This window comes from Vulpes lagopus, chromosome 6, assembly GCF_018345385.1.
Source record: "Vulpes lagopus strain Blue_001 chromosome 6, ASM1834538v1, whole genome shotgun sequence".
Taxonomy (NCBI): domain Eukaryota; kingdom Metazoa; phylum Chordata; class Mammalia; order Carnivora; family Canidae; genus Vulpes; species Vulpes lagopus.
Window position 1 is genome coordinate 42,644,306 of NC_054829.1, and position 576,716 is coordinate 43,221,021.

The 576,716-nt window shown below is 40.7% G+C and overlaps 8 protein-coding genes, 1 long non-coding RNA gene, 1 other non-coding gene and 1 pseudogene across 16 annotated transcripts; 5 read left to right on the forward strand and 6 right to left on the reverse strand.

The window, feature by feature from the left end:
- Positions 1-231: 231 nt before the first annotated feature.
- Positions 232-18,015, reverse strand: SOCS4 (suppressor of cytokine signaling 4). The gene is made up of 2 exons (XM_041759640.1): positions 17,739-18,015; positions 232-6,422 (listed from the first exon to the last, which is right to left on the reverse strand). Exon 2 carries the CDS (start codon positions 6,328-6,330, stop codon positions 5,011-5,013), a length of 1,320 nt encoding a protein of 439 aa, XP_041615574.1. The 5' UTR covers positions 6,331-6,422; positions 17,739-18,015; the 3' UTR covers positions 232-5,010.
- A 102-nt stretch (positions 18,016-18,117) lies between these two features.
- Positions 18,118-77,395, forward strand: WDHD1 (WD repeat and HMG-box DNA binding protein 1). The gene is made up of 25 exons (XM_041757801.1): positions 18,118-18,314; positions 18,408-18,500; positions 28,295-28,406; positions 34,250-34,401; positions 35,883-35,994; positions 36,150-36,200; positions 37,348-37,443; positions 41,733-41,825; positions 42,634-42,740; positions 43,068-43,209; positions 46,634-46,844; positions 49,922-50,109; positions 52,068-52,252; positions 55,894-56,135; positions 59,666-59,803; positions 61,474-61,715; positions 65,277-65,408; positions 66,599-66,816; positions 66,912-67,030; positions 67,638-67,694; positions 69,584-69,627; positions 70,025-70,195; positions 70,998-71,128; positions 74,841-74,979; positions 76,735-77,395. The coding sequence occupies exons 2-25, from the start codon at positions 18,424-18,426 to the stop codon at positions 76,933-76,935; spliced, it is 3,360 nt and encodes a 1,119-aa protein (XP_041613735.1). The 5' UTR covers positions 18,118-18,314; positions 18,408-18,423; the 3' UTR covers positions 76,936-77,395.
- Positions 77,396-120,729: 43,334 nt separating this feature from the next.
- On the forward strand, positions 120,730-243,913 carry GCH1 (GTP cyclohydrolase 1). 3 transcript variants are annotated; one of them, XR_005988376.1, is made up of 10 exons: positions 120,730-121,218; positions 151,532-151,641; positions 156,296-156,351; positions 168,811-168,842; positions 170,143-170,227; positions 190,654-190,724; positions 196,514-196,684; positions 228,932-229,045; positions 232,483-232,532; positions 241,157-243,913. XR_005988376.1 is itself a non-coding variant. In XM_041758699.1 (6 exons), exons 1-6 carry the CDS (start codon positions 120,879-120,881, stop codon positions 171,297-171,299), a joined length of 750 nt encoding a protein of 249 aa, XP_041614633.1. In that variant the 5' UTR covers positions 120,730-120,878; the 3' UTR covers positions 171,300-173,527. The 3 variants fall into 3 exon arrangements, 1 of the variants encoding a protein (XP_041614633.1); XR_005988375.1 differs by lacking the exon at positions 241,157-243,913 and having other exon boundaries at positions 232,483-232,798; XM_041758699.1 differs by lacking the exons at positions 190,654-190,724; positions 196,514-196,684; positions 228,932-229,045; positions 232,483-232,532; positions 241,157-243,913 and adding an exon at positions 171,173-173,527.
- Positions 211,970-428,477, reverse strand: SAMD4A (sterile alpha motif domain containing 4A). Of its 3 annotated transcripts, none has more exons than XM_041758695.1 (13): positions 428,273-428,477; positions 426,371-427,001; positions 300,027-300,545; positions 266,054-266,317; positions 254,547-254,656; positions 252,290-252,376; positions 243,910-244,243; positions 240,961-241,046; positions 235,375-235,493; positions 230,976-231,177; positions 229,491-229,617; positions 221,873-221,956; positions 211,970-216,414 (listed from the first exon to the last, which is right to left on the reverse strand). In XM_041758695.1, the coding sequence occupies exons 2-13, from the start codon at positions 426,564-426,566 to the stop codon at positions 216,386-216,388; spliced, it is 2,157 nt and encodes a 718-aa protein (XP_041614629.1). In that variant the 5' UTR covers positions 426,567-427,001; positions 428,273-428,477; the 3' UTR covers positions 211,970-216,385. The 3 variants fall into 3 exon arrangements, with proteins under 3 accessions (XP_041614629.1, XP_041614630.1, XP_041614632.1); XM_041758696.1 differs by lacking the exon at positions 428,273-428,477 and adding an exon at positions 427,136-427,327; XM_041758698.1 differs by lacking the exons at positions 266,054-266,317; positions 428,273-428,477 and having other exon boundaries at positions 426,371-427,326.
- On the forward strand, positions 246,495-259,668 carry LOC121493102. The gene is made up of 3 exons (XR_005988377.1): positions 246,495-246,545; positions 254,335-254,445; positions 259,150-259,668. It is a non-coding gene; the product is annotated as an uncharacterized LOC121493102 (long non-coding RNA).
- LOC121493981 lies at positions 336,591-336,697 on the reverse strand. The gene has a single exon (XR_005988630.1). It is a non-coding gene; the product is annotated as a U6 spliceosomal RNA (small nuclear RNA).
- On the reverse strand, positions 338,599-341,539 carry LOC121493101 (annotated as a pseudogene).
- Positions 428,478-453,705: 25,228 nt separating the features above from the next.
- On the reverse strand, positions 453,706-483,908 carry CGRRF1 (cell growth regulator with ring finger domain 1). The gene is made up of 6 exons (XM_041760113.1): positions 483,760-483,908; positions 470,053-470,192; positions 461,803-461,980; positions 461,500-461,647; positions 455,454-455,561; positions 453,706-455,037 (listed from the first exon to the last, which is right to left on the reverse strand). Exons 1-6 carry the CDS (start codon positions 483,861-483,863, stop codon positions 454,717-454,719), a joined length of 999 nt encoding a protein of 332 aa, XP_041616047.1. The 5' UTR covers positions 483,864-483,908; the 3' UTR covers positions 453,706-454,716.
- A 12,972-nt stretch (positions 483,909-496,880) lies between these two features.
- On the forward strand, positions 496,881-511,236 carry GMFB (glia maturation factor beta). 2 transcript variants are annotated; one of them, XM_041759383.1, is made up of 7 exons: positions 496,881-497,030; positions 501,839-501,935; positions 503,323-503,372; positions 504,000-504,049; positions 504,534-504,619; positions 505,608-505,681; positions 507,518-511,236. In XM_041759383.1, exons 1-7 carry the CDS (start codon positions 497,028-497,030, stop codon positions 507,587-507,589), a joined length of 432 nt encoding a protein of 143 aa, XP_041615317.1. In that variant the 5' UTR covers positions 496,881-497,027; the 3' UTR covers positions 507,590-511,236. The 2 variants fall into 2 exon arrangements, with proteins under 2 accessions (XP_041615317.1, XP_041615318.1); XM_041759384.1 differs by having other exon boundaries at positions 496,882-497,030; positions 504,537-504,619.
- Positions 511,237-525,822: 14,586 nt separating this feature from the next.
- On the forward strand, positions 525,823-540,400 carry CNIH1 (cornichon family AMPA receptor auxiliary protein 1). The gene is made up of 5 exons (XM_041759806.1): positions 525,823-526,036; positions 531,243-531,311; positions 535,691-535,803; positions 536,834-536,977; positions 539,490-540,400. Exons 1-5 carry the CDS (start codon positions 525,956-525,958, stop codon positions 539,515-539,517), a joined length of 435 nt encoding a protein of 144 aa, XP_041615740.1. The 5' UTR covers positions 525,823-525,955; the 3' UTR covers positions 539,518-540,400.
- A 2,783-nt stretch (positions 540,401-543,183) lies between these two features.
- CDKN3 (cyclin dependent kinase inhibitor 3) lies at positions 543,184-559,868 on the reverse strand. Of its 2 annotated transcripts, XM_041759807.1 has the most exons (8): positions 559,788-559,868; positions 557,581-557,663; positions 555,534-555,589; positions 554,969-555,013; positions 552,344-552,566; positions 548,708-548,739; positions 546,769-546,872; positions 543,184-545,051 (listed from the first exon to the last, which is right to left on the reverse strand). In XM_041759807.1, exons 1-8 carry the CDS (start codon positions 559,794-559,796, stop codon positions 544,965-544,967), a joined length of 639 nt encoding a protein of 212 aa, XP_041615741.1. In that variant the 5' UTR covers positions 559,797-559,868; the 3' UTR covers positions 543,184-544,964. The 2 variants fall into 2 exon arrangements, with proteins under 2 accessions (XP_041615741.1, XP_041615742.1); XM_041759808.1 differs by lacking the exon at positions 554,969-555,013.
- Positions 559,869-576,716: the final 16,848 nt, after the last annotated feature.

The following is a 576,716-nucleotide window of genomic DNA, read 5'->3' on the forward strand; positions in this document are numbered from 1 at the left end:
CCCAGCAGCCCTAGGGCACACAATGTTTTATCTTTTTTTAAAAAATATTTTATTTATTTATTCTTGAGAGAGAGAGTTAGAGACACAGGCAGGGGGAGAAGCAGGCTCCATGCAGGGAGCCCAATGTGGGACTCAATTCTCTGGACTCCAGGATCAGGCCCTGGGCTGAAGGTGGCACTAAACCGCTGAGCCACCCGGGATGCCCATGTTTTAAAAACAATATACAAAGCCTTTGGATTTTATGTATGAAGTTTTAATTAAGAAGTGAAAATTTATTCAGATCAATTTATTTGAACTCACATCCAAGAAGAAACATTCAACTTCAGGATTAGAAATAAAAATGCAAACAGTCTACTTTTTGGGTAAGAGGAGGATTCATACAAGCCCAACTGACAAGAGTACTAACAGCTTTGTGAAATTACTACTTAAACTGTATATTCAAGTATATATCAAGTTCATACTTGGCTTACATAGAATTGAGTCACTCACTCCTAGCAAAGTCAGCATAATTTAAGTAAACCCCCGTGAGTTTTACTTTAAGTCTGAAAGCTTAGATTTGATTATAACCACAGCAAAAGTGATTATCTTTACTTCCTGCAAATGTAATCAACTTTAAAATAACAGGCAAACATCAATTTTACTAAACCTTATTGAGGGTAGGAGGAAACTACAATTGTTCATCCAATTCCAGAGTCTAAACTATAAATCCAAATTGTACTGTTATCTCTATCGTCAAATCAAGCCAAGAAAGCCTATTACAGACTATCAGAAGTGAATGTGAATTTGCAGGGTCTACTTTGAAAATCTATCATCACATTATTTTTAAGAAATTACAGAAATTACTTTAAAAGTATGCTTTAATAGTCACCTCTTAAGTGGAGAATTAGCCTTCAGGAAATCAAGTCACAAGTATTATTTATCTACATTTTATATGCTAGGAGATGAAGATCAAGATTTAGGATTATCTATTCAAAATTAAACAAAAATAGATTGCTTATATTTGAAATAGGATTCATGTACCCCAAATCCCTTTCCATTGGGCTTTATTCATTAGTCTACATTTCTACATAGAAGCCAATCCATTAAAAAGTTACCTCCATTGTGCCCAATATGTTAATGTATTAGAATGGTATAGGCAGACTCTTGTAGCATTGCTTACCTCTAGCAGGTCATTAAAAAAAAGAACTTTGTGCTTTCTGTTCATTCTTTAGAAATAAAATTTGAAACTGATTATGGTTAAAGCAAATTGTAAAGATATTTTTTTTTTTCCAAAATAGAAACAATAGTCTGCTTGACTTAAAATCTTTTATTCATTTAGGTATTACTTAACACACAGGTTTTTGTAGATTTAAACATTGTTCTCCCTGTGCTGTCTCCAGAAATAATTGTCTACTTTCCTGTGAAATTTACTAAAATTAATATATAATCTGACTCATTATAGCTAAAAGTGACAAAAGTTTTTAAATGAAAACTTAGAGTATATTTATGAATTAGGTTTCAAGGTTTTTGTTTCATAGGAAGAAACCTATTACATAGGCCTATAAAATGATCCAAACTTCAAAGAGACAGGAAGCTGGTAACTTGATTTGTCTTCTTAATGGCTTTGGCTCATGAATAAATGATAATGGTTTGTGTTTTTCTTATAAAAAGGAATGGAATTTGTATGAGTTCTATTGGCCACATTTACTCTACTTTTTAAAGGATTTCTAATTACTAAGACATTCTTTGTATTATTTATAATAAGTCACAACTTTAACTGAAAGCCATTCTTTGACCATTAGCTGAAATTCAGGAAAGAACACAGTTCTGTTCACCAAATCAATAAATCTAACCACAGGCTGACTAAAAGCTTCCTTTAATCTTCTTCCTATTAGGTCTTCCTTTAAATTAAACCATTCTCTCTATGAATTATTTAAGTGAATGGCATGGCTATAGAAAGATCACATAGGATTCTTCATACAAAAATGCTCAAGGAATCTAAAAAAAGAAATCTACTCAGCATATTTCAAGAATTGGAGTATGAATCAAGATGCTATAGCTTAAAAAAAAAAAAAAAAAAAGCATAGTGGTGGTGGTGGGGTTGTTCCAAAAAGCTTAAGAAAAAGAAAAGTCAAGTTTATTTCCTGATTAGTGCAGGATGATTCCCAAAGCGCAGTTAAGTGTCTGGTCCAGACCAGCTATTAGCAATTAAGTAGTTCCCTTTCACTGTCAAGGCTCTTCCCTGAGGTGATGCCTAAATTCTTAATTTTAATATTTTATCTTGTTTCTTTTAGCTTCATCCTCTCTCACCAATAAGCTCTACACATTTCCACCATGCTGATGCTTTCTCAACTCTGGAATTTATACTTTTCAAATGCCCACAAACATTAAGTTACAAAATTTATAGATCTATTTGAATCTTTCCTCATGTTCCTCTCAAAACTTAGTCACTTTAGTTATATATTCCAATAATTACATATTTTACATTTTTAAAATTAGTTTGTGAATTCTGGAGGCTCTTCCAAATGTGTCCTCACAAAGTCAGAGAAAGGGATTAACCTTTCTAAATTCCAATCTTTTAATGCCTTAAAAATTAATTTATTATTACTCTTCTTTTTCCTTCATGGTAAACAATTCCATTCTCAAGTCTTTATGCTTCTACTTTCAGATTTCTTTTCACTGTAGCAAATATGAAAGGAAAAATACAAACCATTTCAGAATAAACAAGTCTCTTCCCTGCTCTCATTTATTAGATCATCTACTTCAAGGATATATATGGCAGTATATTGAAAATGTTAACAGCTATTAATACCTTGAAGTTGAAAAAATAAGAAAGCCAGAGAAAATATACCACAAGCAACCAGTTTGAATATATGAAAAGCTACTTATATCTTGATTTTCATATAAACATTTTTACCATTATAAAAGACAACATAATTATATTTCATTTTTCTTTATAAAATTACTCTTTAACAGAATATTTGTTAGCTAGTCATCCCTTAGGTTTTTCTGTACTGATAAAAAGTTACTTTTAAAAGAAAAATATTTAAAACAATAATTGTTTCACAGAAACAGAAAGTCTCATTATCAAATTCTGATAAAAAACTATAATCATGGGTAGAGTCTTACTATACTATTAATGTTCTTTCACCAAAAAATGCATATTTAGGAAGTGTTTTATTGGTAAATAAGACAAGCTTCTCAGTGATCTACAAAAGTGTCACAATAAAGATGAGGTAGTATGAGACTTTTCCACTTTTGTAAAAGGGAAATATCATCTATAGAAGAGATATTTATCCTGATATCGGTGTTAGTGATATCCTGAGCCTCATTACTCCACAGATAGGTGCCATAATTAGTAGTTACCCTTCACTGGAACCAAGACAATCTTGAGATCACTGAGAAAAAAAATCCTAGAAAATGGTTAACAGATTTTCTTGGTTTAATTTTGTTGTAATTGCTAAAAATTTATTTTAAAGCTATTACTGAAAAGTTCCATCTTTATGCTACCAACAGAACTGCAGGAAAGGGAAATGCTACTTCAACATAAAAGCAATGATACTTAAGAAACATCTATTCTAACTTGGAAAGTTGAGTCAAATTTCTTTCAATCCAGGCAGAAGCAGCTTCCTACTGGACCTAAATTAGCAGCAAGAAATCAATTACTATGATATTGAAAATGCCAATTTGTACAACGGGTTAGATAGCTCACCAGAAGAAACTGTCTAGGAAATTTATTATGCACGGACCCTTTAAAAAGGCGGAGTTTGATAGGATACCACTCCATTTACCCTTATTATACAGGGATAATGACGTTTCTAAAAATGCTTCTGTGCTGGGATCGTAAATTTAAAATATTACTCCTAGTGCCCAGTATTGTTCGGTATGGCATTAAAGCATGTAGCTTTCAAAATGTTTTCCCTTTTTAGAAGCTACAGTAAAGACATGCTAATTCTGAAGATAGGAGTAATTATTTGAAACCTGAAAATCAAAACCAACATTAAGTTTTTCAGAAAACAGCTCCATGTTTACTTCTTGAATCTTTAGTGAAGCTCACTTTAAAATAATGAAGACTACTTAGGTCCTCTTTGGTTACCAATGGAAATTTGTGGCTGATTATAAAACTGTGGCATCTCCCCAAGATAACAGGCTCAGAGTTTCTATAAAAAGGCTAATTAGAAGCAACAGTTCATAAGTAAATACAGAAAAACACCATAGTTGCTTTAATACGTTAGTAACTACTAGTTACTAATAGTGTTATATTTTTAAAGCTTCCAGTGAGAAAGAACAATATTTGTTCTGAAGATAGCAATTCATCTAGGTTGAGTAAAAGACTTACTCAAAAAGAACAAGTGACCATGCTACAGTGTAGAAAATAAATTCACCTCCAAAAAGTCATGTTCTCATTTGATTCTTCCTCATCAGATTAATCAAACTGAGTAATACTGCTTTATAGTTAGTATTTAAAATGAAAACACTTCAAGTTTAGTTTCAAACCACCCTGTTACCTTTAGCATCCCTATTTGTTACAAAACTCAACTACACTGGCATGTATTGTGAATTACAACACACTCCACTTTACTGATCAGCTTCTGAAAAGGGGGATGGAGAAACTGTATTTTACGTACAGGAATGCCAATGGCAATAACGAGGATTGTACATGTAGGAAAGGACAGATTATTTTTAAAGAAAAGTATGAAATATGGATTTAACTGTGTTGGTAATGCCTACCAAATTTCAAATATCCCTGGATTTTAAGCAAATTACAGTTAAGAAAAAAAAGTAAGTATATGATCTATTTGGTAAAAACAAAAAACAAACACCTGGTCAAAAATATTCATTAACCCCTAGTATATAACTCTAAACAACTGATGTATCATAGGAAAAATAAACTGATCTAGACGTAAACTTTAGGGCAGAGATTTATTTTGGATTTCAACTGTCCTTGTAGAAAAATTCAAAGTGACATAAGAAAAATAAAATATTAAATGAAAATATGTATATAATCATTCCCATATTCCTACACTTTTCCTAGCATTGTTCTGGTGCATCAATCCTGAGTACTCTAACTTTTGATTTATAGTGATATTCCTTCAGATATAATTTCATAGAAGGAGGAATTGGAAGGGCATCAATGCCATCATAAGTTGTACAGTTACAAATAACTGTTCTGCATATATGCTGCAGGGTAAAGGGGAAAGTCCGAATTAAAGGAGTGGATAAAAGGGGTTCGAAAAACATACAGGCACTCGGGTCCTTATAATGTTCTAGGAGCCCTGTAATGTCAGGAGAATGGAAGACACAAGGATCATGTGCATCAAAGCTAAAGTTGTGATTCCACTGTTCAATTCTAGCATGAAGAGAACGACTATAGCGTCTAAAACTAACTGAGAATAAATAGTCTTCCTGTGCTGAGTCTCGAAGTAAAAAGGTACCCTCTGGTTTTCCCTCTAGTAGAGCTTCAGCTGCATATTTATCCATAACTCCCCAGTAACATGGATTATTATTGATCTGAAGGAGGTCTGGTACAAGACAGTGGACATAATCAATCTGGGTATGGTACTTAGGAGGTGTTTCCAACTGCAGGATTTCTTCATCCATTTCCCATTTGGGTTTGTTTCTTTTCCTGGAACTTGTGCAAAGTGTTATAATTTCATCATCTGAATCCATATCACTATCTTCTATACTGTTATTTGAAACCAGGTTCATCACAGAGCCAGTCACAGGACCACTTCTACATGAAGCACTGTTGGTGGTTATGACACAGGGCTGAACATTGGTATGTGTGAAGCAGTTTACCTCTTCTTCTGCATTTCTTCGTTTTAGATGACCATCCCTCAATTCATTCTGAGACAAGTCTGTGCTTACCCATTCATTGGATTTGGGATTTATAGGAGCAGTGTGTCGTTTAATAAAATGCCACCTAAAGGCTAAATCTGATCGAGGTGGGAAAGGACACTTATCTAACATGAGTTCACTGATATGAATTTTCCTTTTAGATGGAAGCCCTGAAGAGTGCCGACCACTACAATTCTTTATTGGAAAACACTGCCCCACAGCATCTTGCAGTTTCTGTTTAAGAGATCGGCCTAAAAATCTATGCCCACAGGAATGATCTAAATCCAACTCAATGGATGAACAGCTGTGCTTCCTTTCTTGGCTCCTTAAAGGAACTTCAGTTTTCTCTATAGCATTCACTGTTTCAGCATCTGAACAACTTTCACTCTTTTTTGACCAAGATAATTTCTTTCCACTCCACACATAACCGTCCTTTCTGTCAGCACTTCTACTTCGACTAGTTTTGGGCCTTACATCTACATTTTTGCTATTACTTTCACTATTTTCTGCCATTTTAACAAATTATCCGCGAATTCCAGTGTTATAAATACTGCTTTTTCAGTTTTTCCAGCAGGAAGATTCTTCTGGGCACTCTCTGGATGTATCTAAAAAAACAAAACAAAACAAAACACACTAGTCATTTGTCATTCACTTTTTTTTTTTAAAGAGAGAAGAGAAAGAGAGTGTGTGAGCAGGGGAAGGGAAGAGGAAGAGAGAAAATCCCAAGCAGACTCCGTGCCCAGTGTGGATCTGCGCTTGATCTCATGACCCTGAGACCATGTTCTGAGCCAAAAATCAAGAGTCAGATGCTTGGGATGCCTGGATGGCTCAGCAGTTGAGCATCTGCCTTTGGCTCAGGTCCTGATCCAGGGGTCCAGGATCGAGTCCCACATTGGACTCTTTTCGGGGAGCCTGCTTCTCCCTCTGCCTGTGTCTCTGCCTCTCTCTCTCTCTCTCATGAATAAATAAATAAAATATTAAAAAAAAAGTCAGATGGTTAACCAAATGAGCCACCCAGGTGTCCAACTGTCATTCATTTTGCACATATAGTTTTACATAGTAAGCCCCAATCAGACATAAGATGAAAAAGCATAATTAGCATATGAACAAGATAAGAGTATTGGATATGTTGGAAGTCAGTTCCAAGATATTTTGTTTTCACTTAAATGATCTGCTTTACTACATACTAATAATTTCATAGTACCCTGGGAGTCAAGAATCTGAATTCTTTCCCACAGTTAATTTTCAATGTAGATTAGAAAGCGAGGCCTCCTCTCTTAGCCCAACTGTATGCTCAAAATGTAAACAATTTCTAGTCTTGAGGTGTATCTTCTTACTAATCTCTCCTTTCTTTATTTTTATTTCACAGCAGACCAGTGAATTGTTGTAAGAGACAGTGAGAAATATATGACTTGGTGTTTGAGAACTACTACCCTGTAGTGGTTCCTTACTTCCCTCTCCTTGCTTTGTTTTCTATTGATTGAAAATATAAACTTTAAGTTAAAAAGCTGTTAAGAATTTATTAAATAATAAAAAAAGAGTATTTATTAAATAATCACCACTGAACAGCAGGAATGCCATGCAAAAATTCCCAATGCAGTTTTGACAACTCATTTCAGTAATTGGTCAACTTCACTATCAGTTTATGCAGTTTTTAGAAAACATGGAATTGGATAAAAATTTGTTATTTCACATACACACTCTTGTGTTTTTCTTGGTAATTTTGAGAAACAAGCAAATAAATTTCTATAGGGCAATGACTTTCCTTTGAAATTGGCTAGATATGCTAGAATTTACAATGTGAAATAGAGTTTTATTAAGACGAATAGTGATAATAGGTTGTAAATGGGATTAACTTAACTATTCTTAGGTGGAGTAAGATTTAAGCCCAGAATTGGGGGTTAGGATTTTATAACCTCAAACATTTTACAAATGAAACTTGAATTTGGAGACTGAGAAAATCAGTGTCACTCAGCATGCTGATTATGATTAAGTTTCTGATTATGTCAGAGGAACATTACAATCCTAAAAGTCAAGTAAATGTTTAGAGCCATCTGAATGCATTTTCAAAGCAACAGGATTTGAAACAAGCAACTGTAGTAGCAAATGATTGGCAAGTACTTAAAAGTGTGAACTAATTAATTAGACTTGCCAAATAAAATACTCCATTTCTAAAACTGAATAGCACCTGGCGATTATACAGATTATTTTGATTTAGTGAGCTCACTAGTATATACTCATTTAAAATCCATAGGGAAAAATAATTTTAAATCTAATTTTGGAAAACATATCATTACTTATTATACCAAAATTATATTCAACATTATGCTTTGGCTGTTTGTTGACCAAGTTCTACTGAGCAAAAATAAACAAGAAACAACAAAGTAGGCTGAAGAATACTACACTTTCTACTTTTTTTATTCAGTTGTGAAAAATATATAAGATTTGAAATGCCTGGTGATTTACTAAAAAAAAAAATAGCAAAATAACAGTTTGTTAAACTCTATGACCAACTTTACTCCACTGGATATGAGCTCCCTCATCTCGCTTATTACCTCTACATTGTATCATTTCTTCCTTCACTTCTATTATCAGAGATAAGCTCTCTCTCTCTCTCTCTGTTCCTGATGACATTCCCACCTTTAACAGGGCCTGCTTCAGTTTTTCTTTCAAATGCTCTCTGCCTTCAATAACAAATCTCCTATAAAATCCTTTAGTGCTTCTAATGCTTCCTTTAGCCACTACACCTGCTACTTCCCATTACTAAATTTCTTAGTATTATAACTTCATTTCCCCTTAAAATGAAAATAGCTTTTTTTTTGAAAGTAGTTTTATTCTGATTATAAAATAAATAATTGACTGGTTTGAAATGGCCAAGTGAAAATCTTTTTGTTCTATCCTCCCAAAAAGTCAACCCAGAACAAGGAAAAATGAGAAATAAAAACACAATCATAACATCCATGAGACTAGGAGGTGTCTATAATCTAAATCACAAAATATGAAAACAGAGTACGAATGGAGGAGCAGTAAATAACTCAGCATCAGAGAGGAGGGTAACACTAGGCACAGAGGTGACATGGATGAGAAGCAAGCCAACAGAGTATGCAAAGTCCAGGACCCAAAGGTACCAGATGATACAGAAAATGTGGGTGGAGAACAGGGTGGAAAATGGAGAAGCAGGTTGAAAATATGCATAAGTACAGCTGGATTTCTCCAGTTCTTATTCCTACACTTAGAGGAGATGGGATATTTATCAGTTGGAGAAACTAAACTGAGAGGCTAGGACTTTGAATACCAGACATAGAGAGAGGGTAGAAGAGAGATTTGGGACTAAAATCGTGAAAGTTCTTACTTCCTTCTCCCAGCCAGCTCCCAGAACTCTGGTAGCCATATTTATAGCTCTTAATAAGGGACTAAAAGATACTTTGCTGAAAAAAATAAAATGGTCAAAGAGAAAAGAACTCTAGATACTGACAGTTGGGACTCCTACAATAGAAAGCTGGGAGGGAGGGCCTGGGTGCCTCAGTTGGTTGAGTGATCCACTCTTGATTGAGCGTCTGACTCTTGATTTTGACTCAGGTCATGATCTCAGAGTTGTGAGATCAAGCCCTTCACCAGGCTCCACGCTTAGTGGGGAGTCTACTTGAGATTCTCTATCTCCCTCTGCCCCTCCCCTGCATGAGCTCTCTCTCTCAAGATAAATGAATGAATAAAAACACCAATAACCCACAAACCTGGAATAATCACCCAAGCATGCAGAAAAGCTTGCCAGCCACAAGCCCCACCTACTCACACACAGCTGTCAGGCAGCATTGTTGTGCTTTATTCACTCCAGAATATGAATGGTCATAGGTCATCAGACTTTTGAGGAAAGTGTCTAATATAAACAACAGCAGAGGCCAAAACATAAAAAAAATACTTTAGAGAAAAACAAGAACCACAAAAAGAGCAGAAAATAAACCGATTTCTTCCAAGTTAAAAGAAGATATTACACCTATGAATGAGTAAGAGGAGTTTGGGACAATCAGAGATTAAGAAAGTTTTGTAAATTAAAAATATGGGATGCTTGGGTGGTTCAGCGGTTGAGCGTCTGCCTTTGGCTCAGGGCGTGATCCTGGTATCAGGATCAAGTCCCACATCGGGCTCCCTACGGGCAGCCTGCTTCTCCCTCTGCCTATATGTCTCTTCCTCTCTCTCGGTGTGTATCTCATGAATAAATAAAACCTTAAAAAAATAAAAATATGGTCACAGAAATAAAATATTCAACAGGAAAGTTGGAGAAGAAATTGAGGAAATAACAGGAAATAGGAAAAAAATGGTTAATTAGAAAAGGTAAGAAAACTAGATGATCAATACAGACATTTCATAGAAAATAATAAAATGAAGGGGAGAAATTAAAAAAGAAACTATATTAGAAAATTTCCCAGAAAAAAGAAAAGAAAAGAAAGAAAAAAAAAGAAAAGAAAAGAAAAAAAAAAGAAAAAATTTCCTAGAACTGAAGGACATGAGCTTCTATACTGAAAGAGTCCAAGGAGTACCCAGCACAATGGGGGAAAAAATATAGTTACATTGTTCTAAAATTTTAGAACTGTAGAGATAAAGGGGAGATACTTAAGAGAGTAGATGTTGTGCTATCCAAGTCAAAAAATATGTGAAAATTAAAAAAAATCTTCCCGACGGAATAAAAGTCATAAAGGACTACAAATAAATGGCATCTGGTTTCTCAACACTAACTATGGAAGCTAGAGGCTAGTTCCAACTTTGAAGAAATAATCAGCCAAATTATCATTCAAATATGAAGATAAAGAAATTTTCACACATGCAAAGCATCAACAACTTTACCTCATACTAGAAGATATATAGTCTTCTATTTTTTTTTTTAAGATTTTATTTATTATTTATTCATGAGAGACAGAGAGAGGCAGAGACACAGGCAGAGGGAGAAGCAGGCTCCATGCAGGGAGCCCGACATGGGACCCGATCCCAGGTCTCCAGGATCACGTCCTGGGCTGAAGGCAGCACCAAACATTTAACTGGTCACTTCATGGTATAGGTAACATCTTAATTACAAGAAAGTAACTGCTTAAAAAAATCTGTGCTATGGAGAGATCTTTTTAGAAAAAGATATTCAGAATTTCCTTCACTATTACATGATTTCTTTACAAATATGATAAAAACTCATCCTGTATATAAACTCTCTCATCTTTATGGTTAAATACACAGAAAAAGAATTTTCTGATCTGTTCCACAAGTTTCATTAAATCTTAAAATTAAACAAATCTTAAAAAAAATTTTTTTTTGAGTGTGTGAAAGCAGTAAGGAATGGGGGGGGGGGGGAATCTTAGGCAAGCTTCTCGTCTGCCATGGTGCTCAATCTCACCACCCTGAGATCACGATCTGAGTTGAAATCAAGAGTTGGGTGCCTAAGCTTAACCGATAGGGCCACCAAGGTGACCCAACCTTAAAAGTCTTAGAAATAAAAAAAATCCAATCACACTATTCTCAATTAAAATAACATTTCTAGTGAATACCCAATTACTTTTATTATTATATTTTTCATGACTAAAAATGAGTTTTAGAAAAGTGCTTTAGTGTCTTGCCTATACAGGTAAAATCTCAATTAGGGCAGCCCAGGTGGCTCAGCGGTTTAGCGCCGCCTGCAGCCCAGGGCTTGATCCTGGAGTCCCGGGATTGAGTCCCACATTGGCTCCCTGCATGGATCCTGCTTCTCCCTCTGCCTGTGTCTCTCTCTCTCTCTCTCTCTCTCTCTGTCTCATGAATAAATAAATAAAATCTTTAAAATAAATAAATAAATAAATAAAATCTCAATAAAAAAAAAAGTGTTAAGTTCTGAATCTGAATGAATCCTTTCAAATAGCCTATCATTAGTTCTTGGAGTTTTACAAACTTTATAAATGAGGAAGAAAAAAATACAAAGTGATAAGAAAGTGGCTTTACTATTATTTTTATGTAGTATAGAAATCTAAGATGATACTTTAAAAGGTGCTGACAAATCAAAGATCTTTGCCAGTAACTACAAAGCTTTTTTTTTTTTTTTTTTAAAGGGGGGGAACACATCACTTGGGAGAAGGTTGCTTTGGCTCTTGATTCAATAATTAATTTTTTATGAAGGCAGCTAAATTACATTGCTCTGGGGAGTAAACAGTGACATCTTTTAAAAAAATTATTTCTTACTGAGCAAGAGGCAAATATCTCAAAAGCAAATTTATATAAAAGCTATTTTCAAGAAAGCAAGTTCCCAGATTCCCAGTAGCTATCTCATCCCGGATTCTACCACCAATTGCCAAGGACAGTGAACCGAAAATGAATATCCAACATGGCCATTCTACTAACAAAAGATTTAAATAACATTTAATTAGTTCTACTGTTTTTTTTTAAAAATATTTTACTTATTTATTCATGAGAGACACAGAGAGAGGCAGAGACATAGGCAGAGGGAGAAGCAGGCCCCATGCAGGGAGCCCAATGTGGGACTGGTTCCCAGACTCCAGGATCACTCCAGGCCGAAGGCAGGCGCTAAACCCTTGAACCACCCCGGCGTCCCTAGTTAGTTCTGTTGCATAAAGCCAGATAGGTGATGTTAATTCAAGATTCCTAGAGAAAACTATTAAAAAAGCCAATAATGAGGGATGCCCAGCTGGCTCAGTAGGTAAACATGGAACTCTCAATCTCAGAGTCATGAGTTTAAGGCCCATGTCGGGCATGGAGCCTAGGAAAAAAAAAAAAAAAAGGCCAAAAATTAAACTTCATCTATCTGGAAAATTCACTGTATTCTCTATGAGGTTGGGTAATTCTTTAGTAATTCTCTACCAGAGCATTACTGTATATATTAATTATTTATTGAATGACTACTTTATCTAAATTGCTGATGCATATCTAAGACCAGAATTCATGTAAATACCAAATTAAAATACATTTGATACATTTTAAAATAATTATTTATTACACTACATAAATAATTTATAAGTAAATTATTACTCCTAGGAATTTCCTGACCAAATCCACAATTCCAAAGTTTACCTGCTATTATGTGTCCCAAAACTCCCTGAAAGCACTCTGATCATAGTTTGTGATATATTTATTACACTACATAAATAATTTATAAGTAAATTATTACTCCTAGGAATTTCCTGACCAAATCCACAATTCCAAAGTTTACCTGCTATTATGTGTCCCAAAACTCCCTGAAAGCACTCTGATCATAGTTTGTGATATTTGAATTGGATTCTATGGGTCATAGTCCTTAACATTTGATCATAGTCTGATACTTGAGGAGAATTCTGTGGAGACATTTAGAGCCCACGAATGGAATATACTGGATATTGGCAGATGAATTCCTTGAAATGTTAAGGAAAAATATAAAACCGGGTTTGATCATATGAAAAGAACCTCTGAACTAAAAACATGTTGTTTTTTCCCCCTCATAACCAGAGCAATACAGTTTCATTTTCCAGTAAATATGTTAGTATCTCCTATTTTCACGCTACCACGTCAGGGCTCGTGGGACTTAACTGGATTAAAAAACAAACATAAAAAGGAATTACTGATTAGTACCACTACATCCTCCTTCTCCCCACACTCTCCACTTACTTTTCCAATTATAGTTTGCTTATGCCAGTGGGCACTAGTTCTAAAAGGTGTTAATACATATTCTAGAGAGATAGGGGTTTCCTTATTAAACAAATATAGGAATGGTTTCCCTCTGAAATATTACAATGCATATTTTGCAAAAGGTTCTGAGAGGTTCTTCAGTTAAGAAGCCTGCTTAAGCCATAATTTCCTGTATTTAGCTCATAGAAATCCTTTTGGAGCAAATTTTAGGGGGAATATTAACTTGGGCTAATATTTAGATGATTGTCCATTCCGTGACCATGCCAAAGAGAAATGTTCAGGAACCTATCACCAAAGAAGGTTAATCTCGAGTGAAGAGAGAACAGAAAATAGCTGGCTTTTTAAAAATGGAAGGACCTTAAAAGAATCTTAGAAACCAGAATATTTAAGATATATGATTTTAACTCTTAGGGAATAAACTAGATTAAGGAGATTAATTTTCTTTCCAGTTTGTAATTTTTTAATTATAAAAATAAAATTATATAAATATAAAAAACAATATATGCTCAGTAAAAAATATACAGAACATTTAGAAAAGTTTAAAAGGGAGGGGGGAAAACTGTAGTTCATTTACCTAAAGGCAATCAATTTAGACATTTTGGTCTATTTCCCTGTAGTCTTTTTCCTTGTAAGAGTAATTTAGTCTAAAGAGAAAATTTTAATGTTTTAAACAACTATAAAAATTAACAATCTATAGTTTTTTACTACACTATATTTAAAAATGAAGCATGGTGAAGATGAAATAGCATGAAAGGTTAAATCATCAAACATGGGCTAAAATTCAGACTTTGTCACGTACTAATCATATCACCTGATTTTAAAATCTCATTTCGCTTCAGTTTTTACATTGTAAAATCTGGATAATGCCAGCTGCCTTATGTTTTAGTTCCAGGATTAAGATGTATGAAAATAGCATATATTAATGAAAATGCATATTAGCTACTTTCTAGGAGTACCCAGAACTTTTCATGTAGAAATTTCTAAAAATGAGAGGTGGAAAGTAGCAAAAATTTTTAAAAAAGGAACAAGAGGAAACAAAGGCCACATACAAGGCTTGAAAATCTGAGGCTGAGGAGGCTTCATATCATAAAGCACTTTGTATTACTCCTGATATTAAACACTGTCTTTTTAAAAGGTTAAAAAAATTTAAATTCTTTACAATATTATGGGTGTAAATAACCAAACCTCTAATTATTAAAATATGTAGTTTCTTGCAAGCTAACTTAGTAAATACAGATTTCAACAGAAAGAGTAGGTAAAGTTTTTTTTAACTGATTATAGATTATTTTTTCTATTGCTTTATAATAATTACACATGCTTATATTTAAGCTTGGGTGACAAGTTTTACCTATTCAAGTTTTAACACACTAGTATAAGGGGATTCTAGACTTAAAAAGCTTTAATGTCCTGATGTGTTTTACTAAATTTATAGTTTTATGGCAACAGTTATGAAATGGAACAGCAGTATGGTAGACTACCTAGAATCAGATGGTAAAAGACCTGTGCTCTACTTTTCATTTTGACAGTTGGTAGGAGTGTGATCGGACAAACTACAACCTCTTTGAGTCTTGGTTTCTTTATCAGTAAAAGAGTGATTATATCTCTCTTGCTGTGTAAGGATCCACTATCTATGTAACAACACAATCAAATACTGTGGCTGTCTTTAGCCACAAGAACTGGATAACTGGGAATAGAACTTTATCGCCTTTTACACCTTGAGAAGTTTACATATATGCAAGTATTATTTACTCCAAAAATAAACAGTAATTCTCAAGACACTTTCAGAGATACACAAATTTTCAGATTTCTAAACTGCCTTCAATATTATTTTCTTCAATACTCTGTTCTCCTCAGTTATATTCTATTCTTATTTCTTTAGAGAGAGGGAGAACACACACACGCCTAAGGCAGACAAGGGTGGGGAAGGCAGTGGGAGAGAGAGAATCCTTTTTTTTTTTTTTTGGAGAGAGAGAATCTTAAGCAGGCTCCATGCCCAGAGAGGAGCTCACCTGGGGCGCAGTCTCATGACTCATGAGATCACAAACAGAGCCGAAATCAGGACACTTAACTGATAAGCCACCCAGGTGTCCCTCTCGGTCTTTTTACCTCTCTTCCACCCTTATCTTTCAGATAATTAGTGATTTTTACGTCAAGTACACATTTCATTGAAAAAGTATTTTTTAAACTCCTTCCATAGGCAATACTGATATGCCTCTTAGATAAACTGCATCTCTAAGAGTATACGATGTAGATAATACTCATCACCAAAATGGTAATCATGTTTTCTCACCCTATTGCCCTTGAGAACAGTATTTGTGAGCGTAAGCATCCTATAAATGGTTGCAACAGAGCAGAGCTAACTAATCTTCATGGCAATTTAAACTGTGACCTTGCTGTCATTTTCAGTGAGTTCATTCAACTACCCACTCCTATGAGATACACACTGTTAATGATAAAGAAATCCGTTTGGAAAATTTTGACAGCCAGAACAGTAACAGCTGCAATGGAGTTTTTTTTTTAAGGCTATGCTATTCTAAATAACCATATAATTTTGCTAATATTTAAGTTACATGCATTTCATTACCACACTATCTTGTACATGTTGTTTGAATGTCTGTTTCCATCAAGACCATGAACTCATTGACATTAAAATTTATCGGCATTTGACTGAAAGAGAAATATAATTGTGAAAACATACTAGCAAAAGTAAGAATATATCTTTTAATACTTGAAAACTTTTACAGGATAATGATAAAAAAAAAAAAACCTCTATTTTAAACAAAAGCACTAAGTATCCACCCAAAGTACCCTGTTAATAACACAGGATATTAGTAACAATCAGTTTTATACATCCATGAGTTTCTCCTATATACCATAACTAATAATTGATGGAAATAGGTATCTCCATTTAGGATGATTAAATGGGTACCTACATTTAGGAGATAAGGAATCTGATATCCAGAAAAAGTAAAGCATAGTCAAGGTCATATAATGAATAACTGTCAGAGCGAAAAATAAAACCTAGGGCTGTTCAACTCTAAGGCCCAAGCTCTTTCCATACATGTTTAATTTGTAAAGGGAATTTTTCTTTAACCTGTGGATCAAACGGCTTGATTGCTAAGGCAGAGTTAAGGGAGAGAAATATAGACACCATTCATAGTTTTAAGTCATATTGTGTTATAGATGTCACAGGGCATTTAATGTCTATAACTCTTGTTCCAATTTACAGATCCTTCTTATGCTAAGCTCTGAATAGTACTACCTTGAAATCTCATCAAGATAATAGACAAATGTTATCAGAGTTCATCTTCAATCCCATCATCTTATCCAGGGATCTTCACTCGGATTAAAAAATTACAAATCAGTCTATCTAAACATTAATGAATGATCTTCAAATAAAATTAAATCACTCAGAAAGAATCATCTCCGGTATCTTTTGCTGTTGTGGGAAATCCACAATAGGTTGGCTATTTTTCCACAAATCCCAAGCTCATTTTCAGCCAATCATTCTTCCTCTTCATTAATGTACCAAATTTAAGTATCTAGGAAGTCTAATTGGAACCCTAGTACTCAAAACAACTTTCACACAATGCCAAGACTGTAAGAACAATAGCACCGTTTGTGTAACTGTGCAACTTTTCACAATGGGAACTAGATTGAAAAACAATGGGGAAATGTTTAGGACAGAAAAACGTCCCACTTATTCATAAACTGGTGTCTGATGCAGACTAGAAGATGGGTACCACACAAATATGTCACCGTGAAGGTATTCATCAGACACCGGTCTGCCAACATGGAAGAACATGGGGACATAAACTTAATGGCCAAGACCTTCGTTGAGATTATAAGGAGCGAACGAAGCATTCAACCATATGCTTTAGTTCTGGCTCTTCTTTTAGATCTAAATACGTACTTCAGTGAATTTTAGGTGGGGTCTGAACGGGGAAATCCAAGTTACTTTCTTCTTAAGGGATATACGTCCACCCCCAACAATCATTAACGTGCAAGCCATACCTCCAGGAACTGAGAACTGAGATTAAAGTCTTCCCTCTTTTTATCTCTATAGAAACGACAAGGTGAAGGCACGAAGGATGCCAAGATTAAAGGTTTGGGAAGGGTCTCGTTCTCCTCGAGAACAAGATGCTCAAAGACTTCATTCTGTAACAGGGCCCCAGGGAGGAGCTGGACTTGGTCAGGGACTCGGATATGGCTGCGTGTTAGGGAGCCTGGAAGGTGACAGCAGACCCTAATCCGCGAGGCCAGGAAGCAACCACCCTTCCCCCACTCACCTCTCAGAGCGCAGCTTGACTGGGGCTGGCCGAGGAACTGCCGCCATCACCATCGCCGTCACTCGGGGTGCTCTCTAAGGTGGAGAAGGGAGGCCCAGCCACTCCTGCACCTCAGGTAGGTCCTAAAAGGAGGATGTCTTTCTGCAAGCCCCCACCCCTCGCCTCAGAGTTCCCGTCTCATTCGTTGCGGTCACCGCCTCCACCTGCTCCCAAGGCGCTGCCATCACTTCCGTGTTCGACACCCTCCCTTTCTTCCTCACTCCCCCAGCAACCGGCTTTTTCCCTTGCACGCGGCGCGCGGCTGACGCCACCACCCTGCGACTTCGGTCACGCCCGTCGCTGGGCGTGGGCGAGCGGGCGCAGGCGCAGTGCAGCGAGCACGTCGGAGCGCGGGAAGCGGCCCTGCGCGGGCGCTTGCAGCGCGCCTTTCCTCAGTGGTGGAGCTCGGTGGGCTCCGTGGGTCGTCCTTGCAGGTGCCGGTGTCCGCGCACTGAAGAGAAGCGTGTCCTTTTCCCGGTTTATCGTCTGACTGACCCCCTGTTGTATCTCGTTTGTGCCGCTCGGGTGGGGGAAAAGGTATCGCCGGGAGACTAACTTCCCTTCTTCCCCTTCAGCCGCCGTCTTTCCTTACCTTTTAAAGTAATGTTAGCTTTTATAAAACCTTTTTAGGTGGGTAGAAGAAAAGATGCCTGCCACACAGAAGCCGATGAGATTTGGACATACCGAAGGACACACAGATGTCTGCTTTGATGATTTGGGGAGGTAAGGTCCTTTGTGAAACGAAAAGATCGTTTCGGGTGTAAATATTAGAACTTTAGTTGTTATAGGTCAGCTAAGCAGTCAAGCTAATATGACTCACCCAGGTAGAGAGAAATAATAAGGCTGAAATCTAAAATGGCACATATATTTTCCTTAGGTTTGTTGTTCGGTTCGGACCGCCATTGTAGTCTTAGTGTATTGAAAAAGTTAACGAATGTAAAATTTTATTTCCAGAGGAGTTAGAAAGATGTGAGCTTTCTCCTGTATATTCCTTTTGTTGACTTCCTCTCTGTGTCCCGCAATATTATTTTGTCAGATCTCTAGCTACCTACTTGTAAAATTCAGTGGCCCGTTCTATTTTTGGTGTAGTATTTTTCCTTGGCTTTTGTGATGCTGTTTCGTTTGATTAATTGTTGTTTTTAACTTTTTGATGGCTTTTTTTCCAACTTAATTCCTCGCTTGATTGCTAAATTGCGATATTTCCCGGAACCCTTTTATCTTTCTAAATTCCATTCCTCTGCAGTACTATCCAGTTGTGTGGCTTCCGCTGTCACTCCTGTGTTGATTCATTCATTGAAAAAAGATTTGCGTGTCAAGTCTGGTGGAGACTACAGATACAGTAGTACAAAGCACAATCTATTTCTTCATTGACCTTAAAGTCTTTTTAGATTGACAGACCTTGAGCAAAGTAACGTATGTTTAGAAATAGTAAGTGATAGGTACACTAATAAAAGCATGTATGAAGGAAAGTTGATATGGTTTGAGAAGGCAGTTTCCCAGAGGCATTGTTTCTTGAGATGAGATCTGAAGACTGAGTAGGCATTAGGAAGTATATAGTAAGATGGGGTGGTGGTGGCATTCCAGACAGAGGGAAGACTGCAAAATTCCATTGGTGGTAGGGACCGTGGAATGCTCATAGGACTGAAGGAAAGGTAGGGATGACAAAATGTAGAGTATGGTGCAGAGGTTCATGAGAGATGAATCTGTGAAGGTAGGCAGTGGGCAGCCTACCTAGGACCTTCTGGGCTTTATTAAGGAATCTTGTTCTTATTCTAAAAGTAGTAGGAATTTATTTAAAACTTGAAGTAGAGAGATGTGATCAGACTCTTGTTTTTGAGAAGTTACACAGAGGATGAATTGGAGAAGTAGAAGTGAATGCAGAAAGACAGGAGTTCTCTGTATTAGTCTGTAGTGGAGTATGATGGAAGCTTAGACTAGAGAAGACCTGTATGGAAGAAAGGGGATACATTCAGGAAATACTTAAAAGGTAGAATCAATAGGATAGGTCAGACATTAAAGATGAAGGGGAGATGTATGGGATAACATCTATGTTTCTGGGGGATCCATGGGTGGCTCAGTGGTTTAGCGCCTGCCTTCGGCCCAGGGCATGATCCTGGAGTCCGGGATCAAGTCCCACATCAGGCTTCCTGCATGGAGCCTGCTTCTCCCTCTGCCTTTGTCTCTGCCTCTCTCTGTGTCTCTCACGAATAAATAAATAAAATCTTAAAAAAAAAAAAAATCTATGTTTCTGGATGTTACATTTGAGGAAATGATGCTTGCGAGGTGCTTATTTCAGAGGCAGAATGTGGGTGGAAATTAGGAGTTTTGGAATATTTCTTTGAGATATTCAACTAGAGATGTAGACAGTTGGATAAATGGTTCTAATGCTAAGAGAAGAAATGTGTTAGAGATAGAAATGTCTATCTTGCTGATATCACCTGGAGTTCAGGATTGAGATCCTGGCTGGAAATCTAAATGTGGAAGTTGTCAATAGATATTCAGTGCTATGAATTTAAATGAAATCACCTGTGGTGGGAGTAAATGTAGTTAAGAGGTTTAAGGGCCAAGCCCTGGGACACTGCAAAATATTTAGAGATTGAGTTAGAGAAGGAAGATCCACTAAGGAGACTAAGAAAAGGTGACTACAAAAGGCGAAAACCAAGAGACAAGAATGATGTCTATAAGGACAATGAAGTAAGCATTTTAAGAAGGAAATAATAAACTATGTGAAATGCTGGTGGGTAAAGTTAAGGACTGAGAATTCACCATTAGAGTTAGTGATGTAGAGGCATTGTGTGATCTTGGGCTTTTTTAATGGAGTGGTAAGAATGAAAGCCTTGTCACAGTGAATTCAAGAGAACAGAAAGGAAGGATAGGAGTTAGGATGACACACAATGAGTAAGGGTAATTGGATAGGAATGTGAGGTCAGGAAAGGTCTTTAAGGTGAAAGATACAGTATATATATGGGTGCGGATGATTCAGCAGAGAGGGATAAATTAATGTTAGAGTAGAAAGAGGGAGAATTGCTGGAGTGATGACCTTGAGTAGGTGAGAGGGGCTACAATATAGTGCACAAGGGGGAGAGAGTGGCTAAAGATAGGAGCATGGTCAAATTCACAACTGGAGGAAAGGAGCACCTAGAAGGGATGGGGAGAACATGTGGCCAATTTCTATAGACTGTTTATGTTTTCTGAGTAAAATAAGAAGCAAAGTCATTACGTAAGAATGGGGAGGCATGGGGCCCCTGGGTGGCTCAGTACCTTTGGCTGGGGTCGTGATCCCGGCCCCTGGGTTTGAGCCCTGCATAGGGCACCTTGCTCAACGAGGAGCCTGCTTCTCCCTCTCCGGCTCTCCCTGCTCATTCTCTCTCTCTTGCTCACTCTCTCTCTCTCCCAAATAAATAAAATCTTAAAAAAAAAAAAAAAGAGGGGAGGCAGTAGAGGTTTGAAGAAAGAGTAGATATGAGATAGGTGATTAGAAGAGTGGGAAAGCTGAATGGCCTAGGGAAATGTTAGTTGGAATACTAGGCAGCACTGAAGGCCTTCTTTAGGTTAGTGATCATGAATTTAAAGTGAGACCAGATAACCTGGTTATGTGTTTTTCTCCAGCCATGTTTAGCTCTGCAAGTGCAAACTTAGTAATAGGCAGTAGAGTTGGATTTAACCAGGGTTGGGGTTTTGCCAGGTAAGTATGACAAAGTGAAAGCGGTTTGAGAATGAGGCAAAGGAGTGCATTTAAGGACAGACTGGAACCTAAGCCAGATTAAGAAGGATGTGAGAATTTGAAGGGAGTGAGAGACAGTAAGGAGGTAGTTTCAATAGATTGTAGAAATAAAAAATAAAAAATAGTTGAAGTTAGGATATTAAGGGTATAAGGTGAAAAGGTAAGTGATTAAGGTGATTGAAATTATGAAGCAGGGAATCCCGGGTGGCTCAGCGGTTTAGCACTGCCTTCAGCCTAGGGCGTGATCCTGGAGACTGGGGATCCCTGCATGGAGCCTGCTTCTCCTTCTGCCTGTGTCTCTGCCTCTCTCTCTCTTTCTCTCTCTCTGTCTGTCTCTCTCTCTCTCTCTCTCTCTGTGCCTCTCATGAATAAATAAATCTTAAAAAAAATAAATTATGAAGCAATATTACCAATTTAAATTTACCAATATTACAATACTGGTAAAGGCAAAATCAATGCTATGACCATGGGACTCTGAGATGAAGTAGAGGACAAGATCTGATACAAGGTTTTGTCTACATGGGTACAGAAAACTCTAAGAATTCTGATAGGAATAGTGTTAGAGAATGACAATGAACCTTGTGCTAAAAATCCTTAGGGAACATGGGAGATTTTTCTTTAGGGATTTGTAGGTATTCTGGTAGCAGTTTTTTTGCCCCCCCCCCCCCGCCCCTTTTAAAGTAGGTCGTAGCAGTAGAATTGAGAGTGGTAGTGAAGTGCAAGGAAGGCCCACCAACAGGCCCCACAGAAATGTAGAAGAGAAATCAGCCACCTTTTAAGAGGACTGAAGAGGAAGCAGTGGTCTCAGAAGAAATGTTCAGAAAACTGAAGACGTAGAGATTTTTCTGGTGCCTGACCATGAATTTCATGAGGCCCAGAGGAAGGGTCAGGGAGGGATGGTGAGATAAGGGAAAGAACATTGCTCTTGAGGATGGAGAATCCAGATGGTAAGAAATGCTTTGGTAATGGTGGCTTTTTGAGTTATGTCACAAGGAGGATAAAGATATGATAGAATTAGCTCTTACAGTGATTTTCTGCTCAGAAACTTACAACGCTTTTATCATGTAAACCAGGACAACTTTGGGAGTGGGGAGAAGAATTTCAAAGAGTTAAAATTAGTTTTTAAAATTATTTATTGATTGGCAAATTATGTTGTTTTGGTCTTAGATCTATAATTTATTTATTTTTTTTTTAAGATTTTATTTATCCATTCATGAGAGAAACAGAGAGAGAGAGAGAGAGAGAGAGAGGCAGAAACACCAGCAGAGGGAGAAGCAGTCTCCACGCAGGGAGCCTGATGCAGGTCTCCTGGATCACACCCTGGGCTGAAGGTGGCGCCAAACCGCTGAGCCACCCAGGCTGCCCAGATCCATAACATTCCTATTAAAAAATTGTTTCAAGGGATCCCTGGGTGGTGCAGCGGTTTGGCGCCTGCCTTTGGTCCAGGGCGCGATCCTGGAGACCCGGGATCGAATCCAACATCAGGCTCCCGGTGCATGGAGCCTGCTTCTCCCTCTGCCTGTGTCTCTGCCTCTCTCTCTCTCTCTCTCTGTGACTATCATAAATAAATAAAAATTAAAAAAAAAATAAAAAAATATTGTTTCAAAACATTTTTTTGTAAGAACATTTATGACTTTAAAACATTAAAAAAATTTTTACGTTGATTTTCTAAACATTAAACATAATCTGTTTACATAAGTAGAATATTCTTGATACATATTCATGTACTTTTTTTTTTTTTAAGATTTTATTTATCTATTCATGAGAGACGGATAGAGAGAGGCAGAGACACAGGCAGAGGGAGGAGCAAGCTCCCCATAGGGAGCCCAACGGAGGGACCAATCCCAGGACCCCAGGATCACACCCTGGCCTGGAGACAGGCACTCAACGGCTAAGCCACCCAGGTGTCCCATATTCATGTACTTTAGTCAGTTTTTTAGCCTATCTGAAACATGGTGTTGTTGATATTTTTCTGAAAAATATATTTTTGAATACAATCTTCTTTTTATTTTTCTTATAAAATTGGCTGCAGGGCAGCCCAGGTGGCTCAGTGGTTTAGCACCGCCTTCAGCTCAGGGTGTGATCCTGGGGACCCGGGATCAAGTCCCACGTCAGGTTCTCTGCATGGAGCCTGCTGCTCCCTCTGCCTGTGTCTGTGTCCCTCTCTCTCTCTGTGTGTCTCTCATGAATAAATAAATAAAATCTTTAAAAAAATAATAAAATAAAATAAAATAAAATAAAATAAATAAAATAAAATAAAATAAAATAAAATAAAATTGGCGGTAGTCTACCTAAGAGTTACATTTATGGTAAGACCTTGAAGTGAGACCTTCAGTTAATTCTATTTTTATTTTTATTTTTTTAATTTTAATTTAATTTAATTTAATTTTTAAATTTTATTTTTATTTTTTTTTTCTTTTTTTTTTTTAAAAACTAATACAACCACCATTGCTCAAGATTCCCCAACGTGGAGTTGTCCTTGAGCTATTTTTATTTTATTTTATTTATCCATTTATGATAGTCACAGAGAGAAAGAGAGAGAGGCAGAGACACAGGCAGAGGGAGAAGCAGGCTCCATGCACCGGGAGCCCGACGTGGGACCCGATCCCGGGTCTCCAGGATCGCGCCCCGGGCCAAAGGCAGGCGCCAAACCGCTGCGCCACCCAGGGATCCCTAAATTTTATTTTTAAATCATAATATTTTTCAATAAGAAAATACTCTTTAGGGGATCCCTGGGTGGCTCAGCGGTTTAGTGCCTGCCTTTGGCCCAGGACATGATCCTGGAGTCCTGGGATCAAGTCCCACATCAGGCTCCCTGCATGGAGCCTGCTTCTCCCTCTGCCTGTATTTCTGCCCCGCCCCCATCTCTCATGAATAAATAAATAAAATCTTAAAAAAAAAAAAAGAAAAAGAAAATACTCTTTAGGTTTTCACATACCCAGTAAGCACATTCTACTAAATGGAAGAGTCTCAGTTTTTAAAAATTTATTTTGAATGGGTTGATCCTTCACCTTCAGTATTTTTATAGATTGTCTTTTTGCCTGCATTCAGACTATCCTTTTTCAATAGTAAGCTCTTCAGTATTTTTTAATTTTTAATTTATTTTATTTTTTTTTAATTCTTAACATAAGACAAAAGTTCATCAAGTAAATTGTGGTTTCTTTGAATGTTTTCAAAAATTTTAAGCCTACTCAATTTCATTTTATTCTGGCACAGAACATAAATTTATACAGTTAAGGAATTCCGGGATGCCTGGGTGGCTCAGTGTTTGAGCATCTGCCTTTGACTCAAGGTGTGATCCTGGGTCTGGGGATTGAGTCCCACATTGAGCTCCCTGCGAGGAGCCTGCTTCTTCCTCTGCCTGTGTCTCTGCTCTCTCTCTGTGTCTCTCATGAATAAATAAATAAAATCTTTAAAAAATAATAAATAAATAAATAAATAAATAAATAAATAATAAGGAATTCTCTCATAAGATTCTTCTTACAGGTCAGGTTGTTCAGGGTACAATTAGAAAATTTCAAAATTATGTCATTTACTCTTTCAGCTTTTAATATACAATTTGATCAATTCTTATTTGCTTTTTAGGGATATGTTTCAGTATCTTTCTGCATAAGCTTTGTTTTCATTAACTGCATTTTACTCAAAGCTTCAAAGGCTTAAGTTGAATGCCTAAATTGAAGATTGTTAACTGATATTGAGCAAGGTGCAAGTAAAACGTAGGGAACTTGTTTCCAGTAATAACACTGTTGTTGTAGGACACCTAGGTGTCCTATAAAGTCATTCTTCAAAGGCTCAAGTACTTAAAAAATCTTATGGATAGGCAGAAGAGAAAGCATCTCATGAAATGCTGAAGTATTTTTGTGTATTCAACATCAATTTGTTATAAAAGTTTTGTTGTCATCCTGAGTATAAATAAAATTATCTCAAACTTTGACAACTATGGCTTCCATTTTGTTTGGTTCATTATCATAGTGCATTTGGTTATGAATTAAAGTCCCAATTCCAAGTACATTTGTGTTTCATAGATTTCTTATTTCAGTAAGTACATTGTTTTTACTACAATGCTGTGCTCAACTAAAATGTGTATTACTGTAAATATTAAGAATTTTGGGTCACCTGGGTAGCTCAGTGGTTGAGTATCTGCCTTTGCCTCAGGTCTTGATTCCAGATCCTGGGATCATGTCCCACATCAGGCTCCCCAGAGGGAGCCTGCTTCTGCCTCTGCCTCTGCCTATGTCTCTGCCTCTTTCTCTCTCTCTCTCTCTCTGTCTCTCATGAATAAATAAATAAAATCTTTTTTTAAAAAAATTAAGAATTTTATCTTTACCATTGAACTTTTCAAATGAAGTTAAGTAGAATTCCCAATAACGTTAGACGTTTCACTCTCACAGTGAAAGCTTCTAAAAACTTTACTTTGTTTCCATGAACTGAAGAGAAAATTAAACCATTAATGGAAGTAATCTGACTGATTTTCTATTTAAACCCTCTGATGACATTGATGTAAAGCTAGTGTCATTTAATTGTTTGAAAAGTTATTTTACTAATGGAGACAACATATTAGCAGCGATTACTTTATACCTTGCATTAAAAAATTTAAAATGAAAACTGAACAAAATTAATTTAGAGCACTGTCATCTGTTTTAATGATGTACAGTTCAGTACAATAGCCACTAGCCACATGACTACTTCGATTTAAATTAATTAAAGTTAACTAAATTTAAAATTCAATTCCTTAGTCGTACTAGCTACATTTTATACCACATTTTAATTGCTCAGGAGCCTGACATAGACCATTTCTAGCTTCTCCAAAAGTTCTATTGAACAATATTGAATTATGAAAAGTCGTGCTTGACAAAATGCAAAGTGCTTTCTGCAGCTGCCGAAGCTTGGTTTTCTGGGAGTCACAAGATAACTACTAACCTACAAAGTAGATGTTCAGGTTTCTTCAGGAATTTTGTGTCCTCTGACTTTCCTGTGGTTAGTGTTATTACTATAGCCCCCATGGTAAATATCAACTAACATTTTGTTCACGTTACATTTCCATTATCAACTTGTTGAGAAGCAGAAATTTAGTATTTAATTTTTTGTTAAACATTTACTTGATAGGGACGCCTGGGTGGCTCAGTGGTTGAACGTGCCTTCAGCTCAGGGCATGACTCCGGAGTTTCGGGATCGAGTCCTGCATTGGATTTCCTTCAGGGAACCTGCTTCTCTCTCTGCCTGTGCCTCTGCCTCTCTCTCTTGTGTCTCATGAATAAATAAAATTTTAAAAACAAACCAACGAAAAACATGTACTTGATGTATTTTTCTTTAGTTGTTACAGAAAGGTGTTTTATAAAAGGCATAATCAATAATAAAATTAACATTCAGTTTTATTCCTACAGTAAATGAAAACACTGTCAGAAGAATGATCAGATTATTCTAAAAGCTCTTCAGAGGACTGCTTAATTATTCTTACATGTATTTCTCATTAATTCCATTATATTTCACTATAACTTTCCATTAGTACCACCAACTGACACCTGCAACTTTACATCTCCTCTGTGGGCTGGCTGGCTGCAGCAAATATTAGGGACAGTAATATGAAATACTTACTCCATCACTACTAAAGACTGAAAGACATCACTCTATAGGGCCTCTTGACTGACTTCGCTTTGGTTTTCATCCATCAACACCTGTTGTCTGTGAAAGGAGGTATTAGTTATGTTGCATCAAGAAAGGTTTGGGATGGCGGTTGTCTTTCAGATTTACCTGTGTTATAAAGTGAGAAATCTTTTTTAAAAAAAAACTTTTAAAAAATTTATTTATTCAAGAGAGACACAGAGAGAGGATGCATAAATCAGGAATGTCCTAGGCAAACAAATTAATGGTCCTCCTATTTATTTCTTAGAGAAGGGAGTCTAAGCTCCTTATTCTTGCATTGTTATTGTAAAAATAGGATGACCCCTAATCTACATTTTCTTTCTCGACTTCGTGTACTGTTTACTTCAAGTGAACTCCCCCACATTTTACTAACTTCATATTTTGATTCATGTGGTTTCATCTGGAACTGTTGTTTTCACCAGTTTCAGCATCCAGTTTTACTTGCCCTGCTTGCCCTTTGACTTCCTACTATAGATACCACTATAGATACTTATGAATGCCTCAGATCTTCCAAGTGGGAATTAATCTTTTTCTTAAGGACCTCTATAGTTCTTTATGTGGCTTCTCTTTGCCATTTGCCAAGTTATTTTTGTATTTTGTTTGCTTTTCTATGTCAGGACATATATAGTTAGGACACATACCAAGTGAATAAAATCAGCTGGAGGAAAAGAGATTTAAAACAAGATTTGAGAGATACAGTTAGCTATTTGAATAATTAGTTTTGGATAATTAAACTCTTGTATCCATCCACGTATTCATTCAGCAAACATTTATCAAGGCTTTTATATGTCAGTAATTGCTTTGTATTAGAGGCACAGTGGTGCTCTGGTGTTAATAGAGATTACATACTTGTCTTTCTTACATTATTACAAATAAAGAATTTTTGTCAAGGAGGAATTGTAGGGATCATTATAAATTTACCTTTCATTTTATAGGATAGGAGATTAGCAGTCCTCATTATTTAAGGTTTATATATGTAAAATGAGAAAACATTCACTAACATCTTGATTTTATTGAAAAAAAAAAAAGATAAAATAGTATTCCAGAAAAATTAATAGGCTTGAAACTGGGTGACTTTTTTCTTTTCTGAAACTTGGATGACTTTTTTTTTTTTTTGGATGACTTTTTAATGACTGTGTTTCCTTCACAGTTATATTGTGACTTGTGGAAGTGATGGTGATGTGAGGATTTGGGAAGACTTGGATGATGATGATCCTAAGTCCATTAACGTTGGAGAAAAGGCATATTCGTGTACTCTGAAGGTATTAAAAACAATTACAGCAACTGATGAGAAATGCTACTGCTGTGTGATTTTTTTTTTTTTATGCATGGGTGAAGAATATTTTTGTTGAAGGTTTGAATGTAGATGTGCTTTTTGTTTATTTCTCTTATGAAATAATATTCAAATATGCGTAATAATGCTGTAAATTGGGGGATCCCTGGGTGGTTCAGCGGTTTAGTGCCTGCCTTTGGCCCAGGGCGTGATCCTGGAGTCCCGGGATTGAGTCCCACATCAGGCTCCCTGCATGGAACCTGCTTCTCCCTCTGCCTGTGTCTCTGCCTCTCTCTCTCTCTCGCTCTCTTTTTGCCTCTCATGAATAAATAAATAAAATCTTTTAAAAAAATAATACTGCCATAAATTACCTGAAATTTTTACAGAGGGAGAGAGAGAAACTCAAGATCTCTCTCTTTCAGATAAATAAGTCTTAAAAAAAAGTCATATATAATGAAAAATATAGTCCCAGAAGGAAAAATTATATGATCAATATACATTAGATACAAGGTAAAACTCACTAATAAACAAATATAAATTAAACAACTAGATTTTTTTTCTATCAGATTGGTAAGGATGAAAAATGTTGCTAATTCTAGTGGTAGTGAGGGTTTGGAGGTATTTGCAAAGGAAAAACACTCTATTTTTTTCCTTTACTCTCATCCTACTACCTTGCTCATAACACTTCTAACACCAGATATGTGGGTTTTCCCCCCTATACCAAGCAATTCTCTGTAATACTGGCTTGAGTGTCCTACAGTTCAGTTCAATTCTGACACTAACAGGAGGGAACACAGACCATACAGGTTAGGGGCTCAGTCCCATAAGGCTGCCCCCCACTTTAAATATCAGTTTTAAGTCATAGGTCCCCAGGTTACCTACAACATCTGTCCTATTTGGCTTCAAATAAGAGGTTCCCTTGACCCCCTTCTTTGGATTCAGTCTTTTGTCACAGCAGCTCACAGAATTCAGGGAAACACTCTCACCAATTCATTATATAGTGAAATATATAGATAAAGGATACAGGTGAAATATATAGATAAAGGATACAGGTTTTTTTTTTTTTTTTTTTTTTTTTTACCCTAAGTTGAAAAACCATTTATTTCACTGGAAAAAAAAAAAAGTTATCCAACTCTATGTGTCTACCCGCCACAAGCCTTTGGGCCAAAAAGACTCAGGAGCAGTGACACTCTCATCAAGGTCATTCCCAAGTCCAATACCCACTGGAAGCAGGAGGCGGGGAGACAGCACAACCCCCACCAGTTTCTGCACACAATGAGGCCTGCTGGGAGAAGAGAACATAAATGGGAAACTACAGAAGTACTGAAGAACAGGAAGAACAGGAAAATGGGCAGGAGGGAGGAAAGGAAGAGGTGGTCTGAACTTAGCAAGGTAAATTAAGGTCCACGGTTCCTGAGGGACTGAATGTACAGAGCCGAGAACGTCCCGGAGACGGGGTACCACGAAGGGTGTATTCTCATGCACAACTGCAGCTGGATGAAGAGATACACAGGATGAAGTATGGAAGGCACTTTTCTCCCCATGGAGTTTGGGTCTCCCACCCTCCTTTTACAAGGATGTGTTCACCAACCCGGAAGCTCCTTGAACCCCATACCATTAGGATGGAGGCTTCGTTACATTGATATAATTGATTTTTTTAATATGATTGATTATTGATTATTAACTCCATTTCTAGCCCTTCTTCCTTTCCCAGATGATGATGGAGTAAGGCTGAAAGTTCCAAGCTTCTAATCATGGTTTGATTTTTCTGATGACTAGCTCACGTCCTGAAACTATCCAGGAGCCCACCAAGAATTGCCCTATTAAAACAAAAAACATTTCTGTCACCTAGGAAATTTAAAGGGATTTAGGAGATTTGTGTCAGGAACTGGGGTCAAAGACCAAATATTAGAACAAAAGCTGTTTCTAATAGTCTTACTTAGGAAGTTACAAGGGTTTTAGGAAATCTGTGCCAGGAATGGGAAGCAGAGACCAATATATATTTTCTATTATTTTACATTATTGTAAATAGTTGCTGGAAGTGTAACTGGGGAGTTGTTGTTTTTTGTTTTTTGTTTTTTTAGAGAGGGGAGGAGCAGAGTGAGAGGGAGAGAATCTTAAGCAGGCTCCATGTGGGACTCCCATCTCATGACCCAAGCTGAAATCAAGAATCAGACACTTAACCAACTGAGCCACCCAGGCACCCCTGGGGAGCTTTTTAAGAAGTAAGTTGAGGGGTCCCTGGGTGGCTCAGTTGTTGGGTAACTGACTCTTGATTTTGGCTTAAGTCGTGCTATCAGGGTCGTGGGATGGAGCCCCATGTCAGGTTCTGTGCTCAGCATGTGCTCCTCTTGTTCCTCTCCCTCTGCTTCTCATCCCCACTCCCCCTTTACTTGTACTCTCTCTCTCAAAAAAGAGTAAATTGATACTGTGTGTTAAACTTAGAATCTACCAGGTTAATTTCTGACTATTTACCCTGAGTAAATTCTTTTTTTTTTTTTTTTAAGATTTTATTTGTTTATTCATCAGAGACACAGAGAGAAAGGCAGAGAGAGCCAGAGGGAGAAGCAGGCTCCCCACAGGGAGCCAGATGTGGGACTCAATCCCAGGACTCCAGGATCATGACTCAAGCCAAATGCAGATACCCAACCATTGAGCAACCCAGGTGCCCCATACCCTGAGTAAATTCTTAAACACTTTCATATTTGTGTGGTCAAGGATATTAGTGAAACTCTTGTTTATAATAGCTTAACTTAGAACTAAGGTGTCCTTCAAGAGAATTTGTTTTATAAAGTTTTTTTTAAAGATTTTATTTATTTATGTGAGAGAGAGAGAGTGAGAGAAAGGTGAGCAGGGAACCTGATCCAACCTGGGGCTGGATCCCAGGACCCCAGGGATCATGACCTGAGCCCAGTGCAGATTCTTAACCGACTGAATCACCCAGGTGCCCCTGTTTTATAAATTTTGGCATACTCATGTAATGTATTACTATGCAACCACACACACACACAGAAAATGAATAAGTGCTGTGTATCTTAATCTACAGAGATAGAGTGAGTTGAAAAAAAGAGTTGCAAAGTAGTCTGTATTATGTAGTCTATGTTAAAATAAAGGATATATACGTGTGTGTGTGTGTGGTTGCATAGTTTCTATGCAACTTTAAGAAAGTTAGAAAGACTTCACCCCAAAATGTTAATGGAAATCACTTCATAAGGGCAGGGAAATTTACTTTTTGCCCAGAATAATTTCATGTTGTTGTTATTCTTCTACAGTATATATGCACTGCATTTGTGTATGAAAATACTATAAAGAAAAAAGTGGTCTTCTAGTAACTTCCTAGGGCAGCTGTAACAAATTTTCACAAACTTGGTAGCTTAAAACTGGAAAATTATTGTCTCACCATTCAGAAGGCAAGGAGCCTGAAATCAAGGTGTGAACAGGGTTAGCTCCTTTGGAGGCACTGAGGGAAAGTGCCTCTCCATGCCTCTCTCCTAGCTTCTGGTGGTTTTTGGTAATCATCAGTGTTCTTTGATTGGAAGAAACATCATCCAACCCCTTCTCCATTTTCACATTGCCTTCTTCTCTGTGTCTTTGTGTCTCAGATCTTTCTGTTTTTGTTTTTGTTTTTATTTTTATAAGGACACCAGTCACTAGATTTAGATCCTTAACTTACTACATCTGCAAAGACCCTATTTCTAAATAAGATCATATTTACAGGTACCTGGGCTAAGGACTTAGGCATGACTTTTCGGGACCATTATTCAATCCACTACAAGTCTGATAGTCTGTGCTAAAATATTTTCTTTGGCTTTAAGAATAATTTGATACTTCATTGAAATGAGATTACCAAATAGCCATGTTAAGCTGAGAATTTTACAACAGATTTCATTTAAACATAATTGCTTATAAATATACTTTCTGTTCTTGGAGTCAGTGATATATGGAAGTACGGTTAGATGTTTTGTTTGAGAACAAAGTAGAGAAAATCACTCTCCAAAATAGTGAAAATGAGATGAATCAACTGGTAGTAATAGTTAACATTTGCATGGTATTTTACATTGTCAAGGTCTTTTAACAAAGATATGGGCAAGTACTTGGAATTACCTCTGTTTTATTTTTGGGAAAGTCAAAGCTCTGAGGAAGGGCAAATGACACAGTTGGTAAGGAACACAGTGGGCTGGAGCTCAGGACAGCCTGTGCTGGGATCCATTCCTCTCAGTGCACCAGGGAGAAGAGTGATCTGACCAAATCCCTGATCCTTTGGGTGTTTTCTTTTTTTAATTTTCCTAGTTGACAAGGACCAATAGTGATTTAGTTGGAAATTAACTTCAAAGTAAGTTCTTTATTCAGGTCTTCTGGGTAAGTACAGGTACATACTTTAATATTTTCACATGAATAGAGGACCAATTAATGTGTTATTAAAGAATTACCAAAATTCTTTACTAGATCCAAACGAAGATGCTTAGATTCTACTGGGAGAGTTGTCTGCCAAGTAAAGTACAGTCAGGTTGCAAAATTCCTGTACCTGCACACAATAGTTGGTGTTTCTCCTGTTTTGCCATAGAACATGTAGCATCATCAGTGTTGTCTTGCGTTGGCTATAGTTTTTCCTTGATTCTTGTTTTCACATTTAAATTATTGTTAGTTTAGCTTACATGATAGATTTAGTGTATTGTGGATTGTTTAATTGCCTACAGTAATTACAGTAGAGGCATAAACAATTTTCCAGTAATTGAAGGTATATGTTATGGTTCAAATCTGAATCATCTATACTGTTACTTGAACTGATGTATACATCTTCCCAAATTTTTCTGTATAGTAGTAACATGTCACTGTATTACTAAGTTCTTTTTCCACTGGAGTGGGAACAGGTGCTGTAGGTAAGCAGGGAGGGTGTGTTATGTACAATATGACTGATACTGATTGCTATAGGATATTTATATATTCATTAACAAACTTGAATAATTTGGTTTTTTGGCAGGTATCATTTAATCTGAATTAATAAATTGACCATATGATTTATCAAAGCATGTATGGCATTGGTAGACTATGATTTAGTCTTTCAGGACTTAGTCCCTCCTAGAGAGGTAATAAAATTAAGGTTCTAGGATAGATACTTGACCTTTTATGTTTCTTGGCCAAAATCTATGCAAAGCAATGGTATCTGCTGATCATTTTCAGATCCTAAAACTTTGTTTGTCTAGTGTTTTTATTTTATTATTTTTTAAAAAGATTCTCTGTATTTTTAATTCCAGTATAACATACAGTGTTACATTCATTTCAGGTGTACAATAATTTGACAGTTCTACAGTGCTCATCATTAAAAGTGTACCCTTTTTGGGATCCTTCTGTTTTGCCATCTTCCTGTTTAGTGTTTTTAAAAAGAAGCCATGGATTCTGCATTTAGATTTTACCTACTCCACAAGGCATCTAATGATTTTATTGTGGAAACACAGGCTATACTATAGTGCAGCCCTGCCTTCTGATGTGCTGTTCCCTTACTGAGACTAGCTATGTTTTTTCTCTGAAAAGCTCTCTTGAGTCTCTTTGTGATACTTTGGGATGCATAAAAATACTATTTAAATAATTTTCTTGTCAGAAGTAAATGAAAATCCAGAGTCTAAAAATTTGGCTGGTGAAGGCAGAATTCTATAAAGATAGTAAATAAATTTTTCTTGCTAATAGACACTTCAGGAAACTTGTACATTGAGTGTTGATTTTTCTTTTGACATTAACTACATTTGTAAGATTTTTTTGTTTTTTTAATAGGATTGTTAAGTCTCAATTGATTTGGACTTTTTTTTTTTTTTCTTTGGCCAATGTTTCTTTTAGAATGGGAAATTGGTCACTGCAGTATCTAATAATACTGTTCAAGTCCACACATTTCCTGAAGGAGTTCCAGATGGTATATTGACTCGCTTCACCACAAATGCAAACCATGTGGTCTTTAATGGGAATGGTGCAAAAATCGCTGCTGGATCTAGGTAAGGCCCTTTGATACCAGAAAATAAAGTAATATTAGAACAGAATGGCGTCATTCATCGGTTTCAGGGTAACATTTTCAAGACTCTGTTCTCTCCTCCCTTTTTTTGTTACTTAATTTTTTGTGGTGGAGGGGAGGGGCAGAGAAAGAAGGAGAGAGGAAACCTTAAGTAGGCTGCATGCCCAGTGCAGAGCCTGATGCAGGGCTCTATCTCATGATCCCAAGATCATGACCTAAACTGAAATTAAGAGTCAGATGCTTAACCAAATGAGCCACCCAGGTGCCCCACTTGATTTTTATATTCAAGTCTTCAGTAAAGGCTTTTGAGGGCAACCTTGTGCTTTTTTGTGAATTGAGATCTATTGCTTTGCAGATAGCCTGTTCAGTAAATGCTGGAAAGGATTAAAGAAATATGATAGTTTGATATGAAATTTAAAAAATCATTTTGGTTAGAACCTGGACTGTAACCTGGACTGTCAGGATTTTTGGTGTTGCTCTTGATGCTTATTTGTCATAGGAGAAAAGGAAAGAAACTAGTGAATTGCTGTGGTGGAGTAAAAGGCATAGTACCTTATTGTTTTTTTAGGTTTATTTTAGAGAGTGTTCATGAGCAGGGGGAGAGGGAGAGAGAAAGAAAATCTTAAGCAGACTACCCGCTGAGCATGGAGCCCAATGCGGGACTCAATCCCATGATCTGAGCTGGAGTCAAGAGCTGGCTGCTTAACCAGCTGAGCCACCCAGACACCCCTGACATAATACTTTTAAAAGTGGTTGTCCAGTGTGTCTGGGTGGCTCAGTTGGTTAAGCATCTGCCTTTGGCTCAAGTTATGATCCCGAGGTCCTGGGATTGGGCCCTGCATCAGGTTCCCTGCTCAGCAGAGAGCCTGCTTCTCCCTCTCCCTATGCTCCTCCCCCTGCTTGTGTTCTCTCGTGCTTTCTCTATCAAATAAATAAGTAAAATCTTTAAAAAAAAATAAAATGTCTGACTTAAAAATGGTTGAGACATTAATTAATAAATTATAGAAACTTAAGATATGAAGCCACCTTAGAAGTGTTTGTATTTTTTTTAAGATTTTATTTATTTATTCATGAGAGACACAGAGAGAGAAAGAGAGGCAGAGACACAGGCAAAGGGAGAAGCAGGCTCCATGCAGGAAGCCCAATGTGGGTCTCAATCTCGGGACTCAGGGATCACGCCCTGAGCCAAAGGCAGACGCCCAAAAGGCAGACGCCCAACCGCTGAACCACCCAGGCATCCCGGAAGTTTTGTATTTTAATGGGAAACCCTGAGTTGTGTTTTTAGTATCTTTACAGAGCAAGATTAAAAGGTAGGTCCTTAAATTTGGATGCCAAATTTTACAAGTTGCTATAAAGAAATTATGAATTATTCTTGTGATTTTGAAATATTTAGGTCATAGATTTTAGGAGAGGCTTTTGTATGGGCATTTATTGTCTGTTATACATTACTCTTATTGTTCATAGCGATTTTCTGGTCAAAGTTGTGGATGTGATGGATTGCGGCCAACAGAAGACATTTCGAGGACATGATGCTCCTGTTTTAAGTCTTTCCTTTGATCCTAAGGACATCTTTCTGGTAAACCCTTTTTTTTTTTTTAATATGTTTAAAATTATAAGAGAATTAGCAGAAAATTTCACACAGTTGATAAAAAGGCTATCTGGTATCTCTTGAGCCAGTTTCCACATAGTATGATTCTAACTGTAGAGAAATTTATTGTTTTATTCCTGCAGGCATCAGCTAGCTGTGATGGATCTGTCAAAGTGTGGCAAATTTCAGATCAGGTAAACTTACCATTTTTATTTTTATTTTTTTTATTTTTTTTAAACTTACCATTTTTAATTTAAAACTTTATGCTCGGGACTCCTGGGTGGCTCAGCGATTGAGTGCTTACCTTTGGCCCAGGGTGTGATTCCTGGATTCGGGGGTTTGAGTCCCACATTGGGCTCCTTGCATGGAGCCTGCTTCTCCCTCTGCCTGTGTCTCTGCCTCTCTCTGTATGTGTCTCTCATGAATAAATAAAATCTTTAAAAAAATAAAATAAAACTTTATGCTCATTTCTGTCATAATTGGGGTGTTCCATAGCATTGAGCCAAATTAATAATTCTTTTTCTTTATAGTTTGAGTAGCATTGAATACTGTTTTTGTGATCAAATCCCATAATAATCTAATGCAAAAGTATGTTGAAGATTAATTGCATTTTACCCAGTCACAAGGGGAATAATGTATATTTCACTTTCAGGTTTTGTAAATTAGTAGAGTAAAATCAGTCAGCAGTATATATTTACTCTACCATGAACTACTATGTGTTGGGACCTCGATGTTAGGGATACAAAAATAAGATATTGGCCACACTTTATTTGGAGAGTCACATAAATGACTTATTCTAACCAACCTGATAAAAATTTTAAAGGAGGTATGAAGAATCTCCTTTAAGGGAGGTTGGCAGAGGGAACAATTAATTCTTCCTGAGGCATTCTAGAGATATATGACTGATGAGAAAAGTCCGCCCCACAGGTATGCCTCAGTAGCTACAGTTTGTTCCCTTCATGTTTGAACTGTTTACAAGGGTTGACTTTGATACCTTAACATTTTATAGAAGATCTCTTAACTTTATTTTTATAGATGCTTTAAGATTTTAATGTATTGTTTTTTAATGTGTGTGTATACGTTCATTCAGTGACTTTATTGTTTGCTTATTCTACATAGGAAATACACTTATTTCTTTAAAATTTGTGCTTTTTATATCTGAATTATTTTTAAAAATTTAGATAAATCAGATACTGTAATTAGATGAAAATGAATTAAGTTGCTTTTTTTCTTAGCTATATATTGGTTTGAAGAAAACACCTATTAAATATATTCCATTCTGCATATCTCTTTGGGAGAAGTTTCATAAAGGGAAATAAACTTTCTTTTTAAAAATATCAGACATGTGCTATTAGTTGGCCACTGCTACAAAAATGCAATGATGTGGTAAATGCAAAATCGATCTGCAGACTTGCTTGGCAGCCAAAAAGTGGGAAGGTAAGTGCTCTTGTTTTTCAAACTTTCAGTTATCTCTTCTAATTCTTATCAACTTTGAATGTGAGAGTATTAGATTTAGTTTTTTTAATTGTAACTGTTTCATTTAGGTTGTAAATTTTAGTGCCCTAAGCTAACTAATTAATATTGAAATGCTTTCAGAAACATTTTAACTTTGGGGGTGCCTGGGTGGATCAGTTGGTTAAAGTATCAGGCTCTTGGTCTGGGCTCAGGTCTTGATCTCTGGTGGTGTGGGTTCAAGCCCTGTGTTGAGCTCCACACTGGGCTTAGAAAAGGAAACATTTTAACTTTGTAAAGTTTCTTTCTGAAGAGTACATTTTGAATGAATTAAATTTTTATTCTCCTTTACTTTTATATTTATGTATGTATGTATTTAATTTAATTTAATTTATTTATGATAGTCACACAGAGAGAGAGACAGAGAGAGGCAGAGACATAGGCAGAGGGAGAAGCAGGCTCCATGCACCGGGAGCCTGATGTGGGATTCGATCCCGGGTCTCCAGGATCGCGTCCTGGGCCAAAGGCAGGCGCCAAACTGCTGCGCCACCCAGGGATCCCTACTTTTATATTTAATGAAACAACTCTGGAAACAGTCTTGTTATGTCTACTCTTATTAGTAGTTACTAGTAGCTTTTAACAAGTTTGCAGGTAGTAGCTAATAGATAATAGAAAGATAGGAACAGCTTGAAAAGAGGAAGGAGAATGCTCATTATTTATAAATGAAATGCTTGAATATAAGGAGATCATAAATCAATAAAGGGAAAAATATTAGTAAGAAAATTCAGTAAAGTAGTTGGAAAAAGACTAATATACAAAGCCAGTAACAATCCTATATGTAGATAATAGCCATTTAGAAAATAAGGTGGGGGAAAAATGATGCATTTACTATGAAATCAAAAAAGATGATGTAACAACGGTAAATTTACCAAAAATGATGTGAAAGAGTTATATATGAAGAAAACTTTAACATACTATCAAGAAGAGTAAAAGAAGACTTAAATAGAAAAATATGTTCCAGAGGCACCTGGATGGCTCTATTTGGGTCATAATCCTGGGGTCTTGGGATCCAGCCCCATGTTGGTCTCTCTGCTCAGCAAGGAGTCAGCCTCTCCCACTTCTCTATGCCTCCTCCCTATTTGTTCTCTCTCTCGCTCTCTTCCCTCTCTCTCAAATAAAATCTTCAAAAACATGTATATAGTTCATTCTTTGTAAGGAATTTTCAATATCAGTTCTTTCCTAAATTAACCAATAGTTTTGAGAACATTCAAATGTAAAATGTCAGCTATTTGAAGGAAACCATAGAGTTGTTATAAAATCCATGTGGAAAACATATCTTGGAAAATAAAAGTGATGGAGTCTAACCTAGTCTGATATACAGATTATGATGCTATGAGAATTGAAGTGTGCTATTGACTCACAGATAGATAGCTATCTATTAAATAGAAATAGATTTAGTATATTAAGTATATTGAAAAGGTAGAGAAAAGAGGATTGAGTAGTTATATTGGCAGAGAGCATGAATACCAGGAGCTAAGAATCTTTGAGAACCATCTTAAAGGCTTCCTACCACATGATGAATCTCTGTAGGTATTTGCTATATAATTCTTTCAACTCTTCTGTATATGTGAAATTTTTCAGAAGAGATTAATAAACTTGTCAGTATAAAAAATTTTTTTTTTTTAAAGATTTTATTTATTTATTCATGATAGAGAGAGAGAGAGAGAGGCAGAGACACAGGCAGAGGGAGAAGCAGGCTCCATGCACCGGGAGCCTGACGTGGGATTCGATCCTGGGTCTCCAGGATCGCGCCCTGGGCCAAAGGCAGGCGCCAAACGGCTGCGCCACCCAGGGATCCCTTGTCAGTATAAAAATTAAACATTTTTGTGTGGTAAATATTTCAGAGTCAAAGAACAAATGACAAACTGGGAAAAAAGTGTTTGAAACAATATGACAAAGCTGATTTTCTTAATATTCAGAAAGTTCTTATAACTCAGGGCAACTGCGTGACTCAGTTGGTTAAGTGCCTGACTTTGGCTCAGGTCATGATATTGGGGTCCTGGGATCAATCCCTGCATTGAGCTCCCTGCTTAGTGGTGAATAGGTTTGTCCCTCTGCTTTTCCCTCCACTAGTGCTCTTTCTCACATTCTTTCTCTTAAATAAATAAATAAATAGTCTTTTATAAAAATGTTTTTACAAGTCATTAAGATCTAGGGTGCCTGGCTGCCTCATTTGGAGAAGTGTTGTGTGATTCTTGATCTTGGGGTCATGAGTTTGAACCCCACGTTGGTATAGAGATTACTTAAAAATAAAATCTTTAAAAAAAACTTAAAACAAGTCAATAAGATCCTCATATAAAGATGGCCAGGGACATAAACAGAAAAGATAATACAAATGACTTTTATCATGAAAGTATATGCAGCCTTTCATACCAAAAGAAATACAAATAGAAACTATTGGGACAGCCTGTTTTTCATTTGTCCTATGGCCAGACATCAAGTTGTATATACTATGTGGAAGAGGGTGTGGCAGTTTTTATCATAATGAACAACAGTACTAGTTCTAGGCATAAATCCTATAAGCATATTTGTACAAATGTACTATAGGGTATATATAAGGAAAATGTTGCATCACTGTTTATAGTAGTAAAAGAATAAGAACATCCTAAATGTTTATTAATAGAGAACTGGTTAAATAAATCCTGGTATTCCTGGAAGTAGGGTATTCTACAACTGTTGAAATGAGGTAGATCTGTATGTCCTTATTGGGAATAGTTTTCTGATAATATTGTGGGAAAAAAAATCAAGCAATAGAGCAGTAGGCATGCTACTGCTTGAGATGCCTGGGTGGCTCAGCGGTTAAGCATCTGCCTTTGGCTCAGGGCGTGATCCCAGGTCCAGGATCAAGTCCCACATCAGGTTCCCTGTGAGGAGCCTGCTTCTCTCTCTGCCTGTGTCTCTGCCACTCTCTCTCTGTCTCATGAATAAATAAATCTTAAAAAAAAAAAAAAAAAGGAATGCTACTGCTTATTGTGTGTGTACTTGTGTATATATATATATATATATATATATATATATATATATGTACCTATGCATTCTTGTGTAGTCTGCTTATGTGTACCTTTGGGAACTAGAAATAGGATTTTAAGGGAAGAGAGGGAGACTTTCTTTCTTTCTTTTTTTTTTTTTTTGTACTTATGCCGTCTGTAGTTTATTTTTTTCTATTTTAACATTGCTTTTATTATTATAAATTTATTTCTTATTGGTGTTCAATTTGCCAACATATAGATTAACACCCAGTTCTCATTCTATCAAGTGCCCACCTCTGTGCCCATCACCCAGTCACCCCCACCTCCCCTTCCACCACCCCTTCTACCACCCCTAGTTCGTTTCCCAGAGTTGGGAGTCTTTCATGTTCTGTCTCCCTTTCTGATATTTCCCACTCATTTTTTCTCCTTTCCCCTTTATTTCCTTTCATTATTTTTTATATTCCCCAAATGAATGAGACCATATAATGTTTGTCCTTCTCCGATTGACTTATTTCACTCAGCATAATACCCTCCACTTCCATCCATGTCGAAGCAAGTGGTGGGTATTTGTCGTTTCTAACAGCTGAGTAATGAGTAATATTCCACTGTATACATGTACCACATCTTCTTTATCCATTCATCTTTCGATGGACACCAAGGCTGGAGGGAGACTTTCTTTTAATATATGCCCTTTGTATCATGTGAACTCTTACGTTTACATTCTGCATTAAAGTGAAAGTTGAGGAATTTAGTATGCATTTTTTCTTCACTCGTGAAATATTAAATCTAATTTTTAAAATCAATATAATTAGAGTTTTCCTGTTCATAAATAATATAATTCTTTTCTCTTTTGGATAAACGTGGAAAGAATATACTGTTTATCTTTTCTATTAATCTGTTTCTTTGGAAGAATGTGTAAGAAGGTAAGTTTCTGTTTCTTAAGATATTTACAGCATTCTGGATCTATTTCTTTTCTTTTGGCAAATGAGATGAATGTTTAGATCCAAAGGGCTTAAATACCTGAGAAGTAGTATCAAAAATATGTAACAAGTGCTCTGGTTTTTGGTGCAAGCAATAGAGTGATCACTCATTCTTTGCTCATCAAAATTTTAAGTAATTTTCTGAGTTTTGTTAGTTACCAATTAATTTTGCTTTTATGTTTCATAGTCTTATTTGGATGAAATTTTTTGCTTTTTTTCCTCTCTAATGTAAACTTTTGTTTAAATCATTCATCTTTCCTAATAGTTACTGGCAGTTCCTGTGGAAAAATCTGTTAAGCTATATAGAAGAGAAACTTGGAATAATCAGTATGATCTTTCAGATAATTTCATCTCTCAGGTAGGTTTTGTAAATGAAACTTTAATTAGCCCACAGGAATATTTCATAGTACATTGTCTAAATACAGTTGTAGTTAAGTGTTGGAAATGGAGAACAATTCCAGATTGTTGTGCATGTATTCATCTTTTGCTGCTCAGCCTTTCTTTATCCAGTAACTATACAGTAGATAGGTCTTTGCTGGGTCCTATTTGAATTCTCTCCTTGTGAAATTTCATAAGAAAATCTGTTAATTTATAAGAAGTCAAATTTAACCCTAACATAGTATTGGAGTGTGTTATTTTCACATTATCAGTAATTAGCCTATATAGTTAAGTGAGTTTCATTGATACTTGTGATCATAGACTCTGGAATTTTAGAGCAGGAGAGGTTGTTGCTCTATATTAAATACTCTCTCTCTCTTCTCTTCTGCATTCCCATTTGGCCCTTATGGAAACAAGAGGCCCAGTAGGTCAGCAATGGCTTAATATGGTTCACTTCACTTACTGTGGTTTTCTTCATCTTGATAGTGACAGCTGAGAGGGTACCTTGTATGATCTCTTTCAGGATAACAGTTTTTAGATTTTGCTTTTAAAATTGTGCCAGTATAATTTTCTCATGGTAAACAAAGTAATAGCTTTCTCATGGTAAACAAAGTAATAGCTCCTACTGACAGTTGAATATTATTGAAAAAGAAAGTTAAAAAATAAGCAAACTATCTTGCCATTTATGAATAGATTTAATCAGAAGTTACACAAAATATGAATTTGATAATAAAATAAGTGTTTAGTTTCAAATTGTGCAGATTGTTATTAATTGTTTTTCCTTATAGGCTCTGAATATAGTAACCTGGTCTCCCTGTGGGCAATATTTAGCTGCAGGGAGTATTAATGGTTTAATTATAGTTTGGAATGTGGAAACCAAAGATTGCATGGAAAGGTATGATTCAACTTATCTTTTTTTTTTTTCCCCAAGTAATCTCTATACCCAGTGTGGGGCTCAAACTCAACAATGACCCTGAGATCAAGAGTTGGGTGTTCTGACTGAGCCAGCCAGGCACCCCTCTTTTGTCTTTTTTTGCTTATTTCTGTTCGATTTTTGTTTTATTATGAAACATTTCAAAGTTTTGCAGTTATTAGATTGTCAGAATACAAACATAGTTATTAGTTTGTCAGAAGTCATTTAACTTTTTCTAACTAAAATTTGCCTAAAGAAATGTGTATTTTGTATTGGTAGTGTTTTAAGAACTCACTTTTTAATTTTTAGGGTGAAACATGAGAAAGGTTATGCAATTTGTGGCCTGGCATGGCATCCTACTTGCAGTCGAATAGCTTTTACTGATGCAGAAGGAAATCTAGGGCTCCTGGAGAATGTTTGTGAACCCAGTGGAAAGACATCAAGCAGTAAGGTAATAAGTAATAGATGGTAGAATAGTTTCTTCAGAGTCTTGTGGGCATATGGATTTGGAAGATATCACAAAATACATTACTTTCTTGGAAAATTATAATTCATATTAGGTACTCAGTAATGATCTATCATAAAGAAAAGTGTTTAAACTTGTTTAATGTTTCCCAAATATCTTTTACTGAGAAACTTTTCCCCTCCATATAATACCTATTACTATTCCTTGGTTTTATAAAGAATAGCATTGTGAAATACTATTTTAGTGTCCTGGCATTCTAGAGATTTAAATTTAAATAAATATAGATAAAAATTAGAGTTAATAACTATAACTTAGTTTAGCATATACACCTTTCTGCTCTGAATTAGCTTTAACTCTGAGAGCTACCTTTATATCTTTTTTTTTTTTTTTTTAAGATTTATTTCTTTATTCATGAGAGACACACAACAGAGAGAGAGGCAGAGACATAGGCAGAGGGAGAAGCAGGCTCCACGCAGGGAGCCCGATGTGGGACTTGATCCTGGATCCTGCCCTGAGCCAAAGCCAGACACTCAACCACTGAGCCATCCAGGCATCCCTACCTTTATATCTCTTAATGGTTATCTATCTGGCCTTACTGAACTGCTTTAAATAGGCCGCTTTGTTTCATACAACTCCTTGGTTTTGTTTATTATTATTCTTGCCTGGCAAATACACCTAGTCATATTTTAAATCTTGGTTTAGAGTTCCAGTTAAAGATCACACACTTCACATACTCATTTATGTCTATTCAGATGCTGATACCTGGAAACCCTGGAAAATAGAAGCATGATTGGAAACTAAGTCTAGCTTCTCAAAAAGTCGAAAAATTGAGTCCTAAGATTGCAGTTGGGGGAAAGCGGAGATGCAGTTCAGCTTGCCTGACCGAATCCCCCAATGATTCAGAATTTGGTAGTACTAGGTACCTCCAAGGAGGTACTTTTCACCCTTCTGTTTTTAGCCCCTTGGTTTAATACACAAATAGACATCTCCAGGCTCAAAGTCAGTGTGCCCAGCGAGGTAACTGCCTTCCCTCATGGCCATGTGTATTCTGGCAGATTGCTGGAGATTTGTCCTCTAGAAAAGGTAAATCAAAGAAAGTATTTGGTTGGTACATGGGGTACAGTTGAGCAGCGTTGGGTGGAAGAGAAATACTTTACTGAAAAGGATTAAATGGAAGTATGTATACTTGGATGTTAAAATTCCCAGCTTATTTTTCATACTTGGCTCCTAGAGCATTGTCAGCCAGTGCTTACTTAAGCTTCTTAGGCAAGAGACTAGAAGAATCATCTTTGAGGAATCTGTCCAAGAAAAAAGACTTAATTAGAGAGAAGATTCTTATCTCTAGGAAAAAGAGTTCTAAAAGGAAGGAAAAGTGATCATAATATACCACATTTATAAAACAATAATAGGAATAATGTCTACCACCTAGGGTTTTATTGTGAGGATTAAATGAATCACGTATAGAATCAGAATGGTCTCTAGAATTAGAATGGTCACTTTATAAGTGATAATAATAAACTTACTATTTTTATTCAACCATGAATAGCATTTATATGATTATAATAATCTAAATCTTGTATTTTGATCCAACCAAAATGAGAAAATATCTATATTGGGAGGATTGAGGTAGGAGAGTAGTGTACATACATACAGGAGAGTAGAGGTGGTTGAAAATTGCACCAGACCCTCATCTTTTTTTTTTTTTTTTTTTTTAAGATTTTATTTATTTATTCGTGAGAGACACAGGCAGAGGGAGAAGCAGGCTCCACGCAGGGAGCCTGATGTGGGACTTGATCCCCGGTCTCCAGGATCACGCCCTGGGCTGAAAGCGGTGCTAAACTGCTGAGCCACCTGGGCTGCCCAGTCCTCATCTTAATATAAGGAAGTTAATATCTATTTAATAGATAATGATTAAAACTGAAAAATAAAAAACAAAGCACTAGGATATCTTTTAATCTCGAGGGGAAGATATTAAAAGATAACAAGATATGGAGGAAGATCTCAAAAGCAACATCTAAAAGAGCAGAAAAGTTAGTTGGAGGCTGTGCAGAGGACTGTTTTCGTTATAATAAACTTTGTAACTGACCAATTTATATGTATGAATAACATTGATAAAAACAGAAAGCAAATTATGAAAGTTTTAGTTCAAAGGTTACCTCTTCTAAAACCTTAAGCCTTATATCCAAAATTGCCCACTCATTTCTTTTTGCTTTTATTCTTCACAGTACGTATTTCTGTCACAATACCTCTAACACTTTATAGCCCTCATTAGTATAAGGCAAAAATCCTCATTTTTTAATAAGAAAATCCCCCCAAATTTTGTTTTTTTGTTTTTTTTTTTTTAAAGATGATTTATTTATTTATTCATGAGAGACACAGAGAGAGAAGCAGAGACACAGGCAGAGGGAGAAGCAGGCTCCATGCAGGGAACCTGATGTGGGACTTGATCCCAGAACTCTGGGATCATGCCCTGGACTGAAGGCAGCACTAAACTGCTGACACGGGCTACCCTCAATCTCATTTTATTAAATATTACTTTTCTAGAACGTAATTTTGTGTACTTCCATCTAAAAGATTTGTGATAAAGTCCCTTTTGAATCTGTTTAATGGTGCTCTCATTAGAATTTTATACCAAACTATAAGTTTCCATTGGCTTAACATTTATGCAGTTTTTATTTATCCTGTAGGAGTTACTTGTGAACTCTACAATGTATCTGCTTACTATTCACTTTTTTAAAGTGATCTCACTGGCTGGCTGAGTCAGTAGAGCATGCAACTCTTGACCTCAGGATTGTGAGTTTGAGTCCCATGTTGAGTGTGGAGATTACCCAACAAATAAAGTGTCTCAGAAATTGTTTATAGTCATATCTGGGATCTACAATGGTATGTTCATATTCCTAGGAATCAAGGATTAATTTTGAATTTCCTTGCTTGCTTTGTCTATTGGTTCTGTCCATTTACTTTTATAAGCATAAAAATAACCTCCACAAAAACTAACTTTGATTGAGATCACTGAAAGCAAACATATCCTATCGAAGCAAAATAAAATTTAAAAATAAATGAGAGAATATCTTATATTTTACAGGGACTTTAGGTGACTTCTCTGGTGAATGACTTTTGAGGAGTAAAATCTTGCCTTGTATTTGGATATATACAGTTATTTCTATACACATCTGTCTTATACTCCTATCCCATCCATAGACTATAAATACATAGGGGCATTTAAAGTAAGGATTAGGTCTCACATAAATATAAATACAATCCTCGTAAGTACGTTTATTAATTATTCTAATCAGCATTTGCTTACTTGTTAGAATGTACAGATACATATTCTAGAATGGCCTTTTGAGTAATTGAGTTTATCTAAATAGATCACTAATACTTTGTAATTTGTGTTACTTTGTTCAAGGTATCTAACAGAGTGGAAAAGGATTACAATGATCTTTTCGATGGAGATGATACAAGTAATCCTGGTGATTTTCTAAATGACAATGCAGTTGAGACCTCCTCTTTCTCAAAAAGGATTATAAATGATGAGGAAGAGGATGATGACTTCATGCTGGCCTCAGGTCGTCCTAGACAGCGAAGTCACATCATAGAAGATGATGAAAACTCAGTTGGTATGTATTGACTTTGTGGATGTGATGATCCATCCTGTTGATCTTTTCAATTTTTAATAAAAACTATTATTTGAAGTCATTATTAAATTTGTGTGGCTAACACAGTATGCATAGAGGGAAATTATAGTATTAAATACTTAAGGTAAAAAAGGTTTTGAATCAATGATCTAAGCTTCTGCTTTAGCAAATTACAAAAAGAGGAAATTAAACTTCAAACTAGCAGAAGGAAGGAAATAACAGAATTCAATGATATTGACAACCAAAATACTGTAAAGAAAGTCAATAAAACCAAAAGCTAGTTCTTTGAAAAGATCAGTAAAATTGTTAAATCTCTATCCTGAGTGATCAGAAAGAAAGAGAGGCATGAATGACTAGTATAAGTAATGAAAGTCGTGTCATCACCGTGGATCCTATAGGCCTATACTATCCAATATGTTAGCCACTAACCACCTATTGCTAGTAAGCTCCTGAAATGTGGCTAGTTCAAAATGAGAAGTGGTGTAAGTGTAAAATGCAACCAGATTTTTTAAAGAGTGTATGAAAAGAATGTAAAATATTTTAGTCCTTTTTTTTTTTTTACCTTGAATACATGTTGAAATTACACTATTTTAATATAGAATAATATTGAAAATAATTAGGTGTGGGGTTTTATGGTTTTTTTTTTTTACTATTCAAAATATGCTACTAGAAAATTTAAAATTCTATATGCAACTTATAGTTCTGTAAGATAGAATTGCTATTAATAACAAAAGAATAAAAGAGAATGTTAGGAATAGCTTTGTGCCCATAAATATAACAACTTCGATAAAACTGATAAATTCTTTGAAAGATACAAGCTACCAAGCTAACTCAAGAAGAAGTAAGTAACCTGAATAGTATAGTATCTGTTAAAGAAATAGAGATTACCAGACACCTGGGTGGGCTCAATGGTTGAGCAGCTGCCTTCGGCTCAGGGCGTGGTCCCAAAGTTCCCAGTTCCAGTCCCACATTGGGCTCTCCTTGAGGAGCCTGCTTCTCCTTCTGCCTGTGTCTCTGCCTCTCTCATGAATAAATAAAGAATCTTAAAAAAAAATATTACAATAAAAAAAAAACCCTTTAAATAAAGTGTCTATTTGTAACAAGTTGTATGTTAAAATAGCACATTTGAAGATTATCAAAAAAAATGCCAAATACCATTTTATGGTGGTTAAATTGTGGTGTATTTAAACCATATAGGGTTTTATAGGACAGAAGTCCTCAAATGTTTTATTTCAGGAGCTCATTATATTCTTAAAAACTTTTGAGGAGGGGATCCCTGGGTGGCTTAGTGGTTTGGCGCCTGCCTTTGGCCCACGGCATGATCCTGGAGACTCAGGTTTGAGCCCCACATCGGGCTCCCTGCGTGGAGCCTGCTTCTCCCTCTGCCTGTGTCTCTGTGTGTCTTTCATGAATAAATAAATAAAATCTTAAAAAAAAAAAAGAACTTTTGAGGACCCCAAAGGAAATTATGGAGTTATATCTTCTGTTATTTAAAATGTAAGAAATTAAAAACTGAGAAATTTTAAAAATAATTACTTTAAAATAACATTAATAAACTCATTTGTGTAAACATAACATTTCAAATGAAAAATTTCGTAAGAAATGTGACAGTATTTTACCCTTTGAAAATTTCTTTAATGTCTGGCATAGAAAATAACTTGAATTCTCTCATACCTCAGAATTCAGTCTACTACCATATGTTGTTTTTACCTGATGTATGTGTAGAATATTTAGACTCACACAAACATGTAGTTTGAAAAGGCAGGATATTGTGGATATTCTTTGCTACTGTAACAAAAACTCAACTTATTTGCAGTGTAGAATCCAGAAACTCCAGTGAACATTCTAGCTGTGTTATATTAAAATCTATTGGTCTGACTTGAATGGATCTTTTAATTTACCATGTTTGATTTTGAAATATATACATTGGTAACTTGGAAAATACTGCTTCACTACAGGTCCACAGATCTTTTAACATTGACACATTATCCAGGATTATATTTGTTAGTATTATCGCTAATCTCAGCAGAAGTTTTTAAATATTGGGAAGTAGTAAAGCTCGTGGTGGCAGATACAAGCTTTCTGCTTTTTGCTTGAAAACTCAAATTTTATCATTGACAACAGATTCTGTCAGTTATTTTTCTTAAATGATCAGCTTACTTCATTTAGCTAAAAAAATGTTTACCAAATACCAAAGTCTGCATAGCCAGTTTTTTTTTTTTTTAAAGATTTTATTTATTTATTCATGAGAGATACAAGCAGAGGGAGAAGCTCCCTGCGAGGAGCCTGATGTGGGACTCAATTCCAGGACCCCAGGATCATGACCTGAGCCGAAGGCAGACGCTCAACCACAGAGCCACCCAGGTGCCCCTGTATAGCCATAGTTTATCTGGCATTCTTTCAAGTAAAAACGATGTTCTCTGAAAAAAGCAGCTAGTTAAGTTTATAACTCAGTTGCACAAATACTTTTTTTTTTCTTTGAGACAGGCATCAAACTTTATGCACAATTCCCATTTTATTTTTTATTTATTTATTTTTTAGAAGATTTTATTTATTTATTTATGAGAGGCAGAGAGAGAGAGGCAGAGACACAGGCAGAGGGAGATACAGACTCCATGCAGGAAGCCCGACGTGGGACTCAATCCCAGGTCTCCAGGATCACGACCTGGACTGAAGGTGGCACTAAACCGCTGAGCCACCCAAGCTGCCCACAATTCCATTTTAGCACAGAGAACATTTTTTGAGAAATCTATGCCAAGATCAAGATTTAACAGAATTAATATTTTATTGCAATTGAGTGGTGGTTGACAATACATTGACTACAAATACAGATTTGGTGTCACTGCCTTGATTCATATCACAACACCAACAGTTTTTTTTTTTTTTTGCCCTCCATTGTTTTCACACCATCACGGTAAATGTTGATATAGTGGAAGAGGCCAATAGCATAGTAGTACTATTAAGTATGAATGGAAAAGGTTATTTAGATTTCCTAATGCTTTCCTTTTTCCAGGTCATTGGTATTTATGATTCTCTAATTATAATTCTTTGTTTTCTAGATGTTACAATGTTAAAAACTGGTTCTAGTCTTCTCAGAGAGGAGGAGGAAGATGAGCAGACAGACAGCATGCATAATCTACCACTGGTAACATCCCAAAGGCCATCTTATGATGGGCCAATGCCAACTCCCCGGCAAAAGCCATTCCAGTCAGGTTCTACACCCATGCATCTCACTCATAGATTCATGGTAAGCCTTGGATCTACACTTAACTTTAAAATAGTTTTATCTAATTTTTTAACTTGTAAGTATTGTATCTCACTATAGTTAATTTTGTTTGGTAAAAAGTATTTTTAAAAGCCTTGATTAACTGTCCTGTAGCACTTTGGTTCATTATGATTTTATGGTTGATTTATTTTATGGTTAACTCACAGTTTTAATCTTATTTTCAACCTTATTATTGAAAATCATCTTAAATAAGATTCTGCTTTGCAAAGTGACATATAATGAACATAGTAAGTTAATGTGACTGTATAGCTTGCAATATCTCTTGACTGTACTTCCAAACTTTATTTCTCATATTTTTATATAGAGGTTTATACTGATTCCAAAACACTATTCTGTTAGAAAGTGTTTTTCAGAAGGCAGCTCCTAGTATAATTTAGTAGAAGGTGGTAAGTATTATGGAAAACAAACTATCTGGGCAGCCTGGGTAGCTCGGCGGTTTAGCACCGCCGTCAGCCCAGGATCCTGGAGACCTGGGATCGAGTCCCATGTCGGGCTCGCTGCACGGAGCCTGCTTCTCCCTCTGCCTGTTTCTCTGCCTCTCTCTCTCTCTCTCTCTCTCTGTGTGTGTCTCTCAGGAATAAATAAATAAAATCTTAAAAAAAAAAAAAAAAAAACTATCTGCCTCTCTTTTTCTACCTCACCCCACTGGACTATAAACTTCAGAAGGATAAGAGATGTTTCTGTTTTGTTTACTGATAGCACTCAGAACAAGGTATGGTACAGTAGGCATTAAGAATATATATCCTGGGGTGCCTGGGTAGCTCAGTCAGTTAAGCATATGCCTTCAGCTCAGGTTATGATCCCAGGTCCTGGGTTTGAGTTCCACATCGGGTTCCCTGCTCAGCGGGGAGTCTGCTTCTCCTTCTCCCTTTGCCCCTCCTCTCTGCTCATGCTCTCTGTCTCTCTCAAGTAAATAATTAAAATCTTTAAAAATATATATATATATATATTTCCTGAATGAGTGAATGAATATATTAGCTTTTTTGGCTTGATAACTAAAAAGTTTAATATTTTTATTTGTTGGTTATTTGAGATTTTCCATTGAGGACTTTGCTTCTTGTCTTTTTTTTTTTTTTTTTTTAAGATTTTATTTATTTATTCATGAGACACAGAGAGAGAGAGAGAGGCACAGACACAGGCAGAGGGAGAAGTAGGCTCCATGCAGGGAGCCCGACGTGGGACTTGATCCGGGTCTCTAGGATCACACCCTGGGCTGAAGGCGGTGGTGCTAAACCGCTGAGCCACCCGGGCTGCCCGCTTCTTGTCCTTTTTGAAAGGCATAGACTGCATAAATTTGTATGTAAACATTAAAAGTGATGTTTTATTTTAATAAAACTTTTTATTGCTGTTCATAATCATCAAGTAATAGGTCTTAAGTTTTTATTGTCAACTATTTATAGTTATTGTGGTTGAGGAAAGGAAACAGTAGGGCCTAGTGTGAGCCTGTAGTATACATGGGTGTAAGGTAAGTTTTTCTAAATGGTATTGATTTATGTTTCTTTAAAATGTATGTATTTATTCCTACAATATGAACTAGTTAATTGAAACCGGAAATATGTTGTCACTTATATCTATATTTCTGAGTAAACAAATTTTTGATATATTTCCTTTGGGGAATATAATGGCTTGGTTGTTCAAAATGATGATGTTTTTTAATGGTAGTAATGTAATTATTAAATATTAAATGAAATATTCCATTTGCTAATAAATATGTGCCTTTTCATGAAGAGTAGATAGTAATTGTAGTTCTGATGTCACTACTCATACTTGAAACTATTTAAAGGTAGATGAGCTATGGTTGCTCCCATAACGTCAATTTTGATACAGACTGAATTATAATATTTATTAATTTGTACCACTTTAGTCTACTGATTCTAGGACCTTTAATTTTTCTCAGACTTGTACTTTAATGTTTATAGGTGTGGAACTCTATTGGAATTATTCGCTGCTATAATGATGAGCAAGACAATGCCATAGATGTGGAGTTCCACGATACCTCCATACACCATGCAACACACTTATCAAACACTTTGAATTATACAATAGCAGATCTTTCTCATGAAGCTGTTTTGTTGGCATGTGAAAGCACTGATGAACTAGCAAGGTAAATTCAAGATTGTTAGGAAGAATTTGTCACTGCTGAATTGTTTAGATATGGCAGTTTCATACATAATATCTCAGAACATGTCTGTTTTTGCCTAATTGTCCTCTCCTTTACATTCTCTAAGTACAAATTTGGGTGACCTGGGGCATTTGGGTGACTCAGTCATTTAGGCATCTGACTCTTGATCTCAGCTCAGGTCTTAATCTCAGGGTTGTGAATTCAAGCCCTGCATTTAAAAAAAAAAAAAATGATGACATGACATGACATAGTTCACAATTGTAAATGCCAGAGAAAGGCTATTCTTTACCTTTTTACTCTGTTTCATTAGTTTTGTAAGAAATGTATATATAGATGCAGATATATATAAATTGTAAACTAACACAAGCAGTACAGAATTTTTAGGAAATAAGAATTCTCCCCCAGAATTCTACTCTTAGATATAACCACTGTTAACAATTTGGTATGTATCCTTCTAGATTTCTTTTTGTATAAGCCTCTGACCCCTTTTTAAATTTACTTTATTAGTGTAATTCATGTACACTAAAATGTACCTTGGTTTTACAGTTTGGTGAGTTTAACAAATGTGTGTATATTCAGGTAACCACTGTCACAATAAAAAAAATCTAAGTAATCCCTACACCCAAAGTAGAGCTTGAACCCACGACCTTGAGACCAAGAGTCACACACTCTACTGACTGAGCCAATGAGGCGCCCCTCAAAATATTTTTTATCATTTAAAAATATTCCCTTGTGGCAGCCTGGGTGGCTCAGCGGTTTAGCGCCACCTTCAGCCCAGGACCTCATCCTGGAGACCCGGGATCCAGTCCCATGCATGGATCCAGTCTCCCTGCATGGAGCCTGCTTCTCCCTCTGCCTGTGTCTCTCTGCCTCTCTCTCTCTCTCTCTCTCTCATGAGTAAATAAATAAAATCTTAAAAAAATAATAAAATAAAAATGTTCCCTTGCATCCCTTTGCAGTTAATATCAGCCTTGGACAACTACTGACCTAGGCTGGGTTTCTTTGTATTTTTGTTTTTGTTGGGTTTTTTCGTTGTTTTGTTTTTTGTTTTGGGTGTTTTTTTTTTTTTTTTTTTTTCTTACTGTAGATTAGAATTGAAACTTCTTTTAAAAAAGGGAGGGGGAAGGGGTCGCCTGGGTGGCTCAGTGGTTGAGCATCTGCCTTCAGCTCAGGTCGTGATCCCAGGGTCCTGGGATCAAGTCCCGCGGTGGGGTCCCTGTGGGGAGCCTGCTTCTCCCTCTGCCTAGGTCTCTGCCTCTCTCTCTGTCTCTCATGGATGAATGGATGAAGTCTTTTAAAAAAGGCGGGGGGAGAACAATATTTGGTATGTAGATAGATAGACCAAAAAATTATGATGGAAAAGCAGTATAATGCTGAATCCATATTTTTTTAAAGAAGAAAAAATATTTTTATTCAACTTTTTGTTAGTTCCGCTAGATTGCCTTCTCTTGATCTCTATTCTTCAGCTGATTTTACTGCTTATACACTTGATCATGGATTTTACCAACTTTGAGGTGATTTGAAATTAAAATCCTTCGGTTTAGATACATTGGCTTCTTAAAGTATGGTCCACAAACTAAGGGCATGGGTCAGTCACCTGGAAGCTTTTTTTTTTTTTTTGGTCCTGGAAGCTTTTTGAAAACAGAATCTCAGACCCCACTACAGAACTAAATCAAAATCTGCATTTTAATGAGATCCGCAAGTGATTGAGTATGCATTAGAGTCTGAGAAACACATTTTAACATTTTAATTGGTTTTCTAACTTACACATTGTAAAATCCACTTAATACTTCATTATTGAATTAAATTAGTTCACTAAAATAAACCATTGTTGCCTCAATGTCTCCAACTCAGAATCTTACATAATTAGAACATTTGTTTCCTTACGCAATTTTGATTTCAGATATCTTTCTCTTTGTTTTCCTGGATATGTTATTTCACAGCTATATACAATGTTACTTTTTATTTTAAAATTGAATTTAGGAGCGCCTCGGTGGCTCAATTGGTTAAGCATCTCCTTTGGCTCCAGTTGTGATCTCAGGACCCTGGGATGGAGCCTGGAGTCAGGTTCCCTTCTCAGCAGGGCAGTCTGTTTCTCCATCTCCCTCTCTGCCCTTCACTCCCACTCATTCATGCTTTCTCTTTCTCTCTCTCTCACACACAAATAAATAAATCTTAAAACATAAAATAAAATTGAATTTAAAATTACTCTTCAGGGGCTCCTGGGTGGCTCAGTTGCCTTTGGCTCAGGTCAGGATCCTAAGGTCCTGAGATACAGTCCCGCATCGGGCTCCCTGCTCAGCCGGAAGTGTGCTCCCTCTACCTGCCACTCCTTCTGCTTGTGTGCGCTTGCTCACTCTCTCTCTCTCAAATAAATTTTTTTTTTTTTATTTATTTTTTTTTAAAGCTTCTTTTTTTTTAAATTTTTTTTAATTTTTATTTATTTATGATAGTCATACAGAGAGAGAGAGAGAGGCAGAGACACAGGCAGAGGGAGAAGCAGGCTCCATGCACCGGGAGCCTGATGTGGGATTCGATCCCGGGTCTCCAGGATCGCGCCCTGGGCCAAAGGCAGGCGCCAAACCGCTGCGCCACCCAGGGATCCCCTCTCTCAAATAAATAAATAAAATGTTAAAAAATAAAATAAAATTACTCTTCAGAAAATCAGAACTACCTCTGGTTCCAAATTCTATAGTATCTGCATTCCCAGGTTTATCTTTAATAACTTACATGTATGTATATGCAAATAAGACTGGAAACATACCAAATTGGTGATCCACTGGTGGGATTATGTGTGATTGTTTTTCCTTTTTTCTTTTGTTTTCCTGTATTATATTTTTTTGGTAGTGAAAGAACTCATTTAACCTTTTTTTTTAAATTTTTTAATTTATGGTAGTCACAGAGAGAGAGAGAGAGGCAGAGACACAGGCAGAGGGAGAAGCAGACTCCATGCACCAGGAGCCTGACGCGGGATTCGATCCCGGGTCTCCAGGATCGCGCCCTGGGCCAAAGGCAGGCGCCAAACCGCTGCGCCACCCAGGGATCCCTCGTTTAACATTTTGATGCTTCTTCCCTTTTTAAAAATTTGGTTGTGATTATTCTGTATATGTGCAACCTAGGATTGTATGCTGCAGATTTTAGTCTGCCTGCTTTTTTTTTTTTTTTTAAGATTTTATTTATTTATTCATGAGAGACACAGAAAGAGAGAGGCAGAGACATAGGCAGAGGGAGAAGCGGACTCCACGCAAGGAGCCTGATGTGGGATTCAATCCCAGAATTCCCGGATCACACCCTGAGCCGAAGGCAGCCATTCAACTACTGAGCCACCCAGGCATCCCAAGTCTGTCTGTTTTCGTTTAACATTAAATTATGAGTATTTTCCTGTATTGTTGAATATTCTTCAGTAACATGACTATTAATGGTTTTAATATAGTCCATTTAAAGGATGTTTCATAATTACTTTCTTAAAGCTATTTTTGTACTATTTATGTTTAATGGAAAAATTAACTTTGGTTTTGTCACTGGGTATCATGATTAGTTTTATATGTGTAAGATATCAAATATGAAAGTTTTATTGTTTCTGTCTTGTTTTAATTTTTTTTTTTTTTTGTTTTAATTTTTAGCAAGCTTCACTGCCTGCATTTTAGTTCTTGGGATTCAAGCAAAGAGTGGATAGTAGACATGCCTCAGAATGAAGATATTGAAGCCGTATGTCTTGGTCTGGGGTGGGCAGCTGCTGCCACCAGTGCAATGCTCCTTCGATTGTTCACTATTGGAGGTGTTCAGAAAGAGGTCTTCTGTCTTCCTGGGCCTATAGTATCAATGGCAGGACATGGAGAACAGCTTTTCATTATTTATCATAGAGGTAGATTTTTTCCTAGTCTTTTATAATTTTACCATGATCTGAAGTAAAATGAAAATTACTTGAGTTGTTTTTTTTTTTTTTTCTCTTTCCCTTATTTTGTTTTGGGTTGTATACCTCCTTTTTCATTCCTTTTAGTATTTGAATCAGTGTAATCTTTGTACAGAATTTTGTTGTATTCACTAATAGCAATGAAAATGAAAATATTTTATTTGTAGGAAAGTTGTATTCTAGAAAGAATTCCAAGATTAGTTACTTCTATGTCTATATCTTATAAAATTTTCAGAGTTTAAATGCCTCAAAAAATAAACTAACTTCTAGTGTGCAGGACCAAGACAGTTTGAATATGACTTAAAAAGTTGCTGCTTCCTTTTCATCTCATTGTATCAAGACTGATTTAATCGGGATCCCTGGGTGGCTCAGCAGTGTAGCACCTGCCTTTGGCCCAGGGCATGATCCTGAGGTCCCAGGATCGAGTTCTGCATCAGGCTCCCTGCATGGTGCCTGCTTCTACCTCTGCCTGTGTCTCTGCCTCTCTCTCTCTGTGTCTTTCATTAATACATAAATAAAATCTTGGAAAAAAAAAAAAGACTGATTTTATCAAGATTTTTGATATGGGGCAGGCAACCTTCATCTTAGGGCTATGAATTCAAGCCCCATGTTGGCGTTAGAGCTTACTTTAAAAAAAAAATTACTAAAAAAAAAAAAAAAGAAAAATTACTGATAATCTTTTTATCTTTATTTTTTTGGTAATTCCATTAAAAACTCTCTGTTTTTTAAAAAATTTTATTTAAAATTCAAGTTAGTTAATATAGAGTATAGTATTGGTTTCCGGAGTAGAATATAGTGATTCATCACTTACATATAACACCCAGTGCTCATCCCAATAAGTGCCCTCTTTAATACCCATCACTCACTTAACCCATCCCTTCCTACCTCCCTTCCATCAACCCTCACTTTGTTCTCTTAACTATAGAGTTTCTTAAGGTTTGCCTCCCTCTCTGTTTTAATCTTACTTTATTTTTCCTTCCCTCCTCCTATGTTCATCTGTTTCTTAAATTCCACGTAGGGATGAAACTATATGGTATTTGTCTTTCTCTGATTGATTTATTTCACTTAGCATAATACACTCTAGTTCCATCTTTCTCTTTTCTTAAATTTTAATTCCAGCATAGTTATATTAGTTTCAGGTATACAATATAGTTAGTAATTCAGCAGTTCCTTATATCACCCAGTGCTCATCACAAGTACACTTCTTCTTTTTTTTTTTTTTTTTTTTTAAATTTTTTTTTTTTTATTATTTATTTATGATAGTCATACAGAGAGAGAGAGAGAAGCAGAGACACAGGCAGAGGGAGAAGCAGGCTCCATGCACCGGGAGCCTGACGTGGGATTCGATCCCGGGTCTCCAGGATCGCGCCCTGGGCCAAAGGCAGGCGCCAAACCGCTGCGCCACCCAGGGATCCCCACAAGTACACTTCTTAATCCTTAATCCCCATCACATATTTTACCTATCCCCCTGCCAGCACTTTTCTTGGATTCTGTGGCATCTCTCCCAGTGTTTTTCTTACTGATAACCTCCTTCAGCTCTTCTGCTGGATGCTCTTCTTATACCAGCCTCTTAGCTGGATTGCTCCAGGACTCTGTCACAGCCCCTTTACTCTATTAGCCTCTCTAGTTGACGAACTTCCAGTCTTTTGACTGCTTAGCCCTAGTAAGAAGTACATTCTATATTGCTATTCTATGTCTATCTGTAATGGAACTGAAAAGTCTCATGGACAATATTTACTCTCTTATTTCAGTTTTCTTTAAATGCTGTTTACAACTTTTTAAAAAATATTTTATTTATTTATTCATGAGAGACACGGAGAGAGAGGCAGAGACACAGGCAGAGGGAGAAGCAGGCTCCATGCAGGGAGCCTGATGTGGGACTCAATCCCAGGACTCCAGGATCACGCCCTGGGCCAAAGGCAGGTGCTAAACCGCTGAGCCACCCAGGGATCCCTTGCTGTTTACAACTTTAAATTGGTTTCATGACTCATAGTTTAAAAATACAGTTTGAGAAACTTCCTGGGATATCTCCTCAAGGCCTATGGCTTTAAATACATTTGTGTGTCCATGACTTATAAATTAGTATCACCAGTCCCTCTCTTTGTATCTACAGATTTATATATCCAGTGGTTACTTGAAATCTTTCTATAGTTTTGATACTCATTTCAAACTTGAGTAGGTCATAATAAATAAAACCTTTTATTTTTTTTTACCTTCCACCTTTTTTTTTTTTTTTTTTTTTAAGATTTTGTTTATTCATGAGAGACACAGAAAGGCAGAGACATAGGCAGAGGGAGAAGCAGGTTCCCTGTGGAGAGCCCCATGCAGCACTCTATCCCAGGGTCCTGGGATCACACCCTGAGCCGAAGGCAGGCGTTCAACCACTGAGCCACTCAGGTGTCCCTTGCCTTTTACTTAGTTTTCCCCATCTGAGTAAATGGCATACTATTAACCCAGCCACTCAGGGTCAGAAATGTAAGAATTATTATGAATTTGTTTTCCCTCCCTTCCTCCCCCATCAACCCTATCAGTGAAGTTGTATCATCATATCAGTTCTTTTGAATAACATATTCCAAACCATCTCTTTTCATCTCCTCCACTAAAACTCCAGTCCAACCTAGATGTCTTTTCTTAGACTACTAGTAGCCCTGTAACTGGCTTGTCAGCCTCAGTACTTGCTTCCACAGTCCATTCTCCACATAGCAGCCTGAGTGATCTTTTAAAAACATAAATCAGAACACGTCCATCTTCTGCTCAAATTCCTCTAATGACTTCCCATTGCTTTAGAATAAAAATCAAACTTTTTATCACAGCTATCAAGGTCCTACATGATCTGACCTTTGCCTGCCTCTTCAGCCTCATCTCTTGCCATTTTTGCTTGTTACTCATTCTAGCCTTACTAGCTTTTTTGTGTTCTTCAAATTTACCAAGCTTGTTCCCATCTTAGGACCTTTTCATTAGCTGTTCCTTTTGTTTACTATATTATACCTCTTTCTCCTAAGTTGCAGTTTGTATCTCAGCTAAATTTCACTTTCTCAAAGACGCCACCTCTGACTGTCCAATCTGAGGTGACCATATAGTCTGACACTCTCTATCATGTAATTATTTTAACTCTTAATAACATTTTGCATTTTTTTCTTTTTAAAAATTAGTCTTTTCCTACTTGAATATAAATGTCTTGAGAACAGTGACTTTTTCTTCTTTACCGTTATAGCCCTGTTACCTGGCACATATTAATCTCTTTGTAAATATTTCTTGAGTGAATGAATTACCACTTAATACCACTTCATATAAATAGTCCCTGTAACAGAGTATTCTGCTTCTAATACCTGGCTGGTACCTCAATCAGGTGGGTTATCCATAAAAAGTACTGCTACTTTATATAAGAATTTGTCACAAAATCAATTCACAGAAAGTACTCTAGACTGCATTATAGCTAAATAGCCTTTGATACCTGATTTCTATTTATATTTTCTCACTAGGTACAGGATTTGATGGTGATCAGTGCCTTGGAGTTCAACTGTTAGAGTTGGGGAAGAAGAAAAAACAAATTTTACATGGTGATCCTCTTCCTCTTACAAGGAAATCCTACCTAGTGTGGGTTGGATTTTCAGCTGAAGGCAAGATAAACTCATTTGTTTATATTAAAGACATTTTTCAAGTAGAAATTATTCCATTGTTTTATTCCTAATTAATTTTATAAGATAAGTTGTCTATATGTATGCTTAAATTACTACATTGGCAGTGGGAAACTGGAATTGTTAGGCAAGGTAGCCATTGTTTCATGTATGACATCTGTTGTTCATGTGAATTCTGGTTAGAAAACATACAAAGAGAGAAATACATTTCCTTAAAAGTTTGTTATAGATACCAAGGAGATACAAATAGTGGTGAAGTTGTGGCTTTTCCAGCAGATTCTGTACAAAAAATAGGAAATTTCAATAGCTGCACTGTCTACTACAGTCACCACTTAGTCACATGTGGCTATTGAGCACTTGAAATGTGGCTAATCTGAATTGAGATGTACTATAAGTAAAAATACTCTGAATTTTGAAGGCTTTATAAAAAAAAAATCTCAATAATTCTTTTATGTTGATTACATGTTAAAATGATAATATTTTAGATATATTGGATTTAATAAAATCTATTGTTAAAATTAACTTCACTTTCCCCCCCTTTCCTCATATGGCATTAAGAAAAATTAGATTTATGGGCACATTTAATAGTGGCTTATGACTAATGATGATTTGAAGTACCTCATTTTAAGGTACCTGTTGGCCCTATTTCCTAATTCAAATGTTTCCATTGGAGATTCATGCCCTTCAGGTATCTTACTGGAAACTCCAGATTGTCTTTTAAAAAGTCAGCCATTTCTAGATGTGTTTTCTAGTTGGGTATTATTGGCCATTTATGTTCTTTTTTTTTTATTTTAAAGATTTTTATTTATTTATTCATGAGAGACAGAGAGAGAGGCATAGACACAGGCAAAGAGAGAAGTAGCATCTCCACAGGGAGCCCAATGCAGGACTTGATCCCAGGACCCTGGAATCACAACCCGAGCGAAAGGCAGAACACTCAACCACCGAGCCACCCAGGCATCCTGTCATTTATGTTCTAATAATGTGACCATCAATAACTTCCATTCAAATAGCTTGATTTTATCCCCAGTTACCACTCAGATCTAGACTTGAGGAAAATACAGTGTGAGAGGTGTGTAAAGTCACAGATAAAGGGAATCTGTTAGGGAATCAGTTAGGGAATATGCTATGTACTTCCTGAGATGAGAACAGAATAAGTGGGAAACAGGGAGGCTTGTTTTCTAGTTAAGAGTTGCTTACCTCAGAGTTGGGGAACACAAGGGACAAGGCCAAGAAGGCAAAGGAAGAAGAATAGTAAAGACAGATTTCTCTAGATCATCACTATGCATCTGGTTCTGGCCATTTTTCCAAGTCTTTCTTAACTAGTGAAACTTCGGGTTCAGGTTTAACTTTTTTACTGAAATTGGCTTTTAAAAATACTGCTGTATTCCAGCAGGTGGCATAGTTCTCACTGAAACTATCAGCTTTCCTCTTGGGTAAATTTTGGTCATATCACATGCAAATTTTTTTTTCTTTTATTCAGTTAGATCTTACTCTGTGGTTAATGAAATTTTGTGGGAAATAATCTTGAATTATTCACCTTTTTGCTTTTGAATTGACAGTTGAATCAATGGTATATATTTTTGAAATAGGATTTATTTCACAAATATGTAGCTTTTCTCCAAGTGATTTCTTTTTCAATTGGTGTGTAGGTACCCCCTGTTATGTGGATTCAGAAGGCATTGTTCGAATGCTTAACAGAAGGCTTGGTAATACATGGACTCCTGTATGTAACACAAGAGAACACTGCAAAGGAAAATCTGATCACTACTGGGTGGTTGGTATCCATGAAAATCCCCAGCAACTGAGGTGGGCTATTAGAAAGTGCTTAGTTAAAAAAAAAAAAAAAAAAAAATTAAAAAAAAAAAAAAGAAAGTGCTTAGTTGATTCTTTCTAAAATGCACTTTGAAATTTCTCATTTTGTACTCTAAAGGTATTTTTAAAAATTTCTTTTTGTCCTTCATCTTCATTCATTTATTTGCCTTCCATATTCAATAACTTAGAAATTTGTTTATATTCATTTGGAAGTTTTCAACTGATTGTTTGACTTAGAACTAACTTACTTAACAAAATAGAAATTAAGTTTATTAGTGTAATTATAGTATTGTTTCAGCCAGACAGGGAAGGGATTTCTGGTTAAGTATGGCATTTCATCTTTTATTACAGCCTTTTATTTTAAGCTATGATTTAGAATGGAATAATTTAGTGGCTTTTGAGATTTTTAGAAGGCTCAATAATTGTAACAAGGGAGAGGACTAGTAGAAATTTAGTAGTTGACTCCAAGTATAAAACTCTGAATTCATTTAGTCTATATTCAATATTGTATTAAATATTTAACTCTTTTTCTTGACACTTGAAATCTTGATCTAAACAACTGGCAGTGACATTGTGTTGGTGAACAAAGAGGTCTCTGCTTTCATGGAGCTAATAGACTGATTCAGGGGACAGATAACAGAAATAAGTAAATGATATAATTACTACTTGGGATAGGGATCCCTGGGTGGCGCAGCGGTTTAGCGCCTGCCTTTGGCCCAGGGCGCAATCCTGGAGGCCCGGGATCGAATCCCACATCGGGCTCCCGCTGCATGGAGCCTGCTCCTCCCTCTGCCTGTGTCTCTGCCTCTCTCTCTCTCTCTCTCTCTGTGACTATCATAAAAAAAAAAAAAAACTTAGGAGTTTAAAAAAAAAAAATTACTACTTGGGATAAATGCCAGAAAGTAATCTGAAGAGACCCATGATGGAGAATAATAGAAGGGCACATTCTAGGTAGCATGGTCACATAAGACTCTTAATAGAGATAGTATTAAAATGAGACCCAAGGCCAAGAAGTCTGTTAGGCAAAAATGGAGTGAAAAATGATTCATGAAGAATAGACAGCATGTATAAAGGTCCTCAGGTCAGAAAGAGCTAGATATGTTTAAAGAATTGAAAGGATGTAAATGTGGCTGGCATACCAGAAGCGAGAGTTGGTGGAAGGCATAAGTCCATGATGAAATCAGAAAGACCCACAGGCTGCATTATAGACCATATAGAGAAGTTAATATTTCATTTAGTTATATCATGAAGCCATTCAACAGTTCTATCTAGGGAATGATGTAATCTGATTTATGCTATAAAAAAATACATGTGGTAAATGGATTTGCAGAGATAAGGCTGAAAGAAGGAGCCCAGTTTTCAGTCAGGGGATTTTTCCTGCTTTCTGGGGATGTTTGGAGATGCGGGATAGAATCTTTAGCTATCACAATGATTAGGAGTTATCCTGGAATTTAGAGAGCTATAGCCAGTTAGCTGTGGAATTTAGAGAGCTGTTGAACATCTTTAGTGTGCAGGATGGTCCTGTTCAACTACAGATTGTCCTTCACCAAGTGCCTTCAGTGCTTCCATTGAGAAGCACTGAGGAGGATTTTGGAGTCACCTAGCTGAGCTATAAGTATGACAGAACAAGTGTGGGGGCAGTAGAAATTAAAGGAACCATATTTTGAGACAGAAACAGTAGGATTTACTGATAGATTGGGAGTTGGGAGTGAGAAGACTCAATAATGACACCCATATTTTCAATTTAAGAAACTAGATGGATAGTTGTACAATTTATAGAAATAAGAGATGAAAATGAATTCTCACTTGGGTGTGTTAAGTTTGAAATGACTCCAAAATATCCAAATAGAGATATTAAGAAGGTGTTGTAATACATGATTGTAAGATAAATTTGGGAATCACCAAAATATAGGAGGTACTTAAAGTCATAGTAATAAATGAGATCCCTTAGAAGAAAGAAACAAGAAAGGTCACAGAATGCAACCATTAAAATTCCAACATTTAGAGATCAGATTTTGGGAGATGGAGCTTTTGAATAAGGAAAAGGAATATTAGCTAAGCAAATAGAAAAAAAAAAAAATCACTTGAAGAGGGTCATATCACAAAAGCTGTAAGTAGAGACTATTTCAAGAAAGACCATAGTTAGGTAAATAAAAAGTCTCTTGAATATATGAAAAGATGATTGATATCAAAATAAGATAAATACAATCAAGAATTTTCATTTTACTTATCGAATGAAGAAAATCTGAAAATTTGAAAACACTCTTAGTTGGTGAGGCTGGAGGGAAAGAATCAAGCTTATAATTGCTGATAGTATAAATTGGTTACAATCCCTATGGAAGGCAATTTGTCAAGAACTTCCAGAATTAGAAATCATGTGCTCTTTTATCTGCCTTAGGATCTGTCCTCCAGATACATTACTTCCTGTTTACTTTTTTTTTTTTAATTTATTTATCCATGAGAGACACAGACAGAGGCAGGGACATAGGCAGAGAGAGAAGCAGGCTCCATGCAGGGAGCCCAATGTGGGACTTGATCCCAGGACTCCAGGATCATGCCCTGAGCCAAAGGCAGAATGCTTTAACCACCAAATCACCCAGGCGTCTCAGTTACTTGTTGTTTAAAGTACGTTCTATGGACCATAGTTCTATGTTCTATGGACCAGCAGCATCAGCATCACCAGGGCCTTATTAGAAATGCCGAATCTCAGGTGGCTCAGTCAATTAAACATCTGCCTTCAGCTCACGTCATGAACCCAGGATCCTGGGATCAATCCCCACATCAGGCTCCCTGTTCAGTGGGAAGTCTGCTTCTCCCTTTACCTTTGTCCGCCTGCTTCACTCATGCATGCACACGCGTTCTTTCTCTCAAATAAAATCTTAAAAAAAAAAATGCCGAATCTCAGGCATCACTTCAGACCTGAATCAGAACCTGCATTTTAACAAGATCTTCAGGTGGTTTTTGTGCACATTAAACTTTAGGAAGTACTACTGCTAGCACATGTGGGAATGATACACGTAAAATATATCCTACCTTGTAGGATTGTTGATACTATCAAAAGATTGTAACCCTAAATTTCCATTAGTAGAAGAATAGGGTAATAATGTATGTACAAGTGTACACTAGAATACTATGTAGACTTTTTAAAAGGTAAAGCACCATCATTTATGTGATAAGAGATGTGTATCAATATATAAAGAAGTCTTGTAACTCAAAAAATATATAAATCAGGGATCCCTGGGTGGCGCAGCGGTTTGGCGCCTGCCTTTGGCCCAGGGCATGATCCTGGAGTCCCAGGATCGAGTCCCACATCAGGCTTCCTGCAGGGAGCCTGCTTCTCCCTCTGCCTGTGTCTCTGCCTCTCTCTCTCTCTCTCTCTCTCTCTCTCTCCCTGCGTGTCTCTCCTGAATAAATAAAGTCTTAAAAAATAATAAAAAGAAAATGCTAAATTTCCTTTTCTTTGAGGACAAAAAATGAAGTTAAGCTTTGGTATCATATTAAAATTTGAATTATAAAATAAGCTATAGAAAGTATTTCAAAAATTATTTTATTCAGAATCTGTTATCTTAAGATAAATATTTAACACTTGCCTGGTATTAAGCTGATTGTTTTCTCTAAGCAGTTTTTTCCACTTTTGTAGGAACAATTTTGGCGTTCCGTTGTGTTTCATAATCACCTTGATTATTTAGCTAAAAATGGTTATGAATATGAAGAAAGCACTAAAAATCAAGCAGTAAAAGAACAACAGGAGCTTTTAATGAAAATGCTTGCGGTGAGTAAAATAAATATGCTAGAAAAATTGAAGTTACACTTTTCTATAGATTGGATTTCTTAAAAGTGTGCATTAGTACCAAGTTCCACAACCTCAAAATCTTTTTTTTTTTAATTTTTAAAATTTTAAATCCAGTATAATCAACAGTGTTATATTAGTTTCAGGTGTTACAGTACAGTGATTCAACAATTCTCTATATTACTCAGCTCTGTTTCCCATTGATGTTGCAGTTGAAATATTTAAGACATTAACCTTGTAACTAACATCATAGGGAGATAACACCTTAACCTATTTCACCTATCTCCCTACTCACATCTCCTCTGGTAACTATCAGTTCTCTATACTTAAGAGGCTGTTTTTTTTTGTTTGTCTCTTTTTCCTTTGTTTGCTTTGTTTTTTAAATTATATATATGAGTGAAATCGTATGGTATTTGTGTTTCTCTGATTTTACTTAGCATTATACTTTCTAGATCCATCATGTTGCAAAAGGTGGTCTTCACTGTTGTCACCACTATGCAACACTGCCTTGAGTTTAGTATTAATTAAAGGAATTTAATTAGTTTATTGTAGAATAAGTTGTGTTCTTTTATAAAATGTCATATGTGGTCTAGGAACTAGGAGCCTTTTTACTTCCCACAGCACATCTAAGAAAATCTGGTTTGTTTACAAAGTAGCATTATAGGAACTGTTCCTCTGGAACAGTGTTTCTCAGCAGGGAATCATATCAGTAGCTTGAGGACTGGTCAGTTCTTTAGTATTCCTGTCTCCCTGGCAAATGCCGGAAGTTCAACCTAATTGAACTCCTTCATTGAATCTAAGCTACTATTGATTGTAAAATGCACCATTACTTTACCTAAGCCAAAAAAATACTGAAAATTAAACTCTGACCCACCATCAATTGTGAGATGCTTCCCACTTTTAGAGATGTTAAAATGTGTAAAAGTAGGCATCTTAGAGTCAGATACGTTATCTAGAAAAGTGCTTTCTCGGTTTTACTACTAGTTATCATTCTTTTATTTTTAAAAAGTTTCACCTGAGGGATGCCTGGGTAGCTCAGCAGTTGAGTGTCTGTCTGTGTCTCTGCTTCTCTCTCTGTGTCTCCCATGAATGAATAAATGAATAAATAAATATCTTTTTAAAAAATTAAAATTTTCACTTGACATGATTTTTTTTTCCCATTTTTGGGTTAGCTTTCTTGTAAACTGGATCGGGAATTCCGTTGTGTGGAACTAGCTGATTTAATGACTCAAAATGCTGTGAACTTAGCCATTAAGTATGCTTCTCGTTCCCGGAGATTAATGTTGGCCCAAAGACTTAGTGAACTGGCTGTAGAGAAGGCAGCAGAATTGGCAGCAACTCAGGTAGAAGAAAAAGAAGAGGAAGATTTCAGAAAAGAGCTGAATGCTGGGTAAGAAATAATTAGTTGCTAAATTTTTCTTTACCATTCTGAATATTAAATTGGTCTTTGCATAGCCCTTTATTGAATAATATATTGTCTTTTAGTTACAGTAATATTGCTGCAGAGTGGAGCCAGTCAAGGCTCAAAAACCAAGTTGAAGAAGATACAGAGGACAGTGGAGAAGCTGATGATAAAGAAGAAAAAACAGAAATACATAAGCATGGCAAGATATATTTTTTTAAAAAGATTTATTTATTTATTTTGGAGAGGGAGCATGTTTGTGAGTGGGGGGAGGGGCAGAGGGAAAGGGAGAGAGAGAGAAGCAGACTCCTTACTGAGTGTAGAGCCCAACTGGTCCAGGGGCTCGATCTCACAACCCAAGAGATTTTTACCTGACCTGAAAATCAAGAGTTGGGTGCTTAACTGACCAAGCCACCCAGGTGCCCCGTAAGATACATACTTAGGGCAATTTTTTTTTCTTTTTAAGATTTCATTTATTTTATTTATTCATAAGAGACACACACAAAGAGAGAGAGGCAGAGACACCGGCAGAAGGAGAAGCAGGCTCCATGCAGGGAGCCCAATGCGGGACTCAATCCCGGGACTCCAGGATCACGCCCTGGGCTGAAGATGGTGCTAAACCGCTGAGCCACCTGGGCTGTAGGCAATTTAAAGATGAGAAATGTTATTATATGACTTTCCCCATTTTACTTAGCTGTGGAAAATTGAATACTTGTACTTTGTCAAGGCATCTTTGTTGATTGTTAATTATAGAGAGTAACTTTATCTCCACATCTACATTAAATTGTTTTATCTTAATTATTTTATAGGACAGAATCCATTCTCCAAAAATGCAGATTCCTCTGATGTGCCAGCTATTAAGTCAGGTAAGAAATGTGATTTTGTAATATCAAGAAAATTGTGCCAGTACTCTTTAAAATGATCTATCTATTCAAATAGACCCCATACCCCCCACCCCCACCCCCACCCCCACCCCTCTGCCCTTGGTTTGTTTTTATTAGAAATGTTTGTGAAACTGCTAATTTTACAAATATTTATTAAATGCCTATTGTATTTCAGGTATTTGACTAGGTGGGAGATACAAAAGTCCATGTAGACATGCATGGTTGATTCCTGCATAACTCTTATATAGTACCAACTGACTTTAAGCCATGTGTATATATCCCTTTGATTTTTAAAAATTACCTATAAATACATGTATAGAGTATTACAAAAGCATATAACCATGTGCTGTAATCTAGTTAGAGGTAAGAGATTGGTTGGAACCCCAAGGGAGGTGTCATGGAATGTTTAAAGCACAGACCTGCAGCTAGGCAAAGGTGGGTGAGAGCAGAAGCAAGGGAAATGTGACTTAAGGAACAGCATGTATGAAGCTATAAGAGTTGTGTGAACAGCACAGAGGCAGAGAAAAGTGGTGTTGAGTGGTTTTAGAGTGATGGGTGGGAGCTAAATCATGCAGATCCATATAGGCCACAGTAAGGATTTTGATCTTTATTCTGAGGTGCTGGCAGGCTGTTGTAGGTTTCAAGCAGAGGCATATTATGCACATTGGCAGAGGAGGAATGCACATAAGGAAACTACTGAGGCAGTCCAAATGACATTGAATAGTGGCTTAGACTAGTGTGGTGGTGACTAATGGGAGAAAGAATGAGAAGAATTGATGAGGTATTTTTGAAGAAAAGGTAGAATATGGAAGTTCAGGGTGTAAAGAATGATTCAGTTTTGAATATTTGAATGATTGATGGTACTGTTTACTGAGAAAACACTTGAGAAACTCAGGTTTAGATAGAAGGGTGGACAAACTACTACTGAATATCTGGGTTAGGAGCTCAGTAAAGTAGTCTGGGAGGGAGATATAAAGTGAAAATTGTTGGCATAACCATAGCAGTTTAAATCATGGGCATGGGTGAGTGAGCATTGGAGAGGAATATAAAGGGAGAGGAAAAGTGAGCTGAGGGATAGGGAATCCCCAGCATTTAAACGTTAGGCAGAAGAGGTTAAGGAGGAGAACCATCAAAAGAGAATGAAATAAGAGAGGAAGGAGGTAGGAATGTGGAATCTCAGAAGTCAAGAGGATGAGACCATATCAAGAAGAAAAGAAAATTCATCTATATTACATGCTGTTAAGGGGGTCAAATGAGATGATGACTGAAAACTATCCACCAGATTTGGCCAAATGGAGTCTCTTGGGTCCTTAGCAAGAGCAGATTCTATAGGGTTGTAGGGCTGGAAGCCCATATTATTTTGGATGTTGGAATGTATGAACAGCAAGGAACTGGGAATAGCTGTGTAGACAACTCTTGAGAATTTGGTTGTATAAGGGAATTAAAAATGATGACCAGAGGGCATGTGGGGTTGAGCGGGTTTGTTGTTTGTTTAAGTTGAGAGAAAAGATGGTGTATCCATTGATGGGACAAATGTCCTGACAAAGCAAGAGGGGATGAGATATAGAGCACAAATAGAGGAGTTATTAACCTTAGCTACAAGACACCATTCTTCCATGGTAATAGGAGAAAAGGCTAGGTCTATACATATTGGGTTGGTAAATTTCATAGTGATAAGTTGGGATAGTTCCCATGTAATAGCTTTTATTTTGTCTTAGAAATAGGTCATATATAGTTGTTAATAATTTTAAAGTTGCAAAAGTACATTTGTTTTTGTGTAATACAGATTGAAATATTCCATCTGTTATTACAGATGTCAGAAGTCTTCTATGTTTTACCACTATTAAGTGAGGGTTTCTTTCTTATGAAAGGTGCAGTTACCTCTAGCAACCAAGGACGAGTAAACCCCTTCAAGGTAAACTCTTTGCAGTGATATTTAAAATGTATTTCAATACATTTTTATACAGAGAAGTATTTCCAAACCACCAGATTACCCTCCCTAGACTTGGAGGCATTAAACACTAAAGCAGATTTTATGAAAACAGATGAAAACAGCACTAACTAGTTCACTTGGCTAAGACTTATATGTTCTACTTATCTTCTAAATACCGATGGTTTTGAAAGATATTCCGTTTTCTTTGGGGATGTGGTATATTTAATATATGTATTAGTCTTAATTTGGATTATACAAAATGTATTCAATTCCCAAGTGAGACTACAGTATAGACTTAACAGAAATTTAAAGGAAAAATGAATCTCTTGGTATTTTATTTTCTTTAAACATAAAATGCTAATAGTAGTTTGCTCTTTAGGTATCAGCCAGTTCCAAAGAGCCAGCCACTTCAGTGAATTCAGCACGTTCAACTAATATTTTAGACAGTATGAACAAATCGTCCAAGAAATCTATTGCACTTAATCGAGCTACAAATAATGAAAAGTCTCCAGTTATAAAGCCTCTAGTTCCAAAGCCAAAGTCTAAGCAGGTACTATTTCAACTAACCACATCAGTAATAAGCAGTGTATGATCTGTTTTTGTTTACTCTTTGAGATATGGAACAAAGAGGCTCCATTTGTGTATCATTGATTGTCTAATGAGGGTAGTGGTTCTCAAATCTGATTTTGCTTCTGAATCACTTTTTGAGGGGTGCCCGAGTGGCTCAGTGGTTGAGCATCTGCCTTTGGCTCAGGTCGTGAATCCTGGGGTCCTGGGATCAAGTCCCTCATCGGGCTTCTTGTGAGGAACCTGCTTCTCCTTCTGCCTGTGTCTCTACCTCTCTGTCTGTGTCTCTCATAAATAAATAAATAAAATCTTAAAAATAAAAAAAGAATCACTTTTTGAAACATAAATGTACTCAGGGCCCAGGGACTCAGACATCCATCTGTTTTGAAAAAATTTTCCAGATGATTCTGATGTATATCTTTGTTTAATGATGATGCTATGGTACTTGGCCCTGATCTTTCTTTGTTCTTTATTCTGATTTTGCCTTCTAGTTTCATCTCAGATTTGGTATTTCATCCCAGATTTGTCATTAGTACAGTAGATCTTTTATCTTTTCCATTTCGTGTAATAAAATGCAGCATTTAGAAAATGTGGAATTTAAAGTACAGTCTTTGTGGATTTTGTGTCTATAGTCATGTTTATGTTCAGCTGAGAACCTCAGGACTTCAGATGTTGGCATAAGAATTCTAAATATAAATATTTTTCCATATTTTTCAAAAGTTAATTGTAGTATATAAAATTGTACTAGATTTTGTTGCAGTTATTCATTATATTTGTTTTTACAGGCATCTGCAGCATCCTATTTCCAAAAAAGAACCTCCCAAGTTGATAAGACTGAGGATGTAAAAGAAGAAAATCCTCAAAATTCGTCATCTGAAACCCCAGCTATGTGTCCTCAGAACACTGAAAACCAAAGGTCAGTACATAGACAAATTTATTATTCTTAAGATGTAATATCCCAATAAAACTCATAGAGAAACAGCAATGCAGAATTATGCAACTCTCTTGTTCATTATTACAAATAATACATTGGCACTGGTGGTGGGCATTCTGAACACGTGACTTTAACGAAGCCATAAATATTGATTAATGTCTATTTATATTACTAAGGTATGCTCTGGTAAATTGTATGTTTTAAATTATACATATTTTATATTTTATAATTCTTTTTTTATAAATTTATTTTTTATTGGTGTTCAATTTGATATAATTCTTTTTTTGTCTTAAAATAGATACAGTTATGTGAGAAAAACAGTGAAAAGATACCCAAAAAAGTGTGATAAGGAGTAAATATCTTTCCTATCCACTCAGTTCTCCTCTTCACTAGCAGTCACTACAACAGATTTCTAACATAGCCCTCCAGAATTACTTGTACATGTTCAAACACTTAGATTTGTCTATTTTTTAATTTTTAAAATTAATTAATTTTTTTAAAGACTTTTATTTTTTTATTCATGAGAGACACACACAGAGAAAGAGGCAGAGACACAGACAGAGGGAGAAGCAGGCTCTGTGCAGGGAGTCTGACATGGGACTTGATCCCAGGTCTCCACGATCACGCCCTGGGCTGAAGGCGGCGCTAAACCGCTGAGCCACCCAGGCTGCCCTATTGTTTTATTTTTACAGAAATGATAGCATACACATTATTCTGTACCTTCCTTTTTTTTTTTTTTTTCCACTTTAGCAGCTTTTGTAGATAATTTCATATTACTACATAAAGAGTTTTTTTATCTTTTCACATCCACTGAATGGATATGCCGTAATTTATTCAATTCTCCTCTGGTGGACAGAAGGTGGTTGTTAGTCTTTCGCCAGTACAAACAGTACTGCAATGAATAACATGTAATCAATGAATGTCATTTCTCACATATACATATAGTTATAAGATGGATTCCTGTTCAAGTTAATGTGCACTTGTAATTCCAATAGATACTAACAAATTTTTCTCCATTGGTATTATATCATTTTCTATACCTCCAGCAATATGAGCACTCCTATTTGCCCCTATCCTATTTGTCTGTCATTACAATATGTTACCACATTTCTTGAGCTTTTTTTTTTTTTTTTTTTTTTAAGATTTTATTTATTCATGAGAGACACACACAGAGAGAGGCAGAGACACAGGCAGAGGGAGAAGCAGGCCCCATGCAAGGAGCCGACATGGGACTCGATCCCGGGTCTCCAGGATCACGCCCTGGGCTGAAAGCGGCGCTAAACCGCTGAGCCACCCAGACTGCCTGAGCTCTCTTTTTAAAAAAATTTTTTTAAAGATTTTATTTGAGGGATCCCTGGGTGGTGCAGCGGTTTGGCGCCTGCCTTTGGCCTAGGGCACGATCCTGGAGACCCGGGATCGAATCCCACGTCAGGCTCCCGGTGCATGGAACCTGCTTCTCCCTCTGCTTGTGTCTCTGCCTCTCTCTCACTCTGTGTGACTATCATAAATAAAAAAAAATAAAAAGAAAGTTTAAAAAAAAAATAATAAAGATTTTATTTGAGAGAGAGCTCAAGCACGAACAGGGAGGAGGGGCAGAAGGAGAGGGAAAAGCAGACTCCCTGCTGAGCAGGGAGCCTGATGTGGGGCTCAGTCCCAGGACCCCTGAGATCATGACCTGAGCCCAAGGCAGACACTTAACGGACTGAGCCCTTTAAGCACCCCAAAATGTTTTATTTTTAAGTGATCTCTATACCCTACATTGGGTTCAAGATCAGGACCTCAAGATCAAGCACTGTATCCTCTACCAACTGAGCCAGCCAGGCTCCCCTCATGTTAATTAATTTAAGAGGTAGCTATGGTGTTTTTTTCCTATTTTGTCCTGAATTCAAATTAGAGATTAAATAGTGAAGATTATATTTAAGAAGATTCAGTTTTTTTACTATCAACAACTGGCTATACAGAAAACTTACTTAAGGGGCACCTAGGTGGTTAAGTCGGTTAAGCATCTGCCCTCCGCTCAGGTCATGATCCTGGGATCCAGCCTCGCATTGGGCTCTCTGCTCAACAGGGAGTCTGCTTCTCCCTCTGCCCCTCCCCCAGCTTATGCTCTTACTTGCTCACTCTCAAATAAATAAAATCTTTTTAAAAATTAAAAAAAAGAAAACTTACTTACATGATAGTTCATTAAAAATTAAGGCAGCCTGGGTAGCTCAGCAGTTTAGTGGCACCTTTAGCCCAGGGTGATCCTGGAGACCCAAGATCAAGTCCCACATCAGCCTCCCTGCATGGAGCCTGCTTCTCCCTCTGCCTGTGTCTGTGCCTCTCTTTCTCTCTGTGTCTCTCATGAATAAATAAATAAAAATATTTTTAAAAAATTATCACCACTTAACCAAGTATTTTGTCACAAATGTTGATATACTAAATCAGAAGAGAAATGTTTAATTTTTTCTTTTCAAAAACAACTGTTTAGGGCCAGGGAGATTACATGCTATTAGCTAGACTTGTGACGTTGCCCCAAGTTTGAGTAAAATGAATATATATTAATTTCTGGAGATTCATGAACTTTTGTTTAGTATTGCTATTTGTTTTGATTTGTTCTATTATTTTTCTGGAAGTAGAATTATATTCTATGTCTAGCTATACTAGTAATATTTTTTGAAAAGCTTGTTTTTCTAAAAATTAAAAAGTTAAGTAAAATCCCTGAATTACTCATAAAGGTAATTCTTTCCTTCTAATCTTTTTTTAGTAAGGTAAGATTAAGATGTTATATTTAATGAGATTTGTATCAGATGTTATGTTATATCCTTTTTGTTTCCATTTAAAATTTTATCATAAACATTTTTCTCTGGTATTTTTGCCTCTATTTTTTGCTATGTCCTTAAGTTTTTATTCAGGTTCCATTTGGTTACAGAGTAGTGAGGGGCAGTATAGCTGGTGTGTTAAGTGTGGGGACTCTGTAGTCAAATTGCCAATCTGTTGAATCCCAGATCTGACTGGTGCTATCTGTGTAACCTGGAATAAGTTAATTCACATTTCTGAGCCTCAATTTCTTCATCTGTGGAATGGAGATAGCAATTGTACCTACCTCATTAGGGTTATTAAAGATGAGATGAGGTAATAAATACATAGCATTTAATACAATGCCTAGCAGATAGTGTGTGCTCAGTAAATATTATTTATGTTAAACCTTTGTGACCTAAAGACAATCTAAGTGTAGAGTCTAATAAAATTGACAAGTGTGCTGTGTTTATGCTTTACATAATAATTACACAAGAAAGGACCCACATTCTAGGTTAGCTGTGAGAGCAAGGATGAGGGGATGTAAGGATCTTGAGAGAAATAAAAATTTCAAATAGCTGGTTTGGAAAATGGAGAAAGAACCCACCAAGGCTACTTGGAAAAATTTTCCTGGCCCAGAGTGGCTGAGTGAAAATAGAGACCTTGAGCCTGTCAGCATTCTAAAAAGAGCTGAAAATACAAATGTGAGTAAAATTGGGATTTTTTCAGTTCATTATTCCTGTGGTCTTCAGGCAGTTTTAAGTGATATGTAGTATGAATATTAACAAGTATAATGAATTGTGTCTCTCTTACTTTATATAGGTTTGCAAAGACTAATAGTTAATTACTAATCTGAAAAATCATAAAGTACTTTACATTTTAAGCATAAATTTTTTTCACATAATTGCTATTTTAGGCCAAAGACTGGGTTCCAGATGTGGCTGGAAGAAAACAGAAGTAGCATTTTGTCTGACAATCCTGACTTTTCAGATGAAGCAGACATAATAAAAGAAGGAATGATTCGATTTAGAGTATTGTCAGCTGAAGAAAGGAAGGTAAGAATAATTTTGCTGAGATTGAGATCTTAGTAAATTCCCAGGTTTTAAAAATTCTTACAGGGCAGCCCCAGTGCTCCTCTGCCTGTGTCTCTGCCTCTCTCTCTCTCTCTCTCTCTCTCTCTCGCGCGCGCGCTCTGTCTCTGGATAAATAAAATAAAATCTTAAAAAAAAAATTAAAAAAAAAATTAAAATTAACAGAAACTCTTGCTGGAGAGGAAATTAAATAACTGAAATGTCAGCTTTGAACATATAGATGTGTAATGATTACTATTTAGTGCCGATGGTTAAATTTTGGGCAGATACTACTGTTTATAGCTGTATATAAGTTCCTATATAAGTTGGAGGGGATACCCCAAGAAAAAGTATTACTTCTAAATCAAAAGCAAATAAAGTTAATAAGTAAAAATGAAATTAACTTACATATTTGGACTACTACTTTAGAGTTCTTACAAGCAGAGTTTTCTAAAATGCTGTGTACTTCCACAGTGAATACAAAATGAGAATACTGCGCTGCCTGGCTGGTTCAGTCGGTAGAGCATGTGACTCTTGATCTCAGGGTCCTGAGTTTAAGTCCCAAGGTGGCTGTAGAGCTTATTTAAAAACAAAAACAAAAACACCAAAATGAGAATACTACTTTTAAGTAAATAAAAAAAAAAGGTGGTATTCTGTTATAACCATTCAGTTGGGAATTAGGACAGGTGATTAGTACCTATTGTTCCTCATGTAAATTTCTTCCATGTGAGGGAGGGCTGGGAGCAGCTTTCTGTTGAAAGGGGAAGGAATGTGTTTGGTATATCAATTAAATCATCAGATTTCACTTCTCCAGGGATGATCATATGCAGCATGGGCACCTGGGCACCTGGTGAAATAGATACTTGCCTTGATAAACTGGGTTTTAAGAGTAAAGGTGTTACAAAATGAGGAAGCTAGGAACTGGTTTAACCACCTCTAGCCTCATTTAGAATTTCACTGGCAACTTTGTGCTTCTCATTTTTTATAAGAATTTATAAGAGCATACAAATTCTAAAGAATTAGATAAAATGGCATCTGAATGGTCTTATGCAGCAAAAGAGGAAGAGACTTGTTAAAAGTTGTGATTGTGTTTTTGAATACTGAAAAATATAATCAGTATTTTTAAGGTAAACCTTAAACATTTGCTTAAATCCAGTCTGTTAATATGAGAAATTTTGCAGCTCCAAAGGATTCCTTTCTACAGTAAAGAAATGGGAAAGGAAATAAAGTGGAAGGAGCTATTACATATTAAAATAGATTTAAAAGACTGATGCATGGGCACTTGGGTGGCTTAGTCAGTTAAGCATCTAACTCAATCTCAGCTCAGGTCTTGATCTCAGGGTTGAGTTCAAGCCCCACATTGTGCTCCACAGTCCATATGGAGCGTACTTAATAAAATGAATGAATGATCTCAAAATAAAAGGTTTCATTTTTTAAAAATTACCTACAGTTATAGTATTTTGCACTTAATATGGTTAAATACTAGCAGAGTTTAGGTTGAAATATTAGAGGTAGAATATAGATTTGTTAATATTGCTCTGAAATTGAGTATTGAGAGATTTGTTAACAATGAGAACCCTTAATGATTAGATTAACAATTCAGGTGCTAATTATGCTGCTTTTTTTTTTAATGCTAGTTTTTATATATGGGATTGTTACCTGGAAAAGTAAGGAAATCATTTCCTTTCTATTTCTTAGTTATTGTCTATAAATCTTTTCTCTTCCCATATTTTTATAAAGGCATGGGCTTCTAAGGCCAAAGGAGGAACTACAAGTGATGGAGCTGAAGCAAAGAAGCGAAAACGTGTGGTTGATGAAAGTCATCAAACTGAAAATCAGAAAGAAAAAGCAAAAGAGAATCTGAATTTGCCTAAAAAACAAAAACCTTTAGATCTTTCTACCAATCAGAAACTGTCAGCTTTTGCATTTAAACAGGAATAGAGTTAAGAAAAGTAGGAAAGGTAATGGATTTTTTACTCATCGTTAATGAACCTGGACTTAAAATCCTTAGAAAACTCATTATGTATTTTTAAGTGTTTAATGCCAACTATTTGTCTTTATAAGATAACATAGTAATTATATTGGTGTAGGTAACGGCATATGTAGAAACCATCATCTCTGCAGATTGCTCTGCCTCCCAAATGGAGGGCCATTCAGAAACATTGTGATTACAGTCACTGACTTGAAGCCCCTGGCATGTTCCAATGGAAGCCAGTTTGATTTTGTTTCTTGCCTTCAAAATCATCAAAGCAAAGGTCTTCAAACCTCTGAGCATTGAAGTATCTTCAATGGGTTTCCTTGTTTGATTTATGTCATGTACTGGGAAGTACTACAGAAGTTCTCTTCCAAGTTTGTTCCTGTAGACTCTTCTCTGTGTCTGTACTGGACTAGGGGCCATGTTTTTTAATATGGGGCCTAAACATGTAAATTTTGTAGATGAGATTTTTTTCTGTTGTTTTGGAAATTTTTTCGTATGTGTCTTTCAATTGTCTTTTGTATTACCGGGTTTTTAAAAAATAAATAAGACTTTCACATTTCCATATTTAGCTTACTATGGCCTTAACATTATATTTCTATGAAATGAAAATGTTTCTAGAAAATATATTTTATATATATTGCCGTAATTTCACCACCACCCCTATCCTGTTACACATCATACACATGGAAAAGAAGATTGAGAATACTGTTTTTATAGTATTTCAGCCTAGGGCATAACGTGTTCCTGGTAAGATACTCTGGTTATCATCATCAGCAGTACTTTCCTGAGCAAGTCTTTGAAGCTGTGATAAGAGAGTAAAGAGTTAGGGAAAGTGTTTAATTCCTCTTTAATTTTGAACAAACAAGATTTAATTGTTTCATATATATATTTGGTTATATATGTATATTTGGTTAGAATAAGCAGAGCTTAATACAAATGCAACCACTTACTGAGAGCAGAGTACACAGGGGTGGGCATGGAGAGGGGGTTGTAGTAAAATAAAATCAGGTGGCTCAGAATTGAGGATGCTTTTGTATGTTGGAAGGAACATAATTGTTGAAAATTCAATGTGTAAAAGCCAGAGATATTCCTTATCTCGTGACTAAGGTTAGGAACAAATACATTTCTGATTTTTTTAATTAATAGCTGCTTAGAGAGACACAGTGCAGTGGTTAGGAGTACAGATTTCAAAGCCAAACAGCCTGGGTCCATAGACTTACTCTAGTACCCACCAGCTGAATAAATCTTGGACAAGTTTCTAGTCTTTGACCACTTATCTGTAAAACGGGAATAATAATAGTACCTACTTAAGGGTTGGTATGAGAATTAAATGAGATAGCACTTAGTTCCTGGTACATAGTAATGCTTTTTACAAATGTTAGCTATTATTAGTTATGCTGTTGGTTATTTCATCTTGCTTCATCACTAGGTTTCATTCTGAATACTGTATGAATTTTTATTTCAAGATTCTGAGATAAAAGTTTATTTATAATGGGGCACATGGGTGGCTCATTTGGTTAAGTGTCTGCCTTCAGCTCAGGTCATGATCTCAGTGTCCTGGGATTGAGCCCTTCGTTGGGCTCCCTGCTCAGTGGGAAGTCTGCTTCTCCCTCTCCCTCTCATGATCCTCCACACTTGTGCTCTTTGTCTCAAAAAAATAAAGAAAACCTTGGGGGAAAAGTTTATTTATAATGCTAAGGAAAATATGTTTGTAGACAGACATGTATTTGTTTTTATGTCCTCAACTTACTGTACATAGGATCTAATCCTTCAGTGTTATATTACAGTTCCATAGGAACCTGATAGTACCAAGGATTTGCAAAAAAAGAAAAAAAAGGCGTTTCTAATCCCTTTTAATTGATTTAAGGAACATTTTTATATTGACTTGGTTTAAATTATAAATCAGAACTTGGAAACCAAGAAACCTTATCTTTATTCCTTTGCTATATAAGATTAAACCCTTAAAAAGAATTTTTTTTTCCAGAGAATTGGGACTTAAGGGTGGGAAAATGGAAATGGAAATAAATGAATGTATTAACCATCATAATGACATCAATAATATTGTCTATTCGGGGGATCCCTGGGTGGCGCAGCGGTTTGGCGCCTGCCTTTGGCCCAGGGCGCGATCCTGGAGACCTGGGATCGAATCCCACGTCAGGCTCCCGGTGCATGGAGCCTGCTTCTCCCTCTGCCTGTGTCTCTGCCTCTCTCTCTCTCTCTGTGACTATCATAAATAAATAAAAATTTAAAAAAATAATATTGTCTATTCTGAGCTTCTTATGTGCTGTAGAATATAGCCATTTGCTTAATTTCATTCTCTAGTAGTAAAACGTCTCAAAGAAGTTATTTTAATACTTTATATTCATCAAAAGAGCATCATCTGATTATTTCAGAGAGCAAGTGAGTGAGCACTGAGTTAGTGCCTGAGAACTCTGGAGGCTGTGGTAATCTGTAGCCTGTGGTGAACCATGGCTGCTAACATGGAACAGATCTTCTAGACAAAAGGATGAGACCAATCCATGTAGAAATTAAAAAGTATCTTAATCAGTGACTGGTTGTCTAATGTGTCTTTTTGTTTTCCAATTGCTTTATTATAGAAGTATGTAATTTTCTGCCAGGTTTTATTTTGAAAATTTTCAGACCTACAGAAAATTTCAAGTAGTACAGTGAACATACATATACCCTTTATCTAGATTGACTTACTGTTGACATTTTGCAATATATGCTTTATAAATAGGGTTTTTCCAAGCCAACTGAAATATGCATCATGATATTTCACTCCTTAATACCTCAACAGGTGTCCCCTAAGAACAAAGACATTCTTCTACATAATCACAATATCATTATTATACCAAAGAAATTTAACAGGAGACTATTATTGCCTAACATGCATTTCATATTATATTTTCCCCCAAAGTACACTTTAGCCTCCCCCTGCCCCCGACCCAATCTAGGGTCAAACAAGAATCCTGCATTGAAAAAATTTAAATCCTACATTGCATTGAATTAGAAGTACATACCACTTTTATAGTTGAAGAATAGTTGACATGCAGTATTATATTAGTTTCAGGTGTATAACAGTGATTATGTGTATACACATTATGATAGAAGTACATACTTTTTATTTTTAAGATTTTATTTATTAGAAAGACAACTCTAGCATGGAGAGAGGCAGAGGGAGAGAGAGAAGCAGGCTCTCTGATGAGCAGGGAGCCCAACATGGGGCTCAATCCCAAGACCCTGGGATCGTGACCTGAGCCAAAGTCAAAGGCTTAACCAACTGAGCTACCCTCAGAAGTACATACTTTTTAATACAGGAAGAATGAGGGCAGCCCTGGTGGCACAGCGGTTTAGCGCCGCCTGCAGCCCAGGGCGTGATCCTGGAGACCCTGGATAGAGTCTTGTGTCGGGCTCCCTGCATGGAGCCTGCTTCTCCCTCTGCCTGTGTCTCTGCCTCTCTCTCTCTCTGTGTCTCTATGAATAAATAAATAAAATCTTAAAAAAAAAAAAAAAGGAAGAATGAAGAGGAACATCACCTCCAATCCTAATACCCAAAGATAACCCACTGTTAACATTTTGGTTTATGCCATTAGGCTTCTTTCTGTGCATGTGTTTTTTCTTCCATATTGATACGCTATCCACATTCATGGTCCCAAGAGCTGTAGGAAAAAAAAAAAAAAAAAAAAACTTCCCCCAAATCCAAAAGAAAATAAAACAATTTAAACCTAAAATTTAAAGTGTTGCCTTTTGCTGGTAATGGTCCTGTGGTTAATACTAATTTCTATCTTCTCTGGAACTGTATCATAAAGGGTAAAACCATAGAACTGAAAATAAACATAATGGAATCAAAAAGTCAAAAGTTGGTTCTTCGAAAGACATAAATTAGAGAATTATCTGGCTAGATTAATCATAAGAGGAAAAGGGTGATAAGTGACACTAGGAATAAAAAGAAATGTATAACTACAAATGATACAGATTTTTGAAAGAGGCGTGTCATGATCTGTTTTATGTGTCAGTTGGCTAGGCCACCATTGCCAGTTATTCAGTGAAACGCTAATCTGTGTATTGCTATGAAGGTATTTTATAGATTCTATTAAAGTCCATAACCCAGTGACTTTTAAGTAAATGAGGTAATCCTAGATAATCTGGGTGGGTCTGTTTCAATCAGTTGAAAGACTTTAAAGAGCAGAACTGGGGCTTTCTGAGGGAGGAGAAATTATACTTGTAGACAGGTTCAGCTCAAGCCAAATTGCCCGCCTACCCTTCCTGGAGGTCTACCCTGTGGATCTAGGATTTCAGACTTGCCTTCCAGCCTCTATTGTGTGAATGAATTCCTTGCAATAAATCTTTTAATATATTTCTCCTACTGGGTTTGTTTCGCTGGTTGAACACTGATTAATTCAGGACTGTTATAAATAGTCCATCATGTGATGCACGGATAAACCAAAGTGATGTATCTATACAATGGAATATTTGGCAATAAAAAGAAACGGAGTACTGGTACATGTTACATCATGGATAAAATATGAAAACGTGATAAGTGAAGAAACCATTCACAAATACCACGTACTATATGATTCCGTTTATATAAAATGTCCAGAATAGTCAAATCTGTAGAGACCATGTTTTAGTGGTTGCCTAGAGGTACGGGTTAAGAGGAAAGAGTGAGTGAGTGACTGCTTTAGGTACAGGGTTTCTTTTTGGAGTGATGAAAATGTCCTGGGTAGTGTTGCACAACTGATTTACTAAAAACCACTGAATTGTATACTTTAAGTGGGTGACTGTATGGGATGTCTTCTCTGAGGCTTAAAAAACTGATTTGAAGAAAGGAATATCTGAATAGTCTGTAACCAATTTTAGAAATTTAGTCTATATTTTAAATTCTCAAAAAGAAAATACCAGGCTAGATGAATTTTTTTTTAAAAGATATATTTACTTAGTGATTGGGGGTGGAGTAGGGGTACTGTGCTGAGCATAGTCTATTTCACGACTCTGAGATCATGACCCTGAGATTATGCCCTGGGTCAAAATCAAGAGTCCAATGCTTAGCAAACTGAGCCATCAAGCTCATCAAGGTGTCCCAGGCTTAGAATTAGAAACAAGTTCTATCAAATCAAGTAAAAATTCCAATCTTACCAAATTATTGAGTATAGCAACTGTCATAATTTTAATACTGAAACCTGACAAAGTTCTAGAAGGAAGAATAAAGATTTTACTTGAGAGAGAACGAGTGGGAGGAGGGGCAGAGGGAGAAACAGACTCTCTGTGGAGCAGGGAGCCCAACTTGGGACTTGATTCCAGGACCTTGGGATCATGACCTGAGCTGAAGGCAGACGCTTAGAGCCCATCTAGAAGGAAAATTATAAACCAAAACTCACTGGTGAAAATAGATGAAAACTAAAAATTTAGTAGGCCAGATCCTATAATGTGTGGGGGAAAAGAAAGATAACAATTAATTTTCCCATTGACAATTCTAAGAATATACCATTGATCTAACATTGGAAAGTTAGTTAATGCTGATTATGGGACAAAAATTGCATAGAAGGACATCTCTTTAGAGGGATTTGTGCCATTCTGGGTTTTTTTGTCACTTTATGGAATTCACTGTATGTTAGCAAACTAAGTCATCCGAGGACTAAAATATGTTGATGAGGAGGATAATAAAATAAGCATAGATTTAAACTACTGGAACACTTTTCTTTTTTTTTAAGATTTTATTTATTCATGAGAGACAGAGAGAGAGAGGCAGAGACACAGGCAGAGGGAGACACAGGCTCCATGCAAGAAGCTCAATGTGGGACTCGATCCCAGGACTCCAGGATCACACCCTGGGCCGAAGGCAGGCACTAAACCACTGAGCCACCCAGGGATCCCCTAGAACACTTATTTTAAAAGGAATGATGCTGTTGTTCTTTTAATTATAAATTGTATTTCATTTAATAGATCTTTGTCTTCTGTTTTCTCCTGGTATATTTCTCTATTGGAATTCATGTTTCTGTTGTAATTGTGGATACATGTTAATCTCACCAAGAGACCCAGGTTTTTGAGGGCAGGAACCATACTGGTAGATGGTTGGCAGAGTCGACACAGTGAAAGCTTTGGAAATTACCAAATTATTGAGTATAGCACCTGACAGGTGTAGGGTTTATACCCTGCCTCTACTTCCTCTACTACTGGAGCTATATGCTCTGGGAACCACTTAACCTCTCTGATTTTCTTTGCTCTCTGGTCTTTGTAATAAAGATGACAATAATTTTCTGCTCAGACCTCAGTCTCAGAGGACCTATTCAGGCCGCATCCTCGGAAGGATAGCTGCATATCACTTGCCATTTGACTTTACTTCCCCAGGCCAGCGCTGCCTTGAAAGTGCACAACTAACCTCAATATTCAGGGGCCCAGTCTCTCTCCCAGAAACCTGGAATTTGGATACAGGAGCAGAATCAGTTAAGCTGAGGAACTGAGCTTGATAGGCATGTAGAAGCGAGTGCCATAGCCATAGCAGGGGAAAACTAAAGTTGTGGAGAAGCAGGGAAATGAATGGACAGAAGAAACCCATCTAGTGAAAATGGAAAAATGGGGGGGAGAGGAATTAAAAACAAACAAAATTGCCATGTCAGCATTATCTTAGCTGCTTTGGGGCTCTAATAACAAAAACCCTACAGAAAGAAGGATGAAGAGCCAGCACTCTATAATTTTTACAGAAGAGTGTGGAGCAGATTAATGGCAAATGAAATGTTTTGCCTTGGGTTGGAACCTGCCCTCAACCCCTAAGAGTGTTCCTTGATGAAGACAGCTGGATTGGAATTGATATAGATTGGTTTTTCTAAAGAGGGAGGAGTATTAGTGTGGTTCAATGAGATAGAGACTCTTCATGACATCATTTCTCCCTCAAATTAAATGCTATAGCAGCTGATTAAAAATAGTAGCTGGGTATATCTGAAATATATAAAGAACTCTTAAATTCAGCATTAAAAACAAAACATATAGTCCAATTAGAAAATGAGTAAAAGGGATCTCTGGGTGGCGCAGCGGTTTGGTGCCTGCCTTTGGCCCAGGGTGCGATCCTGGAGACCATGGATCGAATCCCACGTCGGGCTCCCGGTATATGGAGCCTGCTTCTCCCTCTGCCTGTGTCTCTGCCTCTCTCTCTGTGTGACTATCATAAATAAATAAAAATTTATATAAAAAAAATATCATTGCTGGAACAGCCTGGGGTGCTCAGTGGTTTTAGCGCATGAGTTGTGATCCTGGAGTCCCGGACCGATCCCATGTCAGGCTTCCCTGCATACCATCTTCATCGCCTGGCATCTTCTGCCTTATTTCAGAGAGCAACAGAGCTGACATGAGATATTAGTGCCTGAGAACTCTGGAGGCTGTGGTAATCTGTAGCCTGTGGTGAACCACGGCTGCTAACATGGAACAGATCTTCTAGACAAAAGGATGAGACCAATCCATGTAGAAATTAAAAAGTATCTTAATCAGTGACTGGTTGTCTAATGTGTCTTTTTGTTTTCCAATTGCTTTATTATAGAAGTATGTAATTTTCTGCCAGGTTTTATTTTGAAAATTTTCAGACCTACAGAAAATTTCAAGTAGTACAGTGAACATACATATACCCTTTATCTAGATTGACTTACTGTTGACATTTTGCAATATATGCTTTATAAATAGGGTTTTTCCAAGCCAACTGAAATATGCATCATGATATTTCACTCCTTAATACCTCAACAGGTGTCCCCTAAGAACAAAGACATTCTTCTACATAATCACAATATCATTATTATACCAAAGAAATTTAACAGGAGACTATTATTGCCTAACATGCATTTCATATTATATTTTCCCCCAAAGTACACTTTAGCCTCCCCCCGCCCCCGACCCAATCTAGGGTCAAACAAGAATCCTGCATTGAAAAAATTTAAATCCTACATTGCATTGAATTAGAAGTACATACCACTTTTATAGTTGAAGAATAGTTGACATGCAGTATTATATTAGTTTCAGGTGTATAACAGTGATTATGTGTATACACATTATGATAGAAGTACATACTTTTTATTTTTAAGATTTTATTTATTAGAAAGACAACTCTAGCATGGAGAGAGGCAGAGGGAGAGAGAGAAGCAGGCTCTCTGATGAGCAGGGAGCCCAACATGGGGCTCAATCCCAAGACCCTGGGATCGTGACCTGAGCCAAAGTCAAAGGCTTAACTAACTGAGCTACCCTCAGAAGTACATACTTTTTAATACAGGAAGAATGAGGGCAGCCCTGGTGGCACAGCGGTTTAGCGCCGCCTGCAGCCCAGGGCGTGATCCTGGAGACCCTGGATAGAGTCTTGTGTCGGGCTCCCTGCATGGAGCCTGCTTCTCCCTCTGCCTGTGTCTCTGCCTCTCTCTCTCTCTGTGTCTCTATGAATAAATAAATAAAATCTTAAAAAAAAAAAAAAAAGGAAGAATGAAGAGGAACATCACCTCCAATCCTAATACCCAAAGATAACCCACTGTTAACATTTTGGTTTATGCCATTAGGCTTCTTTCTGTGCATGTGTTTTTTCTTCCATATTGATACGCTATCCACATTCATGGTCCCAAGAGCTGTAGGAAAAAAAAAAAAAAAAACAAAACTTCCCCCAAATCCAAAAGAAAATAAAACAATTTAAACCTAAAATTTAAAGTGTTGCCTTTTGCTGGTAATGGTCCTGTGGTTAATACTAATTTCTATCTTCTCTGGAACTGTATCATAAAGGGTAAAACCATAGAACTGAAAATAAACATAATGGAATCAAAAAGTCAAAAGTTGGTTCTTCGAAAGACATAAATTAGAGAATTATCTGGCTAGATTAATCATAAGAGGAAAAGGGTGATAAGTGACACTAGGAATAAAAAGAAATGTATAACTACAAATGATACAGATTTTTGAAAGAGGCGTGTCATGATCTGTTTTATGTGTCAGTTGGCTAGGCCACCATTGCCAGTTATTCAGTGAAACGCTAATCTGTGTATTGCTATGAAGGTATTTTATAGATTCTATTAAAGTCCATAACCCAGTGACTTTTAAGTAAATGAGGTAATCCTAGATAATCTGGGTGGGTCTGTTTCAATCAGTTGAAAGACTTTAAAGAGCAGAACTGGGGCTTTCTGAGGGAGGAGAAATTATACTTGTAGACAGGTTCAGCTCAAGCCAAATTGCCCGCCTACCCTTCCTGGAGGTCTACCCTGTGGATCTAGGATTTCAGACTTGCCTTCCAGCCTCTATTGTGTGAATGAATTCCTTGCAATAAATCTTTTAATATATTTCTCCTACTGGGTTTGTTTCGCTGGTTGAACACTGATTAATTCAGGACTGTTATAAATAGTCCATCATGTGATGCACGGATAAACCAAAGTGATGTATCTATACAATGGAATATTTGGCAATAAAAAGAAACGGAGTACTGGTACATGTTACATCATGGATAAAATATGAAAACGTGATAAGTGAAGAAACCATTCACAAATACCACGTACTATATGATTCCGTTTATATAAAATGTCCAGAATAGTCAAATCTGTAGAGACCATGTTTTAGTGGTTGCCTAGAGGTACGGGTTAAGAGGAAAGAGTGAGTGAGTGACTGCTTTAGGTACAGGGTTTCTTTTTGGAGTGATGAAAATGTCCTGGGTAGTGTTGCACAACTGATTTACTAAAAACCACTGAATTGTATACTTTAAGTGGGTGACTGTATGGGATGTCTTCTCTGAGGCTTAAAAAACTGATTTGAAGAAAGGAATATCTGAATAGTCTGTAACCAATTTTAGAAATTTAGTCTATATTTTAAATTCTCAAAAAGAAAATACCAGGCTAGATGAATTTTTTTTTTAAAAGATATATTTACTTAGTGATTGGGGGTGGAGTAGGGGTACTGTGCTGAGCATAGTCTATTTCACGACTCTGAGATCATGACCCTGAGATTATGCCCTGGGTCAAAATCAAGAGTCCAATGCTTAGCCAACTGAGCCATCAAGCTCATCAAGGTGTCCCAGGCTTAGAATTAGAAACAAGTTCTATCAAATCAAGTAAAAATTCCAATCTTACCAAATTATTGAGTATAGCAACTGTCATAATTTTAATACTGAAACCTGACAAAGTTCTAGAAGGAAGAATAAAGATTTTACTTGAGAGAGAACGAGTGGGAGGAGGGGCAGAGGGAGAAACAGACTCTCTGTGGAGCAGGGAGCCCAACTTGGGACTTGATTCCAGGACCTTGGGATCATGACCTGAGCTGAAGGCAGACGCTTAGAGCCCATCTAGAAGGAAAATTATAAACCAAAACTCACTGGTGAAAATAGATGAAAACTAAAAATTTAGTAGGCCAGATCCTATAATGTGTGGGGGAAAAGAAAGATAACAATTAATTTTCCCATTGACAATTCTAAGAATATACCATTGATCTAACATTGGAAAGTTAGTTAATGCTGATTATGGGACAAAAATTGCATAGAAGGACATCTCTTTAGAGGGATTTGTGCCATTCTGGTTTTTTTTGTCACTTTATGGAATTCACTGTATGTTAGCAAACTAAGTCATCCGAGGACTAAAATATGTTGATGAGGAGGATAATAAAATAAGCATAGATTTAAACTACTGGAACACTTTTCTTTTTTTTTAAGATTTTATTTATTCATGAGAGACAGAGAGAGAGAGAGGCAGAGACACAGGCAGAGGGAGACACAGGCTCCATGCAAGAAGCCCAATGTGGGACTCGATCCCAGGACTCCAGGATCACACCCTGGGCCGAAGGCAGGCACTAAACCACTGAGCCACCCAGGGATCCCCTAGAACACTTATTTTAAAAGGAATGATGCTGTTGTTCTTTTAATTATAAATTGTATTTCATTTAATAGATCTTTGTCTTCTGTTTTCTCCTGGTATATTTCTCTATTGGAATTCATGTTTCTGTTGTAATTGTGGATACATGTTAATCTCACCAAGAGACCCAGGTTTTTGAGGGCAGGAACCATACTGGTAGATGGTTGGCAGAGTCGACACAGTGAAAGCTTTGGAAATTACCAAATTATTGAGTATAGCACCTGACAGGTGTAGGGTTTATACCCTGCCTCTACTTCCTCTACTACTGGAGCTATATGCTCTGGGAACCACTTAACCTCTCTGATTTTCTTTGCTCTCTGGTCTTTGTAATAAAGATGACAATAATTTTCTGCTCAGACCTCAGTCTCAGAGGACCTATTCAGGCCGCATCCTCGGAAGGATAGCTGCATATCACTTGCCATTTGACTTTACTTCCCCAGGCCAGCGCTGCCTTGAAAGTGCACAACTAACCTCAATATTCAGGGGCCCAGTCTCTCTCCCAGAAACCTGGAATTTGGATACAGGAGCAGAATCAGTTAAGCTGAGGAACTGAGCTTGATAGGCATGTAGAAGCGAGTGCCATAGCCATAGCAGGGGAAAACTAAAGTTGTGGAGAAGCAGGGAAATGAATGGACAGAAGAAACCCATCTAGTGAAAATGGAAAAATGGGGGGGAGAGGAATTAAAAACAAACAAAATTGCCATGTCAGCATTATCTTAGCTGCTTTGGGGCTCTAATAACAAAAACCCTACAGAAAGAAGGATGAAGAGCCAGCACTCTATAATTTTTACAGAAGAGTGTGGAGCAGATTAATGGCAAATGAAATGTTTTGCCTTGGGTTGGAACCTGCCCTCAACCCCTAAGAGTGTTCCTTGATGAAGACAGCTGGATTGGAATTGATATAGATTGGTTTTTCTAAAGAGGGAGGAGTATTAGTGTGGTTCAATGAGATAGAGACTCTTCATGACATCATTTCTCCCTCAAATTAAATGCTATAGCAGCTGATTAAAAATAGTAGCTGGGTATATCTGAAATATATAAAGAACTCTTAAATTCAGCATTAAAAACAAAACATATAGTCCAATTAGAAAATGAGTAAAAGGGATCTCTGGGTGGCGCAGCGGTTTGGTGCCTGCCTTTGGCCCAGGGTGCGATCCTGGAGACCATGGATCGAATCCCACGTCGGGCTCCCGGTATATGGAGCCTGCTTCTCCCTCTGCCTGTGTCTCTGCCTCTCTCTCTGTGTGACTATCATAAATAAATAAAAATTTATATAAAAAAAATATCATTGCTGGGACAGCCTGGGTGGCTCAGTGGTTTAGCGCTGAGGTGTGATCCTGGAGTCCCGGAACCGAGTCCCATGTCAGGCTCCCTGCATGGAGCCTGCTTCTCCCTCTGCCTGTGTCTCTGCCTCTCTCTCTCTCTCTGTGTCTGACTATCATAAATTAAAAAAAAAAAAAAACTATGACGAGACACCGTTACACACATGTCAAAGCAGCTAAAATGAAAAATAGTGACAATACCAAATGCGAGTGAGGATGTAGAGAAACTGGATCACTCATACATTGCTTGTGGGAATATAAAATGGTATCACCACTCTAGGAAATAATTAGGCAACTTCTTTCAAAAACTAAAATGGACTTACTATATGACCAGCAGCTGCCCTCTTAGACACTTATCCCAGAGAAATGGAAACTTACTTCACACAGGAATATCTGTTCACAGCAGCTTTATTCTTAATAGCCTCACAATCGAAACTATCCAAATGTCCCTCAATGGCTAAATGGTAAAACAAACGATGGTATGTTCAGACCATGGTACACTACTCAGCAACAAAATATTAACACATACAACAATTTGGATTAATTGCAAGGAAATTATACTGACTGAAAAGAGCCAATCTCAAAGGATATTTTGTTTTCCATCCCACTGTATGATTCTATTTATATACTATTCATAAAATAATATAATTGTGGAGTTAAGGAACAGATTAGTGATTGCCAGAGTTGAAGATGGAAAGGAGAGAGATACAGCGATAAAGCAAGTCTTGTGATGGTAGAGTTGAGTATCTTCATCTTGGCGATGGTTTCACAAGGCTTTATATGTGTTAAAATTGCATAGAGCTATTACACAAATAAATCTGTACTGGTAAAATCTGAATAAGTTGTATGGATTGCTCCATGTTGATTTTTTGGCTTTGATATTCTACTATATAGTTGGTTAAGGTGTTAAAATTGGAGGAAGATGGGGGGAGGTGGGCAATAGCTGAGAATATCCTACCAATTGACTGAAAAACCCTGTGGCATTTCTAGCTAATGGCAGAGAATTTATATTCTTGACTCTCAACAGGGTTATAAACTCTTTAAGACCAGATTTTTTTTAAAAAAAATTATTTATTTGACACAGAGAGAGAGAAAGCACAAGCAGGCAGAGCCGCAGCCAGAGGGAGAAGAAAGCTCCCCACAGAGCAGGGAGCCCAATGGGGAACTCAATCCTAGGACCCTGGGATCACGCCCTGAGCCAAAGGCAGATGCTCAACCACTGAGCCACCCAGGTGCCCCAGAGCAGATCTATTTTTTGTATCTTCTGAGCCTGGCCCAGTGCCTCTCCTAAACAATGTTTTCCTCATTAACACTGATAAAGAATTCTGAGCCCACAATTGGGTAATCTGAATGATCTTTATCAATAAACCAAGAATAATACTCCTTATGCATTTTAAAGTCATGATTAATTTGTAGAAAAATAAAGGGATAGTAAGTAAAAAAAAAACTTTATTAGGAAAGTTAACAATTTATATATAACAAACTTCTTCACTTCAAATGAATATTGGTGCACAAACTAGAAAAATATAAAGAATACCATCATACGACCTTTTAGCAAAACAAGATCTTCTAGATTTTTGTCACAAAATATTGTGTAATAATAACAAGTTTCCTGTCAAATGAATGACTAGCTGGATGAAAATGCCACATGTCCTTTTTGTCCTAAGAAATATACAGGTCACCTATTGATTTTTGAGTTTGAGAAAATTCATCGGTAACACCATCATCTGAAAACTCATCATCTGAGATTTCATTTATATGATCAATTCCAACATCATTAGAGTCTAGAGTGCTATCTGTGTCTTTGCATTTATCTTCTGATTCATCGAATAATTTTGAAACATCTCCCCTTGTCAATTCCTTTTAGTTTGCTACTGTGGATGGAAAATGAGAAATTCTGAAATCTCAACTTCTGTGAAATCTTCAGGCAAACTTTAAAATAGTTCCTCCAGTTTCTTTTATTCCTTCTTAAAAATGAATGCAATACTTTGGGCAATAAGAAAACTATACGTAACCCTTTTTTTTTTTTTAAGATTTTATTTATTTATTCATGAGAGACACAGAGAGAGAGACAGAGACATAGGCAGAGGGAGAAGCAGGCTCCCTGCGGGGAGCCCAATGTAGGACTAGATCCCAGGACCCCAGGATCACGCCCTGAGCCAAAGGCAGATGCTCAGCCACTGAGCAGGCATCCCTCTTTTAAAAAAACAACAACAACAACAAACCATTGATTTGCACCATCCTTTTAGGTGATTCCATCCTTTTCCCATATTTTTAAAAATAATTTAATTGCTTCTTATAATATAGCTAGGAAAAATTGAAGAGTATGATAAAAAGAATTCCCTAAAGGATTAAATGGCAAAACCTGAGGTAAGAAAAATAAAATCAATAAGATCCCATAGTGTATCTTAAATTTATAAAAGTGTCAATGAGTCCATATGGTAATCACTGAGATGGAATGAGTTTTATTCTATTTCTTCTTACATTAAATTTCCCTTCATTCCTTGGAAGATCTCTAAGAAAGAATTTAAGTCATGGAATATTACTTCTTACAAATACCTAGAACTCTCAAAAGAAAATAAAAATATAGGTTCCAACAGAGGCTGATGGCATCCACAGGTTAATGATGAGTTATTGCTAACTTGTTTGGGATAACAAGATTACAGAGACAAATACTGTCAGTTGCCCATCTAACAGTCATCCCCCCTTTTACTTAGTTTAATGGAACCCTCTTTTTGTTTTGTAACAGCAACAGGGTCATTGATATAAGCCATTCCTCTTTATTGGCAGTTGTTGGTCTAGGGGTGTTCTAGCCAATAAAATAAGGAGAAATCTCCTTAGGTGGAAGTGGGGTGGGATCTTCCTAGAAAATTTTCCTTGCCAACACAGGAAGACAAGTGAGATGGAAGTGGTTTTGACCTCCACTTTCCTGTGGTGTTTGAACACTTTATGTTTGGAGCTACAGCAGCCATCTGTATCAGGGTGGAGACACTAATAGCATGCTGAGAATGACTAAGGAGAAAGTTGGGAAAAACCTGGGTCCTTGTTGACATTACTGAGTTCCCAAGTCATGCCTACAGAGCCATCTCCAGACTTCTGGTTAAGTGAAACTATAAGTGTCTGCATCTAGTTTAAGCTGTGGTTCTCAACCTTGGCTGCATGTGAGAATCATTCTCAATGCCTAGGTCACACTCCAGATCAATGAGATCAGACCTCACCAGGTGGGAGGCAGGTTTCCTAGGTAATTCTAATGTGCAGCCAATTTTGAGAGACACAAGTTCAAACCACTTTTATTTTTATTTTATTTTATTTTATTATTATTTTTTTATTTATGATAGTCACACAGACAGACAGAGAGAGAGAGGCAGAGACATAGGCAGAGGGAGAAGCAGGCTCCATTCACCGGGAGCCCGACGTGGGTCTGGATCCCGGGTCTCCAGGATCGCGCCCTGGGCCAAAGGCAGGCGCCAAACCGCTGCGCCCCCCAGGGATCCCTCAAACCACTTTTAGTAGGGTATTCAGTTTCTGGCAGGAAAAAAAAATCTGCATGATACAGTCTCTTTTCTCTCTCTCATTTTACGATTTATTATTTATTTTAGAGAGAGAGACAGAGTGCACAGGGTGGGGAGGGGCAGAGGGAGAGGGAGAGAGAAAAATGCAAGCCGAATCCACTGAGTACGGAACCCGATGCGAGGTTCAACATGTGGCTGGACCCCACTATCCTGAGATCAGACCTGAGCGGAAACTGAGAGTCCGAGGCTTAATTGACTGTGCCACTCAGGCACCCCCGTACAGTTTCTGATTGAAAACATTTATTTTCAGCCAGATAAAACTCAGATCCCCAAAATTGTGAAAAGATCAGAACCAGTTTGTTTTCTCATCAGCTTTGGTTCATCCATCTGTGAAACATTCATAACATTGCAGTTAATTTCCACAAATACTTGGATGACTGGCTGGGACAAATGTACAGTAGCAGTTGTGATACTAAAAATAAAAATACACCCAGAACAACAAAGAAACATGGTTTTGCACGTCTCTGCTAAGCTGTTCCATTCCTTTTGTCTTTATTATAATTTCCATTTTGCTTTTTTTAATGCCAGGATTTCTGGCAGAATGGTGGCCACCAGTCTTACGGGCAGGAGCGTCTCTGAGTTTTCCAGGTGTAAAGTAATTAACCAGAGGGTATCAGGAAACTCCTGCATGAGGAATTGTTCCATCAAGATCATAAACATCTGTCATCCCTGCTCACATCTGTGCTCTTGTTGAGAGGATAACTGAAAAAACATAAGCAAGCAAAGAAAAATAGAAACAGGGCATGGCAAAATTTTCTATTGCTCTAGTGTTTTAAGAGCTATTAAATTGCTGAATTTCTGACCACACAATTTTTTTCTTTTGTCTCTATAGATCCTATTAAATAATGGCAAATAAATGAAAATAAAAAGTAAATCTACAAAATTGATGATGAAGTGAAATGGGTGTGGAACATCCATGTATGAGATAATTGAATAAATTTAGGAAGACAAAAAAAAATAGGTGATGACCAATGAAGTAAGGGCAGGGAAACTATAGTCTAGACCAGTTCTTTTCTTAATTTGCCTAGAAGTCACCAAGGGAACGTACCTTAAACTGCAGATTATGATTCAATAGGTATAGGATGCAGCATGAAGTTCTGCATTTCTAACAAGCTCCCAGGATATGCCACTGAAACTATTCTGGTTTGTGGACCACACATGAAGTAGACGAGAATACATAAGGAGGGGTTATGGTCCCCAAGAGGCACACCTGCCCTAAGGACCTGAGAGAAGCTGGAGTGAGATGTGGGGCTGGAGCCAAGGAGATTAAGTGCAAATCTGTATTCTGTATTTCAAGGGTTGAAAGCCCATTACCTCAGGGGCCAGACAAGTAAAGGGAAGACAACTGTTGCACGTTGCTATAGCATCCGAATCCACTTACTCAATCTTATAATTTTTCAGTAGATGAGAGAAATCTAGAATTTATATGAAATCTCCTGAATGTGTTTCATTCTTGGCAATCAATTAAAATGGAAGGCTGCTTTCTAAAGAAAGTAAGCAAATATTCCTATGGAGAACCAGAACAGCACTTTCTGGCATTTGGGGGGTTTCCTGTATGCTCACAAAACCTGAGAAAGAAGGGGTAAGCCTAAGATGCCCAGACAATGTCTGGTCAGGTAGTAGTGAGAAGTTGGAAAACCATGAAGATTCCATTAATGGATTTAGTGGAGATGAAAGGTAGAATGCCCATTTCAGTATGACATGGGGAACATTCTCCACTAAATGACAGGTGGTCATGAACTTGGCCTTGTGGAAGAGGGCTCCTAGCATGCCGCTTGCTCTGCAATGACTCATGTTTACATCATCATGGAAGTGTAAATTCAATTCTTACTAGTTTTCCATTTTGTAAGATGAACTTAGATAAACCATGGACATTTGAATGGTGGTTATAAAACAGGATGAAAGTGTTATAAATGGACAATGTACAAGTAAAGAGGGGGGTGCCTGCGTGGCCAGTCAGTTAAGCATCTGACTTTGACTCAGGTCATGACTCAGGGTCCTGGCATTGAGCCCTGAGTCGGGCTTCCTGCTCAGTGGCTTGTCTGCTTCTCCCTCTCCCCTGCCCCTCCCCCCTGCTCGTGCTCACTCTCTCTCTCTCTCAAAGAAATAAGTAAGTAAAAAAAAATTTTTTTTAAGATTTTATTTATTCATTCATGAGAGACACAGAGAGGAGAGAGGCAGAGACACAGGCAGAGGGAGAGGCAGGCTCCATGCAGGGAGCCCGACGTGGGACTCGATCCTGGGACTCCAGGATCACCCCCTGGGCCCAAGGCAGGCGCTAAACCACTGAGCCACCCAGGGATCCCTAAACCTTTTAAAAAATAAACAAGTAAAGGGGTAGCCTTCAGATGAAAAGGAGAGGATAAAGAATTAGAATACTAACATCCTCTGCTTACAAAGTGGCAGAGCAGTCGTGTATCTTTGGAACAAAAGTAGAGACTGGAGTAGGTTTCTTGAGGACACAGAGATGATCAGCAGAAGAACAAGAATAGTGATATCACCACAGAAGAGAGGGGGTAAATGGGTTAGATTCTTGTTTTTCATAGTAGGACATTAAAGTGACATGTCTAGAGTTGAGTAGTAAGAAATAGCAATAGAAGCATATTACTTAGAGATGTATAGGTTTGGGAAGAACCCAAAGCAGAAAGGGTTGGTTAAAATATTTATTGCCTCTGAGGAGCAGAGCTAAGCGTAGAACTATAGCTTCCTATTATAAAGTCATCTTTTCTATTTGATTGTTTGACCATATGTGTTGATCATTTTGATAACATATAAATGTATGTGTCTCTGTGTGTATGCTCATATATGTGTGTATATATATATATATATATATATATATATATACACATACATACACTGAGTTGTAAATTATAGGAAACAAGTACCAGTTCACAGGAAGGCAGTGATTGTAAAGAAAGCACATTGAGGGCACCTGGCTGGCACAGTTGGTAGAGCATGTGATTCTTGATCTCAAGGTCATGAGTTTGAGCCCCACGTTGAGCATACAGCTTACATAAAAAGAAAGAAAGCACAGTGAACTCACACACAGTATTCCGTGACTTAAAGCAGTGAGACAGATAGGATGAAGCAAGCACAGTAAAATGTTAACATTTAGGAGAGCTCATAGAAGGGTATATGAGAATTCTTTGTGCTGTTTTTGCAAATTTTTTTTAAAATTACTTCCAAATAAATGTTTTTCTTAAATCCAAAAAACCTAGTAGTTTTTCTTCCTCTTTCCCATACATGGCATTTTAGAATCTTCAGGAAATACCTATAGTCAATTCCAAGTGTGGGCTCCATTATAAAATTTTGTTTGGAATAACATCTAGGCATTTGAGGGCTAAAGAAAAATAACGTGTCCCACTCTTTGCAGGAAAGCATTCTGTGTTGTCTGGTAGAGCTTCAAGATTTGCTTGACAATTGAGAGGAGCTTGCCTTAGCTTGCCTGGGGGCACTGAGCTGACCAGTGCAAAGAGCCACAGTGTCACTGTGATGTGGTCTGTGACTACCAAAGAGACAGTCTTGCACAGCCTGACAAAGGCAAGCTTGACACTGCTAGATCAGGAGTTAACATTTTCCGTTTATTGTATGACTTACATTTCTTTAAGCTGTGCCCTACACTTTGGGCAAGATTATAACCTAATTTAATATCTGTTAATAAAAGTCCAACAGTTCCTTCTCCATTTGTTTTGACAGCAAATGATTCTTGTTTAAAACACACCCTTCATTTATCAGTAGCATTTATTAATTGCTTAGCATATGAGAGGAATTGACCTCATATCTTCTGGAACAGGGTCCTATTATCATCCCCATTTTACAGATAAAGGGGCTGAGTTTAGAGGATAAAGAACTTATGCAAGGTCATATCACTTGTAATATAGCTGTACTTTAGATTTTTCTAAGTGCAGAATAAGGAAAGGCACCTTAAAAATAAAGAGTCATTTACTTAGCTATACCTGGTACAAATTTAAGATCCTGGCAGAGGTGAGAGACAATCTGAGAGTGATTGTCCTTGAGTGACAATTGATAACGATGTACTCTATTGTTAATAAGATATTTATCAAATTAACTGGCGAGTAAGCAACTTTTTAAAAATGGTTACAAAGATTTTGTTGTAACACAGACAAATTCATATCATGTAGAGGTGAAAGAAAAAAGCAGGTTGCCAATGGAGTATAACAATGTGGGGCAGCCCCGGTGGCACAGCGGTTTAGTGCTGCCTGCAGCCTGGGGCGTGATTCTGGAGACCCTGGATCGAGTCCCACGTCAGGCTCTCTGCATGGAGTCTGCTTCTCCCTCTGCCTGTGTCTGCCTCTCATTCTCCCTCTGTGTCTCTATGAATAAATAAATAAAATCTTTAAAAAACAAAACAAAACAATGTGAAATAAAAATAATCATCTGTATACAGGAAATGAAAAAAAGATTAAAAAGAAATACAGCAAATTGATTACAAGTGTGGTGAAGTTATGGGAAATTTTAACCTTACCAAAAATAACTGTCGTTATTTTTCAAATAAAAAAACTGCGCTTCATTATTTAAAAACATGATTAGTTTGCTTAGTGATCACACACACACAAAAACAAAAACAAACAAACAAAAAAAGCCCACTTTAGTGAATACCAGAGTAAACGTCTTGCCTACAAGAATTCAAACAACATAAAGTTGAAAAAATTTGATTTGGAAGGATAAAGGGAATTTAAACTGAAGAATATTTACACTTGAAACATGGAAAATTTATATACTATTTGCTAAATGGCTTGGCAATAACTTTACTGTTGTTTTGCCTTAAAGGTACTTGCCAGCCAGTTCCCAGTGGAAAGAAAGAGAAAATGTCAGGGTAGACTCTTGTGCAGGAAAATCAGATTATTTCTTGGGTCTCTCTTGATCATCAATAGTTGTTGAAACTCCTGCCTTTCCTTCTGGTCAGAAAGCCCTGGGAGTAAAACCGTTCTGCTCGGTTTGCATGGCACAAAGATACCTACCCAACTGCCTTCAAAGAGATCATGGTGGCTTTGCCTATGACTCTTTGCTCAGTATCATAAAATCCCAAGAGAAAGACCGTGTATAAATATAATATTTACTCATTTCCCTTAAGTAGGTATAATCCTAATATTTATGGAAGGTTGCAAAGAATCACTTGATGCAGGAGCCAGGTGACCATAAATGACAAAGGAAATTCACCTGAATTGGTTCAAGATGTGTGTTGCTGGGAAACTATGTCTAGGGGCAAATAATTGTATTGATTCCTGGAAAATGGTAACACTATGTAAGTGAACAGACAGGTGCAGCCACAGAAACACCAGTTAGGCTTTTTGTTTTTAAAAAGATGAAGGGCTTGTTCTTATTTTGTTTAAAGCTGATGGAAGATTTTAAGGAAAAAACGAATTATTTGCTACAATCATAATAATTATTAACAACGTCTTTTGCATTCATCATTATTATTTTTTTTTGCATTCATTATTTTCAAAACAACTTTTCCCTTTTTGCAAGTGAGGAAAATGCAGCCTAGAGAGGTTAAGTATTTTCCCAAGGTCACACAGTATACAGAAGAATTGGAAGATTTGGAATCTAGGTCTGTCAGACTTTGGCCTGGACTTTTTTCACAAGATCTGCCAAATGATCATTTCCTTGTAGTGAGAGGAAAATATTAAAATAAAATAAACAATAACAAACTTCTCTGTGGGCTCAGAGGATGTTGGACACAGTTTTAGATTCCATTTGTGGGAATTGGATGTATGTTTGCCAGTGAAAAATGTTTCCGGTGTTTTCCTAATCTAAACTAGGGGAAAACAAATAATTGAGAGCCACTTAACTTGCACGTCATTAGAGTTACTCATTCTCACCATATAGATGCTAGAATTCTTAATTGCCTCTTCACAGGGTGTCATAGAAAGATATGGAGATGCCTGAGGTGGGTTACATTCTTTTGATAAAGTCAGACAGGGGACGTGAAGGGGAGGTGAAACAAAAAAACTGCCGCAAGCAGTCGTTATGCCAATATCTAAATACTGGTGGACATTAACAATATGGAAATTGCTAAGCATCCCACTGGAATTTGGTTTTAGGGCAAGGCAACAGGTGGAAGGCAAATGATGTGTGAAAGTGTCTCAATGACAACCTAGGCTCTTGGTTGTCAATCCTGGGTCTTCCAAAAGCCATCAGCGTCAGGAGTGGGGGGGGGCCCTCCATTCTCCTTCCCCTGAGACAGGTGCTATATCTGGAAGAGAAACTGCCCATAACTTGGCCTTATTTTATTCTCCACAGGGGCTAAATGGTGGGTTGGTCCAGTTGGGGCTTCATGCTATTTACTAGCTGAACAAATTATTCTGCAAATAAAAACCAGTTTCTTTCTCTATTAAACGGGAATAACAATTCATACCTCTGATGTGCTGCTTCCTGCTAAAGTTCTCTGGCCTCTTTGCCCACTAATCACTTCTGTTCATTTATTTAAACTTGGCAATTTCATAAACACTATATATGCACAACTCAATCTAACTATTGATCTATTGATCTATCATATTATCGACCTGTTAATCTATTTAGCTATCTATGTATATAACTATTAACCTACTTACCTATGTATGTATATATATACTTTTGTTTTACATTAAAGCATTTTATTGCACAGGTAAAAAAATAAAATAAAAAAATAAACTTGGCAACTCACGTTGATCTGTTCTTTTCAGCTGATAACAGAGATCAGATCCTAATTTTCCCTGGGGTTTGGGCCAAGTCAAATGAAGTAAACTTTTAGATCTTGTTTAAAGGTATGTTGGCTCCTCTATAGCTGTCTTTTTTTTTTTTTTTTTTTGTCAATAGTTAATGTTTTAGTTTAATTTTGATACATTAAAAGGTCTAAATCTGGGAAATTTGGATTGTGGGGTAGGGCAAAGAAAACATTAAGAGTCAAAGGGAAGTGTATTTGGGGGTATTATTCCTCAGCCCATTTTATGGAATTCTCCAACTGCTGACATCCAAATAAATGCAGACTCAAGTCCATAAGATCCTGCATCCAAACTGATTGGAAAATTGTGATAGTGAAAGAAAATGAGGAAAACCAGGATTTAGTTTTATTTTATTTTTTATTTTATTTTTAGGATTTCGTTTTAAATGTCTTCTTCTGTTAGTGTTGCAAGAAGGGCTACCAATCAAGGCTTGATTAGATCAACTGCTTTGATTAGATCAGAGCCTGTCCCAGTTTTTAGATGGAAAAATTTGTGTGTTTAACTAGCAGAAACTGAATTTTCATTTAAAATGGACTTGAGCAGGCCTAAGTGGTGGATGGATCAGACTAAAGGGAGAGATTTCAGGGTATCTAGTAGGATATAGGAACTAGGGGAACAGTAGCAGTAAAATTGATCCTCTTCAATTATATGAAATATAGTTTTCCACACCTTCCAATGACTTCCTCCTCTGATGCTAATAACAGTATTTCTCAAATTCCCATGTGGGCTGTTAATGACATGTTGTGCTTTTGCACAAACTATTGGAACCTTTAAAATCCAGCTTTGTTCTTATTGATTTCTCAATTGCATATCTTTCAACAGGCTTTAACATCTAAAATGGACAACAAATAACAACTGTCATTCACTGAGTGCCTAGAATCTCTCAGGCACAGTACTAGGCTCTTACAGATGTCATTTTTTTTCAACTTTAACAAAAGTCGAATATACTTACATACAGAAAAGTGCCCAAAACATAAATGGAAACCTCAGTTAATTATCACTGTGTTGTCTCTCAACTAAGACCCTCCCCTCTCTCAAAAATAGCCAGTACCCTAACTTCTAACATCTCAGATGAGCTCTCCTTGTTTATAGAATTTATATCAATGGGATCATATCATATATGTTATATTTTAAAAAGTCATTTCAGTAACTTTGCAAGGAGGATATTGTTAGTCCCATTTTCCAGAAGATGAAATTGAAGTAGAGTGGTTAAGGGATCTGCCCAAGGTACAGAGCTTCTAATAAGTGGCTAAATTGGAATTCAACAGGCCAGTCTGAATGCCAAACTATGTTCTCTCTCTACATCATTGCCAAAATCAGAACCTGTGGCTTTCGGAGGCTCTTCCTTTCAATCTCTGCCACTGCTCACAGATTTCCATGTAAAGACTATATTTGCCTAGAGCTCAGCTGTGGCTTTCTCTTTTGGCTTGAAGGAGTGTTGTGAGGGGACATAACATGGAGTGAGGGTTGAGTTTCTCTTCCTACTGGTCATTTCTTGATTTCTGTTTGATCCTTATTTAGTTAGATACCATTCTTGGCCTGGCCACAAGAGGGTCTGTTCTCTTTCATGGTTTGAATCATATTTAAATAGGTGATTACAACATACAAGGTTGAGAATATTTTTGTACACTCCTCCAAGTTTGGGGGGGTATGGAGTGACTCCTGGAGCTTTTAAAATATCCTCAGAAGGGATCCCTGGGTGGCGCAGCGGTTTGGCGCCTGCCTTTGGCCCAGGGCGCGATCCTGGAGACCCGGGATCGAATCCCACGTCGGGCTCCTGGTGCATGGAGCCTGCTTCTCCCTCTGCCTGTGTCTCTGCCTGTCTCTCTCTCTCTCTGTGTGTGACTATCATAAATAAAAAAATAAAAAATAAAAAAAAACATTTCAAAAAAATAAAAATAAAAATAAAATAAAATATCCTCAGAAATAAGGACAATCAATGAGAGCCAGATGGTACTTGAATGACTGAAGCTTGAATATACTGTTTAATTTTTTTAATTAATTAATTTATTTATGATAGTCACGGGGGGCGACAGAGCAGAGACACAGGCAGAGGGAGAAGCAGGCTCCATGCACCGGGAGCCCGACGTGGGACTCGATCCCGGGTCTCCAGGATCACGCCCTGGGCCAAAGGCAGATGCCAGACCACTGGGCCACCCAGGGATCCCTTGAATATACTGTTTAAACACATGTTCCTACCATGTTAGCATTCGGAAAAGTCTCATTGTTCTTCTAAGTAAACTATATCTCCCAAACTCATTCACAAATTTTACAACTGCTTACTCCCATATAATACTGTGTAGATTTCAGTAAGAAGATACACACACACACACACACACACACACACACACACACACTCAGTTTGGAAATGCATTCATTTCTTTAAATAATCATTAATATTAGGTATAAACAAAAGCGAGAAGGGCAGATTTTGGCAGGTGTGGAAGAAGCCAAAAGAAGAGGAAAGAAGGACAGCTTGAGAGGCTCAGCGGTTTAGCGCTGCCTTCGGCCCAGGGCGTGATCCTGGAGTCCCGGAATTGAGTCCCGCATCAGGTTCCCTGCATGGAGCCTGCTTCTCCCTCTGCCTGTGCCTGTGCCTCTCTCTCTCTCTGTGTGTCATGAATAAATAAATAAAATCTTAAAAAAAAAAAAAAAAAAAGAAGAGGAAAGAAAGTCAAGTAAAACCAGGGAATTCAGAGAAGGAAATTGGCTTAGCCTCGGAGAGGAAAGTTTATACAACTTTCCTTTCATTTTTTTAATAATAAATTTATTTTTTATTGATGTTCAATTTACCAACATACAGAATAACACCCAGTGCTCATCCCGTCAAGTGCCCCCCTCAGTGCCCGTCACCCATTCACCCCCACCCCCCCGCCCTCCTCCCCTTCCACCACCCCTAGTTCGTTTCCCAGAGTTAGGAGTCTTTATGTTCTGTCTCCCTTTCTGATATTTCCCACACATTTCTTCTCCCTTCCCTTATATTCCCTTTCACTATTATTTATATTCCCCAAATGAATGAGAACATACAATGTTTGTCCTTCTCCGATTGACTTACTTCACTCAGCATAATACCTTCCAGTTCCATCCACGGTGAAGCAAATGGTGGGTATTTGTTGTTTCTAATGGCTGAGTAATATTCCATTGTGTACATAAACCACATCTTCTTGGGGATCCCTGGGTGGCGCAGCGGTTTGGCGCCTGCCTTTGGCCCAGGGTGTGATCCTGGAGACCCAGGATCGAATCCCACATCAGGCTCCCGGTGCATGGAGCCTGCTTCTCCCTCTGCCTATGTCTCTGCCTCTCTCTCTCTCTCTCTGTGACTATCATAAAATAAAAAAACAAAAAACAAAACAAAACAAAAAAACTCCCCACATCTTCTTTATCCATTCATCTTTCAATGGACACCGAGGCTCCTTCCACAGTTTGGCTATTGTGGACATTGCTGCTGTAAACATCGGGGTGCAGGTGTCCTGGCATTTCATTGCATCTGAATCTTTGAGGTAAATCCCCAACAGTGCAATTGCTGGGTCATAGGGCAGGTCTATTTTTAACTCTTTGAGGAACCTCCACACAGTTTTCCAGAGTGGCTGCACCAGTTCACACTCCCACCAACAGTGTAAGAGGCTTCCCTTTTCTCCGCATCCTCTACAACTTTCCTTTCAGATTCTTCACAACTTTGCAGATATTCAGACCCACTTGATGCTATTTTCCAAGACCCAGGACTTACTGTTTTTGTGGGGATATATCCCTCTTTCCAATTCCATCTAAGCCTCTTTCATTGCCCCTACACCTCCTACTACATGGAAGCCAAAGACAGCTCTGTGTAGAGGCTGAAAGTTGGGAGTGGGAGCCTCTGATTCATTGGACACTGAGGGGCACTGAGGCTTTCCTGCTCAAGAATACCTCCCTACCAGCCTAAAATTCTAATATTTTTTGTCTCTTTCTTTCCTCACGAAAATGTAAGTCTGATACCTGAACAGGACTGCACATTAACTCAGAATTTTATTCTGAGACCTGATTGATGAGTATAAACAAACACACACATATGACATTAGTCTTAATGATCACATTCCTTAGATTTAGAAAGGCAATTTTTAAAAAAGATTTTATTTATTCATTCGAGAGAGAGAGAGAGAGAGAAAGAGAGAGGCAGAGACGCAGGCAAGGGAAAAGCAGGCTCCATGCAGGGAGCTTGATGCAGGACTCGATCCCAGGACACCAGGATCACGCCCTGGGCCAAAGACAGGGGCCATTCCTCTGAGCCACCCAGGGATCCCCTAGAAAAGCAACTTGTACTATGCAGATGGACTATGAAGAAACTGTTAGGGCTTTAGACTGTTAAATTCATTAAACAAGGAGGCCATTAGACTGAGTTAGCTTTAATGCCTTAGTGGCCTGAGTAAGCAAACCAAAAAGTAAGCCTGAAAACGACTCAAGGTAAAGAAATCAAAACCTAAGGACAACCACTCATAAACAGCCAACTAGGCTTCCCCAAATAAGGCACCTGCTTAAGCTACAGACAATCCAAAAATTTCCTTGCTTTGCTTCCACATCTTCTCTATGTCTTTTCCCTGGCTCCTTCTTGTGGAACATTCCTTTTTTTTTTTTTTTTTTTAAGATTTTATTCATTTATTTGACAGAGAGTGAGGGAGAACACAGCAGGACAGGCAGAGGGAGAGGGAGAAGCAGGTTCCCTGCTAAGCAGGGAGCCCAGTGCTCCAAGGGCTCCCCCTCAGGACCCTAGGATCATGACCTGAGCTGAAGGCAGGTGCTTAACTGACTGCACCACCCAGGTGCTCCTTGGTGGAGCATTCCTAACCACTTCCAGCTTAGTAGTGTCTGATTGGAATAAATTTTTGCTCAAATAAACTTAAAATTTTAATATGCTTCAGTTTCTCGTTCAACAGTATAAACTCAATCCATACATCTTCCGTTAGGAGTTTCCTTTGTAGACCAAGCTTTTCCATGGATATTAAATGATACAGAACTGCAACAAATAGCTACAAGCTGGTTGACGAAATGTTGGGATTTTGAGATTATATATATATATATATATATATATATACATATATATATAATCTGTATATTTATATTTATATATATAGAAAGAGGGGAAAATGTTAGTTTGAGTTAATACAGGACTCTTTAGGGACAAAAGTTGTCTATAATAAGCAAAATATAGATTGGGAGTAGAAAGTGCATGATCATAAGGGCTTAGCTAGGCTGAGATCTAGAGTATAGATAACTAATTAACAAAATAAATGGAAAAGAATGTCATGGTTGACATGGTGGGCAAATAGAGCCAATCCTGAAAAGAGGGGAAATGGTAGGAGAGGGACCTAGCATGGGAAGGGAGATGGGAGGAGCTTAGGTGGGGATGAAATGGGATATGGCCAAAAGTTGTCTGATATTTTTCTATTATCTACAATGGTGCCTGTATTTTTTTTACTATGTCAAGAGAATTCTTACTCAAACTGTCATAGTAGTGGTGGGTGTCTGACTAAAAATTTGACTTGTTACTTATATCCATTGTGATTAGGCTTAACTTCATATAATCCAACCCCCTAAATAGCAATGGTATGAATATGCAAAAAATTAGTTTTCTCTTTATAAAAGTCCTGAAGTGGATAGTTCAGGACTCCTATGATTGCTCCATGGTTATTGGGGGCCAGATACCTCCCATTTTTCCAATCTGTTATCATTAGTACACTCATTCTGAAAGTTGCCTCATGGTCCAAGATGGCTGTCAGAGTGCCAGTCATCACCTCTGAACCCAGGAAGGGAAAGGGGAAATGGTAAAAGGGCTTACATCATATCTCTTTTAGTTTTCCCATCTATCCAACAACTTGTTTGCATTTCTTTAATTAGAGCTACTACAACATGTTTCTGGGTGGTGGAAAGATTCAGATAAAAATTTCACAAAAAGAAATCATGAATAATGAGCATCCATTTCCAGGGTTTTTGTTTTGTTTTGTATTGAACTTCTGTTCAGATTAAAGTTCCATTAAATAGAAAGGACTAAGTGGTGAGAAGCAACTTCTTAGTAACTTCCCTGCTTAACAAATGCCTAACCATCTTTAAGATGTGTATCAAATGCCCCTTTCTCTATGAAGCCCTTTCTTAACCAGTATTTCAAATTACTGCATCCTCTGTACTCCCCAAATATTTCACATTTATCTCTTTAATTGTATTTATTTTTAAAAAAGATTTATTTATTTATTTTTATTTATGATAGACACAGAGAGAGAGAGAGAAAGAGGCAGAGACATAGGAGGAGGGAGAAGCAGGCTCCATGCTGGGAGCCCGATGTGGGACTCGATCCCGGGACTCCAGGATCGCGCCCTGGGCCAAAGGCAGGCGCCAAACCGCTGAGCCACCCAGGGATCCCCTTTAATTGTATTTATTACATTGTATTGTAATTAGATTTACACATCTGTTTCCTTCAGTGGATGAAAAGTTCTTTTTCCTATTATCCTTTTTTTTTTAAAGATTTTATTTATTTATTCATGAGAGACAGAGAGAGAGGCAGAGACGCAGGCAGAGGGAGAAGCAGGCTCCATGCAGGGAGCCTGATGTGGGACTCCATCTGGGGACTCCAGGATCACGCATGCCCTGGGCCCAAGGCAGGTGCTAAACCGCTGAGCCACCCACGGATCCCCCCTCTTCCTATTATTCTTTGTACTTCTCCAACACCTAACATTATACTTGGCGTATAATGAACAATTAACAAATGTTAGCTGAGAATGAAAGAAAGAAAGAAAGTAGAAAGGTAGTTGTAGGTAAAAACTCAGAAGCTCTGAGAAAATTAACAGAGTAACATATTTTAAATATAACTAATGTAACCAACCATCCTGGTTTGCTCAAGAATGAGGGGTTTTCTGTGCTTTTGATGCTAAAACTAGGGAGGTCCCAGGCAAACTGGAATGGTTGTCACCTTACATTAGACCCTAGTTGTCTAGGCATTCAAACACTGAATCAAACAAGAAAAAAAAACTAGAAAATCAAAGGAAATGGCAAGATAATTTCTCTAATAGTGGTAAACAGTCCTTGACAGCTACAAAAAGAATCTAGAGGTTGTAAGACTAGAAGTCATAAGAGAGGGGATTAATTCCAGGAAAGATTCAGAGTTGTTTTTATTAAAATGTGGGATTTTCTCAATTCAATACAGAGTCCTACAACAATGATGTCAGTTAAAGATTGGTGAGTCAGATAAATCATACATGATATGATTGACATTAGCATCTCTATAGGTCTGGCTCTGAATTCTAAATTATATATCCCCGTTGTATTTTTTAGGACATAGGTTCTGCTTCCAATAATGGAGGTCCAAAATCAGTGGCTTAAACAACAGAGGAATCTATTTTTCTCTCAAGTATATGATTGGGCTAATATAGTGACTCTGCTCTATAAAGTCACTAAGGCTTGGGCAGCCCGGGTGGCTCAGCGGTTTAGCACTGCCTTCAGCCCAGGGTGTGATCCTGGAGACCCGCAATCGAGTCCCACGTTGGGCTCCCTGCATGGAGCCTGCTTCTCCCTCTGCCTGTGTCTCTGCCTCACTCTCTCTCTCTGTGTGTCTCTCATGAATAAATAAATAAAATCTTTTTTTAAAAAAGTCACTAAGGCTCCAGGCTCCATCTATCTGGTTGTTCCACAATCTATAGGGGATTGCTTTATCTACTTAATCCTTAAGCCTCTATGCTCCCATTCCAGGCTACAAGTGAGATGCAACCTGAAAGTTGCATACATTCCTTTTCTTAACATCCCATTAACCAGAAATCAGTGTTCTTATATAAGTGTGAGGGTGTTTGGAAAGTGTCTCCATTCAGGGTGGCCATGTACTCAAAATAATATCAGGATTCTATTACTTTAGAAGAAGGGGAGAATGGAGACAGAAACATCTAGAATTCTCCACTACACTAGTCAATATAATAGCCAGCAAATGTTTATGCCTTACTGTTATAATAAAACAAATTTACAATTTTGTTTTTTTTAAGCATCAGGTATAAATATTAATCATTCCTACAGAGAGCTTGCCTCCATGGGGTCATGATGCCTAAACGCAGGAACCACCTTCTTACAGGTGGGTAGAAGAAGAAATACACAGCATTGTCAAACAAAGACTTTAAAAACCCAAACTCACAAGGCAATAGCCAACTATCACAGGGATCAAGGTCAAAATGAGAACGATGATGAAGAATGAAGAAAAATAATACTAAAGTAACATTAAAGTGTGGTAGTCAAGAATTAGAACACTTGGATTAATCCTGGCTCTGCTATTCACTCATTCCAATTGTCTGATTTCAGATAAGATGCCTGACTTAACTGTGCCCTCTGCACCTACAAAACTATTATACTAATAGTTTCCCACTTCCAGAACTAATATAATAATATTATTATGCTATGGTATTATAGTGGAGAATAAATCAATTAATAAAGTTCTTAGAACAGTGGCTGGCACATGACAGCATTCAAAAAGTGTTAGGTAACATTATTGTCTTAGGGTTTTGGCTAGAAGTGGTTATTAGAAAGTCCCACATGTATGTATTTATGCATGCATGTATTTTTTAATACATGTGTATTATATGTGTGTATAAACTCCATGTCTAATGTGGGGCTCAAACTCGTGACCCTGAGATCAAGAGTCATATGCTCTACCAAATGAACCAACCAGGTTATTTAACCTCCAACCTAGTTATTTAATCAATCTGTAAATTGTTCACTTTCCTGAAGGAAGGATAATAACCTAGCAGATAATGGTAAAATCAACAAAAGCAAGGTTCTTATTTATGCAAATTCTGAAGTGAGACAAAAATAGGATAAGAGTGTCCCATTTAGTAATTCAACAAATTCCTCCTAAATAGTTTTCATATGCCAGGCATGATGCAAAATACTTGGAGTCATTCCTCTCATTTATGTGGTTAACTAGAATGGATTCTAAAATGTAAAATGGGGATCCCTGGGTGGCACAGCGGTTTGGCGCCTGCCTTTGGCCCAGGGCGCGATCCTGGGGACCCGGGATCGAATCCCACGTCTGGCTCCCGGTGCATGGAGCCTGCTTCTCCCTCTGCCTGTGTCTCTGCCTCTCTCTCTCTCTCTCTGTGTGTGTGTGACTATCATAAATAAATAAACATTAAAAAAAATAAAATGTAAAATGTATAGTTAAAATAAAGGATCATTCTTCTTATGTAATAAGAAGTCTGAGGGTGGTAGAGTTGGTCTAGAATGACTTGGCACTCCTCTCTATGGACCAGATTCCATCTCTCTTCCTAATCTGCCATCATAGGGCTGACTGAGGTACAGCAGATATAATTTTATTAAATGCCTTGCTAAAACAGGGACCACTCACTTTCCGCCTCCAACAGATGGCCCCTTAAAGCCCTCTATCCAAACACTTATTACCTGCAGCATTCCATTTACAGGTAACAAGTTCTGTACTAAGTTAGGAGTTGTGTTTGGCTTTTAATGACAGAGACTCACTAGTGGGTTCAGATTGTTTCACTTTTTTCAAGTGTTGGGAAGCCTGGAGGGAGGTGGTCTGGGGCTAGAATGGAGGCTTTGCTGGGCTATCAGGGACTTAGGATCTTCCTATTCTTCTGTTGAGCCATCTCATCCCAAGCATGGACTTGTGGCCTCCTGGGCACAAGATGACTAATCCACTTCAAGCATGGCTTCAGCACTCCTGATAAGAGAAAGAATGTGAAGGGTTTAAAGTGCCTATCAGCTGAAAACCTATCCATACCCTGTCAAAGGTCTTTCCCAGAAGTGCCACCCAGTGACTGATAACTGTTTGGACAGAATTATGTCATAAGACAATTGCAGCTGCAAAAAGCTTGGAAAATATGTGTTTTTAGCCAAGTCCAGGCACACTGCATCTCTGAACTAAGCTGGAGATCTTTCAGTAAAAAAAGAAAGGGAGAAAGAATATTGGGTAGGCATCTAGCAGTGACTACCAGAAACCAAGGTCTACCCAGTGCTGGGATTCATCCTACCATAAGGCACCTCTCTGATAAGAGATCATGGCTGCCCTCTACATGTGATTCTGTAAAGGGCCAACCACAGTCTTGAAAGCATCAGATCATTATAAATTTGAATTTATCTTCCCAGACACCTCTTAGGGTAATAAAGATATTTTCAATTATATAGGATTCTTTCTCTGGTTACTTAACAAGTTAGTGGGATTTAAAAATGTATTAAAATTGCTTCAGATCCATCACTGTCATGAATGATGTTAGGAAATATTTGCCAGAAGCCAAACATTTGAACAGCTTTAACCATGGCATCAGAAAAACTACAATTACGTTCAGGAAAGAGCTGCTTGATGTGTGACATTAAAATGCAGTTCCCCAGGCAACTAAGAGGAAGATACATTCAGTAACAACAGAGCTTCCATGAATGGCTAAGCTCTTACAGAATTTGCAACACCTTTTATTATTTTTCATTGACAGTTAAATTACCACTTGAAAGCATCTGCTGACTGGAAAACAAATCCTTACTCTGGATAAACTAGACATCCTCCAGAAAGAAGTACCACACTAATTGATAGAGGAGGAGGGGAAAAGTGGAAATTCTAGGATGGGATGTGCAGCCTTGCCATCAGACATGGCTGTGTTGGGGAGGGCACTCTTTGTAGATATATATGGGTCAGCGTCCAGATCACCTTTGTCTCAGATGACAGAGCACTGCCTCATTCTTTCCATCTTACATGAGTTTGCCAGCCTTTCTTGTTGAACCATGCCGTTTCACAATGCCTGGTTGGAAGCTCAATGTATGGGCATTTAATAGGAAATGTTATTCAGTGAATAGGCATAATTCTGTACTTGCACGATCAAGAGTTGTACAAAGTGCAAAGAGATACCAAACTCACAGTATTTACACAATTTTACCTCACAATCTATTACTGAAAGACTTGAAACAAATATTCTTATTGATTTATGTTATTTTAACTTCTGATTAATTTCCAGTTAATCATAAGAGAGCATTCATAATCACAAGATAACTTTTCTGGTCTGAACTTAGATTCTCTTGAGTAAATTGGCACTTAAGTACTTCTTTTCCAAGGGAGCTTTCAATAATGAAAATATTCTTTTTGTACTTTAAACACTAACAACGGCTAACATTTATCACTTAATTATTATGTGTCTAGTGCTACTGCTAAACTGTACATGGATTGTCTCACGCCCTCACAACAAGCCTATGAAGAAGGTCTATTATAATACCACCCATTTTCCAGATGAGGAAACTGAGGCTTTAAGAACTTAGGGGACTTGCTCAGGGTCACCAAGTTAATAACTGACGGAGCCAAGACATGAACCCAAAGAATGTGACACTACAGGTTTTTTCCTTAACCACTATATGACATGAGCTTACATAGTTTTACCTTTTTTTTTAAAAAAAAAGATTTATTTATTTTTGAGAGAGAGAGAGAGAGAGAGAGAGAGAGAGGGAGGGAGAGAGATGGTGCATGCGAACAGAAGAAAAGGCAGAGAGAGAGAGAGAGAGAATCTCAAGCAGACTCCATGATGGGTGCAGAGCCCAAGGCAGGGCTTGATCCTAGAACCCCAAACTCCAGGACCATGACCTGATCTGAAATCAAAGTGGGCCACTTAACTAACTGAACCACCCGGACATGCCATACATACTTTTACTTTATAAGTCTCTAGAATTTTTCTGAAATAAATAATAAAAAAAGCAGGTATGTTGTAGAGGTAGCAACTTCAAAGAACTTTTTGAATAAATGAATGTACGCTCCTTGAGGACAGAGAATTTTGTTTCTTTGTATTTTAAAGATTTATTTATTAATTCATGAGAGTCAGAGAGAGAGAGAGAGGCAGAGACATAGGGAGAGGGAGAAGCAGGAAGCTCCATGAGAGGCTCCATCCCAGGATCCCGGGATCACACCCTGAGCCGAAGGCAGATCCTTAACCGCTGAGCCACCCAGGCATCCCATTTGTTGTTTACTGCTGCATTCCCTGTGCCTCACACAGAGCCTGACATACAGTAGAGGTTCATTAATGCTAGTTGAATGAATGAATGACACCTGATCTTGATGGCATCATGGAGCAATGGGGCTATGACAATGGAACTCTTCTCTGAAGTTTGTTGACTCAGCTAGAGCAGATTACAAACTTAATTTTTGTTAATCTCTAAAACCACAAATATTTTGCACATTGTAGGTTATAGACCAAGAAGGGCCCCCTAAACATACCCAGCAATTGACTAAAATCCTGAGAGACTCAACTCAAAGTGAAAGCATTTGGACTATTTCATGAAACTTTAAATTTCTCCTTCTTGGCTTGGGATTCTCAACTTTAAGGTCCACATCTGGTTTTGGATCTAATACAGAATAGAGAAAATTGGGACACCTGGGTGGTTCAGTGGTTGAGCGTCTGCCTTTGGCTCAGAGTGTGATCTGGGAGTTCCGGGATCGAGTCCCACATCAGGCTCCCTGCATGGGGACTGCTTCTCCCTCTGCCTGTGTCTCTGCCTCGTTCTCTCTGTGTCTCTCGTGAATAAATAAATAAAATCTTAAAAAAAAATAATAGAGGAAATTGTTTCTAGGGGTCTTCTATTGGTGCCTACTGACGTAGACAAGGTTAAATGGAACATGGATGGCAAGAGGTTTGTTGCATTTTAGAGTGGTTGTGCAGATGGTCCTGAGCCAGGGCAGTAACTGAAAGAAGGGATCCCAGGACTGAAGTCCCACTCTCACCTCCATCATCAAGCAGATAGAAAATGCTTCACATCTAGCTCTCCTTGTGAATTCTGTAATCTTAGCACAACTTAGGGTAGTGACAGCATGTGTTGTTTTACTTTTTCATAGCCACCCAGGAAACAGGAACTTGGGTTTTGCTTTTGCTAACCATGTTTCCTGTGCTACAGTTAACATGTAGCACACACAGAGAAGAAACATGGCTACAACAGCCTTTCCAGAGTTGCCCACTCTGCGCATTGGGATCCAATCATCAGTTGGGATTCTATGTGGCTTATTCCATACTTGGGATTTTAATGGAATTTATAATTGAGCCTACCCTATAGAATGAGAACCACATACAGTTTATTGGAGTGGTAACTATGAATACCATGTAGTGGCATTCTAATATGAATTTCCAGTTCTTCATTAAAAGTTGGTTCAAAGCCTTTGCCAAATGGCATCCTATCAGAAATTTTATTTTTAATAGATACATTCATTTTGTTTGAACTTAATAGAAGAAAAGGGATCTGAAGCAAATTTGAGGGAAGATATTTTGAAAAATCAGTATTAGGTTTCTCCAGAGAAACAGAACCAATAAAAAATATATACAGATATATATATAAAAGAATATAGGAATTGGCTCACGTGGATACGGTGGCCAAAAAAGTCCCACAATCTGCCTTCAGCAAGCTGGCGGGCCAGGAAAGCCAGTGCTATACTTACAGTCTGAGTCTGTAGGGCCTGAGAACAGGGGTGGGATGAGGTGGGCTCGTGATGTAAGTCCTGATCTAAGTCAGAAAGCTTGAGAACCAGGAGCACTGATATCCAATGTCTGAGGGTAGAAGAAGATGGATGTCTCATCCCAAGAAGAGAGAATGAATTTGTCCTACCTCCACCTTTTTGTTCTATTCAGGCTTTCCAGAGATTGGATGATCCCACCCATTTTGGGAGGGCAATCTTCTTGATTTAGTTCACCGATTCAAATGCTACTTTCTTTTGGAAACACCTCACAGATGCACCCAGAAATACCAAATATCTGGGTAACTCTTAACTCAGTCAAGTTAATACATAAAATTCTTTGTGGTATTTAACAATCCCTCTAAAGTTAAAAAAAGAAATTATAAAAATCATGAAGCTTTTTTGATTTTTTACTATTATGCTTCAGTTTAAATAATATTATTGACTTTTTTTTTGAAGGGTGAAGACTGTGCCCACCACCCTTTTTCCAATTATTGGTTTTGGTTACTTGTATTATTATATTGTCCAGGTTCATATTGTTCATGTTTGGTCCTATAACAATGATTTCAAAGTGATTTAGTATTGGCTTTGTACTTAGAATTGTTTTTGTATTTAGAAAATTTAAATTGATTTTATATTTAAATATAAAGGTGTTATCCTTCATTCTTGAGTTCTTTGACTATCTCTTAATCAGCAGGTTTTCTTTTTTACTTTTTTAATTTTTAAATTTTAATTTTTAAAAAGATTTTATTTATTTATTCATAAGAGACACAGAGAGAGAGGCAGAGACACAGGCAGATAGAAAAGCAGGCTCCATGCAGGGAGCCCGATGCGGGACTTGATTCCAGGACTCCAAGATCCCAGGACTTCAAGATCACATCCTGGGCCAAAGGCAGGTGTTAAACTGCTGAGCCACCCAGGGATTCCCCCCTCAGCAGGTTTTCTGTGGTTAATTAGTGGTTTTCTCAGTGGGGAACTTAGAGTTGTGTTTTCTGAGTTCATACATTTTGAGACAGTGTACCCTTGTACTTGAATGCTCTCTTGAATAGGTATAACTTATTTTCCTTAAAGCTATAAAACTGTCTCCTCCAAAAAATTTTTATTTTATTTTTTGGCAATGATTGTTGCTGTGGAAAAAATAGAGGATAGCCTGTATCCTTACTCCCAAATCTTTTTAGGCAATTTGTTGCTTTGTTTTATTTTATTTTTCCAGGGATGCTTGAAAAACTCTATCCTTGAAACTGTCTTTATCCTTGAAGTTTATCCAGTTTGGCATTAAGAATTTTGTCTCAAATTTTTCTAGAACATATTGTTCTAGAAAATGATATATTTTGCAAATTATATTTTTAGTTTTTAAGAGAAATATCTTTTTATTGAGATATAATTCATATATCATAAAATTCATCCTTTTAAACTGTACAGTTTAATAGTTAATATATTCACAAAGTTGTACAAATATCACCATTAATTCCAGAGAATTTTCAGTACTGCCCCCCCAAGAAAAACCTAGTCTATTAGTGGTCACTCCATGGCAACCACTAATTTACTTTGTCTTGATGTTTGCTTATTCTAGGCATTTCATATAATAGAATCACACAATATGTGGCCTTTTGCATCTGGCTTTTTTCACTTAGTATAATGTTTTCAAGGTTCATTCATGCTACTGGATAGATCAGTACTTCATTTTTATGGCTGAATAATATTCCAGTGTACTTGTATTTTACACTAAATTTATCCACTCATCAATTGATGGACATTTGGATTGTTTCCACTTTTTTGGCAATTGTGAATAATGATGCTAAGAACAAGTTTTGTGTAGGCATGTTTTTGTTACTTCTAGGTTTCTACTTACTGTAGAATTGCTGGATCATATGGGAATTCTTTTTTTTAATACAGTCTTTAGCACTGCAGCTTCCCTGTGCCACTTTTTTTTTTTAAGATTTTATTTATTTATTCATGAGAGACACACACACACAGAGGCAGAGACATAGGCAGAGGGAGAAGCAGGCTCCACGCAGGGAGCCTGATGTGGGACTTGATCCCGGGTCTCCAGGATCGCGCCCTGGTCTGAAGGTGGTGCTAAACCGCTGAGCCACCAGGGCTGCCCTCATATGGGAATTCTATATTTAAACTTTTGAGGAACTACCAGACCATTTTCTAATGCAGTTGTACTATTTCATATTCCTACTAGCAGTGTATTAGAATTTCAATTTCTCCACATCCTCAGAAACACTTGCTATCATCTTTTTTTAACATAGCTATCCTAGGGGTTGTGAGGTAGTATTTGCTCACACACTAATTTGAAATTCTATGAAGGCTAATAGTGTTGAGCATCTTTTCATGTGTTTCTTGACTGTGTGTATAGTTACTTTGGAGAAATGTGCATTCAAATCCTTTGTCCATTGAATTATTGCTCATAGGTTGTTGGTCTTTTTATTGAGTTGTTAGAGTTCTTTATATATTCTAGATACTAGTCCTTTATCAGATGCATGAGTTCCAAATATTTTCTTCCATTCTGTGGGTTACATTTTCCCTTTTTTGATAGTGTCCTTTTAAGCACAAAATTTTAAATTTTGGTGAAGTGTAATTTATCTTTTTTTTCCTTTGTTACTTCCATTTAGGGTGTCATATCTAAAAAATCTAATTGGCTGGTCCAAGGACATGAAGATTTATGCCTATGTTTTTTTCTAAGAGTTTTATAATTTTTGTTCTTACATTTAGGACTTTGATCTATTTTGAATTAACTTTTGTATATGATGTGAGATAGTGATCCAACTTCTTTATTTTTTTAAATTTAAGGATAGTTGACATATGTTATATTAGTTTCAGGTGTATAAAATAGTAAATTGACAATTCTATTCAATATACAGAGCTCACCATAAAAAGTGTAGTCACATTTGTCACCATATGCTATTAGAGTATTACTGACCATATTCCCTATGCTATATTTTTTGTCCCTGTGACTTATTTATTTTATAATTGGTAGTTTATACCTCTTAATAACCTTCACCTATTTCACCAACCCCTCACCCCAAGTTTTTTTGCTACCTACAAGAGGATGTCCACTTATCATAGTATCATTTGTTGAAAAGACTCTTTACCCCATTTAATTGTCTTGGCAATCTCACTGAAAATCAACTGCATATAAATATAGGGATTTCTTTCTGGTAGAGAAATAAGCTTGTATTATATCTTTGCCTACATTCTCTCCTATTTGTTGAGTTCTCTATATTGGGAACCCTAATTATTCTTATGCAGGATCATCTTTGTCTTCTCTAAAAGCTTTCATCTTTGTCTCTTATAGGGTATTCATTTATGTGCCTTTATTCATGTCAGTAATTACATTTTCAGCAGTGTCTATTTTACACATGGCTCTTTTGAATAAATTCCGTAATAGTGATTGTTCTTAATTAATTTCCTTAGATCTATAACTCCTTTTTCAATTTTATTATTCTATTATCTTTGTTTTTTAAATTGTATTGAACTGGGGCGCCTGGGTAGGCTCAGTCAGTTAACCATCTGCCTTCTGCTCAGGTGTGATCCTAGGGTCCTGGGATCTAACTCCATGTCTGGCTCACTGCTCAGCAGGGAGTTTGCTTCTCCTGCTCACTCTGCCACTTCCCCTTGCTTGTGCTCTCTCTCTCTCAAATAAATAAATAAAATCTTTAAAAAGAAGTAAAAAAAATTGTATTGAACTCATGCTTTTAATAAGTTGTTTTGTAGCATAAAACATCTGTGAGAATTTTCTTCTGTTCTATGAGCTTTATTTTCTTACTCAGCTACATTCTCTGTCTTTGTGTCTTCTATATGGTATATAATTTCCGTCTTAGTTTAGTTTTGTTTCCCTGTTGTATGTTTGCATGGCTGCCATGTCATTTCTCTGTTCCAACCATGCCTGATATTATTGGGGTGACTTCTTTGTGTTCCCATTACTGTGGAAGCTCATTTGTTTTCCTGACTCTGCTACAATTTGGGGTTTAAGGTGACTGATATTATCCTTTCTTCTTTAAGGGACCATGAATGTTGAGACAGTGTTCATCTGTGGTAGAATGCACTCTTAATTAGTATCCCTTTTTTTAGTGCATGCTAGTTCTTTTGAGGTATTATTTAAGATCCTCTGCCAGGGACATGTGACATTAGGTGTATGTCTACCCATCCCTTGTGAGGTAATTTGGGCTGTGGATACCTTTTTCAACTCCGATTAGAGCCCTTGATTATTCCCTTCCATCTCAGAGAGTCAGCTCAGTGTCCATTTTTCTCTCCAAAAGTTGTTCCATTTTTCCTCAGTCAGGGGAGAAGAAAGGTAGGGGCCTTAATTGAATTTGCTTCCTCTGACATTTGGGGGATTTAGTGAGACATCTCAGGATTGCACTGACTCCACAGTCCTACGTCTAGAAGTTAGGAGTGGAATAAGAACACATTTCTTGTGTATCTTTCCACCTTAATCAAGAATATCCTCTGAAGTTTAAATCTCAAATATACAATCTTCAGCAAGTGCATTTAAAGAAATTCACCTTTTTCTAGTTACCATTGCCAAATGCCTAAGGTTAGTTTACCTATTATCCTTGGCAAATGACTATATAGTTCTATAGCACTGCAGTATTCAGTCTCTGTATCTCATGCATCTGCTTCTCTGTACTGCTACTGCCCTAAAAATGGGAGAATTTGTAAAAAATTCCTTGTTTTTTTGAAGGAAAGCAATTCCCAGGTTGGGTCCAAGGTAAAAATGGGTCCTTACTAGGTTAGAAACATAGATATCATTACAATTCCTGGCTGTGAATGCTCATAGTTTTACTGTTGAAATATTTTGTGCTAATAAATTTTGTGGAATATGTGCCTCCTATTTTAGTTTATTACTTCTTCTTCTCTAATTTTACTTATAACCATCCCTGCCAACAACCTACATTTCACTGTTAAGCTGTTTATATAATGGGGATTGTAAAGCTTCCTGGTGTTACCTCTGGGCATTTGGCTGAAAGGCATTGCCTCCATTTAACAAGTAAATATATATTATAGAAGAAATCCAGAGATTTTTTACTACTTGGCACCAAAAGTACTGATGCCTCAGTAATAGTGTTCATAAGAAAATATAATTTTTAGGGTAAAAATTTAATTAGAAATTGTCTTTGGAGGGACGCCTGGGTGGCTCAGCAGTTGGGCCCCTGTCTTCGGTTCAGGTCGTGATCCCGGAATCCGGGATCGAGTCCCACATCGGGCTCCCTGCATGGAGCCTGCTTCTCCCTCTGCCTATGTCTCTGCCTCTGTCTCTTACTCTGTGTCTTTCATGAATAAATAAATAAAATCTTAAAAAAAATGAATTGTCTTTGGATAATATGATATTAATGTTTACAAATGCTTTTAAAAAAAAGATTATTTATTTATTCATGAGACAGAGAGAGAGAGAGAGAGAGAGAGAGAGAGAGAGTCAGAGACATAGGAGAAGCATCACTGCATGGAGCCTGACGTGGGACTCGATCCTCGGTCTCCAGGATCAGGCCCTGGGCTGAAGGCGGCGCTAAACCGCTGAGCCACCCGGGCTGCCCCCTACAAGTGCTTTTATTATTTTTACTTTTTATTTTTTTTAAAGATTTTATGTATTTATTTATTCATGAAAGACACACACAGGGATTCCCCCTACAAGTGCTTTTTAAAAAAAGCATAAGATTCACACTAAAAATACATCTCATTGAAAGTGTCTCCATTGAATCCTTCCATTTTAAAAAGTACCTCACTTAGTATCTTTGTTTTCATTTGCTAAATACAAAGCTATTCTTTAATGTTGTCTCCAACTATGCTGACACAGTTTGAGACCCAATGGATAATTCTGACCAGGAAATATCAGTGGGCAGTGGGCAATGCAGTTACAGGGAAAAAAATATTGCAGGACCTTGCCAATGGGGGGGGGGGAAACTTACAAGAATATTAGCAGACTGATAAAGAGCCCAAGGGCCAGTCATGTTTCTTGATTTATATAGTTTGGTATTTATAGACATTCAATAATTATCTTTAAAAACCACATTGGCATGGGATGCCTGGGTGTTCAGTGGTTGAGCATCTGCCTTCAGATCAGGGGGTAATCCCGGGGGTCCTGGATCTGGGGACTGCTTCTCCCTCTGCCTATATCTCTTCCTCTCTCCCCATCTTTCTCATGGATAAATAAAATCTTAAAAAAAACCCCACATAGGCACGAATACTTATATATACTAAAGGTATATATAGGGCAGCCCCGGTGGCACAGCGGTTTAGCGCCGCCTGCAGCCTAGGGTATGATGCTGGAGACCCTGAATCGAGTCCCATGTCAGGCTCTCTGTGTGGAGCCTGCTTCTCCCTCTGCCTGTCTCTGCCTCTCTCTCTCTCTGTGTCTCTATGAATAAATAGATAAAATCTTTAAAAAATTTAAATAAATATATATATACATATATATATATACACACACATACACACTAAAGGTATATATATACTTCTAATGCTAAAGGTGCTGAGGAGGCCAAGTAATTTCCATATTTCTTTCTTTGATGTTTAGAACAGAGCTATGCCTGGAGCAGATATCCAATAAATACTAATTAATAATTATAATGACTGAGCTACTGTATTAGTATAGAATAACTTCAGGGGCTTCCCTCCTGGTTTGTCCGATCCTAAGCTTTTTAAACTTGTATATATGTCACAAGTCAGCATTAGAAACTCTCTGAAGCAAATCATAAGTTATTAATTTGATACATGTTTTAAAACTTACCGTTGGCATCATGAAATAATTCTTCAAGTGTGGGAGGGAAAGCCTATTTTTTTTAAAACCCATTTTTTAATCTTAAAACGGTCAAAGCAGGGCAGCCTGGGTGGCTCAGCGGTTTAGCGTCGCCTTCGGCCCGGGGCCTGATCCTGGGGTCCTGGGATCGAGTCCCACGTCTGGCTCCCTGCATGGAGCCTGCTTCTCCCTCTGCCTGTGTCTCTGCCTCTCTTTCTCTGTGTCTTTCGTGAATAAATAAATAAAATAAAAAACAAACAAACAAAAAAAGTCAAAGCAGATGTCACCGGTTAGGAGTCCAGCTGATCAATAACGTTTCACAATTTGTACAAATACAGGGGAAAGGAGCTTACTTAGCACATCACTCAAACGATCAGTACCAAATTTCCACAGAGCTCAAATGGGTTTTTAATGAAAAAATCTAGAAAACTAACTTTTCTTCTTTTGTGAATCAATTTTTCTCCAGGGTCAAAGTTTTGGCCATCACAAATAGCATCCTCCTGGATACAGGGACTCACACGAGGGCCACTTGGTGGGACACTCTCCCTTAGAGTGGTGAGAGGGTTCTCGTGGGTGGCAGGTGCGTTGGGCAATTTCTAAGTAACGAACGCTAGAGTTTCGTGTCATATTATTCTCTTGCCCTAAAAGCATAGAGTTGGTTTCCTTACCCAAGGTCTTTTCCGCTCGGGGCCACCTGTTTGGTCATCTTTCACTAAGCGAGCGTTTTCCTCGCCTAGGAGGAGAGGGCTGAGCGTGCGCCCTGGGCGCGCATCTCCACGACAGGGTTCCAGCCCCGACACCTGCCTGCTTTCGGATTCCGAGGACGCTGCAACAACCCGAGGGGTCCAACCCCTCCGCCCCGCTGGCGGGGAAGGGCCCGGCGCGCGTCGGTTTCACCCCACCCTGCAGCGGCCCTCCCGGAGCTCGCGAGGCCGCCCCCCGCCCCCCGCGCCCCTCCGGTGGGGCCGCCCCCTCCCCCGCGCCCGGCGGAGGCCAGGCGAGGGGGCGGGGCGAGCGCCGTGACGCGCGGAGGCTCCGGCCAATGGGAACGCCCCGCGGCGCCGGCCGAGCCGCCAGCCTATAAAAGGGGAGGCACTGCCGCGCTCTCCAGCCTTCCGCGGTCCCTGGCTGGGAGGGTGTCCGTGGCCGGTCGCCTACTTTCCCCAGGTGATCGTGGTCTCAGCCTATTGCCTGCAGCCGCCGGGGCAGTTTTGTTGCAGCTCCTGAAGCGTCCCAGAGTCCCTCCGGAGGGGCAGCGGCAGGTCCATGGAGAAGGGTCCGGTGCGGGCGCCGGCGAAGCCGCGGGGCGCCAGGTGCAGTAATGGGTTCCCCGAGGGGGAGCCGCCGCGACCCGGGCCGAGCGGGCCGGCCGACAAGCCGCCGCGGCCGGAGACCAAGAGCGCGCAGCCGGCGGACGGCTGGAAGGGCGAGCGGCCCCGCAGCGAGGAGGATAATGAGCTGAACCTCCCCAACCTGGCGGCCGCCTACTCGTCGATCCTGCGCTCGCTGGGCGAGGACCCCCAGCGGCAGGGACTGCTCAAGACGCCCTGGAGGGCGGCTACGGCCATGCAGTTCTTCACCAAGGGCTACCAGGAGACCATCTCAGGTCGGTGCTCCCGCCGCCGCGTGGGCGCGGGCCGCTCCGGCGCGCGGGGCCCTGGGTCGGTGGCCGCGGGGGGCGCGCCCCGGCTCCGGGAAGTTTCCGGAGTTGCCTCACTCTTGGCGCAGCTCGGAGCGCTGTCGCCTCCCGGACCCCGCCTTCGGCCCTGGCCCTGGCCCCGCGGTCCCGCCCAGGCGAGGGTCCCGCGCGGGGCGCGTTTCGGGCGTCCGCGGAGGCAGCAGCGGCCTCTCCCCCCGGGGCCCGGGGCCTGCGCGCAGCCCTCCGCGGAGCCCCGGGTCGCCGGGACCAGGGGCACGGAGCCACCTGCCGGGGGGAGGCCGGAGCCCCTTCCGCCTGGGCTTGCAGCGTGAGCCAAACCCAGACTTGCCCCTGGCGCCTGTGGATGAGAGGGCTTCCTAGGGTCGTTCTTTTTCTTGAGGCCTCATTTTTCGGTAGGTGTGTGTGTGTGTGTGTGTGTGTGTGTGTGTGACGCTTTGGCTCCGTCTGCTTGGAGCGCTGGGGGTGATGCTTTGTAGCAAGCCCGGGAGACCCGCACACTCACACTGACCTTCCAGGACACCCGGGTCTTTGGAAAGTTGTCATTCTCTTTTGTCCACTTCAGGTGAACTCCAGCTCGGGACTTTCCCAGGATTTGGCGCTGCTCTAGGCATGGACTTGCCCGGAGTTTGAGGCGTGAGGTTCCTCTGGGTAGTTTGCGGTCTCAAGTCCCCGCCCCCATTCTAAAAGCCCAAAAGCCCTAAAGTGACTCGCTGGGAGTCGGGGAGGTTCGCTGGGCTCCAACCGGGGTTGGCCGGATGCTATCCGTGCCCGAGGCGGGTCAGGCGTTCACCCAGAAGCCTGGAGAGCTGTAGGGACGCGGGAGGGAGGATAGGAAATGAAGACTTCGCTGCCTGCTGCGTGAACGGTGCTGGTCTTTACAAACCAGAGGGGGGTGGGGGAGAAAAAAAAAAAAAGGCAAGCTTCTGACTTCTGCAACTGGGACCGAGGACGTAGTTTTCTCGCTTAAGTCTTCCGTGCCTCTTGGTGACATTTATTTATTTGGCCCAAGAAGCCTCTGCCTTCATCATTTCTCAAGGAATAGCAGTGCTGCTTTGAGAGGTAACATCCCTGCCCCTGTTATTTTCTTGATGGAGTATGCGGCGACTCCCCCAATAGATCCTGGGAAGAACAAAGTTATTTTTGCCCAGTCTTCCACACCCGAAAGGAAGGGTGGGAAATCAGTGCGAGAGGGGTGGGGCCCCAAAAGGAAACGATACTACATACTAACGCCGAGAAATGGACCTTCAGCTCAGTGTCCAAAGTTCACTTTCTTAACCTCTTGATGGTAAAAAAATTCAGAGACTGAAAAGCAGAATTTCAAAATGCAAAGACTAAACTGTCTTCATTCATTTGGTGAATATTCTATCATTTGGTCATATTCCACGATGTAATGAAGAAACCTCTTTTAGGGCTTTACTCATCCTGCCTCTTGTGGACACTGAAAACAGTCTCCTTTGTAACATTGGTCAGACTTTGGAAATTTTGCCAAAATCACAGAAGAGAGGGATTTCTGACTCCCAGACAGGTCACAAAATTACCTAAAGTGGCTCACGAAGTTTAAGTAAGCAAATTGTTTTTTTATTTTATTTATTTATGATAGTCATACAGAGAGAAAGAGAGAGAGGCAGAGACACAGGCAGAGGGAGAAGCAGGCTCCATGCACCGGGAGCCTGATGTGGGATTCAATCCCGGGTCTCCAGGATCGCGCCCTGGGCCAAAGGCAGGCGCCAAACCGCTGCGCCACCCAGGGATCCCTAAGTAAGCAAATTGTGAGCAGGAGTTTGTCTCATGAGCTATAGGACTAATGAATACGAAGAACACTTCAGTCTACCTTAGAAACAGTTTTGGTAAAATGTTAATTTATTACTTAAAAAGTCCCTGCACCAGAGACAGAAAGCAGATTTAGGGGTTGCCAGGGCCTGGGGAGGAGGACAGAATGGAGGAGAGTGGCTGCTTATTTGGTTTCCTTTTGGAGTGATGAAAATGTTCTGAAACTAGAGGGTGATGGTTGCACAACATTGTGAATGTACTAAATGTCACTGAATTGTACACTTCAAAATGGTTAAAATTTGAATTTTTTAAGTGATGACTTTTATGTATATTTTGCCACAGTATAAAAGCCCACAGACCATTTAAGAATTATTACTAGCTATTAATTGAATACTTTTTATGCCTTAATTGCTTTATGTGGATCGTCTTGGTTTAACCCTTATTTTGAGATAAACACTGTTTTTTTTTTAATCCCCATGACAAGGAAACTGAGGCAGAGAGGTTGACAGCTTCAAGTGATAGGGTTGGTGTTTGAATTCAGACAGCCTGAGAGCAGAACTCTTACCTACTTTCTTATGTTGCTATTTTGATATGTCAGTGTATCTTATCTCTAGGTATTTCAAACTATGAGCTATGATCTAACAGTTGGGTTACCAGCATTAAAAAAAAAGAGAAGAAGATGGAGTAGAATGGAGAAGATCAGTTTATGACATGCAATAAGGGTACAAGTTATGAGCTTCTGTGTAGGTTTTTAGGTATGGCTTTTTGTGTGTACTGGCTCCAGATGTAAATATATTTTTTAGCTGTAGATTGTCATCAAAAGTTTGAAAACCTCTATCTAGGGACTCACAGTTAAGGACTTAATACCTATGAATTAGAAGTACATAGTTAGGAGAAGACAAGGAGGATGGTACTGAGTTTAAAGGAATTAACCTCAAATGGTAGTGGTCTACACTTTGGGCCAGTCTGGGTGGGAGAAAGAAGGAAGGATATTTTAAATCTGTAGAAAATATGGCAGAGAATAATAAAACAATCCTTCATAATCCCTAATTTTTATTTCTTTAGATAGCATAAGTCAGTGACCACTATAAATTGTTTTGGAAAGAAACAAACTTCTTTGAAACTCTCTCTTTTCTTTTCTTTTCTTTTTTTTTTTTGTTTTAAAGGTAAGTACAATTCCTTTTTTTTAAAAAAAATTTTATTTTATTTATTTATGATAGGCACACAGTGAGAGAGAGAGAAAGGCAGAGACACAGGCAGAGGGAGAAGCAGGCTCCATGCACCGGGAGCCTGATGTGGGATTCGATCCCGAGTCTCCAGGATCGCGCCTTGGGCCAAAGGCAGGCGCCAAACTGCTGCGCCACCCAGGGATCCCGAAACTCTCTCTTTTCTATGCTTATAACCAAGATACTCTGTATCTTTCACGTCTCAGTATATTAATTCCTGGTTAATGGTGTTAACCATTCAGGGTTGTGAAATGGAATATAAGTTGGTGCTTTATATTACCCAAATAATTTTTTGTTAATTCTTCCTGAGTGGATTGATGCTCACTTCTGGTATTCTGGGGAATTTGTCGTTTCTCACTTTACTGCCTCTTCTCTCCATGACCCTTGTCTAGTAGTGTACTTTCCAGTGTGTACCTTACCATGGGTACATCTGTGATCACCGCTGATGGGGCTATGTCAGGGTTGTGCAAGTCTCCTGGTTACTGTTCACCACTGGGCTGGGAGGGAATCCTGAAAGAGACACTACCCCCTCTCCCAGGAACTGGCTCTCCTTTGAATCTGGCATCACATCATGATCTTTGGAGCAGGTCATCTTTCTCTGTTGCTGTCCCATTTCCATTTAAGCACACCCTACATCTCTTATAGATTCTAAGTTGTACCTTGATGAGGTCTTTCTTCTTTTCTTTTCTCTTCTCTCCTCTCCTCTTCTTCTCTTCTCTTCTCTTCTCTTCTCTTCTCTTCTCTTCTCTCTTCTCTTCTCTTCTCTTCTCTTCTCTCCTTCTCTTCTCTTCTCTTCTTTCTCTTCTCTTTTCTTTTCTTTTTCTTTTTTTCTTTCTTTCCTGATTGATTTTAGAGAGGAGGGTGGAGAGGGACAGCGGGAGGAGAGAAGTAGACTCCCACTGAATGTGGAGCCCAACACAGTATGAGATCTCACGATCCTGAAATCATGACCTGAGCCAAATCAAGAGTCAGACACTTAACTGTCTGAGCCACCAGGCACCCCAATGAGGTCTCCTTTCTAAGTAAAGCATCTTTCCTATATTTCCAATATTTTATTCAGAACCTTAATTAAATTGGAAGGTCTACTGTACCCTGAGGTTCTTGGTCTTCTTGTCCCTGTGTCTGACCCTTCCCATTCCCCATCTCCTCCTGGGTATAAATGGGAATAACCTCTTCATTACCATTATCTATCAAAGGTTAAGTGCATATACCTTGTTTCATTAATTGTCCTCTTTATGAGTTTATGGGAACACACAGAGTCCTGACTTTTCTGTCATATCTCTAGTTAAAGTAGGTTTTAGCTTGTCTTATCCAGGATGCATAAAGAATTTTCATAAATCAAGTTGACAATATCCCACATTTTAGGAAATATGTGAGCATGTATATAATGCAGCATGAGGAGATGGTACCACAGGTGATGGACTTCCCTTTTTTTTTTTCCCCCAAGATTTTATTTATTTATTCATGAGAGAGGCAGAGACATAGGCAGAGGGAGGAACAGGCTCCCTGTGGGGAACCACGATCCTAGGACTCCAGGATCATGCCCTGAGCCAAAGGCAGATGCTCAACCACTGAGCCAACTAGGGGTCCCAGTGATGGACTTCTTGACTGTCTTCTCACAACAGTTGGGGAGTTTTGTCCCTGCCTCAATCATTTTCATTGCAAGATGATATCTATCCTTTAAAGATAACACAAGATACCACACCTGGGTGGCTCAGTTGGTTAAGACTCCAACCCTTGGCTTTTGGCTCAGGTCATGAGATCACCTGTGTGGGGCTCTGCACTGGGCGTGGAGCCTGCTTAAGATTCTCTCCCTCTGCAACCTCCCCCCTCCCCTCCATGCAGGCACTGTCTCAGTCAGTCAATCAATCAATCAATCAATCACAAGGTTATTAGATACTTTGTTATACAGAAGTGAGTCTTAGCCACTTCATACTGAAAGGTGCTAGCACTCACAAAAGGTTTTTTTTTCCTCTTTGAATCACAAATCTTTGTGATTTGCCAAATGAATACTTTTTAGAACTTGGTTCTGCTTATTGTTAGAAAGAGTACTATGAATAAAGAAGAAAAAATAATGAGGCTGTTGAAGTATATGACTGGAATCTGGGAATAGTCAAAGCTGACTAAAGTTGTTAATAAGTCATGAGAATGGAGGAGAAAAGCTTGTCCTAATGGTTTCTCTTATTTTTTAAATGATTTTTAAAAGACTTATTTATTTGAGAGAGTGTGAATGAGGGGAAGGGGCAGAGGGAGAGAATCTCAAGCAGACTCCCTACTGAATGTGGAGCCCATCTTGGGACTCCATCTCAGGATGCTTGAGATCAAGCATCAGACACTTAACCTGAGTGGAAACCAAGAGTCAGACACTTAACCAACTGAGGCACCCAGGCATCCTCTAATGTTTTCTTTTAAAACTATTATCTATAAATAGTTTTCCTGGCCTGGGAGGAAAAAAATTACTACACATAACTTTGAAATACCAAACAAAGCCATCATGGTACCAAGTATCATTAGGCTGGTACTTGTTTTAGTTTCATTGTGCTGATATAAAGTATCACAAACTGGGCTGTTTAAGCAACAGATATCTATTGTCTCACAGGTCAAGAGGCTAGAAGTCTAAAATCAAGCTATGGGTAGAACCATTCTCCCTCAGAAAATTGTAGTGGGAAGATCTTTTTTGCCTCTTCCCTGTATCTGGTGGTAGCTGTCAATCCTCAGTATTCATTTGCTTGCATTATTCAGATCTCTGCCTTTATTGGTGTCCAAGTTTTCTTTTCTTTTCTTTTCTTTTCTTTTCTTTTCTTTTCTTTTCTTTTCTTTTCTTTTCTTTTCTTTCTTTTCTTTTTTTTTCTTTTTTCTTTTCTTTCTTTTCTTTTCTTTTTTCTTCCTCTTTCTTTCTTTCTTTCTTTCTTTCTTTCCTTTCTTTCCTTTCTTTCCTTTCTTTCACTTAATTTATTTTTCCATGAGAGACACTCAGAGAGGCAGAGACATAGACAGAGGGAGAAGCAGGCTCCCTGTGGGAGCCTAATGCAGGACTCTATACCAAGACCCCAGGATCATGACCGAGCTGAAGGCAGACGCTCAACCACTGAGCCACCCAGGTGCCCCCAAATTTTCCTCTTTTAAAAACACCAGTCACATAGGACTGAGTCTACTGTACTTACACTATGCCTCATCTTACTTTAGCAATTACTCATTTTCCAAATAAGTTATATTCTGAAGTATTTGGATTTTGGGCTTCTACATGTCTTTTTGAAGAGGGAACACAAGTCAACCTATACCTATACCGGTGCTCAATGCTATCATTCTTAAGACTGATTGGAAACTTTACAGTTTTATTTAACAGATTTATTGAGTGCCAGGCTCTGCACTGAATGTTGGGAACACAGGATGAGTAAAACCAGATATGGTTTCTGCCCTTATGGAATCTAGTCTTTTGGATAAAGACAGATAATCATCAGAATCACGTGAGTGAGTGTGTGATTGCAGTTTGAGAAAGGTAAGGATAAAAAGGACACAGCTCAATGAGAGCACTTAGCAAAGGAATTTATCTGTGTTGGGAGATAGGAGCGTGGTGGATGTCTGAGCTGACATCTGAATAGCAACAGACATTACTGATGACTTACTAGGTGCTGAACAGTAATCTATGCTCTTTACATATATTGCCTCCATTGCCCTCACAATAGTCCTAGTTGGTGTTATTCCCATTTTATAGATAAGAAAACTGAGGCACACAGAGGACCTGCCCAAGATCATATCTTGAAAATAGCAATGTTGGGAGGATGATAGAGCATGAGAGACATTCTGTTTGATTTTAATCATAATACTGTACTGATTTATTTAAATTCCCTCTTTTTTTCTTTTTTGTATTTTCTCTGCTGTTTTCTTTGTTCAGCTCTTGAAACTCTTCTATGACTGGGTATTCTCCCACTGACTCATTTGCAGTATATGCCTATAATTTGAGTCCAGTATTAGGTTGAGTCAGGCTGCAGTAATAAAACTTGCCACGAGAGGGCAACTATTTAATCTTTGATGAATCTTAGATTATGAATCCTGGATTATATGAACCATTGCTAATTCCAGTTTACATAAATGAATATATTCCCTATGGTTCTACATTCTCTATTGAGTCTATGGCAATTAGATTTCGGGATAATTTGGGTTGTGTTAATCAAAGATTGTCTAAACTGAGGTAAATTTGTTATACTCAAGGTTGAGAGGACATTTACTCACTGGAATTTTGTCCAATTATAAGCCTCAATTGCACTTCTTAAGGCCCTTTTAGAAAAGAGGGACTGTTTGTACTTGTTCTTGAGTCCCTAGCAAACTGCCCAGCACTTGTTTGAATTAATTTCATAAAGACAAAGACTGACCCCTTCTTAACTCTTATCTTCTACCACAATGTCCTGTGCATAGGTGCTTAATAAATGCTACTTGTTTTGTACACTAAAGAAAAATTCAGCGGACTTGTCTTTATGAAAAATGAAAAAAACCATAAGTTATTCCAGCTGGATCTCCTGAATACTTTTAGGTCAGAGGTCATCCTTTAGACATGTTTGTAGTGTCAAAGAGTCCTGCACCTGCAGAAACTCGCCTGTTTGGTGATATAGCTCCTATACTCAGTCAATATATTATTTCAAGGTATCAGTTGAAGTGACTGGCCTGTTTCCCTGGCACATAAAAAATTATCATGGGAAGAGTCCCTAGATTCAGTTTTTAAACTATCATGGAAGTGTTCACATGTACAGAGAATTAGAATAGTATGATAAGCTGCTATGTGCCTATTAACTACCTTCAACTGTTAACATAAACATACGTCTCTCTTGTTTCATTCCCTTCGCCTCACGTTCCCTCACTGAATTATTTTAAAGCTATCCCAGATATTCATTTCATTGATAAATACTTCACTATATCTAAAATATGAAGACCTAAAAATATTATGCTTGAAATTAATAATTTCTTACTTCCAAATATCTAACCAGTATTTACATTTCTCTGATTTTCCCACAGGTGTCTCTTTGCAAATTGGTTTCTTTGAATAAGGATTCAAACAAGATTCATACATTATATTTGATTAATATCCTTTCTATGAATGAATAGTTTCTATTCATTTGTTACAGTTTGCTATTCCTTTTTATCCCCTAATAATTTGTTGAGGAAACAGGGTCATTTTTCCTATAGAATTTCCCACATTCTAGGTTTTGCTTGTTAATTTCTCTTGATTTAGGTTAAAATGTTCCCTTAGATTTATAGGTGTGCCTACCTGTTCCCACCCAGAAAATAACTCTTAAATATAGCAAGAATAATTCATAGGTGGTGACATGTGCTTCTATCAGGAAGCAGCTAAATATCTAGCTGTCTATCTTTTTGTGATGTTAAAATCGATCAGCTTTAGGTGTTATCAGCCCAATTTATCCATTACAAAGTTCCTCACCAGTCTTTTACCTACTGCTTTTAATAGCCATTGGTGATTGCCTAGATCTAGTAATTATAAGTTGCAAAGTAATAATGTTTGGTTCCTTCCTTTTTAAAAAAGACTTTATTTATTTATTCATGAGAGACACAGAGAGAGAGGCAAGGACAGAGGCAGAGGGAGAAGCAGGCTGAAGGCAGGGAGCCCGATGCGGGACTCAATCCTAGATCCCAGATCATGCCCTGAGCCAAAGGCAGATGCTCAACTGCTGAGCCACCCAGGTGTTCCAATTCCTTTTGATTTTATTTACTGGTGTTCTATTCAGAAGGTGTAGAATAATGCCTTAGGCTATCTTTCCAACTATTTGGTAAGTTTTAAATTATTTAAAATAAAGCTTAAAAATACAGGAGTGTTAATTTCTTTAATTCTGCAGTGGAGATCTATCTCACTGTGACTTAATCTAGAAGCCATAAAAGAACATAATTTACATTAAAGACTGAATTTTCATATGTGAAATACCAACAGAAATGAAGTCAAATGACAAAATGGGAAGAAATATTTACAACTCCTATAAGAGATGACAGTTTAATCATACTAATGTAAAAAGAGATGCTAGAAATTAACGTGAAAGGCCAAAACACAATTGAAAAATTGGGAAGACCTGTAAGCAGACAGTTTATGGGGCAGGAGGTACAAATGACTTTTAAACACTTGGAAAGATGTTTGGCTTCACCCTTAATAGGAGAAATGCACATAGACCACCTAAAATACTTTTTTACCTTGTTAGATTGGCCAGAAATTTGATATTACATTATGTTATTGAAGTGATAGGGAAACAAATATTATGCTGAAAGAGTATCCTTATGGGGGATAATTTAGCACATCTCTCTTATACAAAGTTATATATGCTACTTGAAAATCCTGCCTCTGGGGATTTCTCTTAGATAGATACTTGGACACACGAAATATATATGCTCAAGGTTAGTCACTGTAGCCTTGAATGTGGAAGTAACCTCAATGTCTAGGCCCTTAGAATAGCTAAATTACTCAGAGGAGTTATATTTTGTAGGAAAAATGGGGTAGAGGGGACAATAAAATGTTTATGTTGGTATTAAGAGTTAGAGGATACACAGTGCTTACATGTTAATCAGGAATATGAACTGGGCAGATAGCAGATAAATGTAGAGGCAAGACTTTTTACTATTTTCAGTTTTTAATTTTTGAGGTATGTGCATGTATTCTCAAATAAATAAATTTAAAATATTGTGGCAAAGTTGTTTCAAATCTAGGAGTAAAAGAAATACAACTTTCCCTAAGGGATAGCTAATAAGAAAAATCTGGTAACTGAAAAACATTTACCCTGAAATTAGAGAAAAAATAGTTAGATATATATATTTGTGAGCTTGATTTTCATTGTGATTTTTTTTAAGGATTTATTTATTCATGAGAGATACAGAGGCAGAGACATAGGCAAAGGGAGAATCAGGCTCCCTGTGGGGAGCCCGTCATGGGACTCAATTCCAGGACCCCAGGATTACGACCTGAGCCAAAGGCAGACACTCAACCACTGAGCCACCCAGGCATCCCCATTGTATCTTTACTGCATGTAGAAAGAGTCTACATTTGAATGTGACCTTCTCTTTTAACAATCTGTATAATTACTGGCATGTCTCTAAACTTAATTGTCATTTTTTCCCTTTTTGTGATGGTGGTGTGGTAATACCTGCTTTGCTTGGGCTCTTCTAAGAATTAAGATGATATATAAAAAGCATATGATATTTAATCTGTTCCTTCTTTATGGTGAGGAAGAACTGTGAGATTGGATTCATTGAGAAGTGTTTTAAGACTATGGAATACTTTGGAGTCCTAAGGCACCAGGTAAAAAGTCCAGTTACTCTGAGACTGCCATGCTGTGAGGAAGCTCTGCCACATGGAAAGGACACATGTGGATGTTCTGGCTGATGGCTCCACCTAAGGCCCCACACAACAGCTAGCACTGAACAATAGACATGTGAGGAGATTCCCCCAGCTGACTAGCTAACTCCACGGACACCTCAGGTATTAAGGCATAGAAGCCAGTTGACTTCTCTGTGCCCTACCTGGATTCCTGACCCACAGAATCCAGGGACATAACAAAGTAGTTGTATACCACTAAATTCTGGGGTATCTTGTTATGGACTTAAAACAACTGGAACAAATTTTTAGATGAGGGTGGTTAGATTTGCATTTGTACAGAGGAAAAGGGAGTGACTTAAATAGGCCAAGGGAGGGCAGCCCTGGTGGCCCAGCGGTTTAGTGCAGCCTTCAGCCCAGGGCGTGATGCTGGAGACCCAGGATTGAGTCCCACGTCGGGCTCCCTGTATGGAGCCTGCTTCTTCCTCTGCCTGTGTCTCTGCCTCTCTCTCTCTGTGTCTCTCATGAATAAATAAAATCTTAAAAAAAAAAATAGGCCAAGGGATGGCATAATGGTTTAAGGCCAGAGATTTTAAATTTGTGAATTAACAATATAAAGCTGACAGTTGAAACTGGGAAAGTGCCAGAGCTCCTCAAAGGAGTGAGAGAAGGAGATGAGTGGCCTAAAACTTTAGAAGATATCTGCATTTAGATAGTGAGAAGAGTGAGAAAAAAACCAGCAGAGACAGTCCTAAAAGGAAGTCTGAGAGGCAGGAGATCCAAGAGTGTGAGTGTTGGCAGAAGGAAGAAGTCAAACTAATTATTTGCAAATTACGGGATACTCTGTAGAAAACCCAAAAGACTCTACCAAAAAATTGCTAGAACTAATACATGAATTCAGCAAAGTTGCAGGATATAAAGTCAGTGTGCAGAAATACGTTGCATTTCTATACACCAATAACAAAGCAGCAGAAAAAGAAAGCAAGGAATTGATCCCATTTGCAATTGTACTAAAAAGAATAACATACCTAAGAATAAGCCTAATTAAAAAGGTAAAAGATCTATATTCTGAAAGCCATAAAACATGAAAGAAAATGAAGAAGACACTAAGAAATGGAATAGCATTCCATGCTCATGGAATGGAAGAATGAACGTTGTTTAAGTGTCTATACTACCCAAAGCAATCTACACATTTAATGTAATCCCTATCAAAAATACTACTGGCATTTTTCACAGAGCTTGAACAAACAACCCTAAAATTTGTATGGATGAATTAAAGACCCCAAATAGCCAAAACAATTCTGAAAAAGAAAAACAAAACTGGAGGCATCATGATTCCAGATTTCAAGTTATATTACAAAACTGTAGTTATCACAACAGTATGGTACTGGCCCAGAAATGGACACATAGCTCAATAGAATAGATTACTCAGAAATGGACCCACATCTATATGGTTAACTAATCTTTGACAAAGCAGGAAAGAATATCCAATGGAAAAAAGACAGTCTCTTCAACAAATGCTATTGGGAAAACTATAGCAGCATGCAGAAGAATGAAACTGAACCACTTTCTTACACCATACACAGAAATAAATTCAAAACTGATGAAAGACCTAAATGTGAGACAGGAAACCATTAAAGTCCTAGAGAAGAACACAGGCAGAAACCTCTTGGACCTAAGCTGTAGCAACTTCTTACTAGACACATCACTGGAGGCAAGGGAAATCAAAGCAAAAATGAACTATTTGGGCTTCATCAAGATAAAAACCTTCTGCACAGCAAAGGGAACAACAAAACTAAAAGGCTACAGAATGGGAGAAGATATTTGCAAATGACATATCTAATAAAGGGTTAGTGTCTAAAATCTATAAAGAATTTATCAAACTGAACACCGAAAAAACAACCCAGTTAAGAAATGGGCAGAAGACATGAATAGACTTTTCCAAAGAAGACATCCAGATGGCTAACAAACACATGAAAAAATGCTCGACATCTCTCATCATCAGGAAATATAAATCAAAACCACAATGAGATACTACCTCATACCTGTCAGAATGGCTAAAAATAACAATACAAGAAACAACAGATGTTGGTGAGGATGCTGAGAAAGGTGAGCCCTTTTGCACTGTTCGTGAGAATGCAAACTAGTACAGCTATTTTGGAGAATAGTTTGGAAGTCCCTCAAAAAGTTAAAAATAGAACTACTCTACAATCCAGCAATTGCACTACTAGGTATTTACCTAAAGGGTTCAAAAATACAGATTCAAAGGGGTTCATGCACCCCAATGTTTATAGCAGCATTATCAACAATAGCCAAACTATGGAGAGAGCCCAAATGTCCATTGACTGAAGAATGGATAAGGAAGATGTGTATTTATATACACAATGGAATATTACTTAGCCATCAAAAAAGAAACCTCGCCATTTACAATGATGTGGATGGAACTGGAGTGTATTATGCTAGTGAAACAAGTCAGAGAAAGACAGATATCACATGATCTCACTCATGTGGAATTTAGGGAAAAAAAACCATGAATATGTGGAAAGTGGGAAAAGAAAAAAAAGGAGAGAGGGAAACAAGTCACAAGAGACCCTTAATGATAGAAAACAAACTGAGGGTTAATGGAGGGAGGTGGGGAGGATGGGTTAGATGGGCATTTGGTATTAAAGAGGGCATTTGTTGTGATGAGCATTGGATGTTGTATGTAAGTGATGGATCACTGAATTCTCCTCCAGAAACCAGTATTGCACTGTATGTTAACTAAAATTTAAATTAAAAAGATAATAAGGATACTTTCTAAAAAGAGACAGACATACAGACAAGGAACAAAAGGAAGAAGTCATGAGGCTAGTAGACTAACTACATGAGCCAGATTGCCTAACTTCAAATGTTGTTACTTATCAATAGTGCCTCCATTGCCTCATCTGTAAAATGGGCTTGTAATAGTACTTATCTATCTAATAGGGTTATTGTGAGGATGGAATGAGTATGCACAAAGTACTAAGAGAAATGCCTGCCATCTAGGAAATTCTATAGATATTTTGTACATTAGCCATGAGTACTGAGATTTGATTTGAAGGAGATATTAGTTTCAGAAGCCAGATTCTAGGACTTTAGGGAGTAATTTGACAAATTACAGAAAGCAAGAAAATTTTTGAGGTTTCTTTTCCTGGCTGGCAGGAGCAAGTGAGTTTCCCCTTGGAAAGGCATCGAGATACTGGGTGCTGGATGTTGGTAAATGAAAGCCTTAGGTGTCAGAGAAGAGCATGGGATTCAAAACTCTGGGAAGGTGGGCCAGGTTGTGTATGTATGATTTCATATGATATTCCTGTCAACTTAGAGATCATACCCATTCTAAAGAGGTGGAAACTGAAGAGAGGTTAAGTCACTTGCCAGAGGTCACAAAGCAGAAACCAGGTGTTTGTGACTACAACACTCATGTTCTAATTGACATCATGCCCTCTCAGTTTTTAAGTGCCTGTGTTACAATTTCATATGATGATCCATTTAATATGTGAGGATCATAATATGTAGGAATTCTGCTTTTCTTCCTGAACTCTAGCAAAGAGAAAGCCAAGTAGATTTAGTTTTGAGGCATTTTTTACTACCCTGACTGAAAGATACTTCATGAAGTTTTTGATCTGGGGAGTTCATAAATAATTGCAAAAATTTTAGCTAAATTGCAGTCAGTTCTAAGGTGGATTAATAACAGACTTTTCTCCATTTAATCCTTTGTGTGATATCTGAAGATCAAAATTTTATAAATTTTGTTTAAAACACATTTTAATTGTGTTGTCATTTTATATTTTATAAATGTCTTTTAATGGTTCTATTTGGAAACTTTCCTGTTTTATTTATTTTTTATTTTTAAAAGATTTTATTTATTTATTCATGAGAGACAGAGAGAGAGAGAGAGACAGGCAGAGGGAGAAGCAGGCTTCATGCAGGGAGCCTGACGTGGGACTCAATCTGGGGTCTCCAGGATCATGCCCTGATCTGAAGGTGGCGTTAAACCACTGACCCACCTGGGCTGCCCTCCTATTTTAAATACTAGTTTTTAGGGCTGTACTTTTTATTAAATGCAGTTATAAATGCTTAATATTTTAAAGTAATTTTATCTATAATTGCAATGGTATATAAGTTTCAGAGATACAAACTTTAACTCCTTTTTGAACAATTAGGCAAATATAATACAACATAATTATGTTCCATCTGTTAATTTATCTAAATTGTGTTCCCTACTGTATACTTGTTACTGTGTCAAAATGGATACACTTGCATGTTGTATATATTTTTTTGAGTTGATTCTTTTTAAAAAATATTTGACAGAGAGAGCACAAGTAGGGAGAACTGTAGAGGGGGAGGAGAAGCAGACTCTCCACTGAGCAGGGAGCCCGATGCAGGGCTCAATCCCAAGACCCCGGGATCATGACCTGAGCTGAAGGCAGAAGCTTAGACAACTGAGCCACCCTAGGTACCCCGAGTTGTTTGATTCTTATTGTAAAATATATATAACATTAAACTTACCACTTTAACAATTTTTAAGTGTATGGTTCAGTGGCATTGAGTTCATTCACATTGTTGTGCAACCATCACCACTATTCATCTCTTGAACTTTCTCATTCTCTCAAACTGAAACTCTGCTTATTAACCAGTTTACTCCCTATTGACCTTCCCTCCCAGCCCTTGGTAACCACTACTTTCTTTATGCATTTAGCTCTTCTAGGTATCTCATATGAGTGGAATCATAGCATATTTGTCCTTTGTGTCTGGCTTATTTCACTTAGCAAAATGTCTTTAAGTTTCATCCATGTTAAGAACATTTTAAAGTTAGAAAAGATCCATTTGGTCCTTGTTTAAAACCAGTAATTCATTCTGTAGAATGTTGTATGTTCTTAAATTTATAAATGTTGCAGCGCCTGGGTGATGCAGTTGGTTAAATGTCTGACTCTTGGTTTCGGCTCAGGTCTTGATCTCAGGGTCATGAGATCAAGCCCCATGTCAGGCTTTATGCTCAGGGCAGTGTCTGCTTAAGACTCTTTCCCTCTCCCTACCGCTTACTCTCTTTCTCTCTCTCTTTCAGATAAATAAATAAATCTTCAAAATTACAAGTGTCATATTTTTATTTCCTTATTTTAGGAAATCCTTAGAATTGAAGATATATTAAAAGTCCGTATTTTTATATATCCAGTATCAGCTCTATGAATGACCCTGTACTGTTAAAGGGAAAGCAAAAATGATTGGTCTGGTATTGGCCTTGAAGGAACCTGTGGTCTGTCCTAGCAGGGACCAGACACTAAGTTCCTGTGGAGAGGAGCATATGGAGTTTTGTGTGGTCAGAAGGAAGGCAGATGCTTCTGGTAGAGAGACTTGATAACTATGGAGGAGGTAGCTTTTGAGCTGAACCTAGAAGGAAATTCATTTTGAGGATTTAAAAAATATTTTTTAAATTTTCTATTTTTAAAAATAATCTCTACATACAACTCAGAGCTTGAACTCTCAACCCTGAGATCAAGAGACCTATGCTTCATTGACTTAGCCAGCCAGGCATCCCAAGTTTTTTTTTTTGTTGTTGTTGTTGTTGTTGTTTTTTTTTTTTTGTCACTTCAATAGAAAGTGTCCATGCTAGTTTAGAGAAGACTATGGTCTAAATGTTCTGGATTAAAAAGAATACGGTTATATTCATAGTTGTTGGTACCATAGAGTTAAAATTAAATGAAACTTGCAAAGCAATTTGTCAATTTTTTAAAGGTTAGCATGGAAGGCATTAGGGTTGGCTTCTTTCCCTGATGTTTTAAAAGTCCAATTTGGCCAGACAGTCCTTCTTGAGCTTTACCTGAATGTATGTTGCTAGATGATGTATTTGGTCTAGTCTAGTATTTATAATCTGGTTGTTCATTTTATCTGTGATTCTTTCTTCTGATTAATCTCCTTGGTTACCTGTGCTCCAAGTCCTGACTCTAGTATCTCTAGACTCTGTCTCTCTTCCCTTATCTGCTCTGACTCTTCATCATCATCTCTCACCAGAAATACAGTGACTTCTTAACTGTTGTCTTGCTGCCTAGCTTGTCCCGTTCCAGTCTATTACTGCTGTGATACTATTAAAATTGAATAGGTCTCTTCCTTCTGAAAATACTTGACTGAGTTTTTCATGTTTTTCCTCATGGAAAACATGAGGTGGTTGAGAGATTTTGTTGTATTGCATTCTTTTCCCTGCATTTTCTTTTCCTTCTGTTCCATCACTGTCCCCTCATGAGGGGCAGTGGAGTATTTTCATTTTAGTGCACAGTCTATCTTGAAAAACCACTCTGCCTCATTCTCTCTTCTTCCTGAGGCTCATTTTTCTGAAATATTTGGTCATTATTATATCTCTTCGCTTCTTCTAATTTTTTTCACTACCCTTTTTTAAAAAAAGATTTTATTTATTCATGACAGAGAGAGAGAGAGAGAGAGAGAGAGAGAGAAAGGCAGAGGAAGAAGCAGGCTCCATGCAGGGAGCCCGACGTGGGACTTGATGCCGGGTCTCCAGGATCACGCCCTGGGCTGAAGGTGGCGCTAAACCGCTGAGCCACCTGGGCTGCCCCTTCACTACCTTTTTTGATTTTGGTTGCTAATCATGAGAATCCCCACCCACTACCCATTTATCAACAGCTATTGCTTCTCTAGAGTTCTGTGAACAAGAAACCAGTTTTAAATGAGGAAGTTGGCTGTCCTGACTTCTGCATTGAATTTTTTTGAGTCTAGTTGGTTCAAATACTGTTTCAGTGAAGAGCTTTGCCAAGAACATACAGCTCTTGCTATGAGGTATGTTTTATGTACACAGATGAGTGTTTATTTTTATAAGTAGGAATCAGAACCCATTTCAACAGAGACCACTGACAAATGTCCAAACAAGGAAACTCTCACTAAGGTAGCTTAAAATGCAATTATATCTATTGTATGGTAAGCTGTTCATGAGCAGCAATGAAGGTGTTAGGCGCTGGAATTCAACTGAGAGTGAGGACTCTGCCAAAGTGCTAAATGATTACCCCTTCAAAATAGGTTAATTTCTGCTAAGAAATTAACAGAAGTTAATGCACACGCAATCATAGAGGTGTGCCACTGATCACCATCATACATAATTTCGGTGTGTCAACAATCTCATCCTGCTAAAATGGGAAGAAAAACTAGTCTGGATTAGTCACAGCATCCCTACTATTTTATGACCCTAGACAAGTCCTTTTCAAGGCTTTCTGGATCTGGTCTACAGGAGGGGCAGTTGGACTAGGAGTGGGACTGTCACACCTAGGTTTCTGGCACATTTGTCAGATTTGTTTCATCACTCTGGTAACTTCCAGCAGCTGACAGGTGAGGTCTATCAAGGACCTCAGGCTTCTTTCATTACTAGTGGTGCTGTTTTCCTTTGAAACAGTCAACGACACAGATAGTTTCTATGGTAACACGTCTCTTTTTTTCTTCTGATGCAGATTTTTGAAAAGGTTCTTCATCTATATGCTCTTTAGAGCCTAAGGTCTTCTTTTCTTTTTAAGATTTTATTTATTTATTCATGAGAGACACACACACACACACACACACACACAGAGAGAGAGAGAGAGAGAGAGAGGCAGAGACACAGGCAGAGGGAGAAGCAGGCTCCATGCAGGGAGCCTGATGTGGGACTCGATTCCAGGACTCTGGGATCACGCCCTGAGCCAAAGGCAGGTACTCAACCGCTGAGCCACCCAGGCTTCCCAGCCTGTGGTCTTCTAACCTATAGTTCCTTTGATTAGACAAAGCCTTAATTTAAAGACTTTTTCCTCAGGAGTATTGTAGACACTTGTAGAAAAATAAACAGTAGCTAGTCATATTAGAACTTGAGGTTTAGTCTGTTAATAAGATTTCCTATAAATTAGAAGTGAAATTGTTGGATTTCTCGGTAGCATAGTAATAACAGAAAACCAGTGTTCTCTGTTAGGATTATAGCATTTTATTTAAAAAAAATTTTAGGGACCCTGGGTGACTCAGTGGTTGAGCATCTGTCTTTGGCTTGGGGCATGATCCCAGGGTCCTAGGATAGAGTCCCACGTTGGACTCCCTGCAGGGAGCCTCCTTCTCCCTCTGCCTGTGTCTCTGCCTCTCTCTGTGTGTCTCTCATGAATAGATAAAATCTTTTAATAAAATAAAATAAAAATTTTTAAAGATTTTATTTATTTATTTTTAGAGAGAGAATGCACTTGTGCAAGTGGGGAAAGGGCAGAGAGAGGGGGAGGGAATTTCACATAGACTCCTAGTTGAGCATGGAACCCAACACGGGGCTGGATCTCTCTACCCTGAGATCATGACCTGAGCTGAAACCAAGTGTTGGATGCTTAACCGATGCCTAACCAGTGCCACCCAGGCACCCATGACATTTTATTTTACTTTTAATTTTTTTATATAAAATTTTCAAACTCAAAAATAGATAAAATTGTATATGGACAGCTAACATACTTACTACCTAGATTCAAAATTAATGTTTTGCTATATTGGCATGGTCTACTTTACTGAGAACAAATCAGAGACCTGTATTTAGAGGTGAAATGTCACCCTAGAAAGCGTTTTTCTTCTTAACCACTTATACTATCCTTAGTAAAATTAACTATTAATTTCTTCCTATCATTTAATACCTAATCTACGTTCATAATAGTAAAATTTATACCTAATTCTACACCCCGAATTGTCCCAAATGTCTTTTACTCATGATTTGTTTAAACCAGGACCCCCTCAAGATCTACATATTTGCATTTGATTGTTAGGTTTTAATCTAGAAAATTTCTTGCTACCTCCACCCTCCACCCTGTGACACTGATTTATCAGTGATTGTGAATTGTCCTATAAGATACTTCACCTTTGGGATTTGTGAGTGTTTTCTTCTTGTTTTCATTTAACTTGTTTCTCTACCTCTTGTATTCCTGGAACTGGAAGTTAGGTCTAAGGACTTGATTAAATTCAGGGAAAACATTTTTACCAAGAATACTGTTTTCTTTATACTGTATCACATCAGGAGACATAAAATATTTGGATCTTGAAGATTTAAAGACTGTAGTTTGTTTGAAAAGTGTTTCTTTACTGGTTTCCTAGGATAAACTTCTATAGAGATGTTCCTTTTTTTTTTTTTTTAAGCCATTTTATTAGTTTGAAGGTTTAATGGGATTCTCCTTTCCCCTGAAACTGTTCCAGTTTCATTTCAAAAAGGTCAAAGTAGCATTAAATTACTGAATTTTCCCTCATATAAACCAAATAAATAGTTGGTAAAACAGTCTTTTGCAAACAGTGTGCACCAGTTCTGGTAGCCTCTGGGGATCAGGCCACTCTTTATGTCTGCTCTCTTGGGCTGGTAGGTGGCTTCTTTCCTTCATCCATGTGTATCACTAATACGACTTTTATTTTAAAACATCAAATTTGTTCTCTTTGTTTCTTTTGCTGTCATTGCCTTTAAGCTTGTCACCTCATGGCTGACTATGAACTCCAACAACTTCTGATTCTGGTTTCTTGCCTCTGGGCTTTCTCTCTTGAGCCCATTGCTCTGCCAGGTTCAGATTTGTGATGGCTAGTAATTAGGCTCTCCTGTGGATGTCAGAAGACAAGGATCAAAATCCAGCTCTCATACTAATGGGTGTGTTCTTTTTTAGCAGGCACTTAATGTTTTCAAATAGAACATCAGTTTGCTCATCTGTAAATTGGGGATAATAACTGTCGCAGAGTAGAGAAGGGCTTGGAAGAAGTTGTGAGCAAAATGTAAAATTTAATTAGAAAAATGCTCTAAAATAGAAGGGCATTTGGTTTCTGTCCAATGCATAGATCACTCAGGCAGTCCACATTACTTTTTTGTTCCCTGTATTTCTGTAATTTATTTCCTATAGTATTTCTCTTCCTTATCTTGTCTAGAAAAACCCTTCCTTCCTTTCTTTCCATCCATTCTTAAGGCCTGGATCAAATCTTCCTTTCTTTCTTTCTTTTTTTTTTTTTTTTAAGATTTTATTGTTTTTTATTTATTCGTGAGAGAACAAGAGAAAGACAGAGACATAGGCAGAGGGAGAAGCAGGCTCCCTGCAGGGAGCCTGATGCAGGACTCAATCCCAGGACCCCAGGATCAACCACTGAGACACCTAGGCACCCCTCAAATCTTCATGGTCAATATAGTCACATGTTTTTTACCAGCCCATAAATTTTCCTTTATGTAAAACTATTGCTTCTGTAGTTTAGCTTCTAGGTACTCTCTCCATTTGGGGGGGCTGATTTAAAAAAATTAATCCTAGGGGCACCTGGATGGTTTAGTGGTTGAGTGCATGCCTTCGGCCTAGGGTGTGATCCTGAAGCCCCGGGATTGAGTCCCACATTGGGCTTCCTGCATGGAGCCTGCTTCTCTCTCTGCCTATGTCTCTGCCTCTCTCTCTGTCTCTCATGAATAAATACAATCTTTAAATTTTTTTTAAAAAAAATTAAAAAAATTAATTCTAACATAATAGTGTTATATCAGTTTCAGGAGTACAATATAGTGATTCAACAATTTTATACATTACTCAGGGCTCATCACAATGAGTGTCCTCTTAGTCCCCCTCACTTATTTTTTATTTCCCCAGATCTTAAGTTTCTTGAGGTCATGATTTGATATATTTGTGTCTAACTCAGAAACGTGTTTAGAACTTCCTATGAAAACTTAAAAAAAAAAGATTTATTTATTCATAAGAGATACAGAGAGAGAGACAGAGACATAGGAAGAGGGAGGAGAAGCAGGCTCCATGCAGAGAGCTCCATGCCGGACTCGATCCCCGGATCCTGTGGTCATGCCCTGAGGCAAAGGCTGACGCTCAACCACTGAGCCACCCAGACCTACCTTCCTTTTTTTTTTTTTTTTTTTAATTTTTTTTTTTATTTATTTATGATAGTCACAGAGAGAGAGAGAGGCAGAGACACAGGCAGAGGAAGAAGCAGGCTCCATGCACCGGGAGCCCGATGTGGGACCCGATCCCGGGTCTCCAGGATCTCGTCCTGGGCCAAAGGCAGGCGCCAAACCGCTGCACCACCCAGGGATCCCCAGACCTACCTTCCTATGAAAACGATCATGCTACCCTTGAAACTGATTTCTGCTGAGTTGACTGTAGGACCCAACTGGTTAAATGGCTGATATTTTTCTAGGATGTGGGTACAGTTTTCTTTTTTTCTTTTTTTTGGGGGGGAGGGGGAGGTACAGTTTTCTTATGTGTGGTCCCCTTTCCTTTCCTTTTCACTGAACCTCTTGGGTCTTCTGTCCCTGCTCTGGAAAGTTGGCTCCAGCTTCTTTGCCTTATCTCCTCCTCCTGTTACCCACCCCACCCGCCAATTTCAGTCTCTGTTCCAAGCCTCCTTTCCTAGATGTTACGGTGTTCTGCAGGAATTGTCACCCTCTGGCTTCATGACTATAGTGAAAGCTTATGGTGGGGAATTACATTGCCTACTGTTCAGTCTTGCTAAACAGCAAATTAGGGCCAGAAGTGTGTCCATTTTTAACCTTCAACTTCTCTTGCCCCTCAAAACCCTATGCTCCCAGCCCATCTGGTCATCAGAATTGCTTGAATTTTTAAAAGATATAATCTCGGGTTCACCCCCACAGCTAGTGAATCAGACTTTCTCAGGGTGACTTGAGAAGCTGTATTTTCCAAAGCTCCCTATGATTGGCCATATATGGGAGCCACTGTTCTAAAACATGATCCCTTCTCCCTTAATCATTTGTCACTGATGATGGTGGCTTGCACACCCTGCTGGTACTTATTTGTCAGATAGGATTACAGATGGTTCCATAACATCTGTCTGTATGATATCTCATGGCATAAGTGAATGTAGGATGATAAGCGATGAGCCTATTAAAGGCTTCTGAAGCAAATGGATAGTTTATCAGATTGGTGTGTTCTTTATTTAGAACGGCTGTGAACCAGACCTTGTTACCACCATCTGTTTTGTAAATTCCATTTACAGTTTAACAGCTGGATTGTGAAAGATATACAAAATTATCCAATTAAAAAACTAAATTTGGGAAGTGTGCATCTTTTTTTTTTTAAATGACTCTTTGAATACATTCTTATTTATTTCCTTAGATAGCCTTTTAAGGCTCTGATTTTTGTCTCCCACAAATTTTCGGAGTATGAACTGAGACCAGATTGGGAGTTTTTAGGCTTGGAGGCTTGGATAATTTTGAGAGTTAATAATGTATAGGATTCACAGCCTTCAGTTTTATCTATAAAAAAAATCTGAGTGTTTAAAACAGGTGCTTTTCCCTACCTCAGTACAGAAAGCTGCTAGTCACTGCCGTGGCACATCTCAAAAGGTGACTGACCAGTGAGGTTGGGAGGAGAACTGTGTTGTAATTTGGCTTTGATCTCCATACCCCTAGAGTGGGTGCAAGCCAGGTACCTGGGAGTCCTGTTAAATTCCTTCTCTAAAACCATTCTCTTACCTGTGAGGACCCTGTAGCTCAGGTCATAGTTGGTACAAAGTTCAAATGAGAGCTCGGGTCTTTGGACTTTTAAAATTCATTTCTTCTAATTTACCAGTCTACTTTTTGAACCACTGTGTGTGTGGATTTCTAAGAGTTAAGTAATGATGTCTGGGTAGAGAAGTTGTATGCACTTCCATTTTCTCATTTCAGTATTTCAGTATCTTGTAAGTAAACCACGGCAAACATTACTGTTGTAATGAGGAAGAAGTTTTGGCTAATAAAGATAGCTTCGTATGTGAAAAACTATCCCTCAACAACAGACACTGTGTTCATGGCAAGCCCAGCCAAGAGGATGGGAATAGCTCTCCAGGATTTTATTTGCTGAACAAAACATGCATATCAGTAATATTTTGAGGGCAGTCAGTACATTTATTTATTTCAGTAGCCTTGGCTACATTTCTTTTTACAGTTTTATTGAGATATAATTGACATGCAACATGGTGTAAGTTTAAGGTGTACAACATGTTGATTTGATGCACTTACATATCGCCGTTAATTACCACTGTAGATTAGCTAACACCCATCACATTACAAAATTACTGTTTCTTTTCTTGTGGTGAAAACATTTAAGATCGACTTTCTTAGCAACTTTCAAGTATGTAGTACAATATTGTTCATTATATTAAAAAAGGCGCTCATTAGAAAAAACTGTTCATCAAATCCCCAGAATTTATTCATCTTTACTAGAAGTATATTTTCTTTGACCAACATCTCCCCGTATTTCCCTTTCCCATCCCTTTGTAACCAACTCTTTTTCTAAGAGTTTAGTTTTTTTTTTAGATTCTACATGTAACTGAGATCATACAGTATTTGTTTATCTCTGACTTGTTTTACTTAGCATAATGCCATCAAGATCTATCCATGTTGTCTTCTCTATATTTTATTTTTTAATTTTTCTTTAAGATTAAGTGATTTCTGTACCCAGTGTGGGGCTTGAACTTACAACCCCAGATCGAGAGTCTCATGCTCTACTGACTGAACCAGCCAGGTGCCCCCTTGGCTATATTTTAATTGCTTACAAGCAACATGGGAATTTATCTCTGCCAGGGGTGACATGAATGAAAATTTCCAAAATAACCGAACTTTTACTTTTCTCTGCAATGCAATGGATCTTTCCTGCTGACAGACTTGCAGTTTATGAAGTAAGTTCATGGAACATATCAGAACTGTGCCACAGCTAGCTCTGCTTCCTCCAGCAGATAGTATCAATGGTTGTCCAAAGTCATCTTAGTTTCCACCGTTATGTCAGTCTGTGGAATGTTTGATTCATGCTTTTTGGCTAAGTTTTACAAATGTTAGTTCTATCTTGTTAAGTGCAAGAAGCCATGAGTGTTGGAAGTGCTAATAAGAGGTGTACCATCATGATGGAAATGAAAGCAGAGATAGTTATTTTCTTCCTTTTAATTTGTTTTAACATTGCCCTTACTTGTAGGACAAATTTTTCAAAAAAGGGGTAGAATGCAAAATGTTTTAATGTCACACTGAGGGCTGAAGAAGCCTTTATTTTTATTGCAGAGAGTGATCTAGGGAAGTTTCTGGAGGAGTTTGCAGCATTGAATGAAGCAGGCTCTATCTTTCCTGTGTAATTGGCCTCTAGCATTAGACCTTCTATGCGAAAGTAACCTCAGTTTCTTGATTTTCTTTTTCATGAAAAAAGAACAAAACACCAGCATGTGCATGAACAACTAAATAACATTTTTTTAAAAATATTTTTTTTATTCATGAGAAACACACAGAGAGAGGCAGAGACTCAGGCAGAGGGAGAAGCAGGCTCTGTACAGGGAGCCCAATGTGGGACTTGATCCCAGGGCCCCAGGATCACACCCTGAGCCAAAGGCAGACATCAACCACTGAGCCATTCAGGCATCCCACATTTTTAAAAAAGATTTTATTTATTCTTGAGACACACACACACACACACACACACAGACACACAGGCAAAGACACAGGCAGAGGGAGAAGCAGGCCCCCTGCAAGGAGCCCAGTGTGAGACTCCATCCCAGATCCTAGGATTGCGCCTTGAGCCAAAGGCAGACGTACATCCGCTGAGCCACCCAGGCGTCCTCCACATTTTTTTTATTAATATCTCAAATATACAAGGAAAAGTACAAAGAATTAGTTTAACCAACATTCATCCAGTTTTAACAAATCTTAATATTTTTTATAATTGCTTTTGAAAACACAGATGAAGTTTCATAGATACTTCTTTCTGATCCTGTTACCCTTTCTCCACAGAGCTGACTACTATCCTGAATTTGACCTCTACTCTTATGCCTATTTTTATACTTTTATTTCATGTGAATGTCCATAAAAATGTAATTTTGCTTCTACTTCATTTACAGGATCATACTATAGTTATCTGCTATTGCTTCTAATACTTGATTTTTTTCATTGGATGTTATTGCAAGAAATAATAAATTCGGCTTAGATTCACCCACTTTCACTGCTAGGTCATATTTTATTGTATGACTCTACCCAAATTGTGTAATTGCTCTTCTGATGCACTTTTAAATTTCCTAATGTTGCTATTATCAGTGATGCTGCAGTAACAATTCTTCTGTTCCTTTGGCCATGTGAGTTTCTTTGGGGTCCTTTCTTTGAAATCTATCTTTTTTTTTTAAAGATTTTATTTATTTATTCATGAGAGAGAGAGAGAGAGAGGCAGAGGGACAAGCAGGCTTCATGCAGGGAGCCTGACATAGGACTCGATTCTGGGTCTCCAGGATCAGGCCCTGGACTGAAGGCAGCGCTAAACCACTGAGCCACCCGGGCTGCCCTGAAATCTATCTTAAGGAAATAAAATCACAGGGGTAAATAAATTAAAATGTATTAATTAGATAAAATGGAAGCTGTAGGTTTAATTCTGTGTCTGAGCATGGCATATAGGGCACTGTGTGGAAACTTAAAGCCTTAAGCTACAATGCCTGCCTCCAAGGTTGGGAGAAATTAAATACATAACAGTAGTACCGGGAGGTGTGATGAAATAAGTGCTGTATGCTGGTAGAGGCAGCTCTGATGTTGGAGGGTTTGGGTTAATGATACAGACCTTTCTCCACTAAGTCAGAGTAAGCTTGACTTTGTTAGTCCTTTGGGTTGATTTAACTCCAGCCAAGAGCAAAGAGACTTTTCACACCTTTTTAGCTCTCACTGACTGTGTTTTGCTCTCTTAGTTCTAAAATCAGGAGGCAGGCCTCATTCTCTTTCCTATCCCTTAGGATGGATGCACCTTCAATGTTCCCAGTCTTTTATCATTGTCTATTAATGCTGTTCTCCAGGAAGGTGCATGGGGTGTGAAATTCTGGCTTCCTCAGAGATCTCTTGTTTTTAGTGCTGATCACCAAACATCCTAGATGATGCTAATTATATTACTATTCATTCAAAAGCAAATTTATTTAGATGGAATTTTTCTTTTGTCTCCCAGGAGAGAGATTTTTATTCTTGCCCCCTTTTACTCTTGCAGAAGCAAGCTCATATTTCTTATATTACTGTGTTCGAGTAGCAGCATTTTGAAGGTGTGAAGATTCTGTGTAGCAGCATAGAACATGGACTACAACTTTAATACAGGGGTTCTCAAAGTATGGTTCCCAGACCAGGGGCATTAGCATCTTCCAGGAACCTGTTAGAAATGCCAATTCTCAGTCCCACCTAGACTTACTGAATCAGAAACTCTGGGACTGGGGTCCAGTGATTGGTATTTTAACAAGCCCCTGCTGGGGGAGTCTAAGAAGCACCCTGCTTCAGAGGGAGCTTAAATAGGAACTTGGGTTCCTGTTATGGACCTGACGTACTGTACTTTGAGGAAGGGACTGAACACTTAAGAGATGGCTGTCCAGCAGGGTTATTTGTTGTCATTGTTTAATCATTAATGACACAAGAAAGGTATACTTTTACATTTCTCTTTGGGTGGAATTGTAATAGACAAACCTTTAACTTTTGGAGGCCCCTTCGGTTTCCTTTGTTGGTTATGACCACCAGTAGGAAATAGAATGCCATAAATCCTTGTTTCCAGGGTTACCTTCTTGCTGCTGATAACAGGCAGGAAATTAAAACAATCTGTGATAGTGTTTTGTTCTTATTAGCCACAGATGGTAGCTTTCAGATATGTTGGAGCAAAACATAAATAAATATAGCAGGGAAACTTCATTATTGAAGAAAAATGATTTGGCTAGGTCAAGTTTATAGTCTGGGTTCACTTTCATGAAATGGGATATAGGCAACATAATATTGTTCCATTACCACCAAGCATTAAAACTTGTGGGGATCACTAGTTTTTTTCTTTTTGGTTTGATTTTCAGTATGTAAAAACATTTACAGGAGTTCAAAATCGACTGTGTGACAAATTATATTTAAAGATGTTTCACTTCTATCAATATCCCTTCTCTCCTGCTTTCCTAGTCCTTTGTGGGTAATCATTTTTATTAGCTTTTTGATTTATTCGTCTAGTGTTTCTTTGTGAAGATAAGTATATATATGTATATATACACATATGTGTATATATGTTCATATCTCCCCTCGTCCACTTTCTTTACACAGAAGGTTGCATGTTATTCTACAGTCTTTGAGATTATTTTTAAAAGTTTGCTCCATTAAGGGATACTTTAAATTCGATAAAATACACCAATTTTATGTGTGCAATTTGAATTTTGATAAATACATGCGGTTGCACAGCCCCCAGTATAGTGAAGGTATAGACTCTTAACATTACTCTCAAAAATTTCGAAAGTTCCACCTTTTTGCAGCCAATCTTGTCTCCCACCCCTCTGGTCCCTGGTAAGCCATCTGTCTGTTCTCTCTGTTTATACTTCTCTTTCCTAGAATTTCACGTATAGTTTTTTGTATGTATGTATATGACTTCTTTCATGTTGTATGATCCTTTGGAGTTTCAGCCATATTAGTACCTGGATCAGTAGCTATTCTCCTTTAATGCTGAGTAGTGCTCTATTGTTTATATATTCCGGTTGATAGACGTTGTCCTGTTTTGTTTCTTTTTATGTTTTTATTTTGAAATCATATTAGACTTACAGAATACTTACAAAGACAGAATAGAGAGTATCTACATACCCCTGCCCCAGCTTCCTTGCATGTTAACATCTCATACAGCCCATGGTACAGTTATCATTACTTAAGAAATTACTGTTGGGGGCACCTGGGTGGCTCAGTGGCTGAGCGTCTCAGGTCATGATCCCGGGGTCCTGGTATTGAGTCCTATGTTGGGCTCCCTGCAGGAGCCTGCTTCTCCCTCTGTCTATGTCTCTGCTTCGGTCTCTCTGTCTCTCATGAATAAATAAATAAAATCTTAAAAACAAAAAATTACTATTGGTACAATACTATTAACTAAACTACAGACTTTACATCAATTTTGGTTTTTCCATTGCATTTAATTTTCAGGTTTCTTTAGTCTCCTCAAATCCATGAGAATTCTTCAGTCTTTTCATGTCTTTTTAAAAGAGTGCTTATTGAGGTATTTTGGAGAATGTCTCTCAATTCGTCTAGTGATTAGACTACAGTTATACACTTTGGGGAAGGACACTGCAGAGATGATATGCCCTTCTCATCATATTATACCAGGAACTATATGATATCAATATGTCTTATTACTGGTAAAGTTAATCTGGATCACTTGGTTAAAATAGTATTTACCAGGTTTCCTCACTGCAAGGTTACAATTTTTCCTTTTTTGTAATCTGTCTCTTAGAAGCAAATTATTGCTTTTTAAATTCTGATGTGTATTTATTTGCATGGAACACATAGTTTAGCACTCTCTCAACATTACTTACAGTTATAGTAATAACAACAGCTACCACTTAGCCCATCTTCATACTTCTAAACACAAATGGGTTATCTCATTTAATCCTCAGGATAACCCCAGAAAAATATAGACATTTTTTCATGCTCATTTTACAGCTTAGAAGATTGAGGCTCACAGAGTACTTTGCTGAAGGTCCAACAGCTAGTTCATGATGCACCCAGATGCTAACTTAGCCTAACTTGAGGATCAGCTTTTAACATGAGCCATATGGTTGTTGTCAGAGTTTAGAATGGGGATGCTCTCATTCTTTGCCAGATAAAACACATGAATGCTTCTTTTAGATAATTCTCTTTTGTTCTTTAAGAAGTAATTTTGTTTGTTTTATGTTCAGGAAGTTTTCTTATGTGCCTAAAGATTTTGATAAACTATGCATACGGTAATCTTACTTTAAAATCTTGGAGAAATCCAAGATACTTTGGGGAGCACTAAGGGTCTATTTTTGGACTTCTTTCAGAAATATGACTAAAGGTTAGGACAGAGTATTCAAAATAGAATGCTGATTTTGGAAAAGTATTTACTTCAAGAATGACACCAAGCCTTTTCTTCTCTGAATTTTATCAGCCTTTCCTACTGGGAGCATTGTGTTTGTCTGTGTGTCTAAACCCTGCATGTTCACTTTTGTTGACCACACTAATGACTTTTCCACTATACAATCAAATGTGTCTCTGAATAGCCTGACTCACGGGATGATAACAGTGGTTAAATGATGACTCAATATCTGTGAGCCTCTATTCTAGTAGCAACGGAGCCACTGAAGGTCAGGCTGTGTGGGTGGACGTTTGCAGTTCTTCCCTGTGACTCACTCCGCAGCCTGCCTTTCTGAGGGGAAATAACTGTAGGTGGCTGCAAATCTCTATTCACCTCCTCCCTGCTCTGTCTCATCGTACTATGTAGATGGGTATCCCCAAATCCTTGAAATCACACAGCTTGGAGTCTTAAACATGTGCAGGCTGCCAAGATGTCCAGATAGCCATGCACTTTTTAAAAATAAAGCTTTTTTTGTTTCTAAATGTCTGCTGTATGTCTAGCCATATGTATCAGAGCCCAGAGGTCAAAAGCCAATGTGGACAGGCATATACATAAAAATTGGAGCATCTATTTCCTTAGGGAAGAGGCAACTGTTGAAGTCTGATGCTTGCATACAGTAACTACAAAATTTTATGAGTACACAGTTATTTGGGGGAAAGATAACATATCAAGTTTACAAGTGTCTAGATCTGGCCTGAGATGTCAGATATGGTTTTCTACACATCCATTATAGAGAAAGTGTTAGGTACAAGAAAATGTAAGGAGAAAGTGAAAGCAACTCATTTCCATCACCAGAAATAGCCATTCTTTTGTTTTGCATAATTTCTCTCTTTCTCCTTCTGTCATGCAGCAGACACATTTGTTTGTAATCCTGCATTTGTTATGTAATACTATATCATCAGGGTTTTTTCATCATTTAAAGAAGAAAGCTTTGCTAGTTTGGTAGGAGAAAAATAATGTGTTTTAATTTGCATTCCCTTATATTTTAGTTAGCATTAATGTTTTGTCTTTGTTGACTATCTCTAACCATGAAGATTGTTAGTGTTTCTTTTTTTTTTTTTTTGATTGTTAGTGTTTCTACTCTATCTTTCTATAAAATTGTTACTAAAGCAAACCTCTGATTTCAGATGTCTTAAATGATGCTATATTTGATGAAGATCATGATGAGATGGTGATTGTGAAGGACATAGATATGTTTTCCATGTGTGAACATCATCTAGTTCCATTTGTTGGAAAGGTAAGGTTTTCCCTGTTTCCTAGTAATGTTAAAAAGCACAATAAAAGTTCTAAAATTAGGATTATTATATTTAAAATCATCACCTGCTAATTCCTAATATCCCAGATATATAGAATTACACATAAACATTTACTCTTTATCAATCTGACTAATCTAATAGCTCAAAACTAACAAAACAAAAACAAAGTAGCAGAAGGTCCTCAGGGCAAACATTTCAGAGTAAATAGCATCTTAATAGGTTAAAATAATGAGATTAAAGTTTCTTTTTTTTTTTTTCTACGAAGTTGCTGCAGGCTCTGAAAACCTTTGCTCTTTATTTTGACTAAATAATGTTTGATCCCAGATACACTTTGGTATCATATGGCATGAGCAGCGATGATTGCAGAATTTATTGTGGCAGAGGTCATGGTATTAGTGGATTTAATTTATTTCCAACCTTTTCTGTATTAGGAAAAATGAGTCTAATGCAAGCTAGATAATGTTATCTAGCTTGTTTGACTTAAATGTGCCTTTGAAAACATGTGGATTCAGGACCAGGAGTAGTCCTGTCTTTCCCCTCCCCCTCATTATAATTTTATTCTATTTTGATTTTTCATTAATAGTGTTTAAACAGAAGACTTATAAGAAATAGTATTATGAATACCTATATACCCATCAGCTAAATTTAATGTGTTGACATTTGCTTCACATTTTTTTGTTAAAGTATTTTATTTTTTCACATTTTTATAAAGTGAAATAGGGAAAATGCACAAATTATAAAGGTATTCCATACTATCTCACAGATCAAGAATTAGAACATTATTTCTATCCTGCAAGCTCACCTTGTACCCCTTTTTAATCACTAACCTGTCCTTTGTCCCCAAAGGTAACCAGTACGTCAATTTCAAGCACTAAGATTATTTCTGCTTGTTTTTCAATTTATAAATGGAAAGAATCTACAGCATGAAATCTTTTGTGTCTGGCTTTTTTTGTTCCACATTGTAAAAGTCATTGATGTTATTGTCTGTCACTGTAGCTTATTTTCATTGCTGTCTATTATTTCATTGTACAAACATATCAGTTTATTCTGTTCTTGGTAGATATTTACAATGTCCTCTTTCTCACTCTCTTCTTTTCCTATTACAAATGATACTGCTGTCAGCATTGTTTGGTACATATATGGATGCATTTCTATTAGGAATATACCTAGGAGTGGATCATAGGGTATATGCATGTCCAATTTAATAGATACTGATCTTTAGTTTTCCAGAGTGGTTGTACCACTTTACACTTCATATACTCTTAGGTGAGTCTCAGTCACTTTACAGCCTTGCCAACACTTGACACTTTCAATCTTTTTAAGCTTACTACTCTAATGTGTATGTAGTGGTCTCTCTCTTTTTTAAACCTTTTATTTTTTATTTTTTTTTAATTTTTATTTATTAATGAGAGATATAGAGAAGCAGAGACATAGGCAGAGGAAGAAGCAGGCTCCTTGCTGGCAGCCTGCAGGAGGCCTGATGTGGGACTCGACCCCAGAACCCCGGGATCACGACCTGAGCTGAAGGCAGACACTCAACCACTCAGCAATCTAGGCACCCAAACTTTTTATTATAGAAAATTTCAAACATATGTAAGAATAGAAAGACTAGTATGATAAAGTTCTATGTTTCCTAAAACCAACTCCAACAGTTACTGATAAAAGACCAATCTTTTTTTTTTTTTTTTTTAAATGATAGTCACAGAGAGAGAGAGAGAGAGAGAGAGAGAGAGAGGCAGAGACATAGGCAGAGGGAGAAGCAGGCTCCATGCACCGGGAGCCCGACGTGGGACTTGATCCCGGGTCTCCAGGATTGAGCCCTGGGCCAAAGGCAGGCGCCAAACCGCTGCGCCACCCAGGGATCCCAAGACCAATCTTTTTATATATAAGTTCCCACTAGACTATTTTGGAGCAAATCCTAGTTATCATTTTATTTTTTCCATAATTTCTTTCAATATGTATATCTAAAAGATAAAGATTTTTAAAGAAATGTAACTCCGATTTGATTATCAGCATAAAAAGTTAGCAGTAAATTCTTCAATACATTAAAGAATATAAAGTATGTTATAAACAGCATGACTCTTAATCACTAATTATTAATACACCAATCTAAAATATTTTCTATAGGAAAATCTATAGGAGCACTACCATGAACAAAATTATCTATAGGAGCACTACCATGAACAAAATTAATAGTAATTCCTAAATAGTATCTAATAACTAACCCATATTTACATTTCTGCAGTTGCCTCAATTGTCTTACTCTTGGTTTTTAAATTTTTTTAATTTAAATTTCATTTAATTAGCCAACATATAGTAGTACATCATTAGTTTCAGATGTACAGTTCAGTAAATCATCAGTTGCACATAACACCCCATGTTCATTGCATTACATGCCCTCCTTTATGCCCATTACCCAGTTACCCCATCCCCTCACCCACCTCGGTTTTTTAAAATCATAATCCAAGGACACTTAGCTGGCTCAGTCAGCAGAGCATGTGACTCTTGATCTTGGAGTTGTAAGTTCAAGTTCCATGTTGGGTGTAGAGATTTCTTAAAAATTAAATCTTTAAAAAAGCAGACAACCCAGAATCCAAATAAGAGTCACACATTTGGGGTAGCCCGGGTAGCTCAGCGGTTTAGTGCCACCTCCAGCCCAGGGCCTGATCCTGGAGACTCGGGGTCAAGTCCCACGTCAGGCTCCCTACATGGAGCCTGCTTCTCCCTCTGCCTGTGTCTCTGCCTCTCTCTGTGTGTCTCTCATGAATAAATAAATAAAATCTTAAAAAAAAATGCTAGTTCATGGTGGTACTAAAGACTCCGTATTCCATCTCATTGGGAGGTGTGCACTGACTGGCAGTCCCACAATTAGTGATGCTGGCCACATGACATTGGGCTGAGGTTTTTCAAGGAGGGAACCTTTGTGCTTATCTTATTACCTTTCATTGTAAGTGAGGAATTTAGGTCCGGAAAGCCTATGACTTGTCCAGGAGGACAGAGGGAGTTAGTGATTTGGCTGGAAATAGACCTAGGAACTTAATTGTGCTCACCCTCTCACCACTATATCCTATTACCTTCTGATGTGATTATCTCTGTGTTTGTGTTCTTGCTAACTTTTTAAAAACTACATTATTCAGTGATAATTTTCTAAAACCAACATTGAAATGACTTAAGACCTTCAGAAAGATAAAAAATAGTACAAACAATAAAAACGTTGTAGCTCTGCATATAAATATAAAATTTCAAGTGGTACAGAAAATCTTAGTTCATAGGAAAGTTTTAAATTCTATTTTTCTTTGAAATACCCAGTATTTTTATTTATTTATTTATTTATTTATTTATTTATTTATTTATTTATTTATTTATATTTTTATTTTTATTTTATTTTATTTTATTTTTTTATTTTATTTTATTTTTTTATTTTATTTTATTTTATTTTTTTGAAATACCCAGTATTTAGGTGCTACTTTACTTTCTCCTTCTGCTGACCAGGAAGGTGATGAATTGGTATTCTCAAACTCTCAAAGCATAGTGTTAAGAGATGAAAAATCACTAATTACTACTAGATCAGTTATTTACATGTATAGTAAATATTAATTAGGTGAACAAATGCAACAAATGCTGGCAAACCATGATGCAAATGAAATGTATCATTTCATATTAGGTTAATTGATTGCCTACACATGACCATTCACTTTATTAGCCTTTTTGTAGAACTAATGTTTTCTCATAATTAACACATGGTTCAGAGAGAGGTAACATGGACCTGGGAGATATTAGTGACTTTTAAGATTATAGAATTAGCTTGGCTTTATAGTAGGTTTATAAGAACTTAGGTGTAAAGGTCCAGGTCTTGACAACTCACATTTGTAGTTGTGTCCTTTATCTCCCATCAAGAAGGTAGTATTCTCCAGCAGCTTAGAAAGGAGACCACCATGCATGACAAAGAGACCCTCTTTCTGTGCAGTGAGGTGGGATTTTTTAAGGTGGAGTGACAATATTTATAGTTACAGTTTCAGCCATTTAAAGGAAGCTTTCCTGGGGTTCCTGAGTGGCTCAGTCAATTGAGCGTCCAACTCTTGATTTTGGCTCAGGTCATGATCTCATGGTTGCGGAGTCAAGCCCTGTGTTGGGCTCCATGCTCAGCATGGAGTCTCCTTAAGTTTCTCTCTCACCTTCTTCCATGCACCCCACCCCCATTCATTCACACACTCTTCTCTCTCTCAAAATACATAAATAAAAATCTTAAAAAAAATAAAGGAAGCTTTCCTGGTTACATTTTAATGTTGCTACAGGATAATTTTCACTGTCTAGAGAGTATGTTCCCTCAATAGAAGAAAGACTTTAAGAATTGTATCAAGAGTTTAACTTTACTAGGAAATACCATGACTGTATTTCAAATTTGTCATTTCATTAATAGTCATTCATATATATTTTCCTTTTACTGCACATATGTATTTTCTAAATGCTTTTGTAATTGCTTCATTTTCTAAGTCTTAAAGCTTCTAGATCTCTTAAAGACATGTTTCATTGTGTTGAATTACATAATACATATCCTATATTACATTTCCTTATTTTGTTACAAAGAAGCATTGGATTTTCACTTACCTCATGACTTCTGTCTCTTCTTTGAAGGTCCATATTGGTTATCTTCCTAACAAGCAAGTCCTTGGCCTCAGCAAACTTGCAAGGTAAGTATGACTGTGTGGTGAATAGGAAAACAGATTTGTAGGACCAGCCCCTATATGGCAAGAATCTCACAGGGCTGTTTTGATTGGTGTGGATCTAACTTGGAAGTCACATTGCAACTTAAAATTTATAGTTGCAGAGACAAATATATTTGGAGGAACAGAAACATAAATCCCTATCTTCTCACCCCTCACTGCCTTCCTCCCCTACCGTGCACACTTTTTCCACTGGCACATCCTTGAAGTCTTAGTGCATCACTTTCCTGTAAAGTCTTCCGTGACTGGAAAGGATTTGAGGATGTATTCAGTCCAGCCCCCATATTTAAGAGTGGTGTACCTAACAGGGGTAGGAAGAGGAAGCCTGCACAGAGATCTAATTACACTACACTGTTTTCAGACTTTAATCAAGCCACTGTTTAAGGTGTCAACCCTGTCTTCCACTGTACCTGGGTATTCCCAGGCATCTCTCTGGGATCCTGCAGGGCCATTCATTCACTTCTGATTTCTTTACCTCTGTAGACACAAGACTGTGTTGTACCTTTCTTGGCTTTCTCAGCGATATTCCAAAAATAATACTTGCTTTCCTATTTCTGTCTTTCTTTCCTACTACAGTCTTCTTTTCCATTCTTTATCCTGCAGGGTCATGCCTTTTAAAAAATTCCCTTGCTACTATTTTGATTTGGGCTTTAGGAAGGAGAAGTAATATACAAGTATAGTCATCTGTGTTTAACTGGAAATCAACTTAAGGATCAGTGTTCATAAATCCCTGATAGGCTAAACCAGCAATATTATATCACCTCTTCCTAAATATTCTTTTTGTAATTTCTTTTTATGGGGTTTCCCTGGGTATGGGGAAATGCTAGGAGGTGTGTGTGTATGTGCATGTGTGTATGGGCATGTGTGTGCTGAGGGAGAATTAAGAACAAAATGAGGGAATAGGTGATGAACACACAGTCAAGAGCCCCTCCCCTCTTAAAATAAATCAAGCTAAATTTGGATAATTTGAGGTTATAGTGACTGTATCAAAATTGGAATAACTGAATCTTGTGACCCAAGTATCTATACTATGGCCCTGATGTGTTCCTGCTTCTTCTCCACTTAGACACTGGGATTCACCACAATCCTGAAATGTGGTCCATATCTTTTTCAATTTGGTGTTCAAATCTGTAAAAACCACCTTACCAATCTGACAGCTGCTCTCCACAGCTGTTCTTTTTACTTTGTTTTCACTTCTACTTTCTAACTCATTTCCTCTGGGGATTAAGGAGAAAGTAGGTGGAAGAGAGAAATTTAACTTTCTTAGTTTCTGACCTCATTCCTGCTCAGCACTTTGTCCACTAGACAGGGCTACCTGGTCCGTGAAAATATGTTTTTATATCATAGCTGTAATTGCTTCACTGCTGTAAGGCTCTTAACACAAATCCAGAGATTCTTGCCACTTTCTAGTGATCTGTACCCAGTGGCAGTGCCAAGTGTGGCTGAAAAAGGGTATTGGTGGTGACGGGATTAAATAATCCTACTATACTTTCTATTAGCAACCCCCCTCCCTAATAACTTACTCCTAAACAATAAAGTCATATCAACTGTGAATGAAAGTGTCTTTACTAAAATTGGTTATTTTTACTGTTTTATAGATACAGTCTAAGTAAAATCAATGTGATTGCTGTGCAAACCTAGGTGCAGGCCCAGTCCCCTGGCATACTTCCTTCTGCAAGGTTGCCAACCTTATGCCTTTCCTATATAGAAATTCTGGCACTGCGGAGCTTTTAATAAACTGTCCATATGTGAAAGGTATGAAGTGGATAGTTTTCACATGATAAGCTTGGTAGGCCACATTAGGCCTTGGTCTTAATGTAAGTAGCCTTCTCTAGAAGACCACACTGTGTAGATCATGGGTAATACTTTATGGAAATGGATCCATCTTGAGTAATCCCATGAGATTTTGGAATAAATGGTAATTTAGGAGTAGAAAGGAATAATCTTTGTAACTTCCTTTCCTAGGGAAATAGAAAGGTCTCCAATAATTAAGCTTTTATGAAACAATACAAAGGAGTTGATTATTAGCATGGGGATTTGTCCTTATGCTAATAGGATTAAAGTTTAAAAATTGGAACACTAAACCAAAGAACAGTGTTTGTTACTTTCAGATATTTATAGGGAATTTGATTGAAGGATCTATTAAACAGAAAAGAAGGCTAAAATTTTACCCAACTGCTTATTTCTTATAAGAAATAGGAATATTTAGGGAATGAAGAGTAATAAAGAAAGCTGAATGTCTTAGCAAAACTTCACTGCTCATATTAATCTTGTATGTGAAGTCTGTTATATGCTTGCCTTTAAATGAATGACCTTTCAGTGCCAGGGAAGTCAAATATCAAACAGTAAAGCCTTAAGTAATAAGAAAATGCCAGAAGTGAGTTGATATGGTTTAACTCTAGTAGAATTCTAGAGTAAATGTAGTTTGAATAGCAATTCCTTTTGTTGGGGTGCCTGGCTGGCTCAGTCAGAGGAACATGTGACTCTTGATCTCAGGGTCATGAGTTCAAGCCCCATGTTGGGTGTAGAGGTTACTTAAATAAATCTTTTTTAAAATTTTTTTAAAATATTTTATTTATTTATTCATGATAGACATAGAGAGAGAGAGGCAGAGACACAAGCAGAGGGAGAAGCAGGCTCCATGCTGGGAGCCCAACGCGGGACTTGATTCCGGGACTCCAGGGTCACGCCCTGGGCCAAAGGCAGGCGCTAAACTGCTGTGCCACCTAGGGATCCCCTACTTAAATAAATCTTAATAAAACAAAATAAAGTCGTAAAAGTCCTTTTGTTGCTGAAAATATATTTGAACACGTATTTATTTTCTTGCCTTAGAATAACTGAATGAACGTAATTAAATCTTGAGTGTAGAATTGAACTACCTTAGGGTAGCCATGGTCAATCTATTTATTGAGCATCTACTATGAAAGGGTACTGTGTCAGCTGTGATGGCTGCTAGAGAGTAGTAGGACATAGCCACTGCCTTCAAAGAGGATGGACAGTTTGAAGCATCAGGGACCACAGAAATGCCAGGTTTGGAGCTCTGAGTTCAGAGGAGCCAAGGTGACTGAACTTGGGAGGGTTGAAGAGACCCAGAGGTGGAAGACTGAGCAGAATTCAAAGTGGAAGAGAAATTCCTTTAGGTATAGTTAATGCGTAAACAAAGGTAAAAGGAGGGTAGGCACAAGGCATATTCCAGTGCATAGGGAGGAGATTAAATTGATAGAAATAAGAGATTTAGGCAGAGATGACTGCAAGATAGTTGGAAAGATAAGGTGGGCATTAGATAGATAGATATCTATCTATATCTATATATCTATATATCTATCTATATAGATATCTATATCTAATCACTAGGATTACATTGATAGATAGATATAGATAGATAGATAGATATAGCTCTTTAAAAATAGCAAAAAAAGCAAAAAAGGGATTTCATAGCCCATGTTCTGTACTACAACTTGTGTTTTTTGTTTTTCATTTTTAATTTTTTTTGACATTTTTAATTTTTTTAAAGTAATTCCAACATGGGGCTTGAATTTACATTGAGATGAGTTGCACGCTCTACAGACTGAGCCAGACAGGCACCCCTTGTTTATTTGTTTGTTTTTTTAAGTTAAAAAACTTTGAAATCCCTTGGACATCTTTTGGCCCTAAAAGTCTTAGTCCATTTTAATGGCTACATAGTATTTCTTTAATTGTTTAGTATAATTCATGAAGTCACTCTTTGATAGAAGTATAGTTTACAATTTGAGACTATTGTAAAAAAAATGATTTTGTGAGCATGTATATTGTAAATCACTAGGATTACATTGCTGGGTTCAGGGTAGCTGAATTTTTGATATTACTAAATTGCTGTCCAAAAACAAGGCATATCAATATATACTCTAATAACAAATCAAAGGGTGTGTGTTTCTGCACTTTTGCTGACACTGATTTCATCACACTCTTCAATCTCTGCCAAACCGATAAATGGAAAAAGATACCTAATTGTTTTAATGTACATTTTTAAAACTTGCATTTCTTTAGTAGAATTTGAATCTTTATAGAAACTTCCTGCTTTTAGTTAGCTTTTGCTAATTTTTCCGTTGGATTGCATGTCTTTTTATTACTGATTTGTATAAGCTCTTTGAATATTAAACCAGTTAGATCAGGTGCTGCAAATAATTTTTCCAGGTTTGTCATTTGTCTTCTGATTTTGTTTTATAAAATAATATTCCACAAAGAAGCTTTAAAACTTTTATGTAGTCATAAATTCATGTTTTGGGGTTATTTTGATGGCCTTATTTTTGTATTTAATCTTTGGTCCATCTGGAATGTATTTTGGTGTAAGGAGTGAGGAGGAGTCCATCCATTGCTTTTGTATTTTCATTGACATCCTGCAGCATCCCCACTTCCCTCCTGTTACCATGCTGCCTTCTTGCTATCCTTGCTGCCACTGTCTGTTGGGCTTTTCTTATGTTCTTTATGAATTATAAAACTCTGAACTCCCTGCCTTTAATCTCATAGCATCTTTAAATCTGCTCTCATACACTGCTAGGATGTACTTTCTAAAGTGTGGATTGGTGATGCTGCTCTTTCATAGCTCCCCATAGCTTTTAGATAAAGTTCAAACTCCTTACTTTAGCTGACAAATCCCAGTGTTATCCACCTCAACCTCCTTCTGCTTTTTGCTCTTTGCTCTAGCTGTAGTTGAGGATTTGCAGCCTGGTGACAAGTCTAGTTATATGAAGGCATCAAAATTACTGTTAAGATTTGCTATGGTTAAATTATTACCATTCACCTGCAAAGGATTCACTAGATTACTTTCCAAGTTGCCAGAGGAGGAAGAAGAGGAGAGAAAGCATAATGCAACACAGGAAACAGGACCTAGCACAGATTTTCTAAGACCAGTAAGTGGGCAATTCAGATAAGACGTTCACTGGGTTAAATCCAGTACTTAATCATGTCTCCTTTATTTAAAAAAAAATTACAAAAGTTAAAAATAGGAAAATTTATCAAAGGAGACAGGCTGGGCCTTATATTGAGGAAGTTTGTATAATAAAAATGATCAAAAATAAATAAAAGTGATCATGAATTTTTTTTTTTTGTCAAATGTATTCAAAACAGAAAACAGGAATTGGAATAAATGCATAGAGAAACTGACAGGTCTGAAAGAAGTGAGTAGAACACTAATTACCTCTCAGTCTTTGATTGAGATGGACCAAAAGGTTATACAAAGTAGAGTGAAAGGATTTTGGTCAAAAGGCAAGCTTTAACTTAAAAAAAAAAATGAACAGGCTATTGTGTAAAAAAGAAAACTAGAAATTAATACAAAATTATTTTTAAAAATCAGTTTTTTAGAAGTTTAAGTTCTTTTAAGTTCCTTTGATATGATAGAAAATCATAATGATGCAAACACTGTATGTCAGTGTATGCAATTTGTATTTAAAAACTGCACTTTGAAATTAATATCAATCCTCTTCAAACTCCTCTAAAGAATAGAAGATGAGGGAGTACTTTCAAACTCATTTCTTGAGGCCAGCATTAAACCTGATATCAAAACAGAAAGAAAACTACAAGAAAGTTATAAGTCAGTATCCTTTTTGAACATAAATGCAGAAATTCTCAAAAAAATATTAGCAAACTGAATTCAACAGTGCATTAAAACGATCATACACTATGATCCAATGGAAATTATTCCAGGGATGCAAGGATGTTTCAACATATGCAAATCAATCAGTGATAAACCACATTAACAAAATGAAGGATAAAAATCACATGGTAGTCTCAACAGATGTAGAAAAACTTTTGGCAAAATTCCTATTCATGAGGAAAACTCTCAACAAACTGGATATAAAGGCAGTGTGCCTCAATATAATAAAAGCCATATGTGAAAAGCCCACAGCTAACATCATGTGATGAAAAGCTTTCAGCTAATATCAGGAGCAAGACAAGGACATCCTCTTTCACCACTTTTATTCAATGTAGCATCAGAAATATAGCCAGAGGGGATCCCTTGGTGGCTCAGCAGTTTGGCGCCTACCTTTGGCCCAGGGCGCCATCCTGGAGCCCCAGGATGGAGTCCCGCGTCGGGCTCCCAGCGTGGAGCCTGCTTCTCCCTTCCTCTTGTGTCTCTGCCTCTCTCTTTCTCTCTCTATATCTATCATGAATAAATAAATAAATAAATCTTAAAAAAAAAAAAAAGAAATATAGCCAGAGCAGTTAGACAAGAAAAAGAAATGAGGCACTCAGATCAGAAAGGAAGAAGTAAATCTCTATGTATTTACAGATAATATGATATTATCTGTAGAAAACCCTAGGTGTGCCTGGGTGGCTCAGTCAGTCAAGTGTCTGCCTTTGGCTCAGGTCATGATCCCAGAGTCCTGGGATTGAGCCCCATGTTGGGCTCTCTGCTCAGTGGGGAGCCTGCTTCTCCTTCTCCCCTCCGTTCCCCCGGCTACTGTTCTCTCTCTCAAATAAATAAATATAATATTTTTTAAAACTCCTAAAGACTCCATCAAAAACCCATTAGAACTAATAAACAAATTCAGTTAAGGGATACAAATTAATATGCAAAAATTAGTTGTGTTTCCATATATTAACAACAAACTGTTAGAGAAATTAAGAAAACAATCCTATTTACAGTTACACCAATACCTAGGAATAAATTTTACCAAAGAGGTTGAAAGATCTGTACACTGAAAACTACAAGACATTAATGAGAGAAACTGAAGATGTAAATTGATAGATATCTGATGCTCTTAGATTAGAAGAATTAGTATTGTTTAAATGTCCATACTAAAGAAATCTATAGATTCGTTGTAATCCCTCTCAAAATTCCAATGGTATTTTTCACAGAAATAGAAAAAAAAATCCTAAAATTTGTATGTAACCACAAAGGACCCCAAATAGTCAAAGCCATATTGAGAAAAAACAAAAAAGCTGGAGACTTCATACTTTCTGATTTCAAACTAAATTACAAAGCTATAATAAGAAAAACAGAATGGCATTGGCATGTAAACAGATACATAGACCAATGAAACAAAATAGATACCTCAGAAATAAACCCATGCATATATGGCCAATTAATTTATGACAAAGGAACAAAGGATAGGGAAAGAATAGTCTCTTCAATAAATGGTGTTGGGGGGTCACCTGGCTGGCTCAGTCAGTAGAGTGTGTGACTAAGCTGATATCATCAATGCTGAGGTTCAGGAGTTCAGGCCCCACATTAGGTATAGAGACTACTAAAATATATGTATAAACTTAGGGCACCTCAGTGACTCAGCTGGTTAAGCATCTGCTGTTGTTTCAGGTCATGATCCCAGGGTCCTGGGATCAAGCTCCACACTGGGCACCTGGCTCAGTGGGAAATCTACTCTCTCCCTCTCCCTCTGCCCCTACCCATTTGTATACTCTCTCTCTCTCTCTCTCTCTCTCTCTCTATCTCTATCTCAAATTTAAAAATAAATAAACTTAAAAAATGGTATTGGGAAAACCGGATTCCCTTCTTATACTAGACACAAAAATCCACTCAAAAGGGATTGAACCTAAGGTCTAAAACCATAAAACTAGAAGGAAACATAAGGGGTAAGCTCCTTGACGTTGATCTTGGTGATAAATTTTTGGATTTGACACCAAACGTAAAAGAAACAAAATAAAAAACAAATGGAACTACATCAAACTAAAAAGCTTCTTCATAGCAAAGGAAACCATCAACAAAATGAAAAGGCAGCCTACAGAATGAGAAAAAATATTTGCAAATCACATATCTGGTAAGGGGTTAATGTGCAAAAAATACAAGAAACTCATACAACTCAATAGCAAAGAAACAATCCAATTAAAAAATGGGCAGAGGGACTGAATAGACATTTTTTCCAAAGATCTACAGATAGCCAACAGGTCCATGAAAGGGTGTTCAATTTCGCTAATCATTAGGGAAATGCAAGTCAAAACCACAGTGAGAATGTCTGTCACCTCACACTTATTAGAATGACTACAGTACTATAAAAAGGCAAGATACAAGTGCTGGCGAGGCTCTGAAAAAAAGGGAACTCTTGTACCCTGTTGGTGGAAATGTAAATTGGTGCAGCCCTATGGAAAACAGTATGGAGATTCCTCAAAAAATTAAAAATAGAATTGGTATATGATTCAGCAATCCTAATTCTGGGTATATATCTAAAGGAAGTGAAGACAGGATATTGAAGAGATATCTGTACCCCAATGTTCATTGTTCTTACTTGGTGGGGGGAGATAAAAAGATAAGTATGGAAGGTAATGGGTGTATTAATTAACCAAATGGGGGATTTTTTTTCACAATGTATATATATATATTAGATCACAATGTACACTTTAAATATCTTTACAATCTTTATGTCAATTAAACCTTAGTAAAGTTGAAATTTTAAAAAACACGTGCTTTGGAGATAAATATATAGCCACAGATGCTTTCATTATTAAATAAGAAGGCCAACAAATAAACTAAGCATTCAATTTTTTTTAAAGAAAAAGAGTTATCAATCTTAATAGAAGAAATTGTAAAGAAGTAAGAAAAATAAAGTGATTAAATTAGAAAATTTTGAAAAGGACAGAAAACATAAATCCAAAAGATCATATATCATAGATTGCTTAGCAGTCTGATTGAGAGGAGAAATACACCTGGGAATGAGAGGTAATGAAAAATATGCTTTAGAAACTTTAAATCCTTATGAATAAGTTTAAAAAAAGATGGAGAGGAAAAAGAATGAACCAAGAGTTGGAAAGCCTGGCTAAATTAGTAACAATTGGAAAAAGTCAAATTAACATTGGAGTGGGGTGGGAGGGAAAGGGGTGGATGGTCAATTTAATAGACAACTTTCAAGTAACCACTAATGACAGGGTTGTATAAATTTTTCAAGAGAATGAAAAACCTGAAAAGCTACACAATTAATTTGATGAGGCTGCCTATCCCTGATAAAAGTCTAATAAAACTAGCATTTAAAGAGATGATAGATGAATCTCACATATGAATATAGTTGTAAAAATCCTAAATATAAAAAAACCTCCTATTTTAACAGGCACAAGTACTGTTTCCATTATGACCCAGGGAGATTTGCTCCAAGAATATAGAAATGGTTTAGATTAAAATTAAGAACTACTGATTCTGGGAGTACGGTAAAGTAGATGGTAATGATATCCCTCCCAGTATAGCATACTAAGGTATGATGTGTATGTACATTTCAGACATTGGGAGAAATGTAAGGCAATTCCAGTGAGAATCCACAAGAACTAGCCAGCCCTGGAGTCAAAGCCAGGATTCTTTCCTCCCTATGCTACCCCAAATTGGGAGAGATACTACCTTTTAGTTTTGTTCTGGGGAGAGCAGGAAAAAGAATCCTAGCCATGTATTCACAGGGATTTGGGCTCAGAATTCACATCACATGTGGTCCTCAGAAAACCCAAGGCAATAATTTAATTAAAATGTTGCCAAGAAAAAAAAAAAAAATGTTGCCAAGGAGGTAGTCTTTCAGCAAGTAACCAGTGCTCATTCTCTGATGCATTTTTATTTCAGCCTCATAGAATTCCCACAAATGATATTCCAAGCAGCATGAGTTCACCGAAAGTAAAAGAAAAGCCACCACGAGTCAGAGTCAGCTGAGACAAATGGTCAAAGGGGGCAGAGGCCAGAGCTAACAGATACAGAATATGCAATAAATATGTTAGAAAATAAGAATCCTGAGGGATGCCTGGGTGGCTCAGTCAGTTAATGTCCGACTTTTGATTTTGGCTCAGATCCTGATCTCAGAATCCTGGGATTGAGCCCCATGGTGAGCTCCATACCCAGGAGGGAGTCTGCTTGAGACTCTCCCTCCTCCCATAATTGCACACATGCTCGTGCTCTCTAAAAATAATTAAAAAAAAAAAAAAGAATACTGAAGGTTTGGCAAAGGAGTACACTTTCAGAATTAAATTGGAAACGGGGGGGGGGCAAATAAAACTTCTAGGAAAAAAATGATATTTGCATTTGAAGCCCAATACACTCACATTAAATACGTTATAGGACACCTGGGTGGCTCAGGCAGTTGAGCATGGTTTCAGCTGAGGTCAGATCTCAGGGTCCTGGGATCAAGCCCTGCATCCAGCTCCACACAAAGTGGGGAGTCTGCTTGAGGATTCTCTCTCTCCCTTCGCCCCTCTCCCTACTCGTGCTCTCTCTCTCTCTCAAATAAATAAATAAATAAATAAATAAATAAATACATAAATACATAAATAGCAACTTAGACACAGCTAAAAGTAGTGAACTGGAAGAAAGTTCTGAAGAAATTACAGAACGTAACACAGAGACCTAGGTGGAAAATACAGGTGAGAATATGAGATGTGGAAGACTGAGGAGGTCTAATATGTCCTTAATTGAAATTCTTGGAGGTAACAGAGGCCATGGGGTAGATGCAGTATTAGAGAAGGTGATGGCTGAAGACATTTCTGGAGCACATGCAAAAAAAAAAAAAAAAAAAATCAGTCTTCAGATTTAGGAACCTTAATGAATCCCAAATAGGACAAAAAATTTAAATCTCCACCTAGACACAACATAGAAAACCTCAGAGTACACATAGTGAAATATCATAAAAAACTGCTGTAGATAAAACATTACCTACAAGGTAATAGCAGTTAGATTGTCAATTGATTGTCAATGGCAATATTAAGATGCAGATGAATATTAACATCATATTAGAATTCTGTTTTTGACGAATACCTCTTAACAAATTATGTTCAACAAAGAGGGCAAAATAAAGTTTTTTTTTTTAATTCGGGGAAGCTATATGATTATCTTTAGTGCTGAGAAGACTAATTCAATGCCTACTACTTACTTAAAAATGAAAACCAAATAAACCAGAAATAAATTATAAACTCTTTGAGCATAGGGACCTGTTCATCACATAATCATATACATAGAAGGCACTCAATAACAATTTGCATAAATGGCCTTCCTTTGGTGCAAGAGTGGCTATCTACCAGATAGGCAGGTATCATGGATGATAGTAAAATGTTATAGGGATTCCCTATTAAAGTGTAGAGGAAAAAGTGGGTACCCAATATTGCCACTGTTGTCTAATGTTGTACCTAAAATTCTATTCGAGAGAAAGAAATGATGACTATAGAAGGAAAACATTACTAATTTTTAAATCAATGCCATTTCCTATTCATACAACAGAAATTAATCACCTGGAAAACTATGAGAAGTAATATAAAGAGATTTGACCCAGAAGAAATAAGACATATTTCCTATCCACGAGCTTGAGCAGCATCTTTCCTTAGGTTTTTGTTCAAAATTAAAAATATGTAATTATGTTGGTTCAGTGTTGTAAATATACTAGATACATGAAGAAGAATCTGAGTGGTTCCTTCCTTCATGTTAAGTGGTAAACAAGGTGGTGTACCTGTTACTGACTGTTAGCTATAATGGGTATAAAGGAATGGCTTTTCAATTTTATCTGAGCATCATAGTAGGGGGTGAGAAAGAGCCATAAAATGCCTCCTAGGTGAAGTGATCCTTAAATTCAGTCCAAATTCACGACTAAAGGCCAAATTTTAAAGAAAAGATCCTTAATGTGAATTGTTCTCCTCAAATAGGTAATTCATGTGGCCATCTTTATATTTCACAACTAGATTGAAAGATGGTCAAAGCAGAAAATCCATCACTTGACAGATTGTGTTATAAACCAAGATCAGGAAGCTTTTATTTTTGAGAGTTAATCATACTGAGTGCTTATATAGACCTAATTTATAAAGAGATGTCTGAAGAAGTCTGTTCAGTTCTAATCCGATTTTCCTAATAGGTTTAGTGTGTACAGTAGTTGACAATGGCCTGCTATTAATTAACAAATAGTCTTTTTATTTTTAACTTGAACTTTAAGCTCTGATTAAACAATATGATTAATTAGAACACTTGACACTTGGCCTAAAATTGATGACTTGGGAGCTCTAAAATCATTTGTGTTTTTCCTAAGAGAATATTCATATAATTCTCTATGTCTTTGGGGACATGGAAAGTACCATTTTGTGTCATGTTTGGTGGTGTCCTCGAGACCCTCCCTTCTTCTTTTTTTTTTTTTTTTAATTTTTATTTATTTATGATAGTCACACAGAGAGAGAGAGAGGCAGAGATACAGGCAGAGGGAGAAGCAGGCTCCATTCAGGGAGCCTGACGTGGGATTTGATCCCGGGTCTCCAGGATCGCGCCCTGGGCCAAAGGCAGGTGCCAAACCGCTGCGCCACCCAGGGATCCCAAGACCCTCCCTTCTTATTATTTCCATGTAGTTTTTGTATCTTTCCTCCTCTTAGAAGCATTAATCTCTTGCCCATACTCTATAATTGCTTCATTAGAGTCTTTTTGGTCTTTTGAGGAAGTCTTACCAATTCCACTTCAAACAAATTTATGTTTAACTAAAACAATTCTTTCTTTTCTAGGATTGTAGAAATCTATAGTAGACGATTACAAGGTAAGCTTTTAAACAGTTATTTACAGAAAAACTTTTTTTTTCTTAAGGAAAAAGTACTTTTTGTTTGTTTGTTTTTTAAAGATTTTATTTATTCATGAGAGACACACACACAGAGAGAGGCAGAGACATAGGCAGAGGGAGAAGCAGGTCCCATGCAGGGAGCCCGACGCGGGACTCTATCCCAGGTCTCCAGGATCACACCCCAGGCTGCAGGCAGCGCTAAACTGCTGTGCCACTGGGGCTGCCCACTTTTTGGTTGTTCTTATCACAAGTGTAATACATATGACTTACCAGTCAAAACCTCATAGGAATATAACACAGAAAGGGGAAGTCTGCAGTGTTTCCAGCCTCCAGAAAAATCATTGTTGTATTTGCACATTCCTTCATATTTTGTGCATCTATCAACATTTTAAGATAAATTTATTATATTTTTTAAATGGACTCATATTGTATGTAATGGGCTTCACTTTTCCCCCCTATATTTTTCTTTCACTCAACAGATCAAACATTTTTTCCCACATGCATGTAACTACTTCATTCATTTTGCTGGCTCTTTAGCATTCCGTTACATGGCTGTGCTGTGGCTTGATTTAACCAATCCCTGCTCTAATAGATATTTGAAGATTTTGCCAGTTTTCAAATAGATGCAATGCTGCAGTGAACACTCAATATGTTTTCAAAGATGAGTTGTTTATTCAGCACAGAGACTGCATTGTTTAGATAGTTGATTTTCAGCTTTACATACAATTCAACAATTGGATCATAGTGCCTTTGTTAATCCTGTTGCGAACAACTTATTCATTTGCATAGAGGTGCTTGTTACCAGCATTCTTTTGATCTTATTGCACACCTGAGAGACAGTGTCTTTTTTTTTTTTTTAAGATTTTATTTATTCATGAGAGACAGACAGGCAGAGACACAGACAGAGGGAGAAGCAGGCTCCATGCAGGGAGCCTGGTGTGGGACTCGATCCCGGGACTCCAGGATCACACCCTGGGCTGAAGGCAGGTGCTAACCTGCTGAGCCACCCAGGGATCTCCCGACAGTTGTCATTCTTATCCATTCCCTGCACTGGTGCTGGACGCTCTTCAGTACTTGTTCTGCAGGTGAGGGCATTGAACAGCAGCCTCCTGTGGCCCAGGCAGCAGACAAAGCAAACCAGTAAAAGCTGGTGTGTCTTGGTTCTGAAGCCTCACGGAAGTCTGCCTTTTAAGATTTCAAATGTTCTAAAGACAACAAATATTCTAAACACAGTTGTTTGTGTCAGACTCTTAAATTGAGCTTCTCGTCACCCCCACAGTTCAAGAGCGCCTTACGAAACAGATTGCCGTAGCAATCACAGAAGCCTTGCGGCCTGCTGGAGTCGGGGTGGTGGTTGAAGCAACGTAAGTCCATATTTGCCTTAATAATGTCATTGTACACTGGAATGCTATCTATTTAGTGCTGCTCTGTTTTTATAGCACCAGGTGATGCCACATAATTGATACTGTCATGTTTTCTGTCTCTGACCTGAAGCTTTTTTACCTCTTTCATTTACTGTGTTGCTGATATAGGAACCAGAGTATGTATGGAGATTGGTTTTGTTTTGGTTTGGGTGGGTATTGTGGAGGTGTAAGGTGTCATCAGATTATAGGTAGTGGTTTGTGCAACCAGTAACATTTTATGTCTTCTCTTGAAATCTTCTTTAGCTCTTTGTTACTCCAAGCAGTCTTTTCCTAGTATTTTGTCACCTGTTTTAAAAAATGGTGCTAAAACTGGCTATTAAGGGCACTTGAAGACACTTCTTTAATTCTCATAATGAATTATGAGAATTGCACACATCTCATCTATTCTTCTGACATGGCCTGGGCTCTGTGCTGTGCATGCTGTCCAGCTTCACCAGTTGCTTAAGCTCACTGTGGTCACTGTTCTCTAGATTCTACATAGTAAGTCCAGCATACTTCAGTATTTCTCCAAATCCCAAAGCTAACGTTGTGTTGCTTTAATCTTAAAGATGGAGCAAATGAAAATTCTGAATTTCCTTTTATCCAGAAGCTGTTTTATCTCTGTGGACCCCTTGTATTATTTTCACATAGGAAGAAAATTTCCTTTTTTTCCTCTTCTGCTAGGTGCATCAAAGATTCAAACATTGTTAAAAATAAGAGCTATATGACTAAGAAATGTAAATAAAAGTTCTAAGTCACTTTTGTCTAAGAAGTGATATTTTGGATCCAGTTGGTAGCTGTAAACTCAGTATAATCAGATTTAGTTTTTTGGCCTGCTTTTTCCTTTAAAAACCAAACCAGCAACTGTCTATTCCTTTAAGCCATCTTTGTTGTCTTGTTTTGTAGACACATGTGTATGGTAATGCGAGGGGTACAGAAAATGAACAGCAAAACTGTGACCAGCACGATGTTGGGTGTGTTCCGGGAAGATCCAAAGACTCGGGAAGAGTTTCTAACTCTGATTAAGAGCTGAACTTCTGCATGTGTCATGTGGTTTGCAGGTTATACCACTAAGTAGCATTGTTTGTCTGGTCTTAATTGTACATTCCATTTTCAATTGTTACAGATGTGAACTTTATTCCTTGTTACTAGTTGTGTTTAATAATTATTTATAGCATATCAAATAAAAATAATTAATAAAGGGGTGAGCCCTCTACTTTCTTCTTGCCACCTTTTAGTGGTAACTTTCAAAGAAACTGCCCGTAGTGTAAGTTACATGCACAAAACCACTGCCATTCACATAACCTTGAGGGTGCTGGAATAGAAGAAAAACTCAAGTATTTTGCTCAAATACTATGGTAATTGGGTTCATAAGCATAGGAATGGGAATGGGGGGAAAAGCTATGGCCAATATACTGTTTTTTCCCCTCCCCAAACAAACATGGTATAGTGCTTAAAATATTTTTGTACAGTATGCAGGATTGCTCTGCAAACTCAAAGTCCAATAGGCTCCACTTTAATCACATTTATTAAACTGCCAGGGCACTTTATTTTTTATATATTTATTTTTTAACTATCCAATTGTAATAGTCACCAAAAGAAGGTGGTGGAATATCTATGTTTTTGATTTTGTGAGTTAAAAAGGCACATTTCTACTTTCTATTCTTTTTAAAATTCAAGTACGGGGACTTAGTTCCTATTGTGTATTCTCATGTCAACATACAGAGACTTAGACACTTAACTCTCTGTGCCTTGATGAGAATATTACGCTACTACTTATAGATACCTTTGCCTTTTTTTAAAAGCCATTATTTTATGAGACTTAAGTATTGACCCTGCAAATAAGTCATCCTCACAGTTTTGTCTTAGAAGTTTCTTACAAGCTTACTTTGTGTATTCCTTTTAGATGCCTCAAAAATTTTTTTAAATCTTACCAAATGTTTTTCTAAGTAGTATTTCCAGAAACTTTTAAGAATGTCCATCATTTTCAGGTCTGCAGAACCATATCTTCTGTGAAAATGAAAGCATGCAGAATGAACTAACTGTTGCATTGTGAGTGATATCCAGTGTTTCATGAAAGCTGCATTGTTGGTGTCTGTGAAAATGCACTGTGATTTTCTGGTATTACTGGAAAATATTGGAAGTCCCCATACTGGTTCCTTTTGTGGTCCGTGTGGGTCTTGTCTTCAGTGTAACTGTTCAAATGGTATATAGGTCTTTTTGTCCAGGAAGCTGTTGCCTTATTAATGACTACTTAAAATTTCCTCCATTGGGGCAGTGTGGGCCAAATTAAAACAACAAACAAAAACACCCAACTCCCGAGCAAAAGCAAAACCACAGTCATTCCATGGGAAAGTCTCTTATCTGATTGACATTGTGGTCTTCAAATTTATCCCATTACCTTAAGTAGAACTAACTACAGTGATTACTTTAACCTTGGTAGTCTTGTCTCTGCCACTTTGATGTCATTTGACTTACGATGGGACAAGGTGGCAGAAGTGCTGTTTTTTTTTTTTTAATCTTCTTTACTTCTATTTCCTATATTTTTCTATATTTGGAGCTTCTAAAGTACAGTGGTAATTCATTTTGAGTTCCTTTTAAAAATCTAATCTGACATAAACATTATCCTGCTTAATAGTTAGACATTTAGAAGTAGAATTAAACACTCAGCTAATGTTTGGTATTTTAAAGTAAAAACAGGGCAACCCGGGCAGCCCGGGTGGCTCAGCGGTTTAGCGCCGCCTTCAGCCCAGGGTGTGATCCTGGAGACCCGGGATCGAGTCCCATATCGGGCTCCCTGCATGGAGCCTGCTTCTCCCTCTGCTTGTGTCTCTGCCTCTCTCTCTGTGTGTCTGTCATGAATAAATAAATAAAATCTTAAAAAAAAAAAAAAGTAAAAACAGATGTGACTTGGAGGACCAAAGAAATTGTTAGCTATAAATTCATCTTTTTGAGGTCAATTGTATTTCCTTTTTAATGAGTCTGTGTTCTAACATTGTCTGGAAATGTTCTCATAAAAGTCTAATGTATCTACAGACTGTTGTCTTATTGGTAAATGTGAAGTAATAACTGTGTCTGTTTTACTCTAGTCTGTAGTACTTCAAAATTACCTTTTCATATCCACAGCCTTGAGTCCATTTGGGGGATTTTTAAGAATTTGATGCATTTAAGTATACTATTTAATAATTAAATTGTTTGAATTTTATGTGTGTATCTGTTCCTGAAGTTGGCTCTATTGAAGTTATTAAAGTGTTAAACTTAGTTTCTTGTGAAAGTAGTTTCTTTTTGAACCACTTGTGTAAATATACCAAAAAATTAGATTATTTTATTTGTATTTTCTTTTACCAAAGATACCCATCATAAGGGCTTCCCTCAGTCATCAAACTATTAGACTATAAATTCCAGTGGCAGTACAAATTAACCTTGGGGTCCTCCATCTTCCTTTGGTATTTGGTTTGGGTGTTACTGTCTTCACCTTCTGGCTGGTAAGGGAAGGGGAGGTTTGGGGTAAGAGTAAGGAATCTGAGTGCCGCTCATGTCTCTGTTGTTCTAAATCTAAGTTTAGGAAGCTGCAGCCTCCTGAGAGCTGGCACTGTTTCCATGTAGGAGCTATTGGAGAAGGAAGAGCAGGCTGGGGAAGAGAGCTGGGTGGTACAGGGAGTGGAAGGGTGTTTCCCTTCTTCTAGGGAAGAGCCCTGGACAAAATTCTGAGTCCATGCAAAGGTTTTGCTGCCTCTTTTCTTCTTGCCTGGTGACCTCATCATTCCTCCTTTGGGGTGTTCTTCTCCCCATTCTCTGCTCTACCTAGGCAGAGGCCCCTGCTCTCACTGTGTCAGTGTGCCCAGGTTTTGGGTCTCTGGAGTTGCCTGATGCTCCTTGAAGGACTTTGTAGACTGTTAGATAGTGAATCTAGTCACTCAAACTAGGAATGCCTGTCGAATACAACATTCCTAAAACCAAACTCCTGGGTGTCAGTAAAGCAATGAGCTGCTCAACGAAGCCCAAGTTGCTGCTCCTGAGTTTTTTCACTAAAGATTGGACAAGTTCCTTGTTTTGTCACTTAGTGGAAGAGCAGTTGCAAACACTAAAGGTTTTAGAGAATGTAATCCACGGAGAACATCTAAATTCACCATGAGAGGTCTGGGTCCTCTTGCTGATGGTGGGAAGAAGCAGTCTCATTAGATGAGTTCAAGGCCAAATATAGACACCCAATAGCCCTAACCCTCCCAGAGTCACTTGCTTTATTTTAGTCTTTATTATGGGAAAAAAACATATACAACAGTAGACAGTACATAATTAGCTGACCCCCCATGTACCTATCACCCAGCTTTAATAAGTCTCAATTCATGGCCATCTTTATTCCCTCATATCTCCCATCCCCACTGGATTATTACAAAGCAAATTCCAGATGATTTCATCCATAAAATATTTCAGGTTATCTAAATGGAGAGGAATCACATAAAAAAACCCATTCACTATCACACAAAAAATTAATGCTTTATTTATCAGATACCCAGTCAGCATTCAGTTTTTCCCTAACTGACTCTTGGTTTCGGTTCAGGTTGTGATCTTAGGGTCATGAGATTGAGTCCCATGTTGGGTTCCACACTCAGTGGGGACTCTGCCTGAGATTTTCTTTCTCCTTCTCCTTCTGCCCTTCCCCCACTCACACTCTCTCTAAAATAAATATATAAATCTTTTAAAAATCCACATAAAATTTACTATCCTAACCATTTTTAAGTGTACAGTTAAACTATAGATTGTCACCTCACAGATCAAATTTTTTCATCTTATGAAACTAAAACCTTATATCCATTGAACCCTTTTCCCCCTCTCCCTCCAGCACCCAGAAGGTAATCACCATTCTACCTTCTATTTCTGAGTTTGATAACTTTAGAGTTCTCCTATAAGTAGAATCATGCAGTATTTATCTTTTTGTGACTGGCTTATTTTCACTTAGCATAATGTTCTCAAGACTCATTCATGTTGTAGCATATGACAGGATCTTCTTCTGTTTAAAGGTTGAATAATATTCCACTATATGTATATACTACATTTTAAAAATTTATTAATCTATTGATGGGCATTTAGATTGCTTCCACCTCTTGGGTATTGTGAATAATACTGCAATGAATATAGGTGTGCAAATTATCTCCTTGAGACCTGTTTTCAATTCTTTTGGATATAAACCCAGAAGTGGGATTACAGAATTTCTATATTCTCTATATATGATAATTCCTTACAATTTTTTGAGGAACCTCCATTCTGTTTTCCACAGTGGCTGTACCATTTTACATTCCTACCAACAGTGCACCAAGTATTCCAATTTTTTCACATTCTTGCCAAAACTTGTTATTTTCCAACTTTTTAAAATCATGGCCAACCTAAGGGGCATGCAGTAATAGTTCATTGTGGTTTGGATTTGCATTTCCCTGATAATTACTGATGTTGAGCATCTTTTCATATGCATATAGACCATTTGTATATCTTCTTTAGAGAAAAGTCTATTTAAGTCCTTTGCCCATTTTTAAATCAGATTATGTATTTTTTGTTGTTGAGTTGTGGGAGCTCTTTTTAACCCTTTATCAGATAAATAGTTTGCAAGTATTTTCTCCCATCTTATAGGTTGCCTTTTTACTCTCTTGATTGTTTCCTTTGCTGCACGCAAGTTTGATGTAGTCCCATTTGTCTACTTTTGCTTTTGTTGCCTATGCCTTTGGTATCATATCCAAGAAATCACTGTCCATTCCAGTGTTGTGGAGATTTCCCTCTATGTTTTTCTCTAGAGTTTTAAAGTTTTAGTTCTTACATTTAGATCTTTAATCCATTTTTAGTTAATTTTTGTGTATGGTGTAAGGTAAGTGTCCAACTTCATTCTTTTGCATGTGGATGTCCAGTTTTCCCAACACCATCTGCTGAAGAGATTCTCTTTCCCTATTGCGTAGCGTTGGTACCTTTGTCAAAAATATTTGATCATATACATTCAGATTTATTTCTGGGCTGTCTATTCTGTTTCATTGGTCTACACGTCTTTATACTAGAACTACATTATTTTGATTGTTGTAGCTTTGTAATATGTTTTGAAATCAGAAAGTGTGAGGCCTCCAGCTTTGTTTTCCTTTCTCAAAATTGTTTTGGCTGTTCAGAGTCCTTTGAGATTCCATATGAATCTATTTCTGCAAAAAAAAAAAAAGGCTGTTGGGATTGCATTGAATGCAGATTGTTTTGGGTAGTATGAATATTTTAATAATATTCAGTCTTATAATTAATGAACATATTTTTCCATTTATTTATATTTTTAATTTCTTTAATTTTGGTTTTATAGTTTTCACTGGATGGGTCTTTCCCTACCTTGGTTAAGTTTATTCCTAAATATTTTATTTTATTTTATTTATTTATTTTATTTTATTTTATTTTATTTTATTTTATTTTATTTATTTATTATTTTTTTAACAGACTTTATTAGAACGATATTAGGTTCACAGTAAAATTGAGTGCATGATACAGAGATTTCTCATATACTTCTTGCCCCACACATTTGTAGACCCCCCAGTTATCATCACCCCCCACCAGAGTGATGCATTTGGTACAATTGATGAGCCTACATTGACACATTGTAGCCATCCAAAGTCCATAGTTTACATTAGGTTTCATTCTTGGTGTTGTACCTTCTGTTGGTTTGGACAATATAATAATACAGTACAATAATGTGTATCCACCATTACATTGTCATATAGAGTAGTTTTGCTGCCCTAAATATCATCTGTGCTCCATCTATTCATCAGCTATTTTATTCTTTTTGATGCAATTGTAAATAGAATTTTCTTAATTTCTTTGTTTATTGGTTGACATGTTTCTTAGACTGTTTAAAGTTGTAGATTCACCTCTTTCTCCCTTTCTTTCATACTTTCCTTACAATTTATGTGGTCATTTGCTTTCGGAGAAGCCCTTTTGTGCACCCCACGAAATGTCAACTTTTGGGATGTCTTTGGCTGTCCAAATGAAGAGACACTTCAGCTGAGCAGAGGAAAAAGGGCTGCTCTTTTCTACAACATTCCTTCATGCCCTTAAACTCCTATTCCTAAGACAGCCCAGGTCAGCCTGCACTGCTCAGCCTTCAACTTGGACATGGCTCTTTTTAGTTTTATATCCTCCCAGGTATGGAACAGAGTTTATTCCTTTTTGGGGGTGGGTTGGGGTGGAGTGTCTTTCCTTTCTGGATAGGCTTCAGTTTTAAAACATCTACCTCATGACTTCCTTGGCTTCAGTGTTGTGGGTTCCTTGGCAACCAAGATTTTGGTTAAGGTGGAAGGGTTGTTATAGGGCTGGAAATAGTGAAGTCTCCCAAGCCTTGGCATCTCCTTGAGGGCTGATCCCTGGGAAATTCTGAGGTTTGGGTTGGATGGTAGGTGTATTTGCTTGCCTGACTGCAGTTACATTTCTATGGCCCTCTGAGTAAGGATACCAGGCAGGTTCTGGCTGACTGGGGTGGAGAAGGAAGTGACACATCAGGTCTCATATGTAAGCAGCTTCTTTTATTCTCTCCCTAATGATGTAGTTAGGACTTGCTTGCAATTCTTGTTGGGAGAACTGCTAGCACATGCTTTACACAGCCCTAATACACTCATCTGCTTTTCCTCTTATTTCTACATTCTCCTGTTTGGTTTGAGCAATGTGTCCACAACTCTGACCTTTTGAGAAATCCTTTAACTTCTGGAACTGACTGTGCTGCCCAGAAAGACGTGGTTTGGCTGTTAGTACAGAGAAGGTTGTGTTAAGGGAGTCCTGTGATGAAATGCCTGGGCATGTATGAAAACTTCCTCTGAGGCCGTCACACTTAGGCTTTGTTTATTTTCTCCTGATTTTAGGATGAGTATCTTCTCCCTCTTTTTTTCTGGACTTTTTCTTATTTGAAAATGTGCTGAATGGCTAGATAAATGGGATATTTTTCTTTCTAATTTGTCTTCTTGTGGGTTTCCCATTATATGTAATGATACTAATTTTTTACAGTCCTATCTTGACTGGTAAATTTCTTATGGGGATTTTTCTCTTTGCAGAGCTGTTCACTTCTAAAACCTAGGGATAAACTGAGAAGCCAGTAAATTAAAAAATTAAAACGACTAGCAGGGACCACAGGGTTATTTCATATTGGTCATTTGGAAAGTCATGTTAACCAAGGACGACTAGGGCACCTAGGTGGCTCAGTGGTTGAGGGTCTGCCTTTGGCTCAGGGATGTGATCCCAGGGTCCTGGGATCGAGTGCCACATCGGGCTCCATGCAGGGAGCTTCTCTCTCTACCTATGTCTCTGCCTCTCATGAGTAAATAAAATCTTTAAAAATGTATACAACAACAAACAAGAAAACCAAGGACAACTAATCACAGAGCAAAATTTCTCATTTCTGAGTTGTAAGTTGATTCTTCTAAAAGTTGGTTCACCTGTGAGCTAAGAGCATTTGAACTTGAAGTCCTTATTCAAATCTTATTTGACCTTCTCCTGCTTAGCAGTTGTCAAAATCACTTCATAATGAAGGGGTAGGAGGAGAGTGACTTCCTATGTCAGTGCTTGGATATTTGTTAGCAATTTCCATATAAACTTGATATTTAGAAAATAATTATAAAATAAAAGGGTCTTATACATTTTAAGGTATAGATAGGTTAACAAATTCTCATGGCCTTTTAAAATAGAACGCTATATAAAAATTAAAATTGAGGTTAAATACTGAGTCCTGGGAACTGATCATTTATGTTTCTTGCCTTTTAGTTTTTTGGAGATGGAAGATAAATTTTCCAGATTTAACATTGTGTGTGTATGTGCACATGTGCATGTGTGCCCAATGTTAAATCTGGAAAAGTTGTTATAAGGTGCTTTTTTAAAATGGGGTATAGTAAACTTTCAATACTACTTCCCACAATATTATTTTCTCAATAGTTTTTTGAGTAAAGAAGATTTCTCTTTTATCAGTGAGCGAATTTGGGCTCCAGGAGTCTTAAATATCTTGCATCGTTGCCACTGGATTAAAGAGCAGAGGTTCCTATCCTGACTCTCCATCTGTTGGTCTTTCTTTTCTTTAAGATTTTTTTTTTTAATTTATTCATGAGAGACACAGACTGAGAGAGAGGCAGAGACATAGGCAGAGGGAGAAGCAGGCTTCCCGCAGCGAGCCTGATGTGGGACTCAATCCAGGATCCCGGGATGAAGTCCCACATCGGGCTCTCCTGCTTCTCCCTCTGCCTGTGTCTCTGCCTCTCTTTCTCTGTGTCTCTCATGAATAAATAAGTAAAATCTTTGAAAAAAAATGGATGACTTCACTTGAGCTACTCAAGATGCCTCCCAACTCCTGCAATGTATAGATATCCTCTTATATAACTGTCTTACAGCTAAAATTTTTATAACATACACATTAATTTCATCTTTTTCCTAGGGGCACCCTTGCATCTCATTTATCTTGACAGGTTCACATTTTTTTTAAAGATTTTATTTATTTATTCATTCATGAGAGAGAGAGAGAGAGAGAGAGAGAGAGGCAGAGACACAGGCAGAGGGAGAAGCAGGCTCCATGCAGGGAGCAGATTCACATTTTTAAACAGAATATTTTCTTGAGACAATTGTAGGTCTACAGGCTGTTGTAAGAAACATCACCCAGAGATCCCTTTATACTCTGCAATGGTTCCCAGTGCTAAATTTAACAAAACCATCATATAACATCACAACTAGGATATTGACATTGCTATAATTTACTGAGCTTATTCAGATTTTCCTAGTTTTACTTGTATGTGTGTATTAAGTTTTAATAATAAACATGTGGTTTGGTGTATAAACCACCACAGTCAGGATAACTCAGCAGTTCTAACATCATAAGGATTCATTGTATTGCTTTATTATAATCTCACATCCCTCTTCACATTAAAAAAAAAAAAACCTCTTGAGATCTGAGTTCTGCATTTTGATATTACTGGGGTCTTTAAGTCCTTTTTAATGACAGTATAAGAAATCACAGGTTGGGACGCCTGGGTGGCTCAGCAGTTGAGCCTCTGCCTTTGGCTCAGGGAGTGATCCTGGGATCTGGGATCAGAGTCCTGCATCGGGCTCCCCGTGGTTAGCCTGCTTCTCCCTGTGCCTATGTCTCTGCTTCTCTCTCTTTCTGTGTCTCTCATGAATAAACAAATAAATCTTTTTTAAAAAAATCACAGGTCGGGATCCCTGGGTGGCGCAGCGGTTTGGCGCCTGCCTTTGGCCCAGGGCGCGATCCTGGAGACCCGGGATCGAATCCCACATCAGGCTCCCGGTGCATGGAGCCTGCTTCTCCCTCCGCCTGTGTCTCTGCCTCTCTCTCTCTCTCTGTGACTATAATAAATAAATAAAAAATTAAAAAAAAAATCACAGGTCATCCAATAAAATAATGATAAAAAGCCACTGGGCATGTAAGGAAGACCTTGAATTATGTGTGGCTTTACACTAGCTGATAAATAGATGAGAATGATTTGTGATTAGTATATCAATTGTTTGTAAATGAAAGGGTGTGTTTTCAGGTTATTTGAAAACTGTTCTCAAGAGAAACTTTAAGTGCACACGAACACACACACACACGCACACACAAAGACTCTTTTTTTTTTTTTTTGATTTTATTTATTTATTCATGAGAGACACAGAGAGAGAGGCAGAGACATAGACAGAGAAGCAGGCTCCCTGTGGGGAGCCCGATGCAGGAAGGCAGATGCTCAACCACTCAGCCATGCAGGGGACCCAGACACACAAAAACTCTTGATAAATATTCCAAATTGCTTCCAGACAAAGTATTACCAACATTGAATATCATTTTTAAAATGTAATATATTACTAAATGGACAATATTTTCATTGTTCTACCTTTATGTCTTTTAATACATTTATTATCAAATTTAGTCTCAATGAATATTGCTAATATTCTCCTGAAGGATATGGGGCAGACATTTCTTTCATTTCTCTGGTTGTCCAATACTTCAAAATGTTATTTTCAGCAAAAATCAAATCACTAAGCTGCCAAACATAATAAGCATTCAGACTTCTATCTTTAACAAAGCTGTTACTAACTACTCTGCTCGTGTGGTTTGGGCAATCATATTTTGCCTAATGGAGTTTTCTACCTAAAGGCAGACTGGAAGACTTTTGCTAAAATTATTTCTAAAAGGGATTTAATCTAGATCAAATGATACTTACCTTTCCTAAGTACTGTTTAATGAAAAATAATTTTATTTTCCTCAACAGTTGGTAATCTCAGAGAGGAGGGCTATCCTAGTCTCTCTGTGAAAAATGATCATATTCTTTCTCCATGTTACTGGTCAGGGTACTCCAAGTCATCATGGCATGCATCATGGCATGATGTCTCCTCATGTGGATTCAGAATTACTAGTCTACAGTGAATTAGTGTAGATCTACCTTTACTATACCGCCATTGTTTCTGCTAAAGGCAGAGCATTGCTGAACATGGAATTGAGGAGATTATAAACAACACTATATGGGTGAACTTGGAAATAAGAGGATAATAAAGAACAGTAGTAGAGGGTAGGTAATAAACAAGTGGCATTAGAAGGGACTGTCCTCAGGCAAATAAAGCATGGGGAAGTGCTGGAGTTAGAAATGCAATTTATGATAAATCATTCCCTAATTAGCCTGGGAAAATGAATATATATGGTGTATAGAAAAATGCAATTTAACTTTAACCATGTCGTCATGCACAATTTAGGTCTAGAAATCATGTATGGAGTATTAAGCAAAAAAGATCAAATTCTGAAAGACCCTGTATATATTTGTCAGTAAAAATAGTAATAAATGCATTTATCATTTACCCCAACAATTCTACTTCTGAGAATTTATCCTTTACATGTATTTGTATATGTGTGAAAGTGACATTTGTGTACAAGGTTATTCATTGCAGCATTTTTTGTAAGAATAAAGCTATTGTTTATAAGTCAGCTCTAAACCCAAAGTATGTGGAATTATCATTTGAGGTTTGGGTTATGATTTTTAGAGCCCTTTCACCTGGAGGTAGATCAGATTCTGATCCCGGTCCACTTTTATCTCTTGGTCTCACATGGAATAAACTTCTGAGATTAGGCAGGTAACTAGGGTGGTTCTTTTCTTTTCTTTTTTCTTTTTTTGTATATTTTTTTTATTGGAGTTTGATTTGCCAACATATAGTATAACACCCAGTGCTCTTCCCGTCAAGTGCCCCCTCTCAGTGCCTGTCACCCAGTCACCCCATCCCCCGGCCCACCTCCCCTTCCACTACCCCTTCTTTGTTTCCCAGAGTTAGGGGTCTTTCATTTTCTATCACCCTCTCTGATATTTGCTACTCATTTTCTCTCCTTTCCCCTTTAATCCCTTTCACTATTTTTTATATTCCCCGAATGAATGAAACCATATAATGTTTGTCCTTCTCCAATTGACTTACTTCACTCAGCATAATATCCTCCAATTCCATCCACATTGAAGCAAATTGTGAATCATTTCTAATGGCTGAGTAATATTCCGTTGTATATATAGATCACATCTTTATCCATTCATCTTTCGATGGATGCCACGGCTCCTTCCACAATTTGGCTACTGTGGACATCGCTGCTATAAACATTGGGGTGCAGGTGTCCTGATGTTTCACTGCATCTGTATCTTTGGGGTAAATCCCCAGCAGTGCATTGCTGGGTCATAGGGCAGGTCTATTTTTAACTCTTTGAGGAACCTCCACACAGTTTTCCACAGTGGCTGCACCAGTTCACATTCCCACCAACAGGGCAAGAGGACTCCCCTTTCTCCACATCCTCTCCAACATTTGTTGTTTCCTGTCTTGTTCATTTTCACCATTCTCACTGGTGTGAGGTGGTATCTCATTGTGGTTTTGAATTGTATTTCCCTGATGGCAAGTGCTGCGGAACATTTTCTCATGTGCTTATTGGCCACGTGTATGTCTTCTTCGGTGAAATTTCTGTTCATATCTTTTGCAACTAGGGTGGTTCTTGTGGAGAATCTTTAAAGGTGTTAGCATCTCATTCTAAGAATAGCAAGGATCAGGAGTTGTGGCCTTCTTGATTTGCTTTCAGTTTTAGAGGCTGGAACAGGAAGGTCTGGGGGCATTGGTTCTTTGACAACATATTCTATAAGTGAATGAAGTGAGCAATGCAGACCTGTCCTCTTCACTCTTCTTACTCTTTTCCTTTAGGATTGAAAGCAAAAGGCCCAAACTCTTTCTTATGTAAAAGCCATATGAGGTACTGTAACATGGAAGGGAAGTCAGATCTGAGTGCCTGTGATTCTGAACAGATTGTTTACTTTTCAAGCAACATCTGTGTTTCATAATATGTTTTATAGATATGTAATTGCTCTGATAATTTGCAGTGTACTGAGGGGAAGATCATTATTGGAGACTTAGAATTTCTGACAGTATTGGGACAGAGTTCCCCCTCTTAGCTTTTAAAGACATGGAACAAAATAAAAAGAAGAATGTGAGAAATAAAACCATGGAATGCTATTTGTCTCTGTGGTGAGAAATAGTTACATAGTCATTGGAGTGCCTGCATGGCTCAATTGGTTAAGCATCTGCCTTTGGCTTAGGTCATGATCTTGGAGTCCAGGGATAGAGCCCCTCTTTGAGTTTGCTTCTCCCTCTCACTCTGGTCTACACCTCTGCTTGTGTGTGTGCGTGGCACTCTCTCTCAAATAAATAAATAAATAAAATCTTTTTAAAAGAAGATATAGTTACATGATCATAATGTAAACACTGATTACTGAGTTACCTAAAAGTTGTGAGATAACCTCTATCTTCATCTGTGATAATGCAGTTTAGATAACATCTAACTTGAACAATCAAGAAAGAGCAATTAAGTACAATTTTTAGTTCAGTAACTACAAGGAGATACAGCTAAACCACTTTTAAGAAGTTGTCTCTAAGTGGGGAGGTGGGGAGGACTCTTGCTTAAATTATAAACCGTCTGCCACAATTTAACTTTTTAAAAAATCATGTGCCTGTACTTCTATCGTTAAAAGCTAAAAATATATATCTTTATCTACATATTTGGAGCTAAGAGAATGAAGTGTAGTGTGTAAGTGAAGTATATACAATTCTCATCTATTTATTTACTGTAACAGAAGTATAGTGTTTATAATGACTATTTGAAATATCCTTGAATGTTACAGCTAAAGCAATATTTGGGGGGAAAAGGATAGAAGTAAAATATGTGAATTCTTGGGTAAAATAAAGAAAGCATTGCTTTTATCTAAACTTATCAGGCTTGAATTTATGCATCTTTATTTCTCTGTGATTCATAGTCCTTTTGGTACACTAGATCAAGCTAGTTGGCAAATTTTTTCTGCAAAGTGGCTGATAGTAAATATTTAAGACTTGGCAGATCACGTGGTTTCTGTTGCAACTGCTCAACTTTGCCATTGTAGTGTGAAAGCTGCCATAGGCAATATGTAAATGAATAAGTATGGCTATGTTCCAATTTAACTGTATTTATGGACACTGAAATTTGAATCTCATATAATTTTTATGTGTCACAAAATAGTATTTTGATTTTTTTTCAAACATTAAAAAATATAAAAACCATTTGTACCCCGTGGACCTTACAAAAGCAGGTGTGGGCAGGATTTGGCTAGCTGGCCATAATTTGCAGAGCTTGGCTCTAGATCTAACACATTTGTGTGACTCTCTCCTGTGCATAACAAAGAGCTGCAAGCCCTGTGGGCTGCAAAGAGAAATTTAACCTGAAGTAGATGAGCATCAGTTTCCCAGCATTTAACAACTAGGGAAATGATCTCGTGGAAGGCTTTAAAGTCCTTTTGGCCTTCTTTTTTCCTCTCCCCCTTCCCTATTCTCATTTATTTTCACTGTTTAGATTATAGAAACATCCCTGTGAATGAAACTATATTTCAGGGAATACTTCACTGTTGGAAATTTCATTACCAGAGATAGAAATAATACAGGAGGTCATGATGTAGAGACATGGATTCTCTTTGTTCCAGGAGAGCTGGAATGAGGCACCCTGGCCCCAGCAGCTTTGGAAGAGTTGGGTATAAAGGAGGCTTCATGGGTATAAAGGAGGTCTTCATTCACAGGTGACCAGACCAGGTGAGTCCTGGGAGTGAGGTCCTCCCTGCCCTGAGAAGCAGTCCTGGAGGTAGCACCATAGCCCCCTTCCTTGTCACCAATAGTTGCTGTTGATGGAGAGGACACAGATCTTCTCATACATGACTTTGTTCCCTTCAATTTAATTGTGTGTTGCAATATGAAGATGAGTAACACTGCCCTGTCCTTAAGTCTAGTGAGAGATAATATGCAGAGAAATATACAAAACACTTGGATAAAGGGTGCTAATATAGGTAGAGCCCACAATGGAGAGGGGGATAATGGAGAAAGGAGGTCAAAGAGGTTGACAAGGGCTAGGCTACAGAAGTCCCTGCCTATGCTTTGCCCAGGACCTGATCCCAAAGCTCTGGAAAGCTGGAGAAGGATTTCAAGCAGAGAAGTATGGGCTGTAATCAGAGTTGGAGTATGGACAGTTCAGGGGGCTATTGCATTAACTCAGGGAGGATAATAAAGCCCAAACTAGATAAGTGACAATGAAAGCTGAGAAGAGGAGACAGCAGAGGGATTTAGGAGGTAGAACCTCAAGAGCTTGTCTGCAAATGGCTGAAGACAATTAATACCAGACAACCCCCAGTTTGGGGTCTTGGGTGTCTAGGATCTGGGAATCACAGCAGCATTGATCACTGAGGTAATGGTGATAAGAGAAATGGACGTTTCGGGCTACTCGGGGTGGGAGAAGAGTTAGATATGATCATTGAGGTCCTTGTGGGAAACTCAATGGCAGATGTCTAGAAATGAAAGTTTACAAGTGAGGTCTTGACTGGAGGCAGAGAAGGGAAAGTCAGCTGCACACCAGCTGCTGTTGGAGTAGTGCCTGGAGCCGAGGTCAGCCAGAAGAGGGCACAGAGTGAGGAGACTGGAGAAACGAGAATGCCCCAGAGACTGTCCACAGTTAGGATTCAGAGAGATGGGTGTGTTCAGTGTCCAGATTGGGTTTCCAGAAAGAGAGAATATGAGGAAATCAAGGTAGATGTGTGTACAAGGTGAATGTATCTATGAGGGTGTTTATCCCTTTTGTTCATATTTAAAAGTTGGAATAGCTTAAATATCCAGCAACAGGGATTAAATCATGGCACGACCATATGATAGAATTCCATGCAGCTGTTAAATATGAAAAATGCATATATATATATATATATATATATATATATATATATATATACATCTCAACACCAGGGGTGCCTGGGTGCTCAGTTGGTTAGGCACTGGACTCTTGATTTCAAAACATGCAATAAAAAGTCAATGGGCCTGTGTGTTCCCCAGCCCCCCACAGGTATTACGTTGTCGAGAGGTTCTGTGGGCTGAAGTGTCTCTAGTTCTGAACTTACTGTGGAACAATAATTGGGAAAGAATGATCACTTTATGCTTTGCTCAGTTGTCCCATTTCCAACCCTAGGAGCTGGGGCATCACTGAGAGGCTTTCATCTTCTGATGAATTATGGTATCCAGAATAAAAACTACAGGACTTTATTCTTGAGATGGTGCTTTTAAAGATTTTGACACATAATGAATGTTCAGCAAATGCCAGGTCATCATCATCGTCATCATCATGCTTAGAGTAGAACTTTCAAACATCGTAATGTTTTTAGGCTAATAAGATCTCAGAGTTCATTCCTTTTTAAGTCTCTCATTTTATAGACAAGAAACTGGGGGAGCTCAAGTGACTAGTCCCAGGTCACACAGCTGTTAGTGGCGGGGCAGATGATAAACCTTTCTCCTTGAACATCCCAGAGTGACGATCTAAATCTATTTGCAACCCTTTCAAGCCTGGGCCCAAGTGGAGGGAGATGTAAAAGAAATATGTCCAGGAAGCCAAAAGAAACTCCAAAGCAGCTGAAGCCCATTCCTTGGCCTTCTTTAAAACTGTCAAGAGGATCCCATTCCATTAACCACAGTAAAAAATGATAAAACCTCTTGCCTTCATCTACCACATCCATCATACCTCCAGCAGACCCAGAACGCCATCCTCCATAATTCAAGGTCTTTCCCAGCACTGCCTCTCTTCCTCCCCTCACCTATTGCTCCAGAAGAAAGGATCCTCCCTCTTTGGGAGGAGGAAGCAGAGGGGAAGTCGCTGACTAGTGCAGGCTTGATTTTGACAGGATGACAGACAAGGCTACAGACAACTCCCATGATAATATTCTCACACAGGTAGCTGGGTGTGAGAAGGCAGTGATGACAGGTAGGGCATATATGCCAAAAATGGGACCTTTTTAATACACATTCAAGAACACCTCAAAAAGTTGAACATAGAGCTACACTACAACCCAGCAATTGCACTACTGGGTATTTACCCCAAACATACAAATGTAGTGATCCGAAGGAGCACGTGCACCCCAATGTTTATAGCAGCAATGTCCACAATAGCCAAACTGCGCAAAGAGCCCAGATGTCCATTGACAGGTGAATGGATAAAGAAGATGTGGGGTATATATATATATATATATACAATAGAATAGGACTCAACCATCAGAAAAAGAAAAGAAAAGAAATCTTGCCATTTGCAACAACGTGGATGGAACTAGAGGATATTTTGCTAAGTGAAATAAGTCAGTCAGAGAAAGATAATTATCATATGATCTTACTTATACGTGGAATTTAATGAACAAAACAGAGGATTGTAGGAGAAGAGAGGAAAAAATAAAACAAGACAAAATCAGAGGGGAGACAAACCATAAGATATTCTTAATCATAAGAAACAAACTGAGGGTCGCTGGAGGGGAGGGGAGTGGGGGGATGGGGTAGCTGGGTGATGGACATTAAGGTGGGCACGAGATGTAATGAGCACTGAGTATTACATAAGGCTGATGAATCACTGACTTCTACCTCTGAAACCAGTATATATGTTAATTAATTGAATTTAAATTAACATTTTTTAAAAAAACATACATTGAATTGAGAGTTCTGAGACATAATAAAAAGATGTGGAGAGAGCAAGACTAGGAGATACAGAGAAAGTAGTCAAGTGGGGATGCCTTTCCACATGCCATGCCTCAGCAAAGAGGAGGAGTTGCATCCTCTACCCACAGCATAGAACTGGGTGATGCCTCTGTACACCCTCCTAGATCCTCTCCCATCAACTTTAGTGTCAGAACTACTAGGTGAAGCTTTTCTCTCCCATGCATGTGTATGTCTTATCTTCTTGGCTGTGCTTCCTTCCCAGGTAAGCTTCAGATTCGGGGAGGGTCATCCTGGCATCCTGGCTTACTCTCTTTGTTGAGTTGGGCTGTTTGTTGAGCCACATCACCTGTGGCTAATCATGGTGGGCCCTGCCCTAGAGAGAGGTGCATCTAGATCTTATTGAGGGCTGACCATGCTATGTTGGGTGCAGGAAAGCCACAGAGGTCTATGGGGGGAATTTGTGCCAATCATTGCAGCAGCTCTGTCCAGATTTTCCAGAGGATCTAGGTGGAGTGGGAACCACTCAGCCTATATTTCTCTCTTTCTATTTATGTGAAGGAAATATTAAGGACTGAACCATATTTACCTTCCAAGATATATGAGCTTTCAAATAAATACAGAAATAAATAAGGAAAACAAGTTCTGTAGATAAATGGGCAAAACACTTTTATCCTGTTTTGTAATTAAGGATTAAAATGCTCCACCCTCACACAAAACATGCCATGTTTCATCAAGATTAATTATAGAATTCATCACTGCCATGGCTGATTTGTTCCTTCCATCCAGGGCAAGATGCTCACAAATCACAAGTTTCTATTCCACATGGCAGGTAGGTGACAGCAATGACTGTCTCTGTGTATTTTCAGCTAATAATCAATCCAACATCTTACTGAGCTCATATTGTCAAGAAGTGGCCATGGGGGAGGTGGGGAGACTTAGCTAGTGTGGAGACTTCCTGTCCCCCAGGTGCATACAGAGTAAAGAGAAGACAAGGCTAAGTCATGTGCAGCCATCAGAGAATGGAGCAGTCTATCACTAGGGCCTGTTATATGGACCGTTCATGTCTTCATTTATTTAATAAATATTTAATGAATTTTGGGTATGTGCTAGGCACAGTTGTGGACACCAGGGATAGAGTTGAGAAGAAAACAAATCCCCTACTTTTATGGAGGGTGCATCCTAGGGGGAAAATACATGGCATATAGTAATAATAAATGATGAGGGAAAGGAATGGAGACACTGCTCTTTAGAATAAATGGTCCAGGAAGATCTTTCTAATTAGCTGGCAATTGAATAGAGTGGAGAGGGGGTGAGAGCCTAGAGGATACCTGTGTGGAGAGACTCTGAGGAAGCAGTGATCACCCAGGGCCCAGATGGGAGTGCATTAAGGAAGCAGTGTGCCTACAGGGAAGGGAGTGCAGGATAGTGGGGCTAAGTGGGTTTGGGTCAGAAGGGCCTTGTGGGCTATTTAGGACATTCACTACCACTGAACGACTTTCACTGAACCATTGGGGGTGTTGAGAAATGGCAGGATCTGACTTAGGTTTTACAGGGCTATTCTAGTAAGCATGGAGTAGGTGGGAAAAGCTGGATGTAACCAGTGGCTCATGAAATCCAGGGAAGAGCTGATAGTGGCTTGTACCAGGGCAGTCATGGTAGGGTTGAGAGGTGGAGGGATTATGGATGCATTTTAAAGTAGAGTTGGTGGGACCTGTTGAGAGATTGCATGGGAGGTGTGGGAGAAGGGAAGCAGGCAAGGATGACTCTACAACTGAGCATGAGCAACTGGAAGAATGGAGCTCCCACTGAGGCTCTAGAAGGGATACAGCCAAAGAGAGGGTGACCAAAGAGCTGGGACACTAATAGCTCATGGAATCAAAGATTAAAAAACGGAGTGTATTTATTGAATAATATGTCTACTTGTTGTAATGAGGAAGAGGTTGAAAATTGGTGGTCCCCAGGCTGAATCTGGCCAGCAGATGTGTTTGGTTTGGTTCTCGCAGTATTTATTAAGGAACTGAATTAGTTGATGTTTAAAACCAATGGGATTTTATATGAAACTCTGAAAATCCTGCTTCTTTTAGGAACATGGAAGATCTGGCAACCCGGATGAGGACTGGCCCTGAATGACAATTTGTCCCTTTGGCAGGGGCACCCCTACTCTATTGTCTTATAGCTGCTGTTACCCTCTCTCAACCCCCATATCCTCATTTGAAAAGAGGAATAACAGTGTTACTTACCTGCTGATGTTGTTAAGAAAATTAGCAGAGATACCTCATGTATAGCAACTAGAATACACGGTGTCTACTAAGTGTTCAAAAATGTTTGTTATTATTGTTGGTATTATTATCTGTCTGGCCTTGCAGGACCGTGAGTTTGCAACACTTGCCATGAGGATTTTAGAAAGTTGGAAGATGATTCTAACAAAGGTTGAGAGGTGAGTGAAGCTTCCCTTAATAAATAATGGCACCAAACCAGAGAGTAGGAGGGAAGGAAGCACAGCTCCGAGACACTTAGAAAATTGTGTCCGCCTGAGTGCTATCAGCCCCACAGATCAGGGTTCATTTCTCTTCTTCCGCAGAGCTCAGCATAGTGGCCTGGATCACCCAGTGACTCATCTAATAGCCTGGTGAGTTTGCCCAGCTTACAGCATCACAAATTACATTTGCAGCCTCCTTATCAGGCAAGCTAGGAAATTAAACCTAAACGGCTATGGTGTTGCTACGTAATATGGCTGCGTACACAGACACCCGAGGCCGAGACCATCACAGCCCCGTTCAAGCATCATTTCCCTCTGTGGCTATTAAGGCTTGAGACCTTAAAAAAAAAAACCTGTTCTTTTTAAGGTCAGGAAACAGGGTGACCTGGTTATAAGCAAGAGAGTTTCCCTTCTAGATGCTAGGTGTGTGCATGTGTGTGCACATGAATGTGTGTGTGAGTGTGTATGTGTTTGTATATGGGTCTATGTTCGAAATCTATAGTCTCATGGCTATAAATGTGAGGGCAGGGGTAGATCAGAGATAGCCATCTCGACATCCTGGATGCCTTTATCCTGGGCCATCTATGTCCATTTCAGGGCTTGTCTCCTCATGGACCCATGAAGTGTAGAGCTTGAGGGCACAGATCCAGGCAGTGGGGCAGAAGCTCCATGGCCCCCTTAGTTCACGTGGGTGGGGATGTCGCGTGTGTATCATCACCCTAGTGTGGCTCTTCTGTAACGCGGTAGGTGTGTTGAGTGGGGAAGTATGGTCAAGGGGTTGAGGCATCTGGAGCCAGCCCACGGGCCCTCCACAGCTCCCTCTCTCTGAAAGGACTCCCTCCATCTTCTCTCATGTGGGCTCCTGGGAAGAGGTGAGGGAGTGAATTCCTCTTTAATTAGTATCTTCAATCCCATCTTCTTCACAATGCTGCGGATTATTTTTCAAGACTCATTCAGATAGGTCGGGCTTCACAGATTTCTGGTTGGTGAGAAGAGCTTATAAGCCACTGGAGGGAGATGCCTTCACCACAGTGGATGTGTTTGACCTGGCCATGTTGAGGGAAGACCTCAGCTCCACCCTCTGGTAGCTCTTGATAATCTGACCTAGCCAGTCTTGATCTTCTCTAAGCAAAGGAATGTGGAGAATTTCTTCTGACACTTGTTGGATGGTATGAGACATGGCTGTGCCTAGATAAAACAAGGACTTTCAGATGAGGGATATCTCCAAATCAAACTTTCCATATTCCATTCTTTCCATTTTGTTGGCAGGCATGGGCCTGTCTTTCTGGGGAAGAGCTGTACTCTGATAGAAATAGACCAACCTGTGGGACTCTACCAGCTGGCCATTGGGATATTCCTGTACACCACCTTCACATATCACACAGAAAACACGTGACCCAGCAAGGGTCAAATTTCAGTCCAGTCTTTTGTTTTAACAAATAGTCGAGTGTAGATATTGCTCTTCAATCATTAAACCACCAACACATCCCATTTTTTAGTGCTTTGCAAACCTTGTGTGGCTGTGAGCTGTGACTTGTTTCACATGAATGTGCCATAGTGCTTGGATCTTACTGGTTAGTTTTTATATAACCATTTTTGCCAAATGTTTTCACTACCAATCAGTTGTTTAGTAAGTTAAATCAAGAGCTGCATGATTTGTATCCCTTCCACTTGAAGGCTTTATTTATTTATTTATTTATTTATTTTTAATAAATTCATTTTTTATTGGTGTTCAATTTACCAACATACAGAATAACACCCAGTGCTCATCCCGTCAAGTGCCCCCCTCAGTGCCCGTCACCCATTCACCACCCCCCCGCCCTCCTCCCCTTCCACCACCCCTAGTTCGTTTCCCAGAGTTAGGAGTCTTTATGTTCTATCTCCCTTTCTGATATTTCCTACACATTTCTTCTCCCTTCCCTTATATTCCCTTTCACTATTATTTATATTCCCCAGATGAATGAGAACATACACTGTTTGTCCTTCTCCGATTGACTTACTTCACTCAGCATAATACCCTCCAGTTCCATCCACGTTGAAGCAAATGGTGGGTATTTGTCGTTTCTAATTGCTGAGTAATATTCCATTGTATACATAGACCACAGCTTCTTTATCCTTTCATCTTTCGATGGACACCGAGGCTCCTTCCACAGTTTGGCTATTGTGGACATTGCTGCTATAAACATCGGGGTGCAGGTGTCCCGGCGTTTCATTGCATCTGAATCTTTGGGGTAAATTCCCAACAGTGCAATTGCTGGGTCGTAGGGCAGGTCTATTTTTAACTCTTTGAGGACCCTCCACACAGTTTTCCAGAGTGGCTGCACCAGTTCACATTCCCACCAACAGTGTAAGAGGCTTCCCTTTTCTCCGCATCCTCTCCAACATTTGTGGTTTCCTGTCTTGTTAATTTTCCCCATTCTCACTGGTGTGAGGTGGTATCTCATTGTGGTTTTGATTTGTATTTCCCTGATGGCAAGTGATGCAGAGCATTTTCTCATGTGCATGTTGGCCATGTCCATGTCTTCCTCTGTGAGATTTCTCTTCATGTCTTTTGCCCATATCATGATTGGATTGTTTGTTTCTTTGGTGTTGAGTTTAAGAAGTTCTTTATAGATCTTGGAAACTAGCCCTTTATCTGATACGTCATTTGCAAATATCTTCTCCCATTCTGTAGGTTGTCTTTGAGTTTTGTTGACTGTATCCTTTGCTGTGCAAAAGCTTCTTATCTTGATGAAGTCCCAATAGTTCATTTTTGTTTTTGTTTCTTTTGCCTTCGTGGATGTATCTTGCAAGAAGTTACTGTGGCTGAGTTCAAAAAGGGTGTTGCCTGTGTTCTCCTCTAGGATTTTGATGGAATCTTGTCTCACATTTAGATCTTTCATCCATTTTGAGTTTATCTTTGTGTATGAAGGCCGTATTTAAACAGTGTCCCTTTCATTTCTCAGGAGGACCACCACTTGGTTGATTATATGCGTTTCTTTGGATGGTTCTTCTATGATTCGTATTGGTGGTTCTGCTGCCAGAAAGACTTCCAGAGGGTGATTGGCCCGTAGCTGAGTGCCTCTCTAGCTCTACTTACCTTCTTCTAGATGACTGGTGAGTTACTAAGCACATGTCTGCATGTCTATGCATGTGGCCATTTTTGAGACCATCAACTTTATCTGAATTCTCTGAGCTAATGTAGAAACACCCTGGGTTAGGCTCTTCTAAGAAGAAGGGAGACCACTGCCCTCACTGGCAGGTTCCCAGGGCAGGATAAGAACAGCTGCAGGACATCCTGATTCTCCAGGGACCTCAGAAGTTACCATTCCCACCTAAGATAATGGCCCATCAGTGGAGAGGCTGTGTGTTTTGGGGACAGTCTCGCCTCATTCAGAATTGTTTCTCTGCCTACCTCTGTTGAGATGCCCTGGCCAACTCTAGGGTCCCCACTCTTTCTTTTTTTCCTTCAAAGCAACAGAACTTCAGAGATGTCATGATGCACCTTTTACAGTAATAGCCTTTTACAAAATTCTGATGATCAACTATTGCAGAGTAATGGTGTAAAATGCTGAAAATACAGAAAAGCACCATAAAGAAGATAAAAACCAACCATAACCCATCATTAACCCACAGCATACCACTACAAACCTTTTGAAACATCTAGTTCAGATTTTTTTCTACTCATGTAGACATACTTCTAACCAGCTGTGTGTGGATGCCTCTTAATGCAATTTAAAACATATTTGCCAATTTTGCAGGTGAAAAATGAGCATCTCCTTATTAATGTTAATATCTTGGATTATTCGAGGTTAAACATTCTCCTTGCAGCTAATTAGCTGGCCGGGATATTTTGCGTTCCCCTGCTTCCAGAGATAGAGTTTAAGTGTTGTTAGTTATCACTTAGGAAGATGAAATTGGGGCATGTTGCCAGGGAGCTGAGGGCAGTTAAAGTAGTCATTATTAGAATTCAGAGTCTAATACCAATCTTCCTAAGTGTCTGTTTTCAATCATCCCTCAATGGGCCTTCTACTTTGAGAGAATCTTCTCCTCTAGGCCTCCTGTAGGGCAGAACTGGATGGAGCATGACTTGGGACACAAACGGCTTGGGGTGGCTTCAGGATGCAGACAGGGTGCCTGGCTCACTAGTGGGTTGATATTCTATACCTCCAGTCATCCTCCCCTTTCTTCCCTGCATTCAGGCAGATAATCACATATTGAATATCTTTCATTTTGTTTTATGTGTGTCTGTTCCCTTGAGTGATGGAGTATTTGGTGCCATTGTTGATATTTTGTGTCTGATTTGGGTGGATAATCTGCCCAAGAGGCGATTTAGGACCAGCTGTGTGTGAATGCCAGGCTTCTTTGTTTCTAGATATGCAAACTCGTAGGACTAGGTGAGGAGAGAGGTCACAGTAGGGCAGCCGGATTTGGGAGGTGCATTATAGGCATGGGGTACACTCTGGATCAGATCTGTAATCTGTAATTGGTAATATGCAATGTGCTGGGTGGGCCAGCAGTCCTTGGGTGGGGTGGAGGACATATTGATGTGCCGTGCTACTTTCATGTTACAAAAATGACTTTAGTGTAATTCATTCTAGTAAGAAGGTCCAGGGGTGGATCGAGAAGGTGAAATCATGAGGTATTTTGCCAGTTTTGATAACCAAGTTAATGGGGAGAGAAGCAATGGCTATGGGGAAGGCCTGAGAGGCAGTGAAGTCTGAGGGGATGCTGGCTTCCCTCCAGCTGAGGCAGGTGGTGTAAGTAGCTCTTCTGAAGGCTGGGCTGCAATGGCCCCTCCATCATCTCAAACTGGCAGGTGCTCCCAGAAGAGCCGCTGAGGTGTGAGAGAAACTGCCTCGTTACCTGGAATGTGGGAAAGAGAGTGGAGGTTTTATGTATAATTTCCTTTCCTCAGAATCCAAAATAGTCATAAATAAGCCCAAAGACGCAATAGGCAGGAGAATTAAACATGAATACCTATCATTTCCGAGGAGCTGGAAGCTGAGAGGAATTCAAATAGCATCTTCCACTGTGGGTTTTGACTCTAAAGTAACTTGACCAAAGCTAACTGTAGTCTGTTTATGAAAAGGGCTCTGCAAGGTGACATAATGCCACAGAGATGAGGATTTTCGCAATGGAAAAAAACAGGTTTGGCATAAGGGAGCTCTACACTCTGTGGAAGTCATAACCCTGGACCCTCCACAGATCCTTGAGAGTTAGAAGCTAAGCCTGACTATTAGAACATCATGACCAGGATTTATATTAGTTCTCCCTGCTGGGAGGGAACTTGGGATCTTTTGGTGTTGAGTGCACACAGGAGAGGATTTGGGAGGGGCTGGTGGCACATGCATTTGGTTGCCCTGAAGAAGAGAACTGCCTCTTGGAAGAATCTGGAGGCATTTAGTTGAATCTAGTGGTGTGCCAGTATTTATTAATAATCACAGCGAAACTGCTTTTTTCTTTCTTGTGTTTTTGTGTAAATCTGACTTGATCTTTAATAATATAAAATATTTTCCACAGGTTTATTGAATTTCAGTTTTTCAGTCAGGATTTGAACAACTGCTGAGGCTCATGGGAGGCAGTTTTATAACAGGGAAGAAGGGATGTGTTTTATAAGCCATGGTAGCACATGTATAAGAAGTCGGGCATGGACCCTCAGGCCTAATGGGGGTGCTGTGGAACAATGATGGACAGAGTGAAGATCACAGACTTAGACCACAAGATAGAAACCCCCTTATCTGTGGTTCCATTTTCTGTGATTTCAGGTACCCACGGGTCAACTGTGGTCTGAAAGTGGATGATCCTCCTTCTAAAATATCGTCAGGTCACTTGTAGCCTAACAATGCCTATGTCACAATGCCTATGTCATTCATCTCACTTCATCTCATCACATAGATATTTTATCATCTTATATCATCACAAGAGGGAAAAGAAGGGTGAGTAGTATGGTGCTCCTTTTCATGATACAAAAATGGATTTTCGTGTAATTCATTCCAGTTAGAAGGTCCAGGAATGGATTTGGAAGACGAAAATGACAAGATATGTTAAGGGAGAGAGAGAGATTACATGCATATAACCTTTTATTACAGTATATTGTTATAATTCTATTTTATTGTTAGTTGTGAATCTCTTACTGTGCCTAATTTATAAATTAAACTTTATCGTAGGTGTGTATGTATAAAAATCATAGCATATATAGAGTTTGGTACTATCTGTGCTTCCAGTCATTCCCTGGAGGTCTTGGAACATGTCCCCTGAAGATAAGAGTGGGGGAGGCCACTATAGATGCCATTGGAACTTAACCTTCTACTTCACCTGGAGGCATCACAGCCTTGTTTTCTGTCCCAGGATCTGTGTGTAACTGGAATGGGAGAACCTTTTACCTTTGCTGCATGATTTAAACTCCCCTGACCTTAGTTCTTACTTGTAAAATAAGATAATAATAATAGTATCCATCTCTAGGAATTGTGTGATTAACTGAGTTAATACCTTAAAAAAAAAGAGCACTTAGAGCACAGAGTGAGCACTCCATACATGTTAAGTATGAGGATGACAGTAGCAGTAATGACCATGAATATTGGATGTCCCAGATAGAGGCAGCCTCAGATGGTTACATAATATCCCTATCTTCCGGCAAAGTTCCAATGAATTCCCACTTTACACCTTTTTGGCTTTGCTGAGAGCATGGTAAAGACTATGAGGGCTATTGTTCTATCTACTTCTGGAAAGGGCTGATGGAAAAATAACCAGGCCTGTGTGTTTATACAATAATAGGCCAAAATGGAAAAGTTGACCTTGAGAATTTCATTAATCTCTTCAACTACATTGAAGACAGCAGGGAAGTGACTTCTCACATGGGTCCCCAAGATTTGAAAGAGTGAATGCTGTCTTCTAACTCTTGGCCTTGCCTCTAATCAGCTGTGTAATCTTGGGCTAGTTGCTTAACCTCTCTGAATTGTGGTTTCCTCATTTGTAAAACGGAAAGAATATAGCATTGTTGGAATTACTGATTCAGAGGTTATCTGTAGAATTGATAGCAAATTAAGTTCTTAGAACCTGATGAGGACTCAAAAAAAGCCTATTATCATGCCTATTATTATGTTTATTATGAATGCTTATAATTATAAGCTACCTTTATAGTTTACAACTTACTATAATGCAGGGAACAGGTTACTTTCGAAGCAGGGCTTGTCCTGTGATGATCTTCTTCCTCTCCTTAAAAGATGTTAACATTCATAGGAATTCCCTCACTTTGGCTGAGCCTGACCCTCGGAGCTCAGTGGTTGTCTATGTGAAGATGAGGGTTGTCCATGGAAAGATTTCCATGTGAAGGTGTCCTGGTTGCACAAGGGCTAGATCCAAGGCATCCTTGGACCCATCCACCTCAGCCTCTGCATGTGTCTACAGCCCCAGGGAATGGCTCAGGATCATCCTATTGGATGATCAGGACTTTTGAGGCTTTCTGAGGTTTCTAGACTCAGACCCTCCTCACCACTGGCTCTTTCGTTGGGCAAATTCCTATGAGTAAAATGGCAGGATTATATGGTAAGTGTATGTTGAACATTTTAAGAAACTGCTGACTGTTTTCCAATGTGGTTGTACCTTTTTATAGCTCCGATTGTATAATCTCCCCAGTCACACATTGTCCATGCTTCCCCTTACAGCAAAGTCGGTGCATTTCCAACTATAATATATATATATATGTCTAAAAAAATTTTTTAAAGAAGTAGAACCTTGAAAATTAAAAAGGCTACATCTAGACCCCCAGTAAGAAACAGGGACATAGATGCTTGGGTTAAGGATTGGGGAGGTGCATGGAGCTCAAGCTCTGAGATACGAATGCCCACCATGGGCCAAGGGCAACACAGAGGGCACCTTCCTTCTAGGTTGCAAGCATGAGTGAGGTTCAGTTGGATTTAGCTTCCCATTGAATGCTGGGCCTGCCAGAAAAGCCTGATGTGGTCCGGGCTTGGGCTGCCCCCACCTGTGCCAGCCGTGCTGGGAACCTTCCGTGAGGTCCTCCCAGCCTATGGCAGACGGTGAGCCGCTCACAGGCCTACTGGACCCGCAGCCTCGCTCCAGGGCTGGTGCTTCTTGCTGGATGGAACAGGTTTGCAGGCTCTGAAGGCTACTTTTCCACCAGCACAGCGTGTCAGCCAATCGTACTCCATCTGCAGGACGAATATCAGAAGCTGTGGGACTCCAGATGCGGGCAACAAAGAAACAAATTGGGAACATTGTGCACAAAAAAGATTTTAATAAAGATTGAGCTGGCTCGGAGCTAGGTTCTGCCACTCTTCTTATTGTGATCTTGACAGTGACGCAGGGCAGGACCAAAAGGCCGAGCCTGAGGCGATTCACATTCCTGGCACTGACGGTGGCTGACAACAGAGGTGCCTTTGCAGGGCGCTCCAGGGGCGCCTTCCACCCTCGGCAGGTCTCCCCTCCCTGCCCTCACCACCCGGCCCCACCCGGCTCAGGGCCCCACCGCTGAGGCCTCAGTGTGCCCTCCGGGGCTTGATGGAAGCAGGTACCTGGGCCCTTGGCCTTCATTCTGCTGCGGAGGGCAGAGACCTGAGGAAGCTGTCTTCACCAAGCCCTCTGTATGCGCCTCCCTTCTCTACCTTTTACCTTGTATTATGGAAACATTTAAACATATATAAAAGGGGGATCCCCAGGTGGCTCAGCGGTTTAGCGCCACCTTTGGCCCAGGGCCTGATCCTGGAGTCCTGGGATTGAGTCCCATGTTGAGCTCCCTGCATGGAGCCTGCTTCTCCCTCTGCCTGTGTCTCTGTCTCTCTCTCTCTCTCTCTGTGTCTCTCATGAATAAATAAATAAATAAAATCTTAAAAAAAAATGTATATAAAAGTAGATAGAATCACGTCACAAACCCCCATGTCTCTAACCATCTCCTTCCTTTGCTCTTGTATTAATTTTGAATCAAATCCCAGACATCACGTTATTTCATCCATATACAGGTCAGTGCATGTGGCTAAGAGATCAGGGTTTCTCTTTTTTTTTTTAAAGACATATCCACAGTATCAAATCCCACCTAAAAAAAATGAGCAGTAATTTCTGGGCCTGTCTTATACAAAGTAAAGTGTAAGGGCCACGGTCCTAAGCTCTCTTGTCCAATTGGAAAGTCACTCTGCTAGCAGGAGCCACCCTGACATGTGTTGGAGGAGGATGTGCATTTTTAAAGCTGGCAGGAGCTCTACTTCTGGAATCCACACTCACAAGAGGAAAACAGCACAAAGTCAAGCTGATGACTTGTACTGCAAAAAGGGTTCCTGACTCTTAGGCCTAGGAATCTGGGAAGTAGAAGCCTTCTGTTTATTTTTCAAACAAACTTTGTATTTTAACCTCAAGGGGAGAAGGAAACACCATTGGGTTTCCTAGGAATGGTCTTTAGGGCTACTAGTATGATGGTACTCCGTGGGCTCCCTGAAATGACGCTAGCTTTCACATGTCCAGTTAGGAAACCTGGATTTGATTTATGGCTCTGCAGTTTATGTGCATTATAAAGATGATGTCCTTTGGCCCAGGTAGCTCACATGGATGTTTGCCTGAAATAATGACAGTAGGTACCGTGCCTGGTATACATACCTGCTGGAGTCCAGGGAGAGTATGGTGATGCTGGTCATGTGCCTTCTTCCCTGGCTGTGCTCCCTGCCCCCCAACCCCGCCCCGGAGCCCATGCCCACAGCTTTATAGGCCCACCTTCATTCCTGGATGTCTACTCATGGTTTCTTTCAGGTGCTCAGCAGGAGGCGGCTGGGCTTCCTTAACACCCAGGGCTCCCAAAGCCAGTGGACAGAGCAGACTCCACTGGGACTCTTGCTTTTCTTGCACCCTTCAGGAACCCTCTGTAGCGTGTGGTGTGAACCTCCCTGGCTAACTGTCTTGTTTCTTGCTGGTGAAAGCACCATTGCCCATACATGACAGTCTCCTCAGAAGTAAAACTGGTTTGGCCTTGGCTAAGCAGGTGTCCCTTGATTCCAGCAGGGGACAGGGAATGAAGAGAACCTTGCATGAGTGGGTAGAGAGATGCCAGAGTCTTCTTTTGCTATCTCTCCTCAGAGGCAAGTGGTGTTCAGTAGTAAGTGACTAGGAAGATGGCCTCACCTGTGTGGAACCCAGTGCAGTGGGGTCAAAGTCTTAAAGGTCCCTGATAACTGTTTCTTCCTCTCAGCAGAGGCCTGGTTGTGTCTGGAGAGTGGCCAAAGGAGTAGCTGTGGACAAAGGTCTCTTTTCTGCCTCCTTTTTAATGTCTGGAGAGGCCACGGTGTGTCCCCCAAGAGCCTAGTCTGTCCAGAAGCTAATGCTTGCTGACTGGCTGGACATTCTATCCCTAGAGCCAAGCAGATCCCCTTACCCAAAAACCTGGTGCTTCTTAGGAGGTTCAGAAGAGCCTGTTGGCACAGCTCAGGTAAAAAGATGTCTGGTGTCTACCTGGTGAATCCTAGTCATGATTTTAGGGGGTTGTCACAGAGGAGGCAGGGCATGGGGGAGACGATCCTGGCTTTGGAACCAGTAGGTCCCAGGGTCCATTCCTGACAGTGGAGTAGAGGGAAAGGGGTGTCAGTTGGTACAATCATAATAGAGGGAAGTTTGGTGACATCACTCAAAATCACAAATGCACTATCCTTTGATTCAGCAATTCCACTTGTGCAAAAGGACATATGTACCCCTTTCCTGCAGTGTGTTTGTAGTAGCTGGAGCTTGGCAACATCTGAATGCCCATCAGTAGTGGGCAAGTTAAATAACCTGTGGTTCTTCCATATGACACCATTTAAAAGATTGAGGCAGCACTAAGCATATATTGCTACAGAAGGATCTTTAGAGATATTATTGGGTGAAAAAAGCGAAGTTGAAAATAGCATATAGTATGCTACCTTGTGCACTTTGTAAAAAAAAAAAAAAATTCCTTTTATATGCATAGGATATGTATGGACAAGTAGCCAGAGACTGCAAACCCAGTTTATCCCTGAGGCGGTGACCTGAAGGGATAGTGATGGGAGGGAGAGGTGTTTTTGCTGTAAACTCCTTTGTAAAACTTGAGTTTTGTACTATTCGTATGTATTTAAAATAAAGTCTCTGACATTTATGGGCTGTGTGACTTTGGGCAAGTCACTTACCTCTTCGGGCCTCATCTGTAAAATCAGATGAGCTGTGCGTCTCGGTGCTGCAATAGTGATGGGAACGGACGCGCGCGGGATGGGCACATGCGGGGGATTCAGCAATTGGAGCTCACGTGCTGGTTCATGATGATGTGTACGTTGTTACCATCTGGATGCCAGGGTGGGAGGAACAAGCCCAGGCTGGGAGAGACGGTGAGTGTGGAGACCGTAGACGCTTCAAGCGCAGGATGGCCTCCTCCGTCCGCTCCGCCTTGGTCATCCTTGGTCATCGCGGACCCGGCCTGTCCCGGCAGGCGCGTGAGTAGCTGAGACCACTCTGTCCGCTAGAGGGCGACCGCTGCTGCGTTGGCTCCCCTCTCGGTTCGGGAATCTCTTCTGGGGCCGCCAGAACGTGACAGGAGATTTACCAGGGAAAATGTCTAAGGTGACCTTTTCCTCCTGACGGTGGCCGTGAATGCATTGCTTATTGGTTCTTGTTAGGCCTGGGGAATTCCTAATCACCAGCGGTGCTGCAGGAACTGGCTGGCATAACAACCCCGGGGATGAGTGTGTGTGCACATACCTGTGTTGTACGTGTGGGCTGGCATGGTGTACGTGTGCACATGTGTGCACACACGTGCGGGAGTGTGTGTGGGTTATGCGTGTGTACATTAGGCTGTGTGGTGTGTGTCTGCGTGCATGAGCATGCAGGGTACACATATACATGTGTGAGCGCAGGGCCCTGGGTTGTGAGTTGCCGGTGGGTTAGCCTCTGCCTGGAGGGTCCTCTGCCCCGAAATGGACTGAGCTACTCTAGGCTTCTCTACATTTGGAGAATTTTTTATATTCCCAGATCCCTCCCTCCTACCTTGGATCACTACTTCTTGCTGGTCTTATCATTTCTCACCTCCCCGTATCTTCCTTAATAACCTTTCCCCCAAATGGGAGAAGGAAGGAAGGAATCCGCAAGAGAATTCCATGCTCCAAATGCTCTTCTCTGCAGGATGGTGTCCCCCGGCCGTTGCTGGTGCTGGTGCTGGTGCTGGCGAGGGCACCTGATAGGCTGCTTCCCCACTCACAGCAGAGGCAGAGGGCCTAGAGGACATTTTCTCTCAGCTGCTTCTCGGAGGCCTCATCATGGAAGCTCACAGCTCCTAAGATCAAGTCTCCAAGGCTAGGCAATGGCTGTGGATTCCAAGGGGAATGAAGAGAGATGGTCATGGCCTTTGCGGGCACTTCTAGGTGGGAGAGCATGCCAGGAACATCCCCAGGTTGTGACTTGTGGCAACCTATGACTCCTGCCGTCGGCTGCAGAGTTGTGGACGGGCCGGCACTTGCGGTTTGCAATAATGATGAGAAGAATATCAGCCACTAACACTCAAGAGCACAGGCCTGTGTGTCAGGCACTGTTCTAGGTGCTTTGCATATATCACCTCATTTAATCTTCTGAATACAGTGGATTCAATACCTTGCAGGCTGTTTAAGGCCTCACTGCGGATTACCTCTATTTCACAGATAGGAAAATGGAGGCACAGACATGTGTTGTGATTTACCCAAGGACATGTGGCATGGCTAGGAACTGAACTCAGGAAATCAAGCTCCAAAGCCCCAGTGATTTGAAGCTAGTCTATTCAGGCTAGTAGCCCTTCTCCAAGGCACCCAGGTGGGGCAAAATCTCATTTGCAAGGTGAAGGAAGCTAGCTAGGATTTTTTTTTTAAAAAGATTTTATTTATTTATTTATTCATGAGAGACATAGAGAGAGGCAGAGACATAGGCAGAGGGAGAAGCAGGCTCTGTGTGGGGAGCCTGATGCGGGACTTGATCCCAGGACCCTGGGATCAAGACCTGAGCTGAAGGCAGATGCTCAACCACTGAGCCACCCAGGCGTCCCCTTTTTCCCCCCTTCGATCTTCTCCACATGGTCAAGGAATACCCCATTCATGAATATGAAAAGCAAAGCACTTTGAATATGTGCCCCAATTGGGGTTGGGGGTGCTTGCTGGGAGCAGAGATCCTTTCCTGCTCAGGAGCCAGAGTCCCATGGGCAGTTTCTCTAAAGGAACAGCTGAGACCATGGGAGGCTGCAGGGGCCCTCCTCACCTCCTCCAGCAGGAGAGGGCAAATGGCTCTTCCTTCCTTCCGAGGTCCCCACTGGCTGCAGAGGGGGGCGGGGTAGAGCTGAAGCTGCTTCACTCCCAGTGCGTGTAGTGGAAGTGGGTGAGAAGCCGCTGCAGGCACTTTGGCTGCTGTATTGGCGGTTCCTTTTAATTTAATTTTATTTTTTGAGTCAGTCCCTTAAACGACCAGGTTTGCTGGCATCCTGCTGGCTCTGCACTGAACCCAGCCTTTGAATGGGAGACTGAGTCCAAGCAGCCTCAAATGTGCCCTGGAGGTGAGAACTGCTGCTCATGAAAGCACCTTTCATAGCATTAAATTCCTCTGCTTCAGAGTCTTTGAACCTGGAGTGATCCACAGGTTGCAGCCCAGCTGGAGATGCGTGATAAAAGAAATTGGCCTGCTTAGAGTCCAGTGGGAGCTGACAGAGGAGGAGAGTCTGATAGTGTGAAGCTGAGCCTGCATCTGAAACCCTGGAGACTCCACAGCGTGGGGGGACAGGAGGTCACCAAGCCATTCAGGATACCACATACTCCAGTGACACTGCTTCAAGCTCCTCCAGACTTTGAGGGCCTGAAGAGAGTCCCAGATAAAATGACCAGAGCGTGTCCATGTAATGGACCCAGGTTCCCCAACAGTGGGGATGCACACTGTGTAGACAGGGATCCTAGAGGCTTATCCATCTGGGCATAGGGTAGGACTGCACTTCCCAGATACCTTCAAGTCAGATGTGGCCCAGTGAGTTTCTCTGGTGGATGAAAAGTGAGCTTTTCCACTGCTGGGGCAAACGTTAATGCTGTGCCAGCCTGGATTCCAGAGTGTGCTGTATGGCACAGAGGCCCCAACTGACCTATGACGGTCATACAGCTAAGGGGTAGTTTTAAGCCACTGAGATTTTGGGGGGTGTCTGTTAATGCAGCGTAATCTAACTAATACATCCATGGATAAACAGAAAGATGAACTCTATGGATCACTTGACTAGTGTGTTATATATCCCAAGCAACAAATTTATTAACCTAATTAAAGTACACATAATTTCCAAAATTGAGCCTTTGTGGTTAGGCACTGCATGCATCACTGCAAGCCAGTGGGGAGGAAATTTGGGAAGTGGCCCTGAGCCTGCTAAACTCCACGGCTAATTCTGTCTGGCTTAGAGACGCCCAGTAGGTAGGACAACCAAGGACTGTGATGGGTCAGGTGCTTATTTTTAGTTCTTTTATGTATGAGTCAATGGAAACAACTACCTTTTACCCTCATCTATTAAGGCTGCAGAAGCATATCATAGGCCACTTGAATAAAAAAGGAGAAGCAGGTCCTCTTAATATGTGGGGTCTCACCTTTGCTACCCATTAGAATCACTTGGGGCTTAAAAGCCTCAAGCCCAGGCCATACCCCAGACCAACCCAGTTAGAAACTCTGAGGGTACGCCAGCCTCAGTTGCTGGCAAAGCTCCCCGTGTGATCAATATGCGACCAGCTGAGAACCACAGCCAGGGGGGCTCCTCTTCTTTTGCTAGGACCATATATTCACCAATGTCCTGAGGTGGTCAATTTGCTGAACTCTATTGCCTACATATAACCTTGTGTCGCAGGCTGCAACAGTTGTTAGAAAGAAAAGGCCTGGAGATTCACTGAGGTCTCCTTAGTGTGAGCTCATAGCTCAAAGGGACTCCTGGAACCTGAGACAGCCAGCCATGGGCCCTCCTAGCAGGAGTTGGTGGTAGACAGACCCGGATTTGAGGTCCTACCCCACCCTTCCCTGTAGCAATTCTGCGATCTGCAACAATTTGCTTGACATCTTTGAGTTTGCAGTTTCCCCATCTGCAAAGTGGAGGTAATCTAATGTTGGCCTTATTGGCTTAGCACAATAGTCTCTGCATAACTGCTAGCTTTTATTATTTCTCCCAGGTGACTCGTCTTGAGTGTTGAGGTAGGTGAAGTGACAACAGATTCCATCTGCTGCCTTTACCCCAGTCCCCTCCTTCCCTGGGGCATGAGACCCCCAACTCTCCAGCTGCCTAAGCTGGAAACTTGGGAGGCATTCTAAACTCTTCAGTCTTTTCCTTAATTCCCACACCCAGCCCATCATTAACCATGATGACTCTACCCTGTAAGAATCTCATAGATCTGCCCAGTTCTCCCTATTCCTACAGTCACTGCCTTTCACCCCCTGTGGGTTGTCTACAGTAATGTAATAGCCCCTGGAGGGTCTCCCCAGATCCCCACTTTGACGCTCCTCTAATACACTTCCCAAAATGTAGTCAGAATGATCTCTCTAAAATACAAATCTCCCTATCAGGTATGAAAGCAAATTTTAAGGTTGTCATAAATTAAAACAGTGGGAGTGCTGGTGCATGAAAATAGACAAACATTATCAATGGAAATAAAAATAGCAAGTCCAGAAATAGACCTCAATATATAGAGGAAGCTTATATATTTAAAAAGTAGCATTTCACATTAATGGAGGAAAGATAGATTATTCAATAAATAGCATAAGCACAACTGGGTAGTCATCTTTGCATAGAAATAAAATTGCATCCATACCTCATACTTCATACAAGAAATGGATCAAAGATATAAATGTAAAAAAATGAATCAGTAAAGGTACTGGAGGAAAACATAGTATATCTCAAAATGGAGAGGGCCTTTTAAAATATGATTTAAAATCCAGAAGCCAAAAAGGAAAAGATCAAAGAATTCAACCTAAGTTAAAAAAAAATTCTCGATGGTAACAGTTACCATAGGCAAAATCAAAAGACAAATAAACTGGGAAAAATATTGTAAATCATATCAAAGACCAAAGGTTAATTTCCACAATATGCAAAGAGCTTCTACAAATTAATTAGAAAAAGATCAACAACTCAATGGTGAAATGGGTGAATATATGGAGTGTTGAAAGGAAAATATAAATGAATATTAAGCATATAAAAATCTGCTCAACCTTACCCAACTAAAAGAAATGCAAATGAAAAGGACACTGATACTAATTTTCACATATTATATTGGAAACTATAAAAAAATGATGATACAGGAATTGCTGAGAGTATCAGGAAAAAAGCATCATTATTCGGTGCTGCTGGAAGTATAACTCTGTGGAAGGCACCTTGGGGAAAAAGTGGCAAAATGACAATGATGCCTGTGATGGTTAGTGTCATTTGTCAACATGGAAAGGCTATCGTCCCCAGTTATTTAATCCAACACTAATTTAGAGGTTGCTGTGAAGGTATTTTGAGGATGTGGTTAACATCTACAATCAATTGACATTAAGCAAAGGAGATTAGTCTTAATGATGTAGGTGGGCCTCATCCAATCAGTTAAAGGTCTTAAGAGCAAATACTGAGGTTTCTGGCAGAAGGAGAAATTCTGCCTCGAGACTGAAGCATCAGCCCCCATCTAAGTCTCCAGGCTGCTGGCCTGCCCTGCACACTGCAGACTTGCCAGCCCTCACACCCAATTCCTTAAAATAAGTCTCTTTCTCTTCTGTAATCTCCTACTGGTTCTGTTTCTCTGGAGAATCTGACTGATGTGACATCCTTTAATCCAGGTTCCTACTTGTGGGAACCCTTGCACATGAGGGAAATGACCCATGTGCAATTTATTTCATCACAGCACTGTTGTAACAGAAAGAGTAAAGGCAACCCGAGTGTCCCTCAGTTCGGGACTGCTTAAGAAGTCATGTTAATCCTCAGACGTGGAGCACTGTGTAGCCATCAAAGGGTATGAGGCAATGATAAAGAATGGTTTCCAAAACCGATTTAAGAGAAAAAAGAAAAACGCCACACAGTGATGAGCAGTGTGCACAGTAAAACAGGGGTGGGGGGCAGATATTTAAGTGTTTGTAAACGAATAAAAGATCTTTTGGTGAGCACACAAGAAACTATGACCAAATGCCTGCAGGGCAGGGAACTGGTGGCTGCGGAACAGGACAGGAGGGAGACATTCCACTTAGGCCCCTCACGTCTGCTCATATCACTCCCGGACAAAGGCATCGATGGGCCTGAAGGTGGAGTCCACATTTTTCACCACGGTTTATAAGGCCCTTTACCTCCATCCTGTCCCTGTCCCTCCCCCCATGGCTCCCTGTGCTCTGCATTCTCCATACCAGTCCCATAGTTACTCAATCTGTTCCTTAAACTCACATGCTCTCTCTTGCCTCAAACCGGGAATACACGGAGACTGTCTCCCACAGTTCCTATTTTTTTGTCCTGGTATGGTGCCCTTTCTTCCTAGGGACCTGGATGGCATGGCTGGTGTTTGATGTCCCTCTGCTGTGGGCTTGGCTTCCTCAGGGAACCCAAGGATGAGTACAGAGCTCTGCCACTGGCTTCCTCTGAGCTCTGGACTCATGGCAGTCCTTATTGTCCCTCTTGCCCTCTTGGGAACCCCTGGTCCCTGTGCTCCTGTCACTCAGGCCAAGAGACTGACAAGACCCCCACCCCCCCCAGAGGGCCTGCTAGAGCATCTCTATTTATCTCAAATGGGTAGAGAGAGGAGGCCTCACTCTAACTGAACTTTACCTATCTGTTCCAGAAAGAACTTGGCACTTGTGTCTTGCAAGGTATCCTCTGTCTTCAGACAGCCAACTGGCTAGCAGCCAGTCTTTAGGAAGTCCTGTTGTAGGAGGAAGACCTCAAACCTGGGGCCTGCCCCTTAAATCATTTTGGGGGGGACGGGTTAGACACAGACACTTTAGAAGCACACCTGGATAAACACAGTAAACTGTGTGTGACTGAGGGCTTAGATTCTGTATCTTAGGAGAGGACAGTGGAGTAGGTTAGCAGATGCAGCAATATGGACCCCAGAGCACAGCGATGGGAGAAGACACGTAGGGTATATGCTCTCCGCCCACGGGCTGGATATATGCATTTTGGTGATGGGTGGGGGCACTGATTTGTCACGTATACATTTTATTTTTCTCATTCACAAGTTGCTGACTTTGTACATATTCCATCTTGGAATAAAGTGGTGAGTTCTGATTGGACAGATTTGATTTTGAGGTTTTGTAGATTCATGTGGCTTCACCCTGGAGCCTGTTAGAATTTTATGCCGTAGAAAACTGGAACTGTCTCCTAAGGATGTTGGTGCAAACAGGGACACCTAGTCCTAGGTGTGGTCCCCACCGGAAGATTTAACTGGAACCTCTGCCGTCTCCAGATCCAGCAGCTCTGATGGGACTACTTCACTCACCAAAGCTCTGATTGTTTTTCTTCTGGATAGGACTTAAAAAAAAATAAAACTTCAAAAAGCTGTGGAACACACTATTTAAAAACATGCATTCTGAGTCAAGCGTAAACACAAAGCTGTCTTTTTATAAAGTCTGAGCTTTATAAGGTTGCCAAAATGTTTCTCTGTCAGTTTTAAAAACTGAAGTAGAAACCACTTAAGAGTGAAAAACATTCCATGGAGGAAATTCTCAGATGTTGAATTCCCAGGTTCACATCACAGAGAAGTCAGTATCTGTGTGCAAGAGCCCCGTGGGCAAAGCTGGTTAGATGGAGTGTCCGGGCCAAGTTGTTACCTGAGAGGATACTGGGAAAGACCACTGACTCCAGTGGAGCTCCTTCTCAATAATAATTGAAATGTCACGCTTGAGTTTGCCAAAGCTCCCCAATTTCCAAGTCCCCCACATTTCCTACTTCAGGTATGTATCCTAAATGTGTAGACTGACACACACACAGAGGAGCCATCCACCATTTCAATCCATCTGGGCCAGAAACTGAGCGTGGGGAGTGGGAAGACACATCTCAGGGTTGCTCTGGAAACAGTGCTCTATTGCTTGATCCATTTCCAGAGACTCCAGGTTCAGGCTCTCACCTCCCACCACCAGGCCCATTACCTTCTGGATTTTCCTCTGCCTTCCCTTCCAACATGTCCCCTTTCTCAACTATTTTATTTTCAGCTGTTAGAGACTAGGAAACAAAGCCATTGCTGTTCTTAGGCCCACTCCCAGGTATTCCTCAGACCCAATGGGCACTCTAAAGAAGTATCATGGGTGTTGTTGACTTGACATTAGGGATGTCCATCATTTCAATCTGAGGGCAATATTTGCTGATTTGGCAGACTGACCCTAGAGCTTAGGGAACCAGAACAGTGCTACTTTTTATAGCAATTTGACAGATAATTTTGTCGAATCTAGTACAATAAGGGGGCTTGTAATTTTAAAAAATTTATTGTATTTTACAAAAGAATTGAGCTATGTGGATTAGAAATAAATAGCCACCACTACAACTGTAATTCATAGATGATTTGAAAAACAGTGAGCTAGGACATCCTAGAGCTACTGTGGACAATCCAGAGGCTGAAGTGCTCAAGTGTTGTGATGTGTGGCCGGAAGCTGGGAAACAGAAGTGTTTGTGGAAGACTGTGGAGTAACATCTGTGAGATAGTGCTGGAGTGTGATGTGCTAGCATTGCCCACAGGGGAACGGGGACATGGATGACGTACATGCCGCTACATGGTGCCTCTGGGTGGCCCAGGTCCTCACTGACCACTCCATATCTTTGTAGAGAAGCATTAGGTTCTAGTTAGGAGATTTTTGCTATCCTCAGCCCTCCTCTCAACTTCCACAAGCCTCGGGCTGACAGGGAGTCAGGGCCATGGATAGATTGTTGAAGGGACCAAACCAAGGTGCGTTCACAGGAGTTTGGATTCTCCTTATATCGCCCTCTTGGCAGCCTCATGAGCACAGAAAGCCTGAGTGGACAGTGCCCACCTGTGCTGCTTCTGTACTCCTCGCACAAGCTCACTGCAGCCTCTTCCCATCCAGGAGGCTCTAGAGGTGTTCACTCATCCCCCTTTAATAGTGGAATTAAATCTTTTCGGCAGAAAGGACTATTTAGGGGAAGTCCTAAATGCTTTGCTATATGAATAACCTCCCCAGGATTGAACATTCCATTAGTAGGGTCAATGGCAAAGAGCTGCAGCTTTGCTGATAAAAATCACTACCCAACTCCTTTCAGGCACCAAGCTGAGCCCTGCTTCTCTTCATCTTATGCCTTTCACATTTACCCTCATTTCACACATTGCAAAAGTGAGGCTCGACTTTTCTCTCGCACATTATCCCCTTCCCTTTAGAATACTCTGGTCATAACACTGAGCTATATCTCATTTGAGTTATGAGAATTTAACTTTTGGAGGAGTTTCATTTAATATTTCAGCTTATGAGGCATTTCTCCATGTTTCCAGGGACCGTTTTGGATTTTGCGTGTCACTTGAGCAGCCTGAGCCTGGTGAAAAGGGAGTTGCTGTGTGGTCACTGTTACAAGGTCAAGCTGTGGTTGCCTCAGAGAAATCTTGGATTGTTAGATTTTGGTGGCAATGACTTCTATATCCTATGTTTCTTTTGTCTTTACTTTCTTCTTTTTTTGGATTACAGGTTTAATTCTAAAAAACTGAGTATCTTAGGCCAAAAACCAAACCAAACCAAACCAAGGCTCAGAGAGGTTAACTTGTTGCATATCACACAGCCAGAGATTTCAAAACCACTTTAGTCTCTTCAACCATATGCTTAATTGACATTATTTAGAGTTTATATCAAATATCATACTGGAATTAGAAGTATTACAATGAGATTCAAGCCATATGTAGTTAAGACCCCAAGGCTCCATGGAGGCTGCTGTTTCTTTATGCCATGGTTACGGGGTGAAATATGATTTCAATGGCACTGAGGATGGACAGCAAGCTATAAACAATATCATCTGCAAGGATAGAGTTTGTATTTAGGAACATGCCTTCAAGTCAGATGATGCATTTATTAACTACTCTGGGCACATATCAAGCTGCATAAATTTTTATACCTCATCCTATTCTTTTGTTAAAAAAAAGGAACTCCTATTTGAAGGCATAGTTTGCATAGAATGGTCAGGTGGTAATAGTTTACAGCGATGTCATGCTCACTGTTCCTTGCTGGCTTATTTCTAAGATTCAGTTCTTGCTTCCTAATCAATCCTGTCAACAAAAAGGAAAAAAAAAAGACACACACACCAGTGTTACAAAACCTTGTATTAATCATTTCCCTTCACTTTCAATATAACGTTGATATGAAATATAGCCATGATTCTTAGTTACATGGGAGGAAATGAGTAATAAATACATTGTAGCAAGTTTAAACCACAAGGGTGTTTCACTGGTAACAACATTTGAAAACTGTACACTTGCAAAGAACAGCATCTTCAAACATTAGTATATCTGTATATCAGTAAAGCTTTACATGTAACAAACATGCTATTTCCATATATGACAAATTTAAAAAATATGCATTGCTTGGCAACATGAACTAGGCAAAAATAGTTCTTTGTTCACTAACTTTATACAGGAAAACAGGACGAGAGGCATGCATGTACAATAGGGATGCCTGCACAGGGCATGCAACCAAAGAAAATTCTTTAAAAGTCAGCTTACATTAGGCATAAATACATGAGGGTTATATATTAATAAGGGAGGAAGTCTTCTGTTTGACATTATTAACATTCCTGTTTTCTTCCTATTCCTCCCAGAGGAATACACATTCACCTTTAAGTAAAGATAAAGGAATTACAAAAAAATAAAACTCACTTTGCAAACAACTCTGATGACTTGTAAAAAAAAAAAAAAAATCAACATTAGTGTTATCACAGCCCCATGTGCAAATTATCCTTCCGCAGGTCCTTCCTGTAATAGGCACATCCGAGTGCCTTGGTCAGGCTGCTTCCTGGCACCCAAGCTGGACCGCCTGCTACAGACACCTCCAGAGGGCCAACGAGACTGGGGCCTGCTTTTCCTCCCACTCGCTGCCCTTCTGGTTGCATGCCTATGCATTCAGCCCAGCTCGGCCCCCCAGCCCAGGCTTTTGGGGAGATCCTGGTTCTAGCCGGGGAATGCACATATCCAGACCTTGCACCGGCAGTCGCTACAAGAGGTGCAGAAGAACACAAGACCTGGAGAAGGCTCCCACTCTGTAAAAGGCAGCCAATGACACCTCAAAAGAAAACCTTGTTTCCCTCAGTGTCTCTTCAAAGGAATGGGAGGTGGGGGCCCAGCTGTCATTCCAATCCTGAGTACCAAAAAGGGACCATCAATACACAGGATTTGAGAGCTTGGTGCAAACAGCCGCCCTCTGCAGGCAGACCCAGCAACGTCTATTTTGCTTGCTGGCCCTCATTTAAAAAGTGAAACTCAAAAAGCATGTGGAAAAAGACACGTTATCAGCAGCAATGTTTCAATTCTTGTACACAGTTCATATGTGTCTTCCTACTGTTTCTGATAAGAAACCACTATGAATAAAAAGCACCAATAAAACATCATACATGGTAACAATATCGTAGACCGCCACTGCCCTTAGGACAGTGTAGAGATGCCAAATACATACTGCTTAAATCAGAAAAAGGGGGGGGGGGGGAACATGTAGTGAAATAGATTTTACTCTAAGATTTTTAATGTTTACTATTAATATAAAACAGTTGCATTGGGGGGGTCAATGGGTAAATACAAAAAAAGGCACTGCCGCTTTATTACTAAATATCCGACTTCACAGCCTTACGCATGCAACTGTTTTGATTCTTTTATAAATAAAGTTCTTTTGCTTTAGGATTTTAAAATTGAGCTGTATACCTGCAGTCAACACAGGACTCAAAACAAGGTGGGGACAGGCTCCTAAAATTTATCAGAACATTCAACTTAAAAAAAAAAATTAAAACACTAATAGCAAAACACAACTATGTAGATAAATCTATACACAGTCAATGAAAAATAAGCTTTTCTTTTTTTTAAAAAAAGAATTATGTTGTTATTAATAACAGACTTTATCATGGTTACCAGCCATAGCAAGTTAATAAGTAACATATCCAAAATAATATCTCTAATAATCAGATAACCATTGTTTCTATATTCAGTGAAGGAATAAATAGAAATCCAGATTTGCAAATACTGTAAGGTCTTCTTCCTTTTAAAGGATTCATGCTAATGTGATTGTGTTCACAATCTGTTTTCTGAACAACCCAAGTCTTTATGGATATGTGTGTTTTGCAGCAGATCTGAATGCTTTCTCATTTCTCTCTGAGATGTGTAAAACCCTTCTTTTTTCTTCCCTTTATTAACTTTCTTAGCATCTGAAAAACACCTTCACAAACCCTCTGGTCTTACCTTTGGCCTTCAACATTTTTGATCTATTCTTCCTGCCTTACATGTGATCGTCCATCCCAACACATTCCCCAAGTAACACTAAGCTTGTTTAGAAAAGGGGTGTGGAGGATGAATGTTAATGGCACTTGGTTTAAAAAAAAAAAAAATCAACTAAAAAAAAATGCTGTCTCTTTCTGCACATGGATTTGCATGTTTAAAATGTAGTCACCCAAGGGAAGGTCTATTTTCTTAATGTAACACATGATACTGTGGGTTTAAGCCTCCCTTGCTTGCAAAAGCCTCTCTACAGTTAAGATGCTCCATCTTTTTAAACCTTAAAAGACTTCAAAAAGCAAGGCTGAATTGGGTGCACATTTTTAATCCTGAAGGTAAAATAAAGTTGTTTAGATTTCATTAAGGCCTTTTAAATCTATTTACTTCGTTAACTTTTTTTTTTCTTTTTTTTAAATAACCATAAGCGAGTGCGGTGATTTTCATGGTCTGATCTCTTCAATTTCGACTCCGACTTCGCTAAAAGAAATGGCACCAGACTCACCCATTTAATAAACAGACCTTATACCAACTCCCTGATCTCGCCTCTGGCTGAGCATTCATACCATCATTTACACAACCCAATTTTCCAGTGCAGAGCACAACTCCTCTTTGATTTCCTTTAATACCCTCCATTGCATCGCATCCCAAACGTAGTCTTTCTTGCCCTTAAGAAACAGAGCTATTACTTTGTGGTAGCATAGTCTGCTCATCTCCCACCAGGTCAGGACTGGTTTCCTCTCTCCTGCGCGGCTGCATAGACACACCGGCCCACGACCCCGCAAAGCCCTGACGTACACGTGGAGAGAACCACGTTTCCTCCCGAAGCCGCCCCTTCCCGCCTGGCCTGTCGCTGCCCACGTGGGACGCGGGGCCCCGCCACGTGGCCTGCACGTCCCCCCCCACCCCCCACTGCACGCTCTCTCTGCCACTTGCCCACTGACCAGCCACACACTAGCTTAAGCCTTGCTCTTCTTCCTCTTCCTCAGCGGTGAGCGAGCCAGGGGCACGCAAGACCCCAGGCTCAGGTTCCTCCTGCGTGCAACCGCAGTGGAAACGGGCCTTTGAGCTCATTCTCAAAGGTATGAAGGCCTTTTGCAAGGGGAAAATGTCAGTCCTTGCCATTTTTCCTCCAGTGGAATTGCACCCACGTGTGTGTGTGTGTGTGTGTGTGTGTGTGTGTGTGAAGCGAAGCAGGGGGGCAACAGGATGAAACCCCACAGGAGTGTAGGAGCAGAAGCGAGGTGACTGGGTGAGTAGCAAATGCAGACGAGAGCGGGGCCCGCAGGATTCTCCAAGAACCTCTCGGTGACCCGCCCACAAACCCTGACCTATCACGCGGTGCGTCCTCCTCGGCACTTCCGCCTCCGGCCACGTGCTCGTCCCGCCCACCCACCTGCGCGCGCCGCCCAGCTGCGGCCGGAAGACGGACGCCTCCGCTGACGCGGCCACATCCGCCTTCGCGTGGCAAGCTCGGCTCGGCAGCCATTTTGAGAGACAACCCTGCTGCTTTTATAAAAATAGAGGAAAAAAAATGAATCCGTATCAACAAATCCTTTACAAAAACCATAGTATGAAGAGAAGTTCTATCCAAACTCTTTACACATTATGTATGTACCCTTTAAAATTGTTATGTAAACAATACACAAATCAAAGTTTCTCTGAAATTTTGTTGGAGGGCACTTTCCCCCCTCTGCCGCCAGTGCCGCGCGGCCCTCTCCTGCGCCTCGACTCCCAAGCCGGGTCCTCAGGGGAAGCCGATCCGGGCGGCAGAGAGGGCCGGCCGCCATCTTGCTTTGGTCGCACGCTGCCACGACTGCGTCCTGGGGCCTGACTGTGGAGGCGGGCTGTGAGGGGCGCCCAGGCCCAGGGTTCGGCCTGCCGCCCGCGCCTCTCCCCCAGCTCTTTCAGGCGGTACTTTTAGTTCTTTTCTCTCCCTCTCTCCATCCAGGAAGCCACTTGCATGCCCTCTCCATCCCTTCCCAGTCCCACGTTTCCCTAGAGACCCCCTCCCCCACCCCACACACCAAGCCATCCCGTGACAGAAACAAATGACAAAATAACCAATCCCCGGTCTACTGATATGTTTACAAGGACGACCTACGCTCTCACAAAATCAAAATGGGAGAGGGACCAGGGGGAAAAAAAGGCTGCAAAGTATCTCGGAGGATTCTGTGCAACCCTGAAGATGGCTGACACTGGACCCGCAGCAGTCGATTTCACGGCCAGCGCGGTCACTCTCATCTTCAGCTTCTAGATTGTGGAGGTCCGGTCAACCCCGTCTGCGAGAGAAAGAACACAAGATGGGCTCAGCTGAGCAAAAGCCATTCCCTTCGTGTCCACCTAGCCCCACAGCTTCCGGTCTCTGAAGACCGGCGAAGGCCAACCTTACCCATTCATCCACTCATCATTCCCACACCCGCCCACCCAACATCTGGGGCAATAGCCGTTTTTCCAGGAGCCCTAATGAGGCTGGGAGACAAGACGGGAGCCTTGTCCTCACTCTGGAAGTACACACATCCTAGTCGGGACAGAGAATGTAAAGCCATAGTGATGTAGGAGTGATCTTTGCTATGATGGGGGTAGGTACCAGGCTCAGCAGGAGGGACGGAGGAAGGAATATTTACGTTGCCCCCGGAAGTCAAGGGCAGTTTCACAGGGAAAGAAAGTGACTTTTGTAAGATGGTGGTGGTGGGAGAAGAGAGGAGGAGGCAGGAAAGGAAGATGTGTGTGTGTGTGGGGGGGGGGCACCTGGAGCTCATGTACAGGTGTAATGCTGGTCATCAAATGGTGGGGCTGGGGGCTAGAGGTTTAGGATGAGGGATGGGCGAATGGAGGGGTGGCAGGAGATACACTGAAGGGCTGGCGGGAGTGCTGGAGTGCTGTGACAGACATGCAGGTGGACTTGTCTAGCTCACGCCGCTTTCTTTGGCAGCATCTCTCTCTCACCTGCATGAGGTGGCTGTGACTCTGAGCCCTGGTCACAACTGAGCAGACCAGGAGGATGCAGCTGACCCTGATGTAGCTTTTCTGTCTCAAGAATCTGATTAGGGGCAGACGCTATAGTCAGAAGTTGTGGGCCCTAGGAACTGAAAGATCTTGTGGAATTGGGTGAATGCTGAGGCCACGCGGCAGAGGCTGTGTCTACGTTATGGAGAGTCGGTGAAACCAGGCGATAAAGTGGAGGACGCGCCCATCAGACACAGAAGCCATGAATGAAACAAACTGCTGAGAAAGCTGATGGCTGCCCAGCTCCTTTATGCTTGTCTGCTTACACATGGGACTATAGAAGAGTCCCCAGAATGAGGCCATAAGAATCTTGTGTACTATGAACAGGAGCTTGGACTTGGTAATTGGGGCATTATAAGCCGTAGAGTAATTAGATCTGATTTTAGAATACTTTCTCTGGCAGCTGTGTCAGATGACCTAAAAAAGGACAAGGCTGGTGGCAGGAGGGCCCCTACAATGGTCCATGCTAAGGCTAGTCTGACAGAGGCTTTTCCAGTGAGCACAGGAAAGCATGGACTAACCACGGTAGGAGGTAGAAATGACTGTGTTCAGTGACTGGTAAATGATGGCCAGGGAGGATTGCAGGATGCCTCCCTGGTTTTGCTGATATCTAAATATCAGCAGGTATGTCCTGGTCTAAGCCTGAGGTCACAAACCTGGTCTACCAGGAGAAGCATCTAGACTCAGCAAGCAGAACTCAGGTGTGAGATGGGAGTGGCAGAGTGTGTTCAGGGCAAGCTGGGGGGCCTAAGCAATAGAGAGGAGTCCACTGAGTCCACTGCAGAGGCCTCCTGGCCTCCTCAAGGGTGGTGCCAGCCTGATGTCTTGCCAGCAGGGACTTGAAGGAGAAGTGTTTCTTTAATTGAAATTTTTACTAATATCGTCTAGGTTCACATGCAGGTATAAAAGACAGTACCAGGTTTCTGGGTTTGCTAGGTTTCTCTCCATGGTAACATTTTGCAGAACTATAACATTACCACCAAGATACTGATGTTGACACAGTTCACTGATCTTACTAAGGTTTTCTCAGTTGTACTTGTATCCGTGTGGGTCTATAATTTTCCATATGGTTTTTGGAGAGATTTTAAAGAAGAAAACCAAATGACTTCTCGGGAGGTTTGTGATAATCAGGCCATCAGTCCTAGAGGCCCCCAGATGTGAACTTTTCCCTGACTTCTGCAGGTGCTAACCTGCAGCCTCTTATGGTGGCTCTGCAGTGGTAATGGGTCATGGGAAACGGTGCGTGCAGGTATACACATGCACGTGTGAGTATGTAGAGGTCACTCCCTTGTCTGTAGAAGTGGAGTGCACACTCTTGCAAGGGCCTACTCATTAATGCCAGTCCTTCATAGCTATGTACCATGAAAAGCTAGAACCGTGAAAATCTCAGCTAACCCAACCCCAAGCTGCATTTTCACTGAATTCCAATTGTATGCCTCATCCTCCAAGGGTGATGGTATTCATCTGTAGGTAAATAATGGATAGGTAAGTCCAGATTCGCCATTTACAGTTGTGCAATTTGTGTACTCTACAACTCCAGGGAGCACCATTTTCATGTATTCGTTATAGGTTTTATAGTTATTATGACGAATATCAAATCAATGGCAGAACAGCATCTTAAGTGGATCCTTTTTCTAATTTGCACAAAGTCTCCATATCAGCTAGAAGTGAGACTGTTAAGGCCAAAGAAGGAATAAGGAAAGAAGGTGAGAAGGAATGGCAAGGGGATCATGTGAAAACACGAATCCTAGAGCATCAGAAGAGTTGACTGGACATTCCTCTTTATGGTAGGATTCATTGCAGACTCTGGCCTGCTTGGAGGAGGCTTGCTTTTGTAGCTGTGGGTATTCTCACCCATATAACCCCTGTTATAGGAGTTATAGCAGGAGGAAGACAGCAGCCAGGCTTGGTGTTGAGTTCCTTTATACCTGGAGCCACCAATCAGGAGCAGGCCCAATAGAGCCAGATGAAGTCCTTAAATAAAGATTCACAAAGCAAGATGGTAGAGGCAACCTACCTCCTGGGCTTCCTCGTGAGTTCTGTTGGAGGGGCCAGGGGGAGGGCAAAGAAGGCAGAAAGGGAAAGCCAAAGAGAAAAATGGCTTAGACTGGCACCAGGAGGGTTGCAGTTAGTGGAGGACACTGGGAGTAGTCCTGGGGCCCATGGACCAGCCCCATTAGAAAGACCATCATAGGATGTGGTGTCCCAGGAACTTGGACACCCTACCATCCTGTCCTGCGACACAGGCCGAGGAACTTTTTACTTTGCTTTCCTCTCCCTAACTATTTGTCCTCTTGTAAGATGATTTCATTCATTGGCATTCTGCCTCCAGCAAGGTCATCTTCCCAGCCAGCCCATGGAAGAGGTGGGCCGGGCCAGCAGAGGTACAGTCATGGTGGGAGGGCTCACTGCCACTCTGTCCAGCTGGGCCACCCTGAACTTGATGTGCATTTTCTGCTCAGGAAACTGCTTCACAGGCTTCCCACCAGAGAGGATTATTGAGGGAAAAAAACACAGCAATAAAAAGGCTGAGGAGATTAACAAGATGAAAACATTAGCAAAAAAACATCAGTTCAGCAAGGTTTTCTGTAAAAACAGAAGAATGGGCTAAAAAAATGAAGCCTTTTCAATGAAAACCTCCCTTTAATAAAGAGCATTTGGCATTCTTGCTACTAATGATGGTAACATTAGCACTTAGCAGTTTGATAAGGGCTTCCAACATGCCAATTATCCGAGATATATCAAGCCCCAGGAGAAGAAGGTCAGTTCTCCTTGCTGACGCTCAAAGGCAGAGGGAGTTCCTCACACCCACCAGCCACAGTTGGGTGGGAGGGAGCCTGGGCTGCCTGCAGTGGGCTGAGGTTGGCCTGAATTCTCAGGGCCTGGGAGGCTTCCCTTTTTGAAAAAATTAAGATATAATTTATATACTACAAATTTCACCCTTTTAAAGCATGCAATTCGAAGGTTTTCATATTTTCACAGAGTTGTTAAGCCATCACCACTATCTGATTCCATAACATTTTCAGCTGATACCTGTCAAGCAGTCACTCTCCACTTCCAGTTCCCTCTGGCCCCTGACAACCACTAATCTATACTGTCTGTCTCTAAAGATTTGCCTCTTCTGGATATTTCATAAATTCCTAAATGGAATTATACACTGTGTGGCCTTCTGTGTCTGGCGTCTTTCATTCAGTGTAATGTTTTCAAGGTTCATCCATGTTGTAGCATAGATCAGTACTTCATTCCTTCTAAGCTGAATGATATTCCACTGTCAGGCTATACAACATTTTGCTCATCCGTTTCCATCCGTTGGTGGACCTTTGGGTTGTTTCCTATTACTCATTGGGGCTATCAGTGCCCAATCTTCCTGGTGAGTTAGCTGGAGAAGAGAAGCTGGTGGCACCTCCCCACAGAAGTGCCAGGGATGGACCAATGATGCTGTGAAGCTTCAAGGATAGGAGTGGCTAAGGGAGAGAGCAGTGTTTGCAAATGGGGTTCCTGGAACCCCGGGGAGATCACATTAGGAGCTACGCCTTCCCACCATCTGTTCAGTCAGAGGCCCTGGGAGGCCTTGAACTAGCTCCCTTCTGGTACTGAGTGGAGGCTTTCTTTGGGCTATAGAGAGACTTGCACAGGTGAGGTCAGGTGAGTGCAGTCCTTGCTTTCCAATCTGTTTTGTGCAGAGCATTTACTGGTCTCATATTTGGTGTCAGGCTAAGATTGTGTTTACAGGGACTAAAAATCTAAAAATCCCTGGTCAGGAGGACAAAGGTCTCTGGAAGCAGCAGCTGATAGCAGCCGTTCTCCCCACCAGTGCCAGTTAGCACAAATTTTGGCTGTAGGTGTGCCGACTGCCTATCTCCAGGGTGAGTGAGCACATCCCGACCGGAGAGGACTACTGGGAAGGGTCACAGGAGGCCTCTCTGACTCAGAGCCTCCTAGAGGTTGGCAGGGAGGGGCTGACATCTCTCCTCTGCCTGCCAAACATCCCCAGGGCTGGCGCAGAGTCCAGGCTGGAGAAAAGCACTTGGTGAGTACTAGGAGGGCACTGGAGGCCTCCTGGGGCTTTTGTAATGACATAGGGCTTCAGACCAAACAGACAGTGGGACAATCCAGCTGCTTCTGGAGCTCCTCATGGGGTTGCAAGTCCATACGCACATCAACTAGACCACGCCTGTCACACTGTGAAGGACATCTCAGACTGCTCGGGGCTCCAGGCATCGTGGAAGCCATTTGGAACAGGGAGATATAAAAACAAGCAGGGATTTTTGTTTCAAAAATTCTATTTTTAGAACAAGCTGGGATATGCTTGGACCCGACTGGGAGATCTAGTGCCGAGAAGGAAAGAATCCAATTCTGTGGGGGGATGTTGCCACTAAAAGCCATGTCTTGTGTTTCTAACTCCTCCAGCTCCCAGCATTTGGCTGGGACAGCTGCTGTGTAGAACCTCAGTGTGCACCGGGTGGGTGGCTCTGAGGAAAAAGGGACAGCCTTGGTCTCCAGGTTCCTGACTCACCTCCCAGAAAAGGAGGAGCAGGGCATTGTGGGCTATTTGGTGTGGTGTGTCTTGATGAGGATCCAGCAGTACCCTGAGGCCATTCTCTTTCTCTGTCCCCTGCCTACCTCTCCTGGTGCCTTTCCCGTTACCCCTGAACTACTGCCAGAGTGTAGACAGCAGATGGCTGGTAGTTCTCCCAGGCGTGCGGTAAAAAGCAGGGAGCACCCACTTACCTCCCAGGGCGTGCTCGGTCATACTGAGGCACAAGGACTCCAGCCTGTTGTTGATGTCAGGTTCAGTCACAGGAAGCTGGAATTCTGCAGGAGGCAAAGGGTGATGTTGGTGACAGACTCTGAGAACCAGGAGAAGGTATGCACAGCTCCACCCACCCCACCCTGGGAGGATTCTGGAGACTGTAAGGGTCGGTGTGGAGGTTAAGTCACACTCTGGTTTCAACCAATCGATGAGTCTGTTAGATGCACAGAGTCCATTGTGAACATGGGCGGCTGGAAGAAGAGTGCTAACTAAAAATAGCCGGTCAGAGTCAGTCTGTTAGGCCTCTGCTCAGAACCCTCCAGCAGCTTCCCATCAGGGTAACAGCCAACACCCTGCCATGGCCTGCCAGGCCCATGTGATCTGGCCCTTATTAACCCCTGCCCGTGTGCAGCTCTCCCCTCCCTTCATTCCATCTCCGGCCCTCTTCTACCCCAGGGTTCTTGCACTGCTGTTCTGCCCAGGATGGCGGTCCCTGAAAAGACCATGACTTTCTCTCTCCCTGCCTTCACATCTCTGGTTCTACTATCTCTCTAGAAAGGACTTTGTATGTGAGCAGAACTTTCCCAGCCCTATCCCTTTTCTCTGCTTTTTCTCCACAGCTGTCACCAACATCTGGCACATTATTTGCTGCCTGCCCTCAGTTGCATGCTCACTTCATTAGAGCAGGACTTGGCTCTGCTGCTCCCAGTGCCTAGAAGCAGGCTTAGTACATTTCTGCTCTGTTACAAGGAAATGGAAACCACAGTATGGCAAGTGCTTCTTCTGAGTCCACGACTGTGCCCAAGTGGCCAATTCTCACGCGGGACACAGAGTGACTGGCGAGGTTAGCTGGCTAACACAAGAACCCACAGAGGTCTGACTCCAGAGCTGGTACTCTCCTGCATGTGGCAGCGACTCTGGGTGCTGGTCAGGACTCTCAGCCTTCAGCCACTTAGAAGGTCTGAGATGTCTTCTGTGCAGGTTCTCGCTGTCCAGGACAATGCCATGTACATTCTGACCACTAAGCCCCCTCTACCATCTGGACCCTCCCTATCTCTCCAGGCTCCAGTCTCTCCTCCACTGGAGTGGGAGGCAGCCCATTCTGCTGGGGACCTCACGGTCAGTACCTCCCAGATCTCGCAATCCTGGGAAGCTTTTGAGTGTCTTTCACTGGCTTGGAAGCACCTTGCAGACAGCAACAGCACTTTTATATCGCTCTGAATCTCCCATAATACTCAGCCATGGCCTTCTGGCACACTTCACACATGTCTGTTGAGTGATGAAAAAGAAGGAAACTCTGACAGCTAAGAATTGCGAAATCCTATGGTGGGGGCTGGGGAGCAGACACAGTAGCGTGTGTTCTGAGGGCCTGGGAATCTCAACATTGCCACTGTCCTCATATGCGACTTGGGGAAACTTCTCTTTATTGGGCCATAGCTCTTCAGTCTGTAAGTGGGAGAAAGGATCCTGGTGGCCCAAGCTTGGGCCATTTCCTTGCTCCTTCGAATCTCCACCAGGGGGCACTTGGGGTGGAGGGCAGGATTACAAATGAGGTTAGGTTGGTGGTTTAGTGGGATAGGAAGTTGAAACCAGTGGCTAAACCAAAGTATTTGTTTTCCTTGATGAGCTATACATTTAGGTTTTCTCTGCAATCTGTGTTCCCTATTACTGGCTAATTCAGAGGCAGATGTCATTTCTGTTGTTTAAAATTCTTAGAGTAGATGGGCAAAATGGATCAATATGAAAAGCACTAGGGAGCAGATAGGGTTCTTTCTGACACAAGTTCCAGCATCAATGGGTTTGAAAGGCAACTGTGCCAATTCATGAACAGAGGACTATTGGGCTTTCCGGGGGAGCCAGGGAAAATGGAAGGGTCTCTCCCACCCCCACCTGCTGTTGCTCTCAGAGTAGGAACGGGGCAATTAGACAACCCAAAGGGAAGAGTATTTTAGTATTTTCATCCATTCATGTGAAAATCATATGCATGCAAAATTAGCAGCCTTCAGGGTGTGAAATCTATAAAATAGAAACACAGTTTTATATATAGCCAGTTAGCAAATATGAAAAAAAAAAAACCCTCAGCAATTATAACCATCCATATGCTCATTGTAAAATTTAGTTTACTCTCTAGCACTCCCCTTTAAACAAACACTGTGGAGAGATTTGGATAAATAAAGATGCTCGACATTTGGAGAGAAGTGTTTCAGCTGCAGGATTTCTTGCCAACACACAGCAAAATGCCATTTCCCAAGCCTAGGACTGCATGTTCAAAAAAGGGGGCTGAGAAATGCGGGGCTCTCCGCTCTAGAATCTCCAAACCTTAGTGGCTGCTCTTTTAGGTTGAAAGTTGGCATGGTTGCTTTTTCTCCCTCAGCTCTTCCCTCTGGTGCGCTAGGGTGTCATGACCCCCACCACTCTCAGTGGCTCTGAAAAATTCTAAGTCTTGGGAGAAGCCCATATGTTCACACTCCAGAGTTTCCTAATAGTGTGACTTTTTAATTGTGTATTTGATAAAAACAGATCCGTGGCATCTCCCCACACATACAAGACAGAGGGAGACCAGCTGGGTGGATAACAGCTTCCATCTCAGGCTAGAAGCCCTCAGCCAAGTGTGGCTTGGGTGGGCGGAACTCTCAAAGCCCCAGAGAAGTATTTGGGCAGCTCCTGCCACCCAGGCATGCACAAACCACCAGGATAGCTCTTGCTATGGCTTCTGCTACCCCCCCCCCAAGGGCTCATTGCATTTAGCTTGGGCCCCCCAGCAGTAATGGACCAGGCAGACATAGTTTTATGTCTTCAGTAAGGCAAGAAGGAAAGACTGAGCCTTCTCAGCTGTTGTGTAAAGCAGGCCTGTTTCCTTAACTCAGATGACATCTCTGAGAACCAGGAATTTTTCCCCTGACCATCAGACCATTCTAGTATTTAGTGAGGATCCCCAGTTCTAGGATGCCCAGGGTCTAGGCTGACCTGGGACTTTATAATTGTGCCCTTTCAGAAGTCCCACAAGTACAGATCTTTGCGCTCAGGCCCAGGGTCAAGATTCTGGAAGGGAGTAGCCATCCATTTCTAATGAAATGCTTCTGTAGGATCCACCTGGGGAGGGTGGGGGTGGGGGGAAAGCCCTTGTGACTTTTTCTTGGCAGAAACCAGCCATCCTAGCTGAGTCTCACACGTGTGGCACCTGTGGTGCAATTCTGCAGCTCTCTCCCAGTCCATGAGGCTGAGGTAAAGAGGCCAGGGTCTCTAGTACTTTAGAATAAGAAATGGGGTATTCCAAGAAAAAACCTCTAAAATTCTACTTTGCCAATAACAGCTGAGGCTACTTGTTGAACAACTAGGAAGGTCTTTAGGTTAAGTGATAACTGGGGTTGCCGGGAGGAGAGAAATCACGAAACAGAGGCTGAGGAGTATAGGACAGAATTCCTAAACCTGTAGAAGTTTGTGCTGTGAAAATCCTCTGGGACCCATACTTTCACAAAAAAATGATGAGAATATGGTATTAGACAGCATTGTCCCATCTTGCTCTAGCTTGGTCTCTCCGAATTTGATTTTCAGAGGCAGGGGAGCACAGGCCCAGCTCAGTTCTTGGCTGTGATACAACTGATTCATTCACCAACCTCCCTACCTATTATCTGCCAGTCCTGATCAGGATTGTTTGCCTTGGCTTACTAGAAGGCAGAGAGCAAATGCATATTAGGTACTTAAGTGGGTCCCGGTTCTGGTCTTTTCCTGGCAAAGCAGCCCCTTCCATTCCCCTAATGGACCCAGTGCATAGATGGTACTCTCCCTCTCCCCACTCTTTCAAAAGGCAATTCTCCAGAAGGAATCTGAAACACCAAGGAGACCATGAATGGTAACAGCTTGGGGCACTATGCTATCATGTATGCAGCATTCAAATGATGGAAGAAATAGTTATGAGCTCGTACATAGGGGAGGTTTGCTATGGTGAACGGATATGTCACAACATGAAATGTTGCCATGTAAAGCCCCTTATCCATCTCACATCTGGGCAGTGTAGCATCAAGGGTAGTTTGCAGATGGTTTTGTGAGAGGGAAGGAAGAGATGTAGTGTTGTGAGGCTGCCCAGCCTACCCTTTCCCATGTTTTTTTTTTTTTTTTAAAGATTTTATTTATTTACTCATATGAGAGAGAGAGAGAGAGAAGCAGTTTCCATGCTGGGAGCCCGACGTGGGACTCGATTCCGGGACTCCAGGATCGTGCCCTGGGCCAAAGGCAGGCGACAAACCGCTGAGCCACCCAGGGATCCCATGCTTTTCTTTCTTTTTTTTTTTTTTTAATTTTTTAAATTTATTTATGATAGTCACACAGAGAGAGAGAGAGGCAGAGACACAGGCAGAGGGAGAAGCAAGCTCCATGCACCGGGAGCCCGACATGGGATTCGATCCCGGGTCTCCAGGATCGCGCCCTGGGCCAAAGGCAGGCGCCAAACCGCTGCGCCACCCAGGGATCCCCGCCATGCTTTTCTTTTCTTTCTTTTTTTTTTTTTTTTCATGCTTTTCTTTTAAAGTCAGCCTCTGGTCCCTCGGCCCTTTCCTGTCAGGCCCTCTAGGTGGTGAGGAGCCTCCGTGGCCTCCCAGTGTTACACCAGAGCTGTTTTGAGATTCTCTCTGACTGGATCCCAAGGGTGGCTGAGCATGGGTCAGCAGGAACAGATCTGCTTCCAAGATGACGTAGTCATTCTGCAAGCAATTTCCAAACTAATTTTCCAGTTGGGAAAACACCATGCCTTTTGGGGGAATGTGACCACACCAGGCACCACACTTGTTCTGAGCTAAAGTCACTCCACTGGTGAGTGTTATCAGACCCTCTCTCCCTTGCTTTGGGAGGACCAGGTTAGTGTTTCTTACTCATGCCAGAGGCCAGTGAGAGGCAGCAATCTAAACTTAGTAGCTCTCTTGGTTTGTTCTGGGAAACATCTAAAATCTGTCCCTCTGGGAATGAATTAAAAAACTACCCCAAACATGTCCTCCTAGGGGGTCCACAAACCCTATAGATCCATGAAAGATTAGATCATCTTGCAAACTCAAGCCAGGTGACTGATCAGCTGATGCACAACTTGGGGGCTTGTTCTAGCTCCTAACTTGGGGGCTTGTTCTAGCTCCCAGACTTTTCTATGTATTCTGGAGACATTTAATGTTTTCCATCATTTTAATGGAAGTATTTTAAGTTTACAGAATCAAAACTTTCTTAGAATGAATTTTAGTCTTCAGGATTTACCCATGTGTTTTAACATGGATGTTCTGAAAACATTTAATGGCCAGGAGGAAGCCACTATACTGTACTGTAACACAGTTTTCTGAGGATTTAATTTAGGGTTTATATATCTCTATTCGATTTTGTGTTACTATTACTGCTGCTTGGGTAAAGATGAAAGCCACTTGGTACCTTCCTAATTTTGACTCCCTGATCTGATATGTAGAATTTGGTCCTGCCCCCTGGCCACCAGCCCCTAGACGCCTGCTGAACTAATAAGGATGTGCTGCTTTGAGGGTCAAGGCCCATCCCTGAGAAACTTTGTCTGGGCCTGGCTGAGGAAGTTAGATGGGCCTACTTGTGAATGAGGCTGCTTCCTCAGGGAGAAGGAAAACTGAAAATCATTATTAAGTGGCTGTCTCTGGGAGATGAGATTGGGCGGAGATGGGGAGAGGAAGGGGACAGTCACTTTTCCTTAAAAGCCCTTCTGTATTATTTGATTTTTTAACTCTGGGAACAAGAGGCTTCCTGGGCAGAGGGTAGAAATAATCTTAGGGTCCTAGTAGCCCTGAGCATGAGCAAGCAACAAAGGTGCAGATGAAGTATCTGTGTCTACAAATTCAAATAGTCCTCCTAGGGATGGCCCACCTCTTCCTGGTGGGTCTGCTCTTCCCATTTAAGATGGGCGAATGTGGGAAAGGTATGGTGAGAACAGAGGACTGAGGACTTGGAAGAAGCCAAAAGAAGGTACAAGAGGTTAAAAAGGAGCAAGAAGGCTCCAAGTGTATAGGGCCTGAAGGAGAAAGAGAGTGCTTGGCTATGCTAGGGCTCTGCAAGGTGGCTGGGCTGCAGTCTCAAGACTGAGGTCAGGGTGAAATATTTGTTCAAGGTGAAAGATCTCCTCGTGCCCAGAATGTCTTCAAATCTTGTCTAGATTCTCTTTTATTGGGAATGGATGATACATAATTCTGCATGAAAACAAAGGCTGGGACTGCATGACCCAGGGAGAAGACCTTCACAATCCCCAACTTTTATCAAATATTTCTTTCCAGGAAGCTACAAGTATCAGAACAGAGAAAAGGAGCTTTAAAACAAAAGGGTGCAAACAGGAAAGGCTCTAGAAGTCAAGAAGCAAGTTTAAACAGGCATCTGGACCATCTTCCTTTCTTGACACACCTTACTTTGTGGTGGCTCCTCACCTCCCCTTCCTCCTCTGCATCTCCCCACCTCTACTGCTGCCTTTCTCTCACTCCTTTATGCACACTCCTACCCAAAATCTTCCATACATTCCCCATGGAGAGTGGCTGGTGTCGGAGCTCCTCAGCCTTGAGTTCAGAGCCCACCTCATCAGCCACAATCTTTCTGGCTCCTTGGTCTACTCGGGGCTACTGCAGCCTGACCCTTTGGCTCAGCCACAGCTTCTGGAACTCACTGAGGCACTTCGTATGATTGCAGTCGTGTTCCCTTGTCTCCTTCTGCTTGTAACTCCACCCTCCTCCTTCCACCTCTTCATTCTCTGTCCCCTGAAGCTCAGCTCCAATTCAAAGAAATTTTCTTGCCCACCCCGGCCATAGTGACATTTCCTCTCCTGGAACTCCTATAGACTTATTGTACAGAGCATGTCTCTTGCCTAGGGTGGGTCTTTTCTTACAGGTACAGCACCTGTACCTGTCTGATTTTTCCCACTTAGAGAGTCATCAATATTGATGTAGTAATTGTTTGCATGGCTTTATATTACTCATGGATCCTTGAGGTCACTGTCTGCATAGATGAAGTGTGCAAGCAGTTGTTAACTGTGCATAACTCTGGTTACTCTGTTTCAGGAGGCATGGGGAGAGGTGCAGCTGACTTGAAGTGCACCAAGTTGCTCTTGAGCCAAGTAAAGGGAAGATGGCTGGTCCGATAAGTCACATTTGCAAGGTACTCCCAAACCAGAGGTAAGTCTCTTAGCTGTCAGTGCCATCAAAGTTTTCTCTTCTTCTGTTTCACTTTCTGCACATCCTCCCACATACACACAAAGCACACACACACACAGACACACATGCGCACGACACATGGAACCCCTCCCAACTCCCCCAGATACCCTCCAGTGATATCTCTGGTTTAATCAATCTAGAAATATGACTAGTATCAAAAATATCCCCGTCAGATTGCAACCGGCTCTGGGGCTCCATGTGCTGGCTCCCAGCCAACCAGCCGCTATTCATGCTGGCAAGGCACAGTTTAAAAAAGGAAAGGCTTCTATAAGCTCAAAAGAATGCGTGGTGACAGTCGAGGCTAAGCACTTTCCGGCTGGGTTCACAGGGGCATCTATTTTGGCATCCTGGCCTCCCCTCCATGTCAAGGGGAGGAGAGGGGGAGAGATCAAGGACAGGGCCTTACCTGGCTGCTGGAACATCAGCATATTCTGCGGAGAAGTGTGCACGGGCAACGAGCGGGTCCTTTGGACTGAGCTGTGGGTGCGGCTTGGCATGCTGTTGCTGCCCCCAGGATTGGCGAACCAGAGGTTCTAGTGAGAAATGCAAACGGAGAGCCATTAGTCCAGACGCCTTGGGGTCAGGGGAGGAGGGGGTGTGGAGCAGGGCAGCCAGCCAGAATTCAAGAGGCAAATACCCCTGGAGAACCCTTTGCTAACTTCTGGAAGAGGCCTGGCAAGCTCATGCTACACATCTACATATTTATAGAGAAGGGGTTTAGAGTCCATTCATTTTCTCCCCCTCTCCAAGCCCCAGGCCTTGCTCAACCCTAGCTTAATCTGGACAGCTCTCTTCCTCACTATCTCCGAAACTCTTTTTATTCCTTTTGTTGCCTTTGCTTTTCCTATCACTTTTTTTCAGATGGGAAGAGTTCTATAAATGTTTGCAACGAAGAGCACAAACTATTTCAGGGCTCTCAGTTGATTTTCTTTTTGAGAGTCTTACAACTTACTACAAAGCGAGGGGGAGAAAAAAGAATCTTTCAGCTGGCAATGAGCTGGCACACTTAGCTTGCGTTTATTATTATGCGGGTGTCCTAGTGGTGACTTCCTCTTGAACTGATTTGGGGCTTCCCACAACGGTCAGAAAGTGGGGCTTTCTCCTACGCTGTTGTATATGCCCTGGAAAATAAATCCTGCTCATTTTACCTGGAGCTGTTTTTCCTGTTTTTAAACCAATCTATCATCCCTTAGGTTTCTCATGACAACCCAGACCAACTTGTATCCCTCCGGTCCCAGCCCCAACCTGCAGAGCCCCACAAAGCTGGACACACTGATGGAAGGCATCGGGCAGGGTAGGGAGAACAGGACTGGTGGGTGAGAAGCCTTTGGATAGAAGTCAGCTCTAAATCCCACAGTAAAGACCTCTGGGCAGCCTGGCCTTGAATAGGCAGAGAATATTCCAATTCTCTCTCTGATAGCCTCTCAGGCTCCTCTTTGGATTTTCTACCACAGTTGGGACCATGACAAAGGAGCTATTTGCTGTGAATAAAAAGGCTAAGAAAGCTCCTTAGCTGCTCGTCTCTGGAACCCACATCTGGGAGGTGGTGAAGTCTGCTGGGGCAGGTCAAGCAAGGCAAATCCAAGATAGGTCTTGTATTTCCTCCTTAAGGCTCGAATGCACAGAGCCCCCAAGGTTAAAGGTTAAAGTGGTCATAGGGCATCTAATTAAATCCCCATGAAGCCAAGTGCAGCCAGGGCATTGCTCCGTCTCCCAGGGAAGACGTGATGGCACGTTGGTTACCTGGTTACCTCTGAGCACAAGGACAACTGTATCTCAGTGCAGCCCTCCTCCGCTCCTCTGCTCACCTTGGGGTCATGTAGGGATATAGACCCTGAAGCCTCAAGCCGAGCTTCAGGCTGCCCACCCTCCTCCCTGGGGCAGAACACACCTGTCTTCCTTGTTTCATGATGGTGGGGTTGGCTGTGGTGTTGCGCTGGGTGGAGCTGACAAATCCACTGGTGCCCAAGAGGCCAAGGCGGGCAGAAGGGACGTTCCGGGAGGGGATCTGGTACTGGCGTGGGTTCCGTCGGCCCATACCGCCACCCACAGAGCCGGCTGTCGGGAGGGAGTTGGACTGCCCAAAGCCGCGGCTGTGAGAGAGAATGGACAAGTGAAACCCTGTCAGTCACCCGCAGCCCTTCCCAAACCCCTGGCTGCCGGCAGGATGCCTCCTGGGAATCTGCATATGTGTAGACAGTTCGCAGGTCTCTCAGGGGCACAGGGTAGTTCTGTATCAGGAAAGGGCTATGATTAAAATGACAGCTAAGAGACATCTGAGAGTGACCACTCTGTGCACCATCCTGGGCTTTTTACATTGATTCTTCAGTCCTCATGAGACAACCTGTGAAGCAGGTACTCTCTCCCGTTTTACAGCTGGGGAAAGAAAACAGAGGGCTTTGCAATTTTGTAAAGGTCCCACAAGCAGTGGGGGATGGTGCTAAAATACGAGCCTAGGAGGTTGACCAATGTGCTTTTCAGCTATCTCCCATGCTGGGTCCCAGGGCCCTGAGCACTTATGTGCCTGGCACGAAGCCACACAGCACAAAAGCCGCAGAGCCAGGATCAGTGCTCCTTCTGTCACCCCACAGTCTATTTCTGATGTTGCATAGCACACTTGCAGAGAGTAGCCTGGGAGCCCCACTAGGATGTGAGCTCCAAGAGAGAAAAGATGGTGACTGTCCTCACCAATCCTGCATGTCCCATGCCTGAATCAGCTCCCAGCACAGTGAATGCAGGCTGAATGTACGAATGGGTCTCTGCCATCATGATGCTTTTCCCTGTGGAAGACTTGACCCCATGTCTGGGGTTCTGATTCCCAGGTTGAGAGTAGGGAAGGAGAACGGAGATGATGTTTGCAAGTGCTCTGGACCTAGGACATCGACAGCTCCCTGCTCCACAGAGCCTCCCTGAAGAAAGCCAAAGAGGTCCTGTGTTCTCGGAGGCCGCCAGGGACCCTTGGCTTCGCATTCGGACACTGTGCTCCCACTGCTCCAGTGACCTCAGCGCCCAAGAACTCATCCTTCTCTAACATGCCTCAGGTTCTGGGACAGTACACAGCAGCCAGTAGGGTTTCAGGAACCAGCACATTCCTTCCAAGAAGAGTCAGCTTTAGTCATTTGCTGATCTTTAACTCGAAATGCTTTACCTCCAATGGCCACAAGATGGAACAGACTTGCTTTCCCAGCCACACAAGGGAGGCCTATACTAAGCCTGTGAGGAGACAAGGCTGACGTAGTTCAAGCAGTTGAAAATGATGGGGGTTGGTGGGGGGGGTGGTGGTGGTGCTGCAAAATGGTCATTTCTTGAGGAAGAGGTGTGTGTGTGTGTGTGTGTGTGTGTGTGTTATCTAAGCCATTAGCACAGTTGATCTCAGATAATGTTTCTCTTCTCCCCAGAATGCCTATATTTCCTGGCGGGGGAGGAGGCAGAGAAGAGAATTCCACAGGTGAGCTGGCTGCAACTCATTTCTGGGCTTGTGTCATTCCACTTCCAGGTTTTTGTGACCAAGAAAAAGATTCCTGATTCCTGTCAGGGACTCACCTACATGTGGTGAGGACACTTATGGGTTCTAGATCTCTAGCTCATCCTTTTTCCCACACCTTCTTTTGGTTTGAAAGAAGAAACTTGGGCCAGGAGAGGGTAAAAGTAATTTCACATGATCTATGAGACCTCTTTTGGAGGAAGGACAGTCTGAGATCTAAGACAGGTGGAAACAAGGATGAAAACTTGTCCTTTGGTTTTTTGGAGTTGGAATATTGGCCACCTGGCAGATGATTCAGTATTCTAAGACTTTATTTAGTGCAGATAGCTTTTTTGCTCATTTTCCTTTTTGGTCGGATTTTTAAAAAGTTATTTCATATGCAAAGTACAGTAGTCAATGAGTGATGCTAAAATGATCTGTGCTTCCAGGAAGGCAAGATTATATTCTTGAGCAATATGATGTGGGCAGAGGATTCTGGTATGGGACACTTAGTCACTGAAGAAATGATGGCTCTAGAGACTCCTATAGTTAGGATGCATGAGCTGGGCGGCACGTGGCACATAGAGCCCAGCACATTTTGGGGTAGGGATAGGGGATAGAATTTGGCTAAGTCATCTTTCTAATGACTGTGGGGCCCTACTGTGACATCCTTAGTTGGTTATTACAAAGCCAGAGTTGAGGGTTACCACTGCTGGCAACCTTAGGTTACTTCAGACCACTAGGCTTAATGACCTAATCATTCTTTCTGGGGAGAGAACAAAGTGACAATTCAATGTTCATTTCTCATTCTTTTGCTCTGTCCATCTGTGTCTTTCTCTGCTTGCCGAAATCTAGCCAACTGATTTCATTACCTTGAAATGCATGAAAAGGCTGATAAAATAACATTAATAAGAATCACTTAATTTGGGATTTGTGATCATTCAGGCAGGGGCTGGGCTGCAGTTACCTTTGTATTATGGGAGAAACAGATTTTCAAAGCAGATTAATAGCACAAAAAGATCCCAGAAGTAATAGCTAATGAGAACAAATTATTTTTCTAGCACTTTAGCAACTTCCAATTGAACATCCACAATTGATGATTGAATTCATCCTTATCAAATCAATAACAACAGGTCCCTTAAGATTCCAATACGGCAAACCTTGGGTAGCCCAATACAAACGTTAGTTAATAACACTCCAGAGAGGTCAAGGTTAATGAGAACTCTGATATGGACCAAGGACAAAACAGAGCAGACAGAGGCAGGGGATGACACTTTGGGGAGAAGCAAAGCTTAAAAAGCTGTCTTCCTCTTTATCCTCTAAATTCCTTCTTCCTCTTGGAACTTGTGTCCTGAGGGCCTGGTTTTGCAAGAGGGGTCTGGAATCTTGTCCTCTCACTTGAGAGATATATTGCTGCCCTTATAAGAAGAGAGAGAGAGAGCCTGGGAAGGCAACGGTTCCCAGGGTAGCAGGCCTGGCCTTTCACCTGGGTCCCTGGGAATCCTCAGGGTGCACAGGTGGTCCAGTTCATCTACCCAGGGAACTTGAGGGAGGGAGCTGCCATACAGCATGCCACTCTGCCTGACTACTTTTTCGGCCTGGCATTTGTAGCGGTTAGAAGAGCAGACTCTGCAGCTGGTGCTGGCCTGCCTGGTCCAAATCCTAGATACCCCTGCCTACCGATTCCTCTGTAAATTGGAGTTAATAATAGCAACTCTACCTCATATAGTTGTTGCAAGGATTCAATGTATTAATATTCCTAAAATGCTTGGATACCACTTGGCACACGGTAAGTGCTAAATGTTCGTTTAAAAAATAACAGTGTTATATATGCTGGAATGTGATAACACTTTAATTTTTACATTAGTCTTTAATGAAAACTTTTCATAAATCCCAACTGTCCTTATCTCCCTTAAATAATATAAAGCAGTGATGTTTTAAGGCACACTTATGCAAATAAATGCCAGAAATTTTAACAACACAGAGCTTCTACATATGCACTGAGAAATTAATTCAGAACTTTTTAGGTGCAAACGAAAAGATTATTTATCTGCTAATGTTTAAAAATGTAAAACAGAAAGTTGATTTTTCAGGATGTTTATACCATCATTCTTTTGTCTCCCCCCCCCGCCAAACTGTCTGTCACTGTTGAAGGCTTCAGGAACCTACATCTCCCCCCTTGACGCCTCCCCCAGATTGTCACATTGTAATTCACCTGTAATATGCAATTGGATTCCTCAATTTAAAACCAGATTAAGGTAATGGGTTCTAAAGTACAACAAGGCTTATTTTTAACTGCATCCAAGAAGCTGAAGTACTATGAAAAATCAAGAATGGTACTGCTCCACTCTTAGATTGCAGCTCAGACCAAAATAGACCAGCATTGGGCTCTTCACCCTGCCACCAACTATAATTAGCTAGTCTGCAGCGAGAAGAGAGAAAAAAATGACACTACCTCGTAAGGTGCTGATAGAACAACCCATTTTTGTCCTCTCAGGGCCCCCCTTTGTGGATAAGTCACAAAGTGTTTTGTGGGCATTCACTCAATCATACCCATCTCCCCTTGATGCCCATCTGGACTATTATCGTCATTTTGATCACGTAAAATGCGTTACAGAAGATCACGTTCAGTTTTCTTTCTGGGAACACGTTCTCTCTGTAGCCTTCTCCCAACCCCATCTGTTTAAGAAATGTGATCTGGAACTCCCCACGGGGCATCTTTGTGGACAAGGAATGATGCCCTGCCATTGTCCTGCCCAGGGACCCAGGCAGGCAAGGGTGCACCAGGGAACCACCAGGCATTGAAAAGAATGAAATCCCAACATACTTTCTTTGCTGTCGATATCCTGATATGTCTAGAAGGGTTTTCCGAGGGAAAGACCGAAAGAGCTTCTGCACCTGCTGTTTCCATGACAACAATCTTTTTTTCTGAGTCTCTGTAAATGCCTGCAAAAACAAACAGGACTTTTTAATGGGTGGCGCAGCCTGGCATTAGGGGGAGGAACACACAATTAATAGGCGGGAGGACATCAGAGTCTCTGCAGCTGTCTTTTCTTCACCTGTTTCCCACCTGGTCCAAACAGCAGTCAGTTTCACTTGGGAGCCATCTGTACTGACAATGCAAGTTATTTGACATTGGAGGTACCTGGTAAAGTATATGCATTAAGCTTTTACAACGCTTGTTTTGGTTGCATTTCTGGCAGATCCACACTCACCTTCCTCTTCCTGACTCTATTCTGGATTAACCAGGAATGAATTGCAAAATGGATTGTTAAATACTCTAGCTTTTGCAGGCCCCCTTTATTTTCATAATCAATGGAAATGCTAAACCATTCCAAAAATCAATCTGCTTGATGGTGTGTGGTTAGCCTAGAGTGGTCTGTAGGTTTTCAAACAATGGAGTATAGTCTCTGCTATCCTATCCTATCCTATCCTATCCTATCCTATCCTATCCTATCCTATCTTATATACTATAGATCAGGTTTGGTGCGCTGGGGTTTTTGTAGGGCACAGGGCTTTGCTGAGAAATCTCAAGGGGCCCCATACCCTACAAAAATCCCAGTGCACCAATCCTGACCTAAACTTTGCCTAAAGTCTAGGAAAATGGGTAGATCTGATGCCTTCTCAAATATTTTTAGTAAAATTGGCATTGAGGGGGAGTTTTGCCTGCTTTGTAACACACTGTCATCTATATCTTTTTTTTTTTTTTTGTACGCTAAAGCCTGGGGGAATGACTTTACAGGGGTAATGAGTCCCTAAGGCAGAGACTCTCAAATCTGTCATATAAAATCCCTCAAGACTATTAAATGCAGTTTCCTAGGCCCCTTCCTACACACCTAGAGCCTGATTTAATAGATGCAGACAGGAGTCCAGAAGATGTTTGCAGCAAGTGCCCTGGTAATTCTGTTGCAAATGGAACATGGACATGCAGCATTCTAGATGGTTTGAGGATCCTACATGCAATATAGGAATGCCCTGTCAGGTGCCTAGAACTGTGGCCCACAAGTTGTGAGAGATCCATCAGATTTGATTGATTAGCAGTAACAGTGATGGAGATAACATACCCATATAGTTTTGTCAATAAAACGTGAATTCCTTTAAGTAGCAATAAACTATTACTTAGAGTAGCAGACTATATGACTCTTTCCCATAAAGGAAACAGATTCCTTAAATAGAGAAAACATGACAGCTTAATTTTCTCCTGATGACATTTAATCTTTAAGGTTCTAAACATAGGAGAGCTATGTGAACAAAAGCAAAAAGATGTTAGTTATATTGTGAAAAAATTATTGTCTTGCAAACCCCTTCCTCCTGGATGACCTTAGCCAGGTGCCTTTAAGCATATTCATCCAGGAGGGCTACCCAATCAAGGGACTCCAGGCCTCCCTAAAGAGGTGGACACCACATAAGGTACATGGTGGGATGGTCTCATGGGTACGAGGTGAGGACATGGTTCTACTTTGTGGTCCCTTCTCATTTGTTGGCAATGCTTGGCGAATGTCCAACTATACACGGATGCCTCTAAAAACCTGAAAGGCAAGCATTTCTGCTGGACGAATAAAGAAAGAGATGGATAGATTCTGCTTTTGACTGGCTTATTCTGCCAAAGTTTGAGTGAGAACACAGGATGCAGGGTTACTAATCTAGATGACTCGGGAGAAGAGAGTCCAGTGCAGGTGGTCAAAGGAAGGCTCGGGATGTATGATATGGGCAGGGCTCAGATCCCTGCACACCCTTAAGCAAGTTCCTTTACCTGACACTGTTCCTTCTAAAAACCCAGGATAACATCTCCCTCAAAGAGATGTTGTAAGGGTTAAATGAGATAACACATGAAATGCACTTAGACTACGTAGGACATGCCTGGCTCTTAGTTAATGGTTCAATAACTGTGGCTCGTAGATAATCTAACCAGGTTTTTGTGGTTGCACAGACCAGCCCTTTATAGTGGTGGTATATGCCATATTTGGCATTCGACAATCACCTTTAGTCCCAACAAATGACTTCAAGTTCTTAAAACTATAATACCGGGCTGGGTCTGGAGCCCAGCCTGAAGGACAGCTGGCCTGAGTTTCCAATTGACAAAAGAGGAAATGGCTCACTTTATAGACAGGCATTCAAAGTGCCTCCAAGGACACCACTTCATACATGACATGTCCGGTGGTGGCAAAGAACATCCAAGAAGATGGAAATATTTATACCCTGCCACCACCCAGGGAGGTGAGCTCATTCACTCAGAACTGGGTATCAGGCTTATTTAGTTCCAGGCTGCAGATAGGATTAAGCCCCTCAGCCATGGTTGGTAAGTGTGATGGCCACTTCTTGGTCCTGGAGATTGGTCCTGGAGACTGCATCTGAGAGGCATGGAGAGGAGCTAGATCATGGCTGGCAATGAGGGATTTCCAAAAGCTGGTCTCTGTGTGTGCCTGCAAAGTAGCCCTCCATTGTGAGAGCTCTGCTACCAGCCAGGATGGCTAACCCCTCACCTCAGCCATTCTACTGGCAACTCTAGATTGGGCTGGTAGCAGCGTCCTCAGGGACTGGAGGGGATGGAAGCTTCTATTATACAGATTGACATAGCCAGTCAGCCACTTCTGAGTCTTCTTTTCCTGTCAGGGCCAAACCAATGAGTCTGTCTAGAGGAAGATGTATAGGATATGCCCTATAGATTTTGTGGCTGCATCAAAAGGCTCATAATGGGTCAAGATCCCATCTCTATAGAAACTTCTCGAGATGGCGAGGAGGCAAGAAGCCAGGGATTATAATCCAGGAGACAAAGTGATTGATCTCAGAAATGAAATTCAGAACTTTCCTTTCCTCCCTTTTGCTGCTCTAGGGAATTGGTCCCTTTGATCCTGGGGAGGAAGGAAGGTGTCTAGGTTTGGTCAACACCCTCCCGTCCAGTTAGCTAAGGAATGGCATATTCAGACTGTGAAAGGGAGTCCTGTTTCATGGAGCTCAGGTGAAATTCAGCCAGGGATGGAGACTGCGTGCTTCAATGGGGCCTCAGAGGGAGAGTGTGTTCTGCCCACATAGAATAACCTGAGCCTGTGGAAAATTATGCAGACACGTTTCCTCTTTCTTGAACTAAAATAATAAGTCTTGCACAACATTTTCCCTTCCAAAGCAGAGTGCAGGCCCCTCCATCCTGACATAAATTCAGGCAAGCAGACATGGCATGAGCTCCTTTCTGCTCATGACTCCCATCAGCCAGAGGCTCCTCTACTGCAATTGGGGCCGCCTGCCAGCAGATGAGTCCATGCGGTGCCATCTTTGCATTTAATCACTTGGGCAGGCAGGGAGAAAAAAAACCCAGGCATTTCCTAAATATTCTAAGGAAATGGAAAGGAGAGCCAGGCTGCCCAGGGAGGGCATGCATGATGGCAGGAAGGTGAGAAGCATCAGGCTACAGCTTCAGGGCTGGCGGAGGCCAATTAGGAAGTGTGTGCACCGTCCAACAGAGGCAGCTGGAGGGCTCATTATTTTGTCTTGTGGGCTCAGCAGACTTGAGGCAAGATGGAAAGTAACTTATAATGCGTCCTCCAGTATCTTGAAGGCTAAGTGTGAGCATGGGCATGGGAGAGGAAGCAAGGCTCTAGTTTGCTTTACAGAAGTTTAAATCCTCCCCTGCTCAGGCCCCTCAAAGCCCACTCCAAATGTTCCTAGTAAGACAGAGCCCTCCAAAGGCTGTTCTCTCTGCCTGCGGCATTCCTACCTCCTTACATATTGAGTCTTTACCACCACAACTGCAGCTTGCCTTTCGGGCCCAGCTTGGAAGCAATTCCTCTGAGGAAAAGCCATTTCCGGTTCTGGGTTTGGTGGCCTTGCTCCTCATCTGGGCTCCATGGGATGCCCGAACAGCCTTATCTTCATGTGTGTGATCACCTGGTTTTCTTTTACCTTTCACTACCCTCACACCATAAGCTAGCTACCTAGCCAGGGACAGGGCCTAGGCATTTAATCTAGATCCACGGAATGAAGGAGTTCTAAAATCCTTTAACACATCCTTGCCTTCTCTTCTTCCTGTCGCTTTTTGCTGGCCAAAACACTTGCGGTATCAGGATTAAAAATACCAAAGGGTGAGTTAGGGGCTGGAGAGAAGGCCACACAAGAATTTGCACTGTTGAGAAAGAAAATAGCAAAAAAGGGAGAGTTCAGGGGATTGTGGGGCAGTGGCTGGGAAGGAAACCCAGAAGGAGACCATAACCTGTTTGTGAGGGTACTGGGTAGTCAGATTGTGGACAGGTGGAGGGCCTAGCGAACTGGCCTTAGACAGATGTGCCTGTGTGGCAGCTGGCAGGGTGGGGACAGTGTGAGCGGTGTGGTGAGGAAGGGGGACAGACCTCTGTGCTGGGTGTTTCCCTTCACTGCACTTCTGGGGCTCTGAATGCCAACTCAGCAAATGTGAGCAGAGTTAGGGGCCTTTACCATCTTTTTTTTTTTTTTTAAAGATTTTATTTATTTATTCATGAGACATACCCAGAGAGACAGAGAGAGAGAGAGACAGAGAGAGAGAGAGAGAGACAGAGAGACAGAGAGGCAGAGGGAGAAGCAGGCTCCATGCAGGAAGCCTGATGTGGGACTCAATCCTGTGTCTCCAGGATCATGCCCTGGGCCAAAGACAGCGCTAAACCACTGAGCCACCCGGGCTGCCTGGCCTTTACCATCTTATTCTAACATTAAAATTCCACAAAAGACTTCAGTGCTGTGAAGTTTATCCAAAGCCTACACTGTGACTCTTATCTCTGTGACTCTTTGGAGGGGGTGCTCCCAAAGTCTTGGGTCTGAGGCACAAGCCCCTGTCTCCACATGTGCTTCAGGGCAGCTTCCAGGGAAGGTGGCTGCCCTAGCCAGCAGCACCCAGGATCCACCTGGCTCCATCAGGGAGATTGTGCTAGTACTAAGTCTAATGGGGCACAGCTCCAGCCTGCCTCAGTCCTTCTTCAAAGGGACATGTTCCTATAAAAATCCCGAATCGAACCACACAGAACATAACACAAACACATCATTTCTTTTGCACACTCTCCAACCTTCTCCCAAGTTGCCCTGAGCCAAATGGCAAAATATCTCAACACAAAATTTTAAAGACTGTTAAACACCAAGGCTAGGTGGCAGGGCTGTGTGATAACTACCTGCCAGGCTTAGTCACTCAGGGATTCTTCTGGCACCAGAAGTTTCTCTCAGGCATTCACCCTCACATCAGAGCTTAGTCTGGATGACTCTCTAGATACCCAAGTATCACAAGCTGTTGCTTAGGTTTGAAGCCACCATAGCCGAGTTCTGCCCAGAGTATTATTAATGCCTCTCTACCCTTCAGAAACAAGTTGTTGGAGACCCAAATGATCACATCACAGAAATGCTGAGAACCCTTTCTAAACAATGAGACAACAATTTTGTGAAACCCATTACTACTCACCTCATGAATTAGACACTTGTCTATGAGCTGTAAATAGGAACTTATATTTTCCTCATCAGGTCTGGAGACCAAGAGCTGTGTGCACACTGTGAATTAAAAAACAAAAACAAAACAAAAAAACAGAAAAAAGAAAAGAAGAGTTAGAAACATGTATACCCATTCTAATCTCTGAGATCCGCCCCCGATTTCCTTTCAGGACTAATATTTTGAGAAGTATGTGTGCCTGTGGCTTTACGTAAGGTTCACAAAAAAGGCCAGAAGACTCCTCATTCCATTGAAGTCAAAGGCTTGGTCACCACAGGAGCCCTCGCCTCGAGAAGCCCCTTTGGTTAATTCCAGGCATACCATTCTATATTAAGCCTTCTGCAATCCGGCCTCAGACAGACACTCTGGGAGAAGAAGAATGTGGCCATGTCCTGAGCTCCATCTCTGAAAGAGGCTCCTTTTGAGAAGGTAGTTCAAAGGCATCAAAGACCATCGACCTTATCAGAGAGCAATCTCCATAACTTGCCGGATGAACTGTGCGCCTCATCTGGAGGATTCAGGCTCTTGCACATCTTTGAGGCTGTGAGATGTGTGGGCACACACAGGAGCAGGATGCCTGCTCAGTCACTGGAGAGTTATTTTTTCAAAGTGATAACACACATTTAGACACCCACAGGTTCACTTACACACTCAAGTAACTGAAGGAATAAAGACAGAGCAGTACTCTCTGTGGGTAGAGTACACACACCCCCTGGGCTCTCCCCGGGCCCACTAGCGTGGCCTATTCTAATCTCACCCTGGAGGCTTTGATGCTCTGATTTTGACAGAGGTGTTTAGAAGGCCATGGTAGAGGTGGCTGGACAAAAGATGTCAATTAAAAGTGGAAATGTCGGGGGATCCCTGGGTGGCGCAGTGGTTTGGCGCCTGCCTTTGGCCCAGGGCGCGATCCTGGAGACCCGGGATCGAGTCCCATGTCGGGCTCCCGGTGCATGGAGCCTGCTTCTCCCTCTGCCTGTGTCTCTGCCTCTCTCTCTGTGACTATCATAAATAAATAAAAAATTAAATATATATATATATAAGTATATATATAAATATATATATATATATAAAGTGGAAATGTCTTGCACTTAAGCTCGAAACCTGAGCATCATGATTCCTTCCTCTCCCTAATCCCGCCTAACCAGTCTGTCACAATTCCATTTATATCGTATCTTTGCACAGAGATTCCCAGTATATAGCATTGTTTGTAATAACAAAAACTTGAAAACTACACATACGTCAACGTCCATTAATTGGAGCCCTGTTAAATTATGCCTTATGCATACCGTGGAACAGTATGGAACCTTGAAAAAAGAATCCGGGGGCGCCTGGGAGGCTCAGTCAGTTAAGCATCTGCCTTCAGCTCAGGTCATGATCTCAGGGTCCTGGGATCAAGTCCTGCGGCAGGCTCCCTGCTCAGCAGAGTCAGCTTCTCCTTCTCCCTCTGCCCCTCCCCCTGCTCATGTGTTCTCTCTCAAATAAATGAATAAATAAAATCTTAAAAAGAATCAGTATGATATTGATAGAAATATTAAAAAATATAATGTAGAAAAACAAGGTGCATAAAGACATGTAAACAACACCTGTTTGTGTGTAAAAAGGACACTCGTGCTTGTATATGAATATTATAAAGTTTCTGAAGGAAGAAGCCAAGCCTGTTTAGAACACGCACCTCATGGGAGGAAGATGGCAGGGCCTGGGGGACCGGTTATTCTTCACTTTCCATCATTTTGTTTAGTTTTGATTTTATGCTGAACATGAATTTATTGTGTAATTAATTTGAAAGTAGCTCAACTTTAAAAAGAAGCCATGCCAAAGGAGTTTGGATCCTCTGAGGACAGAACCCACCATGGATTACACTCAGGTTTCCACCCTCTACATGTAGCTTCATCCATGAGGTCATCTGTTCTAATCCCACCAGCAAAGAACCCACTCAGAGGTAGGAGGTCAGGAGGTTAAGAGGGCTCAGAGGTGAGTCGGGGGAGACCAGGGACTCACCCTGGCCATCAAGCTGACTGGCCTCTCAGCTCAAAGGGATGCTACAAGTTGTCTCCTCTGAACCAGATTTCTATGGATCTAAGTCTTTTTTAGGGCATGTATACACAGGGAGTTTCTCACTGCACCTGTAAGACTCAGGTGTCCATTTCTTTTGGTAAGAACTCGATTCTTTAAAATGATTGGGCAATAAAGAAAAAATTGTTTCTCCTTCCCAAAGGAGAAGTAACTGGTATTCACTACATTTTAAAAATAATCACACTTTCTTGTGAAACATTCAAGTACAAATTATTCTAGTATTGGACTTTTCAAGGACTATAATCAGGGCAGCCCGGGTGTGATCCTGGAGACCCAGGATCGAGTTCCACATTGGGCTCCCCGCAGGGAGCCTGCTTCTCTCTCTGCCTCTCTCTGTGTCTCACGAATGAATGAATAAAATCTTAAAAAAAAAAAAAAAAAGGACTATAATCACATAATCACTGTGCCATGCACAGGGGAGGCACAGGGCGGTCCAGGTAGAAAGAGTGCTCTTACCCAAAGGACCACATGAGAATTCTATCCTTCTCTCCAGACAGGCACAGGGCATGGCTGTGGTGCCTTCCAGGCCTGGTCTGTAGTAAGGGCTGACTTCTGCCCGCAGGCCCAAAGGCCCAATGAGCACTCACTCTACTAGGAGGGCCCAGCAAGCCCTGGTCTGAAGGAGTGGAAGAGAAAGGAGACAGGGTTGAGGAAGAGGCCTTTAGGGGTCAGAGGGATCAGAGTTCAGATCCAAATGATGACCTCTGAGCCTCACTCCGATCATCTGTAAATGGGCTAATGACATCAACCCTGACAGGTTGATCCAGCATCCGGGGAGCCCCTCAGGAACCAGGAGCTCTGGTTAGTGGTGGTGAGTGAAGAAAAGGGGGAGGCGTGAGAATCAGGCTCTACCTTTCCCCATGACTCGTGTGAACTGCCCAGGGAGATCCCCCTCCGGCAGGGGGGCGACAGCCATCTCCCCATCACAGCTACTCAGCTGGTGTGGCTGCAGCCCACCACTGGCCCCAGCGGAGGCGTTGGCCGTGGCACTGCTGGCCGAGGCACTGTCTTTGCAGTCGGGGCTCTGGCCCTCAGGGCCCATCAGTGAGGGTGGGTGTGGAGCCTGGGGCTCCCGGTGGCGAGCCTCGGGGGTGGTACTTGGGGAGCTGTAGGCCTTGATAGGAGTCAGGATCATCTGGTGCAGTTCCTGGAGTGGGATGCGCAGGTTGCCCCCCTCGATGATGTCCTGGATGGTCAGAGGGAGAAGACCTCTGTTAGCATCAGCAATGGGGGTGGCCTCCCCCTTAGTGCCTCCCCTCCCCCGCCCCGAGTGGTTCCCAGACAGGACTCCCAGCTGCTGGCCCCTTCATCACAACATTCTTTGGAAATGCAATCACCTTAGTTTTATCATTCTATTAGACCAGGTAGAACACTTGGAAAATACAAATAGGCACAATGAGGAAAATGTACATCACCTGAAAATCCTACCATCTAGAGGTGATCACTAAAATGATTTTCAGATAAAGGGCTAGTTTCCAAGATCTATAAAGAACTTATTAAACTCAACACCAAAGAAACAAATAATCCAATCATGATATGGGCAAAAGACATGAACAGAAATCTCACAGAGGAAGACATAGACATAGCCAACATGCACATGAGAAAATGCTCCGCATCACTTGCCATCAGGGAAATACAAATCAAAACCACAATGAGATACCACCTCACACCAGTGAGAATGGGGAAAATTAACAAGGCAGGAAACAACAAATGTTGGAGAGGATATGGAGAAAAGGGAAGCCTCTTACACTGTTGGTGGGAATGTGAACTGGTGCAGCCACTCTGGAAAACTGTGTGGAGGTTCCTCAAAGAGTTAAAAATAGATCTGCCCTACGACCCAGCAATTGCACTGTTGGGGATTTACCCCAAAGATACAGATGCAATGAAACACCGGGACACCTGTACCCCGATGTTTCTAGCAGCAATGTCCACAATAGCCAAACTGTGGAAGGAGCCTCGGTGTCCATCGAAAGATGAATGGATAAAGAAGATGTGGTCTATGTATACAATGGAATATTACTCAGCCATTAGAAATGACAAATACCCACCATTTGCTTCAACGTGGATGGAACTGGAGGGTATTATGCTGAGTGAAGTAAGTCAATCGGAGAAGGACAAACATTATATGTTCTCATTCATTTGGGGAATATAAATAATAGTGAGGGCACTGAGGGGGGGCACTTGACGGGATGAGCACTGGGTGTTATTCTGTATGTTGGCATATTGAACACCAATAAAAAATAAATTTATTTAAAAAAATAAAAATAAAATGATTTTTGTACATTTCCACCCCTGGCTTCTTCAGTGAGTTTCTATAAAAAAAAAAACATTTGGATAGTGTACATGCATACCCCTAAGAAGCTGTATAATAAAGTTGGGTCATACGTAAATTTCTGTCCTGTGTAGGATTTATTTGTTTTGGATGAAGGAACCTGCTCATTCAAACCACCCACCCATTTGGGGTAGTGGTGAAGAATACAGACTTAAGGACAGATGCTGGGGTTCAAATTCAGACACTGCTGTAAGACCTTGGGCAAATGACTTAAACTCTCTGTGCCTCAGTTTCTCTATGCTGAAAATAAGGATAATAACTTTATTTGCCTCAATGGGTGTTTGTAAGGATGTTAAAACTTGTAAAGCTGCAGGTCAGTGTCAGGCTACTACTGGGTCGTGCGCTTCTTTGTTAAATTACTAGGTATGTCTAGGGCTCTGATGAACTGGGCACTGTGCTAGGCAAGGGGATATAGTGGGAACTGCCCTCCTTTACAGTTTCTTTGGAGAGTTTACATCCCACCCTGAGATGAACATACTGTGTTTGGGACTGAAGTGCAGGCCAGGATGGCTGTGAGGGAAGGCTCTCTGAAGGGTGATGTTAGAACGGGAACCCAAATGAAGGTGGGCACGAGGATTCTGAGAAAGTGTGCTCCATGCAAAGCGCATGGAGAGGGCAGAGGCTATGAGGTAGGAGCATACCTGGAGTGTGTGAGGAAGAGCAAGGAGTCCTGACATGGAGCAGAATGGTGAGAGGAGAGTGTGAGAAATTAGGTCCAAGTTGCTACCAGCACCTGAGCATGGAGACATGGATGCTGGAATTTTTTCTCAATGAGCTGGGACATCAGGGAAGGGTTTGAGCAAGGGAGTGACATGTTTTCGAAGAATCATTTCCGGAGAGAAATATGTGTGTATAATCTATATGTATATGATACCACTGACCCTTGGACAACATGGGTTTGAACTGTGTGTCCACTGACCTGCAGAGTTTTTCAATAAATATGGTATATATTATAAATTTATTCTCTTATGATTTTCTTTCTTTTTTTAAAAAAATCATTTATTTGAGAGAGAGACAGCAAGAGAGAGCATGAGCCAGGAGGAGAGGAAGAAGCAGACTCTGCACTGAGCAGGGAGCCGGACACAGGGCTCGATGCCAGGACCCTGGGATCATGACCTGAACAGAAGGCAGACGCTTAACCAACTGAGCCACCCAGGTGTGCCATGTCTTATGATTTTCTTAGTATTTTCTATTCTCTAGCTTATTTTAAGAATACAGAATATAACACATATAACATATAATATGTGTTAATCCACTGTTCATGTATCAGTAAGGCTTCCAATCAACAGTAGGCTATTAGTAGTTAGGTTTTGGGGGAGTCAAAAGTTATACATGGATTTTTGACTGCACAGGGTAGGGGTGCTCCTCTACCCCAAGTTGTTCAAGGAATAACTCAACTGAAGTTGTATATAATATAAATGGCTTTATATGTTGTTTAATAAAATTGGGTCCCCCTGCACATATAGTTTGATATACTAGCTATTATCTATTAGAAAAAGAGTGAAGTTGATTCTGATTGACATTTATCTGTATGCCAGATGCTCATGGAGGCACAGAACAGGCTTTGATGCTTGTGGTGAGGGGTCAGGGCCTGGCAGTCTTTTTGGCATGGTGAGGAGCCCGGCCTTCTGCCACAGGGCTGCCCAGTCCTTCTGCAGTGAACCTCTCCCTGGAACCCAGGAAGGACGCTGACAATCAAAGCCCTGATTACTAATGAAGTATTTAATCTTCTGAGAGCCCAGAATAGCAAGGACATAATTTTAAAAGCCTGAAGCATGAGTACCAATCCATTCCTGGGATCCTTTCTTATCAAGAAAAATTGCTTGATGATGTCAAGGAACACAAGTCCATGGAACACGATCACTTGTACACCCAGGCTTTTCAATCAATCAATTAGAAAAAAGGAAACCTGAGGATGCCAGTCTTGGACAGGCACATTTCAATTCTGGGCAGCAAAACACCAATAGCCTGGCCCTGTCATTGGCTGGAACCTGCTTTACTCAGTAGGTTGGAAGCAGAATCTTAGCCGAGTAGGTACCCAGGGTTACGGAGGAAATTGAAATGCTAAGTAGCCATCAGAATTGTCTCCATCCTGCTCGGGGCTACTGTCCAGCCTGTTTTAGATGGGGGGGGGGGGGAGTCTTTCCCTTTTCTTTTCTTTCTTTCTTTTTTAAAGAGGAGGGCTTTAAAGTCTACTGCCTTCCTTTTAAATCTGGTGGATAGGGCAGAGGTAAGACTAGCCTGATACCTGTGCTGGAAAGCCTGATATGTGAGTCAGGAGGTGCTCTTGATCATTCCCAGTTCTCCTGCTGTCTAGACTGGACCAGCCTTTTCCAGAGTCTAGATGGCATCGTGTGAATGGTTCCTCCACTTTGGACCTGGTGTTTTATCAGGGCAGGGCATATGGAGGTAAGCTAGATGACTCATGCCAGGAAGCACGTGTTGTCTTTACCAACTCAACTATGTGTCAACTGGGGGACCCCTGCCTTGAGGTCCTCCACTTCTAGCCAATTGCCTAAAGGGCACTTGGGATGTGAGAGGTTCTGATCTTGTCCAGCCCTTGACTGAGGTGGGAGGGAGGGGGGTTGGGAAAGGAGAGTGAAGGGATGAAGCTTCCTCACAGAGTGGGGCTGAGGAGACAGAGCCAACCGGCCTCTTTGGGGGATCACATGCATCTCTGCCATGTCATTCCATGTGACAGCTACCGCTGAGGTGAGCAAAGGCATGCTTGTGACATTTTGTCAGCTGCCACCAAACAACCCTCGCCTGTTCTTGTCACATGCAGAAAAGCTTCTGTAGTTACTCAGTGACGGAAGAAAGAGATTTTGGTTATGCCAAGAGCTGAACTCCTTGAAACGGGAAACATACTTGCTCCAAGTTCAAAGCTTATTTTTTTCCACAGGAGAGAAGCACCCCAAAAAGGAAACCACAAACCTAATGACTAATGACGGATACTTTCTCTGCAGAAATCATGCAGAGTTTTGTATTGTTCTCCCCCACAGCCTCCAAGCCAGTGTCTCAAAGAAAACGCTTGGCTACCAACAAGTTAACAATGCCCTTTATGCCAGCTTCCATGGGGTTAGGTACCTGACTCTTCAAAATCAATTCTAGAACTCGCCCAGGGTGAGAAGGAAGCTAGGAAATGGCTGAAGGGGGACCCACTCCAGCATCGTCAACTGGCTGTGGGGATTAATTCTCCATGGTGACAAAAGTAGAGAACCAACCCAAGTCTCTATTGATCCTTCAGACCATAAATATCATCCTACATTATAAACACAGAGAGGCAAAACGAAGCTGGCTGTTCACTCATGGGCCGAGCCGAGGAGCTCATGGCAGAGCAGGAACCATAAAGGCTGGCCCGCCACCACCCACACTCAGCTCTGGCAGCACAACTCAGGGCACACTTGGAGCGATGGAAGCTCCTTGCCCACCGACCCCTTGCCTGGCTTTCTTAGGTCTTAGAGGAAGACTGGTTTGGAACCTTTCACAGGGCACGTGAGGGCAGCAAGGGGCAAATCATCTGGAAGACAGAACTCGGGCAGCCAGCGTCCCAGCATTTATGCACTGTCTGTGGCCCCATCCTTCCCCCTGTGTGGGAAGAACTGGACTTCTCTTGCTGTAGACAGCACGCCTGCATCTACTTAAATCTGCCCCCCTCGCCACCTTTCGTTTACCAGCTGAGCCCTACCAGGAGCCAGACACTGTGAAGCATGGAGGATACAGCAGAATCCTCACCCTAAGATGCCTACACCAGTTCCTGGGACCCAGAGAGAGTGTGTGTGTGTGTGTGTGTGTGTGTGTGTGTGTGTGTGTGTGTTGGGGCGGGGAGAAGGTGACTATGTGTGTCTCGGTGTCTATGTGTCTCCTTTCCCCATGCCAGGTTCCCAGGGAATAGTTCAGCTTCACAGTTTGGGAGTTAGGTGAAAAAAGGCCAGTGAATAAAAGGATGTAGAAACATTTTCAGTATTTCAGATACATGTTGAGAAGTCTGCCCCAGTGTCCATTCTCATCTTCCCTTTTCCTTCTCCACCAAACATCTTGAGAAGTCTAGGCTTCCCTACTCAGTGGCCTTATTGCCCATTCACACTCCCTGGTTCATGGGTTTTAGCTCCATCCCTCCATTCTCCTTGTGACTCTCTCATTGTAGCTACCAGTGACATGTTGGTGGCCAATTCCAGGGGACAGTGTTCAGTACTCATTGTATGTGACACATCCACAGACATTGTGACATCCAGTGACATTGTGTGTGACACATCCACAACCCCATCAGATTCGCTCCTTCACTCTCTCTCTGACCCTCTGGGCAGCTCAGCCTCTGTCATTGTTTGGTCTCTCCACATCTTCTGGTGCTCCTTGGGGTCTGTCCTCAGTTCTTACCCCTTAACACACACTTCTGGGGGAACCAATTGCCACTTACACACATATAATCCACAAGGAGTCTTTGAAACCCTTGTGGACTCTAGCATCATTCTTCTGGCCAATAACTTGCTTTTGCTGCCTGGGTGTTCCGCAGGCACCTCAGACTCAATTTGTCCAATTGAACTCCACTTCTGCCAACCTGGAAACTCCTCCTATATTTTCTGTTCCCAAATGGCATGGAACCCGAACCAATGCCTGTACTTCTGCTAAACGACCTCTCTTATCCCTTTCCACCTTCATGGCTCCTGCCTTAGCTCAAGAGCCCTCCGTGGCTGGTTCTAGGCTCCTAAAGATTTGCTAGTCAATGCTGACCCCTCCAAGGTCTCCCTCCTCCTCATCACTACAGAGTGCTGTGTTTCATCCCAGGAAGATCGACCCCTACCTGCCTCAGTGGTGGCACTGATCACAAGGGATTGTGAGAGCAGTGGCTATGTCTGTGTTGCAAATGCACTACTTGAGTTCTGCAAAGGCAGCAACCATGTATTTCTGTACTACTCACGGTTAGCCTCCAGTGGATGGGGTAAATCTAGTCCAAGGCAGCTGCTTAGTACGTATTCAGTGAGTGAGTGGAAGAGCTCTGGATGTAGCACTTATCTGGAGCAACTACTGATTATGAACTAGCAATGGGCGGGGTCCCAGCTATCTCCTTAGAAATCTCTGGGTTCTATGTGAGGTAAGAATGCTGTAGGCAGGCAAGGGCCTGATGACAGCATTTCCAACAGCATAATCAGCTTGGGACATCTGGGAATGCCAAAGAAAGGGCTGATGTGAGTCTGTTGCTGTTGCTGGTGGCCTAAGTGGTAACACAGGAGAGACAACTCCCTCCCTCAAAGAGTAGAAGAGCCTTGGGTCCCAGAGGAGGGAAAACAGAGCCCAGAGCTTGAGTCCTGAGTAGAGGCTGAGGATCCCCACCCACAGGCCGTCAGCTCCTGAAGGGATAAGCACACAGATGTCTGAGCTCAGATGTTCTGAAGCAAGATCAATGTGCTAGAGACACAGGTTTTTATCCCCAGAAATGTCAAAATAAACTCATTACTGCTTTTCTCTTGGCCATTAGCTGCCCTCAGACTTTATTACTTTTGTCATCTTTTTAACACCTCACATTCCAGGCAGAAAACATTTTTGTGGAATTAATATTATTCTAGGTGTGAAATGGCATGGATTTCTCAAAGGCCAGACAAAGTCAGTGGCATGTCAAGGCCACCTGTGCCACCTTGCTGCCCTTGTGTTTCCACACTAATTTGGCCCCAGGCCATAGGGAGTGGACCAAACAGCAGCTCCACCTCTTTCAGGTGGGTGCGTTTCCTTAGTGACAGAGTTCCTGTGAGTTCCTGAAGGATGCTCCAAAGATAAAGGGGGATGATCACTCTCTCACCATAATCCTTGGCAATCTAGATTGTCCTTAGGCAGAACACATCCTGGGCCTTTCTAACAGATAAGGAGAAAACTGTCCTCTTGAATGGTCCCCAAAAGAGAATAGTTTCTTATATTAAATATGGCAATAATCACTCAATTAGACAAATTACTTGGTAAATAAAAATTAAGAACAATGACAATAACCTCGGGTTCAGTTGGATAGGTCATTTGTCATTTGTGATTCACTTTAATTAAGGGCAAGCCTTTGAGCACATATGTAGATGTGAGTGGCCTCTATTCATCTGTCTATACCAAGGTTTTCAAAGCCACCTTCTTTATAAAGTTATACATGCATATTCTATAAGTATGTATTACTCTATATTTTATGTACTATGCATTAAACGTAGCTGTATGTCCTATGTAAAATTATAGATACACTTTTATAAATAAGTTTTAAAAAACCCCTCTCATTGCATTAAAATGTTTACATGCTCACAGAACTTATATAACCTCTATCTAGCTCAATACTTTGTTCCCTTACAAAGGCACCCCCAGCCCCTGTGATTGCTAGAGGACGTGTCACAGCTCAGACTCTGCAGGCAGTGCACGCCAACAGAACTTCCCGCCCGCCCATCTCAACTCTCCCCGCTACAGCAGCGCTTCCATAAGAATCCCACCCTGGGGAAGAGGCAGCACTGGGACAAGGCCTGCTCTCCTTTGCACCTTAGATGACATCATAAAGTCACCAGGTCCTAAAAATGATATCATAATGGGGATTATGTCTGGATGCAAAGATAAGAAGAGGACCTGTTCGGGCAGCCAAGAGAAAGGGACAGTAGCAACTGTGAAGTGTTCCTCAGCCAAATGGTTTTGATTCCCTCTGCTGAAGTGAGTCCACTGGGATGGCTAGGCATAGGCTGCTGGGACCCAAGAAATACATTTCAGTGGTCAGGTTACACAGAAGTATGGATAACCAGGGAAATTTACTTCAAAATCATTTCATTTTTTTCTGCCTTTGATAAGGAAACAAGGTGAAACACTCTATCAGGCCCACTGATGACATCTTCAGGCAAGATGTCCTCCATCAAGGTGACAGGGACCAGCCTTCACCTGGTGATAACTCACCCTTTCCAAAGACTTCAGGAGATTTTGTCTTTCTTTGAGCTTCTGAATACTGATGACAATTTTGTGTCTTGCACCTTTGGTAACATTCTGTAATTAAATAAAAGTTACATTTAAAAACATATTTTTAAGAATCCATTTAGAGTTTCCTGAAGGCTTTTCTGTACTCTACTGTTCTCTTGGTTCTGACGTTGGTGGACTAGCAAATACCCACTTGTCTCTCTCTTCAGTCCCCACTGTCATTAACCTCTCCTTACTACATGTTCTAACTACATCTGACCATACAATTTGTCTGTGTCCTTTGGCTGTGACCTTTAGGAGAGAAGAGGGAGAAAGTGAGCTAGAAGGCCAATTATCCACCCAGCACAAAATTTCTTCACAGTCTTAAAAGATCATTTTAAAGTCATACACTCCTCTTCTCCATATTTTGTCATTTCAGTCTCTCCCAGGTTGCTTGAAGCTTCCAACCCCATACAGGGCTTCCTTGTCTTCTTAAACCTTTCCTAGGTTTTCCCATCTCGAGGACATGGGAAGTCTTGTATGGTTCTCTCTAGATGCCATACAACACAGGGCAATTTTGGGCAGTTTGCAGGTCATCTTGGGTCTCCATAAGGAAACCCAGAATAGAAAAGAAGATAAAACCCTACTTCAGTCATCACTTCAGCTAAATGATGAGGATTCCCAGTTTGTCTTAATTGTGCAATGGTGAGCCTCAAGATTTAGTTCAATGCTTGTTGACCACCGCTACTGCAAAGTTCCAAAGAGAAGGCCCTTTCTTAAATCAGGTCTCTAAGACAAACTTTGGTGACTTCTTATAGCTCCTCATAGAATTTCTCTTAAAAAAGGAAAAGATGGGAACATCAGAGACATCTCCCTCAGAGATACTAACACTCAAGTGACAACTGAACTCACTTTCTAAGATAAAGTGCTGGGGGCAGATTTCTGGTTAGCTCTGACTTTGGGTTCAAGTGAATTAAATTACTCTGAAAAGTTTGTGCTGGCCTCTGGCTTTGCCCTCTCTGTCAATTATTTCTTGTTTTTTCTCAAGCCAAATAACTGAGGACTTAGATTTTTTTTCCTTAAACTCTGACCCAAATACAAAAAAATGCCCTTAGAAGTACTTCTCATCAATCCCTGGGATCTCAAGGCTCAACTGAGGTCCAAAAAGCAGTGGGAGAAGTGTTAGGAGGTTGAAATTAGTGCTTTTCATTCTCTGAGAATGTGCAGTGACTTTGGGCTTTGTGTTGCATCTCAATACTGGTATTCAGCCGGGCCTGCAGAGGTTAACTGAGGGTACTGAAGGTGCAATGAGAAACCAGCATCTGCTGGGAGGTATGCCCCAAGTGGTACAACCTCCTCTTCCTGCAAGGGAAATCCTACTAGCCTGCTCAGACCTTAATGCTTTTAAATCACTGCTCAAAGGAAACTGAGGTCAATATGAAACATGCCAATGGCATTTTAAACAAGGGAAAAAAAGACATCGGTCAGATCTATTTACTCGAGCACAGCATGGTAGGAAACATGCTTAGCTTGGGGGTGGAGGGGGTCTGTTGACTGGCCTAGCCTTTGGCATCCGCACTTGGGGAAAGATGCCCAAGAAAGGAGGAGGAACTCTGCTCTTTTACAGCACACAGAAGGGAAATGAAACCTGAGACCTGGGGTAATCCCATTCTCTATGACAGTCCCATGTTACGCAAGGTAGTTAGAAGAGAAAAATATTTTGTACAACTTACTCTAATCTCCACTAAGTTCAATCTGAACATGTCTTTGGGGAAAAGTCTGAGGCATGACCCAGTGCTTCTACTCACTAACTACTACAAGTTAGCTGATTTGTAACCAGACTGGACAACAGACAAACCAATCTGTCATTGTCCAAACAAGCCCTCATCGGACAGATGGAGGGAGAGGGTGGGAAAGCAAAAGCAGGGACATAGACTCTCTGAGGCCTTGGTCAAGTGTTACTTCCAGGCCATTCCACCTTACGCTTAGAGTGTGCACCTAGGCATCACCTTTTCTGTAATATTCACTGAATCCTATTTGCCTTGCAGTGATCTGCTGGTCACCTACCTCCTAATGGACACTGAGGACAAGAACCCAGCCTTACTCACCAGTAATGCTGGCCAGCACATGGCAGTTCCTAGGACAAGGCAAGCTACTGGGTGGGTAGAGGTAGGGGTCCAAACAAGGTCTGTCTTGGGCTGGAACTTCAGGTTCCACCTGGGGCTCTCTTCTCACGGAAGGGTCACCTGCAACAACATACCTGAGCCTCCAGCTGGCACTCAGTGAGAGCCATCATCTCCTCATAGGTCATCTGGGAGAAAAGCGCAGCGTACTTGTGCAGGCGGAGGCTTTTTAACCAGGCTGGAACATCTGTGGTGCAAGATGTGCAAGAGATGGGGAGAGAAATTGAAAGGGAACAAGAAGAGATGACAAAAGATGTGGGAATAGAGGAAAGAAAGGAGGGTGATGGTCAGAGGGGAAAAAAGAAAAAAAAAACCCTTTATGTTACTCCTTGTTCAATTCCATTTTGGCAGCAAATTATGGACTTCAAAGTCTTGGCCTAGCTCTGACATTCCCACTGTCAGGCTCCCTTATTCTACTTTAGACTAGGGGTTTCTAACTTGGGGTCCACGGGATTCCGGGCATATAGGAATTCCCTAAAATGATATCCCAATTTGTGAATATATGGGTAGTTTTCTGGACGGAAGTCATTCATAGCTTTCATAAGATTCTCAAAGGGGTTCATGACCAAAAACATGGCAAAGAACCATTGCTTTGGCCAGACACTTCATTACTGATTTGGAAAGAACAGACTTAAGTTAAAACTACTTATGATGAGTCCACCTCCAAGAAAATTTCTTTCTAGCTTCAGTGTAGTTCTCCACATGCTGTTTCTGCCACTTCCACAGTAATAGGTCACCCAGGCAACTGTACTACTCTATGGGTGGAGTTGCTGTCATTCTTAGCCTGATCTTTCTCTTGCCTTCCTATGCCCCAGAGGAATAAGGGCATCCTAGACTCCAAAACTATCACTCTAAAGTGATATAACTCATATCACTTTATATGTATATATAAAGTGTGTGTGTGTGTGTGTGTGTGTATGTGTGTGTGTCCCTGATGACCAAATGTCCAAGCTATGGAATGTGTCTGGATGTGTCTCAGACCTTTTCCTTGAATATCGACCAAAAACATACCAGGACTGGAAAGGTCCAATGATTGGCTAGATCATAGGCTAATATAAATTCCAGAGCATATCTGAAATAAACCCAAATACTAGATTCTAGAGTTGGGAAAATTAAATAGTCACCGTATCAAAATCCATGAGAATTATCACCTTCCTAAGTTCAGCCAAAACAAAGCACTTGCCCATGCTCCTTTAATTCAGAGTTTTTCAGCTGATAGGATCTTTGAGAATCCTCTAGAATTACTTTCCCCCCATCCTTAGCTCATTTTACAGATGGCAAAGTTAAGTCATTGTCTAGGTTAGGAGCAAGTATGTGGTGAAATAAGGACTAGAACCAGGCCTCCCAATTCCTGGCTTTTTCCTGCATTGTATCAACTTCTTGTGAGATGAGTTCAAAGAGCTCATCAATGGTAGGGCTGGATAAACAATGACTGCAAAGTGCTTTGAGATGTTGAAGCACTGGGTAAATGTTATTCATGTTTCCTATAAAGTGTTATCTATTACTAACCATATTGATTACAAGATACTGCCTATTGCACCAAGTGCTTTATTCTGAGGCACTGACAAACACTTCAGAGTAAGTGGGAAATTTCCAATTTCTAATTTTTAAAGTAGTTAACTGGGATTGGTTAAAGAAACCTGGCCTATCCTGAAATCAGGCTCTGTCTCCCCAGGAAATGAAACCTAGGCTTATGAAGTGTAGGCATGGGATGATCTCCTGAAACTCAAAGATTACAAGGGGGAGAGTGGGCCTATTGAGGTTACCTCTTGATCTGCAGTAATGTGAAGGCTAAAGAAGGGGGATCTCTAGAGAAACAGAATTGGATATCCAATGCCACTTGAAGAACAAACTCAGTCATCTCAGGCAAGAAATCACCTGATTCTGTGCTTCGAAGCCCTTCATTCTACCATGACAAGCAGAGTCCCTCTGGGACCATCAGCAACCACAAAGAGACCAGGCTTCCCCAGGCACATAGTACCAACCCCTTGCATTCTCCTTTACACAAACTGTGGTTGCATAGAATCCAGGCCCTGCCAGCTCAGGCTGTGGTGCTTTCCCGCCTGAGACATCCTGGAACCTTTTTACCAGACTTTATTCTCCACCACATTTTGTTGTTGTTGAAACAATGCTAATACTTCTGCAGAGTGAGCAGCAAATAACTACAGCTCCGGCTTTGGGGCCAATGACTTGTCAACACTTTGGCACCAGGTTTCACGTTGGCTACTTACATCTTTGAAAAGCCCCAGGCTGCTGCTCAGAAAACTCAGAGATCGTGATTCAGAAAAGTCTAGGTAACCCCATGGCACACTTGGGTACAATATGCCACAGAGACTGTGGAGTATCTCATGGGCCATATTTTCACCGGCTGCCCTACAGTTTAATCATCCAAAATCCACTAATGATAAAACAGAATTGTGAGCTACTAAATCCTGTTATAAACTGGGTATTTTATAAGCCAAGAGGACAATATGGTGTTTTAAGAGTTGAGGGTAGAGTGGGGTGCAAATCTTGGCTCAGCAAGACGAGTACTCCAATCAGTACTAGTTCCTTTCTAGAAAAGGTTTGGACAACTAGAATTCCTGTTGGAGGGATGGAAGAGCCTGCCTCACTCATTTGGTGAAAATGTGGCCCCACTGGTAGTTGCTTTCCTACACAGCAAAGGCTCCTACACAGCTTCACAACATGGCAAGTTAGGCCTTCCTGAGAAGTTATTTCTGGATATGTTCCTGGGCAATGTAAGCTCCTCTTGGCCATATGCTCCTTGAGGCAGGCACATGTTGACTCTGCTTGCATAGCAGGTATCTCAGTGCCTAGCTGGGTGCTGTGTGCTTAAAGAGCTCTACTTCCTGAAACATGAACTAAATGAACAAAGAAGAGGAAATCCCAGTTCTTAAGAACATAGCCTACTAATCTTTCACCCCCTGGTTAGAGACAAGGCACCTTTTACTGCCAGGGATTAAAAGAGAACACCATTAAAAGGGCAACAAACCAGAGAAGTGAGCGCCTGCACCATTTCGACTCCTCCCAAGCCAGGAATTCCAATGACTTGGATGCTAGATTCTGTTAAGATGTTACCCAGAAACAAAGTCTAACCAAAAGTTTAGATTCTTTCCCCTGGTCCAGGTGCCACAGGGGAGGGTGCAAAGCTGAGAACCACCTCACATAACCTCAGACATTGTTCTTTCATTTTGCAAGAGCTGTAGCCAGCTGTGGTTGAAAGACACAGACAAGCAGAGTGTTTCTTATAGGAGCTGATACATGATTGACATCATGCATGTCTCCTGGGCTCTCACCTCCAGCTGGCACACAGCCATTTAGCCTCAACTGGGCTGCTTCTGATGGACTTGCCAATGGAGGTCCTAGACTAGAAAGTCACTCTCTTATGCAGTGTGAGAAAGATTAAGATGCTTTTGCTATTTGCCAGGTTGACTTCCTTGCCAAATGTGGGCATCCTGATATTTGTCTGCTCAATACTTATTGAACGTTTACTATGGGGACCAGGCCCATCCCTGCTATCAAGGAACTTCTAATCCAGAGAGAATGGCTGATTCGCACAATACATTTGTAGTAGTTGCAGGACAAGTGCTTGGTCAACTCAAAGTTCTAGGCAGACACAGAACAATGAGATTTTGTTTTCCCTTGAGGAGTGAGGGATAGCTTCACAGTAGCAGACCACTGAGGAAGCCATTTCTGGAAGTAGGAACAGCATATTAGCAAAGCAATAGTAGAGTCAAGAGAGCATTTGAGGCTAAGCAAACACTTGGGTGAATGATAGACATTGGCTACTAACAAGGTGGGGCACATAGGCAGGGGTCTGATGACTGAGATCTGTAATGCTGAAACAAGGAGGGTAGACCTCATCTTTGGGTGATGAGGAGCTGTTGAAATCTGAGCAGCAGAGGCACAATCAAAGGAGTATGTTAGAAAGATGATGGCTGTCAGTGTAAAGGCTGGATTGGAGGATGTGGGAGTGGAGGCCAGGAGAATGAACTGAAGCCCTTGGAGATGGCTTGGAAAGGCAGTGGCAAGGAGAAGGATATAAATGGATAGTACTTCAAGATCAAGATCAAGGAAGAATAGAGGGTTAAGAGTGACACCAGTAGTTCTTCTGATTCAAGCTTGGCAAGACAAAATGTATAGGGGAGCAGCAGTTTTGGGATGACAAGAGATGGTGAGCTCCACTTCATGTCAGCTGAGTATCACTGCCTTTGAGCCATCAAGGTGGACAAGTTAACTGGACAAGATCCCTGAAGAGAGGTCTGAGAGGGAGAACCTGTCAACAGCACACAGGAGTGGCTTAGATCACTGAGGGAAAGAGCATGGAGTGAGAACAGGGGGGAGCCAAGAAAGAGCCTTGGCAGCATGAGGCGTTTAGAGGAAGGGGTGGGGAAAGAAGCCCATGAAGAAAACTGGGAGGAGAGAGCCGAAGGGTTGTAAGTTTCTGGGAGAAAGCACCACCACCATGTGCAGATGGGGGGAGGTCCCCAGGTAGATGGGGGGAGGTCCCCACCCTTCATAAAGCTCCTTCTAGATCTTGCTGCCGTCCAGAGTGGCCATCTTCACATGGCCTTTTTTGAGAGTAGTGCTACACTCATCTTTTATATGCTCTATGTTTACCTGCTAGTCATTACCAATGGGATCAATTTCCACTTATATTGATTTCTATTTCCCTTTTAGAGTTTTTGAACAAACCAGTCACAGAGAGGCTGGAATGGCTACAAGTACATTCAATAGGCCTTGGAGCACATGCCTCACAAACAAAAAGAGCCTCCACAAGACTGAAATATAGACCAATGCGGCAGAAGGGCCCAATATGGGAAGCATTGTTAGGGCAGGGAGTAAGGTGAGAAAGAAATGTGAGCAGCCTCGGTTTCCACAAGAAGCCTCACCTGTGGTGGTCCTGGTACCTACCTGCAGACAGAAGAGCAACTTCCATTCACCACAGAGACCCCGGCTAATCTCAGACAACTCTCCCTCTCTCCCCAAGATACAACTGTCTCCTTGGTCTTCAAGGAAGAGAAGAGGAAACCAAGTGAGGGGTAGAAAGAGACTAACCCTTTCAGTGTTGAAGTGAGAGGGAAAAGATTCCTTTCAAAAAGGAAGCAGAAGGGGATCCCTGGGTGGCTCAGCGGTTGAGCGTCTGCCTTTGACTTGGGGTGTGATCCTGGAGTCCTGGGATCAAGTCCCACGTCGGGCTCCCTGCATGGAGCCTGCTTCTCCCTCTGCCTGTGTCTCTCCCTCTCTCTGTGTGTGTCTCTCATGAATAAATAAATAAAATCTTAAAAAAAAAAAAAAAAAAAGGAAGCAGAAGTCTAGGGATAGTGTCAATATTACTGAAGCCTGTTGATTTCTGGCCAGAGCAGAACAAGCTGCCCAATCCTGCTCCAGCCTCTGAGCAAGAGAAAGACGCACCTTGGTCTTCGGTTCCTGTGAACTAGAGTGTGTGCGCTCCTCAGTCCTGGGAAGTGTCCATGGTGGTCTCCACAAGGGGTTCCCCCACTGATGGGGAGCATGTGTGGGTCTCAGAAGGAACAGTTGAGGAGAACACACATTTGGATGGTTTGAGTACAAACACAGGGACTATGTTGCTCAAAGTTCCCATCAGCTATGACACTCCTAAGTGGTGTTCTACATGCAGCTTGCTTTGCGTCACTGAATCATGCTGAGCTCCACATGGAAAGCTGCCCTATGCATGCCTGCACAGTTTTTCCAGCACTGCAGCTAAAGACACATGCTTGCTAAGGAATGGCAGTTAGACTCCTGACCTTTAGGTTTGGGGGGAGTCCTGGAAACTTGTTTTTCAAAGACAATGGGCTTCCGGCCTACCTGAGAAGAGGGGGCGCCATCTGAGCCCATGAAGACCTACCTATGTAGGTTTTATGCTGGCATTTGGGAATAAAGAAAGTATAGTGAATTTACTAAGTCCTGGCCTTTAATTTAGATGAATTCAAGACAGTACCTAGAAAGTCAACATTCAGAAAATGGTGGCTTATCTCCATGACAGCCGTGCTGAGAAGTGTCCCAGCCACCGTCCGACTCCATCACTTACACCCTCATGACCCTCAGAAATGCTGGGCTGATGACCTTTCTCATAAAGGTTTCTCATGGGCTTCTTCATCTGAAAAAGGATCACACTCCCCAGTAATTTTTCTAATTGCATTCTAAGACAGGCAGCAGTTCCAAGGTTTATATTGCAAAAACAACTCAAAACCCCAAAGTGGCTACTTCAGAATGGGCAATTGTATTTCCTTTGCTGTGGAGGGGAAAAAGGCAACCAAGCCTATTTTTTTCGGTCCCTGGTCCCCTCTACTCCCAGTTGTTATGTTTCTATCAAGGTTACTAGAGCCACAGATTACTTTTTAACCTGTATGATGTCTATATACAAACAATGTAACAGTTTCAATTACTTCCATGTTTTTTTTCTTTTTTTTTTTACTTCCATGTTTTGTGCTAACATAATGCCATACATCATAAGCCAACCTAGTTAATGTTAACCCATAATGAAGCTTGTATCAAGAGAAACAGATCCCGACCTCTACCCCTCTCACACTGACAACTGCAACAAGAAAGTCATGGAGCTTCTTACTCTTAGGAGCCCAAATCTATGGGCCTTACTAGCCAGAAATCTGGAAGAGATGCTCCCGCAGGAGTTTCCCCACAGGTAGGCAGAATGCTAACCTGTGCAGGTGGGGAGGGGAGCCGGGACGTAGGGAGGCTGGGCCAGGGGCGAACCTGGTGCACTGCGGTGTTGGTGCAGCTCTACTGGAGTGTTCTACGGGTTCCCAGACTCACCATGCCCCACACTGGCCCCAGATCTGTTTCTTCTCCTATATGTGGCTAGAGATGACACCAGAGGCTATTCAGCTGTCCCCAGCAGAAACCTGGGCATCATCCTAAATTCCTCCCACTCCTGCACTGTCTACATTCAGCTAGGGCACACTCAATCCTGGGCTCACTCAACTCTAGCTCAGCAACACCACATTCACCAAGATCACGCCCATTTCAATCCATTCTTGCTGCTGCTTGCCTTGGGCCCACCTCATTTTCCTCCTCAGTTACTAAACAGCCCCCACTTGTCAGCTGGCTTCCCAATCCAGAATCCCCTGCCCCTCCTGCCCTTCTACATGCCCCCCTGCCCCCAACACTTTGGCTAAGGTCTGATTTCTAATGAGCAAATGTAAGCAGGTCATTCTGCTGCTAAATGCCCTCAACAGCTTCTATCAACGTCAAATCTTTCACAAACCCTAGCATCTGGCTTTTCCCTCTGCAGACTCCTTTTCTTTGTGCTTTTGACCAGTCAAGCTCTCATGTACTCGGTCAATCTGTCTCATCATCATCCTTTCACGCATCCTTTCTTCTCTGCACAGAATGCCCTTCCCTCACTTTATATATTTGGCTAACTTGTAATCATGCTCGAGAACTCAGCACCAGGCCTCTCCTCCTCAGGAACTTTCCTTGACTTCTCTCTACTTTGCATTAGGGCCCTCCTTGGTGCCTACCCTGACCCAGAGCAAGACTCCAAAGACAAGACATTTTCACAGCTGTGCACCTGCCTCAGGTACCTGTTTGTTGCTCTTATGATGGTGACTCCCTTGAGGCAGGTACAATCTCCTTCTTCTCTGTCTCCCCAGTCACTAGTCCAAAGCTTCTTTCGGCAGGTGCTTAAAAGCCAACTGACTTGATAAGGACTAAAGTAAAACCTACTAAACAGTCTTTGTTCCCTTCTCCCTGCTCCCATAGAACACAGCCACACTCTTGTCACAGCCCTGGCCTTTTGAGAAGTCTTTGGGTGTTGTGCCTATATTATTTCTGAGGACATGATGCTAATAATATGAAGGGAAGATGTGCTTCCTCCACCAATGGACTTCTGCTCTCCTATATTTTCTCTTCCTTCCAGGAAATTATGGGAATGTCTTTTTTTTTTTTTTTTCCCTCTCTTGGCCACTTGAAGGCGTTGCAAGAGAGAAAAGGTATGGAAGTGCATTCATGCAATACCAAGGGAAAGGAGGTTATTATAATTGAGGACCAACCTGGGAGCCATGAACATTTCCCCTAGGATAAGTCACAGTGAAATTTTTGCAAACAACGAGGACAACTGAATTTAGGAACCACAATCAGCATGTCTGGTCCAAAGATGTATAACCAGTAGCTTCCACAGGGCATGTTGGGGGGGGGGATCTCATATTCCTGTTGTTTCCCACTTCTGTTCATTAATTTCTAGTTGAGTAGCTGATCCCATTCTTGCTTTAGCCTGAGATTAATCTGAGATCCCTACCCTGAGGGCCATCCAATCTGTGCTTTGGAGCTGACGTACATCTTCAGGATGGGTGTTTACTATAAAAGGAAAACAAAGCAAAGCAGGCAGATGATGTTAATCCTCTGAGAGCACCAGTTGGTCTACTCGGGAGAGAACTTTGTGACCATCCCTGGCCGGGTGTGCTGACACTAAGACAAAAAGAGGGTGAGATCGATGTTGGTGAAAAATTTAAGAAGGAGAATGCGGGGCTGTGAGCTTTATTTCATGCTCTTGACCCAAGAGGCACATTCCTAAGGGACAATTCGTAGCCAAACCTGGCTAGCTTGTCCAGATGAAAAGGAAGGAATAGATGAACACAGTGTTTCAGCGAGGTATGCACAGCTGTTGGCAGGAAAGATGAATTCACACTAAATTAAGCTCAATTATGGTGACTTTTTAGTCTTTCCCCAAGGTGCAGGGAGAGGGCTGACACGCATCCTCTGGAGATTTGGAACTCCTCCAAATTCAACTACAGATTCCTTGTTGTTTTTGTAAACTAGGCGTTTAAAAAAAACTTTAGAAAAAGAGCAATTCACTGATGGCATCATGAAGTGGACCAGAAAGTAGCCTACAAGGGCTGATACTCCTGCCCAAGCACCTCGTCACATGAAAGAAAGAGATGTGGACCCGAGTGAAAGAGTGGGCTCTTTTTAGAAGCACTTCATTTGATTTCCTATTTCATTTCTCAGAAAGTATGAATTAATTGGGAAAATTAAACCAGTGTCTGCTCTTGGACCTGGGAATCAAATGAGAAACTCTGGGGCTGGGTGTGGTGAGGGCTGCTTCTTGGGTGCTGGCCTGGGAGGCCACCCTGCCTAGTCTTTGCTGATAGAGTTGAGCAGTGGCCTTCTCAAGAAGACATCTCCAGGTACGGCTAGGGGGTGGCATTTGGCCCTCGACATTCTGGGATGCCACTGTTTTTGGCTGCAGATGTTTCTACAGCTTGACCTATCAGGTGAACTGCAAATATACTTTTCCGACAAACAGAATCCTTCATTGCTTCTCATGCCTTCTTTCAAATATACTTTGCCCTTTAATTTGCTAAGGACTTTATATTTTGAACCCCAAATTCAATTCTTTGGGAGCAGGGCAGTTGGATGGGTCACAGAAGGTGGGTGTATATAGGAAAGAGTCCTGTTTTGTCCAGTCACCAAAGAGCCTGCTTTCTGACCATACTCCTTGGGCCTATGAAGAAAATCTTGGATATAAGAGCTTATCTGCATCACTTTCTAACTGAAGAATCTCTGAGGAGACAATTCTTATCAATTCTGAAGAAAAGAATAGAAGAAGCTTATATATGGGATATTCCCTGAACCTGGAATATTTGGGCTTTTATTCTACAACAGCAATAAGAAATTTATTCAATTTTTCCATCATTTGTTCCACTTTAAAAAACATGCTCTCATTATTCTCTTCTCACCTCAAAATGACAGCACATAATGAGCACATGTTTACCTACTTTGGGAGGATGTAGAAGGTATACATTAAAGCTGAAAGAAAGAACGAAGGAACAAATGGAAGGAAAGAAGAAAGGATGAAAGAAAAGAAGTAAAAGGAAGAAAAGAAAGCAAACCTCTTATAACCAGACAGGACCAGCATTCCTGGAAAAGGCCTTCCCTCAGGACCCACCTTGCCCTTTGAACACAAAAGCCAAGGCCTCCTTCCCACAGTTACCAATTAGAACCACATATACGCTTTCTTGGAAACATGCCGCCCAGACACTCCACTTGGCCTGGGAAGAAGTCAGTCCAGAGCAATGGCTGTCCCTGTCTCCCTTGGTCCCTCAGGTACTTGAGTGCCCCAGTGACAGATGTCCTGCAGGCTTACCTAAAGCATGGCTGAGGCTCATCTGCTACCCATCACCTGGGGCTGCTTGAGCACATAATCATGTAGCATGAACTCAGAAATGAGTTTTGCTAGGTCTCCAAAATTATGACACGTTTCCTCAAAAACTGTGAAAGAGAAAGAGGACACATATCCCCTCCATGCCAAAATGAGCCATTGTTTGTGCTGTCTGTTAAACACCTTTAAAGACCCACTTGTATCAGCAGAAGAAAGCATCAAGACACATCCCACTCATTCTGGGCACTCACCATGGGAAGGGGGTGGCATGGGGAGCATACGGGCCTGCCGCCGCTGAGGGACAGGAATAGTCAAGGAATGCACCAGGGAAGCCACTTCCTGACAGCCTTGTTCCCCTAACGGATAGGCTCCATGTGTCAGCCTGGTGCTCTCTCACAACTGGCACCTGGATGGTCATGGGCATCTTTCTGTGCCATGCTGCCATGGCAGGGAGGGGACTTGGGATACAGCCTCCTATGTCAACACTGATCTTTCTTGAGGGAAAGATAGAAACAGCAAAAACCTTGGGACTATGCATGCCAGCAAGGAGGGTGCTCTCAGAGCCCCCTCAGTACTGTACACTCAGAAGCATGGCTAATTAGTGTTTCTCCATCTAAAATTGTTATCACTGTATCTCTGATGAGCATCCTTCCCTGTGGACTTCCCAGACTTTGAACAACTTGGTGTCTAAAAATACGAAATGCACATATCCTCTTTGAACCTGTCACGGGTAATTTGGAAATCTCTGTCTCCCGATGAATATCTTAAGAGGAGGATAGATTTACAGGGCAATGTACATTTATTTATGCTGCACAAGAAGGCCTTTATCACCTGTATGCGAATCTGTTATCAGACTTAAAACACTGTCAGAGATTCTCAGTGGTATTTTTGTCCATATCCCTTAAAGAGATGCAGAGGAAAGGGTTTAAAAGTTTCTTTGGATATCAAAGAAAAGGGGGGAGAGAAAGGAAGCACTACTACAATTCTGCATCAAGAGACTTAAAAGAAAGATCCTGTGGTTTGTTTTGCTAAATTATTGACGGTTCCCTGGCCACAGCCAACGAGGTAGAAGGCTGGAGTAGCTCAGCGCCTTTACAAACAGGGCAGGCTGAGCAATGTACGTGCACAGTAGATACTATCACTGTTAGCTGTGACTCATTTAATTGCCTGCAAGTCACCGCATTAAAAAAAAAAAAGAGTCTTGACCTCTCTTGCTCTGGTTCCTGCTTCCGAGGTTTTGGCACGAAGCCCTGGGAGGGGAATTAGAGCCCTTTCCACCATGGTCAACCCCAGAGCTCTGCAAAGGAGGGGTCAATTGCACAAGCTTGTGGGAGAGGGGGCTGGGCTCCATTCTTGCTGACTTCCTATCTCTCTTTTTACCCCTTCTGACTCCAAATAAAGGGACAGACTCTGTTCCCAGTGGTTTCTTGTTCAGTCACTCACCTTTCATACCACTACCTTCTTCTTGGAATGTGTTACGAGCAGTGTTCTGATCTTCTAAGTGTTCACTCCCACCACTTCCTGAAGAGGCTACACTGCTTTGTGGAGACAGGGGGGCATGATCGGATGGGAGGCACTGGGGTCCTCTAGCTCGTAAGTCCTCATGAGACATCCATCCATGTCCTAGAGGCTGGTTTGGCACATTCATGGGTGGGGTAAGGGACACAGATCGTTTCAAAGGGCTGTGGTGTGCCTGGCCTGAGAGAACTGGAAAAAAAAAATAAAATGAAATAGGTTATTCCCCCCCCTTTAGCCTGGGCCACAGAGAACCCACAATACCTTTTGACCCTGAGAGGTGACGCTAACTATCTGACGATTCTATCAGTGGTCCCCACAGGCTGAATATAGGCCTGGCAGGGCCCTCCCCTGCAGGGGGTTAAAAAAGATGCTGTGTGGTCCTCTTGGTGGGTTGGGTTTCCCCAAGGAGGCTATACCTACAGTGCCCATGCATCTGGCCTTAGCCTTTGTGGGTCAGGATCTGGTTTCCGTTCTAACTCTAGAAATCAAGATTTGTGGCAGTAGGACTATAAATCAGGTGAGACTTGACAGCCTGGCAAAGTGGCCATCTGCCAAGAGTGAAAAGAACAAGTGCTGGACATTTTTTTTTTTTTTTTTTGGAAACACACAAAACCCGACATTACCCATGTCACAGGGTGGACTCCTTGAAGGGCATGCAGGCTGGTCACCGTTTGGGATCTTTGCTGGGCTCAACTACATGGTGGACTAGTCCTTCCAACCAGGAGGCAGGGGAGCTATCACCTCTGAAGGGGTGCAGGCTCCGCGAGGGCCGGAGTCCGAACACAGACCTCAGGGTCTGCACAGGACACGGGCAGCTGTGTGTGAAAGGGCCGATTCTTTCCCTCGGCTTCACAGGTTAATGCCAGACTTCAGACTGAAAACACCTCCAGGTAACAAGGCTTTCATTCAGAAGCCAGTGGGGTGCTCTCAGTGAGCTGAGAATGGTTTTTACCAGCACGCTCAGCTCTTCCGTACAGTGGGCAACATCTGCGTGGCCCCCATGTTAAATTTCTTTTCCAGAAAACTAGGAAAAAGCAACAAAACTCCCATAACTAGCCAAATTAAATTGAGGTCATTTGAGGGAGGGATTTAACCAAAATCAACGCCGGGGGAGCCGACGTTACCCTTGGTTGGTTTTTCTGGGCGTGTAAAGTGACAACTTTACAAAATAAGTCTATTCATAACATTCTCTCAGCGCTGCCTCCTGACAGGTCTGGTTTATTTTGACTGCGGCCGCGCTAACGTGGAAGTGAGCCACATGCATTTTTAAACATTTTTCAGGGAAGCCATTAAGTTCCATCTCAGGCTGTATCCCCTACAGTGAGGTATTTGCTCTCCCAGGTCCAGACAAGCACTTCTTTGCTGGTGTTAATCTATGTTTTTTATTAAGCAGACCTGACACCCCAATATAAGAAGTTCTGCTCTGTGTAGACTGTATCTCCGGTGGGGCAGCACCCACCCCACCAGGACCTGAGCAGCAGGCTACCTTGCCCCCACTTAAAAAAGATAAAGACCAGAGCTAAAAGGCTGGGTGTTTCCAGAAACTGTATTTGGGGCAGTGGTGGTGTGGGAAGGTAGCTTGTGGTAGGCTGGCATCAACCAGGCCCTGAGAGCAATGGGGCTCACATCTTTGTTGTCAATGTTCCCATGTGGCTTTATGTGGCCAGAAGGGCATCTTGTGTGGAAGGGGGGACAACCGGAAGGGCTAGAAATTTCTTTATTAACAAAAGAGAGAGGGAGCTGCCGAGTTTACCATTTGTAACCTGAGAGATTTCCACCTTAGGTAGATTCTATCAAAGGCAGGGAATTATCACTGAACTTAAACGCAAAGGGAACATTGTTTTAAAATTTTTTGACCCTAAGAGGCTGAAATAGCTTGCCTTTCCACTAAATAGACTACGGAAGAAACTATTTAAAAAGGCTCCCTGGAAAACACATTGCTACCTGGTTGGATCAGGATCAGCAAGAGAAAAAGAAAAAAAAAAAAAAGCAGAAAGAAAAAAATAAATAAAAAGGAAGCAGCAGCAAAAATGAAGAGAGAAGCCAATAGGAAGAAAAGCCAAACATCCAGAAAATCCATTTCATGCCTGTCTAAGTATTTATATAAAATTGGGCAGACTTGTTTAGGGCTGCACTGAGTGCTGGGATGGTCCAGCTTAGACATCTTTGCTTTCTGATACCTTGGCAACCATTTCAGGATATCTGGTAGATGCTCTGAATGGTGCCAGCCAGGCGTGCCTCAAGTGGAAATGGGGACTCCTCTTCACAGCCAGGATTAGAGTAAGCCCAAAACCATAAAAGCAGACCTTGCTAAAGAGAGACACACAGCTTTGAACAGGCAGGGCCCTTAGTACCTCGCTTGTTTTGAGGTGACAAGTGAATCTATAATCATGGGTGGTAATACCACGAAGAGGGCCCCCACCTTTGGATGCTGAGAACAATACCCCAAATATGTAGCAGCTGAATTCCATTTTTGAATGGAGTCCATTTGCTTCTTTCCACCTAAAGTCATCTTAAAAGCTATACTACCTCCCCATTGATGGGCATCCTTGGGGAGGCTTGTCGATATCCAAGGAATCCACCAGTTATTGAGAATGGAACAAGACCATTCCCTAACTTAATGGGACTTACAGGGATTTATTCCTAGACAACCACATCCATGTCTTCATATATTCCTGAGCTCGACTGATGTTACAAGGATATGGCATAAACTTGGCCTCTGGCTCTAATAAAGAAATCAATTATACCTCAGGTGCCAGGGCCTTTTCCCAGTAACTTTCTACTAAAGGCCCCAACCCTTGTCTGTATCATAAAGACTCCCAAGTTGGCACCAAAAGAGAAAGGTCTCTTTAAGAGTCAACCTGCTGCAGTAACTGAGCAAAATGCCTCACACTAAGCTTCCAATTTGCAGAGAGGGCCATGAATTTAGCCCCAGGCTGGATGCCACATCTAAATAAGAGCAAAGTCATGCTGGACAAATGCCTCATTTCTCCAAAGAGAACCAAGGCTCCGAGACAATACAGGTTTGTCTTCCTGTGGGAAAGGAGACAAAAGCAGGTGGCAAGTGACTTGCCAACCATGCCATTTTGTGGTGAAGACAATTCTTCAGGTAGAGATACTAGGTAGAGGCTTTGACCACAAAGCCAATTTCGGTGTTACTCTGTGTGCTGGAATACCTTGTTCGGTACAAAGTGGCAGAGGAAATAACAAATGCCATTTAGGCCGAGTGCAGGAAAATAGACTGTACCACTGTGGCATTAATGAGGTGGCCAGGGGCAGAGCATTGATCGTTGTCCCATCACTCCATTTTTTTTTTAACCAAAAGAACTCATTTGAAGTGGTGATAAATAGAGGGAAAATGGATATTCAAGCAAAAAAAAAAAAAAACCAAACCAAAAAACCCCAAAACCCAAAAAACCCAAAAAGCCCATAAATAAAACTCCTTTTCCTGTGAGTAGGGAGGGAGAGCAGTGAATACAGTCTTCTGTGTTAGCTGTCCCAGAATGGCTCTAGCTAGAGGCAGACCTTTAGAATGTTCCCACTTGCTGACTGCTATGCAGTAGTCAACAGCCAATGCTTCATTCAGATGTAAGCTGCCCCCGGGTATATTTGAACACTGCAGAATTAAGTACACCTTGGGAAAAAAAAAAAAAATCTCAATATAGATTAGAAATTGGCAGGTTCCAGCAGAATTGAAGTCCTGAATTTATATTGCATTTGTGACTTTATAATAGTGAGAGTGGAGGATCGGCATGTTTCAGGGTGGATTCATTATATTGAAAATCCTACTAAAAATCACCCAGGGGAGCAAGGTTGTGCCTCTTTGCTCTTGAAAAACTAAAGCTATAACTTAATACTGTGTACAGTATAGATTCAATATTGCTTATGTTTTATTACAGAAATTTCAGGTATGTATATGTACCCATGTATGTATGTGTACATATGTTAATAGAATACTGTATTTGGGGAACGTTTATAAATTCAAGTGAACCAAAAATAAATAACAAATACCGAATAAGTCTCGTTGAAATATGGAAAAAACAGCTAAAAATAATCTTGCTACAGCAGTGGAGCTCTCTGATGCGAGTACAAAGGGTCTTATAATCTGGCAATAAACTCTATCATATCATTCTTGGCTGGCCAACTTCTCTGACCTCATTTAACCTTATGATTTCTTTTTCATCTCGAAATATCTTTAATGAGACTCCTTTCAATGCCTTTTTTAGAGGAAAATATGATACCTGGCTCTGGGATCTGTTCTTTTAAGTATTTTCTTGAAAGCCTGGAAATCAGATTTCTTACCCTTTTCCTTTGACCAAACTGGACTTCATCTCAATTCTTAGTTACTGAAGTAAAATTCAGTAAAAGTTTTTTTGGAAAAGACTCTTGTAAGAAAATTAGGTATATAACTACTTTTTCTGCTTTCTAATGTGACAAATGATAAGGTTTGTAGAAAGAAGAAGTTTTTGGGATACTGGCCCAACTACCGCTTTGGTTCACTGTCAGGTTAAGCATCATACCTCACCGTCGAGGAGAGACGTGATCCCTACAGGCAGAACAGTCCAGATAATTGAAGCTCCGCTGTCACTGAAACGTTATCCTAACAAACTTTAATGGAGATCTTTCAAAGATACGTTGCATACTTCCCTGTTCTGCTGAAACTTATCCACTGAATGCAATTTCTGCTTTAAAAATTATTGTTAGGAGCAGAGTTTCATAACATTTCAGAGCTGGAAGCCCCCTGAAAGGTAATTCAAGAATTCCTAAGTTATGAGCTGTGGGCCACTGGGTAGTAAATCCCTATGTGCACTGCACTTTGTTCACAGATGAAATGCTGTATTGCAAATCAGTTTTAGATATATGCAGAGTATTAAAACTAATAAAAAATAAATTAATTTACATGTTGCTGAATTCATAGCTCTTTTGCCACTGTTTTTTCTATCAGGAGATTCAAAGTACAATTCTTGTTTCATGGGCACCCCAATTTTTTATATGTTAAAAACCAAGGCCTAAACTCAGTGATAGAGCTGATTGTTATTCTCTGCTTTGCTGAGTGAGGTTTTCATGGGCAGGATAGTAGATAGCCTCAGGAACTGTCATGCTCAAAGTCCTCTGCACGCCTCTCATGGTTAGAGTATTTCTGCCAATCCCATCAACCAGCACTTTGACTTGCTACCACTGTGTGTTTTCACCTACTTACAGGCTTAACATTCTGTTCTAGAGTTTAGAATCTAGAAGCTTTTTTTTTTTTTTTTAAATAAGGGCAGTTCAGTGTTCCCATATTCCTAATAGCACCCTCTTTCCTCAAACCAAATAGCTTGTCTTCTCAACCTAAAGTGAATTCTGTATCCTCATTATGCCCTTATGAGTTCAGCCACAAAGGGGTTTTGAAATTTTAATCCTTTTTTACTCATAAGCCAGTATCTCCACTTTTAATTCAACAAGCTGTCTTTCTCAAGAAAAACTCATGCTTCATTAAAATTTGTAAATTCTAGATGCTCATGTGATAAAATTCAGTCCAACTGCAAGTAAACTTTATAAAAGTAACTCATCCTAATTTAGGGATTTTAAAAAGTAGAACGAGGAAGCCACATATCTGTATATTATGTTAAAATATTAATTTCAAATTTCTTTCCAAATTAAAAGGTCCTAGACAATACCCTACTCTTGCATACATGCTGTGCATGTCAACATACTATGACAAAGCCTAGAGAATATATTCTAGTTATAGGTTAAAAATGGTGTAACTTTAACAATATTTTCTAGACCTACTCCCAAAAGAAATTCAGAGTATCAGTAGAATCTTTGCTGAATACACCAATTTGAGGGCTCACATCATATAATTCTTAAATTTTGCTGTAGGAGATGGTTTGATACTTGTCAACTTTGATGGAGAAAAAACTCAACCTTCTGTCAGCTACAAAATAGCTACAGCTATTGTCTCAAAGTTACGGGGCAGGTAGGGGGTGTTTCTGTTCATTCCTTTAGATTTAAGGCCTGCTTATCAGGCATCTTTCAGGTGCCATCCAAGAATTTCTTGAGAGTACTTTCAGAGCATCTAAGGAACTGCTACTAAGGGCTTTCCATTTTCAAAGAGTAGAGTTCTGTTAACACCACTTGTATGAATGATTCCACGCATTTGCTTAAGAAAAAAAAAAAGCCAACATTTTAGAGGCTCAGTGGTGAAATGATCTTAGACCCTGGATTCCTCTTCTTTAGTTGGTTTTGTGGTGTCACAACCAGTAATCTGAGGCCCTGTAGTGGGAATCTTTGGGGGGAAGAAAAGATTAATAGTACTGCAAGAATACATTAAAAAAAAAAACACAAAAAAACAAAACCAGAGTGTTTGATCAGAGACATCATGCAAAAAAAGACAACACCAGTCACATTTATGGCCAAGTACAGATTTGTGTAAAGGGGAGGGGGAGGAGTTATTAATTACTAAGGTTAAAATTAACATGCTCTGCCATCATTGCTTCAGGGAATAGATTAAAAGCAAATCTAGAAGGTTATATGCCTCAACTCTGCATGCTTGCTCTCTGCTTCTTGTTCAAAGGTTTGGAAAACCAGTGCTTACAACATCTGGACACCAGAAGATGACTCCCCCAAACAGCTTCAGACTCCACCTCATTCTGGGGGAAGAAGAGAGAACATGCTACAAAGCAAAGATGTGGTTGTTGGATGGGGTGTTCCCGACAAGCCCAAAGAGGAAGCCACACACTCTCAGGAAAAGAGAAAATGTACACTTGCCTAAGCAACAAAACAAAACAAATGGAGACTCTGGAAGAAGATAAAGCCGCAAAGAACATCACAACAAGGTTGACAAATACACACTGTTAAATCTCTTTTTCCCTATTAAATCTCATTTTTATACAGTATTGAAATGAAAGCATTCTGATGCAGGGAAAGCACCTGGAGAGGCTTTTTCAATAATGCAAGTCCTTGTCACTGATGTCAGCTCTTATTACTCTACAGACGGCTCAGCCTTTGGGCAGAGCAAAGATGTATGTTTCTGCCTTCACATTATCACTTAAACATTTGGGCTTTTAAGAAGTAAATTAGGATGTTTTTGGCAGACTTTTATTGCTGCATTAATCATTGGTACATTTCATTTGTCCTCTTTTGTCAGTTTCTATAATGGCAAAACTGGGTGTCATCCAGTAGAAAATCTATTTTAGATAACTGCTATTTGACTTTATATTGTCATTATTTATGAAATAAGTTAGACAAGAAGCCAATATATACATTTTATAGAAATTGGTTAACTCTTACTCACAAGTTTAACTTCGAATCAAGCAGTCCTAAAAGGAAACTGTCCAAATCCTCTCATTCCATTCTATCAAAACCAATGACATCAACTATGGAAGTAATTTGACACCACTGAAGCAGATGCTTAAGCCAATTCAAGGGACTGTGGGATCAACCCAACCACTTCTAAAGTTTCTGTATACTGGGTTAACTTCTACTTTCCTACATTTTGTTTCTCCTCCTGTCTATATTTATACCTACATGTACTCAACCCTGAGGCTTGTCCGTGGAATTTCTACCCACATAGAGACTGAAGAGATGAAATCCAGAAATGAATTTAGACGGAGATTCAGAATTTGAATCATTTTTATGACACCAAGTAGGGTAAATCATTGAGTCCAGCAAGTGGCCAGGAGGGGATTTAAGAGGGTACAGATCCTTTTTCATTTTCCAATATATCCATAAAAATGTCCCAGTCGTTGTATTTAAGGAAGAAAGTGGAGAAACTCAGAAAAGTAGATGTTTGATGACAAAACTTTTCTCCTATCCCTTTCTTAAAAGACAACCATCAAATTGTCAACTGCTCGCATGCTTACCTTTGCTCACATGCCTATTCAGGAGGTGCTTCTTAAATTTACAAAATGCGATCTGCATCCTGTGTTTAACAATGGCAGGGCTGCTAACTGAGCATGGGTACCAGAAAAGCAATCCTAGTATGGAATTGCAAACAGCCAGGGTTTCATGACTGAGCAACTGAGCCCCACTCAGAGCATCGGTCCCAAAGCCACAGCAGTCACTGAACAAATCGTCAGGGTATCCTTTTACATCTTGACACTGCTAGCAACACTTGTCCAGAGGAGAAACAGGTCAATCTCCTGAAAGGGACTAACAAAAGATATTTTAAAACCTTGTCTACGAACTCCTGCCTTGAGCTGAACCACAGGCAAAGCCTGCTGCTGGAATTTAAAGGCTCCCAGATAAGAGGGCAATGTGGCTCTTAAATGTCATGGCACTCATTAGGCAAGGACTGGCATCATTAGATGCATAAATCCTTTCCATCGGGGCCTCAACTCAGCCCCAGCCAAATGCGTGACTGGTGCCAGGATTTCTCTGGGCGTGAAACTCTGAACTTTGCCTTGATCAAGCAAAATCTTTTTTCTTTTCTTTCTAGTGTTAGGAGAAGGGTGATAAATAATTAGGAATGTATTATGTGGTCCTAATTCTTAACTTAGTTACTTGATAGAAGAATGAGAACTGGAGTTTCTCAGCATTGTGACTCGCGGGGCAATTTACTGATTAGGGAATTGGTTCTTGTTTTCATTAAAGCATTCAATCTAAATGTCAAATGTAATAATACACACAAATGACCATTCAAAAAGCCCACAATTTGAGCTTACATTGCTAATTAGATGATTTTTTTTTTTGTTAATTAGAAATTGGATGGTTTAGGCTCTCCTGGCTTATTAATTATATTTGATTGAATCACCATGTGATTCAAGACAAGCTATTGAGGTTTCACCCATCCCAATTCCTGCTTTGCTTCACCTTCAGTATCTTCTTGGATTCCAAACTGTCACAGCCAGCCCCTGTGGGTGTTGGAACGTGGTGATATTGGTACTGTGTTTGTAAAACTGATTTACTGTGGTCTGTAATTACACATACCGATTTGAATTTTTGCCTCGGTACTGCATTTTTCACTTAAACTGTACTGTTCTTCTCTGCCCCAGAGAAACAGTATTTACGTAATTGTACTCAACTCATCTATTTGGGTATTATAAATCAGTCCTGCAATAAAAGACTTTCAGAGACACTGCAGGCACAAGGTTCGTGGCATTATTCAGTCCCTGGGACTGTTTTAGTTTACGGACAGGAATCAAACTGCATTAATTTCTTATTGGAGATGAGATGGGAAGGGCTGTCTGGAGACTGGATCCGGCAGTAAAGAGAAAGGGGCCATAGGGCGATCAGGAGGGCTGGGCAGCACCCAGAGGGCCAGCTCAGATCCACAGGTCAGCTCCCTTTGCTCCTTGTCAACTTCTGGGTCCCCTTCCACCTGTCACAACAACTGTATAGTGTGTCCTGTGTTCTCCTATTACATGTTTTATATACCGTTGATCCTCTGTATTCACTGATTCCATATTTGTGAATTCACCGATTTGCTAAACTTTATCTGTAGGCCTCAAATTGATACTTGTAGCATTTTCATGGTCATTCATGGATGTTCTCAGAGTGGCAAAAAATTTGAGTCCCTTATACATATGTTTCCAACTGAGGTTGAACAGCCACCCCTCTGCCTTCCTGTGTCATTGACTCTTGTCCCGTAAATGAGTGTCCTTTTTGAGACATGTTTAGCACCATGTTTTTCTCACGTTGATGTTTTTCTTTGGTGATTTTGCTACGTAAAAGGGCAGATGTGCTGCCCTTGCAGTACATGCAGTACTGCAGTACTGGGGTGCAGTAGTGCTGGGGTGCTGTCTGGTGTTCCTAAGTGCAAGAAGGCTGTCGTGTGCCTTACAGAGAAAACATGTGTATTAGATAAGCTTCATTCCGGACTGAGTTATAATGCTGTTGGCCTTGAGTTTGAGATTAATGCATCAACAATATATATGACATAAGATGTCTTTAAACACATATGAGGGATCCCTGGGTGGCGCAGCGGTTTGGCGCCTGCCTTTGGCCCAGGGCGCGATCCTGGAGACCCGGGATCGAATCCCACGTCAGGCTTCCGGTGCATGGAGCCTGCTTCTCCCTCTGCCTGTGTCTCTGCCTCTCTCTCTCTCTCTCTGTGACTATCATAAATAAATAAAAATTAAAAAAAAATAAACACATATGAAGCAAAGTTATGTATCAATTGGTCAATGAAAATGTTGCGAGGCTTGCAGGAACCTAATCCTGGATCTCCCTCAGAAGCAATGATTCAGGATTTGCTGATTCAGTGTTAACAATGATTTTATAGAACATAACTATTGTGAATAATAAGAACTCACTGTGTGCATATACTGATACAAACTCTTCACTCCACTTCCCATCCTGGGACATTTCTGTCACATTTACCACATTTTTGCCTTAGGCTAGTGGTTCTTAACCTTGGCTACACAGTCAACCCTGCTGGAGCCTTTAAAAAAATCCTGATGTCCAGGTCCCCTTCCAATCCCTATAGTGGGGTCAGAGCATTCATACTTTTTAATGCACCAGAGTACTTCTAGTGGCTACCCAGGCTGAGAACTACTGTCTTGGGCTATCTTTTTGCCCGAGGGTTCCCTGTCCCACATTCTGGACATTGCAAACTTCCTAAGGTTGGATGCCGTTTCTGCCTGGTCTTAATAAGATGCCCACAAAGAATGGGCATCTTGTTTCCTTTTCAAGTGGCTTTTAAAAGACAACATACAGACCATTGCTTCTCCTACCAAACAAGTCTTATTTGCTTTGGATTCACATGTAGAATTCTGCTCCAGCTCTTCAGCTCTGGATTTTATCACTCTTGCCCTGCCCTCCAGGTAAAATAAATGACATTTTCCTTCCAGAATTCCAACCTGAATGATACCTGGGCAGAAATTTCTGAAGACTCCTTAGACACACACACACATTTTCACTCCTGAATAATAGTGCCTGCTTCTTACTGTGGCCATTTCATTCTTGCAGGTTAGGAAGAGAAGGTCAGGGGTCAGCTGGAGGCCCTCTCTTAACATGAATAAGCTGCAGAAAAAGCTTTAAACACATTTTTTCTAAGTCTGGAAATTCTGCTGGTGAAAGCATAACTGATTCACAAACAGCAAAAACTGTGCTTTAGATCCATGGACCAGCACCACTGGCATCACCTGGGAATTTTTCCCCCCTCTCAGAAAGGCTGGACTCTCCCACCTTACCTCAGACCTACAGAACCAGGATCTGATTTTAAGAAGACAGGTGATTTGTGTGCATATCCAAGGTTAAGATACACTGCCTATATATATAGCCAGCTCTGACCTGCTGGCTTGACACCTGTTCTACTGATGTTGGGATAGGCATCAACCGCACAAAAAAGCAGCCTGCTAGAGTGAGAAGAATTTGGGATTTGGGTAGTAAGTCATATAAATTTCCTGCGCCTCAGTTTCCCCCAATGTTAGATATCAAAGGATGTATCATGGGATTGATGGACAAAGTCAAATCATTTAATGCACATAAAAGGGTTTTGCAAACTAATATTAGTTTTTAGTTTTCTGAGTAGGAATACCTCAAATGTAAGCCAACACCGCTAATGGAAGTACTCAAGTACTAGCCTATCTGATGACATTCATGGATAATTTTCAGCATTTTTATGTATAGTATGAAAAATACTCTGATTACTTGCTGGTGTTTCACAGATTTTCAAGAGAAATTTCCACCATGGTCTATCATAACAAAAAGTATCTTCCTTGCTCTTTCAGAATCCTTACACTGACAAACTTTTCTCTGCCCTAATCAGAATCCTCTTCCTTTGATTCAGACTCAAATTGGTTTTTCCTTTCCTCTCACACATTTTTTTTTAATTTTTTAAATTTATTTATAATAGTCAGAGAGAGAGAGAGAGAGAGAGAGAGAGAGAGGCAGAGACACAGGCAGAGGGAGAAGCAGGCTCCATGCACCGGGAGCCCGACGTGGGATTTGATCCCGGGTCTCCAGGATCGCGCCCTGGGCCAAAGGCAGGCGCTAAACCGCTGCGCCACCCAGGGTTCCCCTCTCACACATTTTTAAAAAAGATTTATTTATTTTTGAGATAGAGAGAGGAGTGAGTGAGAGCATTCACGTGGGGGAAGGGCAGAGGGAGAGAATCTCAAGCAGAGCCCAATGCAGGGCTTGATCTCGTGACCCTGTGATCATGACCTGAGCCAAAATCAAGAGTCAGATGCCTAACTCACTGAGCCACCCAAGCCCCCCTCCTCTTACACATTTTAGCGTTCACATTTCATTTCTATTTTCTGGAGGGTCAGGGCATGTGAATCATCGTCATTATCATTAGATTTCAGTGCCCAGAACTCCTCATGAGACACTCTCTTTCTTTGTCCTGACATTAGTAAGCAACACTGATTGCCTAACATCCTTATTGAAAATTCTAAGTACCTCTATTATATTTAGAAATTCAAGCTAAGAACCTATTATGTGGCTGGATAACACTGGGTTCTTCATATGCAAAACAAGGGGATGGACTAGGTGAATTAATTAATTCATTCATCAGATATGTGTTTAAATGCCCACCATGTTCCATGCTCTAAAAGCTGAGGGTACAACATTTGAAAAAGCCATTACAGCTCTGTGGATGATCTTTCAGCCCCTCCCTGAGTCAACCTTCTATAATGCTATTAGCATATTTATGCAGTGCCTTTCTTGGACAAGGTATTTTCCCCACATTATTCATTTCTGCATAGTTTTTAAAAGTCTGTCTTGTAATACCAATTGAACAGCCAGCCAAGGGTGTCAGGGTAAAGCATCTGCCAGCTGCTTACCACAGGCGAGGTTTTGGTAAAGGGAAGGCACTAAATTATATCATCCTCCCCTCTCCTGGCTCATCCCAATGCTCTCACCCCCTCACCCCCCGCCCCGCACATTTTAGGATCTCATGAAAGGGCGACTGGATGAATGAAAGCCCTGTTCCCTTACTCTGCTTCTTTCTCACCTGCCCCAGGCCTCATGCTGGGGGTACTATACTGTCGTTTCCCCAAATGCAATCTTTAAAAGACCCATCCTTAAGAACCACCTTCATTCTCTGAAGAAGAGGCCACATGGCAATGAGCACAGCAGCAGCACCAGCTACCATTTGCCAACACTAAGTGTCAGGTACAGATAGAAATACGTTGTTTCATGTAGTCTTCATTTAATGCCTTTGGAGGTAGGTTCTATCATTACTCCACTCTCTCCATCCCGTCCCAAGACAAATTTTACAGACAGGAAGCTGAGGTGCAGAACTTGTCAAAGATCAGACAACTAGGAAGGGGCAAGAGCTGGGGTTCAAAATCTAGGTTCTCTGACTTGCAAGCCTGCCTTCTTATGACCAACATTCCACTGCTTCTTGTGGCAGAAAAAACTTGTAGCCTTAGTCTCTCTCATTCTTAACGCTGAACATTTAATATCCAAAATCCTTACCAAGTCCATTGGCTCTTCAGTGTCTCAGGATCTTATGTGGAATATAGTTCTAACAATGGTAATACCTCTTCTACCTACTTTTCCAGGGTTGCTGTGGGATCTCATTCATGCTGCCTGTCTCATCCTCATCCATCCATCCATCCATCCATCCATCCATCCAATATTTGCTAAGCATCTGCCCTGTGTGCTGAGCATATGCTGGGCACTAGAAAGGATGATCAAGAAAGACCCACTGTGATGATATGTGGAAAACTGCTTTTGAAATGAAAGAAAAGTGAGTTGTTCCTTTCCTGGGAAAAGAGTTTAAGCTAACCTCCTCATTCAACAAACACTGAGTATCTCTATGCGCAGGGCACTGTACTAGCCACTAGGGCTACAGATGTTGAGGAGAGTATAACAGGAGACAGGGCTGCACAGATACAATCAGTACCTCCTACTCTGTATTAAGCCGCCACCTGCTATGGTGAGAAGCACACAGCAGCTAGGAGCTGTAAGGCAGTGCTAATATTCTAAGTAATACTTTGCATGAAGGTGAAGAAGCACAGAAAAAAGTAAACATTTTAGATGATTTCAATTTCAATTAATTCACCACAGTATCTCAAGGACTAATGAGAGTTTTTGAGGAGGCGGTAATATACCAGGACCAAGCTGCCTCTCTGAATCCCGGCCCTCCATTTTAGAATGACAGTAGCAGGATATTTATGAAAGTCAAAAAAGCTCTTCTCTCTTGCTTCCATGGTAAATAAATGTGCATGTTGTTTCCTTGGATATAAGTTAGTTATTCCATACAATCATTTAAAATCCATGAATCTGAGAGGCATGAAGATTCCCTATAACTGAATTAGAAATCACCTGCTCAACAACACAGAAAGTATCTTTTTTTCCATTTGGGCTTTCCCCAAATGACTCACAAAGCTTATGGTTTTGGTCTTGTGTGGGTGGTCTGAGGGCAGAGTCAGGCAATCATCTGCATAAAAAAGCCAAACCAGGATCTTTTCATTTTAAATTAAATGCTGGAGGAGCCCCAGACTTAAGAGAAACAACCTAGTTCTTTTTTTTTTTTTTCCTTCAGAGAAGTAAGATAACCACAATGTTTCCCTAAAGGAAAAGCTATGCTTCAAAAATGATTCCCCTGAAGTGAACACTGCCTCACCAGGTGCCTGAAGGGATAGATATAGAACTTTTCATTCCTGAGGCAAGACCTCAGGAGAACTGGTCGAGAGCAATGCCAACGTTTTATTGAAAAGAAGATGTTGCTCTTGTTTAGGTGCCCAGTGGAGTTGGTCCTGATGGAATTTTAATGGTGGTGCGACATTTCTTGGGATCTTCCTCCAAAAATATTTTCAGGAGATAAGAAGGTATGATACTGCAATTTGTTTCCCTCATTTATTTACTCCCTAATTATCTCAGAATTCCAAAACTTTAAACCAGGAAGGGAATTTAAAAATATGATTTAGGAATCATCTAATGCGCACCCTACTCTCCTCTCCTTGCACCCCTCCCCGCCACATTTTATCAGTTACAGAATCAGAAGCTTAGAGAGATAGAGCAACCGTCCAAGGCCACTCAACAAAGTTGATACTGAAGCTAAGACTACACAGTCTTGATGTTTTTGGTCTTCGTCATTCATATTATATCAACGGTTAGTCTTCATATCAATGTCATTGATAAAGAAGAATTGAATAATAGATCTGTGATGGAAAACAGATAATCCCTCTTTTAGCACCAGACTAATACACTGCAGAACCCAGCTGTCAAGAACTACAGATTTTGCAACAGCATGAACAGTATAACCCAAACACAGAAAGAACTGGGACCTCCAAAAATCGATCATATGCATCGGGATTTTTCCAGAACCAGGGCTGTTGCATCTTCACACTGGATCAGCATTTTCCAGGTCTGGGCACTCTGCATCTGTTCTTCTCCTACTAGCTGTCTACACTGTTTAGCCATCCACCATGCCAGACGTGCCACAGGGCCCTCTCATTTTTGCCTAACTGGTCAGAAAGATTGCCACCACTGATGTGAAATCAAATATCGTTTGTGGACTAGAAAAAGCAACACCTTCTTTAATCAAAGTCTTCACCTGTGGAAGACTTCTGTCCCTACCACAATTAATCCCGTTCATCAGTTTGAGTAGTATTTCTTTAATTTCATGGTTTTAATTACGACAATAAATTTATGGAGAGGTTTGCAGCTGGGATATCTATATGTAGGCAGACCTAGAAGCCATCATTTATATACCTAATTATCTAATGAATCAACTGATTTGTCATTTGAAAAGATTGCGCATTTTCCCTGAGATGCCTCTATTGTCTGACCTGGGCCTTAGAGCTGGTTATTTATTATTCATTGACACTTCATAATTAGTAGATCTGCAGAAACTCATTTTAGAGCCTGAAAAAAACCGTTAGGGATCATTTAATCAATATTTCTGTCTCCATGGTCTAGTCCCCAAGTAAGACAGTGGAAACTGAGGGAAGATGGTTGACCGGCTGAAGGTTTCATCGTAAATGAGAAACACTGAGCTCAAGTTCCAGGAATCCTTTTACCCTGGCTCTTAGCATCCAAATAAATGCAGCCCTTGCTTTAACAGAAACAGCCAATATCCTATTAGTTATCCCGAGTTATGGTAGGAAGATCACTATTAGGAAAAGTTCAAGTTTGAAGAGGAAGTTCTAGGCCAAGGAAAATATATTTTAGACGGTCCCCATTAAAGATTTTAATTTAAAAGAAGCAGATTTGGGGTGCGTGGCTGGCTCAGTCAGAAAAGCATGCAACTCTAGATCTTGGGGTGGCGAGTTCAAGCCCCACTTTGGGCATAGAGATTACTTTTATTTATTTATTTATTTTTTTTTAATTTTTTTATTTATTTATGATAGTCACAGAGAGAGAGAGGCAGAGACACAGGCAGAGGGAGAAGCAGGCTCCATGCACCGGGAACCCGATGTGGGATTCGATCCCGGGTCTCCAGGATCGCGCCCTGGGCCAAAGGCAGGCGCCAAACCGCTGCGCCACCCAGGGATCCCCTAGAGATTACTTTTAAAAAGTAAATAAAGAACTTAAGAAAAAAAAAAGCAGATTTATCTCCATTTAAAATCAATGGCTAGGGATCCCTGGGTGGCGCAGCGGTTTGGCGCCTGCCTTTGGCCCAGGGCGTGATCCTGGAGACCCGGGATCGAATCCCATATCAGGCTCCGGGTGCATGGAGCCTGCTTCTCCCTCCGCCTGTGTCTCTGCCTCTCTCTCTCTCTCTGTGACTATCATAAATAAATAAAAATTAAAAAAAAAAAAAAATCAATGGCTATGAGTAGCATAAAGTTTTATTTCACTGCCTAATTCTCACAGATAGAAATAGTTATGGGTAAGATATTATTTTTTTAGTGGGAAATAGGCACTGTACAAAGAGATCTACATTACATGTCATTCATTCATGCATACATTAATTCAATAAGTATTTATTCAACATCTGTGATATGCCAGGCAGCACTGCAGACAATAGGAATACTGCAGTGAACAAGACCAGGCCCCTGACTTCCTGGGATTTATATTCAAGTATAGGAGACTGATCATAAACAAGTAAACAAATTAAAATCGACTTCCAATTGATGCAGATGTTCTTCTGTTCTTTCTGGAAACGCACTAAAATGACAGCAAATGCATAAACCCATAAGGAAAAGAATTCAGGAGAGATGACAGGAGAAGACAGTGAGTCGATATTTGGAAGCTGGAAACAGAAGGACATGGGATAACTGACTTGGGAGACCAAAGAAAGGTGACGTGTATGTCCACAGGGAGGGGAAGCATGACCATTCATGCTACAGAAGTCCCAAGAAGTTCTGGACTCAGAGACCAGGTACCTTTAAAGGCAGGGATGCAGGGAGGGGCCAAAATAGGAGGTTTGGTACAAAGTATATCCTTTTTTTTTTTTTTTTAAAAAAAGACTTTATTTCTTTATTCATGAGAGACAGATAGAGAGAGAGAGAGAGAGAGAGAGGCAGAGACACAGGCAGACGGAGAAGCAGGCTCCATGCAGGGAGCCCGATGCAGGACTCAATCCGAGGACGCTGGGATCATGATCTGAGCCAAAGGCAGATGCTCAACCACTAAGCAACCCAGGTGTCCTGGTAGGAAGTATATCTAAGACACAAGAAGACCCTTAGATTCTTTCCGCCACCCCATAAAACCAAGTGACTATCATCTTAGCATCTTTTTCCTAAAAGCACTTAGAACCCTGGCAGCCAGGCCTAAATCTTCCAGGAAGAGACAAAGGATTTCTCTAGGGGAAATGGACTGGTCCTTGAGAAAATAATTATAACTGGTATTTTGTATGAACCCCCAACAAAAGCAGCCAGGCCACATGCCTACCTGATCTCTCTGTGGTAAAATGCACACATATAAGTTTCTACTGCCTTCCCATTCAATGAAAAGACTCACCTGAGAGGGTCCAAAACAAAGAGAAAAAGAAACTATAAGGAAGCAGTGTTGGGAGGACAAAAAGACTCCAACACTCAACACTCATTGTCACATCTTCAGAGCTTTTAGCAAAGATTTTGTACCCATGAAACAAGAACAGAATGCAGTAAGAAAAGGAACATGCAAAGAACAAGAAAGGAACTCTTATAATTTGAAAATGTGATAGCAGAGATTAAACCTTATATAATAGGTTTGGAAGATAAAGTTTTAGAAATCGTCCAGCAAGCAGAACAAAAAGATGGAAATAGGACAAGAAAAGCTAAGGAGATCACAGGATCATTAGAGAGGAGCTATTATGTGATTAAAAGGAATTCCTAAAAAAGAGAATGCAGAGAATGAATGAGAAGAAAATATTTTTAAAATTCAAAAAAAATTCCTAGAACTGAAGGTGAACAAGTTTTAGGGGCACCTGGTGGCTCAGTCAGTATAACATACGACTCTTAGTCTCAGGGTTGTGAGCTCAAGGTATACATTGGTCGTGGAGCCTACTTAAATTTTTTTTTAACTTAAAAAAAAAATGAAGAACAAGATTTTAGACTGGGGCTGAAGTAGGATGCTAGAAGTCTCCAGGAGGGATATCTTCAAGAAAAAAAACACTCAGACGGCTTTCACAATCACTCATGGATGACGATTAGTCCCCTCTTTGTAATATGAGGAAATCGAGGCCAAGAGAGGTTAAGGCATTTCTCCAAGGCCACAAAGCTAGTAGTCAGTGGAATTGGGACTGAAACCCAGGTTGGTCTGACTCCAAAGCATGTGCTCTGAACCATAACTGATATTGCCTGAGATCTTTCTGGACTCTGATTCGGTAACCTAGTATATTAGCGACCTTGCCAGATCTGTGCAACCAGTGCCAGTTCCTGAATTCCCCAGAGTATAACAAAGGAGGGAATGTTGAGAAGTGTTGGGTCATTTGCCCCAATTCTCCCTTCAATCCTAGAAACAAATTTCTCCAGCACAAAAGGAAGATCTCCCAATGCTGCTCTGTGACAGGCCTAGAACTTCTAGGGATTCCTCACAATCATCATGAACTGGTTTGAGGTGGAAATTCCACCAAAGTTTCAACGGGGCAGGCTTGGCATTGGGATTCTATAGATTCATTAAGTTGAAGAGAAATATGGGTATCAAGCAGGTTTTTTTCTAGAGTTTCAATGGCTCAGCCAAGGGCCCATTCAAATCTTTGCCAATCTGGATGATTCCACGGGGCTGAGTTTAAGCTGATCTAAAAGAGGGAGGCAAAAAAGGCGTTCCTCTGCATCCTTCTTTCCCAAAGTCAGGATTCTTTTTTTTTTCCCTCCAAAATCAGGATTCTTAATAAACTACCCTTTCAAGTGCTTTGTTTCTCTCAGTCCATACCATTTAGGGTGGCAGAGTGGTCACAGGGTAGGAAGATTTCTGGAAGTAAACCATTTACTTAATATGATGAAGTGCAGTTGAATAAACAGCGACCTGCAACCAAAAGCAATCTCCTGGGTCAAGGAATTTTAGCAGCCCCTTTGCTTGGAGTCACACCAGTTTGAGAGTTTGACCCCTGAGTGGATAAAGCATCTTGCTCCTAAGTCACTGCAAGGGCAGCCAAAAATCCAACTCCTTGGTTAAAGAAAGAAACTTCTCTTTTCTCTTGGCCACTTTGTGGCCATCTTTCCAGAGTGAAGACTCAGGAGGTAAACATGAAATCTTCTGCTCGCTCTGCCATTTCAGAGCAAGCACTTATTTCTTGTGTTGACCTTTCTAAAAAGTTTGTTCTTGCAATTGCACAAGGATGGAAGGCAGTTCCCATGCAGACGCGTGGACGTGAATGAAGAGAGGGTCACGAGTGTGACCTCGGCATCAAGCCGTCCCAGTTGAATGCTCAAAGATAGCTTTTTCTCTGAGCAACTGCTTCTCCAGTACCCCATAATTAGCCTGCTCTCGGAACTGCATACAGATTGAGTGGGGGGAAGAGGAGCAAGAGAATAACTCTAAAAGCAGATAAAAATTATGCAGCTGTCTCTAGCAAGAGAGAGAGAGAGAGAGAGAGAGAGAGAGATCACCCACAGAAAATTAGGGAAAGGACTGTGACCATACAAAGCTTCCAATTCTTTTTCACAAATCTCATAGATTGAAAAGAAAACCTTCAAGCAACACATCATTTGCTTCCAAGGCTTCTACCCTCTCTGAGTATTGACAACTCTTATTCCTTAACAACAGTGAGCTGTGCACCCGATCTACCTTGAATTTAGGATCTGCAGCTCAGATCCAGCCTTAGGGACTGGCTAGCCTTAATCACATTCTCAGCTCACACCCCAAGTAGAGACACTTTGAGGAACCCAAACCCTGACTTTGAAGTTGAGCACACAGCACTTTGGGATTTGGAGCTACGATGCCAAAAGTCAACAAATGCACACATGTGGTCATTTTTACCCAAAGATGCCATTATTATATTTACAGTGAGCTCTGGCTTTTAGAGTAATACTTATATAGAACATTCAGTTGGGATATTTAAATTATCTGGCTAAACCTAGCAGTTAAAAACAATATCACAGGCACAGAATAATTTCTTGGATAATGACGAACATATGTGAATAATTCCCTTCCTCACAGCCTAGTTCCCTGAGGCCTAATGAGTATCCCCAACTCTTCCAACTTCCCAGGCATGCCGCAGTCTTGAATGTACTCCCACTGCACCCAGTGGATACAGACTCAGGCGTTATTCTAGCCAAGCCCTCCTGTCAACATCACTCCTCAGCAAGCTCTCTCTCTCTCTAGTTCCTTAAAGAATTGGGGAAGACTGCACTCTCCACATTTAGAAATGCAGCCCAGGTGGGATTTAGCCCAGGTGGGCACCCCTTGCCCCCCATCCAACACCATACAAATGTGACTTGTTAGAGACAGCAAACCAAAACAAAAAAAAAAGTCACCTAAAGAATTCCAGTTGACTAGAGAACTATTATACACAATGCCAAAAAAATAAAAAAAATCACCCCATAAAATCCTTTCAGTAATTTGTTATCTTAAAATACTTATAGATTATTAACTTTGATAGAAAAATCACAGGAACTGAGGACTTTAACCTGATCTTAAGAGTTCCTGCCAATTAAGATTAATTAGAAACCAAGATAATGTATACCCCAAATCATGGTTTTAGTCGATGGAAAAATGATTTGATTCAAATAAAGGTCATTCCAGGCAACTTTTGAAGAATATACCCACCTTGTAAATGAGACTTGTCTATATGGTATGTTCTCTCCCTTATGCTTCACTCTGATACTAGTGATAGATTACAAGAGTATGCTCAGTGTCTTAATCCTTGCCACCACTATCCCTCTTCTGCTGAGAAGCTAAACTTCTGGGCTCTGTGAGATAGTGTCAGGTGCTGTCGCCATCCACTGATGTCACACAGAGACTGCTCCTCAAGAACTGGCACTGAGAGAGACATGTTTAATTTTATTTTGACTTAGGTATTGCAAAAGTTGTTGGTGTGTGTGTGTGTGTGTGTGTGTGTGTGTGTGAATACAAAATGGGTAATAGCTTTGGATGCAGAGCCCCAAAGTGTAACATGCCCACTTCCATTGTGGAAATATTTGACTTAACGGCACAGGAATAAGACTGGTAATATGCCAAATGTTTACCAGATCTCTGAAAACAAAGAATCTTCAAACAGTCCACTTTTCTCCCCCAAAGAATCTCATCAAGACGATGCCACAATCACAAAGCAAGAGTGGCTCTCAGGTGGCCTGTGATGCAGGTGCCATGCAACTGAACCTGTCGATCCTCTAATGTGTTCTCTCTAACCCAGAAAGGATAGCAAACCCACATTTGTAATCGTCATGTGCTCTGGGGTCTCATCATCACCAAGATCTTTAGCTAGAATTGTTGCCGATCGTCTTTTCCTTCTATATGGCAGAGACCAAGGAACTCATGATAGTGCCTTTCCTATTAACACACTTTAATATCCTTCTAAATGATCAACTCACTCCCTATCTAGCCTTACAACTCCAGGCTAAATTACCCTGCCTTTTCTTTTAGATCTTTTTTCCCTTTTTCTTCACCAACATCTTCATTATCCTTTTCATTTTATATCTTTTTCTATTTTTAATAGGTGATACATGGCACGAATAGGATACTCACTTCAAAAGGTAAAGTAAAAAGTAGTTCTCCTGCACCCCCTGTCTGCCAGACTTTTCAGTTCCACACTCCAGGTAGCAGTTACTGGTGTTCACATTCTTTCAACAATGACGGGAACTGAAATCGTATCAGGTTCTCACCAAGCGTGTAGTTAATGCCGAGTATAGCGGGGGAGCCTCCCCCTGGCTTTGGCAGGCCCCGATGCTCTTATACCAGCCCAGCACATTAGGTGGCTTAGTATCCTCTTTCTCTTGCTCACCTCAATGTAACAGCAACGTGTACTCATCAGCTTCTACCTTAGAAGCATAGGATGAAAGCACTAACAAGGGTTCTTAGGGGTCATCCAACCTGGTGTCTTTGTGAAGATATGGGAGTCCCCAACAGTGCGAGATCACACACTCTTAAGTGAGGTGACTTCCCTAACCTGCTGCTCTTTTCACTATGGCACATTCTTTTTCTTCCAGATGGTTTAAACTCTTGGGACTGGCCATACTTTCCTGGCTTGTATCTGTGTGTGTGGCCTCATGTGTCTCTCACAAATCCAATTCTTTTCCTTAAGGATCATTTTTATAAATTTGAATAATAGTCTTACACTTATCACTGATTAAAAAAATTATTCCTGTTAGCAATGGATCCCAAGGAAGCAACAACCAATTTTTTTTACCTTACTCTTTACTTTTTCTTTTTTCTGGTCCATTTTAAGTCAGTAAGATACATCACTGGAACAATTCTTATGGGAATACTGATATTTGTGGAAGGCCAGCTCTTTATGGAGCTGAGTCAAAGCATCTTGATTTCAATTTAGCATATAGGAAGAGCTTTGTCATTGGACTGCCCTAGGGAGCCTATTCCATCCTCATTTACTGCAAAGCCTAGCCTGGAGAAAAGTAGCAACCCTTACTGTATCCACATTAGCAACCAGGGCAGAAATAATAATAATAATAAGGGCTATTTTTTTTGTTGAGCATCTCCTACTGGCAATCACTTTACATACATTTCTCATTAAATCCTCACAACAACCCTAAGTAGCTCTCAACTCATTTTCATTTAACCAACTTGCTAGACCAATCAGTATTTTCCCTTTAGCCTACTTCCTGATGACCCCATACATCAACTCCTCAAATCTTAAATTGTGCACTTCTGCTCCCACCCTCGAACCTGCAGGTGTACCAAGAATCCACTGAACCTTGTTCCTAAACCTGTTTATGGCAGTTGTACTTATTGTAATGTCGTTTAAAAAGTATACAAATGATGACATATGAATTATAAGAGTTAATTGCACAAAACTTTGTTACATGCTTTAGAAATAGTCATTGTTTTGCTTAAAAATCTACTGTTGAGTTCACCGAGAAAACTGTAAGCTAAATGATAAAAAAAAAAATAAAAAAACCCACCATTCAGAAACAACTGATTGTTTTTTCGCAAATGTCTTCAAATTCTTGCTTCATTTTGAAGATATCACAGACAATAATGCATCAAGGGTGTGAATTATGCAGGAAAGACAAAGAGCAGCCACAGTCAGGAACCTATCCTCAAAGAAAGGTCCGTTACTCTATACAAAAACAGCAGATGAATGTATGTATCCACACTTCAAGTTAATATTTACAGTCTTATTCCTTTTTTAAAAAATGATTCCCTGTTTTAAACAGCTATTACAATCAACACATCAACTACCAATCCTGATCAATTCATTTAAGAGGTCTCTTACTGAAATTTATTCCCATTTCACAGATGAAGACAGGAGCTTTCAAGGCCAAATAACTTGGCCATCACCACATACCTAGTCATTGGAGGAGCTGCAAGTGAAAACCAAACATCTGACTTTGAAGCCCCATTCTTGATCTTGACAGACACTGCCTTATCATTTATACCCTAAACTTGAATATCTAACATGCTGCTTAGCCTTATAATTCCCTTTGCACAGCAACATTTTCCTGTGCAGAGAAGACTGAAGTATAAAATAATCTGTTATGAATCTTTTAGCTCCATATGGATTTGCTGGGCCTTTCTGAAAGGATGCATCTCAGCAAGGTTGGCTGTGAAACAAATCTCTAAAGCAAACCCTGTGCTCTCATTGGCTCCTCTAATTCTAGCCATGGAACTCGTCTATGGAAATGGTCCAGACTTTTGGCAAAGAATGATTACTCCAGGGTATGTTAGGAGTTTCGGCCTTTCTCCAATCCACAAAAACTCTATATAGCATTTTCCAGATTTTGGAACTCCCTGTCTTCCTTGCATCTCCATCTCCTTCTCTTAACTGACTTATACCTGAGATTTCCTGTACTCAGATACCATTTTTTTTTTTTTACCTAGTAGAATACTGAGAATGGGGATGGCAGGATGATATGCACAGTGTTTACGAGTCAGAAAATATACCCCAAATTGCCAGTAGGCACTGCCACTGAGATTTACCCTCACTTAAAACCATGAAATTAAAGGGTTTAATTTGCTTGATATTAAAGATGTCAAAGATGTGTGTGTATGTGTGTGTGTGTGTGTCTGTGTGTATTTAAGCAACATTCATGGTACATCTTTCTTCAGTGTAAACTGAGTTTGTCCCTGGAAATCTTAAAAGTGAGAAAAGAAAAAAAAAGTAAGTGCAAGATTAAAAGTTTTCTTCTCCAATTTTTTTTTTTTGATGGAGCAGCCACTGTTAGACTATGACTTTAAATCTTGTGAAATAATAGAAATCATAAGACTACAGGCTTCAAGAAAGTCTTAAAGAAGCCATGCTGTTCATCTCTTCCTCCTTCCCTCCCTCTTGCAGGCTAGTCCAGTCTCAGTCATTTATTCCAACCAGAATCCAGCCTATTTTTGAATTACAGTAGAGAATTAGAACACAACTGCCTCCTTCTGTAGTTCACCTAGCACTTGATAACCCTCACTGTAATTAGAGTCTAAGGAAAATCCTCCTGGATAGGAGGCGGATGGCCCAGCCTCATGACCCAAGGCATATGGAGTCCATGAAAACCTTTGACTTTTCCCAAGCAGTGGGATCTCTGCTGACTCACAATAAACTAGCAGACTTCTTGCTTACTGTAGTGTTTTTCTGACTATTGCCCCAGAAAATAAACATGAAGCATGGTAAGGAAGAGCAGTCCTGTAAAACCTCTGGACTCGTCAAAGGGGATGATTAGGTAGTGACAATACCAGGTCCTCTGAGATCTCACCAAGCCACCTTCACACTGTAGTATCAGGAAGGCCAGTGTCATGCTTAAAAAAGTTTCCTCTGAAGGGAAAGGAAGCTGAAGCTAAAAATATATCATGCCAGCTGTTATAAATGCTTCTCCAAGGAAGCACAGCAAATAGAGTTACCTCTTTGAAGAGCAAATGAGGGGTTAAGGAAATAATGGAATTTTTCAGTTACATGCCAGGTTGGCTAGGTTTGGGGGAGGAAGAAATTTTCCAACCAGAAAGTATGTTGGTAAAAGACAAAATAATTCCATGAAGATTTATTTATATGACATTAGTGGTTTAGGACGGGGAAGACCTGTAGCCTGTGAAAAAGAATCCGGATCTGTAGGCCATGTCCTTTCTTTCTTTTGAAAGATTTCTTTATTATTTATTCACGAGAGACACAGACACACACACACAGAGAGGCAGAGACACAGGCAGAGGGAGAAGCAGGCTCCCCTTGGGGAGCCTGATGTGGGATTCGATCACAGGACCCCAGGATCACGACTTGAGCCAAAGGCAGATGCTCAACCACTGAGCCACCCAGGCATCCCTTGCCCTTTTCAGTTTCCAAGAGGCCACACGCAAGACATCTCTTCTTGTCAGGCCTACCTAAAGCTGTGTGGTGTCTCTCCTTCCCTTGAATATCTGGGTTCTGATCATTTTTTGCAAGCTGACTAGAATAGCTTAAAGTGGCTGCTGGTCTTGTAAGAAAATGTGAAGGGCAAAGGGCAAAGCATTCCTCGAACCAAACAGGTATCTCTGAAGCAGCTGACCCTGGCAGAAGCAGTCAATCAATGGACTTGGAGGGGTTTTTCCCAGTGGCTGATGAGGGGTTCCCAAAGGAATCACTTTCCCTGAGATCTACATCACCCTCACTCCTCACCTTGCCTGCTGGAGTAGTTTTTTTTCCCAGGTGTTGGCTTTATGGGGCCTAGCAACCATCGTTCCCAAAAATGGACAGACCCTTCATGCTCCTGGAAGGCCAAAGCCCAAGCAACATCCAGGCACTGGGTGCCTCAGTAGTTTTTTTAACTTTTAATTTTGAAATAACTATAGATTTAACAAGAAATTGCAAAAATACTACAGAGAGAGGTCTCATGCACCCATCTCTCCTGACTCCCCACAAGGTGACATTTTATCCAACTATAGTGTATTATCAAAACCAGGAAATCAACATTAACGAGACTCAGCATATAGACCTGACTCAGCAGCTTTGTACACAGATTTTTGGGGTGGTACGGAGGGGTACCATTACAAATTTGTGTGCAATCTTAGTGCATTTTTTCACAGGAATAAATTCATATAACCACCTCCACAATCACAATCACAGTGTGTTATTAAAAGTCTGTTAGTATTGGGACCTAGTTGGTAAAATAAGCCACGCAAAAAAAGAGTAACGATAAATGTCACTATGAGGATAATGACAGAAGGCTAAATGATCAATATTATCACCAAATAGTTAGTGAATTCCCAAGGACGTTTTCTCGTTTATTTTGGAAATTCATTAACTTCATGAACATCTGCCTAGTGAGCCCAGAAATTTATTAAGTTCCTACTGTTCAGCAAACATTTATGGCAGGGTGGGCAGACAGGCTTCAGCTCACATGCCATCTCTTATTGAATTATAGCGGCTGCCTTGAGGGGTATATTGAGGAGGATTTGGAGGCCACATCTGGCCTTAGCAAGAGACAGCCAGTATCTAACAGAGACTCTCTGCCACAGGAGAATGGCAGGTGAACACGTGCCAGGAAATTGCCATCTCCACAGTTTCTGTGACTTTTCGAGCCATGTGGTGTTCTAGGTGCTGGGAAAGAGGGAGAAAGACACAACCCTTGTCCTCAAGGAGTTTGTGATTGGGCGGGAGAGGCAAACATGTCAACCAAGAATTGTGACACAGAATGCTAAGAGGTGACATTGAAATATATATATATACACACACATACACACATGGGTCAGTGCAAAGTGAGCACAGCTGGGGTGCAATTTGGGCAGGGGTTTAGATCTGTGTGCTGTGGAGAACTCTTGATGCTATGGTGGCTGTTCCATATGGGGACAAATGCAGAGTCAGAGTAAACAAGGGTCTGCTAGCTAGTAATTGAGTCAATGCCTGAGGATAGGATAAAGAGGGACAGGTATGTCTCCTCAGGGACATACCAGGGACTGCCTGGGTTCAAACCCCAGTTCATCCAAACTTTTTTGGTCTGTGACACGGGTCAAGTTACTGAGCCTCTCTGCGCCTCAGATTTCCTCATCTATCAAGTGGGGATAACCATAAGACCCACATCATAGAGTCTGAGGATTAAATGAGTTAATATTTATGTAAAGAGATTTGAACAGTACTCAGCATGTAGCAAATAATACGCAGTTGTGTGCTATCACTGTTCATTTACTTTTAATGATCTGTGGTACCAACATTTTGTAAGGTATTGCTTTTATTATCAGAAGAATCAACGGAGGCTAATAAAAGAAATACTAAGGTTCCAAAGTGTACCATGAGACTGTAGAAGTGAGCTGTTTCAATGGAACGTTTTGGAATAATTTTTGTAACCCAAAGTTTCTGAGTTCTTGCCTCATACTAAGCTAGCAAAGGGCAGCATGTTTTCAAATTCAAATGTAAAAAATGTGAAGAAAAATCAGGTATTGCAATGATTTGAATAGAAACAAATTTCTTTGATCCGTAACTGCAGCAACATAGTTTTCTTCCAGGTCCGAGTCTGCCAGCAAAGAGTAGAAAATGGTTCGAAAGGTGGTCTGAGGTAACAGAGATGGCACTGATCTCCACACAAGGGAAATCTGTGGGATCTCAAGAAAACGGGGAGGTATTTTTCCTGAATGGTTTACTTTTTCTATAGCCGACTTCAGACAGGAAGCAAACGCAGAGTTGCTCAGCCAAGTTCCATGCACCTTACATTTGGAATTGCTTATAATGGCCAAAGCAAAGTTGACTAAGACTTGTGTGAATGGTCAGTGGCAGCCAATACCTTGGTTCTTTCTGATCCTATGAGCTCATGAGGAAGAATCTGCACACTCTTGCTTTTAGTGACCAGACCCCTGAGGAGCCTTACAAGGAGAGTGAGGTTCTGAAAAATACATTCTTCCCTTTCTTCTCAAACACCTTGATGCTAACTCAAATGTTTGATTGATTTCTCAGCTGTCCCAACCCATTCTTCTCCTTCTCATGGAAGAAAAGGTCCTGCTCAAAGGTTCTGTGTGATCTTACGTGATTTAACATCTGCAACCAAAAAAAGGTACTCTTGCCTCTGTTTAAGTAGATGAAAATAGGTTGATTCTTGTTATCTTAGGGTTTTGTTTTTACCTCCTAATCTTAGTCTCATCCAAATCCCTTCCTTCTGAAACTGCATGGCACCATCATGCACATTTTGAATGCCCTCTAAACATCATTTTTCTCCATCTCAGTGTTCCAGCACCTTCTCAAAGTCAACATACATCCAAAATTGAGCTTGTAGCTAGTTTCTCTCCCTATCTTGCCTTTTATCTTTTTGAATCACTAACACAACTTTCTTCATCCCTTAAATGCCTACCATGGGTTACATGGGATGCCTGGGTGGCTCAGTGGTTGAACATCTGCCTTTGGCTCAGGGCGGTATCCCAGGATCGAGTTCCACATCGGGCTCCCTGTGTGGAGTCTGCTTCTCCCTCTGCCTGTGTCTCTGCCTCTCTCTCTCTCTCTCATGAATAAATAAATAAAATCTTAAAAAAAATGCCTACCATGTGTGAAGTGCTCCCAGTTTATCTCTATTATTCCTTTTTGATAAATCCAGTGGTTAATTTTTGGTCTTCATTTTATTAGAGGTATCAGTAGAATTTTACTGAATCACTTTTTCCCCTTGAAACATGTTCTTCATTCACCCTGCAAGATACACACATTTAAATTTTTCCTGACTTCGGGGCAGCCCCGGTGGTGCAGCGGTTAAGCGCTGCCTGCAGCCTGGGGTGTGATCCTGGAGACCCGGGATCGAGTCCCATGTCGGGCTTCCTGTATGGAGCCTGCTTCTCCCTCTGCCTGTGTCTCTGCCTCTCCCTCTCTCTCTGTGTCTGCCTCTATGAATAAATAAACAAAATCTTAAAAAAAAAAACCAATAAATTTTTTCCTGACTTCAGTGGTTTCTCCTGTGTTTCTTATGCTTTATCCTCTTCTTCAGTCTTCATGTTGAAGTACCCAGCCTCAGTCTTTGGTCTTCCTTTCTATCTACACATAACTTTAAATACTACCTATGTGCTGGTAACTCCCAAATGTCTACCTTGTCATACTCATACATCCAAATGCCTATGAGACATCTCATTGTCTAATGGGCACAAAGATTCATCATAGGAGACACCACTCCCAATCTTACTTTCAAACTCAACAGAAACTTTCGCCATCCTTCTAGTTGCATAATCAAAAACTCTGGAGTCATTCTCGAATTCTTTCCCTCATACTCTTCATTTATTTTGCCAGGAAATCCCATTGGCTGTACTTTCAAAATATATCTAGACTCTAACCATTTTTCTCTCTTCTACCTCAGCCATCCTGGTCAGAATCAGCAATGTCTTGCCTGGATTACTGCAATAGCCTCTTAACCGGTCTTTGTTGTTTCTATCCTTGCCCTGGTACAGTCTATTCTTAATACAGCAGCCAAAGTGATCCTTTTAAAATGTAAGTCAGGTCACATCACTCGTCTGCCAAAAACCCTCCAATGGCTTCCTGGCTTACTGAGAGCAAAAGTCAAAGTCCTTGCAATGCCCTGCAGTGCCCTGTAGGATCTATCCTTCCCTGTTACCTCTGCAACTCCCACTCTCTACTTCACTCACTCCTTTTTAGCCACTGGCCTTCTTGCTTTTCCCCAATAAGCTGGGAAAAGATCTTGGGGATCTTTGCTTAAGCTTTTTCTCTGGTTGGACTCTCCTTCCCCCAGACATCCACTTGGCTAACCCCCTTACCTCCTTCAAGTCTTTGTTCACGTTACCTTCTCAACAAGATCTATCCTGATCACCCTATTTATTACTATAATCACCTCACCACCTAGGCCTGATCCTCCTGACCCTACTCTTCTTATTTTTGTGCCACTTATCAATCTCTAACATACTATATAATTTCCATATGCTAGACTGTTAGCTCCACAAGGGAGAGCATCTTTGGCTTGGTCACTGACGCACTCTGAGTGCCTTAGGTAGGTTAAGCATATAGTAGGTGCTCAATAAAATTTTTCCAAGTGAATGAATGAATAAATAAATGAATCAATAATGTATGTCCAATTCTAATTATTAGAACATTTCTAGCATCTCTTTCATCTGTTCCATGCCTGTTCCTATCCTCCTGATACTTTCACTACTTCACAACTGAGGTTTTGAAACTCACTGATGCTGTACTCAGCACTGTCATTCATCTGGTTTGCACACAGCAGACTATTCCCTCTACAGCATTGTTCATATCACTGCCATGCCCACAGTGTGATGCTTGGCCTCTTTAGAGCTCTCAGATACCCTCCCTCACTTTATTGCCTTCTCTTACTACTCTTTTAACTTCGCAAACCTCTCCTTCCTCACTGTTTTCCAACCCTGCCTGCATACTCCACCCCATTGCTCACAATGCATGTCCCTACCCTTGGTCCCCCTGCCATCTGCTTCCTAGCTTACATCCCCTATTACCTGCAAATGCTTTCCTGAGCCTCTGGTTCATAAGGATCTTTTCATTTCACACATTCACAGTGCTTGCAGTCCAGACCCTCCGTTCAGCTGACACAATCCTATATTGCCCGACAGCTGCTATTGGAGTTATTTTTTAACTGCACTTTTATGTAATGCATGGGTTATTACGTAAAGTTTTTGCAGATTAGTCTGCCTGAAGGGAGATATTTCATTTTTACTTGTGAGACTGACTGATATATCTTCTCTCTCCACTTATAAGTTTCCTGAAATTGAATCACTTTCCTTAAGCTTACTTATATTTTTCATAGCCTCAAACACAGTGCTGGGCACTCAGGAAGTGGGTAGTGTCTGCAGTGTCTTTGGATGATGCAAAATCCACAGATGGAGGAGGCCATGAATGCTAAGGCACCAAGATTAAAACATAAAAACTGTGTAAGGAAGTCATCTTCTAGTTAGTTTCTTTTCATTAACTGTCATTAATGTGGTGGATAATTTGAAAATGATCTCAGTTCTCTTACTGTGATTTATAATCTTGTTGTTTTATGTGAATATTTTTTCCATTTGGAAAGAAGACAGGTAGCTAGCTCTTCAGTGCAGTAGAAGAGGTCCTGAAGCTTTTAGTCCAACACATTTTCCATTGCAGTGAAATGGTCAAAAGTTACAGCATAGTCAAGGACCCCTCGTCTACTCTGCATGGCCAGGGCTCAGGAAAGGGGCTTTCATCAGCTGACAATCAGAGATGCAGGTGAGGGCACAGACTGTGGGTGTCAGTGTTAGCACTTTGCTCTCCGATGTCCTTCCTACTGTCTCTCATGTATTCATTCACTTAGCAGACACTGTTGCCAGCTCTGGCCGGGGCTGGGCATCTACATATATAATTTCATGTGCCTTCACCACAGCCCTCAGAGATGGATATCATGGATATTCTCATTTTACAAATGAAGACCTTGCTCAGAGAGGTTAAGTAACTTGGCCAAGCTGTAGTTAGCAAATTGTAGATCTGTGATTTGGACTCAGCAGGGCATTGACGCCAAAGTCCTTGTTCTTTCCACTCTGTCAAACTGCCTCCCAGGTGCTCAGGATATATTTGATAGAGGTACAAGTGAATGAATGACCCAAAAGTTTGCAGTTTTGACAAACACAATTTAACCACCATAGACAATGCAGAAGACTAAAACGACGACATTAATGTTCTGTCAAAGAGATATTGAAATGTAAGTGTTGACATGGCCTAAGTGTTTGCATGAAACTTTCTGGAAGAGAGACCTGAGCTTTCTTTGTCAATATTCTGAAACAGGGCTTCAACTCCTTTCGTCTTTCCTAGTTATCTTGTTAAACCTTCAAGTCTTTTTCTACTCGATACCACAGAGGGACCCAAAGATCTGGGAGTCCATGACATGACACTCATCTCTGCATTTCTTCCCCTCTGCAGACCTGGGTGGCCGCGGTGAAAAATGAAAGCCTCCACTGACTACAACTTGCTAACCACCTTGAACATACTAATCTTGCCAAGACTTACAGGCCTGAATGTGCAAATCAGTAGAGACAGAAATATGATGACCCAAGACTAATGACATAAAATTCAACCCTTAAAATAGAAAAGGCCAAGTTTTGAGAGGGCAGGCAGCTTGAAGCTTACATCTCTCCCAACTATCAAAGAGTTTTGTAACAATTACTAGATTCCGTCCCTGACCAGGAAACTTAGGCCAAAAAGCTCTGTCATCCAGCATGTGTCTGCTTTAATAATTGTCCCAGCCACCAATCTCTGTCACACAGAGGCTAGTGAAACTGTTCCCTAGATTACTAGTCAGTGAAAGAGACTGTCCCCAGAATCTCTTAACATAATAAAGTAATGATGCAATAATCACTTAACCCCCCAAATGTACTAGTTATTGAAATCTTGATGTAAAAATAAAAAAAAAGAATTAAAAATCTCATGTTGCAGCATTATGAATGCAGTATCTTAAGCATTGCCTTGGTTATTTCAATTAATGTAGTTATAATCTGACACTCCCATGTATTTGAGAAAGCCATTTAAAAGGGCCCATTAGCTGAAAGATCTGAGCAGAGGGAGAGGCCAAGAAGCCGTCACTGTTAATTCTTAATACCCTCAGATCTTTTAATTGGGGGTTCCTGCATGTTGATAGGCATGTAAGGTCTGACCACAAAAGCTTTCCCCCGAGAAAGTTATCTCAGTGCTGACATTGTATTCACAGACACATGCAACTAGCATCAAGGATTTCTGTTTCACGATGGGGCCCTCGCCCGTGTTGCCACTTATAGAAGCGCCCATGGCATGTTTGTCACTTTGCTCAGCCTAAGCGGGGAGCCACAGGGAGGACTCCCGGCCCTAGTCTCAGCTGTGCGCAGGGTACTTTGCTTTAGTGGTCAAAAGAGCAGAAAGCCGTCCTCCGCTCTCCCCTTCCACAAAGCTGTTCCTGACATGCCTCTCCTGAGTTAGACTGAGCAAGAAAAGGGCATAGCATTCACACCAGGCCACAGCACAGAGCGGCATTCTCAGTTAGCCAAACCTGTTTTCCTGGTCAGGAGGAAAAGTGCCCCCAACAAACGGGATAAAAACCAGAAAATGCAAGGGAGGGAACATTCCAGGGGTAAATATATTTAAAAACAAAACAAAACAAAACAAAAAAGGAAGAAAGAAAGAAAAAGGAAAAAAAAAAAGGAAAAAAAAAGAAAGAAAATGCACAAATCCCACAAGGGCATCTGGTTAACCAGGGGTTAGAATCAGGTTTAGAGAATCACACATAACTCAGTGTCTTGGCAAATCCAAAAACCCCAGGGCAAAAGGCATGTGGGTAAGAGGTATTTCTACTTGTGGAAACAGGAAGTTTCCTCCTTTTACCGTTTATTCTCTCTCTTATTTATTGTTTTAAGGTTTTAGTCCAGTTTACAAGCCAAATTTGGACCATCAGTCATGTTTAACCTGCCCAGCATTTTTATCTTTCCAGAGTCAAAAAGAGCGACAAAGGTGGGATCCAAAGATCCCCTTCCCACAGCCAACTGCGATGAGCCTGTCTCTCCCAGGGTTACGGGGTGCTCAGAGCAGACATTCTCAGCGGGACATGCCACACGCAGCAAGTCACCACACCAGACTGCGCTAAGGGGCTTCCGGGGAACTTACTTGTACTTGTGCTGGTTCCAATCGTATTGATTGTGGTGGGGACAGAGGAGGAGGAGTAGAGGGGCACATGGCCGTTCTCACACCCCAGGCTTTTGTCCTGCCAGTTGGAGGCGTTGATGCAAATCCCAGAATCCCGAGAGTTCTGCCACCCATTGAGCTTGTCATCGGAGTTCTGTCTTTGGTGATAGTAGTGTGTCTGCCCATAATCCACAGAGTCCGAGCGGCTTCGGTTCTGGCCGCCAAAGCCAGTGGCCGTGCGGTCCTCCAAGTGATTCAGCCACATGGCTAAGGCGCTGCGGTCCTCCAGCGAAGTGGCCGGGTGTATGAGAGCATAGGACAGCAGCTGTCTGCTCTCCTCGATGTGCTGGTTGTGTTCAATAGAGTGCGCCAGGATTTTGGGCAGCAGTTTCATATACTCGACTTTTGCATCAAGGTTTCCTGGCTTCAGCAAAGGCAGATGAGTTAACAGGAGGGAAATCACTTTATCCTTGGATTCCTGCTGCCATTGGTTAATGATTCCTGGAAAGGAAAATATACGGGGCAAATAAGCAAATACACCCACAATGGCATCAAACGCCACCCTGTAAAAAAAGAAGTCCTCCGGGTTGGAGTCTCCATCTATGCATCCCGCCTGTCTTTTCCTCAAAGCGGCCCATGTATCAGATTGGATAACTGACTCCAGGTTGTCAGGGGGCAGTGACATAAACGAAGCACAGAGCAAATGTTCTTGGATGTTTGGGACCTCAATCTAATTCCTGCTCAGGTCTCCAAAGAGCCTATAACTACTTTGGTACAACCAAACAGAATTTACAGCTTTGTGTTCTTTCTTGGAAAAATCCAGTCACGCCTTCAGATGGACAGGGGGATAAGGAATAAGAACATTTCCATAGAGAAGCGAGTGGTGTCAAAGGTTCATTGGCTCCTTGGGGGTAAGGCTGCTTTCCCTCCTCTAGACATCTGTGGGAAAGTGGTTCACACCCTAGCAAAGGCATTTGTGTGAATATGGTTAAAACTTCCTAGACAGAGAAATTGGTCAGGCAAAGAAAGGACTCCCCTCGTCTCGGTGAAGGAAGCCTGTACCTTTCTCATGAGAAGCTACCTCAGAAATCCATTGTGACCCCAAAGTTAGATCTCAGAGCTAGATTTAGCTCTAGTGGCAGCTCTGATCACATGTGATAAGAAAGCTATTTTTCTTTATGTAGAGAAGATGTGTTTAGTTATCTTTTTTATGGTAAAGTATATATAACACCATATTTACGATTTTTGCCATTTTTAAGTGTACAGTTGTGTGACACGGAGGACGTTCACCATATTATGCAGCCACCCTGACCATCCATTTCCGGATCTTTTTCACCTTTTCAAACTGAGACTCTGTACTCGTTGAATAATAACTGGGTGTTATATTATATGTTGGCAAATTGAATTTAAATATTTTTTTACAGCTGCCAACAAGAAGCATTAGAACAAATGCTGGGTTAATAAATTGCCTCATTCATAAAAATAAATAAATAAATAAATAAATAAATAAATAAATAAATAAATATTTTTTTAAAATACTAACTCCCTATTTCTCCCCTCCCCCAGCTCCTGGCACCCACTGTTGTATTTTCTGTTTTTATCTATTTGACTACTCTAGTTACCTCATCTAAGTGAGATCATATAGTATTTGTCCTTTTGTGACTTCACATCTTCAAGGTTCATTCGTGAGAAGATTCGTTTGTGACACACTCTCAAGGATCCCCTCCGGTCCCCTTCTACTCAAAACACACACTTGTTGCCTTTAGTTAAACAAGGATAAACAATGTACTCTGCCTCTGACTGGCCTTTGAGAAGCAGCTTATTCCGGAAACTGGTAGTTGTCCTCAGAACCTGGGGCCACAGGAAAGAAAGGTCTCTTCCGGAAAAGTCACTCCTGACACCAGAAGACATTGTCTCTGGCCTATTGCTTACCCTACATACACTAGGGCAGGGCAGTCCCTACTGGCTTTCATGCAATATCCACTGGGTTGAAAAGGGGTCCCTGGAATTTGGCAGAGGGGCTTCACAGTTCTAGTGAGGCACAAGCATAACAGGACAAGCTCGAGTCATTGTTGACCAGAAGCTACAAATGCATCAGCTAAGTACTAAAAGGCCCCTCAAGACTGAGGTTGTATTCAAAGTTATCAGGCAAGGAAGGCATGATATATAATGAAAGAACATGGGCTCTGGAATCAGGCAAACGTGGGCATGGATCCCAGATCTGCCACTTCATTTGCAGTGGCACCTTGGTAGGTTACTTGGCCTGTATAAGCCTCAACTGCCTCATCAGTTATGAGTGTTACCAATAGCCTCTGTCCCTTTTTGTGTGGTAATGTATCAAAAGGACGGGCTAAGTACTCAATGGTGGAAATAATGCCTTCTACTTGTCTCTGTATTAGTTGGGCTCACATTAGAGCCATGTTGGTTGGTTTTGGACACATAATTTTTTTCTTTTTAAAATTTATTTATGAGAGACACAGAGAGAGTGAGAGGCAGAGACACAGGCAGAGGGAGAAGCAGGCTCCATGCAAGGAGCCTGACATGGGACTCGATCCCGGGTCTCCAGGATCAGGCGCTGGGCTGAAGGCGCTGAGCCACCCAGGCTGCCCTGGACACAGAATTTTAAAAATAAATGTAGAGTCTAAAGATGGCCCAGGGAAGGTCATTTAAAAATATCAGAGTTGGAAGAGATGGAAAATCAAAGGGTGAAAGAAAATGGGGCTGAGTTTATAATTGAACAATAATAAAGAGATGCTCAACCTGAGGATTTCATAAGAAGATGAACGAACAGTCAACTATTTGAAGTACACGTCTTCAAATTGAAACAGCAGAGATTAAGACGAGATGTGGAGAAGAAAGGAAGTGCCAGGATGACAAAAGACCTAAAGGAGTCGCCAAAGAAGGCTTTATAATCTCTGTCCTGGGGGCCTGAAGAATAGAGATAGATGGTCTAGGGAAGCACTGTTGGATAGGAATGTAATGTGAGCCACATATGGTCTTGAAAATTTTATAGTATTAGAAGAAGAGTGAAATGAGAGGGGTGAAACTGATTTCAATGATATATTTTCTTTAATCCAATATAACAAAATATCATTATCTAACTTATAATCAATATAAATTATCAATGAAACATCTTACATTCTTTTCTTTGCATCAAGTCTTCAAAATCCAGGGTGTACATTACTGCTGATATCACATCTCAACTTGGACTACTCAGTCACAACTGAAGTGCTCAGAAGCCATGTGTGGCTGGAGGCTGCAGAACTGGCTAGGCACGGGGCGGGAGATATTCAGATGGGGAAAGTGGATGGCAGGAGGGCACGAATGACCTCAGCAGGTCCCTCCTGGCTCTCTGACTCTATATTTAGCTAACTGCCACCTGACAAAAGATAGCCCTTGCATTCCATTAGGTATGGCCTGCCTTCCAAGTAGTTTTGGGAGATGGAGGAAGCGCCAGTTCTAACTTCCCATCAGTATATTTTCAGTAAACACCCAGCATGTTTTTAATTATGCATATGCTTAGGATAAAGATAAAATCTATTCATCAAGCCCGAGGAATTAAAGAGGCCCTGGCAAGAAGCAAAAGGTCCTGAGAGGAAGATATATCTGTGTGTGATGCCAATCCAATAAGCAGACGTAACTATTGTACACCTGGAAAATGTATGTTTAGAAATAAAATTTAGGAACAACTTTTAATAAAAATTCATAAGGTTGAGGAACTCCCGAGCTTTCTGCGAGGTCACTTCCCTGTTTGGGTTGCCTACCCTTCTGCAAAAGGTCAGCCACCCCCCCACCCAAAAAAGGAACAAAAAACATAAATAGGACTCGGACTGCAAACTAAACATGTTATCTCCATGTAAGCACTCTCTGCCAGGGATTAACCTGGGACCCAGAGGACAAAACAAGCACAGCACGGCAAAGAGGAGAAGAGGAGAAGAAAACAATGTGCCCTGGCCCCTCCAACCTCGGGACAGGGCTTGGATGGTGTGTGACTAGGGGGTGGCCAGGAAGACAATGATGACTTTTATTCACTACTACCAGGAATGTGGAAGTGAGGCTGAGGCTGCCTCCTGAGGGCAGCCTTTGGAGGTGTACTACTGGGTCGAGGTATTCCTGCAGCAGTTACAGCTGCCACACTGACAGCTAATGGCACTGAATGTTTTCTATGTGCCAGGTACTCCTGTAAGCACTGTGCATGCTTGATCCTCCTAAGAAACTGAAAAGGTAGGTCCTCTTACAGCCTTATTTTACAGATGAGGGCGGAGAAGCACAGAGGGGTCAAGCCATTTGCCTCAGGTCCCCCTGACTAGTGCAGAATGGGGGGGATGCAGATTAGCACAAAGGTACACAAAGATTATCATGCTAGAAGAGTTGGGCCATAAGTTAAATACATTAATATTTATAATATAGATAATATGTAATTATATAATACATAAGATATAAAATCTATACCTCTATATAGAATGCATATATGTGTATTATATTTACAAAGAGAATAATATGAATATATTAATAGAGGACATGGATCAGCAGATTTGCCAGCTTTTTTTCCGTGCAGGAAAAAAAGTAGTCACAGAGGTGTTACCTCCTGTGGTTTTAAAACATGTCTACAACTTCTTTGACATTCCTCTCTAAAAGATGGAGCCTAATTAATTCCTTTCCCATTCAGGGCAGGGCTAGACTTAGTGAGTCACTTCTAGCAAACTGAATGTGCCAGAAGGGACAGTGTGTGAGTTCATGGATTAGGTTATAAAAGGCACTAAAGGGGCACTGAGTGGCTCAGTCACTTAAGTGTCCAACTCTTGATTTTGACTCAGGTCATTACCTCAGGGTCGTGGGATCAAACCCCGGGTTGGGCTCTGCTTAGCACGGACTCTGCTTGTCCCTCTCTCTCAAATATATAAATTAATTTAAAAAATAAATACGAGGCACTGAAGCTTTTACCTTGTTTTCTCTTAGGTTACTGACTTTGGGGGAAGACAGCCGTCATGCTGTGACAATACTCAACCCAGTAGGGAGAAGGGTCTTGATAGTGAGGAACTGAGTCTTCCTGCCAACAGGCAGCACTAACTTGCTAGCCCTTTGAGGGAACCATCTTGGAAGCAGAACTCCCAGCCTATTAAGCCTTCAGATGACTGTACTCCAGACAACACTCAGGAGACCCTGAGCCAGAATCACTCATATTCCTGATCCATAGAAAGTGCATGTGGTAACATGTTTATTGTTGTTTTAGCTGCTAAGTTTTGGGCAATTTGTCATGTGACCAAAAAAACCCCAATATACCTCTTTAAGAGTTTTCCTCTAGAAAAATGGAAGTGTTAGCCTTTGGCACTGAGCAATTCAGTCCTTCAGGCAAAATCATTCCCATTCTGAGATCAACTCATGAAACTAACCTGTTGCCACTAAACATTCACCTCAGCCTCCCTCATCCTGATCATCCACTTGCCAAACAACTTTTGGACTATGATTTAACTCTTAGTATCTTTAGGGAAAGAATAAACTGATCATACAGACTTGAGATATTTCTAGATTCTGTGATAATGATTTTTGGGAGTGATTTAATGGTTTCTGATTGTGATTTGGTTTCCTGTGGAGGTCACCTTCCTGTACTCAGTATATGGACTCTGAGTACATCTGGTCTCTCGGATGATGGCTCCTCATGGCAAATTAATAAGCCAGCACTGCAGGGTCGACTCTCCTGCTTTCCAGTTAGAACTGAGTCAATCTCTCGGGGTGAACATCCCCAGGACACTGATGAGAGTAAGCATCTCCACCTTCAAACAGAAGCCAGGTCTTATAGGTGGGGACTTGGTACATGAATGCTAGGTCCTGTCCAGCTGCCTACTGATCATCTTTGTAGCATCCATACCATCTTCCTGAGGGCAAGGAGCTTTTACTGAGATGTGGACTCAATGGACTCTCCTTACTAGGGAAGACTTAGGAATCTTGAAATTTTCATAGTCAATCACTTCCGTGATGTGGTTTCTATTACCATACACACCAATATCACTCTCTTTAGTAGACACAGAGGTCCAAGAATGGCAAGGTTAAATGTTCCCAACTCACCTCTATTAATTTCCCTGAATATTTTCTCGAGATAAGGAGAAAGATAGTATTTGCTGGATGTTTTATGTGGATAAAAGTTGATGATTATAATTTATAAACCAGTGACATAAGAGTAGCAAAAAAAAAAAAAAATCCTAAAAGAGCTATAATAAAAGACCATGAGGGTTAGGAAACTGTCCCAATGATTCTTAGAGTGACAAAGATTGTGTTTAAATACCAAGTCTGGTATTATTACTACACAATTGTATATCAATGTTTAAGGGCTCCAGTTGTTAGTAAATTACCCTCAAATTGTTATTTTATTATACCCTTGTTTTCAGTTTAATAACATTTACTATAAAAGGGTTTTTCACAAGTGTATTTAGGCAATTTGCTCATGCAAGAAATGGTTGGAAAATAAGTGAGCACATACAAGAAATACTGTTTAAATAAATGCACTAAAAGGCAGGAATACTAGTGGATTTTAAATGGTCAATTCTCTTTGCAAGGATTTATATTACAAACTCAATTTTAGACACATCATACAATAAATCCTTCTAAATGTGGTGCAGTTTTGCACAACTCAGGGACAGTCAGCCAGTGGAAACAACACACACTCTGTATTTGGTAGGGATGTGAGCTGACAGGGCCTCTAAAAAGTTAGCGAGGAGAATGGCAAATGCCAACATAGTAAACAGTGGGATTCTTGTATTGGCACCTGCACTTGCTTATTGTCTTCCAAGGTACCTTATTTTTTATTTTTTTTAAAGATTTTATTTATTTATTCATGAGAGACACAGAGAGAGGCAGAGACAGAGGCAGAGGGAGAAGCAGGCTCCCCGCAGGGAACCTGATGTGGGACTCGATCCCAGAACCCCAGGATCATGACCTGAGCCAAAGGCAGAAGCACACTCAAACACTGAGCCACCCAGGTGCCCTCCAAGGTACTTCTTGAGCTAGAAATGACTGGTGAAACATCCCCATGATTTGGTGGAGCTCCACAAGACATGTAGATTAGACTATTATGGGGGACCCAGACAGTATGCAGTTACTGAGCTCCTATCACTGCAAGTAGTGCTTCAAGCAGATACATAGGACTGAGTAGATAGAAACCTTCTTTGTTTCCAAGAAGGGTGATTGGCAGCTTCCCAGGTGGCTCCCATGGATCCTTGCCTCTTGGTATTCACACCCTTGTGTACTCTCCTCCCACAGTGAATCCAAACAGGTCTATGTGACCAATAGAGTGGAGTAAGGTGTTCTGAGATTAGGTCATAAAAGGCATTGTAGCTCCAACCTCCCTCTCTTGGCTCACTCTGCAGGAATGGAGCCACTTCAATTCTGAAGACGTTCAAGCAACCCTGGGAGAGACCTATGTGGGGAAGAAATCAGGCCTCCTGCTCACAGCCAGCACTGACTTGCTAGCCATGTGAGTGAGCTACCTTGGAAGTGGATTCTCCAGCTCTAGTCAATATCTTGACTGGAATCTTGCAAGAGATTTTAAGCCAGAACTACTCAGTGAGGTTGTTTTCCCAAATTTCTGACCCTCAGAAAACTGTGAGGGAAATATCATGTGAAGCTCTTAAATTTGGGCGTCATTTGTTACACAGCAATAGTTAACTAATACAGCTTCTTAGTGAGCTAATTAGAGCTTTGTGTTATTTGATAAAAAGAAAAAAAAAATCAAGCCAAAATGCTACTGCCCCTTGAACTCTTTAGAAAAGAAAGGGATCTATGTAGTAGATTTCATAGCTTATTATAACCATTAGAGCTTTCTCTGAAACCATGAAGGTCATTAGCTGCTGGACATTCATAGACACCTGATGATCCTCAAAGAGTACCCCTGACCTTAACAGATACCTACAATGACCGATTTACCACTACAGAGTGGCCTGGTGATCTCTTCAATGGAGACTTCCCATCTTAGTCACTTTTCTTCCTGGGTGCTGGCATGACTGGGTACTCCTGGAGAGCTCTTTTGCTCCTGAAGGACCCAGGCCAGTAGTAAACTAGTTCTGAGATTTCAGCCAAAAGCTCAAGTTGGGATTCACATTTAGGTTTCTGACCTCTTCCTGGCTATGGCCAACTTTTGTAGGTCTGAAGCTGCCCGTTCCCAGAGGGCGCATTAAAGCTGGCCAGCTCCCCTGACCACTTGCCTCAGTTCTGACCTCACATCTATATACATTTGTATTGCCAGCCCAGGTCTCACCCTGTGAGTCAGACTCACATGTCCAGTTGCATCCTCTACATCTCCACTCAGTTGATCTCAAAGTTACTCTCTTCAAAACTGAGCTTCCACTCTCACTCTACTCCTGTGGTCCTCTTCTCTGTCTCAGCAATGGCTCTTCCATCTTTCTAGTGGTTCAGGTTGAAGCCTTCAAGTATCCTTGACTACTCTCTCTCTTACATCCCATATTTAATCTGTTAGCAAAAACATACCCAGATTCTGACTACCTCTCACCACCCACCTCCTGCCCCATAAACAACCTAACAACCAGAATGATCTTTTTATATGACTTATCTCTCAAAGTCATATCACTTCTCTGATTAAACATTCCAATGGTTTCTCACCTCACTCTGAGTAAAAGCCAAACAGCCTATTGGGCCCTCTATGATAGAGCCCCATCCCCTACTACTGGTCCCTCGTTCTTCTCAGTCCATTCTCGCTTCCTTGCTGTTTCTTTAACATGCCAGATATGTTCCTCCCCCGCCAATCTTTGCACTTGCCCTTTTCCATATGGAACGCTCCCCCCACCACCCAAATCCACATCTAGCCCCGCCCAGTTCTGTATTTGCTTAAATGATGCCACAATATTTTAATTGCCCACATCATTCCCTCACCCTATACTTCTTTATGCCCCACACCCTACTTTATTTCTCCCCATGGCATTTATCACGCCGTCTGGTGTATAATGATACCTATTTCCTGTCTTTCTCACACTAGACAAAAGCTCTGTGGAGGGCAGTGATGATGTCCCCATGTTCTCATGCATTATCATTTCCTTATTAATTATACTTTTAATGGCTATATAAAGTTGTGCCCAGGCATTTTGTTTGATAGTGACTTATTAGACTTTGGATTTCTTACTCAAAATCTTAAGCATTTCCTAGAAATTTCTTTGAAATGAAGACTGACAGAGTGGGTGACCTACAAACTATAAGAGGCACTAAATGTCACCTCAAAACTCTCCAGTCACCTCTCCCTATTTGATTCTGCAGAATTCTGATTACTTCTAGCTTTCACATCCAATAAAAACAGGAACATGTCAAAGAGAAAAATAAAATGATTAACTTAATTTTCAAAATCTTTACTATGTCCTCCTGTTAGTATTCTGTTAGGATGGAAAATTTCCCTACGTGCTAGAAAACAAAAGCATAACGGGTACTTTTCTTGATTGTAACTGACACCAATTAAAGTAATCTTCATGATAAAGATTCGTTAGGCTGAGACAGCAGAATTAAATGTATTTAATATGACTCTTTTGCAAACATCTGTTGAAGAAAGAAAGAAAACCAATGCCATTGTATATCCAAATTCTGGGCCACAAATAATTATCTTCTAATAAAACCTCACAGGAATGGGTCTCCTAAGAGTCATATAAATTAGAGACGAAGAAAATGTTACCTTACTCTTGACAAATGCAAGACAAATCCTTATAAACTACATTCAGCTAGTTTTTAATACCAGAAACCCCTCAGAGGAGAGGCTATAAATGTTCCAAAAGCAGGAAGCTTTCCCACTCACTAATCTTCAATGCCATTCTCTTGCTCCCAGACCACCACTGACAAAACCCCACATATCACAAAATGACTCTCCAATAGTATTTCAAAATAATGAATTAGCAATCCTTATGCTGACCTTGCAGAGGAGAAAAACATGCTTTGTACCACAATCCTTAGATGCGGGCCTTATTCCGTGAGAAGCACCAGAAGTAAGAACCTTGAAGGAAGCACACTGTTGTCCAGATGGCCTAAAGGCAATCATATCTGTTAATGAAGAACTTCAAGACCAAAATCCTTGCCAATGGCCAGACGGAGTCAATAAGGAGTGTCTTGGGAGAAATATAAACAGGTCAAGTCCCAAAGGAATAGTTCGTGCTTGATCCGACAGACCAAACTGAGCCACTGCTTCCCATAATAGGTTTACAAACCTCACTAAGTTGGGGAAGGGCCATTTCACCTGTAACAACAGGGAGTCATTCTATGTCTTTTTTAATTTATATATTTAAAGTATACAACATGATATTTTGATATACACATACATATTAAAATGATTATTATTACAGTCAAGCTAATTAACATTTTCTTTTTTTATCAATCTTATATAATATCCAGTGCTCATTACATCATGTGCCCTCCTTAACATCCATCATCCAATTATGCCATCCCCTCACCCCCTTCCCCTCTAGCAACCCACAGTTTGTTTTCTATGATTAAGAGTCTCTTATGGTTTGTCATTTTATGTCTTTAAATGAGTCTGGATTGTAAAGTCACTGGGTCCTACGCTTTCTAAAATGTGGAATTCACTCAACAACTTATACACAAAATTTCCCATCTTGAGAGATGGGAATCCAAAGTGTAAGTGTGAATGTAGGAGCCCTGTGATGTGTGTAAATACTGTCACCAAGGAACAGCACACATACATCCCCAGAATAGACGTGCCAGAAAAGTTAATAGTAAAATTTATGTATCACTAACTTAGGTATGAAATCTGAAATACATGTATAAGTTATTCTATGGAAGAGAGAATGGACAATTTTGTGGAGGGAAGGTATTCGAATCCATGGTCACAAATGAACTGTTACTGTATTTATAAAGAAGGGCCTAGGCGACTGTACAAGGATGTGAGCAACCCTAGAACATTTCCAATCCTATTCCCTTGTCCTCATTAAGTATAGCCCTGTAGAGGGAGTGGGAGGCAAACCTCCCTTTCTGGGGTTCTCTTTAGCTATTAGCCAACTCCAAGAATTTATGCAAAGATAAGCAGCTTATTTTCACTTGTTATTTGTGTACCAAACTCATTTTCAGGCTAGCAGGTCTGTCGATGAAATCAGAATAAGCCTTTTCAGATTTTTTGAAAAGGGGAGGTACTTTGTAATTACTAAAGTCCTCTGAGGCAGTGGGGTAGGAAAGAAGAGAGGCAGGATGGACAATGGCAAAGGATGAGGTTGTGCAATTAGAAATGAGAATGGCCAAGGCCGTTTCCCTCCTTCTGGGCATCCCACCATGAAGTTAAATAGGACCAGAGGTGAGTATCTGGACAAGAATCAGGAGCACTGACCAGCTGAGGACCCTATGCTTTAGTAGACTTTGTGAAAATGATGCAGGGGGAGACAAGAGCTCTGTGCCCACAGTTATAAAGACTATGGACAAAGGTCTCTTGCTTTTCCTTCCTGAGCCTCAAACACAATCTGGAATTCTCAACCAAAGGAAGACCTGAAAACAGCAAAAGGACTTAGGCAACACTGGTCCAGAGCCAGAAGCAACAGCAATGGCCGAGCTTCACATCACCACCCTTAAGGGTAGATGTATTTATTAAGCCATTGGGTCTTTATCTTTGGTCTCTTATCAATGTAGGTGGCCTACTATTAGGACCTATCCTCTTCAACAGGGTGTGCAGGGTCAGAGATAGTCATGGGAAAGCTTTCATACCCCAATAGAAATGTCTGCAATACAGAGAATTTGGATAGAATCAGACCAGAGAGGTAGATAAAATACTTTAAGGTCTCCATTAATAGAACCAACTGCTAACTCTGTAAGGAATGTAATTCATTTTCTAAAATAACCCCAGAACCTCCAGCAGACCTCCAACCAGCATCCAAACACTATTTATTGGAAAAACACAAAAAGCTTAATTGATTATCACTACACCAATGGAGACAACCCTTGGCTATTCAAATCTTAAAAGAGATCGATATTATTAAATACTCTCTTCTTAGAAATGCCCTGAATCTATGGGGATCCCTGGGTGGCGCAGTGGTTTAGCGCCTGCCTTTGGCTCAGGGCGCGATCCTGGAGACCCGGGATCGAATCCCATGTCGGGCTCCCAGCATGGAGCCTACTTCTCCCTCTGCCTGTGTCTCTGCCTCTCTCTCTCTCTCTCTCTCTCTCTCTCTCTCTGTTTCTCATGAATAAATACATAAATTCTTAAAAAAAAAAGAAAAAAAGATACATGTACTCTTTCGGCAGAGACAATCTGTTGCTTCTCAGTTCAGTCTGTCTCCAGTTAGAGTGCTAAGTGTCAACAGTGGAAACTTTGGGACCAGAGCAGAATAGTGGGGGACCCTGGGCCTCCATTGAAGGGGAGCTCTGGCCTCCTTTCAGGGGTGGATTCCCCCAGTGTCTTCACTTCAGCTCCTCTCGAGGTCCTCCTGAGGCTCAGTCGGCTCTCAAACAGCCACCTCCCACCGATCTACACACATACACATACACACACAGAAAACACAGACAGAGGTGGGAGCCCAGCTGTTTGGAAACTCAGATCCCAAAACACAGGTTACAAGTACCTATGATGGGCTTGGTTTGTCTTGGGGTTCCCTTCTGAGGTATTCACTTACAAGAATGGTAGGAGCATCAGGCCCTCTAAGTGACTTGAGGGAAAGGAAAAGAAAGATAATAAAATGTACTGATTAAGAGCATAGATTCTAGCTGTATTGTCTTGGGTTTAAATCTTGAATCCAGATCTTCCATTTGAGTAGCTGTGTGACCTTGGGCAATTCACTCAACCGCTCTCTACACTTCAGTTTCCTCACTTGAAAAATGGGGTTCCCTCATAGAATTGTTATGATGTTTGAATTATTTAATCTGCGTAAAGCAAGGGAGCACTATCTGGCCCATAGTGAATGCTGTGCAATTGTTAGGGACAGTCACCGTCATCTAAGGGACCAGGACAATGCTCCATGGGCCCTTTCCTACAGACTGGGGAAGGGGAAGAAGAGAAGATAGGAGAGCCAAAAGGCCTAAGACATTGGTTCTCAAAGTGTAGCACCCCCACCTCACCACACACACATACCTGGGAACCCGTTAGAAATGCAAATTCTGGGACCCCATCCTAGATCTACTAAATCAGGAACTGTTGAAAAACCCCTTCAGGTGATCTGGATCCAGGCTTAGGTTTGAGAACCACTGGTAGAAGGAACTAAGAAAAACCAAGGCCTCTGATTCCCAGCTTCGGAATGATCAGCAGGTCAGGGCTGGTATATAACCAGGTAGGAAAAATTATTTCCTGCCAGGAGAAGGACTAGGAGGAATCATTTCAAAAGGTGGCAAGGACCTATTTTTAAGAGGAAGTGGTTGAATTTTTAAAAGGCAATCAATAAATAAGCAAGTAAAATGTCATAATATTTCTAGGACAGGGATGACCTCTCTGGTTTTCCATTCCTAAGCAACCTAGTGAAAAAGAGTGAAGGCTAAATAGGGAAGCCATGACCCAGCCCGCCTAAGTTTTCTGGGTGCCATCAAGAACAGTAAACAAACTCTGACCAGGCCTGGGGTGGCTCTGATAAGATGAAGGTGAGAATTTCCATTTTAAAGTATCTCTGCCGCAGAACCACCCCCTCACAAACCACTCCTGCATCAACACCATCCCCGCCACCAGAGTTCTGTGTGCTCCCAGAAGGCTGGAGGTGGGCCTGTCAGAGTCCTGGGAAGAGCCTGGGGCGCACAGCCAGAGCATTACCTCTAGACCGTTGCTCCGGAGAGCCCTTTGGTGAAGAAGTATCAACTCACAGGTCTAACGGTGAACCACAAGACATGCAGCAACAGGAACAAAATTCTCTTGATTAGAGGACCGTAAGATTTTGCTGAGTTTGGGGGAGAGGGCACAGACGCTGTACAGGTTATATGGAGCTGAACACATTACAGTTGAACCAGATGTTAGGTGAAAAGTTGTGAGTTGATGGAATTATCACATAAGGGATCGCTCCATCTCTTCCCTCTCCACTTTGTCCTCCTCCTTTTCTCCCCTCCTCTGGTGTCTGCTAGGCATAGCTCCTCATTATTGAGTGTCCAGCTGGGTATTGTGATGTCAGAGGCATCACCCACTGTGGACGATGCTGGAGGAGAGACCAGCAGCCCTGATGGACACATGGCCCTGATTTGAGCTCCTGTGACACCATGTGACCCCACGCTCCCTCCATCTACTGGTAACATCTCACATCTCATACATCTCTGGAAGCCCTAAGGTTCTCCTCCCAAAACCAGTATGGTGCTTCAGGGAAACTGAGGCACGGAGACGCTCATCCGAGGTCATGCAGCCATACTCTGGTTTGACTGTGAACAGTGCCAGAGTTTCCTGACCATTCATCCACACCCGTCCAGGGGCTCCGGCTGCCTTTTATAGAAAGTTTCCACACACCTTCTATTCCTAACCTTGATCACAAGCATCGCCGGTCCACATGCTTTGGAAGCACCAGCAGACACTCTGTGTCACAGACTTAGTAACGCGCCCCATTTAGGACCATGAGCACAACTTGTTTGCACCGGACGCTCAATGCTAGATATCCTTCTAGGGCCATATTTTTGGTTTTATCTCAAACACAGCTAACTAATCAGGGCTTTCTACATAAAAAAAAAAAAAAAAGCCAACTTTGGTTCTCCAAGAAAAATTAGCAGCTTACCACACACACCCTTTCCAGATCATCTCCGAGATGCCAAGGACATCAAAAGTCTGCAGTTTGGGGAAGAAGAATACTTTGTTCCTAACTGCCCCTGGTGGAGCAGGACCCATTTTTTTTTGTTTGTTTTTTTCTTTTGCCATCTGATGGTAATAGTAACAGAATATGAAAGATAATCTAATAAATAGAGATCATTACTTCTCTCTATATAGTTATATATATGTTTAAATATATATATATAAAATATATAAAGTTATCAGAATGTTTTGACCTTGAGATCTAAAATGAGAAGGGCCTTTGGAAGGGAAGGATGTAAGCCTCTCAGAATAAGATCTGTAAGTGAAGGTGAAGAGCAGATATATAACCTTTAGCACATGACTTGCTCCACTAATCACTGAACAGATTCCAGTACCTAAATAAAGTCGCAGAAAACATACACATCAGAAGAACTGGCTCACTAATAAAACAAAGGATGTGCCAAGAGAGGGAGTGCTCACCAGACAATAAGGTGACTTGGTTTCTCAATATGACACAGGTACATTTTGACTGTGTAGTAAATAAAATAAAAGTTCATTGTAAAAGAGCCCCGACCGTCCCCCATGTGATCCGCCTTTGCTGCCTCCTCATGTGACTGGCCTCCCAATTTAGAGCGTAACCAACTCCCAGTGACCTGTAATAACACCATTCCCAAATTAGAGCTCTCAATTTGACTTGGCCTTGGTTCCTCCCTCCAAGCAAAATAAAGCATCCGTTTTCTTTTTTTTCACATTCATAATACTCTCCTTTTTGAGTTGCCAACTCAAACCCTGCTCCAGTCAGATTGAGCCCTTCCTCTATTTTTTTTTTCTGGTTAGCCAAAGAGCCCGATGGAAAAACACCAAGAGACAAAAACAAAAACAAAATCAGACAAAAATTCCAAGTAAGTGACATTCAGCTGGAAAAGCTATGATTCACATGCAAATAAAAATCTCCCTGAATTCACTGTTACATGACGCAAGCCTCTGGCTTCAACATAAAAAGGGCAGAATGAAATCACCCACAATTAAACTCACTCTGGAATACTGGAATTCTCTGGCAAGGCCTACCCAACTAATGATAAGAAAACCCCCAACTGTGACAGAACGAAGCTAATTGTGTTGGATCCCAGGGCATCCCCACCTCAGCAGACATTCACTCCTGAACACTCTCCAACCCAGCATACTCCACCTTCCCTCACTCCCTGTCCTGGACTCAGCATAACCTCCAGGGAGACAGGGCTCAGATGGGTCTCCCAGGAGCAGCCCTCCTTTCTGGGCACACAGGAGGGAACTGTGCTGAGACCCTGGACCTCACTTTCCACCCCCAAGTCTAGGATGCTACTGTGCAAGAAAACTTTCTAAGGAGCTCTGGGAAGATCTCCCCAAGAGTCTTTGCTTGAGCTTTACAGCATCATCAGCCTCTGATCTCAAGTCCAAGCCAGAGACAGTTCCACAAGTCACCTCTCTTGACTGGTAGATAATTTTCCATCCCATTTCCCCTTTTTCTCCTTTTCGGGGTGGGGGGAGAGTTGATCAAATACTACCTTTTTTCTTCCCCCAGATGGTTCAGTTAGGATGCACACTACACCTGCCCGAGAATCACAGAATTCTGGAGATGGAAGGGCCCTCAGAGAAATTCCCTGGCCCTTCCTTTACTAGTTGGGGTGGGGGGGGTGTCTCACCTCATGATTCTTCCTTGATGGTCACCAGGGTCAAGCTCCTTCCTGGCTACTGGGAGCCCACTTCTACCATCAAAGGGAGTTAGGATTATTAAAGCCCTAATCGGACTCTCTATGACTTCTTTCCATGCAACAAAGGTCAGTTTTTCTGAAACCACGAAGAATAAATCTAGAGATTCTTATACACCCATGTTCCTACAGCCTTATTCGCAATAACCAAAATCAGCCCAAATGTCCATCAACAGAAGAATGGATAAACAAAGTATAGTATGTACAGACCATGGAATACTATTCAGCCTTTAAAAGGAATGAAATTCTGACACATGCTACAACATGGATAAAAATGGAAAGCCTTATGCTAAAAAAAGGACAAATATCACATGCTTCCTTTATATGAGTACCTAGAGACAGAAAGTAGAATGGTAGTGACTAGGGGTTGATAGGAGGGGGAACATTACTGCTTAATGTGTGAAGAGTTCTGTTTGGGATGATGAAAACATTTTGCAAATGGATAGCAGTGAAAATAGCGCAACACTGGGAATATAACTTAACAGAACTGTACACTAAAGAATTCTCAAAATGGCAAATTTCATGTACATTTCATTACAGTCAAAAAATACCACCCCCCCCCAAAAAAAAACTTTCCCCTTTCACAAGATAGCTATCTCCCTAAATTTTCTTTTTCAGGCTCAAAATCCCTAGTTCCTTCTAAGAATCTTTAGGTAATATGATTTCTAGACCCTCCCAGTTTCCTGGCCACACCCCTCTGGGTCTACTCAGTGTCTCTTTGAAAACCTGGCCCTCAGAACTGAACTCAGACTGTGCTCAGCCACCTCCTGCCTGGGGTCTCCCTGGGAGGTATCTCGCTTAACCTCCAGACAGAAGCTATGCAGAGTGAGCCTACTAACTGGCTGTTTGGGCTGCTGGAGCAAAAAGGGCCAGGTTCAAACACATGCCATATTCCACCCCTACCCCTACTGCTGCTTCCCCAGGCCCGATCCATCTCCCAGACAGCTGTGGGCAGCTGCAGCTGAGAAGTGAAACCAGCAGAGGCCACAGGAGTGGGGGGCAGAGGTGGGGGCAGCATCTCAGCTGAGCACACTCCGGGCTTTCCACAGATTTCCCTCCTTTCTCGTGGGTGTTTGGCAAATGGAAACAGGGCGGGCCGGGAGGCATCTCTCTCCGGGCTCTCGGAAGGTCTCTTAGCAGCCACCCACCACTTGCCTGTAGCCACCATGTTCCACCATGCAAGCTGAACCTGCATCACTGGGCTCGACACACTTGCCCCTCTCAATCCCTTCTGGAAACACTTTGAAAGTTTGAGGTAGGAAAGTTCCCTTTTGCATTTTAAAGTGTGTTGAAACTGAGCAGCCTGGGTGTTGGTCTGATTCCACAAGTGAGTAATCCATTTCCTGAAAGTAAACTGCTCACCCTTTGGAAGTGGACCAGTGATTTTGGGGTGCCATTTGAAGTGTCGCTAACTGGGTAAATATTTACAGGCACAAGCCATGGAGCTTTTCTAGGAATGTCAGTTAATTTGCTAAATTAATGACCCTTAAGGTGGAACCCTTTAAAAAGTTCAATCATCTCTAACGGGTAAGTAATTTACGCCTGGGACAAGGTACTGGGTTGGTGCAGGGGGAGGGTATGCTTGTCTGACTAGTTAGAATAACCACATATAAATTAAAACCAGGCCTGACTTAAAATCCTATCTTCTAAAATTTTTTTGACTCCTGATTTTCTACTAATATCTAAGCCAATGATGGGTCGACTTTGGAAAACTCTTTTCTATGCCAATATTTAGCCTAGAGTTTGAAATGACTAGATTTAAAAAAAAAAAACAAAAAAAAAAACCAAAACCCTTCTTGGTGAGTCTGTTGGCCTCAGGGATTCCATACAGAAGATCTCATGTATCTGCCATTCACTAAAAAATTGTGCCCACCTGGCTGTACCTAGAGACTTGCCTCCTCTTCTCCTGCGTGGAAAAATTTACACTTCAATCAGCTGGCTTGAAAGAGCCTTTTGCCTTGAATAATAAAAAGGTGATTTCTTTCTGCCTCCAATGATCACTTAAACAATCCTTTCAAAAAGACTCCTGTGCCATCTTCTCTTCCTCCTCCATGAAAGAGGCAATCTGCAAGACGTAATCTAAATTTTCTGATTAAAAGTGTGCAGCTAGACGGATGTTTTTGGAGCTCTGTTGGGAAGCTGAGTTTCTGTGTGGTGTGCTCTGAGGTACGAACAGATCGGCTGAGAAGTGATTCTCAAACCCAGAATCATGGAAGTTCCTGAATCCGATAGAGAAGAGGTCAATCTGGATCTCTAATCAGCCTCCCTCCAGCACTCTTCTGTCTCTGAACAAGCCCATTTAGTAAATAACTTAGGAATCACATGGGCTCAGGCATCACCACCTCCCTTGGGGGGGGGGGGTCTTCCCAGACAGGAATGGGGGTTTCCCTGACTCTCTCTGAACCCCGACATGGTCCTGTGCCTCAGACTCTGTCCTATCTTATAACCACTGGTGCCCGGCTTTTAGGCCAACCCTACAAGACTCCCTGGAATTAGATGCCATCTCCCTGCTATTCCATCCCCATTCGGGGTACTCGGGAAGGAAATGACCACGTGTCCGAGAGATGACAGCTCTCCCTTAGTGTCCTGGAGCCTAAACCCACGAAGACCAGAGCATTAGTGCACGCTTCCATCCCTTGAGAACCAAGCAGAGTGCTGGCTGGGTACCCAGCTTCCCTGAAAGGGCCCACCTCTAACAGCACTGTAGGGAAGAAAGTAGTGTGCCAGGGTTGGTTTTCCAGGTAGCCAGCAATGCTGAAAACAGTGTTTTTCCTTATTTGTTCATTTCCTTAGTTCATTTCCTTCCTACATGAGATAGCAGAGCTTCACACAAGTCACTGGATGCCTGAAAAACAAGGCTGGCCTATATCGTCAGTAGAGTGGGGATTTGGTCTTAATTTATTTCCTTTTATGCTTTAATTTGGCACATGTTCATTCTCCATTGCATTATCTTTTTTATTTTTTAAGAATGTAGCCACAGCCAGAATATAGATCCAGCCTGGGAACTTGATTATGTGCTGAGAAACTCCATCTTAAATACTTGTGGGAACAAAGTAAATGCTTAAAATATAACTGATGATTAATAAGTATTAATGCCAACAGGGTTACCAGGAATTGGGGAATGTCCGACTCACAAGTTGGGCCTTCAATGGGATATGTGCTGGTTAAGTCAGGGACCCAGATATGATGTGTGTTTGTCACTTGGCTACTGTTGCTATCAGCACTCAACTGGCCCCCAGAAACGACCTCATTTTATTTTTCTTTAACTCCCTACTATACAGACCTGGTCTGGGGAGATGGAGAGAGCCCAGAAAAGAGTAAATAGAATGAAACAGTAGAGACAGCGGGCAGACATGGAACCGAGAAAGCCCCAACTACGTCTGCTGGCTTCTGAGTCCTGGGAATAAGCACAACTTCTGGATTTCTCCCAATGTTAAGGTGAACTCACACCTTAACATTCTTCCATGTGTGCAACAGACACCCCATGATCCTGAACATTAGGCCATATTGTGGGATGAGAATAAGCCTTCTTCTTCATCCATGGATCCCTGAAACATACACCACCCCCCCCTTGGGGAAGATTTTATTTATTTATTCATGAGACACAGAGAAAGGCAAAGACATAGGCAGAGGGAGAAGCAGGCTCCCTGCAGGGAGCCCAATGCAGGATTCGATCCCAGGATCCCAGGATCCCAGGATCCTGACCTGAGCCAAAGGCATACACTCAACCACTGAGCCACCCAGGTACCCATCACACATCCCTTTAACAGAATCCCCACCTCACATGTGTTCATAATATTCACCCCTATACCCTCTAGAAGGCCAATCCTGTAACCAAACATTGTATATTATAGTAGCTCTCTTCAAGAGCTCTGTTTCTTCTTAAGCAGGATATTGTGTCAGCCATAAGTCTTTCCATCATTGGGACCAGTGGTCTGTCACAGCTTACTTCTACCGCTCACCTTTTGGGAAATGTCCAATTCTCATTTTGGTTAAACTTAAAGAAACTGCTGAACTGGTCTCCTTGCCAATTTTTCACTTGAGGCCTCATGAAGAAGTGACTAAAAACATTTCCAAAATTACCAGTGTCCCCTCACATATGATGGTCAATGCACACATAGGATGACGCTTACCTATTTGGCCTCTGGTTTAGTTCCTAACTTAAGATCTAACATCTGTAGAGTACTTTTTCAAAAACTTCGCAAATCTTTTTAAACATCATCACATCTAATTTTCAAACAAGCACGAACGGGCAGGTAGTGGGGAACCTGAGGCTGGTGGAGGTGAGTGCCATGCCCGGGGGGCTCCCCTGCCGCCCTGACTCTGCTCCCCAGCCTGGGGAGTCCCTGGTCCTCTCACTGGAAGGCTGAGCTAAGGCTCGCTGGGAGAAGGGTCAGCCCAGTGCAGCCTGACTACTTCATTTGTTTTCCTGGTTCTTACAAATGAATCTAAACCTAGATGGACATGAGGAAAATAAGAGTAGTTGAAGAGCAAATCCCAGCATGTCTCCAAAACAATAGAGACTCAAATTCTGACAGCAAAGAAGATGTTGCTTTATTCTTCTTTCTCTGGCTCTGCTGGCTGGGTGTGAGTAAACTGGGCGTGTCAGGTAAGAGGAAAAGAGCCTCTAGGACATACCATTATGATTATCTAACAATAACAACACTCTAACTGGCAATGTCAACTGAAAAGATGAAAAGCATGAGGTTTCTTTTACTCTACATGGTAACTAGCTTCTGAAATAAAAAAAAAAAAAGTAAAAATATTAACTGCTTCATTACATCTCTGTGATACTGGTTACTTTTTTTTCTTTTTTAAGATTTTTATTTATTTATTTGAGAGAACACAAATGAGGTGAGGAGCAGAGGAGAAGCAGACTTCCCACCAAGCAGGGAGCCCTGACACGGAGCTCAATATCAGGACTCTAGGACCATGACCCAGGCGAGGGCAGATGCCCAACCAACTGAGCCACCCAGGTTACTTTAAGTATTCTCCAGCTGGTTACTGCTTACTTTAAGTATTCTCCAATCCTTAGCATTATAAACTAAAGAACGTGCTGGAACAGAGACTTCTGGATCTTATTTTAACTAAATTACTTTTCAAAATTTAGGAAAGGATAGTTAACAAATGTGGCTATATTTAAATAATTTTAGTTTAGCTTTCTCTTAAAATAACCATGTCATAAAGTAATCATACATTAAAAAGACTTCAGTCCCCACATCACAACCCTAAACATTCTCTCTGTTCACAATCTAGAAATGTACACAATCTAAGTTTCAGCCACAGACCTGAAAATTATGCTACATTGCCAAGAAGCAACTCTATGGCAGATGCATTTAAACAAACAAACAAAAAAAAGAGTGGCAGCTGACTAAGGCCCAATTTGCCATGCATTGTCTTATTAATTTTATTTTCTGAGAAGTAACTTTTTTACTAACAGAAATTGTGGCAGTTGTATTAAGATCAACGTTGTGACTTTTCACTTGAGTAGATAGTTCTTATCTTACAACCACATGAAGCCTAAGAAAAAATTGCTGTGTGAAGAAAGACATAGTGACCTCAGACACGCTTGTGAGATTTCCCAGCAGATGCAACACAGGAATCAATGGTGGTGGACAACCAGGAATGTGCCATCTGGGATTGGAAGACTGAAAGTGTGGTCCCAATGGGACTTTGAATACACATGTTCCATCTTCTCTAGACACACATGCACCTGTCCCACCACCACCACCACCACCACCACTGTTTTGCCTCCAAATCAGAAGATCATTATCTCCTCCTGTTCTCTCCATCTCAGGTCCCAGACAAGATCCCCTCACCAAATCTTGAAGACTATCACACAGAAGTATTTCCTTTTGCACATTCTGAGAGATCGATCTGGTAAGGATAAGCAGATGGAAGAGGTACCATGTAAGACCCAGCAATGCAAAAACAGTTTCCCAACTATAGACAAGACCTCAGAGATGTAGCACTAGGTTCTAAGTCTGGGGAGGCAATCTCTTGTATTTCAGTTTCCTCACAAGAAAAAATAAACATAATACCCTTCCATCAGGAGCCACTTTCTAAGGAGGACCAGGAAAACAATGGTTTGTGCATCCAAAGACTCAGGACTAGTGTAGTGATAAGACATCCACTCTGAATATCCTTGTCTAAAGATCTTTAGATCCTATAAACTACAATCCCCACTCCTACCCATGCCTCAGGGCATCCTCTGAAATCCAGTCTTTGCCTAGAATCCTGAATCACCTGGAAAGGGGGGAGAGTTTAAATTACATTCTTGGTTGCAGATTTGCATTTTTAGCACTTTTAGAAAAGATTAGACTGTTTTTTTCATGTAACTCATTTCTCATAGTATTAACACTTGTGTTTTAAGAGCATGGAGCAAAGAGCTATTGTTAGAGAAGACAGGATCAGAATCAAGTGGCTGAGTTATAAGCTACATTGCTCATTCCTTTGCTGAAAATATCTCTTCAATGTCTACCTTCCCATTAGCAGCTCCCAAATATTCCTGGTCCAAAGGACTGTAGATATATAAGAATCACCAAAAAACATCTTTAAATATTTGACCTTCCATCTCAGTCTCCAAGAATGATGAGAAACTGGCTCATCGGTATTTCCAGAAAGTCCCACCAGTCTGTCAGACACAAAATTCAAACCCGAGTCAATAAAAAATAAGCCATATCTAAAATATGTCTTCTTTGTTTCCCCCACTTCCTCCTGCTATCTACTTTTTGGCTATTTTACTACTTTTAAATCTTACATAGCATGAAGAAAGGGGGAATGTTACTTGAAAGAGGCTTGGGGACAAGGTTGGGTCAAGCAGAAGGTAAAATAAAATGTTGGGATTATTTAGGGTTTCATTTTTCTATGATCTCCCAATAGACTGTATGTGTGTCTTATATGCACACACACGTGTGTGTGTGTATGTTATATATAACCTATACACCACATGCACACACATACACAATTACAGAAGAGTAGGTTGATAGAATGAATGAGACAGAACTGGCTGCAGGTCATTGGAGACTATTTTAAAAGCCTTCAGACACTAGTATAAACCCCAGGAGACTAATTCAGTAGACAAAAATGCCCTTTTAATCAAACAGTTCCAACATAGAAGAGAATTTCCTCCTTCCACCCAAGCCAAATATTTTACTGTGCATTAAAAGACTAATTAAAACAATATTGTGGTATTCAAGCATGCGTAGGTTATGAAGAGAAACCTTCATTTCATGAGCAAACACTGAATCTCTGGTGAGGGTTATACAAGAGTTGTGCGGAGACTTGCTTTGTTTCATTAATATTCACATATCCACTTGGTAAGAACGGTAGCTTGGAACTATGATTTCCATTACAAAGCCCCTGAAATGCCAGGAATGAGTCATGGCATTGTGCCTGGGCATTGCACTGATTTTCTCCATTAACCAGGCATACATACTGACAACTTCCAGGAGAAAAGCTGAATGAGTCAGTTTCAGGAATAAACCACATTAGAATACTATGTGTGAGGAGGACTCAGGGTAATGGGAATTGGAGGCATTTTGTTTGTTTGTTTGTTATTGTTTTGTTCTCCTTAAATAGAAATATTCATAAAATCCATTTCTCCAAAAGGCAACAAGAATAAATCCATGCAATTACAAGGATTCTTACACCATGACCAAATGGGTTACCCAGCACAGTGTGGTAAAACTGCTACAATCAATAATAGCTTTTCAAGGACAATTCCATAGTCACTTGAACACACGGAATACTACCTCTGGACCATTTCCAAATATCTTCTCTTGTCCTGGCTCTCTTCTTCAGGTGTCTTCCACTGGCTGACTTTCACACAGGAAGGGGAGTCACCAGTAGACAACAAATCAGCTAACAAAGGGAGGGAAAGGTGTGGCCAGAATTGGGGCAGAGCATGTATAGTGTCTTGGCAGCAGCAATAACCCTAACTGTACAGACGGATCTTGCTCTAGTGGGAAGCAGAATGCATTCTGTGGGGCTCTGGACAGTGGGGATTTTTACATTCTCTCCCTTGTGCCCTAGTTATAGAAACCAGACTCCAAATCTCTTTAGCCGTCCTCTTCCTTGAGAGCTGCTCCCCTATTCAAAAGATGAAGGCCTAAGACACTATCATCCTGGCCATCTATTAAAAAAAATATCTGGGATCCCTGGGTGGCGCAGCGGTTTGGCGCCTGCCTTTGGCCCAGGGCGCGATCCTGGAGACCCGGGATCGAATCCCACGTCGGGCTCCCGGTGCGTGGAGCCTGCTTCTCCCTCTGCCTGTGTCTCTGCCTGTCTCTCTCTCTCTCTCTGTGTGACTATCATAAATAAAAATTAAAAAAAATCTTATTTGAGCATATTCAGGGAAGTCTGGCCACAGTAAGATATTCAAAGTACTGAAAGCATTAGTGGCTAACATCTTCTCAGAACTTCTGATCTTATCTGAAGCTTGAAACCTGGATCGTGAAATGATTTGAGGACAGCAGAATCACGACAAATGGAGAAACCTGAATATGCCAAAGGCACTTGAAAAGCCACACTGTGAAGTTCATTAATGAGAGTGATTACGAGGAGCTGGCACTCCTCTTTCCAGCACGGGCCTGCTATGGTTCTCATTGGCTCGTCTGTCAAGGATTTTACTCAGTTGTTCTACATCTTTCCTAGGACTGAGCCACAGACTTGCTTTTTCTTTTTTTGGATTTGGCCTCCAATGTTTAGGCACGAGTCAGCACACACAGATGAGTAGATAAACTGTGCTAATTTAAGGGAGCCCTCCCGTGGAAGGATTCTCTTTTAGCCCTCTATATTTAGTTAAGGTTTGTGCCTGTGTAAGACACTTGCTGAAGGACTGAATTTTCTAAACCTTTCGAGCAAGGAATTTCTGCCATGAGATCTTGCTTCCTAAAAGGCTACTCGATTGTTCACTGGGGCTCTTAGGTCCCCGTAGCCACAGATCATTGAAACAGGCCAATTAAAGTGACCTCATTTAGATGACAAGGTGACTAGCCTCACTTGCATAAATGCAGCAAGCACCTACCGTGTAGAGATCCAGACTGGTGAATATCCCTATCAGACAAAACTTGCTAAAATTTAATTTGATATGACAACTCTATTCAATTGCGACCAGAAGCAATCATTTTGATTAAATCACAGGGTTCCTAAATTTTACGTTTAGTAACAAATAAAGACTTTGAAGCTTTCTGCTGCTGAAGCACGGATTCTCATGTTCTTACGCTGTTGCTTAGTCAGACCCAATATGTGGTTAAGGAATAAGATTCACGTCTAGCTCTCAAGCAAAAATTTCAGAAAGATTCTGTAGCTTCCTGGCTATAAAATAAGCTGCTTTCCATGATAAGGGATTCTCTGCCTTCTTTTAAAATCTCTCCCCATTCCACTGATTTGAGTGTCATTTGGGGCATGGCTACATCAAAGTTAAGGGATATATTGCATTGTCACAATGACAAAAGTGTCAATGGATTTCCTCTTCGTGTTTTTGACATTTAAAGACATCTGCAGAAAGGTAGACTCCATCTGTGTCCTCCTGCTGGCAGAGACTAGATACCTGTATGGTAGAAAACAAGCCAATCCCATTCAGTGTCAGGATGGGCCTTTGGAGAACTGAATCAATTATCCTTTGCCTTCTCTTCTGTTTCTCAAATCTTGGGCTGGCTGAAGAGGTCAAGTTTCACATGAGCTGCTGTTGGGTTCTTATTTTATTAGAGAACCTCATGCAGAAATTTATATCCAAAAGCAACATAAAGGAGCAGCAAAACTCCTGTCCTTCTCTCCCTAAAAATGGAATAAATTTACTTGGCAGCATCTTTTGCTTCCACTGAATATATTTACTTCTTAAATGAGACAAACCTCTTGCCAGGCTTCTCTCGCCCACTATGCAGGGACATAGGCCTCCTTTGCATAACCTCTTCTTCCCATGGAAAAGAATGAGAATGATATGCTTTAATCTTTTGGTATTTCTTGTTGGACGCAAGTAGGATACTAAAATGGATTTAGGTCCCAGGAAGGAGAAGTGAATGAATTTTTTCATTCCCTTCCCCTTTTAATTATGTGTGCCCCAGCACGTGTTTTTTTTTTTTTTTTTTTTTTCCTGACTCACAGAGTAGGCTGCATACTCAGAGGCATCAGAGACTTCAGAAAGAGAAGAGTGGCCTCCAAAGTTAAGGTCTGAAAAAGAAACCAATCCAGATCCATGGGCTGAGGTTTGAAGTTTAAGACTAACGGCCGTGACTGTTTACACAGACAGAAGACAGTTATTTAAGGGTGAAATTTGATCTACCTTTAGCTCAGCCAAAATGATGATCCAAGAGAAGTGTAATGCTATGTCTTCTTACACTCTGCTGCCGAAGGGTCCTGCAGAGCAGCAGGGCTGCCAGGCTGGGACCTTCTGCTCCCTCCCAGGACCCAAGGCCCAGGGCCCCATGACAAAGCTTCCCCCTAGGGATGCTGGGCATTCTGACAGCAGGTGGGGATTCAGTGGACTTCCAGAATGTTCCTTCTAAGCAGACTGAGGGGGTAAATGAAACCAGTCCAAACCTCAAATGCTAAAAGCAGCAGGGAGCCTGCTTTGCTGACACTGTCACAAAACCCATGGTCTAGAACAAGGCAACCATTATTTCTTTCCTGGTCCCGAGAGAGGTTGTTGCCTGTATGTATTGTTTTCTAGCTTCATAAGTACCAAATAAGGACGACTTTTGGTTCAAGGTAGGAGCCATGACTGTTTATATGACCTCACTCTTTCTTACATAATATATTAAACAGGCCCCTTAGGCCAAAGTTTGAAAGCTAAATTCTGCCTCTGGACAAATATGTGCCATTCCCATTGAAGTTGGTGTGACTTGGCTATCAGACTGCTGGGGGCAAACTTCACTCTTAAGCAAGGATACAATGGATAAGTAATAGTTTCCAAGACTGGAATTAATGCTCTAATAAAGAGACACTGGAGGACTATGGAAAAAATGCTTTTAAAACCCAAATCAACAAATTCTTCCCATCATTTATGAATGTGCTTGTGGACCTTCCTAGCTTACAAGGTAATCCTTGAGAAAGGGCCCAGGCACCTCTCTGAAGATAGTTCAAAGATCTCTTTAAGCAAGCTTCTACTAGGGGAAATGTGGCCTGGACCAGAAGATCACACTTCCAACTATTGACATGGTGGTATCTTCCTCCCTGTCACTTGTTGGGAAGATGAACAGTGGGTTCCAGAGCAACAGATTACATTATAGTTGCACTTTATCACTCCTCTGTTCCCACGCAGACATTTTATGGTAATTAATCTTGATTTGGTACATATATAGATTTATTGTACACTACCTTGTTCCACAATTCATTTTCTTTTTTAAAAGATTTTATTTATTTATTTGAGACAGAGAGAGAGACAGAACGAGTGGGGGAGGGGCTGACAGAGAGGTAGAAGCAGACTTCTCACTGAGCACGGAGCCCAATGCGGGGCTCAATCCTAGGACCCTGATAACATGTCCTGAGCTAAAGTCAGACACTTAACCAACTGAGCTACCCAGGCACCCCTGTTCCACAATGAATTTTAAATGACTTCCATGTGGTCTTTGGAACTGCCCCACATCCCCATACACTTAAAAACAATAAACCTAACTTAAAAACTTAAAAGCAATATCACTCTCATAATAACGTGGACGATTATTTTAGAAATTAAAGATAGCCTTCACACAGCTAAAGTTGAAAGTAAATCAAACCCGAAGCATTCTAACCCTCCAATTTTCATTTAAAGACAAATTCCAAGAGAAGAGGTCATCTCAGGGGCCCTGTGAACACTGTGAAACATGTTCCAAAATCCTACAGAATCCTGTTACAAGTGCATAGAAGGAGGCCTGACAAAGGCCCCTGAGAGGATGACCTAGGATGGAGCCCCTCATTGGGCTCCCTGCTCAGTGAGGAGTCTGCTTCTCCCTCTGTCAGCCCCTCCCCCACTCTCTCTCTCTTTCTCTCTAATAAATAAAATCTTTAAAAAAGATCACTGAAAACAAAGTCTCTGAAGTCAGCTTTAATCACACCCACCTCCCCATCATACTAACCCAGGAAGTAAAGATGACTGCATGTAACCCAAGGCTCAAAAGAAATAAAACAACACACATAAACAAAAACAAAATGGCTGACTATACCCTCAAGAAAAAAAAAAATCTGTAATCTAAAAAGGAAGCAGTGGATGGGGGTAGTGGTGTGACATTTCCTGCCCCCCCCCTTCCCCCATGCCTCTGCACCTCCCCTCCCTTCCCCTGTGGTTTCACTTCCTGCTAGGGCTCCACCTCACATCTTCCCTGAGGTATCAATTCAGGCCCATGTGTTGAGCCCTGTTAATCCAAGCTTCGACTTCATGCCCACTGGCATCTGGTTCATTGCCATGTTCACTGCAACTGAAATGTAGAGACCTACCCCGAGACACGTTCAGATTCTGGCTTCACACACACTGACTATGGAACTCTAGAAGACTGATTTCATTTCACATTTTCAGGAAAGTCCAAGGTTCCTAGCCTACCACTCAAGAGCATCCATAATCTCATCTCAAGCTGTCTTTCCCTGCCTCTCACCTTCTCCAACCCCATACCTCAGAGTAGACTTGGCCTTGGCTCATGTTACTTCTTCGTCTACAAAGAACATTTTTTGCTCACCTTTCCTTGGAGAGTAAGTCCATACCTCTTCTAAGCACTTCACACATCTCACTTAATCCTTACAACCCTGAGAGAGAGATACTATTATTATACCCATTTTAAAGATGAAGAAGCAGAAGCACAGAGATGTGACCCAGCCTGCTCAAGTAGCCCAAAAAAGGAAGTATCAAGGCCAAGGTTTGAACCTAATGACCCAACCCTCAAATTTGTGTTCCTAATGATGCTAAGTTGTCTCTTTTATAAAACCGGCATGTCCCAACTCCAGCTAAAATTACTCTCTCCTCCCAAACTCCATAGCCCTTTAGTAGTGTCTCTCCTATGGTCCTACCATTTTCCACCTAACTTCCTGATTGTTTATGGGCATCTCCTCTTCCCTGGGAGATGGTAAGCTTCTTGTGTGTGTGATTCAACTTTGGCCTCTAGGGCTCACCTCGGAGCCCTGCATATGTGCAGTGGGTACCCATCGATAGGAAGGAAGGAAGGAAGGAAGGAAGGAAGGAAGGAAGGAAGGAAGGAAGGAAGAAGGTACTCAGCAAGGAATCCCTGCTGGAGTGAGGAAGCACTTCATTCTTTGTCTTCATCCCTATGTAGTTGCATTTTTTATATTTACTTTTATTGTTTTTAGAGCAAGCATTGCTGCTCTGGTAAGGAGAGAAGGTAGCCTGGAAGGTTAAAGCTGTGTCTTATGTGCATGGGAAGCAAAAGGCATCAAGTTCCCCTTGGTTCTTCCCATACACAAGAGATACTTGGAGAGGCAGTAGTAATAGCAGTGAGGACAACAGCAGAAATAACAAAAAAAAGCCACTAGCGAAGATTGCACACCAGTGTAGGGCACTTCACAACCAGTGGCTGCAATCATTTCAATAACCCTGCAAGCTAAGGGTTCAATAACCCTTATCATCCACATTCCACAGATGGGAACTGAGATTTGGAAAAGCGAATTCATCTGATCAGGGTCACAAGCTGGTAAAACACAGCACAGAAGTGTGAACCCAGATCTGTTTCATTCAGGGTCAGTCTGGGCTCTGTCCACTACAGCAGTAATGCTTATGGTCCCCCAGGAGCTAAGAAAAGCAAGCTACCTGGTCCATTCATTCTTTACTTCCTGGACTCTCTCTGGTTTCATCTTTTAGGTGAAAAATTACCCTCGCACACACACAGTGCGTCCAAGAAACCAGATGAACAGTAACCTACTTTCACATTGCTCGGAGAGTTCTTAATTACCAGGAACAGACAGAACCATGGTCATAAAAATGTACCATGAGCTACCCAAGAGGGTGGTGCAGATGCAGGAGTGGGGCAAGGGGATGGAACCAGACAGATTTGCTCGGAGTCAAATAGGGAGAGAGAGAACTAAATGTTCTGCTTAAGGAGAAAGATAAATCACTTTTCATTAACCTATAAAGTTGTCTCAGCTGGACCACAACAAACACTTGATGTGTTCCCAACATCGCCACAAAAACATTTTAGTGGTCTTGGGTGTAAACAATGGTTTTACACAGGAAGAGCAATGCTTTTCACCCCCCAGGGGCCAGGAGAGGGGGAAGAAGGGAATCCCTCAAAATGCAGCACACACTTAAACATGATTCAGCTGTGATTCATCAAAGCTGGAGTAGTATTCTGTTCACTCTAGGATTCTGGGTGCAAAGTGTTCTCTCAATGCTGGCAAAATCATCTTTCCATGCTCCTGAATGATAGGCCACTTCCGCTAACATGCTCTAAAGTTCACAATACGTTTAAGACAGATTCTTCTAAAAAAAAAAAAAATAAAAAAAAAAAATAAAAAAAAAAAAAAAAGACAGATTCTTCTGCGTGTGAGGCAGGGTGGTGCTATCGTGAGCAGAAAAATACTAATAGCAGCTGGGAGCCTAGTTAAAAACCAACCACATTAACAGTCACGCTTCTGAAGATAAAAGCCCCCATTCAATATTCTTTATCAGCTTGATTCAGCCAAACTTGACACATTTGCTACTCCTTTCTAGTGGTTGAGATTTCAAGTCTGTGACTGTTCCCTTGAAGGCAGCGTTCCATGGAAAGAACACGTTCTGGAGGGAGCGTCTGGGGAGAAAGCGGCAACCTTGCCCTTACTAAGGGACTCCAGGTCGGGGATATGCAAGCTATTTAACAGTTTCTCCGCTAAGCCTCCTATAGTGACTAGAATATAAGGCAGGTAATCTGGGTGCCACATGGTCAGCAGTTCCACAGCAATCAATTTCTACCAGCTCCAGGGAGTAGTGACAAACTCCACAGTCTGGCCATTGCTCTGATGTCTAAGTGGTGCTTCTTCTCAATGGAAATTAAAAGAAGACAAAACATGGCAGCCTAATCTAAATGTCTTTTGCTCTGTTGTCTCGGGCATTGATGTGAGGCTCATCCTTCTTTCTGTATCCTTCCCTGTCTGTCTGTCCTTCATAATCCTGCAGCAGAACACGATGGAAAAAGAGCACAGGCTCAGGAGCCAGATTCCTTGGGTTCAGGTCCTGACTCTGTCACTTACCAGCTCTATGATCTTGGGCAAGTTACTTAGCCTCTCTTGCCTCGGTCTCCTCACCTGTAAAATGGGGCTGAGAATAACAGCACAGAGCCCAGCACAAGACTTGAACTCACGACCCTGAGATCAGGACCTGAGCTGAGATGAAGAGTTGGACACTTAACCAACCCTCTAGGGATTTTTTTTTTAAGATTTTATTTATTTATTCATGAGAGACACAGAGTGAGAGAAAGAGAGAGAGAGAGGCAGAGACAGGCAGAGGGAGAAGCAGGCTCCATGCAGGGAGACCAACGCGGAACTGGATTCCAGGTCTCCAGGATCACAACCTGGGCCAAAGGCGGCACTAAACTGCTTAGCCACCGGGTCTGCCCCTCCCTCTAGGGATTTTTAAGGGATTAAACTAGAAAGGGAATTAAGCTCAAACAAAAGGACCATATAAGGGTAAGCTATTACTTTTTTTTTTTCTTTCCTATCTTCTTCCCCTTGCTTTCTTTCAATAAATACTTACTGAATATCCCCTAGATACAAGACTCTACACATGATGCCATATAAAGTTCAAATACAGACAGGGCAGAGTCCTTGTTCTCCAAGGAAGGACAGAAGGTAAAAAGTTATAGTAGAAAAAGATCACCAGTCTGGGATTTGGGGAAATGGGGCTCTGACTCCAGCACCATCACTAACTTCTTTGTGGCTTCCTCACCTCACAGAAGCCCAAGAGCCTTCTAGGGATCCTGACAATAGAGTGCAATAGCACCCAGCCAAGCACCACACACCATGCCACCTGACTGATGGTATCATCAGTACCACAACTCCAAGGGGAGAGAAATGCTCTCTAGTCCAGCCAGTCACGGAGGGCATCATGGGCTCTGGATTTATGTGAGGCTGAAGGGAAGCTGAGAGGTTGGGAGATGGAACAGGGAGATGGAACAGACGGATGGAAGGAGAACGTGCAGAGGCACAAGTGTATTTGGGAATCTAGTAAATAGCACATTTTGGTGGCAGCTGAGAAATGGTTTGGGGACAGCAAGAGGGCTGTTGTGCACACAACAATGGGAAGGTTATGAGGAAGAAATCATGCCAGGATGGTGGTACGGGGGACATATCTGGTGGTGGCCTGTAGGATGAACCAGGAGGAGAGACCAGGTGAAGACAACTGTACGAGGCGGCCATGAAGACTCAGAGGGGGATCCCTGGGTGGCGCAGCGGTTTGGTGCCTGCCTTTGGCCCAGGGCGCGATCCTGGAGACCCGGGATCGAATCCCACGTCGGGCTCCCGGTGAATGGAGCCTGCTTCTCCCTCTGCCTGTGTCTCTGCCTATCTCTCTCTCTCTGTGACTATCATAAATAAATAAAAATTAAAAAAAAAAAAAAAGACTCAGAGGTTGTGGGGAGGCGGTCCTGCAGGCTTGGAGCGAGGGCCCCCCACAGGACAGCTGCCCAGTCGGGGGGTACTCCTGTCACCTCTCTTCTCCACGGGTCTCTCAAGTTAACAAGAAGATGATGGCAAAGTGTAAGCACGGTGCCTGCACATGGTAAGAACTTAGTAAATATTCTTGAGAAAGCAAAATAACATGTGTGAGAACAGCTGCGAACGAAGAAATTACTATTCACCTGGAAGTCAGTTATTGGTGAAACACATAGCAGGTGACAGCAAAAGGAAGGGCCCCATGGAGACTTCGCCCAGGTCACCGGCCCTGTGAGCAGGGAAAATATGACCGAGAGAGAACTGGGAATCCAGGAGAGTGTCAGGATGTGGAGGAGTGGCGAGCACCCGTCCTTGACTCTGCAATCAGAATGAGCCAGCATAACAGGACACTGTAACTGCTGTGTAGACTAGGGCGAGAATAAAGCCATTGCCCTCCCTGGGCCTGGATCTCTGACCTATACTTGTGGTCCCAGAGGAAGAGAGAAGAGTTATAACCCCAAACTCTCTGCCCAAAGCCACCAATGGTGCCAGTCATAGATATCACTGCATCCCATAAAAAGACGGTATGCATAATTGTTCCTGTCTTCAAGGTGAGGAAATTGGACTGGGGTTACTTGGTGAATTCAGCTGAACCCAGAGCCCAGGACTTTGTCATGGACTTGAAAGCCTGTTCCCTTCCCAGCTGTCTCTCAGGGCTGTTTTTACCCCAATCAGCTTTCACAAACAGATCTAAAACCATAGAGCAAAATATGAGAGCATGAAATTGGAAATAAAATAGGTGCTTCTACATCTATTTAAATCCCATTTATTTTTAATAACTACTGAGGTTAGGTTTTGCATGAAAGGTGAGAAGTTGGTTTAAATCTTGATTTATGTCTTGGTTGACTAGTAAAATACTGTCATTCTGCTCAAGTGAAGAAAAGGCCCATTGAAAATGTCACACTTATTTAGCTTTTCTTAAAATTAAGTGCATATCTCCTGAGCATTTTCTTCTTTGGTCTTAAGCACCTATGATTTCCCAGATTTTGTTTGCTGGTATGTTCCTTTCCTCCAACATGTGGGGATACGTATATGTATGTAGGCCTATGGCAACCAAAGGGCTAATGCTTACCTTGTCAGTCACACATAAATTCTCATCCTAGGGATGCCTGGGTGGCTCAGCAGTTGAGCGTCTGCCTTTGGCTCAGGGCATGATCCCAGAATCCCAGGATCAAGTCCCTCATCAGGCTTCCTGCATGGAGCCTGCTTCTCCCTCTTCCTGTGTCTCTGCCTCTCTCTGCCTCTCTCTCTCTCTCTCTCTCTCTCTCTGTCTCTCATGAATAAATAAATAAAATCTTAAAAAAAATTCTCATCCTAAATGAGGATCGTTTGTCCTCTTAGTTAAGTGTCTTTCACAATGTTTATAAACCAAAGGCATCTGGCTCAGAATGGGGACTAATATAATTGCAATAAAAAAATTGGAATACAAATTGGTTAGCAGGAGAGTCTTCAGTAATGAGCAAAAACAATTATGTCAATAAGCCCAACCTAATGTGGAAATAAATGAGAATATCAGGCCATTGATCAAGAAGCTCACATAGGCATTGTTTTAATTAAATCTACGAAGTATTGCTGTTTCTAGTACTTCCCATGGGTCCCTCCTTCCATTGACCTTGGGGGTCCCCTCTTTACCTCCATGGCCTGGAACAATACTTCTGTGGTTTTCCCACAATCATCTGCTTCTCTTTATATATCATTCCATAGCTAGGGTGACCCATCAGTCTTGCTTCATGATGGATGGTTAGTCTCATCAGACTTAATTTAAGAATCCAAGTCTCTCCTTTACCTGAACAACAGTGGAAGAAATTTGTCTCTTAAACTTACTCCCTGAGCTTTTGAATTCATACCCTGCCAAGTTGTGTCCCATTACCAGAAAAGAATATCCACTATTGCTCAAAGTAAGAACAGCAAGATTTCAGATTGAAACAGCCCCTTTCTTCCAACAGCCTGAAATAGCAGGTGAGTGCTTCTTTCAAACTGTTCAGATTTTAGTCAGCACGTTTTGGTCATTCTAGACCCAGAAAATCCTCAGAAATCAGAATTCATTATGTAGGGTCAGAGAGATGGAGATGGATGATGGTCAACCAGGAATTAATGAGGATTGAAGAAATCTGACCAATTTTGCCTGGAGATCTCTGTGGCCATCCATCTTTTTCCACCATCTGCTCCAAATTTGGACCTATGCCCTGAGAGGCAAAAGACAAATGCATCCATCTTAAAAGTCCACCCAGGTAAAATGCCATTAAGTTGCATTATTATCCAGAACTGTAGAGAGAAACATTTCTTTTCTAGTTAATCTGGCAGCCATCAGTTGTTCCCCATTAACTTGAGAGAAGCATCTGGTTTATGTGCTAGGATAAAATACCTCACAATCTATCAAAATTAAACCCCTAAGAGTTATTACTGAAATTAAGGACGGTCTCTTATTTGTTGGAGGTGGGTAGATTCATGCTTTCCCACGAAGTTCATGTTCTGGCATACTTATCTGTGGGATCTGCATTCCCTGGGTGAATAGGAACCTAATGATCATACCTGTTTTATGATTTTAAGCATTCCATGTTAGCATAAATTAAAGCACATTCATACGGCTGTTGTTGTTAAAGACAACAATCACCTCATGGTAAAATATTATTTTTCCTGAGGGTTCTCAGATACCTCTGTTAGCATGTCCAGTATCTACAGGCATTCTCACGTTTTTCTGCAGTTGTTTGTGCTCTGATATAGAGTCTAGACAGAGCACAGAGACACAGGAAGGTCTTTCTGAAATGTTTTTAGACTAAGGAGGATAGAAAATGACCTAAAACACACTGGATTTTAGGACACCTAAAATAAGATTTCTCTTATCATATCCTGTCTCACTTCATGAGAAATAGGTATATTCCTGAGCCATCTAACATATGTCACATATTACTAAATCAAATCTCATTATCTCATTATTGAAAGGAATTCCCTCTCCCTCCTTCTTTCTCTTTCTGTGTTGGGTTTACATAAACAAATATTTCAAATCTTTTTAAGCCAAATACTCTCTTTCTTGAAACAAGTACTCTGAAATACACTGTTGTTCAACTCTAAATGCTCTCTCCCTTATTTATTTCAGAGTTCTTTGAACTAAACTACATTGGTTGGAGAGGTAGAGAAAGAGGAGGTGGGAGAGAAGGTGGGAGAAAGAGAGTATAGTCAGAGAGCTTGCGTAGACAGGTCTGCCCCCAGGGTTCCCCCCGCCCCCCCCCCCCCCCCCCCCCCCCCCCCCCCCCCCCCGCCCTTAAGTGGATCCTTGATGAGCATGATAAGGGAGATGTGTGAGTGTCTGCTCTCTCCCCAGTCTGGCTCAGCTCTCTTGTAACCTGTATAGCGTAAGCATTTTGACATGTTCAGTGGACATGTGTATTTTACACAACATGCCACAGCTGCAAAAGAAATTCTCCAAACTAATGTGACTGGATTGATAGTCTAAAAAAACTGGTTAGAGCATGGAATCATAAAAATTATACTCTCATTACATATATGTATTCATTGATATTTATCATATACATTCACGGATATTTATGTGTCATCCTTGTGCAGGGGCCATGCTCATCTTCTCTGTTTCGTTCCAGTTTTAGTATATGTGCTGCCAAAGTGAGCACTATGTTCACAGGTATTTAAATATATGGGTGTACACTCATTCACAAATTTGGTATAGGAACAATGCCTTGCCTTTGAATATGGGTTCACTGTCTCAAAGTCCCAATTTCCTGTCTAAACCAGAAATCGGTTATGATTTTCAGGTTCCAGTTTCTTTAAAGAAGATAAAAAAAAAAATCCAAAGACAGCTGAAAAGCAGTTGGACTTTGGAATCTGCTTAATTTTTATGATTTTCCCCACAGTCTTTTAGACTTATTTCGTTTATACTTCATGTGCCCACAATTTTTGTTCATCCTTGACAAGTCTTTCCAAGACAACGGTGTAGGCTTCATAGAAACATGTCTCCTTTTCACACTCATATATCATGTGTTCACATAACATTTCGTTACATGTCTTAAATGGAAAAAGTACAACTGGCGTAAACAGGTTTGGGAACAAACAAGTCTCAGTTGTCTTCCAATTGCCTTGATGGGGAAGTGGGAGGAGCCCTCAGAGAGCAGCTGCCTCACCAGGCATCTGGAGTGCCTGCCTGGCGGCTGGGGGCACAGCCTGGCTGGAGGTAGACCCACTGAGCTTCTCTGACTCTCAGCTGAGGCTCAACCAAAGAAACAGCTAATGATCTAGTCCCATGCTGGAGGGGAAAAAACTGACCAGGTGAGCCCTAGGGAGAAACTGTAGGATGGTCTCTAACCTGATGCCTTTCTAAGGCTTGAAGGGTCACTCTGCTCAATTTTTATCTTACATGCTATTGGATAAACTTCCTCATAACATGCAATAACACTGCTGTAAACAGAACAAAAAGAAAAAGCAGTCATGCTTTGGGCCAGAGAAAAACTAAGAGGTAGAATATATATTATATAAATATATACTACATAAGTATGTAGAAGTAGGGCAGCCAGCGGTTTGGCACCGCCTTCAGCCCAGGGTGTGATCCTGGAGACCCAGGGTCGAGTCTCACATCAGGCTCCCTGCATGGAGCCTACTTCTCCCTCTGCCTGTGTCTCTGATTCTCTCTCCCTGTGCCGGTCATGAATAAATAAATAAAATCTTTAAAAAAAAAAAAAAGTATGTATAAGTAAATGCTATAAAAGTATATATACTTTTTTTTTGTATATTACTTTAAAACATATATTATAGGGGTGCCTGGGTGGCTCAGTTGGTTAAGCACCTGCCTTCAGCTCAGGTCATGATTCCTGGGTCCTGGGATGGAGCCCCACATCGGGCTCTCTGCTCATCGGGAGCCTGCTTCTCCCTCTCCCTCTCCCTCTGCCTGCTACTCCCCTGGCTTATACTCTGTCAAATAAATAAATAAAATCTTAAGATAAAAACCTCTTTTTTAAAAAAACATATATAGGGGCAGCCCCAGTGGCCCAGCAGTTTAGCGCCACCTTCGACCCAGGGCCTGATCCTGGAGACCTGGGATCAAGTCCCACGTCGGGTTTCCTGCACGGAGCCTGCTCCTCCCTCTGCCTGTGTCCCTGCCTCTCTCTCTCTCCCTGTGTCTCTCATGAATAAATAAATAAAATATTTAAAAAACCATATATATAAAGCTATATTTTATATTTAGATCCATATATAACATTATATAAAATCTTTATCACATAATAAATGTATATTATCTTACATTTACATTATATATAAAGTATATTTTTATATTATATATATTCTGCCTTTTAATTACATCTATTCTGCCTTTCAGTTATATATATATATATATATGTGCAGATGTCTATAAGAGTATATAGACATGTCTATGGTGTGTGTGTGTGTGTGTGTGTGTGTGTGTGTGAACACTTATCTCATGGTGCTTCATGAGGTGTGGAGGTTCACACTGTATCTTAAAATAATTTGACTGAAATCTTTAATCCCTAAAATTCCAGCTGGATTGAGAAATTGTCTTAGTTGTCTTGGTTCATTACTTTGGACTACAGGCCATCATTTTACTCATCATTGCTGCTATACAGGGTTTGGATAAACATATTGTGGATGAAAAGGATCTGAAGCTGGATCCAGTCTCAGTGTCAAGGAGTGCCAGCCCATAATCATCCATACTGGCCAATTCTGCTTCGTTGCTACTTTGCAACACTTGCAGCTGTGAGGGATGGTGTATTTAAAGGGCCTTTCTTTAGCTCCTGCATTTTATTTATTTATGATTGATTATTTACGTTCTACTTCCACAAAGGATTCAAGGGCAGCTGAGTTCTTCAGTTAAACCCATTCTTTATCAGTTCAGCCACTTCTTCATCCTGCTACATCCAACTTCAATGGAGTAGTTTCCTCAGTGTGATCAATTAACTCGGACCCCTGTGGCCTGGGCCCTCCACTGAGCAACAAAGGCGGTCCATTTGCAGAGTCTGTGACCTTTGGATTACTGCCCCAGCAGTACAGGAAATTCTGGCAGCCCTTCCCAGGGCATCCCCTTTGGTGTCAAGACCTCTCAGGGGTGGCGTGGAGTGTGGAGACCAACAAGGCCGTCAGCAGCTCCATACGTCAGCGTGGAGGTAGCTGAAGAGTGACTTTGAGGACCTTGCCTGGTGATGACGTAGGCCATCAATAAGTGTCCCATCTTGTAGGGGTCTCCATCCACACGTTCAATAACCATGCACCCTTTTGTGAGAAGCACGAGAAAGAGCTAAGCTTCAATCTCAGCTACAATGGATCTCCACTCCTCCATCTTTACCCCGTCAAGTCTCTAACTAAATGGAGCAAAGTATCTACAGGTGTTATTTCAATTTCCATGCTCTTTTTGAGCTGAAGAAATCACCTAACTTCACTATGCTTGATTTTTGTATCTACATCTTGGTGATGAAAGCACTGGTCCCTGGCATGTTGAAAGAACCTCAGGGCAAGAACCACCACATGTGGCTGTGGCAAAAGCCCCTGAGTGTTGCTGTGCCTGAGAGCCACTTCTACCTGACGACCTTCTCAAACACCAATCCCTTGCTTTTGGCTTGTCTTTGTAAGAATGGCAGCTGCTGATCTCAATGCCTACTACTTTTCCCAGATAGTGAATAAAGCACTGCATTCAATCATTTACTCTTGTTAACTAGCCTGCACTCCCAGTAATTCTGCTCTCTGAGAAGATGAATAGCACTGGGCACCCAGTTGCCAATGTAAGGTCTGTCCTCAGACAGAACAAAGATGCCTCACACCATCTAAATATATTTTTCCATTAGTGGGGACAGCTTTGCATGCACCATACACTCTCCCACCAACTTTTCCCCAACCAATAGCAGACATGTGAAAACAGTTGGTAGAATCTTTGGGAATGACCTGTGGCCATGGAATAGTATGATGCTAATTTGCATGCACCAGGAATGAATCTATGACCTACACTAATAGATTCACTAAGGATTGAGCTTAGTGAATAGATAATCCAAATGCTGGCCTTGATTGGAGTAGAAGCTATCTTCACAGAATAGGAAACTCTGGGCTAGATTCCCCAAGGTTCTAGGTCAGTGGTCCGCTTTTAACTACTAATCAGCGCTTTGTCCTAACCACTTGACTAGCCAATTACAGACTTAAAATATGAATAGATACACCAGGGGCAAGGCTTTGAACTCATCAGGAATAAAATGACAACAAAGAAATCTCTAGACTCTATTTTATGTATCTGAAGTATAGTTATGAAAAATTTTTATTCTATATTAGTTTAGTCTCATAAGAGAAGTAAATGTAGGTCCTTGTCCTGGGTATAAAAATGCATACAGACCAGAAGAGAATCACAATTCACTATCTATAAAGCACTTCTAAATGCTACCCTTGTGTGATTACAACCTTGACAGATGAAGAAACTGAGGCTCAGAAAAAAAAGTGATTAGCCTGGGGTCTAGAATCCTGGTGTTTGACTCAGAGTTGGTTGTGCCTCTTGGTTTTTCATGTTCCCACCATTCAGGAGATAAGGGCTTGCTGATCAAGTCCAAGAGGGAAAAGACCCTTCATAGGACAAAGAAGAGATTATAAATAGTGTGTTATTAGTTGGCTTTACTTGGGCTTTCAATGTCTGCCCACAGAAATGCATATTTTATTTATTTATTTTATGGTGAAAAAATTTATATTTAGATTTATAGCCTGGGATCATCAGTTTAGATGATCCCAGTTTTGTTGGCAACATCCAAAGCATCATATTCAGGAGCCAGTTGAACATATCCTTTCTTCTCTCCATCAGGCCTGATCAAGTTATTGATCTTGGCCACATCAGTGTCATAGAGCTTCTTCATAGCCTGTTTGATCTCGTGCTTATTGGCCTTGACATCCACAATGAACACCAGTGTGTTGTTGTCTTCTATTTTCTTCATGGCTGACTCAGAGGTCAGGGGGAACTTGATGATGGCATAGTGATCAAGCTTGTTTCTCCTGAGGGTACTCTTTCGAGGATATTTGGGCTGCCTTCAGAGATGCAGGGTCTTGGGTCGCCAGAATGTAGGTGACGTATGGATCTTCTTTTTTTTTTGTGACTGTGCACGCCTTTCAGCCCCGCTTTCTTAGCTTTCAAAGCCTTTGCTTTGGCTTCGGCTTTGGGAGGGGCAGGAGCTTCCTTCTTCACCTTCGGTGCCATCTTCGTGAAAGGGCAGAAATGCATATTTTAATAGGCAAACAATTCTGTAGCTAAAAGGACTGGACATGTATGCTTGGATTTCAAGTTTGATATGAGCCATTCAAAGTCACTGGTGAAAAATTATGCATGTATCTCACTTTATAAAATGGCTCACTGTATAAATGTGGTTCAAAAGGTGTGCTGTTAAAAGACATCATGAGATTCTAACTTAAAAAAAAAACTTTTGAAAAAAAAAAAACTCTTAAGTTGGGGTGCCCGGGTGGCTCAGTCAGGTAAGCCTTAGCCTTTGGCTAAGGTCATGATCCTGGGGTCCTGGGATTGAGCCCTGCATCGGGCTCCCTGCTTAGTTGGAGCCTGCTTCTACCTTGCCCTCTGCCTTTCTCTCTCTTTCTCAAATAAATAAATAAAATCCTTTTTTTTTAAATCCTGTTAAATTTATGTTTTATCCAGTCATTCCATCCAGAGCACACTGAGTGTCTAAGTTAGCCAAACTGGACAATGAATTGCGGTGAATGGCATATTCTCTCCATCATTGGCAGATCAAGATGTCCCCTCACTTTGCTGAGCTGCTGTCCTCCTGGGCAGTGCTGCTGCTGTCCTGGAGAATTACAGCCCCCTGGGCTCCTGCTCCCACAAACTCTCTAGGAACACTCCTCAGCAGTAGAAGGAATTTTCTCCTGTTATTTGCAAATAGAAGACACTTGTGGCAAAACTTGTGCTGGGGTAAATGTCCTGAGAGAGAAGTGGATGCCAGTGTGATGAGTGCCTGGGCATATGTCCGCAGTCTATCACTTTCCAGAACAAGTTATCCAGTTTCTCAGAGGCCTCTTAGTTCCCTCCATTAATTACGAAGAAAATAAAAATAATATCTACATCCAATGTTCCTACAAGGATAAAAGGAGGTAAGGTGATTTGAAAACAATATGGCACCATCCAAAGAAGAGTTTAGGTATCATTGAATCCTGGCAAATTAGACTGGCCAAGACCCTGAGACCAGGGGAGAGAGACTAACAAAGAACTCGGCCAAGACCCTGAGACCAGGGGAGAGAGACTAACAAAGAACTCTATAGTAGGCCTGGCTCACTTCTCTACTTCCTCTTCCCAGCCCCAACCACACCCCCAGTGATGACACTCGGCCACCTAAACTGTCCCAATGTGTAACAACACATTCTGACATTCCCAAAAGCTTGTTTGACATCCTACTCTGGGTGGGTAGCTGTCTGGCTCTCCTATAGTCAACGCCCCACCAAAAGTCTCTTCCTCATCTAGCCATTTGTGATGACCTATCCAGGCCATTTGTGATATTTCCATAGTGGTATCCAGTTGACCTCCAAGTGAGGTTGATTCCCTTAGCATTCCCCCTAAGCCACTCTACCCTTTTTTCATTGTAATGTCCTTACTTTTCACTCTTGGTTTCCACTCTCACATCTTCTAAGATTACACTCATTAGAAGAGTAGTCAGATTGAGGAATTAGGTACACCCCCTGGCTGGCTACGTTTTACACTCTGTGCAGGAGGCAGAGAATGAACAAAGTTGGGGCCAGACCGGCTTAGAAGAGGATGACACTGGGCAAGTCACTTGGCTTCTTTGAGGCCCCATTTATGCACCTGTTAATTATGGCTGTCTCGTTCACAGGCTGCTTGTGAGGGCCTGATGTTATAAGTGAGGAATCAGGCAAGGAAATAAATGAAACTGGGGAACTAAGCATCCAATTTATCTCTGGCTCTTTGTATTATAAAGGGGATATTTAGGATTGCAATTCCACATTGCTATGGCTGTTTTGGGGTCCCTTACATGACCAGGAATGTGGAGGATACTCACATTTGTTCAGCACACTAGAGTCACCCAGCTACTTTGGGCTGTGCTGGGCTGCTTGAGGTTGAGGGATCAGTGTCTCAATGGGCCTGTGAGGCATTTGAGATGCATCATGGTCAGGAACTCAGTCTCACAGTTCCTGAGAAATCTGCCATCCTCCCTGGTGGTATCCATTTTTATCAGGACTATTAACAAATTTTTTTGTGCGGAGGAGTTTTTGGTGGTGGCATTTGGTTCTTTTATGGCCCTTCCTTTATCTGGACCACGAATAATCAACTGACGAATCTCTCTCCCTGTTCTCATTTTTCAGCGGATATTTCCTGGGGATGTTCTACTTGGTGCTTTAGGGAAAGATGGGTGGATGGAAGCTAGTGGTCATGAGATAGAATATAGTACCTGAAAACAAACAGACAGACAGACATATTCACAGAGTCCAACTGTCAGAGTGCTGGCTGACTTTGGACTCTGAAAATTTCCTTTGGAAACTACCTGTGCTGAGTCACTATCTGGGACTATGCTTGAGACAACCTCAGCACCTTGTATGACACTTGGATGCTTAGTTCCCCAGGAGCCTGGCTCTGCACTGGCTGATTTCAATAATCCTCATACAAAGTTTCCTGAAATTGTCACTTACTTTGCAATGCTGACTGTCCTCCTGGTGCAACTGGACCCCCAAAGTGGACAGACAGTGCCTATGCCTTAGCAGAGGACCCAGCACAACTTTGACAGCAAGGTTGCAACACTCTCAGCAAAAAAACCTTGACTCCAAAGCTAGAAATAGTGCTTCCAGCTGACCTCTCTCCTCTTCCCCTCCCCAAACCTGGCATCTCCCTGAACCTTTGACTGGCAGTGAAAGAGCAAGACCAGCAGCCCAATCACACAGTTCATTCTAGCTGCTTTGGAAAGTGAGAGAGGAGTCAAGGAGGAAAGCTGTATTTACACGGACAGGAGTGCAAGACGCAGCGAGGAAAAGTCTTTCTACAAAAACATCATGATAGGGTGACTTACCTAAACAAAACTGTAGCTAATTATCAGTTTCAGTTTCTCATTATACCACAGATAGGTGGTGGGTGGACTAATCTGTTTCAGAGGCCAATGTACCTGCATTATTTTATAGAAAAATATTTTAATGGCCCATATGTGTCACTGTAAGTTTAGAGAGGAACCTGAAAACTGGTCGTACTACAGGTATTAGTTGTGTATATAGAGTATGTGGCACACATGCATTCCTATAAAAGGCACCCTAAATACTCATCAATCTGTCATTGACTTCCACTGGAAAACAGATGTTAAGTTTCTTCAGGGAATGGAGAAATGGCAAAAAAAAAAAAAAAAAAAAAAATCACGTTAAAAAACCCTAACCCTTGACCGGTAGGCTTGGCAAAATGGGAGAAGGCACATAAAAAGCTACCCCCAGAATCAGCTTCACTATAATCCTTGCTACTTATTTTAGAGGAGATCTGTGCAAGTAGCTCAGCATCTCCTAGTCTCTTAGCAGAGAAGTTCGTGCTTGATTCATCATGAGTTGGGGAGTTGCTTCTCCAGGGGGAAAAGCCAGGAAGGGGTGACCTAGAGAAGACCCACTGGAAAGGATCCACCACAACCAAGAACAGAAGCTTCTCCAAACAAGCATCCTGGGAAGAAAAGCCTTTGACAATTTCCAACTCAACACAAAATAGACAACCCAAAATGTGATCAATGAAAAAGAGTCTTGAGAGAGTGCTGTGATATGAAAATCTACTGAAACAATGAAGGGTAAAAACAGAAACCAAAGATTATTGGAGAGCTGAATTCTATACGAAGGGAAGTTACGGATAAGAATCTAACCCTTAAGAATCTATAATCCTGTCCATATGATTTTTTATTCATTTTTCCATGTCCACCACAAAACTAGCACCCTCAATAATATAAATAATAAATATTTGTTGATCATTTATATTATATGCCAAGCACTCTAAGCCCTTTACATATCTCAACTCCTTTCCTTATCAAAACAAACCTATGTGGCAAATTCTATAATAATTATCCTCATTTTACAGAAGATAACATTAAAGCACAAAGAGGTCAGGGGCACCTGGGTGGCTCAATCAGTTGGGTGGCCGGCTCTTGATTTCAGCTCAAGTCATAATCTTGGGGTCCTGGGATCGAGCCCATGTCAGGCCCCATGCTCAGCGGGGAGTTTGCTTGAGGATTTTTTCTCTCCCTCTCCATTTGCTCCTCTCTGTTCACATGCACTTGCACGTACTCTCTCAAACAAATAAATAAATCTTAAAAAGAAAAGGCACAAAGAGGTCAAATAAATTGCCTAATGTCACACACCTAGTAGACAATGCCTGGACTCACACCTGGCCATTGACTCCAGAGTCTCTGCTCCTTTTGTTTTTTGTTTTTTTTTTTAAATTAGAGAGTCTTGTTTACTGTTTTGTTTTTTTTTTAAGATTTTATTTATTTATTCATGAGAAACACGGAGATAGAGGCAGAAACATAGGCAGAGGGAGAAGCAGGCTCCCTGCAATGAGCCTGATGTGGCTCTCGATTCCAGAACTGCAGGATCACGCCCTGAGCTGAAGGCAGACACACTCAACCACTGAGCCACCCAGGTGTCCCCAGAGCCTCTGCTTTTAACCATTATACTTTACTGTCTTTCAATGAAGAGGAACATTCAAAGGAAAGAGAGAAAACAGAGCCAGTGAAATAAAATGGGTTATGTCATACGCTTGCTGGAATACACTCAGTGAATCAATTCCCATTGCTTTGATTCTACATTTTCCAAGGAAAGTGAACACCATGATGGTCACCACAGCATCTGCCCTCTCCCTCCCCCACTGTGGACATGGGATTCAGGCAGACCAATCTATTGGTGTAGTCCCTGAAAAAGCGTATCTTCTATTTGCAAAACAATGAACTACATTTTTACTTATGGATTAGCCTCCTGTGAACTCAGAAAATGCAAGTCTGTCCTGACCATCCACAAGGTAACTTATGAAATCACGTGAAAGATCTATAAAGCTGAAGATCAGAGCCTAGTCTACAACGAAAACAAGCCAAAAGAGCAGTGTCCCTCGAAGAACAAAGTAAAATAGTCATCTAGTGTAATTTGCTTCTCTAAGAAAGAATAAAAACAAACATCATTTACTGAGCACAAACTATGTATGTGCCAGACACTGACGGGCTGCTCTCTGTGCTGTGTTCTTCGTGCATTCTTCTGTATTCTCCCTGGAGAGAGGGGCCGGGGCTTACCAACCCCAGAGTGAAGGCTGTGGTTCCCATGTATCACAGACCATCGCTGCTTCTGGGACAAAATTTATGCTGGCCTGTGGCTAAGTAGGACCAATCTGGACAATAGGGGTTTTTCCAGAAGCTACAGAGGGCTGTCCTTTATTCTGAGATTATATTCTTCCTATGTGTTAGAATAACTTTTCTTTTTTGAAAAGATTGTAACATTATATGACAATTTTGCTCTTGCTGTTTCTAACATCCTGACTTCTCAAGATAAACTCTAACAACCCTATGTTAAGCCTCTTCAATTGGAAAAAAAAAAAATTGTTAGATCACAAAATTCCAAAACGTGGGGTCACCGGCCCAGGGGGCTGAGAGCCTGGACTTTGTCCAACCTCAACCACAGGGGGATTTCAGAAACAAAGAGACAATCCCAGTGGCTGAAAAGTACCCTATGTTGTCAATGTCTTCCTTGCTAAGCTCCTATCTGACCTCTAGTTACTCCCTTAGTCCTCAGTGGCTGCTACCAGTAGGAATTCCCTATCCTTCCTGGCCAAGCTGACATGCTGGGCAGAGTTCAGGACACAGCTTTAAATGTGGTTTCCTGATTAACAGAGAGACTCCAGGCAGGCAGGAAAGAGTTCAAGCTCGAATATTATATGTCATAGTCATCTACCGGTTCTTAGGAATGAATCCATCAACAGAAATGACCTGGAGCAAAATACCATTCCTGAGAAAATCCCTAACAACTCAGGGAGGGACTCCTGTGGCTGCACTCCACCTTTTGTGTCTTCTTTTCACAAGAAGTTCCCCTAAAATACATTTACACAGGAAGATACTTGAGAAGGCTGATGGTGATGGAGAGAAATGAGTGCTAAAAGGAACCACGCACCACATCTATATGGCTTTCTGGCTAAAGGGGATAAGAGAGAACCCTCAAACAGGAGACGGGGTCTTTGACTTGGCTCTGCCATTAAATTGCCCTTGAACCTTAGGAGAAATCATTCTCTGGCCTTCTCCTTCCTCAGTCACAAAAAGAAGATGTCTGGTCACTCTCACTCCTAACATTTCTCTGGTTCTACTCACTGTCTGGAGGAGAGAGCAAGGTACCTTCATGTATCAAAAAAGACACCGAGAAATAATATGGAAAGGAAACGTGGAGCATTTCCAGGGGCACCTCCGGGGCGGGGGGTCTCTCCAGAGTGAGCTTCTAGCCAGAGAAGAGAAACAAAGTGGGCCTACATTGCTGAGAGCAAGAAAGAGAAGGTAAGGAAAAGAGCAGGAAGAAAAGAGGAGGGGAAGAATCAGAGAAAAGGCAGGACCTAAAATAAGTGTGATCCTATGAGCAGAGAGAGCTAAAAACAGAAATAGTGAAGAAGAGCAGAGAAAGAAGGGGAAGGAAGAACCAGACCTCTGCCTCTCATTTTGAATAGAAATAGAATTTCCTGGCTCTTTCACCATCCACTCACCAAAAACGTCACCAGATGTGAGGTCCCATGGCATCCTGCCAAATTAAATAGAGAAAAGCCTCACTCTTCCAGAGAGCAATATAGCACCATTTTCCGTAATACAGAAAACACAGAGGCACCCCATCTGTACGCAGCTACGACAGAAAGGAAAAAAAAAAACCCTAAACTCCACAAAAGGTCCATAACCTTTAAATAAAAATAAAAAAATTAAAAAAAAAAAAGATTCTGGGCTAAGGCATCCAGAAATAGAACATTTTGATTACAAAATAAAAACTAGGTCAATAAGATAATGGACGTGATTTAAATGAAAATCACAGTATTTGTAATGGGCTAAAAATGGTATCAATATTACTGCAGAGAGGAATATAATTAAATGTATTTTTAAACAGCAGCTCCCCGCCCCAGCACTACAAATCCCAGCCCCGCCACCACTACTCCTCCACCTCATCGGAGAGGAATGTACTGGCGTGCCACAAGTTGGTCTGAAGAATGCAGAGTTTCCGTACTACTTTAGAAGATCCCCAATGACACTGGTTAGCTACATTCTTTCACTTTTAGATCACTGTTATTCATTTATAAAGCAAAGAAATGGAAAGGTTCGAGATCTGACCACTTAGTTCTTTTATGATTTCTACTATATGGCCAGGAAATATGCAGATGGAGGTATAAGTGCCACAGTTCTCTCTGGCCGACTGACACAAGAATTCCAGACTATCACACGAGGTGCAGAGAGATCCTAAGAGGGTTGAGCAAAGGCAAGGAATTAAGATAAAGGGTGGAAGTGCAAATTTCTGGTTTTCTCTCTATGAGATGTGGTGTGACCTTATGGATGAACTCTAGCTCTTGAGTGTAATTTATCTTCTAAACCCTCACAGGGGGAAGGGACGCAAAGAGGCACAAGATGAATTAGCTATAAGGAATAATGTTCTGGATGGTGGCTATGATGACTCTAGTGGGCAGGCAAGGGCTGCTGTGGCACTGGCACGTCCCTGGATGTCTATATAAAAGCCTCGGCCTGGGACTCTGTTTATGAGGAGCTATCCATGGCCCTTCCACACTTGGGATGCCTTCAGGGGTCAAATAGAGATGAAGCAGGATTACTCTATGATGAATATATTACCACTTTAGAATATATATGTACACACATAGGCACATACACAGAGCATTCCTTTTTTTTTTTTTTTAAGATTTTATTTATTTATTAATGAGAGACACAGAGAGAGAGACACACACAGACACAGGCAGAGAGAGAGAAGCAGGTTCCATACACGGAGCCCGACACGGGACCTGATCCTGGGTCTCCAGGATTACGCCCTGGGCCGAAGGCAGGCACCAAACCGCTGAGCCATCCAGGTATCCCCAGAGCATTCCTTATTGAAGGAGATAGCACCAATATTTAGATTGTGGAAATCTCAGAATAAGATACCTGCATGATCACATATCATCTTCAGTATTCAGAAGAGACTGTTTTCAAAATCTCTTTGTGAGTAGCATATATTTACTAAGAATTTTTTTTTAAGATTTTATTTATTTATTTGAGACAGAGAGAGTAGGAGAAAGAGCACAAGCGGGGAGGGTGGGGAGAGGGAGAGGGAGAAGCAGATTCCCCACCGAGCAGGGAGCCTGACACATGGCTTGATCTCAGGTCCCTGGGATCATGACCCGAGCCAAAGGCACACAATTAACTGACTGAGCCACCCAGGCACTCCATTAATTAGCTTTAGCTTTTTAAAAGAATTAACTCTTCAATATATTTAAATTCCAACACACTGACCATTAGGGCCAAGGCACTCAATCATCCTTAGACAGCACAAGTTCATTTCCCATGAAGATCTGTTAAGTAACAGCGGAACTTGTCCAACAGAGAAGTAGGGAACTTAGTAATTTTACATTATGACTCCCGTAGTGCTGAACTCCCTAAGGGCAACTAAGTGTGTCCATAAAATATCATTAAGTTAGTGCCCACTTCACCCTCTCTTTACTTTGAGCATCATAACTAAAGGTATTTCAACAGGCAGCAAGTGTACAGACACCCTAACCATGAGTCCTCTCTGTTAAGTGACTTAAGGAGCTCCAAACCCCTGGTATTCCAAGTGAAGTGAAATAAGTCACTATAATAGGCCTTGAGGAATTCTAAACCAACAGAAAGGCCAAAAAGTTAAGGATCATCTGAGCTCATCCTCTCACTCTCAGCACTGTTCTTATTTATAGTTCCTTCCTACCATCAGGGCCTCTAGACCATGAAACAAAAATAGTGAAGCAAATGCATGGCGAGGGTCACTGCAGACTGGGCAAAATTTCTGCGCATATCCACCAAGTGTGGAGCTCGGTTTTCTGTAGAAGCACACTCAAGTCAACCTCGTCTTTAACTCTGACCTTCCATGACCTCGGTTTGGAGATCCTGAGAGGGATGAAAGAAAAGAACTCAAAGGTCAAGCAAGTAAAAAACACTGAAAGAATGCTCAGTGCAAGCATATGATACGGGGCATGCCCCGTATCCTAGGAGTACGGTGCGGGGGGGAAAGAAATGGATTATTTAAAGGAGAAGGGAAATAAGACGACAACATCAGCTCTTGACAAAGTAGATGAAAGCTTATGTTCAGAAAAGCCTGGGGGGAGGATGAAGCACTGTAGTCACTTGTACTGTCACAGGGTGAACGTGGTCTAGAGTCACTTTGGCAGATTTTGGCTTCTAGCAGGAGGAACCAGCTGGGGGCTGAGGAAACTGGTGTTTTTGGAGAAAGAGAAACAGCTGCTTGAGCACGAGTGTCGGAAGGAAGTCCTCTTCCCTACTGCCAACCCACAAGACATAAGTGTAATCCAGTCATAGGAGCTACTATAACAAGACAAAGGGGGACAAGACTGAGTCATTGCCAATGAGTGCCCCCAGACCTCTGACAAGGGGACCGCGCCAACAAATGCATGAAGGGAACAACCACTAGCCAGTAACATGGGGATCCCTGCCTCCAAACAGGACTCATGGAAGGAATTCTAATTTAATCTGTTCAAGCAACTATTAATTACTTCTACAGGTTCAGAAACATGATGGACTGGTCAATCAGTACACAATGTAAAGATTTATCTCTAAACAATATGTAAACCCTCTATTCCAGGTCTTTGATCTGATAAAAGTTGGGAATCTGACTGACTTAATTTACTTGCATTCATTTCTTTTGTGTAAACTTTGTCAGGTGAGAAGCAGTGAACTACAAAGGAGGAGGTAAGTAGTAAGTGGAATGATAGGACATTTCTCTTAGCAATAATCATTCCCTAAGTAAGAGTTTTCAATTACCCCTTCCACTGCCCTACTGGTACATTATAAGTCAGTAACTATAATAGAAAATCCTGCTTTTTTTTTTTTTCAATAGCAAACATTCTAACGGTTAAAAGCCTAAATAGACTGGAGACCAGAATAAACTAGAATACCGAATATTTCAGCACTTGGCCATTTTAATGGGAAAAAATATGAAGTACACATTTCCATGTAAATGGAAATCCTACATTTATAAAAGCAGGCAAGATGATTATGTGTGACAAATACTTATAGGCAAATGAGAAAAACTAGAAAAAAGTTCCCTCTTCTAAAATAAACTACTCTTTTTTCAGCATACAATTCTCCTAAATTCTGACATTTATGCTTGCTTGAAAAAACAATTTAAGTCAACACTTCCCACTCTGTTATTCAACCCTGAGGCATAAAATTTTGATTAAATAGCCTAAAAATGCTTTCGTGCACAAGGAGCAGGCAACAGCTGACTTACACCATGACAAAGTCATGCTGTAGCTTGACTTCTACCCAGGTGCTCTGTTGGAACCCTCCTAAATCCATCTTTGACTCTTGCGTTCCCTACCTTCTCCCTTCTTTAAGAAAGTACCAAAGCCTCCCAGTGTGGGCGTTCTCCCAGTGATTGCCATGCACTACACCAGGCTCTTCAAAAAACACCTTTTTTGTTTCAACAGCACCATAACCAGAATGGCATGCTCCTCCCCTGGGTCAGCACCTCCATTCTAAAACAGGATCCTGTAACTTCCCATTTCCTAAAATCTCTGTCCCACTCTTATACTGTCACTCAGCTTCTTTCTCTTCTGGCTCCTTCCTTCCTCCAAAGACCTTAATAAATCATAACTCATCAAATCATGAGACAACTCCAAGATCACATGTTCAACTGCTTCCCTGACAGCCCCACCAGGGTGTCTAATAGGCATCTCTAGCTTACTATGTCCCAAATTGAATTCCTGATTTTGGTTTTAAATCTGGTACTTATTCAGAGTTCTCCATCACAACAAATGATATCACTCAACTGCTTAGGGCAAAAGCTGAGAATTGTCCCAGACTCTCTCACTCTCTCTCTCTCTCTCTCTTTCTCTCTCTCTCTCTCTCTCTCTCTCTCACACACACACACACACACACACACACACACACTACACATCTCATCCAACAACAAATTCTGATTACTACTTTGAAAATATATCTCTGGGGGGAGCACCTGGGTGGCTCAGTAGTTGAGCGTCTGTCTGCCTTTGGCTCAGGTCATGATCCCGGGGTTCTGGGATTGAGTCCTGCATCAGGCTCCTCGCAGGAAGCCTGCTTCTCCCTCTGCCTATCTCTCTGCCTCTCTCTCTGTGTCTCTCATGAATAAATAAAGAAATTATTAAAAAAAGAAAACATATCTCTGGAATCCCACCACTTGTCTCTATATCCACTATGGCTATGCTAGTTTAAGCCATCGGCATCCCTCACCTGGAATACCGTATAGTAACCTAACTGAGCTCCTGGCTTCCACTCCTACTCTTTTACTAAAGTCTGTTCTCTGGGGCGCCTGGGTGGCTCAGTCAGTTAAGTGTCTACCTTGGCTCAGGTCATGATCCTGGCGTCCTGGGATTGAGTCCTGCATTGGGCTCTCTGATCAGTGGAAAGCTTGCTTCATCATCTCCCTTTGCCTGCCCCTCCCCCTGCTTGTGCTGACTCTCTCTGTCAAATAAATAAATAAAATCTTCAAAAAAAAAAAAAAAAGAATAAAGTCTGTTCTCTGTACCCATTCAGAGTGGTCATTTACAAAGTCCTATAAAACTCATTCTCCTTCTCAAACTTTCCAAAGGCCTCCCATCATACTTAGAATAGAGTCCAAAGTATAAGGATTGTATGGTCCCTGGGGATCCCTGGGTGGCGCAGCGGTTTGGCGCCTGTCTTTGGCCCAGGGCGTGATCCTGGAGACCCGGGATCGAATCCCACATCGGGCTCCCGGTGCATGGAGCCTGCTTCTCCCTCTGCCTGTGTCTCTGCCTCTCTCTCTCTCTCTCTCTCTGTGACTATCATAAATAAAAAAAAAAAAAAAAATTAAAAAAAAAAAAAAAGGATTGTATGGTCCCGGGTAGCCCTGTAACCTACAAGGATACCTCTCCAACATTATTTCTGACCACACTTTGTCTTGCTCTCCCAACTCCACTCATACTGACTTTCCTACTGTTTTTTAAAACGCGTAACTCTGAATATTATCTGTGTGCATGGATTACATATTATCTCTATGCAAATGTTAAATCTATTTATCCACCTACACCTGCTACTCTGATATAGCCTCAAGATCCATGCTCTGTCTATAAGGGAGGCATCTCAAGCTAGACGTTCCTATGCCAACACAAATTAGACACTGCAAAAAGAAGCTGTTTTCCTATCACCAGGCTGGAAACCTTAAAGCAGCTGCCAACCTCTACTGTACTGCCACCCACAATCGGTCAGGTGCCAAACTCAGCCATGTCCCCTATCACAGGCACCTCACTTTGTCCCTTTCTTCTTACTCCCTTTATTCAGAGTCTTATATCTGTCCTGGTCATCTCATGTCCAAAATCCTATGCCTCCCCTCGTCTATTAGCTTCCTCATATTGCTATACAAGTGTCCTTCCAGAAGGCTGACAAGGGCTTCTTCTTACACCCAAGTTCAAGTCTACACATGTCAGCTTCCATCCCTGACTCCCAACTACTTCCTTCTACTGTTCTCATGCTATCCAATACCAACAGTCACCAGTCACACATGGCTCTTTACGTTACAATTCACTATAATTTAATACAACTAAAAATTCAGTTCCTCAGCTGCACTGGCCACATTTCAAGTGCTCGACTGGCACATGTGACTGGTGGGGACCCTGCTGTACATTTCCATCATCATAGAAAGTTCTACTAGGCAGTGCTGGAACCTATCTCCTCTGGAAAATTTACTCAACTCCCAAAATAAACTCTGCTGTGAGAATGAATCCCAAAACCAATGAGCCCTTTCAACGTATTTTTACCAAAACTTCATGCTTCAACATTACCCTTCACCCAGCATACATGCAGGACTTTCCTTTCACAAAACCTCTTTTCTGTGTAAATATCTGCATATTACTATTCAATTTTTTTTTTCAGTGCTTGATCAGCTCTTATGCCTTCACTATCTGCTAAATAGGGTTGACTATTTTAGACTGAATGCTCTTGTGGGCAAAGCCAATATTTAATGATGCCAAGCATAGAAAGCTCTTCAAAAAGTATGTTTTAATAAGGGTGATAGCATAGTAGGAAAATACCTATGCTTTGGAATCACCCTGCTCTGAGTTCCTGTCCTGCCTCTTGCTAGCCACTTGGATCTCAAATTACTTAATCCTTCATTCTCAGTTTAAGCATCTGTAAAATAGAGAACATGGTAATTCTCTTCCTCATGGGGTTGCTGTAATAATTACATGGGATCAGACCTATAAATCTCATAGCAATAGTTGATGTGTGATGATCACTCATTAATGTTAGCTGATGAGATCAATGATTTTAGCTAGTTGTACCCAAAATAAATTTAAATAATACTGGAGGGGGTTAAAGCATGATGAAGAAGAAATCTCAAATGCAACCACTCATCTTACAGAGTCAAGTGAATGTCTTCAGATACAATGTGATGGATATTACTTAAATATCAAATGGTGGAAAATAGGCATCAAAGTAACATAAATTTGAGCATTTCTATTCTGCTTCTTGTATAAAAGCTGCATAAAGTTTCCAGTTCTTCGGAAAATTTGTTTCAGGAACAGTGGAACCTTGCTTGGCAAGTTGAACAACTTTCCATTAGTTAAATGCAAGAAGGATGATTTCATTTTAAAAGTGAAATGTGGAAAGTGGTTAAATGGGCAGGCTATAACTAATCATACTAGTCTTTAAAAATCTGAAAAACAAAACAACAGAGAGAAGACTTATAATTCAAAGCACATGTGAACATCATTTTGTATTGATTGCTTCAAAGTCCATCATGCCAGTGAACAACTAAAATGAATACATATACATATTCCACACATTTTGAACATGAAATATCTTCTTGCCTGCAGTAGTTGAAATTCAAAGGTGGCCATGTATACTCCATAGCCAAAGCCAATATATTAATTCTGCTAAACCTGTCATCCATTCTTCTCTTGCTATGGTGGCTTCTGAAGGTACTAAGCCAGTGTGTTTCTCAAAGCTTGCACCTCAGATCAATAGCAACAACATCACCTGGGAACTTGCAATTTCTTGGGCCTCACCCTGGACATAATGCATCAGAAAAACTCAAAGGTGGGACCCAGACATGCATGTCTGAAGAAGCCAGGTGTTTCTAGTGCCAGAGCCTGGGAAGCACACCTGGGTTGCACCTGCGCCCTCTCTTGGGGGCAGCTCTAGCAGAGAAGCCATTAGGCCTTTTCTTGGGCAGATAGTATTGAAAATAGATTCAACTGCTCTCATTTGTTTGGACACATGATATGGATTCAGCTTCCCTCCCATAAGGTATGATCCCTGATGGGAAAATTAATGGAATCATTAGCAATGCTGAGCAGAGCCCAGGAAAGGAGGACCTCCCAAGACTCTAAGGCACCAAAAAGCCTCCATAACACCACACATTTTGTCTATCACATAGAATGGAGTCAAAATTATATGGCCCCAAATCAAATGGTTTTGTAGAAGAGTTCCTGACCTTCAACGAGACATAAAAGAAAAATACAATGGATGGAGTACTGCGGTTAATTTCCCCTAACACCTGTTTATTTTTAAAGTACTTTGGGGAACAAAGGGGGTCACATAATTATGTAATAAAATCCCACCAACTATATGAAAAACAAACAGAAAGGAAGACACTAGATGCCCTCTTCAGAGGTTTTTGAGAACCTAACACTTCTTAACAGTCTAAACTCATTTGAAGGGGAAATGGAGAAATATGCTTGACCTCAAATTTTCATCATACGAAAGTACTTTTAAGCAAGAATCGCCTTCAATGACTTTTGTTGTCATTTTTAAAAAGGATCTAAGACAAAACAGAAGCTTATTTTAATACTTTGATGCCTCCATAATGTTGACAGTTATATTTTCACAATTCAAATGTGTTCTCCAGCTCACTGCCTTATTCATTTTTCACTGGAAGGAATAAAATTTAATATGCATTAATATAAAGTCTTATGCTTTTAAAGAGTTTATTTATTTATTTGAGAGAGAAAGAGAGAGCATGCACAAGCACATGATCAGAGGGAAGAGGCAGAGGCAAGGAAGAGAATCTCAAGCAGATTCCATTCTAAGTGCCTAGCCTGAGGCAGGGCTCGATCCCAGGACAGGACCTGACCCAAAATCAAGAGTCAAGTGCTCATCCCACTGCACCCCCAGGTGCCCCTAAAGTATTGTGCCTCTTTAAAAACATTTTGTTTGAAGTTTTTTTTAGAAGGTGCCTATAGTCATATATTGTTTCTGCAAATATGGTAATTTAAAGAAACTAACAGATTCTTTCACAAATTTATATCACAGACTACATAGTTGTATAGGAATAGCCAGCTTTTTTTTTTTTTAAAGATTTTATTTATTTATTCATAGAGACACAGCTAGAGAGAGAGGCAGAGACACAGGCAGAGGGAGAAGCAGGCTCCATGCAGGGAGCCCGATGTGGGACTCAATCCCGGGTCTCCAGGATCACGCCCCGGGCTGCAGGCGGCGCTAAACCGCTGCGCCACCGGGGCTGCCCGGAATAACCAACTTCTGAAAGGAGAAAGCAGTAGTAATGTCTGGGCAGTGGGGTTGGGAACAGAAAAACAAGACTTTAGTTTTTTCTTTAAGGATTTAAGACTTTAAATCCTTGAACCCTATTCAAACTTATTTTTTACATATTTTGTATAGTTTTTTTTAACTGTACTAGGTAGAAATAAAATGAGTGAACTTGAAAGTAATAAATCCATGCTACTGGACCATTAACCGTTGGTATCCATCTCATTGACCGTTACCTGATAGCTTTAGGAAGCAGTTTCCATTAACTTTTTCTACATTGGGGTACACGTCACCAGATGACACTAGGCTCTCATCTGGTACAACTCAGTCACACTGCAAATGAAGCAACAGAGGCGCAGAGAGGTTAAAGTTTGCCCACATCATCAAACTTAATGATACCAGGGCAAGGCTCACCCTCAGCTCTTGGGCTTCTTGGTTTATGCTCTTTTTTTTTTTTAAATTCTATCATATTGTCCATCACATGTTCTACACACCACTCATGCATTAATCTAAGATTTAAGTTATAATCATGAAAGTACTACAGTGTTACACAGACATGACTCCACTAGAACAATGACTGACAAGCTGGACACTGTAATTGAACCCTGCACCTACCAATGGTCCAGGGGAGGACCTTACACAGCAGCAGAGGGGTGGGGGTGGGGAGGCCTGAAGATCAGGATCTCAGCAGTTTTCTGCCTGAACGTGACTCCTTAACTTAATTATTGAGAGGCTAGGGGCACCTGAGTGGCTCAGTGGTTGAGTATCTGCCATTTTCTCAGGTGGGGATCCTGGGATTGAGTTGTCGGCCACCGGGGGTGTCGTGCCCCCCTCCCACTCGTATCGGGCTCACCACAGGGAGCCTGCTTCTCCCTCTGCCTATGTCTCTGCCTTTCTCTGTCTCTCATGAATAAATAAATAAAATCTTTAAAAAAAATAACTGAGATAACATGCTATTTGCATGTAACCTCTTTATGCATTCTTTTTCTCAGTAATGTTGCAATTAAAAAGAGTAGCTAGCTACTTAAAGAACTTTGACGATTAAGTGACATAATTTATGTCAAGTTCATAGCCAAATGCCCGGTACATTGCAAATGCTTAATAAAAGTCAACATCATGGGCAGCTCAGGTGGCTCAGCGGTTTAGTGCTGCCTTCGGCCCAGGGCGTGATCCTAGAGACCCAAGATAGAGTCCCACATCAGGCTCCCTGCATGGAGCCTGCTTCTCCCTCTGCCTGAGTCTCTGCCTCTCTCTGTGTCTCTCATGAATAAATAAATTTAAAAAGTCAACTAAAATTTAATTAATAAACTAGGCACAATTTAGAACCTTCCACACTGTCTCTGGTCAATATTATGAACATCCGCCCCAGACTTTGATGGTAAGGGCTCACCTCTGCAAGATTTGCATTTACCCCAAGTTAGTAACCTAAGAAAAGACACACCTTCTGGCTCCATTCTCCCCAGCAGTCATGGCTGAGTGGCTCAGATTTAATGAATGTGTGAAAACACTGTGGAATGGTGAAGTCTCCTAAACAAAAGATACACTTTGTGTTTAGCTTACCCTCAATCATGGCTGGGAGTCAAGGTTCATTGTCAACTCTCCTGATCACCCAAAGGACTCTGTTTCTCCAGCTAGCTGCCAAAAGGAGAACTTGTTCTAACAGGTCCCTCCTGGGCCTGCCCACCTTTCCAGCCCAGTGTGAAGCCCTCGGCCTGCCCATCCACTAAAGACCTCTCTTTTCTCCTTTCCATAGGTAGAGAGGCTGCTCTTCTCTAAGCCAAAAATGAGGCGGAAAAACAAAAACAAAAACAAAAACACCTGTGAGTAATTTCTTTTCAAATCTGGAGAAGGTAGTTTCCCACTATTTAGCAAAGAAGCTAGTCAAATCCAAGCGACCTCTTTTAACAAAAACATTCTTTAAAGGCACAACAGAAGCAGCAGTAACTGACAATTGAAACATACCTGGAATACTTCGCCACACATATTTCTCCAGCGTCTTATACAACTCCACAGAACTTCAAACAGCATACCAGTCCCTGCTTACTGGCTTAAATGGAAATTAAGCTATCTAAATCCATTGTCAAGGCATTTGAAGGATATTTACAAATGCTTGCTGGAAACAAGCACTACAACCCACTGAGAGCTCCTGCTTTAAACCCCAGGGCCCAGGGACTTCCTAGCTCTGAGGCTGGGGCATCCATAAAAAGGCAGGCATTTGCCAACCTCTAGTTTGGTGACAAACTCAGAAAGAAGACCTTGGGCTTTTGAAATCCAACAATCACGGATGTGAGGCATGCACTCGCTGTGACCAAGAACTGGGTTGAGGAGGTTCACAGTCAATTCATTTGCATGGAGTTCGACCCACAATGAGCTTACTCAGTGACTATCCCAATTAGGGCAAACAATTCAGACTGGTGTATTCCTTTTTCCTCTTTCCTACAGTTCAGATCTGTTGAAGAGGAGCAGAAGGAAAGGGAGTAGAGCAGGGGATAGAGTTCTTTGTTTTAATTCAGACATAATAGACGTACAACATTTTATTAGTTTTAGGTATACAGCATAATGATTTAATACTTAGATATATTGTGAAATGATCATGACTGTAAATTTAGTTAACGTCCATCAATGTACATAGTCACAAATTTTATTTCTTGTTCTGAGAACTTTTAAGATCTACTCTGTTAGGATTGTTGTTGTTTTTTAAAGATTTTGTTTATTCATTCATGAGAGACACACAGAGAGAGAGGCAGAGACATAGGCAGAGGGAGAAGCAAGCTCCCTGCGGGGAGCCCGATGTGGGACTCCATCCTAGGACCCTGGGATGACGACCTGAGCTGAAGGCAGATGCTCAACCACTGAGTCACCGAGGCATCCATACTCTGTTAGGATTGTTAACTAAGTCTCCACATCATACAATTCATCCCCTTTAAGTCTATGTTAAAGATTTATTGACCTTATAACTGGAAATCTATTATCTTTTGGCCACCTTCACCCATTTCACCTACTCCTTTCACTCCCTGCCTCTCGTAACCACAAATCTGATCTCTTTTTCTATGTGTTTGGTTGTAGTTTGTTTGTTTTTAGATTCCACATATAGGTGAGATCAGACATTATTTATCTTCCTCTGTCTGATTTATTTCACTTAGCCTAATGCCCTCATGGTCCATCTGTATTGTTGCATATGACAGTATTTCCTTCTTTTATATGGCTAAATAATATTTTGCTCTACGTGTATCACATTTTACTTAAAGGATGGGATTCTTGGAGCAGGGTTCTAATTTCTCTGCTCTTGTCTATTGGCGTAATGATTTTTACCAAGTTCCTTGCTGATCCAGTGCTTTATTCTTACTGAATATGTGCCTTCCTATACAGATATCAGAGGAACTAGAGATGTGGTTGAATCAGTAAATCACACTGAGAACTTCGAGGAAAGTGAGTTATTTTCCTGTATAGTCCAGGACTTTCTGCCTGTTTGTTGGGCTCACTGCTGGGCTCTCCCTCCATCAGAGGCTCTGGTGGGCCAGTGACACTGTGTGATGCATCTCCTTATATTTATTAATGCTCATAGAGTTAGGATGCCATGTTCCTAAGTTTCTGTTCAGAAATGCAAGATTTATGGATTTGGTTAGAGTAGACTTGATTCCCCTTGATTCAGAATGCTTTTCTCTTCATTTGATTCTCTGACCCTTCCCTCCCTCCTCCCCTACATCCCATCCAGGAACCAGGAAGTTGGATCATCCATTCATCAGAATCTTTTATCCCTGTTATTTCAGTGACTAACACAGCACCAGACACATAGCTAGTATTGAGTGAATGTCTGCTGAATGAGCAAAGATTTGCCCGGATTTGGGGCCAGAGTCAGGGCCAGATGGATTCAAAAAAGGATTCTTCTACTCGTAGTCAATGCCAGACTAATTTGAGGATAGCAATTCATGTCAGGTTTGCAACACCAGCGCGTGTTTTTGTGTTACTTCTACCCACTTCCAATGCCCCAGGTGTACCTGGTGCCCTCCTCACTGACTGGAGTCCCCTTATGTCGTACTCCCATAGCACTACTTTCCCAGCCTAGGCAAAACTTCATTCATATTATCACAACCTTCGTCCTCTGCCCTCAGTGAGATGTCAGGAAAGACAACTAGTAAATAAGATAAAGCCATAGTATTGGGAGAAGATGATATAGATATAGGGAGAGACTTAGAACTGATATCTACCTTCCAAGAACTTAGAATTTAATGACTTCTTGATAAAAGCCCAGATAGAAAATTAAATATCATCACTCCTCTATACACACATACACATAAAGTGGATCCACATAGAAACTACAGTGGACTTGGAGTCAGAAGGGGGTGTGAGGCTTGGGTCTGCCTCCTGTTGGCTGGTTATCTTAAGCAAAGCATGTAACGCTCTCTGATCTGAAATGTTATCACATGTACAATGGGGAACATGATGTCCTCATCTCATAGTGCTGTTATATAGGTTAAATGCAGTGACATTTATGATACTGCTTTGTATAGAGTAATGTAGATAAATGAACGAGTGTAGTGAACCAGTGCAGAAAAGAAGGAATAAGACTATTCCTTGAACATCCAGAAGAGAACAGAGAAGATAACAATGGTACCATATGAAATACATTCCATGGGAGACATGGATTGTGATTTATGAGGTCTAATACATAATCATAATATCAAAATTACAAGTGCTCCCTGCTTATAAACTTAGTGTATTCCTACAAATGGTGGCGATGAAGGAGATGATAATGTCTTTGGCTCAGCAGATGACCATATACCTGGCACTATTCTGAGTACTTTATATGTTTTATCTTTGTTCAACCTGACAATAACCCAATGACAAGGTAAGCAATACTACTATCCCAATTTTACAGATGAGATAATGAACTAAGGCCCAGAGAGCTTAATTCATGATTAAGTGCAATTCTCTCGGAGAATATACTTTTCTTTTCGGTAGACTGCTGAGAGAGAGGATAAAAACATCAGGAAGTGACGGGCGCCTGGGTGGCTCAGTCAGTTACGCTTCCCACTCTTGGTTTCGGCTCAGGTCATGATCTCATTCATGGTCATGGGATCGAGCTCTGCATCCAAACTCTAGGCTGAGCGCAGACTCTGCTTGAGATTCTCTCTCCTTCTCCATCTGCCCCTCCTGCCTATGTTTGCTCTCTCTAAAATAAATAAATAAATCTTTTAAAAAAAATTTAGGAACCAAAAGCCAAGCTTTTACTCAGCAGGACTGAAAGGGTGAAGCAAAGAGAGGAGAAGCTCAAGATCAGGACTGGGATGAGGTTATAGTCGCTGAGAAGAAACTGGCAAGAATCCTAGCAGGAAAGCCCAAAAGGACATTCTTCATAATAGAAGACAAAAATGTAGTCCATGTGTAAGGTGAAGGCCAGTAGGAAGCAACGAGAATGTAATTGTTGGGAAATCAACAGAGATCACGCCATGCCATTTCCCCCACAGCCTGTCCAGTGCACCAGGCACATAAATCGGCAATGTTATCGCTCTCAGAGGCACGACCCGCTGTTGTGACAGTTAAGGGCTGGGGTGAAGCCGCTGCCACCCCAAAAGCCTCATGCCACCTCTGAGTATGCAGCGCCATTCCTGTGAGCAATGACAGGAGGAAACCGCTAAAGCTCTGTCACCACCAGACTGCTAATGAAAACCAGAAAGTCTGCAAACAAAACTGCCAACTTCTTCATAATTAAACGACCACCCAGAACAGAATCAATTCAGAAAAGGGGTCCCTTCCACTGGAAACAGGTTTCCTCAATGGTGAGTCCCCAAACAGGCTTGTCTTAAGAGACCATCAACCAAGATGAGATATATACATCTTGACACTGTCTTTGCCATTCCATATTTTTCTTTCTCTAAGTCAGTAAATAATGGAATCTGTGTCCTTTGGGACTTCTTACATCCCTAACACAGATAAGAGATTTCAGAGATCTTTATGGCAATGAAAAAAATTTACAAAACCAGAGTCAAACATGAAAAACCATGCTACAAAAACTGCCAGGTACTAATGATGAGAGAGAGAGATGGAGACACGGAGATGTGGGGGGAGGGGGGCAAGAGAGAGGGAAAGAGAACATTCCTGAGTAAAGAGGAAAGACAGTAGTCATACATTTTGTTTTGTTTGATTGGGGGAAGACCAACACAAGTCACTCTCTTTCTTGACTTGCTTGGGGTAACTGGTTTTGCATATGATGATTCAAAGGCACACAGAAAATGAAATATGCAGGTTATTTTTTATCAAACATAAATATTTTGCTTTATTTAGCCAATGCATGCTGACTTTTTTAGCCAAACATATTCTGTTAAAAATAAACAGAATTGCAAGGATTCGGTATTTTTATTTTTTTTTAAGATTATTTATTTGAAAGAGAGAGAGCATGAGTGGGGGAGCAGCAGAGGGAGAGGAAGAAGCAGACTCCCGGCCGAACAGAGAGCCCTACACAGAGGCTTGATGCGAGGACCCCAGGATCATGACCTGAGCCAAAGGCAAACGCTTAACCGAGTCACCCAGGCGCTTCAGATTTGGTATTTTTAAAGGGAATAGTTTGTCAACAGCAGAATGGAAACCTCTTTATAACCTCATCAGTGACCCAGATGTGTTAGAACTAGAACCCAGTAGCAAGTAGGTGTGTGTGTGTGTGTGTGTGTGTGTGTGTGACTCAACACTGATTTGACACTTAAAACATCCAATCAAGGTAGACAAGTAAGAGGCACCACTGGCATCCCAAGGAAATGGGAGCAATGTGATTATAAACGGACTTGTTTGTAATCCCAAAGTGAAGGAGAAATAACCTCCAACCTCCAACACAGGGAAGCAAATCTACATAGAAATGCTGAGAGAATCTGAGTATGAGGAGTCCTCCAAAAGGAGAGGAAGGGAACCACCAACCCCACCCTATGAGGCCACATTGGCTGCCACTGCTTCCTGTGGCACAGCTGGTGGCAGCTGGGAGGAGTGGTCCCCACTGGCAAAGCTGGCTACATCTCCTCATCCCTAACCCTGATGCCTCAGGTAGGGCAGAAGGTAGGGTGAGATGAAGGCAAGATGTTTTAGGTAAGGGTGCAACACACACTTGAGAAGCGAAGATACAAAGATATTTCACAGAGGCTCAACCACCCCATTCATTTTCTTACATCTTCAAGACTGCAAGGCAGGCTGGAGATCATAGTGACAACAGTGTAAAGAGCAGCCACCACGGCTCCATGTTCCCAAGCATCCAGCATGGTGCAAAGACCATTACATATGGTATTTTATTTATGTCTCACAATAACTCTTTGATGCAGGTTATTTCCCCCATAATAGAGGTGAAGAAACAGAAGTTTAGAGAGATTAAAGTATTTTGCTGGCCCACAGATCTGTTAAGCAGTATGCTCTCCTTCTGACATGCCAACCTTACTCTGGCATCTAGAGAGACAAATGGGATTCTGAGCTCTTTGGTGAATAAACCTAAACTTAGTCAGAGTTTAGAAAAATAATAAAGGCCATTAAGGCAAAGTCAACCTTGTTTAATTTAGGAGGGAATGTTTCTTCAACAACAGCATTTAAAATAGAACTGGCCACATGTCCACTCTCCTAGAACAGGAGTAGACACTGGACCCAGATAACAGAACCAAACTTTCAATTTCTAGTCTGGCTAGAAATTATTATGAATAGTTTCCATGATAACAGAAATTAATTTTGAGATTCTATTATAACTCAGAGTATAATCTATCCTGAAACAATGCAATAGGTGACTGGCTTAATCTCCTCAAAAACAAAAAACAAGAACTCTCTTGTTGCTCAAAGAATAGTAAGAGAAACCATTTTGCTTACAGATGAATCTTCTTATAAACCAAGGACTTACAGATGAATATGGATTTTAAATCAAGGAATTTAACAGCCTCTTTGGTGACTTATTATAACTTGTCTTTTTTTCCACATTTATTCTCATTAAGACAGAGGATATCTATAAAGTTAAAAGTTTATAATATCAATCACTAAATATTCACCCTAAGGATGCCAATATTCTAGAATTCTATTGCCTTGGTTCGAGATAAAATATTAATGTGTACATAGATTTGTATAGGATTAAGACAGCCAACTCAGCATGACAAATGGGGCAAATTCCATGTACAACATTATGGGAAACATCAGGTTAGTATGCTCCTAAGACCAGCTGCTCTGTGCTGGAGCTCCCTGGTACAGTCACCCATGAATCACGAGGATTCACAGTTGCCCTAAGCCTGTGGCATTCACCAAATGGCTTGCTTGAGCAAAGAAGAAACTTCTGCTCCTGGAGAGTGAAGACTCCATATGTTGAGCCATAATCTCCTTGTAGCAAAAAATAGCCTCAGGGATTTATATCGTTTCCAGGAAGAAAGGATGTATGGATGGTGACCATTTGGCATAAACTACCAACGTGAGACTGGGTGCAATAACTGACCTGTTTTGATGTCTGAGCCCTTCCTTATATATAAGAGCAACGTGGTAGCAAAGAGGCTATGGAGTCTGGGCATTGTTTGTTGGTGTATGAAGAATTCTTAATAAAAATTTCAAGAATTCAAGAGATCCTGAGTGGCACATGAAACAAAAGGGAAAGAAATTTCATCTGCGGGGGATCCTAAAAGGCCATTTTTAGAACCAACTGAATACAACTTCACTGACAGTTCCTGTTCATCCTCCTTGGCTAGTTCCCATGCATCTCCCCACCTTTTAATGCTAAAATGACTCAGTTGTTAGTCCTTGTCTCTCCTCTATCTACCCTCACTCCCTTGGTGATCTCATGCAGTTTCATGCCATGTAGATGGTCTGTAGAGCAAACAACTCCCAAGTCTATATTCCTACCCTTTACTACTCTCTTGAATTCTAGACTTGTATATCCAATTGCTTATTTAACACTGGACTTGGCACTATAATAAACAAGTCAAATTCAATATGTCCTAAACTAAAAGCACTTTACACACACATAATGAGTAATTTATAACCGCTATATGGTGAGATTATTCTCATTTTATAAAGGACAGTGAAGCACAGAGAGGTGAGGTTATTGTCCAGGGTCATACCTCTAGTGAGTGACACAGCCAAGAGGGCACCATCATCCTTGCATTCTCTCTCTACTTATCTTTCTCCTCCCTGCACCTCTGCTCCCACCCCTCAGTCCTTTGTAACCAATCCATCAGCAAAGCCTGCAGACTCTACTTCATCCACCTCTACCACCACCCCAGGTGCCTGAGCTCCATGCTCTTCCTCACGAGTCACGGCAATAGTCCTAACTAATCTCCCTGCCTTCTTCCCCTCGCTCCCAACCATCTACTCTCCACCTCACAACCATAGTGATTTTATAAAATCAACCTCTAGACCCTCCAATAGCATCCAATCCACTTATTATACACTCTGAAGTCAGTCAATATGAACTCTGCCTTCCTGTCCAACTCACAGCCAGGCACCCTCCTCCTCATCCACCAGCCTCTAGCCACAGCAGTCTGCTTTCCAGTCCTTGAACACACCAAGGCTACTACTTCTGCCCTGTAGCTTAGTCCCAGCTATTGTGACCTCAGATCTTATATGGCTGTGAAGGCTCATCATCTGGGCTTTATCCTCAATGTCACATCCACAGAGTGACCTTCCTTGACCACCCAACATATAGAGTAACCCCTACCTCCACCCCACCTACCCACCCACCCTTATACACCGTAGTTAGGATTCTTTGGTCAGCCAGTTGGCAATATCCATCAAAACCTAAATGCACGTACCTAGCCATTTGACCCAGCAATTCTACTTCTAAGAATTCATTCTAAATATAAACTTGTACATGTGTGAAATGATATATATTACAGGATTATTTATGGCTGTGTTGCCTCTAATAACAAAATGCTGGCAACACCCAAAGTGTCCATCACACACAACTCCTTAGATAAATTATTATATATAATAGCAGATAAGAATAAAGGTATTTAGTACCTAACAACCTTATGAGCTAAGGAGTATCATAAGCCCTCTTTGTGAGGAGAAAGCTAAGGAAAGTTTAAGTAACTGACCCAACATGCATAGCTAAAAAGTGGTAAAGAGGGTGTTCAGACCCCAGGTTCCTAGTCTTTATATTACAATGCTTCCCAGTAAACACTGTCATCATGAAATACTATGCAGCCTTTAAAAGGAATAAAGCATACTGATGTGGACTGATCTTTACGACATGTGATTAAGTGAAAAAAGCATAGGACAGTGTTTTAACCTCTCCAAGTTTCTCCTCTGTTTAAAGACAGCAAATATATACGTTTGCATACATCTGCCCAAAGACGTGTGAAAACAGTAGAAAAATATGTAATAAAACAGTGGCTACTCTAAAAAGAGAAACTACGTGCCTAGGGGCAGGGGTGGAAGAAAACTGACATTTCACTCCTTTTTTTTTTGTGCCTTTTGATTTTGATGTGTATGCAGAGACATACATACCCATTGCTTATTCAAAGAACTAAACAATTAAAAACAGATTGCTGAGATTTTTTCCAAAAGAACAAAAGAGCACACCCGAGTCATTCTTTATCATGACATCTGTTGTATTTTCTTTATATATCTACTAATAAATGGTTTGTTTGTTAATGTATGTTTATCTTATGACTTCACTAGAGTCATTATCTAAAATTATTTGTTTTTTCTTTCTGGAGGGGGGAATATAAGTAACTGTACTAAGTATATAAATAAGCTTACTAGACCCCATTAGAATGTAAACTACAGGGGGATCCCTGGGTGGATCAGCGGTTTGGTGCCTGCCCTCGGCCCAGGGCATGGTCCTGGAGACCTGGGATCGAGTCCCACATTGGGCTTCCTGCATGGAGCCATTTCCCCCTGCCTGTGTCTCTGCCTCTCTCTCTCTCTCTATCTGTGTCTCTCATGAATAAATAAATAAAATCTTAAAAAAGAAAGTAAGCTCCATGTGCACAAGGGCTGCGTGTGTACAGTTCAGTACCACAACCCCAACATTTAGCATAGTACCTCATGCTTATTAGCTATGAATGAATGAATCAATGAATGAACAAATGAATAAATGAAAATTAGTGCCCAAGAGTCTAGGGCTTAGATAATCAGAGTTAAAATAGCAAGAACCCCTTTACGAAAAATGCACAAAAGTTTTTAATGCTTCAGATCAACAGTAATTTTTAGTATGAAAAATTAAGATTTTGGTTCAAAGAATACATACTATTATAACACCTGAAAGTACAGATTCTAAAGAAGTGATATTGACAATAATAAGTCCTAATTCCCATGGACTTTACTTGGGCTCAGATAGGGCCAGAACATGCTGATAATGAGCAAAAAGTGGTAAGGTTATGAAAGAAAAAGAAAATAATTCAAGGCTTAAAAACCAGGAATGATTTAGTAAAGCTATACAGGAATCTACAAAGCTTCAGCCACTGTTTTTGGTACGCAATTTTGGGTTATAAAAATTACTATTCATTCAGTCAAGGGAGAACTCCCTCTTTGAAGCTGTATAATGCCCTAGAAACAACCTCCATGAGCCCAAAAGAGATGTCTTGTCTGGTCTTATCTTCAAATACAAAGGAATGAGCTCATTAACAGACCCAAACCACACCACCTACCAAAAAATGATGATCCTGAGAATGTTCTTCATTTCCAAACTAATTAGCAAGACAGAGGAGGACAGAATCATTTATTAGTGCCATGTGATAGCTAACTTGACTGGACCATGCGGGTACCCATATATTTGGTCCAACATTATTCTGGATGTGTTGGTGAGGATGTTTCTGGATGTGATTAACATTTAAATTGGTAGACTCAATAGAACAGATTGCCCTCCCCAAAGTGAGTGAGCCTCATCCAATCAGTTGAAGGCCTAACAAGGACAAAAGGCTGACTCTCTCCTGACAAAGGAATTCCTCCTCTCTGACTGCTTCAAATTGGAACATCAGCTTTTTCCTGCCTTTGTACTCAAACTGAAACATGGGCTCTTTTGGTTCTCAGGCCTTTGGACTCAGACTGGAACTAAATCACTGGCTTCCCTGGGTCTCAAGTTTGTTGACTCACCCTGCAGATCTTGGAGCTTGTCAACCTCCATGTCATGTGAACCAATTCCTCATAAGAATCCTGGCTAATATATGCTGCTTCCTCTGTTAGGAAAGTTGCCAGAGTGAAATAGTTCTTATTTGGTACTACCTATCATTAGAAGCCTGAAGTGGGAATACAGTGTTTCCCCATCCATAACCCCCTCTCCGTGAGAATGCATGAATGTATTCTCAGCTAGTGGCAAGAGAATATCTGAGAATACCTTATACAGGATTGACATCTCAAAATATATAAAGAACTGTTACAATTCAACAACAACAACAAAAAAAAAAAAAAAACAACCCTTGATCACTCTCTTGAATTCTAGAATTGTAAAAATGGACAAAGGACCTGAATAGACATTTCTCCAAAGAAGACATACAAGTAGCTAATAATAAGCACATGAAAAGAGGCTCAACATTGCTAGTCATTAGGGAAATGCAAATCAAAACCACAATGAGATATCACCTCATAACCATTAAGATGGCTACTATAAAAAAATAGCAAGTGTTGGCAAAGATGTAGAGATATTGGAACCCTTGTAGACTGCTGGTGGGAATGCAAAATTGGTGCAGCTGCTGTGGAGAACAGTATGGCAAGTTCTCAAAAAATTAAAAATAGGATTACCATATGATCTAGCAATTCCACTTCTGGGTATATATCCAAAAGAGCTGAAAGGAAGATCTCAAAGAGATACGTGTATACCCATGTTTAGAGCAGCATTATTTCAATAGCCAAAAGGTAGAAGCCACCCAAGCAACCCTCAGCAAATGAATGGATAAACAAACGTGGAATAGACATATGGTGGAATATTATTCAGCCTCAAAAAGGAAGAACATTCTGATACATGCTACAACATGGCTGAACCTGAAGGATATGTTAAGTGAAATAAATCTGTCACAAAAAGACAAATACCATATGATCCCACTTCTAGAAGGTATCCAGAGTAGTCACAGTACTAGAGGCAGATAGTAGAAGGATAGTGCCCATGGCTAGGGGAAGAGAAGAATGGGGAATTTCTGTTTAATGGACATGGGGTTTCAGTTTTACAAGATGGAAAGAGTTCTGCTGATGGGTAAGGGTGGTGATTGCATAAATAGGGAATGTAGTCAATACCACTGAGCTGTACACTTAAAAGTGGCTAAGTCGGTAAATTTTATGCTATATGTATTTTATAATTACATAAGCTCAAGACTTAGAGATCTCCAAGATACACAAGTAAACTGAAAAATATAGATAGAGGCTAGGGGTGTCTGAATGTCCAGCTCTTGGTTTCGGCTCAGGTCATGATCTTGGGGTCCTGAGATTGAGCCCTGCATTGGGATCCATGCTCAGTGTAGAGTCTACTTGAGATTCTCTCCCTCTGCTCCTGCCCTGCTCTCTCTCTCCCTCCTTCTCTGGAATGAAGAAATAAATTCTTTAAAAAAAAAAAAAAAGTTACAGCAAAATGCATATAGTACTGGCCCATTATATAAAAACTAATATAAATACCTATGCATAAAGGAGACAAACTGTCCTTAGCAATTACCAGTATGATGGGAAGGGGGAGATAAAGTGGAATAGGAATATTCATGTGTCACTCTGTGTCTCTGTCCTGATCAAATTTGGTATAACAAGCACATAGTTGTATTAGCTTCCCAGGACGGCTGTAACAAACTGAGTAGCTTAAATGGCTGATATTTATTCTCTCCCTGTTTTCTGGAGGCTTGAAGTTCAAAATCAAGGTGCCAGCTCCTTGCTCCCTTGCTCCCTTACCAGCTCCTCAGCTCCCTCTGAGGCTCCGGTAGAGTCCTTTCTTGCTTCTTCCCAGCTTCTGGTGGTGGCCGTCAGTCCTTGTTTGGTGTCCCTTGGCTTGCAGCTATATCCCTCCAGCTTCTGCCTCCATGATCACATCATGCTCCCCGTGTGTTTGTCTTCACTGTGTATTTTCCTCTTGTAGGATACCAGTCACTGGATTAGGGCCCACCTAATGACCTCATCTAAGTTCCATTACATCTGCAAAGACCCTATTTCTAAATAAGGTCATATTCACAACCACTAGGCGGGGGGCAGTGAGGACTTCAACATTTTTGAAGGGACACAATTCAATCTATAATGATATCCGTGTTTTAAAAAATCCAGTTAAGTTTCCTTGAACACTCTACCTATGAGCCCTCAGGATAAGTAAAGATCCTTTGGAGGCAGTATTACAAGAATTAAGACCCCGGATTCAAGTTCACACTACAAAGGTTCAAATCCCAGTCTGTCATTTACAAACCACATAACTGAGTAAGTTCATGAACTCCCTGCCTCAGTTTCCTTGCCTTTAAAATAACACCATCCAGCTCAAAAGGTTGTTATGAGAATTAAATGTGTTACAAAGTACTTAGCATGTAGTAAGTGCCTAGTCAATGTGAGCAATTGTTATGCCTAGCACCATCTTCAGGGTCCCTAAGACACCTCCCACCCCTGACAGTATTCTTGGGGACTGAGTAGCTTTATGTTTGCAGCATCTACTCAAAGCCCTTCTCTGTGGTGGTTCCTTGCGCAAATAGTTGCATGCTTAACTTGCAGAGCACCAGCAGTTTCATTCGATACAGGGTTACACTGCTGCACTAAATATTCTTCATCCATACAGTCATCCAAACTACCTTCCAGGGTGCAAGCCATCTGCAGAGTGGCAAGCAAGCTCTCGACAGCTGACGGGGTCTCTGAGCAGTGGCAACCAAGCCATCAGGGCAAAACACCCAACATTTCAATGTGCAAGCCTGCAGAGGGGAGAGGGGCTGTCCTTGGCCTCAGCCCTCCCACTTTATGTGATCAGGGCCCTAAATTTGGATTTTGATCTTGGCCTTACTTGCTGCTAAATCTGTATCCAGTTAATCTTACAGGGTTGTGGGGGAGGAGTCATGTTGCCGAGGCAACCCAATAACTCCTCGGGCAGGAGAGAAGAAATGGAATTTTGGGATGGAGACCACCAAAGGATTCAGAAACTCTTATTTCTGCTTTGTTTCACAGAAATGAATCTTGATATGGTAAAATAAACAGACTTTTCTCTTTTTTTAAAAGTTTCCAGCCATTGACAAAAATCAAAGCCTGCTTATCCAAGTATTCTATTCACATGTCATTTCCTAACAGGATAGAAACTAAAACTCACACTTCATTCAGCAAGTCAGGAAGTCAGCTGATTTCCTTTAAGGCTTACTCTCTGCATGAAATAAGCAATCGTCCAGTCTGGATTTTATACATATTATTACTTTTTGACCTACAGTCTACAAACAAACTACCAGAGGGACACAAATAGAACTTGGGCCCTCTCATCTCCTGGTGGCTTAGAGGAGCCAGAGGACGGCAGAGAAAGATGAAAGAAACTGCTTTGGTGACCCACAGACCTCAGCCTCCACCGTGACTCCTTACCCCACCCACACCAGAGCAGAGCTGCTCACAAACACAGCAGAGCTGATACCTTCCGTGTCCATATCTTGGCTCTCCTACTTACATTCTGGGGGAGCTTCTAAGGAATAGTAAACTACCCAAAACATAAATCACAGTCAAAAAAACACACACAAAAAAAAAACAAAAAAACAAAAAAAAAAACAAAAAAACAAAAAAAAAAAAAAAAAAAAAAAAAAAAAAAACAAAAAAAAAAAAAAAAAACACACAAATACACAAACCGGGGATTAAGACTGTGTATGAGAAATGTAGGTGATAAATAATCTGAGATGGACCAAAGAAAGTTCTAGTAGACTAGCCCAGGTGAGGATCAGCAAGGTAGCCCCAAGAGTGACAGGCTTCCTCTTTGAAAAACAACTCTGGGTTCAACTCAGAACTGACATCTTAGGGCAGCAGTTAAAATGTTCTTTAAAGGAGACAAAAATTAAGAATCCCCTCAATCTAATTCTTTTTACTCTTCATCCTTTCTACCTCTTTTTCCAATACAGTTTTCCTGAGCTTTGGCTAGGATAGAGTTAAGTAGTAGAGTAGCATTTGTTAACAGGAGTGGGGAGGTAAAAAGGTGGTGAGTTAGCTGAGTTATGATTACATAAATTTTCTGAATTTTTAAGGGAACAGCAACCAATTGCTTAGAATCACATAATCAGATTATATAAATAAAGAGATCAGAGAAGTAGGATGTGATCAGGGAAAAACTCTGGAGCAGGAGTCAGAAGATTCAATGCCTCTACCACTTAACCAGCCACATAATCACAGACAAGTTACATAAACTCCCCAAACCTTGGTACTTGCGACTATAAAATGGGTATAGTAATACAATAATACCCATCCTGACCTCAATTATTGTGAAGATCAAATGAAGCCATATACATGGAGGTCTGAGATAAAATATTAAGTACTGCTTGGTGAACGTATTGCTAGTTCTATTAGACTCTAGATTTGCTGGATGGAGGGAATGGCTATTCTCTCGCTTTATATATCCTGCAGTCTCCAAGGATTTCCTTGTATCTGGTCGGAAACACAAAAGCAACTGAAAACAAAAATAGGGCTAACCAAATATGCATCCAGGTTGTTAGGCTAATTTCCCTAAAGTAGGTTTAAGGGAGTGCTGTTGGACTGAGAAAATCAAAGCGGCCCGCCATTGGCAAGCTATCAGTTCTGCATTCAGGAGGTGCAGATCACCTGGAGGCAAAGTTGCCCTTTGTCCTCAATGGCACCTCCATAATGAGATCACTCACTGTTGTGCAAGAGATCAGAAGTTTTAGTTCATAAAATTCTAGCTGGTAGCATGCCATGTCAATTAGTTTCTTACTCTATGTTCATAACATTAACACCAAATTAGAACTAATTACCCTCTCAATTAACAATTTAGAGGCTATTAAAATATAGATTAACATGAAAGAAATATAGTATCCAGTGGGAAGTGAAATTCTGGTGGAAAGCAGATAAACTCTAACATCTAACGTTTAGTGTGTTAATGACCCTGTATCAGGTGCTAAAATGGGATGTTAATTAAAGTAGAGCTACTACCTTTCCTAACCTCCAAGAACCTAAGGTCTAAAAGGTAACTCACATGCACACAAGCTCACGCACACACCTCATAGTGGAGCTGCCATCCGGTCTGACATGCAGTCAATTCCAAACCTGGGTCAGGTGCAAAATACAGGCTTTGCTAATAAGCATGCTTCAGAAACAGCTAGAAGTTTCCAAGCAGAAGTCACAGAGATATCAAACCAGAGGATAATTGAGAGTACAGTACAGTGTCTGGAGGGATGAGGCAGGGAAGAAAGTGGGGAGAACAAGGCAAGGGAGACCAGGTCACCACCTGAACCTGCCTGATGGAACAAAGCTGCATATGGAAATTTGGAATATTTAATTAAAAAAAATTTTTAGGGGTACCTGGGTGGCTCAATGTTTGACCATCTGCCTTTGACTCAGGTCATGATCCCAGGGTCCTGGGATCGAGTCCTACGTTGGGCTCCCTGTAGGGAGCGTGCTTCTCCCTCTGCCTATGTCTCTGCCTGTTTCTGTGTCTCTTATGAATAAATAAATAAAATATTTTAACAAAATTAAAATTAAAAATTTTTTTATTACAAACTTCCATTCCTGAGGTACTTCCTGAGTACCTGCCATTTCAAACAGGCAAACTGTTTGAGGCCCTTTCTCCAAGAAGACCTGCAGATACGGGAACTAAATTTTTAAAGAGGTGTGTGGGATTTAACCTCTCATTGCATAAACCCCACCTGGGAATCCACAAACAAGCCCCACCCAGGTTTACCAACAAATCAATACTTCAGGTTCTGTAGGAAACTAATATTCTTGCTATCTTCACCACTGAACTTGGGGGCAGCTCATTTCAGAACGGCTATGTTTACGTTAGGTTCCCCACAACCTCACACCTAGTGTAGGGAAGCCTAATGACAGTGTTGCGAGGCAGCAATGTGGGAGTAATTACTCAGCAAGGCGGAGCGCTTGCAATCTGGATGCACGATGCAGCAGGAAAGCCCATTACTCCAATTGCTGAAATTATGCCTCGCTCTAGTCAAGTTTACAGAAATATTTATGGAATTAGCAAAACACTATCATTGGCAGTTTCTTTGGGTTGCCTAATTTCCTGAAAGCCCTTTGGGCTGGGGGGGTTGGGATGGGAAGAGCACCCAGGAAAGGAGGAATGACGGAACCCATCCACCAAAAAAATAAGTGTTAAAAAAGAAATGGTTGGGCTGTTTGTTGTAGTAGCCGAGCATTTAGAAAAAGTATGGGAAACCAAACCCATGTCATAATTCGTCCTAAAGAACAAACTGTCTTCTCATTGTTGTCAAATCCAGAGATGTGTTCCAAAGACTTCTATTAGCCTACAAAATCCTTACATTTGAAAAGCAGTCTGAAAGGTGGTATTGTTTTTCCCCGACATATATTCTTTTTAGTCACTGTGTATCTTTGCTGTATCCTTCATGTTTTAGTAATTTATGGTCACTTTCCCAACCCCCCCCTCCCAAAATCTCTTTTCTCAGGTCACCCTTTACATTACAAAATAATTGTGGTGTTCGTCAATTGAATTTGGTAATTGAGAATAACTGTACAATCATATGAATCAAACTATTTGCTTTCTTGGCAATTCTATCAGTTCTCAAAATCTATTAAAAGTCACAAGTGACTCAGAGGGAAGACTGCACTTACTTTCTAGGTCTCAACTGTAGGCGTTTTACCAAACCTCAGTGAGCACATCATTTGGGCTTAGTTAAATTGGTTGTTTCTGAAATTTCCTGCTAGCATTGAAATAGATGTCAAAGCAGGTGGTCTCCAAAAGGTCTTAGATCAGTAATTCTTGGGCTCCCTGGCTCAGTGAGGGTTTGTATAATAAGAGTCAATGGAAGTGGTTCCAGAAGAGAAATACAGAGTCATTCTGTAATGTTTGATGTCTTTTTCCTCCCCACATTGCATACTGACATGTAAGTTATCATGTGATTGGAGAGGACACAATGGAAATTAAATATGAATAGATGAAATCAACCCAGTTCCTCCTGACACCATCCATTATACTGTTGCCTCACACTAAGGTCTTATGAAAATGGAAACATCCTTCTTATTTCCTCCTTGGTTAAGTTAGAAGAGATGGGCCTTGGGCTTCCCAGGTTTCAGGGAGAGTAGAAAGAATGAGAACATTCCAGGTCAAGAGATTCTAAAGGCAATTATACAGTAATAACCAGGAACTCCCCTGTTGCTATCTCCAACTATGTTCAGTATATTTCTACATTGATATTTAACTTTACCTCAAATTCAGAAAGTCCAAATCAAGCTTATCCTCATTTTACCCAAAACCTATTCTAGATACTATCCAGTGGGTTCTAGCAGTTTCTGGATCAATACATTATTCAGCTACAGAATTAAACCATTTCCAGTTGACATGAGGACCCTGGGCTCTAAAAACTTCTCACACTTGAATGTACATACTTGGGGCTGCTGTGGCAATGCAGTCTCTGATTCAGTTGTGTGTTGGATGGGGCCTGAGACTCTGATTTTGTAACAAGCTCCCAGGTGATGCAAACTGCTGCTCACCCACAGAACAGACACTGAGAAGCAAAAATCCCAGTACTGGGATCCCTGGGTGGCTCAGTGGTTTAGCACCTGCCTTTGGCCCAGGGCTTGATCCTGGAGTCCCAGGATTGATTCCCACAATGGGCTCCCTGCATGGAGCCTGCTTCTCCCTCTGCCTGTGTCTCTGCCTCTCTCTCTATCTCATGAATAAATAAATAAAATCTTAAAAAAAAAAAAAAAATCCCAGTACCCAGGCTACATGGCAGACCTAGGAGCCCACAGTCCCAGGGGCTGGGACGGAGAATCAATAATACTTTGAGCTCCGGTGATCCCATGGGCAGCCAAGGATGAGACCCACCCCAGGGCCTAGATGCTTTTCCAGGGCAAGGAGACTTCCCTCAGCCAGAATCGCTACACTTTACAGTCAGGAACAAATGAACAAAACCTTGTCTTGTAGAGGCCTGGGCTACTTCCATTTCTTGAAGTTCCTCAATGCCAAGGCAAACTGTGGCATTTCTTAAGTGTTTACATTTGTTAAGCCAATGCCTTTAATGCAAAGTACAACTTTATGGGTATGCTCATTTGAAGATCACATCACAAGCGTTCATGTGAGGCTCATCATAATCCTACATCCTGCCTCCTTGGATAGGCCCTGAGCAGTGCCTCCTCCATTAGTTGCCTGGTTATTTGAGAAAACTGTTCTCCAAGAACTAGATAATGAGAGTGCAAAATGGAAGAGAGACATTATAACTATAGCTTTCTCAGTACATCAAAACTGATGTGACAAAATAACAAACCCTAAATGATTAATTTCCAACGCAAACAAAAGCAACATAACCTTCATATAAAGAAAATGGGTTTTCCCCTCATTTACAAGCTGTATCCTAGTGTCGCTGCCACAGAACTATACCTATTCAAGAAAATTCATTTTTTAAGTCAATATCACAAATATTGTGCATAGGTAACATATATATATACATACATATATATATCAATGAAATACTTTACTTCCTCCAGAGAAAAATTCTTTCACAAAATATTCATTATTCTATTCCTAAATTTCACATATTATCAGCAATGCTAAGGAATCCAAATGAATAAAGATGATTTTTAAAAGATTAATTGCTTCTCCCCTAAAAGAACTGTTCTCCCTGCTTCATCGGCATATCAAATATGTTCTCACTAAACGCTTCAAAAATCAGATTTTCCTTTTTTCCTCTTAGACAACGCATTACAAAGCATCGATATCCTGTACATTTTAGGGAGTAGATTTGTTTTCTTTGGGTACGAGAGACCAGAAATAAAGGATAGAATCTAGGAATGCACATGTATTTCAAAAAGACATTCTGAAAATAAACACAAATGGAACAATCTTCAGGCGTTTTTTAACCATGGGGTGTGGGTCTTGCTTCATGACAGCCTTCTTGGGCTCTCTGCGGCGAGTGCCAGCGAGGGAAGGCTACTCTGTGATTGTGCTGTTTGAGCTCAAGAGTTGCTATTTTAAAAATTTGAACAGGAAATCTGGGAGTTGCAATGCACGAGACCTTCTCCTAGAGGTCACGCCTTCAAAACAGCTCTCAGATGTCAGCTCTTCCTTTCTCCTTTTGTCACCTGATCTGGTGTGAAACTTCAGTTGCACATAAGGAAAGGGGGATGGAAAATGATTTCTTTTCTAGGTTCAATATTAAAATTATACATAATTTTGCTGAGGAAACACCTCAGCTTTAGCACACTTAGGACTTCTTTCCTACTTGGTTTAATTCTCTTTTCAAGAAAAAAAACTCAGACCTAAGAACAGTCAAAAACATTCCACCTTATAGCAAGAGAAGGTGTTGCTAAACTGGCAAGGTAGGACCAATGCCATATGAGTCTGCATCATTTATCACCAGTTGTCTCATGTTAGAATCCTCTAGATAGACCATAATAGCCATGTGACAGGGAGGGAAGAGCACTCCTATTTACCTGGCATTATAGGTGGGACTTAATAGCACCAAGTTGGGGATCAAACTGACCTCATTTTTTCCCCAAATGGACCCAGTTTTAATGATAATAGTGATGCTGCTGATGATAGCTGAGACTTAGCACGGTGCTTGTTTTTGTTGCAGGTGCTGCTATGGGCAGTTTCCAATGACTAATTCTTTCCATGTTCAGAACACCCTTCTGGGGTGGGCAATGATATTAGGTCCCTTTGCAGATGAGTTTTGGCTCTACAGCTGCTAACTGTGAGACCTAAAGCAAGTTAACCTCCCAAACCCTTTATTTCAACATCTGAAAAATGAGAATTATAACGATGCCAACCCCATGGGATGATGTATGTAAGGCTCTCTACACAGGCCAGGGATATATATAGCGCCCATCAAAAAGGTAGCTGTCTGTGTTAGGGGGAATGCTTGGTCTAAGAGATGACCAACAGGGTCTTATGGCTAAGCATCACCTCACATCACAACTGAGGCTGGATTAGGAAGATGGTGGCAGGGTTAATGTGGCTAAATTTAAGGTTATCCAGAAGACAGAAGTTCTGAGATCAATGAAAACAGAGAAGCATCCCCAAGTCCAGAGGGAAGCCATTATTTTTAAAAATCAATGGACTTCCCTGCTTTTTGTTTTTGTCTTCCAGCTAAAACAAAAAAAGGTTATCCCCAGCCACGAGCATGCTCCCCTTTCTGACTTTTTTTTTTAAGATTTTATTTATTTGGGATGCCTGGGTGGCTCAGCAGTTAAGCGTCTGCCTTTGGCTCAGGGAGTGATCCTGGAGTCCTGGGATCGAGTCCCACATCGGGCTCCCTGCATGGAGCCTGCTTCTCCCTCTGCCTGTCTCTCTCTCTCTCTCTCTCTCTGTGTCTCTCATGAATAAATTTTAAAAAGATTTTATTTATTTATTCATGAGAGACACACAGGCAGAGGGAGAAGCAGGCTCCACGCAAGGGAGCCCCAATGTGGGACTCCATCCCGGGACTCTAGGATCACGCCCCAAGCTGAAGGCAGACGCTTAACTGCTGAGCCACCCAGGCATCCCCCCTTTGTGATTTCTTAACGTCTTCTCTATTAAATTTGTTCTAGTCATTTCTCCAATATATGCTGTGTAGAGAAAGAACACCTGTTATGTAAAATGCACTGAGTGCTAAGATACATCTTATAGACACAGCTAGAAAAGAAAATGTAAATGAGAAGCCAGGAGCTCAAGATTACTCTTCTTGCCCCAAGGGTTTAAAGGATTTTAAATATAATTTAGGATACTGTGGGAAGAAAGTTATCATTTTCAGTCTTGAAAACAGCTATATCTGAATACCAGAAACTGATCTTGGCTAATTAACATTTGACTTGAAATAATTATCTATTAATTATATCAATATGTAGATTATCATTCCTAGCAATTTTTCCATTTATAATTCATTCTATTTTGAATCATCGTTAAGAATATACTTGATAGCAGTTGTGTTCATGTTGGAAATGACTCTACAAATCTACCCTCAAAATATATCTAAGTGACATATTGGTCAATAAAAAGGCTTTCTTATCTTTCTAATGAAAATGATATATTTTTTATTCAAGACATGACTTTTTTATATAATGCTAGCCCTACTATATAGTTAGCCTTAGGAAAAAGTACATTGCTTTATAGAGATCCAATAAATAGTGAAGTAAAACATTTTTCTTTTCTGCTCAAGACATCTTTGAGTAAGTAATTTTCCAAAGGACAAGTGTTATCTTAAAAATAAAACAAACAAAAGGAAAAAAAAGGAAAGGAAAGCAAAGCATCTTGTTGGTGACTGGCCCACTTCTCTTGCGTACCAGGCAAGATTAGCAGTCCCAAGGAAATCTTCCTTAGTAACTGTAGCCAGCTTTCTCCAAACTGGAAAAAAGACCTACATCTAGAAGAATCTTTTAAATCAAACCAACATTTTAAAAATATTTATCTATTCTAACCTAAGCTTAAATTCTCTTGTTCAAGTTTGAAAGAAGGTAAGTTTGATAAATGCTTGAATAGAGGGAGGCTAAACCTGTGATATCTTAATGTCAAAAGTCTTATTTGATATTTCCTTTGTGATCAATCTTCAGTAGATACTGTTTAAAATCTCAAAATTGCAAAATTAGTAACTTTTATTTTTAAAATATTAGTGCGCTGGTAAATGTATTATTAATAACTGGTTCTTGGAGAGTGGAGAGGAAGACTTATATAGTGTGCCAATTTCCTTGGTGTAAAGACTCAACATGGCTGATTTCAGACTATGAAGGTTGACATTTTTGAAAGACTAATTGGAAAGAGCTGTGTATGGTCAGCTCATGTGCACTGATGTGAACTGGTTCCAGCACACTACTTCAAATAAAGCATATTAGCAACACCATAGAGCTCTAGGCCAACTGTAATCTGAATTACACCAGAAGCCACCTCATCTAAATTGAAAGCATTTAATAATTTTTTTATTCTTACAATGTTTGTCACCAAGAGACTAATAATGTTTGGGCACAATCAATTGTAAACCCCTTGAAAAAAACCAGGCTAACAAACAGAATGCGTGAGTCCTTAAAGAACAAATCCTCTAATACTAAATCTCCAAAAACTCAGGGCCAGGCCTAAAAGACATCATCCACCTTGATGTCAGGGAGGCTTTGAGTCATTCTCATACAACATAGTCCTCAATAAACTTGTGAAAACATAATTTGTATTGTGGTTAAGTCAGGTACCCAACTTTCAAGAAACTTATAAGCTAGGCACAGTAATGAGCTATAGAGAAAAGAATTTTCCTGGGAATACTTGTTGAATGATGCTCCAAGTCCAGTTTAAAGTTGTCATTAGTAGGGAATGCCTGGGTGGCTCAGCGGTTGAGTGTCTGCCTTAGGCTCAGGTCACAATCCCAGGGTCTAGGGATGGAGTCCCGCATCAGGCTCCCTGCAGGGAGCCTGCTTCTCCCTCTGCCTATGTCTTTGCCTCTCTCTCTCTGTCTCTCATGAATAAATAAATAAAATCTTTTAAAAAAAGTTGTCATTAATAGGTTCTCACTATTAATTCCGTAAAATGATGTGTGAATAGTGGTAGTCTGAACTTTCGTGGAGAAAGAGGTTGGTTGACTTCTTGAAATTAATTGTGAAACCTAATGACTCATCAGAATGACTGCATCAATACATAGAATACCAGACATTTGTTCATTTTCTCAACTTCACAGAAGACAAAAATGTGAAGCCACTAGGGAGTTGGCTAAACTAAAATATCTTCCCACACCACTTTCTTCTGAATTGTCAGGTTCTTCCTCACATAATTTTAAAAACCAGCCTGAACTCATGTCTCTGAGTGAAGAAAACAGTTTATTGCTTTCAATGCAATTACTGACATAGAAATTCACGTTTGCATGTTCTTGTCATATAACTTATTTACGTACTTATGCACATTTGTACTAGTTTTTTGTTGAAAGAGCCTATCGTGTTTGGGGAGCCACAGTCCTTTCATGTACAGTTGGGAAAGAAATACCATATATATCCTACAGATCTATTACCTCAAGAAAATGAATGATCCTTTTATCTTTCCTCCTTTATTGTCATAGAATTATAAAGAAGAGTACCATATCTAAACACCTCCACATTTATTAAATATTTAATTTCAGTACCTTTAAAGATCCTTTGGTTTATAAATATATATTTAAAATTCATCAGAGTCTCGAATAAATTGTTTGACACATAAGTGAAACAAGGATAAATTTTACTCAAATGTAAATTGACTAGAAACAAATTCCAGGTCTGGCTTCAACGTTCACTAGCTCACACTCAAAATTCTCCTTCTGCAATTAAAGGACATTATTTCTCTGTTGCTACCTTATAAAAAGAAATTTCAGAGACACCTGAGGGGCTCAGTGGTTGAGCGTCTGCCTTCGGCTCAGGTCGTGATCCTGAAGTCCGGGATCAAGTCCCGCATCAGGCTCTCCGCGGAGAGCCTGCTTCTCCCTCTGCCTGTGTCTCTGCCTCTCTCATGAATAAATAAATACGATATTTTTTAAAAAGAAAAAGAAATTTCACATACTTTTGAAAATTCAGTGTTCTTGAAACTATTCATTGTTACTGGGAAAAATATACAACTCTAAGAATGTGACAAGACAGGCATTAAAAAGCCCTGAATTTATCAAAGCATAATAACTATATCAATTTAGCAAAAGTAAATAAATAATAGTACATTTAATTCTATAAAAGCTTAGCTTAACCAAAGGAATTCACAATAGTGAAGTCTTCACATTATTAAATTCTGAAATAAACCAAAAAAAAGGCCTCAACCAAGAGGAAGCCTTCCCACGCTCAGACCCTATGCTTTAAGAACTATTGACACAATCACCAAGGCATACACAGCTTCATACAATGACACAAAACCCTAACTGGCAGGATAGGCTTCTAATGGAATAAGAAAAGAAAAGAAGAGTGATATATTAGTATGCGATCTTTCTGTTCATGAAAGAATTAAGAAGTTCTAAAGAATCAAAAAAGAAAAAATAGGCATTGTCACATAATTCAAGGGAGAGCTATGGGAAGACTCCCCCCAAGCCCCACCAGTATAAGAAGTGTGGCGTAACGGAATAGTTTGAAAGAGAACAACAAAGACAGATATTAAATGTGCATGAGCAAAGGAAACAAGGCAATTTATAATCTCTCTTATAGGAAGGTTTATATTTTCATTCTCTATACGGGATATGCTTAAATAGAGGCAGCTATCTGCCTTTAGTTATCTTCTCCAGAAATAGTATGTAGTTTTATATGGAGTCACATGGGACATACCACAGACTGGATAGCCACTTATAAATACAAGTAAAATTTACTTTAAAGATGATGGAGTACAATGAAATTTTATTTTTATATAAGCAATCTCTGATAAGAATTTTTCCTCCACTCACTTCTAACATATAATTAAGTCTGCCTTCGGAGGGGGAGAGCGGGGGAGGAACCTCCCTCTACATAATAATATAATAGAGTAAACCTATTAACTTTGGAGCAAATACTATTTAAAATAGTATACTTTAAAACTATCACTTTCAGGTAAAATATTCTGACTTCTTATTGATACAAAATTATGATTTCAAATAAGTCACAAAATAAAAATGATAAACATTAAAATAGAAAACACGTACCCAACTATAGAATGCTTTGTGTTGCAAAAGCTCATTTACATACAGGTTGTATGGAATTTGAAACACCTTTTTCATGAAACAATCCCGTGAGTGATGATTGAGAATTTAGGTAAACCCACAAATATCTACTTAGCCCACAATATTCCTCAAATGTAGTGCTTACAATATCCACTCCTGAAGAACCACCTGTAGCCATATTGTTATGTGAAATAAGTCAGAGCTCCAACTTAAGAGCATGTCCTGTGCTCTGAACATGTATTTCTCAAGGACCAAGAGACTGGTTCATGTACACACCTTGGCAGAGGTTTTGTATTATTAGGACAAGGAATAGAACGAAGTGTCATCACTACTAATCACATAACCTCAGGTATTTCCTGAACTGCAAAATGGAAGTACTGACACCGGCCTTCGTTACCTCGAGGTTTGTTATAATCATTACATGAGACAATACAAATAAACTATATTTTATACAATAAACTATAAAAATGCCTTCCACCTTTCTAGGCTGGTACATCTTTATTTGACAGATGACCCAGAAGCACTGGGGAGGTTGGGTTACTAATCCAAGGTCACAGAATGAGCTCATGAGGAGCCAAAATAGGCCAGGGCCCTTGAACTCTGGTCCATCTCCCTCTTTACCAGATATTCACTCTCATACACTCTTTCATAGTTAATCTTATTGAACACATACCAGGGGATCCCTGGGTGGCGCAGCAGTTTAGTGCCTGCCTTTGGCCCAGGGCGCGATCCTGGAGACCCGGGATCGAATCCCACATCGGGCTCCCGGTGCATGGAGCCTGCTTCTCCCTCTACCTATGTCTCTGCCTCTCTCTCCCTCACTGTGTGCCTATCATAAAAAATAAATAAATAAATAAATAAATAAATAAATAAATAAATAAATAAAAAATAAAAAAAATAAAACACATACCAGGCACAGTACCAAAGAAAGATGACAGGGGCACCTGAGTGTCTCAGTTGGTTAAGTGTCTGCCTTTGGCCCAGGTCATGACCCCAGGGTCCAGGAATCGAGTCCCACATTGGGCTTCCTGCTCAGCATGGAGCCAGCTTCTCCCTCTGCTCCTCACCCCACTCATGCTCTCTCTCTCTCCCCCCACTCTCTCAAATAAATAAAAGCTAGAAAGAATGCAAGAGAAAGAAAGAAAGAAAGAAAGAAAGAAAGAAAGAAAGAAAGAAAGAAAAAGAAAGAAAGAAAGAAGAGAGAGGGAGGGAGGGAGGGAGGGAGGGAGGGAGGCAGTAATAATGGTGAATTTTGCGATGACCCAGCTGAATTCAAAAGAACCAAGTCCCAACCCTGGTCTCACCTCTGACTCAAGGACTTTACCAGATGATCACACAGCCACTTTCCATTTGATAAGTTCTATCTCTTTAGTTGGAAGAAATAATGTGGCTTCTCCAGTCTTCTTCTTAGGAGGCTGATACTTTGGCTTTTATTTTAACAGATAAATAACTGCGAATCAATGAAATTTTGTCATAAAGCTGTGTCCTCAGGCAAAAAGGGCAAAACTGCTTGCTGTTATTAAAGTATTATTGGCAACTTGAAACCTTTTATGAAAAGAGAGTAAATAATAACTGTTTCCCACATATTTATATAAGGTTTACACCAGGTTTTACAGTTATGGGGATTCAAGTGGTGTGTATGGGGAAGAAAGAAGACAGAAATATACCAATTGCTCATGCAGAAGACAGGGGAGATCCAGACCAAGTACCTTTTAAAAGTTACTTTCATTATCAATCTTCGACTTTATACTGTATGCTTATGGACCATGCATTTATGTAATTAACCAGATTTTTGCATTGTCTAAATAAATGCTTGGATTTGTAAAATCCATTTCCACTCTTATGAATTATTGAGAACCCCAAAAAGCTTTTGTTTCTGTGGATTATATCTATCCAGATTAATCATATTACAAATTAAAACAAAGAAACTTTAAACATAGTTATTTATTAATTTATTTTTAAAAACCCATGATATGTTAATATAAATAACATATTTTATGAAAAATAACTATTTTCCGGAAAGAAACTAGTGAGAAGAGCCAGTTTTTACATATTTGTAACTCTCGTTAACGTCTGCCTTGATTAAAGTCAGCTAGATTTTCGTATCTCCCTCTGCAGTCAATTTTTTGTGATATGCTCTTTCAGTTAAGTATTTGAAAAAAATCTAGCCTCATAGAAATGTAGTTGGAAAAGGAATTTTAATAGCCTTTTTAGATTCTTCTTTGATAGACACTAAAACTCAACAACTGGTTGTTTCTTAAAGGTTACTTGTGGCATGGAAGCTGAATCCTTATTGATGAACTTGTACTCTGTACAGTCATGAGAAAATGTGAGCAAAAAAAGGCAAACAATGTCTTACTATTATTGTGAGAACAGTTTTGACCTTGCAGATCTTCTGAAAGAGCCAGAGACCTTTGGGTTCCCCAGACCACACTTTGAGAACCACAACTTTTTTTTTTTTAATTTTTATTTATTTATGATAGTCACACAGAGAGAGAGAGAGAGAGAGGCAGAGACACAGGCAGAGGGAGAAGCAGGCTCCATGCACTGGGAGCCCAACGTGGGATTCAATCCTGGGTCTTCAGGATCGCGCCCTGGGCCAAAGGCAGGCGCTAAACCGCTGCGTCACCCAGGGATCCCTTTTTTTTTTTTTTTTTTAAGTAGACTCCATGCTGGGCAGGGCCGGGACCCATGACTCTGAGATCAAGACCTGAGCTGAGATCAAGAGTCAGATGTCCAACCAACTGAGCCACCCACGTGCCCCAAGAACCCTCACTTTAAAGACAGAAATTGCTCATGATATATAATTGGCAGAATAAAGGAGATACTATGTGAAACTTATGGAACAAGGTACAATAAGTTACAAAGGAATGGAAGAAAGATCACAGGCAAAAAAAATCAACCATCCCATGGTCTACTTTCATTTGGACATGGAAACTGGAAATCAGGCACTATAAGAAAGAAGCACAGAGAAATCGCCCTCGCTGGGCAATAGATGGTGCACCACAATGGGTCTAACATTTCAGAGCAGGTGACTTTTCAATAATATGTTTGGGTACGTGTGAAGACATTTTTATCACACCATGTCTGTTCACAACCAGCCCTAATTCTTTAAACCAACCTAGCATGCATATGCCATGAGCCTACCTATCAACAGAGGCAAATCAGGAATACCCAGTTCTGGTCAAAGCAATGCCTGCTACCTGCTACGTTTGATCCCTAGCTGCTCCCACTTCCCTATAATCTCCACCCAGCTCCTGACCCAGGTGTTCTGCTCCTGTTTGTATCCTGTTCTTCTTGTCAAGTGCATTTGCTTTCCTTGGCTTTTCCTCTTTATGAGGCTTGTGTTTTTTCTGCTATGGATTGCCTTAGGTAACCCCCTGCTCCACCCTCTGTCCTTCCGCTGAAGTCCTAACTCCTAGATTGATGAGGGTGGGTGCAGCAACCCTGAATGGGCCACCCTAGAAAACTGATGTTTTTTAGTCTTCTTGTATGAATTTTTCTGTCTGTTTCTTAGCATAGCACAACAGAGAACATGGAAATAAGTCATTTTCATGCTATTAGCACATTTAGGAAACAGGCTTCTACAATAATTAAACTAATTAAGATGACCCTAGACTGAAGAAACCGCAATTAGAGTTGACTGAATAGGCATTAGGGGAAATGAAGACATTCATATTCAAAGAAAGATAAGATTTTAAATAAGAGGTAAAATTAATAATAGCCCAAACACTACTGAGCAGGAAAGAGCTTCTGATGACTCAAAGAAGGGTTGGAGACATGCAGATTAGTTCACCATATTCAAGTGAATGCAGAAATGATAGTATCATATCACGAAAATATGGACACTGAGGGATAGAATAAAAAAAATGAAAAAAATTAGAAGAAACTGGCTAACTATATCCAATCCAAATCAAAATGGAAAGGCTTTTCTCTGAATAAAAATTTTTTTGTTAGATAAATTTTCAGCTACTATTTTCCAAAGATAAATAACCAACATTTAAAGTAATAATGCAAATCCTGTGCTATTCAGAGGTGTAATTTGGAAAACCAAATGAAATTCCACTCCAGTGGTACAAGGTATCCAGTACTACCCACCTAGTTCACCTTAGCAAATGGGTCTGCGCATTTGAGGTCAATCAAAGGAAGGCTTGATCTGAGGGCTTCTAGCCACAGAATGAGTAGATCCGTCTACACTAATCATTAGCTATGACAACGGTGACTGCTGGTTTATTTCCCATCAAAACCAGTGTGTTACCTGAATCTATATATCAGGTTCTCCTTGTAACCTCACAGGCAACCAGAGGCCAAAACCAGAGCAGAGAAGGCTATTCTCTAGGCCATGATTTCTATGATCGAGTGGTTTGCTGGGACCTGGGGCTACCCAGAGAATTTAAGTCCACTCTGGAAGACAACTTGTGTACTGAGCATTACTCAACTGTCAAGCAGAACGGAAACCTTGAAGGCCACCCATGGGGCAACAAGGAATATGCTCATTATTGTTGATGCTGTTCCAATGAGTAAATGGGGCTTTATGGTTGAAAAGGGAAGTAAGCTATGGCATTATTAACATTCATTCCTCTTCATTGATCCTTCTTTGGATTTTTAAATTTTTTTTCCCTTTAAGATCCATATGCCCAGCCAAGGTTCAAAGGCTCCCTTCTATGAATCAAAGCACTATATTTCTATGCATCATCACAATTAATATGATTTTTAATGCATAAATTAAATGTGCTATAAATTCTAATTATCATCATGCTGGTTTTTAATCATATTTATTAGATGAAACCTTGGAAAAAACACATACCATCATGAACCTTAAGAGCTTCCTATTTTAATTCTACAAATTTGGGCATATCTGCTGGCTGGGAGCAGGAGGGACAAACTCTCTCTTCTTCCATCTGACTACAAGTGCTTTTCATAGCTTATTTTTTCCACACTCACCCTTAAAATATGCACTGGAGCTGAGCTATTGTAAGACTGTATCAGAGTCAAACTATTATATCACTGACTATCAACTATTCCACAGGAGAATTGAACTGTCTGACTTTTTTTAAAAAATCAGAATGGAAAAAAAAATCAGAATGGACTTTTATAGTAATAAGACTTTATCAACAGTGACTGCATGTTCCACACAACTTGGTTCAAAAAAAAAAAAAACCCGAAGCTTCGGCAATTAACTTTATCACAAAAAACACTTAGCTGTAAGCAATACCCAGCTGTAGAGGCACAAAGATGAGAGAAATGTGCTAAGAAATACTTTTCAGACGCCAAGTAGAGAGAATAGTAAGAGCTAGTGTCCGCCCATTGCAGTGCCAGGCCGAGCTAGCTGGTAACTTCTGCGGTAAAGAAAACGCTTTTCTGGAATGACTATAATGGGTACTCTGTGAGCTCTGGGGCCTGGACTTGCTTTTCTATAGATGACTTTGTTCCTTCTTTACATTGTGAAGTTCAGTTTATATTTTTGTAGAAATACATTCTTGTCATTTCAAATGTAGATGCCGATTTGGCCCCATTTCAGTTTCATCCCAGCTTGTTTGGAAGAGAAAAATGCTACAGAAACTCTGGTTTCCTTTTGAAACTTTTATTAAATATTCTGACCAAAATGAAAGTGACCCAGTTCTGGAAGAGACAGGTCATGTTTACAGTTAAAAACAAAAACCAGGTTGCAGAAAGATCAAAAGACAAAGGGATCCGTCAGCTAGCTGAAACGGCATCCACACATAGTCACCTGGAACTCACTAGCAGCAGTGCTGATAAAAGGAGATTTTCAAGGTCATAACGGGATCCCATTTTTCAGAGCAAATAAATTCCTTACTGGGAAAAGAAAACCACAAAGACACAGCAATTTTACTTTTATTTCCAAGGTTAAGTCATGCCTTCAATGCTGCAAGCAGGTTTAAACAATCCAACAAAGTTTTCCAAATGATTTTGCTAACTTCTGTTGTCACTCTAACACATGAGAGACTTAACTAACTTCACTTTCTTGGACAGTCAAGAAGATTCCATTCTGAATAATCACGTGGCAGAGAGAAGAAGTGCCGCATGGCCAAGAGGAATCTGTACTGAGGTAGTAGTCAACTACCGCTATTTCTTTCAAACTTGGGTCCTGTTAAATTCGCCTCCTTCTCAAGATGCATGAATTAGCCCTCCAGGAAAGCATTACAATGCCAAAAAGGACATTATCCTCCAGAGATGAAATATCAGGAGCAGACACAGCCTACCTCTCAGTAACCATATTGGAATGGCTTTAGTTTCCCACTGGCTGCCATAACAAATCACCATAAACGTAGCGGCCTAAAACAAACACGTCGACCATCTATCTCATAGTCCTGGAGGCCAGTCATCCAACATAGGTGTCTGGGCTAAAATCAAGGTGTCAGCAGGACTGTATTCCTTCTGGAGGCCTTAGGGGAGAATCCCATTCCTTGCTTTTCCTGGTTTCTGCAGGCTGCCAGCATTCCACTGGTGAAGGAATACTCCATTCTCCACACCTCAGTCCTGCCTCCCCACCAGACAAGAAAGAATGATTATACGACCTAGAGGGGAATTTCCCTCAAAAGGAGACTCAAGTCCTTTCTCTTTTCTGATAACACCAAAAACAGTGTTGGCAAATATCTGAAGATGTGCTGGCCACCCGATATACCTTCTGCAGCATTTTCACGAGCCACAGATTCTCTTCAGCTACCAAACAAAAGAACTAAGGAGAGGAGTATAAAAACATGGTGCCAGGCAGCATGCAGCGTGCAGAATTAAGAACCATCTGAGTCACTCAATCTCTCTGGACTTTGAAAAACAAAACCTTTAAAACAGACATTTGGAGAAGACATTTCACAGAAAACCTCAAAGAAATGTGCTGAATGAATGCTGACAGTCTCATGATGACTTCCAGAGTGCAGAGGGCCCATGTCCTTCATCTTTCAGGTCACTGTGCCTGCCTCAGAGGGGCAGCCTCACACCCAGCCTGACTGTGCAGGGGGGCATGCTCCCTCCCCGGGCTCAGCTCTGCCTCCCACAAGAGGAGGCGTCAGAAGCAGGCACATGCCACAGATTAAGCAGCACCAAGCAACATTTTGCAAACAGCTTGTAAACATGGGCATCATATGAATACGGGATGGCCAATCAGGATGGCGAGGTGCTCTCTAATCTCGAACTCACACTGCTGGAAATCACATGAAGCAAGCCCATGGCTTGGAAGCAGCGTTGCAAAAGGTGTGCATGAACACACGCATGCACACGCACTAATGCTCGCATCCTTTCAGAATTAAGGCAGATAAAGGTCTGATCTCTTCCTTACCAAGGAAAGTACATGCTTCATATCTTCTAAAAGGTGGGATTGATCCTTAAACTTATTTTTACAACTTCTTCACCCTCCCAATAATTAAAGCAGTCCTAAGGTAAAAATGGGAAACTAATAAATACCTACTGAAATGAGTTCATCACTGTTGTATTCTAAGTTAAAGATAACTTGCTTTTAACTAACAAAGATGTTTTAAAGACACGGGTTTCTTTTAAAGTCTGTATATATAAAGTTAGTTACAGTGCAAAATGTTAATTCTGTAAAATATTTTTTTACGTTATAGCTATATGTGTGTGCTTAGTACTCAATTCTATTTTAAGAAGATATAGTTTACAAGTATGTTTATGAAAACATTAATTATAATAGTCAATTTCAAACAATGGAGCAAGATAGAAATTATTATAGTCCTTAAAATTACACTATAAAGATATTATGATGCTAATACTCTTATTGTCACTCTTTATTATTATTTTAAGTATACGAGGATGTAAAATTCCTTATAAAGCACGATGATGATCACAATATTTATCAAAGCAGTGCAGAAGAAAACAGAGCAAAGTTTTAACAGAAATTCTGTTTGGATAGTGGGATAAACTTTTTTCCTATTTTATTTCTATATATTTTCTAACTGCTCTATAACAAACATTGTTGCTTTTATAAGAATGAATTATTTTCTAAAACATTAAAATATCAGACTACTCTTAGAGAAATGATCAACACTGACTCTTCACTTTCTGCAAATTAACTAGACTTTCCTAAGCATGTATTACATGATGTGCACTGGACCAAGTACTTTACAGTCCTTACTTCATAATCCTAAGCCCCACCCTAAGAGGAGGGCAATGTCAGCATCTCCGATTTACAGATGAGAAACTGAGGCACATAGAGGTTAAGGTAGTTTGCCAAAGGTCACAGAGCTAGTAAGTGACTGAGTGCACCACGAACCCAAACGGCCTGCCCAATGCTCATCCCTTTAACTACTATGCAATGCTCTCTCTCTGAGACCCTAGCAGAAACAGCGACTAATGCAACCCTAGCAGGTGTCTTAGTTCCTCTAGGCCTTGGTTTCCTCATTTATAATAGTACCTTATCAATGCAGTTGCTATGAGACACTTAACACAATGCCTGGCACACAGGAAGCACTCAATGTCAGCTCTGGTCATTACTAAAAAAGAACCAGTGCCTCTGGCCAGGAGCCCAGACCTCCAGCAGGATGGGCACTCCAGAGGGCCTCCTGAGAGCTGTCGTACTGGCCATCTGCATCACTGTGAGGTTTCCCTGCCTGTTTTTAAATGATGCAGTATAATGGCTAATCAATGTCCTTCACTCTCTTTTTAAAAACTCTGTTTTCCACCAAAGTATGTAGTTTTTATTTTTATTTTTTTTATTTTTTAAAAGATTGTATTCATTCATTCATGAGATGAATATCCTCATCATCACAGAGAGAGAAAGGCAGAGACACAGGCAGAGGGAGAAGCAGGCCCCATGCAGGGAGCCCAACGTGGGACTCGATTCCGGGTCTCCAGGATCACATCCTGGGCTGCAGTTGGCTCTAAACCGCTGCGCCACCAGAGCTGCCCAAGTATGTAGTTTTTAAATGTATGCATCGATCTTGGCTCTTTGGAATTATAGGTGACAACAAAAAAAATCCACATCAAAAATAACAGGGTAGAACTTTATTGCCCCTGACACACACCTAAAAATAATGACACCTTTAATGGATTTAATGTTGACGATTTCAAGATCATTTCCTTTAGCTATGCTTTCTCCAGGGCCTGGAAGGACTGTCAGCTTATAAGCAGGCACCTTGCACCTTCTCTACAGCAGAAGCGCAAGCTGATGGATACTCAATCTGTGAGCAGGGAAGCTACCACTGCTGCAATTGCCATGTGAACAGGAAAATTAAATTCATGAATGATGCTATTATTTTTAAGCAGGATAATTAACTTGTTAAAGATCAGTTTCTAAGAGGTAGAATTCAACTGTGTTCAAGTTCAGTATCAGACAGATTGGAAATATGAAAAAAGTTTGCGCATGAGGTAAAACCGGCTAAGACTCTCTGGCTTGGTATTCACCAATACTAGTGCTCACAAACAAAACATTGCAGTGCATGTGAAATCAGTTTAGAAATGCACATTAACAGAGACAGCTTCAAAGACACTGGTAATGTTCTATTTCTCAGGCTGGGTGGTAGGCACAGGGGCGTTCATCTTATTAGTCTTTAACGGCACGTAAATGTGATACACTCTTTTGTATGTGTGATAGATTTCACAATTTAAGAAAAGATCAGAAGTGCAATGGGAATTCCAACTTTAAAGTGCATATTGGATAGAACATAAATTTAAGGCAGGGAGCCCCTTTTCTCTCCATTTAGGATTTTACGTTTATAAGAGTTCATAAAATTTCAGACTACAAAAGATTGAAGACCGTCTAATCTAATGGGTTTCCAACAATGACCCGGAAATAAAATTCCATCTTGCATGGACTTACAATCAACTCCTCATTCAGAGCTGGGAGTTTTCTTAGCACAGAAGCTCATTTTGTGTATCAGAAGAGTGACCCTAACTCTCTGCATACCCGACATCACCTTGGGTACTTCTTTTCTTTCTTGATTCAAGAGCCTCTTTCTTATCACCTGAATTGCTTCAATAAAGAAGCAGATTTAATTTGTGTCATTAAATTCAGAGAGAAACTTAACAATATGCCTTACAGAGACCTATTCTATTTAAAAGGCAACATGAAAATCCACAGTCTTGCTGGAACAGTTACTAAGACAGAAGAAATCAGCACTCTAAAACACCAAAAATGGGGCACCTAGGTGGCTCAGTGGTTGAGCATCTGCCTTTGTCTCAGGTGGTGATCCGGGGGTCCTGAGATCGAGATCGGGCTCCTCACATGGAGTCTATTTCTCCTTCTGCCTGTGTCTCTGCCTTTCTCTGTGTCTCTCATGAATAAATAAATAAAATCTTTAAAATAAATAAAACACCAAAAACTGGACCAGCCAAGCAAGCAAGGAGCAAACAGCTAATCATGCCTTTTAAGTTATAGTCAGCAAGGCAGGCCAAGGGAATGAAGCATTCAAATAGGCAACGGTGTGCAGGGGGCAGAGGACATAAGGGAAATCTTCTTACCTTCCCCTCAATTTTCCTGTGAGGTTTAGAATACTCTAAAAAAAATTGTCTTATTAAAAAACATAAAGAGATTTAAAGAAATAAAACCAAAAAAATTATCTAACTAAAATAAACTAATGGAGGTACAAAAGTTCTCCCTTTTTAGAAAATGTTTTCTAGAATGTTCAATGTACCAAACTGTGGAAGAGTCCTAAGTGTCCCTGGGAATAGCTGATATACACACACACCAGTCCCTGAATGATCTAAGTGACTCACAGAATTCCTGAAAACGGGACTCACTTGCTCAGTCATCCAGTTGGCTATAGGCCAGAGACCTGTATAACCATTTAAAAAAATCAATTTCACAGGCTAATGGGCACGATGGGAGCCAGAGCTATGCACACTGGACTCCAGACAGAGCTGGGCACCACAAGCTTTATAAACACTAGCACTGATCAGTGTTTGCTAGCTGGAACCAAGAGGTAGCTGTTGTTAAATCACTTGCGTACATTTATGTCAGAGTTTGAAACTCAGATTCATACAACTGCCTAAATTATACCTTTTCTACAGTGTTTTCAGGTTTAATTATCTTGGAGCCAATGAAACATAAGATATAAATAAAGCAATGACATTTTAAAGTAGTAATGGCACTACAACCAGTTTTGTTTATTTTTAAATAAATCACTAGAATTCTCTACCAACTTGGTCTCAGCAATCGGGAACCACCACGGTCCTGACAGATGGCACAAGTCAAAGGCAAGCTCAAAAGTCTTAAACACCGTATAAAATGAGCCAGTCTGGCCTCTCCCTCTCACAGCCCCAGCCATGTTCATGCATGTCACATGGGCCTGCCCAGCCCCTCATCCAGGATGACGACACTGGAGCAGGCACCTGAGTAAAGGGAAGAACTCTATAAATAGCCAGGGACCTATACCAGTGTTCCTCAAACCCTAACGTGCAAACAAATCACGAGGAGGTCTTAAAATGCCAATACGATTTGGGGTGGGGCCTGAGATGCTGCACTTCTACAAGATTGCAGGTGATGTCCTTGCTGCCAGTCTCCAGGCCACACTTGAAGTGACAGAGACCTAGACATTTAGCCTGACAAACACAATAAAGTGAAAGAGAAAGCCAGAAAGTAGCTGTCTTGAGTCCCCAGAGCATCCCAACTCTAGATCCCCTGAGGCTGGGGAAGGTTCCTGAACATGGAAGTCTCACATCACTCCCCAAGAACATATTCACATACTTGCACTAACCTCCCGTTTCCTTAAGGTTAGCTCATGATGGTTTCTGTTCCACACAACCCTTAGAAGAGACTTGACTAAAACAGACACAAAGGCAAGTATCTTCATCTCTGAAAGCCACTGGCTGTGCCATTCTGTTTCGTTTTGTTTTAAAAAGGGCAGTCTTCTAGCAATAGGCAAATACATTATTTGGTTTCAAATAAAGCAGCAGTACCACGGGATATGCTTCCTCTTTTTTTATTTTTTTTATTTTTTAAATATTTTATTTATTTATTCATGAGAATACTCATGAGAGACACAGAGCGAGGCAGAGACACAGGCAGAGGGAGAAGCAGGGTCTATGCAGGGAGCCCAATGTGGGACTTGATCCTGGAACTCTAGGATCACTCCCTGGCCGAAGGCAGGGGCTAAACCACTGAGCCACCCAGGCATCCCTATGCTTCCTCTTTGAACAGCAATTTTTCACTTAACCCTAAAGCAATGGTCCAACCCCAAAAAGATGTTCCAAATAAAGACGGCACTGATTCCACGGTGACCTAATCTATGGCCAATTGTCCCAAACATGCTGCTAAATCACAAGCCCTCCCTGGGCCCAGCTGAGACTCAGTGAGAGAAGAGAGGGTACTTACCTGGATCTCAGGATCTTGCTGTCTCTGTTTTCCTTTTCCCTTTGTTTGTATATAGTTTTTGCTTGATATTCTCCCCACCATTACTACCAGATGTCTTTTGAGTTTTCTTCTTTACCCAAGGACCTGGAACAGTCATCTTATCCTAAAAGTCTTTAAGTCACTCTAGCCAGACTGGCTTTATAACCCCAGTGCTCATACGTCAGTTCTTATGGACAGTGATGTTAGAGGGTTCAAAAGGTCAGACTCTTTTCTCCAAGTCATCAGCCTTGGTTTCTGCCTAGAACAGCAACTCTAAACCCAACTGAAGATTCAACTGAAAAGTGCTTTATAATTCTAACACCGAAGGCTGCAGGGGAGATCCAGGCCATAAAGTCCACTATTTAACGTCAACAAAGTCTGCTAACCGAACATTCTAACCCCTATGCTGTATCTAAGACAAGTGATACAGCTCTCTGATTCACAGAAAATAAAAATATCTGTACAGTAAGCCTTATAACTTTATACTTTAAAAACGTTGCCATGTTTCTGTTGAGGATCATATCCTTTTTTTGCTCATATTCTGGGTTTTTATCCCCAGCCAATTATGAGTGAATCAAAAAGGATAAAGGAGAAGTGCAGAGGGAAGCAGGAGACTAACACCAAACATAAATCAATAATGTGACTGTGACAATAATAAAAGCGATACCATTTTATTTATAATCTGAACTCTACTTACTTCCATAAAGGATTTAAAATGGCTTAAAATAAACACATGTACAGGATTGCTGAAATAAAGAAAAGAAGAGCTAATCCACATGGAAGAAAGGGAGATAACTACCAGGAAATGGAGACGAGAGTTATTGTAATGAAGCACTAATTTTGGCTCTGAGCTTAGGAAACCAAAGCTAAAAAGGAAACATGATAGGTTATGAATTCTCAATTTCGTAAACGTGGAAGCAGATGGATTTGTCAGAAGGAACGTCCATTTTCTACTGCTGAGCTCAAAGAGGAATTTATGGCATAGTCCCTCCATAAAATAAGTTAGAAAGAAGGAAGGGTGATTTCAGCTGAATCCAGGAGGCCATTTCTTCCTTCGACCGTTGGTAGAAGCCAAACACCAGATACTGAAATGCAGCTCAGTAAAGGTGTATCTGTCTATGGCTGGTTAACACAGTCCAAGCAAGCTGTTTACCCATGCTACTATGATAAAATGGAAGCTCTTCAAGAACCTATAGTAACTCGGGATACCTGGGTAGCTCAGCGGTTTAGCGCCTGCCTTCGGCCTAAGGTGTGATCCTGGGGTCCCGGGATCAAATCCTGCATCAGGCTCCTTGCATGGGGCCTGCTTCTCCCTCTGACTGTGTCTCTGCCTCTGTGTGTGTCTCATGAATAAATAAATAAAATCTTAAAAAAAAAAAAAAAAAGAACCTACAGTAACTCATGACTAACCTGTCTTGTAAAATGTCTTCCTTAAGGAACTATTAAGGTTGCTTGGGCATTTCAAGTGCAGCATATAGGTACTATCACTGATGTTCTGTTAGGGAAACGAAAGGTCCTGACCTGAATCTTACCAGAACAGGAGCTCTCACCTTCCATAATGGCTCCTACAGGCAAGAGCCCTATTATTTTTTCAGTAGCAAGCTTTTAATAAACTTTACATGCTAAACAGTTACTTGAGACATACCAACTCGCAGTTCTGGACAACAGAGAGAAACAATTTTAATCTATAAAGTTAAGGGCAGGGGTTATCTGGTGGCTAACTCAATCACAAAAACACCCCAGCATGGTTCCAGCAGAATAACAAATTCTGAGAGAAAATATATCCTGTTGACAATTCACTGGATTCCAAGCAGCTGGGTCAATGGAAATACTGGATGAACTTAATAATAAAGATCTTTCAGGAACAAACATAAAAAGAAAAATAAAAGCAACAACCACCACAACAAAATCCCAGAAAACATCTTCCAAAGATCCTAATTTCAGGTGTGAGGCATTTAATGCCAAAATATTATTTCGTTAAGTAGCTACTTCATCTGGGTTTACGACGGTGACATATACAGAAGAGGGGCCTGGCTTCCCTTTGGTCTGGCCGAAACCACACATCTAACTTGCCTAAAAAGAAAAAAAGGGATGTATAACTATTATTTAAAAAGGAGAAAGACCAAAGCACAGCTTTGCTTCCTGGATTTTAAAATTGAAATGTGATCTGCTCAAAGGTTGTTATTACTCACTGCAGTTGGGCATTAGGAAATGATAGGGTACAAGGTTGGGAGCAGAATTAAAAGTAGGATTAACGATCTGGGAATATGCACAAATACATGTCTCTTCTCTCCAAGTTCCAAGACTACAAGTTCATAAATTCTCCTGAAGTTTTCCTTTCAGATAGAGACATCCAGTGTTTTAGGAAGAAAAGAGGCACACAGTTTCAAGAGAATGTCCATCCATCTAATTAATCTGTAATCTGAGAAGTAACCAGAAGGAACTGGGATCAGAAAAATTTAGGAATAGTTATTTCTATTGTTACTAATAATATCAAGAAATTTATATATTGCTTTGCAATTTACAAAATATTCTATATTTACATCAATAGTATAGCTCTTACAATAACACTCTGAATCTATTATAGTATTTTCCCCACTGGGTAGATGAGAAGATTAAGACAAGTCAACTAACCTGTCCAAGATCATATAAACAGAAAAACAGCTGGGCCAGAATTAAAACTCGGATCTTCTAATTCTAATCTTTTATCATAGTGATAATAGAGCCCACTTCTCTTGATATAATCTAAGCAGTATAGTATCTAAAGAAAAATCTCATAGAGCAGAGAAAATTTTATCATGCCAAATTGGTAGTTTCTATCTTATCTGCAGGGTTTTGTTAAACTCTAAAACGTAAGTGCTGAGATTATTTATAATACATGGTACTAGTAGGTAAAAATGTAGTCTGTTTCTGTCATAAACATCTAACAGGCTACCTTTATGTGGGGTAATATGTCCCTATTTGAGTCCTCACTGGCTACTACTGCAGACCTATAGGGCAATTTGACAATAAGAATTAAAGGTCTTAAAAACAGGGGATCCCTGGGTGGCTCAGCAGTTTGGTGCCTGCCTTCGGCCCAGGGCATGATCCTGGAGTCCTGGGATCGAGTCCCACATCGGGCTCCCTGCATGAAGCCTGCTTCTCCTCTGTCTGTGTCTCTGCCTCTCTATCTGTGTCTCTCATGAATAAATAAATAAAATCTTTTTAAAAAATAAAAATAAAGGTCTTAAAAACAGGTATACAGTTTGGGAATGTCTATCAAAAATTTACATGTGCATTACCCCAGCAATTCCTCTTCGAGGAATTTCTGCAAAAGAGATCAGGCTAGGGGATCCCTAGGTGGCTCAGCAGTTTAGCGCCTGCCTTTGGCCCAGGGCGTGATTCTGGGGTCCCGGGATCGAGTCCTGCATCGGGCTCCCTGCATGGAGCCTGCTTCTCCCTCTGCCTGTGTCTCTGCCTCTCTCTCCCTCTCTCTCTACCTGTGTCTCTCATGAATATATAAATAAAATCTTAAAAAAAAAAAAAACAGGCTAACTTCACAAAACTATTAGAAACAGGATGTTCCTGACAGTGTTGTTTATATCAGATTACAAGTTACCTGCTTTTTCTCTACTCTCTCTCTCTCCATTTCTTTCTCAGTTCAGCCTTTCTCTTTCCTTAGCATGCTCTTGCACTGAAATAAGGAATAAACTGGAACATATTCCATTCAACAATCTTTGTTCTACAGAAAATAATGTAGAGTTTAAGGGTAAACACAAAGACTGATCTAAAAAATCAAATGGAACTTCACTTATCTATTGCAAAACTTATCTATTCTCCTAGATAGTCTAACAAACACTCAGACTGTGTCTCCAGAGCCAAGAGTAATCTCTTTATTCCTTTTGTAGAGAAGTACCTCTTCCAAGACAGAGCTGACTAGATTAAGTGTAAGTTAGCTATCTATCCTTCCTTCTCTGAAGTGCTTTGTTGAGGCCAGGGGTCACAATCTCAAATGTCTACAGAGATCATGAAGAGACCATGTAGGTTTAAGACCACAACGGGGAGTGGTGGGGATTGAGGCAAACTGAAGAGTTCCTACCTACCTAAAGGGGCAGCTCCTACTAACTTTAGCAGATTGTTCCCATATAGGAATGAATGCCTAGTGCTGCCAAATGTTCCATTTGTCAAAAGAAGTATGAGACTCAGGCTTCGATGTGAATCTCCCCAAAGGCAATACAGTTTGCCATATGTTGGTTTTTTTTAAAGAAAACGCTGTGTGAACCAAAGAAAAAACACTTCTGCATGGGGCTCCCCTTCATAATATCTGACTTTGAAGTTAGTCTGCAAGCAAAAAAATCCTAACAAATGAGGCTCACCAGATAACCTTTCAAATGAACACAAGAATACTGTGGACAAGGAAGGCCACTTTGCCTAACTTGAAGATTTTCCCTGCTGTCTAGATATTCTCCATTTGCCCCTCCAAATCCACTCTCCCCCATTTTGCACCCTGATCTATGCCCCAGGAGTCTATTCTCCTCAGACCACATCTCTTGGTTCCCTGGTTTTTGGGGTCCATTTGGGTCATCCAATGGAAAGGCCAGCAAGAAACTGAATGGAGGGAAGAGACACAGGTGGCGATATTTATCCCCCTGGCTCCTGCCCTCCTGGGTTACTTTGGTTGTGACTGTAATCTTCTCTCCTGCCCACCCCCCCCCCCTAGGCCACAGCTCCTGTCAGGTGGTCCTTTCCTATAGCTAGGAGGGCAATGACCTTCTGTTGTTGTTAACTCTAGGATGCTTGTGGATTTTCCTGACCCCTGCTTACATCTTTGCTCGTAGTCACTTTAGTTCCTCCATTTCTCTTTCAAGGGAGCCATGTCTTTCCTGCCAGGACCTGGCTCATCCATCTTCTCAGGTCACATACCACGATCTAGTTACAATACTCAACAGATGTGATCATGATCCCTTCCTTCCAGACCTGTGAGTCTAATTCCATAGAGGAAACAGATCTGCTATGAGGCTACCTTGACTAACTTTTTCTTGAAAAAATATTATTTCTTGAACCCTACATGAACTCTAGTTTCTAAATCATAGTTCTCAATTACTAAAACCTTTAGGTTAGTAGTCCCACTCTTGACCTGTTAACATGGAAGGCAAAAACCAGCGTTCTCCCACCAAAAATACAACTTGGAAATCCTCTAGGCTCATGGGACACAGATTTTTTTCTTCTATCTTCCTAAAATGTACATATAAGATGGTTAACAATTCTTAAGTAATATTGAATGAGATGTGCCACTAAGACATGTTATGTTGAAGCTCTTCTTCCCATTTAGCTCCATTAAATACTTTAAGGTGTTCTGCTTAATCCAATTATCTAAATATCCAAGTAACATACAGTTAAAGTCTATATTAAAATGAACATCAGGGCAGCCCCGGTGGTGCAGCAGTTTAGCACCGCCTGGGGCGTGATCCTGGAGACCCGGGATCAAGTCCCACATCGGGTTCCCTGCATGGAGCCTGTTTCTCCCTCTGCCTGTGTCTCTGGCTCTCTCTCTCTCTCTCTCTCTCTGTCTCATGAATAAAATCTTAAAAAAAACAAAAAAAAAAGAATGAATATCAGACTGTCCCTCTACTCCTCTTAACACTGTTCCTTGACTCTGTATCGTAGTTAGTAATATAAAGACTTTGTTCCACATTACTAGCTTTTTTAGTTCACTCAATCATTTATTCAATAAATATATTCTCTCTCTCTCTCTCTCTCTCTCTAGTTAGCACCAATTGTGTATTCATTTAAACTCTGTAGCAAAAAAAATAAAAATAAAAATAAAAAAATAAATAAACTCTGTAGCTAGCCATGAACATATAAGGGCCCTAACCTCAAGGAATTCAGCATCTGTTTGTATTGTGTACTTACAGGACAGTAAGTAATGCTCTAGTGGAGAGGTGTTCAAATGTGAGAATTTCAGGGAGGGATCTGCCAAGTCAGTCTGTGGAGCTGACAAGGCTAGACATCAGAAGTGACCTTTGTATTGGGACATGAAGGATGAGAGAGATATTGTCAGACAGAGAAGAGGAAGGTATTCCAGATGGATGGAAAAGCATGTGCAAAACACCAGAAGAACTGACAGGGGCAAGTTTCACAAGTTTGTATCTCTAATACTGAATATAGCTCATAGCACAGAATAGGTTTTTTTAATCAATGAACAAAGTGGGATCTCATATGCAAAAATTCTTCTGTCTTCATTATTGGGCTCTTCCTCCTTCCTTTTCTTAAGCTTCCCCTTCTGCTATGGTTTTCCATATGTAACCAGTTCTGTCCTGCTATTTCTACTTATCATTTTACCTCTAACCAGGAAAAACTGTATGTGTGGTCTATATACTTTAGAGTCCCTGATTACACTAGCATTTCAAAAAGTAGTATTTTTGTTCTGTGTATTATGTGGATAATACATGCTAATATGGACCTAAAGAGCTCAAAATGAGCACATACAGTACTGCTAACGGTGGTCATCCAGTGGGAAGGGGTATAGGTTATGGGAAACTTTCACTTTCCCTCACTTTTCTATAGATCTCTACTATAAATCTCTGAATACTCTCTCCCTCTCTTTTATTTTTTTACAGCAACCATATTTTACTTTGTAATAGAAGAAACAAAGACATTTTCTTAGAGTAAATAGGCACATGAGTCATCTTTGTGTATATGACCTGGTGTAGAAATATCAGCAGATGCCAGAGAACTCCCATCAGGATGAGGGCACCAATAACCCCTGTGCCATCTAATTCTCCACTCACTCATCCTCCCACAGCTCACAATGGGCCACATCCAAGGAAAGCATCTCTCTCCACTGCCTGAGAAAGTATCTCTTTAAAAAAGAAGCTGCAGGCACCTGGGTGGCTCAGTCGGCTAAGCATCTGCCTTCAGCGCAGGTCATGATTCTGGGGTCATGGGATCAAGCCCCTGCATTGGGTCCCTGCTTAGCGGGGAGCCTGCTTCTCCCTCTGTCCTTCCCCTGGCTCATGGTCTCTATCTCTCCCAAATAAATAAATGAAATCTTTTAAATAAGTAAATAAAGTAGAAGTTGCATGTCGGAACTCTCCATTTAAATGCTGTTTTAAAAATACCAAATATACTGTTAAAATGTACATTTAAATCACCTGAAGAAATACACTTGTATATATGGGTTCAGGTGCACTTTCGTTTAGATGGTCACCATTTCATCCTTTAAGAGGGGGCCATTTTTTCAATAAAAAATAAGCAGATTATGCATTTAAAAATAATTTTCCACTGGGCAAAGATATTTTACCAGATTTTGTTTCTCCTGAAACCATTTTCTCTTTCTTTCTTGTTTCTGCCCCTTAAGATATATAGAAAGTAAATGCCATCCTCCTACATCGCCAGTTTTGGGGCTTTTTTTTTCCTCTAAAAGAAGAATAGAAGAACATGACTTGTTACTGTAATTCATTTGAGACCCATTCTGGCTAATGCATAAAATACCTGATTGGAGAAAAGAAAAATGATAGTGAAACCAGTCAAAGATATGAAATACCATAAAAATCCCAGAATACAAAACTAACCATAATCAGAATTACTTAATAATGAAGAAATTAATTAGGCTCTCCAGAAAGCAAGGATAATAATTCTAACTAGATGTGTAAAAACATTACCATCTAAAATTATAGAAAACCAGAAATCATTGAAATTTTCAGTAACAGAAAAATGGTTAAATAAATTATGTATCATCCAAATAATGAAACTGTATGCCTCCACTATAAACTACATACTCGGAATGGCATACTATTGATAATTACTGATGCTGAATGTCAGGTATCTAGGTGTTTATCATATTATTCTATTTTTCTATGTCTGAATTTTCCATAAAACATGTGTTATATAAATGTCTTCTAAAACTATTTAGTTCGAACTCCAATAAAAAAATACAAAAATAAATAAATAAATAAAGGTAAACTGAACTCCAATTAAAAAAAAAAACAAAATAAAATAAAATAAAACTATTTAGTGACATAGGAAAATGCCCATGATACAACATTAAATTAAATGGGTGGGGGCAGCCCCGGTGGCGCAGCGGTTTAGCAATGCCTGCAGCCCGGGTGTGATTCTGGAGTCCCAGGATCGAGTCCCACATTGGGCTCCCTGCATGGAGCCTGCTTCTCCCTCTGCTCATGTCTCTGCCTCTGTGTGTGTGTGTGTGTGTGTGTGTGTGTGTGTATCTCTCATGAATAAATAAAATCTTTAAGAAAAAATAATTAAATGGGTGGGGAGAATAAAATACAGAGCATAGAAAGTACATAATTCTAATTTTGTAAGAAACATACATATACACAGAGAAGACAACCCAGAAGGAAATGATAGCAATGAGTTGCTCTGGGTAGCTGATCAATGGTAATTATTATTTCTTCTTTTACTTTTCCATATTTAAAAATGTCTTAACAGTGAATATATCTTGCTTTCATAATTAGCAAAATGACAGGGAAGGATTCAGATTTGGGAAAGCAAAGAAGACAAGAGAGCAGAGCCTAGGAGAGTGAGCTGCCTACACATGATGCATTCCTAGACACTACATGGGATCAAAAGAAGACCGAATCAAGTTGACCATCCGCAAGGAGCTGACAATCTATTTGAGGCGGTAACTTCAACATAAAAAGATACGTAATGCTACCAGGCTGTAGACATGTGTTGGATGAGGAGCTCTTATAAGTTCTACAGTAGTTAAAAAAAAAAAAAAATCACAGAGCTGTATTAGGAATGACAGCCTCACAAGGCTGCCTTAGACTGGGCTCTGATGGATAAGTGGGATTTATAGAGGGGGAGATGGAAAGAAGTTGAGGGAAAAGGAATAGTTTGAGTTTAAGGCATACATGGGGAAAGAGAAAACGTGGAACACACAGCAAATCACTTTGGCTGAAACAGGGTTTACGTGGAACAGTGAGAGATGTAGCTGCCAAATTAGATTAGAATGAAGGATTTTAACCTTATCAGACCCCATACCCCTTCTATAATCTTGTAATGAAAATCACAGATAATATAATCTAAACTACATATAGTTCTACTAAATCAATGTGGGGGCCTACTTATGATATAAAAAAAGAAATAAGAGAAAAATAATTGATAACTGTGTGACATATAATATGAGCACTTTCAGGCACACAATCTCTAGAAGACATAATGAAGTGGTCAGATCCTTGCCCCTATACTACAATTACTATGCAAAGCTATACATGCAGACTTATACACCAATTACAAACCACAAGTAATGGTGCCAACAACGTGGGAAGCAATTCTTGGTAGTCTCGAAGAAAATAGAATACACAGTTCTATTTAAATACTTTTTTCTTATAGAGGTTGGTGGTAGGCTCTGATAATCATTAATAGGGCTTTTTACGTCTCTGTTGCCTGGCAGACATCTGAATGTCAAGGGAGATGTGGGGCAAAGCTCTGGTGTGGGCAACTGCCCTGTGAATTGCAGGACTTCTAGAATCATTGGTCCCGTCCATTAAATGCCACTAGTAGGGGTGTCTGGGTGTCTTAGTCAGTTATGCGTCTGCCTTGGGCTCAGGTCACGATCCCAGGATCATAGGATCGAGCCCCACATTGGGCTCTCTGCTCAGTGGGGAGCCTGCTTCTCTTCTGTGGCTGCCCCAGCTTGTGTTCTCTCTCTGTCTCAAATAAATAAATAAAATCTTTTTTTAAAAAATGCCACTAATAAACCACCCCTTAATGTGAAAACCAGCAACATCCCACAAATTTCTAAAGTACCCCCTAGAGGCCACAACCAGTCTTGCTGAGAACCACTGAGACAGAATCAGCATTTCTTGCTGGGGGTACCAATGGCATTCTGGGCAGGACAATTGCTCTTGGTCATGGCTGTCTCCTGCATTGTAGGATGTTGGGTATCTTATCATCAGGTGCTAAAATCGAGTCATGGCGATAACCAAGAACAGCCTCTCATCCATCTTCTCTGGGGTGCTACCCCTCTGCCTCTGAGAGATGCTAACTGAAATCCTGGAAGATCTGAATAACAAGTTACAACACCGAGTGAAAGATAAGCATCTATGATGCATCGGTCAGAAAAATTAGGTTCAGAAGCATGTGAACAGAAAATGAAAACTGTAATAAAAGTATCTGTGAATCCTTACTAACATCTGACTATCTATCAACCCCTAAGGTAGCCTTTGGCTATTTCTGGAAGGAGCTAGCTACTACAAAGTATGTTACCTGGGAGTCTGGGAAATATAGCATTCAAGAGTTGACCACATTTGGGTTTTCATGCCTTTCAAGTGGGAAGGTCAACTCAGAGAGAGGCATGCAAAGAATGTAGTGTGACTCCTTTGAGAGACTCGGCACAACTGACAGAGTGGCCATGACACAGTGAGGAGAAAGCCAGGGGGAGGATTCAAGGACACTCGGGGGAAATAAAAGGGAAGGGAAGGTTGCCTTATCAGTGTCTTCCCACCTTTTGTAACTCTCTTTAAGAACTCTCAGTTCCTCTTAACCTGCTTTGTTTTCCTTCCTAGCATTTTCTGCCACCCACCGTGTCAACCACACCATAGGCACAGAAATATTCAGTGAAATAATTCATTCAACAAATATTTATTGCATGCCTGCAGTATCTGATGTTCTCTTTCTGATGGTAGGGAAAAGCAGAGAACAAGACTGACCACACCCTTCTTTCACAGACTTTACATTCTAGTGGGGGAGGGGAGTTCAGAAGACAAACAGATACATAATACATCTTCCGGTGGTGAACAACATGCCCACAATAAACCAGGATAGGGGGTTTCGAGAAGGTGGTCAAGAAGGCTTCTCTAAGGAAAAGATGAAGACCTGAAAGAAGGTGAAGAAGTGATCCATGCACACATCTAGGGAAAGAGCAATCAGAGGGAACTCCTCTGAAAACTAAAGTTAAGACATATCATGATTAAAACAAATCAAAGGAAGGGCACCTGGGTAGCTTGGTAGGTTAAGTATCTGCCTTCTGCTCAGGACATGATCTCAGGGTCCTGGGATCGAGCCCCACAGACGGACTTCCTGCTCAGTGGCAAGCCTGCTTCTCCCTCTGCCTCTGACCCTCCTCCCTGCTTACGCGCTCATTTGCTTTCTCTCTCTCTCTCTCTGTCTCAAATAAATAAAATCTTTTAAAAAACCCAACAAATCAAAGGAATGGACTTTGCTTTCAAATGAAGGAATAGGCTATCCCTTGTATACAGCTGTATCTTCAACTTCTAACACAGTTTGTTCCTTCCCATAAAAAACATAGTTCTGAATAGACAGAAAATAAAAATTTTGAATAAATGAATGACACGAGCCATCTTATTACCACCTAGAAGGACATATGTCCTCCCCATACTGAGAACCACTGGCTCTAACTAATGTTAATATCATTTGGCCTCAAATAAATTTGTTTATAGTTGAGTCTTGCTACTTATATTGATAACACAAGTTTGATGCAAAAGAGACAGGAATAATATCAACATGGAAAATCCAAAATAAGTATCCATACTATATATGGCTATAGGATTCCCCCACCACTGGAGTGAAGAAATGAGGCTTTTTGACCCAGCAGGTATCTACAGATCAGAAAACCATCAGTTTTGATAGGCCCACAGCAATCATTGTTTTTACCCATCTCTAGGCATTCCTGATAGATGACTAAGTAAATTAGTCTGTCTTCAGAAAATTTCACATTTTAACCTTTGTCCCACTACTAATGTGTTTTAAGTTGGTATAAAAGAGACCAAACTCTAAAATGAGAACTTTCTAGGATAAAGTACTAATTTGAGCTCTTTGACATACTGTTCAGACAACAGAAATACAGAAATGTCTTGATTCTTAATATATAAACTGTATGCATTTTAATAACTTAAAGCCTTCCTGAGAGGACTAAAGTAAAACTGAGCAGTTACCTCTTCCTTCCTTCTGGAAAACTAAATTGACACCACAGAAGGGGAGAAAAATAAGCTTTTGATAGAAATATTATTTGCTCTCAAAAATAATTTTCCTACCAACAGGCTGCATCAAAATTTAACACTTCCCAGCATAGTCACACTATACAAATGGAAAGAAAAAAAATCTATAACAAAGAGTACTCATAAATTAAAAAGTAAAAACAGATGCCCTAATGGAAAAGGAGACAGTAAAAACCACAACTGGACCATAAATCTAGGAAAAACTACCATCAAAGAAATGCACCTGAAAATAATAAGAGCCTATCAAACACGCCTTTTGTTTGTTTTTAATGATAGCCATTGTAGAAAAAAGTATACAGGAAGTCAATACTTTTATGTTCATAGGAACGTTCACTGGGCCAAACTTTCAGAAGGACGATATGGTTAACACACTATATACAAAATCTTAAAAGAGCATATGACCTAGAAATGCACTTACAAGCATAGATCCAAAGTAATACCCATGTTTTCAGGGATGTTTATCACAGCATTGCAAGCAACTGGTGGTAACCTAAATGACCACGGAAGGCATAACCATACCATGAAATGCTATACAGTCACTAAAAATATTGTTGTAAGACAATTCATGGCGATGCAGTAATATACAAATGACAAATTCAGTTTAAACAGGCAGTTTAAATAGATTTTTTTTCACAGAACAGCACATAAACACATATATACTACTACAATATGTTCATGTGGTTCTAATTTTGTGTGTGTGTGTGTAAGCAAATTTATTCGTGTATTTGTAGTAGGAAAGAAGACTAAAATATTCGTGGTCAACTCATGAATTTAATGAAAGGAAAAACAGGATCATTGGTGCTATTTATGTGATTGTTTTCCCTTTTTCAGTTCTATCACAGAAATGAAATTCTTCCAAGAATGTTGTCTTTTTAAGAACTCGTCTACCCAAATTGCTAGGACCTGGTTTGCACAATTTGATAAATCATTTTAGACACAGGAGAAAGTATACTTCATAAAATAGACTTCTCAGTAATAGTTTTTGTGTCAAATTCCATCTCATCCATCTAATGCTTCTAATTCTTTATATTATAATCTGATCTAGTATAAACTTAGCTTGGAACATTTATTTTAATCAGAAAACATGTTAACAATTGTGTTGCCAAGCAATTGGGTAAAGGGCAGTAACTGAAAGATCTTCTATTTCAAGTGATTAAGTCATATTAAAAGTTAAATAATAACCCCAACATAATTAGTGCATTCCATCGAAGAAATTTTACTTTGAGTGCCCACTATGCGCTAAGCACTGTACTGATCATTATTTTGACAGAGCCTTCTTCAGTGATTTGGACCCAAGATAAAAGAAAATGCAAGTCTAGAGGGTTAATCTGAACAGTTGCCCTTAAGCCTAAAGCCCAGTAGAATAGTTCCTCTGGTAAAAATTCCTCTGCTGCATAAAGAAGACCCTGGAGGTTTTATCCCTCAGCTGCTATGTCTTATCTGTAAGCTTTCCAACTCCCGCACATGCGAGACACCCCACCCTACACCCAAACCTCAACACTGAAATATAATTTGCCAAAGATGAAGTCAGTCTAGCACTTAATCACAATTCCAATGGTAAAATAATGCTGTGCTTTATGTGAATCACATTTCAGTGAAAGCAGGCCAACTGAAGCCACCTGTTACTTGCATAGACCCCTCTTTTAGCAGCTCAACAACAAAATACTATAAATACTCATTCTTTATGAAATTGCTCAAAGGTCACTTTGAAGGGGAAGGTTATCAATGGGACAGCTGGCAATAAACTAGCTGTATTTAAAGACTCCACACCTGCATTTTAAAGGGCATTGGTAATTTAGAATGTTGTAATACACTATTACTACATTGTTGGAGAAAATTAATGGAAAATATTACAAAGCGTATAATTTCTAAGACCATTATATTTGATAATTTAACTGTGAACATCATAATCATTTAAATTCTATAAAATACTATTTTCCTGAGCAGTGCACACATCTTTTCAAAAAGTTCACTGAATAATATCAGTGTTACAAATAACCTCCTTAACCTGCTGTAGCAACAGCCTAGATTTACAACAGCTGTCAAAATAGATTCCAGTATCCATTCTACTCAAGTGTGTTAGGAGAAGATCTTAAAACTGTCAGGAGTGTCAGGATGTGGGTAACTTAGTATAAAATGTAACCCGGCTGACTCCACCAACTACAGAGAAATGGCAAAAGCTTGAAGCAGCTCAAAGAGAAAAGATCAAAGACAGAAGGACAAGGAGATGGTCACGTCCAAGAACAGGTTAAGTCCCAGCTCCATGCTCAAACACAATAGTTTACCTAACAGGAGCTATAGAAGATAATTTTGAAAAGATAGGTCATTCATTCCCCGTAACAGAGGAGCACCTCCTACATGTCACCCACTCTGCTGGTACTGGGGGCACCTGCTCGTTCAGGACAGAGTTGCCACATATGGCAAATAAAAATACAAGACTCCTCGTTAACTTTGAATTGCAGGGGCAGCCCCGGTGGCCCAGCGGTTTAGAGCCGCCTTCAGTCCGGGGACTGATCCTGGAGAACCAGGATTGAGTCCCACGTCGGGCTCCCTGCATGGAGCCTGCTTCTCCCTCTGTCTCTCTCTCTCTCTCATGAATAAATAAATAAAATATTAAAAAAAACTCTGAATTGCAAATTCACCACTGAATTCACCACTTTTAGCACTATAAGTGATATAAGTATGCCCCCGTGATTCATGGTGTATCTGCAATTCAGAGTTAACTGGATGTCCTGTATTTTGTCTGGCAGCCTATACAAAGGCCTTAAAACACAGGCCCTTCCCTCTGGAAGCCAAAGTTCCAGTGCAGGATATTGATATAAAAGGTAAACATTTTGAACTTTTCATTTTTAAAAAGGTACTCTCATATACATTTCATGAAGATCCACTAATTCTTAATCTTTGTCACCTTACATATAACCATTTGAGAGTAAGTTGCAGGCATGATATTCCTTTATCCCAAAAGACTTCAGTATGCATCTCCTAAAAATCAGGACATCCTCTGATGTGACCAAGGTATAATTTTATTAAGGAAAATTAAAATTGTGTAGTATTATCCCACTGTCTCACTGTCCTTTTTTTTTTTTTTAATATCTTATTTTTTATTTATTCATGAGAGACACCGAGAGGGAGAGAGAGAGAGAGGCAGAGACACAGGCAGAGGGAGAAGCAGGCTCCATGCAGGGAGCCCAACGTGGGACTTGATCCGGCTTCTCCAGGATCAAGCCCTGGGCTGAAGGCGGCGCTAAACCGCTGAGCCACCTGGGTTGCCCTGTCTCACTGTCCTTTATGGCAATGTTGTTTTCCCCAATCTAGGCTCCAACACAGAACCCCATGTTGTACATAGTGGTGACCTCTCTGTAGATTTCCTTTGCTCCGGAACAGTTCTTCAGCTAACATGGGAATTGTAATCCCACGTGCTACGTGTTGAGCTGGTGGGGTGTAGAAGAGGTGTGGGATCACTGGGGGCCATGGGGCACCTCCTTCTCTTGCCTTCACCTACCCACATCCACTCTATCCTAGGACAGAACCATAGCTGATAAGCACCACTTGCCCTTTTAACTCTTCAATGAGTTCAACAAAATAACCAAGCATTTCCTGTTTTTACTTCTGCAAGTTTCACCCTCTCTGAATGAGAAAAGGGAGGAGTCTTAAAACCAACAGTAGAGATTCACCTCCAAATTATTTCTATCTAAAATACCATGAACTCAACATATACACACTACAATTATCAGAATCATACACGAGGTTCAAGTTCAACCTTACAGCTCACAATTTCAATATTTTCACTGTGCTCAGATCATCTGCAAGTACCACAATAATCTGGAAAATGTGCTAACACAGCTCATTCTGCCAGAAAAAGGAAATGTGAGAATAGGGAGGTTTTGTTAAAAACAAATATGACAAGAAACCATTCTCCTTTTCCAACTAAGACTTGTTCGGCAACAGGTAAAGGCGGAAGTAATATTAAAGAATAAAAAGCAAAGCATAATTATTTTCTTGTTTAGCTGAGGTATACAAAAAAATGCAAAGGTTTTAAGTTGGATAATAACTTTTATGAGGAGTTACTTCTTTAATAATAAAACAAAACCCAAACCATGATTATTACACATTTTTAAAGTATCCAGACCTGCCAATTTATGTATAGAATCGCTATAGCATGCTTTCAATAACTTCATGAACACTCATACTGTAGTATCTGCAGGCAGGAGTACAGTGGTCACAACACAGCATTTAGGCAGCCTTTCCCAAAAGATATTCTTTAGCACTCACATTTGGGTCCTCCACACTCAAAGAGAATGCACCCAACGATCTAATCAATTAAAAGGATGAAAGTGGACACAAGCAGAACTTTGACAAGTTACAGCCAGACCAGGTTGTAGGGACTGTGGGATATAAGCTCCAAGTCCTGGATGAATCATTAGATTCTCCAGGCCCAGAGGTAGCCAGTGTTCATCAAGAGAATCTTGCTAATGAGCAGAAGCTCTGAAAAAGAAGCCATGCTTACTTTTTCTAGATCTTTTAAACACTCACATTCCTGAATTTTGCATCCCAGTGTTTCAGTGAGTCCTTTGAGAATAATGCCAGCCTGCATTTGTACAACATGATGCAGTTTACAAAGCATTATATGCATGTATAACCCTGCTTCGTCCTGGTAGTAACCCTGTGACTTTCAGAGGGGTAACTCCATTCACAAATGAGGAAATGGAGATTTAGAATTTAAATAATTTTTACAAGGTAACACACTTCTAAGTAAGGATGCCAAGACCCCAACCCAGGGTTTCTGTAAGGTACTAACAAGTGTCAGCATCTATTTCCCTCATCTCATCAGGTCTTTATCACATACTTCTTTGGTAACAGCACTAGGACTATCATCATGTCCTATTTTTTTTTTAAGATTTTATTTATTTACTTGACAGAGCGAGAGCACGGCAGGGGACAGCAGAGGGAGAAGGAGAAACAGACTCACCACTGAGCAGGAAGCCTGATGCAGGGCTTGATCCCAGGACCATGGGATCATGACCTGAGCTGAAGGCAGATGCCAAACCAACTAAGCCACCCAAGCGCCCCACATCATGTCCCTATTTTATTATCAAATCGTATTGCAGTTAGGCTTTTCTCACAACCAAAATGTAAACCCCTTGTGGACTAGGGCTAGGAGTTAAATTTCTTTGTACTTATTCACGTTCTCTCAACAGAAACATACTGACACCACCTATGTGCCAAGCACATAGGTGCTGGAGGAGGAAAGTTAGGAAGACCCAGGCCAGTCTGGAACGTGGATGATGACAATACCCTGTGACCAATGCAGTAAAAGAAGTACCTGCAGGGTGCCAGCAAGCTCTAGGGGGTTGGGAGATACCCTCAGGAGGAGTTGTGGTTGGTCTACCACATCATCATGCAAAGGAACTGCTTCACCAACCAGTGAATGAAATCTCTTCCCTAGGCATGGGGACAGTCGTGAACAATACCCAGCTCTCTGCTGGGATTTAGGGGGACTCCAAAGTGGCTGAGTCAGATATTCCGTAAAACAAGAGGACATTATGGAACTGTGATGATGCTAAAATAAAGCCAAACCTTTCTACATTAGAACTCTGGGGATCCCTGGGTGGCGCAGCGGTTTGGCGCCTGCCTTTGGCCCAGGGCGCGATCCTGGAGACCCTGGATCGAATCCCACATCAGGCTCCCGGTGCATGGAGCCTGCTTCTCCCTCCGCCTGTGTCTCTGCCTCTCTCTCTCTCTCTCTGTGACTATCATAAATAAAAATAAAAAATTAAAAAAAAAATTTTTTTAAAAAGAACTCTCTGGTATTTCAAAATATGAATGCCAATCATCTACCAATAAAAACAAATCTGTACTTTACTGTGAGTAAAGAAATGAAAAAGAAAGGGTTGTGGAAAGGACTTCCAGGAGACCAACCTAATGAATAGTCTTTGACATTCAGGTAAATAGAGCATCAAATAATCACTGAAGTGGTGACCATGGCAGCCGTAGGAAAGTGGTACTATACCAAGGTCTAGGTCATAGATGGTGAGAGAAAGTTCTTGAAGGTAACACCAGCGCTTCCCCACCAGCAGGTAGAAGACCTCAGCTGACCTCAGTCCTCCCACATCTTCAACAGAGGGACTGGCATAGATAAAGTCTCTCCCACCTCCTGAATTTTATGCTGTTAGGAAATGAAATAAGCAGGATTCACTCTTACACCAACGATAACATGTTTTCCTAAACTAATCTTCAGAAATTTTCCACCATTTACAAACAACGAGAGAGCTTGTTTTAATTTACAACCCTCAAGTTGGTGCTTTGCCCAATTCCAGATCCTAAGGAGATCCTGACCCAGCTCATCAATTGCTAGTTTGTCAAAGTCAAGGATGCCATGAACTATTAGATAACACATTCCTCATTCTTTCCTCTCTGCAGCTTGCAGAGCCTGTTTCCTTATCCAAGTCCTGCCCGTTCATGCACAGGCAGCTGAGGCCTCCATTCCACGAGTCTTCCTTACAGGAAGGGAAATGTCTGAATTGATGCTTTTCGCTAATTAAAAAAAAAAAAAAAAGCCAATGGAAACAAGAAGCTAAACCATATCAAGCTACATAGGATTAAAATGGACAAGCCAAAAAGAATTCTGCCAAGATTAGATTTATAAAATGTTAGAGGGAGATGTATTAAAATTACCATTAAATATCCTTAAGCATTTTTCATTTAAACTTCAACATTTTTATTTACCTAAGGACTGGAAGAGACCTGCAGCATTCAAGTGGTGGTGAGGATTCAACACAGGCTTTTGGATCAGAAACACCTCAGGGGCTTTTCTAACCACTCTCCACCTAAACTCCCTCTTCTGTAAAGTGGAAATACGATCTACTTTGTGGATTTACATAATTTTGAAATTAGTCAATAAGCACATACTACATGCTAAACTCTGGGTCATAAGTACATTATCTAATTACTACAATATATTGCATTTAATTTGTCACAACCATTAGTTCTGCTTCTTTGTATCATTCATTTGTTTGATAACTGGAGATAATAGTTGTGTAGTTATCTATCTGCACAGTGCTTGACACACAGAAAGTGTTTTTTAGGGGTCCCTGGGTGGCTCAGCCAATTAAGCAGCTGCCTTCAGCTCAGGTCATGATCCCAGGGTCCTAGGATTGAGCCCCGATTCCCTGGTAAGCAGGGAGGCTGCTTCTCCCTCTCCCACTCCCTCTCCCTCTGCCACTCCCCCTATGTGTGCTCTCTTGTTCTCTCTTTGAAACAAATAAATAGAATCTTTAAAAAAAAAAAAAAGTGCGGGACACCTGAATGGCTGGGTTGAGCATCTGCCTTCGGCTCAGGTCAGGATCCTAGGGTCCTGGGATCGAGTCCCACATCGGGCTCCCCAGAGGGAGCTACTTCTCCCTTTGCCTATGTCTCTGCCTCTTTCTATGTGTTTCTCATGAATAAATAAATAAAATCTTTAAAAAAAAAAGTGTTTAAAAAAAATAAAAGGTAGCCATTACCCTACAAAGAATATATCATATCATCACTTTTAGAACCACATGGAGAAACAACAACAAAAAAATTTGGAGATAGAGATTGCAATTATGAGTTACTTCTGCTAATAAATGACTGACACTTTCAGAGCTTAATCATTGCTCTTGTGTGACCCAAAAGAAACAAGATCCAATTCAGTTCACTACATCTTTTCTTTCTTTTTTAAGATTTATTTATCTGAGATAGAGGGAGAAAGGGAGAGAGAACACAGAAGAGGAATAGGGAGAAGCAGATATTCTGCTAAGCAGATGATAGCCAGATGTGGGGCTCGATCCCAGGACCCCAAGATCGTGACCTGAACCAAAGGCAGATGCTCAACCGACTGAGCCACCCAGGCACCCCTATTACATCTTCTCTTAAATAGGGTGGTCCTACTCATCATAGTGATCTAGCCTCATCTCACTCCCTACTTTTTTCAAAAGAAAACCAAAAAATCATTCTACATATTTCTTAAAAACCACAAATAGGTGGCACAAACAGGTCAAGAAGTTCAGAAGGAATACACTGGAAAGAATCTAAAGAAGATGGGACACCTGGGTGGCTCAGTGGTTGAGCATCTGCCTTTGGCTCAGGGCATAATCCTGGAGTCCTGGGATCGAGTCCCACTTCGGGCTTCCAGCATGGAGCCTGCTTCTCCCTCTGCCTGTGTCTCTGTCTCTGTGTGTGTGGGGGGGGGGGGGGGGGGGAGTGTCTCATGAATAAATAAATAAAATCTTAAAAAAAAAAAAAAAACTAAAGAAGACTCTTAAGACGACCCTTATTCATTCACTCATATTGTCTCTCTCCTCTGCTCCCAATAGCTTTGTTTTCTTATGTTTATACCTGATTCACCTAAACCACAGAATCTTAAGGTTGGAAGGGACTTTGGAGGTCATCAAAGAGATCACAGTTTTCTTTTTTTTAAAGGAACCCACTGAGTCCCTGCAGTGGAGAAGCACGTGGAATAGTCTGGAAGTCAGACCGCTTGTTTCCTCTCTGACCAATGGAATAATGACAGCTCCTACCTCCTTTCATAGGGTGCCTGGGATGAATAAATGAGATAATGTATGCAAGGAATTTAGTAATGTGCCTGGCACAGAGCAGGCACTCAGTAAATAGGAGCCAGTCTTATTCAGAATTATTCAGTGCCCTGCACTGTTCCAAATGCTTGCCCACCTCTGGTGAAAGCCAAGCCACTGCCTCTTACAGCAGCTTAGGCCACTGTCTGGGAGCTCTAATCATTATAAAGCTTTTCTTTACTTTGAGTTGAAGGAACTTTGGCTTCTATATGCTACCCTCTACGTGGATGCAGAATTAAAGCCCTCAACTCTGCACCAGACTTTCAAGGAACCAATGACAAGTGTCATGTTCTCTGCCCATCTGTTCCTCTACTCTAAATGCTCCCCTGGTTCCTCAAGTGCCCCACCAGCCTCTTTCCTCTGGCCACATCCTGACCTGTCCATCTCCCTCAAAGTGTGTACCAGAACTGCTCCCTGGACTCAAGGCACAGTCTGGCCTGCAGAGAAGACCCATTTCTGAAGACAATATCATTATATACTATATTATACAGACAATGTATTATTAAAGGTTTAAGTGGCTTTGGAAGCAACCGCATTGTGCCATTAATCATTCTAAATTCTAGGTCTACTAAGTGCCAGGACTCCTTTTCCTGCACGCTACCGCTAAGCCATCCTCTTCGACCCGAGGTTTAGGAGATACAAACATAGAGGCTATGCTAACAGTGATTCAGGAGTCATCCTGTTACATTCAAAAATTTTTTTAAAGATTTTATTTATTTACTCATGAGAGACATACACAGAGAGAGGCAGAGACACAGGCAGAGGGAGAAACAGGCCCCATGCAGGGAGCCCGATGTGGGACTCCATCCTGGGTCCCCAGGATCACGCCCTGGGCCGAAGGTGGCACTAAACCGCTGAGCCACCCGAGCTGCCCTACATTCAAATATTTTGGATCATGAGTTTGTCATCAGGGCCCCCTAGGTTCAGCTATCCCTCTCTAGGTTCACCCACAGATTTGATAACTCCACCTTCTCAGCACAACTTACCCTGCAGTCCTCGCTGTGGCCACCAGCCTCAGGCGGGTATAACGTGACAGCACCCTGCCTCAGCTGTACTTCTCTCTAGCTTTCTGCCTTGTGGCTTCTCCGATACCACACTGTGGGACACTGAAGAAGGCTCAGCACTCACACACGTACTAAGCTGGTAGCACAGAGACTCGATACCCCCAGGGCAGCCCTTGACCAAGGGGAGCAGGGAGCCATGGACACAAGCCACCTTGTCTAGCTCTTCTGAGGCACAGTCAGCAGCAGTGAAGCTGGATAACATAATCTTGTGTTGGCTTTTCCTCCTCCTGTTTCTTTCCGCAGTACCCTTTCCTGTCCCTGGGATCAGTGCCCTAAATAAACTACCTGCGTGCCAGCCCTTGCCTAAGGCTCTGCTTTCTTGGGGACCCTAGGTGAAGTCACACGTTAACATGAATAATGATGTAGAACATATGAGCCTGAGGCACGGTACCAAAGTCCTCCCTTTAAGGCTGACAGAGGCCTGAGCCAGGCCTGCCTGTCAGTTACTGAAGCCACTCTAAGGCCACATAACTCGACTCTGACCCAGCCCTCATGCCTCCACTTTATTCAGCAGGAAACAAGGGGATTTGTGAAAGGCTGCACTAAAATTCAGATACGGGAATCAGAATTCCTGCGATCTGTCCAGAATACAGAAGTCTCTTGTATGCAATCTCCCTTCCTCTCCCATTCTCCCATCAAAAAGGAAATGACATTAGCTAGCCGCGACCCATTCTTCCCATTCTTAGGAAAACCAGGCCGCTTCCTAATTCCTCATCCAAATGCTCACAAATCAAGTTTCAATTGTTCTTCTGGTATCTGACACAAGACTTGTGTTAACTTCACAAGTCCTTGCACAGAATCTACTTTCTCCCACCTTTTTTCTTTTACAGACGGAGAATGTTATTTATCTAGGTTTTCATGATTCCTCTATTCCTTTATGACTCTTCAGGAATTCAAAAGTGATCCAGCATTGCCAATTCAGTCACATTTCCATCACGTATTTGCTGCACATACTCACACAGACCAAAATGTATACGATGAAAGTCAATGCTCTATATGTATTTATGCTGCACACACAAACACTTGAATTCTACTGACAGATCAGGATGGGCTGCCTCAGAAATTCCGATGATTGTGCTGTATGGGAGTGCACTGGGGAAGTAGGAAGAGAGATCTCTGCCATCCGGTCTCTGGAATTAACATTCCTGCCCTTTCCAGCTCAACTTTACAGCCCATAGCATCAGCAAAAAACGAATCTCTCCTGGAGCCTCATTTTCCATGGGACACTGATCATTAGAATGCCTAGAAATTCCAGCAGAGGCACCTCTAAAAAGCTCGGGGAAAATGCTATAACAGAGCTCAGCTCTGCTCTCCTCAAACCCAGACTCATTTCGGGCTGGAAGAGACAGTTCTAATGTCTCTGAGCCAGGGGAAGAAATCGTAGTGCTTGGACAGAGACGATTTTCAAACTGCTCTCCTTGGAGTTAGGGTTGGAGGTGGGAAGAGGGAGGGGCATCCACTTTCCATAAGCCTTCAGAGAAATTTACATCTGCAAACAAAAATCTTCTGATATACATCCATAAAACTTGAAAACCAATGCACCAATTGCCTCTAAATAACTTTCCACCTCTCGTACGTCTACGCTCTTTCTACTCAATGAGTGGTCCGCAGACCTGCAGCAGCATCAGCATCACCTGGGGGCTTATTAGAAATAAAGACCTCCTCAATGAGAGTTTTCAGTTTAACAAGATCTCTAAATGATTTGTAAGCACATTATATTTTGAGAAGTAGTCTAAGTCACGTTTGTCTTTTCCTACACATGTTGAAAATGTGCCCGCTGAACACTAGTTCTAATCAAAGTAACACATAAAAGTATCCTACTAGGAGGAGCCAAGAGAACTATTACTACATTTGATCATTTTATGGATAACTTTAGGGATAAAAATATTAGGTAAGCAGATGTTTCATTTTCCTACCTTTAAACATTAGAAATAACGGAAGTGTTTGGATTACTCCTTCCATTCAGGAGATCATTCCTGACAAACAGGCATCATGCTCCCCTATCTCTAACGTATTCCTACTCACTCTTCAAAGACCCAGGGAGTCTGCTCCTTAGATGGCTCATGCATGGGATCCCCCTATGTGTGTGGTTTCCTTAATAAAACTTGCGTTAGAGATATTAAAAAGGCAAGAATTGTGTGGGCCTTATAGCACTCATTTCAAATGACACATTCAGGTTTATTTCTTCCACTCATTATTGCTTGGACTACCCAGCCCATCCTGTTCTCTCCCAGGTTTGTTCTTCCATGGGAACCCCAGCATTTAGTAACTGTTCATAGTCTAACCAATATATATATATATATGTATGTGTATATATATATATATATATATGTGCACTCCCAGTGCACTCCCATACAGCACAATCATCGGATTTCACAAATTTCTCCTCAGGTTCATAGTCTAACCAATATATATCTATATCTATATCTATATCTATATCTATATCTATATCTATATCTATCTATATATATATATACTTGTTTTACTTCCACAACTCAAGTCTAAATTCCTTGAGAAGAATCATTACACCTACTTTACCTTTCAACATGTACCTTGCTCTCAGATAGGGGCTAGGGTATTTGGTGAATTAATATGTGATGAGGAACTTGGTACCACAGTTTCTTACCCAATAGTCTTTGCCAAGTACCATCTGATGGTATCATCTAATGTGTAAAAGAAACCACTGAATCATTTGATTTTTTTTTTCCCCCTGGGAAACCAAGAGAAGGAAAACCATATTACAGTGTTGATATGTGGAATGAGAACAAAACTCTACAACTAGCTTGAGTCCAACAGAGTGACATGATCCTGCATAAAAGCAGGCTATTTTGTCCCAAACTCCACACTGGCTTCTGGAGTACAGGTTTCAAAGCAAGGCCCCAGCCTTGACTAGCTAACCAAGAGAGAAAGAAAGCTCAGCTCCCATTCTGAAAGTTCTGCTTTCCTTGGGAGATTCCTGCCTCAGGCAGCTTCACAGATTCAAAAAAATAGCTCAGAGGAGATACCTGATTCTGCATCTTAATCTATGTGAACTGGTGGAAGTCAGTAAGGCCTTGGAAGGAATGATTAGGAGGAATGGAAAGAAAGGAACCAGCCAAAAATTCAAAGCAACAGTAATATATTAAAAAGAAAAAAAGCACCACACCTTTCCTAGCAGATGAGTTATACAGAGCACTTCACTCAGAGATGCAAACCTCCAAATTTCTCCTCAGGTCAAGGAAGAGAGGTACTTTGTCTTCTCTGGTGGTGTCACCATTCTCTTTAGAATCACACCTGTGCAGGATTCACTGGGAAGTTTCCGGCTACTTCTCAAGCCCTCATGACCTTCATTTCACCCTGCTTTGTTTATTTAAACATAAACACACCAATGGACTGCTGTTAAGTTTGTCTGCTTCTTACTTACTTTGATGGGACCTGTTTATTTTTTTATTTTTATTTTTATTTATTTATGATAGTCACACAGAGAGAGAGAGGCAGAGAGAGAAGCAGGCTCCATGCACCGGGAGCCTGACGTGGGACTCGATCCTGGGTCTCCAGGATCGCGCCCTGGGCCAAAGGCAGGCGCTAAACCGCTGCGCCACCCAGGGTTCCCATGACGGGACCTGTTTAGAACACATACTCAGTTGCTGAAGCCCTAGAGCACCCAAACTAAACAACCAAATCCAATTTCTTCACAACAGAGGGTATAAATGTGTGTGACCTGCCACCCGTCACACTAGGTCAACCCACAGAAAATGACAACACCCTAGGTGGAAAGTGCTTCAGATAGAAAGTCCTTACACATCTCATTCAACAAAACGACTTCTGCTTTTCATATTTACCAACTGAAAGAAAAAAGTGTTATGTAGGAAAACTGGGCCAGGGTTGAATTTTTTTTAGGATTCAACATGATAAAGAATAGAACAAAACTGAGATGCAGATGATGGAGTGAAGCAGACTCATATCTTTTCAGGGGGCCAAGTCATCTACAATCTCTTCCTGATAATCCTTCAGATAAAAAGAGTTCCTGTCATCTACAAAATCATTATTCATATAAAGTCTACATTAATTCGAGACAACTTTACATAAATTAGAGGCAAATTTAAGCCTGAGTGATAGAATAGGCCCTCACTGCATTATTAACAAGTAACTTCTGGACAATAACAAGGTTTTATTAGCTCCATTTTACAGATAAGAAAACTGAGGCTCAGAAATTAATTGACTAGCCCACTCTGATTTCAAAATCCAAACTCTAAGAATCCTTTACAACATATGCCTTCCCATGGATACAAATAAATGCCCACCTGGACAATACCTTCTTTTCGTTTCCACATCAATCCTTTCTTCCCCACAGATCAATGCTGAAAGCAACAAAGCTGTCCTGAGCTGATGATGCCACCAGGTGATCAAAATGGAAACTGAACTGAACCAAACTTTGCCTTACTTCTCCCATTTTTGCCTCTCAGAGAATCATGCATATATTAGAAGGTCTTTCCCAAAAGTGTACAAATACACACACAAATGCACACACAAACATACACCTTCCTTCTTTTAACTCCTTTCCTAAAAGCCCTGTTGGGTTTTCTATCATCTCTGCAGGATTGAGTCCAAACACCTTAGCTGGCAAAATTCTGCATACCCACACAGCATCTGTTTTAACTTCGGCCTCTTAGAGGTCAGCATTCTGTACTCTCCTAGCCACTCTGAACTCACCATTTCATAAGGCAACATTTTTATCGAAGCTATCCCTTCTGCTCGAAAAATGCCTTCATGCCTACTCTCAACAATCCTTTGGACTTACTGAACCAACTCCCATGCACCCTTCAAATTCAACACAAACACATCCCTTCTCCAGTGAAGTCTTCTCTGACTCCCCCAGACAATTAGCTGCTAGATTCACAATGCTCCCAGAAGCCCTCCCTCCATCCTTTTTATTCCCATACCTATGCTTCAGCACCTATGATGCCACATTAGTCACTCAACACTGGGTATCTATGCACCAAGCACTGGAACATAATAAGGTACCTCTGTGTTCCCACTGCACAACACAGGGGCAGGACAGCTGTAGGTAGTCAGAAAATGAGTGCTGAATGAGTAAGCAAAAGGAAGAACTCCAAACAGGATCTTCTCCAGTATCATCAGAAAATTCTCAATTCTTCTGCTTTCCTTTGACTCCATTTGTGATCTAAAAAAGTAACTCAGGGTATGGCATGCCAAACACCATAAAAAAAATCACAAAAGCAACATATTCACTCTCTAAGGAAAGTAAATATGCACACAGGTCCTTTTTCAATCTCCACAATTAGTTTTGTCTCAAGCATTGCCATTTCAGATCTTTTCTCTTGTATTTAAATGTTAAGTAAAGCAACAATCTTTTTGCCATTTATTTATTACAAACATATGCAATTGCCCCACAAAGTATGCACTGTTTTGTAAGTCTTTATGGATTTACTTGTGCACATCAATTTCTTACAGTTTCCATTGAAAAACTTATTTCAAGTCCAAATGACAAAAGTCATGAATAAACAATGCCATCCAACCTATTTTTCTTTAGGAAACTGCAAGTAAAATCAAAAAGTTCCATTTTTGCCATTTTTATGCATCACAGGACCTGTTAGGCCCAGAAACAAACTGAGACTCCAGAAGTCTCCAGGTTAATCTGGGCTGGTGGCTAAAGTGCTAATCTGCGATTTGAGGGTTCTGGAAACCAACTTCTACTTAGGAACAATACCCACTTACACATAATCTAGAGTGAAACTCTGTCTTTCTCTCTCTCTCTCTCTCTCTCTCTCTCTCTCTCACACACACACACACACACACACAAACCCATAGAGATTGGCTCAACCATTTTTTTGGATCTCAGATGACCATGAACCCGAGGCAAAGGATAAACCGGTGAATCACTAACTTCTCAACAAATTCTAAATTTAAGAGACTAAAAAGTTAGCGTCAAAATACATCCCACAGATCTCCAAACAAACCATGTCTGATGTGAAAAATTATCTCTATTTAAAGTCAGTCCTGGAGAAATCAGAGCCAAGTTCATACTATGACTAATTAAATTTTTTATTATACTGAGATCATGCCTCAGATATGAATTTGGTTCCCATTCACCAAGGTTTAAAATCTCTCAACACCAGAAGAAATATGTGTTTTTTTAATTGATGATTACAAAGTAAAGTAAGTGAGACATGATGATTTTGGTATAGGAAACCTCAGCCAGCCAATGAATGAGTCATTCTACACAACCTAGTTTTCTGAATGGGTATGAGCCTTACACACCAAAACAGCCTTGGAGGTTAATTATCTTGAGTGTCAATATTTTCAAAGTTTATGGCATATTTCCCTCTCTTCTCAAAAAGCGTATTTAAAAACGTACCATTTCTGGTAGTTTACTCTCATTCATGGTAAACAGTAATTACTGATTTACATTATTACAGAGTAATGCCTGCAAGATCAATTGAGGGTTCCTACTCTCACATTCCCAAACCTCCAGGGCTTCTGTTCCCAATTCCTGTGTCTTAAGTTATAATGTCTCTATCTTTCCCAGCTGCCAAGCTCTCTAGGGTCACTTTGCACTGCTGGTTACAGCTGCCCACGTCCCATTCTCAATGTGCTACCCCTAATTTGCTATGGATTACTTTTCACATTAAAAAAATTGTTAGGGTTGTTGTCTAAAATAAAAATTTTAAAAAATAATAAAATAAAAATATGTTCTAAGAAAGGGTTTGAAGTATTCTCTCATACTTCATGTCATCTATTCTGGTTGCTGAGTGGGCATTTATGCCCCTTTCCTGGTTCTTGGCTAGGTTCCAGATACGTGAGAGCGCCACACTCCAGACATGGATATACCATGACAAATCCTGATGCTCTTTATGATCCCCATAGAGAAGTATATGGAAGCATCACACAGCCTTCCTAATGAATTTCTGTCCTGGCCACACAACAAAACAAGTGCAAAGGTTTCCAAGGAAGCAAAATCTCCAGGTTGAAAGATTAATTCAGAAACCGGAAAACAGTCCCTGTCTTACGTAATGGCTCTAGATTTTGTACCTCTATAGCACCTGGCAGCATGAACAGGTAGGTTTACACAAGTAAGTGCAGTAAAATAAAATTGGGGGTGGGAGGAGATTACCAAATGACTTATAAAAACTCAGAGAAGTTCATATTTTTCTTGGGTTTATAAATGACAAGATTTTTTAGAGTAAGCAACTACTTTTTATACCACACATTTAATGCTTTCACTTGCTGAACTGATGCTATGTGGAGAAAAAGTCTCTTTTAACTCAGAGGGCAAAAAATGTTGCTCTAACATTTGAGTAACCTAAAGATTCATTATCAGTATTTGAAATAGTCTCTACAGGCACTGAAGTCAAGCATTCAACATCAATTACTATACTTAAATCGTCTGCATTCTATAACACACGAAAGTTTACATAACCTTATTTGTCAAACCTTGAGAAAACAAATATCAAGCAGGTGAACCAGGCAACCCTGTCATATCAAGGACAGAAGTCAAGAGCGTAGATCATCGGTTTTCCTAGTTATGCTCCTACACCCTTATGCAGGAGGCTGGCCCTTAGGCTATTTATAAATGTGGAACTAAACTGAACAGAAGGGGCCCTGCCTCTGCCACCCTTGTGAGTAACAGGGTGGGCTGTCTGGGCTCGGGGCTGAATCCCAGTGGGGCCTGTGTGATCTCTCTCAGTGTGGCCTTCCACACCTGGCAGCACAGGGACCTCTGGGTGCAGCCCTGAGTGGTCAGGAAAAGAGCTGTGAGGATTTCCCGGCTGACTTCCAGCCTATGATTCTATATATGGAAACATCCCATCCAAGGGTTTTCAGCCTCATGAGCACCACATCAGGGAGGAGGAGTAAAGAGGGAGGCCAGCTCTCCTCTTGCTGCCCTGACAGCACGCTCACTCACTTTAGTTTCTCCCAGGCCCGGCTGCCCTGGACTGGACCTTGTCATCAAATGGCAGCCCAGACCTCTGCTGAGTCTTGCAGGCTGGCGGCTTTAACATGGAACAGCTGGAAGAGGACCCTGCATTCTTTTCTCTGCGTAAACACTGGGGGCTCTGTTCACCCTCCTGCTGCAGCATGAGCTGAAGAATTTCCCCTATCCAAAATTACAACCAACAGACCTTTCTCCATCCCATTTCCTTACCCCACACCTCCCCACCCGGGGATATAATTTCTGTCTGTCACCACCCATGCTAGCAAATAGAAAACTGCTGAACCTTCCCTGTATATTCACTTTCTATACTAGTTGAGATGTCTGTAAACGCTAGCAGAGTAATATGACACAATTCTGTTATATTCAGTAAAGTTTTCCAACAGAAAGCATTAAGGGCCCTGGTTCATGCCTGCTTTCCACCGAGACCCTTCCTGTAAGATCCTTTCTACAAGATTCCTATCAATACCAGAAGGCCCTGAAGGATAAGTATAACCCCACAGTATACAAACTGCAAATACCATCTGAATAGTCTGTAGCGTCACCTGCGTATTGGTCTGAAGACAGAGCTCTAAAACTGGAATATCCATGGGGGAAAAGGAAATAATAACATTGAATTTCCATGTATTCCTCATACAGCCTAATCAAAGCTTGGCTTTCTGAAGGGCAGTCCGGCTTCTTCATGTGTTGCTGAAATCCAGAGAGCCACGTTGCCCAAAAGAAAAAGAATGAGAAGGGGGGTAAAAAAAAAAGCCCAGAAAATCCAGACTCTACGTGACCTGACTTACTTATTTCCCAGGAAACTGCATGAGAGAAAAACCAATCATTCATGCTACCGTGGCTACCACACGGAATGGGCTGAAGGAGTTGACAGTAGGCAAAACCCCAAAGCGGCCGGCGGAGGTAAGTGGGCGGCAGGGACCGGCTGGGGGGGGGGGGGGGGGGGCGGCGGCCGAGGGCCCCGGGCTCGCGCCCTCCGCGCACCCGCCGGGAGGAGGCCGGGGGCGGGGCCCAGGCCGGAGGCTGGGCAGCAGGACGCGGTGGGGGAGGGAGGCCGGGGGTACCAGGCGGGACAGCGGTGGCCGCGCACTTACCGGGGCTGTTGGCCTCGCCTTCCAGGACGTGCAGCTCGGCGCAGTCGGCCAGCGAGTGCTCCAGGCAGAGCTGGAGGAAGCGGGCCTGGGTCTGGCTCACGCGCTTCAGCAGCGACAGCAGCGCAACAGTCTGCTCGCACTCGTTCCAGCCCTTAAACCAGCCCGCCAGCACCCCGACCTGGTCGCGAAACATCATGGTTAGGGGGCGGCCCTCGGTCTACGAAGCCCCCTCGGCGCCCCAGCCCGCCCCGCCCGCCCCAAAGTTTGGCGGAGCCGCAGCCCCACGGCCGCCGGAGACGCGTTCCCGTTCCAAGGTGGCTCTGGTGCCCGGACGCTGCAGGTACTGCCTCGGCTCCTGCCTCTCTCGTCTGGTTGCAGTTACGTTCCGGCGGTTCTGGCTGATTTCCCCAGAGATGATGACAGACAGTAGCACGGAAATGTTTCTTTTTCAAAAAAAAAAAAAATAACGATTAAAAAAAAAAATTTCCCCCCAAGGCACACAAACTGAAAGAATGCTCTTTCCCCCCCTTCGCGCAGCTTCGGGATGGTGATTTCCGGCGTCCCGGGGTCTCTTCCCCGCTGGGCGGCAGCTCGGACCCTTCACACCCGCATTCCCGAGCGGCGATCACCACTGGAAGGAGAGAAAGGCTGCAGTGAGACCTCGGCCAGCGAGAGAGCGCGCCCGGGAAACGAGTGCATCAGAGGGGGCGGGGGGGCGCCCCGCGGGGGGTTTGGTTCCCCAGATTCCGGCAGCCCCCTCCGCACCCGGATGCGCGAGAGGAGCTACTGCCGTGCTGGGAATGGCCAGGAACCTCCTTCCCAGGTGCGGGAGGAGACCCCACGGCTTCCTGTTGCTGCCTCTGCGAACGGCCGGTGCTCCCCACACACCCCACCCGGGGTGGCCTCGAGGGCTGAGCCTGCAAACGCCAGCACCAGCAACAGATCTTCCTCGCGCGGAAAACTTGCAATGCGGCTGCGAAGGGGCGCGGGGGTGGGGGTGGGGGCTAATGCAAAACAGAGGCGGAGGCAGCAGCAGCCCGAGTTCCTTCCTCCTCCTCCTCCTCCTCCTCCTTCTATACCTCCTCCTCTGCCCACCTCCTCCTCCTCCTCGTTCTCTACCTCCTCCTCTACCACCTCCTCCTCCTCCTCTCTTCCTCCTCCTCCACCTCCTGGAGAAGCAGCCGAGCGGCTGCAGCTCCATCTACAGCAACAGCCAGCATCTCCACCGCCAGGCGCCCCTCTGGATTTAGGCCGTGAGCAGCCGCGGCAGCAGCTCGAGACAAAAATAAACTCCCCACCCAAAGCTCCGCGCCCAGCGGGCGGAGGCGCAGCCGGAGCCCCGGTTCCCCCGCGCCGCGCCGCGCCGCGCCGCGCCGCGCCGCGCCGCTCCAGCCCGCCCGGGCGGTCTCCGAGGGCCTGCTTCGCCCAGAGCGATCAGATGTGTGCGTGCGTGCGCGTCTGTGTGTACGAGCGTGTGTGCTTTAGGCATTCGCCCCGGCTGCCACCGCCTACGGGCGGGTCCCGCCGGCCCAGCGTCTCGCCCGCGCTTCCCAGGCCGAAGGCTGCACGGCCCCGGGCGCGCGCCGAGCGCGGGGACAGCCGGAGTCCCGAGCCCTGCTTCCCCCGGCGGGCAGGGCGGCTCCGCGGACACTGCGGCTCCGCGCCGCCCGCACACGCCCCCCAACGACCGCAAAGAAGAAAGTTCGGCTTCGGGGGCTCCCCCCGCGCACGCCTGTCCGGGGGCCGCGGGCTGCGGGGCGCAGCGCCCGGCGGCTCAGCCCTCGAGGGGCCGCTGGCAGCCAGCATCCCGCCTCCCGCCTCCCAAAGTTCTCGAGCAGAGGGGAAGTCTCTCGGGAAGGCGACCCAGGGACCCTCCGAGGGCGGGAGGCTGGGGGCGCTCACCTCGGCGCGGCTCATCCCGGCGGCTCGGGGCCCCACGCGGGGGTCGGGGCCGCGGCGGCTCTCAGCGAGGCTGCGGGCGCCCGGGGCGCGGGCCGCGGGCCATGCCGTCGGGGCGGGCGGCGCTGAGAGAGCGCGGCGCTGCGGGTCCGGGCCGCCGCCGCCGCCGCTGCTGCTGCCCCCAGTGTCGGCTCGCGGAGGACTGAGCCGCCGGAGCCGGAGCTCCCCACATGCTACTGATTAACATACACCATTACATCATGGGCTTGGCAGGGAGCGCCCGAGAGGGGGGAGAGGAACCCGGGCGGCGGCGGCGGCACGCGGGGGGAGCCGGGGGGAGGATCCCCGGACCCGGCCGGCGACGGGGTGGGGGGGCGGATTCCTCAGTGGGGACCGGAGGAGGGGAGGGGAGGGGAGGGGGGGGAGAGGGAGGAGCCGGATGGCGCGGAGGGGTCGGGCTGGAAGGACCGCCCCGCAGAGGGAAGAAGTTTGGAGAAGGGGAGGGGTCCGAGCGGATTCTTCCCCTGGCCTCCAGGGAGTTCTGGGGAGGTCGGGGCCCTACGGCCGCAGGAGCGCTGGCAGCAGAGGACCCGAAGGGCGCCGGCTGCGCGTCCTTGGGAATGTGGTTCGCCGACTCCTGGGGCCCGGGGACGGCTGGTCCGCTTGGCCCGCGGGCGGCGGAGACCTGGGGTCACGGCTGCTGGGGGCGTGGGCGGGTCCCCGGGATGGCTGAGCCCAGGGCGGAGGCAGCCGAGGGGCGGTACACGGAGCTGGACGTGCGTGGGTGCCGGGCCCGGGTGGCGCTGGCCCGAGGGGTGCGAAGAGCGCCTGGCCTGATCACCCCTCACCTGGCTCTGGCCTTGGCCGCCCTTTGCTCTTGTGGGCGGCCTCGCGGGCGACCTGGCGCCCCTCTTGGGCCTCGCTGTCCCCTGGGGAGGCAGCCCGACTGCTAGGGCCCCCTGGGAGCTCGGCCTGGCGCGCGGGCGGTGGCGGCGGGCCCGGAGTGGGGAAGAGCGCCGCCCCGGGCGGCCGCGAGGCGAGCGAGGCCACCTGTCGGCTCGCCTGAGTCGCGGGGCCGGCCAGTTCACCTGGGCCTGCGCGGCGCGCGAGGCCGGGGCCTGGGTCAGAGGTCCACGTGCGCGCAAGAGAACAGGGGCGTGCGGCGTGGGGTGGGCTGGAAAGGCATAAGGTGAGCCGGAAAAGTGCTGCCAGCTAGTCTCAAAAGTAAAGGACCAGGGGCGCCTGGGCGGCTGCGTGGTTGAGCATCTGCCTTTGGCTCAGAGGGTCGTGATCCCAGGGTCCTGGGATCCAGTCCTAAATCAGGCTTTCCTGTGCCTGTGTCCCAGCCTCTCTCTGTGTGTCTCTCATGAATAAATACATAAAATCTTAAAAAAAAAAAAAAAAAAGAAAAAAAAATGAAGGATTGGTTAAAAATCCCCTAAAACCTAAAAATCACTGTACCTGCTATTATCAGGTGAATATTCACGGGTGGACTCGAATGCCAAATCCGGCCAGCTCCGTGTTTTCAGTGAAACGCTGAGCCCTTGAACATTTTCTCCAGTAACTTGAAGCTTTGTTTATAAAAGAGTACTTCTGAGAAATCAGTGAAATGCGTGCTTCAGACTCAGCCTTCCCTACTCTCGCTAACACAATATTTTTGTAGATAAAGTATTTGAGATATTATTCCAGTAATGAACATTTCCGTTTTTCAACTCCAGCGTATGTCCCTGGAATTTCAATCCTGCTTTCCTTCCTCAAATCTAGTTTCTGCACCGTTTACTAGGTGTCAGACATGTGGGAGCACCTATCTGTTGGGGGTAGTGAAAGGGCTTGTGGAGCTGTAAAAGCTTAGGTGTTACCATTAAAATAGGGTATGTGAATAATTTTTAAGTCCATTATCAACCAGGAAAGGTATCTGCATGATTTAATGAATGTTTTCCCTGAAATAGAGAATTCTAAAGACAGTGAGGATTTTTTTTTCTTTTTATTATTATAGGGGCAGAAAGATCTTGACATCATTTGCTCCAAGACATTACTATCAATTAGCTAGTCCTAAGTAATAACTCCTATCAGGAAATGGGGAGGAGGGTTAAAGTGGTCTACCCTGGTCCTATACCTTGCTATCAATGGCAGCCAGAAAGTACAAGTTCCTCATCTGAGGCTTTTGAAAACCGCCAAGGTTTCCACTTTTTAAAGAAGGTAAAAGAAACATCAGTTTCATTAATTTATCTGTTGTCACCTGCACATTATTGAAGGAATAGTAAAACTAAAAAACAATCAACAAACCTTGAGGCAAATGTTCAAGAATTCTACTTTATGCTGAAGAGAATACGCCACCTACTGGAAAATGTAGTCCTTACAGCTTTAACCTAGGAAAAGATTTGGATTTAGCTAATTTTTGAGCTATTTTTGAGAAATACAAAGAAGAGCGTGAATGAATTTTTAGTCCCTCTTGTTTTTGTGGGTTCACAATACTTGTGATTTCCCTTTTCTCTGGGCCTTTCCTCTGATGAGAAAGGAAGTATAGATAAAACCCCATGATGCTGCTTTTTTATTCTGCAAAGTGAAGTCAAGACTCTGAAGGAAGAAAATACTATATCAGCTAAATATATGTTTTTGTATTAAATGTGAAATTTTCCCATATGAACCTGTACCAAGTTTTTATGGATAATTAAAGAGTGGCTAACAAGCACTAAAAACCCACACCACTTGGAGAAGGAATGAAAATATGGGATAAAAGAGATTATTAATAGGTCTGTGTTCACTATTTTTCTATTTATTCACTTGAAAAATACCTATTGCTCACCTACTTTGTTCCAGGCACTGGATTAAGCAGTGAGTACAGAGCACAGGTACTGAGTCTATAGTGGTGATAAAAAGATTTTATCCATATGAATAATGAGGAGAATCCAAAAGATTCTCCATATGAATGACAGAAGAGAATATCAAATGAATTAACATTCTTTTAACATTCTTTTGCTTTTCTCATTCCTAGAATCTGGGAAGGGAAGAAATTGGTGTTTGCTCAGTGAATAATACTTTTGATCAAATATCTCATGTTCAACTGTTTCAAAGATGACTAAGTCCAGACAAATCAGTGCCATGTTTATAAATCACTGCTTAAGAAAATGTCTAGGTACTGTGTGTATCAATAAGATATCTCCAGGAGCCCATGTCTATATATTTTAAATTCACATTTCTTCTAGAAGTAATAAAATAAAACAAGAAAAGGAAGTACATTAGTTATAGAGACATTAAAACATGCTATCTAGGGTGCCTGTGTGGCTCAGTCAGTTAAGTGTCTGCCTTTGGCGTGGGTCAGGATCCTAGGGCCCTGTGACAGGCTCCCTGCTCAGTGGAGGGTCTGTTTCTCCCTCTGCCTCTGTCTCTCTGCCAGCCTGTGCTCTCTCCCTGTCAAATATATAAATAAAATCTTTAAACAAATAAACAAAAGAAAACAAGTTTTCTTTAACTATTTGCTGTATAAATTAGCAAAAGTCTTAAAATCTCCACATCAAGGGATGCCTGGGTAGCTCAGCAGTCAAAAGCATCTGCCTTTGGCCCATGGCATGATCCCAGAATCCCAGGATCGAGTCCCACATCGGGCTTCCCTGATGGGGCCTGCTTCTCCCTCTGCCTATGTCTCTGCCTCTCTCTCTGTGTGTCTCTCATGAATAAATAAAATCTTTAAAAAAAAAATCTCCACATAAAGGTAAAAGACAATGAATAGTTATTGTTCATTCAATAATTTAATAACTATATATTGAGTATTCTGTGTCAGGTCCTCAAGCTACAATATTGAAGATAGATGGTGTTTTCTATCTAACATAAAAGTTTATATATATTATAATTTGAATTTCATATATAAATGTAATTTATTTTTTTGTATTTTTTGTAATGTAATTGATAAGGAAAATGTAACAATAAAATAAATAGTAACAAATAATAAAAAATAAATAATAATAAACACAAATAAAATTTCACATATCCATTCCATATTGCATATATTCACAGGAGGTAAAAGTTGTTGAAAAGATTTCCACCAAAATGATAACTATTCATGATTTTCCCTGGATGGTAGAGTTACTGAGAATTATTATTTTATTTCTCTATATTTTCTAATTTTTTTACCATATGTACAAAAGTTGAAACAAAACAAAAAAACTGCATAAGCCCAGGACCATTGACTATAATTAAATTTAGAAAGTTTCCAAAAAAAAACCACACTGCAAAAATTAGATCTTCAACTCCCAAAAATTGTTTAGGAGACTGTTTGCTTCCTCTCGGGGTCTTGTCTCAGTCTCATTACTAAATCTCCAGGCCTCAACTCTGGTCTTTCCAGGCCCCAGTTCAGACACTTCCTGTGGTTTCTGAATCAACATTGAATACATTCCAGGCTCTTTGGCCTGAAATACAAAGACTCCAGCATTTGGCCACTTTCTGCTGCTCTGGACTCTACTCCTGAATTTCATTCACTAATTCATTCACCAAGAAGTATTTATTGAATATAAATCACTGTGCTGGGCAAATAGAGGATACAGAGGTAGAAGAGAAGGCATGGTCTCTTCAGCCTCTAGTGGAGAACACAACCTATGCGTGCGCACATACTTCACTAAATAAAGAGTATAATGTGCAGTGAGTCTAGGGAAAGACCTTACCCAGTGTTGAACGAGACCAGTGGAGGCAGAAACTTTCCTAGAAAATTCAGAAATACACTTTGTGTCCAGTGCCTTTTTAGTTCTCAATGGGTTCTCAATGGGTGAATAGTTTCAACAGAGATAGGCAAAATTTTAAACACTGATAACATCTGGTGTGTGGATGTTGTTTGTACCAGTAGAGCGTCCTCAGCAGTTCAAGTTTATATACTTTCACTTCGCATTTCTTCTAGCAGTAATAAGACACAACAAGGAGAAATACAGGTCTTCCCAGACTTTACTAGTGGCATTATACTTGTAAAGTGATCCAACAGTATCTACTAAATTAGGCATATCCTTTAACCTGGCAATCTCACTTCTAGGAATCTATCCTACAGAAGCTAAAGTATCATTACTATAAAGTATACAAAAATATACCGGAGTGTTAATATAAGAATGTTAATTTTAGCATTGTTTGTAAACAAAAACACTAGACTGCTTATCTGTAGAGGAATGTGTTAATTATCAAACCTCCATGCTAGAAATCTTATACAGCTATTTTTTTTAATTTTTACTTACTTATGATAGTCACACAGAGAGAGAGAGAGAGGCAGAGACACAGGCAGAGGGAGAAGCAGGCTCCATGCACGGGGAGCCCGACGTGGGATTCAATCCTGGGTCTTCAGGATCGCGCCCTGGGCCAAAGGCAGGCGCCAAACCACTGTGCCACCCAGGGATCCCTTATACAGCTATTTTTAAAAATGAGTCATAGTTGGAAAAAATACATCAAAAAAATGATAGATTGATGAATAAATAGAGGGATACATAGGTAAAGTAATACATGATAAATATGACAAAATGTTGATTGTAGAATCAACAGGTGTTTAACACTCAATTCTTCCATTTTTTTATATGTTCATGTTTATAACAAATTGGTGGGGATAAAAATGATAAGTCAAATTTCATGTATTGGTCTAAAAATAAACTTTTTAAAGTTGTAGAATAATGTCTATGCTATAATTCTGTTTTTGTGGTTAGGAGACCCAGTTCTAGAGCAAGAGTCTTGAGTCCTGGAACACAACCCTATCACTTCCCAGCCATTTGACCTTTTACTAGTCACTTCCCATTCTGTGCTTTGTTTCATTGGTAACAAATCTACCTTGTTATTGTTATGAGTAAATAATTTGATACATCTAAATTTCTCTAAAATACTGCAGGCATATAGTAAGTGTTCAATAATCTTATTTTTTTTAAGATTTTTATTTATTTATTCATGAGAGACATAGAGAGAGAGGCAAAGACACAGGCAGAGGGAGAAGCAGGCTCCTCGCAGGCAACCCAATGTGGGACTTGATCCCGAGACCAGGATCACGCCCTGAGCCAAAGGCAAATGCTCAACCGCTGAGCCACTCAGGCATCCCTCAATAATGTTATTATTAAATATGATTGTTTGAGAGAGGAAAGAGGTTATGTGAGTGGGAGAGGGCAAACAAATCTTTGTCTCTATAAATATGTTGTAAGTACAAATATATATATATATATATTTGTATGGGGATGTTTGTTTGTTTGTATGTTTGGTACAACCCCATGAGGGAACAATCAGACAAATCCAGAAAGAGAGACATTCTCCAAGACAACTGGTCTGGGAAAAACGGTGGAAGGACTGTTCTAGATTAAAAGAGACAAAAGGCACATAACAACCATATGTAATGTGTTATTCTTGATTGCCTCCAGGTTTGAAAAAAATAGCTATAAAGGATATTACATTTGGGGGACAATTGAGGAAATTTTGAGCATAGGCTTGGAAGCTGATATTAAGGCAATTATTATTAGTTTTGTCAGATTTGACTGATATTGTGGATATGAAAAAGAATACTTTTTTGTTGTTTTTAAAGGATATTCATGCTGTGTTTGGGAGAGGGGTCAAGGGATCAAGATGTCTACAGCTTACTTTGATATTGTTCAGCAAGGGGTGCCTAGGTGGCTCAGTGGGTTAAGGATCTCAGAGCAGGTCTTGATCTCAAGGTCTTGAGTTCAAGTCCGATGGTGGACTCCAGGATGGGCAGGAGCCTACAGAAAGAAAGAAAGAAAGAAAGAAAGAAAGAAAGAAAGAAAGAAAGAAAGAAAGAAAGAAAGAAAGAAAGAAAGAAAGAAAAGAAAGAAATTGTTCGGCAACAAGGTACATCGATAAAATTAATATGGCAAGTATTGAACGAGATAGTGAACTACCTTTCCAAGCTTTCCATATGTTTGAAATATTTTTCTCTTCTTTATTATTTATTTATTTATTTATTTTAGACGTGCAAGAGGGGCAGAGGAAGAGGGAGAAAGAGAAAACCTCAAGGAGACTCCCCGCGGAGCATGGAGTTGGACTCAAGGCTTGATCCCCAAATGCAGAGATCACAACCTGAGCCAAAATCAAGAGTCCGATGTTTGATCAACTGAACCACCTAGGCGCCTCATGAAATTTTTCTTAATAACAAATTGAAAAAGAAAGTTAAGTAGAAAGGTTTAAATTATGAACAACATTTGCAAAGGCAGGAGGATGTGCAAGTTCATAGTAAATGCCATCAATGTTTTGGTGTTAAGAACAAAGGCATGAGTTGTAATAATGTTAAACTGACTGCGATATTTTTCAAAGTGGGGGTCCATGAATCTTATGCATCAGAATCACCTGGAAGCTTATTTTAAAATGCAGATCTCTGAGTTTGTCTGTAGATGTGGTGAATCAGAATCTTAAGTCTTAAAGTTTCTATATGAGTCTCAATTACAGTGTTTACTAAACTTCTGCTGTCATAAGATGAATCTGGACTGTTTAGTGACATACAGATTTCCAGGCCCCTTGCCTGATAATTCTGATTCCTTTGAGCTGGGGCTTGAGAAGCTGCATATTTAGAAAATGCTCTAGGTTATTTTGTGATTGGATTAGTTTGGAAAAATACTTCACTAAATAAATCTGAAGAGCCTCAAGGCAGAGTTTCCTAAACATACTTGGTAAGAATCACCTGGGCTGGGATCCCTGGGTGGCGCAGCGGTTTGGCGCCTGCCTTTGGCCTAGGGCGCGATCCTGGAGACCCGGGATCGAATCCCACGTCAGGCTCCCGGTGCATGGAGCCTGCTTCTCCCTCTGCCTGTGTCTCTGCCTCTCTCTCTCTCTCTGTGTGACTATCATAAATAAATAAAAATTAAAAAAAAAAAAAAAAGAATCACATGGGCTGCTAGGAGAAGCTACTCATATTTGCAGCCCTCACCCAAACCTTCTACATAAAATCTTCGGGAGTGGGCCCGGAAGTCCATATTTTTATCAAGAGCCTCTGGCAATAGTTGAGTTCAGGCAAGGTGGGGGAGTATCAGCCCACAGGTGTGCAATACCATCTGAAAGAACAACGTGTTGAAGCCGTGAGGGCAGCCACGGAGACAGTAAGAGCAGAGTGTCCATACACGCTCTCTCTAGATGAAAGATAGCACCTTTCTCTTTTGGGCCATTCAGGTACATCTCTAAGTGTCCTAGTCTCCACATCCCAGATCTGATTGGAGGATGTCTTCCCACAGGGAGTACCTACAGAAGAAAAAGTGCTGGTGGAAGTGTGCAGATTTGTGGTGGCCTTGGAAGTTAGACTTCTCAGTGTAAATTAGTACATGGCCATGCTAGATGTATGCAAAAATCTCACAAACTTGCTAAATATATGTCAACCCCTGAACGATGAAACAATTCTTTTTAAAATTTCATTTATTTATTTATTTATTTATTTATTTATTTATTTATTTATTCATTTAGGCTTGCAAAAAGGAAAGCCCTGATGAATTTGTAAGGTAAGTACATCCCTTTAACTGTTTCTGGAGAAATACCTGGACCTCACTCTTCAAGCAACTTCACACTCTACTTTCCTGTGAACTTCTACAGCATATTTAGATCAAGAGGAATATCCCTCTTGAAATAAGGTTATTTATATTTTTTAAGATTTTATTTATTTATTCCTGAGAGCCACCCAGGCATCCCTGAAATAAGATTGTTATAGCGGTAGAGTGGACTCTCAGCCAGACATGCTGGAAATATGCCCTGCTTGATCTCTCCAGCTGCCCCTCTTCACCTCATTTCAGGCTGCAGCCCCCCTGGCCCTCGTTCAATTGCTCAGTGGTGCCAAGCTCATTCTCTTCTCGAAGACTTTGCACTTACTATTCCTGGAGAATTATGTCTTTCTGGCTCCTCATCCAGCACTTCAAAAGGCTGACTCCTCCCTTTGCTCAAATATCACCTTCTTGGAGAAGCCTTTTTAGAGCACACTTTCTATAGTAGTGACCCTTTCCTTATGGTAACAGGTACCACAAGGGAAACTGTCCACTTATTGATTTGTTTACTTCTCCATCATCTCTCCGCTCGCCAGATTTTAAGCATTACCAGTGCAGGGACCAGACCAGGACCCTCAATATCTTTCTAGGACCTATCACACAGAAGTGCACAGTAAATAGTTGTGAGGGAAATGAATGAGTCTCAGGGTTAGAAGTTACCTCAGAAGACCCCAGGTTCATTGCCCCATCTGGTACTTAAATACCCTCTAACCGTGTTTTGAGACCCAATCCATGAGCATATTTTTACCTAAAGTGCAGCAAAACAAGAGTAACGAGAATGTTTTTTCACTGTTCTAAATACATTAAACTCAAAGGGCTTCACTTTGAGATTAAGTTCATCTTGTTTTGGGGCAACTGGGTGGCTCAGTGGTTGAGCGTCTGCCTTTGGCTCAGCTCATGATCCCAGGGTGCTGGAGTTGATTCCTGCATCAGGCTCCCCACAGGGAGTTTGCTTCTCCCTCTGCCTGTGTCTCTGCCTCTCTTTGTGTGTCTCTCATGAATAAATAAATAAATAAAATCTTAAAAAAAAACAAACTCTTCTTGTTTTGGGAGGATTAAAGTGCCTTATATTAAATGATGGTGGTAGAGGGTAGTATTTGGCTCTTCATGTCTTATTTGGATAATTAAAAAAAAAAATTAGTGACTTTAGTTGGTCTACTGGTTTTTCTGGCCCATGGGATGATTCAGAAGTCTGCAAGTCACAGGTCATATCACTCCCTCTAATGAGGGAGTGACCTCGCTATTGGAGTGGCCATTGGCATTGAAGATTAAAATGTGCTTTCTTTAAGTCATTGGTTTGTATCTCTGTAACTTGTACCCATGGCAGCCATGGACATGCACTGGGCATCTCTCCTTCAAGGGTCTGCCACAGGATGGTGTTGCCAACTCCAGCTGCTGCCTCTTTGCTCAGGGGCCCCCTATCACTAAGTCAAGACTTTCTCAGAAATGTGCTGTGGCCTGAAGCACTTCCTCCCAATCCTTCTTCCCTTTCTGTTTTCACAGTCCTAGTCTGAAGTCTCTCCCTGCCTGGTCCTGTTCCCTCCTCATTGAACCTTCATAGTATTTCCCCCAATACATGGCTTACACATCTAATCTTGTCTTAGTGTCTGCTTCTTGGAGGACCTTCCTGAACAGACATACCATCTGCTTAAAATGACCATAGGAATTGTACAAGGGATTCCAAATGTGATCTGACCAACCATGGGTAGGTGACGATCTTATTTCACCACCTATAAAATGGAGAGAATACTACTCATCTCACAAAGCTGTTGTGAGACTTGAGTGAATAACACATGCAGTGCCTCATAGTGTCTGACACTCAATAATTTGGTAATGGCCTGTCCCCAACACACTGTTGCCATGAGGATCCAGATATGTCTGTTCCAAAGCTGTTCTGATCTATGAAGAAGCATTTTATAGGTTCAAGGGAAAAGTGAACAAAAGTGTGGATGTTTTGAAAGTTGTAAATTTTAACGGACCTGAATGAAGGTCTTCTAGGGTTATCAGTGTATAATATCAGACAATCACATGTAAAATGAGCTCTAGCACAAATTCTAACTTCCAAAGAGCAGATGATTAGGCAGTCATCTAAGAGGAATGAGATTTAGCTGAGCTGGAAACATAGCTGGCAGGGGGGAAAACCATTTTCTGGGGGAAGGAGATGAGTCCAGGTGGTTCTCTGTCCTCTGTCCTCAGGAAAGGTCCAGAACCACTGATGTGCATGCTGGCGAGAATAGGCTTTTCAGTGGAGATGCAGAGTAGGAATTGACGGTGAAAAGATCAGACTTGGGTGAATGAACAGAAATGCCAGGATTGAGGAGGTTTAAAGAGTGATTTAAAGTGAACCAAGATGGCATCTGCATCACATAGAACTCTGTATTTGCCACCAGGGGCTAGTGTGCTTCCTGAAAATTAGGCACAGCTATGGTAAAGTAGCTTCTGCATTAAAAAATATTATTTAGGGGCACCTGGCTGGCTCATCCAGTGGAGCATGTGACTCTTGATCTCAGGGTGGTGAGGTCAAGCCCCACATGGGGCATAGAGCTTACTTAAAACATATTATTTACACACAATTGCAATGCTGACTCTCATAAGCTCATTAGGAGGCCTGCAAATAACTGGTGCATTACTTGGCACTTAGGAATTACTTGATAAATATTCATTTTCCTTCTTTCCATGCCCAGATTAGAGTGTGTTCATTTGGCTACTTTACATCTTGAGTCTGCCTCACACAGAGACATGCTTCTATTCACTCGTCAATAACATGCTTTCTCAAAATCCATGTAATAAGGCCTAGGACAGGATTGCCAGGGCTTGAGTCAGGATTGGAGGGGATGAAGAGAGAGATGTGGAGGAAGGAACTGCAGAAGGGGTGACAGATGGAATGTGGGGAGACTAAATCAGGAGTCAGGTTTGCTAAGATAGCAACAGTGAAAGGCAAACCGGGTAAGGCCCAGGAGCCCGGGCTTAGGAGACTACACTTGAGTTTAGCTCTCTTCAGAAGAAGCTCAGAAACATCTCAGTGTTGGCAGGGGCACACATTCAGATAGAAAGCTGGTGTTCTGTGAGCCGAGGACCGGGTGGTGATTGCCTACACCAACTTCCAACACCTCTAGTATATTTTCACATGGCATCATGGCCCAACTCAGGCCAAGACTGGAGCCACTGGCTGGCCCCAGGTCAATTTGGCCACATGAGCTTCAGGTAAGGCAGGGGAACTCTTGAGGAATTGGCTTTCACTTTTCATTAAAGTTCAAATTTTCTTCAGTTCCTCCAATTAAAGAATTCTTCTAGAAAAAAAAAAAAGACTTCCTAAAAACCCAGTTTTAGGTAAATAGAATGCCACTATCCAAAGGCCATGTTGAGCAGTTGTGATTAATTATTGTTCAGGAGTCAAACTGGAATGTGAACTGGACAAGTATGTTGAATCCAGGAAGAAAATAGTTTTTATTATTATTATTATGGTAAATTTCTAAACAAAACATTAGGAGCACCTGAATGGCTCAGTCGTTTAAGTGTCTGCCTTTGGCTCAGGTCATGATCTCAGTGTCATGGAATCGAGCCCCACACGGGCTCCCTGCTCAGCGGGGAGTCTGCTTCTCCCTTTCCCTCTGATGCACCCCCTGTTTGTGCTCTCTCCCTCTGTCAAATAAATAAATAAAATATTTTTTAAAAAAAATCAAATCCCCCCCTTTTTAAATGATTCTTAAGTGTAAAACTCAGCAGCATTAAGTACAGTCACATTGTGCAAGTTACCACTATTTTCAGAACTCTTCATCATCCCAAACTGAAACTCTGTACCCATCAAAAAACAACTCCCACTTCCCCTGTTCCCTCAGCCCTTGCTAACCAGTATCTACTCTCTGTCTCTATGATGTATTTGTCTATTCTAGGGACCTCAGAGAAGTGGAATCACACAATGTTGTCTTTTTGTGTCTGTCTTCTCACTTAGCATAATGCTCTCAAAACTCATCCATGTGGTGGTATGTATCAGAATATCATTCCTTTTTAAGACTGAAGAATATTACATGAAGAAAGCTTCTGAGACAGCTTTCTCTACAATGCTTAGATAAGAAGGGGTTAACTCTAATTTTTAGAACCCTTAGGTACACTACATTTTCTACTGATGTCCAAACAATATAATTCAAATCAATTAACTGGTACGGTTATTTAAATAAGATAAATAAATACAAGCAAATGAACCACACTTCCAAACACGAATGCAGATGGATTCACACTTTTTAAAAATAAACAAATGTGTGAAGTATTCATTATAGTTTTTTTTATAGCTAAACATCTCACAAGGTGTCATAGGTAAATTTTCAAATAGATATAGCCAGAAGGTTAAATGTAAGCATTGCAAAGACTACTCCTATTTACAGGACTTATATGGGTCAGAATTACCAGAGTGGGACCTCAAAACTTCTGACGGGATAACTTGTCCCAGATTGACATAAGAGAGAGTAAAAATCACTGTCCTCATCAAATCTTTATTCTAGGGACGCCTGGGAGGGTCAGCAGTTGAACATCTGCCGTTGGCTCAGGTCATGATCCTGGGGTCCTGGGATCAAGTCCTGGTTCGGGCTCCCTGCGGGGAACCTACTCCACCCTCTGCCTCTATCCGTGCCTCTCTCTCTCTCTGTGTCTCTCATGAATAAATACATAAAATCTTTTTTTAAAAAATCTTTATTCTAGTCTTGGTTATTAATTTAAGAATTGCCAAAACCCTTTCAATTAAAAGTGCAATTGAAATGTGTCCACAAGTTTGAATAGTTGGAATTTTAAAATATACAAATTTAGGGGCATGTTTCCTTTTTTTAAGATTTATTTATTTATTTTTAGAGAGAGAGAGAGAGCAGAAGGAGGGAGGGGAAAAGGAAAGGGAGAGAGAGAGAATCTTTAAGCGACTCCCCACCGAGCATGGAGCCTGATGCAGAGCTCCATCTCACAACCCTGAGATCATAACCTGAGCCAAAATCAAGAGTCAGAGACTTAAGTGACAGCCACCCAGGCACCCCTACGGTCATATTTCTAAAATCTAACAAAAGATCAGACTCCCCTTCCCCAATATTCTTTTGAAAATGTATTTAATATTATATTTGTAGATTTGGTGATACTTGTGGTATTAGTCACCTTTGTTATAGTTGTCATTTGTTATACTTTTCCCCAGTACTCTTTGCAGCAACCTCTGTATGATGAGAACATCCCACCATTCTGACACCAACTTTCTCGTTACTGGTACTGCTGTTGCATGGGATATCTTAGATTAAATGTTGATTAATCCCACACTTTCCACATCCTCAGAATGTTCCCAGTCAGAAAAGTTATGAGAAGCTGCCTGGTTACATATTTAAATATTATTGCAAGATTTTTCAAAGCCTTATTTATTTATTTATTTACTTACTTATTTATTTATTTAAAGATTTTATTTATTAACTTGAGAGAGAGAATGAGAGTGAGAGAGAGAGCACAAACAGGAGGAATGGCACAGAGAGAAGGAGAAGCAGACTCCCCACTGAGCAGGGAGCCAACATGGGGCTTGATCCTAGGACTCCAGGATCATGACCCAAGCGAAAGGCTGACACTCAACCCACTGAGCCACCCCGGGGCCCCTCAAAGTCTTTATTCAGCTAATGTTCATCATACCTCTTCTGAGAGTAGAGTCTAGGGCAGGTCCTAAATTTACTGGAGCCCAGAACCCATTCTTCATAGGTCTTTTAGTATAGTATTGCCTGGAATATGTTTTAGGAAGTGCTGGCTCTGATAATAGGCTTGAGAAAAGCAATAAAAATGATGGAAGAAATTCTAAATTGTATCTACAGTTCAGTGATGAGAAACCATGTGTTTTTCAGACCATGTAGGAAGGCAACTAGTGACTACAAGTATAAGCTTTGGGCAAAATAAAATACAGCAAAACTGGATTCAAATCCCCACTCTCCCATCAAGTAGCTGTATAATATGAGCTATTTAGCTTGTTGGTCTCAGTTTTCTGTCTACCTTAGTCAGTTGAGCCAGGGTTATGGAAGATAATATCTAATTCCATCAATTAGAGTATAGCCAGGAGACAAAAAAACACAATAACTTTATCAGAGATTATTAATATAAAGAGTTGTTAACTGAAAAGTCAAAAGGAAAACATGAAGGTATTTCAGAGGTAGCAACTGCAGAAAGCAGCTACCACCCCCAGGGCTGGAGAAACAAAGTAAAGAAGTTGGAATTATAAAAACTGGAAGTTGGAAGTTTAGAGGAGGGGCCTCCCACAGCTGAACTTCTCAGGCCACTGAGCAGGGGTTGCTGCTGGGCTGGGGCTGGTGTCCTCAGTGGGAGGTGAGGAAGCAGGCTTGGCAAATATCAGAAGAACTGCAATGAGGATTCAGCTGGCCCATTGGAACAGGAGGCCCATCAAAAAGAGACAGGAAGGAACAAATCTTTTCTTCCTCTTATCTGCCAGTCTCCCTCTGCTGCTCTGATTTGCAAAGCTTTATAAGCAGCCCACTGGGGAAGCATAAATGCGGTCTACAGAGTCCTACCCCAGCATCACAAAGCAGAGAATAGGAGGGTGGGTCTGGAGCTGGGAGGCAATAGCTTCATCACTGGCACAAACACAGCATGCTTAGATCATAGAAACTATATGACAGCTCTTCCTCCTCTTTTTAACCTGACTAATTGACTCAGTCCTATACCTGGTATAAATCTGCATAATTGCTGTAGGATGTAGCTATGATAAACACAGAAGAGATTAAATGCTAGAGGTTCAACCAATTACATAAAACAAACAAGGTAGACATAATGTCACATCTTAAACTTAAAATGTCTAAATTGGAACTCTTGATTTTGCATAGCCCCTTCCCCAAATGTGTTACCCCTTACTCTTTTAAAAGTGCAATTCAGACAAGGTCATCCCCCTACTTTGACTCTCTAATATCTTCCCACTGCATAGAAGACAGTCCTAGCTCCTGCCATGACTAACAAGGCCTGCTCTCTTTCCAACCACATCCACATAGCTCCTCCTCGTTTACTCAACTCCAGTCACACAGGCCTTCTCTCTGTTCCTCCAACATCCAAGCTCTTTTTCACTTTGAGCCATTGTGCTTTTCATTTCCTCTACCCAAGTACTGGGCTTCCCACCACCGCCACCCCCATCACCAGATGATTAGTCTACTCTCAGTCTCTGGGTCTTCTATCTTGACTTCTTCCTTCCCACCAACGTACCAGTTCATTCCCCATATTCAGTCAGCTAGCTTTTTTTTTTTTGGTAAAGAGCAACTCTGACAAGGTCACCTCCTTACTTTAACTCTCCAGTGTTTTCCCATTGTTGGTTTTTTTTAAAAAATCAAACAAATCAAGTTACTTCTGATTAAAACTCTTCAAAGACTCCTCTTTGTCTTCATGATAAAGTCTAACTCTTATCAAGCCCTTCCTGATCTTGCCTCAGTTTATCCAATGATACCTACTCTTGCCACTTCTATTCAACATAGTACTGGAAGCCCTAGCCAGAGCAATTACACAAGAAAAAGAAATAAAAAGCATCCAAATCAGAAAGGAAGAAGTAAAACAATCTCTATTTGCAAATGTTGTGATGTTGTCTATAGAGAACCCTGAAAACTCCACCAAGAAACTATTAGAACTAATGAAGGATGGGCGGCCCGGGTGGCTCAGTGGTTTAGTGCTGCCTTCAGCCCAGGACCTCATCCTGGAGACCCAGGATCGAGTCCCATGTCAGGCTCCCTGCATGGAGCCTGCTTCTCTCTCTCTCTCTGTGTGTCTTTCATAAATAAATAAATAAAATCTTTAAAAGAAAAGAACTAATGAAGGAATTCAGTAAATTTGATATAAAATCAATACACAAAAATCAATTGTTTCCATACCTAACAATTATCAAAAGAGAAATTGAGAAAACAATCCATCTGCAATTGCATCAAAAAAGAATAAAATACATAGGAATAAATTTAACCAAGATCTTCACTCCGAAAACTATCAGACATTGATGAAAGAAATTGAAGAAGAACAATTGAAGATATTGAAGAAGATAAAGATATGCTTTATCTCTGTAGCCTCATTCCCTCTTTCTCCTCCTTCCGCTGCACTCTAGCTAGCCTGAACTATTTCCATTTCCTTAACCTTAGAATGATCTGTACATGCTGTTCTCCGTATAGAGCCAACACCAAACTACACTTTGGGTCCTGGTTTTCTAGTCACTTCCTCTGGGAAGCCTTTCCTCAGCCTCCCGATCTGAGGTAGCTTCCTCCATAAGCTCCCGTAATATGATATGCTTAAGCTTATCTTAGCACTTACCACTCTGTGTTATTTGCCTGTTTACTTCTCTGTGTCTCTCAATAGATTAGAAACTGTTATAGACAAGAACTGATTTGTTTATCTGTATATTCCCATTGCCTTGCACAGAATTTGCCATTTAACAGGTATTTGCTGAATGAATGAATGAATGAATGAATCTTCTTTTTTAAGATTTTATTTATTTCTTTGAGATAGAGTGTGTGTGTGTGTGTGTGTGTGTATGTGTTTGTGTGTGTATGTGAGAGAGAGAGCACAAGTGGGAGGAGAAAGAGGGAGAAGCAGGCTCCCTGCTGAGCAGGGAGCCCAATGCAGAGCTCCATCCCAAGACTTAGAGATCATGACCTGAGTTGAAGGCAGATCCTTAACCAACTGAGCCACCCAGGCGTCCTGAATGAATGAATCTCAAAGGTATTGAAGAACCATTGCAGTTATATTAAACAGAGCAATATAATCCATTTATTCATGAGACACACACACACACACACACACAGAGGCAGAGACACAAGGCAGAGGGAGAAGCAGGCTCCTCACAGGGAGCATGATGCGAGACTGGATCCCGGTCTCCAGGATCACGCCCTGGGCTGAAGGCGGTGCTAAACCATTGAGCCACCAGGGCTGCCCAGAAATAATCAGTATTAAAGGTGGTTTGAAGTGTAGCAATCTACAAAGTACTGTGGAAAAAATACTGGAACTCATGTTTATTTTTATGTGTGAGAAATTAAATCTTACTAATCTTGAATTTGCTGCAGAAAATGTCAATAACTTATGAACAAATACACAAGTATTGAGGATGGTTTAGAGTTTGAAATTGGGAAAGACTGAAGGGAAAATCAAGATCAAAATGCTATTACAGTAATCCAGTTGAGAAACAATGAAGATCTAAGGATTTGGTAAATTTTCAATTATGGAAATAAGGAGTCTAGGGTAACTCTTATGCTTCTAGCTTGGATACAGTGAATGATAACATTTGGTGAACTTGGGAGCACCCTTCCCATTAGATTGTCTACCCTTCTCATTAGATTGTTGCTCCATGGAGTCCAGACTCTCTTGTCCCTGTTTCACTCATTTATTCACTCAACAAATACTTACTATTTTGCACATTTTTTCAAAAAAGATTTATTTACTTGAGAGAGAGAGAGAGCAAGAACACATGAGAGAGGGGAGGGACACGGGTGAGGAAGAGGGAAAGACATAATCTCAATCAGACTCCTTGCTGAGCCTGGAGCCCAATTTGGGTTCTATCCCACAACCCTGAGATCATGACCAGAGTGTAAGTCAAGAGTCGGAAGCTTAATGACTGTGCCACCCAGCTGACTCTAGAAGGACTACATTGAATTAGCTGCTGTTCTTGGTGCTACAGAGGGAGGAAAAACAAGATAACTAAAGTCCTTGACCTCATGGAACTCACTTGGATGGGTGTTGAGGTTACCTTACTTCTATACTCAGTTTGTGGAGTTGTTTTTTTTTTTTTTTTTAAGGTTTTATTTATTTATGATAGACAGAGAGAGAGAGAGAGGCAGAGTCACAGGCAGAGGGAGAGGCAGGCTCCATACAGGGAGCCCAACGCGGGACTCCATCCCCGGACTCCAGGATCGTGCCCTGGGCCAAAGGCAGGCACTAAACCGCTGAGCCACCCGGGCTGCCCAGGGTGGGCAAACTGAACTCAACAACACATAAAACAATCAATCCCACGTCAGGCACGTCAGGCTCCCTCTGCCTGTGTCTCTGCCTCTCTCTCTTTGTGTCTCTCATGAATAAATAAATTAAAAAAAATTTTTTTTTAATTTGCTGAGGACTTCTACATGCAAAAGAATGTAGTTGAACCCTCTTCCTCATACTATATATAAAATTTAACTCAAAATTATTCATAGACCTAAATTATAAAACCCTTGGAAAAAATATAGGAATAAATCTTTGTGATCTTGACTTAGGCAAGTTTTCTTAGATATGATACCAAAAGCACAAGTAACAAGGGAACTAAAAGATATGTTGGACCTCATCAGAGTTAAAAACTTTTGAGTTTTTTTTTTCTTTCTAACTTTTGTGCTTTAAAGGACACCATCAAAAAAAGTGAAAAGATAACCCAAAGGATGGGAAAATATTTGCAAACATGTTTCTGATAAAAGACATTAACTAGAATATAAGCTCTTAAAAGCCAAAAATAAGAGGTCAACCCAATGGGCAAAAGATCTGAATAGGTATACCGATGGCTAATAAACACATGAAAAGATGCCCAACTTCACTGAGCGATTAGGAAAGTGCAAATCAAAACCACAATTATAGGGCAGCCCCAGTGGTGCAGCGGTTTGGCACTGCCTGCAGCCTGGGGTGTGATCCTGGGGACCTGGGATCGAGTCCCATGTCTGGCTCCCTGCATGGAGCCTTCCTCTGCCTCTCAGTCTCTCTCTCTCTCTGAATAAAATAATCTTTTTTTTTTTTTTTAAAAACACACAATTGAATGGTGGTTGGGGGTGGGGAGTGTAGAGTTTAATGACAAGTTTCAGTTTTGCAAGATAGAAAAGTTCTGGAGATTTGTTGCACAAGAATGTGAATATACTTAAACTACTAAACTGTACATTTAAAAATGGTTATGATGATAATTTTTATATTATGTATTTTTTAACCACAATTTTAGAATTATTTTTAAAACCCCACAATTTTGCCACTTCTACCCACTAGGATGGCAATAATCAAAAAGATAATGAGTGTTGGTGAGAATGTAAAGAAATTGGAATCTTTATGCATTGCTGGTAAGAATGTAAAATGGCACAGCTCCTTCAAAAATCATTTGGGAAGTTCCTTAAAATGTTCAAAATAGGATGTTATGACCCAGCACTTCCACTTGTTGCTATATACTCAGGAAGAATTAAAACATACATCCACACAAAAACTTGTAACCAATGTTAACAGCATTATTCATAATAGCAAAAAAGTAGAAAAATCCAAATGATCATCAACTGACAAATGTGATATATCTATGTAATGGAATATTATTTGGAAATAAAAAAAGAAAAAATGTTGATTCATGCTATAACATGGATAAACCTCAAAAACATTAGGCAGGGAATCCCTGGGTGGCTCAGCGGTTTAGTGCCTGCCTTTGGCCCAGGGTGTGATCCTGGAGTCCTGGGATCTGGTCCCGCGTCCGGCTCCCTGCATGGAGCCTGCTTCTCCCTCTGCCTGTGTCTCCTGCCTCTCTCTCTCTCTATCATAAATAAATAAATAAATAAATAAATAAATAAATAAATAAATAAATAAAATCTAGTTCATTTACAAAAAAAAAAAAAAAAATTTTATGCCGAGTGATGTTTTGTGCCTAATCACAACAGGTCATACATTGTATAATTCCATTTGAGAGTCTACAGGTGATTCCATTCCATGAACTGTCCAGAATAGTCAAATCTATAGAGACGGGAAGGAGATCAGTGGTGGTCTAGAGTTGGAACAAGATGACAGGGATCAGCGGTGACTGCCTGTGTGGGACCCAAGGAATTTAACAAAAATCCCCTACCCCTGGACAAGCAGAGCAGGACTAACTCCATTTTGTGCTACACCCCCATCTCCTGTGTGACCCCCACATGACCTGCTTATTCTTAAGGCGCTCCCCCACCCTAGTGGAGCCGCTGGGCACACCCTTCCCCGACACCGGCTCATCAGAATGTAAACCCCGCCTTGTGCCCACCACACCTGTGCACCAATTCCGACCAGAGCGAGAGGCCAGTTCAAACGGTCACTACAGGGTAAACTGTAATTCAACTGGCCACCTGTGTGCGGACCGACATGACTGTGCAACTTTCTGTGTGTGTTACAATCGCATTGGCCACAGGCCCCTATAAAACTGCTGCACCTCTTAGCCTCGGGGTTCAAGCCCCTGCTCTGCTGCGTGGGGTATTCTTGGACCCAAGCTCGAGCTTGCAAATAAACCCTCATGCGCTTGCATCGGTGTCGGCTCCTTGGTGGTTTCTCGGATACGCAATCTTGGGCACAACACTAATGTGCACAGGATTTCTTTTTGGGGGTAATTAAAATGTTTTTTTTTTAAATATTTTATTTATTTATTCATGAGAGACAGAGAGAGAGAGAGGCAGAGAGACGTAGGCAGAGGGAGAAGCAGGCTCCCTGTGGGAAGCCTCATGTGGGACTGGATCCCAGTACCCCGGATCATGTCGTGAGCCAAAGGTAGATGCTCAGCCGCTGAGCCACCCAGGCGTCCCTTAAAGTGTTCTTAAAGGGACTGTAGTGGGGGTTGGAAAACTCTGTCACTATACTAAAACTATTGAATGGCACACTTTGGATGGGGAAGATGTATGGCATGTAAATTATATTTCCATTAAGTTATTAAAAAGAAAAAAGACCAAAAAAAAAAAAAAAAAAAAAGGCCATGCAGCTTTTGCCTTGTTGACTAGGAGGAACACTTCTCTTGGAATCCTAAGCCGCATTTTAAGAAATCTGATTACCCTGTGACCACTGGGTTATGACAAGCCCAAGCCACCCAGAGAGGCTCAGCCTCACTGTCCTAGCTCAGCCCCACTTTCAAGTCATCACAACCCAGGAACCAAATATGTGAATGAAGAAGACTTTAGATGATTTAGCCCTCAAAGTGGCCTTTGAGTCACACTCCCAATCATTTGAGTTTTCCCAACATAATTTCCAGGCAAGGCCCATGCCTACCATATTCTGCCCCAATACCTGAGCACAGACTTTGTGAGCATGATAAAATGGTGCTTGTTTTAGATCAATCTGCTTTGGGATGGTTTGTAAATACCACTCTTTTGGCTTTCCTCCTACCTCACAGTCTCCTTCTTAGTCTACTGGTTCCTCCTTATAAGAGTTATTTCCTCAGTATGTGGACTTCTGTTCCTGTGTGTTCTCCTTCAGCAACCTCAGTCAGACCCATGGCTTTAAATATCACACCGATGACCCCCAAATTTATAACTTCAGCTGGACCTCTCCCCTGAACTTCATAGTACTATATTTACCTGTGTACTTGACTTCCTACTTTGTTTCCAAGTAGTATCTAAAACTGAACAAAAACAAAATTGCTCTTTTCCTCCAAACCTGCTCTTTTTCCAATTGGCTCCTCAGCCTTGTAGTCATTAAAGCCTCTTTGCCTAGACATTCACATGGCTCACTTCTGGCCTCCTTCAGGTCGCCACTAAAATTCCTGGTAGGCCTTGATATCCTATTTGAAGTAGTAACTCCACTTCCAACCTTCACATTCCCTATGCACCCAACCCAGCTTTGATTTTCTCCATAGCCCTTCCCTCCACCTGATTACTATATCTTTTACTAATTTGTCTCTCTTTCTCTACTAGGATGTAAGGACCATGAAGGTAAGGGCCTTGTCTATTATTTTCACTGCTGTATTCTCATGCCCAAACAATGTGTAATGTATTTGGCACTCAGTAATTATTTAATCATTGAATGAATAATCACATAAGTTCAGGGAGGCAGAGATGAGAACAAGAACACAAGTTGAGTGTTAGCCTCAAAAGTAGATTAAAAAAAAAAAGATATAATACACCTCCTCTTTTAGGGAAGAGAGAAAAGAAAGTCCACTGGTTATGAATACCTTAGCAAAGTAGTAACAGTAGTACATATCACACATGGGGCTTACTCTGTGCTCTGTCCAGGTCTAAGCATTTTATACATACCAAATGGGCTAATCCTTTAAACAATCTATAGGTAGGTTCTATAATCATTTTTATAGAAGAGGAAACCTAAGCAGAGTGAGGTAAGTAACTTGTCCAAAGGCCAAATGGCAGAGTTGGGATAAAAACTCAAAATATAGGAGTTCAGGCTCTATTACCTTAACCTCCACACCACACTACCTCTTAAAGGTTCTTTGCTGGGAGTGATACAGGAGTGGTGGGGTACAGAATTTGAGAAGAGTGGAGGAGTTTTGCGACAGTTATTGGGAGTTCGGTAGGGGGTCCAGGAGGAAAAAAATGAAAGGATTGTCAAGCTGCAGTGAAGGCCTGGATGCAACTAAACAATGTGGTTCTGTGGTAGACTCCATTAATAGGGTAGGTCACTTAACCTTCTGTGCTAACAGCAGGAAGCATAGTTGAGTTCAGCCAAGTTTGTGGGTTGATAGGGTAGGTAGAGCAGAGATCAAGAGAACAAACTAAGATAAAAACACATTTGTTTACCCAAAGGATAAAAAAAATACAGATTCAAAGGGGAACATGCAGCCCAATGTTTATAGCAGCATTACCAACAACAGTCAAACTATGGAAAGAGCCCAGATATCCATCGACTGATGTGGCATGTATATACACAATTGAATATTACTCAGCCATCAAAAAGAATGAAATCTTGCCATCTGCAACAATGTGGATGGAGCTAGAGTATATTATGCTAAGCTAAATAAGCCAGTCAGAGAAGACAAATACCATATGATATCACTCATATGTGGAATTTAAGAAATAGAACAGATGGGCATTTGGAAAGGGAAAAAGAGAGGAAGCAAACCATAAAAAAATCTTGAGGATTAAGAATTGAGTGTTGATGGAGGGAGGGGGATGGGCTAGATGGGTGATGGAGATTAAGAAGGGCGCTTGCTATGATGAGCACTGAGTGTTGATGTAAGTAACAAATCACTAAATTCTACTCCTGAAATCAATATTATGCTATATGTTAACTAGAATTTAATTTTTTTAAAGATTTTATTTATTTATTCATGAGACACAGAGAGAGAGAGAGAGAGTGAGAGAGAGAGAGAGAGAGAGAGGGAGAGGCAGAGACACAGGCAGAGGGAGAAGCAGGCTCCATGCAGAAGCCCGATGTGGGACTCAATCCTGGCATTCCGGGATCACGCCCTGAGCCAAAGGCAGACGCTCAAACGCTGAGCCACCCAGGAATCCTGTGAATTTAAAAATTTGAAAAGAAAAAAAAAAAACACATTTGAAATAGTTGAGCAGGGAACCCAGGAGCAAATTAAAAAATCATTAGAATAAACTCAAATACCCAGGAACTAGGGGTCATGATGACAAGGATGAACATTCAGGAGGAATATAGGGAGGATGTCCAAAATCTGGCAAATGGAGTTAGGGAATTATCCAGCAATAGGGCCTGTCTGAGGCAGAATCAAGTTCCTCTGAGTACAGGAGGTTGACATGATCTCCTCCTACCCTTCCTAAACCCAGGCTATGTTGATGCTTCAAATGCCCATAAGCCAAGACAAGGCTCTTCACACCACAAAAATGGGAGGGCTTAAAAAATACAACAGCCTCATGGGAGATGATTCAATGACTTGTGTTGATTCATTGGGTTTTTAGGTTCCTCCTCTAGCATTGACATTAAGAACCCTCCTAGGCACTAAGTTGGAAAGAAAGGGTCACTGAAGGAGAAGGTGGCCAATTATCTGTCAAGTTGGCTTAACGTAGCCCTAGGTGGGATTTTTGGAAAGTAGCAACTAATCCACTGAAACCAAACATTTTCTCTAATAACCCATTCAAATAAAATGCTTTTGTAGATGTTCTCACAAAATGTCACTTATTCACCGCAACTGGAAAGTTCTGACATAAGCCTCTAGGAGTCAGTTGTACTTGCTTTTACTTGATTACCTACCAAATTCCTCAAATGTATTACCACCAGGGGCAGGAAGATCCACTACTTTAGTCACAGCAAGAGAAACTAAGGGCAAATCATCTTTAGGAGTTATAAAAAATGATAGCGAATAGATAAACAAAATATGGCCTATACATACCATGGAATATTGGTCAGGCCTAAAAATGAAGGAAATTCTGACTCCCGCCATAGCACAGATGAACCTTGAAGACATTATACCCAGTGTGAGAAGTCAGACCCAAAAGGACAAATACTGTGTGATTCCAGGAATATGAAATACCTAGAGTAGTCAAATTCATAGACAGAAAGTAAAATGATGGTTACCAGGAGCTGAAAAGAGGGAGAATGGGGAGTCAGTGTTTACTAGGTACAGAATTTTAGCTTAGGGTGATAAAAAGATTCTGAAGATGGTTCCTGATGATGCTCACGCAACAGTGTGAATGTACTTAATGTCACTGAACTATACACTTAAAAAACACTTAAAATGGTAAATTTCCTGTTATGTATATTTTACTACAATAAAACAGTTACATAAAATGGAGTAAGATTGGTGGACTCTATTGCAGATGAGAAAACAACGATATGCCTCAGACAGTTTGAGTACAAACAGATCTGTAAAGAGAAGCAGGATGGCTGAGATGGACAAAGTGATCTCTGAGGATTCCCTCAATTCCCACCAGAGTGAATTTCCCAGATGAACTCTCGCTAGCTAACTGCTGCAAAGACTGTAGCTTTGGACTGCCCTGCTTCTGGTGCAGGGTGGGAACAGAGCCCTAGGAATTGCCGAGGTAGGGACGTGTTTCTAAAATGCTGTCAGCACCCCTTTGAGGCACAACTACTTTGAGGTTAGAAGTCTTGCCTGATTTTTTGTAGCCCAGACTGCCAAAAGGTGTCTGGCCCCTAGAAGGTACTTAATACATAGCTACTGAGCAGAGATGAAAGTTTGATTTGGTTCATAAAATGGAGAATAGGGTAATGTCTTTTTCAGTGTTATATTTGATTAGAATGAAATACTACTATGTAAAAACACTGATACAAAGATAAGGCATTATTCTTAATACAAACAGGACAAAGAAGTCTTGAAAATTTCCCTGAAGTTCAGTTTATTTGCCATGATCTAATTTCTTGGTGAGTTGAAGGTAATTTTCCCTGAAGACACAGAAAGCTCTGATCTACCTTTTTCTTCTCGGTCATCTTAGAAAGCATGGTGATGGGGCTTTTTGGCTATCGGTTACTATTCTGGAGGATATAGGTTTATTTGGAACAAAACTACAGTAGAAAAATATAGTTGTTTCTCTTAGCAGTTTTTCTGGCTCTAAAAGCTCTCCAATTTTAGATGGATTTTTTATGCAGGAGGAAATCTAAGGTAAGGCATCCCGAGTCTCACAGATCTTCCCTGATAGGTCACATTCTGCTAACCTAATCATATTTGACAATAAATTTAATTATCCAAGAAATTTTATTATCCAAGTTTTATATATCTGCTTCCTATAGATGAGTATCATTTTAATCTATGATACACTGAGAGAAGACAAGAATTGTATCTTGCATTTATGATTTAAGAAGCTATATTAAAATTAAGACTTGTGTTTAGGTGACTAAAAGGAAAATTAGATGGATATTTATAAAACCTGTTATTTTAGGAAAAGATCTAGAATCTCTTTCCAACTTCTTTATAAACTGGGGAGCATGCAATTTAGGAAGAATTCAGTTTTTTTCCCAATTGCACTCTAGATGATGTCAAAGGCAAAACATTCAGAAATCTTGACTTTTCCCTCCTCAAACTTTAGATGGACTGCTTTTCAGACTTTTCCTAATCAACATTCTATGAAATCCTCTAGCTGATAAAAGGCCAAACATTTACATTCTTCTCAAGGGTTGAATGAATTTTTATATTAACACAGATGGTATTCTAGTATTTATCATACTGAACAGGAACGAATTAATTTTCATCATCAATGTACCATACAAATGCGAAGTTTAAAACAGGATTTTCATTGATGGACAACACTGTAGATTCCATGTTGTGATTAATTCCAGGAACACAAATTTCTACATCTTCAGTGGAAAGTATACTTTTCAGGCGTAATGACTTCCTCAAAGAGCTTTCTGTTTGTCTTTCTCTTGCTCCTTTTGACTGCAAAGCGTAAAAGATTCCTGAACAAATTGCCTGCACATTGGGCACTGCTGAAAATACCTAACACAGCCATCACACAAGCACGTGTGTCTACATGGCAGGAGCACCCAGTTCACACTCCCGTTCTGGCAAACAACACAGTCCTTGCTGTTCTCTTCAGGAGGCTCCACTTCACTTTCAGACAGCCCAGCCTTTTCCAGCAAACTTTGGTCTATGCTTTTTTCTTCTGGGGAGGGATTGCTGGAGGGAGTGGAATTATTATTTGCAGACATGAAAAGTTGCTGAAAACCAAAGAAACAAGTTTAAGGATAGTCACAAATGACAATTACTCTTTAAAAAATTTTTTTTAAAAATTTATTTTAGAAAGAGTGAGAGAGAGAGAGCAGAAGGAGAGGGAAGCAGATGCCGTGCTGAGCACAGAGCCCAACATGGGGCTCGATCCCACCACCACCAAGATCATGACCTGAGCTGAAATCAAGAGTCAGATGCCCAACTGACTGAGCCACCCAGGCACCCTGACAATTACTCTTTAAATGTGGGAGTCATAAAAGCTGCTAAAAATTTGTGAGTTAGTGAGCCCAATAACAAATAATAGCTAACTTCTGTGATAACCAACTGAAAAATATCATCTTTATAAATGGTCATTCTTTGAAACTCTGCAAATAAAAGGAGAGAGCTAAGAAGACAGAGTACTTACCTTAAGATCATGAAATTGACCTTGAGCCAGGAGTAAATATTGATACAATATTCTACAGGAAAGTTTATAAGTCTTATCCGGAATATGAATTACTGACACCATGGAAATCTAAAATAAAAAGTGAATACCAATTAGTATTTAATCTCCTTACATTATTTCACAGGTATGTGAAATATAAGAAAAAAAAGGTTGATAAATTGGAAAACTTACAATAATTTATTTAAATCACAGTCTACTAAGGAGGAATCAGTTATGGAACATATTTTTGCCAGAGTTATTTTTAATTATACTCAAATTTACAAATTAATGTGATCCCAACAAAAATACCAATGAGCTTTTTCATAGAGTTATATGAGTTGACTCTAAAATTCTCATATGGAAAAATAACACGTAAGAATACCTAGGAAAATACTGAAAAAAATCTGTGAGGAGGATTGAGCCCAGTCAGATATTAAAACACAGTACAAAGCCTTTAAAATTAAAATACCCTAGTACAGGCACAGAAACAGACAGGTGGCTAGAATACAACAAACAGTCCAGAAACAGACCCAGCTATCTATACAAATATGATGAAGGTGCCATCTGAAATCACTGGGTAGTCTTTTTAATAAAAAGTATTAGGACAACTGGATAACTATTTGGAAAAATATAAAATTAGATACATTCCTTATAACCATATGTAAGAATAAATTCCAAAAGCATAAGAAACCTAATTATAAAAAATAAAACTATGCAAGCACTAGAAGAAAACATGTGGATTCTTTTTTAGTCCCAGTGTAGGGAAAGACTTTGTAACTATGACTCAAACCCAGAGGCAGATGCATTTGACTATATAAAAATTTAAAACTTGTATGATAAAAAGCCCCATAGGCAAAGTCAAAAGACAGCTGATGAATTGGAATAAAATATTCACAACAAATCTAATTTATGAAAAACTTTTAAATATTAAGAGTTGAGCAAAAAGCCTATTTTTAAAAATGGGCAAAAGACGTGAACAGACAATTCACACAAAATTATAAACATGATCCTTAGCCATATTATTATTATTTTTTAAAGATTTATTTATTTATTTATTTATTTATTTATTTATTTATTCATGAGAGACAGAGAGAGAGAGGCAGAGACACAGGCAGAGGGAGAAGCAGGTTCCATGCAGGAAGCACGACGCAGGACTTGATCCTGGGTCTCCAGGATCAGGCCCTGGGATGAAGGCAGGTGCTAAACTGCTCTGCCACCCGGGCTGCCATCCTTAGCTATATTAAAAGATGTTCAATTTCACTCACAATATGATAAATACAAAATAAAACTTCACTGAGATATCATTTCTTACTCCTAGATTAATAGATTTCAAACGTTTATCAATAATATAGTCTGAGGAGAAATAATCACTTTCATATATTGCTGGTAGAAATGTATAAAAAAGAAAAAAAGTACAAAGGCCAAGGATATAACCCCAGTGGAGGGGAATGTGATAATATGTATCAAAATGGTAGTATGTATCAAAATACCCTTACCCCTCAACCATACAACCTTAACAATATGAAAATACATACACAAGTTATGTGTAACTTGTGCAAGATTATTTGTTATTGCAAAATACTGGAAATTACCTGAATGTCCAGCTACAGGAGATTGGCTAAATAACTATGGTACCTATACCCCTACATACAATCAAGTGCTATGCAGCCATAGAAAAACAATGTGAGAAGAGCTCTATGAACTGATCTGGAGTGATTTCCCAGAGATACTATGAAGTGAAAAAAAGCAGGAACATGTATAGTATATAAAGCGTGATACCTTTTAAGTAAGAAAGAAGAGAAAATAATAAAATATATATACCTGTATCTTCTCATCATTACAATATGACACACAGGAAGGATAAACCAGAAAACAATAAACTTGATTATCTACAAGAATTGGGTGTATAAAAATGGGGAGGGAGGTGCTTGGCTGGGGTGGAGAATGCAACTCTTCGTCTCAGGGTTGTGAGTTTGAGCCTCTGTTGGGTGTGGAGATTACTTAAAAGTAAAATCATTAACAAAAAAGCATCATGGGAAGGGATGAGAGCAACATCTGAGTACACTTCCTCTTTATACGGGTTTCTGACTTTTAGGAGAACAAATCCAAGTAATTTATGGACACAGACTTTAAACCCTTGGGCAGAAAATAAGGAGAGGGCAGTTGAGAACCAAAATAACTAAATTCAGTAATGAATTATAAATCACTGGGAAAGAAAGGAATTCGTGAGGCCATACAGATAATAAACAAAGAAAGAGATGGGAGATCTCTTGCTTATAGTAGAATACTGAGAGCTGACTGAAGGGCTGGGGTTGGAAGTCATTTTGCAACCATTGTGGAGAAGGTAAAACCTGGTAAGAATTATCAGTGGATATTCAATCCACGGGGAAATTCTCATAAAGACTGCAATGTTTGCATGGTCTTAAAAGTGCTCTCCTCCAATTGCTTATTTATAAGGGAGGGGGAAAAAACAGAACAGATGAGGAATGAGATAACACCTTGCTGAGAGATTATCAAAATGAGCATCACCAGTGAGGGGGAAGAACAATATATGCCTCCAAAGGTGACGCCCTGAAAAGCACATGTCATCACCTGTGCAGTAGATGGGCTAAAAATGCACAACTCCAATCTGATCATAATGAAACATCCACAAACAAAAGGGGAGCTGTCCTGTTTACGAAAATGGTGTAGGTAAGTGTATTCTTCAAAAATGCTACTATTGTAAAAGACAAATACAGGCCGTGAAATGTTCTAGATTAAAGGAAGCTAAAGATACACAACAAATACACTACTTGACTCTAGACTAGAACCTGTATTTGAGGGGGAAACATGCTGTAAAGAAGATTGTTAGATACACTGGTATATTGGAATACAGGTAACAGATTGGATAAAATATTTTATCAATGTTAGATTTATAAAGATGCTAACTATATTGTGTTTGTATAAGAGAATATTCCTATTATTAGGAAATACACATGAAGGTATTTAGGGGTAAAGAATCATGCATACAACTTATTCTTGATTCATTAAAAATACACACATATGGGCAAATAATAGTGCAAATGTTAACAATTAACAATAGGAGACCTGGGTAAAAGATACAGGGATGTTCTTTTGGTTTTCTATTTTTCCAAGTTTCTAAAATTATGTCCAAATGAAATGTTTAAAGAAAGAAGCCTACTATAGCTGCAAACATATAATATTCTTTACAGCTTTATAAGGATTTAATAATTTGGCAATGGCTGCAAAACCTTATAATACTAAACCAAAATGACAGGGCTGGTAGAAGACAGTAATATCATCATATCATTCGAACAATCCTGCCATTCCATTCAATATTAAATGCTTCAGAAGCTACTATCATGTTGGTTATAAATATATATGTAGCTGTAAATATATATTTCATATTGAAAAGATGCTAAAAATATAATAAATGAAAACAGGTCACAAAATAGTTACAGATTATTATGCTTTTTTCCTTTTTGGCTTATGTAGATTTTTTATTTCCTGCCATAAACATGTATTATGTGAGTAAGAGAGAAAATCTAATTGAGTAAAGATGAAAAAAAATGTCAAAGTCAAAATATTGCAATAACAACCCCTGCTTCTTCCTAAAATATTAAACTGACCACACTATCAAAATGTAATTTTTACTGTTAGAATAGGAATGGTAGAGTTTAATTTTTTTTTTTTAGATTTAGACTCTGACCCCCAGATAAATACTGAAAAACCAAATGCTCGATATGCTTTTATTTTTTTTAATATTTTATTTATTTATTCGAGAGAGAGAGAGAGAGAGAGGCAGAGACACAGGCAGAGGGAGAAGCAGGCTCCATGCAGGTTGCCCAATGTGGGATCGATCCTGGGGCTCCAGGATCACGCCCTGGGTTGAAGGCAGGCACTAAACCGCTGAGCCACCCAGGGATCCCTCAATTTGCTTTTAAAATTAAGAACAGAGAACATTAACACAAACTATGCTAACAAATATGCTTTAGTTCCAATGTTAGGCCCAATCTGACTAATAAAAAAGACGGAGGAGCAAGATTAACAGAAAAAAAGGAAAGGAGTTTGCTGATGAGTAGAAAAGACCCAGGGAAGGACCCCAGGGAAACTGAGTGGGGAAAATTAGAGAGGAAGACAAACCATGAGAGACTCCTGACTCTGGGAACAAAGGGTTGTAGAAGGGGAGGTGGGTGCAGGAATGGGGTAAATGGGTGATGGGCATTAAGGAGGGCACATTATGAGATGAGCAGTATACTATATGTTGGCAAATTGAACTTAAATAAAAATGAAACAAAAGAAAAAGAGAAAATGCCTATTAACCTGCGAGGGCCAGACACCTCAGTTCCCCTGTGGAAATGCACCTCCCACAAGTACAGTTGGGCCACATAGTCCTTGTTCCAGTTGGATCAGGGCACCGCGAGCAAATCTTTCCCTATTTATAATGCCATTGACTTATACCCTGGAAAGTGGTTAAAACAGTAAATTTTATGTTATATACATTTTGAGACACACCCCCCCCCCACTGCTTAGACTAAGGAAGAAAGTTAGGAAACAAAGACTCTGAGTACCTTAAATAGATAGCACCCTCAGCGAGGGGGGGAAAAGAAATCAAAAGGGGAAGCAGGGAGGATGGTGACAGATCTGACCTTTTTTTTTTTTTAAGATTTTTATTTATTTATTCATGAGAGACAGAAAAAGAGAGGGAGGGAGGGAGGGAGGGAGGGAGGGAGGGAGGGAGGAAGGGAGGGAAAGAGAGGGAGAGAGAGAGAGAGAAAGAGAAAGAGAAAGAGAGGCAGAGACACAGGCAGAGGGAGAAACAGGCTCCATGCAGGGAGCCCCACGTGGGACTCCATCCTAAGTCTCCAGGATCACGCCCTGGGCTGAAGGTGGCGCTAAACCACAGAGCCATCCAGGCTGCCCTGACCCTTTTTGTTTTGAAAGGATGGAAGGAAGGGAGCTTAGAAGACATGGGTGACACGGTGGTGACAGACTGGTTACCTTGCTACGGTAGCTAAGGTAAAGAACAGAGGCTGGAAATATGAAACACCAACCTTCTTATTCATCTTCAACTGAGCAGGATAGGAGGATAAGAGGGGAGGAGAGGGAGGAAACTAAAAGATCTCATATGCACTTGTCATGCACAAGTAACCGACTTGCTGTCGACATCTATGAGGCTCACTAACATTGTTTGGTAGGACTCCCCGCCCCCCGCCCCACTTATCAAGTTTATTGAGCACCTACTGTGTTCCGAGCACTGTGTGGAAATATACTGCTATTAGTATGACTTATTTGGAAAAAAAAAATGGACTTCAATTCAATGGAACTTCAATTTGGTAAGATTTAAAATCCAAACTGTATGAGCAGGGTCTAGATTTCTCAATAAGGGTCTGCACTTTTTAAATACAAGAATACAATACACTTGTTTTGAGAAGATATTCCTTGAAAAAAATTTTATCTTCCTAATGGGGACAAACTACCAGACTAAAGAAATAATGAGTACATAGTGAGAAACGGAGATTCCTATAATTACTGAAAATACAGAGACCAAAAACATAGTAGATGTAAGTGTGGCAAGGGCTATGATAGAAACAAGGTGACTTGCCAGCGTGCAAAGAAAAGAGGAATACCATCTTAAAACTGAGCACTTCAGATGATCACAATGCTTATTTATTCAGTGCTAAAAATGCTAAGAATAAATATGCTTCCCAAAAGGCTTTTTTTTAAATCTAGCAAACATGACAATACAGAATAATAAAATTAACTTCATTCAACTATAATATGCCTTTTGTTTTCTAAATAATATCACATGTAACTCAAATGGAAAAAAAGTCCTACTCTGAAGGAGCTGTTACATGTATAAAAATCATACATGTATACTTCTGAGGTATCCCTTTTTTAAGAAAAATGTGTTTGGGCCAAATGTATGTCCTCAGAAGTTAAAATAAAACTGTCTATTCACCAAATAATTATGACCCATCATCCCAATCACTTAAAGGAATGCTTCCAGAATTAGAAAATTACTTACAATATCATAAATTTCTCGGTCATCCTCATCAGCTAGGGTCAAAAGTGCTACCAATGGATAGCGAGATCTGGGTACTGTACCAAAGTCTTCGATTTTAGTATCTCTTGGTAACTGGCAATATATTTCTTCTTTGCTGTCCTTTTTAATACTTTTTGAAAATGTAAAGGTAAATTACCACTATAACCGAAAATACAGTAATACACCAAAGGTGATCAATAGTAACTTACCAAATATTTTATTCATAAAAAAAGTCTAACATCTAAAATTTTCATTTGTTAATAGGTATATCAGATAAAAGGATACAAATACTGTTCTTGATAGAGATATTCACTATACAGAGCATCTTCCAGTGCTTGGGGAGTGCTTATTCGGAAGCAATAAAAGTGCTTTTGCAGAGCTTCATATAATTTTTGAACGCTGCACCCCCAGTAGCATGTAAGGAGGCTATCTTCTAGGCAATCTGTTGTCAAAGTTATGCCAGCTGTAAAAAACAAAGAAGAAAAGAAGACAAAGAAAAGAAAATTACCTAATGTAATTTCTAATACAATTATACACAGTGAATAACAAAAGCTTCCTTTTGGATCCTGGCCAGGCTGATGGCAGTTAAAGGAACTCATTAAAGGGTATGTGCCTGTAAATGAAGCAACTGGTCCCAAAACAAGTAATATAAAAACCTCAACCTCTACACAGTTTTGAAGCACTATCATTAAACTCTTATTATTTATACATTTATACTTGGAAATTATCAAGTTAATTTTGTCTGTCTGACTTAAAGACTTTTCCAACATAGAGTTTATTTATTTTTTAAAAGATTTTATTTATTTATTCATGAGAGACACACAGAAAGAGAGACAGACTCCAGGATCACGACCTGAGCTGAAGGCAGACACTCAACCACTGAGCCACCCAGCTGCCCCTGCCACATAGAGTTTAAAAACTGTAGTATAGTTCACTATTGACAACCTATTACTCTAATTGCATAGATAATCCTAAGTATAGGAAACAGTAGAGGTGTCTCTAAAAGTGGCTATACAGAACCTTGTTACTGTAAGAAACAGCAGAGCTGTCTCTGAAAGTGGATACACATAACTCATGGGGTCCATAAGATGATCACTGGAGTAGAAAAAATATTAAAAAGAAACCAAGCCTTAGTAATATTGTTATACACACTGACAACATTAATATATACTCTTGTCACACAGTTAATGTCCCACATAATATGCAAAACATCCTAAGGAAAGAGTGAGGATTCCAAAACATGAAGGGCTTAATAGCAATGTCCTCATTCACTTATTTGCTTTCAGTATAATGAAACATATTACAATTTGAGTAAATCGGTTTAAGTGGAAAAATAAATTATTAAGTGGATATACAAATTAGATTTTTTTTTAAGATTTTATTTATTTATTCATGAGAGACACACAGAAAGAGAGGCAGAGACTCAGGCAGAGGGAGAAGCAGGCTCCATGTAGGGAGTCTGATGTGAGACTCGATCCTAGGACTCTGGGATCACGCCCTGGGTTAAAGGCAGACGCTCAACCGCTGAGCCACCCAGGCATCCCAAATTAGACTGTTTTACTTATTTATTAAATAGTTACATAGGACTTACTATTACTACCCATGTGATTTTTCCCCTTGCTCATGACAGTTGTAGCAATATCAAGTTCAAGGGCAGCAATATCCAGGGTCTTTTACTGCTGGCAGTAGAAACTGTAGCCTCTAGTGCTCAAAAGTACATGGTTTAGGGCATTATTCCTGACTGAACAACTTTGGTCTCTGATGCTGGGTCTTCAAACCTATTGGCAATTCTGTAAGCTTCCCAGTTTCCTTTTGCAGTCATTTCTATTAGCTAATAAAAATTCTGACTGAGGGCAGCCCCGATGGCCCAGTGGTTTGGCGCTGCCTTCAGTCTGGGGTACAATCCTGGAGATCCGGGATCGAGTCCCACGTCAGGCTCCCTGCATGGAGCCTGCTTCTCCCTCTGCCTGTGTTTCTGCCTCTCTCTCTCTCTCTCTCTCTCTCTCTCTCTGTGTCTGTCATGAATAAATAAATAAAATCTTTAACAAAAAAATTCTGGTTGATACATTATATATATTTTTAAAAGGTGATTAAGGGGGTAGCTGGGTGGCTCAACCAGTTTGGGGGCCTGACTTTTGATTTCGGCTCAGATCATGATCTCAGACTCATGGGATCAACCCCCACATTGGGCTCTGCACTCATCAGGGAGTACGCTTGAGATTCTCTCTCTCCTTTCTCTGTTACTGCCTCCCCCAAACCCGCAGTCACTCACTTTTTCTAATAAATAAATAAATCTTTTAAAAGTACATAAATCATCCCTTAAGAAAGTAAAATAAAAAGGTGATCAAGAGTATATCTCAGAAGGATATACACAAACACAAGCAGATGCTCTACAGGATACCAAAAATTGAATTTTTTACTTTCTTTTCAGTAGTTAGTGTATGTATATAGAGTCTCAGATTTGCAGTATGCATAGTCACAGTGACACAGGATAATTTCCAATCATAGTTATGCAAAACTTCTAATTGGCGGGAACTTTGCCTAGGTAATTGGAATAGAATTTGATTTCAAAGTTTTGTATGATTCCAATCATCAGGTATTATTCAAGAATGGGAAATTTATGGGGTGCCTGGGTGGCTCATCAGTTAAGTGTCTGCCTTTGGCTCCGGTCATGATCCCAGGATCCTGGGACCAAGCCTCGCATCAGGTTCCTTGCTCAGAGGGGAGTCTGGTTCTCCCTCTACCCCCTGCTCATCCTTTCTTTCTCTCTCTCTCAAATAAATAAATAAAATCTTTTTTTTTTTTAAAAAGGGAAATTTAATTAGCTATTATTTTTCAATTAGCTACTAAATATCCAAAGAAAAACACTCCATCAATACCAAATATATATTTATATATTAAATTTAACATATATCAATTTACATATTATGTATTACATTTTTTAATGTTAGTATATACTATTTATATTATGTTGCATGACTTTTTTTTTAAAGATTTTATTTATTCATGAGAGACACAGAGAGAGAGAGAAAAAGAGAAAGAGAAAGAGAAAGAAAAGAAAAAGAGAAAGAGGCAGAGACACAGGCAGAGGGAGAAGCAGGCTCCATGCAGGGAGCCTGATGTGGGACTTGATCCTAGGACTCCAGGTCACACCCTGAGCTGAAGGCAGGCGCTAAAACTGCTGAGCCACCCAGAGATCCCCGCGTGACAATGTTTATACAGTTAAAGTTAATATATATATTAAAAATCATACCTCCCTTTCTCTTTGTTACCACACAACCATACAACATGAGGTAAGGGATAAAAACTAAAGTAGATATGAAAGGGAAAAATAGAAAAGACATATAAAAGAAAGTGGAAAAATAAAAAACATTCTTGGTAGAAATGTGAAAATGTGAAAAAATGTTATGAATGAAGCTTTAGTTACATCAAAATGCTGGAATCCACCCAAATGTCCATCAATGGGAGTTAAATGAATAAAATATGGGATATTCTATAATGAAATTATGGAGCTCTTAAAAAAGAATTGAGGCATGGCAAGATATCTGCATATACTACAATGGGATGATCTTCAGAATACATATAAATGAAAAAAGCAAGATGGAGGCAGGTATATAGCATATTCCTGATTATCTTACAGGAGAGGATATCCACATCTATGTGTCTATTTCCATTTAAAAAGAACCATGGAAGGATAATCCCTAAAACACACAAAACTACCCAGTTTATTTGTTTTGTAAAAAGAATCAGAGTTCCAGCCATTCAGAGCTGCATAAAAGGCTTGTTTACAGACTGCATATACTTGACTAAAGTGCAGAGAGGGTCAGAGACTATTGACAACTGGATACTACTCAGACGTCAACAAAGTATGTCTCTGAAATTAACATTATAAGTTAATGAGAAAGAAGTATAGAATCTATAAATTCTACTTTCCACAATCTCTCCACACTTGTCCATGACATAGACTGAGAAGAGAATGTATCAATTTACACTAACTGATGACAGTTCAAATCCCCCCAGGCAAAACTGTTCTCCTTTTAGTTCTTCTCACTTCTGCAGACGGTTCTCATTCTTTTATTTTCTCAGTCTTCTAAAATTCAGTGCAAACACAATGCCATATCAGATCAACAGTAATAGCAGAGCTAGAACATAGCCTTAAACCAGAAAATTCAGAATCTAAACTAACTGAAGCAGCATGGTGGTGACTGCCTTCAACCTGCCTTTACCTGCCTAGCCATAACAGCCCAATAAAACCCTGCATAAGAGACAGACTTGCAAAAAATTGCAAAAAATAAGGACTATAGCCAGTGAGTTGAGCCATTAAAAAAAGGAGAAACAATAGAGCAGAAAAGCCACAAACTTCCTTGAGGAGAATCCCTGAGAGAGAAGAACCAACATACAAGGTGATCATGAATGAGTAATAAATCTAGAGTATTGGGAGATGAAAATTTTACATCGTAGAAAATAGAGGTTCACAAATTCCTCCAAAAATGCTGTGTGTCATTTTGTCTAATGGTTTTATTTTTGTTAGGTCTCACCAGGGTGAATAAGCCCAAATATAAGGAAGTTGTTACAAAGGGATAGGAAAATTCTAAATCAAATGAATTAAATTCAATTAACATATCCTGAGTACCTCCTATCAATTTCATTAGAGCCTTTTACACTGGGGACATGGAAACATCAGAAGTCCAAATCCAGTATCACCACATAACAACAAAAGAAATCCCACCAAGCCACCCATAGTAAAGAGAACTAAATGACTAAGATTAAAACTGATTCTAAGGACACCTGGGTGTCTCAGTGGTTAAGTATCTGCTTTCGGCTCAGGGTGTGATTGTAGAGCCCCAGGATCGAATCCCGCATTGGGCTTCCCATGGGGAGCCTGCTTCTCCCTCTGCCTATGTCTCTGCCTTTCTCTCTTTCTCATGAATAAATAAATAAAGTTTAAGAAGTAAAAAATAAAACTGATTCTCTTGTTCATTTTCAAGTAAATCGGGTCTCCAGATATTCCCCTTCCCTCCCCTACATGTCAGGTCCCTTGGGTACAGTGGTGAAAAAAGACCTGGATTTTTAAACTAGACATCAAGTGAAATAACCTTTTCAAATGTCACAATTATTGCTCAGAATATTATTTTTATGTCCTAGTTAGACATCTTTAATGATATCCACTGTTTCACAGTTTAAACAAATGAATTTTATTCTGCCAAATATAATTCCCACCAAAATCCTTCCCCTTATTTCCTCATAGGAGACAGATAATGAATGACAGGCACTAGTATTTTAAAAATTAAAATACTTCAATAAGCGTGCTATAAATCCACACATTGAGACGCCTTGGCTCAGCAGTTGAGCATCTGACTTTGGCTCAGGACGTGATCCTGGAGTCCCAGGATCGAGTCCCACATCAGGCTCCTGCATGGAGCCTGCTTCTCCTCCCTCTGCCTATGTCTCTGCCTCTCTCTGTGTTTCTCATGAATAAATAAATAAAATATTCAAAATAAATAAAGCTACACATTAGAAAGGTTTTTTTGTATATTTCAGTAATGCTACTGTTGGTTGGCAGCTAAGAGGTCTTCTTTTTACTGGATATCTTTTCATTTCCTTCTAACATTTACAGCAGGGTATGAGGGGCTCTTTTTGAGACTATTTCTTCCTGAAAGGAAGATTGATGGATTTCCTTACACTTTCTAGCTCACAAGTGTCCTGTGTTTGTTTGTTTATAATTTATCAGTTCTTACTTTTTTCAGCATTCCGCAGCTTGTAGAACTATACAGTAGGAAGGGCAGCTTTGTTCTGGTAGCTTTTTGTACTGGTAGTCCTACTCAAGACTTAGATGTGACACTGGAGCAGGTCCAAGTGCCTGACCACAGAGGTCAGAGGTCACCAAACTACCACTGTTCCAAAAATAAAATGTACCATATTTTATTTATTTATTTTTATTTTTATTTTTTTTTTTTTTTTTTTTATTTTTTTTTTTTTTATTTTTTTTTTTTTTTATTTTTATTTTTAAAAAGATTTTATTTATTTATTCATGAGAGACAGAGAGAGAGAGAGAGGGAGGCAGAGACACAGGCAGAGGAAGAAGCAGGCTCCATGCCAGGAGCCCAGCGTGGGACTCAATTCCGGGACTCCAGGATCATGCCCTGGGCCAAAGACAGGCGCTAAACCGCTGAGCTACCCAGGGATCCCCATAGGTATGTTTTCTAAACAGGTTAATTTTCTTATCTTGAAATCTGGTCTTCTCAAGTGAAAAATGTCAGAATGAACTCCTTATCTACCATTAGAGGGGGGAAAAAGAGGTCTTTAGTTCTCTTCAATTCACAGGGTGAGAGTACAGTATTTACAGTTAAGGAAGAGTAAGAGACGTTGTACTTTTGCATTACAAATCAATATTTACTTAAGGTTAATAATCCCTATTAACCAGGTACACTGATTTGTTAAAAGATTTTATTTATTTATTTATTTATTTAGCCACGAGTGCGGGGAGAGGCAGAGGGAGAGAGAGAAAGAATCTTTAGCAGACTCTATGCTGAGCATGGAGCCTTAATTGGGGCTTGATCTCACCATTCTGAGGTCATGATCTGAGCCAAAATCAAGAGTTGGACACTTAACCGACTGAGCTACCCAGGCACCCCAGTACACTGATTTTTGACTTGTGATTCTGGAAGGTAAAGAAGGGAAGATGACCACATAGGAAGGGTCACAGAAGCCAAGGGAGCAGGGTATCAGGAAGGAAGGATTGGTCAACTCCGTTAAACTCTGTGGAGATAATGTTGATTTAGGCCTATAGAGTGTCCACTGGATTTTATGACTGCTGAGGGGTTAGGGTGGGGGCAGAAGTGGTGATCAGTGATCTTGGGGAAAGTCATTCAGTAGAGGATATAGGCAAAAATCAGACTGCCCTGATCTGAACAGTGAAAGTGAAGTAGGCTAAGGGAAGAAGAAAAGCGCAACTTGCTTTTGAGATGCCTGGCTGTGAAGGGAAGAGAAAGAGCGCAGTAGCTTCAAGGAGATAAGAAGTTGAGAAAGGTGGGACACCTGGGTGGCTCAGTGGTTGAGCATCTGCCTTTGGCTCAGGGCGTGATCCCGGGGTCCCGGGATCGAGTCCCACATCAAGCTCCCTGCATGGAGCCTGCTTCTCCCTCTGCCTGTGTCTCTGCCTCTTCTCTCTTTCTGTGTCTCTCATGAATAAATAAAATCTAAATAAATAAATAAATAGTTGAGAAAGTTTGGGATTGTTTGTTTTTAAGATACCAGATATCTGACCAAGTGTAAAAGGTGATAGGGTCTCAGCCTAGTGCTACAGAACTGTACCTAGAGCTGCCCACTCTGTATCTCTACTTAATTGCTACAAATGCATTTCAAGTCCAGAAGTTCAAAACTGAATTTATTACCTTTCTTCCAAAACCTGCTGCTTCTCCTGTATTCTTTATCCTGGTAATAGGATCTGTCTGTGGAGGGCTCCTGCAAAGAACCTGAGTCTTCCCCTACTCTTCTCTCTAATTTGTCCTACACTATGTTTTATCCACAACAAACTATTGTTTCTCTGCATTATTCTCATTCTGTATCAGTGCTCTGTTCATGCCTCTTCCTCTTAGAACTGCTCTCAATCCCAGGAGATAAACACCTACTTATCTTTCAAGACTCAATCAATCAATCAATGAGAGAGTGAGCACATTTTTATAACGCTTTTCCTTTTTCTTTTTTTTTTTTTTTAAGATTTTATTTATTTATTCACAAGAGACAGAGAGAGAAAGAGAGAGAGAGAGAGAGAGAGAGGTGCAGAGACATAGCCAGAGGCAGGTTCCATGCAGGGAGCCTGATGCGGGATTCGATCCCAGGACTCCAGGATCATGCCCTGAGCCGAAGGCAGATGCTTAACTGCTGAGTCACTGAGGCATCCCATAATAACGTTTTTCCTGAATATGCCTCCCCACCTCAGCAAACTTAACCATTTCTTTTTCTCTCTCTTTCCTTCTTTTTCCCTCACTCCTTTTCCTTCTTTCAATCCAGTGGTTCCTAGTTTTACAGATAATTTACTTTTCCAAGTAAGCACAGAAACAAACAACTATGATCTATTATTACCATCTCCCCAAATAACATTTTATGCCAAAATAACGTATACCCAAAATATCATAATTTCAGATTAAAAACATTTGTTCTTGATAAGGTTACCAACCTAGTAACTGTGTTTATCTATACCATTCATATATTTCTCACTGCACTGAAGATCCATGAAAATGGCAGTGACCTAAGAAGCTTCTCTTATTAAGACTTTTCTCTTATTAACACTTAAGATACTTCATTCTTCTCACATGAATGCCACTGCTAGTTTGTCAGTTCCTAAGGAGCAAGTTTTGTGAATTATTAGTCTTTGTATTTATAGTACAAAGTAGTATTATAATACAGCTCCCAGAACAAAACAGGTGCTCAATAAATACTTAAGTGTAATCAAGAGAAAGCAATAGAGAAAGAAAATTAAAATGCTAAGAGAGGGGCATAGAAAGAAAAAAAACTTGGGAAATAGCCACCAACTTGAAATCGAAGCTGAAGATGGATTAGTGATCTCTAAGCCAAAAGGATTCTTGACTTGTCTCATTTGCTTTTTGAAAACTCTTGTGTTGAACTGGGTCTCTTCTGAATTTCTCAGAATTACTGGAACATCCCAACCAAACCTAAATAAAAATAAAATAATACATAATTCTAGCAAATGCTGAAACTTTGCTATATGTGAAGTATATTGTGTTTCATCAGTTATTCCTTTTAACATAAGCATTACAGAATTAATCTAAAATTGAGAGATTAGAGGCCCCATACAATTGCAATATATCATTCAACTGGCTGAAATGACATACTCTTAAAAATGAAAAGTTCTATTGTTAATATTATTGTTGATAACAAAGTAGTATAGTCATTAGATAAATTAACATAACAGCAAAAACATTATAAGAATTATTGACTTTTTACATAATATAAAAACATATTCATATTTAATATGCAGACTATTTGATATTATTTATGGGACAGGAGAACTTTTAAACACCAAATAGAGCATTTCATTTATATATTTTCCACTTGTGAATTTCATGTAAAACTGCAATAATGTACATTGAACAGATTAGAAGGAAAGTGAAAGGGACCAAACTCAATTCCTTATAAAATTAGAAAGCAGCTAGGTTCACTCAATTTAAAAAAAAAAGGTAACTTAAAATTAATATACATTAGTTAAACCAGGGGACATTTTCATACTTTGATGCATTCTCTTCTCTCCAGAAACTTAGTAATGATGGATAAAAAATAAACAGAGAAATCAAAAAGACGCCATGGAAATAAGCAAACAAACTGGTATGTTTAAACAAGGAATAGTAGTACTCAGCAATGAAAAGGAATAAATTATTGCCAAAGCCACATGGGTAAATCTCACGACCAACATGCTGTGCAAAAGAAGTCTTATACAAAGGAGTACATGCTATACGATTCCGTAAAATTCTAAAGCAGGCAAAACTAATCCATAGCAGAAATAAAAACAGGGCAATGGTTGCTTCTCAGGAGTATGGACTGACTAGCAAACGGAACAAGGAAACTTTCTCTCGTGATGGTAATGTTCCATATCTTGACAGAGGTTTGAGTACAGATGATATGTTTGATAACACTTAAGACTTGTATATGTCATTGTGTGTTAATATTACTTCAAAAGAAAAAAAATAAATGTTGAGGGATGCCTGAGTGGCTCAGTCACTTAAAGCATCTGACTCTTGGTTTCGGCTCAGGTCATGATCTCAGAATTATGAGATTGAGCCCCATGCCGGCTCCGTGAGAGGTGTGGAGCCTGCTTAAGAGTCTCTTTCCTTCTTCTTCTGTGCCTCCCCCCTCCCTCTCCCCTGAACTCTAATATGCAATGCTTTAGTATTTGGGGAAGAGTAACAACTTATTTTGAAGGGATTAAGAAATAAGATGGACAGGACGCCTGGGTGGTTCAGCAGTTGAGTGTCTGCCTTCGGCTCAGGGCCTGATCCCAGGATCCGGGATCGAGTCCCACATCAGGACCCTCCCAGCAAGGAACCTGCTTCTCCCTCTGTCTGTGTCTCCCTCTCTCTCTGTCTCTCATGAATAAATAAATCTTAAAAAAAAATAATAAGATGGACAAATATGTAAAACATTGATTATATTGATTATAGCAAAATATTGATTGTAGAACCTAAGTGTGGACATATATATATATTCACTGCATAACTTTTTTAACCTTTCCATATGTTTGAAAATTTTAATAATAAAATGTTGGAAAAAAAAGAGACATAGCTGGTTTCAAAGACAAATCTTTATGGCTCTGAAAAGGGAAAGAAATATAAAGTAATGAGTAAGGCTGATGCCATGGTTTGATGGGTCCTGAGTCTGGCAGCAGGCAGTGGGAAGTAAGCCTTCCCACAGTATGAAGATCTTATTTATAGGTTGTCTGCTAAAGACAAGAGCCAGAGTGAAGTTCATAATTTGAATCCAGGAGCTGGGTTAGGCCAATATCAATAAGGAACAGAAGTGTCATCACCAGGTCCTTGACTAAGGGGCACCTAGGAATCTAGTTGGAGACAATTGTAAAATGGTTAAACAGCAAGGATGAAAACAAAGGGTGGGGAAGAAAACTACTTAAATTTAGGTTGCAAACCAAAATTTCAAAACACATAAATAAATCTAAGGCCAAGAGAAGGCCAATAAAAGTAACACATGGAATACAGTTATACTCTAGATGAATTTAATTTTATGGAATTGTTGGATAAGTCTGTTCTGGTCCTGGCTAAGAAAGCTGAAAAGCAAGCCTCTAACAGATCAATCTGTTTCCAAGTAAGTTAACTGTATCCCAAAACAAAGCTCAAGATTATATATATGAATACAAACACATCTAGCACCTTAAAGTAAAATTCACAATGTTTAGCATCCAATAAAAAGTTAACAGCCATGCAAAGAAGAAAATATGACTCATAATGAGGAGAGAAACTAATCAAAAGAACTAGACCCTAGAAATGACATGGATGATAGAACTAGTAGACAAGAACATTGAAATAATTGTTGTAACTAAACTCTATATTTTCAAAAAAGTAAGTAAAGACTGAGCATATTATATAGAGATATGGAAGATATCTAAAAAGACCCAAATCCATTTCTGAAGAAGAAAAAATACAACATTTTTTTTAAATACAACATTTGTGATGACAAAATACACTGGATAAGATTAACAGCTGACTTAACATTATAGAACAAAAGATTAGTACATTTGAAGATTTATTCACAGAAAGGAATCCAATATAAAACACAAAAAGGGGGAAAAAAAGGCTGGATTAAAAAAAAATATCAGTGAGCTGAAGGACAACTTCATGTAGTCTACAGTTAAGGGGTAGAGACATACAAGAAAATTACAGACACATATCACTCAAGAACACAGATGCAAAGCTTCTTAAAATGTTAACAAATGAAATCCAACAATATATTAAAAGGCTAATACATCAGGACCTACTTACAGCTTAACATAACATTAAAAATTTAATGTAATTCACCATATTAACAGACTAAAAAAAGAAAAATCATATGATCATCTCAGTACATGCAGAAAAAGCACTTGCTAAAATCCAACATCTATTCCTGATAAAAACTGTCAGCAAACTAGGAATGTTAAGGAACTTGATAAACGGCAGCAATAAGTATGTGGAGCTAACATCGTATTTAATGAAAAACTGCTTTCCTCCTAAAATCAGGAATAAGACACTTAATAGCTATGCGTCCTTAAGTAATCACTCAAGCTTTATTTAACTGGTTTCCCATCTGGAAACATTTATAACAGGGCTTGGCACTATATAAGTGCTAGCAATGATAATGTTGATGATGGAGTAAATGTAGGTGTTGGCAGAAAAGCTAGAAAGAAAAATCCCGTAACTTCTCCTTATTGAACGTCAGAATTGGTTACCCCACAGTCCCTGTGTCCACAGCCCAACATTGCCCCAGGGCCTTTTAGAGGTTAAGTTGGGAATGTGAAATGGCAGGATACAAGATACAGTCTTCCCACAAGAGCCATAAGATAACACTTTCCCCTTCTTTCTTTCATCCCTTGGAGTGAAAAAAACAAAGGGAGAAAAACATGATTCTATGCTATACATACTCATTACATTTCCTGGCCCCTTCATCATTTTAATTCTCCCTACTGTCCCCTTCTCCCTTTTTTTCTTTACTCCCACTGCCTGGCTCCATACACCCACACTACCAGCAGTAAACACCAGAACTCAGAGCTTATTGTGTTCAGTTCTACTGTAGGTTCAAGCATTATATTTCAGGTACTTTATCATGTTGTACCTAAAAATTTCAATTAAACAATCTTTAAAGGTATAGGAGTCAGAAACCCAAAAAGCAAGGCTTTGGAGAAATATCTGGAAGCAGGCTGCTGTGAGCACGAAATTCCTTTCCAATATGCTTTATTTATTCCATGATATATCTGGGTTTTTTTTTAAATATATTTATGACAGAGAGAGAGAGAGAGAGAGAGAGAGGCAGAGACACAGGCAGAGGGAGAAGCAGGCTCCATGTAGGGAGCCTGATGTGGGACTCGATCCTGGGTCTCCAGGATCACACCCCGGGCCAAAGGCAGTGCCAAACCACTGGGCCACCAGGGCTGCCCGATATATCTGGTTTTAATATAAATATATTATTTCTCCAAATCTTTTTTTTTTTTAGATTTTATTTATTTATTCATGAGACACACACACACACACACACACACACACAGAGGCAGTGACACAGGCAGAGAGAGAAGCAGGCTCCATGCAGGGAGCCTGATGCGGAACTCGATCCCGTGTCTCCAGGATCACTCCCTGGGCTGAAGGCGGTGCTAAACCGCAGAGCCATCCAGGCTGCCCTCTCCAAATCTTTACATAAAATCAGTGTTGTGGAAAGATATCCCATATCTGTTCTGTGGCTTTGTATATGCCTTAGAATGGAACAAATAATATGAGATGTAAAGTGTTCCTTCTTTTTAAACATGCTTATCCAAGGCTGCTTGGCCCAGCATTATATCTGGAGCTGCCAAAGCACACCTACTATGAAAAGAAATTAATCTCCCTAGATTTTTTTATTTCTCTGCCTCATGCTTAATCTTGGGTCTGCATTTTCTAACACCCTAAGGTCCTTGATTTGAGTCAAATACATCTTTTCAAATTGGTATTATGAATCGTGCTAAACCCTTGGCCAGAAAAGTACACAAAACATATTTCAATGAATTAGAAAGTAAACTGGTATTCAGGTTAAGAACCCAAACAATATTCTCAGAAAGTCTGTGTGTCACCTCTCAGGCAGTACCCCTTCCCTCTCCACTGTCTTGACTTTCATTACTATAATTTAGCATACCTGTTTCTGAATTGTTATGTAAGTGGAAGTGTGCTGTATATATGCTGTGTATACTTTTATTTCCTTTTTTACAACACTATGCTTGAAGATTCATCCATGCAGTTATATTCAGTGCATTTTTGTGGCCTTATAGTATTCTATGGTATAATAAATGTGCTGGAACTTGCTTACTCATTCTACCTTTAATAGATATTTAAGTTGTCCTCACATTCTGGCCATTATGAATATGCCTATACGAACATTTTCATACAAGGCACTTGGTGCACATGCGCGTACATGCATTTTTATTAGGTCCACACAGGCTGAGAATGGTATTTCTCAGCCATAACGTCTGTGCTTCTTCAACTTCAGTGGATAATGCTAACAATTGTTCTATGTGGTAATATCAATTTACACTCCCACCAGCAGTCAATGAGTGCTCCCCTTGCTCCAAATCCTTGCCAAAACATTATTATACACTCTAGTAGTTATTTGGTGGCACTGTAGTATGGTTTTAATTTCTATTTCTCAGATGACCAATTATTCTTATTTATAGAAATTCTTAATATGTTCTGAATACGACTCTTTTGTTGGATGTCTTCACCCCTTCTACATCTTGCCTTTCACCTTCATAATGGTATCTTTTGATAAGCAGAGTTCTTAATTTTACTTATTTATTTTTAAAAAGATTTTATTTATTTATTCATGACAGACACACACACACAGAGAGGCAGAGACACAGGCAGAGGGAGCAGCAGACTCCATGCAGGGAGCCTGACGTGGGTGGGACTCGATCTGGGTCTCCAGGATCACGCCCTGGGCTGAAGGCAGGCGCTAAACCACTGAGCTACGGGGGCTGCCCAAGTTCTTAATTTTAACACAAGTTATTAACCTTTTCCTTTAAGGTTAATGCTCTTGCTCTTTGGCTTTTCATTACTGGCTTATCTGAATTATGTCCTAACACTGCCATGTTTCTGAATTACGATCTAAGACATTCTTGTATTCTTGTCCTCTTAAAGGACTTAGCCAACCATGACTAAAGCAGCCAATGCTGAATCAAAGCTCTGGATCCATATTTGACTTCACCAGCTCTGTTACCCCAAAATCCTGTTTTGGGGAGAACAAAGGATTGGGGGCGGGAAGAGTAGAATTCACTGTGTAATATAGTAATGTCGCAGTCTGACCACACCTCTTGTCCTAAGCATTATCTTTAATGTAGTCTAAGATCAAGTAAGCTGGTTTTTGGGCAGCTGACACATGGATGACTCATACTGAACTTTCAGCCTAGTATAATCCTAAACCTTTTCATACATACCTAACCCAGAATGAACTTGCTCATTTTTGCACAAAATCTACAACTTCCACAATTTTAACCTGTTTGATGGAAACCAATATTTCTTTTTTTTTAATTTTTATTTATTTATGATAGTCACGCACAGAGAGAGAGAGAGAGAGAGGCAGAGAGGCAGGCAGAGGGAGAAGCAGGCTCCACGCACCGGGAGCCCGATGTGGGATTCGATCCAGGGTCTCCCGGATCACGCCCTGGGCCAAAGGCAGGCGCCAAACCGCTGCGCCACCCAGGGATCCCAAGACCAATATTTCTATCTTTAACATATTACTCAAAAGCCTATATGAAGAGATGACCTGGAATAAGGTTAAAAACTGAAGACTAGTGGATCCCTGGGTGGCTCAGCGATTTGGTGCCTGCCTTCGGCCCAGGGTGTGATCCTGGAGTCCCAGGATCAAGTCCCACATCAGGCTCCCTGCATGGAGCCTGCTTCTCCTCTGTCTGTGTCTCTGCTCCCCTCCCCCCCTTCTCTCATGAATAAATAAATAAAATCTTAAAAAAAACCAAAAAACTGAAGACTGGTCAAATAGTAATCCATAATTGGTGCTGACAAGTGGTTCTGTAAAATACTGATAAACAGACCTAATGACATGTCTCTGGCCACCATCCTAAAATTTGGTCTTTTCCACTATTTTAATCAAAAACTAGAACAGAGACATTGATGCCCTATCAGATCATGGCTGATATGAGATTACAAGGAATAATAAAATAAAATAGTAAAATGGAAAATTGACAAATTTTCTGTTCAATCAAATTTCATCCTTATCTTTTTCCACTTAAAGTCATGTTGGCAACTGTTAGTAATGGAATATGGAATGCCAACTAAATAAATGTTTCTAAACATTCATTAGTTTCTTTTATATAAACTTAGCCCCCCTTTTTTTTCTATAAAGAGAATTTTCTATTCTCTTTCCTTTACTATTACAATTTTATAGTTATTCCTCCTGGATTTTTCTATACTTCTGGCTTTTCTCAGTTCTAAAGTTGTTTGTTGCACTTGTTCTTAATGTTTAAACTTCTAGCACAGCAATAATCTGTGGACCTCCAATTCTGACCACATTTTTCTTATTGCCTATATAACAGCTTACCCTGGCACACTTCTGAAGCTTCTACTCAGAGGCTGAGTTGGTAGACTGGACCTCCTTTCCTTGTGTCTGGAATCTTATGGAGCTCCTCAAGAATAAAGGTTATTTTGAAGCTAAAATTTTAGGCTCAGTAGTAAACAATTTTTATTACTGCTTCAGCCTTGAGTTCTCAAGCCAATCAAAAATCAGACAGGCAGTTAATTTGAGGGGGCCTTCTCTCCAGGGTGATCTCCCAAAGATGGTTTCACACAACTAGCTGGATACTGACACTGGATCAGGATATAAAAACCACTCATGGGGAAACCCTTGGTATGGGAGGATTGTCTCTGAGGGAACTACTGGGCTAATGATATGACTTTGGGAAAACGACTCAATCTCTAAAATTCTGTGCCTTTATTTGTAAAATGAAGGGTTAAAATAAGTGATGTTAAGGTCCTACGAAGGTGTAAAATGTCATATCTAATAGTTTTGTGTTTTCTTCTAGATTGCTCAAAAAAAATTCTTGCCAATGCAAATGTTAAGTATTTTGTACCCTAATCAAGTACAAACTAAAGTCATACTCTTTTCTTAAAGAGGAATCTGTACCTCATCACCAACCTCATCATATACATAAAACTGACTGCATTCAACAGCATATGAAATGAGAAATAGTCCAGGTCAATGAATCAGGCATGGTTGGCAAGAGACAGAGACACATCTGTTATTTAAGAATTGTTAATCAAGAGCAGCCCGGGTGGCTCAGTGGTTTAGCGCCACCTTAAGTCCAGGGCCTGATCCTGGAGACCCGGGATCAAGTCCCACGTCAGGCTCCCTGCATGGAGCCTGCTTCTCCCTCTGCCTGTGTCTCTGCCTCTCTCTCTCTCTCTGTGTGTGTCTCTCATGAATAAATAAGAATCTTAAAAAAAAAAAAAAAAAAAGAATTGTCAATCAAGTACTGAAGACTGAAAATGCAAGAAGGGGACAGTGGGTTATCCTAGCACGAAGCAATTATCACTCCTAGGGCTGGGGAAACAAAGGGAAGACTAGTAGTTATTACAATTTAGAAGCTCGGATAAAGGATTCCCCAGAGTTGGCATGCAGACTTTTGTGGTAGGAGTGTGGGCCAGATGGTATCAATATCTCTGAAGGAGTGTGCTAAGGCTAGTTCTAGATATGAGGAAAAAATGTAAACTAAAATAAACTGCTGCTACTCAGGTCAACTGCAACTGACAGGGTAAAGGCCAGTTTCTGCAGACCAGAAATAGGAAGCAAACTGTTAAGTCTCTTCTTCCTTCTCCAGCCTTCCAGTCTCTTTCTAGCATCCTCTATTGGCAGAGCCTAATAGGGAGCAAACTACAAGAGAAAAATGATTTGCCAAGTCCCAGCTCTAGTATTACCACAGTACAGAAGAGCATGTTTGCTTCTGAGAGACAACAGCCTAAGAGAAAGATCTGGATAATGATTTATATAGTATCTCCTTGTGGTAGCACTGAAGGATACAGAATCCTTCCTATAGGGGACCTGACCTCCCCTTTAATCAGACACTCCAGGTCTATGGATTGGCTTGTATCTGTAAACTGGGTGAAAGGTGGTAAATCTCTGCTGCGATGACTCAAGTCAGGTTTCTGGCTCCAGACATTGAGTTTTTCCTTCTAAGTAGTTTTTGTAGCATTTAATAGGCTGCCCATCTGTTTTATTCCTAGAGACACTGTAATCCATTAGCGACTGCCAAAAATCCTTGTGGGCCAAAACATTCTCTGCATTGTCCTCCACTGCCCATTATGGAACATATGTACACCTTGACTCCTGTGAGGTGCCACTGGACCTCAAGTCAGGAGCTCCCACCATCATAAACAGCCTCTAGGAACAGAGATTTTCAGGGATATGAGTCTCCTCTCAGCAATTTACTTCTCAGTGCTTTCATGAAAGGTGTGTCTTCTGTGTACTCTTAAAGGATGCAGTAGGTGGGTGGGTGTGCAGGTTGCATGTAATAAATCCAGTCCAATATTTCTATCTTTCTGAGCATTCAGATTCCTTCCTCATCATGCCAGGAAAGTTCTACCACCTTAACCTTAATACATATAGGCCACCACTGAGTCTAAATTTCAGCCAACCAAATCTGAGTTAGTACCTTAGATTCAGACTTTCCTAAGAACACACTCAGAACAATAAATTTTATCTGGGGCACCTGGATGGCTCAGTAGGTTAAGTATCTGGCTCTTGATTTCAGCTCAGGTCTCAGTCTCAAGATTGTGGGTTCAAGCCCCACATCGGGTTCCACACTGCATGTGGAACCTACTAAAAATTAAATAAATAAGGGGCACCTGGGTGGCTCAGTGGTTGAGCGTCTGCCTTTGGCTCAGGTCGTGATCCTGCGGTCCTGGGATCGAGTCTCACATTGGCGTCCCACAGGGAGACTGCTTTTCCCTCTGCCTTTGTCTCTGCCTCTCTCTGTGTCTCTGATGAGTAAATAAATAAAATATTTTTAAAAATAAATAAATTTAAAAAATAAGTAAATAAGTAAACAAATTTTTATCTGATTTAGTGTTACATTCTATCCTTCCTGGCCTAACCTACTTATAATCCATTCTCACACATACTCCTCCTTACCAATAATACAAATTAGCAAAATCTTGCAAATCTTAGAGGCTAGGCTCTTTCCAACTGGGTTGGATTTTTGTCCCTGTCCTTTGGAGCAGGAAGAGATCTGGGCTTCGCAACAGGTTATAGAGATAGATCTTGAGTACAGATATCCTTTGCAAAGCATTTACTCTAGGCAAGGTTATTACAGGACCTCCAAGCAAGGGAGGGCCATTTTTCCCAGACATGGAAAGCAAAGCAGTCTGCTTCCATGAACAAGGGAGAGTCAGAGTGACTGGGATTTCAAGATTCTCAGCTTTAGCCACGTCAGTGTAGATGTTCCCATTCCAAGTCTCAGGGCTCTTGTTCTTTCCACTCAGTGTCCTAAATGAGACATCCATAAAGTTGTATAGTTCTGTTATGCACAACTAAAATTCTACAATGTTTAGTTCTGTGGCTGTATGAAATAAAGTGCTTTAGAACTACAGAACCTCTCTGATTCTCTAAAAAGTTGACCCAAGTGTTTTAAGATTTTAGCTTGTCATTTTCTTTCTGTAAGGGCTCCAGTGATCTCAGAAGCACCCATCCCACCCATCTCTCAGTCCTTATAGTCAAAAAGTGGTTTAGCTCCTAGGTCCCCCAATCACTTCCAAAATCATTTTATTACAATCAATCAAAGGCAGTCATTTGTTTAATAGTGATGCCAATACATGCCGTGGATTACTAGGACCTTATATCCTTCCTGTTGGCAAGGAGCTGAAGATGTGACCAGAGCACTCCTTAAGCCCATCTTTGAGAGTAACTCCCAAAGGTCCCACTCTGAGTAACAATTTCCTTATTAATATCTTTTATAAGTCTAATCAGGAGACCAAAACCACGCCGGTTATTTTAAGAATTTACTATGAATAATTGTTTACCATACGCTGAAGAGCTGAAAAAGCAAAAAAAGGGGACAGTGAGTATCAGGGAAGTAGTACCAGAAGAAAGTAGCTATCACTCCAAAACAGGGATAGAGGAAAGAAACTACTATAGCTGAGAAATTTGGAGGAAGGACTGCTATGAAGCTTGGACTAGGATCTCAGGAAAGGGTATTAATATCTTTGAAGGGGTGCGATAGGCTGATTCTAAGAGAGTAAATAACTACAAACTGGAAAAATTAGGACCACTGTGAGGCACTATCACTGTGGTGAGACAGACAAGAAAAAGAGTCACACAGGAAGCAGCAAGCCCCTTTGTCCTCTAGCCTTCTACTTTCCCTCCTCTGCTGCCAAAGCCTGCTAGGCAGCCAGCTAGCAAAGAAGAAATGTGGTTTAGAGGTTCTGCCCCAGATTCACAAGACAGCATCTAAAGGGGTGCTATGAAGCTGAGGGACAATTGCTTAATAATCTGTAGTCAAGAGGAAACAGAGAGCAGTTGCAGAGTCAGGGTCCCCGATTATTTGGACGTGTTAAAGGATGTACGGCATTTTGGTCTCCTTTCTTCACAGTGCCTGGCAAATATCAAGAGTTTAATAAACTTGAGCTATTAGAGCTCACAGAAACCACCATAGAGTTAAAGAGAAATACCATACTTCAGTGGCATGATTCTTTGCTATTGCTATTGGGATTCCAATATTCAGATGTTCCTATTCTTTCTCCACTCCCACACAGTGCAAGAGAGAACAGTAGAAAGAAGCAGTGGGAAAGAAAATCAGAGCAGTACTGAGATAATGGCGAAGACAAAACCAGTAGGGATTATATTTGGGGGGGTTAAAAGAAAAATGACATGGCTGAAAAGCACAGTGTGGATTCATGGGTTTACCATCTGTCTGGGGTACTATTAGAAAATTGTTTATATGAGATCTAGATGGTTTGCTTTGTTTCTACTCAATGACTCTGTTGCCTTGGCTTAAGTTAACAAATAAACTTAGTAAAATGTTTTATCTACATGGACAAAGCTAACTCCAATAAAGGGAATGGTTGGGTTAGGCTCAAGATAACTGGTTAGGCCCAAATCAGAATGAAACTGACTGGCACTTACATAGTCTTGGGGTCTCAGCAATGCTTAGCCCAGTCTTCCAAAAATTCTACAATTAACCTGGCCTTCCACCCTTCTAAAATCATATCTAAATGGAATGGTTAGGTAATCATTAAGCTTTCAAAACAAGTCTTAAACTTGGCAGAGCCAGAATTTGAATCTAGGTCTGTATGACTCCACTGTCTCCAAAGTCTGTCTCTTAACCACTACAAACATGAGGTACCCGACTACCCTCATCCACAGATGCCGCCATCATTATCACTCTGGCCCTTGCTCATTTTCCTCTTCCCAATACTACAGATAGATATCTAAGGAATCTAATTAGTTGGCCTACAGAAAATTAAAATTTAAGGATATAATGCAATGATCAACTAGTTACCTATTTTCCTTAATGAAGGAAAATTTACATTCTTCTAAGAGAATAACACTAATATTATAGTGATTAAGAAACCCTGTGTTAAGATTGCTTTACTCACTTGGGCAACCAAGTTGCAAATTCCAACTGCAAACTTTCCTGAACAATAAACAGCAATAAAATTTGATGGATCAAGAATAACAAACTTCTCCCATCCATCCACAAACAAGGAATTTTCTGCTCTACAGCTGGCAGGATGAGGAGCGGTATGGAAATATTAAAACTGGGCTTAGTTTCTAAAGATGGCATGTAGTTTCAGAAATTAACAAAAGCTTGTTTCCTTTCTGCAAAGTAATTCCATACACGCGTCAAGGGATAGTTTAAATTTGTTTTACACCGGCTGATCTAGTCAGTGACACGCTTCCTCTGCCCGCTCCCCCCGCCCCCCCAGCTCATGCTGTATCCTTGAAATGCCTTCCATTCTCTACCAGACACACTCAACTTCATTTATTTCTCAAAATCCTTATCCTTCAAATTTCAGCTCAAGGGGCAGCCCTGGTGGCTCATTGGTTTAGCGCCTGCCTTCGGCCCAGGGCCTGATCCTGGAGACCCCGGATCGAGTCCCACGTCGGGCTCCCTGCATGGAGCCTGCTTCTCCCTCTGCCTCTCTCTCTCTCTGTGTGTGTCTCATGAATAAATAAATAAAGTCTTAAAAAAAAAAATTCCAGCTCATGTCTCTCTCCTCAGTGGATGAATTAGTAAGACGGTTTCAAATAGCCGCATTCATAAGGCTTCTCTAAACATGATACGATGGCATCTCCTCAAGAGAGAAATTTTAGAGTCTCTGAGCTAGAACTGCTCAGGGATTACCTAACAGTCTGTTCTCCTGGTCTCCACTGGGTAAACTGCCCCTACCCGTCAATGTGATTTATCTCAAAGGTCTTTTCCGGCTCTGAAATTGTGACTTTCACAGTTCCATCGACTAAATATTACTTCGAAAGGCGTGGAATGTATCTAGAAGCCATTCCATTCTCACACGGTAACGGAGTTCAGTTACAAGTTGCGCTGAAAGCTCCGAGGCCAAGCGCTCGCTTCTGCTCAGAACAACAGTCAACTGTGTTCACTGTCCAGGTCTGCGCGCTGCACCGCAGGTGACGGACTCAAGCCTGCTGGACAAGCACTCTGTACCTCAACGCCGGGACCAGGCCCTCACCCGCCGCCTTCTCTTTGAGAAACAAAGCTGGGCGAAATACCTCATTCCGGCACCCCCCCCCCCCCCGATGCCCGCAGCGACGGGGACGGCCCAGGGATGCAGGGAGCAGCGAAGCAGGTGCACACCGCAACTTGCTGTCCTCCGGGAGCCGGTCGAGGTCCGCGGCCCCCGCTCCCCCGCGGCCCCAGGAGCCCCAGCCCCGCAGCCCCCGCGGCTCGATGCCCTCCCCCTCGCTGTTCTCCGCGACCCCGCTGCCCCAGCGGTCCGCCCCTACGTCCCTTGTTTCTGACCACGCGGTACTTACCATCCCAATACCAGGCCGGTGGTCACGATGAAGCAGGTAAAGACCACCGCGATGTAGAAAAGCGGCGAATACTCATACAGCGTAACCAGAAACACCGCAGCCATCAGGCTCTCCTAAACTGAGCCGAGCCCCAGCCGCTGAGCCCGGCCCGGCCCCGCCCAGCCCCGCCCAGCCCCGCCCAGCCCCGCCCACCCGGCCGGGGGTGGGGGTGGGGAAGCCACTACGGCGCCTCGGAGCTGACACACTTTGTAGATACGCACTCGCCCCGGGTTCTCAGACTAGGCGACCGGGCGACCTCGCCGGCTGCGGGAGCCGGACTGCCAATCACGACGGCGCCTGCAGGGCTGGCCCCGCCCCTCCTGCTCTCGTCCCGAGCCATTGGCTTGGCAGAGGGGCGGTGCCCTGATTGGACTCACGGGATTGGTAACCAGAGAGCATCTGTCTGTCCGTGGGGTCAAGGCTTTTCTGCGGCAAATTCTAAAGAACCCCTCGCGGCCTGCTTCGCCCCAGGCTCAGGTAAGGTTTTCTGATGACCCAGAGAGGAGGCACGGTCCGAAATCCACGTCACAGAGTCTAAATCCCGCATATTGGATCCGTGGCAAATTTGGGACGAGGAGAAGAGAACCCGCCGGCATCATGGGTTCTACAAAGTGGAGCAACCCCGCACCTGCTCTTGTTTTATCTAGAAAAGTTACAATTAGACACTACGAAAGGTCAACCGGAGTCTCACAAGCAGTGTATACGATTCTTGTCCGCCTTTTCAAGTTGGATTTCATGATAGAGGAAAATCAGCATAGATTCTCATAGACTTAAATCAACTGTCCTCCCACATCCTTTTCCTTTTCTGCTCCCCCTACGTTCCTCAAATTAGAATTAGATATTTGAACTTTTTTAAAAAAGATTTTATTTATTTATTTGACACATAGAGAGAGCACAAGCTGGGGGAGCAGCAGGCAGAGGGAGAGGGAGAAGGCGGCTTCCAGCAGAGCAGGGAGCCAGAAGGGTGGCTGGATCCCAGGACCTTGGGATCATGACCTAAGCCACCCAGGCGCACCAATATTTGAGCTTTTATGTATTAATTTTTACTTTAATGATAATTTTAGATATGTCTTAGTATATATATATAAGGCTTAATTTATATATATATTTAAATATATATCTTATTTATTTATATTTATATATATATATATATATATATATATATATATATATAAAGGCTTCTGCTCAAAAGGTATATATGTACCTAGCAGAAGCCTTTAGGTAAAGAAAGGAGTGAATGCTCATCCCCATTCAGCCTCTATCATTTTTACTTTAATGATAATTTTAGATATGTCTTATTATATATATATATAAGCCCCTACTCAAAAGGTATATATGTACCTAGCAGAAGCCTTTAGGTAAAGAAAGGAGTGAAATGCTCATCCCCATTCAGCCTCCTCCATCCAGGTAGCCTCCCTGGAAGTCTCTCACACCTCCACTGACAGCCCGACAGTTTGCATTTAGCCCTTAGGCCACATCCAGTTACCCCAGAGACAGGGAAATGTCTTTTTATTCTGAGCAGCAACACCCCCTGCTACAAAACAGGGTTTTGTTATCAAGGAAGAAAGGGACAGAAGGCTGCAGAATGGATAACTAACTAGTAGCCCCTCCACACTCCCAGATCACTAGTAAAATTAATGCTGGAGACAGATGAGCTAAATTTGTTCTATGGCTTCACATATCTCTTGGCAAATGACCACATATTGTGTACTCTCTGGAGTAGTGCTGTGTAAGCAGTTCAGGTCAACATAATTTTTAACAGCTACATTTATGATTTATGAAAGTATATGCTTTATCGTTGGACAACTTTTTATTATTATAAACAACACTGCAGTGAACATTCTTTTTTATTTATGATAGTCACAGAGAAAGAGAGAGAGGCAGAGACACAGGCGGAGGGAGAAGCAGGCTCCATGCACCGGGAGCCTGATGTGGGATTCGATCCTGGGTCTCCAGGATCGCGCCCTGGGCCAAAGGCAGGCGCCAAACCGCTGCGCCACCCAGGGATCCCCTGCAGTGAACATTCTTAAAGCTAAATCATTTCCTTAGGTGAATTCCCAGAGGTGGAACTTTTAGTTCAAAAAGTATGTACATTTTAAGCCTTTAGGGAAACAATGCTCTCCAGAAATATTGTACCAATTTATGCTTCTACCCTTTCATCCTCAGTTTTGCGATCATTTGAAATTGTCACTTAAAAAGCTTGGCCAATGGGAAAGGCAATTTTATTGCAATAAACAATAAAGAGTTTTCATGATGAAAACAGGGAATTCCAAGTTAAAGTGGCATATTAAACATATGCCTGTAATTTTGCTCTCTCTCCAAACTCCACTAAAACTACAGTAAAGGGATGTAAAAAATAAATCAACAAGAATAGGAAAGAAAATAGCAGCAGCACATATTGGAAGATGGAAAACAGCTGAACAAGGATAATTCACTAACCAGGCCATGAAAGTCAAATCCCAACCCAGCAGTATAGAAAACTGACTCAACTTGTTTTACACTGAAGAACTTTTTTTTTTTTTTAAGATTTATTTATTCACAAGAGATGCAGACTAAGAGAGAGAGGCAGAGACACAGGCAGAGGGAGAGGGAGAAACAGGCTCTTTGCAGGGAGCCTGATGTGGGACTCGATCCCGGATTCCGGATCACAACCTGAGCCGAAGGCAGGCACCCAACCGTTGAGCCACCCAGGCATCCCTACACTGAAGAACTCTTAAAAAGAACAGGAACTAACACAAATTTAACTCAAGACTTTATCTCCCTTTTGGATATTTGCTACCATTCAAACTTGTCACTTTACTTCCAACATTGGTTCTTTCTAACACATAATACATGATACATGATTTTTCAGGCAAAAAATATTTTTAGGGCAGCCTGGTTTAGCGCCACCTTCAGCCCAGGACTTGATCATGGAGATCCGGGATCAAGTCCCACCTCGGGCTCCCTGCATGGAGCCTGCTTCTCCCTCTGCCTGTTGTCTCTGCCTCTCTCTCTCTCTCTCTCTCTCTCTCTCTCTTTCTGTCTCTCTCTCTGTGTGTCTCTCATAAATGAATAAATAAAATATTTTTTAAAATTATTTTTAACATGTATCTTTTATTTTAAAACATACCTTATTTCATTATACCACCCCAAATCCTTGATTGCCATGCTATATATCCTTGAGGATGAAGTGCCAGGTTCCTTGTTTGACGTACCCACCTCTACATGATCTGACTCCTACTTACCTCTTACTCATTCAGAAAATGTTTGCAGAGTGTGACTTATGTATCAGACACTGTAGATGGCTTCAGGGAAACAATAATAAGCAAAAAATGACATATTTCTGTTCTCATGGAATTTATCATCTAATGGAAAAGACAAATAGAATCTAGAACAAAATATAAAGGCAAAATTGTAATAAGTGCTATTAAAAAGAGGTACATGGACATATGAGAGCATATAATGGGAGAATGGTGAAACACAAGGAAGATCAGGGATGCCTGGGTGGCTCAGGGGTTGAGCATTTGCCTTGGCTCAGGTCATGATCCCGGGGACCTGGGATCGCATCCTGCATTGGCTTCTCCCTCTGCCTTTATCTCTGTGTCTCTTATGAATAAATAAGTAAAATCTTAAAAAAAATAAAGGAGACAAGAGAGACTACTCTCTCTATGCAGGTGTGTACAGAGAATAGTCCATGTGGGACACAGGGAGAGAAGGCAGCTGTCTGCAAACCAAGGAGAGAGTTCTCTCCAGAAAGCCTGCTGATACCCTGATCTTGGACCTCTAATCTCAAGTCTGCCTGACTATCATAATACAGGGAGTGACATTCTGTTTGCATTTTCAGTCACTTAGGCTATTGTGTAGAAAACTTATTGGAAGGAAGCTGGGTTGGATATGAGTGAATATGGGGATATCAATTAACAGATTCTTTAAAAAGTCTAAGCAAGAAGTACTGGTAACTCTGATTAAGATAGTGACAAGGATTTGCAGTCAAGTGGATTATCAGTTAGAAATCATTGCACTTGTAAGTGACAAAACACGAAACAAAATAGTAATTCACTTGAGATAGAGATGTATTTCTATTTCAGATGAAAGTCTAGAGGTAGGTCAATGCAGGGCTCCACAGCACAATGCAGGATTCAGGCTTCTATTTTTGCTCTACCATATGTAGCTCCCATTCCTAAGGTTACCTCATAGTTCAAGATGCTTGTTGAGCTCCAGCCATCATTTCTATATTCTTGCTAGCAGGAAGGAAGAATGAGAGGGAGAATGAGACATCACTCCAGTTTAAGGAAACTCTAGGGATACACCACTCATTCCATTGGCCACAACTCAGCCTCATGTCCACCTTTAACTGGAAGGGAGGCTAGAAAAATACAATCTTTGTTCAGGGCAGCCACCTCTGCCGTTGAACACGATGGCTCTTGTTCAGGGTGGTGCAGAGCCAAATGCAAATTCTCTCTCTCTCTCTCTCTCTCTCTCTCTGTCTCTTTTTGTTAAGGGGACAGAGGAAGAGAATCTTAAGCAGGCTCCATGCTGGGGCACCGAGCCCAACAGAGGACACTGGGACTTGATCTCACAACCCTGAGATCCTGACCAGAGCCTAAATCAAGAGTAGATGCTTAACTGACGGCCTCCAAGCATCCCTCCTCTCCTTCTTTCTTCCCTCCTCTCTTTCTTTCTTAAATGGAAAATGGACTACCAATTCCAGGCTCTCCAGCTTCTCCAAGACCAGACCTATTTGGATGCTTTACTGCAACCCTCAGCCCCCACTGCCTTCTCATCCTGAGACTGCAGCCTGGAGGGGAAGCCAGAACAGAAGTACAGTGCTGCCTGCTGTACTTAGTCAAGCCCCGCCTTCCTGCCCTTCCAGCACATTGGAAGGGAAAGACTTCCCCTCCTTTCCACGCGGCAGATACTTGCCTTCTGTCCCAGCCTCGGTTTCCCCTACCACATGGCATAGACTAAATGCCACTTGTAATTTTGCCATGGTCTGGATTTTGAAATGTTAACAGAGCTTTAATTTTTTAAAAAGATTTTATTTATTTATTCATGAGAGACACAGAGAGAGAGAGAGAGGCAGAGGGGCAGAGACACAGAGGGAGAAGCAGGCTCCATCCAGGGAGCCCGATGCAGGACTCAATCCCAGGACCCCGGGGTCATGACCTGAGTCAAAGGCAGATGCTCAACCGCTGAGCCACCCAGGCGTCCCTGTCCTAGAGCTTTAAATGTTTATAAAACCTGGGGCACCTGGGTGGTTGGTTCAGTGGTTGACCATTTGCCTTTGGCTCAGGTTGTGATCCCTGGGTCCTGGGATCAAGTCCCACCTCAGGCTTCCCACGCGGAGCCTGCTTCTCCCTCTGCCTGTGTCTCTGACTCTCTGTGTCTCTCATGAATAAATAAATAAAATCTTTTTAAAAAATGTAGCGGTTTAGCGCCTGCCTTTGGCCCAGGGCGCGATCCTGGAGACCTGGGATCGAATCCCACGTCGGGCTCCCGGTTTATGGAGCCTGATTCTCCCTCTGCCTGTGTCTCTGCCTCTCTCTCTCTCTCTCTCTCTCTGTGACTATCATAAATCAATAAAAATTTTAAAAAAATGTTTTGATGAAACCTTCCTCAGTAGTGTCTGAGATTTTCTAGATTACTGTTTCTGTGTTTTTGGGGATTTAAGAGTCCTATTTCAGTAGTCAGAAGCTACATGCTTTCTTTTGCATTCCTAATATCACAGTTCTGTTTATCCTTTGAGTCTTATATGGGCTGACTAAGGAGAAAGTCTCCTAAGAGAAATGCAAGCAAATATTAATGTGTTTTTATAAAGTATTATCCACATCATATATTTTTCTTGGAGCTTGTTAATCCTTTCATTTTTAAAAAAGATTTTAAATTTATTTATTCATGAGAGACAGAGAGAGAGAGAGAGGCAGAGACACGGGCAGAGGGAGAAGCAGGCTCCATGCAGGGAACCCGATGTGGGACTCAATCCCGGATCTCCAGGATCACACCCTGGGCTAAAAGTGGCGCTAAACCGCTGAGCCACCCAGGCTGCCCAACCCTTTCATTTTATTTTAACCCTTTCTTTCTATAGCCTACAGTATTTCTTGGAAGGGCAAATTTATGTCTATTTTGAAGATACCAGTAGGAACATCATAAGCATCATAACTCTGAGTTTTAAACTTTGAGACAACTATTGTACAACAGAACTGAATGAATGTCCGATTGGGTATGATCCCATAGATGACAGGAATTATGAAAAATCTTGAAAGTAGTACCTTGGCAGAACCTGACTCTTGGCAGCCCATTGAACTTCCAACTCCCTCTAGTAAAAGCTTCTTATGGTCTAAGCTATTTGGCTTCTGTCATCTATATTTGGAAGCTCAGTCCAACTGAGATGACACTGATGATTTATGTGGTACACGGTCTGTGGCCCAAAGCTTAGGACATTCATCTAGAACAGTGGTTCTTGACTGGGGTTGACTTCCCACCTCTGTGCCCTGGCAACATTTGACAATGTCTTGACACATTTTAGTTCTCAATGGGGGAGGTGCTACTGGCCTCTAGTGTAATTCCTGTAGCCCTGCATGGTGTTTGGTATTCTGCTAAACACCCTACAATACACAGCACAATGCACCCACAACAAAGAATTATTGAACTCCAAATGTGGCCCAAAGCTTAGGACATTCATCTAGAACAGTGGTTCTAGTCAGTATTGCTAAAGTTGAGAAACTCTGATACATAAAATTCTTTTGGTTCTGGGCACTTCTCACCAAATCACTGGTTCCATATTGGTTCAGGCCATGTCTTCCCTGGATTACCATAAAAGTCTCCTAAATGGTTTTCTTGCTTCTCCATCTCCCATAGTCTATTCTTTTTTTTTTTTTTTAAGATTTTATTTATTTATTCATAGAGACACAGAAAGAAAGAGAGAGAGAGAGAGAGAGAGAGAGAGAGAGGCAGAGACACAGGCAGAGGGAGAAGCAGGCTCCATGCAGGGAGCCCGATGTGGGACTCGATCCTGGGTCTCCAGGATCACACCCCGGGTTGCAGGTGGTGCTAAACCGCTGCGCCACTGGGGCTGCCCTAGTCTATTCTTTTTAAAATTTGTTTTACTTTTTTAAAGTTTAATTTTTCATTTCCATACAGTAAAATGTATTATATCTCCTGTACAGTTAGCTTTATGAGTTTTATCCTGTATAGGGGTCATAGAACATTAGCACAATCAAGATGCAGAATGGCAGCTCAATTTTCAAAGTCTTTTTTTATGCTCTTTGGGTCTGTCCCTCACATGAGCCACTCTGGGGTTAATCTGAGTCTTGACAATGTTTTCTTTTCTTTTTTTTAAAGATTTTATTTCACAGAGAGAGCACAAGCAGGGAGGAGGGGTAGAGGGAGAGGGAGAAGCCGACTCCCCACTGAGCTGGGAGCCTGATGCAGGGGCTCGATCCTAGGAGATCATGACCTGAGCCACAGCAGATGCCTAACCGACTGAGCCACCCAGGCGTCCATTGGCAATGGTTTCTATCGTAGTGAAGTTCTCATAGTCTTTGCTGTGCTTCTGCAGGTGTGTTCTGCACACATGGAGCTGGGGGTGTGTGCCTGGTGTCAGTTTCAATCTCTGCTCCTCAGAACTTCCCTTATGCTCTCAGACTCTCAGGTTTTAGGTACCTGTGCCCTGCCCTGCTGAGACAGTGCTGACATGGATTGTGATGGGTGTTGGCATCAGGGCAGAGCTAGGAGAGAAAAAAAGGGCAGGGGGGCTTGGGGGGGATTCCTTTCACATTCTTCTGTTCTACACTTGTCTGTGATCTTGTCTGCTCTCATGTCAGGCAGTAGAGGAGGGAAAAAAAGAACAAGAAAAGTCACTGGCACCATACTGGTCATTCTTCAGGTGGTAGCTACTTGTGGTGGAAGGCCTAAAATCAAGGTCTTATGTTATATGCTGCCATGACATTTGGTGAAATTGGGCATGACCTAACTGCAAGCTCCGCTCCTGACTCTGCTCACATAGGTAAGGTCCTCTAACCAGGCATTCCTTATCATGGGGACCAGGCATAATGCCTGGTATCCTTCAGTGGTAGGTTTCAGTTCCTAGCCAGCCTGAGCATGAACTCCCTCTTTGAGAATACAAAGCCTGCCTTGCACAATGTCTAGTTGTTCACTGTGTTCACGGGTCCTGCATGGCTTTTGGGGTCCTTCTCCCCCAGACTATGAGTATATATGACTAAGAAACTGTTAACGGTCTCATTTGTCTAGTGTTGAGTGTTATGCATTTGGCTATCCTCATAACCCTAGGGCAGAAATCCCTCCTTCACAAACAGGATAAAGAGGAGGCCACCAAAACATTTCCTTCTTCAATTCACTGGCTATTTTGTTATTACTTACTCTTTAGAGTCCTCAGGTAGTTGTTTTTATGTTCTGTCAAGAGCTTCTAGCTGTAATCAGTGACAAAGAGACACTGCAGCTTGGTTACTCCCTCTTGGCGGGCTCTGGAAGTCGCTTTGTCCTGACAGTCTAACACAACAGCAGAAGGATCTTCTTAAAAGGACACCGAAGTCAGAATGATGCTGCTAAAATATGCAACAGACCGCATCAGTCCCCTGCTCAATCCCTCCAGTAGCACTCCATCTTGACTCTGTAAAAGCCAGAGTCCTTACAATCATTTACGAGGCTGTAGGATCCAGCCCTCCAATCCCTCTATGACCTCATCTATAACTCACCCCAGCTCATCCACTCCAGTCATTTGGTTGCTTTTTTTGTCCCCTAACAACACCTATGCTTCTGCCTCCGGGCTCTTGCAGTGTTGTTTCCCTCTGTATGGAATGTTCCTGCAGATATCCATATGGCTAATCTCCACAGCTTCAAATCTTTGTTCAGACATGACCTTCCTAGTGAGGACTAGGACTACTACTGTATTTAAAATCATAAATCCCTAATTGTGTGCACTCCCAATCTCTTTTTTCCTATTCCACCTCCTCCCCCGCCATATGCACTAATCACCTTCTACCATACAATATTGTTTACTAATTTATTATTTTTATTGTCTCTTACCTCCTCCTTTCCATTAGAATGTTAGTTCCAGGATGGTATGGATGTTGAATCAGTTTTGGATCATGGTGCCCAGGACAGAGACGATTATATAATGGGTCCTCAGTAACTCTTCATTGATGGAGTAAATGGGTGGTAATATATAAATAATACAAACATACTTTAGCAAGGGTGCTGTTACAGAGAATAAAGGACTTAGAAAAAATTCAGGCCAGAAAAGATTATTCTAGTTCTGATCTTCCATCAGTTTTTACTTAGAATATTCCTTTGTGGGGCAGCCCAGGTGGCTCAGTGGTTTGGCACCTGCCTTTGGCCAGGGTGTGACCCTGGAGTCCCAGGATTGAGTCCCACGGCAGGCTCCCTGCATGGAGCCTGCTTCTCCCTCTGCCTGTGTCTCTGCCTCTCTCTCTCTCTCTCTCTCTGAAATGAATAAATAAAATCTTAAAAAAAAAATACTCCTTTACTATCGAGCCTGATCTTGTCTTCATGTCAAATGCTTCTGGGGGAAGAAACACATTTCAGTAATTTCAACATATCCTAGTATTGATAGGTTCTTGACTTTTTTTTTTTTTAAAGATTTATTTATTTATTTATTTATTCAGAGAGAGCAAGAGAGAGGCAGAGACACAGGCAGAGGGAGAAGCAGGCCCCATGCAGGGAGCCCGACGTGGGACCCGATCCCGGATCTCCAGGATCACACTCCGGGCTTCAGGCGGTGCTAAACCGCTGCGCCACCAGGGCTGCTTCTGTTCTTGACTTTTGTTTTGTTTTGTTCTTGACTTTTTTAAGATTATTATTTTTTTAATTTTTATTTATTTATGATAGCCACAGAGAGATAGAGAGAGTGGCAGAGACACAGGCAGAGGGTGAAGCAGGCTCCATGCACCGGGAGCCCGACGTGGGATTCGATCCTGGGTCTCCAGGATCGCGCCCTGGGCCAAAGGCAGGCGCCAAACCACTGCGCCACCCAGGGATCCCTGTTCTTGACTTTTTTTATACAGGTTAGCCAGGCAGAAAAGTTTTGGAAAATGTTCTGGAACCCAACCCCCCCGTTAATAACCTAAGCCAGATGGCATTTCCTTTTTTTTTTTTTTAATATTTTACTTTTTTTTTTTTTTTTTATGATAGTCACACACACAGAGAGAGAGAGAGAGGCAGAGACACAGGCAGAGGGAGAAGCAAGCAGGCTCCATGCACCGGGAGCCCGATGTGGGATTCGATCCCGGGTCTCCAAGATCGCGCCCTGGGCCAAAGACAGGCGCTAAACCGCAGCACCACCCAGGGATCCCCAGATGGCATTTCCAAACCTCATTTAAAATAGCACTTGGGTGGCACCTGGGTGGCTCAGTGGTTGAGATCTGCCTTTGGCTCAGGTCGTGATCCCGGGGTCCTGGGTAGAGGCCCACATTGGGCTCCCTATGAGGAACCTGCTTCTCCCTCTGCCTATGTCTCTGCCTCTCTCTCTCTGTCTCTCATGAATAAATAAATAAAATCTTTAAAAAATAAAACAAAATAGCTGTAATATATTTTCTGGTTAAAACATGTTCTGTAGACTGAGTTTCAAGTTTCTATAGTCTATATTCATTTTATACCTCCCATAAAATAAAATAAATCACATTTTCATGGGTGTTCTTGTCAGTAAACCCAGTCCAACATCTTTTCCGTGAAATATAAGATCAGCCCATTTCATAGCCAATAACACTTCGGAAACATTAAAAAAACAGAATGTAAGGGAAAGAAAACAATGGATTTGTTATTTATCAGGTGTAATGTCATGTAGCTTAATACTAATTTTTTCACTTTTTTCTCTGATTCCTCCCATAGATGGAGAGAGGAGATTGGGAAAAGGTGGGGGTTGGGGGGGAATCTATGTTAAAGTCAAATGTAAGCTCATGGACCAGTAACATCATTTTCTCTTCCATCATTTGTTACATGGTACTGTGTGTCGAACTTAGCAGTCCCCTTCTCATAGTAAAAAGTATTTTGGGGGGATCCTTGGGTGGCGCAGCAGTTTGGCGCCTGCCTTTGGCCTGGGGCGCGATCCTGGAGACCCGGAATCGAGTCCCATGTCGGGCTCCCGGTGCATGGGGCCTGCTTCTCCCTCTGCCTGTGTCTCTGCCTCCTCTCTCACTCACTGTGTGCCTATCATGAATAAATAAAATAAAATAAAAATAAAAATAAAAATAAAGTATTTTGGGAGCAGATCACTATGAGAAAGTAGTTGAGCTGTGGAATTTCTTATAACTAATACTTCCATTTTCCTAATTTATGAGAAAATGTAGATATTGTATCAAATTAGTTTACGTATTTTGAACCCTACTTTATTGTTATTTATCGACATGTTAACAGTTCATTAAATTTAAACATTAAATACAAACTCAAAAAAATTCTAATAATTCAGGGGCACCTGGGTGGCTCAGTCATTGAGCAACTGACTCTTGATTTCAGCTTAGGTCTGATCTCAGCGTCCTGAGACCCAGTGCCTGGGCTTAGAGGGCAGTCTGTTCATCCCTTTTCCTCTTCCTCTGTCTCTCCCTCTTCCACCTTCACCCACTCGAGCTCTATCTCTCAAATAAATAAAAATCTAAAAAATAAAAATTCTAATGATTCAGTTCAATACAAATGAAGAAGGATGACAGCGGGAGCATGTTCTGGAATTTTCTTTTTCTTTCACTCATTCAGCAAGTATTAACTGAGCACCTGTTAGGCACCAGGCCCCCGGGGGATGATGCTAGCTCATCCCGTAAACACCGACTATCCTGCCCCAGGAAGCTTCTTTATTGGAGGTAACCGTATGAATTCTGGAGTTCAAAGTTTTCTTCTTCCAAACTTCACTCCATTCAAAAATTAGCTTGCTCCAGTGAGTGTGCACCTCCTACAGAAAGTTCTTTAAGTGTCATTAGCTAGTGTTTCATTAACACCCGTATAGACATCCTCATTCAATCATACTTCAATAAATGAACACCACTGAGAAAAGGAATGGATCCCCATTTTTTTTTTTTTAACTAAAAGAAATTTTTAAAAAATCAGTTACCACGGCAATGTGTTCCATGAAAGTCAGCACTCTACAGAAACCCACTGCCTTCGGGTGCCTCCCGGGAGCAGAGGCCACCCCCTGCCCTGCACGGCCCCTGCTGCGCTGTGCTTTGTAGGAATTCCGACACCGCCCATCTACCGCCCATCTACCGCTTCCCTCTGTCCCCCTTGCCCCAGTGACATTAGAGAGGTAGGGTGTTAATGGTGGACTTGATGAAGTTTGAAGACCCATTTTCTCCCCCTGGAGACCAGCCTGATTTGAACAAATTGAGAACAAAGCACCCCCTTTCTGTCCTTGGGAGAACGCCTGTTGTGTGTCCCTTTTTGCAGCGGGCTCTGCTCCTCCCTGGAGGGGTCAGGGGCAGTCAACAGAGATCCCTCCTGGCGGGGGTTGGGGGGGGCGCACCAGTCCTTGCCTCAGCCCTCAATGGGGCCTGGGGGCCTTTTACTGGTGCTGCCGGTTGGGGGAGCGAGAGGCGGAGCCGGGGCTGGAAGGCAGGGAGCTGCCGCTGGGGGCCTGCAGGGCGTGGGGGTCGAGCTGCGGACCCGGACCCGGACCCGGGCCAGGCTCCCCTGGCCCCGACTCCTCGCTGCTGTCCTCCTTATGGCTGCTCCTGGGCTCCTGGAAGGTGGTGGGGAGGTTCTGGAGAGGACGGGAGGAAAGACAGGCGTGCCTAGGTTTGAGGGACCTTTGAGGGACTTGAGGACTTCGGCTTCTGTTCAATCCAACAGCGTGGATTGAACTCCACGCTCAAAAAATAAAGCGGACAGTTAAATTTGGAAGGGAGGCTGCGGCCAACATTGCATTATTTGCCATTGACATGATTGACTTAATCGTGCCATCATGAAATGGCTCTCAGTTTGAGTAAAGGTAAAAGGAAGCAAGAACGGGCTTGGATGTTACGAGTGCATCTCGGCACGGCGGCCCCCCTCTCAGACGGACAGGACCTCCCCTCCTAGGAGCAGCGCGAGCGGGAGCACGAGGGCGCTCGCGTTCCGGCTAAGTTTGAGCCGCGCCTCCCGCCGTCCGCCGTCACGTGCCGGCCCGCCCCAGTCGCGTTGCTGGGTGGGGGCGACTCTGCCAGGCGCCGGAGCAGGAAGGGAGGCGGTCGTCGTGCCATTCTTAAAGGGGCCCGAGGGAAGGCGAGGAGCTGCTGACGGCCGGAAGGAAAATGGTGAGTTGCCGCCGGGAGGGCGGGGGCCGGAGGGCTGGGCCAGCCAGCGAGGCTCTGCTGTTTGCCGGAGCGGGACTCGGCGGGCAGCGCCCGGGGTGGGTCGGCGGCCGCTTCCGCCCGGCCGCTGGCGCGTGCCCACAGCAGCGACCTGGCCTCCCCCCGCCGCCGCTGCCACCCCGCCTAAGGGCAGCATCCTCCAGCCAGGCCTGGGTCGACGCGCCCAGCCGATCCTGGGACTGGGGTGCGGCCAGTAGGGCTCCTCGCCGGGTCTTTGAGGACGGAGGCTTGCAGCGCCTGAACTGCAGGGCCGGGGGTCTGGCCTAGCGAAGGCTCCCCCCACCCCCACTCGGGTCTCTGCCGGGACCCGGGCCAGGCCTGAGGGGCATATAGGCGCTGAGCATTTTCCGCCTGGCGGCCTTTGCAGGAAGGGCTTGAAAATTTCGGATTCCATTCTCTCCGCCTGGCCTTAGCTTGAGTCTCCTCCTTCCCAGGCCTGTCCCTAAAGGATTTTTCCATATCCTTGCTTTCTTCAGGTAGGGGGCAGTTGGAAACCTTTTGACCCAAGGCTTTGGTGCTTAGCCTTAAAGTGACCGTCCGTAGCTTTAGTTTGCTTCTCCTGGGGACTTTGGCTTTCCATTCTCGAATAGGTTGAACCCCTCGCTCAAAAATAACGTGGAGAATCAAGTAAATTGCCTAACAAGGATTTTCTGGATTTTTCCTATCAGGTGTTTAAATGTGCTCACTACTTTCATTAGAAAGACAACACAATCCCCCCACTGTCCTCTATCTCTGACCTCCCACTCATTTCGCAACCCACCTCCCTCGAATAGGTCGTGTCATGGTCACCAAACCCAAGGGACTGTCTTCATTCTCATCTTTCCTGACTTTTCATCTACATTCCAGGCAATTGACTACTCTCTCCTTTTTGAAGCATCCCCCCCCCCCCCCCCCCCCCCGCCTTTCCCTTGGCTTCTGTTTTTTTCCTCCTACTTTTCCTGTTGGTGTCCATTTGTGTCCCATGCAGACTGTTCTGCTTACCTGAATATCACGTGTAGTTCTAAGCTCCAGTCTAATGCTTTGTTTTCCACTCTGTATTCTTTGTCCATCCTTTCTTACACTTACAGCTTCATTTGTCTCCTACCTATATAAGCAGATGACTTGTGAATTTGTATCACACTTGCTTCTGAGATCCAGTTCAGATCTATATATCCCACTATTCAGTTATCCTGTTGGAAACCTCCCCCCACCCACCCTCCGGACCTTACTTTGTCCAAAATAGAACTCATGCTCTTTCTCTGCAAAACTGCTGTTCCTCAGTGTTTTTAACTCAATGAAAGGTACCATTTAGTCTGTGACACAAGTGAGAAGCTTCAGTCATCTTGGTGGCCCTTTTTTCCTAACTCACCCCACCAATGTCCAGTCTGTCACTAGTGCCTTTATAGAGGTTAAAAGAGTGGCTAGAGATCAGGCTAAAAGATCAGGCTTCACTGGCTGTGTAACTTTGGGGGAGAAATAACTCTCTAAGCCTTAGTTTCTTGCAAAGTGGGGATAATAAAACCATCTTAAGGGATTGTTTTGAGTATGAGAGGAGATGCATGTAAAAGACAGCACTGTGTTTCTCTCATTGTGTTTAATATATATTAACTGTTCATTAGCAGTATTTCCCTACTTCTCTCGATCTTCATCAACCCAAGCTACTTTTCGTCTCTCACTTGGGTCTAGGTTTGCCAAGTAACTAGTCTTGCTCTATTCATCTTGGCACTCTGCCTGTTTCCTGCATGCAAATCTGATCATGTTTCAAACATTACCACTTTGCTTAAAACATTTCACTGGCTTCCCTTTGCTCATAGGATAAAGACCAAAATATGACCCACCGGGCCCTATGTGGTCCAGCCCCAACTCAACCTCCTCTTATACCATGTTCCTGCTCATTCTCTATGCTTGAGTCACGCTGGCCTTTCATTATCTTAGATATGCCATGATTGCTTTAATCAAAGGTCTTTGCCTAACCAGTTTTGGTCCTTCAGATACCTTTTAAGGCAGACCTTTTATGCCCATGCTATTCTTCCCTAGTCTCAAGTTCGTGTAGCAGTCCGTGTCTCTCCTGCCTAGTTCTTATCACAGGTGCAAACAAGTGTATGTTTTCCTGATCCTTTTGATGTAGGTCTGTTCTCTATAGGTATGTTCTCTACTACACTAGATCAGAAGCTCCCTGAGGACAGACCCATATTATTTATTTATTTTATAGGATTGTATCCCTAGCACTTAGCTCAGTGCTTACACTCACTAAATGTTCCTTATCTGGTTAAACCGATATGTGAACACTTGAGCTCAACACTCCTCTTAACTGTGTGTTAATGTTTGCCATATAGAGTTGTTTGCAGGGTGTTATACTCATTCTTAAATGCTTCTACTAACTGTAAGCAATTAGAACTGACTGAGCCTGGGTCCTTTTTCTTGTAGGAAGGAATTTTTGGCCTTATTATGTATTGGGAGGGGTGACAATGCCCCCCAAAAGAGCTATATAAATTAAGTCACAGCATGTTTTTCACTTGGTTCCTGGTCCTTAGAACGTCAGGATTGCACAAGCAGTTCTGAGTATCAAAGCTGGAAGATAATACTTTTGTGATTAATTGGTCTTTGCCTAAAGAGGAATCTAAAATATTTATTAGTTTCACTCACAGTTGTACTTTTGGTTGAAGAGAGAATGGAAATTTTAGTTTTTTAATTTCTGTATCTTTCTTAAAAGATAGAAAAGATAGAGTAGGGTTGAATACTACCTTCAGGAAGCTCCGTATGATTTAGCATCTCTTTCTCTAAGGAGAACTAATAGGATGTGCATACTTGAGTCACACAGGAGCCTTATTCATTGGATAATACTTGTTGGTGGGATGTCTTTTCTAATTGTAAATAGCATATCCTATGGTATCATACCTAACATATTACCAGTGTTCTGAATTTAAAGGACAATTTAAAATTGATAGCTATTTCCTGCTTTAACTTATGCTCTCATTTACCCAATATGGGGTCAAAAAAGCAGGCTTTTGCCTTCGACCCAGGGCGTGATCCTGGAGTCCCAGGATTGAGTACCGCGTCGGGCTCCAGTCCCTCGTCAAGCTTTCTGCATGGAGCCTGCTTCTCCCTCTACCTGTGTCTCTGCCTCTCTCTCTCTCTCTCTCTCTCTCTCTGTGTGTGTGTGTGTCTATCATGAATAAATAAATAAAATCTTTAAAAAAAAGCAGCTTTTATTAAATTTGTATTTTAACTTAAAATTGGAGGCCTTAATCTTTTTGGGTTATTTAGCATTGGTCTCAGAACTGTTCTAACTCTCTTAAAGGGGTGGGGAATGACTTATGCATGAAAAGATCAAAGAATGTGGACCTTATTTGGTACCTGACTCAAACCAGCTGTTGGAGGAAAACAAAACAAACAGTAAGGGGAATTTGAATTCTGTTTGATTATTTGAGGCTAGAATTATTGTTAGTTTTTTTTTTTAGGTGTGATAATGTTGTTGTCCTTATATTTTAATGGTACATGCTGTCATTTTTGTGATACATACAAAAATTTTTACAGTTGAAATGACTTCAGGCCTTTGCTGTGTGACAGACCATCGGGCAGTATTGAGAGTATTGATGAAATAAGATTGGCTATGTGTTGATAATGTTTGAAGCTGAATTATAGGTGCATAGGGTTCCACCATACTACTGTCTCCTTTTGTATGTGTTTGAAGTTTTACACATTAATGAAAGGAGGAAAAAAGCTTTCCATGCTCTTCCTTGGAATCAGTAATACATCTGCATTACTAAAAAAGTGCTTTTGGTAATTTCCTTACTGCATTTCTGGAGAAGAATATCTAACATTTTTTCATAATTTTTAAAGGGTTCTTTTAGTTTTTATATTTGTTTCATCTGGTTTTGCTTTCATAGTTCCTTTTTTTTTTTTTTTTTTGTTCCTTTTTTTAAGTAATCTCTACACCCAGTGTGGGACTTGAACTCATGACCCCGAGGTCAAGAGTTGCATGCTCTACAGACTGAGCCAGCCAGGCATCTCCCTTTCATAATTCTTTTTTTTTTTTTTAAGATTTTATTTATTTATTCATGAGAGACACACACAGAGAGAGAGACATAGGCAGAGGGAGGAGAAGCAGGCTCCATGCAGGGAGCCCAAAGCGGGACTCGGATCCTGGAATACCAGGATCATGTCCTGGGCCAAACACAGACACTCAACCACTGAGCCACCCAGGTGTCCCAAAAAATATACTTTCTAACAGCAGACAGTGATCCTTGTATTTCCTATATTCTTCTCTTCCTCTCTGGTTCTGATGAAGTTGCACATTATTGTATCTAGTTCTTTGAGAACTAGATTAGCCAAAGAAAAAGTTAAAGTATAACATACATATAAGATGAACAAGTGTGTTTAATTAATGTAGATACAAAGGTTGGTAGATTTAAGAGCTCTTTAATTATTTGTGTGCTTAAGGGCAGCTCGAGTGGTTCAACGGTTTAGCACCGCCTTAAGCCCAGGGCATGATCCTGGAGACCCGGGGTCGAATCCCACGTCGGGCTCCCTACATGGAACCTGCGTCTCCCTCTGCCTGTGTCTCTGCCTCTCTCTCTGTGTGTCTCTCATGAATAAATAAAATCTTAAAAAAAAAAATTGTGTGTTTCATATTAACTCACATAGTTGTGACATATGTAGATGTCACTGTATGTTTTTAAAGAAAGGTATTAGCTTTTATAACTTTAACATGACCTTGGTTAATTGTATTGAAGTCATGGCATTTTATGCATCTTTTTTTTCTTTTCTAGAGTGAGTCTTTGGTGGTTTGTGATGTTGCTGAAGATTTAGTGGAAAAGCTGAGAAAGTTCCGTTTTCGCAAAGAAACAAACAATGCTGCCATTATAAGTAAGCTAAACGTGATCGCCTCAGTTACATGGTCTTAGTTGATTTTTATCTTACAGCTACATTGAATAAATTGAGCTCTTAGGAAATAATTTGCCTCCTTCTGTTTTAATCCTCTCCCTTTCTTTTAGATCACTTTAAAAAATAAGTAACAGCTGTTAACATAGAACAGAGGTGGAGTGCTTACCTTCCTCCTCAGCTGCCTACACAGCTCTGGAGAAAATGATCTTAGTCACTTGGTCATTGTAGTGACCCATCCAACTCCATCCTTTAACTTCTCAGGAGACTAAAAATTGCCCAGTCATTCAATCTCAACCAGAAACCTTTACCTGCACCTGAAATGGTTAAGTGTTCAGCTTTGTCTTCAAAGTGATTTGAGGCCTTATTTCAATTCTAGACTTGAGCCCCAGTTTTATAGAGCATACTTTTAAGTGTCACTGACTTCTGACAATGGAAAGAATTATTTGCATATTGCCTCTCCTACTGTGAACTGTATGTGATGTTATGCAGATTTCTTTTATGTTCTTAAGTTATATTTGGTATGGGAGTGGTGATTTAGAAAGCTGAAGGGGAAAGTCAAGGGGGTAACAGTGCAGAACTCTATAGACTATGCTTAAGAGAGAGGGATCTGGCAGATGTGAATTGAGGTAGTGACAACTTGTCATGAGTTTTGGCTCTATTACAAATTAATCCTACAACAGAGACATACAGTTCTTAAAAGTGAAAATTCATGTCAGTGCCATTTTGCTGCAAAAGGTAAAGATATTTGAGATCTTTCTATAAGAATTTACTATGAAATCAGTGCAAAACCAAAAATGGCCGGCTTTTCACAGTAATAGAAAAGAATAAAGGCATAGGATATCTAAATATACTTCATTTGGCTTTGGATTGTTAAATATATTTGAATATAGATATAACTGCTATTTGATAATCTTGTATCTCATAATAATCATATTGCACTATGAAATCTTGACTCTGGAGAAGCAGGGAATTCATGGTGGTTCTCTCTTAATTTCTGGTCTGCTTTTTCCTGCAGTTCTAACCATGTTATATAGACCAATCATGTTTGCAGTCATCCTTTCGGACCTTATGTAGGAAGTTGCATTTGAGTTACAGAATTCTTCAGATACACAGGAAATATAAGGAGCTGACATAAAACTCTAAATAAGCAAATTAGGTGATGCGAATTATGGGTAAAAGCCTTTAAATGCTGACTGCTTGAAAAGCACAGCTAGCTAATAGACCATAAACTAAACTGCATATGAGTTTTATGTTTGTGTTTCTTAGTGTTTTAATTTTAGATGCCAGAGAAAGGGCTGAGAATCCGTGGGTTGGGTAGATCAAGGTCACATTAGAATCACAGTTTACTTATACTTTATTTTTATTTTAGTGAAGATTGATAAGGATAAACGCCTGGTGGTACTGGATGAAGAGCTTGAGGTTTGTTTGATCTGCTAAGTACATTTTTATAGTTAAGCACTTACTATTGCCTAAAAGATGCTATGTTAGTTACATGTACTTTTAAAATGAGTCTAAATACATGCTCATTATGCATGAAAACCATGTGCTAATTATTTTGTAGCACATTGTCTTGTTAATTGAATCACCTTTAAAACATTACTGAAATTCAGGGTAGTAAGTGGTAGAAGTTAGAGCTACATGTCCAGTATAACTTCTAAATTGCTTGACCAGTAATTAAAAACTAAAATGCTTATAACCTAAGCATTTAGTTTGTCAAATTAAGTAACTAATTTAGACTAAAAAGAAATTAACTTTTTCCCCCTTAAGCCAGACATTGATGTTTCCTTTGAAAGGTAGCTTATTAATCTTATTATTTCCTGACAGCTGGAACATGAGCATCTTAATTAAGAGAACTAAACTGAGTGGGCTTTCAATGGATTGAGGGTTTAGTAATCTCAGTTTATATACAATTTAGTAACATAAGATTTTGCATTGTGGTATATGGTTATGAATTTATATCTATTAGTAGAATGGTTGTTTGGCATATCTCTTAAGTATTTATGGGTTAGAAAAATGTTTAAAAGTTGTTTTTCTTTATGGTGCCAGGGCATTTCACCAGATGAACTTAAAGATGAACTGCCTGAACGACAACCTCGATATCCTTTTCTTAGTGCTTTTAATAGATTTGTTTTCTTTAGTGGTCAGAATTTTATTTATGAAGTTGGTTTGTTCAATTTTTAAAAACCCTATATTTTACAAAATCTTATACAACATGATCTGTTCTTAAAGTAGGTACTCACATACTGGACTAAGAAAAATGGGAAGTTGACATTTTAATGGGATGAATTATTTCCTTTTTAAAAAATTCCTTCTGTTATTATGTGTTTACAGTAAATAGAAAAAATCCATCCTAAATCCATACTTTTATAATTTATTTTTGAGAGATTATATGTTTTTGTAATTTCGGGGCTCATGTATGCTTTTGTGGAAAGATAATGATAAGATAAAGATATGGCTCAAATGGATAGGACAGAAATTTACCATTCATTAGCACCCTAAATATGTGTTTTCTTTCAGAACTTTGTTGGTAAGTACTTGTATCAAATAGAGCAGTAATTTTAGTTTCTTTAACTTGAGAAAAACCTTCATTGTGTATAGTTATAAATACCAACATGATGATGGAAGAGTTTCGTATCCTCTGTGCTTTATTTTCTCCAGTCCTGTTGGTGAGTGAATTTCTTTAAATAGTGCGTTATTTGGATCTGATCTAATTAAACCATTTTTATAGGAGACAAATGTTATGCTTGTTTTAAAGATGTGAAGTGTTGAATAGCCTAAAAGGTATGTATGCACATGAATTCAGCCCTAGAAGAAAGTTACTATAATGTATCCATTCTTAAGAACTTGCTTGTTTCCTTAGGATAAATTTCTAGAAGTGTAATTGTTTAGTCAAATCATACATACTTTTTAAGGAATTTGAAATGTGACATTTTAAAATACCAACATATATTTTCTTTTTAAGTTTTGTGTATAAGTACATAACTTAATGTATAATCATGATATATATTTGTGTTTATCTTTAAAATAGTACTTACTGATGAGATGCCTAGAACCTTGAGAAAAGTCCCAGAGTAGCTTACATTGGATATTAAAGTGGCTTATTGTTACTTATGATATATCCATTATCACCAGAACTCCCAGTACCACCACCATTTAAAGCCCACAATAAACTTTCTGAACTTTTCTCTAAACTTTACTACCTGTATCGTTTATTTAGCACTTAAAATATACTGCAGTACCTTTTTAACTTAATATGTAAGCAGCCTGTAACTTTTTCAGGACAGGTCTCCCCACAATGATCCATCACCATCCCTAAACCTGTATATGTTTGGCATCCATAAAATTGATCTTGATATTTAATGTCAAAATTAGGTTATTCTGAAAGCTTCTTAAGTATTTACAAGGTTCTAAAAGATCTGCAGAGACCTAGCCACATTTATTTTTATCAACCTATGGACTTGTCATTTAGCAGTGGCTCCATGCAGGCAGTATGCAGTGTAAGACTCTTGAAATACACCATACACGTTTAGACTGAAGTTTTTTGTAAGCCTGATAGCAAAGAAAATCCTAAATATGCCATTTTAGAAGTAAAAAATGAAAGCCCATCCCTTTTTCAAAAGCTAAGTCTCATTTCTATACTAATCTCTTTTCCAGGGTGTAAGCCTGAACAACAGATGATGTATGCTGGGAGTAAGAATAAGCTAGTCCAAACAGCTGAACTAACCAAGGTGGTATTTATGTTTTACTTGGTTGTTGAGACAATATTTTTCTCTCACTATTAGGGCAATAGCTAAAGTAATCTGAAGAGTTAAGTATTTTTTATGCAGGTGAGTTATTTAGAACAGAACAGTAAATATAGAAAGTTTTACTGTTTGAAAATAGAATGATAGAAGTCTTTTTTTTTTTTTTTTTAAGATTTTATTTATTTATTCATGAGAGAGAGGGAGAAAGAAAGAGAGGCAGAGACACAGGCAGAGGGAGAAACAGGCTCCATGCAGGAAGCCTGACGGGGGACTCTATCCTGGGTCTCCAGGATCACACCCTGGACTGAAGGTGGCGCTAAACCACTGAGCCACCCAGGCTACCCAGAATGATAGAAGTCTTTAATCAAAATGTGTTTTTTGAATAGAAATTATAAGTTGATTAGAAGAAATCACATTTAAAATATAGGCAGCTTTAGAAAAGCTACTGCCACTAATTCAGTCTATTGAGAGTTTTTTCATCTTGCATAATGTCATCTCTAGTAGATAAAAGTAAGCATTGAAGCTTCTGAGAGCCCTTTACCATAGGCTAAATGAACCAAATTCTGTGCAGAAATTCCCTATTAATGCAGTTAACTGTATATAGTACCAAAGTCTAAAATTAATTGGTAAGAATACTTAATGAGCTTTACTATGCTAGACCATTCTGTTTTATATGAGACACTTTGCTTAAGATTTAACATTCCCCCATTGTTTTATGGCATTGTTGAAGTTTAACAGTAAGAGGGGTACTTGTTCTCATACTTTATATAACTTCCATGCATTAGTTTGAGTTGACACAGTATATACTTTTAAGGTTTTGAATTGGAATAGTATATCACTGAAACAATATTAAGTAACATTTCCTTTTAGGTTTTATTTTAAGGACAGTGTCAGTGTTTTCCCCTTAAGTGTTTAATTATCAACCCAGGAGATGTCATTTAAGTGCCCTTGGCCTTTTCCCTTTATCTTATGTGGTTGTCATTGACACCACCAACTTATCGACACTACTTTTTCTCATTTGTACCATAGGAACACCCTGGAGTTGCTATAAGGGGGTTAGTTTGTTAGGAGGGAGCCCTGTTAACAACCTCATTTCTGTTCTAATTCCACGCACACCATCAAGTGCTAGAACTAAGGCATTAGAATTTATAAGTTACTTTTACAAATAATCACATTGAGTGTTCAACACAATCATGTGAGTTTGATGGTGATATTCCTATTCTGTAGATGGAAGAACTGAGATTTAGAAGATAAAACTGTTGTCCAAGAGTTGTCCATGATAGTAAATGACAGACCTAGGATTCAAACCCACATTGGCTTCGATCCCATCTTTTCTGCTGTATTACATTGCTTCTTTACAGCCATTATACTTCCTGGGCCTGTGTGTGTATACAGATTCTTGCAGAGTTTTGTGCTGTGGACCTGTAGTCCATCCTTTTAAAACAATCTACAGCTGTGTTTCCTCCAACTATGGAAGACCAGCATATATTCTTCCACTTACTAACTAGCTAGATTGATTTTAGTTGTGTGTACTCGGGGTATCTCTCCTAGTGGGTAAGATGTACAGGACTGTTCTTTTAGAATATTCATAGGTTTGTACTTTTAAGATAAGAGTTTTGGTTTTATGCCGTCTTGATTGCTAAACTTTGGTAATACAGTACTTAGCATTTCAAAAAGTAAAGGTATATCTAATTTACAAAGAGAAGTCATGACCAACATGAATGAAAGGAGGAGAATTTGTTTTTTAATACTCACATATATAGTGTGTGTATTTATTTATTTTTTGAGTGCCAAAGTATGACCTAAGGTTCTTTTCTTAAGGTATTCGAAATAAGAAATACCGAAGACCTAACCGAAGAATGGTTACGTGAGAAACTTGGATTTTTCCACTAATGTGAACTTCTGTGTTTCTAAAGTATTTATGTATTAACCTGACCATACTGGAACCAGACATAAATACTTATGCCTAAAAATGCACTGTTACTTACAGTTTGTTTCCTGCAGTAAAGAAAAATTCTTCATTTGTTCAAAGTTTGAACAAAGGGGAAATCATCTTCATAGTAATGAAACTTTGTAAAGTGTTTCCTTATATTTGTAATTGTTAGGTGGACTACTTCTCTCCAGGGATTTTTTGCACTCTTGTGACTAATTTCTATAACTTATGGTTCAGAATTTGTTACTATTTACAGACACCATTGGAAAGTGGGTATTAGATTGTGATAGACAACAGTTGCCTCCTTTTGACAAATACTGGATATTAGCAGTTTATATATGAAAATAGCATATTATCACTTGTCAAATCTTTAAAATTAAGTTGGGGTAAAAGACTTGAATGACCCAATTTAGAGCCATGAAAAATAATTTACTGTAATGTAAGCTGCATTACAGATACACTTGTCACCAATTCCATGCCTTCTTTGGTTTCCTGTATCTTTTTAATCAAGTCCAGAAACTTTGTTCATCAATCATTCATTCTTAAGGTCTGAGAGTTAGATTTTATAGTAGTTATGACTATTCTGTTTTCTTCTTATAGAAAATAGCATGTTAGTCTTGGAAATTGATAGGTTGGAACTAATCAAGGGCTTCATTCCTGGTTGTGTCATAGCTAGATAGTTTTGGATCTAGGTTAATAACACTTTATTTATAAAGCACCTCTTAATGTCCTGTGAACACAAGTTATTTTAAATGTGTTAATACTGTGCCTTTGATTTGTTAGCTTTAAAGTTAGTTTAAAACTTTTACACTGCCAGTATTCTGGATTTGGTGAAATTAATACTTTTGTAAAGGGTCCAAGTAAAACAATTTTCTAACGTGTGTATCTGAAATTTGTAATAAAATCAACCTCATATTTTTAAAATTCCAACTATCTGCTTGGATTGGTGAATATATGGCAGTTGAGAGTTATAATTTGGGGTACATTTATGATGACTTTTGTGCCATAGGAAAAATTACTTATCTTAAAACCTTGGCTAGAGTTAATAACATTAACACATCAGTAGAAATTGCATCTTATGTCCTAAATGTCAGAAGATATTCTAAACTGGATATCTGTTTTATTGGCATTCTCGGCATAAAGCAAGGATTCTAATATATAGTGTACTTTAAGAACATAAAATTAACTGTTTAACATTAATTTGATAAAAGGTCTTGAGACTGTAAAGACTAACTGAATTTGGTGAACAAATTCTTATATTAAGAATATCTCAATCATTTCAAAACTGGAAAGGCATTATTTTATGTTGGTGTATTTTTCATTTCTATATTCTTTGCATTTTTTTGAGGTTTCTGTGCCAACTTTAATGAAGAGGTAAAGATAGTTGGAATTTTCACAATATTGAATCTTCTGTTGCCAACACTGTTTGGCTTCACTAATCTCAAAAACAGGAAGCAATAGGAAGTTAGTTGGAGATGAGGAAGTGCTAGAGTGGGCATTTGTTTTGGTTAGTGAATGGGAAGGATTCTTTATTCTAATTTCCAGAGAGAGAGAGAGAGAGAGAGAGAGAGAGAGAGAGAACTTCACCCAGGAAGTTTACGAGTTCTTTAAACAACTATTTTGATATTGGAGAAGAATACTTATAATTCTGCGGAAATGCAAATAAAACCCAAATGAATGGAGAGAGTTTTTAATGTTCTTAAATGAAGGAAATGAGATTTCGTTTCACCTGGTTTGCAGCAATAAGAGAAACTAGTGCTGCAAGAATGTATTTTTTAATGAGGTTCCTTACTTTGTCTTGCATGTTTTAGTTATTTTGTTTTCAAATTTGAAAATCCTTCATAATGTCAGATGAGACTGACTTACATAAACAGAACTTAGTTCCCCTGTTCTCTAACAGGGACAGAGAACTGTGATAAATCATGTTTTTTTGAATTTGTTTGACTTCTTATCAATAACATGTATTTTGCAAGACAGTAGATTGATTGGGGAAATCAGTAGAACATGTTTTTACTCCCTCTGTCCTGTAGGGAGACTTACAAATCCTATGCTCTAGAGTTGTTCTCAGACTTTTTATATAAATTTCCCTTCCATGTAATCAAATTTTGCATTGTTCTTTTCAAGAATATTTTCAGTTTGCTCTCTTTTTCTGCCTTCTCTCAAATAGTAACTCCAGATTGGATAATTCCAGTTTTTACATTCCATAGCTTTCCGGTGCAGCCATTCCCATTCATATCTTAATCTTTCCCTTTTGGCATCAGCTTTTTTCCTGGGAACCTCCTTCATGGTCTTCTAAGTCAGCATTAGTTTTAAAATTCTTGGCCTTGCATAAGTTCTGCATAGCATCTGATGTTGTCACAATAGAGCCAACTAGTAATCCTAGCATATTTTTAGTATGGTTTTTGTGGCAACATAAATGACAAATGAAGAAATCTGTTCTCAGGTTACTATGCTGAAATTCCAAAATGTCAGAGTTTTGAATAGTCTTCACTTTGTTTTGGTATTGAAGCAATCATGTTAGGAAAAAGATTGTTAGATTGTTTTTGTTTAATTGACTTCTAAAATAAATGTTCAAATTTGTCTATTTCTAAAAAGTTTACCAAATGCCTAGTGCAGTTAAACATACTCTTGTTTAAGAGGGTGTTGCTAAATTTTTTATTACCATTACTAAATAATCTTTGTAGCAGAATGTCTGTCAGCACTTTTCTCTCCCCTTTTATCTCCTATTTTCAGGAGTCAAATGTAGCCATAAACTGTATCTGGTTTGACACTTTAAAAATTTCCAGTTAGAGGAGTTTATTGCCAAATTAAATTTGGCTGTCTTTATTCCCCACCTATATGTAGATAGTAAGGAAGATATACTTAAAAAAATGTTTGGACTACTTTGAAACCTGAGCAATGTCATTAATCCATAATGTGGACTAGTGATGAATAGATATTTTCATAAGAGTTTAAATGCTGATATTTGGTGGAAGTAGAGAGTAACTTGTATTCTATCAATTCAAGTATTCTTAGTACAGTTGCTTTCTCTATTTGTTCACTAGACTGATAATACTGGAATCTATAGAATTTGAGCCTTTACAACTTATGTGAAGAAGTGTCTCAAACATTTCTGGACAAATCTTATTTTGTATTTCTGGAAGAATGTAAATCTTCTTAGGCCACTTAACACCAATGGTCCCAAGTTGAATATTCTTGAGAAATCTGTTTCTTGTTATGCCATTTGACATTTCAAATCAGTGACCATGTTCATGTAATATTCAAAACAACTATGTTAAGGTTGTGATAGAAACTGTGTTTTATTGCTTTTTGGAATATAGTTCATATACATATATTACTTGAATATTGTTTGAGATCACTAACTTGCCAGGGCAGTTCCCACTGATCTAGATGGTCCAATATAATCTCATCGAGGAGGCTTGAAACATTAATGGTTTGGTCTTGTGAATTTTAACAGTTCCCTGTCATCATTTAACAAACTCAACAACTGGCACAACTTTTTAAGCTGTGATTTCAGTCTCTGCTAGTTCATATTGCATGTTTATTTTGGACAGTCTTCTGTTAAGCATGGTGCTTGTACTGGTTTAAATAAAATGTTAACACGAAAGGACTTTTGGCTTTCATTTTTTTCTCACCCCCTCTGCCTTTTGAAGTTACTATTACCTGCTTGGCTCAAGTTGTGTGGCTTTTGCGTGAGCCACACAGATTCACTTTACATTCTCTGGGAAAACTGAGAGGCAAAAATAAACAGGAATCTCTTGGCAAAGATGGGATTATAAAATAAAAAGATTATAAAAATTTCTAAAACTTGTCCTGAGGCTAAAATGATTTGTTTGTAGTGGTGGGAAGGCATTATATCATGATGAACCCTTGCTCTTGACGGGAAAACTATATGTTAAAGGGGCTGTATACTTCCTAACAAGTCAAGTTGAAGGATCTTTTATTGAATATAGTATATCACTATTTATTAAACATCCATTGAAGATCCATCCTACCTTTCTGCGTGGTTTGTGTTTCATAGCTCTCTATCGAATGAGTACAAGTCACCACTACTTACCTAGCCTTTAGTCTACCATACACGTCTTGTGGTTGAATATGTGATAGAAGTCACTTGTTTGTTTGTGAGAGGATTAGTTTATGCCTTCCTGTCTTCAAAAATCTCACAAGGAGAATTGGCCAGAGCTTGGAAACATGTCTTATTTCTCAAATTTGTCTATTTACCTATTCAAACAGCCAGCTCCTAAATTTTTTCACCTTCATTTTTTTTCCTGTCCTTTTACTTTTCAGCAAAAAGCATTTCTGACCACTTTAAGTCCCAGGGTGAGCCCACTTTAATTTGTATGAGGGCACACCCTGAGTGGATATTGGATCCTTTACAGTATATTTTTGGTTATGTTGGGGAGCCAAGTAGATATAAAGATCTTACTGCTGAGCATCAGGGAATTTTTACACCATCTCTTTACTTGAGGTCTGTCCCCACATGACATGAAAGCATCTTGCCAAGGTAACCCCCTTTTCTAGTTATAGGAAAGGAAAAACAGAATGCCTAGGTTGTATCCAAAAGCAATGCTGTAGTCTCCAGACTGTGTGTGTGTGTGAGAGTGTGCATGAATGAGCAGGACACACCTTGTTACTATCACAGGATTAAGCACGGATTCTCTTCCTAGAATTTCAGGCTTTGAGTATTTTGGCCCACTCCTTGTCTATGGTAGACAGCCAAGCCCAAATGTGCTGTAGCCCTCCATTAGGTAGAAATGCCCCAGTCACTGCTCCTTGCTGAAGCCTTCAAGTATCCATGATTTGCCCCACATGTCTGTACCTCTCGTCCTCAGCCCCTCCCCATCCTTCAGATACACAGGATCTCTCATTTTCAACCCCCTGGTTGAACTCTAGAGCCTAGCCTCTTAGATGCCACTTGACTGGTACCAAACAATGAGCTGGGCCAATCTCCCAGTGTCAGATACCAAGAGGTACTTTACAGTTCAATTCCTGACGCTGGAAAGATGACCTCATTCTCTTGAAGTGGGAACTGAGCTTGGAAGCATGCCATTAGATGGAGAAGAGGGAGAGAAGATGCCAGGTGGGGCAGTATAGAAGCAGGCGTGCAGAGTAGCTGAAGCATGTTGAAGGAGAAGCCCCACACTGAAGAGTCACATTCTCATCTTTGAGGTTCCTAGGGCCTCTTTTGACCCAGGGCCACTCCGCAGAGTTCCCTCTGAGACTTGGTTGGTTAGCTCTTTCTGGATTCCTCTGCATGTCTGTCCCTACCAGAAATTAAGTTATTGTGGACATGTCTGTTTACTTGCATGCAAAAGAAGCTAATTCTGATGCTACTACTGGTTTCACCCGCCACTATTCCCTAAATTTACACTCCAGCCTAGTTGAATACCCACCCTTATTTCATGCAAACATGCTCTGGGCCTCATCCCCCTACCAACAGGGGCATCCTCCCCAGGCTGCTGCTTGCTGCCTGTGAAAATCAACAATCTTCAATAATTATCTCCAATGCCATGAGATTGGTATACCATGAAATCTATTGTTGGTTGAACTAAATACAGTAACTAATGTAGGAAAACACAAAACTTTTATTAAACCAGTATCATTAGAGAAAAATCAGAAAATGCAAGCAAAAAGAAGAAAATGTCTACTGCCCCAAGAAATCCACTGTGACCTTTTTTTGTTACTTCTTTCCCGTCTGGAGGAATTCTCTGGCCTCCATAGCTTTTTTAGACACCCTAAAAATTTATAGAATTACACTCATTTTTTCAGGTAATAAAAATCCCAACCTAGTCCAACATCAAAACTTAAATATCTTACTTCCTTTAAAGCAAGCTCCCTCCCTCACTTCTCTCTTCCCTCCATTCCACTTCCATCAAGTCCACTTAAGCCTGGGAACCCCTCATGGGGATGGGATGTAGTCTGTCCCTCATTACTGCCTCCCTGCCTCGCTCCCCCATTAACTAGTTGTCTCTGGACCCTCTGGGATTGGTAGGGGGAGGCAACATAAGGGAGCAGAAAAAGACACATTCACCTGGTACAAATGTAATCTGGAGTCAGAGCTCTCTGGGGTATGGCTACTGTCAAGTACCAATTCTTTTTCCTCATTGAATGCTTCCGAGAGTTCCTTGCCAATTCCCACTGGGGATTTTGGCTGAAAGTCCCCTTGACATGGGTCATGTCGTCTATGGCTAGTGGCTTTACAAACTCTTAGCTTCTGGTAGGCAGCACCTTACTTCTCTAGACTGGCATCTTGTCCAGCTCCTTTCCTCAGGGTTCATGCTGGCCCACAAGAAGCATGCATGTTGGTCTCGTTGCCATCAGGGAGGGTACAGTTTGCTTCCTTCGCCATCCATCAGGGTCAGCTCTCAGATCCTGCCCCTGCATACTTCTCATACTTCTCTGATCTCATTGTGGCCTATTCTAGCCCACTACACCCAAGCCATGCAGGGCTTATTTTTGTTCCTTTTTTTTTTTTTTTTAAAGATTTTATTTATTTATTCATGAAAGGCAGAGACACAGGCAGAGGGAGAAGCAGACTCCTTGTGGGGAGCCGGATGCAGACTTGATCCCAGGACCCCAGGATTATGCTCCGAGCACAAGGCAGGTGCTCAACCATTGGGCCACCCAGGCGTCCCTTATTTTTGTTCTTTAAACACATCAAGCTCAGGCATTTTCACTAGCTGCAGCTTCTTCCTGGGAAGATTGGCCACTCTCCTTCTTCTGCACCCACCCACCTCCCCAATATTCATTTGGCTGGCTCCTTTATTCTGAACTGAGTTTAAATGTTGCCTCTTAGAAAGGCTTTCCCTGATCATTCATCCTAAGGTAGCAACACCTCCACCATCATATCACATCTGTTTTAATTCTCTGCCTAGCACTTACTACCATCTGATAGTTTTCTAATTTATATAACTGATCTGAAGAAGGACTCTCAAAGGTAATCATGTAAAAACAATTTTGGGGTTGTTTTTCAAAAATTGCTACCTCTCTGTTCCCCATCAAATCTCTCTTTTTTTCCTCTGGCTAAAAAAACTTCCATGATGATCTATTTCCATAATATTTGTTACAAGTTTCTTTTTCTGTTACTAAGATTCACTTCTGTTTGTTTTAAAAATTCAATCTCATATTTGATTCAAATTTCATCTCTCCTTCAACACACACTATACTTGGGGTGGGGTAGGACAGAGCACTTGTCCTCAGGTCCTGCTCTCTTCTATTGCCACTGGCGCTTTCCCCCATGGTGTTGGGGAGGGGAGGTTGAAAGAAAAGACATTAACTTCTCTGCCTGCTTGGGCCAGTGGATTCTAACCTCCTGGATCTGTTTTTTTTTTTTTTTTTTCCTCACTTGCACGTGCTGCTGGTAAGCGGATTGCTATTTTGGATGTCGTTAGCTTCTCTATTTATCACTGACTGGCCATGAGTTCCCAGAGTAGGGCAGGCCGCCTTCAAATGCTGATTCTTTCCTAGAAGTCATCTTTTGCATCTTTGGATGACTTTTTAGAGCTTCTTCTTGGTTACCCTTTCTATGACTTTTGTTTTACTTGAATTAATCATGATCTTTTGTCCCCATTTTCTTATTTTTCAATGTAGTTATTTTTTCCCTAAATACCTCCAGCAGATTACTCAAATGCCTAGCCAATTCTTCCAAATGCTTCAACAAATAGAAAATTCTGTCAATTCCAAAAGATTTCAAATAAGAAAGGAGACTACATACATTTAAGTAAATTGTAGCTGAAGGAAAAATGTTTTCCTATGATTTATCTGGTAACCTCCACATTTTTCCTCTCTAGGTCTCTTACTGGCTTGGATGTTGGACTGCTTGCTCTGAATCTTTAATTTTCTTATCTTTTCTATTGTTCATCTTTTTATCTTTTTTGTTCTTATTCTGAGAGATTGACCTCAACTTTGTCTTCTAACCTACTTATTGATTTTAAAATTTCAGTTATAGGGGCACCTGGGTAGTTAGTTCAGTGGTTGAGCATCTGCCTTTGGCTCGGGTGTGATCCTGAGGTCCTGGGATGGAGTCCCACATCCAGCTCCCCACAGAGAGCTTGCTTCTCCCTCTGCCTATGTCTTTCTGTGTCTCTCATAAATAAACAAATAAACATCTTTTAAAAAATTAAAAAATAAGATTTGAGTTATATATTTAAAAGCAATACAATTCTTAAAATATTTTGTTTATTTATTGAAGAGAGAGAGAGAGCACAAGCAGTGGTAAGGGAGCATGTGGAAGGCCAGAGGGAGAGGGAGAAGCACTTTCCACTGAGCAGGGAGCCAGACACAAGGCTTGATCCCAGGACCCTGAGATCATGACCTGAGCCAAAGGCAGATGCTTAACTGACTGAGCCACCCAGGCACCCCTAAGAGTCAGACAAGTATTATTAGTAAGATTGAACAGTTAAGCAAGGAAAACAAAATTTCTTCATAGTCTATAAAATATTTTAGAAACGCTTTATATCTCAACAAAGGACTTATCTGGGAACCGGCAGCTAACAGCATTTCTACAATTAAATATTTTATGAATACATTTAAAAAGAAACTACAGGGGCTCCTGGGTGGCTCAGGCAGTTAAGCCTTGGACTCTTGATTTTGGCTCAGGTCATGATCTCAGGGTTGTGCGATATAGCCCCACCTTGGACTCTGCTCTGGGAGTGGAGCCTGCTTGAGATTCTCTCTCTCCCTCCTTCTTCGACTGCCCCTCCCTCACTCTCTCTCTCTCAAAAAAAAAAAAAAAAAAGGGAAAAATAGATTAAAAAATAAAAGTGAAATAACTGTGCATGGTTTAAAAAAAAGGTACTATAGCTGACCCAACAATACAGGTTTGAAATGTATGGGTCCATTTATACATGGATTTTTTTTTGATACAGTACAGTACTATAAATGTATTTTCTGTTGATTTTCTTAATATTTTCTTTTCTCTAGTTTATTGTAAGAATACAATAGTATTATTGTAATAATACATCTACAAAATGTATCAATCAACTGTTTATGTTATTCATAAGGCTTCCAGTGGACAGTAGGGAATCAGTAGCCAAGTTTTTGGGGAATCAAAAGTTATTCATGGATTTTTGACTATGCAGGAATAACCTCCATGTTGTTCAAGGGTCAACTCTTTCTTTTTTTTTTAAAGATTTTATTTATTTATTCATGAGAGACACATAGAGAGAGAGAGGCCGAGACATAGGCAGAGGGAGAAGCAGGCTCCCTGCAAGGGGCCCAATGTAGAACTTGATCCCAAGACCCTGGGATCACAACCTGAGCCAAAGGCAGGTGCTCAACCATCCAAGTGCCCTCAAGGGTCAACTCTATATTTGCATATCAAATCATCACGTTGTATACCTTAATCTTACATGTTATGTATCAATCATATCTCAATAAAACTGGAAAAAAATCTTAATATATATTAGAGTCTTTTCAATCTATTCCCACATATAATTGTATATGTATCATATTGAAAATGATATTATTCAATTTCATGAGTAATGAAATTTTAATAAATTTTATTAATTTATTATATACATTCTTTATTTTAAAAACTATTCATAAAGGTAGTTTCATAATATTTTTCTGAGTACATATATCATGCTTTACTCAATAATTCCCTTGTTGTTGGATATTTTGGTTGTTTTAAAATTACTGCTATAGATATTTTTGTGCAAAAGAATTTTTCCATGCTTGGATTATTTTTAAGGGGCTTATTATACTGAACTGGACTCCCAGCAGGTATGGACAAGGGAATCTTGCCAACATTGAATACTTTTATTTATTTTAAGTACTGTTTAATTTGATTTACAAAATGGTTATCTTTATTTTTAAATTTGCTTTTCTTTGATTACTAGAGTGACCTGAATATTTTCTCATATACTTTGTTAACCAACTACAACCATATATTGTGTGATCCTATCTTTTGTCCTTTTCTAGATGGTTTTTTAGAATTGATTTTATTGAGTTTTCAATGTACTTATTAATCCTTTGTCTTTTTTTTTTTTTTTTTGCTGGGAATATTTGTTTCCTCTTTTTATTTATTTTATAGTTTTAAAATTTGTATTTATATATTTATTTGCATTGTTGAATCTGTTGATTGGGTGCGGTTTTGTGTGTGTGTATGTGTGTGTGTGTGTGTGATGTAACTCACTGCTGTTTAGTTTAAAAAGTTTAGTTTAAAAAGATACCTATGCCCAGAGATTTGACAACCCTACATGTTCTTTTATCATTTTATGTTTAGCTTTGGATTGACCTAGTTATAAAATATGAAGAGAGAATTTAAATTATTAAACATACCTAACAAATATGTTAGATATTTTTAAAATATCTAAAAATATTTTTCCCAATAATTTGAGATGTTTCCTTTAGAAAGTGTTATTTTTTTTATTTTGTTTATTTATTTTATTTTATTTTATTTTATTTTATTTTATTTTATTTATTTGACAGAGAGAGAGAGAGAGCAAAAGCAGAAGGAGCAGCAGAGGAAGAGGGAGAAGCAGGCTCCCTGCTGAGCAAGGAACCTGAGTTGGGGCTCGATTCCAGGACCCTGGGATCATGACCTGAGCCAAAGGCAGATACTCAACCAACTGAGTCACCCAGGCATCCCAGAAAATGTTCAGTTCTTATATGGAACGTGGTCTTTTTCTGAAACAATTGTTCTTTTTTTTTAAGTCTTTTTAAGATTTTATTTATTCATGAGAGACACAGAGAGAGACACAGGCAGAGGGAGAAGCAGGCTCCATGCAGGGAGCCTGACATGGGACTCGATCCTGGGTCTCCAGGATCATGCCCTCGGCTGAAGGCGGCACTAAACCGCTGAGCCACCTGGGCTGCTCTGAAACAATTATTCTAATATATTGTTAATGCTTGTTGAGTTTTGTGACTCAATCAGTATTATTGTAGGTTTATAAGATGTTTTCAAATCTCAATAAGGCTAATTTCTTTTCACCTTTCTTTATTTTCAAATATTTATTTGGTATTTTCATATATTTATTCTTTAAGGGGAACTTTAATATCATTTAGTTCAAAATTGCATTGGGATGTTGATTACAATCGTGGTAATATAGATTAATTTGGGAAAAATGACTTTTTTTAAAAAAAGATTTTATTTATTTATTCATGAGAGACAGAGAGAGAGGCAGAGACACAGGCAGAGAGAAAAGCAGGCTCCACACAGAGAGCCCGATGCGGGACTGGATCCTGGGACTCCAGGACCACACCCTGGGCCGAAGGCAGGCACTAAACCACTGAGCCCCAGGGATCCCCTTAAAACTTCAATCAAGGAAAATGTTTTAGTTACCTCTTTTGTATTTCTCAGTGAGGTGGTATAATTTTTTCCATATTGGCATTCCATACTTCTTGTTGAAATTTCTGGGGACTCATTTTAATCCATTTCTAGTCCTGGGGGGATTGTGAGATTACCGATGATAATGAAGCTGACCCAGGAATAGCTGTAGAGCTGAGCCTCACTGAAGTTGGAATATGGCCCAGGAACTGGAAGCACCTCTGAGTTTTCTGGTTTTCACCTCAAATGCAGAAGTTTGTTGATCCTCTGCACTTAGGTTAATAAAGCACCTCCTGCAGTTGAACCACCTGGTCATGTATTTTGCTAATGTCTTCTCAATTTCACTTCTTTGGCTTGCTCAAAACCAACCTGAGTTTCCTTTACCCATGGCCATGTTAGCCCTTCCTGCCTCACAGCCTCTCTCACAGATTCGGTTCCCTTTACATCCTGTGGCCCTGGGGGTGGTAGTGGCTTGTGGCAGCTACTTCCTGCCCCAGTGTCCCACACCTTTCCCTGTTAGTTTCCTTCAGCCTGCCCACACCAGTGCAAACAGGCCAGGACACTGCACCCACCTCAGGCCTGGCCTGGCTAGGATGGAGCCCAGTTTCTGAAGGTGAGAATCTGGGCACCTGGGTGGCTCCGTCGTTGAGCGTCTCCCTTCTGTCTGCCTTCGGCTTGGATCATGATCCCCGGGTCCTCCTGGGATCAGCCTTGCATTGGACTCGTGCTCAGTGGGGGAGTCTGCTTCTCCCTCTCCCTCTGCCTGCTGCTTCCCCTGCTTGTGTGTGCATGCTCTCTCTCTGTCAAGAAAAAATAAATCTTCAAAGGTGAGAATCCTTGTAATGTTGGAGGTGAGAGGTGGAACCTCATTACTGTTCTCCTAGCCTGTGGCCTCTTCTCTGAGGAAGAGAAATGGAGCTCCTCCAAAAGAACTGGAGGGAAGTGGTTCTAAAAAGTGAACTTTTTACTCTAAAAAAATTATAAAATGTTTCTAATACAAAAATGTATAAATATTTTTAAAGTGTACAATTTTAAGGTGAACCACAAACGAATGTTAAGATTCAAAGACTAACACATGAAAAAAACATACACACTCATTATCTGGCCCAACTACAACATATAGAAGAAACCTTTGGACTGGTGCTTGGTGCTCACTGGGTAGCACCTCCATACAAGAGGATTTGGTGTATTATGCAAAGGTTGGCTCTTTTTTTTTTTTTTTTCATGTTTTCCGAGCCAGTGGCATTGCTAGACTCCCAGGGTCAGGTTCTGTGATGTCTCAGGGCTAAGGAGGTTGGCCTAGGAAAACATGAGTAGATTCAAGTAGCAACCTAGGAGTGGATCTTTGGACTACTGCCTGTTACAGAGTTTGAATACTTTCCCATTCTTTTTTTTTTTTTTTAAGAATTTATTTATTTATTCATGAGAGACACAGAGCGAGAGGCAGAGGCATAGGCAGAGGGAGCAGCAGGCTCCATGCAGGGAGCCCTATGCAGGACTCAATCCCAGGACCCCCAGATCACGACCTGAGCCAAAGGCAGACACTCAACCACTGAGCCACCCACGTGTCCCATACTTTCCCATTCTTGTTTAGGAAAATAAGCAGTGCCTGTGGAGCAGTGAAGCAGTTACTTTGGTTTTGCTTAGACATGGTTTTGATCTACGCTTAACTTGTGTTATTCATGGTTTTTCTTACTCTGAGATTCCACATAATGCTGGGTCCTGTTCACTGCTTTCTCCTTAGTGTCTTTCCACTTGTGGCCTTGCCCACTGTTGCCAAGTATCTGAATATATCTCATGTTCAAAATCCCAGCGAGACAAGGGATCTGTGTGGTCAGTTTGGGGAATATCACCCTGGTGAGCTACATACAACATTGCCCTGGGGGCTGTCTCCTCCATACCTAGCTCCTGTTCTTTCCAGTCTGTTCTTAGGATAAAATTCCACACACCCATGACACTTGAGCATGACTCTGTTCCTTGTCACCCCAAAGCCTGAATAACACTTACAGATCAAATTGGCAGAATGTCCAATAAAGGAAATTTGAGAAGAGTATGTTCCATAGAGGGAATAAAGTACAGAGAATGTTCAGATGACAACTTTAAGTAATCAAATGTGCAAAATACAGAGAGCATAGAAGTAGAGGGAGAGGGAGAAGCAGAACAGGAGCCCTATACGGGCTCAGAGATATGTTGAAAGAATCCAGACATGAGAACACATACTGTATAATTTCAGTGATATGATACTCAGAAAAAGACAAATCTAATCGGTAGTGCCTCAGTGATGGCTTTGAGCTGGGGGTTGGGAAGAGGTACAATGGAACTTTTTGGGGATGCTATAAATGTTGAACATACTGATTATAGGTGGTTACCTGAGCGTATAACTTTGTCTAAGGTCATTGTGCAGTTAAAATGGGTACATTTTATTTTTTGTAAATCATAAAGCTATTGATGCATGCAGCAATGGGGAAGAGTCTCAAAGAGAAAAGCCCCAAAACATTATGCTGAGCCAAAAAAGCAGACACGAAAGAAAGCATATGATTCTAGTTACTGAAATTCAAGAACAGGTAAAACTAATCTGTGGTACTGGAAAGCAGAGCAGTTGTTGCCTATGATGGTGGGTCATGAGGGAATTATGCAGGGTGGTGGCAATGTTCTCTATCTTATTGTTATCTTAATGTTCTCTTATTACATGGACTTGTGCATGTATTGAAAGTCCTTATACTCTTAAACGCTGTGTTTTTGACCATCTTTAAATTTTACCTTTATGTGGGACTCCTAGGTGGCTTAGTGATTGAGCATCTGCCTTTAGCTCAGAGCGTGATCCCAGGGTCCTGGGATCGAGTCCCGCATTGGGCTCCCTGCAGGGAGGCTGCTTCTCCCTCTGCCTATGTCTCTGCCTTTCTCTGTGTCTCTCATGAATAAATAAATAAAATCTTTTAAAAAAATGTTACCTTTATGTGACTTTATGAAAAAAAGATACATAAGTCAAGAACAATAACAATAAAGATATATTTTGTACACAAGAAATTGTTGAGTGAGTCATTTCTGTACATTGATTCTTCTTGTAATGGTTGTATGACAGGTACTTCCAGAGCAAAGGGCAAGGTGGATGACACCTGATACTGAGAAGCCACATCTTGCTGGACAGTCTAATGCTTTCTATCTTCATGGAGCTGTAACCCAATGTTTTAGAAGTGTGTACAGTGAACAAAAACTAACACCAATAGTCACAAGCTCTGCTCTATAGCGAAAGCACCTGGGAGTCAGACATCACCCTGAAGGACAGGGGCTTCCTCTTCCCAAAACCGTGGGCTGGGAAGGGCTTGTCCTCTGAGCACATGGCATGGGGGCCATGAACCCCCAACAGACCCTGAGCTCTGGCAACAGGAAAGAAGTGGGAATGGCTTTGGGGGCAACTAATATTTCCCGCTAAACTTCCCATTTTTCCCAGCTCCATAGCTCTTCTTTTCAAGTCCTACGTCGATTTCCAAATCCATGCGCCACCCACAACACTAAATGCAATAGCTTTTCCTTCAAATATGCAAACCTTTTCTGGAAGATTGAGAACTGCTGGCTCAATTATCTATGCTCAGGGTACTTTCATTTTGGAAGTGCCTTGTTACCCAAGGCAAGGGCCCAGATCCTCTCAAAGTGTCATGGGTACCATATGATATATGTAACTAGGACTAGATATTCACCTGTTACTCCATATTTGTGAGAGCACTCAAATTGGTTGAGTGTAAATTCACAATAGTTCCAGGAGCTTTCCCTTTTATGCTACCACCATGTCTTTAAGTATCCTACATACTGCTCCCCATGGAGGGGGTGTGCAGTTTATGAGCTTCCTTGGCCAGAGAAAGAGGACTGTCCCCCTGGCATGGGATGGATGGGGTGCTGAACATAGTGGCAAACATCGCTACCACTTGGATGATGGATGTGTGAAGATGGCCTGCTGCTGCCTGGCAGTTCCCAACAGACACCAGTGAAAAAGAAAGCTGAGCTTGAATGTCGGGGGGTGGTGGTGGGAGAGACAAGCTACTCCCTGGAGATTGGCAAGACTGAGCTTGTTCCTTTGGGGGCTTGCATATATCTTGAGCTCACATTCTCTTAACTGCTGGGCACCTCTCATTCCCCCTTCCCACCCCTGGCTTTCTATATCTAGTCTAGGGGGCTAGAAAGTACTTTCAGGTGTGTGTCTGAACTTTTTTAGTCCCATTCTTAGATCACATGCTTTGTATTTATGGATTTTCTTTTCTAGTTCTCTGGTGGCTGACTTGTGCCTAGCTGTTTGGGTTAGGAGCATGGGCAGTGGATGGAGTGGGAGCAAACCGCTGGAAAGGCAAGTGGAACAAAGGAAGCCTGAGTGGGAGAAGAGGAGTGGTACAGGAGAGAGCAAGCATGTATGTAAGATTAATATTTCTTTGCAATATCATACATCCCCAGCCATGTATACAGGTAGAAGCAGGGACTTAATTCAGTATGTACTTCAAAATTACTTCCATGAGGTATAAGGGTAATGCAACTTCCAAAGAATACTGAGAATTAATCGAATGAGGATAGTATTGATTACTCACCACTTGTAATGCTTCTACAAAACATCAAGTAAACCCATTATCTTCCTCACCAACTGCCTTGTCTAGTTGGTCAATCTAATTAGCCCTTTGTCCTCATTAAAATGGGTGTATTCTCTGACTGATTATAGCTGTGTAATATTGTCTAAAGCAGTGCGAACAGCACTTTCTACAATGGTGGAAATAGTCTGTATCTTCATTGTCCAATACAGTCTCCACCAGCTGCATGAGGCTATTGAGCACTTGAAATATGACCAGCATAGCTGAGGAACTGAATTTTTAGTTTTATTTAATTTTATCCAATTTAAGTTTAAATAGCCACATGTGATTAAATGGTTCCTGTACTAGACAATGAAGGTTTACAATTTACCTGTGTGTTCTGGTAAAATGTGAAAGGGCTTCATATTGCCCCAGCTTCTGAGTGAATTGGCATTCTACATGACATAGAATGGGTGTTCAATAAACCCTTGTTGAAATATCTTAAAATGCTACCCTTGAATGAAGTAGAGGGGCTTGGGTTTTATGTAACAACAGTTATGGGGGTTGGCGCAGGCAAAATTTCTCTTGCCAAGTCTCTCTACCTTCTCAGGTGAAATGTGGGACACCCTCTAGAACCAAGGATGGGTTCTTGGGATACAGTTCCATTTTGTGTAGTAAGGTGCTGGACATAGTTACCAAGCAAAGGAAAGGTACATTTCAAGTGAATCTGGAGAATGGCTTGTTGCCAAACATTTTCCCTGAAACCAGGAAACGACATCTACCCCTCACTAGATTATGAATTCTCTTGGACAAATATTATCTACTGTTGTATTTTGCCAAGCTTCTGTGGCCTGTGGTACCAAACATTTTCACTGAGGCTTCCTTTCTCTCTCCCCTGCACCCAATCAAGTCCCGCTGGGCTTATCTCTCAAATACCTCCAAATCTGTTCATTCCTTTCTCTCTTGGCTTCCACTGCCTTAGTCGGAGCCACAGTAGCTTCTTCTTGGAGGCTGTGGGCTCCTTAGTGCTGGTCTCACACTCCTCTAATCAGGATCATGGTGCACAGTTGGGCAGTTTGTACACTGCACACACAGCCTGCATTCCTGTGCCCTAGTGTGGACCTCTGTTTATCTGGAGAGAATACCTTTGGGATTTGCACAAAGGTGCCATATAATCTTGGTTGTATAGACCTGTACCATTTAAGACAGTAGCCACTAGCTACATGTGGCTATTTACATTTTAATTAAAATAAGTAAAATTTAAAGTTCAATTCCGTAATCATACTAGCCACATTGCAAGTGCTCAATAGCCATATTTTATGAAACAGTGCAGAGAAAGACAATTTCCAGTCTTGCCCCAAGTTTTGCTGGACAGCACTGGACAGACTGCTTCTAAACATGTCTCTATACAATTGGCTAGTGTGAATGATCTGGAACGCAAATCCAAATATATCCTTCTTTTTTTAAAGATTTTATTTATTTATTCATTCATGAGAGACAGAGACAGAGGGAGGCAGAGACACGGGCAGAGGGAGCAGCAGGCTCCATGCAGGGAGCCGGACGTGGGACTCGATCCAGGGTCTCCGGGATCCCGCCCTGGGCTGAAGGCAGGTGCCAAACCACTGAGCCACCTGGGCGTCCCCCAAAGATATCCTTCTTGTGCTTAAAAGCCTTCAGTGATTTCCACTCCCATCAGCAGCGATCATTTTAGCAGGTGGTGAGTCAATTTTGTGGGTCACAACCAGGGCAAGAACAAAACCAGGCTTATGAGGCCCTCTGTGATCTGAGTCCTTGCTAAGCCCTTCCTAACTCTCAACACTGTTTTGCCCTGAGTTCCACTAATTTAGAATTGCCGGTGGTTTCTCCTGAGACACTGAGGTTTTATTTTTCTTTTTCATCTCTGTGCCTTTTGTCAAGCTGAACCCTCTCTTTGGAGTGCTGGTTCTATCTTCTCTTTGCCTGGGCTTCCCATCACAGGAGCCTCCGCTTGGGAAACCCCGGGGCCCCGGGGCTCTTGCTCTGAACGCTGCTCCGCGGGAGGGATGCCCTTCTCTGACCTTTCATCACAAGCCGCAGACTTCCGTTAAACAGGGCTCTAATACCGTCATGATTTATTTAGGCGTTCGTTTCCGGCACTCTACTAAGTTCTTTGGGCGCCCGTACTACGTTTCTCCTCTTTGCACCTCAAAGGAGAAGCACAGTGCCTGAAACATAGTAGGCGCTCCTTCAAGAAACATTTGTTCAAAGAATAAACCAGGGAAGGAAAGGAAAATCAATCAGCGGCGCGGACGACGTAGATGCACCGCACGCTTCCGCCGTCAGAGGGCGCCGGCGCGCCTCGCGCTAGTACGCAGGCGCGCGGCGGGGGGGCGGGCGCCGCGGCGGTGGCGGCGGCGGCGGCGGCGGTCGTGGCTGCGGCCGGGGGAAGTGAATGGTTTTACCCAGAGGGCCCTGCGCCGCCTTTCTCCGCTGGCAGCGGTGCCGCTCCCTGCTCCTCTCTCCCGGCCATGGCGTTCACGTTCGCGGCCTTCTGCTACATGCTGGCGCTGCTGCTCACCGCCGCGCTCATCTTCTTCGCCATCTGGCACGTGAGTAGCCGGGGCCGCGGGAAGGAGGGCGAGGAGGCGGCGCAGCCTCTTCCTGCCCCGGGGCGGCGGCCGGGGCGGCGCCGGGGGATGGGGCCGCAGCGGGGCAGGCCGCGCCGCCGCGGCTCTGTGCGCCCTCCGCCTGCGGGGCCGGGCTGCGGTGGCCGGGGGATGCGCCCGCCGCGTCCCCGCGCAGGCCGCGCGCGCCGCTGCTCCGGCCTGGATGGGTGGGGCGCCCGCCGTCCTGCGGGGTCCTGCGCGGTCCTGCGCGGTCCTGCGGGACAGCGCTTCGCCGGCGCGACCCCGGGCCCCCGCGAGGATGTCAAGGGCGCACCGAGGCGCGCTGCGCGCTGACGGGAGCGAAGTTTGCCGGATGACTAGTGTTTAATCGCATTGTCTTTTCTTTCCGAGTTTCCCCCGGAGTCTGGCCCAAATGAGATAGGAATTTCCAACTCCGTTTTCAGCACTTGTTGGGTGCTGTTCGAGTAGAATGCCCCCCCCCCCCATTCTGTTTCCTTGTGAACTTTGATGCAGATTGATCACTTTGTTGACCGCATCTCCGAACTTTCCCCCCAAAGCAGTGTTTGACTGCTGGAGTTTCTCAAGAGACACTCTTCCCAGCCATCTGTATTCAGGGTAGCTGGATTTAGTAGAGGTAGTTTCAATTTGATTTTGAAAATGGTCACAAATCTTAAACTTCCCTAGGGAAGTTTTTTTTTTTTTTTTTCTTTTTCTCGCCTTTTACTCACATCTTGCTGCAGGATAGAAGCACATCCTTACTGATTCCTGTAAGGAACAAGTAAGCTCCTCGTGACAGTTCTATACTAGATTAAAAATATATATTTATTTACTCAGGAAAGACACACAGGCAGAGACATAGGCAGAGGGAGAAGCGGGCTCCTTGCGGGGAGCCTGATGCAGGCACTCCATCCCAGGACCCTGGGATCACGGGATCACGCCCTGAAACGAAGGCCAGGGCACTCAAGAGCCACTGAGCCACTCAGATGTCCCTCTACGACAGATTTTTTTAAGGATTCTTGTTTCTCTAGCACAAAATTAGAACCAGCCTTCTGGAAATCAGCATTTATTAAAGATATATCTTATATTTACTTTTGCCCTCCTCCTGTTCTTTTAGTGCCTTCTGCAATATTAGTCGTCAGTTGAATGATTGGACATGTTCATTCATGTAAATTTTAAGTCAGGTTTCATCATGCAGATAGCAAGGATTTCTTAATGTACGTAGAGTGACAGTGATTTAAATGGTAGCAGTGTCTGGGATAAAAAATCTCAGGGCAGCCCCGGTGGCTCAGTGGTTTAGTGCCACCTTCAGCCCGGGGCCTGATCCTGGGGTCCTGGGATCGAGTCCCACGTCAGGCTCCCTGCGTAGAGTCTGCTTCTCCCTCTGCCTGTGTCTTTGCCTCTCTCTCTCTCTGTGTGTTTCTCATGAATAAATAAATTAAAAATCTTAAAAAAAAAAAAACCCTCAAAAGTAGAATGAAAAAAAAAAAAAGTAGAATGATACCACAGATTATTCTCTTTTGATAGTGTGGTTATGTTCATAATTAATTTAGAACCTAATTGCTGTATAGTGGGAAATGCTTAGGTAGGCTGTTCAGTAACTGCTCCCTCAAATGCTTTTCAGTAGGAACCAATACATTCAGAGCAGTTTATGCTCTTTGGTGGAAGAATAACAAATAAAGATAATTTGGGATGCAAACCAGCTCCACTTTAGTAAGCTTCTGGTGGAAGTTGAAATGTGTGGCTCCCTTCCATTTGTGGATGTGGATTTAAGTCATTTCCTGCTTGATGGGTATGCTTTGTTTTTTGAGATGATGAACATTCTGAGCGAGCTGTGATGGCCTTGTTTACATTTTGAACCAGGTTGTTTGGCTTAAGGAAAATCTGAACTGCGTTAAAAAAAAAATGAGTAATTTAGTTTCAGCGTTGAAATGAATATGTATCTGGGTAAAGTAGGTAAATTTTAAGTCCTATTATGGAATTAAAAAAATTAATTTGTATTCCACAGATTAGTGGAGAGCTTTTATCTGTAGGGATTTCTTTGTAATTCAGAGGATTATGTATCCTTTGGAAACAAATTGACAATTCTAAAATATATAATTTTAATTTTTCTATCAACTTTCTATCAATTTTTCTGTCAACATAACCTTCAGGTAGTTTAAGTACCAGAAAGCTTCTTTGGAAATTTCAAGTAGAAATTCAAAGACTCTTGTTTGCATTAATCGTTTGGAGGATCTTTTTTGTGCTGGTGGTAACATCTGTCAGTTGAGTCCTAATTCATGTGATTGATGCTCTGGAGGATAGAGGTGGGAGCATAGAATTGCCTGAAGAGAAGGCATTCCCTAAAGACATGCATCAAATTTGAAGTTACCCTGGATCGTATAGTTTGATATCTTTAGGAATACATCGATTTTGTTTCTGCACTGCCGTGGGACGTTTTGTGAACATCTTTGTCTAGATGCATAGTCATAAAAGATGTGAAAACCAGTAGGTTAAGAATCTTTTCAGAAGAGTTTTGAAAACTCCAGCTTTTATAGCACTCAAACAGAAGCTCATGCATTAACACACTCGTTCAAAGATCCCTGAAAACCCCTGAAGAAGATGCTGGTCAGAAGTTAGTTTTACATAAGTTTTATACTCTGCTGTTAAATTGGATCTTGTTATAGGCAGGTAATTTTATTTGCAATGACAGTCCTTATTTTGGACTTTATTACTGAGGTTCATTGGGGATTTATCACAGCAAATGTTAGGTATTTGATTAATAATGTCCATAAGTAATCAGAAATTAGTATCTTCTAGTTGTACGTTTATATTCTTAACATTTATATGTGTTAGGTTTCATTAGCAAAGGCAAATAAATGCCTTTTGGTGAGTTCTTTTTTTTTTTTTTTTTTGAGTTCTGTATTGTTTTAAGCTAGTTCCCTCCTCCCCTTTCCATCAATAAATATTGATTGAACACTTAAGAAGTTTATGTGCCAGGCCCGGAGACGTAGCAGTGAACACAGAAAAAACCTTTGCTGTCATGGAGTTAACATCTTAATGTTTATTTTTCTTCCATTCCTATTTTATTTTTATTTATTTTATTTTATTTTTTTAAAAAGATTTTTATTTATTCATTAGAGACAGAGAGAGAGCGAGAGGCAGAGATACAGGCAGAGGGGGAAGCAGGCTCCATGCAGGGAGGCCGATGTGGGACTTGACCCTGGGTCTCCAAGATCATGCCCTGGGCTGAAGGCGGTGCTAAACCGCTGAGCCACCTGGGCTGCCCTTCCATTCCTATTTTAGTTAGAATTTTTATTTAGTCAGTTTGGTGAATTTTATAAAATTCTAGAATTAAAGAAAAAAAGACCACTATCTTTTTATGAAGTGAAAAAAATTTTTTTTTAAGATTTTATTTATTCATTAGTACACAGAGACATAGGCAGAGGGAGAAGGCTCCCATGGGGAGTCTGATGCAGGACTCTGTCCCAGGACCTCCGGATCACGACCTGAGCTGAAGGCAGATGCTCAAACACTGAACCACCCAAGTGCCTCATGAAGTGAAGAACTTTAACTAGGGAAATAAACCAGCATAGTAAAAGCTAGAAATATAGAACTCTACTGATTACTGGTAATATTGAGTAACACTGCCTCACATACGAAGATACTATTCCTAACCCACCAGAGGAAAGGCAGATTGGATTCTCTGTCCCCAGGATGACTAGTGAGAGCAACTAAAATAGCTCCCCCATAAACTTGGTGCCTTTGGCTTCTTATTTTAACATTGGACCTGATAACACAGAGTGGTGTGGTGCCCATATTTTGATTTTTAGCACATTTTGAACTTAGAAGTTGTGTGTTAAGTGACCCTAAATGTTAATAGCCACATCTCTCCAGAGTGTAGTCAGAAACATTTTTGCCATATATTTCATAAGTGGATAAGATCTTTCTCCCCTTATCACATTTATAACTGACTCCTTACACCCTTAGAAGTTGGTCTTACCTGGGTTACCCTTCCTCAGTCTTTGGTGACCTAGTGAAAACATCCGCAAGTGATAGGAATATGCAGAGGACACAACAGTTAGACTGATCACTTTTATCATGGCCTTGAACAGGGCTACTCTTGCTTATATGATGCCTTTAGGTGCATTAGAACAAGCTGCCTCTTGGGGTAGAAGAATTAGTAAAATCCCTCCCTCCACAGCCCCTCAGGGCAGAGCCTGGTGTAGAGCTAAACCAGGATGCTTGGCTGCAGGAGCATGGGCTGGCTTTGAGCTTCCACCTCAGCAGATATTGCACTACCATATTTGGCGGTCCTGGCCATGAAGTTTAATAATCATTTTGTGTTTCCCTATTCTGAGGCCATTTCTTGTATTTCCAAATTGAAGCAGGACTTTGAAATATATGCGTTTGAGAACAGTGGGAACAAACTGAAGCATATGAGTCCATCTCTGGTGTCTCACTGAATTCCTTGGTGGGGGCAGGGCATGCCCAAATGATTAAAAATGCCTCACCCCGAGGGGTACACAGACGTGTACACAAATACTGCAGTGTGAGAAATACCATACTGGTAGCACTGTAAAGCTCTGTGTTGTGTGGATATTAGACACATGAAATTATTTCTGCCCAAGGGAGTCAGGGAAACCTACAGAGAGGAGAGGGGTTGAGAGGAGAGGGGTTGACGTAGCAAGAGGGTTTTTAGGATGAAGAGTTTTGATCAAGGGCAGCCCCAGTGGCGCAGCGGTTTAGCGACGCCTGCAGCCCAGGGCGTGATCCTGAAGACCCTGGATGGAGTCCCACGTTGGGCTCCCTGCATGGAGCCTGCTTCTGCCTCTGCCTGTGTCTCTGTGCCTCTCTCTCTCTGTCTCTATGAATAAATAAATAAAATCTTAAAAAAAAAAATCTCTAAAAAAACCCAAAAGTTTTGATCAATAGTTATGGGTGAGGGAAAAGATCATTTCAAGAAGAGAAAATAACTTGTACAGAGGCTTTGAAAAATTGAAAGACATTTATCACAGTGATACCAGGTCATTTAAATGCTATTAGTCTAAACATGTTTTCACTTCTAGGTTTTTATCAGTACATAGTGAATTTACTGTGAATTGGTTCATGTAGTCTTGGTATACTTTTGCTTTTGTTTTATTAACTTCATTCAATTATCGTTTGTTGCTGCTTTTTATTAAAGGTCCTAACTATTTTAATTTTATTTTAGATTATTGCATTTGATGAACTGAAGACTGATTACAAGAATCCTATAGACCAGTGTAATACCCTGAATCCTGTAAGTTATAATAAAGGATTTTTCTTTAGATTTTTAAACTGTTTTTGCTTTTAATATAATTTGAAAATGGCCAATATTCTCAGTAGCATAATATATTTGTACTTTTTGAAGTAGGCAGAATTTACAAAAATATTCTTTTTCCTGCTCGACTATTCTGACTATTATTAATCTGTTGGTGATCTTGTCAGCTGTCATACTAACATTCTTCCAATCTGCTTTTTACATTGTCGGCCAAAGACAGTTGAAAAGGTCAAAAAGATTAAAAGAGTCAAAATTGCATTAAAGGTGTGTACTGCTTTTTAGTTTAATGTTTTAATGCTACATTCATTTCATGGGGAGGGTTAGGGCATTTGTATTTGTAAAATGTTCTGTTCGGTGTGCTCGTTCATATGCCTGTTGAGGTTTATGATTTCATGAAATTTCATATTTTATGCAAATGTTTGCTTGCTGGCCCAGTCAAGTAGGGAAAGCTGTTAAATGCTTATGCATTTTTTTAAAAAATGTTACAGCCAGAGGCACTTTTATATTACATTATTTGATGCAGTGTTCGAAAGTTGGTTAACATAAAATGACTTTAATGAGATGATTCTTCTGCTGTGATTTATTTGGAGGTAGTCTGGAAGTGTAGTCTTCAGTACCATGTCTACTTTAATCTTTGGTTATGTCTATTCTAGAATTAATTATTCACCCTTTCAGCTGATGTTTATTCAGAACCTTTTAGGTGGATAAATCTTTCCTTTGGCTCTGGAGTCTTGCACTAGTGCCGCCCTTTGGATTCATGCTGCCAGGATTTTGTGGATAACAATTTCTATACAGAAGTCTACAGTTTTTTTCTAATATATATCCCACTCTAAATTTCTAAAATAGACTTACACTAAGTTCTGAGCTCTGATGGATTGTTATAATGTGGCTCCATTGTGCTTAGGGGTTTATTTTTTATTTTTTCTGAGAGAGAGAGAGAGGCAGAGAGGCAGAGAGGCAGAGACACAGGCATAGGGAGAAGCAGGCTCCATGCAGGGAGCCTGATGTGGGACTCGATCCTGGGACTCCAGGACCAGGCCCTGGGCCAAAGGCAGGCACTAAACCACTGAGCCATCCAGGGATCCCTGTTTTATATATATATTTTTTACTTCATTCAGTTTACTCATTTAGGAGGATTCTTCTTTAGCCTGTAGGTTTGATTTTGCCTAATTGGCTAGAAGCTGAAAGGCTATTTGTAAGAAAGCAGTGGATATGTCTCCAAGAAATAGAATACAATAAATCATCTTAAAAAAATTACTCAAGATGAGAACTTGTGTAGACTTTAACTTTGTAAAACTATAAGGCACTAGCATACAAGAGGGATTTTATGGGTCTATAAAGTTAGTTTGCTACTTTCTCATTGTTTCCTTCATAAAAATGAGTGATGGGATAAATTTCTAGTTTGTCTTTAAAAAACTGCTACAGTAATTCTTGATGTAGGTACAATTAAAAGCATTAACTTACTGTTTCTCTGCTCTTAAGAAACAAAATAGGTGATGAATTTGCTTTCTCATTGGAAAGTAATAATGTCGATTGTAAAATATCATAACCTACCATTGAAACTGTTACCAAGAGATGAAGAAATCGAAATGTATTTTTTTGGCAGTTGTTCATTAATAGTATTCTCTTTGGTTTTTCATTACTTCAAATAACCAAATGATGATGAGGATGATAAGAGCTGAAATCAAATGAGGGGTTTCCTGGGCACCAGGCTCTGTGCTAAGCATCTTTTCTTGGGCTTTGTCATTCAGTGCTGGTGACTGACTTAAAGGGTAGGTATGTTGTTATTCTCATGAGTAGGAGGATAGGATAGGCTGAGGCTTAGCGAGGTTGAAGCACTTTACCAGCAAGGTCACACAGCTAAGGTAGAACCAGCATTTGAACCCAGACAGTTGGATTTTTATGCTCAAGCTTTGGTAGTTCCCTAATTTACCATTAACTTAAGAGGGACTAATTTCATTTTTACATATAATGTGTGATTTCTGACTCTTCTTCATGGAAGGAAATTCTCACTTAAAAAAGACATGTGCTTCGACATCCTAATGCTGTGTAGATTGGGAGGAAGTTTTTATATCAACACAAGTTGCATTTAGATAGGGTGCCGAAAATTGGCTTACTAGCAGTGCATCTGACAGTTTTCCCTATTTAAAATTTGTTTTGACAATTCTGCCAAAGTATGGGGGAAGACAAATATTATTTTTTAAATGTGAACCTTAACTAGAGAATACTACGATTTGCATGTTAAGTATCATTTCAGCCATATTTGCATGAGGAATTTTTTTGGATACTAGTTTTTGTGTAAACATTTGTTCCTAAATGGAATAATTTTTGTGCCACTTATGAGGAAATTTCACCATTAAAGAACGGTTGGAGTGGACTGGTTTTTATGAGATGCACAATTAAAAGATTCTGGACTTTTCTGAGGAGAAGGGAGTGTGGCATGTGTTTCATATTAGAACTGGAAGAGTGGCAGATTATCTGTATTTTCACTCTTACTAAAAAGTGTTGTTTAAGAGCAGTCAAGATGGTGCTTTCAAAATCATTATCTCCCATATCTTACTCTGGAAGTATAGGATGAAAAGCTGGATAATGATTTGTTTTGTTAGATATCACTTGGCTTTAGAGAGCTAAAATAGACATTATATATTGTAAAGAAAAATTCTGTAATTTATACTAGTATGATAAACCGTTTTAGTGGAACTCCTAGTACAATGTATATTTTTCCTGGTGTGTCCTGGTTGCAGTCTTTGTGTTTCAAAGATTTCCTGTGGATATTTTCTTGTTTTCTTGCAGATGTTTAATTTTGATCTTAATTAAATGGTGGCTTAATGGTTCTTGTTATCTACAGGTTCATATACATTTGCAGAGTTTATCTTTTGTTATTTATTATATTGTTTAAGTTTGTAGAAAATATCTGGTTAGTGATGTAGATTAGTTGGTTTTACTGGGATTTCTTTCTTTCTTTCTTTTTTTTTTTAATTTTATTTATTTATTCATGAGAAACACACAGAGAGAGAGAGAGATAGAGAGAGAGAGGCAGAGACACAGGCAGAGGGAGAAGCAGGCTCCATGCAGGGAGCCTGAGGTGGGACTCGATCCCAAGTCTCCAGGATTGCGCCCTGGGCTGAAGGCGGTGCTAAACTGCTGAGCCACTGGGGCTGCCCTTTACTGGGATTTCATTTAAAATACTATTCATTTAAAAACTTTGCTTTACAGCTTTGAAGTGGAAAAAGTGATTTGGGAGTATTAGAAAGTGGGCTTGAATATATAGTACAATTGTTATTATTCCTACAACAATGGTTTCCTCTCAGGAAAGATCTGATGATGTTGAGGATTCATATAAGTTTACTTTGATATGATGCAGACATTTGAGAAACTGGCTTTGCATCTGTGACTTGTAGGAAGTTATTTGGCTGAAACTTGCAATGAAAGGTTTGGGACTTTTATTTAACAGAGTCATTAGGCTGAAATCTTTAGGATCAGAAAGATAATTAAAAATAAAGCATGAACTCTTGGTCATTTTATAAAATGTGTTTTGCTTGAATTAATTTTTCTCATTTAATACTACCTGCAATAAAAAAAATCATTTTGTTTTTGAGTTCTGACCTCCTGGTCTGCTGTGTCTGTAGTAGTTGATTAGAAAGCAAGCTGAAAGAAACAGGAAGGCCATGTAAGCATCGGAGCTCAGGAACCGGGACAATTCCAATTTTATGGTTCAGAACTCAGTCTTTTCCCTCCTACATTGCAGAATGCACATCGTTTGCATCTGTGTATATTAGTGTTTCTTCCCCCCTGACTGTGCTGAGATTATTGGCTTTTGGCTTTCCATTGAAAAATTACTTTTGTGGTAATGCGATGTGATTTGCTAAGTATTGTTTTATGTAGCATTCCTGGTTTCTGTTAAAAGCTTTGAAACATTGACGGGTAAAATATCCTAAAGGGGAGTTTTGTTTTTGTGGATTTTTTTATATCATGTTGCATGTGATCAGATACCTCATTTTTGTATTTTTATCATTGTTGAATGGTGGAAAGAAAAAGTATTCCAAGTGATCAGCAAAAAACTGAACCACCTGGGTGGTAACTTTGTATAATTTAACCTGTTATTGTAAGAATTTGAGTCTTAAATTTGAAGTTCTATTTAATCTTTTAGTGCAAGCTTTATCATCTGGTCACTGCTTCGAATTCTACTTTCGGTAAAAAGTTCGATATGGAAACAGAGCTCAGCAGCATCCTTCATGCCTGATTCTAAGAAAACAGTGATTTTTTCATTATGGAAACTTGGTTGCCACCTGCTTTCCAAATTACCATTTGACTTAATGCCAAAGCATTTTGATAATTGGCTTGTATTTTTCTTCCAGCTTGTACTTCCCGAGTACCTCATCCATGCTTTCTTCTGTGTCATGTTTCTTTGTGCAGCAGAGTGGCTTACACTGGGTCTCAATATGCCCCTCTTGGCGTATCATATTTGGAGGTAATATTTAGATATATTTCTAATACTTTTCCTAATTATATTTTAATTATACTGTGGTTGATACGGTTATCTTATGTGCTAGTCCTCTAAATGAAAACTGAAGATTAGTTGGCATTTATTTTAATAAAATCAAGTAGGTGAACAAATAATTGTTTAATATCTTTTATGGCGCTTACTTTGTTACTCTTTAAAGGTGTTTTTCAAAAAGTGAGGTTTAATTTACATACAATAATGTGCAAAAGTCTGAAGCCCCATCCTTGTCAGTTACCCTGCCACCTCCCAAGGAGAGCAGTGAACTCTGTCAACTGGATTAGTTTTGCCCATCTTTGCACTTGATATAAGTCAAAATATATAGTGTGTCTAACTTCTTTCTCCATGTTTACTTTGTAATTTTAAATTTGGCTGTTTATAAAATATATTCATATTTTATAACTTTTGAGTTATGTATGTTATATCTGATCTATATAATAGAGTTAGAGGTTTTTCTTTTTTAAATAGGTGTGTTAAATCTCATTGCTCCTGATCTTAGGAAATATACTTAAGATGTGTTTAGGTGTAAAGTGGTATCATATCTGTAATTGAGTCTGAAATTATTCTATAAAAAATGTGTGCATATTTGGAGCTAAAACAAAAAAGAAGGGTGAAGCTGTGTGGTTAATGTGAGCATTTGGAATATCTTGGTGAAGTGTTTTCACACCATTTCTGTAAACCTAAGATTATATTCAAAGAAAAAGTTAAAAGGAAGGAAATCTTAGTTCCTTTTTACAGTTATTTTCCTTTTCCTTGTGTTTATGAAATTGTTGAAGAGACCAGATAGGACTTGTTTAACTGTCCTGTTCTCATATAGGGGCTCTTGTTTTAAAATTAAGATGATAAGAGGAAAGAACTCCACCCTGGAACTACAAGTAAGCTTCCCTATGTAGACTACCTCTTATGGCAACAAATGTTACTTGAGAAGGAAAACCCTCCTTCTCATCTGAAAGGTTGTCTTCCCTTTTTTGGGGTGGCTAATAGACTGTGTTTATTGCAGGTATATGAGTAGACCAGTGATGAGTGGACCAGGACTCTATGACCCTACAACCATCATGAATGCAGACATTTTAGCGTATTGTCAGAAAGAAGGCTGGTGCAAATTAGCTTTTTATCTTCTAGCATTTTTTTACTACCTATACGGGTAAGTTTAAAAAATGAAATGAATATATGATTTCACTTTGCTTCCAAAAAAGTTTGCAGGCATTATGGTCTTAATATAGTACTTTAAAATCCACTTGAAGGGATCCCTGGGTGGCGCAGTGGTTTGGCGCCTGCCTTTGGCCCAGGGCGCGATCCTGGAGACCCGGGATCGAATCCCACATCAGGCTCCCGGTGCATGGAGCCTGCTTCTCCCTCCGCCTGTGTCTCTGCCTCTCTCTCTCTCTCTCTGTGACTATCATAAATAAAAAAAAAAAAAAAAAAAAAAAAAAATCCACTTGAAGAACTCAGTGTCTTGAATGGTGGTGGCTGGTAATGGCACAGTGCACATCAGCAAACGCACTCACATTAAATATGAATAGACTGGTACTTGTCACAGGCAGCCAACTGCTGTACAGTCGGAGATAGAAAGTGTGGTCAGGGGCTGCTTCCTAAATTTTTGGACACAGTCCGTCAGTGAAGGACAGTCCTCATTTTTCCATGGCAAAGTGATGGCATTGAGAGGATTGCAAAAAAGTGTGAATTTGTAAAAAACCATTTGCTTGGCTTCACTATCTTGAGGTGATATTTAATTTCTTATCATTCTTTACAAACTGTATGCTCTGCCCTTTATTTTCTGGCTTCCTTGATCTGAATTAGATGAATGAAAGAAACAGATCTATCCTATGTGATGGTGTAATTATCGATTCTTCTTCCTTTATACCGTGATGGACTCGTATCATTCCTCCTCTAGATCAGGGCTTCTCAACATCAAGACTGTTAACATTTTAGGCTGGATAAATTTTTGTTATGGGGGCTCTCCTGAGCATTGTAGGATATTTAGCAGTGTCCCTTGCCTCTTCCCACTAGACGCCAGTAGCACCTCCTCTACCCCAGTCATCAAAACCTAAAATGTGTCTGGACAGTGCCAAATGCCCCCTGCAGGGCAAAAACCAGCCCTGGTTGAGAACCACTGCCCTAAGTGTCCTGTATATGGAATAAGATGGCTGCTCATTAAAACAAGAAAAGGACACTTGCAAGTGTGGAATTACATTTCTTTAAGCTACATAAATACACTTTCTCATTTTTTATTGACATATTCAACCAGAGATGACATTCCACCTCATTTTCCAAATATGAAGAATATTGGCTGTATAAGATGGAATTGTAATCATTCAGCTTATTTCTATTCTCCTCTCCTTTTTGTTAGAAAGCTTGCTAAGTATTAGATGGTAGGTTTATATTCTTATTTCTCTTTATATCATACAAGTTTCCATTATGAAAAATAATATGCTAGGCTGAAATTTATGAAAAAGGTATGTTTATGCTTCTAGAGGTTGTAATTGTGAAAATGAGTATCCTTTAGTGCATTTACAGATGCTCATTTATGAAACAGAAATAGTGAATAAATTCTGAAAAGTGAAATGCCAGGGGTCATTTTCATTTCCTGTTAATTTTCATTTAAAAAAATTTCTTTAACAAATATCTGGAACAGTGCTGGCATATAGTAGGCACTTAAGACATATTAGTTAAGGGCCACCTGGGTGGCTCAGTCGATCAAATGTCTGACTCTTGATCTCAGCTCAGGTCTCAGTCTCAGCGTCCTGAGTTCAAGTCCCATGTTGGGCTTTATGCTAGGCATGAAGCCTAATAATTAAAATACTTGTTGAAAGAAATGAATCATTGAATAGATGATAAAATCAGCGATGTACAATTCTGGGAAAATGTTCACCAGGAGATGGTGGCACTAGGTCATTTCATTTCTGTTTAAATTGTTTATCGAGTTTGCACAACTCTTTGCTTTGTATTTCTATTTGGAGATCCATGCTTTTTTTTTTTTTTTTTTTGATCCATGCTTTTTAACCATGCCTTTCCCACATTACTCTGGTAGAATTGCCCAGAAAATAAATGTTTTTTTTTTCTATTTTGCTTGTTTCTATTTTGCTTGTTTGTGCCCTTTTTCCACCCTGTTGCTGTTGCCTAGAGCCTTCCTCTAATGGCTCTTCCTCTTCCATCTGTAAAATGGGGATAATCATGGTACTCACCCCCTGTGACTGCTTAGAGGATTCAGCGAGATCATGTACATAAAAGATCTAGTGGAGGGCCTGGCATGAAGTGAGCCCTCCAGAGATGCTTGCTGCTATTATTAGACAACTCCAGAGCAGTGTACTGTTTGGATTGCTTCTCTAAGCTCTGATCCCCTATTAAGCTTTCAGCTGTGCTGTTCTACTTGCTAAAATTGGAAAAGAAATAGGGGACAACCACAGCATATGCACTGAGCCAAGTCCTACCTTAGGCAGAAGTCCATAAATGCAAATTAGGATTGTATTGTGAACTGGTCATTAGTCTTTTCATTTTCTGTGGTGGTGTGATACTATAAACCAGTTTGCTTTGTTGTTGTTGTTGTTTTTTTTTTTTTTTAACCAGTTTGCTTTGTAAAGCAGACTCAACTTTTTGGTGCTTTTAGTTTTTATAGTTAGGAATGTTTGAATTAATAGGCTTTTTCTTCTTTTCAGCATGATCTATGTTTTGGTGAGCTCTTAGAACAACACACAGAAGAATTGGTCCAGTAAGTGCATGCAAAAAGCCACCAAATGAAGGGATTCTATCCAGCAAGATCCTGTTTCCAAGAGTAGACTATGGAATCTGATCAGTTACTTTAAAAAATGACTCCTTATTTTTTAAATGTTTCCACATTTTTTGCTTGTGGAAAGACTGTTTTCATATGTTATACTCGGATAAAGAATTTAAATGGAATTACGTATAAATTAATATAAAGTGATTACCTCTGGTGTTGACAGGTTTGAACTTGCACTCCTTAAGGAACAGCCATAATCCCATGAATGATTGCATTAATTATTGACTATCCTTAGTCCATTGGAAGCTTTTGTTATATATAGAACTTGTAGGGCTCATTTTGGTTTATTGAAATGCCATCTAATTATAAATTAGCTGTAGATATCAGGTGCTTCTGATGACTGAAAATATATATCTGACTTGTGGGAAACTTCATGGGTTTCCTTATTTATCATGTATGTGATTATATATGGACACATTTACAAAATAAGAAGAGTGGGATTTTTCCCCTTCAACTTGAATATTATCCCTGTATATTGCATGAATGAGAGATTTCCCATATTTCCATCAGAGTAATATACTTGCTTTAATTCTTAAGCATAAGTGAACAAGATAAAAAATATATGCTGAATTACTTGTGAAGAATGCATTTAAAGCTATTTTAAATGTGTTTTAATTTGTAAGACATTACTTATTAAGAAATTGGTTATTATACTTACTGTTCTAATTTGGTGGTAAAGGTATTCTTAAGAATTTGCAAGTACTTTAGATTTTCAAAATTGAATGAGAGAGAACATTGTATAACCGTCCTGCTGTTCCTTAGTGCAATACAATAAAACTCTGAAATTAACTTATTTTCAGTGCATTGTTTTAAAGATTACAAATAGCTATTTCTTACACTTGCTTAATCCATAATAAAGACATATTACTGTCAGTTTTTTTAAAAAAAATAGTAGAGTATGACATTGTGTGTATGTGTGTTTGTTGTTGTTTTAAATACCATGCCTGGATCTAAAAAACGTAGTTTTAAGTGGCTAAGCACATTACCCTCTGTTGTCACTTGACAAAGTTCATAAACATTGATGGCACAGCATCATCATTTTTCTTAACCAATTCAAAAAATTATGGTGGCACCTTAAAATGTTAAATTTTGTTTTCCTTTTTGAAACAGCAGGTTTTTAAGGAAAAATAACCTATTAAATTTGAGTTTTTTGCTGCTGCTTGTAAGGCAGGTAAATTATGGCTTGCATGTTTTTGTAAGAATTGTGCTTTATTTGGAGTGCCGTAGTTGAGGCAATTGAAAATAGTGTGAGTGGCTCCAAAATTTCTTAAACAAAAGATCAAAGAAAGAAAACCAATACATAGAAATTCCACATAATGATCAAGGTAGTTTGTGGATGAGTTTATAGAATTCTTACTCTAAGAGCTCCTTAAATTAGATGCTGCCGAATTCTCTGCTAGTGAAGAAATGCCTCCCCACCTTTTGGGAGAATAGCTATTCACTGTTTGGGATTATATAACAGGGTGAGTGTGCTGAAGAAGAGGTTGTAGAACCAGAAGAGAGAGGAGAGCCAAACTATTTCCTAATGAGAGAAGCTTTAAAGACCTTACATTTTATGGTCTGGACGACAGACACCTCGAGGGATCTGCCTCTTGGGTTGTTTCATGCAGAAAATTATTTATTGACCAGTTTCTAGGCATTGAAAATTTGTGCTCAGAGTCTGAGCAACCATTCAGCTTCTAATCCAGCTAATTATGTCAGCACCTACTTCTCATTTTTCTTTTTGGTTCACAAGTAACTTTTGATCATGTGAGACCTTGCCAGGTCCAGATAGGTTTCTTGGGGCTGTTACTTTAGCATTCCTGTCGAAGTATTTGCACGAGCCCTTGTGGTCTCTTAGCAAGCACTACTTTCTAAGTTTTAACAAATCTCCTTTTAATAATATACTCCAGAATATTCTCCAAAATTCTGCAAGGCTTACTGGCTGCAATTTGTGGAAGCCACCTTCTCATGCTTCAAAAATTAGATATGTAGTCCTTAGCTGATTCAAAGGTGACTGACTGATTGCCAGCCAGTATGGTTCACCCATCTCAGTGGTAGGTGGGTGGCTCCTAGGCACGTGAGCAATTAAAAGATTGAGTGCCTGGAAGCTCTCACAGTATCTTCCCATCTTTGAGACAACCTGGGTCACTCAGTGGTTGAGCATCTGCCTTTGGCTTAGGTCATGATCCCGGGGTCTGGGGATTGAGTCTTGCATCAGGCTCACCCTCACTGTGGGGGGCCTGCTTCTCCCTCTGCCTATATCTCTGCCTCTCTGTGTGTGTCTCATGAATAAATACATAAAATCTTAAGAAAAAAAAAGCTAGAAGAATGTTTTCCTTGCCATATTTTTCTTCCAGTTATATGTTTATGAACAGTATTCAAGGAATATTATTGCCATGGTGCAAATAATGGCTGGTGTGTATCCTACCCTGCAGGGGTGTGAGCTTTGATTTTAGGTGTGGCTACGTCATAGTGTGATATATCACACCCACCCAATTAAATAGTGATCTGTATTTAACAGTATTTATCTAGTTTACTTATTTATTTATCACACTCACAAATGTGCATCTCTCAATAATCAGTTGTACGGTATAATTATAAATCAGAAATTTTGACAGCAAAAATATTTTAAAACAACTCTATTCAAAGGGAAGGATAAAAATATTGATACCTGTCTAGCATTGTTCATAAAAGTACTCCTATTCATAATTTTGGGAAACTACTACTATTAGTCTCAAATTATTTAAGCTTTTTTTTTGTTCAAACCACTCACTGACCTATGGTCAGAGTGGCAGCTAATGAGTCTCTGGTACCAGTATTATAGCTCAGAAGAAGATTCTGAACTAATACTTTAGAAGTGATGCCAAAAGAAAAACTGTGGCTCTGTTTCTGGATATGTTGAATAGCTTTCTTAGAACAATTTTCCCTTTCATTAAAATTAAGAGTCCTAAAGCTAAGTATCTAAAAGAAGTAAACAACTCTGCTGCTTGTTCAACTTAGTTTTGGGAAGCAGTATTAACTGTATAGAGTGATTGACCTGTGGGACCAGAGTGAAGATTTCATCCTGTGTTAATTTTATTAATGCACATTGTGGACACAAAGATGTAGAGAGCATCTTCACATGGAGAAGTTCATTTTATCGTACAGTGCTTTTCCTAAAACACATCTCTTCACTAACCACGTTCATATAGTCTAGAGAAGAAAAATTTCCTAAGTAATAGATTGACTACTAGGTAGACCCTAAAACTACTGAGAGAAAGCATGGCATATAGTTAGCCATCTGCTCATGGTTTATTAAATCTGAGTTAACCTGATTGGTGTGGTATCACTGTCCAGAGAAAATGCCCATAAATAGTCCTATCTTCTTAGAGCTTGATTTATTTTGCTTTTGTATATTAAATAAAAACTGTCTCAAATGTTTCCTTGTGTAGTTTATGGTTAATGGCTGAGTCTGTGTCAGTTTCAATTTCAGCAGCTAACTCTGGCTTGTGTGTGACCAGGACTCCAGATTGTCTCTCTGCTTGTGATGAGGGAGGGCTATCCCCACAGGTTAGGTAGAGAAAATACTTTTCCAACAGTGTAAAATTACCTGAGTAATACTCTTCCATGTTTCTCTGTTATGGAGTAATTGATGTTTTCCCTTAATACTTAGTATTAAAGTAAGTATTTTTAAACATGGAAGGCTTAAACTAGCATTTGATGTAAAAATGAGAGAAGCATGCACTTTGAAAATTCAGTTGATTATTTAAGGATTTGATTAATCCATGCCAATATTTTCCTTCCACTTTAAGTGTTCATGAATAAGCTATATATTCATATTAAGAAGAAGGAAATGTAAGATTTGATAATGTCAATTTCAACGATGTCCTAAAATTTAATAGAATATTGTGATTTTTTTTTTAAAGATTTCACTTATTTATTATTCATGAGAGACAGAGAAAGAGAGGCAGAGACACAGGCAGAAGGAGAAGCAGGCTCCATGCAGGGAGCCCGACGTGGGACTCGATCCCCGGACTCCAGAATCATGCCCTGGGCAGAAGGCAGGCGCTAAACTGCTGAGCCACCCAGGGATCCTGAATATTGTGATTTTAAATGTATTTGGCCGTAATACTGAAACCATGGAGAAGGTCAATTTATTACTCTAGCCTGAACTTATTAAAAAAACTTTTTTTCTGGCTATAACTTTTGGCATTTATTATCTTAGATAAGAAACCCCTCGTTTAAGTATTCAGATACTGGTGGGATATGTGGTTCTCCCATCTTCCTTAGTATTCTTATATTCTAGATTCTTGAAGTAGTGCATATATAAAAGTATTAAAATACTGATTTTATATTATGGAACACACTGTCTCTCTGAAGATCCCAAATAGCACTAGTAATTGTTTTAAAGTGTCCCCAATGAAATTAAAGTAGATCAGCAGCAGCAAGAAGAGTGTGAGACAAAAGAAAACTGGCAATCACATGATTATTCAGAAATGAACTTTTGATGTGAAATTTACTTTGGCGTGGAAGTGCCTATTGACTCTTGTTTCACATTTGTGATCGCCAGCAGCCAAGGGACTACTGTATGTAGTGCTGAAGCCCCCATGCCTGTTAAAACATCCTTGCCTACAGTGCTGACTGCTTAGCATTACATTTTAAGACAAAAAGACATGTTCAGTAGCATAGGGTGAAGTGAAGCAGCAAGAGAATTGGAGACTTAATTTGTGGATAAGTGTTTCCAACATAAATGTGAAAGAGGGGTTAAATGTGTAGTCCCTAGGGCAAAAACATGAATGCTCTAAAAACAAAGCAGCTGTCTGACCCAGTGGATTCCTCATATCTGAAAATGTAGCAAATGCTGGATAAACACCTGTTGGGGATGATCCAGTATTGGGTGGGAGGTGACCAAGACAATTCATAGGATCTCTCACACTTTTGTAGGTCTATGAAGTAGAAAAAAACATGGGAGAAAATGTGGGAGGAATAGAGGGTGAAAGTTATTTGATTTTAGCTTGGGTACTCCTACCAGTTTTTATATTTACTACTATGGCATATTCCACCCGGTAGTTACAAGTTGTAAAATGAGGTAAAAGTGTGGTAAATAATAAAGATAGGCAGTCAGCTATTTTTCCATATGCTTGTTTCAGCATTACTTCCAGGTGAAATATACCAGAGAAGCCAATGTATTTCTAAAAAAGGAAATTGTATAACAATTTTTCAATCTTCTATAAGAGATAAGAGACACAACAGATTTGTCAATAAAAGCTTTAGGAATATCTGCACATACACATTTACATTCAAGTTGGTAACACTAGTAAGTTTCAATACAGATTATGTTAAATAGCGCTTAAATTTCAGACATGGTCATATATATGTTATTTGAAATTCTTTATCTAGATACAGATCTTGATAATGGATCTCTTGATGATAGATGTGCAGCTAGTTTGTCCCGAAACTCATGAAGATAATTATATTGCTGAAAAAAGTAAAGATACATTGAAATATACTGTAGAAAACTAGTTAGCACAGTAGTCACAATACCAGTAGCAATTATGAATAAAAAAATAATTGCTAAGAAAAGTTCTACAACTTTTGAGTAAGGAAGTGTTTGCATTATGAGAATTTTTACCTTTCAGTAAAGCTGCATATATTGCTTTAAAAATCAGAAGGTAGCATTTAGTACACATGAATGTTTTATAAATCTGAAAAATCCTTTCTCACTTTCCTGGCAGGAGCAAATTAAAATTAAGAATATTACATGAAGGCCTTCTTTTTGCTAGTGTATTTTACCTCTGGGGTTAAGTAGGGAGGAGAGTGTACTTTCTATAGCAATTAACAATGGTATATTCAAGAAACTATTTCTTAATTTATGGAAGCCCTAGATTTCTGCTTCTTGGGGTGACATAATCCATCTGGAACAATGTTCATAGTAGTCAATGTTTAAAAAATCACTAATCTTAACAGATAAGTGAAAAAAGGCTTTAAATAATTTATTTGCAGTTTTAATAGTTTCCCAGAGGATATTCTTATTCTGCCAATAATCTCATTTCTTATCATTACTGGGAAGTGAACGTTGTGCACTGCTAGCTGTATCAGCACGGAGATGGGAGAGCCTGTTTGCTACAGAGTGCTGAGGTGATCAACTGACAGCCCATATGACGTGGGCTTCATTGTCTCCAGGATAAAAGATGTAACGTGCACACACGTGGATATGTTTGACCATTTGGTTTTGTTTCAGACACCTGAAAACATTTTGAATTTGAAGAATCATTTGATTTTAAGAGGTAAGAAGGGGAATTCTCTCTTTTCAGAACCTGTACAGTGAAGTGGATCCTCTATGGATTGTTTTGAATGATCTTATTTAAACCCTGAGAATCAGGCTGGTTGGTGAATTTGTCAGTTACTATTAATAATTCACATTCATGACTGTTGGGTAGACCCCTGACTCTGGGAAGAGGGACTCGAGTCCAGGAAGCTGCTAAAGGCCAGGACTCTTGTGCCTGATTCCGTGATTGAGTCCTAATGCTGAGACAGGGCACTTGGGAAAGGAAGACAAATTAAGTTTACAAATCCAGAAACAAAGTGAAATCTGCAGAATCTTTCAGGAACATTAATATCTAATAATATTCTTGGGGCACTGCTACTGCAGAGATTTTTAAGTGTTAAGTGGAGAGGAAATGTGTAAGCTGTCACTTGAGTTATCCACAGCAAAGGATAATTAGCATTGTTTTGAGGGGTGTTTTTCTTTCTTTCTTTTTTTTTTTTTTGTATTCTAGTCATCCATCTGTCTTCATTGACTTTTTTGGTGATATGATAGGATCTTTATTAGATCTTTCTGGCCAAGAAACTACTGAGTTTATTGTAATCATCTCATTTGGTAAAATTTTGAAATTCATTCAAAGAACTGAATGGGCAAAAACTGAACAATAGTAGATCTGGCAAGAATAAACTCGAAAAGTTCAGATTTTTCATTATTTTCTTTGAAATACCGTGAATTTCTTCAGTATGTTTATATTTAACATAAATATTAATATAACATTAATTTAACATGTTTATATTTAAAGATAAATTCTGAACAGGTGATACATGAATAATAGAGTGCTTTGGGTTTTCACTGCCCTTTGGGTGATGAATTCCACTGTGGTGTAACTGCCCCCAGCCCGCGAGCACACAGGAACGGGCAGCCTCCTTACCTTGATCGTCTGTATTGCTCCAGACCCTCGCAGGTCTCTCAGGCTGTCGATGGCTTGCTGTGGTGAAACTGTGTCCGACAGGTAGAGCAGGAGACAAGCGGCTACTAATGGAACATGTTAGGAAAATAGTATATGATTAAATAATGATAGGGTAGAGCATTGTGTATTTATTTTTTATTTTTTAAAGATTTTATTTATATTCATGAGAGACAGAGAGGCAGAGACATAGGCAGAGGGAGAAGCAGGCTCCCTGCGGGTAGAGCCTGATGCGGGACTCGATCCTGAGACCCTGGGATCACGCCCTGAGCTGAAGGTGGATGCTCAACCGCTGAGCCACCCAGGTGTCCCAGCATTGTATATTTAATTAGACTTCCGCTGGTGCAGAAGATGGAGTTTTGGTGTCAGTGTGCAAAATGAATTAAAAGACATTTAGTAGGTGTTTTTGACAGTTAAATTATGATTTCAAATGATTATGGTTGGTTGAAGTTTAAACTGGCTTCATTCTTTTTAACAGCTTTATTGAGTTCTTTTTAATATACCATATAATTCATTAGTTTAAAGTGCACAATCCAGTGGATTTTAGTGTATTCACAGATTGGTGCAGCCATCGCTGTAGTCGATTTTAGAACATTTTCATCCCCTCAAAAAGAAATCCTGTCTCCTATTGTCATCTCCCTGCCCCCAATTACCTGCCCTAAGCAACCACTAATCTACTTTCTATGGGTTTGCCTAACCTAGACATTTTATATAAGTGCAATCATATGTGGGCTTTTGGGATTGGCTTCTTTGCATAATGTGTTCAAGACTCACCTATTATGGCATGTAACTACTTCATTCCTTCTTATGAAGAAATAATATTCCATCATATGGATATACATTTTGTTTATCCATTGTCAGTTAATGGGCATTGGGTTAGTTTCATTTTTTGGGCTATTGTGAGTAATGCTGCTATAAATGTCCACGTACAAGTTTTTGTGTTTTCATTTGTTTTGGGCATATATAACTAGAGGTGGAATTGCTGAGTCCTGTGGTGACTCTATGTTTAACTGTTTGAAGAAGTACTGCCAGATTTTTTTCAGAGCAGCTGCACCATTTTACATTCTCTTCAGCAGTGTATGAAAGTCCACATCCCAATGCATATTTTCCATTTTTTTGGATAATGGGCATCCTAATGGATATCAAGTGGTATCTCACTGTGGTTTGGATTTGCATTTCCTTGATGACTAATGATGTTAGGCATTTTTCATGTCCTTAGTGGTCATTAGTATATTTTGTTTGGAGAAATATCATTCAGATCCTTTGCCTATTTTTAAATTGGGTTTTCTTTTTATTATTGAGTTGTAAGAGTTCTTATATATTCTAGGAAGTCCCTTATCAGATATATGGTTTGCAAATATTTTTATTCACTCTGTAAGTTGTCTTCATTTTGATAGTGTCCTTAGAAGCATAAAAGTTTTTAATACTGTTCAACATTAATTAAAAGGAATAACTGTTTCTCCAGTATGGCAGTTTGTTAGCTACTTTTTTTTTCTAACACATTTTTAAAAAAAAGTGAACAGTAATTGCATTAAGTAATTATAATTAACTTCGGTTTTCATACTTATGATGGATATTATTTAGAATTTGCTGTCAGTATCATAACACCTGCATAGGGAAAACATTCGAAAACACAACACAATGCAAGAATGCAGGTGCTAAGACTTAGAAATAATGTTTTGCAGAAACCTCAAAACAATGTTGAAAATACCTCCCATTCTGCACTCTGGCTTTCTAGAGAATACCAAATTAAGGGCCTTACATAATTCTTTAGGTCTTAGCAGACTTATATTGTGTTTTGTCTCATTTTAACACAAGGTGAGCATACGGCCCAGAAACAGGATACTTTCACCTACTATGAGGATAAAAAAAAAATACTGAGTAATGAAAATACATTTCTTACCAAGACAAGATCTCCCAAGTCCTCCATAACAGCTGAAAGGGAAGCACAGTTTTGAATATTGTACATTTTCCTTCCACCTCACTAATTAGAACTAAAGACTTGCTTTTTCTGCCTTCTATTTCTAAACCGAATAGTGCCTACTAGCACAATGCCTGGCATGCAGAGGTTAATAAATATTTTTAAATGAATCAAGAGCAAACATGCTTATTTATTTGTTGGTACTCTGAACACTTCTAACTGTCAATGTAGATAGGGCCTTTTTTGATGTTTTTAAATACCGGGATCCACCTATGAGAAAGAGGGACATGTTACTAAATAGAAACTAGATTATTTTGACCAACTGCCAGTTTATTTTCCTCTGTCTCCATAAAACCTTAGTGGTTATGGAACAAGTCTGTATGACAACTCTTCATTTATCTAAAAAGAATACAGAGGTGGCGTGTTACAGAGGTTGAGAGCCTGGGTTCTGGAGCCCTGCTGCCTGGGGCTGAGTGGTGCATCTGTCAGTGTGACATGTGTGAACCTAAGAAGTTATTTAACCTCTCTGGGCCTCAGCCTTTTTATCTGTAAGATGGTGACAGCCACAGTACCTGCATCCTGGTTAAAACCGAATGAGATAACTAATGTTTGTAAAGGCCTTACAATGGAGCTCAGCACAGGGTAAGAAGTCAATGAATGTTAGTCTGGCCTTCTGAAGAAATCAGCAGTTGTGCAGAATTGGATTTTCCAGAAAAAAAAATCATGATGAAACCTCAAAGCACAAAACCATTCATTCTAATTACTTTCAGAGATGCTTAAAAAATGTTTTACGAGATTCCTAACTTTCCTAGGGGGTTTACTGAGCCTAGCGTGGTGCTGATGACTTCTCAGGAACATGAATTGCTGCGGTGTCCTGTAGATGAGGCAGCAGATACGCGTCTTGGGAGAGGATATGAGACAGAGGGCCAAGTAGGTACTGACCCCCAGAGTATTCATGAGGTTGCTTTCTACAAAGTGTCCCAAATATAGGGCTGTTTTCAGAGATGAGGGTTTACCCCAGAAAGGTAGGAGGCAGAACACATCAGTGGTTTTCTACAGGATGAATACTGCTGCATACCTATACCTTTATGCTTCTTCCTTTGATTCCTGCTCATCCTTCAAAACCCAGCTCCAATTGCCTTTCCTGACCTGCCTTTGTGCTCCCACAGAAGCCATGTCCTTTGTGCTGCCTTGTGTACTCCCTGTGCGAGTCTTTCTGCACTCACATGGCAGGGCTGTTGGCCCGGGCTCCGTGAATGGGGGACTGTGCCCCATGGTGCATACTTTGTATTCATAGTGTTTGGTACATAATGGGTATTGTGGGTTGAATCATATCCCCATAAAGATATGTTGAAGTCCTAATCCCTCATGCTGTGAATATGACCTTATCTGGAAGTAGGGTCTTGGCAGATGTAATCAAATGACGATGAGGTCGCTGGGGTGGGCCCTGATCCAGTATGACTGGTGTTCTTCCAAGAGGAAATACCCCAAAAAGACACAGCAACACAAAGAGAATCATGTGAGGCAGAGGCAGAGGTTGGAGTGATGCAGCTGTGAGCCAAGGAATGCCAACGAGTGATGGCCACCACCGAAGCTAGGAAGAGGCAAGAAAGGGTCCTATCAGAGTCTCCGAGGGAACACGGTCCTGTTGACACCTTGATTTTGGACTTAACAAGCTTCAGAAGTGGGGGAGAGTAAGTTTTTGTTGTTCTAAGCTTTGTAGTACTTTTTACACCAGCATAGTACAGCAGGCAAGCAGTGTTTGCTGATTTTATAAAGGAACAAAAATGCGGAGGGAGAATCAGCGAGACAGTGCTGGTAGACAACAAACTCAGTTTTTGAGGGATAAACCCTAGAGCCATCTAGCAATGTGAGCACTCAAAGATGGCAGAATGGATAGAAGATTATTTTTATCCCAATGTTAGTTACTGTAAGATATCGTGGAAAGCTCTAGTACGATGGAAATTTCTAGTCATCAGATGCTTAATTTTAGGGAGCCAGAAGCATTCTGCATAAGCAAGGCTGCCCGACCATTTTTCTTTCTTTTATCTTTTTTTTTCCCAACCATCTTTCCATCCTGTTTGTATTCTGTTCAAAAATCAGACAGCATTTGGTGTGCTAGAACCTGCTTCAGTAGACTTTGTTAAATTTCACTAATCTGAGCTAATTTGAGCTGTGGAAACTTCAGTCAAGTCTGCTTTCAAAGATTTATTAAAAAAAAAAAATCAGAACGGATTTGAAAGATGGGTCCAAAAATTGGAAATTATTTTTCACGAGCTACATGTAATTATTTAATGCTATTTTACTTAGACCTATTAGAAAATTTAGTATAGACAACTTTATCCTAGAATTATGCTGTTATAATTAGCAAAGCAATTAGTAATTGCTTACAATCACAGATTATGCTTTTCTCTAGAGGAAGGTTGGAAACTGTAGAATGTAGGATGCTTTCTAGTTCTTTATTCCCTATTCTCCAGGCTATAGCCCTCTGTACATTAGAGTTTAGTTCAGCCACAGTGTGTGTCCCCAAAGACCCTTGTACTAGTTGGTTTGCCTTCAGAATGGGAACTGTTGGCATGAGGCCCTGGAGCTCTAGGTTGAAGAAGAGCAGCTTGGCTGGGCTTGCCCTTTCCCTAGGTGCCCCGAGATTAACTGGTTATTTGGTATAGTCTGCATACTTTCTAGTTCAAAGCAATGACTTTAGGGCTTTTGAGGTATCAAACTATTTAATACTCTATCTTGTTCCAGAAAGGATTAAGGAGTTTATCCGGATACAGAAAGTACAAGAAGCACAGAGAAGGACTAGTTTGCTCCCTATGGCTGGCTCTCCTCTGCTGTGTGTCTCACTTCTGACAGAGCAGATCTACTGTATTATCTACAGCAGCACTTCCCATCTTTGTACTGCTACTGTCTACTGCTGATTGTCACTCCCTTTTTCCTTTCTTCAAGCTACTTTTTTTTTTTTTTCCCTTCTCTCCTCCTTTTTTCCCCCTTTGGCCCATTTTATTTTGTTTTAAACTTCCATACCAGCAGCTTGTGCACAGCCATTGACGAACAATGAGAGTCCCTCTTTCATTCTGGTGGCAAATTCATATCTTCAAATATAATCTTCATATATTTAAGATTTCATATTTTTAAGATGGCTCATAGCTTATGAATGATCCCTTTGCAAATTTTTAAAATACTTTTTTTTTTTTTGCTGTTAGAAGCAACTAAGCAACTGAAAAGCTGACCAATGAGTAAGGCTATTATAAGAATGATACCCTACCTTTTGGGAGGAAGAGGGTCCCCAAAATTATAAGTAAAGGTCTAAGGCAAAAGGAAAGAATAAAAAGCCTGTAAGCCTGTTCTATAATTTTTCAGATCTACTCATTTATTGTCCTTACTCATCAAAAGTAACAATAGCAAATATCTGAGTGCTTGCCTTGTAGCAGAGCAAATATCTGAGTGCTTGCCTTGTAGCAGACATTGTGCTAGAACTTTTCATGCCTTATCTCCTTTTAATCCTTACACCAAACTATAAGGTGGGCAATAACTGAGTAAGGATGGAATAGGTAGAAAAATCATTCTGACTATGCCATTCTCCTCATGTCATGTACAGAGAAAAGAAAAACGTACTGTATTAAGGTTTTTCGGTCATTTTTAAGGCAGATTGCAAGTTCCTCCATTATTTCACAGCAGCTGGCTATGTCAGGAGTCCCTCCATCTGGGATTGGATGATGATGAGTGATAATTCCGTACTGATGGTAGAGGTCCAAAAGGTTTGGGACTCTGTATTTTGACAGTTCTCCTCTGGTGCAGAAAACAAATATGTCTTGTATACCATAGCTTTTTAGTTCTTCTGCCAATAGACCAAGATACATGTACAAAATATTACAAATTTAATACAATCAAGACAGAGAATGTGGTGGTAAATTTCTTAAGCCAAACTAGATAACACATGATAATCTATAAATTTGAAATACTTATTGATAATCTAAAGCAATATTGATTCATCTTCAAAGTAGGGTAAAAATCAAGCTACTAAGCACAAAATAGAAATTAAAAACATGTGAACCAAAAGGTGATTAAAATTAAGCCTGACTTAATTCAAAATGCTTTTAACTGAATTTTAAGATGAGTCAACTATATTGCTGTTCTTGAAGAAAATCCATTTTCAGTACAACTTTAAAAATAAAATTCAAAACATCTAATATTTCAAAATAAGCCCTTGTGAAGAAATAATAGCACATTATCCCCCCATTTTCTTCTCACAAAATCCATGTTTGCCACTTTCCTCACTCTGCCGTTTTGTTTTATCCTAAGCCTTGTATATAAAAACTCCAGTATACCCATGGTGCCTGAACTCATGTTCTCCTTTCTATTTATATTGTGTTACACCATCATGCATTTAATTTTATGGCCAAGGTCTCTAGGAAATAGAATAAAGTGACTTAGCTAATTTCAGTATAATGAATATGAACCAAGCAGTAGTACTATGGGCCATTCTATACACTGGAACATTCTTATGGCGATACTCACTGTAGAGTATTAGGTTCAAAATGAATAACTAATTCGGGCAGAACTCAGCCTCCTCTCTCTCTCCCTGCCTTCTAAATCCGGGGACATTTAACTAAGCGCCTTTTATCATGAACCTCCAGATACATACTTGAAATGTGGCTAGTCCAAATTGAGATGTACTGTAAGTGTAAAATACATATCTGTTCTCAGAGATTAAGAACAAAACCCCTGTATTTCATTAATAATTTGTTTTATGATTAAGACCATTGAAGGATACTATGTAGGCTATATTAGGTTAAATAAAATATATCAAGTTAATTTGACCTGTTTTTACTTTTTTTAATATGGCAACTAGAAAATATAAAGTTACATACAAGGCTTCTATTTCTGGCTCCCATCATATTTCTGTTGGACAGTGCTGCTTTAGATAATACTATTATTTTTTGTACTTCTAAGAGCATTAAACCTGAAGTCAGCATACTTAACCATTTTTAAGAGTAAGTAATTTTCTATCTGCCTCTTGCACACATTGGATAATTTCTATTATACAGTGGTTTTCAAACTTTTCTCGAAAGGACTCTGAGGAGGGAACCACGGGGGGTGATGCAGGGAGATTCTAGGTCTCTCCTATCAGATTGTCGTCTTTTATACATTGGATTCAAGATCTCATTGGAAAACAGAAGGTTTGGCAAAATACTGGAAACCCTTTTTATAGAAAATACTAAATGAATAGGGTTTTCCAAAATGTACACGATTGGTTCTTGAGCCAGTGATTGTCATTATATTTTGGTTATGACTTAAATGTTCTCCAAATGAAAACTTCCTATCATGGCAGGTATCTCTAAATCAGAGAATCTTTACAAATACTGTAAGACTCAACTAATCTATTAGCCTCTGTAAGTCTTTTTTGGTAGGTAAGGAATAAATTAGAGAAAGCAAATTAATAAATTGATATTCCAAAACAAGCAGGAAAAAAATTTAGGATTTAAAAAATTTATAATGGTCAGAATCAAGATGTGTGTGTGTGTGTGTGTGTGTGTGTGCACACATGTGTATATTAATTTATTCATATTTATTTTGGTGTATTATAAGGACATAGGTAGGACTGTTAGCTTTGAGATATTCCAGGCCAACTAAGGTACAGTGTTTTGAAAATCCAAGTTTTTTAGCACCGTGCAATATGTAAATTTCAAAATGGGGTGGGATATTAGGATATTTTGGGATTATTAGACTTGAGGCTACAGTGGTATAAGCATCCTTGAGCTTGTGAAAATCAAACCCTACTTCATCTTTCCCACCCAGATATTGGCTCTCTAAATTTTCTACCCAGGATGTTCAATTTCACCATTCCTTCTGGGTTCTCAGCTCAGGCTTAATTTCTAGGATCACAATCAAGTCTGGAAAGGATAGTATGCTCAAAGATCTGGGCAGTGAAATGGCAGTTTTCTATTAATGTATTTACCACCCTCCAACTTAGACATTTTAAACTCAAATGGAATTTCTATGTATAACTACAACAATCAGTGAAAGGCAATGCTATGCTTAGTAAACAAGGAGTTAGTTCTCTGTGCCCTTCGCAAAGACATCTTTGCATAGTAGAGTCTAAGTCTATAGTTTGAAACTATGAAATAACAAACATTCATTTGGTATGCTGAACAGAGACTAACATTGTTCTTTTTGACAACGAGATTTTCAGTGTTATTAGGAAAAGCTATTAATATGGTTGTTTCATGTTATACCTACCTGTATCTTTTTGGATATTTCTTCTAACATTTTTAAATTTACAACCTACAAGCAGTAATAAGGCAAGTGAAAAAGTCAGTGTTTGGTCACATATAACAAATATATTTAAACACATACACAGCTACTTTATAAGGTCACACCTGTATGATCATTTATGTTTCAATTTCATTTTGAATGTGGATTTCAATTTCTTATATTCTTAGGAATATAATTGTAGGGATTCCTAGAACCCCAGCTAAGGAACTCCTAATCCAAAGATTCTTTATTCTGTATCGTCTCTGTAACAAGTACCTGCCAGTTGTCCTCAGCCTCACCCTGTATCTCAGTGTTTAGGTTTTATTAAGGTAGGTAAACCAGAAATGCAGAATTGTGAATGAGTTTGGATGGGCTGAAGAGTGATCTGTGGCTTTTTAACTAGAGCCCACACAAGGGCTTCCACTACTGAGTTCCCCAGGGTGATGATCTGTGAAATTCTTGTATTGCTCAGTACAGTGACTTATTAACTGACAAAAAAAAAAAATTATCCTAAGTATATCAATAGGAAGCCAACTGTAGTCTTACCTACCTGGAAGAGCACATAAACCAAGAAACTGAGAACAATTCACTTGTGACAGGGGTAGCCTGAAAAGAATAAAACTTGAAGTTTAGTTCAGTTTTTAAGTTATAAATGGAAATTCAATTTAACAAATCTGTGCTTGGCACTGAACAAGGGTGTTTTAAAGTTTTATCATAGTCACAAAACAAAAATGCATATGCAAATATCAATATGTTGTTCACAAAAAGGACCAGAAAGATTGGAAGTTTTATTTATTTTTAAAGAATTTATTTATTTATTCATGAGAGAGAGAGAGAGAGAGGCAGAGACACAGGCAGAGGGAGAAGCAGGCTCCATGCAGGGAGCCCCATGTGGGACTCGATCCTGGGACTCCAAGATCACTCCCTGGGCCGAAGGCAGGCGCCAAACCACTGAGGCATCCAGGGATCTCCAGATTGGAAGTTTTAAAACAGGGACTTATCATTTGCTTTGTCACATGTCACAATTTAATTTCCTTCCTTCCTTCCTTCCTTCCTTCCTTCCTTCCTTCCTTCCTTCCTTTTCTTTTTTTCTTTTTTTCTTTTCTTTTTTCTTTTTCTTTTTCTCTTTTTCTTTTTCTTTTTCTTTTCTTTCATTTGGGATGCCTCGGTGGCTCAGTGGTTGAGCATATGCCTTGGGCTCAGGGCAGTCTCCAGGGGTCCTGAGATCGAGTTCCACATCAGGTTCCCTGCAGGGAGCCTACTTTCTCCCTCTGTCTATGTCCCTGCCTCTCTCTGTGTCTCTCATGAATCAATAAATAAAATCTTAAAAGAAAAAAAGATTTGTTTATTTGAGAGAGAGAAAGAGAGTGTGTGTGCAAGAGCACACGAGTGGAGGTGGGATGGGGTGGGTTGGTAGGGAGAGGGACAAGCAGACTCCCACTAAGTGTGGAGCCCAACTCATCTCATGATCTCTGAAATCAAGAGTTGGACGCTTAACCAACTGAGCCACCCAGGCACCTCTGGTAATTGAAATTTACCCTAAAAATAATAATGCCTAGATTGCCTACGGCTAGTATAAAGCATACTGAAGTTACCCTGTGGTATGTTATCGGAAATGGTTTGTATTTATCTTGGGGAATAAGCCAGAAAATGACCTTCTGATGATTTTATCCCCAGGATTCATTCTATATTACTATTTTAAGATTTCTTTGTAGGACTTCCTTAAGCAGATATAATATCATATGATAAAAACTACAGGTCATTCTTTGTTGTAATAGATTTTGGTTAAGATAAAATAATTTCAAGAAATCATATTCTCAGTTTGCAGTACTCAGGGACAAAGCAGGTAGAAGCCAAAGAGGAGTTTAGAGGAAAACAGAGGGCATCATATAAATACCATATGACTTTGGGAATTAGATGAGTTTTTGAGTTTTAAAGAGGAGTATAAGGAGAAAGGAAAGGTAATTGCTATTTGATGGCAGGGATAACATACTCTTTTCCCCTTCCTATAGTTGGGAATGGGATTTTCTTAGAGATTATTACATTTACAGGGATAAGGGAAAGCATTGATTGTTGTAGAGATTCTGGTGTAACAAGTCACTGTCAAGATTTGGAAATTGAATCTGTATAGAAACATTTCTTTTTGCTCTTATATCTATAGTAATGTGGCTTTTATCTTAAGCAGGGTCTGCTAATAGATACATTATTGTGGCAAGTAGTTCTAGGATTTGACTAAATGATAAACAATTAAATATCTCATCCTATGTTTGGTAAATTATTCTTTTGTCATAAAAGAATAAATAGGTTTTGGTCCTAATAGGAGATAGTCTGATCCTATCTCAACTCCTTACTTATTTCTCTCTATATGGTTTTCTAACATAAAGAATGACTTCCTTCTCTGCCTGCCTCTCCCCAAAAGAGAGCCTTATTCTATCATAGATAGTAAATAATAGGGTTAGAGGATCCCTTAAAGATTAGAATTACAATCAGCAGAAGAGAATCAATAAATATTTTCAATACACAGACTATGGATCTACATACGTTATGATGTACACAACAAATAATTAGGTCATCATTTATCAGAAGTGTTAACCTACCAGGATATCTGAATTGGAGTCTGTTCATCTTCAATAGGCTCTTCGTCTGATGAGTCAAACTCACTTGTTTGCAATGAACTAGGCTTCAAAAGAAATCAGTTATGTTAAATAAATGTAAAGAAGAATATTTACATATAAGCTGATTCTCGCTTAAACACACACTAAATGCATATGTGCAATTTATTCAATCTGGAATATCAGAATGATCAGCATTATCAATAATAAATTATTGATTCTTACTGTCCTATTAATAATTACAGTGCTCTGCAGTGGAAAGAGAGTTGGATTGGGAACAAACCAGGATTCTGGTCTTGGCTCTGCCATTTACTATATAATCTCAGACAAGCAACTTCAGTTTATTCTGGGTCTCAGTTTTTCACAACCATAAAGTGAGGAGATCTATTCATTCATTCACAAACATTTCTTGAACACCTTCATTTGCCAAGCTCTGAAGATGCAAAGATCCATAAAATAAATAGCTTCAGTAGAGTTGGAGAGATGTGTGCATAGGTTATAAAAAAAGAAAGTGCTAAAATGGAAGCATAAACTACATTTTTAGAGCCGGGAAGGGAGTGACTGCTTAGAGAGCTGGAGAACGCTTCAGAGGAGAGACATTAGCTGGATTTTGAAGGATGAGCAGGAGGTTTTTAGGTAGATAGGGAAGAAATTAAGGCAATAAAGGCAAAAGGAGAAAGGTTTTGTTTTCAGGAACTGTGATATCAGAGCAGGGGAGATGAAGCCAGAGAAGTAGTTTACCTACCCCATTTCTCAAAAAATAAGCCCAACAGCTCAGCAGCTTGGTTGATGGGGAGAGGACAGACAGGAGATCATGCCCTCAACTTTGTGAGTCATTGGACTAGAGAGACTGAGATGGACTTTGTGTAATGATCTAAGGAGTTGGAACTCAATCCTGTAGGTGTAATTTCTACATGACTGATAGTTATTTTATAGGACCAATGAAATATACATCTTTTTACTTCCTGGTTGGAACCTACTGAGAGATAAAACAGTGGAGAGGCAAATGGAGATCAATATGTTAATTTCACTGCTGAGTATCAAAGGGAAGGTGTGGCTTTAAAGCTGTGGTCAAGTGGCCAGTCAGTTCTTCACTCCAGAATTGGACTTATCCATCCAGTCGTGGGAAGCAATGGATAACCCAGGGCTCCTGTGTTGCAGAGAATACTCTCTCTGCAGAGAGAAGAAAGGGTTCAGCTACTTGTATTCAGCTCCTCCCAAACTGGGGGGATCAGATCTCTCTGTCCCTTCTGGGAACAGGCGGAGAAAGAGGCCAGGAGTGAAGGACAGCTGATGCTCCTCCACATGGAAACGTGGGGATTAGCAGGGGTAACCAGCTAATGTTCTAGCTCTGAAGCTATATTCTATAATGGTCTTGTCTGTTACTACAAGATCACATTACAGAGCCACATTTAGGCTAAGGATGTGAGTTGCTTTGGATAATTATTATTATCAGCTCAAATGAAGGCCCTTTAATATTCAATAGGTTGTCAACCCTGGTGGCAGGCGATTGAGTCAGGGAGCCTCAGCATCTTGCGTCTGTTTTTTTCCTTTTTCTTTAAATCAGTTTTGATGATCCAAGATTTTCAGTGTGGCTTCTTTACTCAGGCTCTTCCAGCCAGGCTCACAGATCCTAAACACGGTGAGACGTTTCCGCTCCCCCAGGCCCAGGGATTCCGAACCCAGGAAGGGACGCAGTGCCAGTTGGCCCCGGGGGATGGCGACGCACCCACAATCGGGGGTGGGCAATGGTCTTCTGCGAAGTTCTCCCCGTGTGCGGTGAGGACCGCTCGCCAGCGGGGCATCCTCGGGCATCCCTTGGGGCTGGGTATCGGGCAGACTGACGCATCGAGACACCTGAGCTCTCCATGCCTCCGTTTCTTCCGTAAAACGGGATTCAGCCCTCCCTGGCAGGGCTGCCGGGGGGCCTAGGAGACTCCTCGGGCGGCAGTCCCCGGCCTGTGCGCAACAGGTGCACAGCGGCTGTCCGTCCTCCCCTTGACCACCACCGACCCTGTTCCTGCTCCGTCAGCGCTCTCCCCGCTCCGGGGAAGCGCCACCTCCCCGACCCAGGACGGTTACAGCGCGAGTCCGGCCACGACCAGGCCTGGACTGGCCCCAGGCCCAAGAGCTGGCCTCGGGGCCGCTTCCGTCTCAGTGGCATCGCTCGTCCACGCCTCGGCCCGACTCACCGGCTTCATCGCGGGCCGCCTCAAGTCGTGAGCCGCGGCCGCCTGGCTCCCCCGGCCCCCGCTCCGCGGCCGCTGCCCCGCGCCCAGCCCGCCTCTTCGCTCAGCTCATTGGTGCAGCCTTCCGTGGGGCGGGGCGCGGCGTCTTCCGGGAACCAATCAGACCCCGACCCTGTGTCTTCCTCCGCCCCCGAGCGCCCTGGCGCCGCCTTTAACCGCCCATTGGTTTTTTGGGGCCTTTGAAAGACGCGCGGGAGGAGGGTCCTGCTGAGCGTTGATTGGCTGGGAGGGCGCCCTCCTGCGGCCCGTGGGGAGCGGCGGGACGGCGGGAAGCCGGGAGCCCAGAAAGCATCTGAAGGCAGCCCCAACATTTTGGGGTCGCTGGAAAGCCTTACTTTCTCGTGACAGGATTCCAGAGGGGCACCAGGGTAGGGAATTTTGTTTCTTAAAATTTTGAAATTTCAAGGGCACAGGGGGAAGCACTGTCCTGGAGCATCTCATGAAAACGCTCCACACTCCCATAAACTTTATACCTGCGGTCATATCTGGTCATATAAATATACGATGGACGCGACTAAAAATCCAGAATATAAACATAGCTTGTATGTTTGGTATTTTATTTACCATTCGAGGATCTAGACAGGTTAGGTCGTAGATCCACTTTCCTGTTCACTAAATGTGAATGCAATGGTATTGTGCGAAAGGAAGTCTCCAGATGGTTTTAAGTGCTCGTGTTTTTACATAATCGGCTATATTCTTTAAAAACTGTGTTTGATTACCCTCTGCCCGATTCTCCGGTCCCCAGTTAGCTGTCCATGGGGTAGGAACTCATCATGAGCAATACTACCTGCAGATCTGCAGAATATGTGGGAACATCAGCTCCCTGACTCATGTTGTGAAAACCCGTGGGTATAGAGCTATTAGGGGAAATTCTTTAGTAAAGAAGATAGCATAATTTGACTTTGGGTCTGTATTAGGGTTTTCCAGAGAAACAATCAAATAAAGAGATTTATTTTAAGGAAGCGGTTCTCCCAGTTGTGTAAGTTTGGCAAGTCCACAAAGTCTGACCGGGAGCCGAAGGGGCTGGAGACTCAGGGAGGAGTTGCAGTTGCAGTTCAAAGGCAGTCTGCTTTAGAACCGGGGCTAGCAGATTTTGCAGATGAAGTCCAAAGGCAGACTGCTGCAGAATGCTCTCTTGTCCTTTGTTCTATTCAAACCTTCAACTGATTGAATGGGGCCCACCCATATTATAGAGGGCAGTCTGCTTCACTCAGAGTCCACCAATTTAAATATTAATCTCATCCAAAAGCACCTTCACAGAAACATCCAAAATAATGTTTGACCAAATATCTGGGTGCAATAGCCCAGCTAAGTTGACATATAAAATTAGGCAGCATAGACATGTTGGACTTGATTTATTGATTGGTTGATTGATTCAGAAAATATTTATTGAGCACCACTTGTGTCTGAGATACTATTCAAGATGCCGGGAGTGAACTCGAGTGAATTAACCAAAGTCTCTACCTTTATGGGGCTCACTTGCTATTGGGGAAGAGAATTAGGTAGTAATATTGCTGTGAAGAAAAATTAAAATAGAGCCTGATGAAGATACTATTCTAGATAGAAAAGTCAAGGAAGGCATCTTTGAGTAAATGTCATTTGAGGCATCCAAATGAAAAGAGAGTGAACCATTTGAATATTAGTCTGTCTAAAATGTAAGGAGGTGCAAAGGCCCTGAGGTAGGAATGTGTTAGATTGTTCAAGGAACAGCAAGGAGGCCAGTTTGGGAGAAACTGAATGAGGTAGAGAGTGGTAGGAAGTAAAGCAGGGACTTGTGGGAGGCTTAGGAGCTTCTTTTCTAAAGGATTCAAGAAAGGGTTTAAAGAAAGATTGAGACCTGGGCTCCAGGTAAGTCCTCTGTGGTAGATATTCAATTCTTTCTCATTCTTTAACTTTCACCTTCTTTCCCCTTTTGCCAACATTGTCTTCACAGATCTCTTTAAACTTCAGCATCAGGGGTCTCTTCCATTTCCTCAGAACATACCTTCCTCCTCGGAATGAATGAAGTCCCAGCTCCTTTGAGTATTGTATAATTTCTGCCACCTCTGGGCTCAGCTGGATGTGAACACAGAATCAATCTGTTCTAGCTCCTGCTGATTCTGCGGAGTGGGGACGATGAGCTGTAGTCTCATGGTAGAAAGGGAGTGGAGGGCTGAGGGTAAACTGGGAGCATTTCAGCTTCTGCTCTCTCCATCGGCAGGGCTGTCAGGCTTTGTCTTTGCCTAAAGACAAACACATTTCACTTCTATGATGTAGTTTTTTGTTTGTTTTTGTCTAGTCCCAGGGTTAGCAAACTGCGGCCAATGGACCAAATCCCACAGGCCTGTTTTTGTAAAGTTTTGTTGGAATACAGCTACACTCAATTGTATAAGTATTGCCTGTATAATTTTGCACTACCGGGCTGAGTAACTGCACCAGGGGCTGTGTGGCCTGCAGATCCTAAGATATTTACTGTCTGGCCCTTTACAGAAAATGCTCACCCCTAGTATATAGTCTATGAGGGAAATGTGTATTGTTCTAATACCATGATTTTAAGTCTACTTCTTGCAAAATAGGAGTCCTAGCCTTATTATGCAAAAAGATGTTCTCTGCTTGGTGTGATCCCTTTCTTATGGAGGGTCCCACATAAAATAGCAAGGCTTTTTGCTGAGCTGTCTGGCTAAATGGCATCACAGTAACCTATTTTCTCTCTAATCCCCAAGATTCTTCCCTGAGAGGAGGAGGGGGGGGCTTGAGTTCAGCCTGCTACAACTGCAGTCCCCAGTTAATTTTTTAGTGTATGACTTCACAGCTGTTAACAGGAATGTATGTGGTCAACACAACGTGGGAGATTTATCCAAACTACCAGAAGGAAAAGTGTTAACACACGTCCATAGACAGATGAGTATTTTGAAAGATACTCAAAGAGAAGTGAAACATGGTTACTATTGGTAGTCCCACTTGGGTGTATGCTTTACAACTAGATCCGTATTTTAAAGATATTTTAGTATTATTATTATTATTTTTAATTTATTCAGAAGCAGAGAGAGAGAGAGGCAGGCAGAGAGGCAGAGACACAGGCAGAGGGAGAGGCAGGCTCCATGCAGGGAGCCCGACGTGGGACTCGAACCTGGGTCTCCAGGATCACACCCCAGGCTGCAGGCGGCACTAAACCGCTGCGCCACCGGGGCTGCCCAAGATATTTTAGTATTAATGATAATGGATTTGACAAGTGTGTTTGGGGAGAGAACACTGGAACCTTAGAGTTAAATGCAACTTCAGAGAACATACTTCTTCATTCTTGATATGCCAAGTTTAAGAATTTCTCTTGTGATGATGACAGTCAGAAACAGTGTATGACATGGCAGTAGGCATATGTGGTTTTCCCATTGCTTTTCCCTTTGGAGAATTGCCCCTTTTTCATTTCACATGATCTTGTTGAGCAGGTGACTGAGACTGCCCCATAAATGTACCCTATTCTTGTGGTCACAGTTATCAGGTCAGGGAAGACACATGATGCAAACTGGAGCATCCTTTCTCGTTTCGTGTCCTCTAGTTGCTGGTGCTCTTATTTTCATCTCTACCTTCCTAAGGTTTCTGTTTTACCCCAGAATGATGCTGAGTTCTAATTTGCACTAGACAATTAGAGTGGGTTATAAAAACTATTTAACATATTGTTTAAAGTATGAAAGGTACCATATTTTATAATTGGAATGGATATAACAATTTCACTTAGCCCACATGCTCTTCTGCAATGTGACTTTGCCATGCTCCATCATGAGGTAGAACATAATACTCTTCCTCAAATATGACTGAACTTACGACTAGTTTGATTAACAGTGACAAATGATAAGCTCCCAAAGCACCCGGATCAAGAAATGGAACATTAGCAGCTCCTTTGGACTTGTGACAGTATTGATTAATTTCACTTGCTTGTAAATTGTATACAAATGGAATATTTTGTGTCTCGCTTTTTTTGTTCAACTTGATGTTTGTGAGATTCATTCATACTGTTGTCTGTGGTTATATTTGTTCATTCTCATGGCAGTATTCCACTGTATGAATATACTACGATTTATTTATCCTATCCACTGTTGATAGATATTGGGTAGTTTCCAGTGCTGGGCTATGATAAAAAATTCTGCTATAAACATTCTTTCCGTGTTTTTTGGTAAACATAGGTATACATTGCTGTTGGGCATATACTAGGAGTGGAAGTATGTTTGTTTATTCTTAGTCCATAGTGCCAAACAGTTTTCCAAAAAGGTTATACCTATTCACACTCCCACTGGCACCATGTCAAAATTCTAGCTCGACATCTTTGCCAACATTTGGTATTGCCTGTCTTTTTCATTTTAGCAGTTGGATGAATGAGTCATTTTATTTCAAAACAGTATCTAATTTCAAATCTTTGAAAGGCTAAGACTGATCAGTTGGATAATAGGATCAGTAGATGCTGTTCTTTAAATGGTAGCAAAAATTCATAACTTTTGGAATTCTTCTGTATTATGTGTTAATTACTATGTACACATATTTTCTGCATTATTTTAGAAATGTTTGTATCATTGCAACATACATATTTTGAGAGTATAAGGCTACTTTAGACTATGAAACTATTGATATGAATTGAGTGGATCCAAATGATGAAGGTTCTCAAATTTAGACATCAATGAGCTCCTCATGTGATGGTTGAGGAAATATTAAGTTTCCAAGGCATCGCCAGCTTGGGGCTAAAGTAAGTCATAGGAATCATTCGTTATGAAATTATATTCCTCTGGTTCTTCCTTCATCTGCTACGTGAAACTGCAGCCCCTTTGTATTCCTCATGATAGTTCAGCGAGCCCTCATGGATGACCCTCCATATGCTCTGAGATATAAGAGTAAGGCACCCACTGTCTTTGGCTCTCCTGCTCGTGGTTGCTGGGGTAATGTGTCTGGTCACTGCCTAAGCCTGGAGCAGCAGCCATGCTGACGTCCACCGAAGGTGCTGTGACTTTCCACTGCCATCCCACCCAACTACAGTGCCCTTCTCTGTCGCTGCTGCTGAAATTGCTGGCACAGAATTTCACTAAATCTTGCTTGCATCTTCGTTCTATGGAAATTTTAATAAAACAGCTCTTTTTAATTGCACTGGCTTTTTAAAGCCATAGTCACAGGATGTTGGGTGTGGCCAACACTTCCGGACTAGGGAATCATCCCTCCCCTCTGGCCCTGTCTTGATGTCATGAAGCCCAATTTGTGTACTTTGACTTTCTCTTCCTTTAGGATGAATTATGTCCCAGGAGTTCTCTGCTCTCCTGTCAACAGTCCTGTCAAGATTATCTCACCCGCCACCAGCTGTGCCCAGGCATGTCTGAGTCCTGAGTGCTTGGTCACAAAGCTGGGGTGACCACACGTCTGGGTCGGCCTGGGTTAGCCCTGGCTTATGACTGTTGTACTGGCGTAGTTATTAACAGCTCCCTCATTCATTTTCAAAAGTTTCTGGGTTTGGATGGTAAATTATGTGGTCACCCTCTCTTAAGCCATTTTAAGGAAGTCTTTCTAAGATAAAGCAGAATCAACAGCACATTTTAGAGCAGCCAAGAAATAGACTGTGTAGAAGAGAATTCTGAACCCTAAAGGCTGATGTTCCCATGGCAGTGACCTGCCTGGTTCACTGCCCGGGCTCTTCCTGTCTGCCCTGCCACTGGCAGCCACTTGGCTCCACCTACAGGCTGGTCTCTGTTCTGGTCCCAGATGGTTTCTTCTTTTCACAGAGCTGGAGTAGAGTGCTCTGAAACTCAGTTGGAGGTTAATACTTGGGGTAATAGGCCCACCCAGCATGGCCTTATGTGCCAGGATTTCCTAATCAGGCTTCTGCTGTGTTCTTGAGACAATTTCTCTTTTGTTCATATTTGAACTCTGAGTAGGGGCCCTAATTATCTCTTGCCATTTCTTCCATCCCATGGAGTGCTCTGGAACTGGACTCTGGCTCCTGACCCTCAGTCACCCGAGTCCTGCTGTCCTCTGCCAGCTTTTCCCACCATCCTACCCTGTGCCAGGCCTATTGTCCCTAGTAGTGCACTCTGCTCTTTGTAACCTCTTGTCACACTTGCCTGCTAGGTTCGCACCAGGAAGGCCTGGTGCTCTAGCAGAAAGGGCCAGGCCATTGAAGTCAAAAGCCCTGAATTTAAGTCTTAGTTCTGCAGTTACCTGTGTGACCTTGGATGAATTACCCCATCATCTAACCTGAATTACAATCTCCTCATTGGTAGCATATGAAATGAAATTGCCACTTGAAAATTGACCCCTGGGCTCAGAGAATTTCCCAGGGAGTTTGTTTGGTATAAATCGGTTATCTTGGGGCTGGATCAATCTTTGGGAAGAATAGGATTTCTGATATTTTGATTCAAGGCTCTATATAAAAGTAGCTGGGGAAGAGACCTGGAACAGCTAATTTGATTTCCCATCTTCATATTAGGAGAAAGTTTGGCCAGCTCCTGAAGCTGAGCTATACATCCATCTTAAAATTGCTTCAAGTGCAGAAAGGCCTTGAACCAGATGGTGAGTTCTCACCAGCAAGAGCAACTGGAATCTCTTTTTAAAAAATTTTATTTATTTATTCATGAGAGACACACAGAGCAAGGCAGACATATAGGCCGAGGGAGAAGCAGGCTCCATGCAGGGAGCCTGATGTGGGACTTGATCCCAGGTCTCCAGGATCACACCCTGAGCCGAAGGCAGATGCTCAACGGCTGAGCCACCCAGGTGTCCCAAGAGCAACTGGAATCTTTTCCCTATCTCAGTTCATTGGTTTTGGGGAAACTACTCTGAGAAATTGGTCAGGAATGAAGAAGAGTCTGATACTCTCAAATTACTGTCTTTCATTTTCAATACAATCTAAAATAAGGAGAAAGCGTTATTTTCATCACTTCATACTGAAATGAATTCAGAATGAGTTGGAAACATGTATGTTATAAGCATCCATATTAATGACCTAAAATATAAAACAGAAATTGGCAAGGCCGACCAGATAATAGTTCTGTTCTTCCTGGAATGGAAGGTGGCAGTAGAGTAAAGTAGTTTCAGTAAAGATCTCTCTCCTGTACAGAAATCCCCACGGTAGGACTCCGATCTGATTAAATGAGTCAGACTTACATTTATTACGGTATATTACAAACATTTTTCAGCATTCAGAAGTGACTGGTGTCTCCGTGGATTTGGCCAGTTCCTGGCAATTATGCACTTGGCTGCTAGTATAAACCAGCATGCCAAATGCCTGGAATGACGATCCATGTCTGAGCGGCTTTCAGTCTGGGAAGGATGTTGTTCAAACACCACGTTCCTTCCCAAGGTGGCCAAATCCTGATTACAGTTCTGTCCTTCAAATCTGTTTATCCTGAAATTTGACCAGAAAGGATATGGCTACATCCTTTGCCCCTTTCAGCTTCCGCAGCAAACACCTGGGGGACCTTGCATGGATTTTACTGTCTGCTGCTTATCCAGAAGTAGTTTCATGGCTAGTGCCTTAATCAGAAAATCACATTTGGAACATAATGTGTCAGATGGATTATTAGAAAACACTAATTATTTCTGTGAAGTCTGGAGGCCTGGCCCAATTCCAAACGAAGTAATGGCATTCTTTTTTGAAATGTCCTTCCGATTTTATTTGAATGAGTATTAGCCAGCCTATCCTCAGTTGTACCTGATTCATAGTTCTTTGTACTCCAGCCCTTTATTAGGAAGAGAGGCTGTTGCCTGGCATGTTCTGTGGAAGCTATAGAAGAAAAATCAAACACTTTTCCAGAACGTGAGCAAGGGCTATCCTGACATATATGGGAGAACTAGAATATGCATTCTATGAGGCAAGAATTTTTATCTTTTTTGTTAGTGATCGTTAATGGTATCTAGACCCATATCTGGCTGTTATGAGCCACTCAGTAATTATCTGTTGAAAAAATAATGAGTTAATATATAATTAATTATAAGCCCAGCCTCTTCATTGCACAGTAAATATCATATTGTCCATTTCTTATTCTCTTACTTTTCTTGCTTTGTTTATATTCAATTAGGCAGGAGGCAGTTACAGGCATTTCTCTACTAAATGGGGCGAATTGAAAGTCAATATGGCGCCTCGAATGGGGCTTTGTGTGCATGTGCCAGGCTTTTCACTTATTCCTGTCTGTCTCTCTCTCCTACCCTTTCTCATCCTGCTCAAGAAGAGGGCCCTTTTCCCTGGCTCAGCTTATGGCCTGGCCTATTTAAAAGGGAAATTTGTCTGTACCTATAACATGATGTGGCCATGACAGTGCTCACCTCTTTTCCCCCAGTTGGAACAAGGCATATATATATATACAAGGCAGATCCTCCTCCTTCTTCTTCTTCTTCTTCTTCTTCTTCTTCTTCTTCTTCTTCTTCTTCTTCTTCTTTTAAAGATTTTATTTATTTATTCACAAGAGACACACAGAGAGAGGCAGAGACACAGGCAGAAGCAGGCCCCTGCGGGGAGCCCGACGTGGGACTCGATCCCAGGATTCCAGGATTCCAGGATCATGCCTTGGGCCAAAGGCAGGCCCCAAACCACTGAGCTACCCAGGGATCCCCAAGGCAGATCCTTCTATATGAGACAAATCCCCTTCCTCTGTGGAATCATGCAGCATTACTGATTTCCTCTCTTTTGCCTGCTTCTCATTGCTGGCTTCTTCAGAGTCCACAGAAGATCTCAAGTTTCTCCAATATCAAACACACACACACACAAACATACACACTTACCACCACCACCACCACCACCACCACCACCACCACCACCACTGCAATAACTTCCAACCCCTCACAAATAGCTCCATATCACCTTTACCGTCACAGCCCAATTGTTCATTCAATAGAAAGAGATTCTACTTTCTCACTTCTTTTTTATCCTCTTATACTTTGCAAAACTAAACAAGAAAAATTTCTTTCAGAAGGAAAATATAAAATGAGGAAATGCCTCTCTTTTAAGAATAAAATGGCAGATTTTATTCTTCCTTGCTAGCTAGATGTCGTAGGATAAGCACACAAATCCCAAATCGAATTGCATTTTGTTATCATGGGACTTTCTGTTGGTGAAATGTCTTGACAATAAAAGAAAAATACAGGGATCCCTGGGTGGCTCAGCAGTTTAGTGCCTGCCTTTGGGCCGGGGTGCGATCCTGGAGTCCCGGGATCGAGTCCCAGGTCTGGCTCCCTGCATGGAGCTTGCTTCTCCCTCCTCCTGTATCTCTGCCTCTCTCTGTGTCTATCACAAATGAATAAATAAATCTTAAAAAAAAGAAAAGAAAAATACAAGAACAATCTCTCTTAATGTAAAACTCATTCCTTATCCAAGAAAAATACTCATTTAGATCCCATCTATTGGAGTTAAGGTTGGTGGACTGACCAGGTGAAAATAAATGATTTTTTTTTTTTTTTAGAGATTTTATTTATTTATCCGAGGGAGAGCAAGCAAGCACAAGCAAGGGGAATGGCAGGAAGAGGGAGAAGCAGGCTCCCCGTTGAGCAAGGATCCTGATGAGGGACTCCATCCCAGGATCCTGTGATCAGGATCTGAGCCAAAGGCAGTTGCTTAACCAACTGAGCCACCAGGAAGCCCTAAATGTTGGTTCTTAAAGTGAACCAGATTATTGATGTAAATGAACCAGTAGGACGTTCACTAATCTTTCTTAAGGCTCATTCTTGAAAAAGGTTTAAAAAGACCTTATAAACTCCTCCAGGATTAAAGGAAACAATTCTAATTTCTCCTTTAAAGGTAGGATCCCTTAAATAGTACTTTCTGATTTTTTTTTTTTTTTACTTTCTGATTTTTATTCATGAATCCTAAACACAACACTGTGTCTTTTGCTTGACTAAGTATTATCTTCCATGTCAACCACACTCAGGACTCTGACCTGTATCTCTGGCGTTCTTCTCGTACACTCTGTGAAGATCACCTCCTGATGACATCCACCTGTCACACATAGTGAACACTTCAGGTAATCCCTCTGTGGTTTTTGATTCTAATAACTGATCCACTCTTGAAATTCCTTCTTCCCAGCGCACCTTGGTGGCTCAGTGGTTGAGCATTTACCTTGGGCTCAGTCATCATCCTGGGGTCCTGAGATCAAGTTCTGTATCGGTTCAGGGAGCCTGCTTCTCCCTCTGCCTGTGTCTCTGCCTCTCTGAGTCTTTCATGAATAAATTTAAAAAATCTTAAAAAAAGAAAAGAAATTCCTTCTTCCCTTAGTTTTCAAGAAGTGGGCTCTCCTAGCTTTTCTTCTCTGATTCCTCCTTCTCTGTCCTGGAAACATTCCTCAGGGTCCTTTCTTTGGCTATCTTCTAACTCCCCGTCCTCTCTCTGGGCTGTCTTTTTTTTTTTTTAATTTTTATTTATTTATGATAGTCACAGAGAGATAGAGAGAGAGGCAGAGACACAGGCAGAGGGAGAAGCAGGCTCCATGCACCGGGAGCCCGACGTGGGATTCGATCCCGGGTCTCCAGGATCACGCCCTGGGCCAAAGGCAGGCGCCAAACCGCTGCGCCACCCAGGGATCCCTCTCTGGGCTGTCTTATTGATCCTGTGGCTTCAACTGCCAATAAGCTGAATTCCTAATCTCCACCTCTGGCCTTTCCCTCTCTTCTGTGTTCCGGACCCATGTCCACAACTGCCTTCCACCTTGATGGCCCTCACAGTAAATCTCAACACATATAAGGCTGGAATTATGGTCTCTTTCTCAAACTTGCTCTTTCTCTGTATCACTGTAGCCCCACACCTGAGCATCATTCTAGCTCTTTCCTCTTACCCCCACTTGGTGACCAGGTATTGCCTTTTCATCCTTAGTACTGTTTGTTTGGGCCTTCTTTCTATCCCACTGCTTCAATCAGACTTTATCAGTTCTCACCTGGAATATTGAAAGAGTTTCCCACCTGCTTACTGGCTTTTGCTCATACATTTCTTCAGTGCATTTTCCATATGAATCTTTTGATGAAGCCAGAGGGATCATTTTGAGGGATCATGTCACTTCCCTATTGAATACCTTTTCCTTGTTCCCCACTTAGAGAGGATGAGGTTCAAACCTTGGGCATAGCAAAAATATTAATTGCCCTCCCCCCCTGCAAAAACTATGCATTTTAGCTTTCTAGTTGAGGGGTTCAGACTCAAACACAGTGGAGGGAATGGTGGGGACCAGATGTGGGTGTTGCAAATTGGAGAGTTCATAAACCCATCTAAAGGGGACATTCTTTGGCTCCAGCCTGTTGTTGCTGGGTGGGAATTTGGGCCCAGTCCAGCCAAATTAAAGGCTTTTTTTTTCATAAGAAGCTGCTTTTTATGTTAAACTTTGTTTATTAAATGTTGGAAACTAATTTAAAAAAATTAAAAAACATTGTGTGGTAGTTCATTATGAAAGTGAAAAAGAAAAACACATCATCTGTGGACTAAATTAAACACATCTGTGTAAGATTGTGCAAGATTGATGCCTGTGTCTAGAACTCCCCCTGAATTCTGCATCTGAGCCACATGGAACTGCTTCCAGTGCCCTAAACATGTGGTATGCCTCCTCACCTTTGTCTTTGCTGGCTTGCTGTTTTTGGAATGCCCTTCTTTCTCTTCATACTCCTCCCACCCCACCCACCCTTCTCCCAGATAAATGCTAAGGAGTTTGGAGTTTATCCTGATTTGTCAAGACTCCTCTCCTAAGTCCCTTCTCTCCAAAGCACTTCTTGCTATTCCTTCACTCCACTTTAGGGATAACCAACTCACTTTCCTTTGCCCTCCAACAGGTTCTGTGGAACTTGTTTAGTTTTTGTTTTCTGTTTGTTTCCATAATGCAATCTCTAGACCTTAAGCTGCAGTGAGACAGTTTCCATGCCAGATATATCCATGCATCCTCCAGGCCTAGCACAGTGATTGGTCAGAGTAGGCATTTAATAGAACTTTGCTGAAAAAACTAGATGTGTACTTTCTAAAGTTGACACTCACTTTAATTTTTATCAAGAAATGCCAAAATATCATTTTATAGTTGAAAACTTAATATTATTCCAAAATCCTCATACTTGATATTATGGTATTGGTGCCTCTTTTGGAAGCCAGTCCCCAAACATGGCTGCCAGTGAACATGCCCCTCAATATCCATGACCTTGTGTAGTTCCCTCCCCTTGAATTTGGGCTGGTCATGTGACTTGCTTTTTGACAAATAAAATAAGGTGGAAGGTACACTGTATGACTTCTCGGGCTGGGTCAGAAGAGGTCTTACTGCTTCCATCTGAGTTTTTTGGAGTGCTTACTCTTTTTTCAATCTCTCTGGCAACCCAGCTGCTCTGCTGTGTGGAGAGGCATGGAGATCCCTCATGTAGGCCACATATAGACTCCTGTTGAGCTTCAAGGCAATAGCTAGCATCAACTGCCAGCATGAGGGTAGGCATATTGGACACCCAGCCCAATCGAGCCTTCATATTGAAGTCGTAGCCAACTTTGCACTCCAACTGCATAATGCCCCAGAGTGAGATCTGCCCAGCAGAGCCCATTCAACCCACAGGATTATGTCATAATAATAAAATTACATTTCAAGCCAATTACATTTTGGAGTGGTTTGTTAACACAGTGATGGGTAGCCAGAACACCTTGGAAGGAAATAAAACATGCTTGGAGGGATGTCTGAATGGCTCAGTGGTTGAGTGTCTGCCTTTGGCTTAGGTCACGATACCGGGGTCCTGGAATCGAGTCCTGCATTGGGCTCCTTGCAGGGAGCCTGTTTCTCCCTCTGCCTATGTCTCTGCCTCTCTCTCTGTGTCTCTCATGAATAAATAAAATCTTAATAAAATATGCTTGGAATTACTATGTTGAGAATAGTTTAACCTGTTGTAGCACAATTGACCTTGGAGTTCTGTGCTGTTTCCTTCACCGAATTATATATTACTGATGTATTTACATATTTATCAAAAAAGTCTTAGTTAAGTTCTCTAACAAGCTCATATCCACCAAAGTCTCTCTCAGTGCCAAAAGTTGCCAGTATAAATGATGAAAAGCTATCAGTATAAATTCCATCCTATAATAGTAGCAAGGGCATTTCATTAGCATGGAATTGCAGATAATATTTCCTATGGTCCTTTCTATGGAGCACTCATTCTCTAGCAAAATAATCTGTGGCGGATTTTAGTCAACGATATTTATTTAGTTTCTAGATGTTGGAGAGCTCTCTTTCCCCAATAAAAAATTAAGCTATTTTATAAACAGTGAAACATTCCCTTTTTAGTATATGGGCCCGCAAGTCTTGACAAATGTAGGCAGTTGTGTAACCACCCCCATGCTCAAGCTACAGAACAATTTGATTTTCCCCCTCAAATATCCCTGTGCCCCTTTATAGTCAGGTCTCCCACTTGACCACTGATCTTTTTATTTTTTAATATTTATTTTTAAAAGATTTTATTTATTCATGAGAGACATAGAAAGAGAGGAAGAGACACAGGCAGAGAGAGAGGCAGGTTCCCTGAGGTGAGCCTGATGTGGGACTCCATCTCAAGACCCTGGGATGATGACCTGAGCTGAAGGCAGACATACAACCACTGAGCTACCCAGGTACCCCAACCACTGATTTTTTTTTAAATCATTTATTGAGGTGAAGTTTTATAATGTCATATTAACTATTTTAAAATGAATAATTCAGTGGCATTTTAGTATACTTGTAATATTGTGCAGCCATCACTTCTGTTTGTGCCAAATCATTTCTGTTACTCCAAAGCAAAACTCCTTATAGTCTTCTCTCCCATTCTTTCCTACCCTGATCCTCTGGCACCCATCATTCTACATTCTATTTCTGTGGCTTTATCTATTCTGAATGGTTACTATAGATGAGATCATATATCATATGACCTTTTGTGTCTGGCTTCTTTCACTCAGCATAATGTTTTGGCTGTTCATGCTGTTTGTGGCACACATCAGTACTTCATTCCTTTTTGTGGCTGAGTAATATTCCATTGTATGGATACGATCTGTTGGTCTCTCTAGTTTTGCCTTGGCAAGGATGTCAGATAAATGAAATCATATGACCTGTAGCCTTTCTAGTTCAATGAGATTTAAAAAAAAAAAAAAGATTTATTTATTTATTTATTCATGAGAGACATAGAGTCAGAGATGCAGGCAGAGGGAGAAGCAGGCTCCATGCAGGGAGTCCAATGTGGGACTCCATCCCGGGTCTCCAGGATCACGCCCTGGGCTGAAGGCGGCGCTAAACTGCTGAGCCACTAGGTCTGCCCCAATAAGATGTTTTGATCTTTTTTTTTTTAAGAGGTTATGGGTGCCTTCAAAAGTCTCTATCACTGGTTGAACTTTTCTTAAAGAGGTTATGTGGAGGCATGGTATTTTGGTTCATAACTTGTGTGTACATACTCTCCTCCTCTATGCTTCATTGAATTTCCTCATTTTTATGTGGAGGCCGAGCCCAGAGCATGGGCATGTGACATTAGTCACTGTTGCTTTAAGGAAAGGTGGCTGGTGTGAAAGTAGAGAACACAGTGTCTGACCCTTCACTCTAAATTCAAAAACCATTTTATGGGCATAAGTAAGATTTGTGAAGAATAGTTGTTTTTTTTTTTTTTTTGGTGTCAGAAAGGATTTTTTTTTAATAAATTAATTTTTATTGGTGTTCAATTTACCAACATACAGAAAAACACCCAGTGCTCATCCCGTCAAGCGTCCCCCTCAGTGCCCATCACCCATTCCCCCCCACCCCCTGCCCTCCTCCCCTTCCACCACCCCTAGTTTGTTTCCCAGAGTTAGGAGTCTTTATGTTCTGTCTCCCTTCCTGATATTTCCCACACATTTCTTCTCCCTTCCTTTATATTCCCTTTCACTATTATTTATATTCCCCAAATGAATGAGAACATACACTGTTTGTCCTTCTCCAATTGACTTACTGCACTCAGCATAATACCCTCCGGTTCCATCCACGTTGAAGCAAATGGTGGGTATTTGTCGTTTCTAATGGCTGAGTAATATTCCATTGTGAAGAATAGTTAAGGAGTCAGTTTTTTCCCCATGAGCCACAGAAGTGGAAAACTATGAGCTGGGAGGGGGAGATGGTTAGATGCTTTAGATACTGTTGCCTTCCTGGAGAAAGGAGCGCTGCTGCTCCCTACCCCCTCCTTGGAGAGCATGGTTGGGGGAGGGATAGCATACCAGGATGTTCAGCTATGAAAGGGGATATGAGGACAGAGGGAACTTGTGATTGTGTTCAGAGTGGGGTCTGGGAAAGCAAGGCAGACTCTGGAGCTTCCCTACTACACTGGTGAGATGTCCCCTAAGAAGTGTAGATAAGGCTGTGGAATGTGTCAACACAGGGAGGGCCTCAATGGCCTGCCTGGTTTCCTGGCTGAATGAGCCATGGGAGAGCAGACAGTTTCATATTGAGAAGGACTTGGCAGTTAGCCAAGAGGCAGAGCAAGAGCAGGTGGGCCTGAAGGGGTCTCTTGGTAGGGAGACCAGCCGTGGTGAGAATATATGTATTGTGTGGCTGGAGACCAGATGGGAATTCAGTCCCCTCCGCAAATGTTGGCCTGGAGGGTCATCCATCAGAGCCAAGGGCTAGCCAGGGCTGAGCATCTCAGCAGAAGCCAGTGTGGGACAGATGATGGCAACAAGGGATGAGATGCCTTCTCCAGGTGTCATAAGGCTGCCGGAGCCCACGGAGCTTGGAAACCACTAAGGGAAAAGGAAGAGGAGGAAAAACTGCAGAACTGATTTTAAACTTGGAATGACTTAATGTACTTGGAATTAGGACTGTAATTTCTGCCAACACATGGAATGGGAGCTTGAGATAGAGAATGTGAGTATTAGACTGACTGGTCTCTCTGTGTCTGTCTCTTCCTCTGGCAAGAGAGGGGCAATCATAGCACCTCCTTCATGAAGTTAGTTTGAGGTTGCATACAGCATTTAGGAGGGTGCCTGGCACACAGCAAACCATAAATGTTAGCTCTTGTTATCTGCAAAATACATACATATGTCTATATCAAGCAAACACATAGAGATAACAGAGTGATAGGAAAATAAAGACCTTGCTTGAAACCCTCACCTATCACGGCTCTGTGCTGTTGTGCAAGTGAGCCAGGAAATTAGAGTTCCTGCCCTTTGGAGCTTTCAATTAAAGGCATCACCAAACTTCCGATAGTCCTTCCTGTTGTTGTGAAAGTGGAATTTATCAGTAAGTATTGACTGTATGCTAAGTGAATTAAGATGACAGGAGCAACAAGGCCGGATGCTTGTTTTAGGTGTGACTTCTAGGGTCTTCGAATCTGGGAAGTCACTTGGATCTTGCTCTCAGGTTTGTGCCTTTATAAGCTTACCTTTATCAATTTACCCACAGTATGCAGTCTTCCTATGACTCTTCTTCTCCATTTTTCTCTACATATTACATGTAAAAATATTTTGTTTAAAAGGTGTGTCAATTTTATAAAAGCATATCATTATTAGTGGTATTGCTAAGAATCAGCCAAAATATATGATGTAAGTTTCCTTGTGGCTCCCTTGCTCATTCTTACTTTGCCCATCCTAACATTTTTAGGATTGTTAACCATATTATTGCTTTCATACTTCATAGTTTTATAGTTATGGTTAGTGTCTACTGACGTTGGTTATGATTTTGTGCTATTGGCTTGCAGCCAACCAGTTATGGTTGGATTGGTTTTCAGGCCACTGGCTGCCTTCTCCATACTGGTGGTAGCCATTCCCCTGAACTTCCTGCTCTTCTGTTCTTCACTATTTCCAGGCAATGCAGGTCCTCCTCCCCCTCCTCCTCCTCCTCCTCCTCCTCCTCCTCTCCTCTCCTTCTTCTTCTTCTTCTTCTTCATTTTTTTCAGGTCCTCTTCTCTTGTGCTCATTATGTTAAAGTCCAAAACTGAGTCCCATGA

Excerpts from the sequence above, each read along its gene's own strand:
- GCH1 (XM_041758699.1), top strand. The coding sequence starts at position 120,879 with ATGGAGAAGGGTCCGGTGCGGGCGCCGGCGAAGCCGCGGGGCGCCAGG. Across the intron at positions 168,843-170,142 it reads CTATAGTAGACGATTACAAG|TTCAAGAGCGCCTTACGAAA; the intron begins GTAAGCTTTTAA and ends TCACCCCCACAG. Across the intron at positions 170,228-171,172 it reads GGGGTGGTGGTTGAAGCAAC|ACACATGTGTATGGTAATGC; the intron begins GTAAGTCCATAT and ends CTTGTTTTGTAG.
- CGRRF1 (XM_041760113.1), bottom strand. The coding sequence starts at position 483,863 with ATGGCTGCGGTGTTTCTGGTTACGCTGTATGAGTATTCGCCGCTTTTC. Across the intron at positions 470,193-483,759 it reads ACCGGCCTGGTATTGGGATG|GTTTGGTTGGGATGTTCCAG; the intron begins GTAAGTACCGCG and ends ATTTTTATTTAG. Across the intron at positions 455,038-455,453 it reads GTCAATTTCATGATCTTAAG|CAACTTTTCATGTCTGCAAA; the intron begins GTAAGTACTCTG and ends TTTGGTTTTCAG.
- GMFB (XM_041759383.1), top strand. Across the intron at positions 501,936-503,322 it reads AAACAATGCTGCCATTATAA|TGAAGATTGATAAGGATAAA; the intron begins GTAAGCTAAACG and ends TTTTTATTTTAG. Across the intron at positions 503,373-503,999 it reads TACTGGATGAAGAGCTTGAG|GGCATTTCACCAGATGAACT; the intron begins GTTTGTTTGATC and ends TTATGGTGCCAG.
- CDKN3 (XM_041759807.1), bottom strand. Across the intron at positions 555,014-555,533 it reads TGGTTTATGTGCTCTTCCAG|GTTGTAAATTTAAAAATGTT; the intron begins GTAGGTAAGACT and ends TACTGCTTGTAG. Across the intron at positions 552,567-554,968 it reads AAATATCCAAAAAGATACAG|AAGAACTAAAAAGCTATGGT; the intron begins GTAGGTATAACA and ends GTCTATTGGCAG.
- CNIH1 (XM_041759806.1), top strand. The coding sequence starts at position 525,956 with ATGGCGTTCACGTTCGCGGCCTTCTGCTACATGCTGGCGCTGCTGCTC. Across the intron at positions 526,037-531,242 it reads TCTTCTTCGCCATCTGGCAC|ATTATTGCATTTGATGAACT; the intron begins GTGAGTAGCCGG and ends ATTTTATTTTAG. Across the intron at positions 535,804-536,833 it reads TTGGCGTATCATATTTGGAG|GTATATGAGTAGACCAGTGA; the intron begins GTAATATTTAGA and ends TGTTTATTGCAG.
- SOCS4 (XM_041759640.1), bottom strand. The coding sequence starts at position 6,330 with ATGGCAGAAAATAGTGAAAGTAATAGCAAAAATGTAGATGTAAGGCCC.
- WDHD1 (XM_041757801.1), top strand. The coding sequence starts at position 18,424 with ATGCCTGCCACACAGAAGCCGATGAGATTTGGACATACCGAAGGACAC. Across the intron at positions 34,402-35,882 it reads AAAATCGCTGCTGGATCTAG|CGATTTTCTGGTCAAAGTTG; the intron begins GTAAGGCCCTTT and ends TATTGTTCATAG. Across the intron at positions 74,980-76,734 it reads TGTCAGCTGAAGAAAGGAAG|GCATGGGCTTCTAAGGCCAA; the intron begins GTAAGAATAATT and ends ATTTTTATAAAG.
- SAMD4A (XM_041758695.1), bottom strand. The coding sequence starts at position 426,566 with ATGATGTTTCGCGACCAGGTCGGGGTGCTGGCGGGCTGGTTTAAGGGC. Across the intron at positions 229,618-230,975 it reads TCATGAAACAAGGAAGACAG|AACCTCTGGTTCGCCAATCC; the intron begins GTGTGTTCTGCC and ends ATTTCTCACTAG. Across the intron at positions 221,957-229,490 it reads GCTGATGTTCCAGCAGCCAG|AATTCCAGCTTCCTGTGACT; the intron begins GTAAGGCCCTGT and ends TGCCTCCTGCAG.